Source organism: Helicoverpa zea, chromosome 15 (genome assembly GCF_022581195.2).
Source record: "Helicoverpa zea isolate HzStark_Cry1AcR chromosome 15, ilHelZeax1.1, whole genome shotgun sequence".
NCBI classification, from domain to species: domain Eukaryota; kingdom Metazoa; phylum Arthropoda; class Insecta; order Lepidoptera; family Noctuidae; genus Helicoverpa; species Helicoverpa zea.
In genome coordinates, this window is record NC_061466.1 from 2,751,584 (window position 1) to 3,300,282 (window position 548,699).

At 36.8% G+C, this 548,699-nt stretch overlaps 22 protein-coding genes and 3 non-coding genes across 27 annotated transcripts; 15 read left to right on the top strand and 10 right to left on the bottom strand.

Moving 5' to 3' along the window:
• Positions 1–24,361: 24,361 nt before the first annotated feature.
• On the top strand, positions 24,362–27,295 carry LOC124637133. Its single transcript, XM_047173477.1, has 2 exons — positions 24,362–24,745; positions 26,222–27,295. The coding sequence occupies exons 1-2, from the start codon at positions 24,604–24,606 to the stop codon at positions 27,211–27,213; spliced, it is 1,134 nt and encodes a 377-aa protein (XP_047029433.1). The 5' UTR covers positions 24,362–24,603; the 3' UTR covers positions 27,214–27,295.
• LOC124637134 (protein ALP1-like) lies at positions 25,246–26,223 on the bottom strand. The gene has a single exon (XM_047173478.1). It carries the CDS (start codon positions 26,084–26,086, stop codon positions 25,274–25,276), a length of 813 nt encoding a protein of 270 aa, XP_047029434.1. The 5' UTR covers positions 26,087–26,223; the 3' UTR covers positions 25,246–25,273.
• A 2,331-nt stretch (positions 27,296–29,626) lies between the features above and the next one.
• LOC124637207 lies at positions 29,627–30,778 on the top strand. Its single transcript, XM_047173567.1, has one exon. The coding sequence runs from the start codon at positions 29,627–29,629 to the stop codon at positions 30,776–30,778; it is 1,152 nt and encodes a 383-aa protein (XP_047029523.1).
• A 77,562-nt stretch (positions 30,779–108,340) lies between these two features.
• On the top strand, positions 108,341–114,842 carry LOC124637021 (bifunctional methylenetetrahydrofolate dehydrogenase/cyclohydrolase 2, mitochondrial). 2 transcript variants are annotated; one of them, XM_047173335.1, is made up of 6 exons: positions 108,341–108,548; positions 109,183–109,280; positions 109,948–110,403; positions 110,654–110,862; positions 113,274–113,396; positions 113,705–114,842. In XM_047173335.1, the coding sequence occupies exons 2-6, from the start codon at positions 109,189–109,191 to the stop codon at positions 113,830–113,832; spliced, it is 1,008 nt and encodes a 335-aa protein (XP_047029291.1). In that variant the 5' UTR covers positions 108,341–108,548; positions 109,183–109,188; the 3' UTR covers positions 113,833–114,842. The 2 variants fall into 2 exon arrangements, with proteins under 2 accessions (XP_047029291.1, XP_047029292.1); XM_047173336.1 differs by lacking the exon at positions 109,183–109,280 and having other exon boundaries at positions 108,343–108,548.
• Positions 114,843–158,003: 43,161 nt separating this feature from the next.
• LOC124637208 lies at positions 158,004–158,675 on the bottom strand. The gene has a single exon (XM_047173569.1). The coding sequence runs from the start codon at positions 158,673–158,675 to the stop codon at positions 158,004–158,006; it is 672 nt and encodes a 223-aa protein (XP_047029525.1).
• Positions 158,676–195,662: 36,987 nt separating this feature from the next.
• On the bottom strand, positions 195,663–389,773 carry LOC124637160 (furin-like protease 2). Of its 2 annotated transcripts, XM_047173514.1 has the most exons (15): positions 389,501–389,773; positions 353,821–353,878; positions 271,637–271,994; positions 225,881–225,985; positions 212,240–212,416; positions 211,027–211,161; positions 209,019–209,326; positions 207,136–208,932; positions 206,825–207,058; positions 206,022–206,180; positions 204,593–204,732; positions 202,645–202,900; positions 199,811–199,902; positions 199,300–199,463; positions 195,663–198,590 (listed from the first exon to the last, which is right to left on the bottom strand). In XM_047173514.1, the coding sequence occupies exons 3-15, from the start codon at positions 271,796–271,798 to the stop codon at positions 198,399–198,401; spliced, it is 3,921 nt and encodes a 1,306-aa protein (XP_047029470.1). In that variant the 5' UTR covers positions 271,799–271,994; positions 353,821–353,878; positions 389,501–389,773; the 3' UTR covers positions 195,663–198,398. The 2 variants fall into 2 exon arrangements, with proteins under 2 accessions (XP_047029470.1, XP_047029469.1); XM_047173513.1 differs by lacking the exon at positions 353,821–353,878.
• Positions 239,310–239,380, top strand: Trnag-gcc. The gene has a single exon. It is a non-coding gene; the product is annotated as a tRNA-Gly (tRNA).
• On the top strand, positions 244,498–244,568 carry Trnag-gcc. The gene has a single exon. It is a non-coding gene; the product is annotated as a tRNA-Gly (tRNA).
• Trnas-gcu lies at positions 254,633–254,714 on the top strand. Its single transcript has one exon. It is a non-coding gene; the product is annotated as a tRNA-Ser (tRNA).
• On the top strand, positions 320,153–323,093 carry LOC124637161. Its single transcript, XM_047173515.1, has one exon. The coding sequence runs from the start codon at positions 320,203–320,205 to the stop codon at positions 322,888–322,890; it is 2,688 nt and encodes an 895-aa protein (XP_047029471.1). The 5' UTR covers positions 320,153–320,202; the 3' UTR covers positions 322,891–323,093.
• A 460-nt stretch (positions 389,774–390,233) lies between the features above and the next one.
• LOC124636770 (secretory carrier-associated membrane protein 1) lies at positions 390,234–396,808 on the top strand. Its single transcript, XM_047172907.1, has 8 exons — positions 390,234–390,447; positions 390,519–390,620; positions 390,893–391,033; positions 392,822–393,026; positions 393,240–393,498; positions 393,888–394,005; positions 394,418–394,583; positions 395,119–396,808. The coding sequence occupies exons 1-7, from the start codon at positions 390,391–390,393 to the stop codon at positions 394,571–394,573; spliced, it is 1,038 nt and encodes a 345-aa protein (XP_047028863.1). The 5' UTR covers positions 390,234–390,390; the 3' UTR covers positions 394,574–394,583; positions 395,119–396,808.
• Positions 396,809–396,885: 77 nt separating this feature from the next.
• LOC124636769 (pre-mRNA-splicing factor RBM22) lies at positions 396,886–399,982 on the bottom strand. Its single transcript, XM_047172906.1, has 7 exons — positions 399,727–399,982; positions 399,595–399,648; positions 399,014–399,507; positions 398,683–398,856; positions 398,076–398,218; positions 397,726–397,838; positions 396,886–397,475 (listed from the first exon to the last, which is right to left on the bottom strand). The coding sequence occupies exons 1-7, from the start codon at positions 399,778–399,780 to the stop codon at positions 397,266–397,268; spliced, it is 1,242 nt and encodes a 413-aa protein (XP_047028862.1). The 5' UTR covers positions 399,781–399,982; the 3' UTR covers positions 396,886–397,265.
• Positions 399,983–400,240: 258 nt separating this feature from the next.
• On the top strand, positions 400,241–404,540 carry LOC124636772 (WD repeat-containing protein 61-like). The gene is made up of 7 exons (XM_047172908.1): positions 400,241–400,400; positions 400,473–400,591; positions 400,843–401,012; positions 401,507–401,742; positions 401,956–402,143; positions 404,141–404,312; positions 404,406–404,540. The coding sequence occupies exons 1-7, from the start codon at positions 400,383–400,385 to the stop codon at positions 404,493–404,495; spliced, it is 993 nt and encodes a 330-aa protein (XP_047028864.1). The 5' UTR covers positions 400,241–400,382; the 3' UTR covers positions 404,496–404,540.
• Positions 404,541–415,336: 10,796 nt separating this feature from the next.
• Positions 415,337–418,343, top strand: LOC124636909 (WD repeat-containing protein 61-like). The gene is made up of 7 exons (XM_047173180.1): positions 415,337–415,586; positions 415,663–415,751; positions 415,848–415,996; positions 416,302–416,537; positions 417,025–417,212; positions 417,535–417,703; positions 418,053–418,343. Exons 1-7 carry the CDS (start codon positions 415,569–415,571, stop codon positions 418,185–418,187), a joined length of 984 nt encoding a protein of 327 aa, XP_047029136.1. The 5' UTR covers positions 415,337–415,568; the 3' UTR covers positions 418,188–418,343.
• Positions 418,344–420,191: 1,848 nt separating this feature from the next.
• LOC124637209 (cuticle protein 18.6-like) lies at positions 420,192–427,563 on the bottom strand. The gene is made up of 4 exons (XM_047173570.1): positions 427,552–427,563; positions 427,057–427,428; positions 423,300–423,353; positions 420,192–420,734 (listed from the first exon to the last, which is right to left on the bottom strand). The coding sequence occupies exons 1-4, from the start codon at positions 427,561–427,563 to the stop codon at positions 420,192–420,194; spliced, it is 981 nt and encodes a 326-aa protein (XP_047029526.1).
• Positions 427,564–429,078: 1,515 nt separating this feature from the next.
• On the top strand, positions 429,079–434,418 carry LOC124636910 (cuticle protein 18.6-like). Its single transcript, XM_047173181.1, has 4 exons — positions 429,079–429,498; positions 429,692–430,099; positions 430,169–430,195; positions 433,769–434,418. Exons 1-4 carry the CDS (start codon positions 429,487–429,489, stop codon positions 434,336–434,338), a joined length of 1,017 nt encoding a protein of 338 aa, XP_047029137.1. The 5' UTR covers positions 429,079–429,486; the 3' UTR covers positions 434,339–434,418.
• An 8,451-nt stretch (positions 434,419–442,869) lies between these two features.
• On the top strand, positions 442,870–444,035 carry LOC124636935 (cuticle protein 19.8-like). The gene is made up of 2 exons (XM_047173222.1): positions 442,870–442,906; positions 443,213–444,035. Exons 1-2 carry the CDS (start codon positions 442,895–442,897, stop codon positions 443,972–443,974), a joined length of 774 nt encoding a protein of 257 aa, XP_047029178.1. The 5' UTR covers positions 442,870–442,894; the 3' UTR covers positions 443,975–444,035.
• Positions 444,036–450,642: 6,607 nt separating this feature from the next.
• Positions 450,643–452,303, bottom strand: LOC124637090 (alpha-(1,3)-fucosyltransferase C-like). The gene is made up of 2 exons (XM_047173422.1): positions 451,375–452,303; positions 450,643–450,979 (listed from the first exon to the last, which is right to left on the bottom strand). Exons 1-2 carry the CDS (start codon positions 452,301–452,303, stop codon positions 450,643–450,645), a joined length of 1,266 nt encoding a protein of 421 aa, XP_047029378.1.
• A 9,573-nt stretch (positions 452,304–461,876) lies between these two features.
• Positions 461,877–463,239, top strand: LOC124636941 (forkhead box protein C1). Its single transcript, XM_047173230.1, has one exon. The coding sequence runs from the start codon at positions 461,900–461,902 to the stop codon at positions 462,842–462,844; it is 945 nt and encodes a 314-aa protein (XP_047029186.1). The 5' UTR covers positions 461,877–461,899; the 3' UTR covers positions 462,845–463,239.
• Positions 463,240–489,522: 26,283 nt separating this feature from the next.
• LOC124637210 lies at positions 489,523–491,766 on the top strand. The gene is made up of 2 exons (XM_047173571.1): positions 489,523–489,556; positions 490,030–491,766. The coding sequence occupies exons 1-2, from the start codon at positions 489,523–489,525 to the stop codon at positions 491,727–491,729; spliced, it is 1,734 nt and encodes a 577-aa protein (XP_047029527.1). The 3' UTR covers positions 491,730–491,766.
• A 2,474-nt stretch (positions 491,767–494,240) lies between these two features.
• On the bottom strand, positions 494,241–500,420 carry LOC124636933 (ubiquitin carboxyl-terminal hydrolase 3-like). Its single transcript, XM_047173219.1, has 10 exons — positions 500,195–500,420; positions 499,251–499,395; positions 498,786–499,104; positions 498,199–498,555; positions 497,675–497,820; positions 497,383–497,497; positions 496,781–496,912; positions 496,369–496,511; positions 495,921–496,067; positions 494,241–495,485 (listed from the first exon to the last, which is right to left on the bottom strand). The coding sequence occupies exons 1-10, from the start codon at positions 500,280–500,282 to the stop codon at positions 495,302–495,304; spliced, it is 1,776 nt and encodes a 591-aa protein (XP_047029175.1). The 5' UTR covers positions 500,283–500,420; the 3' UTR covers positions 494,241–495,301.
• Positions 500,421–501,486: 1,066 nt separating this feature from the next.
• On the bottom strand, positions 501,487–502,732 carry LOC124637054 (40S ribosomal protein S17). The gene is made up of 3 exons (XM_047173371.1): positions 502,584–502,732; positions 502,291–502,442; positions 501,487–501,756 (listed from the first exon to the last, which is right to left on the bottom strand). The coding sequence occupies exons 1-3, from the start codon at positions 502,584–502,586 to the stop codon at positions 501,510–501,512; spliced, it is 402 nt and encodes a 133-aa protein (XP_047029327.1). The 5' UTR covers positions 502,587–502,732; the 3' UTR covers positions 501,487–501,509.
• A 510-nt stretch (positions 502,733–503,242) lies between these two features.
• LOC124636856 (46 kDa FK506-binding nuclear protein) lies at positions 503,243–507,772 on the top strand. Its single transcript, XM_047173050.1, has 8 exons — positions 503,243–503,443; positions 503,988–504,215; positions 504,378–504,553; positions 504,886–505,049; positions 505,467–505,716; positions 506,089–506,253; positions 506,368–506,540; positions 506,709–507,772. The coding sequence occupies exons 1-8, from the start codon at positions 503,434–503,436 to the stop codon at positions 506,788–506,790; spliced, it is 1,248 nt and encodes a 415-aa protein (XP_047029006.1). The 5' UTR covers positions 503,243–503,433; the 3' UTR covers positions 506,791–507,772.
• Positions 507,773–507,924: 152 nt separating this feature from the next.
• On the bottom strand, positions 507,925–508,505 carry LOC124636857 (UPF0729 protein AAEL015238). The gene has a single exon (XM_047173051.1). It carries the CDS (start codon positions 508,320–508,322, stop codon positions 508,068–508,070), a length of 255 nt encoding a protein of 84 aa, XP_047029007.1. The 5' UTR covers positions 508,323–508,505; the 3' UTR covers positions 507,925–508,067.
• Positions 508,506–518,424: 9,919 nt separating this feature from the next.
• LOC124636938 (protein ENL-like) lies at positions 518,425–539,761 on the bottom strand. The gene is made up of 4 exons (XM_047173227.1): positions 539,571–539,761; positions 539,399–539,484; positions 520,210–520,396; positions 518,425–519,754 (listed from the first exon to the last, which is right to left on the bottom strand). Exons 2-4 carry the CDS (start codon positions 539,432–539,434, stop codon positions 519,114–519,116), a joined length of 864 nt encoding a protein of 287 aa, XP_047029183.1. The 5' UTR covers positions 539,435–539,484; positions 539,571–539,761; the 3' UTR covers positions 518,425–519,113.
• Between the last annotated feature and the right edge of the window lie 8,938 nt (positions 539,762–548,699).

Genomic DNA, 548,699 nt, shown 5'->3' on the forward strand with positions numbered 1-548,699 from the left:
TCATCTCGAGTGAATAAAAGCGAGTTTTCAATTAACTCGATTGCAATTAATACGAGTACATAAACTATTTTTAGTCCGCACCAAAATGCGGGATTTAATTCAATGGAGCTATTTCTGGCAAACTTTGACATGATTCGATAAATCTATCGATACCTATTTTCAGCAAATCTTTATCATGACAAATTGAGGAGGATTATAAAACATAATCTTTTAGTGAATCTTTGAAGCAACCCATTTATTGAATTTTTATTAAACAACCAGTTACTTAAAATAAAAATCATCATCTACCGAGCCTTTGCCAACTATGTTGGGGTCGGCTTCCAGTCGAAACGCCCGGGTGCAGCTGCGTACCAGTGTTTTACATGAAGCGACTGCCTAACTTACCACCACCCGGACAACCCGATACCATTTGGCAAGGCTGGTTGTCAGACTTTCTGTCTTCTGACTAACATAACGACTGCTATGATGTTCAAATTACAATCGGTACCCACCAATTTATCCACTTTAACTCTAAAATATATATCAAGTTATTTTAATAGACTTATTTTACTTTTCTGACCACGTAAATACACAACAATTAAACCTAATATCAAAATAGTGTCGTATCTCTCTCAGTTGCACTAGTGGATACCCACAGACGCCGTTACAGAGTTATAAAACATACATAGATAGGGACGTGACACGTATAACTAATGCAGGCCCATATATTTGGTATACTATTATATGTTAAAAGTAAGCACAACTTTACTACAGAGATAATCAGTTCAAACCAATCGGAAATAATTCATGGCAAGCTGTTACAAGAGGGGAGAAAACCAGTTCATGTAATTGTAGTGTATAGACCTCCTAAAACAAACAAGCATGGATTTGTGGAGGAATTGCATCGCATATTGTCCAATGTTCCGAAGGATTGTGACGTGTTATTAATAGGTGACACGAACATTGACTTACTATGCAAAACCGGTTCTGCGAGCGTCCTGAGTCAATATACAAACAACTTATCTGAATTGGGTATGGTTTCTGCTATCAATGATGTAACGCGAGAGGAAGTCTACGGTAGTTTAGTGACGAGGACTTGCATCGACCATGCGTGGATTCGAACCCAACAATCAACTGTGGCGTATGTGTTGAATTGTAAAATTTCGGACCACTACCTAATAGGTATATGCATAGACTATAAATCTCAGTGCCATAACAGTGAAAAACATAATGTGTGTATTATAAGTGACAAAAAAGTGGTGGAATTACTTGCAGAAGTATCGTGGACAGATTTATTGGACAGTAAGTGCCCTTTACAGTTGTATGATAGGATGTGTTTTTTGTTTTCACATGTTTATAATGAGGCAAAAATAGAAATACAAAAAAATGTAAATACAAAAAGAAAATGTAAGCCGTGGATAACAAAACAACTAAAACAGATGATTAAAATAAGGGATAGATTGTTTAAAACGTGGAAAAGTAAACCTAATGATATGAATTTAAGATTGCAATATAATAAATATAGAAATAAGGTTAATAAACGTATTAATAGGGCAAAAAATAGATATCGTAAAGAGGAAATAAAGAAATGCAATAAAAATGTTAAGAAAATTTGGACGTTGATTAATTCTTGGATAGGAAACAAAAGACAGAAAATAGATAGAATAATACTAAAATATCTAGGTAAAGACGAGAGTACGATTAACATTTGTAACAATTTTTCGGATACCTTCACTAGAGAAATATTGACCATTAAACATGTTTGCTGTCAAAAGTTCTTTAAGAGATCAGATTATGTTATGAATAGTATGGTTTGTGTAAGGTTTATTAAGGCTCAGCCTAGAGATATAGAAAAAATCATTGATAACTTAAGCGGGGATACGTCCCAAGGAGAAGACAACATTAGAGTAAAAGAAATTAAGTTACTAAAACGCACAATTAGCCCTATAATAGCGTTATTCATTAATTTGTGTGTGGAAAAGGGATTGTATCCAGAAAAGCTTAAAACAGCTAGAATAAGACCGATTTTCAAACAAGGTTCGCATAGTGATTACGTTAATTATAGGCCAATAGCAATTTTGTCAGTAATCAACAAAATTGTTGAAAAATATATTGTGAATCAGATAAGTACGTTTTTAGAGAAACACAGCATTTTGTCAGAAGTTCAGTATGGTTTCCGTAAGGGCCGAAATACGGCTTCACTATTGGGGCGGTTCACTGATGACGTAAACGAGGGGTTGGATCAGAGGAAGCAGGTGGTGGTAGTGTTCATTGATTTCAAAAAAGCGTTTGATACTTTAGAGCACCACCAGCTGCTTCAAGCTCTGGATGAATGTGGGATCGCTGGACCGCTAAACAGATGGTTTCGGGCTTATCTAGCAAACAGAACGCTCCGTACCGTAGTTGATGGCGTCGTTGGTGAATCGACTAGTATTAGCTGCGGCGTGCCGACTGGCTCAGTGTTCGGTCCAGTGGGGTACATAATGCACGTCAACAGTATGTGTAATGTTGTTCGAAACTGTCGTATTTATATGTATGCGGACGATACTTGTTTGGTATACATGCATGAAAATATTAGTGTGATAGAAAGTAAAATACAAGAAGATTTAACCAGCATCATTAAATGGTCTCATGACAATGGTATAATTATTAATGTAAATAAAACCAAGTGTATGCACATCCACTCCCCTTATCTTAGAGGCAGTTTGCGGCACCCACACATAGTAGGCCATACCTATGAGTGTTTACATAACACCAGTGTAACTTGCGATTGTGCATGTATTGAAGTGGTTGGGGAATATAGGTACTTAGGTTTAGTGGTCGATTCACATTTCTCATGGAAATCACAAATACAAAAACTGTGTGATAGACTCAGATTGGTGTTGGTAAAATTTCACCACCTGAGTTTAGTTCTGGATAGGGGGACGCTGTATTCTGTGTACTTTGCTCTTATTGATTCACTGCTTTCGTATGGACTGGCAAGCTATGGACGTACCTTTAAAACGTACCTAGATAAATTAAAATTATTACAGATTCGATTCATGAAATTTCTAGTTGATAAAAACACAAAACTTCGCTGTAAAGGTACTGATTATGAACAGTTATTTTCGGAATGTAAGATACTGCCGGTTCATGAGAGGGTAATGTTGTTGATAGCAGCTGAGCAATGGGATAATGAAGAGTTCAAGGTTTACTTAACACGATCGAGACCTATAAGGAGAAAGGATTACAATATATTGAAAGTGCCTAAATGTAACAATTATTTTGGTGAACGAAATAGGAATCATCTAGTTCCAAAGTTACTAAACAAATTACCCTCAGCCCTGATAACTAATAAGGATAATGTAACGAAACGAACATATATTAATAAACTAAGAAAGTATTTACTAAATAATTTAGGATTTACACTGTAAAATACTCAATGCTATAAGCGAGTTGTACGAGTATAATTTAAAGTTATGATAAAACGTGCTAAATCTGCCAACAAACTGCCATGCAGTTTGGCAGACTTATAATTTAAGAATTTATGATTGATGTTTTCTGAATAAATGCTTTTTCTTTCTTCTTTTTCTTTTCTTTATACACATCACTAAAATGTAAGAACGTTTTACATTCGATAGTTTAACGGGTCGGTTGGTATGCCGAATAGTGTCGACCATAACATAAAGAAGGGTGGTAACAAGAACGATGTTTGTGAATACTAAAATATTATTGTCATTTTTTTTTTGACACAATTTCACCATTTAAAAGCACAGTTAAGTGAAACACATCACTTACTTTTGCAGGTTACAATTGCTTTCATTCGTCAAACGAGAAATCATACAATTTGCATAGCTAACAGAACAGTCTTCATTTTGACAATAAATTAATAACAAAAAAATTGTAAAGTTTTAGTTATTAAGATAAGCATCGAAACGTATACAGCAATATACCTGCAAACAAGTTATAGATATGTTAAAATATGGCTACCACGAGCGCAAATGTCAAAGTGCCATAGCTTAAGCGCCGATCAACACTGTACCAAAACTCTTTTTGACACTTTTACAGCATCTACAAAGATGTAAAATATACCCATTTACTATACATAAAATGGCAACATATATTCCTAAACGAATATGTCAAACATGTGTCTATTTTCACTAAGTACGCCTCCCGTCTCGGTTCGTTGCGATCCATTAGTTTGCACACTTTTGTATATAATATTCGACAATAATATGACACATTTGGAGGTGTTGATAACACGGTACATTTAATACATGATAATGTCAACGTTTTTTGAGAAGATGTGAACAAAATATGGAATTGTACTCCCACTTATGTAGGTATGTATCATGTTTAGGGTAATTTAAAGGTGATGTCTAAGTTGTTGTGTTTTTAAATGTTAATACGTTTCTTGTACTAAGTACTTTAGTATTTTTGGCACTGAAAAGCCAAAAATAAAAAAAAACTTTTTCCAAAAAAATAAAACTTTTGCTTTCTTTTTTTTTGCTTTTCAGTCTTTTTGGGAGTTGGTTTTATTTTTTTGTAAATAGTTTTTTTTTTATTTTTGGCTTTTCAGTGACAAGCATAGTTTTGTCACTATCCGCATTTGTGGAAAGTTCTCATCACGAGTTCAAACACGAGGTAGTTTACATATTCAGTTGTCGAGTTCCCTCGACCTTCTCTCGTCTCCATCATCAGGTCCGCTCCAAACCTTCACTGTTGCATAGTGTTATCAGACGTTCACCTGATTGTCAAGCTTTTAACCTATGCACGCCTACAACTTTCGAAAGTTGTCCTCGATTTCTCAGGGTTTCCATCATTAGATCCTGACCTGGTGATTACGGGACCACCTGGCAGGTATACCCTATCAAACAAAAAAAAAATTTGCAAATCGGTCCAGGTGTCTTCGAGTAATCGATGAACATACATAAAAAATAATATCATCCCAAAACAAATTTTCAATAGCCTGAATGCTCTCAATCTATCTAACTTTACTTACCTCACATTACAAAAAGCAGCTATATTAAACACATGTCGTATAGTAAGAAAATTTCTACAGCTAGATCTGGACAATAATTTCAGTGCAGTACCAAATTCATCATCTCAAATTATCACATCAATAAATTAATATCTCACTTTGGCTTAGGCCCGTAAGATACTACAAATACCAGGTTTCAATAAACCTGAGCAAATTAAATTTGAAAAACAAAATAATAATAACCCCGCAAGGCATCTGAGGCGGATGACGGGGAGTAGCGACCCCGCGGGGCTATATATCCGAGTGCTCCAGGGAGAGTATACTGTCCCCCATCTTCGGCCTGCCGGAGTGAATCATGACGGGGGATAGGTCTCCCGCCTCTTGGCTTGCCTTCATCGGCCGGTCAGAGTGGAGTCGCTAGAGTAGGGTTAGCAGCCCGCTCGGAGGGTAGGTGCCTCGTGGTAAGTGGCGAGTGGGCCGGTGATGCTGGACCCACAGGGAGCGCGTGATCTGCGTTTAAAGTCCGCCGAGGTATCCTCACCCTTCAGCAGCTCATATACCTGTTGCCCCCTTGTTGCGATTTAGCGACTGATTCCCGGGGGCCCATTAAGTGAGTTGGCGAGTCTCCACCTGCCATTTTTACGTGTGCAAACATTGTTATCGGCAGGTGCCATAGTTCCCGTAGTTATCCCAATTCCCAGTCCATTAGCATCCCATCCCAATAGCCCTAGTAGTTTTATTCCATATTTAGCAATAGTTTAGCACAGAACCGGGGATTGTCCTTGGGTACGTTTCTATAGTGTATACAGGGATAATCGTCGGTTTTGTGTCGCCATTTAATTAAAGTTGTCTCAAAAGGGCTTCAGCGTGTTGGCTTCGGCCCCACGTTCGCCTTCCAAAAATCCGGGACTCTGTAGTCCCGTGGTCGGGTAGAGACATACAAGATATAATAATAATAAAAAGATCCCGACGAATTGAGAACCTCCTCCTTTTTGGGAAGTCGGTTAAAAATAACAAGATACGACATCTTTTTATCTTATTTTCACTATAATTGATATAACTCACGTGTTTCACATCCAGAATTCACAGGCTATTGTTTATTAAACTAGGAAAACCAAAGAGGCTTTTCTACCACGTAACCCGCGACTAAATTCCCATTGATCAACGCTTTTCCTCATGACCAATAAGTTGTCAAAACACCCTGTAAAACATTCACCCCGAAGTTATATGAACATTTTAACACCACTAGACTAAAATACCAACTCTATACTCAATGAAAACGGTTTTTTTTTGTCGAATATACACCATAAAATCGCCTTGGGGACCATTTTTCCTATAGCCGTAAATGTGTTAAGCCACTTTCACAAATTGATTCCTCTATTTTGACCCTTAAGCCATTGTAATAAGAGCTGTATCTGAGCGTATGAAAGTCTAAACTGATATAGTTTGCAGCCTCACAGTATACCAACTTCGTTATCAATATTTTATTGAAAACAATAGCAAAATACTAGTTTTTTTCCTCGTGGTAAAATAATAAAAATGCTTATTAAGAAAGAAAATACTTATTTTTTAATAACATTTTAAACCTTAAAAAGTATAATAAAACAAATTCCGTCTTACCACAAAAACTTTTTAACGTCAGTTTAAGACTTGACTAAAAAAATGTCAAATTATGACGTTGACATAAGGTTCATTTTAACACATTTTTTTTAGACAAGTGTAAAACAGTTGTTAAAGTTTTTGTAGTAAGGCCAATTATGTCTAAAGAAAACAGGCTTTTATTCTTCTGATTCCTGGAAAGGCCTCCCAAAATGTTGATGTAGTTCAAAAGTTATTTTCCTTCGAAAGATGTTTCCAATATTTTTCTAGCTCGAAGATCTCGATTCTTTTTTATTTCGGAGTACACTGTAGACTAAAAAGTCGGCTTACAGTTGACATAATGGTTGTTTTTTTTTAAAAAAAAAGAATATCTTGATTCCAATCAAAGTCTTCAGTCGGTCTGATGATGTTGTTGAGTATGCTTACTAATGGTGGCGCGCACATTAAAAAGATCGTGTATTTGTCGCCACGACTTAAATCAGTATGAAGATGAATGGTCATCGTCAATGGATTTATGAGCCCATAAAAACTATCGGCCGACTAAAAGTTTCCAGTGTGTGTCTCCAAGTCTCTAGCCAGTACCATAACCGTTAGTAATCCTCATAAAAACTACAAGGACTAGTCTGGAAAGCTGTAAAGCCGTTTAAAAAAAAAAAGGTAAAAACCAACTGTTGTATTCATGAGCTGCTTTATATTTCCGTTTCATTTCGTTTCTTTATAGCCAAGAGGTTTTGTATCGACTGGCTATTTTTATTCGTGGCTATCGAAGGCTATTTCGCAATCGTGTTAGGTCAATGGAGTGGTATAAATAAAAATTTAAATAGCTTGAATTTTTGAAAGGTTACGTTCAAAATAAATACGATTAATTTTAATTTGTAAATAAAATAGTTGTTAGAGAAATATTTGTACGGCTTTTGATCTATGCTACTGTTGGACATTAAACAGTATTTTTCGATTGAAAGCGTCAACTCTTTATAATCCTAATGTAGTTAAAATTCGTATTTTTTTTTTTTGTAAAAATATTATCATTGACATATTTTTTGTGACCAATAAATTCAAAGAGCCAGCAACTTAAGCCACTGTTAAATTTATACTAGGTACGCCACTTCACGTATGTAAATTTAATCCTAACAGCCATAGACAGACATCCATATATACTGTTGAATAGCAATTTTTGCGGTAATAACAATCGGGAAACATAAGTGGGACGGGCCGACCCTTTTCATATCTTTATTGATATCTGTCACATTTCGCCCTATGAAGAACAAAATGACTAGCGGAGGTGCCATAACGGGAAATCGCATAAGAAAGTAGCGCGCCAAAATGCGGGTGAGCGGGTGACGAGGAACGTTACAGTCTTCACCCGTACACGCCATTTCTGGGCCCGTATTTTTTTCGGATACCAAAAATCGTTGAAAAAGATGTCTTAAAGAACCCGAAGGCCTCGTTAATTCACTCGTAACTGATCATTTTGGTCATGCCCACCGTAGGAATTTGTCCTAGAAGACGGCGCCGGACCTACCGGCATTATGGCATATCCGCTCATCTTTCCTTACTCCATGTTACTCCCTATGAAGATATTGTGAATTTGATGTAGGATGTATCGATATGATATGAGTGTGATATTTCATTGCCCTGATAATGATATTACGCGTATTATGCTGTATTAATGATATCGTGGTTGACAGGTGAGGTTTTATTGGGCTGGGAAGATTGAAGAGATTGTTTGTAATTTTTCCTGTTAGGAATTCGTTGCCAAACGAGAAAGGATTCTGCCAAAATCTGCTATGTTTAGTACTTGTAACGTTTTGAAGATGTCAAAATAATAATTGTTCCTACTGTCGTAAGTAGTAGCTATAAAATTTTCATCAATCATCAATATGAGTCTGTTTTCGAAATGCTACTCAGATTTCAGTAACTTTTGTTTGGCTACATATAAAGCCAGCGGCATCATTAAATACCCAATTAGCTATGAAATACATTAATGTACAGAATACTTTCACCACAATTACCAGCAAGACTATAAGAATCCCCATCAGTATTCGATAGAGATCGGGCTCAATTACGTGTCTCAAGCAAGTTGCTATCCAGGAAAGTTTACAATCTTACGAGTATTATGCTAAGTAAATTTGCGTTGTACGTAGCTCAATGTTTTTCCCCATTTTCTCGTGTGATACGTAAATGCGATGTTTTAGCGTACCAAAAAGATAACCGAGTTACCCCCGTAGAGTTACCGTCGAGATGAATTTGCAACGAGAGGATAAACAAGACGCGATATCGGATACTTTGTGAGTTTCTCATTATAATTTATTCTTTGAAAATCTGGAAGGCGTGTTTTTAGCGTTAAATTAGTAGGAAAAATAGCTTTTTCGAATTTGAGATAGGTGATGCTTTTGCTGTGTTTTTGGTTGAGATGCATGAGACTTAAATGAGGTTCTGACTTCTTATATGTGTGCAGTTTATGTAGGTACCTGTATGTATTGAGAAATAACATAGGTAATTTGCTTTTAAACGTTGTTTATAACGAAAATCTCTGTGAAATCATTTGTAGAGTACAATTATGATAACATGTTATATTTATGTCATTTGTAGATACACTTGCGTACACTAGTTTTGTGTCTATGCGTTATTAATTTGTTACAGATAATCTGGGATAACAAGGTACAAGTAATCTATCGATTCCGCGGAATTATTTTACTAATAGATAGCTACATTAATCCTTAGTGCTGTAGGTATTATCTGCTGTTATTGGACTTACAAGTGACACCTTATTCATAGAGTTAATAGTTTTGAGAACAGATACTACAGCAAAGGTTAAATAAGTTAATCTTAATGTATTGTTTAATCTTTACTATTATTCTCCTGCCCAGCCTTTACCTATCTTGTTAAGTCTCATCTTCCAGTCAAACCAGATGCTCAACATAGTTACCCGAGCAACCTGATATCAGTTGGTAAGAATGGTTGTCAGACTATCTGGCTCCTGACTACTCGTTAAATCTGTGAAATTATTATTCTGTAGTTATATTTAGAGGTAAGTGATTATTATAGTGTCCTGTTATTTCTTAAACGGAACCTTTCTTGACAGTCGGGTTAAAAACTGCGACACAATTTTATAGATTTCAGTTAGCAAAATGGAAAATTATAGTTCTAGTAAAAGTGCTCAACTGTTAACGCAATGTAACGTCCAAAATTTTAAATCCACTTAGCTTATACTGAAATTTTGCCGTGAACTTTTAAGTCTTTAATACTATAAATTAACGTATTCTTGGGCAAATAGTGGAAGACTTTTAATTAAAACTTATTCTTTGCAATAGCTTATGGGATTTCTTATAAGTGACAAAATCTTTGAACCAAATAAAATGATTTAGAAAATTCTTAAACAATATTAACCTTGTTACTTGTGAGTATCATGGCTATGTTTTATCCGGGTAACCCTTCTCTGGGGATGCGGGTAGATGTGAGGGGAAGAGTTTGTCTTTCATAAGTCATCACTGCAAAGTTAACCATAGATTGTTACTGGCTGAAGGCTCAGAAAAATTAAAATTATCGTATAAACAAAGGGAGCTAATTATTTATATATATAATTCCAAATTCTTCTGGCGAATGCAGGAGTTATAAGGTGCGATGTGATTTTTTATCATTTCTTAAAAAAAAAAAAAAAACAAAACATAAACGAAGGAAAATTTAAAAAATACAACACAAGTTTATAGTTGACCATTCAAAAACAATATAAATAGTAAATAGGGCAAATTAATTAAAATAAAACATTTTGACAAAATAAATTATTTAATGAAAATATGGTTAAAACAACATTGAATGTTATTTATTTGAAATAAGTATAATTTTATCACACATTGTTTTAAATGTTTCCAATGCAAATGTAAATAAATACAGCCAGTTTGGTATGCCTTTAGTGTAAAATAAACATTATACCTAGATTTAAATATGTGTGTATTTAAGTACCTAGTACTGGCTTTTGTAGATAAAAAAGTAATTATATTTTTTTATGTATATACTTGTAGCCTACTTCACAAATATTTAATTTATTTACATAATATTTATATACATCTTAAACCTAAAATTTCAAATTACACAATCAAAAACACACAATTTATATAATATATACATATATACAATTATCTATTTACATATGAACAACATCACTACACTAACATGCATACTACCTTAACAGTTGGTCGGGTAAATTTATCGATAGTCGACGGTCGGCATTTTATCGACCTAGCCCTCAGCACTAACACCTATGCAATCGCGATGCGCAAGCGCACTCACACGTACGCCAGTCAGGACCACGCCTCGACGCGGAGCGCATGCTTGTCGCTTAAATATTTCTAACGCTTGCTATCACATGTATGCTTTCCCTATTGTGCCTTCTGTTTAATCTGTATGCAAATTATATGCTGTGAAATAGTGAGTGGATATTTATTCGAGCAACCAACCAACTCGTGCACACATCCAACAACTATATACTCTACTACTATTTTCAGATTTCTTTTTATTTTAAGAAAAAAATACTCCTAGGTTCAATTCCCGAAATGGAATATAGCCTGAATTTTTAATTTATTAGTACCTGATTGAACAGTATTGAACAGGATAAAAGCTCTATTGTACATAAAAACACATAGATGTTGATTTAAAGTATGGGTTTAGGCATAGCACGGGCTAACTGGACTCAACACTAGCATCAGCAGTCGCAAAATAATCTAACTTACAATTCAGAAGGTGATTAATGTAGCAACAGCTGCACAATGCTTATGAAAAGCTCAGGAAACTGCAGAACATTATCACAGACCAAATAAAAGCCAAGATATTATTTTTCCCGTCAAAAATTACAATGTTTTCGCTAAAAACCAAGTACACTTGCTTTTATTCGTCTTTCGCAAGCGGCTAATTGTCCATTTGCGGGTATTCGGGCGTGCTTCGCGAAAAACAGAGAAATTCCCAGTCGCCATTTTAATTCAATTCTTTCGAACAAAGCTGCTGTTGCATTTTTCGCTGTTCACTCCACGTTTTGTTGTTGAAAAGTGCAAACGTCTATGAAACGAAAATGGGACAAAAAGCGTCTTAATTTCCTATCCTTTTAGCCCGTCAGATGGCTGCGAGATATACTCTATAAGCATTGTAAAATTTTAAGTGAAAAAATTGCGGGAAGGAACCCTTCCCTAAATGCTGAATCTTTTAGAGAAATATTACGGCCTTGAATTGCGGGAAAACCTCTCAAGTGCCAGAAGAAATGTTTCTGAGAAAATAGAATTTTAACAAGAGTTTATTCAAGAGAAAAAAAAGTTTCTAAAAGGTTTAGGTTATTGCGGTAAACATTTTTTACCCAAACGTATCACCTTTATACTATCTAAAGCTACAATCTTAGCAAAACTTTATGCTATCAAAATATTCATTTACTCGAGACAGAAAATGAAGATTGGAAGTAATTTATTAATGAAAAACACAGATCAGATGGAATTTCATAATTACTGGCGGACATCTAATGAGCAGCTTCCATTAATTAAACATCGAGTAATATCAGAGAGTCGCTTTGACATCAGCGGCTATGGCTGTCAAAGTCCAAACAAAACTTGTTGAGATTCTTTCGCCAAGTCCATCGAGGCTCGCAATCTGGTCGGCTACTGTCGTTTAGAATTCAACCCGAGTCCAATACCATTCCGTTATTAATTAAAGATGGTACAAAGTTCAGAGATTCCTCACACAATTCGGCCCACCCGGTTTGTGCTCGGCAGGAATGTAATTGGAATTGTTCCGGTCCGTAGGTTAGAATGTGGCCAATTTAAGATTGGGATAAGGACAGCTTTTGGACAGTTGGTTGAACTGTTTGACTAAGTTCAAACATGTTAGAGTTGAAAAATTAATTGGTTTCGGGTCCGTTATTTGGGTTTGTTTGTGAGTCGATGGTCGAATTGTTTGTTGTCCTTTGGGATCAAGATAAATTGCATATTGTTGTATAGTTTTGGTGTTTTAATTGTCGTTTAAATGAAATATTTTTTTGATACAATATTATTTTTTTTACTACATATAAATTACAGTTCACAATTAAATTTATGCATTTACCCTACACTTATTATTTTTATTTATTTAATTTGCCGTTTATTAATGCAAACTAAAACGTTCTAGCTTACTACTACAGAATCAATTTCGTACTAACTTGTTATAAAACACTTTAGCAAATATCTGCTAATGACTATAAAGTTATTAAAATTAAACGCTATAATAGCACTAGATACATTTTCTAAACTCTTGAAACTGAATGCTAGGCAAACAATTTGCTAAGCTTTTACTTTGTTAAGCATTCCTAATTGATTTGTGGAATTTCACACTAGAGATAATTAACTTAAAGATAAAATATAAATAGTTTATTCAAAGTCGTTGAAATTATTTTTTGTCCAGTGGGAACTGTAGCCTGTACCCAGCTAAAATATAGCCCAAATTGTTACTCGCGGATAATGTAGCTTCCCAATCCCAACAGTGAAATACTTCATCTGATCGGTCCAGTAGTTTCGGATCTTTCAACTAAATAAACAATCAATAAACAACAAAAATCGAGTAAGTGATATTATTTTGCTGCTTTGTTTATGGCTGTGCAAACATGTCAGTCATAATATTTAAATTCACTTATTTTTCTAGTGTAATTCTTAATGTGGGTTACCCACGGGGTTACCCTTTATTCCTCGGTAATATAATGCATGAAAATAGTCACGTGGCATGTCATCAATTTATTAATCCCTTGCACTCAATAAAGCATTCCTCGCCTAATTGAGCTGCAAACAACTATTTGCACATAATACTAGGTAACACTAAGATTTATAGTTAGTGAACGTAACTTAATTAATTTGTGCTCTCAGCCGCGTCCGGTTAATACATATTAGTTCCTCATTAGGTCAATTTGGATCGGTTGCCTAGCAGCGGGTTAGGGTATAAATCTGGGCTTGTTTGTAATGAAGATGTATTGTGTTTGTTATTGGTCTCTGTTTGTATGCTATGATGATAATTATTCGGTGCCGCTTAGATTTGGATAAACGTAGCTTAAGCAGATAAATGAAAGATTGGGTGACGATCTGTGAAAATCTGTGAAAGGTGCAGGCATCGTTACTCGTTAAGCCTAATATACATGAGGTAGATTAAGGCATTACATAAAATATGTGCTCACCAGTCACCCACATATTATTTAATAGTGGGTGACTGGTGATATTAATTTACATATTATCAATCCATAAAAATACATCAAAACTCTAAAAGAAAGTAGCTGCTTAAAATACACTGAACAATGGTTAACAATTCTTTTGAATGTGATCGCATTCAAAGAGGTGCCTACTGAGCCTCGTAATGGCATTCTTAAAAACATGCGAACTCATGAATAAATTGAGGTGTAATATTGAGCAAAAGGCGAGAAAAGAGGTGGGTAAATAAATAATTTCCCCCAATGCCACACTAGCATAAGCTATTTATTTGGGAAATTGAATGAAGTGCGTGTGCCCCAGAAATAATTTATCAACAGAATGTGTTACGTTACATTGGTTTAGTAAAAAAATCGCGTCGTTTGTTCGCGCTGTTATTTCGCCTTTTTGTAAATTGTGTTGACTGTTGTACTATCGGCAGAAAAGTATATAGGTAAGTAGTGTCTAATTTAATTATAAACATCAGGCACCTTAAGTACTATGCATAAATAAAATAATTTACTATAAATTCTGTTCTAATAAGTAGAGAAGCAAGTTTTCTGAGAATTTGTCGAGCTCATTTCGCCCAAGAGAACATTATAAATATTGTTTGAGAAGAATAATTTTATTTAAATATTATTTTCCTTTTAAGACATTTAAATATTAAATAAAATGATTTCCCTCAAGAAGTCACTTATTTACATTTAGAAAAAGCTTATTTTGCCTTCCAAATAAAAAATATTACTTGTAGGTTCATTGTGTTAGAACATTTATAATTTTCCTGGAAACCAAGTAATTTTGTTGACTGTACTATTATTGTTACCGTAAGATGTACAAAAATACTTGCCGAGGTGAATAGTTCAACATTTTGTAAGGGTAACAACTAAGTGTAAATCATCACTAAAAGAGTCAACCAAACAAAAAGAAACATACTTAAAAGTTTCTGAAGAATGACGAGAATCATATTTTTATAGAATTAATAAATATTATTTATCAATTCGTTGTCTTGACGGTTTCAATGGGATAATGTGCGAGATTTTAATGACTCATGAAAATGTCTTTAGTTTTCCCAAACACTATATTAGGTTGCATTAGAAACGATTCGCGGAATTGCATTTGAACGTTTTGATCGCAAATGGATAAATGTACCACTGACTAAAAAATCGTATAAAACACAAAAACGTGTAAACGGTGTTCTCAGCACAAAACAACCAGTATACGTCCACCTACTCGATAAAAAAAATACAATATACATTTTCCACTTCAAATAAGAACCAATAAGAACTAGAATTAAATACAAACAGCCGCCAAGACACAGAGTAGGTGACATTCATCCGAGCCGTCACTTGTTTGTCCTCACAACTATTCATTCAGTTTTTACCCCCTTGTCGCACGACAGCGGTGTCAAGCCAACAGTGTGAAATGCACAAATCTTCGACTGAAATATATTGCTTTCAAGGCGGAACGAATGGCGTCCAACTATCGGATGTTTGTAGAGTTTTTTGTATGTACATGTCAGAGTTTGTTTTGTTTTGATTGCAGATTCTTGTAAATAGGATAGATTGTACCTTTTTTTTTAAAAAAAAAAAAAAAAAAAAAAAAAAATATTTAAAATGTAGGAAAAATATTGACGAACGATGATCTTAATCATGAAAAACATATCAAAGAAGCTTTTTTTAACATTCATCATTTTATTCTCACTCCAGTTTTTATTTTCAATTCTCTCAAAATAATCTGTGACAAAGGACATTTTACTCTCGCCCGTCCAGTCATCGTAATCACGTAAGATCGATTGTAAGTAATCGAGAAAAAGTTTCAGTCTGGCGTTTTTCATTTGGATCAAAGGAAAGCAATTCCGATTACCAAGAATCGAGAAATATCCGATTATAAGAATGGTATGTCAGCTAAGTGCTCTGAATATTACTTTTGCTGATTTAGGTATTATTATTTGACCTTTGAGATGATTTTACGTATTAGCAGTTTTTTGTAATTAAAATTATTTTTGTCAATTAAGTTGACGACAAGCGAAGGTTTTTATTTAGTGAAAAACTGCATTTCTGGGTTTTAGGGTTCCACGCAACAAATTGAAGACCTGAGTATCCTTATTTACGTAAAGACTGGTACATATTCAAAACGATATTCCTAGAAAATCCTGAACCTAGATAGTAGAGAAAATGTGTCGCTTACGCAATTTACGGAAAAGATTGCGTGAACTAATATTATTAAGTCCTACAAGGCAATAGCTCTTACCCTTACCCTATTACCCTGTTACCCTTACACAAATTGGTCGTCCTAAGTGCTCTAATCCTGACCTGACTGGTAAATAAATAATTCTATACTTAATCTGTCTCTTTCCCTCGGAAATTGCTTTTAGGACCCTTTTTATGCTTGCACTAATTACTTCGGAGACAGCTGGCAAAGGTCGCTAGTAGCCGTAATGTACTGAACACACAATATTTGGCCATTTATCTTAGTAGGCTCCCAATTTCTCTTCGTAATTAATTATAAAAAAATCTACGCCCCATTTACGTCCAAAATATGTTAAAAGCAAAAGAAAAATTGAATTAACAACACTACTATTCGTAATTATATTCTCACCTATTGTTTTCCTCCATATCTTTGATAGGTTAATCTCCCGAGGAATTTCCAAAACTGTTTGCACTAAGCCTTACCCGCCTTACCTTACCCAATGCCTAGTAACACGGTTGTCAATCAATACCTTTCCATTAACTAGGTAATCAGGTAAGCTCTGCAAACCTCTTGGGATTGTTAGTACTCCAATCAATCGCAGTTAATAATAAAATAAGCCTGTCTATTGGTTGTTACGAACTATCAATTATTAAACCCCTCTGCGTACCGTAGTTGAAATAGTACTTGTATTTTGAACGTTACGAATTCAACCTATTGGAATGTCTTAGCCTACCTATACATTGAAGACTAAACAGTCGCCCAACAGTTGACCTGGTATTGGTCAAAAATACTTTAAAAGAAAATCTTGACTCCAATCAAAGTTTTCAGTCATTGTGGTATCGGCTAAATCCCTGACCTTTGTAATATAATATAAATTCTGATCTTTCTGGTGTGACAGTTCATCTCCATACTGATGTATGAGCCCGGACAGATTGTCGACCGACTACACGTTGGCAATGTGTGGCTACTCTCAGTCTCTACGATTGATAAATCAGTCAATCATGTAATCCTATTATGCTTAGGATTATTCTGGAATGTCTTTGGACAATATCGTAAGATTAAATATTGGTAGGACAGGTTTTATAAGTCCACCCGGGACCTGTAATTCAAGGTCCTTTACTAAATTAGATTTGTACCCGGATGAAGGTAAATGCCCTTATAAAATAGAGATTTTCCTGACTTATAATATACTTCAGAACTATACTATAAATATGCTGAAAATTACGACCCCACGTAAATATAATACACCTACCGAAAATCACGACCCCATATCTGGGTTACACTAAACTGCTAGCTAGTGTATGGCTCATTATGATAAAAATACCCGTATCTTAACGCTATAATCCCAATCACAGAAGACTCAAAATTACTACGTAATTACCCATCACTTAGCTGGATGTTACAATCCTAAATAATGTATGTAATCCTAAGATGTAATCTAACGTCGTCAAACACTGTCGTTGATTCACAAACATAAATGAATAAAGATACAAAAAGAATCGTATCTCGATGCTATATCCTAAATGACAGTCGACTTAAAATAATTACATAATCACCTAGCACAAAACTGACCGCTACAATTTAACCCACAATGGCAACTTTGATTGACCAGTGCCAGTAACTACGCCAAAGCCAACATTACGCCATAACAATGTTATCTAACTTCGTCAAATACCGTCGTTGATTCACAAACATAATTGAATAGAGATTTGACATGTCTTCTGTAAGCCGATCTCTACAGTTGGGTCAAATACGTAATTAAATTAAGGGCGAGCCCAGGGGACTGACGAGTTTAATATTATGCATCTACAGTTGGCCTTAATCAGCGCTACAGGCTGTATTTTGTGACTTTATGTGACTTTGTTAGGTTACAAAGTCTGTCAGAATTACTGACACTTTAATAATTATAACACTTGTCTAACTATTGTGCTTTAATTTTGATATGAAAATAGATTCGAACTATATATTATAAGATAGTTTTATCCAAGTGTAAAAATTGATAAGCAAACAATAATAAGATCATACTACTTCACTGGCAACATGGTCCGAATTCACGCGATTCAATTCAATTGTTCAATTGTAAGAATACCAGCAAAATATAACAGAAAAACATCTACATTACAACTAATACTATCTTAATTACAGCTTCTTAGCCAAATAACATTAACATTAATACAATACAAACTCAACTCGACGAGGAAAAACGCAGAAAAAAAAAACAAACAAAAATATTAGGCACGATTCCTAGGCGTTTACACCACTATCTACCCTAGGGGCGACCACGAATTTCAGCGTTCGTTACACAAAGATAGACACGAAAAGGTAGAATAAGGGTGACACAAAAATAACGTCGGCAATACTAATTGTTCGGAGACCAAGGGACTGAGGCCGGTGGACCGGCAAATTGTATTAGGCTCGCTATAATAGCTACTGTACCGATATTATATGTGGCTGATAAGCTTACTACTGGTGGACTTTGAGGAGTTTACTGTTTTAGTGGTTGTGTTAAAATTAATTAGGAATATGGTCTGAAAAAAGATGTTATGAAAATCTCATCATCCTCCGAGCCTAACCGGATTCAGCTGAGTACCAGTACTTTACAAGAAGCGACTGCTTATCTGATCTCCTCAACCCAGTTACCCGGGCAACCCAATACCCCTTAGTTAGACTGCTGTCAGACTTACTGGCTTCTGAATACCCGTAACGACTGCCAAGGATGCTCAATGACAGCCGGGCACTACAGTTTAACGTGCCATCCGAAACACAGTCAATGGTGTCTAAGATATACTTAGAAAGTACATACGTATACATGTTATGAAAAACTACTACTTATATAGTACATACCAAGAAAATATTCAGATTTGTGGCTATTCCTGAAAAGTTTTCCACGAGTGAAAGTTTCACAAAACATATTACATTTCAATCATAGATGCGGATAAAAGTATGAATTCAAATATATAAAAACCCGTCTAAGAAAAAAAAAACAAATTATGAAACAAGGGCTTTATTAAATTGAAAATAGGTTAGAGAGGGCATCACTGAACTTTGAAATGTAATCAATGTCTTCACAAATAGTAAATAAAAACTACAAAGTAAACAACACAATCTATTATTTTCATATTATTACAACCTTAACTAAAGAATTAAGTTCTTAGAAACAATTCCTTGAAATATTTATGGAATGAAAATATTTTGAAAAAACAAAGTATATTTATGTGGAATGTTTTTCAGTTGATTCTTTATTAGTTTTATAACTCAAATTATGTTTTTGGAGATTTTCCAAATATACACTTTTCCTTTGGGGTTTGTCTGAAAACTAGGCAAGAACTTGACAGAACTTAGTTTATTTCTGAAAACATATTCTTTTACTTTGGCTTTTATAAAATTACTTAAAATATACTGTATATATATATACAATTTAGTTTTTTGTTTTATCTTAAGTACATTCTACATATTTGTATAAACACCAAATTCTCACCAAAAATATTCTTCAATACAAGACCCAATAAAAGATTTAACATTTCCCATTCCCCTTTAGTTCAACTGTGCAGAATAATCATAGGTCTCTAGACAAATGATATACCTAAAGGCTTTCACGTTTAGAAGACTAAAAGAAAAAGATTTACAAAATCACTAAGTTAATACCCAAGAAACCAAAGGGGAGTACGGGGACAAACCAACATCATCCTGCCCGTGGTGCAATCGGTTGAAAAACGGACGTGGCTCTGGTGGACTGGTGACGGTATAACCACCAAACAGCATCAAGTGGGATATTAAATGCCTTACTTGGAGTTGAGCACCAGCATCGCCCAAGTTACATAAAAATATCAGTAATTACACTCTCCAAGATGCATGCCCAGCGTGGTGATAAGGGCAACTTTCCCAGTTTGGGAAAGACCAGCAGTCGTCGTCTTACAACTATGATGATAACGATACCCATGAAACAATTCAGCAGACTGTCAGTGACTGTGTGTATAATTCAAAACAACAATGAACAAGATCAAAGAAAGTTTATATATCTATAGCATGCGAATACATACAGCCGCTGAATACAGCGGAATATATAGGAAAGGGAAACAGGAAAAAAAGCGCTTTGTCGCTGTTTTATTATTGGCTGAACATTTGCTTCGGTTATCTACATAATTAACGGTCGTGGATTGTGCTGTGCTAATGGCTACAAATAGAATACATTGAGTTATATTGGCTTTTACTACACAAATAACATTGGGGCTGTTTTCTGTAAGGAGTTATAAGTTTGTATAGGTTATGCGCTAGTTCTACTGAACATTGACCAATAGTGACTATCTAGTAACAAAACGTACTTGTGGCTGGTTTCTAACCACTTTAGGGTGCGCTGTATTTATACAATTTCCCTTAAAAATAGAGGGCTCCGAAAAAGTTGAGAAACTGACAAAGGCTATATTTTTATTGAAGGAAGGAAGCTCTCCAGGACGCCGGTGAAACTGTCACTAAATACGTCCTCCATATGTTCGTATTATTATGTCTTCATTTGATATTGCTTCTTCTATCTAAATTATATGCTAACAGAAAATGTATACATATCTCAACATATACTAAGAAATTCATATGGCTTCTAATGCGTTTATAGCTTATCAACATATTTATTTAACAAATGCAACTATTAAACCTCTCATGTTCTGCATTACACTTAGAGAATTTAACCAACCGGAGGTGCCATGAACACCTTTGCGAAAAAGTCTATCAATTACTATGATAATTTACTTATGCATTATTATAGATCACATCACTACGTTAGAAAGGGACAAGATTGTCAAACACACACTTCATACATATAATATTAGTATGAGCAACGCTAAACACGAAACACGTTAATGGCTTCTCCAGTTGGTTTAACTGTCCAAGGTATTAGATTACTGGCCAAAGCTACAAGTGGACTTACAGCAAGCATTGCAGGGTTGGCATATGTTTACACACAGTATTTCAGGCAAGTTCCTAACATTCTAAAGGTACATTTTGGAAGCGAGCTACCGACTGCAACTGTCGACCGTGCGTGAAGCGACTGCAAGAAATCATTAACGTCAGAATCGCTGTCACTCCTCACCGATCCACTCAAAATACATTTATGGTTTGCATTTGTGCCATACTTCAGGAGGAGGATATAAAATACGTAAATAATCGATTGGAATAACAGTAGACGGGAAATAGCTAATATGCACTGCTTTTTTTGTCATTGTAATGTCGTAGTATTTCAGAAGTAATCCAATTTTATGAATGAAATTTATGAATAATCGTTGCGTATGCTTTATGTTCCTTCTCCGTGTGAGAGGAGGCCTGTGCCCAGCAGTGGGACGATAAAAAGGCTGTAACAGTAACAGTAATGCTTTGTGTTTGCGTTTGTGTGAGGGCGCAGCACGATTTTAAGGCCAGTAACACACGCGCCAAGTTAAAATACGGCTAGATGACATTGACGGAATTGCGAAAAAAAAATAAAAATAAAAAATTACATACAAATTTTTTTGTTGATTTGGGTCGAGAATCATTAGCATAATTACGTCCTTGAATGTGGCACGGATGCAAATCAACAGCTAGTAGTAAGTTGAAACTTAATTGCTACTAGCTACAGCTACTTCAATGGCTGTCACTTTTCCCAGTGTGAAAAAACGGCGCAAAAGTACTGAGTTCTTTTTCACCTAGAGTTGCTACCTCATTGCTACCTTCCAGCATAAAATTTTTTGCCACATCGATTTCGTTGATAAAAAGATATTAAAAAATCGATCTATCTCTCTATACATACAAAACAGAAATAAATACAAACCAATAATCCAATTGCTATACGTGAGCTCGGCAGTTGCAGTCGGCAGCTTGCTTCCAAAAAGTACCTTAACACAGAAAGGTGCTGCAATTAAATACCGAAGATACTGTGTGTGGATTATAAAGTGAACACCTGTATACGTAGTAAATATTTGTCTATGAGTGTGTAGAGACAAGAGACACCAAATGAGGTTGGTAGGTAGTTTATGAAAAAATATTTTTTACTTTATACCATATTTTCGATGGTGGATGGTCATCAGAATGATTTTTGTTATGCCAAATTTTGCTTTATTTCATAAAATACATAGCTTCCTGAATTCCGATTGCATTACGCACAGAGTTTCAGCCGCTATCGATAAAAATAAACTTCCGAGTTCCGGTTAAATAAAGAATGGAACTACGTCAGATATCGGTTAAAAAATAAAAGGAAATTTAAAAATTTTGAGAACTTTTTTGCAGCTCTAAATGTTGAAATGTAATTTTAAAATAATTTTTATATTCGTTTTTGCAAAGAGAAAATTACTAAATGGATTTTCAATCAAACTTTTCATATTTATTTTTAGGTACTCTTACTTGCAGCATATCATAATTATAATTTAGATTTGAATGTGTAACTAAAACAGTTATATTTTAGGGTGAGTATAGACTACAACATTTACTTGTAACAGAACAACGAGCCGCTCTATGAGATGTTCTAGTGTATTATCCTTTTAGGAACAAAACATCGAGCACGCTCGCCTGTTTGTTACAAACCAACGAGCATATTGGTGTAACATTTCGTCGAGCGTATTGGTGTAACATTTCGTCGAGCGTATTGGTGTAACATTTCGTCGAACCAAGTGCGGGATGCGAGGTTGCGGGGTGACGCGGAAGGAGAGAGACGAAAGACTGGCTGTGAGCATTTACCCGTAACATAACGCCGAGCATTCGCTAGAATATTACATTACACAGAAATGCTCGAGAAAATGTTGTAGTCTATACTCACCCTTAGGGTACAAAGAACACATACCGTCTTATGACAAAAAGTCTTAAACGTCTGTTGGACTGTCTGTCTAATAACAAATTTGAAATAAGATCTGTTTTGCAGCCACACTTTTTTAGACAAATGTTCAATAGATGTTTAAGTTTTTGTAGTAAGGCTGTAACAGTTTTACAAAAAATACTTCTCCACACATTCTTAAGCTTCATTATAAAAACAAAGTCACACATTCGATATTCATAGACATGTTTATTCAATCGCCGCATCTCGTAGCCATTTCGTAACACGTACTACGACGTAGCGCGTAGCCCCGTAGCAGCCTAGCTTGTCGTCACGTCACCGTGCCGTGCAGTGCAAGTAAATATATTGCATAATCAATATGCTTACTTCACTTGAGATGCAATAACCTCGATTCTAGTCTATACTAGAATACACTAGAAAGATAAATAATACTTGTTCTTAGGTTTTATTACCGTCTCCTTATTTTCTATATGTAGCCTAGTTCGTGTAAAAAAAATAATTTACATTTTTTTTATTAATAAGTTTTGGTATACAGTTAATATATCAAAATATCTCAATAATATGTCATCATTGTCAAAGCTCTCAAAGACTGACAATTTTTTTTCTGTAAAAACAAATCTAGACCAAAACTGTTTCGTACATAAACATAAATATTGTGTACAAAAAAAAACAAAATAATGAAACCTTTTACTATCTAATTACAAAAAACTAAAAAATACACCAAACACAGCTTAGTACCATACCACAAAAATCTCAAGGCGCCCATTCTCAGTATTGGTTTACTAAAATTAACTACGACCTAAGTAACCAGCTGAAACTGGTTTAATCCGCTCCTAACTAAACAATACCGGAACGAAAGAGAATGGCCGTTTGCGGAATTATAAAGCGAGTACACACAAAACCAAATAAACCCCTAAAAAGATACCAATAAATGTTGCTTTAGTAAAAGTCGTTTCTTTTTCTTTTTTTTAGTTTCTTTTTGGTTAAAAACGAGGCGTAACGGTGCGGTAAACGTTTGCTTGCGATATTGGATTGGAAACAATTATGAATGTTTTGTTTCTTGGTGTTTGGGTCTAATATTTGAATTGAGGTTGAATTAACCCACCATGGTATTATGTAGGTTGTGTAAATGTGAAGGAGTTGGTATAGGAAATATAAAATGATATTTGCAATTATGAAAAAATATACTGGGTTATTTAATATGATTGCTAATATGGGTAACGAACGTGGAAGCAAATAAAAAATGCTTTACGAAATAATTTGTGTACAAAAATATTTAGGTAAAACAACTACTGTTGTGTAATATATAGTGTTATTTATTATACGTTTCGTTGAACGGTGATCTGTAATAGCCTGATTAAATTGAAGTTATAAAATAATCAAAACCCCAAAAAATAATAGTCACCGCAACATTTTTACTACGAATTCCAACTTACATACACAGTACAACATTCAGTAAGTAACACAACTCCGTAGAACAGTCATTGAAGCGTAGAGTGGCCACCGAACAACTTTCTTAACGCACTGAAGAGTACAACCAGTAATGAATAGAATAAGTTTCACATTGCAATCTCGCAGGCGGAACGGTAGCGATACATGACAATATTATGTAGTTTTGTTCTTAAAGTTTGCCGGATTATGCCTTTAGCACACTGACGCCGCGAACCGCGATAGCGAAACTGCGGTAAGTCTGTCCCACACTTCGAAACGTATCGCGTTATGTTACATCTCGCTCTATCGCCTATGACTTCCTATAATTGCATCTTAGTTTGTGTGGTATCGTTGTACCTCGCGATACTTGTTTCACACGGACGCCGCTGTACCGCCATTTTAGTTTCGCCGCTGGGAGAGAAACGACGCGATTTGTCTTTTTCGACAGAATATCGCGACGATACAAGATGACGGAGGTAGAAACTGAAAGAATTATTAATGAAATTCGAGGTTATCCCGAATTATACCTTATGGGACATCCTGATTACAAGAATTCGTATAAAAAAGAAGTGGCGTGGCGAAAAATCGAGGGAAGTACCGGCTTGGATGGTGAGTTGAATTTAACCTAAAGTGCCCGGTAAACGATCAAACGTGTTTGTCAAATTTTACGTGTTTATCAATTTTTTTGAGAGTGTGCGGCTGTGTTTGAAGTGTTTGTCAAACAATCTACGTTGATCTACGTGTTTGAAGCGTTTAATGAAAATCATTTTGTTCCTTGGTTTGATCGTGTACGCGGTTGTTTGAAGAAAACGTAAAGTTTGACAAACAAGTTTGAACGTTTACCTGGCCCTTAACTGCGGTTTAATACAAATTAATGCAAAGTTACGCGTTCAAGAAAGAAAAAAAATTAAATAAATGGTTATTAAGATGTAGGGGCAGATAGGATGTTTTCATCCCTACCGACCCCATACAACTTTCGGTAGGGTGGATGAGCATGAAATTAGGTATTTTGAATTCTGACGGACTCCTCATAAGGACTCCTTACTGGGTCAGAGCCATGGGGTCCGTTTGGAATAATCTTAAAGGATGTTTTAAAAAATGTAGATGTGTACAATGCATTCCATTTAATTACAGAAACTAGCTTTTAAAATAATTCACAAAATTTTGTCTAACATCAAACGCTTCATTATTTGCCCTATGTCTGTTTGGTTGTATGGATACAAATGCTCCCAAAGGATTAGTAGAATTTTGGTTTTCATACACATAGGCACTTTCCATATCTTGTAAATAATTGTGTAGACATGCTGCTGCTTTGACGACTTTTACGGTATTGTTTATATCAGTTTCAAAGGGTCTCAAAAATATACGAAACTTCTGGGCCAATATTCCGAATGCACATTCCACGACAACTCTAGCTCTACTTAATGCACGATTAAATTTTTTTTTATCAGGATCATTTATTATTGATTCTCTAGTAAACGGTCTCATTAGAAAAGTTTCCAATCTAAAACCTCCATCGCCGATGAACACGTGTGGTGTAGGGTTTTCACAACCTGGTAAAGGTTTAGATGCAGGCAATTCCATTTTCCTTCCTTTTACAAGTTTGTAGAGTGTTGAATTTTCAAAAATTGTACTATCTGAATCCTTGCCATATGATCCAACATCTATATAAATGAACTTATAATGTGCATCAACTAGCGCCAGAAGAACGATAGAAAATTTATTTTTGTAGCAATAAAACATCGATCCACTGTTAGGTGGAGACTTGATAGTTATATGTTTTCCATCAATACTCCCAAGGCAGTTTGGAAAGCCCCATATTGTATAAAATCCTTCTGATATTTGCTCCCATGTCTGTAGAGTTGGTATTGGAATGTATATTGGCTGCAATACTTTCCAAATAGCTTCACAAACTTCAGAAACTATACTTGAAACGGTGCTTATACCCATTCGGTATGAAGATGAAATAGTAGTAAAAGTATCGCCCGTAGCCAAAAATCTGAAAAATGAAATACAGAATGTATTACGCTGTGTGAGATTTGTTAAATCTGCATAATCTACATGTGTCTCCTAATTTTGTTTCAGTGAAATCACTAAAAGCAAAATGGAAAAATCTGCGTGATACTTACAAGAAGTACAAACAGTCTCAACTAACATTTAGTGGGCAAGCTGCAAAGAAATATGCTAATTGGGTGTGGGCTGAACACATGAGTTATGTGGATTCTACAACAAATTTACGATCTACTGAGAGCACTTTAAATACTAGCCCTCCAAAACTGCAAGCAGCGGAAAATAATAAGATTGAAAATTTACTTCAAAATCCAACGGATATAGAAGAACGAGTAGAACCTATAATCGGAAATGAGACACAACAAGAAGCACAGGATGATGGGTCAGTAAGCAATATTTCAGAGACAGGAAGCGATCTATATCGAAGAAGAAGACGCCGAAACTTAGATCCATCCGATAAAATTATTAATTATTTAGAAAAGAGGAAGATTGCAAAATCATCTACTCCAAATACAGGTCAAAATCTAGTTAATGTATTGTGTGACAAGCTTGATATGACATTTTTAGGTTTTGCTGACAGTGTCAAGAAACTTTCTTTGAACAACCAAGCCATTATTAAATTACAAATCATGAAATTAATAACCGAGTATGAATTAAAAGAAATAACAAGTGACAATAGACCAAACTCTAGCAACAGTACCTATGTTTCGACTCCAGAAAGTATTACTCTCGATGATCTTAGCAATCACAGCAATCGTAACGTCCGTCAACCATCCACATCAGGCGTCAACTATCATAATACACTTTCAAACACGCAAAGCCAAACAGAAAATCGTGACCTCAATCAGCCGTCCACATCAGGTGTCAACACCCATAATAATATACGAACACCTAATATCATCATTTTACAATCATCTGAAATCAGTGATCAACACACATCACAAATCATAACTGATGAAAAAAGTACTCAAAAGTACATCATGATTCAACCATCAGACCAAAGAAATGATAATAAGGAAAATAATTACTTGAGTGCTCAAAGTTGTTTTGCTAATTGGAACGAGTAATGAAACATGTGTGCGAATTATCTACTACATACTAATCTAAATTGTATTTTTTTAATAAATAAATAAACTTACCTTAAACATATTGCCAATCTTTCCTTTGAGGATATACTTTCCCTGAAGTTTGTATTTTATTTTTATATTATTCCTTTAGTTTTTATGCGGTTTGGGAGAAAGGGGTGATTAAGTTTAGTATTATAGGCTTTGTGAGAATGGTACACATGTAAGGATACCACCATAGCAATTATTGATGCTGATGTATATGACATGAATAATACAAATATTATATCAAACTTTTTAAATGGTCCAAAATCGTAAAACCTCATCGTTGTGTTGTGTATTATATCGTTGGTCTTCGACACGGTGCTTCTAACTTCTGGAGCGTAAGCAGTCTGATATCCATAAAACAGTATATTAATAATTTAGCAGATTCAAACCAATCTGACCATAATCTGAATAAAAAAGCCCATTTACCGCTTTTTCTACGCACCGCAGTAGACAACATTAAAGTTTCCTGTACCATATTTCCTACTGCATGCACATTTTAATTAAAATTCAAGACCAAACGCAATTTCAATTACGCAGCAACTCGTTTGAGCAGATAGTGCCCATATTTCACTCCCAAGTGACGCTTAGTCAAAAAGCTGGATCTAATACGCGATTAACCCTTCAACTGCTCGCGTGGGTCGCAATGATTTCACATGAATGGTGGAGGGTTAGACCGGGATAGTGGGCTAGCGTTAATCGGAACGTTATCGCCCCACAAAAGACGGGATGACTTTATTTTCTAATAAATTTAACACACATTTTGGATATTTTCCGGTGATATGCATAGATTTTGTATTGTTGTTGGAGGTTGTTGACCTCGAAGGTAGGAAAGGTGAGTCGATTGTATGCCTTAAATCTTAGAAAGTTAGCCATTAGCTTATTAGGGATATGCAAATAGGAATCGGTACTTGTTGCCTATATCAGTTTGTAAGGCATCTATTGCAAAAAAAAATCTATAAACAATTATCTTGCGTGACATGCCATATAATATACAACTTGTTATAGTTCGGCCATTCAGAGAATGCGTTCCTGACACGTCGCGATTGAACTGACGACGTAACTTTGCAATGGCGTTGCAGTTACGATAAAAATATTTTTGCTGGTTGTTTACCGTTTTAACAATTGAGGAGCATTAAAACAACATTATTATATCAATAATCAATGAATGTTATAATTCAGTCAGTTCAATCGCGACGTGTCAGGAACGCATTCTCTGAATGGCCGAACTATAAAGTGCTAACTAAACCTGTGGTCTATGTATTAAGTATTCTATTGTTTTAAGAATGAATTTTAGTTCATTCCTAGCATTCGTTTGTTTAATTCTAACACAACATCAATAAAATCTAATGAATTTATCAAAACTCAAAACAGTTCAGAACTAAAATAAAGTCCAAAACCTCACCTCGTTAATCTGGTGTGGTGAAAACATTTCGAACAAAAACATGTTTATGGCGAGAACGGCACTTAAACTAGCGCAAACACCTTTAGTTCAAAGGTTGACAGGATTTTATGGCACCTACGATGTTCTGTTTGAAGCCACTTAGATAATCGAAAATGATGGAAAATATTTCGATTGTTTGCGTTTGTTTTATCACAGAAAACAGTAACGGACGCTCATTCCTTCTTTGCGTGCGAAGAATATGATTATGGTAGCTAGTAGTCTAAAATCTACAGACCCACTATTGCGTGGTGGTTGGTTGCTGCTACTATCAGAGAAAACCCTAAAAACAAAATCTGTGACACTGTTTAGCACAGTGTACTTAGGTTTAAATCATAACAACAGAAACAAGAAAAACCATACCCACAATTATCATAAAATAACCACAATTCTCATCCTCTAACCATCAGATCACCACTTTCTACCTACAAAGAAACAGCCACAAGGTAATTTAGTACCAACACAGGAGTACCTGTGTTTGAGTCTGAATCTCAGACTGAGCGTTCGTGTTAGTTGTCTTCAGCAATTAGTGTAAACACCGTCGACCTACAACCGTGAGGGCACTTCACAGCGACCTGCTTTGTAGGGAGAGAGCTTGGTGATAAGCGCCAGCGATATTTGGGATAAGTGAGTTTTTATTATGAGTTATTGTGGATCTGGGATATAAAGGAACAGTAATTTATGTTAGGTCGTGAGAAAAAAAAATATTTAACTGTCTGCTTTTTGCATTTTTTATCTGCGTCCGTGGTATTTACTTCCTGGATAAGACTTTTATCCGTAATTAAACGAAAACCCGTAATTAATGACCATAGTCATAGTGCATCGCGTACTAGCGTTGACATCGGACGCGCCTGCACCGTACGCAGAAATTATTATTTATAATTTCGGCCGAGCGCGGCGTCAGCCGTCGCCGCATATTTTTTGCACACCATGCGTTCGGAAGAACTTGTGGCGAACGAGGTCCTGGCGTTCCTGCAGTACCAGCTGGACGTCATGGATGAGGTCAGTGTGACCCAGATCTGCACCTCAAACTTCACTGAGGCGGAGATACGCAGCGCCAAGACGCTGCTGTACGAGACGCTGCTTATGGCAGATCGAATGCCGTCCCGCAGGAGGGATGAAAAGGGAGAGAGGAGTCTCCAAGACATGATTAAAGTGCTGAAGGAGACCGACCCAGACGACGTACCAACTTTCGTGGCAAAGGATTTGCGCAAGCTGCCCCCGGTCACGTTTGACCACGTCGACGTCACCAGGCTCCTAAAGGACATCACTAGCATGAGGTCTAGCCTGGTCGAGCTGCAGTTGAAGCTGGAAGCATCGCAATCTACCATTAGTGATCTACGCAGTGAAGTAACAGAATTACGAAACACTGTAAGTAGGTCACTCGCGCCTGCCAACAGCGACAACACACGCCACGGACAGGCCAACGCATCGCCGAGCGCCGCGTCAGCAATAGTGCACTCGTCGCCGGTCGCCGTCACTGCAAGCGATGCTAAACTGTGTCCCGCCCCCTCAGCGTCTCCTGTCGTCGGGACGCCGATGAATGTAAGCACGTCGAAGCCTAGACGTGTTTACTCGGCTGCCGTAAAGCAAATTCCCGTTCAACGGCAACCTAAGGCTATTGTGGGAACTCAGAGTTACCCTGAAGTAACCCAAGGAACGGTTCATCCTGAACCAACCAAAGGGAAGGCTGATGCAGATGGTTTCATAAGGGTGGAGAGGAAGAAGAAGAAGCTATCAAGTCGGAATCAATGCGGAACTGCATTGACGGGTCCAAACATGCTGCTGCGCCCCGCTATTCCTACGACGCAGTTGTATGTTTCGCGATTACATCACTCCACGAAGGTCGAGGAGATCGTGGAGTATATTCGAGTGAAGACCAAGTGGACTTTGAGAGTCGAGAAGTTAGAGTCGAGTCATAACACGAACTTTAAATCGTTTGTGGTACGTGTGCCGACTCAGCATCTCGACTTGTTTCAAGAACAGTTTTGGCCGAAGGGTGTCGTGTTCCGGCGATTCCGCGGGAGGTTACGCGACACCACGAAGTGTAACACGAGACCGCTTACTCGTGTCAATACTTAGTTCGTAGTTGTTTTTATTTTTGTATGTATTAGTTTATAAGTATTGATATGTCATTTATTTATGTATTGTATTTGCTATGGGCCCTAGTTGCCTGAAATAAAGGAACAAATAAAATAAATAAAATAAATAAATAATACGTAATGACATTTATAACTGTGTAAACAAAAAAACGACTCCCCGTGTTACAACTCAAAAACTTAGGAAACTTTGAGTCATACATTTGCCTCACACAGTGACAAAACTACTTGAAAAACTTTTAAACTAATATAACAAAGTTGAGCTCAGATGGAGAAACGAGTTTTTATGTTTATGTATTCAATCATCTTTCTCATAAGAAATGTTATATTTTGTAAGAATCCTCTCATTCTAAATAAAACATAATAATAATTCCGCGACTCTATAAATGAAAAGATTCTACTCATATTTATCAACGCAAACGTTTGTGTGAATAAAATGTATAGATGTTTATTCCTCACTTACACAAAAACTACTAGATGAATTTTGATGAAACTTGGCTGTAATATTTATAACATAATATGTATCATAATAACGTATAGGCTACTTTTTATCTACATATGTGCAAGACGTAGTTCCCTTGGGACGCGGGTAAAATTGTGGGCGAAAGACGAAACTGAACACCAAACTAAAAGATGGAAGGACCATATTTTATATACAAAAACGCTGAAATTACCACTAAAGTCACAACCTAAGCCCTCGTCACTAAATGCAGGGGAACTTGCACCGCACGCCTTGTTTGCCCCACAAGTATGTCTACAAAAATAAGGAGAATATTTTCCAAATTAAAAAATGTTTATTGATAACCTAAAACTGACCTTAAATTGTTTTATTTTATTTATATGGGATAAAAAACAGATACTTAAGCTTACTTTAGCATACCTTAAATACAATACAGTATACCATTAATTTTTTTTAATACGCATAATTTGCATGCAAATTAGTGTTATCATACATGTAAAAAAGACTATAATTAAGAAAAGGGGAAAAAATAAGAATACTATCTATTTTAAGAAGTTAATAACTCTACTGCTTTTGCCTTTAAACTATTTTTTTTTTCATTATTAATAATAAACATAAAAAACAGATTAGGTAGTGGATTAAAGAAAGTCTATAAATAAATCTTATTTAAAAAATCCCAATATTTCAGTTAATATAAAGTAGAAATAAATCCTATTTATATATAAAGAATTCTTGGAGCTCTTTCTGTATCTGTATTCGGTTCAGTAGTTTCGCAGATAACAAATAATTGAATTACTAATGAAGATTTAACCTTATATTTATTCTGTACAAGCAATATTTGTATTTTATCTATTAAAATAGCAATTTTAAAAGGAAAAATATAAAATAACTTCTTTTAAAAACTGGATTAAATTTTAATGGAAGCTTTTTGTAAAATTTAATAAAACATTCTTATCATTTAATGCAAAATATATTAACTAAAAGCAGCAATTTATTATTAATCATACTCATTTTACAAAATAGTATACAGTCAAATAAATAAAAACACATTGATAATTTTCTATAATACAGTTGTGGAAATCTCATTTCACATTGAATATAGGATGTCATTATGTCGACATTTCGCAAATACGGATATCCCAGTAAAGGAGCTCAGGACTTATTAATTATCTAGACACGCGGCAGTGTGTCCGCCAAGTTCGAGCAAAAAAAAGCGACACGCCGGCCGTGGGTTATATTACCCGAACCATTTCGGGCCAAATGCGACCCCAAGTAACATCATTAAAAAGTAACTATTTTTAACTGAGGTATGTGTATGGAACTTGGTACTTATTCAGATCTCACTTCTTTTATAGGCGAAGCATTCCCATAGTATCGAACTTGGCAGCCTTTCAAATTTTTGTTTTGGGTGGTATAATTATTTCGTAAGAAAAAATTAATGTAGAGCTAAATAGCCTCAAAGTAGTAGATAATGTACTATTTCTTAATAAAGGAAGGTGGTTTTAATGCTGCTTTTAATCCTATAAATAGACGGAAAAGATAATGTTCTGAGAAGCGGTTGAGATAAAAAGAGGAGGAATATTATGAAAGACAAGCTTAAGAGGAGTTGTCAGGTGACAGCCACAAGCTCCGAGCTAGTACTGAGAAGAACAAAGGTTGAATAAAAATTGTATGCGTCGGTGGCGGGGACTCTTAGAAATACTGTGTAGGAATTTCGTGATAATGCTGTTGGTCATTTATGTTTGAATGCTGTTTTTGTTATTTTATATCGATAAAAGTTGGAGTATAAAACTGTTGAATTTCCGTTACTCCTTAAAAGGTTATTTAAAAAAAAAAAGTAAATTTTATGTTGTATTACAGAAAATAGATAAACATTTATTATTATTTAAAAAAACCAGTTACTTAAGCACTTTTCTTTTCGTTTTCATTTATTCAGTGAGACATCGGAGATCCACTGTGTTAGCAACAAAACAAATAGATACTTCGATAACAAATATTATTGCAACAAAATATTCGATTTATTCACTATTCTTAATATTTAAGTCTAAAAATATCCTACAACGTGGTCCATCCACTTTGTCGCACGAACCAAGCTCTCTTAAGATATCAGGTGACCGCCTGCATATTCCTCGTTAAACAAGATATTAAGTATTCGCTAATTCTGCAGATAACCACTGCACTTGCATTAAAAATACAATAGAAAATGCAGTGAATATTATCTAGATTAATCTAGATAAAATGCTGTCTGGAAAGGTTGGTTTTATTAAAACTCCAGGACTTCTGAGATGTAATTTTGTGAACAGTTTTTCTTCTTCAAATAAAAGTGGTTAGGTATAATAATAATATGAGATAGACTTATGCAAAAGTAGCTTGAAACTTTATTTTTGGAGTAAATAAAAATGATATATTTTTTAGTGTAATTTTCTCGCTTTTCAATGAGTACGTACACATTGACAGTACTCCTTAAATTACAAATTAATTACTTTGACACGAGAACTAAACCCGATCGAGCACAAAGGACCCCACAGGTAACTAATAAATCAAAACCAACAACTTTAACCAGTAAAATCTCATTCCTTAAACATACTATTGTTAGACTGTACAAACTCTATCGCTGTATTTGGTTAGGGAGAGACCGACGTTTGTACTATTCTTCATAGTATTCAAAGAACCAGGTGTGTTCGGGTCTTGAACAAACACTTAGAACAAAACGCACCCTACCTCACAAAGGAATGAGACTGTGCATGTTTTGATGGCAAATAAGGGCGCTTATGACCGTCCTATGGAGAACAAAATGACGAGCGGAGATGTCATAATGGAAAATGTCTTAAGAAAGGGGTAGTATTTAAACGCAAATCAAAAAATATCCTTTTTCCATGCAATAAGATTCTGAATTCCCATCAAAATTACTGATTGCACAGCAAAATATTCAACTCAAAATATCACTAAACACACTACAATTTATTTTCGCAACGTACAGCGATTTTTCCTTAAGCAAAAGCTTTTTCATCAATGCACAGCTAATAATCTTAATGCACATTATACATGTTAACTCTTTTTCTTTTAAATATAGCTTCTATTTTTATATTACTTACAGCAGTTTTTCTGAATAAAACAGCATTTTATTAGTTACAGTCATCTTATTATTTATTAATTACCACATAATGAGATCAGCAAAAAAATATAAAATTAAATACAAAATTGTCATTTATTGAATTATTAATAAGCATCCACGCTTCCTTGTTTGCCAATAGGCACTTTTTAGTCATTGTCAGTACTTCCTTTTGGCATACATTTCATATAAGTAGTCATTAAAAGGCAGAACTATCATATTTCGGAATGTTTATAGTCAGAATCATCTTTTGGCATAGTTTTGGAATTTTTATTTTCCTGTAAGAAGCATGCAAACAAGCCTGAAGCATGCATGCAGGCATGCAACATGGAACTAAGCATGCAACATGGAACTAAGCATGCAACATGCAGCAAGCATGGCTTCTGTCACGGCTCCGGCGCTTCGTGGCTCCGGCGGTCCCATGCGAGCTTATCGTCGCAGATGGTTTTCACGCTCACCACCGCAGCTTCGCCATACTGGCCGGCAGAGCCGGCCAGCCTCAGCCGCGTCGGCGAGCGTTAGAACTACCTGCGCCTCAGCTCGCAGGCCGCCTCGCCCCTCCGCGCCTACGCGGTTTTGAATTGCACTCTAGGGGTAGGGCAAACAAGACTACGTGGAGTCGGTTTTGCAGCGATTCGTTTTCGTTACTAGCTTCAATTTTTCAGTTAATTTAATCTGCTTTTAGAAATAATGCAATGTGACAGGATTTTTTTGTTATAATAATCATTAAATTTGCCGAGCATGGCTTCTTGAAAATTAAGACAAATATGATGAACAGGTTTTGTTGTACTTACTGGTTAATATGCGACTGAGATAGTTATTTTGCTATGAAATATGGAAAATTTGCTGTGCAGTCAGTATTTAATGCTTGCATGTAGTATTTTTGTACAAGAATAAATTTAACTGTATTGCATTATAAGAAAAAAGTAATGTCATATTGATGTATAATTTCGAATTATCTGCAGTTTGAGTTTTGTTAAACATTTAGTTTATTTGTAGTGAAGTAAGATATTTGATGTAAAAAAGAATATAAATGATGAGTATTTATTGATAGGCGATTATTTATTTGATATGCAATTTATAATATCCCTTAAGAAAGTAGCGAGCCAAAATGCGGGTGTTCGAGGGACGAGGAACGTTACTGCTACACCTCATGCGCCTTCGTTGGAACCCACTAATATTTATTTTAAAACATACAAATAATACCAATACCTTATAAATTAATAAAACTACTACTACTTACAGTAAGTAAGTAAGTTACTTGACCTACAAGAAGGCTACTGACCTACCTGCTTAAAGCATCTCCGCTTATTTCTTTCCTCCGTGTAACCTTCCTAATAAGTTTTCTCCTCATACGCTATTTGTTTAGGTTATTTAATACGGTATTTTATTTGGAAAATAATTGTAATAAGTTGAGCTCTTTAAGTTATATTTTCAAAGGTCAGTTATTGAGATACTTTGTTAAAGCTTTTTCGTAAAGGTCACCTCCATTATAGCCTTGGGTGACTAAATATAGCTTAATATCCATATTTAGTGAGGAAATACTGTCTGTAACTGAAAGTGAAAGCTTCAGGGACATTGTGTATTTTGTTACTTAAAAAAAATGAGATTAATTTTAGTAAACATTTTTGCTATTTTTAGCCTTTGGCTTTTTGATCACCTTGTACCCGTACAAATATTTTTAACTAGCTTTTTTGAGTGGTTACTCTGCAGCTGACGATACCTACAAGTAAATATACATTCTGACCTTAAACACAACGAAATAAACAAGGTCTACAGTGGGTCTAACGAATTTAAATTGGCACACACAGTGGACGGTAAATATTCGCAGTTGCAGCTCTCATCGTATGCACTCAAAACAGGGCTGACAGTTTTACTATGCACATTTATTTGTTTTACGTTTGTTACACCGGTTTTAGAGTATTTTTAGGGCTTTTAATGTTTGTTATCGTCTATGGATGACCGAGAAATGAGTAAATGACATTTTGAACTCGCAAAGTCGACGTATAATAAAGATTAGTGAAATGGAACCCAATTGAGCAGTCAACTTCAGGTCAGTGGTAACAGTTTTATAGGAAAATCGTGCTTATTACTATTGAGTTAAGGTGCATGACAGTTACCACTAATGTGCAGTCTACCGTACTACGTTATATCATCGTTTCCCAAACTAGCAACTACCTCTGTGTATATAAAAAAAAAACAAGTTTCAAGAGATAAGTTAGCGTTTTCGCAAAGTCTATAGCATGAAGCAGCTATCACTGAATCCTCATGGAAAAAACATACAAACAATAGCGAAGGCAGCATCCAATGTACAACAAACAATTCTTACAAACCGTACGAAGAAGATCTCAATACAACAAGACCAAGAAAATCCAAAGCCCATAACTTAATAACCGAACAAATCCAGATCTCCTCACCTGCTAACCCTTACTAACACAATTCCCGACGTTCTTAACTTGGAAGCTTAAAATGGTATCGTAAAGTGACTCGCACGAACCACCCCGGCCTTAAGGGGTCATGACATAGTCGAGAAATAAAAAGTGAGGGCAAAATTATAACTGGAGCGGGCTTTTTGCTTAAGTGGAACGAAACTCTGCATTATGAGCAGATTCAAAGTATAGTGCACTAAATAGGAGGCACTGCTTTTGTTGTTGACTTTTATGTATTATCTTTCGACGTGAAGGTTTTTTGAATCGTTATACAATTTTTTGGACAAAATGTATTCCTGTAACGGACACTATAGTTCGGCCATTCAGAGAATGCGTTCCTGACACGTCGCGATTGAACTGACGACGTAACTTTGCAATGGCGTTGCAGTTACGATAAAAATATTTTTGCTGGTTGTTTACCGTTTTAACAATTGAGGAGCATTAAAACAACATTATTATATCAATAATCAATGAATGTTATTACGTCGTCAGTTCAATCGCGACGTGTCAGGAACGCATTCTCTGAATGGCCGAACTATACAAACTTTTACCGTCTTACCACAAAAACTTTTAAACGTCAGTTTAAGCCTTGTCTAAAAAAATGTCAAATTATGACGTTGACATAATGGTTCATTTTGCAGCCACAATTTTTTTAGACACGTGTAAAACAGGCGTTTAAGTTTTTGTAGTAAGGCCATAAGTCTTTCGACAGTTTATATCATAAATTATTAACGTTGTGATCAGACTGACTAAAAATTTTAATTGGATAGACGATTTTCTTAAAAATATGTTTTTTTCCAATCATTGGGGCAACTGTTGGGCCACTGTACAAAATAAAATCGAAATATGATTGATTTTAAATGCATAAGAAAATATCAAATAAAAGTTCGCACTAATAATAAAATTCAGACCACATTACATATTTCGCCGAGCGTTGCCGTGTTGCATGCAGACGTCTTTTTTCGCAGAGAGCGTATTACGCCACATTCATTAAAAGCTTTAGAAAAAGGCTCAATGTATCGATTCTAGGTCGATTCAAAAGGTATCTGTTTGTATCGATGCTGCATATCGGTATCGGTTTCGATGATACAGATCGATTTATAAAAGGCAACGACATTTTAGATACTTCTTCGTGACATTTACTAGTAACCGGTGCATCGATTTTCATAAATTATGCATTTACCTACTTATGGTGGAAAACTATGAAGAAACCTTTGATAAAAAGTATCATTTTACTACCATATTTTCAATAATGCACACTGCAACATAATAGTCGGCCGACAGTTGATCCGGATGTTTGCCAAAACAATTTTTTTTTTTAAGAAAATCTTGACTCCAATCATAGTTTTCAATCGTTCTGATACCGACTAATATACCTGATCTTTGTAAAGTGCCCACATTTCATACTTATCTAGTGCCCGATCAAATTATAGGCTGACAAAAAATTCTCCACTGTGCCTACTATTAGTCGACATATTATTTTATTCAAGCTGCATCCTACGTTAACATAAAAAATATCGAAAAGCCAAAACATAGCATTACAAGAAGAGTTCCCATGCAAAGTCCGGTAAGAAATATTCTAACAAAAGTACGAACAGTGGCAATAGCCCAAATAAATGTAATCGTGTGGTCGGCACAATAATCATTTGAATACGAATGTACTGATTTCCTAGAGGAAAACGTTTACATTACCGGCCAAGTTGTAGGGAACAGCCGACTCGAACATTTGGAATACTTTTTTGCTGTCAAGGTGAGTTTGAGTGTTGGGCTTAAATTGTATTACGACAATTATTGTTTGTTTGCCTTGTAACTTTGAAACAAAGTAAAACAGGGATATTAGAATAAAAGGCAAGGCTTATTGAAGTTAGAGTGAAAGGAAAATTCTTTTACTATGATTTTCAATGTTTAAGAACACGAGAAACTACAAAAAATATATAAAAAGAACGATCAAAGTAGAGTGAGCATAAAAAAGGTTATTACTGAAATGTGCCCTTACAATACGTTATTTCAACGTCAACCTTTACAGCAAAACTGTAAATAGCTCCCTTCAAATCATTTGTAAACCCTAGTAGATCTGACTGATTATCTTTTTTGTTGTTTTTATAAATTGCAGTCGTTACCTTATCTGCCATTACAAAAAACCTTTTAGGAGCAAGATTCTTAACAGTAATTTGCTGGGTACGAAATTAGAATGCAGATTTCCTTGCCTCATTTTCCTGTCGGCGAGTGTATGAGCCTACCTCTCAATACGCGTTGTATCGCTTTGCCACGGTTCAATAATATCCGACTTTTACGACTATCACACCTATTCTGGTTCACATTCGCTTTTTCTTTGTTTACAAATGGCTATGAGTTACAATGAGTGCGTCGTATAGTTTTATTGTTCTTATATCTGTAGCTTCATACACATCAGTACCTACTTATTTCGGATTACTAAAACCGATCTATCCGTTGTTTTTCGATTAGAGATTGTTAGACATAATTTGTATGAAACTGATGTCAAAATTTTATCTGCGATTCAGGAACAAAAATTACTGCACCCCCAAAACCTTTCACACTTACTAGTGTTATGGCTGCAAAGAAGGGGCATGAAGAACAAACTTCCAATATATTATAATTATATATCAAAATACAATATCGTTTAAAATATTTACAAATATCAAACACCGAGAATTGCGAGATTGTAGGTAGGTACGAGATTCTAGGTATTGAATCATGGAGATTGGATGTTTTAATTATTTGAGTACTTTACATACACAATACTATAATTGACTACACACTTACGCAAGTAACCTTCTGTAGTTTTCACAGCATAACACGTTTCTAATATATTATTAAGAGCACCGGTTTCTACTTGATGTTTTCCATATAATCGTACCCGAGGGGAATGGAAAATCAACTACATTTACACGACTAACAACATTGGAGTTACTTACTCCAAAACTTAGGTACAAATGAATATATTTTCGTTAAGCATAATTTTAGTAAGTAAGGAAAGGTCACGGAGGAGAAAAGTGGGAAAGGTACAGTCATCGTACCAAATCTTTGACAAAACTTATTGGAACATTTTTACTACAACTTTATTAGTTTATGACTTAAATATTAGACTACCTGTTTTGCACAGTTGGTCTTATGTCTCAAAAGATCTACTTCTTGCAACATAATATTATAACGTAGCGACAGATAAACGTTTAAGCTATATAATTGTAAAGTTCCCCTTAAATTCTGTCTCAATATATAAATCTTCATATGTCTAAACGATTCTAAGCATTTAGTTTTTGCCGGTCACTGGCCCAATTTTCAAAAGTAACAATATACATAAAACTGAATTGACAATATTTCATTCGTTAATCTAAGTTCTATTACAATCGCAATTCCTATCGCGTGTATCGTGAATTCGTGATAATTGAAATAACAGTTAATTGGATACGGCAATGCAGAATGCAACCTTCCCAAACCATACCTTATCTTTCTTTACTAATTTCTAGTCTACAAGTATTTTACTAGGTAATCTAGTTTTGCGACAGACATGCAACTTACCTACCAAAGTAACCTACTTTCTTCGCCCTCAATACAAAAGTTTTTGACTTATTAATGCACCTATCAACCTTCAAAAGTCTTACATTTCTATAATAATAACCCCACAATAACAACTGCCCATTTTCTTTACAAAAATTGACTTCGTAACTCGTTCGTACAAGCGATTTTGATTCTTGCTGACTAAGGATTTTATTAGCCGTAAGAGCGATTTTGGCAAGCACATAGATCAGTGAAGTTTCCTTCGCAATATGTTTTTCGTAAACTAGTATTAAATTATACGGTGCAGTCGAATCGGGGTACGACGTTGTAACGTAGTATTAAGTTTCATAGATATTTGGGATCATATTTTTTTTTGTTTTATGATACTTTCGTGTTTAGAATAAATGATTTTTTTCAAAGATATAACTGTCAGCGTTATGAGCTTGCATTTTTCTTTCACACTTAAAATATATTTTATTTTCTGTTGTTACTTTTAGAGATCAAAGGCCTTAGTGCACAAAATGTACAATTCATACCTATTGTATTATTCAAAAGAATATAAAATTTGAAAATGTGATTCTACGAAATTAAGCTTATATTAAAGTCATTGAACAAAGGTGATTGTACTTTAATATTAACCGAACATAAAATATATATGTTTAACCTTTAATAAACTATAGACGTATGTTTTGAATGGCAACTTACTTTAATTTTACAAATAAGCAATTTAAAAAGTAAGTGGTAAAATAATTATATTTTGTTACTATTTTTAAAATACCTGTAACCAAAATTCAATACAGTTCTCATAGTTATATAATTAAGTATTGTAAAAGAACTTTTGCCCATGGGTATATTAGGTACTAAAATTTTTAGTTAAGAGGAAACTCCACATACCGTACTCTACCCTCAATAGCATATGGGCCGGCCAGTATTCATGAGACACAGGTAGCCCCAGTTTTTAAAGTTAAGTAGTTTTCGTTCTGGCTCAATTCCAGGGCCGTAATAACCGCATTACAAATAAGTGTCTCTCTGGGTCCCGTCGCATACATTGTAATTCTGGAGAATTCGGTTTTGGCAACGAGAATGAATAATGTCCTGAAGATCTATGCCGCTAATGCTAGGCGTTTTATGCAACGTTTCTATCTATAGATTACGCATTAAGTGGCTTTTGTTTTGAATTTGTGTCGTTGGCACACCTCCGATTACTGCAGTGGTTCGGTAGATCTGGTAACATAATTCTTATTTTTATACTATGGAAGATATTTTACATTAAATTAAGCTTAGTTTACGTATTGAAGGCCCTAAGCTGCCGATTGGACTCTAAATGCACTTTTGCCTGACACTTTGGGGAGGAGCCATAAATTTTCTTAACACTGGTTTTTAAGACTTTTTCAACGTGTATTCCGAATGGGATTTTTAAATGAAAGATTAACAAACATTCGTTTACCATTCATTCATCAGAAAGCAAGGTGTAAAGAGCATTATTGCACCGTTTGTTATTCCTTTACAAAATACTTCCGATAACTGCCTGTTTTAAATTAAACTGGGAATAAATAAGTTTTTGCTTTAGATGGATCGCTGGCCCATTTAAAGCAGCTGACGAAAGCGCCCTTCTTCTTCATTAAAGCGCTTTACTGGCCTACAGCCAGTTTGTGCTGCTTAACGGGGAGAGTTAACGGGAGTAATTAGCACCGCCGTTTCCTTCACCCGTTTTATGGTTTAAACCATAGTTTTAGGAAGAATGAATATTCTTAAAACTATGATTATGTTTTTGGATCTTGGGGTTTTTAGGGTTCAAAAACGGTCTTCTTTACATTTGTTAATATCGGAACAGATTCGTAGTTTTGAAAAATTGTGAAGGCAATCATGGATGATTAGCATGCATGTATCTTAAGTCATATAATTTGAGCTGAAATTTCAGAAAAATATAATTATAACTTCAGTTGAAAGGTTTTGTAACAAAAGGCGGTTCATTACTTCTCATAGTCTTCTATATCGTTGGTTTTGAGGCAATTCCAAATCCTGCAAGTAAACATACAAAATTAGTAGCATAACCTAGTAACACTAATAATCACATTTCCGTGCTTCTAAAATCCATGACCGGTATTCAAACATCCTATCGTGCGTTACTATCGATTCTTGTAGATGTGTGTGTTAGTGTTTGTGTGTGTATATTTGTAATTGTTGGGTATGTACCAACACGTTTGCACCAGGAATAGTTAAGTGTTATACTATGGTTCTGTAATTGCAGCTCAGTATGGTGCTAATTACTTGTTGTGTATGACTTATATGTGTTTCTTGTGAGGTTTAACCCCAATACGCAACTATAATATTGGATTGCTATTTAGTTCTGAGGTTGACCAATTTAAAGGGGAAATATGGCTTATTTTTTACGTAGGGTAATTACTAAAAGACAATAATACTCAGTTACATACGAGTAAAATTCGAATTTTCTTAACTATATAGAAAACAAACAAAGCCAGAGTGTTGATTCCATTATTTTTCTAATTTTATACTCTCACTTTCTATAGCCATCCAAATTGACAGCTTACGTGATCTTCCCACAAGACTTGCTTTTGCCAATATACTTACTTCAATTAAGGAGGCTTGGCAGATTTTAAAAAGACTTGCTTGATCTCGTAAAAGTAAGTAGGTAACGCCTGCAATTAATATATGTACATTATAAGTAATAGGTACCTGAAAAATTTGTTCAAACAATTGATTAAATAGATACATTTTCAGTATATTACATTACACAAAAAGAATAGATGCGTGACAAAATCTCTCCAAGAGAACCAAGTGGGAGTCGCGTAATGCCATTAACCTATATCGGTTGACCTTGAGGACATCTGGTCAAACAATAGCCCGCCCTACGCCCATGGGCGCCATAAACTTTGACATTATCATTTTACTGGGTATCTAGCTTCATTTTATGTGAAAGATATACGTGTATTGATTTGAAAAGAAATTACTTTTCAATAAAAAATATTGCATCTAGTGAAAAAACTTACATCAAGCTTTATGTTTTCAGTCTTCCTTCCTTACTGATTAAATAGTTCTAAAAATATCAATGATACACAGACTCCAACAAGAATGTCCATTTTAAAACAAAAGAGCATCAAATCCGACTCAGGCTCAAGTTTACTGACATAAGCGATATAAGCGTCAGCTACCCTAAAACAACTCCTAAGTATGGATTTTCAAAAACAGAGGTTTTCAGAAAAACTGACGTATATGTTGTCATGACTTTAGGCCCGAGTTACAAAATCTGTCTGAAAAAGGTATTAATTTAGAGCACTCCTATTACTACAGACGTGTATCAAATATGGCGTCACGAAGTACATAACGTAGGTGTGACGTCACAAAGGTAACTCAATAACCGTATATGTCAGGCAATCCATCAAAGGATTTTAGAGAACCGCGGATTAATTTGTGAAAAATTGGATTGCGCTATGAAAAAGTTATAGGCTGTACCGTTGAGGCCACGAAATCCGAGAGAATCCCCAATACGTATTATCGCTGTACATTTTTTAGACCATCATAAAATTCAATAAGTATGTTATACACACTAGGTTTTAATTTATTTATATTAAACTTATTAATTAAATAATACAGAATCTGATATTGAAAACACAACTTTATGAACTGTATTTAACTAGAATACGTGTTACAAAAACACTCCACTTTCTATGAAAACTACTTACATGTAAGAGCCTGGAAATATTAAAGAAACAGAATTTTCTGAGAACAATTTTTAAGTACCTACAACCTTGTTCTTATGTAGGTATTTAACATGTATTTGTGCTTCACTCATTAATTTATTTTATTCGAAGAAAAATATCAATACAATTCGTGTTCCGTGATCTCGCTTTTTTCGTGGCTTCATTTTTAAAGTAGAATAATCTGATCAAGGCAAAGGCGTGCCAAGAATTGTGGCTTCTTTCATCAGCATTACCTCGTCACTTCATTTCTGAGTATAAAAATATGACCAGGATTTTGTGTATACTTATTCGAAATTTAATATGGCCATACTGCGTCAAAGAAATGCTTCCTTTTTTGAACCGAGTTGTGGACGCAGTTTTTTTTTTCTTTTAAAGTTTACTGTAACGTGCAATAAGTTCCTCGTTTTCTGTATATTTTTAAAATAACGTTCATTTTCTTGTCAGTATAATTAGTCCGGTTCGTGACTTCCAAAAATGCATTGAAGGATCTATATTCTTGTTCGCATTTACCACACAAAAAAGGACATTTTATGTGAACAATTCGCACTAAATCTTGGTTACATGAACCCGGCCAGTGCACATTGTTGCCGTTTCGTATTTAATTCTGTCCCAGTGGGCAGTGGGTGCTCGCCTAATTAATTTACCTGCTGCCACACTGGGAACACTTGGCTGATGAGAGTCTGCAAGAATACGCGTTCAATTGTTTTAGCTACAATGTTAAGGGAATTTGATCTATTGTAAGTGCTACGGACTTACAACATTAAGATCGAAAGCATCTTATTAAGATGAATTCACTGGTGAGTAAAATAAAAATATTAGTTATTTGATCAGTTACTTATCATAATTGTGCTGCACTGTGTTTTTAGTGCTATTGATATACCGAGTGCTAAAAAAAGTGTACAAAATATAGTGTGTTATAAATAAGTTTTATAGCACTACAGTTATCAAAATGGACTGTTTCCTCTATACAGAAACCACTGAAATACTTTTAAGAATAAACTAAAACTAAACAGAAACCTTCCACCGTAAAACAGTCAACAGTCAACCCTACCATACAAAACCCGCATTTCCAACCACATCAGACTACATTTTTAAAATCCGCCGAGACGTACGTGACCCAACATATCCAGAAAACCTATTAAAATTTCATCAAATATTTTGATAAAGACGGAAAAACCCTTTTTTCCTTAACATTTATCCCCAAGACGGTAAGACTGACCCACAAACCAAGTTGTAACTTAACTATGAGGAGGGTAATAACTTATGTAGGGTGAGTGAGCGGCAGGGTATTGTGTGGCCACCGTTTTGGTACAGGCTATAGGATGTTTGTGCTGTTTTCTGTCGGACAATGCTGTAAAAAAGAAGTGTAATCGAAAATAAGTTGTGACATTTTAAGTTGCAGTTGGTAAATGTTTCTCTAAAAATCATAATAAACACAAAACTTTTATTTGATGAATAACATATGTAACAACAAAACAAATATGTTTATAACACACTATGTATTTGACTTATGAAATTCAATACTCACAAGAAATCTTTAACTCAATACTTAAAAGTTTACAGGATTAAAATACTTACAGTTTATGGTTTGTATGTAAAGTTATACATAATTATAATCAGAAACCTTTTCCACCATGATGAGCAGAAAATCCGTACTAGTACCTATATATTGTACAAAGGAAATGTAACTAGACTTAAATTCACTTTCAAAAACCTTAAAAAGCCCCGCTATCTCTTCTACCTCAGACCACAGTTCCTCCGCGTCCCAACAGACAGGTCCGTGAGGCAAGCTACCAACTGCACAGTGGTTAATTAAATTCTATCCACTGCCCGCCCACTGTATAAAACCATGCCGAATACACAACCTTAATAATATTAACGTAACTTATTATAACTTGCTGTTTCTGCGACTTTATGGCGTTTATTTTAGTTTTAATTTTAATGGGAGATTTTCTTTTTAATAGGATTTGAGAAGAAAGATATGACGGAAAATTGTGCATTTTAAAAGTATGTCGTTTAGCAGAAACTGCATAGCAAGTAAAAAAATATTGGTGGTACCAAATTTCCGCCTTCCACTTCCTATCATTAGGTCAATTTATTAGACCACTGTTATCCTCAAATACCAACTGATTTGGATGCTGCCCTGGCCTGCCTTCGTGTATCAGGCCAAAATTGCTTTTCGGTTTTCAGAAAACATAAAACAGCCCGAAGTTTAGGAGTTCTTTGATCTTAAGACGGATTTTACAGGATCATTCACCGTCCTGCCAAATAATTACGTCATAACAATTAATTACAATAAAAAATAACTAACAGTCACGTTGTCAGGTAACAAACCTGGATACTCCATAGTCACGTTGATGTCATCACGTTGAGGATAAACTACAGAACAGTGACGTAACGTGGATCATGTTTACAGATAGTTGCAATACGATAAACAAGAGAGGTTATTTATTTATTTATTTAAAATACTTTATGCACATTGTACAACGGCGGACTTAACGCCTTAGGCGTTTAGGTTAGGTAGGCATGTCAATCGACAGTTACACATATAGTGCAACTGTTTTGGGTCAGCATGTAAAATCTGTGTGAATCATAGCATGTTAAGTATAATCTTACAGTATATTATTATTGTCTTAACGTTAACTCTAATTAAGAGCGCTCGCACACTACAAAGATTTAGTCGGCCGATAGTTTGTTTGGGCTTATAAATCAGTATGAAGATGAATGGTAGTACGCACATTACAAAGATCAGGTATTTAGCCGGTATCAGACCGATTAAAAACTTTGATAGGACTAACTGCCTCTCAGCCTAAAGATTTACAAGAGATTTACAGTAATTATTTTTATTGAGATCAACTCTTTATATTCAACAAGTATGAAAATATGGATATTATTATAATATTACCATGAAGCTAGCTTTCCAGCTAAACATTTCACAAGCAAAATATAATATTATACTGACACATTTCACTAACCTGGTTCATAATAATGAAAATCGAAACTAAACCGGCTTCAGGTCAAATTAATTTAGCATAACATTGTACTAAATTGTAGTACGTCTAAAATAGACAGGATTTCCGGCAATGCTAATTTTCTGCCTAAGCCATTGACTAGCATTATACCGCGGCGAAGTTCTTAATGGTCTTGTAGAAGTATTAATTTTATGGAAGAAAATTATAATATAGAAAATAATAAATCGTTACTGTTGAAAGGTAGAATGTTAGAGAATTTAAGTTAGTAGTAATTTGAGACTTGAAAATCTAGACCGGTATAGATTGAGCTATATTTAGCTACAATAAAAATTATAACACCAATATTTCTAAACTGCACTACATACTCTGTAACTAGGCTATAATGTAATCCTAGGAAACTTAACAAACATAATAAATAATTTAGTTTTCATAAATTAGAGATGTCAATTACACACACATTACAACTACAGACATATATGTGACTAAATATAACCCACACGAGCACCAATCAAAATTAACCTAATTATCTAACTCTATAATAAACATTTAAATATCACTAACACTATGAACTCAAACATTAATTATTCGATTCATGAAATTCAGTAATTGAAGCGCGTTTGCTGTCATGTCAAAAACCTTACAATTCAAAACCATCGGTACGTATCGTTGATATGTCTAACGCTAACAAAAGCTGCCTTAATTGGATTCGACTACGTTGAGTGTTGAAAATCAAATCAACATGTGTATGTAACATGGAGAATAAAACGACTAGCGGAGATGTCACAACGCAGTCGCTTCTTGTAATACACTGGTACTCAGCTGAATCCGGTTAGACTGGAAGCCGACCCCAACACTGTTGGAAAAAGGCTCGGAGGCTGATGATGAGATGTCATAACGCAAAATCTCTTAAGAAAGAAGTGCGCTAAAATACGAGTGTTCGGGGGACGAGGAACGTAACAAGTTCCACCTCTTACACGCCTTCTATGAAACCAGCCCATTATCTTCAAAATAAATTCACCAATCAATAAAGACCAATTTTTGTCAGATTGGCTTTGGTTTGACAAGGTACCCAAACACTTCATCGATTCTAGTAACTGTTCACCTTCCGTCTGCCGTCTACCGTTCGCCTTCCGTCTACTACCGTGGCCGGCGGCGAACCTATGCGGAAGACGGCCCCTGACCTACCTTCATTATGACATCTCCGCTATCTTTCCTTACTCCCTGGTATGTAGCAAAGACTGAAGTGTTATGTAATTCCTGACAGAAAAAAATAGATGTTACGTAGCTCTAATAAAGTTGGTTTTCGATTAGAGAAGGAACGACCACGTTCGTTTTAATCGTCTTGGATTCGAAATCAATTTATTTACAGAAATTACTGGTTCTTGGCTTGAACAATTAGGTTAGTGTATTTTATATTACTCGACATTGTTGTGTTCTAATTGATTGGCAATTACTAGCTTCATATTTTTCTTTTAAACGTTCGTTTAATAACGATCGAAATTTTGTGGGACTTATGCTGGATTACTTTATGTAATCACTTGAGTTACGTGATGAAGCAACAAATAATTATATGTAAAGTCTTCCGATGAGTTTGATAGGTCATTGTGGAGACAACATCTAACAAAAAGATTACTTACACAAGTAGCCTATAAATACTTAATTATGAAGATGATGGATACATTAAATATGGCAACCAATTAAGAATTTTATTTATAACTCCCGCAAAGAGGTAATAATAAGAAATGCCTGCTACAAGCATCTTTCAAGCAGAGCGCCACAGCAGAGAATAAAATGAAATACCATTGTTCCGTACGAAGCCCCGCTGCTCAATTAATTAATTATATCAGTATATAAAATGAAAACGATTTACTTCTGCAAAAAGGAAACCCTTTGAAAATAAACAGACTGAAGATATACAAAACCAGGTACACAAAATCACCGTTTTAAATCTGAAGCTTGAAGCAGGAGTAATTAAATCGTGCAATGTGGGGTGACCATGATTTCACCTTACAATAATTTTCATCATAAAATTCGTGACGAACTCTCTTTTGAAAATAATGGTAGTAAATATGTGAATGAATAAGGTACTAATACTTTTATTGTTATGTATCTCTCTGAACTGTCTTTAACAGTTTTAATTTTAAAATTCATACTGACATACCAATTGAAAAAAAATGACATACTAAATGAAACTTTTGTTTGATAAAAAAAAATGCTATTCTCAAGTAAAAAGGAGCACATAATTAATTATTCGTCACCGAAATTTCAACGTCAGAAGGTCATATTTAATGTTCCCCGACAATGGTTCACCATGTTGGCACATGTTCAATGCCTTTTAAATCTTTGATGAACCATTGGTCGTAGAGAATGGCTTGGCTCTTGTGAGCAAGAACCATTAGTGTGATAACATTATCAATCTATAATGTTTCCTATAGTACGTCGCGTCGCTTCGTACATTTTGCCAGAATTGTAGTAACGAAGTTGGAGTATCTGAGGAAGAATGGAATGAAATGGAAAATATAATATATGTAGCTTTTTTGTAGGTAATTTTTAAAATTATAAAGTTTTTTTTGTGTTCATTGGTGCGAAAAATATTAGTAGATGTTATTAAACGAGGAATCATAATATTTATGAAAATATTTTGTCTTCAGTTTAATTTATGAAGCTTTTGTATATTTTAGATTAAAACTAATATTTCCTTTACTCATTCAATCATCCAGGAAAATAAAAAACGAGATTGTTTTTATTAAAAAACTGGTTTTGTTACTGTTTTCTATAGTCTATCGTTTATGAAAATACTCGTTGTTTTTTTAAATAACAAAGCGAAAATATTGCGGTTGATTTTCAAAAAGTTGGTGTTTTTTGACAGCGCCCTATATTTTTTATTCAGTTAAATGAAAAAACAGGAGTTCAGTAAAAATATGCCATACCAATACCGATTCAAATCGTACGAGAATTTCGTGAATTTTGACTCGGAAATGTTTTGCATAAAGAGAACTGAAAATACGTACATTATTCTACGATTGTTCGAACGTTTAAATTCCTTTCATATATTAAAGCTTTGAATGTGCTCTATACAGATTTTTTTTATTGGAAACAGCTTTGCGTTTGTGGTATGTTCAAGTGCTCACTTAGTTGCCAGAACATTTGGTTAGTCCCACTTAAGCTAACCTACTTGTAAGTTACAGTGCCTGCAGCGACTAACATGTTTTAAAGAATTAATACTATATTATATGTTGAAGAATAATATTTTTTACTTATAGTATAGGAAAATCTATTTTCTACATATATTACTTTCAAAATATTTTCAAAATAGCTTGATAGTGAACATTTAAACTTTTTATTATTCTTAAATAATACTTGCGCCCTTTTTAATAAATCAACACAATAAAAATATAGGTACCTAAGAAAGTCCTGAATAAATAACAAAAATCATGGTTCGCGCAATCTCGATCCGCAGACGGTAGGTAAGCAAATTACCTTCATTTGTATAATTTGAACATCTAATGTTTTTCATCATTAAGTACTGCTGACACTAGTTAAATGAAATCACGAAAACTACCATTTAAATAGTAGGGTTTAAAAATAATATTACTGGGTATGTTTAAGTTTCAGAGACGATTAAATAGGTTTACGGTTCCTTAAAATTGGACGTTTGGTGTTGATGCGGAATGGTACAAAAATCATGGTGCGTTTGAGGTCCGGCGCTCAGGCATTCATTTGTTTTCATACAAAACACGCTTTTCGAGAACCGAAAATGAAAATCTATGCGTAACCTCTAATCTTCATAGTACGAAATTAAAATAATTTTCTCTAAAGCTCTCAAAGGGTATTCAAAAGAAAATTTTATGTAGTATTGAGAAGGAAAAAACTTGATGAATCAAGATTGGTTTGAATTAGTACATATATGTATACCTACTGTGTACTCTTAGAAAATGCTTTTCCTATTGTAGTCTGAAAAACAGTAAAATCATCAATAACTGTTGAAGCATTTACAGAAAATGATACTGCAACCGATCTCAATCAAGCAATTTATTATTTGCACGATCCTAACATACGTCCGTATGCATTGCATTCGCGTTTCAATTATAATTTGATTTACACAGTCGAGATAACACGGCTCAGTTTGTCATTAGTAGGATTGCGATTACCATTGGTTCACAAATTAAGTCAATTGGACGTGTCACGTGATCGATGCGGTGGTATTCGGTAGCGGATACTGTTTACATATTGCTTTTTTTTTTGTTTTGATCGGCTGATGTTTTTCGTGGGTGTTGACTGTAAAATAAATGTTGGGAAATTATAGTAGAACCCCTAAGGTTCGGAAAAATAGTGATATATTGACTTGAAACTGCTTGATACATCGATTGGATGCAAAGAATGGACCACTAATGGAAAATTTAAGTTAAAAAAGTTTAAGTTGAAAATGTAAGCAGCAATTATCACGCTTATCACGGGGTACATAGCTTAAACTGTATGAGGTAAATGTACATTAATTTACAATACATAAGTTTTCCTGATTGGACTTTTAAAATATTATTTAAGAAGTGTGGTAAAGCACGCTAGATTGCAAGTAATTTATTTTTCTGCGAAAAAAAAAACACAAATAATATATTATACATCCACATAACACTGACTTAAAAAAAGCTGAAAAACGAACACCAGCTGAAAGTATGAAAAAAGTTGTTATTCAACAACTTTAGCAATGAGGTAACGAATGTTATCTAAACTAAGAACTCACATAACCTAAGTTTCAACAACCATGCTTGTCATTTTATTAAGTGTTTTCATTCTTTCATAGCTCTTTTATTTTTGAAAGGAAACAACCATGGAGAACATAATGACTAGCGGACTTGTCATAACGCAAAATCTCCTAAAAAGTAGCAAGCCAAAATGCTTGTGTTCTGGGAACGAGGAACGTTACTAGCTCTGCCCTTGGACACCTTCTATAGAACACGACTATTATTATCCAAAAAATATCACCAATCAAACAAGACCAATCTTTGAAAGATTCGACAAGGAACCGAACCTTACCGTACGTTACGTTGACTTACAAGAAGGTGGCTGACGTACCTTCCTTATGGCTTCTCCGGTATCTTATCTTCTTCCGTGGAAACAAAGCATTTCAGAATAGTGCTTAAATCTTTAGTACTTGTAAACACAGCTTATGGTTAGAAATATAAAGGAACTCGAAGATAATGGAATAACGGTTTAGAAATAAATTTTTGAAAGGTTTCTTGTTTACATTTCTGCTTGATTTTAGTACATTTTCTAGGAAGCTCTCAAGTGTCTTTTGTGGTCAAAAGTGCAAGCTTCATACAATTCATAAGCTAAATGTAGGAGTATGAACGATAGAAAAGTAAAGTTAAAAACTGACGTAAAACAAGATTTAAAAAACTGGCCAAAATTAGGAAAATACTCGGTTGAATGAAACCAAAAAACAAAAATAAGCTCTTTTTAATTTTCTTTAGTGGTAATTCATGCAAAAGTTAGCGCTCTGCCAAAAATTAAAAAAGACAGTTATTTCGTCCACATAAACCGCAGAAAGAAAGGTTCCGTTTGTGGCATAACTGGAGAACTAAAACTAAAGACCTTTGAGCACCTGTTGAACTTAGTTTTTTACTTTTAGTGTGTGGCGTGCCTAAGCCTGACCTGTGCAGGCTTCTTTGTGCGCGTTTTTCAAAACATAGTTGCATCGGGTTGTGTTTTTTTTGCAGAACAAGTAAGGATTAAGCTACGGCTAAAATTACTGTGTGGTTTGAAAATTGTTTTTTTTTTTTGGAAATTAGAGGTCTCTTGTTTTGGTGTTATTTTGGTTTTACTAACAAAAATATAGAACCATTTTTTTGGCTTCTTATTCCTATCATGCGTTCTGTATTAAAATACATCCTTATTTTAATACAGAATACGCATTTTGAATATCAGCTTTAATTTTTATGTTAGCGAGCATACATAATTAAAAAATAAACTTGTGTACTGCGTCTGCGAATTTTAATTTTAATGAAAAAGTAAGCTGCATCCTACTTTAGGTCCTCATGCACAGCAATATTTAAAATTAAGCCTTTGAACAGTTGAGACTAGCTGAAAATAGAAGTTTATCATTAGTTTTTTTCTATACCTTCTTAAGATACTCCTCGAATATTTTGAAATCTAGGACCTCATCTGTTAAAAAAGATTTTATAAGGAAAAATTATTAATTTATTTTGTCACAACTCGCTTTGGTGACTCAAAGGCATATTTATAAGGTATACTTTGAAAAATCAATGAGACTTGCCATCGGAGAGTACCCAGACATTGAAGATGCTGGCACCATTGGATCCAATGTATCAATACCTTCGTTCTCAGAAGACAGAATTTTTGAAGGTCTTGATGTAAATAGATCTTATTTTTTTTTTATATTCTTATATTATTTTTTATATATCGGCATTCAATTATTTATTTTGCGCTTTGAGATCACAAGCTTGTGCTCCGTATTAAATCTTTGAAAATACCAATACCAAAGGTTAGTATATTAATCGCTACACGTGTACTTGATAGTGGTCTATTGTTAAGCGTAAACTCGAATGCCTGGTGGCCACTTAGTGCGGGTCCAACACATTAAGAGAGCTGCGAAAGTCGTTAAGAGATGTTTATTGGTCGCACGTGACAGTCTTTGTCCTAGTTCTGAGAATAATGTACTTGTGATACGTGAGATACTGAGTAATGTTGAGGAGGTTCTTACATTGTAGTTATGATATGCATGCTATGAAAATGATTGTCGTGGCCGCCGAGAAACATCCATAGCTAGACAAAGTCCTCTACACTGGGCTTACGTGTTTATGAGCGCAGTGTGGTATATTTTTAGCATCGTAAATGTTTCTAAAGTTAAAGTTCAATAATAGAAAGTATAGTCTCAATTGGGAATACAGTCTATTCAGCACCTAGCTTCCTTGAATATTTGGGTAAGTAGGTAGGTATAGCACTTATTATCGTATCTCAAACTGAATGCCATGACAGTTACAAACATCGAAATACACTCCCTTTCACACTTCACCACGCTAAAATGAGGCACCAATATTACAGCCTATCATGAGCTCCCAAAGCTGATCAGCTTACCAACAGTACCAACCCCAGTTAATTCCCCAAACATAACTGTGATACATTTGACAGAAATTGCGAAACAAACAAGTGCTAAGTGGACGGGAAATTTGATCAATCATATACGTAGGTTCTAGTGAAATTGAAATTGCGTAATGCGATTCCCTAGTGAGGTGCGCGTCATCGGAATGGCAGTGATCAATCAGTGTCCCCAATTAATTACCTATCTAATGTGGAGTGATTGTTTTTGTTTTGACGGCTTACTGTTTAGCCTTGGGCCTTGGGCCCTGGGATGATGTAGAAAAAATGTGTTGTAGGCGTCTTCTCCGTGTAATACACGAAAGCGGATTTTTTTTTACAACTTGTAATTTTTTTTACTTATCTATTTAATTATTCAACAACATATAGGTAGATGATTGCATGACAGTATTACGTGAAAAATAAGTCACGCAGTTATCTGCGCATTTGTACTTACGTTTGGTTATATTTATTTTTCATTTTAAATTATTGTTATAAATCGGACTCAGCTACCAGGTTTGCGAAAATAAAAAATAAAACCTACAAAAAAAAAAATCTTGATGATTATTTGTGACATATAATTCATATAGCATTTAATTCATAAGGCAGTTAGTTATTTATCAAAAAACTATTATTTTACAAATACTTCATGGTATATTTAATACATTTCTTCCAACTTTTATTAGAATAAGAGTTTGCTTAGAATTTAAATAAAGACCGATAAAGAACAGACCGGTAGACATGTCCTCTCCGAATTTAGGTGAAATCGCTTTACAGATATACTCGTATTTCTTCTATTCGTTTAAGAATTTACTCTGAAAATTCTGGTTTCCAGAAGTCGCATATCTTCAACGGTTTTCTACGTTCTATTGTTGAATTTAGAATTTGAATTTGAATATTATTCTTATTTTAAACATAGTACCTTTGAATACTAGGTCAAGTATTAGGTCCAGATACGAGAGTAAATATTTAGTCTTACCAACAAACACTGAGGAATAAGAATAAGACTTGATCCAAGGACGGACCGCATCAAACTTTTGCTTTACTTTATGATTGATTGACCCTTGTAGCTGGGTACTTAGCCATGAACTGGTCTTTTCTTAGATACCTACGAAGGCTAGACGCAAATTCATGCGTATTTTTTTAAATTCATTTATAAAATCATTTTTTGATAGAAAATAATTTTCACAAAAAATAAAACACGCTTTTCATTTCTCAAAATCAGTTTAAAAAATATAAAATCCAAATGAATATACAGCATGTTATAAAAATATTGTACAACGTTTTCGGTTAGACATATATTACGACTAAAAGCCTTCACTTGTTCAACACTGATTGGCTGGCGTTGAACGTCAGACTATCTAGGATATCTTACATTTCAGACGTCTGACACTTCTATAGAATCTCTTTGGAATTCACTTGTGATGTCTAACAATTTTACCACATATCGTTTTTAAGGAGAACGAAAACACTACGCATTTTAGTTGTTGTTTAGATAAAAAGCAATAGTATTATGAAAATACACTACAATATGTTTTTTTTTTATCGTGCAAAAATTTTAGAGACATACTTCACACTGTGATATTATTGTTTTTTTTTTAACGAGTTAACTCTTAAGTGAGATACCAATCACGTTAAACAATGACCAAATTTACGTTAGTATATTATATACTGCAAGAAATAATGGCAATCTTTATGCTAAATACTCAACGTTAGTAAATTACAAAGAACAATTATACAAATTAACAAAATATGAAGACAAAAGACAGCGACTTCCACTTCTGGAAGTCGAGATCATGAATCTAAAGCTCAGCAATCCCACTAACAGCTGAACGAGTTGAACAAAAGAGCAACAGCTCAAGTAAAGCACCTGACAAACAAATATTAATATCACTCCTTCTGGAACTTTCTCAAGCATCTGTCGCCCCGGGATGGTTTCATGCATAATGCAAACGGCTGATTGTGCCACATAGGGCCCTAGAGTTCTTTGCGAAAACATTCATCCTGTATTTGTTCGGTCGCATCGCGTTTATTTTCTTGAGCGCATGTTACATAATGCTTGTTGTCTATTATTTTGATGTTTGTTTAGTTACCATCTGTCTGTTGTTGAACTAGTATTTCCAAGCATAAATACTTTGCAAAGGGTCTTGAGTTCGATCCCCAAGTCGGGCCAAAATGGCTGTGTGGGTTTTGAGAAACTTCCACAAAACAACCTGTAGTTTGTAGCATAATAACACAACAAATCACTCTTTTTCTAAAAAAATACACATATACCTACATACTTACCTAAGTTAATATTATTATAATCTTCCCCAAGAAACACAAACCACAAACTCAAAATCCTTAAACATTTATGAACCCTCACACGCAACATACCAAAAGGCAATTAAACAAAAATCTCGCTGCACCGTTCACCAATGAGGACGCAACATGAATACTGAATAAGACAATATCTCATTTTGTTGTTACAAATCGTTCCCAGTGCCGGGATAAATCAGGGGTTAAGGCAAAAACTGGGAGCAACGAGACGTGACTAATTCAGTAACATGGAAAACCTTTCACTAAGCAACTATTGAATGTGCATGAGTGTATCGGATATTATATTGTAAGTCCCCGGTGGGGGGTTAACAAACTTGTGGTGTATTTTTCATATTTGTGTGTATGTTGCTTGGGGTCAAGGTTTGACGAGAATGTTATGATTGTGAAGGTATTTTACTTTAATAAAAGGTGTCTCTCAAGTGTAGCATAAATGTAACAGGAGTATGGACTCTTCATTTACCAACTCCTGGCTTCAGAACATAGGTAAAAAAATGTATGGGTCCAAAATTGAGGCTTTTAGGCCTGTCCATATCCCTGTTCCGTTTGATCCATACTCCAAAGGATCGTATTTAAACTATTGATTTATTGACAAACAATCTGTTTCAATTCATTCATTTTACATAGTAGCCATCGGTAAGACCGACTTAAGAAGATTAAGTAACTACTAATCTTGCTTAAAAGTCACGAATTTCTGTCTTAAAACATGTCAAATTACCAAAACATTTGAACCAAAACAGAACGTTTTTTCGCAAATCATAGTCACCACATGTAACCGCCTACTGAATATTTGCTACTGTTGATTGTATTAGCTGCGGTCGTTCAGTTTATTATTCACTTTGTTTTGCCATCAATAATTTTATCGTATACCTTCATGATATTGCAGTCATACCAACATTTTATTGAGTTATTCCAAAATTGATCTTATATCTCCTCTTTATTATGACTACCACATGAATCCGTTAATTATTATTTGATGATTAAAGAAATTATATTCATTATTTTTTAATTAACTCCACACTGCTAACAATTTGCAACTTTTAGTTGAACATTATTTAGTTCATAAAAATATTTCAATGTTTCTAAAATCTGAAGCGATTTTTCGATATATCTTTTTAAGCAGTAAACAGAAATAAATAACGAAGCATAAGAAAAATAAATAATCGATTTAAAAGTTGAATATTTGCTTGCTCACGGACAATAGTAGAGAAGAAAAACGTAAATTAGGCACAAACTTTTCCACACAATCTCAACAGATATATATAATTCTTCAAAAGGTTAATTACCGACATCATTTCCAACTTACAAAACAAACAGTAACAGTATCTAGGTAAATACTTTCAGTGCTACAAGTCAAAGAATTCCTCGTCTTGATTCAATAGTTTGCAACTTGGCACAAAGGCACAAACAAACTTCAGTACACTGGAACACTTGGTGCAAAAGTGAGAAGTCTGACTCGAGCTGAGTTCATGTCGGGAAACGTTATAAATAATATTATGAACTTTACACAACTGTGATTAAATAACGAACTGTTCTGCGTGTGTGCGAGGATTTTGTTTTGAAGCTGACATGTAATGTTCATTTATTTCTTGTAGCAAAAAGGTTGGTACAACAATCTTCTATCCGCAACGATTTTGGTAAAGAAGCATATTACATGGCGAAGCTCGTAAAATACAATTAAGTTGTAACCGATATTTAGCGGGAACTGTACTTAAGGTACTGTTTTAGTGATTAAAAAATTTGTGTAGAACGTACCTAATAAAATGGTACTTCAATAAGCTACCTACCTGTGGGTTGTTCGAAAGAGATACCGCAGCCTTGGTACATAAAAGGCCTATGACGGAACACGACGGTTTTTAGTAAGTAAGAGTCTGACACTCCCTCACCGCTGCTAACCCACAGCGGGAGGGGTCATTTGATGATTTTTGACGTCGTCGGTAAAAAAAAAAGCTACCTACGTCTAGAATAGTTAGAATGAACTATAGCATAGATATACTACAAACCGAAAACCGCGCACTTCGCACATAATGAATTTCATATTAAAATATCTTCAGTAGGTAAAAGTAGCAATTTACTATTTTCACTTAAGTATCGTAAGCATTTTTATGGAACTGAAATTAAGTAATACAAAAAACTAAATTTAATCTTTGTCAGCACAACACTCTTACAGATACTATACCTACATGCAAATACATAACTAATTTAAAACTGTTTCCCGCGGTTTTACCCGCCTTTCGGCAAAACTATTTTCCGCACTAGCAGCCTATATGTTATTCTGTCTACCCATGAGCTAAAATCCGCTCAGAAGATTTTGCGTGAAATAGTAACAATCATCCGAATTGTAGTTTTCTATTCTGTGCATCCACCATTCAAGTTTACATAGGTATTAGTGCGATGTGCAAGCTCTAATTTCGAAAATAGTTATAGTGCCTTCGCCATAGCTATGACGCCTAGGAATATGACATAACCTAAAGAATATCTTCCAACTGGACTCATAATAACACAAGAAAACGCGATCACATTCATCTTAGTAAAAGCAGTAGGCTAATCTTGATTTGCTTCGGGGTCAATCGCGGAGTAGGTATTACATCTGTTTCATGATTTTTTCCATATTTATAAAACTCTGGGCGTCAATCACACGGCGAGGAGTAGGTATTACATCTGTTTCATTATTTTTTCCATATAAAAAAAATCATTCTTCAGTCAGGGTATTAAATGTTGTAACAACGAAAAGAAGAGTCTAATAGAACCAAAATACTTGAAATATTAACAAACTTCAACGTTCAAAATGCAGACAGTTTACCTCATAGATGTAATATAATAAACAAGATTGCGCACGCTCGAAATATATATTTACGAAATTGAACTCTATTCCAACGCAATAAGGTACTAATTTTGTTGCATAATACACAGAGGCAAATCCGAGCCGAGAGGGATAGTTAGAACGGAGGCCGTTTGTCTCTTTCTAACACCTTGCCAGCATAAAAAAATGTTGTGATCAACAGTTTTGTCTTCCCAAAAAAACAATTGAATCACATATATTTTTATCTTATTTTAACAATTGTAAGTAACAAATTAATAAAAATCGCATTAATTTATTATACGAATAAATTATTTATATAAATTATTATTCTTAAAACATAAACAACATAAGTTTTTTTTTTTTTTTCTAGCGGTAACCCTGAACATTCTTGGCGCGTAATCAGCATTTAAAATTTTGTTTATATTTTTTGTATTAAATCAATTTAAACTATTTAAATGGCGAAAAAGTGTTGCGTTTATACCTTTAAAAGTGAATCATATGGTGGTTGCAATATATCGTTCCACAGGTTAGCTAATAATAACATTTTCGTAAACCAAACAACTAGGGTGCCCATGAATTCTTGTAATGAGTGAAAATATGGGTGATGGATTTTAAAACTATTGTACTATTGTTATAGCTTCCCAAAAAATGAAGAAAGGCGACATAAATGGCTCAGCAGTCTATATATGAAGTAGAAATACAAAAAAAACAGTCTTCACTTCGAATCTTCCTGCTTTTATACTGCTAATTTCCGCTAATTATTAAAAGCCTTTATTAGTATCTTAAGGTCACAAACTGCGTAAGTTAAAACTTCAATACTAATCTGTGTTTAATAATCTTAGCAAAATCGGATTTGTCTCACATAGCTTAATCTCATAGTCACCCTATTAGAAAGGGACAGACAGCCTCCGTACTAACTGTTTCACTCGGCTCGTTTTTTGGGTTTATATGCGCAGTCCTGTTTACTAATATTATGTCTATGGTTTACCTACACTCAATTCAGTGGTCAAAACAAAAAAAGTTAAAACCGCATATTAAAAAGTTACGCGACCTCATTCCATAGACAACAATCCAGACACTCTTACATTGATTTTAATGATAGTTTTCAGACATAATAGTGGTTATACCGAAGGCAATTTCGAAACCACTTACAGGCTGACTCGATACTCATTGATAATTCCGATTTCATCAATCACTACTCGGTATCGATCGAGTAACCCTACCTTTGAACAAAGCATGTCTTCCAAGTTATTCGCCCGTCGTTCTATAAGTTCGTTGGTACTAAAATTGTAATATACGAGCCTGATTGAAATATGGTCTCTATGGAATATAGTTGTATGAACAATGTGTAGGAAATATGGGTCATGCGTTTTATTTTTAGTTTGGCACGTGTTATTAACATTAGCATTTACAATCTATAAAAATGTGAAGTCAATTCTATCAGAAGAAATCCTTTTTTTGCTATTTAGCCACAACAGTGTTGGCTGTAGTCTGAGTGTTATAATGTGTATCTATTTACTAATATCATATATACATAAATAAGTAGTTTATCAGTTTTGTAGAACCTATAGCACGAGGTAATAAATAACTTACCATGAGGCTAACCGATCGTGTCTGAAAGGTGTTCAGATATTATATTTTTATTTCTGAAAACAAAAAAAAAAACATCTTGTAAAAGGCAATTGGTCAGTCTTTTATGTGTCTACCTCTTAGCTTTCCTTTATTTCTTTTTGTAACTATAACATCAAACCGTCTCATTAACATTCGGGAGCCAAAAAAGAGAAAACTGTTTTTTCATATATCTGGGATAAAAAATAAGCGAAAATATTGTAGGATATTTTTATTTATATTATTCCGTAAAATCCTGGATCCGGGTAAATCCTAAGATTTACCGTCGAATCTCGTGATTTACTGATAGCTCACGGGGGAAGTTATTTACTTATAAGTTACTTACTTATTTAGTATAAGTACTGTATAACGTTACATAGGCTTCCATCTGCCAGAATGCTCGCTTTGTCCTAATGATGTTAAATATTTACGAATGTTTAACACACTTTTTCATTATGATTTTGTATGGGATAATGTTTAATCAAATATGAAAGATTGTGTGGAATTTGTATGCGGTTTTGCAGAAGGTTATATTATTATATAACTTTTACCAACAACCTCGGAAAAACATATCGTATATTTTATCCGGATGCGAAAACTAGTTCCCTCTTAAATGACTTTCAGCACAAATCATTGTCCAACTTGCACATCCCGTTCTCCGGCCAGCCGCCCCACAAACAAACTCCCGTTTTCCTCATTGCCAAACTCCACATGCCACATTAAAACAAAAATGATTAGTAAAACGTCCCAACTACATAGTTAGGATGTTCTAACACTTCCTTTGTTTGCATTCGGCCAGACGAATGAGCCAATCTATCAAAGTAGGTGAGCAGAATACGAGCCCCCGTCATTAATAACCAAGAAAGTAATGGAGCGGAAACTTTCTACGCACGTTTTTCATTAAATTCTCAGTGGGGAAAGCGAATTTATAAAATCAATGGGGGCCAGCAATAGAAATTAAGCTGTGAAATATGGCCGCGGCAGCAGATTTGTTGTGATACCGTTCGAATCGTTAATGGCTTGATCGGAATTTAGTACGGGAACACTTTTTGAATGTTTATTATTTGTTTCTTTTAGACTTGCTCTGTTTGAAAATCATGACACGTAAAGGTTTGCGATGATTAATTAATTCCAAAAATAATTTAATGTTTTTTGTTATTTCCGGATGCTTTACAATTTTCCCCACTATCGCGTCTTCTTACGACGAATCTTTAAAGAGTGTAGAAAATATTAACTGTTTTGTTTCTACGCAGGAAACCCCCATACATTTTATCTAACCGTAAACATGTTAAAATACTACACCATATTATCATGTTGTTTTTTTTTCTTCAGCCCATTAGCGAATAATGAGATAAACGTCTGTTCCGTGAGCCGATAACCGAACTAGTGCAACCCGGATCGGTGTCAAAGTGTCGAACATTGCTGAGATAATTCACAACTTGATATCTCTGCTGGCCTAGTAACTTTCAAGATACAGACACACTTCATACTCTGCTCAGACTAAAACTAAGTATGTTGTTTAAGTATAGGTGAAAACAATGCAATGGGAACGTCTTAAACATACCTATGTTTTTAAAAACAAAACCAATACATAGATTAAGCGATATCTACGAATTTTACTTAAAACAAAAAAGTGATCCTAAATAATTATCATCAAAGTTCTGTGGCTGAAGATTAAGGCTCAGTGATGCCACATGCCTAGGCTTTTCTCTAGTAGTAGCAGTAGTTTGCCTCGTAACCCCCACGCAAAGAATAATGAACACCTTTCAGAAGAATTGAGAAAATATAATTGAATATCCTGTTTGTCGCAATCATAAGAATAACATTTAGCAACATTTTTCACTGCATTTTTATAAAACTACCTAAAGGCACTGCCACACTGGAATACACGGGAACTGCCACAGATGCAGTCATATTTTGTCATAACCTTAAGCACCTATACTATTCTATTCCTACCTAATACCATTCCTTACGTACATACATGATGTTACTTGACTAAAAAGTCTCACGTGATGATGCGTATGATGATTGCGGACTTAAAAACAACCAAAACAAATGACAGACAACTTTGTGCAAACATGTTTATTTAAAACTCATAAAATCCGGTTCTTTCTCCAAAATTATCGTAATTAGTACAAATACCTCGACCTTTTCTGCATAATTAAGTATGTTTTCTTAAACGTAATTTTAGAGATAAGTGAAATTCGGTTTAAACTGGATTTTTGTCGTAGTAAAGTAAACATTGGTATCTGAAACCGGTTTTTACTGCAGTTGTTTATTCGTGTATCGCGGAATCGTCGTGTATTACCAAAATATTGTGTTACTGAAAAATCTACGCATTTAATAGATTGCGACATATTTAATTGCTATAAGTTAACTACTTCTACGCATAAGATCTTGGGAACGTAAGTTAGAACAAGTCACTGAACATCATGAACATCATTTCCAATTTACCCCTGCAAAGGTTTTCTGTGTTTTCTGCTCATCTGCCGCTTATATGGAGAAGTCTTAAAACTCTGGTTTTAAATATTAATATAAATACATCTGTATATGGCAACTTTAGTCCACCCATTTCCAAACTCGTCCAAACTCAGACGAGACATTTCAACAAAACTCATTTGACATAAGCGACCGCTAAATGGACATACGCCATTTGTCGTCGCATTTAAATTTAGAATTTGCAGTTTAGGAGCTGTGTTGGTGGCCAGTACCCCGAATATAGGATACGTTTATTTCCAGCACCAATGAGAGGGTCGCTCACCCTGCGATTGTCTCTGGCTATAACACAGTGAATTCGTTTTTTTAAAATACGTGTGGTCTGCCAGCTATATCTGCCAGTCAGTACAAAAAATTCTATCTTCCCTTGAAAACAGACACCAAAGACGCGGATGCACTGTATTCAGAAATCTGCTGTGTTGCTGTTGCCTTTTCCAAGTAGATATCTGTCTACTTTCAATTTAAACGCCATTATAATATCAAATTTAATGAAGTTTTCGCATAATGAGTTCTGTATATCAGGAATTGCACTATCTGTCAACCAGGAACATTAATTCTTCGATAGGTTTACATTAAAGTTATAATTAAACGATGACCAAAGAGGATAGACAGGTGTATAATTTTTGGCATTAAACCACATGACACAGTTTGACAAACTTTTAATTGGATGTCATAGTCACGAACGTTCGAAACTCAGTGAATTTATGTTTCATAGCTGTAATGCAACCTGAATTCTTTAAGGGCGTTTTCACACATACTCCTATATGTTTAACATTTATTATTAATGTGAGGGTTACCTTACGATGTAGCCTCCCCTTAAAGACCCGTAATAAATTTAAATAGAGTGCATATAGCATGAAGAAGTTGGCGGACCTTTTTTTTAAGTGATTTGGTGTCGTTGTTTATTACCAGTCTATGAATAAATAATAGAGAACACAATTCCATGCATACAAGGTTTTATTTCTTCGTAATGACTTATGTTCGATATATGTAGAATCTGAATTTATGGATATTGGATACCTAGGTAGGTAAGTATATCAATAGCACTCACTTTCATAATGAACACTCGTAACTTCAATATGCGGTCTGCAGCTTTTTTACAGCCAATATGCATAGGTACATTTAAAAATATTTTATTAAAGGTCAAGAAACTTTATACTCATAATTCATTTAAAAAAAGGCCAGAGGAACAACAAAACGTAATCACTTAATCATCTTAAAAACAAAAGTGTGTTCTATTTTCAAACCGAAAGCAGAACAATTTTCCCTCCAAATATAGCAGTAAATTATTATAAAGTGTATTTGGCTGGCAATATTTCACACAAAACAATTGCCAAGGTAATATTTAGCTAGCGAATATAACGTCGGTTTGCTACTTAAAATTAATATTACAGTCCGAGAGTAGTCGACAACAGACTTCTCATAATAATTATTGTAGAATACAAACCAGCGGTTCGACTTGGCAATTTATGTGGAAATAAGAGCTGCTTTTGTTTTTGTGTTTTGGTATTCTCTTTCATGTATATTAAGAAGGGTATATTCATCATCAACAAAACATAGAAGGAGGTATGAAAAGAGGTATGGAGTTTTGAACCATATATTAGATAAATAATAGCAATTAACTTCTATATATGAAACTTTTTGCATAATTATTGTAGTTCTTTCAGATGTCCTCACTAATATACCTATGTAGATAAGATAACACAGGTAATACTGATTTCCTACAAGCACCTTTTGATTGATTCACGTGAAAATAAAAATATGTTTGGGAGAGGTCTAAATGTCAAGAAGTAGGTAGTTAGAGCAAACTACCTGGCTGGTGATAATATTAGCATAAGAGTTCTGCTGGTTAAATATAGCATCATTATTTTAACGAGTATTTTTTTATAAAATACCCAGCATTTTTTCTTAATACCTAAATATTGAAAGTAAGTGCTCACCTGTCTGGCTAACCCATTTAAAATAAAAGTATTTCAATCATGCAAAACGTAATAAAAAACCTTTTAATTGAATTAGGTTCTGGAATTAAAAAAAGTTTCTTGCAATAAAGGTTTTACTAATCTAATTTGAAAAATATAAAAAAAGGGTTTTACGCAAAACCTTTTAGACAATGTTAGGTAATTGTAATTTGCTTGGATTTTTATGCATATACTCAATGGTAGAAGGCACCCCTTTCCAATCCCATTCGGATGCTAAACCGCACTTCTAATAACATTTACATAAAAAATCGAAGGGTGCGAATAGGATCCTCACTTATATCGAGGGGTTCTGTACTATTAATATGTGTTTTCTTTTCTTAAATAAACAAATATTGTTAATGAAATTATGTACAATAAATGAGCAGAAAAAACAACTGTTTAGTTTACAGTCTCGTATTTAAAAATTCGCTTGTAAAGCAGTTACCTAAAACACAACCTAATCTCTTTCAAATACCCAACGCACACATACAAATCAATTTAAACTTCGAACTGCAAAAACAAAACACAACCGCTGGTCTGCAACAGCCTGGTCGGTAATAAACATACCACTTCAGAGCACTTGGTTGATTAGACCGAGGGAAATCATGCGAATTAGCAATAATGTCCGACTCCAGCATCCGTCTTACATACACTGATTTAATCAAGGAAATAGGTCACGGCGGAGACGAGCTTCAGTAATTATGTTGCGGCTTAAGTAGTTTAGTTTAAGATCGTGAAAAGCATCTTTAATTTGTGTGCATTCAGTTGGCATTAGAATTATAACAACGAGTACTATGGACATTGTTATCTTAACATTGCCATACTCTTCATTTTAACACATCGACAGTGTGTTAACATTGCTTGGTTAAGTTACAGTAAAATAAATGATAAAACGTATGCAGCAATTGCGGTCAAAGTTCAATCAGCTTCTAAGTATATAACGTAAACCATACCTAGAGGTATTTCATAACTTTGCGTTCGCATCCCGATTGCATCTTCTTTAAAATTTATAGGAAGCAGATTCCACATAAGGTGTCAGTGCCTCTAACGTGTGAAACAAGACCTTCAAACGCAACATTCAATATGTATATACTGTCACAACGAATTCAAAATCCACGTAACAAGACTAACAAGACCACCAGTAGAAACCTTCAACATACAAACCAACTTATAACCACCAGCTCCTTTACAATATTAGACCAGACATTCCTTTATATTCCCACTATTCTGAATACACAAACTTGTATGGAACTAGTTTTAATTAATACAGTGGTATTAGTGAGCTTTTCGGGCGATTGCGTTGCAAGGCCACTTAATGATCCATGCCGTTTGCAGCAATTATGGAGTCAACTATTGTGGTTGTGATGCAGTGAACCTCATCATTGGTTGGTTGGTTCTAGCTCTGTTGAGTTGGGGGTTTTCTTTTTTTGGGTTACAGGATTACATATAGTATCTACGTATATAGATATATGTGGATGTTAGTTACATCATCATTTTATTTTATTTTCAATTAATGTAAATATATTGTGAATAAAGATTCACTGAAATTTTCACATTAGAAGCTCGTGAGTTTTTATGGTGTCTAATGATTTCATGGCAGACATGATCGTTTTCTAATGGCGTATTCACTTTATGTACATATGTTGTTGGGGTTGTAGATATCAGTATGTATTCTCTTGCACGTAAATAAAAGGTTACATCTATGTCGGCGAAGGGTAAAGTGAGTTTAATAGGAAAAAACTGTTGTTATTCATCAATTAATTGATGAATTAAGTACATAAGAATTTCAAAAGAAAAAGGCTTGATCATCGTATTTATTTAAAGTCAAAAATTCGAAATATCTTACTTGTATCAAAAGTGATGGAATCTGAATCAACCTAATTACGGAATATGTTATTTAAGGTAATTTCTATGAAAGCAACTTGATATACAGAACAAAATTAATACTTTACGCAACACGATCTAGTAAAAAAATAACTGGAAAATTACTCGTAGAATGAGCTGCAAAGACAGGAGCGCAGCCATTAAGTTGAAGGAGAAAATAATGAATAAGTAGCTACGGTTTCAAAGCTACGAACAACATTAAAATTCAATTTCCTTAAATAATATGGTAGAAGAACAAAACGAAAATATTAATCGTATTAAAAACTCTTTTCATATAATGCGTCGCCCGGTAAACTCTTATAGTCTTTTTTCATATTTAAAAAAGCTTTTCATGCCAATTCGATTTTCAATTCAAAAAAAGCCTGTTCGAAAACATTCCACGACGGTTCTGTATTTAAATGTGACTATTCTTTTTTTATTTTAATTGCTGGCTGTAAACATAAGGTAATGAACTGTAACAGGAAAATATATTTTTTCGGGTTGTAGGCAGAAACCAAAGCGAAATATTTTATCTCTTGTATTTATTTATAACGGCGTGACTAGGTACATCAATGGAGTTTTTTTTTTGGGATTTTCCACCATTGATTTAATTAAAACAAAAAGTCCAGGAAAACTTGCGCCTGAACGTTTTCAGTAATAATAATAATGTCGGGACACAAATAAAACCCAATTTTCCCAATTTTTAGTCCTCCTCTTTCCCCATACTCTTATTTCGTACTCAGTACCTATTTTTATCAACAAAAACAGCCGAGCATTTCACGAGCTATTTATTCGTGATGTCTATGTTGGAAAACAAACAGACAGACAAACTTTTCCATTGCAATTAGTGGCCATCATCAGAAGTTGGTACTATTACAAAGTTGGTTCTACATAAACAGAAGCGAATCAATGCTATGAACTAAGTCTAGTAAGCTACAATTCAGGGTAATTGTATGGATAATAAATATATGAACACTCGCAGCCGGGTTCGGTAGGGTGACACAGTCGTCACAAATCGTAATTATTTCACAACTCTGGATAAGAGCTAAAAATTGATTTACGGTTAAAATTCTCAAAAAACAGTCAATGTGAGAAATCAATGAATGAATTGTAAAAAAATATTTTTTTTATATAGATTAGAATAAAATCTCGTCTATGTACATGGAATACTTATATACCTACTCATCTATGTTCTACAGCCTATTAACGCTTACACACACATTAACAGCAACATAAACCCATCCCTTTTCACTTCCTTAACTTCGACACTTCATAGTACCAACCTAACACAAGAACATTTACATTTAAAATTCGAAGTAGGTACCCATAAAGTGTCAAAGCTAGTCGCCTTCTACCTGTGACAAAGTTCCAACTCAACTTTGAACATAGGAAACCTTTCACAGTGACATTCCGTGCCTACTCGATAATACAACAATTAATGGAAGGTGCTAGAAAAGTGCAGACTTAAGGTACGTTTTGAATTTTTGCTGACGACCGCTGCTGACTGCTGATGCTGCCGATCTGACATCGATATCTGATAGCGACTCTGATAGCAACTGCACATGCTCCAGCCGCTTTGATCGAAAACTATTTCATTTTAAATACATATTAACCGATAGTACCTACAGCTTTTTTATTGATGGGAAATCATTCAATGACAGTCATCATAATGTCAGACTCTTACCGACTCTAAAACCCATCATGTTCCTTCATAGGCTTTTTATGTACCAGATCAGTGGTAACTCTTTTGAACACTCCTGCAGCCCAGACGAGTAGTAAAGCTGCGGCCAACTCTATACAGTCGTACCATGTCCGGTCGATAGTTGCGGTCGGCCGCAAGAATTCAAAACGCACCTTTTTATAAGTTACAAATAGTTGAGGAAAGATTTCTAAGTCGCAAGTTGCTCGTCGCAAGTTAGTAAGATGCTCTCTAAAGTTGGCAGCTGTGAGAAGTCTAGGGAATAAGTTGTCGATGTCTGATTTTGTACGTGTGTTTGTGATTGTGGTATTTTAGAACGTGTGAAGTGTTGGTTTACGTGTGTTTGGGTGGGTTTTGATCATGTTGCATTTTTGTTACCCATTTATGTTATATTTGAGAACAAAAAAAAAACATTTTGGTTACTTGAACGACTTTTGAAATGGAACGTTAGTTTCTGGGGATGCAACGTTCAGAAGATTTTTTTTGCAACAGGTCAAAGTGGACTTATGCTGGAAGAAGATAGATACGTCAGTTATATACATAGAAATAAATAAAAACTCAGTCTTACCAATTCGTTTTTAGCAAAACGAAAAATAAAACAAGACAAACTAAAATAATACAATTTTGGAAAAAGCCTAAAATTCTCGTATTACTTTACAAGTATAAGCCTTTTTATACGCTCAGCCAAAACATTTTTCTGAAATAAATACCATTCAATTTGGAAACTGTATTTTATTTTAAACACCTATAAAAGAGGCTAACTGCTATAAAAATAAACTAAAAATAAAAATGTCAAGCCAGTAAAGTAATTTCATTGTACTTACACATGGAGTTTCATAGAATTCTTGAATACTCAACATCAACTGTTATTAAAATTAAACGATTTCAGGAAAGCGACAAACTAGTTACAGCCTTTTTATATCTTTGTACAAGTGTACTTATGATAATTTTAAACTATAAAATGTGATCTAGGATTCTTTCCATTGACTGGAGCATGATGTATGGAATGCATGATTTAGAAGAAATGTTGAACTTCTTTTATGATAATATTAATTGTACTATTAATGAATGCGTACCCCGTAAAAAGCTTTGTAGTAGAAATTTGCGGTACGTTTACCCAGTATGGTACACAAGTGATATAATAACAAATATACAAACTAAAGCCAGACTTCACAAAAAATTCAAAAAAACGAAGCTGGATAGTGATTATTATAAATTTGCGGAATGTAGAACTCGTATAAAAAAGTTAATAGAAATCGCGCATATAGAACATAAAAATAAAATTCAGTGTCAGTTTGTAAAGGATCCGAAATTATTTTGGCAGTACATTAGATCTAAAAGGAAAACACTTAGTAAGCAGAGTATCATAAAAGAAGGTCAACATCTGTCAGATGATGAGTGTGCAAGGCAGTTTGCAGAATTTTTTTGAGTCTGTGTACAGCAAGGAACCACCCAAATTAGACGCGTGCGCTGCGCTGGCGGAGGCCGGCGCAACCAGTGCACGGGTACACATTGAGACACTCAGTCTCGCAGAAGTCCAGCAGGCGCTTAGGAGTCTCAAGCCAAAATGTTCGTCTGGCCCGGACGGTATACCAGCGTTCCTGTTTCGAGACTGTGGGAGAGTTCTGGCGGAGCCATTACATCACATTTTCAATGCATGTTTAGAACAAGCAACGTTCCCTCATAGGTGGAAGATCACGCGCGTTGTTCCAGTTCCTAAAGGAAAACCAACTTCAGATACCTGTAATTATAGACCGGTCGCTGTACTCGCCACACCTGCTAAAGTACTAGAGTCGGCTATTCAGCGCTCCGTTCAGGAACAAATGCGTGCGCGTCTGTCGGATGCGCAACATGGATTCAGGCCAGGACGCAGCACTGCTACAAACCTTATTAACTTTATGATACAGGTGGTGCCGGCAGTGGACTCGGGGATACAGGTGGATGCTGCGTACTTTGATTTTAAAAAGGCGTTCGATACGGTGGATAATGACATCTTGTTAAGAAAGCTCGCGAAGGTTGGATGTACACTACCTCTACTAAAGTTCTTCGCCAGCTATATGAAAGATCGTCAGCAATACGTCGACTACAATGGCTGTGTATCTCAACCGTATTACACGAGATCGGGCGTGAGCCAGGGCAGCAATGTAGGGCCTCTAGAGTTTATTATAATGATAAACGACTTGCCAGAAGTTGTCAGACATGGATCTTGTTTATTGTTCGCGGATGACCTGAAATTGCTGCTCGAGGTTCGGGATCACGCGGATTGTGAACGACTGCAGGATGATATCAACAGAGTGGTCGAATGGAGCAATGACAACAAACTGCATTTTAATGTTGCTAAATGTTTGGTGATGTCGTTCACTCGCTCGCGGACTCCTTTGAGTTATCAATACAAGGTTGAGGATGTGCCGATGCAACGGGTGTCTCAGGTACGAGACTTAGGGGTAGTCTTCTCTCAGGAACTAACCTTCCGTGAGCATATCAATAAGATATGTAAGAAGGCATACAGAAACCTGGGTTTCGTACTCAGGCAGTCGCAGGGGTTCACCAACCTAACGGCACTTAAGGTATTATATGACGCATTAGTCAGAAGTCACCTCGAACATAGTGCATTTATCTGGGCTCCTCATGAGGCAAAATATAGCGGTATGTTGGAACGCATCCAAAATAAATTTACCAGACACTTGTACTACAAGCTGTATGGAGTATATCCATTGTTTCCATTGATGTACCCTACACTATTCGTTTTGGGTATGGTAGGGTATAACACTTTAAGGGTGCGACGGGAGTTTTCACTCGTAGCGTATGTGGTGAAGCTGTTACGTGGCATGGCGCATAACCCGGGGGTGCTGCGGCACCTGCAGCTATGCGTGCCCGACCGGTACGTGTGGAGGCGGCGACGCCCACCCCTGCTCGCTGTGCCTGCTGCCAGGACCAACCTAATGGCAAGAACTCCCCTCACTAGAGCCATACGTGTGGTCAATCATATTCATGAGAGGGTTGATGTATTGTGGTGTGACTTGAGTGAATTCGCTAAAGTTGCATTATATATATTAAGTTACTTAGATTAAGAATTAAGTCTGAAAACTATTTTTATAAGGTGTACATTTAGGATTTCGTTTGTAAGGCCATTCTGTCGCATTGGATCATAGATCTGTAATGATAGTTTTTAGGTAAGATTAAATAAATAAATAAATAAATAAATAAATAAATAAATCTATGAGTAGCAAATTATACTTTTCATAAAGATGTATTTTCTTCAGTGAAAAATTAAGTAGTCTTCATTTCACTATGTTTTTATTTCCATATAAGTAACATCCTCACCATCTTTAGACTAAGCCACTTTTCTAAAAATATAAAACTATTTAGATTTCCCATTTTCTCACAGTTAAGCAAATTCTTGAAATTTTAAAGATGTCATTGCAAGATGTCTAGACTATAAACGATCTCGTGGCAGAAACTTATAGTAAATGCTAATATTTTTACATTTAAAATTATGTAAATATCTGAGAAAAGTGTTTTGAAATAATTTGAAAATATTGAACTCTTCAAATAATTGTTCATACAAGCGTAAGTATTAGATAATGGAGGCATCTAACCAAAGCCCGAAAGCCTGTTTCTTATTCGATGATTTGAATTACATTTAAATAACAACGTGTAAATATTCAGAGCACAATAACAATACCTTTTAGACAAAAAAATACTTGCATAAATGTTAGATGCGAAGTCAATAGTTTGAATATTATTTTGACAATTTCAAATACATACTTGTCTGAAATAAAAATGTTACTAGCCATACTTTACAGGTAGCTTAGGTTGATCCACTGATCTTCCTGTCTTTACGTATTTACTGGGTGGCTAGGAAAGCAACTCACAAATACACAGCCAAACAAAATAGATTTTCGAAGAACTTTCGAGGAACAAATCCTAATAATATTTCAAACACAAACAGCATCCTTCAGCAAACACATAAATTCCATTGTTTTAAAATATAAAACTATAAAATCTGAGTTCGGCGATCTTCCGATCGGATATCAAAGATGAGTGTTCAAATAAGAGTGGAGTGTAAGCATGGACGTCGCATCGGTAGCCTGAGGGCGTACCCTTGTGCAGTCACGTAGTACCATGTACTGAGATAAACAAAGTGCATTAGATCGACTGCACGATAAATATGGAACTGTGTTGCGGGTAAAGTGCGAATTATTTTTAAGGTTTTTTTTTCAACAATGTTTTATTTCAAAAACACTACATGTAACACACACACACACTACACATAATTTTTTTTTGTTGTCGTATATAAGCTATGATTGAGATTACTTCCGGTTGTCAAACAGTAAACATCTGAGTGAATCGCGCAGTCGAAAAGTGCAAAAACTTACGAACAATTGTTATCCTTCAACTATAAAAGCTACTACTGTGGAATAAGAAATATATGTGTGACATTTTTAACAATAACGTTCCGATAGTGAAATCCACAATATCGAAAAACAACAACATATTACACAAATCGGAACTTTGAGGTTAGTTGTCAAATATTGCATATCATAAACTATAGACAATAGAGGAAAACAGTGAAGTAGTTGTCAGAAGAGCCAACAAAACAAAAGGACGTTCGGATACACACTCGACGAATATTGTTAAACGTTTGGTTATACGTAATAATAATAACGTTTTCGACTCATTTGAACAATGGATGAACAATTTCAAATTCTATTTGAAAAAATGAAAATCGAAATGGATAAACAAACTTTGACTATAACTAATAGTTTGTTAGAAAAGATGGATGAAAAGTTACAGCCCATACTTGAAGAAAACAAAAACTTGAAAGAGAAAGTGGAGGTTTTAGAACAAAAAATACTGAGATGGGAAAATGAAAAGAAAAGAAAAAACCTATTGCTATTTAGATTACAAGAAGCCGAAAATAGCTCATTGGATTTAATTAAAACTGTTAGAGACATCATCAAAAACGACCTCAATATCTCTGTGGATCCCAATGACATCCAGAATATTTATCGCATTGGCAAGAAAGACAGACAGAGAGTAAGACCTGTACTGATTTCGTTCACAAACCAGTGGAAAAGAATTGAAATTCTGAAGAACAAGAAAAAATTTAGAGATGTTTATATAGTCGAAGATTACCCAAAAGAAGTGCTAGAAAAGAGAACATTACTACAGAAACAACTTAAAGAAGAAAGAGCTAAAGGAAATTTTGCGTATATAAAGTATGATAAGCTAATAGTAAAAGAAAATAACGCGACACTAGAAAAAAGGAAGAGGGAGCAATCAACTTCCCCACAACCAAACACGAACTCCAAAAAGCAACAACTAAACGAAATTTCAAATATCCAAATGAATAGAAGGAACGCTTACGATATGCTGAGAATAAGATCAAACTCCTTTTCCTCTTCACTATCCACAAACAAAACGAACTAGCAATTAAACATCAGCAATCGGAGTCAAAACCGCCCCAAGCCGGCTGGTCCCCGTGGGGCTGGTAGACCACTACCCTCAAGAACTACTCCACTTACCCAAGAAAACAAGAGAGATAAATTACATATAGCCAGTTTCAATACAAGGACGTTGAGAACAGAAGAAAAACTAATTGAACTTGAAGAAGCATTAAGAAATGTCAAATGGGATATACTAGGACTTAGTGAAGTGAGGAGAGCCGGAGAAGAAATAAAAGAATTTAAAAATTTTATATTTTACTACAAGGGAGAAACAAAGGGAAAATATGGAATAGGATTTCTAGTTAAAAAAGAATTAAAAACGTACATAGAGGAATTTCTAGGAATATCCGAAAGAATTGGAATCCTAAACATAAATTTTCCCAATTTCAAGAGTCCGTTCTCAATAGTTCAGGTATATGCACCAACTGATGAAGCAACTGAGAAAGAAAAAGATATATTTTACAACACCCTCGCCGAAACAATGCAGAGCCTGAACAAAAACATCATAGTAATGGGAGATTTAAATGGGCAAATAGGAAACAAATCCGACATCGGAGAATACGTTATAGGGAAATACAGCCAAGGAAAAAGAAACGACAATGGGCAACGATTAATAAACTTTTGTTTTGAACATAACTTGAGAGTGATGAATAGTTTTTTTCCGAAAAAGAATAAAATGAAATGGACGTGGATCTCACCCAATGGTAAAACCAGAAACGAAATAGACTTTATAACTACTAATAGGCCAACAATTTTCACCGATGTCTGTGTGATCCCTAACCTTAACTTTAGCTCAGACCATAGGTTAATACGAGGCACAATCTCATGTAAAGGCCTAAAAATACCAAGGAGAAAATTCCTCGAGAACAACTGCAAGACCCAATCTCACATTTCAAACCAAACATTAAACCAATTAGAACAATCATTAGAAGAAGTGGCGAAACAGTACAACGTGCAAGAAAAATATAATGTCTTAGAAAAAGAATTGACAAAAATAAATAAATGTACCACAAACCAAAATAAAGATAAACTCGGTGAGAAAGCCAGATCAAAAATTAAGGAAAGAAGAGAAATGATTACAAACAGGAAAGAAAAGCGTACACAAATAGCAGAAATTAGTAAAGAAATTACCAAAGCAATAAGAAACTATAGAAAACTAAATCGACTAAACACAATAAGAGAACAAATAAACAAAACCGGTGGAATCAAAAAGGCTTTAAAGCAATTAAAAGACCATTCAACGTGGATACCGAAACTGACTAGGAAAGATAAAAACAATCAAATACAACACACGGCTAAACGACAACATATTTTAAGGACAGCGACAGATTTTTACAAAGAATTATACACGGATAAAAATATATCTGAACACACAGTTAATATACAACTCGAAGAGGACCCGAACCAAGAACTAATCCCACATATAATAGAAAGCGAAGTTAGGAGGGCCATCCAAACCCAAAAAACAGATAAAACACCTGGAGACGACAAAATAACCAATGAATTATTAAAAACCACAATAGAACAGATAATAGAACCTTTTACACATATATGCAATGAAATATTGAAGACAGAACAAATCCCTACTCAATGGACAACATCGACAATTATACTACTACATAAAAAGGGAGATAAATACAGTATCAACAACTACAGACCCATTAGTTTAATGGCCAACTTATACAAAGTGTTTGCAAAAATATTACTGGGTCGCCTAACAAAAAACCTAGACAATAACCAACCTAAGGAACAAGCGGGATTCCGTTCTAACTTCTCAACAATTGATCACATCCACACTGTAAAGCAAATCATTGAAAAATGCAATGAATACGATCGCCCATACTACCTAGCTTTCGTGGATTATAATAAAGCGTTCGACTCCTTGAAGCATAGTTACATATGGGATTCATTAAAAAACCAAGGAGTGGAAAGCAAGTACATCAGAATAATCAAACAAATATATATCAACAGCACGGCAAAGATACAACTAGAAAGCTTAGGAGAACAGTTTGAAGTACAGAAGGGAGTCAGACAGGGAGACCCGTTATCGCCAAAAATATTTAATGCAGTGCTGGAAAATATCTTTAGACAAATGAACTGGGATGACTTTGGCATTAACATAAATGGGGAAAAACTACACCATCTTAGATTCGCAGACGATCTCGTCTTATTCGCAGAAGACCCTTCTACTCTACAAAAAATGCTACAACAACTAGCATACGAAAGCCAGATAGCAGGATTATATATGAATATTAGCAAAACTAAAATAATGACAAACAAAACCAAAACCAAAATAGAAATATGCGAAAACGAGATTGAATATGTCAATGAATATATATATCTTGGTCAAATAATATCTCCAAAAGATCTAGCACATAAAGAAATAGACAGAAGAATTCATAGCGCCTGGCAAAGATACTGGTCACTTAAAGAAATTGTTAAAAATAAGAGTATACCTATGGTAGAAAAAAGAAAGGTTTATAACACATGCGTTCTACCATGTCTCACATACGGTTGTCAAACTTGGCCTCTATCACAAAAAATTGAACACAGACTCAGTGTTTGTCAAAGAGGCATGGAAAGAAGCATGATGGGCTTAAGGCTAATAGATAAATGGAAAGCGACAAAAATTAGGAACATCACTAGAGTGGCAGATGTTAAGATAAAAACACGAATACTAAAGTGGAAATGGACAGGCCACATGATGAGAACACAAACGGAGAAGTGGACCAAGAAAGTCACAGATTGGTATCCAAGAAATGGAAAAAGACGTAGAGGAAGGCAGTGTAAAAGGTGGGAAGATGATCTACCGAAAGGGTGGAGGAGAATAGCGCTGGATCGCTGCAAGTGGAGAAAACATGAGGAGGCCTATGTCGGAAGACAACCTGACCCGGTAGCTGATTGAGCTTCGAATAATAAACAAAATATTATTATATTAATAGTATCATATATATTAATAAGGATTTAGATAAGCTTATAAGTTTTGTTAAGAAGAATTGTTATGTTACTTCATAAGGTCAGAGAATAAAGGCTATTTTTATTATTTTTTTTTTTTTTTTTTTTTTTTTTTTTTTTTTTTTTTTATTTATATAAGCTATGCTGTCCCATTTCTAGGTGATACCCTCGCCATACTCTTTCATCCTTCTCTGTCTTAAAAATATTGTTAATGCCAAATTATATTATAGTCATAAAATTAAAAAAAAATACAATTACAAAATCACGAGTTTTTTTTTTCATAATTATAAAAAAAACTACGGGCTAAAATACGAGGTTACAATTTCGATAAGTAAGAACATATTCGACTGACATCTAATTTAGAAAACGTGACGAATGATGTACGAGTAATGTGTTATTTTCAAACTCGCATTACAGTTGAGACTGATGAACGATTAACAAGAAAGTAATCATTCAAATTTTAATGTAGTTTTTATACTTATTATTCTACCGAAATTGATATTAGAATACGTTTTTGCACTTTGAAACGTAGACGGTTTAATTTTTTTCCAAATTCCCAGAAGGTAATAAATCTTTAAATCTTAGACGAATTTATTTTTGTCATAACTGCCCAACTTTGACCGCCACATGTATCTGCATAAGATCGAAGAAATGCTAATCTGCGCTCGTAGAGGCAATGAACTGCAGTGGGAAATATTATGCCTGGATGAATACCGCCCCCCCCCCCTCACCCCCTCTTACTTTGATGTTATATGAATTATGTAGATACAGCCTTTGCGAAGAGATGGAAGTAAGCGCGGACGAAATGTGTTATGTGCGAATCATGTTACGTTTTCTGGCGATCTGCCGACGTCCAATTTGCTTAAAACAGTGTTTTGTACCGTGGACTGTACCTTAGTCATTATTATTAGTATCGGGTGTTATTTGGTTGACAATCATCATTTGCCTAACCTTTTCCCATGGATTAGTAAATTTAAAATTGAAATTTTCCCAACTAAGTTGGGGTCGGCTTCCAGTCTTACTCGATGCAGCTGAGTATCAGTGTTTTTAAAAAAGTGTGTTACAAAGAGTGACTGGGACTGTGTTGTCTGTGACTCAATCCAGTTACTCGGGCAACTGTTAAGACTGGTTGTCGGACTTGTTGGCTTATGATTGCCAAAGATCGTATGACAGCCGGGACCCACCATTCGTCATGACGAATCATCCATCCACGGACAGACCACGCCAACGGTTGCTTAACCTGTATTTGCGGCTGTGCTTTAGCCGAGCTTGTGGATAATAAAAACAGTTTATCTGAGTAAAGTGTAATTAGTACATAGTTTAATTATGGCCGCCCGCACGGCCGGTGATTCGGCGGGAATCTTGGCTGGCTTCCTGCAATTAATGCTGGCTTTAACTGTGGCCGGTGGCACGATCCAATTACTAGGAGTTTGCCTTAAATAATGAGATGCTGTACGGTTTGTATTGAAGAGTTCAGAAAACTCCCATACCTGCGTCACTTTAGTTTATGTGAAATATGTTAAATACTAAATATGATTTGATAACTGCAAACATAGACGCTGTTTAGTTTAAATATCACTGTACCAAAACAATATAAAATTGAAACGGTAAAATAAAGTTATTCTGAATATTTTCATTGTTCAAATCAGTTTTTAATCAAAAGCGCGTTAGGCATTTTATTTTGATATCTTTGACGTGCTGTCAAATATCAGGCCTGCATGTTTTATTCACATTAATATCTTAATTAAAAACAGTTTTAACTCGTAGTAATGGACAGTTTACATTTTAATATTAGTACTTTCGAATATTACTTACCTTTGACCTTTCCATCGGTTATATCATATTTAAAAAATAAGCCTTTTAACTAATTAAAAATAAGCCTTTTAACTAGTAAAAAATAAGCCTTTTATCTAATAAAAAATAAGCCCTTTAACTAATAAAAAATAAGCCTTTTAACTAATGTAATAATCGCTTCAGCTTACAAATTGTTCCCAAACAAAAACTGGAGCTTCGTGCTGTTTGTGCTGGTTCATTGTGCAGGTACGTATACAGATTGCATTCAAAAATGGCATCTGATTGTTTCACTGGCCGCTCTTTTCTATTTAGGCTAGTATTTCCCAGGGGACTGACGACTAGCCCGACCACATGCAACGTTCGACACGAAACTGTATTGAAGCATGGAATGACAGACAAAATCGTACGGTTCAAAATAAGATAATGGATTTTAGGTCATGGGATGTACCTAATAATGGATTTACTTACGTATTCCAGTTTATGTAGTATTTTGAAAAACTGTAATATTATGTCGAATTTATCAAAATTAACTTAACAATACTTTCAGTGATAAACTCAGATAAGTGAGCTCGATCTGTTCCAGTTTTGTTTCTGTGGACCTAATTGTCCAAAGGAGCAGTAGAGATATCGCCATATACATATGTAGAAGGTGTAGAAGAGTCATAAATTCGGTGTCGGCCTTTTAAGTAGTTTACGAATTCACCCAACCAAGTGATTAAAAGTCAGCTGCAACTACATACTTACACATTTTACCCTCACATCCACAAAGGCCTAATTATAAACTTACCTACAACCGTTTATAAAATATCCTCTTGAACCTAAAAAGCTTTGCTCGATAGCAAGCTGTGACGTCACAGTTTGGTGCATACTGGCTGCCAACGAGATAACGTCTTGTCATAACACATTGTCGGGAAATGGTTGTGACGGACGTGCGCCACTGCCGGCTAATATTCTACTATGTTTGAACATATTCTTAGTGGTTTATATTTTAGAAATTTTTCCTTGGGAACGTAAAATTATGGTGGTAGGTATATTAAGAAATTTCTTTTTTTATCAATCACGAGGCTGCAGGAAAAGTGTGTAAAAATCCCAGTGCATTTTTTATGGTGCGATGACTTAAATACCCAACTGAATATATTACTAACTAAACCAATGGTTGATTTTGTTTAATGTATGTACCTTAAGGCTATAGACTATAGAACGTGTGTATTGTTGCCTAAAGTCCTATATTAGCAGTAACACAGTGTGAGACAAAATAAAAACAAGTTCAACAAAAGTCCAGCGCCTTTTCATTGTGCTTATCTTGCAGAACAAATAAAAACAAACCGCAGCATGTATGTTAAACCGTTAATTTTCCGCAAGTTGCAGGACAACTAAATAAAAATAACTAGGTCGGCCCGTATTTTACGTAGGCGATTTTATTTCGTGTACCGTGGGTGTGTTGTTTGTTTTTGCAACTTATTGAGACAATGTAATATCTGGCAATTACCTACTGACTTAATGTATGAAGGATAATGCTTACAAATCTCAGTTAGTGAAGCGCTCCTTGTAGAGCACTGGTACCCAACCGCAGCCGGTTAGACTGGAAGCCGACCACAACATAGTTGGGAAAAATTCAATTGGAAAAAGCTCGAGCTTTGGAGGTTCAAAGCTCGAGCTTTTTCCAATTGAATTAAGTGAATTGAATTAAGAAGTGAATTACTCATCACCTGATGAGTAATTCACCTTTCAATTACCTACTTCTGATACACAATAGAATAGCATAAAACAGTTAAAAATCTATTTGCTCTTTCGTGGATCCGTGTTTCCAGTGTAGTTCCAGTGTAATACAATGATTGCAAACATGGTTGTTAAGATTAAGCTGAATCAAGTTATAGAATTATTCTTAAATACCCAGGCTTTTTAAAAACTTAGCTATTATTTGAACTTGTAATAAACTTCTAAATTCTGACATTACGTATTATTTGAATACGCACAAATTTTTCGCGAACTCTAAGCATAAAAACTTTTCTGTTTGCAGTACGTCTAGACTGCGTGAGTTAAATATTTTAAGTTAATACTTTTACCAAAAGCCACACGATTATCATTTTGGTGCTGCTACTGTATAAAAATTCTCCTTTTATTAAAAAATTCAAGCACGTGCTGTTATTTATTTCGAACTAGCTTCCACCCGCGGCTTCGCCCGCGTTTAGTTCGGTTATATCGCGTTTCCATGTGACCTCATCAAAAGTCCGAGATAAAAGCTATCCTATGTTCTTTCTTAAGGTCAACTCTATCTCTGTACCAAATTGTATTAAAATCAGTTATGTGGTTTAGAGGCTTACAGACAGACAGAGTTACTTTCGCATTTATAATATTTGCAGGGATGAAATAAAGTATTACTTGTAAAAAATCATACGGTATACTGACCTGTTTTAGTAACATGTTGTCATGTCTATCTATAATTTCCGTATTGTTACATATATTTTTCCTAAATAAATAATCAATTAACGAGCCAATTACCATGTTAGTCGTAGTGATTAGCCGATCGGAATAACAACACCAATCATTCAAAACTATCATGAGATTTGACCACAAATAGAATCGAATAAGCTTTATAATCGAGGGACTTAGTTCAATAGATTAGTATTTATTTTGTGGCATGCCAATTAAATAGGATTTAATTTGACCACTAAACCGTAAACCCAATAATTCGCCAAAATGAATTTATTGGATTGTCAAACAAAAAACATTAAGATAAACAGTGGACTATAGCGACATTATATTATTTTGTTGCGCTATTTTATTTTATGTTCAGTGTATTTACAAATACATTGTTATCGATAGCTTAATGTTTGCAATATAACAGATATTGGAAAGATAATTATTAGATCTATATCAAGGAAACTTACGCAATCAATTTATCTTTGTTAGGATTCAAGCGTGACAAACAATAATACCAATAGTTCGTAGTTAAAGAAGTGTATTATTATATGTAATGATGTATGTATATATAAATTATTGTATTTATTTGTATATTCTACGGCCCGGAAAAATGAATAATTAAAAAAAAACATGCTGGATGCGAGAAGCCGAAAATCGATCTCAGAGGCGTGCACTTGGAGAGGCCTATGTCCAGCAGTGGACTGCGATAGGCTGATGATGATGATGATGAAAAAAAAAAAACATTCCAAAAGTCGAAAAGCCCCCAAAATTATTAGTTCCAACATTCCAAAAAATAATATGAAAAAATATCGAATTCTCCAATTTATTTCACAAAACGGCGTGCTACGAGCCACGTGATCGCTGGCAGCGATGGCGTCGGGTGTCGTCTCGTGTGGCGCTTTTATCAAAAGTTTTGTATTACTTCCCTGAAGGCCGGTATACGTGGATTATATTTTTTACTTTAATACAGACTTCAACGGTGTGTGTTATCAACCTAGAAAGTAGCATGTGTAACATTTAACCTTTAGAACCACGTGCTCTCGTCGTAACGGTTACTATTTGAGTTACTGTTGAGGTTCCATGCTCAAAGGACCCTACATCATTGATAGCTAGAAGTGTAAAATTATGTAGGTAGGTAGGTAGACTAGAATATAATAAAAAATTTAGGGGCTTTTTTGTTCCTTTTTTGATAACGGCAACTTTGATACTTTAAAAGCTGTTTAGTACTAAATTGGTTTTAAGTTCTATTATAAATCTTCATTTATAATATTTAAGTGTAACCTCGCAAATAAAAGCCCAAAAACAAAATGGCTGCCCACCACTATAGTTCGGCCATTCAGAGAATGCGTTCCTGACACGTCGCGATTGAACTGACGACGTAACTTTGCAATGGCGTTGCAGTTACGATAAAAATATTTTTGCTGGTTGTTTACCGTTTTAACAATTGAGGAGCATTAAAACAACATTATTATATCAATAATCAATGAATGTTATTACGTCGTCAGTTCAATCGCGACGTGTCAGGAACGCATTCTCTGAATGGCCGAACTATAACATTGCACCCTCAAATAGCAAACACAAGTTAGCTAATAAAACGCATGCTTACTAACTTTAGAACTAATTCGGAGTTGCGCACTTATTTGGACGTTAGCCGTATGTAGGCCACGACATTAGGCGCATAAAACATTTACTTAATAGCCACCTTTTTGTCTGCCCTGATTATAGCGTGTTAGTTTACACGTTATTTCAGATGTTCATTGGTGCGTTGTTTTGTTATTATTCTTTGTTTATTTCAGAGCTTAGTTACTTAACTTTAAGAGTGAATTAATCAAAAATGTTTAAACTATCAGCCGTTTTTTTTTTATCTTTGCTCTAAATCTGTACATTTATGGCCTTACTACAAAAACTTTAAACCCTGTTTTACACTTGTCTAATAAATTTTAGGCTGCAAAATGAACCATATGTCAACGTCATAATTTGACATTTTTTTAGACAAGGCATAAACTGACGTTTAAAAGTTTTTGTGGTAAGACGGTATATATTTTAAAATAAACTAAATCTATATTTGCATTAAAAAAGAAATGCCATTAGTTTATTTTTTAACATAGAAAAATTTTAAGTGTAACGGTTGCTGCACCAAAAAGTGAATCTCTTAACTGAAAAACAATAGGAATAAATAAGAGTATCGGCAAAATAATAACATAATATCGTTAATCAAAAATATAGTTACTACACTGAACACTAATAAATTCAGTGAAGTGAACGTGATTCCAGCGTTACATTCACGACCGAATGAATATCCATTCATTCGTTCGTTAAATCAGTTTCATATCAGACGGGGCCGCTTTATCAGTAGTGAAACGGACGGATCCAAGGGGAACTTGGAATATGGTTTGTTTTAACTTTAGTGGTTCAAGCAGTTATGACAGAGTGGTTTAAAACGTTGTAAAGCGAGTCATGATGTTAATTTGAAGGACTCTTGTTGGTTGTAAATTGAGTACCGTTTCAAGTTTAACTTGACTGACAAATGCCAAATAAAAAGTTCGGCCGTTCAGAGAATGCGTTCCTGACACATCGCGATTGAACTGACGACGTAACTTTGTAATGGCGTTGCAGTTACGATAAAAATTTTTTGCTGATTGTTTACCGTTTTAACAATTGATGAAATAAATTTAAAACAACATTATTATATCAATAATCAATGAATGTTATAATTTTGGTCCAAACTGAGTGTCAAATAACTTGGTAAACAATATTTTTCTAAATCTATACTGCGCAATTACAAGGTTATGTCAGCGCTTTATATTTGTAGTGCTGTGCTAAAAATAACAGGCAAGTATCGTAATCAGTTCTTTTACAGTTATACTTATATTATAAAATAAAAGATTTGTTTTTCTTTTTTAAAATTTGAAAATAATGGACTATAAGATAACTTTTATGAATTTAATACAGCTAATTTCAGCTAATTATTAAAAGCTTATATTAGTATCTTAAGGTAACAAACTGCGTAAGTTAAAACTTCAATACCAATCTGTGTTTAATAATCTTAGCAAATTCGGATTTGTCTCACATAGCTTAATCTCATAGACACCAATAAGTAAGTAGTATAATATGTGCGCAGTCCTGTTTACTATATTATGTCTATGGTTTTTATTTGATTATCCGGCTTATGTTTAATGGACTTGTAGCGACATGAAACGCATACAACCTTTTCGACTCGCAACCTTCAATAGTCATGAAGAAAAATACAATGAAGTTCAAATGTCAAATTCAAAATTTTAAATTTTCAAAATCAGATTTTCGTTGTCGCAGGCGTACACATATAAATAGGGCGCCGCCCGTATAAATAAATTAGTCGACATAAATTCTTCGTGCGTAACTCATCTCCTTAAGACTGTTTCTGCTTTTCAAACTGACATCGGCGCTAAATAGGACTTCGATTGTGTTTTTTATTGCGTTCTTTTTACTTTTGGTGCATAATAATGCCTAAACGTGGACAAACATTGAAAAGTGGAGCCCGTGAGTTAATCATCAAGCTGCAAGATTACTTTGAGCGGGAGCGGCAAAATTGCGGACCCCTGATACCTGTCGAACAAGTACAAGAACGCGTCTCTCAGGCGCTTGGAGTTAGCAAACGAACGATAACAAATATTAATAAAGAAAAGTTCGGCTCGACTGGCATGGAAGATAATATTTTACGTACTCCGAAGAAGAAACGTAGAACTAAACCCGTGACAGATATTGACACCTTTGACGCCGATGCAATCAGAAATCATATATATGGTTACTATTCCAGAAATGAATATCTCAACAGGAAGAAGCTTTTGGCATCCTTAAGAGAAGCTGGACTGTTTAGGGGGGGTAAAACTGCTTTAACCAAAATCTTAAAAGATATAGGTTTTTCGTATAAAAAAACAGACAAAAGAAAAATTTTATTAGAACGATACGACGTAATTTTAAAAAGGATAAGTTTTTTGAGGGAAGCAAAAAAAATTGATAACTGGGATAATGTCGTGTTCATTGACGAGACATGGCTAAACGCCAATCACACGGTTTCCCGTTCCTGGACGGATGATACACAAGCGTCAACGTCAAAAGTACCAATGGGTAAGGGGGCCCGTCTGATAATATGCCACGCAGGTTCTGCAAAATACGGCTTTGTGGAGAACGCGTTACTGGCATTTCAATCAAAAACCACAAATGACTACCACGAGGAAATGAATGCCACTACATTTAAAGAGTGGTTCCAGAACGTGCTTTTGCCCAGCCTAGCAGAGCCTTCTGTAATATTCATGGATAATGCCTCCTATCACTCGGTTCAAATACAGAAACCCCCTACCCAAGCTAATAAAAAAGAAGAAATGGTGGCTTGGTTACAAGCAAAAGGCATTGACGCAAATATGCAGATGCTAAAAGCAGAGCTAATTAAATTAGTTAAAGAAAATAAAGCGGCAAATGTGCGATACGAAATCGATGAACTGGCTCTGGAGTACGGTCATCGCGTTCTAAGAATTCCACCGTATCATTGCCAATATAACGCGATCGAGCTAATCTGGGCTCAAATAAAAGGTTACGCCGCCCGCCACAATACTTCCCCGCCATTCAGCACGAAAAAGATGATGACCCTATTAAAAGAAGCCTGCGGGGAAGTCACAAGAGATGACTGGGCAAGGGTTGTTGAGAAGACTAAAAACCTGATTTTGGAACATTTTGACCGAGATATCAGGATTGATTCTGTTATTGATAATAATATAATTATACATGTAGGGGAAGATGATGATGAAGACACCACCTCCTCAAGCGAATCGGAGTCTGATTAATATTCTGTACGCACATTCAATTCAATGTACTTACTTTATTGCATAGAAATTGTAACTTTGTAACAAAGAATAAATAAAACAATTTTATTATATGAATATTACCTTTTTTTGGTTTCCACTTAAATAACTAAAATAAAAATTTAAATGATTCCGCCAATTTAAAACGAAAATAATCTTAAAATAATTTGGCGGTTCATTTTGGAGGAACGGTAACGAACTCAGTGTTATGTTGTGCCCATCACTAGTCGTGACTAACTGACAGGTGTCAGGAACGCATTCTCTGAACGGCCGAACTATAATTCAACAAATAGTTGAAGGGTAGCGCTTATTTCTTTTCTAAAATATGAAAGCTTTTACCCCCTTGTTAAACAAGGGGGACTATCAAAAATCTGAATATGTAAAAATACGCTTCAAAATTTGATATTTTCAATTCATCTAAAAGTTGTCGCACTCATATTCATAACTCTATGAAACAAAGAGGAAATTAAATCAGCGAGTCTTGCGCGTCACGAGCTAAGAATTTCAATATTTTCCGCGATAAAAACTATGAAGAAACTTTGTATCGAACTTCCAGACTTCTGGGTTTTAATTAATAGTTTCCTTACACTTTTTTGTAATTTGATGTTTCTGAAACTGTGTCGTTTCATTGCAGGGTTAAAAGAGGCGACAGAATGTATGTATTTCTTCTAAAAATTTTCAATATTGAGAGAATATTGACATTTTAAAAAGAGTTACGAAAAAAAGCGATTGGAACCTGTCCCTCAATGTTAAAAAGCGTCGTCCGAAAATAGGCCACTCCTATCCAACATTTAGAATAAAACAAAAATCACCTTCCAGCAGAAAATCCGTCGAAAATCCGAGTCTCAACCGCAAAACAAAATTGAGAGCCGTCCCAACCCCAACTAATCATTCCTTCGCTTTCCGTGCAAACATTATTTACTTCCAACTAATAAACTCTATGAATATCTGAGCATAATACTCGTATTTCATCAAGAGGTCTCGATGCTCTCATATGAAAGGATCCCAAGATATCTTTGCGAAGCAAGACTGCATCTCGTTACTATGGAAATTTATACCGTAGTCTGCATGAATTCTGTTGGTACCGCGAATAATGTTATACTTAATATGGAACCTAACGATTCAGTAATGAGAATCGTGTATCATTTTGATGAGTATGCTACTTCAGCTAAATTAAGTTCTAGTTTCAGTGGCTTAGTGGTGTGGAATTGAATTTAGGTAATGTTCGGTTTAAAGTGAAATTTTAGTAGTAGGTTGCTTATGAAGTACTTAATATTGCTTTATTTTATAACAAACTCATATTATATGTGTATGTAATATCAAGTACTTCTGACTTAAAAATCTGATTAAAAATAAACAGTTCAGAACCGTTATCCATTCCTAACTTCGCTTGAGAAGATAGGCATATCTAAATCAAATTAGTCGGTGTCCGGAGAACGGACGGACAGCCGTCGACATCTTCACTTGTCTCCCGGACGAATCCATCACCAGCCGTTTCAATGCAGGATACACATACTGACGTAGACACGTGATATGTACCAATTAGATTCGAAAAAATATTGAAGATGGCTGTCAGGAACTCAGGACCCAGCTGTATGGCGGACAAAGTCGGCCATGATGGTCTTTTTGGCGGGATATCGAATTTCCAGGTTTTGATTAAAGAACGAATGACGTTACGTGCATTTGTATGTCTGTTTCTATATGTGTGTTTGTTTGTGTGTGTGTGAGTTTTGATATTATATTACAGCGACTACAGACAAGTGAGGCTTCAGCATATCCTTTTTCCGTGAAAATTGAATATGCTGAATTGAATTGTAGGTACTACGTAGGTAGTGAATGCGATCTTTTATTTATACAGATGCAATGTTTTCAATAAAAATGGTTGATATCTGATTTCATGGTGTTTTGTTTGATTGATTCAACTTTAACTGAATGACAAACAATTGTGTACCGTAAACATTTTGCCTTTGGTAACCATTTTGTACGAGGATTTTAATATAATTAGGTATTTTTGTGTCTACTATAAATAAATATGCTAAGATTTTACTAAGCTTTTTTAATACTGATTATTATAATTAATATTATCATACAAATTATTAAAAATGTATGTCTCTTCCAGAGCTCGGGACTATAGAGTTCCGGATTTTTGGGAGGCGAACGTGGGGCCGAAGCCAACACGCTGAAGCCCTTTTGAGACAACTTTAATGAAATGGTGACACAAAACCGACGATTATCCCTTTATACACTATAGAAATGTACCCAAGGACAATCCCCGGTTCTGTGTTATACTATTGCTAACTGTGGATGAAAACTACTTGGGCTATTGTGATGGGATGCTAATGGACTGCGAATGGGGATAACTATGGGAACTATAGCACCTGCCGATAACAATGTTTGCACACGTAAAAATGGCAGGTGGAGACTCGCCAACTCACTTACTGGGTCTCCGGGAATCAGTCATTGAATAGCAACAAGAGGGCAACAGGTACATGAGCGGCTGAAGGGTGAGGATACCTCGGCGGACTTTAAACGCAGATCACGCGCTCCCTGTGGGTCCAGCATCACCGGCCCACTCGCCACTTACCACGAGGCACCTACCCTCCGAGCGGGCTGCTAACCCTGCTCTAGCGACTCCACTCTGACCGGCCGATGAAGGCAACCCAAGAGGCGGGAGACCTATCCCCCGTCATGCTTCACTCCGGCAGGCCGGAGTTGGGGGACAGTATACTCTCCCTGGAGCACTCGGATATATAGCCCCGCGGGGTCGCTACTCCCCGTCATCCGCCTCAGATGCCCTGCGGGGCATTATCATACTAATTATTAATATAGTATAATATTTATAAAGAAAGAAAAAGGGCTTCCAATGACAAAGCGTTTATTCCCAAAATAATTATACGATCAAAAAGCAACCTAATCAAATTGGAATTACTTCACGCGAAAAGAATTCGGTTTTGAATTTATCGTTATCTCAAGTCAGTCTTCAACCTATATCAGACAGTGGCGTAATTGTATTGAAATTTATTTTTAATAAAATTCAAATAAACTGATAAACTAAGTCCTTGGATCTAGACAAGCTAACATCTAAATTAAGAAAGAATACGATTATCTGGGAGAGGGGATTTGGTATTCTTAAAAGCGTTTTGAAATACCAGACGTCTTTCAGCAAATTCTGTAAGACAGATTGGGTTGAGTACTTTAGGAAACCCCACATACTGTAGATTAAACTGTCGGTCAATAGTTGGCCTCTTGGTAAGATGACGCTTTGAAGCTAATGTAAATATACAATACAGCCTTGCTACAAAAACTTAAACATCTGTTGAATACCTGTCTAAAAAAATTCTGGCTGTAAAACGGACCTTATTTCAACTTCAATTTGTATTTTTTTTAGACAAGTGTACAACAGGCGTTTAAAAGTTTTTGTGGTAAGACGGTTAATCTTTAATCGCGAATCAGTAGACGCATAGGTCATAAAAATCATTCGTAAGTAACTTTTATACCGTTTGATTTGTAGGTAGGTTTGATACCAGGAGGATACTTACCTGATCGTTTTAATGTGTGCTACCATTCATGTCCATACAGATTTAAGAGCCCGATGAAAATATCGGCCGACTTAAAGTTTGCAGTGAGCGAAGGCCTTAGTAGCTGGTTTTATTTTCTCAGTAAGTTACTTGATCTGTTTTACTTCGAATCAGTGCTGTTGGTTAGATATCATATCTAAGCTTTTAGTGTACTTATTCAATTTTAATTGGCATGCTGAATATTCAAGAAGGTTATATTTACTTGCTAATTCAGTAGAATTTAGTAAATCTTTTCCAGTGTTCAAGTTTGTCTTAGACTTAGCTGACAACCAATTAACACGAAACATACGAGTTCTATTTATTTCACAAATATCTGAGTATCTACGAACCATCAAATTATAGTAATTTCTTAAAAGCATTCATCCCCTGTATAAATAAGTACAATAAAAACAAGTAACATGCATCGGCTTTTCTGTCCAAAAAGCAGAGATAAAGTGTTTATAAAAATTTTAAACTCATACAGCATTTCTTCCAACGCAGTAATTTTATATGGAAGCTCACGAAAATACGATATTTTGGCCACGCTCTTTGCTTAATATGTATCCAATTAATGAAATTAAGTACCTATTACACGAATGAGTGATTACCTTCAGGCAAGTCAACATACATGAGTCAACACACAACCTTTAAGTAAATCTAAAGTGGTTTATTATAAAATACTGACTTTCAATTTTATGTTGGTACAACTTTTAAATGTTCTTCAGTAACATAGTTTGAAACTTCAATTCCATTTAAATGAATAAACTACAGAGTTTTGTCTAAGTATTATAACTTCATCCCAAAATATGAGAATTTGAATACAAAATTGTATTTAAATTTCACTAGCTACAGAAACATCAAAACACTCTCGTGGAAAAAGGATCAGTTGTATCGTTTTACGTTATTTTTTTAACACCGTTTGACAGATAGGCTGTCCGTTTTGCAACTTGTTTTGAACCGGCTCGTAACGTTTGTTTCCAACGTTATAAATAACCCCAAAAACTAACTTAAACGGTTTAAACTAAACCTATTTTAAACACAAAACTATTTGCAACGTAATCTCAAACTAATCTTTCAAATATAATAAAGAGGATTTTTTGTTTTTTTGTAACACCAAAGGCTCCGAAATTATTGAACTGATTTGAAAAAATATTTTACTGTTAAAGAGCTACACTCTTTTCGAGAAATACACGCTTTTATTTAACCCGCTACACGAGTGTCTACGGGAAGCGGGTGACACCGCCGGAAAACGGCTAGTCTGTAATATGCTATTCAAGTAACATCATTTTAAATAATTACATGTTTTGTATCTTAAGAAAACAATAATTTAATGAGTGTATGTGTTACAATGAATGGAAATAGCTTTTCTACTTCCAATATAAATTTTATGGGTTTCAAGAAGCTATTGACCATTTCATGCTTCGTTTGATAGTGATTTTAAGTACTAGTAGTAGCTGTATTAACGCGTATAGTATATGAATTCTAAATACTACTTTAACTGCATTAATCAGTGTCGAAAATAGTATAGAAAGTAACTACTTGTTTTTATTATCTTACGTTAAAAAACTGTGTTTTTAGTACTTTCGCCTACTATATTACTTAAATAGTCTCTTAATGCCCATTTACTTATGTAATTCTCTTCTGGCTCTTTATCTTTTTTTGAGCCTTTCTTTTATTGGCCGATTGCCAAAATGCGTTGTCTTTCGCTGCTACAGCAATCATTAGGACAGAAGAAAATAGGTAGCTACTATCTACGGATTGGTCTTACTTTATTTTTGCATTTAAATACCTCTTATTTATTTTTTTCAATATAGGTATGCTATCATCGTAATTCTACCATAGTTTACAAACACATCTGTTGTACATATATTTGAAAATTACATTTTTATTTGCAATTCCGAATGAAAAGCGGTTGCTATATTTTACAACAAAAATAGTTGTACTAAGTAAAGGGCTTTCAATAACGTTAAGAGCACTTTTACACGCGGCATAAATCTAAAATAATTTCAATTCGCTCCACAAACAGGTAAAACAAAATATTTCAATGGTCGCAATAAAAATAAGTACAAGCCCCCACTAAATGTACCTTTTAGAATTAAAGTGCTCGCTTTTCCTTTATTTTATTTAGTTTTAGGTACTCGAAATGCGTTACGTTAGCAGAATAGTAACGACCTATAAAACCAATCCTGTTTCATTGAACGTTCTACTTAGTTATGTCTACGCTTTCAATTACGAAATAAGCGAATATAAGTATTGTACTGTGTGTTTGTCGGTTCAAACGGACGATGTTCGACGTTGATATTTGGTCAGAAATGTAATTCTGTTTGAATCTTCGCTATGAATGGCCAAATTCATAGAGAACGCAATGTTTAACGGACGTTTCCGATATGTGCCTCTATCTATCTGATAATTTGCTTACTAGAGATAGGAGTATGATATTACTTGTAAGAGGCTAATGTCAAAATTATATGTCTAATTTCTACATTAATAGAATATTGGCAATGCTTTTGATGTGCTGTGTCGCATTTGAGGTAGGTACCTACAATGTTATATTAACTATCTTGGCACATGAGATACGCTCAATCTACTTTCATTTATTTGTAAATATTCTAACCTTTGACCAGTTTCTATGGAACTTTGATGATGATTTGTTTAGAGGGAAATGTATTGGCAAACCATGGACAAAAGTGTTCAAAAACCAGTGACTGATCATTTAATATTCCTCTGCCACTCTCCTAGACCAATAAAACAGCTACTTCATTTATCTTATTAAACCTAGTAGAAGCGAGTGTTTTACTGTCGCATCGTAAACGAGCCTTCAAGTGGTAACAAGTAAGACCTTTGCGTGTCGGTCTATCGAAGGAGTATCACTTGTTCAATAATTCATTGTTACACGGAACAAGACGACCTTTACGTCGGTTTGCTATTCCAACAATACAGTTTTCGATCCAATTTTCGTAGTATTTTCGATTCAAATGTAGTAAACTTGTTTGGTATGTATATACATGACCAATACTGGGTACCCATTTGTGCTGTTTTTCTTTCTTTGTAAATGTTATTATGCAGTGTAAAAGATTAAGAATCTCCTTCTCGACATAAAAATAAAAAAAATATTTCAATGAATCGACCTATTGACAACATTTTTGTATTGCTTTACATCAGATCTCAAAGAACTACTGTTATTATTAAAACTTGTTAAATCAGAACGATGAACCCAAAACAAAATAGGCAGGTACTTACATGAAATTGGAACCTAACTGATTGCATGTCTTCTGATAATGTTAGCGAACAGTGACTATTTCGATACAAAGCTAACTAGGACAAACATTCGCCCTACTAAGGCAAATATCAAAACTAATTGCTAACAAACAGAACATAAAACGTGAAAAAAGGTAAAAAAATCTTAAAAAAAACCGGCCAAGTGCGAGTCGGAATCGCGCACGAAGGGTTCCGTATCAATTTATAAAACGGACAAAAAATCACGTTTGTTTTATGGGAACCCCAAAATATTTAGTTAATTTTAGTTTTCAGTATTTGTTGTTATAGCGGCTTATTATATATTGTTATAACTATTACGGATCATGAGATATAGCCTGGTAACAGACGGACTTACAGACGGACGGACGGACAGAGGAGCGAAAACAATAAGGTCCAGTTTTACCCTCTGGGTACGGAACCCTAAAAAAGGTTAAAAAAAAACTTTAAAAAGTAAACATACAGCCACGCTCACGGCGCAATAAATAAAAAAAAGGTTGCATAACAAAATTGTCGAAGCGCCCTGATTGGCTGAAAATTGTACGTGTTGCGACAACGAATAATAGAATTTTGTACTGGACTAGTCAGGCTTAGGGCAGACTGTACTAATTTCGTTACACTGCGTAACTGGATATAAGTTTTAAATATTGTTACCTACGTCATATGAATGAAATAGTTTAACGCTCCTGAGCCTCTTTTAACCTTTGAATATCAAAATGTTACATGATGACAGGATTAATAGTGATAAGACAATTGTTGTAAAAGTAAAAAAATACTGTTAGTTTGTAAGATAACTTGGACACCAAAAACTCACTAAACAAATTATAACGTATAGCTGTTTTTCCGTGGTTTCGCTCGCGTCTCGTGGGAATTATTGCCCATACCCGGATAAAATATAGCCTGTGTTACTCGGGGATAATGTAGCTTCTCAACATTAATAAAATATATCAAATAGATTTTTGGAGCCTTTAGGGTACAAAAAATCCTTATTATTATCTTAGTATAGATATTCAATTTTCTTTCTTTTAGCAAAACCAGGATTCACTTACTCAAAACAAAACGCGTACAATTTTTACTATTTACAGAATAATTGACGGCAGCATAAAACTAATCCTTTAACTCCCTCCCAGCACTATCCCATAACTCCTGATCAAACGAGGCACAAACAAATCCAAGGAAACACAACCGGCATTGGATCAGCATGTCTGTCCTAACACTGATTGATGTAAGATAAATTCGAATAAAAAAAATCACGAGGCTGTATCAAAGTAAATCGCGATCAGTGAGACGTGCATTGATACCTATCGGCCTATCGGATCGAGAGATACACCAGTTCCGTGGTCACAGAGTAAAGGAGGTTTGCAGTAGACCCATTTTGGGACTTGAGTCCTAGGATTTCTGCCGGAGCTGCGGGTTGTTCGAAAGAGATGAAAGAGAGTGACACATAAAAAGGCCTACTACGGAACACGACGGTTTTTAGTCAGTAAGAGTCCGACACTCCCTCGCCGCTGCTAACCCACAGCGGGAGGGGTCATGTGATGATTTTTGACGTCGTTAAAAAAAAAGTCCTAGGATTTGGTTGTGATTACTTAAAATGGGTATATACTAAAAAATTGTGCTAAAGCAGTAACAGATTTTCATAGTTTCACTCACTGAAAAAATATCTGGTGGTTATTGGAATTCGCGTGTGTATGAAAATGTTTGCTATTTTCTTTCCCTTATGGCAACACAAATAAATACAGTGTTAATTTTTTTCTTAGCTTTAAAAGGGTTGATTGTTGATATAGCTGTTGATATTGGACGAAATTGTTTTATTAATAACTTTCGACGAAGAAAATCGGCGCAAAATACTTTTTCCATACATAAAGCTTTTTAATGCACAACATTACCGCATACGATGTTCATTATCACCGATTCAAAATCAGCTAGCAAAGAACGAAGAACGAAAACTGCAATAGTGCACAAACAAATAACTCATCGTTTATGCGACGAAGTTATTCACTTCTCAGAGTTAAGTTTTACAATTTATGCGACAAAAAGACCACTGGAACTTTTTTATAATCTTACGAGCTTTGAAACTGGCTTTAAAAAGGCTATGATACGACGTAAATCTTTAAAGTAGGATAAATTGTTGCTTAGTGGCTACAATATTTAATTTCAACATATTCTGGGTTATTTAATCTGTGATCAATTTAGTAATTATTAGCCTTATATTAATTACGAAGATTATTTTCGGGGCAATTCCATTTGTTATTAAGTTATACATTAAAAACATTAATCATCGTTCATCATTCCAAAATTGAAATAAAACAAAAGAGCATCTCAGCACATTAAATTTTTTTAATTTGTTTTTCAAAAATGTTCTAGAACACATGATGAACTGGACTTCTGTTTCTGCTTATACTGCAACTCCAATCGCTTCTCAAAGATATATCAGTAACACAGCGACCGGTTCATTGAACTTTACTTAGACGGGCGAGGCTAATCTTTCAGTAATCACGCTCATACGCTACGTTTACGGTACATTTGTCTTGTTTTACGTATTTTTCATCCCCATCCCCTTTTGTTTATATGACGTCGAAGGAAAATGTTATTACGATGAGCGTGTATTTGGAGTTTTGGATAAATTGGGAGGATGGATTGATGTTTTTTTATGGTATGTGTGCATAATAACGTCACTTTCTTTCAATGGACCTGAGACGACGACGCGACGCGAGTTGACCGCACGTGGCTGTCGTGAGTTCCTTCTTTCTCAAGGCTAGTTTTAGAAAGCAGATGTGAACCAAAATGTTAAATTGTACAAATGCACCAGCTCCCCAAAAATTTATATGAGACCTATAATGAACATCTATCGGCAAAAAACGAGTGCTATAAATTGTAAAGCATAACACAAAGCTATTAACATCTCAAAAAGTATAATATAACAGGAAAATAACAAGAAATAACTAAGCGGTAAGAACAATGTAATTTATTAAGCAAACTCTAAGGGAAACCTTACAATACCAATCAAAGTTTTCGAAACGTTTCTTTACTTATAAATTAATAATATTTGACGCTAATTTTCCTTCTTAGTAAAATTATACTACACGGGTACTTGCTAAAAAAAACCTCGTTGATATACGTAAATAATTAAATACTGTGAAGATGACTGACTTTTTCTGAAAGTTTTTTTCGATTTACTTACCTAGTATAATGAAAATTAAAAAAATACTATCCAAAAGCCATTTTTTGAGAGCCGTTATCACTAGGCAACCGAGTCTAAAATTTTGTTTCAAACAATCTATTAATTATAAACATCATCGAACCGATAAAAAATCTAACGATCACTTTTTTACAAACAGGATGCCATACAATTACATATTAATTAAAAGTTTGAAAACTTCTTTCCTTTCTAAGAAAAAAAAAAGTGGCGAAGAAAAACACCCAGTGACAAGAAAGAAAAGGTTCAATTTTTTAACTAAATTAATTCATCGAGTTTGACAACTCGCTGTTTTCAGCTTTTTAATAACTTTTTTTTAATTAGTTGGCTCTCAAAGAGTTTCCTTTATGGAGTGAGAAGAGTCCGTTTTAAATTGTTCTTCTGTATTCATTAAACGCCTTTCAAAGAGTTGTTGACCTTTAATTTGGTCTTTAGTCGCTTTAAAATAAGTAGCCGCCGGTATTTTTTAATGTGCAGGTATTGAGTATTGAAAATTAATTTCACAGGAATAATAGAACGGGCTTTTAGGATGGTTAGTTTTGAGAATCTCGCTATCGCAAAGGCTACTTAGATAAAACAATTTTGTACTTGCAAGCGATTTTTAAATAGAAAATTAATAAAATAATTATATCGTAAAAGAAAAAAATAAAATAAATATACTACAATTATTTATGGATCCAGATTAGAAATGTTTAAAAAAGTTCTTTTTACATTTACCGACTTTCTCAAATCAAAATAAACTTCGTAAAATGTCCCCGACAGCAGAATCCAATCTCGGGAACTCAGTACCTAAGCGCTAGTATTTTTCTTACTTGAACAATAAATTAGCGGTTCAAAGCATTAGACTAACTTATTGCATTTTTATCCAAGCTCTCTCAGCTACACGTAGACTTTGAAAAAAGCTGAGATTGCAGTTCAAACTAAAATAACTATTTATTCAAATTAGGTAATAAAACCTATTGCAGAATGCATCTTAAGGTGAGGTATAACTTTATACGCTTAAGCTGATTGAGAATGCACACTGCGTTATCTTTTATAAAGAAAAGGGACAAGCACAGATAATCCTTGAATCGCATTTAAACGTTATACGAAAACCAATTTTATTCTAATAATTTTAATAACACAATATTGCAGGACTCTAACAGCCAATTTCTTTATCAAAAGTAAAAGCCAAAGTAAATACCAAAGTAATGTCATGAAGTAAAAGTGACGGTCAAATCCGTTTTCTCTATTAGTTTTGCTGTCACTTTAGCCTTGAAAAAACGAATTTGACCGTTACTTTTACTTTATGACATTTTCTTTGGCTTTTACTTTTCATGAAGAAACTGGCGGTAAGTAGGTCTATCTACCTACTAGATCTATCTACTATATTTCAATAGAGATCTAGTAGATCTATCTACTATATTTCAATCAATGTTACGCATTTTCGTAAAAGTTGTCCATGTTACAAATTACTACTGAAAACCTAACCATGTAAAGGCAGACATCACCACACAAAACCTCGATAATAAACCTCCAAAAACAAAGATTATTCAAACAATATAAGTAGTTTTTGATGTCTTAAAAAAACAGCAATCAACCCTATTCGGGATCCATATTTCGTGTTCGAAACCTATAATTACGAGCGAAGCACACCCTAATGATCACGTTTAAGTGTTCGTCAACACTTTTAACACTATTATTAAGTGTTATTTGGACTAGTTATCAGGCCACGCAGGCGGCGTCGGGGGCTATTGCTAGCTCGTAATGGAGCAGTAGGTATGTTTGTGTTATTTTTATTTTCAGGAGGTAATAATAGGCCTGGATAACTGAAGGAAAGTATTGTGCGGCCTATTTCGGGAGCGAGTGATATTTTTTGTTTACTTTTATAATGTTGATTAATCGTAGTCAAAGCCTGTAAGTCTAACAAAAAGTCTCACCTAGGAGCATTAGGTTGCCCGGGTAGCTGGTTTGAAGAGTTTACATAGGTATCCCTTATAAGACACTGGTACTTAGCTGCATCTGATTAGACTTGAAACCTCCAATATATTTAGGAAAAGGCTAGGCCGATGAGGGCGTATTAATCATAATATAAAGTCAAAGCGTAAATAGGTCATATGGTGAAAATTACACGTATATTAAATACCCTAGCAACGATATTAGTTTTAGTATTCCCGTAGATTTTACACAAGAAATTTTGAAATGATTAAAGTGGCAATGTGTAGGCGTAGTAAAAGCAGGCAGGGAGACTTAATTACAAGATATTGACGCCGACGTTGATAATTAAAAAGTAATATAGTTAGGTTAGGTAATAATTATGCTTTGATCTTCAGAAACTTTAGGAAAATATACCTTATATAATATTTTACGGAAAAGCACTGACTATCGCTACGGTAACGAAACTTTTTTTTTAATTTTCGTGAAAGATCATGGAAGCTGAATACCGTTCAACATAAAATTTGATTTCGAACTTTTTCAAACATGAATGTATTTTTTTTTTTAAAGGCAAATACAACATTTTTTTTATGATTTTCAAATTACCAGAAAGAGCCTATCATCTTACTAAAGCCATTAACTACAATACCTGCTACGACACTTTATTCAGTTAGGTATGGCCACATTTTTATCGATCAAAATTTTTAAGTAGTTTGCGAAATAGTCCAATTAGCCGAACAAGCCCCATAATAAAATGTATGTTAACACAAGGAAAAGTAACAGCTCACAAAAAACAGCCGCGACAAAAAAGTATCGCACCAATATATAGATTCAAAGAATAAATGCTAGCAAGCGTGTTTTCCATTCTGCTATTCTGGTTCCGTACAGTGATATATACCAACCGTTTATTGCAACGCGAGCGGATGACATTAAAAACCGCTTAGTGGAGCCCACAACGAAATACCGGCAATTTTGGTTGCCACTTAAAAACATAGAAAACATTCGTAGGTAGATGGGGTAGCAATTTAGTAACGACTATTTTGTTGGTGTATTGTTTGTGGTCTATTTTTGAACGATCAATTTATTATTTTGTAGACGGCCTAATGTATCGTGAATTTCCTTATTCAGAATAGGGCCAATCACAGTGCATGATTTAATTTATAAGTGTAAGCGTGCATTTTGACCAAAAGAACAAAGAACTTGAGCTAAAACACGAGAATTCATTCATCAGTATTTGAGTGTTCTTTCCATATCAAATTATTTTAAAGTAAATAGATGCGGAGCATTCTTTACAATGATTTTATCGGAAAAATCTTTCTTTTTAAGGATAACAATTTTAGTCTTCACGAGCTCGATACACAATCATGCGATTAGATATCTGAGCTTCACGATAACAAATCGGCAAAGAAGGCAACAAATAGATAAAAAAAGACATAAAAGATATTGCCCATTACACGAAAAAAAAAACAAATGAAAGGCACAATTTTTTGAACTTGGAAATAATATCGAACAATATTTTCGTTCAAATACTGTTCAATTTATATTTTTTAATTTTGACCGGAGTTTTACTTTAATATATTTTTACGTAGGTATAATGAAATAAAGTAATAACCGTATATCATTTTCTCCCCTTTTCCACGCTCGTAGGAGATGCACGCGATTTCACTTGTTTACTGTTTTAAGGGTGAGGCCACATTGTAGTAGTTTAGATTGATGGCCAGTCGTTTATTAGAGAGATTTGAATGTTGACACAAAATTAATTATGATCAAGATATGAGCAAGCGTAAATTAGGATTTTTTAATGTTGATACTTTGAAATGCATGTACCTACCTAATGAAAAAAAAATCACAGGTAATCGGCATTATAAATAACCTAAACGTAGGTAATTAGCCTCCCCATCCCCCTGCTCTTATCCCAAGCAAAGAAGACCTTAAGACAATGCGACCTTTTCTAGAAAAATGTGTTAAAACGTTATAAATAGCTAGCAAAACTAGAAAACCTGTTTAAAAAAGCTGTGAAACGATCAAACGTACGTAGGTACAGTAGACCGCACATCAGTGGTAACTGTCATGCACCTTAACTCAATAGTAATAAGTACGATTTTCCTATAAAACTGTTACCACTGACCTGACGTTGACTGTACGTGTGTAATCAACGCCGCGGTTATCAAAAGGTGTCACTTTGACAAAATGACAGCGCGTTTGACGCCATATTGTTTTTGTTTGCTCGACCACAATACCCGCACTGTGTGAACGCAGCTTTAAAAATTGTATTCTTCGATATTGTTTTATTTTTATACCTATTCATACGATTTGTTTTATTAGGATATCTACTCCCAGAAAAGAACAAATCAATCCACATGGATATTAAATATAGTATAAGTATATAATACATGTATAGAAGGTACAGATATAGTACAGTGAATTAGTTAAGAATGCTTAATTCTTTAATGTCAATATCATTTAAATACTAATACTTATGCATATGCCTAATACTTGTCATATCTAATTTTCTTTGCAATAAAAACTTTGTATATTCCTAATAAGAACATGTTCACGAGTTTCGTTGCACAAACACACAAACGAAATGCATCTCAAGTTAGCAAGTACCTACGTCTCACTACGAGCTAGATTTTTCTAAAGTAAATTGCCTCTCAAGCTCCCTCGAACAAATAAGGACATTACTTTAAAACGCTGAGATCTTACATAAATTAGTTGAAGATTGTGCCTTTTGCTCTACGAATGGGAGAACTGCAGTTTTGCAAAAAAAAAACTAAAAATCGTAGAATTTCTCTCTGAACATTCAAATCAACATTTAAAAGAAGAGAGGCAACGATAGTATCAATCGATACTATCGACAATGTATTTCAAGTACCTATTATGATAAACAACCATAACACAGATAGATAAATTATACTGCACGCACGCTGCACTTTTACGTCTAAAACTGGAATTCCCTGCATTGGGAGTGCAAAAAAGGTTGAACTATAATAACTAGATTGACTAGTTGTAAACTACGACATCCATAAAAATTTGCATAACCATCCCAAAAAATCAGGGTCCAAAAATAATGTTTCTGAAAGGAAACAAACACGGAGGTATCTATGTACTATTTTACTGGTTGTAATGTTGGCACCCACTTCTGGCTCCGTGGACATATAAATCTTGAAGTTGGCAATACTTATTTTTCCTATAGTCGACACCAATACCATATCGATATTAAAGTCGAATTCGCAAAATGGTTTTATGAAATTAAAATTTTACAACTTCCACAACTGGAGTATTTTTGCGGGAAAACTTTTAATATGATTCATTGGGGTAGAGTAACAAACCCATAATAGGTATTTTCACTACTGAGACTTTGAAATAATGTCGTTCTACCTTGCCTGGGCGACCTTTAACCAGTGGTTTAGAGGATAACAGGAGTCATGTCTGCATGATACTAAATTGGGCTGAGAAACGGCAAGCATGGTGAGTAAAAATATCTGAAATGATTAATTTTCGCTTTCAAACATTACTTATCATAAAAAAGGTGTATAAAGAGTTGTCTCCATTCTAAACATTTAATTTTTTTTACTTGTTGAGCTCGCTGCTTTTATTAAATAGTACCTACAACATTTGATATTGACCCTACGCACTCCAACGCTCAAATAACAGAGGTCTCAAAATTACTACGCACTTAGCGTAAGTTACACTAAATTGAGTTTAGGGTCTAACTGAGAGTCCACGGTTTGTTCCACTATGGAACGTTGCCAAATGAATAAATAAAGATGGTTTACTGCAGAACTCTTGATATTGTTATTCAAGGATATTGAAACCTCTGTTTTGAATGGAGAATTTAGTTGTTTTGAAGCAAACAGTCATTTAGTTAATGGACTAAGAAAGATTTTGGAAAAAAATACCAAATGCATGTGGCTAACTTTAACCGGCTAAAAGTAGGTGTGGCACACTACAGGCTTTTGCCGTAACATATATGTTGAGTACTAAATAAAGTAACGTCAAAGTTTCTAATTAACTTCATACAAACAGTCAAAGCATGTATAGGTGAAGACAACATATAATATAATAGAAGTACACATAACAAAAAGGTTTTTAACCTAACAACGTTTCCATTACCAACAGTAAATCATTAAGTTTAACAAAAAAATAATCAACACAAAACTAAAACGGGAACAACAATAACAATCGACAAATGGAAGTCAAAAACAATCTGACACAAATAAGTCCTTTGCGAAGTTGCTACAATACTTTATTATAAATTGTTTATTTTTCATCGAGGGCAACAGCGTAAACAGAAAATATTGCCAAAGGTCTGAGAGAAATTAAAAACTTTTAATTGAATATTAGCCAGCTGAGCGGTTATGGAAAGTAACTTTCTTCATTGGAGCTGTTCGTTCACTGTGTTAAAACTTGCCGAGATTGAAGTTGTACCGAAAATATGCGAGCTGGTAAAAAAGTAATTAAATTTGAAGGATCAAAAGTTCTGCCAAGGCGACGGAGAACTGAGCTGGCTGAAATAGTAACTGTATATACTGTAGGTATACATATTTTTATAGAGCTCAATAAAGATTGAAAAGACAGCAGCAATGAATTTGGTAAATTGTCGCTAGTCAGCAACAAAACGAAATTGTGATAGAGTCAATTGTAAAATAAGAAGCTTACATGACCATCCTTGTTCTTATTCTTATCTTGTTTTAAATATGTTCACTGTCACGATATTATTTACCTACAGTTCTATAAAAGTCTTTCTATAAAATCATTTCTGATGACATCATGACTGCGGTCACAGTCACAATTTTCCTACATGTGCTAAAAATACAAGCTGTTGATTTGCATCCGTGCCATAGTCAAGGACGTAATTATGCTAGTGATTCTCGACCCAAATCAACCAAAAAATTGGTACGTAATTTTTTTAAAATTATTTTTTTTCCGAATTCCGTCTATGTCATCTAGCCGTATTTAAACTTGGCGTGTGTGTTACTGGCCTTAAAACCGTGCTGCGCCCTCACACAAACGCAAACACAAAGAATACGCAACGATCATTCGTAAATTTCATTCATAAAATTGGATTACTTCTGAAATACTACGACATTACAATGACAAAAAAAGCAGCGCATATTAGTTATTTCCCATCTACTGTAATTCCAATCGATTATTTACGTACTTTATGTCCTCCTCCTGAACTATGGCACAAATGCAAATCAACACCTTGTATAACTGACGTAGGTTGTAATTATTATCAGTCCACCTTATCAATAATAAAATTATCTAAACTATGCATAATGGTTAACCACATTGCACTTTTCACATATCTAGGGACTACACGAATTGCATATAAAAGCAGAGTGCAACACAATATTTGATATCAATTGGTGACACATCGTACTTCGATCGGTAGGTGAGTCTTTTGAAATTTTTCATCTAATGTAATATCTGCATAATAATTAAGTTAGTGTAATTTATAAAATATATAAACCCAACCTATGAAAAAAACGACTTATTTCATAAATAAATTGCATACAAAAAAAAAACGTTTTGTAAAAAAATAAAACGAACTTCTAAAACACTAAAAAGCAAAAAAAAACTATTGGGTGCATCGATTTCGGATTCATGTTAATGTTTTTAGAAAGTCAACTCTAATCCTTCACTGTTGTATTAGTGTTATCAGACATACACCTAAGGGCCTATGCACACCACGTTTTTTAAATGCGCCGACGCGCGTTTGTAGCGATGCAGGCGCGATGCAAACGCGCATTTGTATGACCCGCCGGTGCCGCGCGTTTGCATCGATCTAGACACACGGCAGTGTGTCCGCCAAGTTCGAGCAAAAAAAGCGACACACCGGCCGTGGGTTATATTACACGAACCATTTCGGGCCAAATTCGACCCCCCTGTAACTCAAAATCTATTTTATTTACGCATACCAAATTTCTAGTATCTGTTGAGACCCCCTCACTTATCTAAAATACAAAATTTCATTAATATACCTATTGTAGGTCTTGAGATATTGACGTCAGAAAATCGCTATTTTTACTATACACTCACTGACTGACTGACTGACTCACTCATCAAAAATCTAGACCACTTCCAATGGTCGTATTGACTTGAAATTTGGCATGGAGGTAGGTCTTTATGTCAAGGTAAAGGGAAAAATCTGAAAATGGCCAAGTGTGAGTCGGTTTCAAAATAATGAAGGTGTTTTATACCCCTAAGGAACTAAAACGAACTAAATTTATCTATATTTATATAATATATCTTCGAATAGTCGTACCGATCTGAAATTCGTTACAAAGGTTTGTATTTAGTCAAAGTAAAGTAAAAATCTGAAAACGGCCAAGTGTGAATCACTTTCGAAAATAACGAATGTGTAACTTTGATCCACGAACATAATATATGATAACATGTCATGTCAGTCAGTTGGTAAATCTAGTCCATTTAGTTAATCTAGTTCATTTCTTTGTAATAAACATAGTGCATACTAAAAAATCTGAAAGATAGTATAAATGAGACATTTCTTTAACTAACTTCATCATAAGAAAAAAATAAAATAAACAACCTTACAAAAATAAATGAAATCCCACCCAAAACAAAAATGTGAAAGACTGCCAAGTTCGATAATATGGGAATGCTTCGCCTATAAAAGAAGTGAGATCTGAATAAGTACCAAGTTCCATACACATACCTCAGTTAAAAATAGTTACTTTTTAATGATGTTACTTGGCAAGTTTTAATAGAAAATTAAATACTTGATTCATTGCGTTTAGTAGGTTTATAACAAGGTGTGTGAAAACTTGCCAAGTAACATCATTAAAAAGTAACTATTTTTAACTGAGGTATGTGTATGGAACTTGGTACTTATTCAGATCTCACTTCTTTTATAGGCGAAGCATTCCCATATTATCGAACTTGGCAGTCTTTCACATTTTTGTTTTGGGTGGGATACAAACGACAACAAACTGCTCTGCAGGATAAAAACGTTTACAAAACGTGGTGTGGGTGTGCATAGGCCCTAAGTATCAAGTTTTTAACCTATGCATGCTTATAATTTTCGAATGCGGTCCTCTATTTCTCTGAGTTTCCATCATTAGATTCTGGACCTGATGGGATGGGAATCCATTTGGGAAGTAGGAACACCTTTCCAACTTAAAAAAGAATTGTTACATATTGGTTGAAATCGTCAAAAAATATTTGCTTATGGAAAAAATTATGCAAAAGCTCCAATCGTGCACTCGTAATGCAAGAGAAAGGTATCAGATAAGACATGAAGCATAACTTTCACGACCTTGCGATAGAGCAAGGTTATCAGTGTCAGATTACGATAAGATACTAATATCGCATCAATCGATACAAGATACCTAATTAGATGGCAACATGCATTTATCAGTAAAGTTATAATGCACATGCTGTTTGCGTTTTGCATGACAAACTGTTTCGTAACTATGTTTTTATTCTATCTATTTATAGTTGTCTACTAGCTAACGATCGACGACCTACTTCATTCACGTGACTGTCTTAAAGACTTTTATCTATGGATTTTTTTATTTGTTTTATATTTTCCCATATCGTTCCTACCAGGCGAATTTCCGCCTGTCTTTTGTAGATACGTTTACGTTGATAGTCAAAATCATAACGCAAAAATAAAAAGTAGTACCTACCTATATATGTAAAAGTAGTAGACTGCACTTTCGTCAAAAAAGTACAATGACGTCCCCAAAACGCTAGGCTTTTCGATTATGTTCATGTCGCATTCCCTCTAGGTAGGTACCTATGTTTTTCAGCAACATCAACGAAATCATCAATAATTATTGATGATTGAACGCGTGAACATGTAATAATGACTTCCCACTGAGCAATGTGATAACAAATTTTAATATTAGATACTGGCTTACGTAATTCACAGTAATATCATTTTTATTGAGATAAAATTGTTCCGTTAACTTTAAGTTCGTTTACTAGTGAATTTTGTATACATCTGGCAAGATAAGGCTGTTTTTGAACGGGTTATTATTTTATAAGAATCGTTTAATTTAAAAAATATTAAAATCTCAACATAAAAGTGTAATAGGTACAGAGAGGGAAAGGCGTGAGTTTGCTTGTTAAAAATCTATAGAGAGCGAACGCGAGTCTGTCTGCCTGTTCTCCAAAAAATTAAACGCTTGTACAAAAAGATGGTATTTTTTACCTGGATGCATGGCATGAAAGAAATCACGGGCGAAATCTAGTTTTATACCTGTAAACTTGTCTCCATCTCAATAAAACAGTTTTGCCGCTCTCGAAATAAGATGTTGTTATTGCGTATGACTAATTACAGTAATTAAATTATCTGCTACTTCGAGACATTGACATAATAGATACGTTATCTTATGACCTTTGCGTCACGGAACACACCCACGAGCGTCATATTTAAATACCATCTTATAATTTTCATAGTGTCAATTTATTTGGTGCATATTTGACTGGCGCATGGTGTATGGTGGCTCATTCTAAAATTGAGTCTGTGTTAGGTATTAAATTAACCCAATTGTTTGTACATAGGTAGCACACGTAGCATTTTTTCCTGAGTATCTTTCAGGAAATATCTCTATTAGACTGAAGAAATTACTATAACACTTCACACTTCCTATTCCTAACCTATAGGTAGGTACCTACCTACCTACTTTACATACAAGGACATTTTTTGTTAAGTTGTTATTTAGGTAGGTAATAAATAGGCAACTAGATATATCCTAATTCGGCGAACTATTGTGCAATTTTAACGAATAATGATCGCTACTCGCTATCTTATTTGCACTAATATTATTCAGAGGTCGAGTGTTTTTCCGTATAATCAACATTATTTGTTATACCAGATATTTCGCACTTCTGGAAAACAACCTGAGTTATTGACAATAATAAACTCATGCGTATTTTTTTCTCAGGCCATATCTCTATACCACATAAATGACGTAGCGATGGCTTCTTATCGATTGGGCATTCCGTGGGTTTTAAAAACACATTGATGTTTATAATTTACAAAAATAGATAACGTTATGTGTTTTCTTTTTTTATCAAACTGCTCATATACAATAGAACGTCATGAGAAACCATTAATAAAGATAACGTATACAGTGGGTCCTAGGATTGACCCTTGAGGCACGCCACCGTGACTTGCAAGCATGTAGAGGCTTATCCGAAAAACCGCTGACGTTGATTCTTGGTACTTACTGTATATTTGAGTGATGAACCACATAGAATCAAAATGTCAACAGTAGATTTTTTTTATATTATGAGGAGTAGGCACCATCTTTTAATCATTTCTTATACTACCTACTTATGTCAAAAGCTGTGATAGGATTGTTATATACCTAGCAACGCAAAATCTGAAGACAAGAATCATCTACCTATGTATGGCATAACAAATTGTGTCTATAACAAATTGTGTCTTTAGAAGGTATGTACCTAATTTTGGGTTTTTTCAGATCAAGTTTACAACGGTACAGAATTTTTGGAATTATTTTACTCCAATTAGTCTACATATAAGATGTGCGTATTACAGCCTCTTCCTACTTCGTTTCAACTTTAATTACCTAATTACTTCTTGGTATTAACCAAAGATAACGTTCGATTCATCAGTACGCGGTAGTAACATGTGATAAATATTATTTCTTACAATGATAATCTTAGTATGTATTAAATATAACGAAAAATATTCCATCTATAACAATGAAACGGTTCCTACCCACTTCTTATTTATGAATTATTACATACTTTTACCATGGGTATTGTACAATAGAAGGTTTTGCAAAAGGGAGTCGATCGGATATAGTTGCAAAATGTTGAATAACAAAACGCAAAATTAGTGTCAAATGTCAAGTCAATGTCAAATGAGGTGCCGCCAACCAATGCCAGCAGGTGAATTCGAAAACCACAACAATAGAATACAAATTGTACATTAGAGGAGGAAATTAGTATATTACTTATTGATCCAATTACATAAAGGATAAAGAAACGATTAAAATAAGGTTATGTGTTACTATGCTATTAGGATCTGATTGATTATCTTGCACATTCTATTTATTTTGAGTAAGTAAGTTCGAAAACCATAACCTGCCTAAGTTTGACACCCACGTTTCTCGCACATGACGACTGAAAGGTGCTGTTTAGTAAAGTTTTGATTTGATTCCGGTCACTATAAAAGAAAAAAATAACCAATAAAACGTACTGAAAACTATTCAATAGTAGATTAGAAACTTTCCACAGAAAAGCCACGTATTGCATACATTGTTGGCACTACCAAATATTTAAAGAATTTCGAAAAGGAATCAATTTAAAAAATGTAAGTGGAATATTTATTAATTACTTTTTTTATTACCTCAATTGACGATTGAATTACCATTGAGGTGAAGGCTATATTATAGACTTATTATAATGCAGAAACGTGGCTATTATAGTTGAAATACTAATTAACACTGTTTAATCAAAAACACAAGATACCTTAGTAATGTTTGAACTTCAGTTCCTAAACATGAGGAAGTTTGTATCCATTCAAGAAAACTGTTGATTCAACAATTTTGTTATTTAAAATAAGCATTACCTTCTAACCTGCCATTTCTCATTCAACATTTGTCAAGGACTGTCAATTAATATTTCAAAATTAGAATATACAGGCAACCTAATTTTATTTTGTCACTGTTGTGTCAGCCAGTAGTAAGTCAGAATAGCTTTATCTTACCATTTGTTAAGTATTTAGGTACTTATATCCAGTTTTAATAAATCCCCTATAAGTGGATAAAAGCAGTTTACACCTGACTCGATGATATTAATTGAACTATGTAACCCATTGATGTTCTCATTTTAAAACTGTCATTATCTGGTTTAATTTGGATGAGTTTCTATACTTGGAATATATGCGTTATCTCTGTTGTAAACTGTTTGGCCATGTTGACCTAATGACCCGTGTACGTTGGCAGTAAGCGATGAGGCAAATCCTACGCCTCCGAGTATTCAGTTCACTTCTGACATCCACAATGAGAAGTCACACGTACATAGATTCTTTGGGCTCGGCCAGGTAAATTTTAATACTGTGAAATTGTGTTGTGGCTTGCAAACTTTTTTTTGTTTGCTTTTTAATTTTCTTTTTTTTTATTTGACCTTACACTCTATTATTTTAGTGATTGGGTTTATTTGTGTTCTTACAATTAATTTTGATTTTAAATTTAATTTCACCTTGTATTTTGAGATTAGATAATTTATTTAGTTTCAAAGTTATTTCACTATTCTTTTCTTATCTATTTTATTGTTATATGGATTACTTATATACTTTTACCTGCACACGTATATCCACTATCTAAATATGTGACTAGACTTTGCAATCTTACAATAATTGTGTGCCTCTAAACATAATACAATGATATGTAATTGGAAGCAATTCAATTGCTAACAATGTAGTGTCAAGATTTGGCTTTTTATTGTATGGAATTTACTTAGAAGAATTTTTGAACAGACATGATTTACTATTCACTATATTCATAACATATCAATATTTTTTTATTGACTGGCCTATGTAGGACCTTAAAATATAAAATAGTGTTGATTAATTTATTAACAAGCCCAAATAATCAAAAAGAGTGTTTAGTTTTTTTTAATGTCCCTAATCAAAATAATCAATTTAACGATTAACTAAGCTATAAGTAAGCATGTATTTCTTATTCAAATCTTTAATTTTGTTGAAACAGCATCATGGCCCGAATCCTCGACGGCAAAGCGCTGGCAGGAACAGTGAAGGATGAATTAAAGCAAGAAATCGCAAATTGGATTAACCTGGGTCACCGGGCACCGTCTATCCGATGCATCTTAGTAGGAGAAGACCCAGCCAGCCACACTTATGTTAACAACAAGATCATAGCTGCAAGATATGTAGGCATCAATGCTGAAGTGATTAGACGTGACAGCACAATTACTGAAGACCAACTTATCCAAGAGATACAAACACTAAACGCAGACAGCACCGTTGATGGCATCCTTGTACAACTGCCAATTCCTGAGACAATGAGTGAGAGAAAAGTGTGCAATGCGGTCGCTCCTGAGAAGGACGTTGATGGTTTTCATATTGTGAACATCGGACAGCTTTGTGTTGATATGCCAACGTTAGTTCCTGCGACTGCCTTGGCTGTGATAGAAATGCTGAAGAGGTGAGTTTTCAATTTTTTATCTCATTATTTCAAAATTGTGTGCTTTTTTTTGTAGTTCACTTTAACTATGAGAAATACCGAATTAAGAAAGTGTGAAGCAATTGCAACTATCAATCTAATCAACTAAATCAATACGTTATTAGCTAGTCTCGACTTACAGTCATAATTATTTCTCTTCGCATTTTAATTGAAAGCAAATCAACCAAAGATCATATAAACAACAGATGTGACAATTCATACATTGTTTTAGATTCAACATCGAAACCTTTGGTCGCAACGCGGTCGTAGTAGGCCGATCGAAAAATGTTGGTCTGCCTATTGCTATGATGTTGCATAGTGACAAGAAACATGACAATGGACTCGGAATGGATGCTACGGTTACTATCTGCCATCGTTATACGCCTAAAGAACAGTTGGAATTCTTCTGCCAAAATGCCGATATTATTATTACTGCTACAGGTATTTATTTTGAAAGAAGCAATTTTATTGTGTGCCTAATTCTTACGTGACTCTTTAATACCTTCGCAAAGCTCTAAAAAGCTGGCAGTACAAAGTGGGCAAAAATTAAAAAAGAAAAGCTCAAAATTTGTTGCTAATTTGTTGCTAATTAGTTGCCAAATAATCGATTTTTTTGCTTTTGCCGATTTCGAGAAATCGTCAACAATGCTAGCTTCACCATAAGCTGGCATGGATTATAAGATAAAAGTAAAGGTAAAATAAACAAAATCACTACAAATTTGTTGCTAATTTGTTGCTAATTTGTTGCTGTATAACCAAAATAAATTTGAGGTGCAAAAATATTTTTTTTTCAAATAGAAAATTTTTATTTGCTTTGCGCGCTTGAATGTCAATTGTTTCATGAAAAAAATATGAAATAAATTTGTTGCTCGTCACAGAACTGTTCCTTGTCACTTAGAGAACCAGCAACTAAATAGACACCCGACGATCGGGTGTCTTGAACTTCGGTGACTAACAAACCGGCCATGCTAGCTTGAATGTCGATTTTTCCGGTGAAAAACGTTGAAATGAATTTGTTGCTCGTCACAGAGGTGATTAATGTCTCTCAGAGAACCAGCAACTAAATAGACACCCGACGATCGGGTGTCTTGAACTTCGGTGACTAACAAACCGGCCATGCTGGCTTGAATGTCGATTTTTCCGGTGAAAAACGTTGAAATGAATTTGTTGCTCGTCACAGAGGTGATTAATGTCTCTCAGAGAACCAGCAACTAAATAGACACCCGACGATCGGGTGTCTTGAACTTCGGTGACTAACAAACCGGCCATGCTGGCTTGAATGTCGATTTTTCCAGCAGAAACAAACATTCAAGGAAACATAGCCTGTTTGATAATCATCAGCTTAAAGGAGACTTGGTGATTGGATGTTTATTTAGTTGCTGGTTCTCCGATCGATGCCTAACAGTTCTACGGAGAGCAAAAAATTTATTTCCACGTTTTTCACCGGAAAAATCGACATTCAAGCCAGCATGGCCGGTTTGTTAGTCACCGAAGTTCAAGACACCCGATCGTCGGGTGTCTATTTAGTTGCTGGTTCTCTGAGAGACATTAATCACCTCTGTGACGAGCAACAAATTCATTTCCACGTTTTTCACCGGAAAAATCGACATTCAAGCCAGCATGGCCGGTTTGTTAGTCACCGAAGTTCAAGACACCCGATCGTCGGGTGTCTATTTAGTTGCTGGTTCTCTGAGAGACATTAATCACCTCTGTGACGAGCAACAAATTCATTTCAACATTTTTCACCGGAAAAATCGACATTCAGGCCAGCATGGCCGGTTTGTTAGTCACCGAAGTTCAAGACACCCGATCGTCGGGTGTCTATTTAGTTGCTGGTTCTCTGAGAGACATTAATCACCTCTGTGACGAGCAACAAATTCATTTCCTCGTTTTTCACCGGAAAAATCGACATTCAAGCCAGCATGGCCGGTTTGTTAGTCACCGAAGTTCAAGACACCCGATCGTCGGGTGTCTATTTAGTTGCTGGTTCTCTGAGAGACATTAATCACCTCTGTGACGAGCAACAAATTCATTTCCACGTTTTTCACCGGAAAAATCGACATTCAAGCCAGCATGGCCGGTTTGTTAGTCACCGAAGTTCAAGACACCCGATCGTCGGGTGTCTATTTAGTTGCTGGTTCTCTGAGAGACATTAATCACCTCTGTGACGAGCAACAAATTCATTTCAACGTTTTTCACCGGAAAAATCGACATTCAAGCCAGCATGGCCGGTTTGTTAGTCACCGAAGTTCAAGACACCCGATCGTCGGGTGTCTATTTAGTTGCTGGTTCTCTAAGTGACAAGGAACAGTTCTGTGACGAGCAACAAATTTATTTCATATTTTTTTCATGAAACAATTGACATTCAAGCGCGCAAAGCAAATAAAAATTTTCTATTTGAAAAAAAAAATATTTTTGCACCTCAAATTTATTTTGGTTATACAGCAACAAATTAGCAACAAATTAGCAACAAATTTGTAGTGATTTTGTTTATTTTACCTTTACTTTTATCTTATAATCCATGCCAGCTTATGGTGAAGCTAGCATTGTTGACGATTTCTCGAAATCGGCAAAAGCAAAAAAATCGATTATTTGGCAACTAATTAGCAACAAATTAGCAACAAATTTTGAGCTTTTTTTTTTTTAATTTTTGCCCACATTGTACTGCCAGCTTTTTAGACCTCCTTCGCAAATTAATATTTTCAAGATTATCATTAATTTTCAAGATTCACATTTTTCTTTAATTTGTAATATTATTTTTTGTTCGTCGTTTTGTCAAGTAAATATGTATTTATTTCCTTCGTTGTATTATTTACTATCGTTATTCATAAGTTATATTTTTTTCGTGATAGGTGTACCAAAACTTATCAAAGCAAACATGATCAAGCCCGGCGCTACGGTAATTGATGTTGGCATCACTAAAGTTACTGACGAAAATGGAAAATCCAGGCTAGTTGGCGATGTTGATTATGATGGTAAGTGTTTATTTTAATTTCGTTTATTCTAACTACCAAGAAGGTTTATGGTTTTAGCTCATGTACTGTGTAGAAGTATGTCAAGAGTCTTTACTTTTAAAAGTAGTTGCCGATAACTCAAAATTAGGTTTTAATTTATTTATTTGACCTAGTGTAAAAATATTCAAGCTAATTGACAAACTATCACCAACTACTCATACATTTATTTTTCGTTATGTTCTTTTCCAATTGTCGGTTCTTCGTATTATATATTTTTTTTGTCTTATAGGTATTTTTTTTTCTCTCACATTTTTTTTTCTTTCTAACAGAGGTTAGCAAAGTAGCTGGTGCCGTGACGCCAGTTCCCGGCGGAGTGGGACCCATGACAGTCGCCATGTTGATGCACAACACATTCCAGGCTGCCAAACATCAGCGGGCAAAGGCACAATTACAGTAAATATATGGCAGCTGTTAGCGAGTGAAAACCTTGAAATATTATAGGTAGAACGAAATTTTTAAAAATGTCCGTTGAAATATTCACATTATTGAAAAAAAAAACATGAATATTTACAATGAAAACGGATAATACAAAAAGTTTTTTCTATAAACTTTTCTTTGTTCTACTATATTTGTAGGGTTTCACTCGTGTCTAAATATTACGCAGTGATTAAAATCACTGTATTCCTACTAACGTCTTCCGGCCGCTACGTTTATGCCTACGCGGCATATCTGCATTTTAGTGTTTGGTCGCTATTTTTTGTATTAATAAATCTACTTAAACTGTATAACAAATTGAAAAGATTTCTTTGTTTTGTGACAAAGTTTTAAAGTTGTTACGTGATCCGAATCTCTAAATCGAAATATTCCCTCTTTTTTCTCAAAATAAAAAATAATTCCATTGTGCCTTCAAATTGGTGGACAATTTCCTAAATATAAAATTATTTTATTACCTAGTGTATAAGAATCATTGAGTATTATAAATGTAATTAATTATTGTGTTAAGTGGGTAAGTTAGTTACTCGTAAGATTGTTTATTTAATTTAAAATGTACTAGAAAAAATATTTTCTATATTATATTGATTGATATATCAAAACATTCCTTTCCATTCAGGAATGGCTGTGAATGTTTGAGGCTTGCTCAAACTAAGTTAAATCCGCTGAAGTCTGTGCAATATGGCATACTTACCCATCCCAGTTTACACTCTACTTTCTGTCTTAAACTTATGTAAATAAGGTTTAATATTTCATGGTTTAGTTACCTGATATAATTTTGATGCACAAAAACATTGATTGTTTAATCTGATCCTAATATTGTAGCTCTATTATTGTTATAGTTTTTGAAATATTAGCATGAAAGACGAAGCTATATTTAAATGTACCTAGTTATAAGTTGTCTTTGTGACAATATATTGTGTTTGTTGTTCAATACAACTATTTATTTATGCAATATAGTTTTCTTATCTTAAATTTTAGTTTAATTTTATTCATTTTCCCCAGAAAAAGAAGACTGATACTTAGTTAAATATTTTAAAAGCTTACTTATTTATACAAGCAGGCAAAAGGGTTTTTGATCATGTTACTCATATCTTGGTGCAGTCAGCAACAAAATTCATTAACACCAAGAAAACTACAAAATACCTTAACACCTGAATCTCCCATAGACGTAATTGTCACCACTACAGAATGAAATATTAGTGGGTTGAACAATTGAACTATAACGGTAACCGAACCATTTACAGTTGGCCAATCGCCGATTTGACCAATGGGCGCCAATTTGACGGTTGGCCATGATTTGGTTATTCTACCCGAAGATATCTACCTTTTTTACCAAGTACCTAGATGCCTAAAGCAATTTCTAGGGTTCCCCTAGTCAAAGGTCAGAAATCTTGTAAATAAAATGTCATAGGAATGATATAAATAAATGAATAGAACTGTTACCAGGCAAAGTTGTCATCTCTTATCAAGTCACATGTGAGAAACATTATAGCAAGTTCATCTCAGTTCAAGATTGCGTGTGATATAGTAAGTATGTAGGCAAACCCAGTAGGTAAAGTAATAGTTAGGTATGTGGCAAACCCTCCGACTAGGTACGATTATTATTAATGACCGTGGTTAGAGGTAATCGATTTTCTATTGTTAACCTTTAGTAGGTATTAGGTACCTACGTTCCTTGCTCACCTACATTCAGGTACGGTAAGCAGTATGAAGTTGGTAAAACTTTGACATGTAGGTAGGAGTTGATAGAGTTCATTAAACTAAGTAGGTAAATAAAGGCAAAAAATGTGCCTACCGATAGCCATATCCATGTAACTTTAGGTATTATTTATTATAAAATCTAAGTAGGTAGGTACGTGAATTGGACCACAATAATCAAACAAGCGAAGTGACTAAACGGTCATTCCTGTTCTGTATGTGAGGGAGGCTTGTGCCTTGTAGTGGAACTGGAAAAAGACTGATGATGAAAGCAAATATACCTACCTAGGTGTGATACCTACCTACAAATAGGTAGGTACCTAATGTTAATTAGGTACTTACTTAGGTAATCCAAATATCTTCTCAATGAAGGAATCACTAAACCCACTTCAATGGGAAGTAGGTACTTACCTACCTAAGTATGTTTGTAAAAACTTGGGTAGGTAAGTGTCCTTCCTTCTAGAAATCTCAAAGGAGTCCTAACTTAGGTACTTAGCACATCAAGTGAACAGTTGAAGCTCTTAGTTTCTGTCACGCAACTCGACCAATTTTCTTTACACCTCGGCAAGTTCGCAATATTTCGTTCAGAACAAGTCTTCGCCCAAATTAATTACTTGCACAGTTAATTGAAAACGTTGTCGCCACGTGTTTCAATTATAATTACGTAAACGTTTCCTTGTACGTGAGATGTCAAGGAAATTACTTCAGCGGGCCCAGCACGAACGTGAGTAAGAAAACTTGGAGTTAAGTAAATACTTGAATAATGTTAATAACTTGAAACCTCCACAAAGGTACCTAGATACCCACTTCACCCGTGCATCTTAGAGTACGTACCTAAATGTCGGTCCTGCCCCAGAACTCTGTCCGGTCGTGTCGGATTGCCGTCCCATCGAGCTATGAGAGTGAAGGAATAGTGAGTGCACCTGTGTCTGCGTAGAGGCTTGTGCACTATAGGTAATATGTCCTGCGCAGTTGGCTGATCTCCTTACATGAGAATAGCCGTTGTAGGCGATAATTGGCTAGGAGGACATCATCATCATCATCATCATCACACCTACCTACTTATCTACTTAATGGATGACCTACAAGTTAGTATAGTTCACGCCAATTAACTTTGCATTTCTGAATTTAGCTAACATAGATCGAATTGTACCTATCAACCTTCCCTGATACACCCACTACGGTTATCTTCAAGTAGTTTCACTCGACCGAACTGATTACATTAAAAAGAACATTAAAGGATTGATAAAGATGATGATGAAAAGTTACAATCGAATAACTATTTGCCTTTACTTCGTACTAGCAGTTAACGATAACCTCAAGACTTATCTCTTATTATTTACGTTACAACAGTCCCCTGCGAAGGGTCAAATAGATTGTATGACCTCAATCTCGTGAATGCTACAATGCTTCACTTGACGATTCAATTATTGTCAGTCTTTCGTCATACTGTTGGCAATTGAAGTTTTGGGTGGATGACACATACATACTCTATTCGCCTCTGCAGTTAAATAGACTGCGGACAAATAGAGGAGTGGCCTCTCGTTTAATGGAGGTGTAAAGAGACTCCTGTCCTTCCAAAGTTCTAGGTTAGTTGAGGGCTAAATAACGCATGTTGACTGGAACTGTTGAAAGTCTTTCTGCAGCTCATTGTTTCCAGAGCCTCCTTACCCTGACCAGACCTCCTTAACCTGCTTCACTAGAAAACTAGAGAGTTTAAGCAGCAGGTTAAGGAGGTCCTAAGTACCAGTTACAGTTTTATGTCATTTCAGGCAACTTTTTTTTTGAGAAATAAAAATCCAACTAAACTCATCAAGTGACAAATTGATCAAAGGCGTGTCTCATTCTATCATCATCATCATCTTTTTTTTTATAAGACGTAGTTACAACATAAAGGCGTAATATAAAACAAAACCATCGTAAACAATATTAATTCGATTACCAAAATTAGTAGGTACCTATAATATGCATGTTTTCCTTCAACGTTTCATATTATGACTTGTTAATTTAAAAACTATCGCGTTACATTGCGATAAGAGAAACTTGATATTTTTATATCCGTATTGCGTTAGACTGAGTATTTGCGTCAGCAGTTTTTTAAGAAAACAATCTTATTGTTTGTATAAATCGACTAAAGGAGAAGCGATAAAATAAAGGCATATATGAGTCAACAGTTACTATCTGCTATACATTGCCACTCCCACATTGCCCCCTGCAGATTGAGTAGGATCTAAAATTATTGTAAGTAGAGGTAGATACATCGGTACGGAATTACCAATGGCACCTCATAGGAAAGAAAGATGCCACACGAAAAGAAGGCCAGGCGCCTCCGTGTAGGTCAAGTGACGCAGGTACAGCAGGTGTGATGAGTTACCAGAACTAACGAGTCGTTCGGGTTCGTTGTCAAATGAAAACCAAGACCAAGGGACGAGGAACAGTTCCTCGTCCCTCAAAAACTAACTTTTTGGCGCGCTACTTTCTTACAAGATCTTGCATTATAACATCTCCGCTAGTCATCTTGTTCTCCATGGATGGCACCAATTTGTTCGTTACTTCTCGGGTAACATCTCCCTGACCTAGCCTGACTGTTCGAAAGAGCGTTCGAGTCTGAAATACGGGTACTACAGACTTTTTGGTTCACAGGCGACTACGCAGTCAGTTTCTAGTCTATAAATAAACTAATAGTAACTTGACATTTGTTCTCAAAAGGTTTGAACCTAGCACTCACCAGATCCCATTTCAATGAAGGGTTAGTGTGTTCTGTGCTGCCTTTCAATTACTTTAATGATCAAATGTTAGGCTAGACCCTAGGGCCACGCTTAGGTCATTAAGGGTACGTTTCATTAGAGCGCTGTTAGCAAATGTAGGTATGTATAGTTGATTAAAAATTTATCTACGCACGTAAGAAAATGCGTCGTACTTCAATTGTTTGACGAAATTGCTTATGATTTATCTTGTGTTGTTTTTCCTTGCAAATTATAATCAGTCCTGACTTGTCGCTTATCTATCACACTGGTAACATTTCTAATATTTACATATAATGTAGAGATACCATTCAAAGAGGGGTGCGCGAGGTGCCAGTTAGCTCTGAGGGGTAGCTTTGGTTAGTATGAATGAGTAAACGGGACGAAAATTATAAGACTGTGAGTTTTGTCTAGATCATCATCCTCCGAGCCTTTTTCCCAACCATGTTGGGGTCGGCTTCCAGTCTAACCGGATTCAGCTGAGTACCAGTGCTTTACAAGAAGCGACTGCCTACCTGACCTCCTCAACCCATTTACCCGGGCAATCCGAGACCCCTTGGTTAGACTGGTTTCAGACTTACTGGCTTCTGACTACCCGTAACGACATTGTCTAAATGTGGGATATAATTATTTGGAATGCTAGTAAAATCACGAGAATTATTTGGTATCTCTAGGTATTAACCACTGGTTTAGAAAAAAAATATCTTTGTCTCTTATTTACCAGAATTGTAACACGCACAAACTCTTCATTACAAAGCTTAGGCAAATAATTAAGAAGGCTGGTTACACACGAAAGGAAACACGAGTCCCTTCTGAAGATCCTAATGAACTAAATGTAGGAGCCATACTCAATTAGTATGATTGGCAATCTACGTAATCTCATTGTGTTATTTGTCACCGAGTGAAGTGCTGTAGGTTTTTGTGTAATTCATTATGTGCCCGCAGCCTTAGGTAAGGTTTTGTGCTTGCGAGTGGAATTTTTATTTCGTTAAATGTTAGTGTGCTCTACCCTTAAATTGCAGACGAGTGTACTAACAAACTGTAGACGGAATATTTAATGTGAATGTGTTATTAGATTGAATCAAAATGTTTAAGTCTAATTTTATTATTCTCATCTTAATGAATTGAACTCAACCGGACTTCATTTTTTTCTTACATCGTTATGACCAACCGACTTAGGCTATCACAATCCATGAAAAGGCTGATAGCGATACTTATATGTATACTTAAAACAAAACTTATCGAAAAATATTTTTTTATCCGCAACATCAAGTCCGGAATACAAGAAGGTACTATAGTCAGAAACTCAGCTCAAATTGCTGTCAAAATAGAATTCAAAGCTACAAAACAACTGGATGTGTTACATTTTAAAATTCGAATTCCACGAACATAATTGACTCACGTAATGGCGTCCATTTTGCTAAATCATATCAATTCTGTGGCTAAACGTATCATTTATTTGCACGCAACTGCTCGTTTCTAACTCGCTGAATGTTCAACAAATATGTATATTTAAGCTATTCATTTGATATGCACCCCTTCGCACGCATTATTGTGCAATCTAGTGGTGACAATCAACTCATTAGTGCGGGTAAAACCCATGCAAAACCCCTTGTAGATCTGAATATTTTTATTAAGGGGTGAACAATAATGGAAAAGGAAATTCGCCCAAAGATTTGTTCGGAAAACAAAAGAGAACGATTATTTCAGGTCTTAGACTTAATACTATATTCAAACCTGGTATATGCTTGTCATCATCTTCCTGCCCTGTTCCCAAGTCATTTGGGGTCGGCGCAACATTTCTTTTTCTTCCATTCCTCTCTGTCAGATATCATACTTAGGTACATCCACTACCTTCTGCTTCATGTCCTCGTTCAACCAATATGCTTGTATATGCTTGTAAGTTGCAGTATTCATTGTTACTGAACAAATTTACTCTAGCTCTAGTGCCTAACCATTTAATCGTTTTAACAATTTAATGATTAGATTAATTGCCTAGTACATTGACTGTAATTTTCCCAGTGCCTCTCCACTCTATAGATTAAGAATATTCACACCCCATCTTAAAATCTGGAACGAGCACCAGGTAACTGAGTCATAAAATCCTTCAGTGGAATTATTACAACTGAAACCACTTAAGTACTAAAACCTGTGTATACACCTGGAAACTGAGAGCTTCTTGATGTACCTTCAATGTTTTGAGGGCATCTGGAAACGAGGATTTCAATTCTTATCGAGTTTTTTTTTTAATCTCAAAAGATCCGTGTTTGTTTTTAAAATAAAATATGATGAAATAATGAGCGTTATCATTGTTATAATGTGTGACAATGTTTGCGTAATTTTAAGGTTAATTTTGTTTCTTTAAAATACAGCTTCTTCCAGAGGTTTCGCCCATATCCCGTGGGAACTTTTCCATGTACCAGTATAAATGACCTTTCTCAATAAATGAGTTATCTAACACGGAACTTTTCCTGTCGGACCAGTGGTAACTGAGATTAGCGAATTCAAGTAGGTAAATAAACAAACTCTTCAGTTTTATAATATTAGTTCATGTACTTAGATTATTTAGTATCTATATTCTCTTAATAAAAGTAAATATTCGATTTCGCGCCTAAAACCAATTCGTACCAAAGCAGTGAGGTACATTTTCGTAGTTCTCAATTATATGTGTACAATATTATGTCCTCTAAAATCATCCACAAAGGCAAAGATTTCACTGCACATATATTTTTCAAGTATTTGCATAAGGTCTTTGGTCAGACGGATGAGGAATCCGTCGCGAGCATCAATTTTAGGGAAGTGTTAAAATTCAAACGTCCGCCGTTGCGATCAGCGCCAGTAAAATGCAGAGATTTATGTAACGGCCCCGAAATCGGCGACATGGTTGTGCAAACCAAAAAACTGGTATTTATTATACCTATGGGCTCAAAACTGTATGTTTTATATAATCGTTTTGACCATACCCTTACTTTATCTTCTATTAAACTGATGAACGAATATATACACACAGTAAGTAATAATTATTCGTTAAGCAATAGGTAATATTGACAGCAAAGTCACATTCTAATCAATTGAATCCTAAATAGTTGGCAAATTGTGTAGATATAGTTTGTAAAAAAAAAAACAAGTAACTTCAGCACAGAACACGCTTATAATTTTTTCATATCATATTCAAAAAGTTCGTCTACAGCCAACACTAACAAAGATGTCTACTTAAAAATGTCACCACTTCTTTTAATAAGGTCGGCAAGCAAACTGGAGCGAAACTAATGAATGCTTTAATTTCCTTAATAAAGATTTGCATTCACTACTGCTTAATTAGTACTCGAACTAACAAGAAAGAATTCCGACTCTAACGAGAAAAAAATAAAAGATATTTTCTTCTGTGGATCGCTTACTTAATGGCCGTACAGTGAGTATGTAGGTTTGCTGGCAAATCGTCGCGTTTGCAAAATGCTTTGGATTATGATTTCCGTCCGTCCGCACACTGGACAGTGTCAGGACCGTCTGAAACTATTTTTAAGCTTCGTTTTTGAGGAAGTACGATGCTGATAATGTATCCTAAGTATAGGTACACTTATTTTACCACTTTTATAAGTAAGCAAGCATACAAGTAAAATCGTTTTACTTGTCAATAATGTGGTCAAGACGAAGTGGTGTGTTTTTGTGGATGTCTTTTTTTTTAATCCGCGTAAATAAACAGGGGGCGTACGTAATATACATATTTCTTTTGCTTTCAAAAAAACATTTTTTTCGAACTATACTTATATATTTTTATGTAGGTAAGTAAATATTATGACTTCCTCTCTAACGGCAAACTCGTATACAGGAAACCAAATCAACATACAGACACGCCTTCGCCTCATTACTAGGATGTTGTTGGGGTTGCCCCGTTTCTGCAGTGCCTCCGGTATGTTTGCGGAAGCCAGGGTAGACGGCTTCCATGCTATAATACGCAAGCGGCTCGCATCATTACTGAGCAGAGTCAGGAGCAGCACCAACAGCATCCTACAGGTTATTGCGGAAAAGCAGGACTCAAACGTCCTGAAAGCATTTATACGTGCTCAAATTTTGTAAACTGGTTTCTGTATGTTTTTATGTATGGACATTGGTCTGAAATAATAAAATTATATTATTATTTTGTATGTCTCTACCAGACCTCGGGTCTATAGAGTCCCGGATTTTTGGGAGGCGAACGTGGGGCCGAAGCCAACACGCTGAAGCCCTTTTGAGACAACTTTAATGAAATGGTGACACAAAACCGACGATTATCCCTGTATACACTATAGAAATGTACCCAAGGACAATCCCCGGTTCTGTGCTAAACTATTGCTAACTATGGATGAAAACTACTTGGGCTATTGTGATGGGATACTAATGGACTAGGAATGGGGAAACTACGGGAACTATGGCACCTGCCGATGACAATGTATTAAATACATGTTAAAATGGCAGGTGGAGACTCGCCAACTCACTTACTGGGCCCCCGGGAATCAGTCACTGAAAAGCAACAAGAGGGCAACAGGGACATGAGCGGCTGAGAAGGGTGAGGATACCTCGGCGGACTTTAAACGCAGATCACGCGCTCCCTGTGGGTCCAACATCACCGGCCCACTCGCCACTTACCACGAGACACCTACCCTCCGAGCAGGACTAACCTTGCTCTAGCGACTCCACTCTGACCGGCCGATGAAGGCAAGCCAAGAGGCGGGAGACCTATCCCCCGTCATGCTTCACTCCGGCAAGCCGGAGATGGGGGACAGTATACTCTCCCTGGAGCACTCGGATATATAGCCCCGCGGGGTCGCTACTCCCCGTCATCCGCCTCAGATGCCCTGCGGGGCTTATTATTATTATATGTATGTCTCTGCCAGACCTCGGGACTATAGAGTCCCGGATTTTTGGGAGGCGAACGTGGGGCCGAAGCCAACACGCTGAAGCCCTTTTGAGACAACTTTAATGAAATGGTGACACAAAACCGACGATTATCCCTGTATACACTATAGAAATGTACCCAAGGACAATCCCCGGTGCTGTGCTAAACTATTGCTAACTATGGATGAAAACTACTTGGGCTATTGTGATGGGATACTAATGGACTAGGAATGGGGAAACTACGGGAACTATGGCACCTGCCGATGACAATGTATTAAATACATGTTAAAATGGCAGGTGGAGACTCGCCAACTCACTTACTGGGCCCCCGGGAATCAGTCACTGAAAAGCAACAAGAGGGCAACAGGGACATGAGCGGCTGAGAAGGGTGAGGATACCTCGGCGGACTTTAAACGCAGATCACGCGCTCCCTGTGGGTCCAACATCACCGGCCCACTCGCCACTTACCACGAGGCACCTACCCTCCGAGCAGGACTAACCTTGCTCTAGCGACTCCACTCTGACCGGCCGATGAAGGCAAGCCAAGAGGCGGGAGACCTATCCCCCGTCATGCTTCACTCCGGCAAGCCGGAGATGGGGGACAGTATACTCTCCCTGGAGCACTCGGATATATAGCCCCGCGGGGTCGCTACTCCCCGTCATCCGCCTCAGATGCCCTGCGGGGCTTATTATTATTATATGTATGTCTCTGCCAGACCTCGGGACTATAGAGTCCCGGATTTTTGGGAGGCGAACGTGGGGCCGAAGCCAACACGCTGAAGCCCTTTTGAGACAACTTTAATGAAATGGTGACACAAAACCGACGATTATCCCTGTATACACTATAGAAATGTACCCAAGGACAATCCCCGGTTCTGTGCTAAACTATTGCTAACTATGGATGAAAACTACTTGGGCTATTGTGATGGGATGCTAATGGACTAGGAATGGGGAAACTACGGGAACTATGGCACCTGCCGATGACAATGTATTAAATACATGTTAAAATGGCAGGTGGAGACTCGCCAACTCACTTACTGGGCCCCCGGGAATCAGTCACTGAAAAGCAACAAGAGAGCAACAGGGACATGAGCGGCTGAGAAGGGTGAGGATACCTCGGCGGACTTTAAACGCAGATCACGCGCTCCCTGTGGGTCCAGCATCACCGGCCCACTCGCCACTTACCACGAGGCACCTACCCTCCGAGCAGGACTAACCTTGCTCTAGCGACTCCACTCTGACCGGCCGATGAAGGCAAGCCAATAGGCGGGAGACCTATCCCTTATTATTATTATTATAAACTGTGTCATAGAGTAAGATGTTCTTTTGTTTTTTGAACTTTCATCGTAAAAGTGCGCTTCTACCACGGAGGATAGCCAATTTTCGTTCTCCGTGGCTTGCATTGCTATGCAATAGATAATGGACTGGAAGTACAACATTAAGGCATGTTTTTTAAATATCCGGAGTCTGGAGTCTGGAAGTGGTAGTGATATAGGTACCCGCGCCTTGATGAGCACGTAAATGTAGGTCCAGCGTCTGATCTCAATCCGGTCGCGTCCAATAGCTGTCCCATCGGCCCATCGGATGAGAATGATGGAATAGAGAGTGCACCTGATACTGCACTAATGCTTGACTCTATAATATGTCTTGAGCTGGAGAATAGAACCTGTAGCCAAAATTGGACTCCATTTTATTATAAAAGCTACAACATAATGTAAACAGTCTACAATACGATAAATTAGCCATCACAACACAGCGGTAACGTGGTTCCACATCGCACTAGGCTAAGCTAAAGGAACGCAATTTACTCATATATTAAAGAGTGGATCGATCGTCTTGTTCGCGGCGACAATGGCTGAAGCCAACAAATGCAGGAACTGCGATGCAGACCGGTATTGTGTATTGCTGCCTCGGGATGTACTGCCAGATGGAAGTATGTAAATGTAAGAGGTAGCGGGCTATTTACTTCTAGATAACATGCCCAGTTCATAGAAACAACGAACGACTACTTTTGACTATCGATTGTAAAACACTATTAATTAGCTTCATCCGGTTATACTGGTAGCCGACCCCATTTCTTGATAGACTTCAGACGAGATACCTCACAGAATTCGAACTATATATAGGTTTCATCCACTAGCTTCACCCCAGTTAAAAAAGCGTTCTGAGTGAACTACTAGCAGCATCCTGATAAAAATATCCTTTCTGATTTTTTTATTTTTTAGATTATAAATGTATGTAGGTATGTACTAATTTGCATTTAAATCTGTTCAGTAGTTTTGGCCTGAATGCGTCATACACCGACGAAGCTACTTTCGCATTTTTAATATTGGTAAAGAAGACTGTCAACCGCACGCCTATAACTTGCACCACAGATCAAACAAGCAATAGAAGAGGCGATACCTAACAAGCATTACGAACGCAATAAGCCACGGAGCAGCACGTTGTAAATGTTGCACCGCGCGCCACATCGCCGCACGTGCTATACTTTCTAGCGCTTTGCATGCCGCATGTCACGTGAAAAAGTCTATCTATAGAGAATCTTATGAAAAAAAGAATCGAAATGTATGAAATTTAAAAACTGGTTACATAGGTATGTGATATTTTTGGCCTTTCATTTTGTTGTATTTTTAATATTTTAACTATAAACCGTAGTGGAACTGCAACGCCCCGAGGTAACTAGTTCCCGCACCCGCACTATAATAATAAGAAGTCTATGTCCTTTATCTGTGATTCTAAACTGCCCATAATTCTGTAAAACCCCCTTTCATTTAAATAGTGTCTATCGATTTGGCGTGTAAGCTGGACAGACAGGCAGAGCTTTCGCATTTATAATATTAGTAAGGAGTTTTTTTATATAACCCAGATACGAACAAAAAGTACAATGTACCTACAAGTACTTGATACTATCAGTATACATATAAATAATCTTAATTATACTCCACAGTACAATTAAAATAAAACACACATGATGAAATGAACACTGAAAAACAAAATTAAAACGAGCACGATTTCTATGCAGTTTATTTACTGTAAAGCTTACCAATCTATCACTAGGTAGGTACAGTCACCATCAGAAATGTATGAACTACAGGCGCGCACACTAATTTGTGTCGCGATATTGCGATTGCAACTGAGGCGATTAAACCGTTGTTTTCGTACAACAACGTACATTTAGAACCGAATTGATAGTTCACTGTTAATTACAGGTTTTCGATTTCACCTACATTTATCGAATCGATATCAATGTCTACTCTGACAAAAATTATTGTTTTATACGATACTGGAGTCGGGGACAGTGTAATCTATATGTTACGGGTAATGCTAGAAGGTGGAGTAAACCTAGGTTTACCCGGGTTGAGTTAGTATTACCCAGGCTTCTTGGGTAAAGTCCGAATAATAAGAAAAATAAATTTTAATACGGGGATTACCCATGCTCACCTAGGTCTACCCAACTCTGACTGGGTAATGTTAGGTGTATGTAGCGTAATTTTTGAGCCCGTGGCGTAATTCTAGGAAGCCCGCACTGTTGGAGATACGGTAAGAGTCCAAATAGCAGATGTCGATAGAGGAAGAGGCGAGTTTCGAAATGTGCTTATGGCTGTTATAGAAAAAGCTGATGATCTGTATAGGCTAGGAACGAACGAATGAACGTGGTACTCTTGAGGAAATGTTCTCAAGGAATCAGTTTTTTGTGTGTCATGATAAACTGATTGATATTGAAAATATATCACCAGAAGAAAAAGCTTACGAGAGCTTGCAAATGAACAGTCGCTTTCAGGAGGCCAGGGTTATAAAAGGTGTAACTGCAAAACAAAATGTGCCACAAAGAAGTGTTCATGCAAAGCTGCAGGAAAATTGTGCAATTCATGTCACAGCAGTTTATCTTGCTCAAAAAAAAATAATTTCATTTTGAACAACAACGACCGTTATTTAACAGTACATGAAGGAAATTTCTAAGTAGGGAATGCGGGCTTCCTAGAATTACGCCACTTCCTAGACCTACGCTACACCTAACATTACCCAGTCAGAGTTGGGTAGACCTAGGTGAGCATGGGTAAACCCCGAATTAAAAAATATTTTTCTTATTATTCTGACTTTACCCAAGAAACCTGGGTAATACTAAGTCAACCCGGGTAAATCTAGGTTTACTCCACCTTCTAGCATTACCCGTAACATATACATATAATAAAATGATAGGAAAGTCAAAACTGTACATTGAATATTTTTTGAAAAGAATACTTGGGGGGTGATCCATAATCGATTCTGAACCCAAATATGTAGTTTTTAGAATTTTTGACTGTATGTCTGTTTATCTGTTTGTCTGTATGTTTGTCCCGGATAAACTCAAAAAGTACTGCATGGATTTAAATTAAATTTTGCATGACTATTACCTGGGGGCCGGTTCAACACATAGGCTATATATTATCACGCTATCATCTACGGGGGTTAAGCAATTAATGATTAAATAAACGAAATTGGAAATTCTATATTGCCCACGCAGACGAAGTCGCGGGCAACAGCTAGTATTTATTAAAGCTGGCGGGTATGCCGAACAAATTATTTTAAATGGAATCAATATTGTCGCTGCCGTTCTGAGAACTGTCGTGTCGACCGATATAAAATGCACATGAAAACTCCGTGCATTACGGACTTTTTAAACAAACGGTAAATATGGTTCGTTAAATAGAGAATATTTTATTTAAATTGTAAATAAAATGAACTACAACTATTTAGTTTGTATTTGGACTTCACATGAATTATAAATCGTCATTTAAATATCATTACTTCAAAAAGTGTATACAAGGTGTTGATTTGCATTTGTGCCATAGTTCAGGAGGAGGTCATAAAATACGTAAATAATCGATTGGAATTACAGTAGACGGGAAATAGCTAATATGCACTGGTTTTTTTGTCATTGTAATGTCGTAGTAATTCAGAAGTAATCCAATTTTATGAATGAAAATTATGAATGATCGTTGCGTATGCTTTCTGTTTGCGTTTATGTGAGGGCGCAGCACGGTTTTAAGGCCAGTAACACACGCGCCAAGTTTAAATACGGCTAGATGACATTGAGGGAAATTCGAAAAAAAAAAAAAAAAAAAAAAATGACGTACCAATTTTTTTGTTGATTTGGGTCGAGAATCATTAGCACAATTACGTCCTTTAATATGGCACGGATGCAAATCAACAGCTTGTATTAACTGCCTATCCCAAAAATCTGGCACAAATTATTTTAGGTACATTCAACTCTTTTTACAAATATGAATAAAATAGTTTGCAAAGCAATTAAAATTCAAGCAAACCTTTTAGAAACATTGCAGTAAAGCCCGTTGCTCAAACTAAAATCCCGTACTTGTCAAAGAACATTTACTATTGACCCAATAAACAAACACCCAAAACAATAAATAACACGATAAAATAACCACCAAAACGAGATATTATGTATTGTATTTCGGTTTCGCACAAATCTCTCGAAGCGAATGCTATATATCAGACAGCAAGTACAGTCGGCGGCATATTTATAGACAGGGAGCGGTTGCAATAATCTGTGCGATTGGTTGCGATCGCAAGCGGCGCGATATTAACGTTCGTCGATAACGTAGCGATTCGCTTCGTTGCAGTTACGTGCTGTTACAATATATTGAGAGAAACCAAATGACTCGCTCTTTGAAAAAAATGCGGAATGAAGCGATTTTTTTTTTACTTGTAAATACGGTCTGATTTGCAATTGGTGGGTTCTGGTTGAGTTATGTAGTAGAATACATTTCAGGACAACTTATTTTACAGATTCTTTAAAGCATAAAAGTACTACTATTTTCCTTTAAGTAGGTACTTTCCCAGGATTCCAACTATCTTCCAAGAACATCTTATTTACTTACTAACAAATAAACAAACAGTAAAAACCTTTCAACCACTTTCGAGAAACCGCTAATTATAAATTGCAAAATACTCAGTAGTCGTTAATATACTTATTTAAATAATGCCGTAATATTCAGCTTCACACTACATGTAAAAAGTATCATCATCATCTCCCGAGCCTATTCCCAATGTGTTGGGGTCGGCTTCCAGTTTAATAAGATGCATTTGAGTACCAGTGTTTTAAAAGGAGCGACTGCCTATCTGACCTTCCTCAACCCAATACTCCTTGGTTAGAGTGGTGTCAGACTTATTGGATTCTGACTACCCGTATCGACTGCCAAGAATGTTAAATGACAGCAGGGACCTACAGTTTAACGTACGCACGTAAGTTTCCAAGATATACTTAGAAACTAAATACAAATTTTAAAAAGTTGCATTGGTACTTGCCTGACCTGGAATCGAGCCCACGCACTCATACTACACTCTTCTTTCTTTCTTTTTCTACCCACCACGACTTTTTCGTGACGAATCAGGTAATATTCAACTTGTAAAAAGTACAGTCGACGGTATATATTTTATTAATGGTGGGCGGTCATAATAATCGATGGCGATATGAAATGATAGCAACCGGTGTGAAATAAATCCACATCGATTCTCGGTACGGGCGGGCAGAGCCACTATAGCACATATTTTGACAACAAATGTCTGTACTTGATGTTACTTATTGGCCAAATTTTAAAGTGTTGTACAGAGTCAAAAACACAAAGTATTGATTAACCTTTAATTCACCGCCGCTTGTTCCTCTTTTATGAGGTACTGGCTGTTTCCCGCGGTTTTTCCGAAGTCCTGAGAGAACTTCTTCAATTACCCGGATAAAATATAGCCTTTGTTACCAGGGGACTGGGACAGCGAAGCTACCCAATAGCGAAATAATTTTTCAAATCAGTACAATTGTTTCTATTATTATATTACTTTAAAAGTGTATTTATATAGAATATCCTTCTTTCTCATCTTAGACCGTATTCCGAAATGACGACAAAAATGATATGTCGTATTCCATTACATATTAAGCCCATTTTTATATCGGCAAATAAAAATATTTATTTTGGCTGCCATTCGTCCCAAAATATATATCGAATGAAAAGACATAACTGACTTCAGGACGCCGTACCTCGCACTTTGCACTTACACTAAAATTTTCATACCCCCTCATAAAATCTTTGAGACAGTCTAAGCTCGTCTCAGAGATAATTCTCTAGAATAAAAGCCGGTAGAATCGTAAAGAACCTTTTAAAGAACGTAGTAATATGCCCCTTGCGACGTTTTAAATCGTTACATTTTAATTTTACTTCAATGGACCTAATAAGAATAAAGCCTCCGTTGACCCTGGAGTTTGTGTCCTTTGGGTACTCTTGCGAATGTTATAAAGTCTTGAATACCTTCGCTTGATTAAGGTACTATTTGACTGCTTTGCTGATTGAATTATTTAACTGCGTATCCAAAACTATGAACGATTTAAAGCAAAGAAACTAATCTCATAAATTACCATAATTTAACTGGCATTTATCTAAGCTACGCTGATTCCCATCCAAGGTTACCTTTAATGAGACAGAAGAATGAAACACCGTGTCACCGCACATACCAAACCCTTCAAGATTTCCAATTGCCATAAAATCGCGGGCTCGTAAGTGAGCATGACACCTTTTGCATAAATCCTAATTAAGACGTGGTTAATATGGGAATATATGCTTCACTACTATTTAAACGAAGAATTTATCTATATAAGCCAAGTTCTATATGTTTTCAGTGAAAAAAGGTAAAAAAAAAAACAGTAAACGAAACTTTAACCAACACATAAAATACGAAATAACTTCAACAAACACGAAATAAGCTGTAAGTACCAACAGAGCAATAACCTCTTTAAAACCACACTCCTCGGTCCTTACAAAAAAAGAACAATAAAAAACAGAACGCAATCGAGACGGCAATAAAGTATTTTTCCACAGTAAAAGTAAAAAACAAATCAAACATACAGGAGTCTTGTGCTCATCAAAGTGAAACTTCAGTTAAAATTGACAATCATGGCTGAAGTTTAAGAATTACACTTCGGAATGAAAATTGCCTCTTAATAGAAATGTCAGTCGACGAATGTAAGGGGCCCTCGTCAGCCAAACTGTCACTCTTCAAACTTGGGGATTAGAAATGTAGATTGTATTTTATTTAGGAACTTGCTGTGTGTTAAGATACAAGCTTTCGGCACGCGGTTTCAGTCGCGTCCCAGGGGAACTTCTTTGCGTATCCTATCTTTGATCGATTTTGAAATCCCATCAATAGCAGTGGCGAGGCGTCCTTATAAGCCGATTCCCATCGGCTTCCCTTTCGAATTTCAAGAAAGAAGCATAGGTATAAGTTATAATATAGGTATAGGTATAATTAATATAATCATTTAAACCACACAATTTAAATATGTAGATATAACAAAACGCCTACCAGCGTAAAAAAAATTGTCTATAAATTACTTGAAACATTTTGCTCCTACTAAGCAAGCCGCGGCTTCCTCCTCCATACAAAACTACGCTTGCGTGACGTCATCCACGCCGCGCCGCGCGATGTTCGCAAAATAAGGGCGAGCGGTAAGCCGGCTCACGGAGCGGCTTCCACCAATCAAAACTCGCGAGTGAACGAGAAAGAACGCGTCAAGAGTAGAGTACCTAGGTATATCTGTCTACGCGCGAGTGACAGCGCTAAGAGCTCTCAAATATGTAAACAAACAAATCAGACAAATTCACTCTCATTGTTCTTATTTTGTTTTAGATAATACCATTAACAATTTGTTCTTTGTATTACTTAATTGAATTTATTAGTGTGTGTATCATTTGGAAATAACATAGTTCGTGTGTGTACAATATTTTATGTTAGTTTAAGTGTTTTAGTTACATTATGTCAACATAGATGGCGTTGTGCATTTTTATGCAAATCCTGAATCGCGGTGTTAAGATTCTCCGCGATTTAATGACCCTACTTGGGAATTTATAATTTTTTGTGTTCACCAAGTATATAATTTTGATTAAGTAGTTGGCAGTATCATTACTCCCTACTAATGCCCGCGATCGCACTGTGTGACCTGGTTGGTACTCAGTACAAGTACAATACTACAGTGTGTGTACCTAGTGAAAATAGAGATATCTACGTTGAAATGAGTTATTTTGATACGTAGACAGTTGGCATCAGGTTTCTTTTTAATGTACCTATAGCATTTATCGCATTAGACTGTTTTCCGATCCGACAGATTGTTTACTTTAGGAAGGAACTTATTTTTCAAGGTTAAGTTTTGAGAATAAAAACGTGTTATAAAACTCGGGCACGCCGCTCGGGTGAATTACCTACCAATATTACGTCTATATTAAACGTCCTGACGGATAAATACCTACGATAAATATCAATGGCTAACAGGCCGTTGTAAATTAAATACTTAAAATGTATTGTTTCTAGTGCCAAGTTTTCTCAGATTCTAGTAGTTAATATACCTAACTAAAGATAATAAAGTTTTATAGATATTAATAATCTGCCGAATGCCTCGAGAAAACATGTTCAAACTATCAGTCTCTCAGTCAGTGCTAAAAGGTGGACTGAGAAATTACCTCCATTACCTCTCCCCCCCCATCCCTGAGTACTCCCCCCCCCCAGTTTTTTTTTGCTGCGGCTTCCCTATTTCATTAAACCACCCTTCGCCACTGATCAATAGATCTTGAGATCAGAGCATTTGAGCACATCCACATACTCTTCAGCTTTATAATCTACCAGTTGTTCTCCCGCGGTATCAACCGCGTCCCTAGGGTACTTCTTCGCACACTCGGATGAAAAGTAGCCTATAGCTTTCCTCTCTCAGGGTGCTTACATAAAGAAACAGGTTTCCGGTACAGACAAATCTGTACAGATCAGTACCGATCGGTACAGTGTTGACTCGTATAAAGAAACAGGTGAATCTGACCTTAAAGACCCGTATGGTACGGTACAGGTAGCCGGCACCGATAAGTTACAACCTGTTTCTTTATAAGTGAGTGAATAGGATTATATTGAAATATTATACCTGCGCTGATCGGTACCTACCCGTACAGATTTGCCTGTACTGGAAACCTGTTTCTTTATGTAAGCACCCTTAGTGAGCTATCGAAGACTGAAATCGTTTTTCAAATCGTAGTAGATCCTGAGATTAGCGCATTCAAGCTAACAAACAAACAGACATATAAAGATCGCTTCAGCTTTATAATATTAGTAGGTATATTACATGGGATGTTATTTCCGTGTTGTCCGAGAATTTGTTTGTAATGAATATATTCTCTCATGACCTTTGGGCCTATATTTAAATGATGGAAGGTTTGCGGTACACTGATGTAATATTTGTTTCGTGATTGAAGTTAAAGATGAATTAATTGTTTTAGTTTTCACAAGGTCGAAAACTGCCGATGTTTGTGTGTTTTTGTCACACAAACTCATACTCTTACCCTTATCGTTATTTATTGCATTTGTGAGCTATACCTTTTATGTTTTGTCATAGCTACGCAAGTTTAGAAAAGGCTATCTGATCAAAAGCTTGACAAATGAGAAACGGTTTATGTAAAATGTAGGGGACCCTTAAAGGGACACAAAAAGACTGAAACTAATTTTAGGGTATTCTTCTGTCTAACTGCAGCCGCGCCTAAAATCCTTTTTCAACTAAAGTAGAACTGGCTTTAGAGTACCTTTTATCTCTACCTTTTAGAATTATTTCCGAACGACAGTATTCCCGGTGTATCCGGGATTTGGCCTGCGCAAGCAAGGATCAAATGCAGTGGAATCCGCTCGTGTTGGATTCCCCGGATTTTTCCGGGACCCGCTGTGCTACCATTATCAACACCTATACTCAAAACAGGTTTGCCTTCCAATTTTAGAAGGATCTAGGGATCAGCTTTGTGTAAGTAATATTATACATAAGAATGGTTCTATAAAACTGTTAAATGTGATCCTTTCTTCATACTTTCTAGACTACACGGCCTGATAATAAGTTATGAATGCATTTTAAGGGTTCCGTACCTAAAGAGTGATACTGATCTTATTACTAAGACTTCCCTGTCCGCCTGTCTATCCGTCCACCTGTCACAAAGCTTTATCTCATGAACCATGATAGCTAGACAGCTGGAATTTTCACATATGATGTAGGTCCTATTCGTCCTATTTCTGTTGCCACTTATCAAATACTAAATAAAAACTATCATAAAATAAATAAAAGTAAGTGGGTTTTTAATTCCAAAATACAATTAACAACACATTTTAGTGTCCTCAAAGCGTAGGCGTAAGAGATGCCCCGTGGCAAGGACACATTCCCCACATTATATTTAGGTGTTGTGTAATACGAGCCAAGTTTATTGCCATCAAATGAGTACATATACTTCAGGATCCTTCTGGAAAATTCCACATGGAAAAAACCCGATAATACTTTGCCCAAGGGATCACAACTCAAAAAGGTCCCACGCTCGGTAACCAGTGACGATGAAAACCACTAATCTACATGTACTTACTCGTTTTGAAACAATTTATATTGTAAAGTAAAAATTCCTAGAAATTACATACATTGGGTCACTTTAGCTGATTACCTACATATGTCTATCCATTTTCACAATATCAAATCAGTAATATTTGGACTGATAGGGTAAGCTACGAGAATGGATACTACAAGTCCATATAGGAAATTAACATTAGATAGGAAGCAGTTTCGTAGTTACAAGCTAGAGAATCAGTCAGTTTTATAGCTGCCACGAAAATTTAAACAATTGACTCAAGTGCAGTGACACTAACAAAGATAATGAAAAATCTAATAAAGTATAAAATTTTATGTTTTACGATACCACAAGACGGCAATGTTGTATTTCTTTCTTTTTATTTCTATTTATTTTAAATACAAAAGTACATTTAAGTTTTAAGCTCATAAATTCTGAAAAGAATGGTTTCAGACTCGCTCATAAGTAAAACTATTTGAGGACAAAGTTACATAAAAACACCGGTTTATGTACAGACTACAGTAGTTAGGTTAAATACATTTAGTTAAACTTTTGGAAACGTTACTTCAACAAATAAACTAGGAGTTTACAAAGTTTCTGTAATTGTCATACAGCTTTATTTTAAAGTTTTTCTTTAAATATAGAAGTAGAAATTGCTGAAGAAAGGAATTGTTCGAGTTTTGTTAAAATGTAATCAAAAGCAAATTGTATATGAATCTGCCTAGCCTATTCTCAACGGCGTTGGGGTCGGCTTACAGTATGGATGTAGCTAAGGACTAGTAATTTAAATGAGGCGGCTGCTTATGTAATTTCCTCAGGTGACTTGGGCAACTCGATAGGTAGTAGGTAGGTAAATTCCTATTTAGAAGTTGTGTTGTGTCATTTAAAGTGACTCTATTTTTTACAAGACGTAGAAAATACGATATTTATCGAAATTTTACCGGGGAGTATCTACATCTTTTTTCAGCATGCTTCATGCAACTGAAACATACAACTTACATAAAAATCTAACCTATGAAGCTATATTTATCCAATAACTAGAACAATAATAACTCTATTTGTCGATGTGTCGTTAATAACAAACCTTTCGCTTATTGTACTTCCCTAGAGGACTCGGGACATTTGGTTTGCCTCGGGGATCTATAACGTACGTGTATATTGGACTTAATTACCGGATAGCAAAAAGTCACCTTTTGTTTTTGTGCTAATGATACCAAATAGTTTATTTTCGTGACTAATTGCCGCATGGATTCGTCGGTCATGAGATAAAGCATCGCTTGGCGCGGGCAATCCGTAGATGGGTGTCCATCGTGTTTCGGAAAGCACGTTAAATTGATGGACCTCGGCTGTCATTTTAACACCTTTAGCAGTACCCAGCAACATATAGTTAGAAGCCAGAAAATCTGTCAACCAGTTTTACCAAGGGATATGGGTTGAGTAGTTCAGATAGGCAATCGCTCCATGTAACACACTGGTACTCAGCATCACCTGTTTTTTTTTTTTAACGACGTCAAAAATCATCAAATGACCCCTCCCGCTGTGGGTTAGCAGCGGTGAGGGAGTGTCAGACTCGTACTGACTAAAAACTGTCGTGTTCCGTCATAGGCCTTTTATGTGCCAGGGCCGCGGTATCTCTTTCGAACAACCCGCAGCCCCGGCAGGCCTTGGCCCTGCTGGGCCCCGCTGGGGTTGCTGACATCTCTTTGAGGAGCGCGTGGAACAACGCGCGCTGTCGACACGGGTCTGTCGTCTAAGCAGACAGAGGGACGATGAGCCACCCGAACTCACCGCCCACAGACCCACTCCTACGGTGGCCGGGAGTCATCATGCGACACTCGCCCATGGTGTCTACCTGGTCCCGCGCGGCGGCGGGGATGAGAGGTGCGTACTCTCTGGCGTTCCGCCTCCTCCTTCTCGAGCATGACCGCTTCACAGAAGGAGGCGACGGCATCCCATTCCCTCTCGCCCCGGACCATGGCCTGAACCAGGGCCGGACGCGAGAGGTCGCCGCCGCCCAAAGCCTCGACGAGGACCCGGCGGTGCCCTTCCCATGCGGGGCACACCTGGACTGTGTGGTCCACCGTGTCCTCGGGGCTGTCCGCACAATGGTGACACCCGGGCGCCTCCTCACGACCGATGCGGTGCAGGTACCTCCCGAAACAACCGTGTCCGGTGAGGACCTGCGTCACGCGGTACGTGAGGGCACCATGACTCCTCCCGAGCCACTCCTCAAAGAGGGGACTTACCGCCACGATGGTGGCGTGCCCTACTCAGCATCACCTGACCAGATGTGAATATGGTCTTAATTATAAGTGATCAATTTCTATCCCTATCTTCACTTTAAACGCGGCAAAATAAATTAAGCAGTTTCCTGAAACTCAAAAAATATTCCATATCGTTCCATTCGAATTGAGCTACAGCCATAAGACACCACACAAATACACATGATTTTACTTCATATGTTTCCTATAAACTCGAAACAATTTAAAACCCCTCGTGATTGATCATCGACATCGTACAAAAGTTTCTAATGTCCCAATGATGTCATCTTATCAATACGAAGCAAATTAAACTTCGCTCGCTCTTGTCGTGCGATTCGTACGATCCTATTCGATACTTTTGATCGAATAAATTGTTATCTGATGTGAAGTTTGGCAAGTGACTATAAGTTATTATGTCTTGATTTATTTTTTGTTTTTGAAGATCGATGTGATATTTTTACTTTGTTTGTACTTTGTTATTAAGGGCCTTATAATAACTAGCGGATTGCGAGCGTCTCCAAAGCGGAGCGGGCGAATAGCGAATGCGACGCGAACACGCTGCGGCTGCTCAGCGATGACGTCGCGGACGTACGGCAAATTCGTAACGTTTTCGTCGCGTGTTTGTAACAAATTCATCCTCCGAGCCTTTTTCCCAATAATGTTGGGGTCGGCTTCCAGTCTAACCGGATTCAGCTGAGTACTTGTGCAGTGTACAGTGCTTTACACGAAGCGACTGTCTATCTGACCTCCTCAACCCAGTTACCCAGGCAACCCGATACCCCTTGGTTAAACTGGTGTCAGACTTACTGGCTTCTGACTACTCGTAACGACTGCCAAGGATGTTCAATGACAGCCAACAGCAATGTTTGTAACAAATTAACGACGTACAATACACTCAGTAACAAAATGGATTCAAACAATAATCGAATGGAAGAGAGCGACTACTTTGTGTTTTCTTGAAAACGAATAAAACACTGCTTTTCGCGATGAATTTGTTGCGCATCCGCAATGAATTCGCTGCGTATGCGCGGTGTGTTCGTTGCGCGCCCGTAACGTGTTCGCTTTTCGCCCCATCCGCTTTGGAGACGCTCGTAATCCGCTAGTATGATAAGGCCCTTAAAGTTTTTTTTATAATCATAATGCTTGAAGTATCTCTAAGTATGTGACTAAACTACTACCGATTAAAAAGGTTGCTCGATAAATGACTTGACACCGAAAGGTTTTTTTATAACCCCAGTAGTTGATTGAGTAGCCCAGTAGTTGCCCTGAGATTAGCGCGTACTATCGATGAAACAAATAAGTTCTGCACCTTTATGACATTTCTATTGCCAGCTGCTTCAGTTTACCCCTATCATAAATTGAAGTAGGATATTCGCACGAACGCGCGTTGCGTGGTCGTCTGTGATTACCTTTATTCCAGCGTAAAGGTGGCATTAAGGGACACATGGAGAATAAAGCTTAAGCTCCGAGACAAACCGCAACTAATCTAGTAATACTTCAAAATGTGTAAGTTAAGTTGTTTGTTAATCAACTACGCCTAAGGGATCAACGGATTTATTACTCTCTACTCAGCTTCTTATGGTAAACACCAGAAACGTGAAGTTTTTGGGTGTAGCCTTCAAATAATTTTATATGAATTTTTAAATCAAAGTTATTTTATTGCATTTTTAAATGCAGCTATTTATATGGAAAAGAAATTGTTGAAGTTGCTGTCATATTTTATTTTTTCATATCGACTTTTGTAAAATATGATATATCAAAATTTATGAAATTCAATATGATGAAGACTATAAAGTTCCATGGGTTCCGGCTGTGCAACCAAAAGCGTACATAGATATAGACATAGATAGACACATCACATCAAAAACCGTTAACACCCAGCGAAACGGGAACGCAGCCATAAAAATGTGGCAAATTTACAGAAATTGAGAAACAGCTTGCATTCATGGCGGCATTTAAAACTTTAACTCGTTTTCAGTTTCATTAACGGTTATACCTCAGCTTAACTGTTGTAATTATGTACGCAATTTGGCTGGGCTTTAACTACAAGAGCTGACATGGCTTGCTCGAGCACCACATAATCGGGAACGCGTGTACTTTCGAGGCATTTTTATGCCCCATCTCGCGTGTATGCGATACTCATTGTTAGGGAATCGCGAGCGTATTTGATAATGAAAATTGTGGTATAGGGATATGAGAATCTTATTATTGTTTTTGTGGTTCTTTTAAGAGACTTTGTATACTGTATGATTCTTGGTGGGGGTAAAAAGTAAATCTGTACTTACGCGGGTGTAACCATTAGCGGAAGCTAGTCAAGAAATATTGGTATATATAGATTCATACCGTTAGTTCAACACCCTTATATAGTACCTACTTTATTAAAAATACTAATGGGCAGAATTATTTATACCTAATTAAAGGCAAGTCAAGAAGATGTTATTATTGGTTCTTGATATAAACAGATAACATGTGAGTAAATTACTGTTTAACATCAATAACAAGCATGCACGTCTTTTCCTTAAACAGATTCATAATTACAGGACAAATTTCATTTAATTAAGAAAATGAAGATTACAAATTACGATTAAACATGATATATTTATTAGGTAGGTATATAATTATGCTTGGTGTATAAATAATTATTCTTTGGGTGATTTTTACAATGCATTACTTGGAAAGGCTTGATTATAGATTTCTGTGAACATGTAATGCGTAGGAATACAAATTTATCATAACTGATGTATAGGTACATATAGTACTTGTGGCAATATCCGAGTAATCAATAATAATAATTATATTACTCTGTCGCTAATAGCTTTGGGAAGCGTATTGGTAATCGGAATATGAAATTACTTTACATAAATGTTATTAAATAATAATCCCTACATTATAGGTGATGACAGAACTCAGCGTCGTGTCAATAGTGAGCGCCTTTATGCTATTTCCTGATAAGTTCTTTATTTTAATTCTCAAAAACGTCAATAGATTTTCAAGAAGAATTTGATTTTAAAACGGTAGCAGGCTGCTATATATGTATAGTGGTGAATAATAAAATAATTAGAATAACATAAATCTTATCAAAACTTCAATTGAAAAATTATCTACTGTACCATTGATTTGATGGAAAACCACTGCCAAATTGTTCATTTTTTGCTACAACAAAAAAAATGGTTTTGCTGAAAAAATAAAAGGTAGGTATACCCAAAGATTCACAAAGATAACAAAAGGTACAGAGCGACCTCCATACCGTAAAACTTTAGTAAATAGATAAATTGTGGCCACAAACTGGAAAGACAATGTATAACTGGACAGGGGTCCTAACGTACACCCAAAGTATGGGCACCCTACCGAGATATACGATTCCAGTGTTATTATTTATACCACTTGAGGGAATAAGGGATCTGTTTATAGTAGAGTATTGTGCTAGCCTGTGAAATATTAGCACTTTGGTACTTACTCGGTACTTAGGTACCTTAGTTTTTGTGGAACAAGATGGCTGCGGTTCGCCAGACGGTTTATCCCATGGGTATGTTTAAGCGGTCGTAACATTGTATTTATATGTAAGTATGTATGTTATACTGCAAACCTAAATGGACTACTTTATGGTGTATTTTTTCGTGTTATGAAATATTTTCTTATCTTATCTACAAATATCACAATTATTTGACAGACAAAACCTGACCAAATACAAATCCTGACCATGTCAAAATTACAAATTCTCATCATCATCCTCCGAGCCCTTTTTCCAACATGTTGAGGTCGGCTTCCAGTCTAACCGGATTCAGCTGAGTACCAGTGCTTTTCAAGGAGCGACTGCCCTCCTCAACCCAGCTACCCAGGCAACCCAATAACCCTAAAAATCCTAAAAATACAAATTCTCCCTGAAATTATATTTACTCAGTTATATTTCATAAACCCGTAAGTACATTATTTTTACTTACGAAAATAATTGCTATAATACCCCTTACAGTGTACACAGCAGGCTACCAAAGTAAGATGAAAAATGCGTTGCATTCCCTGCTGGCTAATGGCTGACGTTCCGGGCCATACTCCCGCGTATTAGCAGGCAAATCGTTGTTACTTGATAACTTTTCACGCTCTATGCTAACGCTCACAATTAATGGGCCGTGAAACTGCACTTTTAGGTATAAATTAGGTCCATTAAAAATGCGAAGGTGATTTTGTAAGATGATTAGAAAGTACAGGGATAGTTCACTGTGTCACAAGTCTGTTTTGGAGTTAAAAATAACACAATTATAAGGTAATACTTCCAGTTCTTTAGGAACTTAGTCAATATTTAGCCACAATAGTGTTCGTTTTTAGGGTTCGATACCCAAAGGCTAAAACGGGACCCTATTGTTTTCGCTCCTCTGTCCATCCGTCCGTCCGTACGTCCGTCTGTCACCAGGCCGTATCTCATGAACCGTGATAGTTAGGGGGCTGAAATTTTCACAGATGATGTATTTTTGTTGCCGCTATAACAACAAATACTGAAAACTGGAATTAAATAAATATTTTGGGGACCCCCATGTAACAAACGTGATTTTTTTGTCCGTTTTATAAATAATGGTACGGAACCCTTCGTGCACGAGTCCGACTCGCACTTGGCTGGTTTTTCAGGAAGTACCAACCAAACAAAAATTACAAAGAAAACCCTCTTTGAAGTCAGTTCAAAAACAAGCTTACCAAAATCAAAGTACAATAATGTTTGGCATCAAAGGTCATTGTCCATTGTTACAAAAAACCTTCTACTTATAATTAATTGCGATCAGCACTTTCTGAAATTAAATCGAGGACCTTAAAGACATGAGAAGTCCATTACAATGCGACCTTTCGCTGCACTTGTTTCACTAATGGACCTCTGGACTGAGTGGACCTTGGGCTATGTTAGAACTATGTTTTATTAAGTAACTTTAGGTTTACGATGCTTCAGACTTAGCTTTTTCGGAATTAGCAGTTTCGGAATTACAGATGTAAAATTAAAAGGTTTAGCAGATGATGAATCGATGTATTAGATGTCTTAGACATGTAAAGCCGCCTAAATCTGTTAATCTTGTAAACGTAATTGAACTATTTTAACCAGCATTTAATGTCAGCCACCTTTAAGATACTATTTAAAATAAGTATTAACTATATTTTTATGAAACTAGCCTACATATATAAATTAGCCTAGTATAAATAAATTCGCTATATTATATCCCTGTAAATAACTCAAATAAAACAAACTCCAGATTTTTCGCGTTTACATCTTACATTACATTCGTTGCTCGTCACAAAACATTGTTACAGCTTGGAAATCGGCAAAAACATAAAATGTTTATCTCGTAAAGTTTCTTCAAGTTTTCTTATTGCTGATATCAAGAAACAGACAACAATAGCGACTAACAAGATATAAACAAAGATTTTTACGCTATTTATAAATAGTAGCTCGTAACTTTGTCTGGGTATACAATTGGCTACAGATGTCTTGATAAAAAATGTCTAATAAAATAATGTATACTAATATTATTAGGCAGTATTGTTTGTTTGTTCATTTCGAGAAATACTGGTCCGATTTTCGAGCGGTTTCAACCGGGTTCCGGTAGGTCCTACTTCGAGCAATCACATAAGAAGAAGCCTTCTTCGATACGAGTGCATTCTGACAATGAAATTTTTAATTCGGACGAGTGGTTCCTGAAATTATCACATTCAAACGAACAAATTCTTCAGCTACATAAAATTAACATAGTTGGCTGCATCAGTTTACATTCACCAGATAACAAGCCTATTAGCCTTCCGTCAAATGGGCGCTCTAACACTGAATGTTTTTTTTTTTTAATCCGACTAGTTGTTTCTCAGATTATCGCATTCAAATGAACCAATTCTTCAGCGACATAAAATTAACATAGCCAGCCGATTTAGTTTACTTTCATAATACTACTAAAAGATACGTATTGTAGAAATTTTCTATGGAAGAATCGAACGATTGAGAATTTTCTGGTACGAGGAACTTTGAATGAGATTGTATTGGCCGCATCCCAACTTCAAAGTACTGTTAGTGAGGTCCATTTTGCGACCAAAATAGACCTCGGACTTGATATAATTGTTTGAGATGATATGGAGTGCTTTTGACCAGTTTTGGATGGAAGATATTTAGATTGGAGATGTTTATTTATAGTTCTGACTGTCTGGGAATATTCAGAGGTATGGTTTGAGAAGGCTATGTTGATGTTGCGATGTAAACTCAATTGATTCGCTGTTAAAAAACAGGTTTGAAATGATTATTTTGTACCTAAAAGGAGTATAGTTTTATATGGTGGCATAGCAGATAAAATATTTTGAAATTACAGTATCATTATGCGAATCAATTATAGAATTTTTGCGAAATACAATTCTCAAAAATAAATACCTACTAATTCAACAATATATTCAAAATATCCAAAAATAAACGCCACGAAAACATCACGAAGAAAATATTAAAGCACGAAAATTCATGCTTTATTATTAATTGCACTGAAATTTCATTATTGGTAGGCTAATGGAATGCGTAGCTTGGTAAATTTTATCCGATCATAGGGAAAAATATGAATATTTTTACATATTTTATACTTTAAATTGTGCTTACATGTATCAACAAAAAATAGGTCATCAAAGTATGTGACTGGAAAACTATATTAATGACAATCTGTGTCTCGCGGATTCACCAGCCATTTACTATACGTTTAGAAAATCTTTTATTTATAGAACTATATTACCTTTTTCACAAATTGTTTTTTTTATTCCAAAAGACAAATCGAAACGACTGAGATTGGATATTGGGACCAAAACACGCCAATATATCAGAAATAATAACCACTCAAGGCTGCAAACAACCCTCTAATATAAATTAAAATAGTCCAATAACCAGACCATGGACAACAATTGAAAAGAAATTGAGGATGCATAAAAGTAATGGCACAATAAACCCTAGTTTCGAATGGTGCCATTTTCCCCCATCCTTGCAGTAACCGCGTATTTATCTATCAAGTGGTGGGATGGCAAAATATAAATGACTTCAGAAGGTTGACTTCTAAACAAACATATAAGAGAACAAACAAATGCCTTGATGTTAAAAGGCTTTTACGGTGGAAAGGCTAGGAGAGAAATCATCCAATAATCCTACTTGCAGTGACTTAAGAGGAAGGGATTGTGAAGACCTGTGCAGTTTTTTGAACGCTACCATTGTTCGGTTGACCTGCACAGGCGCCGCCTGCGTAGATATTATGGCCGGCATTTTGTGTTCCAAGGCTGTGGTAAAAGCTGTGGGTTTCTGAACAGCGCTGCCCTGAATATGTGCGCAGGCGTTTGTGAGTATTAAAGTACTTTAAGAATGGGCCCATCCTTCTGTCGTCAAAATAAACGTCCAGTACTGCGAGAAAGCCTCCCTCGATTTGTTGAGCATGAGCATATGTTTTGAAGGGATCCTACCACTCATCCTTCTGTACACCAATTTATTTACGAATGGCAGTCTATAAAATAATTTGCGTGGGGACTTGACGCCCGTCTTACCGACAGTCACTGCAGCCGATCCTTCAGTAACGAAGTCGGAAATTTATTCATAGCTTCCTCGGCTCTTGTAAATACGACGCGGGAACACAATCGGAATTTAGTTTTGATTTTATAACTAATCTATGGGAGTACGACGTGTCGTAGCGAAATGAATTTTCGATTACGTGCCTAGATCTATGAGGCGGCCATTTTCGAATGGAAATTAGCTTCGAGGTTCATTGTAGTGTTGAGATAAATAAATCTTGGCTTTAGTGGTTGGGTAGTACGATATTTGGATGTTAGTTATGTATAGAGTAAATGTTGTGCTCTATTTCACACTTACGTAAGTGTACGTATTAGGTACAGCGAATCGTAATTATAAAGAAGTTTTATTTTTAGGAGGGTTTATTAATCAGTGAAGATAACCGATAGAAAAGAGGAATATTTCGTAGAAAGTTAGCATGTTAAACTATTTCAGACATAACAACTCCTCCCATACTTTCAAAATTTACCTATATGGTACCAAACGCAACCTACATATTGCACTTAACACTACAGAAAAATTAAAGCTGCTATTAATTTCCTGGCGTTTCAAAGGGTTCTTCACATAAAGCAAAATTGCTTCCTCCCTTATCACTAGAGAGAAACTGCATGAATAAAGGTAACATTCGTTTTGTTCTTTTTTAAGCCAAAATGTCTGTAATTATTCAAAAAGATGGATACTGTTTAAGATAATTCTGGTCACGAAACGACTTATCTGTTTGACAAATTGCTGCTGGGTGGGGGAGGTTCAAGTATCTTAATAATAGTATCTAACGTTCAAAGGTCACGGGGTTTCTGGGAGCTGCCCTGGACTGGGAATTAGGGAAATAGAAACTCAGTTTTCTTAGACCTTAGAGAAATCCTTGCTTAGAAATTATACATCTTTAGATCTACTCTACATGGTATGTGGTTACAAAATTAAGCCAAAACATGTACACTTCAGTGAATTGAGTAATTTTGAGAGCGAGGGCAGGTACCTATTAGTATTACTTACAAGTATGACGATTTCTGAGAGAAATTACTGAAACAGGCTCTAAGGTCACCGCCATTTTTTAAGACCAGGCAATCAGAACCAGCCTACGCTCGCATCAGCATACATGTAAATGACTGATTCCTTGAAACACAGGTAGCTTTCTTTTGAGCCTTTTCTCGGTACAAAAAAATACATACGGTTTCATTCAAAGCCTTTTGATATTAAAATGTTGCCAGCTTATAAATATTTAATGCAATCTCATTTTAAGTACGGAGTGTAACTCATTGTGGGACGAAGGAGTGTTTTGACCGACGGCGCAGGAAGGTGAGTTATGAATTTTGTATTGGGGGTCCGTGTTTTTTGGGTTCCTTCCTTAAGAGGTTCAAGGGGTCCTACAAGTCCTCATCCTGCTAGCTCTCATCTGCATTTTTTTTGGCCGCGAAGGATTTTATTATTCGAAATAGTCACTAAATATGAGATTATTGTGACTGGTCAAGTCCGACACGGATTTGCGTTCACAAGATTCACCCTACAAAATGAAATGTTGTTTTAAATATGTACATAGAACGGAACCCTTAGATCACGAGACCAACTCGGCCTTTTCCAGATTTTTTATGTGCATTCATGATGCGTGCCCTTGAATAAGCCTTGCCAAGTTTACGAGCTTTTGTTTAGTGCCAGACATTTTGCAACGCAACAACAGTTTTCATCATCATCTTGGTTCTGCTTCATCTTGCAACACTTCTTGGTTTAAGTGTATGTATATGAGTAACAAGCATGCATATTATACATATACTTTTGAAAATTACCAATTAACACAATAAATATTGTAGGTGATAAGTAATAAGGTAATTCTTGAATTCATATGTATTCACTAAAGCTTAATGTAGTTATGGTAATAAGGTAGAAATAAAATATATTTTCTTATTGTAAAAATACGGCTCATGGGTGCACTTAATTTAGAAAGATACCACTAATGGGAAACTCGACCTAGCAATTTTCTTTTCACCACTCCAAATTCCTTTATTCTTTCCATCGACAACAATACTGGTTTTAAAATTTAACCGAATTAGAAGCCCCATAGACTCGTATACTATACATGTTCCGCCCCCGGGTTCGGCCGAGTTATCTTACAGTATTTATTCTGGTCTGTCTGAGTGCAGCGATTGGGCCGCGTGACCGGACTGCTAATGTACGGATTGAGCTGCCATCGTCTGAAGATAGGATAGCATCCAATGAGAATTTGGGTAACGTCTTAGATCATGTCTGGTATCGGATGTTCATATTAGAACATTCAACATAGTTATCGATGCTTGACAAAGTTTGTATTAAGGATTTTAAGAATATGTTATTGTTTTCTAAATATTTGTGTCCGTTTTTATAAGTATAGTATAGTATTCACAAACAGATGACAGCTGTTCAGCCGCTGCAATAAAAATAAATAATATCTAAGTTGACTACATAAAAGTTATAGAATCAATTAAAAGTCAAGTATGTTATCTCAGTGGATGCGTACCTACAGAAGACAACTCAAGCCACCGCCCGTGAAATAGCTTGTATACTGCAATCGTACCGCTCCATTCTTAGATACACGCCTGCCCCAACTATATTGCTGAAAGATAATAACACAAATATCTTGTAATAATACGCTATATTGTATAACTAGTACATCAAGTTACTGTAATAGGAGTTCGAAAATAGATATTATAATAATAGAAAGACCATTTCAATGGTGCATTTTGCGAGATTTCGCTGGTTGAGCCCGATATAAATTGGCATTTATATTATCATTGAAAAGCCGGTTAATAAGGCTATTTTCTTTCTTGTATGTAATATTTCCAAATATTTTTTTTAATTGAATAGCTGAAATTCTGAATTGCGATATTAAGTCTATGAAGGAATTTACTTATAAATAAAGTAACGTGAGATATGTTAATTTAATAAACATTATCAAGTAAGTATAGTTATCGGCACGAATCTTAAGCTCTGACCTACATCTGCGCAGAAGTGATTTATTAGCAAAGAACCAATCCCGAGTGACGGCTATGACGCGATGCACTGCGGGCCAATCACCGCTTTAGCCCGCCCCCGCGCCTCACTTCATATCACAAAAGGGACCCAATAAATTACTTCTGCGCAGGTGAAGGTCAGAGCTCAAGATTCGTGCCGATAACTATAAAAAAAATATGAAAAATCTTTTTTTTTGTTGTAAATTAAAAAATTGAGAATTATTTATCATCCAAAAGCGATGCAAAACAGCTATCAAACCCAAATAAACAACGAAAAATAAATGCAATTTACCGAGTTCCTGATCAGCAAACAAAAGCGTCCTGATTGTAATGTCCGTGATAATAACCGGACCGGACACGGAAACGCGTCAGATATTCCAACCGGACCTGTTTTAATACGGGCCACAATCGAAAACAATGGTAATGTGCGTACATTGTTTTGCGACATATGTACCATCTATTTATTACAGGGATGCTCTTTAAAACGATTTTTATTGCGGATGCTTGAACATGGGCTTTTGTTGTCTGATTTAGGATTTGGCGTATGTTTTTCTTGTTTCGATTTTGGAATAACATATCATCATCCTCCGAGCCTTTTTCCCAATCATGTTGGGGTCGGCTTCCAGTCTAACCGGATTCAGCTGAGTACCATTGCTTTACAAGAAGCGACTGCCTATCTGACCTCCTCAACCCAGTTACCCGGGCAACCCGATACCCCTTGGTTAGACTGGTGTCAGACTTACTGGCTTCTGACTACCCGTAACGACTGCCAAGGATGTTCAATGACAGTCGAGACCTACAGTTTAACGTTCCATCCGAAACACAGCCAATGGTGTCTAAGATATACTTAGAAAGTACATACAAACTTAGAAAAGTTGCATTGGTACTTGCCTGACCTGGCATCGAACCCACGCCCTCATACTTGAGAGGTTGGTCCTTTACCCACCTCGGCTACCACGACTTTTTTTTTTGGACCACGAATTTTGAAATGACATATATATGGTTGTATTTTGTTTTTGGTGAAGTAAGATGACTGATAATAACGACGCGAATTGCTTCGAGAAAAGGATGGTATGGCCGTGCCCGCCTTATTCGAGACTCGGCTGGGGCACTACCGTGCTCCCAATTTTTTTTTGGTCTAATTTTTTGTTTTGTCGGTTAATCTTAATAACGTTGTTGTTACCATTGCATTTTTTTCAAAAGATGATATTTTATAATAGTGAAGTTAAAAAACCTCACTCCATTTTCAAAGCATTTTATTATCAGGAACGCGGAGCATTCATGAGTCGTACACATAATTCGTCCTGTATAACAAAGTAGATACGTTACGCAGATTGGTTGCAAACTGTCGTTACCCCGCTTTATGATTGTTTGTTTCATATTTATTAGACGTGTTATTAAAAAAGTTACTCCTAATTTCATTTTTATTGCTCCTGTGTAACAGTTTTGCCGACGTATTTTTTAACTCCGCAATAAAACTGTCTTTATTAAAATATCAACTTAACAAGGAAAAGAGTAAAAATCAAAAAGACATTTACATTTTTAAAATGCGAAGGCTAAAATCTTTCTAATAACCAGCAAATCTGTACAGACGAGTCCGAAGTAAAATTGATTAAAATATGCAAAATGATTAAGAATTGAAAGGATTAAAAACGGATTTCGGACATGGCGCGCTAACGATAATTGCCGGCAAATGTTCTTTTAAAAATCTGCACCGTCCGTCGGAAGGAATGATTCCCGTTTTAGGCCTGCCATTAGGTACAGTTAAGCACTAAAACCACTTAATTCTTTCCTACGAAAATTTTAAAAAAGAACAGTGGGAAGTTTTAATCGCGGCTTGATGCCCGCCGCCAACTTTATCGCCGAATTACATGGCGTTCGGGCAGCCATATTGTTTTTTATTTTCGTTTTGCTTTATTATTTTTTTTCGGGTTTGTTTCTTCTCGCCGCTTTTAAATGTGGCCCGTGTTGTGAGTTATAGGGATATGGAAAATTAAAAATGTGTGGGAAGATATTTTTTTTGTTCATTTCATATTGTTTTATTTGAAACTGGGGCGTACGTAACTTATCCTCTTTAGTGAAAAAATATGATAGCGCCTTCGGACATAAGCTTTTAATAAACAAATTGGAAGGCTTTTATCTCTTTTATAAAAGGATCAAAACAAAAGAATAATGAAATTGTATGTAGGTACACAATTAATAAATATTGTAGGTACACCTCGGATTTAAATCAAAATATGCATAAAAACTAGTCTGTAGTCTAGTCTCCAGTGATAAGAAACATTTCTCCCTAAAAACATACTGAAGAAGTCTTAATTCCTAACTTATGAAGAAGAACCTAAACAATAGTATCATTTTACTACTCTGCTCAATCAGTATGGAAATATATTCTATTAAATACAATGACAATGCATATTTGAAAGTTGGCAACAGACCACAAACCGCAGCTTCGTGTAAGTATGTGAACTCCTTAAAGCTTTGGTTTGTTACAGCGGCAAGGCATTTCACGATTGGCGTTAGGGGTTGAGCACCCCTTCTTCAATATTCATATTCTAATACAGTTGTAGATAAACTAGGATCTACTGAACCAATTTCAAGAAATCTTTCAGTTTTAGATAACCCATTTACTTGCCAAATATAGCAAGTTTTTATCCAGGTGCGAGAAGTAATTCTGCAGGACGGGGGCGCAACGGACAGCTTGAAGCAAGTTAGAAACTATAGCAAGCTATTGTTGCTGCATTCCCATAGTGATCTCTAATTCAATTTATTTTACTTAAATAAGTTACACATTGATCTGTAACCCTGAAGGCAGACATGAATTTGTTGAACCCTGACTGACTGCTAATAATCTAATCAAAACAAAATCGACACTAAAAACAACCAATGTCAATGAACAATAGTCCTTGTTTCTCCAACAGTAGAGATCATTTTCGTTTAAAGTGGTAGCCGTAGTTGATGTCACAATGACTTTTCAAATAATTAAATTACCAACGTGTCGGCCAACCAAATGCCTGTAATTAGGCATTTGTTTTTGTTGCCAATTCGAACTATCGGACCTTTGATTTATTGTGAAGCTAGTATCTGTTTCGTAATTCATAACAAACCTCAACTGTTGTATACTAACCAGTTAGGAACACGTTGATTTATGCTTAAATGAACCTAATTATTAAATAATTTATATTCCATTTGATTTAGTGCCCATTTTGTTAACTGAAGTTGGGTTAGTCATGAATTCGTGCAATATTTTTTGGGTTTAAAATACCTAATCTATTATGGATGAAAAAACTATGTCTTCCATTTAAATAACACGGAAACTAATATTCAGTATTGAATGAGTCGGGAAATATGATCAACATTTTTTTTTTAATTTACTAAGGTGTAGTTACAATAAATGCCTACAAGAGATAAAATAAATGAATAGGTATCATCTGTTGTCTATGATTCTGGATACTGTTGGGACTGTGAAAACACAGTTGAAGTTTAGTCCTAGTCATGTATTTTGTCCTCCGTGTGTTTAGTCAGTCAGCTTGACAATTCCTTTTGCTTCCCTGTAGCGAAAAGGGTCATTTAATTTTGATGATTGTCCAAAAAACCCTTATTAATCAGTCGACCTATACAACTGTTGCTGCATCACAATCTCCTCTCATCAAAAAACAATAACTTAAATGTCCAGCAATAACTGTCATAAGTAGTTTTAAATAATAAAAGTGGGCACGAGTGTGCGGTCCTGATTCTGTCGCCTGAACGCGGATGAGTCGCTCCAAGAGATTTATTCGCCCACCCTACGTAGTACCACGTACCACGTGCCGCTGAAATGCGATGTTCCACTTACAAAGTAAAGTTTTAAACTTATGGAAAATAGCTTTTGAGATTTCGATGTTCTTTAAGATGTTTTAGTTCAATAGTTTTATGTTGTGTTGTTAGAGTAACATACGGTCAGTATATTGGCTACTATTGTCATCAATCGTTTCAAAATAATAGGAAGCAATTTTAATTGAATTTTGTGTAAAGGAAGGGGGAATTAAAAGTGTTTTGCTTTCACTGTGTCACTTTTTAATGGGAATATGGTTAAGGGCCAGTACATACGTAGCAAGTAAATATATTTATTTTTAAATATTGTAAATCAACCATCCATGAATAGTCAGTGCCAAAAGGTGCCATAAACTTTCCTATTTTATGAGTAGTCTAGTCAGTGCCAAAAAGCACCCATAAACTTAGAGTTAAATACTTTTCCTATACGAGCATTTCGAGTGCATTGACCTTCCAACCATAATTTCCCACGTCCACATTCTCTTTGGCCAAGGTGAACCGTCTGGCTTCTCGGCCTCAAACATACGCGATCCAACCTGAGGACAAAAGCTACCGTCCGCAATCTCCGGTGAATTAAAGCCTCCGCCCTTTCTCCTTGCGGCCTTTGACCCACTCCAGTGTGTAAGGATCATAACATAATCTAAAGGATTCCCAACAATAATCATGATTTATAGCCACAGCCAAACATTATCCGCCTTTTCACAAAACTACGTAATGTAAGGCTATCTTTAGTCTATGTTTTAAAAGCTTTATCGCATCCGAACTAAAGTTTGACAATGTTCAACCTGTGCTGTTTTAAACTGTCGACTAATGGAGCTCGTTTAATGAGACTGAATTAGAAATATGCACTACATGTGTAGTTTCATTAGGCAGGTTAATGAACACAGGAATATTTTAATAATACAGGGCACTTTTTTTCAGGACGCTTGCTGAAATGCTGAATAATGTATTTAGTTTGATATTTTTCTAAAAACCCGTTCCGTTGTGTATGTATATCGCACATTATATTGAGAATTCTGCTTCTTCTACCAAGTCTGGATATTATTAACTTAATTTAAATCATGGTATTTCACAAAAGCCTACATCCATTCCACCAGCTATAACAAATTACAATTTTTAGAGTGGCCTTTTTCCTACGGAATTAACCCCCTAGAGCTGTAAGTGGTCGCCCCTGGACACAGTTGATAAGTGGACGTAATACCGTCCCCCACCCCCACTCTTTTGTTATTCACGGGGCGTTATACCGCGACTTGTATGATTGTTTTGATGTATTATTTCGTTTAGATGTTGCAGTTGTTTTGGGTGGGGTGAATCCTAAGTGTGGGCGACGGTTTTGGGTTGACCTTACTCGTCGCAAGTTACGGGTTAATGATGGAATATGTTACAGAGCAGCTGTTTCTCGCGGTTTCACCCGCGTCCTTATGGGGCTTGATGGATCAATCATTTATTCAGAACAAAAAAGGCACAAGACAACAATAATGATGTAAACCAAAAACAAAAAGAACTTTTTTTTATAAAATGACATTTGGCAAAAATCATTACGACTATATTATTTGTCTGTAGGTGTAAGCTACTTATATTTTAAACGAGCGAGAAATGTATAAAACGCCCTTATTCTTTCATCATCACGTAAACAAATAACCAGGCCAATTACTGAAATAATTTGCGGTACAAAGTGAAAAATGTTCACAGGAATGCGTTCCGATTTAATGAAATCGGTAAGCCTGTGAAATTTACTTTATGCGAAATAATACCGTTCTCACCTGTCCATGCAAATTGTTTTCAATAATAATTATCTTGAATCCGTAATGGACGTCGGATTTCACCAATAAGGATCAAATAACGCAGTTCTGCGATATTAAATTCCATCTGGAATTGAACTTTGATATAAATCGTATTTAATTAGTGACATTTCGTAACGTCATGTTTGTACTCGCTCAAGGGGAAGTAGGTATACCATTTCAAATAACATTTTCTAAAATTATGTCTAAAGTTCGTACAAGCATAACCTAAATATATAGGTAAATATAAATCGGAAACTCAACTATAATAGTATATCAATGAGCTAAACTGAAATCTTTTGGGATGTTATTGATGCAAAAATGAACGCAATCTGAGATAAAGCAAATATATAAGTCTCGAGTATGAGGACGCGTTGTTCGATTCCAAGTCAGGCAAGTTCCAATGCCTTTTCTAAGTTTGTATCTACTTTCTAAATATATCTTAGACACTAGTGACTGTGTCGGATGTAACGTGTTAAACTGTAGGTCCCGGCTGTCATTGAACGACCTTGGCAGTCGTTACGGGTAGTCAGAAGCCAGTAAGTCTGTCACCAGTCTAGCCAAGGGTATCGGGATGTCCAGGGTAACAAGCAGTTTACTTGCCCTTTTTTTAATAAACGGTTTTACATAACATATGCACAAAACGCATCAGAGTCAATCGATCACCCTGATCACGTTAATCGATAAAGTTAATCATATCCAAAAGTGATAATTAAGTTCCATTTCGTTCGACTCGCCACTTTGACCAAAATCCAATTTAACTGGCGATTTACGACAGACGAGACAGCAAACTAACCGATTTATCGGCGGCGAACCAAAAGTTTTATAACTCTTTTTACTATTTCACTAAGTTTCGCGAGTCACCTAACTTATTTTACTAGGATTTCTGTCCAATGGAAATATATTTTGTACAACTTTGAGACTTTTTTGTTGATTCGATTGTCTGGGTGACATAGATTATTTTTGTGTGTTTTGGTAACAGGGCTTTTTTCCAAGGCTATGCATATAAAATTTTCTATTATTTGTTATCAATTTTAATCTTCTTCTTCTTCTTAGCGTTTATCCCGTCTTGTGACGGGGTCTGCTTTCCGTATCTTCTTCATCCACTTCGCTCTATCCTGGACATCTTCCTCTTCGAGTTCGCAGATTATCATATCTTTCTTTACGACACTCAACCACCGCAGTTTTGGCCTGCCTCTGCGCCTTTGACCGGTTATATCGAGATTGAGTGTCGCATTGCATTATATACTCTCTTATGTACTTTATTACATACTCTCTTATGTACTTTATTACATAGTCTCTTATGTACCTTATTATATACTCACTTATGTACTTTATTACATACTCACTTATGTACTTTATTATATGCTCTCTTATGTACTTTATTATATACTCTCTTATGTACTTTATTATATACTCACTTATGTACTTTATTATATACTCACTTATGTACTTTATTATATACTCACTTATGTACTTTATTATATACTCTCTTATGTACTTTATTATATACTCACTTATGTACTTTATTATATGCTCTCTTATGTACCTTATTATATACTCACTTATGTACTTTATTATATACTCACTTATGTACTTTATTATATACTCTCGTATGAACGCAACCGGTAACCGGTAATACGCAACCGGGTACCTACATATAACTCTCTCGTACAACTTCACAGTGTGGCACATCAATTTAATACTCCTGTAGCTATAACACTCATACCGGCTTCCCTTGCCTTTATAGAGAGGGACTATTGTACTCATCCTCCAAGCATCTGGTATGCATGTGGCTTCCAGTAGCAACTTGCTAAAAAAGTTTGCAACACTAAATGTCACTTATTAAAGAGAAAAAAACAGGCGCGAAATTATAAGTTTTTTGCTGACGAAAGTTGTGTTTTACATTTTCGATTTTATACAAATCTTGCAGTTTTTATTATTAACTCTCTTATGTACTTTATTGTATGCTCTCTTATGTACTTTATTATATACTCTCTTATGTACTTTATTATATGCTCTCTTATGTACCTTATTATAGTTCGGCCATTCAGAGAATGCGTTCCTGACACGTCGCGATTGAACTGACGACGTAACTTTGCAATGGCGTTGCAGTTACGATAAAAATATTTTTGCTGGTTGTTTACCGTTTTAACAATTGAGGAGCATTAAAACAACATTATTATATCAATAATCAATGAATGTAGTTACGTCGTCAGTTCAATCGCGACGTGTCAGGAACGCATTCTCTGAATGGCCGAACTATATATACTCTCTTATGTACTTAATTATATACTCTCTTATGTACTTTATATACTCTCTTATGTACTTAATTATATACTCTCTTATATACTTTATTATATACTCTCTTATGTACTTTATATACTCTCTTATGTACTTAATTATATACTCTCTTATGTACTTAATTATATACTCTCTTATGTACTTTATTATATACTCTCTTATGTACTTTATTATATACTCTCTTATGTAAATTATTATATACTCTGTTATGTACTTTATTATATGCTCTCTTATGTACTTTACTATATACTCACTTATGTACTTTATTATATACTCTCTTATGTACTTTATTATATGCTCTCTTATGTACCTTATTATATACTCTCTTATGTACTTAATTATATACTCTCTTATGTACTTTATATACTCTCTTATGTACTTAATTATATACTCTCTTATATACTTTATTATATACTCTCTTATGTACTTTATATACTCTCTTATGTACTTAATTATATACTCTCTTATGTACTTTATTATATACTCTCTTATGTACTTTATTATATACTCACTTATGTACTTTATTATATGCTCTCTTATGTACCTTATTATATACTCACTTATGTACTTTATTATATACTCTCTTATGTACTTTATTATATGCTCTCTTATGTACCTTATTATATACTCACTTATGTACTTTATTATATACTCTCGTATGAACGCAACCGGTAACCGGTAATACGCAACCGGGTACCTACATATAACTCTCTCGTACAACTTCACAGTGTGGCACATCAATTTAATACTCCTGTAGCTATAACACTCATACCGGCTTCCCTTGCCTTTATAGAGAGGGACTATTGTACTCATCCTCCAAGCATCTGGTATGCATGTGGCTTCCAGTAGCAACTTGCTAAAAAAGTTTGCAACACTAAATGTCACTTATTAAAGAGAAAAAAACAGGCGCGAAATTATAAGTTTTTTGCTGACGAAAGTTGTGTTTTACATTTTCGATTTTATACAAATCTTGCAGTTTTTATTATTAACTCTCTTATGTACTTTATTGTATGCTCTCTTATGTACCTTATTATATACTCTCTTATGTACTTTATATACTCTCTTATGTACTTAATTAAATACTCTCTTATGTACTTTATTATATACTCTCTTATGTACTTTATTATATACTCTCTTATGTAAATTATTATATACTCTGTTATGTACTTTATTATATGCTTTCTTATGTACTTTACTATATACTCACTTATGTACTTTATTATATACTCTCTTATGTACTTTATTATATACTCTCTTATATACTTAATTATATACTCTCTTATGTACTTTATATACTCTCTTATGTACTTTATTATATACTCTCTTATGTAAATTATTATATACTCTGTTATGTACTTTATTATATGCTCTCTTATGTACTTTACTATATACTCACTTATGTACTTTATTATATACTCTCTTATGTACTTTATTATATACTCTCTTATATACTTTATTATATACTCTCTTATGTAAATTATTATATACTCTGTTATGTACTTTATTATATGCTCTCTTATGTACTTTACTATATACTCACTTATGTACTTTATTATATACTCTCTTATGTACTTTATTATATGCTCTCTTATGTACCTTATTATATACTCTCTTATGTACTTAATTATATACTCTCTTACGTACTTTATTATATACTCTCTTATGTACTTTATTATATACTCTCTTATATACTTTATTATATACTCTCTTATGTACTTTATATACTCTCTTATGTACTTAATTATATACTCTCTTATGTACTTTATTATATACTCTCTTATGTACTTTATTATATACTCTCTTATGTAAATTATTATATACTCTGTTATGTACTTTATTATATACTCTCTTATGTACTTTATATACTCTCTTATGTACTTTATTATATCCTCACTTATGTACTTTATATACTCTCTTATGTACTTTATTATATACTCTCTTATGTAAATTATTATATACTCTCTTATGTACTTTATGATATACTCTCTTATGTACTTTATTATATACTCTCTTATGTACTTTATATACTCTCTTATGTACCTTATTATATCCTCGCTTATGTACTTTATATACTCTCTTATGTACTTTATTATATACTCTCTTATGTAAATTATTATATACTCTGTTATGTACTTTATTATATGCTCTCTTATTTACTTTACTATATACTCACTTATGTACTTTATTATATACTCTCTTATGTACTTTATTATATACTCTCTTATGTACTTTATTATATCCTCACTTATGTACTTTATATACTCTCTTATGTACTTTATTATATACTCTCTTATGTAAATTATTATATACTTTCTTATGTACTTTATGATATACTCTGTTATCTACTTTATTATATACTCTCTTATGTACTTTATTATATACTCTCTTATGTACTCACTTATATACTCACTTATGTACTTTGTTATATACTCACTTATGTACTTTATTATATACTCTCTCGTGTACTTTATATACTCTCTTATGTACTTTATTATATCCTCGCTTATGTACTTTATATACTCTCTTATGTACTTTATTATATACTCTCTTATGTGCACTCACTATTCCTTCACTCTCATAGCGCGGTGGGACGACAATCCGACACCACCGGAGAGAGATCATTACAAAGCAAATGAAAGCAAATTAAACCTTATACTAAAAGTTATAAGGTTCAATTTCCCTGCAAGTTTCTGTAACTATTTATCAAGTATATTAAACATATTTCTCCTTCTTATAATATTATAGAATCGTCAAGCCAAACGTTATCATCAAGTTCCGAGGTTCCAGCTAAACGGCCCGCCATACCACTTGTATATTTAAGCAGTTGGTTATAATATTGGTACCATGTTTCTAAGATATCACTGTCATGGTATAGTAGTGCTACATCTTGGTTCTTCACTATTTTGGATTTTGCTATATCTTTGGTAGCCAGGTTTCGCATCTTTGCAAGTTTAAAGATAAGCTTTTGGCCATTTTTTGTCTCAAAGGAGTCGTAAAGTTCCTTGTTAGCTTTGGATCTTTCAACAGCGACCACTTTTTTGGCTTCGTCTCTTCTTTCCTTATAGTACTCTCTATCAGCATCAGTCTTAGTAGACTGCCAAGTCTTAAACGCTTCTTTCTTTACTCTGAGCGCTTCTTGCACTGGTTCCGTCCACCACCACGTTTCTCTTGGTATCCGCTTCCCACCTTTCGTTCGCCCAAGAACTTTATTGGCTGCTGCAAGAATCTTTGCCTGTAGTTGCAACCAGATCGTGTTAACGTCAGTGTCATCATCTGGAATATTGAGATCCTTAAGCTCGTCACAGAATTCCTCCATCTTTTCACCCTTCAGAGACCACCATTTGGTTAGCTCTGGTTCCTTCTCCACTCTAGGTGTTGTTCTAGATCTAAAATTTACGTCCATGACGACAAGACAATGTTGCGGTGCTACACATTCTCCTGGAATTACTTTACAGTTCTTGACCCTCCCAATGAGATCTCTATTCAAAAGTAGATAGTCGAGCTGTGAGTTATTAATGTTAATATGTTTTAATAATCAATTTCGACCTAAGTTGGTCTTTCTTTTATTTTTCTCTAAACGAAGGTATGTAGATTTATACACGAAGGTTCTAATAATACTACGTTATGTTATGACTACATAAAATAGACAACCTAGAAAAAATATAAGACAAATAAACGTCGGTATAACATGTACCAAATATACAAGATTGAGGTTGTACGTAAATAAGTTTAGTACACCAAAATAAAACACAAACATGACTGAAAGTAAAAAAGGTACATATTATATTTCTAGAACAAAAGATATTTGAACATAACGTGGGTACCTACATATATGTCCGTAAGCAAAATCAAGCCGATTTTCGCAAGCGTGACATATTAAATTTTATTTTTAGATACTTACCCGCTATTTTGTAAGTACTACAATAATAATATTTGTTTATTAAATTTATTTTCCAGATTGCGAAGAAAACTTTCAGATGCATTGTCTCAATTATATTTTGACACTGTCTCAATTATATAAAATGTTTCCTTCTTCGTTATAAATTAAAAAAGTAAATAAAGTATTTATGTATAATGTTAAAGTAATATAAATGTTCTTTATTTTCAGGTAATTAAAACCAATAACGTACACTAGATTCAGACTATCACAAACACAAACATCATGGTTTATCAAAAATAAATATAAATACAATTACATATCAAACTATGAACCTCCTTTCTCAAAGTCGATTTCCAGCCCAACACGGCACGTAACTGCAACAATTCCCACAAAACTATATTTATTATAACCATGTAGCAGAACGCTCATTTATCTGTTGTTTCCGAGTACTTTTCAACTACCCTCTGATTTATACGTTCATGTTTTGAAATATCTAACGTACTGTACGGTTATCTTTCTACACCTTTGCTTTTAAAATCTTTCGGCTGGAAATGGAAACGGAGAACTATGACGTAAATGAATGGTTTTTGGTTTGCTGTTTTTATTTTATTTTGAGGGAAGCAGGTGGTAAATTTTAAAATTACCTATCTAACGTTCGAAAGCAGAAATTGCTTGCTCTAAAAAGTTGATGGCATTGTGTGTCTCTATATATCGACATTAAAATAAAGATACACGATTAATAAACAGATTAAGAGCCCGGACACTGTGAACTTTTATTTGACCGATAAGTTCGGCTTGACATGCAAATGAATATGGTGATGAAGGATATAGAGGACGTGGTAAGCATATTACAACGGACAGGAATCCATTTTTTACACCCAAAAAAGTTTAATTGGATGTATGAATACCTTATGAATAATCTGTCAACCAACTATTGGGCTTAATGAAGTTTCTCATTAACTTGAATAATGGATGAAAAACGACTCAAGACAAAGCAAGATTTTTTCGTTTCTTTACCTAGGCTTACAATCTTCACAAATTACTTGGGCATTTATCAGATACCTGTCAACAACTTTAACATACTATCATATATCCTAAGATTTAGGTACATTCTTGAACGTATGTGATATAAATGAAGATAAAATGTTTCTATTAAAAAAACCAAATCCGTCACGCAATATGAAAGATTACAAGCAAACAAACCTAGGCAGATGTAAGTATACGCTGTGAGTTATAAGCGTCAGCGATAAAAAGTAAGTACGTACGACGTTAAGGCGACAACACTGCGAAACACATTAAGGCGACGAATTGGTCAACAATAATTCCATAACCGGCACGCGCATCTAAGGCGCCAAAAGGGGTCGGAGCGTCTGAGCGGGGCGAGGATAAAAATACGCGCGCTAGCTTATAACTAAAAGTCGTAAGCGACAAAATGGTTTTGTAATTTTATTATTTAGAAATGATAATTTGATAAAAATTCCTTCTACAATTTTAAAGAGTATGTATATACTCAACTACTAAAAAAGTTAAGAGGCATAAATCGGTCCCGTTTGCCCATAATATGTGAATCTCTTTTTAAAAAGAGGTATGTTTGATATATTTTTCTCTGTTATAAAAGTTACCTAATCATGTTTTGACGTCTAACAAAATAAGGTTTATATCATAAACTTTCAGGTAACCAAGTTGTATTTTGATCCGTTTTGTATTTACTGAGAAAATTTGAGATCCTTGGCGCCAAAAATTCCAATTCGTCCTCTTAACAATATATTTGTGGATAATAAAACTACGTTAAATATAAATCAATTGTTGTTGTAAATAAATTAAACTTACGGTTTTGACCACTTCGTAAATAAATGACCTAACGCAATTGAGAAGTATACACCAGTTCTTACCTATAGTATAGTTTCACCGCATCGTCACTTACCATCAACAGATATTGTGGTCAAATGTTTGCCTATTATATAAAAATAATAATAAAGCAATTCTATTGAAATCTTTGTCATACCATGAATCCACAAAAAACAAATTCACTGATATCCACATTTTCAATATAACTTAGCATCAACTCTCTGGAATCTCATAACTTGTACCAACTTTACGCTCCCGGAGAAGAAACTGTTCAATTCAGAGAACACATGTGGTTGTCAAACTGAATATGATGGATGATCATGCAACCCCTCCCCCCTCTAATTCCCCCACCCCCGGCCTACTCTTCCTGACTAAGGAAATTGACTACGTGTCATTTATAAAAAAATCTTTCTCTTCGAAGTTGAACTATCTAAGGCAGTGTTAAGGTGAGGCTACAAAGTGTTGCTTCCTAGTTTCAACGAAGATATTTAGTGTGTGTTTTTCAATCACGGTTTATGTTTTGGTTCACTGTCTGTTGCGGTAACTGTGGTACAGTGGTACAGGTTCGAATTGTACTCATCAGGAATGCTCCAGTGAATTATAGGTAGCTTGTAAAGTATCTGTACCCATTAGATAAAGGCAAGGTTACGCAAATGAGCACAGTAATAAACACTTCGATTCTGGTTTACTCACTCTGGTAAATATAAAAAAACATCGCGCGAACATTTCTAAAATTACCCATTACTATTGACTACACATTTTTGTGGAACATCAATATTTTGTAGCAATCGTATAATATCGCACTCGATTAAATACGTAACTATTAACCTTACCTACACCTCATAAATTTTAACATTTCCATATTAATCAACTCTATACCTTATGAAACTCAAACCGCAGCTATATACATAAATCTTGACGTTCACAATAAAACGTGAAAATCAGTGCGTGCATTAAAATTAATGACTCCACCATCGCGCGTCGCCAATAATGTTCAGTAACACGTCGCGACGACCTCAAGGCGTTAGCTTGAGAATTTCGGTTTATACACACATTTTGTAAGGGGAAGACACATTTTCGAGTTGTGGAGTCATTGATGAGTTGCTTTGTAACGTGGTTCTACTCATGACTTAGTGAATGAAAATATAATATCTCTTTAAGCTGATTATAAACTTTGGCATGACATTAATTAAAAAAAATATTACACATCCATCCTCCGAGCCTTTTCCCAATCATGTTGGGGCCGGCTTCCAGTCTAACCGGATTCAGCTGAGTACCAGTGCTTTACAAGAAGCGACTGCCTATCTGACCTCCTCAACCCAGTTACCCGGGCAACCCGATACCCCTTGGTTAGACTGGTGTCAGACTTACTGGCTTCTGACTACCCGTAACGACTGCCAAGGATGTTCAATGACAGCCGGGACCTACAGTTTAACGTGCCATCCGAAACACAGCCAATGGTGTCTAAGATATACTTAGAAAGTACATACAAACTTAGAAAAGTTACATTAGTACTTGCCTGACCTGGGATCGAACCCTCGCCCTCATACTTGAGAGGTTGGTCCTTTACCCACTAGGCCACCACGACTTTAAAAAAAAAATATTACACAATGTACTGAAAAATGGCAAACACTGTCTCAACTTATATATTAACACATGTATAACATTTACTTTCAATAACTGATTACTTGTCATGTAATATGGTTTCATCATTCACTATCGAATCTATCTGACAGAAAAAGGTAAATAAAACACTTAGTCCAAAAACAGTGACAAGTTCCACGGCAGTTCACATTAATGGGCTCACTAACTATTGTGATGCAAACATTTATGTGAAATGATACGAGAAATACTCACGAGCTTCAACACCGGTAATATATGTATTTGTGACAGTTTTGTGATACTATGTCATGATAATATGGCGATTTAGAGACATTCTAACTGATATAAAATATTTTCATTCTAAATAATATACTTTTGGGTATAAAATATGGGGTATCGGGTTGGTCTAATAACTGAGTTGAGCGAGGTCAAATAGGCAGTCCCTTCTTGCTCCATGTAAAACACTGCTAGTTAGCTACATCCAATAAGACCAGAAGCCCTAACGTAGGAAAAGGCTAGGTAAACGATAGTGATAATAATATAACGATTTATACATTTCAACAGAATAGATTTTACTTTTTCTTCTTCATGAGAACTTTGGAACGTGTAACTTTTCTTAACTTAGCTTGACGTTAGCGACACCTAATTAAAAAAGAAATTGGGCGTGTCACATAATTCCCTTTTAAACAAAAAAAAAACATAAGGTATCGAATAAATAATCAGCTGTGTGTACCGAGTCTTACTTGTCGCTCTTATTAAAAGGTGTTGTGTTCATAATTCGACGAATGTATGGAACGCGAAATAACGGCGACCGTTTTCAACAGTGAAAATGCATTAATTTAACAGAAATGCGGCCATAAAGCCTAGCAGGTTATTAGTACCTTTGAAGTGGATACAACAGATGTTCATTGGGAAATTTTCCCCTCACGTGTTCACATCGTTATTAATTTTAAATGTTATATTAAATTCTGTCTTTAAAAAATAAATACATATATAAACTTTGTAACAAAGTCTACAGAACAAGATTCATGATATAGACAAGGAAAATATGAAAATAGACAAGATTTTTCTTGCGTAGTTTTATTTCTAAGAAAATCTTTATTACCCTCTACGGCGTAGCGGAGAGGGACGACGCCGCTACGAATTGCTACAACAATCGAAAATACCGAAGCAAATTCTTGAATCCTTCACATCACCTCTTCAGTAATGTTCGCGGCAGGTACAAATTCCACAAAAAAATTGGTACATAATACATTCTTAGCACGTACCACCGATTTTCAAGTGTCTCTCGTCTCCCCAAATTCTTATTTCATTCAGATTTCAGTCGTTACGTACATGTTTTTGGTTTGAAGAAATTTCTTCGCTCTTGTGTGAAATTATTTACTTCCATAACAGAGTTAAGGGGGTCACACACTACCATGTATGGTGTCCGATGCTTGGTTCATTGCAAATTCTTCAGATGGTATTTTAAACTGTTCTACACAATAATGACAAAGCGTCGACGCTCGTACACACAGGTACGTCTCTCACACCTCAATGTGGTTGTTGACAGTGCGTGATCCGCCTTATTTCGTAAATTCGGCTCACGTAAGTTGAGGGGGGGTGGGTGATGACGTCATACACAGGTGTAGCGTGCACACTGCTATATATCATTGTTGGTGCTTTTGTTTTCGTTTTAAAGTAGGAGTGGTGATAATTTCTGAATTAACATGTAACACGCCACGCCCTTAAAGATAAGACACGATTAATTGCTGTCTGCTTTGTTGAAGTGCCAACATGATTTAAATATTATACGCCATTTTTATATTTTTGTCTAGTTAAATCAAAGTTAGAGAGCCACAGAAATATAGAGCAACTACAAGTTTAATATTATTATTTGAAATCCCACATAAACAATTTATTTTTCAGATCTCAAAATCGAACATACTACCCTGACTCTATTCAACCTAGCTACTTGACAAAACCATGCCATTAATATTACATTTTATCTACACCACCATTACAATAAAACAAAATTTAATTCAAACTCATATTTAAAATGGCTGATCAAATCGCATGAAAAGCATTATACCGTGCAATTTGAATTCACTAAAATTTTATCGGACAATCCTTTAACAAACCGCCGAATAAAATTTGTATTGCGATCGGTTTAAAAACACGAATATCAAATTACTAAAATTAATTTGATAACTGAGGGTCTCGACAACTTTATCCATTTGGTAATCCGTGAAAATATTATATTTGAATCAATTTATCCATAAGTTCAATCTGTGTTGGAACTTTGGTGATAACGCTCCGAGTTCTAATGGAAAATATTTTATAAGTTAAGGGTAATTTATTTATTTGTGGTCAACTAAATGTTGCTGTTACAAAAATGTTTTATATTTAGAAGTTTTTAAAACATTTATTTCATTTTTTTTGTTTGTTGTGTATGTAAATAAAGGGGAAACTGGATTTCTCATCTTTTATTTTATTGTGAGCTAGTATCTGACCACTAGAAGATAACCCATAGTTTAAAGGGAAGTCTCACAAACAAAGTCAATAGACTGATGCAGCGTACAGCCATTGAGACCCCGTAATCTAATTTTCTAGGTATTGCAGTTCTTCGAACCTAAAAGGAGCTTCCTGAAATCAAGATCTGTATCAAATACAAAGTAGGTTCTAACAGGAATTCTTGAAATTGAGAGATCTGTCGGACTATAGTAACCAAACGAAGATTCAGTTACTTTGTACGAACACAACCTATTTCAAAAAGTTTTTCCTTAGTTAATTTGAAAACATCATTTTTTAATGCAAAGTTCCTCAATTTCATAGTTTTATGTACATTGATCGATTAATCAACGAAAACCTCGAGGGTACTATTGCGGCTGGTAGCAATTTCGTAGCAACTATGTGTATTTCGAGGGTATCGGTGAGGAGTGACAGCGATTCTGACGGTCACGAATTTCTCACCTTTTTCCTAGCTAAACGATTCACAATTTCTTTCAAACGTCTCCTTTATTTACTCCATAAACACACCTACTATATTATACCTGCCGAACTACAGTATAACCAAGTTATAATATAAAAGAAGACGTGTTGCTTAATAACTCGGGGTGATTTATTAAGAGGTAGCTGCGGGACGGATGCCGGTAATCGCTGCCGAGTTCCCGGGCGAAGTTTCCATGAAATTGTATCGGATACCTGGTGCAAAGATATTGGGGAACTGGATGTGGATAATTAATTTATATGAGGCTTACATTTCCAGGCTGAATCAGTATTTACGCTTGCATTTTTGAGAGGGATTTTTTTATGCAGATATGAAAGTATTGTAAGAAGTAGTTAAACCATAACAGGAAAATAAAATAATAACGACTTAGGCTATACTATTTAAAAAACGTAGTGTTAATCGATCCACTTCAGACTCAAAATAAAACTTTGAAAAAGTAACTTATAGAACAAGTCATTGTCTAAAATCATTTTTACTTTCTTAAATAAAATGTACTTGAGAAATTCGTACGCAGAAAGCATTTGCTAATTATTAAAGAAAAATTGGTTAATCCCGTCATCAAACGTCTTTGGTAAACCTATCAAATTAGGAGTCGAAAACTTGTCTAATACAAGTAAGAACACAGGTGAATTTCTGGAGCATCACAGCAGAGCCAAAGATTCTATGCTAACATACTGAAACTTAGTATACTGTGGACATAGGACAACTATGTCAACTAATGCAACTTCATCCATTGTACTCTTGACCTATACATAGAGTATCAGTACATTGTATAATAGAACCTATTGCTAAAACAATTAGGTTCATAATTAAAAATCTTACTTCTCAATTTTGAGTATCGACTGTTCATATTTTGTGAAATAGCGTGAATAATTTTGATGTTAAATTGTAACGTTACTTACTGAATTTGAGGATTTCAAATACTTAGTGTTACTGCATTTTGGTAATTAAATACTCGGAGCTATGAAATACCTATTGGAATTGTGTAAATGTTACATTGTATACATTTCTTGCGCATTACTCTAAAATAAATTATATTATGAGTATGAATGGTAAGAGGTTAAATCAGTATCTGCAGAGAATAAGGCGAAAAGTGTTTGTGTATTTAATTCTAAGCATTGTAAAGTACTTCTTTAAGTAATTTTACTGTTTATCGTTCTACTTTAATCATTTATAAAAGTATTTTATCGTCTTAAAAGACGGTTGTTATTTTTCATTTGAATTGTATAGTGCTTGTATCAAAATGTTATGTGTTACGAGACTTAAAATGCCTGAGATAAGAATTTAAATTTAAGATATTTTATATCTGAACAGGCTTTGGGATACTTCCTTTCCCATCCTTTTCCTCCCTATTCTACATCGTCACAAAGCACCGAACGCAACCAAAACTGCGCATCGAGCGCCATCTATGGAACTCATAGACAAAACTCCAGTTTCAAACTCAGCAATGGCCGGCCGGCATCGATAACTGCGCGCGCGGTGTAAAAAATTAAATAAAACCTGTGAATACGACTAAAAGTGCTCTGGTGTTGTGATCCCTGTGTTCCTGGCATCCTGTAAGTACTTGATCTTTCATTCATTTAATCTCACAGCCTGTTTCTAGCAAAATACCTAAATCAAGGCGTCCCCGGCTGGACGCCAAACTCAATCATATTTGTGGTCCATTTCGAGCGCGAATACCTGTAGATTACAGTTTATTCAAGCATTCTCAGGTTCAATTTCTATCGAAAACTCTGAGATTATCTAGATTTTTCAATTTTAAAAGTATTGTCCTACTAAATATTGTTAGTCATACTCGCCGTGAGTAACCTATGCGGATTCACAGGTCATCTTCATTTAGTCGGGTTATATTACAATAATTTTCGTAACTATTTACAAAGTAAATTGTTTACTATCTTATTATATGAATATAACTATTCACAATTAAAACTATTTCACCTAAACGTATTTATGTACACCTAATACAATCTCAACTTAGGTTCGCATTTCATGCGTGTGTGATTTCTTAATACCTACATACTTTACGAAACAAAAACAAAATGGAGGAGGGCAAACTAAAACTTCTTCAATCTCAACGCGAATATGTCTATCGTGATATTCAAATCCTTTATGACTTATCAATAGCTATGATTCAAGATCATTCAAAGGTATCGTCGTTCAAGGCGAGATATTCTCGGATACATTCAATTCGCGAAGAATTTGTTTCGTTATGTAGTAAAATACAAGCATTGGAGTTAGCTATAAAACCTGAAGCACAAGTGTCCCAAAAATCTTTGAGTTCGTTTGATGATTTGTACTATGCCGTAATCAGTGCAGCGGCTGACTTGCCTACTACCGAGAAGAGCGGCAACGTCGACGGAACGTCCTCGCATACGTCATCGGTTCTAGAGCGAGCGGAAGTAAAATCTAACTCGGGACGTAACGCGCGGCTACCTAAACTTGAGTTGCCTAAATTCGATAGTAAAATAGAAAACTGGCAAACATTTTATGATATTTACAAATGTTTGATTCACGATAATAAGTCGATTTCGGAAATAGAAAAATTTCATTATTTAGCGTCTTGTTTACAAGGCCCCGCTTTGTCTATTGTCAAAGGAGTTCCGATGACCGCCGATAATTACGAAGTCGTTTTTAATAGTTTAATCGAGCGTTATCAAAACAAGCGTCTTATAGCTTTGTCATATCTTGATAAATTTTTCAACCTGCCAGCTGTAAAATCAGGCAACTTCCAAGATCTGCAAAAGTTAACAGGTGAGGCTTATGAGGCTTACCATGCTCTCCAATCAATGAAAATCGAAAACTTAGGTGATTTTGTTTTGTTTTATTTAACATCGCGTTCGCTCGATCCGGACACGCGCATTCGATTCGAAACTCAAACAAACATTTCGCAAATACCTACCTTTTGTGAATTGTTAAAGTTTCTTCAAGATTATGTTAAAATCTTAGAAACTAATCAGCTATCTTCTAAATCTACAAATAATAATAATTCTAGTACCCCGCGTAAACTCGCGTGTACAAAATTTCCGATCGCACCCGCATCGCGCGGGCAAAATAGCAGCGGACAAAAACGCTCATCTTATCTCGCTAAATCTAACTCGCTTGCAAATGTGGCTTGTGCTCATTGCAATAATGCGCACTCAATTTATCAGTGCCCTACCTTTCAATCTTTAGACTCTCGTGCTAGACTCGCATTAATAAAAACTAAAAATAATATGTGTACAAACTGTTTACGTACAAATCACGTCATAGAAAAATGCTTATCAAAAATGACTTGTACGGTGTGTGGTTTACGTCATCATACCCTGTTGCATATAGACCAAGCGCCATCCACTAGCGCCGGCGCGTCCACTGAAGCAAACGTTACAGCTCATTCTCACGCTGCAGTTCCTAACCGCGGTATGGTTTTACTAGGAACCTGTCAGGTGCGCGCGCTCAACACCGCCGCCGGCACGCAATGTACCGTGCGCGCACTCGTTGACAGTGGGGCGCAGGATTGTTTTATTACTTCTGCATGCGCAAAAACACTTGGGTTGAAACTCCGCCGGTGCAATCTGACCATAGCCGGACTAGGACAAAACTCAGTTACACACGTAAAGGGGGTGACAGACTGCACTATACTACCTGTACATGGTAATGCTCCGCACTTTAATATCAAACCAGTCGTATTAGATAACATCACAGCTCTAATACCTAGCGTTAAAGTACCATCAGTCGTTCGAGAACGCTCCAAACATCTCGTGTTAGCTGATCGCGACTATGATGTTCCCGCCAAAATTGATTTATTAATAGGGGCGGAGCTATTCCACGATATTTATGACGGTCAACGTATCAATCTGGGGCCCGGTTTACCTACCGCTCTGCATAGCGTTTTCGGGTGGATTTTAACAGGGGCAGTCAATTCTAATTCTGTACCCTTGAACACAGCGTGCTCTTTAGTGGCCACCACATTTAAATTAGAGGAACAAATTCAAAAATTTTGGGAAGTGGAGGAACCACCACGCACTATTATCACCGTACCCGAGAATGATACCTGCGAACGTATGTACACAGATCTAACCTATCGCGAACCTAACGGCCGATATGTCGTACCTATCCTCTTAAAGGAAGGCGATCGGTCATTGGGTGAATCTTACAATAATACACTCTCGCGTTTTACTAATCTTGAAAAGAAACTTAATCGTCAGACTGAACTTAAATCCGATTATGTAAACTTTATGCGCGAGTACGAGAATTTAAATCATATGTATCCTGCACCTGACCCTGCAGTACCTACTCTCAATCGTTATCTCATCCCTCACAGTTGCGTCGTTCGCCCAGAGAGCACGACCACTAAATTGAGAGTAGTATTCGATGCTAGCTCTAAAACTACTAACGGTCTTTCTTTAAATGACATTGTTTATACTGGCCCAAAGCTTCAAGTAGATATTGTAGACATCATAACTGGCTTCAGATTACACACAGTAGTTGTAACGTGTGACATATCCAAGATGTATAGAGGGATCTTAATAAGACCGGAGGATCGGAATTATCAACACATACTATGGCGAGAATCTCCCAGTGATCCAGTAAAAGAGTACGAACTCGCGACTGTCACCTACGGAGTTAGTAGTTCACCTTATCTGGCCATCCGCACCCTCCACCAATTAGCTGTCGATCATGGCGCCGCGTATCCACGCGCAGCTGAAGCTCTTCTTCATGAGACATATGTCGACGATATAACTAGTGGCGCGCCCTCTGTACGTGAAGCTATAGAACTAAAAAATCAACTTATCTCTTTGCTAGGTTGTGCTCAACTTGAGCTCCGAAAATGGAGTAGTAATTCGCAATCGGTCCTTAATACTTTGCCAGTAGATCATTGTCAAAAACCTAAACTTTTTTCTGATGAAAGCGATAAATCAACTTTAAAAATCTTAGGAGTCCAATATGACCCTGTGAGTGACAACTTCAGTTATTCACACTCCCCTATCGAGGACGGTGAATGTACCAAGCGTTCAATCTTATCTAGCATCGCGCGTATTTTCGATCCTCTAGGGTGGCTTACACCTTGTATCCTAAAAGCCAAATTGGTCCTTCAAGATTTGTGGCGTCTTAATCTTTCATGGGACGAACCTGTGCCCAGGGATGTAGCTGTAGAATGGCAAACCTTTATAGCTGATCTCCATAACTTAAATCTAATACAAATCCCTCGTAGGATTATACCTTCTCAATCTAAAGCATTTCAACTCATCGGATTTTGTGATGGATCCACGAAAGCATATGGCTGTTGTGTTTATCTTCGTGTCGCCACCCTTCACGGTGTTCAAGTTTATCTTTTAATTGCTAAGTCCAAGGTTGCACCTCTGAAAGTGTTGACTGTTAACCGTTTAGAGTTGTGCAGTGCTGTATTGCTGGTCAAAGTAATAAATCGCATTCACTCCTTGCTTAGTGCTAAAATCATCTTAAATAAATCTACCTTGTTTACAGACAGCTCGACTGTATTGTCGTGGTTGAATACTGAGCCACACAAACTTAAGACCTTCGTTGCTCACAGAGTAGTCCTTATTAACGACAGTCCTGTGCCAACTGAGTGGCGACATGTGTCCACCCATGACAACCCAGCCGACGTCTGTAGTCGTGGCTTATCATGCCTATCTCTATCTTCAGCTCAAATTTGGTGGTCTGGCCCTCAGTGGTTGCACCACGAACCCTTTAACTGGCCTGTATCAGCAGTTGAAGTGTCAGATAATGTGCCAGAACTTAAGCCCTCATCACGCGCGTGTCACACAACTGTGACACGTGAAGCTGACTTACTCGATTCCATCATGGAACGCCACTCCTCTCTTTCCCACGTGGAAAGAGTGGTTGCATGGATCAATCGTTTCATTAAAAACGCGAAAGCAAAACGTTCTGACCGTAACTTACTACCTTACCTCACAGCCGCTGAACTAAGTCAGTCTCTGGACCATCTAACAAAATATGTTCAACAGCAAAGTTTTAATGATGTCATATCTTTGATTGCATCCAATAGACCCTTACCTAAACATTTATCTAAACTCTCTCCTTTTGTGGACACTCGCGGAATCTTGCGAGTGGGGGGACGTCTTAAGCACGCGTCGTTACCTTGTCACGTCAAACATCCATATCTGTTGCCTAAAACTTCCCGACTGAGTACTCTTCTTATCGACCACTTTCATGCAACTTACCTTCATTGTGGGCCTCGTCTACTCCAATCTTTAATTATGCGTCGATATTGGATACTCGGCGTCAGGAATCTCATCAGATCGCGTTTATCAAAATGCGTGATTTGTTTTAAAATCAAACCGATTCCACTTCAACCTTTTCAAGGTGATCTTCCACCTTCCCGACTACAAACGGGTCATTGTTTTCAAACAATCGGCATCGACTTCGGAGGTCCGTTTATCATAAAAGAAAGTAGACGACGTAACGCCAAAACTTACAAAGCATATCTTTGCCTCATAGTATGCCACGCTACCAAGGCAGTTCATCTCGAGCTCGTCACCGAGCTCACATCTGAAGCGTTTATAGCAGCCTTGGATCGTTTTGTATCACGCAGAGGACTTTGTCACTCTATAGTCACAGATGGTGGTACTAACTTCGTGGGTGCCAGACGTTATTTATCGGAAGTCAGCGAAATGCTCAACCGCGAACGCAACAGTATTTCCAATCAGCTCGCTTCTCGAGGAATTACGTGGAAGCTCAATCCTCCTTCGGGCCCTCACTTCGGAGGCATATTCGAGAGCGGTATAAAATCTACCAAATATCATCTCAAACGTATAATCGGATCGCAGGTTCTTACCTTTGAAGAATTTTATACGATCTTAACGAAAATAGAAGCCATGTTAAACTCTAGACCTTTAGTGGAATTATCTTCCGATCCCGACGAGGTTGACGCTCTTACAGCTGGTCACTTCCTCATCGGTCGACCTTTAATATCTCTGCCCGAACCGGTACATTCTGAAAACGAGACCTTACGTACTCGTTGGCAGCTCTTACAGCGCCTATCTCAGATTTTTTGGCGCACTTGGCAAAGGGACTATTTACATACGTTGCAACAGCGACTGAAATGGTTTAAACATGGCAACCATCAACCAAAGTTGAATGATCTTGTAACCATTTACGAACCAAACTTACCTGCTAACGAATGGAGGTTGGGTCGTGTCGTACAGCTCCATCCGGGTAAAGATAACATTACTCGTGTGGTAACAGTCAAAACATCAAAAGGCTTACTTACAAGACCTGCTGTCAAAATTTGTCCTCTTCCAATTGATCAAAACAATTAATTTAACTACACACATTTATTAATACATTATCTTAATTATATTATTAAAATTTTATTATTACTCACCTATCTTAAAACTTATACGTATCTATTATCTTATTATTAATCTATTAACTAAAAATCATATAATGATGACATATGAATCTGCATAGGCCCTCGATTTTAATCTCAAATCTTAAATTTATCAAAACTTATGAAATCCCTGGGTGATTTCAAGTGGGGGGATATGAACAGGCTTTGGGATACTTCCTTTCCCATCCTTTTCCTCCCTATTCTACATCGTCACAAAGCACCGAACGCAACCAAAACTGCGCATCGAGCGCCATCTATGGAACTCATAGACAAAACTCCAGTTTCAAACTCAGCAATGGCCGGCCGGCATCGATAACTGCGCGCGCGGTGTAAAAAATTAAATAAAACCTGTGAATACGACTAAAAGTGCTCTGGTGTTGTGATCCCTGTGTTCCTGGCATCCTGTAAGTACTTGATCTTTCATTCATTTAATCTCACAGCCTGTTTCTAGCAAAATACCTAAATCAAGGCGTCCCCGGCTGGACGCCAAACTCAATCAATATCCAAAGCCTCGTCTAGATAACAAGCAGATCACAGTATAAGAACACGTATTATGAAATCTTGCAACCGCAGCTCTTTGGTACAGAACAGCCTCACTGCTAAGATGCAAACTAATGTATTAACAACATAATTATAATGAGCCAAATTGAACACCTATTGCGTTCTAATTAGTATGGAAAACAGTTTGAATAATATTTTCTTATATTATGAGCAACAAGCTCATTCCTTTGAATGTCCTAACATTCAATACAATAAGTCTTTGTGTCACAATGGCCTCTTCTACATATTTTCATACAAAGTCACAATTCCCGTACTTAAAATAGGTATTAATGAAAACATCTCTAAGAAAACATATGTAGATATAGTATGGAAACGCGACTGATAGGTAGGATTGTTTGCAAGACGCTGGAAATATAGTTTAAAAACTATACAAAGGCAACTAAAATATAATTTCATCTATGATGCTTTACCATATTTTTTTCTCAAAAAATATGATGATAATACATACTTCAAAATATGTACACATAAACACGTAAGAACATTATACAAATATACATATACATAATATACTGTATCCCAAAGTATACCTACTTACATCTCTAAACCAATAGATAACGTAATGTTGTTCGAGTACATGATTACAGTTATATCTCGCGGCTTCAGATATCCGTATTGCCTTAAATATATACATCTTAGGCAATTCAATCCCGAAGCGTATGTGTATACATAAGGACTGTGTCCCACAGAAAGAGATTTCATGACGAATAAACTGAACCAATTAAGAAAACAAAAAGACAGGAAGATGGGTGATAGTCTGAAGTAGGTTTAGGTAAAGTCCCTTTTTTCGAGCTATGTCGGTGCCATCTTGCAGTCCAAATGCATTGGTAAACCAGTTTTCAAGAAACAACTGCTTTTTGATTTGCCGTAACATCTTTTTCTTTCGTAGGGGTATCGGGTTGCCCGGGTAACTGGGTTGAGGAGGTCAGATAGGCAGTCGCTTCTTGTAAAGCACTGGTACTCAGCTGAATCCGGTTAGACTGGAAGCCGACCCCAACATGATTGGGAAAAAGGCTCGGAGGATGAGGAAGTAAAAAGAAAGGAGATGGCCAAAAAAACACCCAGAGTCGACAGAAACTTCATATGTACGATTGGATTCAGTATAATGTAAGAATTAAAAAAAGTATTTCATATCATCTAAAAACCATGGGGTTCTCTTTTTATAACGTTTTTTCGATCATGATTTTTGTTCACAGAAAAGTTTACTTTTACTGTTTCATGTTCATTAGAAGTTGAATGCAGACTCATGATTGGACCGTTTTGCATCGCTAAGTCATTTGTTACATTTGACAATGTCACATGGCGCGATTTTCAAAGACAATTTTTAAAAAGACGTTTCATAGCCAGTTGTGAAGGCTGCATATAACTGCGAAACCTCTCCAAGTATGTAAGGTCGGTGCTTTCGTGTTTGGAGTGGTTAAATATAAGACCTTTTAATCACCAGGCAATCTCAGTAACTATGGGGATATTACTGTTGGCTAGTATAATCTTAGTGTACATAGATTTTTTTTTATGTTCCTTGATGTAAATGATCTTTAAAATCAATATAAATTCAACGACCTATTTTTGTGAAAATATGATATAGCTCCTATACCCCATGGATTTCAGGCTGGAGTTTTTGGCACCATCAAAGGTCTATCATAATGAACCTATTGGTAAGCATTTCATTGCTGTCGATTCTGGGTTTTTTTACTATGAAAATTTGGCCATCTCCTTTCAATGAGATGATGGAAATATCAATGTATCACCTATCATCTAATCGCCTTCTAATGTAACTCAGCCTTATGAAAAGCTTATTCAAAAAAGGTTCAATCTAGTAGATATCCAAAAGTACTTTCGCTTGTTTTTTTTCTCGTTATATCCCTTCTGAGTCTGAGGTTTAGACTGGATTTATAGAATAAACTCTAGACACCCGAAATCCGTTTAAAATCACTCACCTATTACGCTACAGAGACAACTAGCAAATTATAGAAATCGAGCTGAGAATGTCCTCCATTTTTAAGAATCTTTTTAAAGTAGGTAAATCAATAAAAAACTGTCTAGACAGAATCATCATGCTTATGTGGCCAGTTTTCCTCAAGACGTTTGTTTTTTTTTTAAGGAACTACTGCCGCTTTCATCTAAAACCCTATTCTATAACAAAAAAAAAATGCATTACGTTGGAATGTTTACGTGTTTAGAAGCTAGTTTTTGACAATTATGTAGTTTCAATATAAAAATGAGGTGGACAGACGACCTTATAAAGGTCGCCGGAAGACGCCGGATGCAGGTCGCTTCCCACAGGTATCTGTGGAGATCAAAAGGGGAGGCCTATGTTCAGCAGTGGACGTCCTATGGCTGAGATGATGATGATGATGAATATAACAAACCGATTTTTAATATAATGATCCAAATACCTCCAAAAGTATGATGTGTTGTTCTCCACTGTCACATCTAGTTTTCATGACCGCATGTCGGATGCAATCAGTAAAGAATTAAACTTCCCGCTCCCACATACTTCAATAAGTCTTGTTACTTACATACTTTGTGTTAAGTACTTTTGCATGAAGTTTTCTGTAAGTTGTGGCCTAAGTGACGAAAATCCCTATGTAGCTTTGTAAGTGAAATCTTGTAATACTTGTTTTATGCAGGTTTGTATGAAAGAAGGAATTTAAGCCAATCTAGATATATAATAAAATAGGGGGAAAAAAACTGTTTTTTTTTTTTTTTTAATCTGTCTTGAAAAATTGCATTGACGCTTCACCAGATTTTATGACATTAAATAGCCAACAAAACATTACCTAGCTCGAAATAACTCGTCTTCGAAAAGTATATTAGCTTATTCGATATTCATAAATTCATCATTATTATCAAACAAATAAAGACCGTATAATTTATAACTTAATTTTACCTTCTTTGTCTCAGATTACCATCTTACTATCTCTTTAAAAAATATACCTAGGTTCGTATTTAAATATTCGTTTTCGTAAATAACATAATCAAATATATCTGTTAGACCGAATGCTCAAAAGGAAATATGTGAAATACATTTCCGTGCTGAAAATCTGGGTTCCTCACGAAATATTTTGTGGCCTCAAACTTTGTGTATTCATAAAATATAAGTTTTAAGTATCAATAGTTTTTAATTATTCACTAAATACTACGCTTATAATACGAGAAACTTACTACGTTCGTAGGTATACTGTTCTTTTTCACTGGTTTTGTTTTACGCTATTATTGCTCGCAAGTGTAGGTTCTAAAGATAATTTAGACACGAGGCGGTTCATTATAATTTCTGTAAATAAATCAAAAGCGTTATTTTTGGCGAGACGAATATAAATTGGGCTAATTTGAGAGTGATGATAGATTGTAATTCATAACGATTTTCTTGTAGCTGTTTATTTATTCATCCCTTTTTAAGACTCTTTATACAGGATCAATGCCGAAAAGAAAACCGTCATTCCTTTTCTTTCAACTACGTTTGCTGTTACTGTTACAGCCTTTTTATCGTCCCACTGCTGGGCACAGGCCTCCGCTTACATGGAGAAGGATCAACTACGTTTGAGGTAGCCGTAAATATTAGTTTTGTCTATTGACCATCCGAGTAGGTATTACCTATTATAACATCGAAACTCAAAACAAACCCATCAAATTAAAAGCCCATACTACCTATAGTTTAAAACGAAAGTACGTCCAGCATTCGCTTGTTTTGTTCAAATCCACGGCACGGCCAACTCGTCCCTAAATGGATCACGGTTTAGGACTGCAACACACTGGCGACACTCCATCGATTAAACCGTAATCGGCTTGCTGTGTGCTCCGGGTTTTATTGAATCGAGTGTTTAGATGCCTTTAATGAATCGAATGTACTATTCAGATCATAAAACGGATTACGTTTTCATTGATAGTGGTGGTTTAAAGGACAATAGGAATTGCATGTGTTAATGTTGGACATTTTGTGTGAGGCATTCTGCTCTGCTAAGCGTTTTTGGTAAATAAGTGCACATTTGCAAAAAAACATATTATGAAAACTTAATAGACTGCCGATTTAAAGAAAAACATAAGTGATTGTAAACTTCTGTAAAAGCAATAAAAATTTAATTGTCTTCAATAAATATTCAATTAAAACGTACAAAAGTCACAGAAATCGTACCAGAATTATTAATTTAATTAAACAGACGTAAACTCAGTTAAATACGGGTATTTAACTGACAAGTACGTAAACGAACCGACCGGGATTACATTGTGATAGGTAGGTACATACAGACTGCCCAGTGTACCGTTTAAAATAAATATAGGTCACCCATTTCATATTATTTCAACGCATAACAAATATGATTTCATTAAAGCCTGAAATCAAGAACGAGTAGTGAACGTACATATATTTTTATTTTTCTGAAGGCGTGCCTGTAACATACCTAAATGGATTTATTTATTACTTGGAAGTTTATATGTACACGCATTTTTTTTAAGAATTATGTTTTTAAACTAAATCGGAAATATATCTGATATTATAAAATCGGTTTAAAAAATTCTTTTGAACAGGAGTTCCACCAAAATTGTTATCGGCGAAATGTGGCCAATGTGCACTAATCCTAAGTGGATCACAGCTTACAGGGTTGCTCGCTGAAAAATAAATTGCAGCATAGATGAATGAGAGCGGCGGGAATTGCATGATAAATATTTGAAGCGGACGCCATTGTGGCTGGCAACCCCGGCCCTGTATTTGTGTCTTGCTTGAGAATTGCTACTCTAGAGGATAACTATTTTTGAGTAAAATATACCTGCAGCCTGCCAAGAAATACGCTCGCAAATATTATGGGTAAGTAAATATGTTTCAGTGTAGCGTAACTCACGAGCGTCTAAAGGACTCGTCGGGGATAAAACCGATTCAAATTATAGAGGAAGTCTTACGAAGTTAGAACTAAGAATATTAACTCCTTCAACGTGCTTTAGAAGGAAAAAAATATATGTCACGTCTTAATATTACTTTAAAAGTACATATAGTGGTAATTAATTACAAAAATTTTATTAGATACGATAGTATTTATCTTAGGTTTAATACGAAGGCTTTAATGGCTATAAATATTAGACGATATCAAAAATATTTAAAGGTCACAAACGGAACAGGAGCAAACGTAAACATACATTCAACACTACTTAACACGGTACAAGCATAAAATAATCTTTAAAAAGGTAAACATTTAATTACACCAGTCTGAATATAAAATCCTCACACAGGTAGCCCGAAGCGGCATAATCTACAGAGAAGAGGCACCATAATCCTGAGGAATTTAAATCAAATTAGCACGAAGGGTAGAACTCTTGAAGACGCCCTTATCTAAGGTACACGACACCCTCTCGAAATTGGTGCTCGAGCCACCGGTACCCAAGCCAGTGATTAATGAGACCTTCTTTATATTTCTGTGTACTTTTTTATTAGTGTGTCTGTGTATTTTTGGATTGTTTTTGCTTCCTCTGTAATGTGAGATATTAGATGAAATTTTTGGCAATTGGCAATTGGCAATTTTTGTATAAAAAACTTACGTCTTGTCTTTCTAATGCTCAATACTATCGGTGTGCCTAACAATATTCGGTTAAATCGGTTCGGTAGTTTAATCGTGAAAGTGCGTCAGAAAGTGCTTAAGCATTAATAAATTGTAAAAAATACAATGAATAAAGTGATAAATAAATTATATCTACATTAAGCCATTTCTTCTTCCTTCCAATGAGACATTAAATTAAATTATATTTTTTTTTGGGAACATGTGTTGCTGTCAAACCAAATACGAGTATGATGGATGTAACCACTAACTGGGTTTCAGGATATAAGTGATGTTACGTATGGACATACAAAACCCATTAACATTAAAATCTTGAATTTAATGTTAATGGGTTCTATTTGTCCGTTTATGAAAAACAAAAAACCTTTGAAAAGTTACACATGTCATGAAGTTTCTACCGAATATATTACTAAAACTTCTTGTCTGTCTGTCCGTCCTTCTGTTAGCAGGCTGTTTTTCATGAAAAGTCATTGTTAGACAGTTGTTCACAGATCATACACATAAATTATTGTTACTGCTACAACAAATACTGAGAACTAAAATATTATAGAAATATTTTCCTATTCCTAAAAAAAAACATGATTTTTTTATCCTTTCACAGAACCAGTACGCAAAAAGGACAGTAAGCCGATTTTTTAATAAATTAACTCTCATTCATATATCTATTTTTTACAACAGAGAGTGCTATTGCAGCAACATATTTTTCAGGCGCTAATGCTCGTGCATTCCTCGCAACTGTCTACTCTTGTATCAAAGATGGCGTAGAAAGCACTATAACAGGTCAGCGACTGTACAGAACATTTTGCACTTTAACTGGACTTTCTATAAAAATCGCTCCTTTTATCGAAGCACGGATTTAGTTGTGACCTTTGAAAAATGCAATAATCAGTAATAATAGGAAATCCTGATTTTTAAATCATCTGCCTAGCCTTCTTCCAACTTTGTTGGGGTCAGCTTCCATTCTAACTGGATGCAGCTGAGTACCAGTGTCTTACAAGGAGCAACTGCCTACCAGATCTCCTCGACCCATACAAACCAATACAACTTGGTAAGACTGTTTGTCAGACTTTCTGGCTTCTGACTACCGATACTTCTAACTGCCAAAGATGTTGAAATGACAGCAAGATTGGAAAACTATGTACGTAAGCAACGTCGTAGCGTAACAATATTGCGTAGCAACTCGTAGCAGCTACGCCGTAGCAACGCAAAGGGTGATTGTCGACCCACGCATGTCTCGAACTTCAAAGACAGATACATATTAATAGCTACTATTTTTGAGTTAAACAGACTAATTATTAAGAAATACCTGTTAGCATTTAAAAGGTAATTTTACTGTAGAAACTAACAGACTGCGAGAGTTTCAAACTCACAATAGTAATAGCGTTTGCGTTGTTTTCATTTGAAGAGTAAATATTGGCTCAATTATACGTTTTCTCTATAATTAATATACGCTGCTCACTTCACAGCGCTCTTTAATAAAACCCATTGTGCTGTATAATTAGAAGGTACATTCATTATTCTAATTACCTGTCAACCGCGTCATAGGGCGCCGCAGTGAGCCAAGTTCACGTAAAAGAAAATTACAGACCGCTAATGATTTTTATGAGACACGAAGGAAACTCTTACGACGTATAAATTAAGAATCCTAAGTAGTACAAACACCTCAGTTTCGTAGTTAGCCAACAAATCGATCAAACTAGACGCCAAGATAGATATTTATATGATATTTTCAATTTTAAGCAATTTTTTGCAAGCGTAACTTACTGTTACTGTTAGGTACAGCCTTTTTATCGTCCCACTGCTGGGCACAGGCCTCCTCTCACACGGAAAAGGATTGAAGCGTAACTTGTTTAGTAAAAAACAGATTACAAATTAATTTACATAGAGAATTTATACATTATTTTCCTTTGAATTGAATGTATTTATTTTTCAATATCTAAAAAAAGTCTGCATTATTTTTCAATGCTGTTCTGAATTGTTTCACTGTTTCCAATGCCTTATGTCGTCACCTGCTCGTTTAATATCAGTCGGGAAATTGAACATGTTTCAACGATATCACTCCGGTAAATCTTCGAGATTTTAATGAATTTTCTGAACAACTTAATGTCTGGTACAAACAGAGATTGTTGATGTCACTCGAAGGTTAGATAATTAAAAAACAAACCGCGTTAAGGTTTGTGTTCATCAGCTGTGTAAATATGATTGTATGTTTTTGAATTAGAAAATTATTATATCCCTTTCTGTTTGTGAAGATATTGAGTTGCTGTTTTTAAAATGTCGTATGCTTTTCAGCTCCATTAGATGAAAACAAAACACAGCCAAAAACGTTAACCTGAAACAATTTATTCCACTGGGCATTTCATATCCTAATAATAAGTATTCTAGACCGTCTAGAAATGAGTTGTTTCAAGCCCGCAAAGCTAATGATGATAAAAACCCATCCGGATAACCACAACACAACAACGAACTACGAAACACATCACAAAAATTAATTAACATCAAAACTGTATACTAATTCAGCAATTCGCAATAAATCATATTAAAAGTCAGTAAAATATCTTAAACAAGATAAATTCACACCACACTAATTAGTAGGAGAGCGAGCGGGGTTATTCGAAAGGATGATATTCTACTCCAATTATAGTGACTTGCAACATCGAGTCTCATGTAATTATTGTACAGCCCTTGTAATCGTACTGTAGACTGTAAGGTTGTGTGTGCGTGTATTTTTGTGTGTGTCTGCGATAATATTTAATTGTTTTAGCTTACTTGTTTAAAAACCTGGTATGCGTAGTTATGAATGTCAGTACCTTTTAGGGTTATATTGAAAATAATATATTTTTGTTCATATAGTTTACTTATTAGATCCTTGGCTCGGTTGTTATAGTTACTATGAGTTGGGCTACAGTGGACAGAATGATAAAAACATTCAATTTAATGCAGGTTTTTTTAACAACCATCTTTAGCCGCGGTATACTATAATGAACACATCTCACACAAAACATACGTATCAACGTATTAACGATACAAGATCTCAAAGCTAGTACATTAATATTGAGTTCCGATACTCCCACCAACGACCACCCATCCCCACAAAGACCATGGCAATCTTAACCTAACAATTCTAACAATGAGTCTTACCAAACTAACATAAACCAAGTTATGTACAACTGAGCTGCACTTAACTTGCTCACTTGGGGATAACTTTCTCACTACATCTGCAGTTAAGAACGATTCTTTAGTTTGCAGTGGTATTCTCTGGGCAATGCTGACTTATGGGCTCATTTCATTAGATTATTCTATAGAAAAAACACAAATACTAATTCGTGTTAACAAAGAATACAATACAAAATCTACACAACTTTTTTTTGTATGCTTGAACGCGCTGATCTCAGGGAATGGACTAATTAAAAAAAAAATGTTTCATAGCGCAATTGTTGAGGTAAGCTACTTTAAATCCCGGTGTTCAGACAAATTCCCAATGTATGTGATTAAAACCGCTGGCGAAAGCTAGTCATTTACTAGGTATGTAGTGTATCAATTTTTTAATTATCTACTGGGTATCTATGCATATTTGTCACCAACGAAAAGCAAATTAACAAATTAACATTGCTTTTCGAAATCTGCTCAATTAATTAAACTTAGAATTAACCGCTTTAAATACAGATTGACAACGTAATTACACCGTCTGCGCCTTTGTTAGGTCTTATATTGCGCCCTTAAGCACTACTTAGAGTGCTAGGTTTCTGAAACCACGCAATGACACAAGAACACAAGATACTGGATTTAATCCTTAGAGTTGACAGTAAAGCAGACATCTCACTTTTAAAGCCGAGTTTACAATTTGCGAAGTACGTTTTATTACATCCCTGTATTATATGGTTAGTGAGAAGCACGAAATCACGAATTCGGAAAATCAACGATATTACATTTACGAATAAAATACAAGTAATGGCAGAACATGACCTTACAAATAACCTCAGGATCTCGCCGAAATAAACGCTCAGGTGAGAAGAAGATCTGAGGATATCCCACAGAATTTCTTTAAAAACATAAAGAATTTAAACAAGGTAAATTTATGATAAGGATGTCAGGTGATAATTTAATTATGTAGAAGTAAGCATCATAAAATATTACACCTACAGCTAAACCCTTACTTCGATATCAACCAATGTCTAGCCAGCCTAAAGCGACGAGTTCTAAAAACTGCTACAGAGTAATGAAATGCAGCAGACGGTCAGTAATCTGACAGTGCGCTGTTCCCTACTTCTTGCTCCTTGTGAATCGCAAAGGAATATATAGATACGAGTGCATTATAATGTAACAGGCTTTTGAAAGGAACGACTTTGAAATGTTTTTAATGGTATACCGATAGTTGGCTTGATAAAGTTCTTGGATGGAAACTCCGGTCCTTCTTATAAGGAAGATTTGTTTGAATAACTTATTGGGGACTGGTTTTTGTATGTTTACGCGATTTTATACAATGTAAGGGATTTGTACGATTTTGGTTCATGCACCTATGTAAAATGGTTTATGTGTCCTTACCGACAAAATTACTTATTTTAATGTAGTTTGCATTTCTGAAATATTTACAATAAAATGAACACTTTTTAATTCAGATGAAATATTTAAGTAGAGATCCTCACACCATCTTGTAGGCAGAACTGCTAGCACTGTGTCATCAAACATCGTTTATATTACACTAAGAAATTACAGTGCAAACTAGTAAACTTGTCCTATACCAAGTAGGCAGAAATCAGAAGGTACAATCCTCTGTTCAATTTCTTAGTCCATTCTAAAATAAAAGAAGTTTGATAAAGTGGAATATTATCGAAACACTATGAAAAAGTACTAAATACGCCAGTTAAATGATTAAATAATATTATTCCTATAACGTAATTATTGTTTTAAATACACCAGCAATAAAAAAAACTTGTTAAAGAAAGTATTCTGTACATTTTTGTCAAGAAAATCATTAGTTTATGCACCTAAACGCTTTGTAATCTCTGACTAGAAAAACAATTGACTTTCTGCACCTTCCTTATCACACTATGTACAAACTAATAATCTGTGAGCATCTTGATATTATGACGTCAGAGCGCAGGTGCACACCGGGACACCGCAGTGTTATCGTAACGAGGTGCCGATGCAAACGTCCAGTGAGCTCCAAGCTTTAGATGCAACTCTTACGTAATGTAAGCAGTAGTATTGTTGATTGTGTGCATAGCTTTAAATTTGGTAGTACATACAAGAAGCACTTGACTTATATAAAGAGTGATAACCAAGTCAATTTAATAAAATGAAAAAGATAGTTTCTTAATTTCAATTATATTATTTGTTGGTCAAAATATCGGCAATCATTTCTAAGGTGCTTAGAAATCCTTAGACTAAGGATTTCTAAAGGTTTTATGTTCTAAAGGTGTTATAGCTTCAGCCAGCGATTTCACTTACTTCCTGATTGAAATAATTCCCGAACCTAAATGAAAAGTAGCCTATCTGTAAAAAAACTGTGTCTGTACATTGAATATATTAAAAAAATAATAATTGGGTGGGATTTAGAAACAGTAATGGAGCACAAATCCAAAAAAAAAATTCGGTCTGTATGTCTGTATGTCTGTATGTCTGTATGTCTGTATGTCTGTATGTCATTATGTCTGTATGTCTGTATGTCTGTATGTCTGTTTGTTTGTACACGCTAATCTTCCAAACTACTGAACGGATTTCAATGATTTTTTCTTTGTTGTAAGTATTAAGCCTGGTCAACATATAGGCTATAATTTATCTTCGAAACTTGAAGACCTGATGCAGAACTCCAACAGACCAACAAAACTATAAGAGATACAAAAATGGTGCCATGGCAAAAATTGTTTCATGTGATGAGCATTTTCAGCTGAGATAATAAATTTTAAGATCTGGAACACCTGATGTGGAACCCCAAGAGGCCAGCTTCTCTGTACCATATATAGGTATGCCGTTTTAGCAAAAGTTGTTCAATTTGATAAGCACTTTCTATTGACTTATACAAATTGAAGATCTAAAACACCTGATGTGGAACTCCAGGGGCCCAGCTAGACTATAGCATATAGAGGTATGACGTTTTAGCAAAAGTTGTTCAATCTGATAAGCACTCTCTGTTGACTTATAAAAATTGAAGATGTAAAACACCTGATGTGGAACTCCAGGAGCCCAGCTAGACTATAGCATTATGAAGATATGACGTTTTAGCAAAAGTGGTTCAATCTGATAAGCACTTTCTATTGACTTATAAACATCGAAGATCTGGAACACCTGATGTGGAACTTCAAGAGCAATACTACACTTGAAATGTATAGAAATGAATGTTATGAAATAGGTATGGTGAATCAAAAAAAAGTAATTAGTCTGTCTTTTAGATAACCCTAAAATAATGGACACGTATTTTTCTTTTCTCTCTCTCACAAACAAACAATAACGAAGATACAACAACACTTGAATTTCGTTTTAAGTCACTGCTTAGTACAAATTTTACATACCTAGACGTGGCGTCACGAGCCTCCACTCTCCGACTTTGTTGCGTTATATCTCATTATTATTTTGTATGTCTCTTCCAGACCTCGGGACTACATAGTTCTGAATTTTCATGCCCTTTTGAGACAACTTTAATGAAATGGTGATACAAAACCGACGATTATCCCTTTATACACTATAAAAATGAACCCAAGGACAATCCCAGGTGGACGTCGTTAAAAAAAAGACAATCCCCGGTTCTGTGCTAAACTATTGCTAACTATGGAGAAAAACTACTTGGGCTATTGTGATGGGATGTTAGTGGATGACAATGTATTAGGTACATGTAAAAATGGCAGGTGGAGACTCGCCACCTCACTTACTGGGCCCCCGGGAACCAGTCACTGAATAGCAACAAGAGGGCAACAGGGTAATGAGCGGCGGGTAAGGGTGAGGATACCTCGGCGGACTTTAAACGCAGATTACGCGCTCCCTGTGCTTACCATGAGGCACCTACCCTCCGAGCAGGGCTACTAATGCTGCTCTAGCGACTCCACTCTGGACGGCCAAGCCAAGCCAGAGGCGTGAGACCTACCCCCGTCATGGTTCACTCCGACCGGCCGGAGATGGGGGACAGTATACTCTCCCTGGAGAACAGTATATATAGCTCCGCGGGGTCGCTACTCCCCGTCATCAGCCTCAGATGTCCTGCGGTGCCTATATCTCATTATTATTGTCATTATTATCTCAAGAGCCTTTGTCCCAATTATGTTAGGGTCGACTTCCAGTCACGATGCAACTGAGTACCAGTGTTTTACAAGGAGCGACTGCCTATCTGACCTCCACAACCCGGTTACCCGCTCAACCCAACACCCCTTGGTAAGACTTACTGGGTTCTGACTACCCATAACAACTGCCAAGAATGTTCAATGACAGCCGGAACCTACAGTTTTTACATCCCCTCCAAATAACGGTCATTGGTATCCAAAATATACATAGAAAGTACATACGAACTTAGAAAAGTTGCATTGGCAGGCACTTGCCAGACCTGGAATCAAAGACGCACGCTCATACTTGAGAGATTGGTTCTCTACCCACTAAACCACCACGACTTCAACTAAGTTACCACGACTTTGTCATCTATTTAATGTTTTTTTACGTAATAATACGTGTAATATTTTTGCCACACACAACTTAATTGCGGACTAATTAGAATCACTACTTTTATCCCTATGGTCACATCTATTGCAGTTCAGTTCTCAGCGTTTTGTTTAGTCTGCTGTGCTTTTGCCGTTAAAGTACAAAAATTAAATATATGGAACGTTTCTAATGGTTATGCGTATTCCGTTGTTTTCAAGTCAAAGGGCCCTTAAAATTCAATATCAGACTATTCAGATCTTTGATTTTGCTGACCCCGTAGTCGCTGGCATAAGGGACAGGATCCGCGTACGAAGTCGCGGGCAGAAGCTAGTTCTGAAATATAAGCTATATTACTGCCCATCAAAATCCATCTAATAGTTTTTGCGTGGAAGAGGAACTAAATAGCTTGAGCTTGATTCCTTAACTTTGAGAATTACTTTAGGTTTTATTAATATAATCGTGAATTCACCTATTCTATTATTATAACTTCCAATCTCAGTACACTAGACAATCAGTAGCGAACTAGCTAAAGTTTCATTAGTTTCCATCAAAATAACATCGGGACAGTCTCGTCAGCTCAACTCAGATTAATATTTGATACAGTTATCGGTACTGAGTACTTTATTCCTCTGAGAATACAACAGCGGGTAGCTCGCAGAAACTTTATACTGTGGGGTCAATGACATTGTTCTACTATGTACTCCTTTTGTAAGTACTTTTCAGTACGTACTATTTATTTATAAACTATTGTTGTTTGGGTGTATTTTCGTCTGGTTAATACGGTAAATAAAATAAAATTGTTTAAATGTTTTAATGTTTATATTTAGTTTTATGTTAAAATGTCTATATTCAGTACAGTTCACAGTGTAAAAGGGTTAATAAATATTCAATAGTTCTTATTTTTTGGGTTACACTACATTGCCTAGTTTAGTAAAACAGCATCTAGACATTTTTTTGTTCTGTAATTAATCGTTTCTTGCGGTTTTAACCGCGTCCAGGGAGAACTTCTCCCTGTACCTGTATAGAATACTACCTATATCATCCAAGTAGCGTTCCCAACAGTAAAAGGAATCTTTAAAATCGGCTCAGTAGTTTCCTAAGCTATAAGGTAAAAAAAAACAATATAAAATCCTCTTTATAACATTTTGAATAAAAATGCAACCAATTTTAATTTGGCATTGCCAGTCAGGATTTCGAAACAGATAACACCGATGTAATTTCAGAATATCGACATTAATTATACGGACGCTGTGGTCACGTGGCAATCGGGCTTCCCGTGAAATGGCGAGAGAGCCGCGCCGTCTGTTGCGGTCGGCACGGACGAACACAAAGGGAAGTCTTCATAGCTCTTGATACACTGTGATGCAGAGGAAGATGGTCAGGTATCTATACTTAATATTATAAAGCTGAGGAATTTGTTTGAGCGAGTAAATTCAGATACTTCAGGACAGATTACAAAAAAAAAATTCAGTCTCAAGAGAGACAGCCCATTTATCAGATGTGCAAAGTAATTTAAAATGGGTGAAACGCTGTCGGAAGTTAGTAAATTAAAAGAATAAATGCATCTACTATAAATGTTTCTTTATCCCATCAATTTAGTAACTCATCTACTGAAATTAATTATTAAATATTCTGTACTCAAACGATTCGATTAAAACGCAATTTATTTACCATAGCGAACTAGTGAAGTTTGTGTATGAATTCAATTCACGACTCGCACCGTGCCGTACATACATATTGACAATTACTATGACCCTTGTTATTTCAATTTGTGCCATTTCCATTTCGTATCCGAACTCAATAATATCAGTCGTTTTAACATACATTTGATCAACCTCCTCATTAACATATAGATAGGGTCCCGAAAAATTCCCTATCCAAATTGTACCTTCCTTTTTGTCCCTTCGGGCTCTTGCCAAAGATAAATTAGGACCTTTTTTGTTGGTCCTGTGACCACTGGGGCGGACTCGAGACATTCATTTGGATCCTGTATACATTACGCGGAGGTATTGAAGATCTGAGTAGCTCAGGTTAATTATTCCGTCGGAAACTTGATTAGCCTTTGTAATAGGGTCCCACTTTTTGTTTCGCGGTTTGAGTACGTTTGTACTTTTTGTTAATTAAACTTTGTTTTACAACGTTTAAAAATGTTTCTCGAATTGTTAAGTTTTAAACGGTATTTGTGTTGTATTTAATTTGTGTATTATTTAGTCTGTCTGCTTTTTTATTTGGCTCTTTATTTAATTCTCTTGTGTTTTGTTCTCAATCTCGTGAATTGAGCTGAGTGATTAGAATACCTATTCAATATTGAATTTAGAGTAAACTTTTTTGGTGGCACTAATTACTTCTAAACCATTGTTAGTCCCTCTAAGCCGGGATTCAAATTTAATTAATAAAATACGAATCACTTCAATTCATACGCATTACCATTGTTTGGTGAACCCATTAAAATTTGGCAAAAGATTATATCTATTTAATTTCCCATTCACGAGCACCACGCGGCAGATAGTAGAGCCTAAATACTCCTATTCATTGAAATCATTTAATTGAATTCGGCATTTAGCGCAAACTAAATATATCCGTATATTACTCCCCCAATTAATAACGTCATGAGGCAATAACAAAAACGCTGTGAACACCACTCACTAAACAACACTATTATGCTGTTTGATTTGCAAGGAATTAATATGAAAATTAACCGAGTCCCAGTGAAATTGGATCGGCGAATCAATAACGGGCAAATTTATTCAATTAATAACCCCCAAACACTGAAATAAAGTGGATAAATGTCACATAAATTAGTTAGCGAGTGCCTGTCGATGATATAATGTGCTGCCGGTGAAATGTGCCCGGATAGAATTAGGTGTTATATAATGCAAACGTTTGATGGAACTTCGTGTTAGGTAAACTGGATATTAAGTTGACGAATCAATATTTGATATTGCTTTTGTTGACTGTTTGGTATATTGGAAAATATAATTGAAGATGAAACTGTATTGTATGTATATTGATAGAGATATCTATATTTTTTTAATTTTCTAATATTTGTATTAATTTCATTTGATTTTACGTCGGTAAAACAAAACAAAACTTAGTTGGCTAACTCCTATCCCAAGAATGTATTTTAAGAAATTATATTCAGATTAGATTCACCTCGATAATATAGGAAAGGGCTTCTCGGTAGTCAGATTATTAAGGAAAACTATGCCGACTATAATAGCTTTTAGGTCTAGTTTATATTAATAGACCAATTATTGTTTAATAGTAAGATACCTTGGTACATATTTAAGTAGATTTAAATTGTTGAGAATAAAGTAAAGATAAAGACGAGTAAAAAAGTTTATATAATTCATGAAAATTCATTTTATTCAACGACAATAACCGCTTATTACTTCACAAAGACATAACAAAGGAACGGAACGATAGTCCCAAAAAATTACAATAAATCGAACGAAGAATCCGTCAGATCGAATTCGTAAACTGTCGGACAATATCGCAAAACTTCTGTAAAAGAAAAATATTCTTTCCGGGAACACATACATTATTTATACCCTGTGTGATATCGTGCTATATCTTTTGTTTACCGAGACTTGTTCAGTCTTGAGGGATACGGCGCGTCGCCTCTATGTACTGGCATAAATTGAATTATCGAGCCCACGGAACGATGCCTGGCAGTCTCGTGTCCAGGGGACCAAGTTATTGAATATATTGAATTTATTTACATAAGCGAAAAAAAGGTTTCGAACAAAAAGTACGGGTTATCATATATCATGTCAACACGAGTTAGGTTCGTCCGCTTGTTATTCGATTTTTCATATCGATACGTGTGAAAAGTATCGATATTAAAATGTATTTATGGAACGACAGCTTCATCAATGCTGGGGCTTCTAAACGATGTGTGATTTCAATATATACAGTTACGTTAGCATTTTAATAGTATTTTTGATCTGAAATTCTTCTTCTTTCTCCTGCCCTGTTCCCAAATATTACTTGGGGTCGGCGCAATATGTCATTTTCTTCCATTTTCCCCTGTCACTCGTCATACTGACACTCACTCCCTTCCTATTCATATCATCTTTCAGGCAATCCATCCATCTTTTCTTAGGTCTTCCTCTTCCTCTCCATCCATCTACATTCATACTTAGCACACACTTTGTTGCATGCGTATCATCCCTCCTCATTACATGTCCATACCACGACAATCTTCTACTTTTTTTGATATATTTTTGATCTGAAATTCATCTTATTATATTACTTATACCATGTTGATTATTAAAAAAGCTACTTACGCAGTAAGAATTTGTTATTATCTGATTACTGAATCAGAGCAATGAGCTCAAAAACCACGTTATTTTTCCGACAAAATAATTCCTTTTTTCGACTATCAATCACAGCGATTATGATAATTGTTTTAAACAATTAAAGCTATGATAGATAGACGTAGCAACACAATTATAATTTTAACAATGGACTTTCCGGATTTTAATGATCATGTTTGTGGTAAAAAGTTATTTAAAAAAATGTTTGAATGAAGTCATGCACGCTGACAAATGAAGTTCAACGTGTATTCAAGATGGCGTCGATAGGCGATTGCCGATAGCCACCACGACAGGCGACAATTAATTATCAGACCGCTATTATTTCTGCCATCCAAAGCTTACCCTTATTATTCGATATTTTATGCTTTAATAAGGTATTGGAGCGATTCCATTCGATTTTGGTTTGGTCATAAATTGTGAAAAGGGTTTGTCATTTCATGAAAGACTTTTTGAAATCATATCGTCTAGTTTTGATTTAATTGAGGACCATTCATATCGGTTTTCTTTTTTTAGTTATTATGAGAGTTTAGTTAAAATAGAGTATTTTCCTCCCTGCTTGAGGGTGTAAAATAAAATTATCATAAGTACCTAACTCAAGTACCTAGGTATCAACATACATATGAATCCTCTACTACCACGCGTTTTATTAATTTGCTTTGATGCCTCCCACACAGCACCTTAATATTCACACCCTTCCTACTCTTCATCCTTCAGAATATTTATTCACTTTTCTTGTAAATAATACGTACTTTCAACCATCTACGACTTCTCACATACAATGTATGTCACCACGAACTCATACCTACCATAAATACAGCTAAGGGTTAAATAAATTACTTGAGAACCTCAACGTAAGTAAATTACAGCTTACGGGTTACGACTGACCCCATTACCTGAGCGTATGAAATAATATGTCGTGTTCTCTCACCATTAAGTAGGTACCTCTCTACTTATTACTTCGAATCAAGCCGATTGAATGAACCGATGTTATGAAATAGGTCATGGGTTTAATATACAGTAATAACATTCAATACGATTGGGATTTTGTGTTTTACCTATATTTCTTTTTGATATTTGGATAATTGAATTAGGTAAATGGTTAGATTGGAACAAATCGTCGTTTTTGTCATACATAAGTTAGATCAGTCGTAAGTAGGCCACCCACAGCCTACCTAATAATGGTCCTATTTTAACTGAGTTCCCTAAAGGCAGGGGGTTCTCAATTAGTGTATTCTTAGTTCATAATGTTTATATTATGTTTTTTTTTTTGTTTCCGGCCAACTACAGCCAAATAACAATTAACTTCCCCGAAAACAGAAAAAACTTTTAGAGAAAATTACAATTCCGCTTTCAGGCTTTAGCAGTACGAACAACGCATGAATGCTGCTCGAAGTTATATCACAAACAAGCTGCACTAACTCGCGGCCATAACTCAACAGTCGCAGTTAGTTTTAATCAGTCGTTAGTCGGTTACTCCCCCAGGGATCGTTAACAAATGGCCGACGCCACTCCGCGACGCAATCCAGATGCGTTTAATAGCTTCTTAACCCAATTACGAACGCAACTTCATGAAACATTTTGAGACATTGAAATGTTTATTATTATGTTCTACGCAGTTTTTGAAGTTTGGAATTTATTGGGGCTGTGAAGCGGGTACCTATTTATGGATTTTATTTCATCCATTTGGGGCTACTTTTTAAATTTATGCTCTGCGATGTCTTGTCATAGCCATTGTCCACTAGATCCAAAGCTGTCGGACTGCTTGTCGTTACATATGTACATTCTCGATAGTTGTAATATGTGCCTGAGATAATGTTTGTTCCTGATATTATGAGAAAATCAATGTATTTTTTGATGGGACTAATTTTCTTCCACAATTTTTAATTAATTAATAATCCATCAATGAATTAATCAGTGAACGCATAGATAATGTAGGTAAAGCATAACCAAAACTATACACAAAGTAGCTAAGTTTGTAAACATCTACCTAATCTAATCTAATCAAGACACCTCAAACCTAGTCCAAAAAACATTTTAAACTCACAAAAGCCTTTTTATACCCAACACAATTGTATAAATTGTTTGGAGCAGCCACCGCAATGGATGAAATGATAGGTCGGGTTGAGCCCGAGTGTCGCGTGGCACTTGCATTTGCTTTTGGCAAGCGCCTCATAGAAATGATTACCTAACTGCAGTAGTGCATCGTGCAATGTGCAATGTGCTATAGTGGTGTATGTAAGTGCAGTCGCATCTGCCACCCGCTGTTTGTTTGTACTCTAAAATTGTGGCCAGATATCGTGAAATTAAAGTCCAATTTACAAAGTGTGTTCAAATTATAATAGGTCTTTACCTATGAAATTGCCGTTCTGTATGAAAAAATGTAAACGTTTTTTTTTTCATGTTTTTTTTATTTGTAGTTATCAAAGTAATTACCCATGCAATCAATGCTTCTTTGCCAATGCAGTGGCAGTGAATTGATGCCCTTCTTAAAAAAATCAGCTGGACTGGAGGCAACCATTTGTTCAAAGGCATTTTTTACTGCCTCTCGGGTTTTTTACCCGACAAAAACATATCCAAATTCTGGAAAAAGCTGTAGTGTGTGGGCGCAAGGTCTGGTGACTGGCGGACGACGGAAAAAATCATTCATTTGTGTGTCTGTTGAGCAGTGCAAGGCACGTTTCGACGCGTACTTCGCGCTAGCGTTCATTAAGTTCGTGGGACGCCCATTTGTTAAGCTTTTTTACCTTGCCAATTTGACGCAAATGGATCAATATTGTTTTGACGCTAACGTCGAAAGCTTTAGCCGTAGATTGTGTATCATCAGCTTTCACAATCGCCTTTAATTCATCGTTGTCGACCAAAATCTTCGGTTCAACTTTCAGGTCGAAATTTCCAAAACGGAAGCGAGCACACCAATAACAGGTAGTGCGTTAGTTAGCAGTTTAAGCTCCGTAAACGTCGTTGATGTTACGTGCCGCTTGTGCCGCGTTGATGCACCACGGTACTCATATTCCATAATTACTTGATTTTTTAACGTATCCATGATGAAGAAGAAGATTGAATTGCGATGACAATGTAACACTAATCAATAAACTACTACTACTACTACTTTTGGAAGATGAATTCCATGGTTTTTTAATAAAATTAATTTGAATTCTTAGCCAAACAAAAAATATTATTGTCTGTCACTCGTCATACTGACACTCACTCCCTTCCTATTCATGTCATCTTTCAGGCAATCCATACATGTTTTCTTAGGTCTTCCTCTTCCTATCCATTCTTCTACATTCATACTTAGCACACACTTTGTTGCATGCGTATCATCCCTCCTCAAAATTATAGTTAGGTAATATTTAGCAGCAAATACTTGGGGATGGTTCCAATAAGTACCTACATTTTAATCTTGATATGAGGATAGCATGTTTATTTACCTAAATACAAGTAGTTCAATGTTGCTTTATATCACAAACTAAACGTAATCGTATCTAACTGGAACTGATATTTTTTTATAACTAAAATATCAAGACGACCAACACCTTACTGTGCCCGTGACCATGGATGCTGTAAAGGATCCGAAACTTCAGGATTAAAAAATATGAATATAACCGCGGTAAAATCCGTAAAAGTAGTTTTATTTAAATGTCTAATATTCGCGTAAGTGTCAGAAAACAATATGATATTTTATTAATTTTGAAGCTCTACTGCGGTAGGTAAACACCACACAAGCAAATCCACTAACTAGCAGTTAGTATCGTCTCTATGAAAACACCTCTAAGAATTCGTTGCCTATCGGAATTTGTTCTTCTGTCATACACCTGCCTACACTGAAGTACACTGTATTTTTATGACAACAGAATATCCCATAAAAGTTGTTAACGCTGTACTTATGAAGTTTTTATGGGCGAAAAACTTTATTTAACCCCCATACCCACATTTTATCTAACAATGAAGGTTTCTCGTGTCTATTACTTTCCTAGAAATACAATACAATTATAATAAGTAATACTTGACTGCATTTATTCATTTTATGCACATGTTAATTTATTTTTTTCTTCAATTCTTTCATAAAGGGTTACCAAAAAGTTTCTTATAAAAATCCTAAAACAGTCCAACTTAGGAAAAATAATTGCTACGAAGTATTTATATCCCAATTCCTATAATAAGCAGGTACTGGCATCTGCTTTCTAGGGATCGGCTTGTAGTCTAAATGTTAATGCGTGGACCACGGGACAATACTATGCAAATATCATCCCCCTATATTGGCCCAGTAATGTATGCGACGGGATAACACGGACGTCACACAACTATACCTGTGCACCAATATATTCAGCTATCATACATTGATATATGAAATCTGGAATTCAAACATTTTTTTTTGTTGGTAAATTCGAGTCTACAAAGGGTGATGGGAAACGTGAACGGAATCCATAGACAGCAATGAGGTCCCATAACACATGCGTCTTGTCTATGCGTGATGTTCTTGTCTTTGATATTTTTATGGGACACGAAACAAATAAAAAACAGACATCGTTGACACAGACTTCCTTTTTATTACAAATATTAATTGCACATAAGAACATTTCATACAAAAATATATTCTTAATTAAAAAGATTCCCACTAAAACAAACTAAAAAACCGCAATATAGATCGATATTACACAAATACATAATTAGAAAATTTTGATTATATGCAATCATAGTGGAAATGCAAAAGTATTTTATCAAATCAGATGTCAAGAAGTTTTTCCTAAATATTAAACGGAAATTAAAACATTAAGATTATTAAATTTGTTTCCTAATAAATTATTTCGAGTACATTTTAATTGACGAAACTCCAAGCCAAAGCAAATTGTGACATTCATTCATTATTTTAAATACCATAAGGATTTATTGACAATATTTCTTTATTAACAATTCAACAATCTAGCTAACATTATATACAGTTGTGATGGTAAATGGTAACATACATCTTTGACTTTATAAATTTGTCTATGACCGTCGCACGACCGACGCGACGGTCTTACAGTCGATACGTCGTCCTACAGTATTTATATCACATTATAGTTTATTAACATATCTGTCAAATATAAAACATTACAATTTCGAGACTTTATACAATTGAGATTGAAATTTGTGACAATTTTATTATTATTTAAATATAAAAACCTAAATTCTAAAAATATACCTAACGTCTGCAGAAATAAATGAATGATTTTAACTAATTACAATTAAAAACTAAGAAGCTTTACTACTTATAAAATAAAGTTAAAATTATGACGAGTCAAGGTATATTTTAGGACTATGTAAAAAATTGCCTAATAGAATCAACAGTTTAAACTATATTTTCGTCAACTTGAACAGGTTCAAAATTAAAATTGTACAATTTTTAAAACGCTATGGTAACTTTGGGCCTATGAACTAAATTACAATTAAAATACATTTAATTACAGTTAAGGGTCGTACCGCCATACTGAGAGAGCTCCAGATCTTATATCAGATTCATATTACATTACAGTGTATTGTGGCATGTCTTATGGCTTATTCAATGACTTGATGGAAGCATGTTTGCTGGTATTCGACTGATTCTTACGAACTTTTTAAATCAAAACAATATTTTCTGTGCAAATAGTTTTAGACCGTTTTAGTACCGTGCTACAACAATAGAAACTAAAGGAACAGAATTTTAAACTTAACTGCCTATTGAATAATTTCTATGACCCATTACGCCAAAAATGTGTGCCGATAACAATGCGACAGTTCAACAGTGAAACAATAAATATCAAGAGAGCCCAAATAAATGCAGAAAGAAAACAATGGCCGGCCAGTGACGTCACAGACAGTCAGTTGTTTGCGAGACAGATAGATCATACCACATATGTAATGCAAATTACCCCAGCGGCTAACATCAAAGGCAGGTTTGATTAAGTCGAGTGTGCACTAAGTCAAGATGTACCAACAAACATGGAACCACTAATACGGACGCGTGTTCCTTAAACATAACTACGAAACTTAGTGCGAATCTAGCATAATCTTAATCGATTAAGTTTCGATTATTCATTAAGTGGTAGATAAGTTTTCTATCGATAAAAATAATATTCCTGGACGTTTCTTCGTTTTGTGAAGTTCGAGAAGATGAACGGAATGTAATAGTTAACTTTAGTTACTTGAATGTTTGATATGGAATCGATTCTTTTGCAAACTTCCGAGAGATTGTCAAAGGAACACCATTTAAAATTAAGGTGGTGTTCCACTAATGCGCGCGGACAACGCACGTGATTTCAACTTTAGCGAACAATCCTACGTAGATCTTATGACGTCATTATGCATACACATGATCTATTTGAAGGCGCTACGCCCGTAGCATTGCTACGTCGGCTACGAGCGTATCGCGTTTATAAAATAGACTCATGTTACAGTAGGGAAAACGTAGAAGCGTGGAGTGCGTTGAATCTGCGTGCGTATGCTACGCATCAATGGAACGACGCCTTTACTTCGTCCAAGTATCACAACGTAACAAGTGTGGCGCCGACACCATCACGAACATTTGTTCAACTTACAATTTTATAACTAGCTATATTACATACATACATAATTACTTTTAATACAAGACTTTAGTACTTCGACTGGTGATGTTAATTTTATCGATACATAATATAGACAAACGATGGAAGTTCCTTAATTCGCATGTTTTGATCTTACATTTTCATTCAAGAAAAATAACACGGCGAGTAGAACTAATCTGTATAACAGTTCTTTTGTTACGTCATTATATAGCTACGTATTCGTTTTGAGAATTATTCTAGGTATTCTAGAATGTTCTTTGTCAGTATTATGATCCAGGATTTAACAATACTCAAAGCCGCCAACGGTCTCCCATAACATCACCAAACATTATGCAAAGACGGTAATTGCAACTAAAGTCCCAACTCTTTTATCGATAAATGTCTTTTACCGAATAATTGTCTTAACGAATCACTGAGCACGGACGTTTTATCGATCGATAGATAATCGTCGAGTAAATAAATAATTAACAGAAGTAACTATATCGTATTGACTATGTCGATAAAAAGCCCGCACTATTTGTATAACGAGCTTTAATTTTCACTAGCTTTTAAAGCTTGCTGGTAGGTGTCTTATAACAATCCAACATAACTGTAATGGTCCTCCTTTAAACACAGTAAAGAAATGAACAATAGTTCAACTTTGAAAAGAAATTCGCGTCAAAGTTACAAACTAGCGAAGTTGACTTACTGCTTATATCTCTATCGGGTTACGTTTCAACTAAAAATTTCAATAACTAGGAAGTTGTGACCGTACATCACTTATTGACTTACCCCTACCACTCGGCTCACTTGACTCTCAGATGATACACATTACGTCATTAACTTACGTCTAGGATCACAGCGCGCGCTATGTGGAATGTTCGAGAAGCGGCTCGTGTTCGTGTCCGCACTCGACTCGCTCCGCATCGCTCTCCCGCGCGGACAGCGCGGTGCGCGGAGTGAGCACGGCCACGTCACCGTCATCGGTGCACGGGATCCGCGAGTAGTCGATCCCGCGGTCGCGCGAACGTTTCGGCTTCTGTTCGCGCGGGCTGCGCGCCTGTTCGCAGAGTACATTATTTAAATTAAGAATGTAATGAAAAATTATGTTAATTAAATTAAATAAACATAAATTCTAGACATACTCCATTTATTTGCACATCAAAGTACGTTTCAACTTGATGTATACTTAGTTTATTATTCTGACAAATAAAATAAGTATTTATGCGACATCAAACGGCTTCATTTGGTATGCTGCTCTTACGAGAATGCCAATACTGACATTAATGAGGTTATTCGCAGTAAAGTATGAATGTTTATGGATAGACAGACCGTCATATAGTTTATTAGTATTGTGTGATGAGAAATGTGTAGTTTATTTGATATCTCCAGTGATACTGCGGTTACAGTAAAAGTTTGTACGATAAAATGTAAGGAGAAAGTTCTTAAATGGAGATGCAATGCAGAGATATTTGCAAAACTTTGCTATGTACCCTATATTTTCATCTTTAATTTTAGAGTATTCATATACGTACGTTTGTCAAGGACAGTGCTATAACGAGAGAAATAGTAAAAAGTTAACCTAACTTGAAAACAATCTAAAAGTAAGTAACTAAAAAAGATTTTGTGTTTTCCAATTTCGTTCTGCGTTATTTCTCGAATACTTATATGAAACATCAAATTCATTTGTTTTTTTTTTTTTCAGTCCACTTACACTCTGAACTAACATAATTATGTAGGTTCGAGATGTAAGGAGCAATGACACATACCTGTAACACCATGAGCACGGCGATGAACAGTGCCACAGCCGCCGCGCACACCGCAAGCGTGACGACGGCGGCGCTCGGCGCCGATCGACCGCTCGGCGCGGTGTGTAGCGCGCCCCACTCCGCGATGCGACGCTTGCCCGCTACCGACGAGTTTATGCACTCGCCTATGTACAAAAAAATATTGATATAAGTGCTTCCATAGAAATTCAGATTCTTGGTGAGTCTGCAGTGTTGGTGAAATAAATAATAATAATCAGATCTGCCAGCTGCGCAGACACAGATGCAGTCTCTCTCTCTCTCTATTACTTCACTCTCATAGCCCGATGGGATGGCGAATCGCCACGACCAGAAAGAGATCAAGGCCTGAATGTTAAAGTAAAATTAGTGGTATAGTTTTTCTGAATGCTTATAGCATTTTTTTATCAGAAAGTACCTATGTTTGTGAAGGTACCTACTATTTATATAGGTTATATTTTTTTTTAAACTGGTGTCTAGAAAGGATTTTACTTACCTGTATCAGGGTTACAATTACAGCAGTCGGTTGCCGGCGTGGAGTTAGTAGCGCCACGCTCCGAGCAGCACGGCACACATTGATTGTTTAGCCTAGGACCAAATACAACATCATTAAATCAATATTACACATTTTTTTTCTTTCATAAGTCAGAATTAAGTAAGGTATCAAGTATCTACGGGGCAACGGGGATATTTGAAGGCCACTGTTTCACACATCCTGGAGATAAAAACAACATTAGCCAAAAAATATATTCCTATTATATGAAGTACAATTCTATCATTGACAAAGCGATAAGTACTTACACTATCCCTAGGTCCTTAAACTAATTCACGATAGTACTAAACAGGGCGCAGAAATGTTAATTGGGAGCCACCAAAGCCGGGACGGGTTTAATCAATTCATACGACATTTCGCACCCACATAACAATGACATTCCATATCTAGGAACTTCGGTCGTATCACAAAGGAATCGTTGATACGCTATACACAGATTATACAGGTGCTAGGCAACCATTTCTGGTATTTCACTCGATTGCTCGCCACGATATTCGCACGTGGACAGTAATTTAGCAAACACGGAAGGACTGGTTGTATTATTTTGAATTCTGGTATGTGGCCTTGATGCGGTTGCCTGATGCTTTTTAATCCACTTCAGTGTGACGTCGAAGCGGTTTTATGTTTATTAGCCCGAAATTCTGGATCCAATCTATACGAATATTGTAAAACTGAAGAGTTTGGCTGTTACTTTGCTTGCGCTAAGCACTGGAACCAGATTTGAAAAAATATTTCGAAATCTCGTGAAATGGAGGAACCGCTAGAGGAAGGTTGTTGTTATAGCTTAGTAGACTTGAATAAATAAACGACCATCATATTAGCCTAAGATTAGCCATACAGTACCTTTCTTTCTTTCCTCGGAGCCTTTTCACAAACTATGTTGGGGTCGGCTTCCAGTCTAACCGGATTTAGCTGAGTACCAGTGCTTTACAAGAAGCGACTGCCTATCTGACCTCCTCAACCCAGTTACCCGGGCAATCCGATACCCCTTGGTTAGACTGGAGTCAGACTTACTGGCTTCTGACTACCCGTAACGACTGCCAAGGATGTTCAATAACAGCCGGGGCCAACAGTTTACCGTGCCATCCGAAACACGGTCATTGGTGTCTAAGATATCCTTAGAAAGTACATACAAACTTAGAAAAGTTGCATACCAATTGTTGTTGTTATGAAAAGCCATACAGTACCTACTGTAATAAAATTCGATAAAACCAAAACTATCACCGCAGAAATACGCAAAGAATTTCTTGACGTTAAAACATGACTTTGACCCTTTTACCCGCAACTCACACAAAAGGTGTAGCACTATTCAGTATGCAAGCGTAGTAAAGGTAAGTGTCCACTAGTTTAAGTTTCACTCGCAAGCCGACTTGTACGTGTGTCAGTGCCCTTCAATCAGTAAGCACCCTTACACCGTACTTTTGCCTCAAGACGTGGGGTTTGTCACGTAAAATGTTTCAATTGAAAAGAAAAACGCGGTTTAACGTGATATTCATAGTACCTACTCTTAGTTCTGGAAAAGGATATTTGTAAAGCTGTTAAACATCTTTTAGTTCTTAACAAATAAATAAGATTCGTTTTTTTTTAAACATCAGAAAAAAGAAAGCTATTTTACCGCGCATTGAATAAAAATTAACATGAGTGTATTTTTGCTCCAAGTATACTTTTGAATATAATTACTGTCGAATACCCTTTCCTTCCTTTACAAACAAAAGACCATAAAAGCCTCACTTTTACACTGAAACTAAAACGCTCACGTCCACTCGACATAGCCCGACTCTATTCCAGGCTCAGTTTAGAGGGCTGTTTCACTAGCTATTTCATACATAACCGGCGCACGGAACTTACCTCTAACTTATGACCCACCTGTCGAGCTCTCGAACACATGGCTACATACAACTGTCCCGCACGGAAAAAATACCCAGAAATTTTAAAATAAAACGCGAAGTGCGTTTCCGAGAATGGAAAACGTAGAATTGCTTTTATATTTTTTTATATTAATTCCCTGTTCAAAAGTTATTGGGTAATTTTTATGATCGGCCTATTTTTACTTGAACGGCGCGGCGGTGAAGTCCAAAAATTAATATTAAGTTAAAATTGTTTTGGGAGAAAATACAACTTTCTTTTACAGTAGAACATTTTTTCACAAGAAATATACATAAATCTCCACCTATGCTGAAAAGATGAAACAAGAGCGATCGAACTTTTTTGTTCGCCTATGATAAATACGAGTACCTACTTTTAGTTTTTTATCTAGGCTATAAGATTTCTGAATACAAAGCAGTAGGAAGTATTGTTCTTCCCTGCTGCTGTTGCTGTAATAGATCCATTGATAAGGCATCTTACCTCCCAAGGTGTCTTTATCTTCTCATGGGTTAAAGTCAATAAACAAAGAAATCGCAAGCTGTGTCTTCTTCGTTGGCAGCCAAAATGCATACGCTAATTTCAATCGTCATCATCATCATCATCATCGCCATGTCAGGCAATTACCGTCCATTGCTAAACGCAGGCCCTCTCCTAAAGGACCCCAATAATTAAAAACTAAAAACTTCACTGAACAAACCTGTCTAGTCTCAGTGTTCTGGAACAAGTCGTACAACTGAACTGTCCCGGTCCTGAGAAAGTTCGACAGGAGCCATCGCAGGCGCGGCACGTTCCACTGCTGGCGTCATAGTACTGGGAGCCGAGGCACTCCATACATAGCCCGCCGTCTAACATGAAGCGAGGCACGACTTGCAGTAGGGGCCTACCAAGTTGTACTGCTGAATGTTACAAACCTGTCTAGTCTCAGTGGTCTGGAGCAAGTCGTACAACTGAACTGTCCCGGTCCTGAGCACGTTCGACAGGAGCCATCGCAGGCGCGGCACGTTCCACTGCTGGCGTCATAGTACTGGGAGCCGAGGCACTCCATACATAGCCCGCCGTCTAACATGAAGCGGGGTGGGCAGGACTTGCAGTGGAGTGGGCCTGAGCCGTCGCATTCACGGCAGTAGTGGTGACAATGGCGACAGCCGCCTAGGCTCTGGTAGAAACCTGGGGGAGAAAGAATGCTTAGTAATCACGGATAAAGTTCTAGAACATAGAACTTGCTAACATTTATCTGCGTTTGTCCTAAGTAAGTCCAAAAGTACCTAATCGATTCGGAATAAAGACAATTTTAACGTGTTCTTAGCGATTAATTTATCAAATATGTTCGGCACCATTAATCATAATACGACTTAAGCAGATGCATAACCACATTAACTCCCACGACATTTAATTTTCCACCTGGTTAAGTAAATTCAAGCGAAGATTCTACATTCACTCGAATTGAAATACACAAGAGAATTGAGTAAGATTCTTTAGAAGGTACTTGAGACCACAAGGCGCTAACCGTGATAAATCTCTTTTAGTCAAACTAAACGAAAATCTCTAGGCGATAAAACGACAATAAATAACGGCTGTTTTCGTATATCCAAAGGTATTACAAATATTTTAAAACAAAAGTTCAGAACGGAATGACAACTATGATAAAAGGGGCCTACGAGGATATTGAGAGTAAAAGCAAAATAAATGGTATGATATAAATCATAACCAGACGACCTCAAAAAGGAATTTTATTTCCAAACCGTGTGTATAGATAGATAGATATCTACCGTTAACACACTGAACATTAATTCCACAAAAATTCCGATTCAATCTTTTGATTAAGAGCCAGGTTTAAACTAAGACTATTTTCGGCGGCCTAAGTGACGGCACCAGTTTCTTCCTGGCATATCGAAAAAATGGCGCCGAAACTGTTTAAACGATGCCTTTATTAAGCGACGTCGTTTAGGCGGCTGAAAAAAGTCTTCGTCTAAACTTAATTACTCGAGAAGGCATAAGCGTTATTCACACACAAGTTGGATTGAACGATTTCAAACTATTTTTGTCATGTGATCAAGTCACATTGTCGCAATTCTCTACGATACAAACGCACATTCTTTAAGTGTAAACAATAATAAACATACGCGAAGAAATAAAACAATAGTAACACATGTTTACGGACAGAACTCCGACCATATGTCGTCCACAAACACAAGAACATTATAATTCCCTTTGTTACCCTTCATAGTAACATGTTCATTAATCTCATCCATTGTATTACCGTCGCTAATCAATAATAAGGATAAACATATTTCGTTATTTTCCCTTCACGCCATTCACTAGAATCTTGTAATAATAACTAATAAGTGAGCGGGAAATATTCTATTGTTATCTTTATTTCCATCGTTATGAACAATCGATTAATTACGTAAAGAGATAAGGTAATGAAATGGACTAGTGATGAGTCGATCCATCGATAGGAAAATGGAAAATAAATGGAATTTAGCTGGGGAACACTTTAATACAAATATTGTTGCGATTGTAGATTACATATTATCGTTTGGGTTAAGAGTCCCTATCCTGCAAATATGAAACAGTATATGAGGACCTCAGACATCACCCATGTCCCTCATTGGATTTGAAAGCTCCAAAAATCTGAGTACTTCAGTATTCATTGAAAGATTTTGAATTCCTATAAGAAAGGGTTGAGAGGCCATCTGATAGAAAAGTAATAAATAAAAATAAAAGGTTGAAAATCATGATTTTTTGAACATCAAACACATAGACAGTTCCCAAATGCCCGCCCTTCAACACTTCCTATATGTTATTATAATTAAAATTACTTCAGTAAATTAATCTACGGAATTACTTCATACATACCTTGTGGACATTCGGGATGGCACTCTCCGGCAGCCAGTCTCCAGCCATCAGGGCAGGACGCACACTGGTCTCTCCGCGGCCCGATGCACGTGCGACAAGACAGGTAGCACTTCGAACACGTGCCGCGATCCGCGTAGTAACTGTGGGAAAGTGGTATTTTTACTAAGAAGTTGTTACAATTCCACGTCAAAGGCTATTAGACGGAATTGAGAAAACTCTGACACTAGGGTCTGTTAGGTAATTAAAACTTCAGTCTCTCTTGATAAAAAGATTTTGAAAATATGTGTATGGAGATGAGATCATGTGTATGGAGACAGCTTTCATTTGCACTGGTCATCATGAGGGTCAAAACGGTTTATGTAAACATATAACTCCTACAATCTGAAAGGTTTTTTTTTTGCTATTTAACGTATTGAGTAAAGTAGTGCATTTTGATTAAATAAATCGTTATTTACCTATTTTTATCTTTTTTTCCAATATTCTTTTTAGATTTTGAGTGAGATGTAAATTATAGAAAACTATTTGCAGAATGATAAAAAAATATTTCTTCTAAGAAATACTTAAATATTTTTAGGTTCCAATAATTTAGACGATAAAACCCTCAACGATGCTCGATAAAAACACTCTCCGTTAGTGAAAAGACTAAAATAATTCAATGTAAACATTTGAAACGTTTTTTAGCTTAGGCAACTTAGATACCACTTAAAGAAATTGCATTTGCCACCACGTAAACTCGTTTCATTTCACTCAGTATATTAACGCCATCTTTATATTCCAGTATTTAACATATCAATCTCGATTTAAATGTTATCGAAAAAATAAAACTTAAATCGCTATTTTATTACCACTTATCTGGATTTTTCATGCTTACAGTATTCATATAGGATACTCAGCTTCACTCAAAATCATATTTAGAACTAGGTACGGTCAATCGGTTCTTAGTATACTATTTGCGTTATCAAATCCTGCGTGTTTATCTGAGCAAATATTTGATCTTAGACATTAAATCTAATTAATATCTCAGAATTCACTCAGCTACAAATACACTGCCCACGACCACCTACTCAATCTATATTCAATTTGACTAGACACTTAATTAACTACTCTACTGTAACAATCTTGATAGGAATTTTTACACAAATACATATTAAACAAATAAACTACAGCTTTAAATAATGTGGTTGCTGTTTCAATTGTTTAAGTTATTGATTTTATTTTATTTACATTAACTTTTACCGGCAATTTATTTCAGAATGTAACTTGTGAGATAACGGCAGATAGAAGAGTATGGAAGGAGAAAACAGACTGCTCCGATCCCAAATAAAACTGGGATCGGGGCAGAAGACGGGAAGCCGACCCCAACATATTTGGGAAAAGGTTCGAAAGATGGAAGATGATGAGCAGGAGGATGATGAAGTATAAATCTTACCCATCAGCACAGGCAGTTCTACAAGCGCCCGACTGCAGCCTCAATGCGCTGACGCACGCCGTACAGTTGAGCCGGGACACGCACTCGGAACAACCGTGCATGCAGCGCGCGCAACGACCCGCTTCTGGGTAGTAGCCTCGACTGCATTCTGATACGCATCTAGAAGAAATGGTGGAAGTTAGGTTGGAAATACTGTTTGAACATTGATATTAATGGTCTTCAGTTTAAAACGAAGGATATAACTTTACAGTTTAATTGCATTATTTTGATATTGAGGAGTGTGAAAATATATAAACTGATATATATTTTGGACCTTCATGATCGTACATATTAGAGAGGTATTGTATTGGGCAAAATATAAATAAATAACCATTTCGTATTTGTTACATAATTAATGACTACTTAATTGTGTTTTTCGAACAGTATGGTATTTGGATTTTTGGTAGGACCTAAGTGCCGTGCAGTACTTGAAGGATTAAATTTCCGTTTTCTCAAAATAAAATAAATCTAAAAATGTAACTCAAAAATACAGTACCAAAAATATAACGGGGCAACATAATAATTAATGTTGACCTTACTCATTTGCTAAAAATAAACATGAAACCCGGTCGCGACCACGTGCATGCCAAACGTGGTTCGTTAGGGTTTCCGCGTGAAAATTAAATAGAATAAAGGGTTTCATACGCCTTTACATTGGTCAGCGAAATTCCGCTTTTTTGATTTGTTGAGACAGTTTTCCATTTCATTATTTAAACAGAATTATACATAAGAGTGTTAATTTAACAAATGTTCCGTCTACTCACTTGTATTCCTCGAGTAAGTTAGGGTTTTGACAAGTTAAACAATGTCCGTCGTTTTCGCCGTAGCATGAGTCGCAAGCTTCGTTGCATCTCTTGCATTTTTGGGCTTCTGCGAATTCGCCTGAACTGCATTTCTCAGTTCCCACAGGCATACATTTTCCCTTTTTATTGAGTTCCCAGTTCGGTTCACACGAGAGGCAAAATGCACTCGTACATGTTGAACAACCGACGGGACACCTTAAAAAATAAAAAATATTAAAACGAGGTCATAACAGAGCTTATAATAAAATGACATGGAAATATATGGTACGAACCTCATACATTCTTTCCTCTTTTTATCAGCGTAATAAGCTGGAGGACATGAAGTAACACATTTTCCGTCTAATGCATAAGTTGACGGGTGACACGTCACGCATTGCGCTTCTCCGGGCCCTTGGCACGAGTCGCAGGATTCGTGACATTTTGCGCACATGTAGTCTTCAGTTTCATAGTGAGATGGCGGACACGACGCCAAGCACGTTCCGTCATGTAGAACTAGGTGGTGTTCACAAGACGTGCAACCGTCAGCACGTTCGGAGCACGTGGCACAGTGGGCTGCACACGGCCGGCAAACAGAAGACTCGCTGTCTTCCCAGTAGCCGTCTGGGCATTGTTGGAGGCAGACGGCTAGGTCTGCTACTAGTAAGTGCGCAGGGGCACACGTCAAACAGGAATCCTGTCCTGGGCCAACGCAAGTCTCGCAGGACTCATGGCACGGCCAACATACGCCGCCTTGGTTCGCGTAACTTCTTGGCGGGCACCGGGATACACAAGAATCATCCAGACGGTAGTGCTTACACGCAATGCATTGAATAGGTCCTTTTCCATAGCATCCTTGAGAATCGCATTCGGGATCACAGTCATGCATGACGCGCTTGTCATTACTATCAGCGAGGACATTCTCCCCATGCGGAGAAGGGACGTTATGTCCGTCGAGCCGAGCTACTGCCTTTTCTGGGTCTGAGCCAGCGGCGAATAGATTTGGAAAGTTTTGATAGTTGGCAAACGCGTCAGTATTGTAAAAAGAATCACCGATAGTTTCATAGCCGTCCGCGGCGGTGGGGAATGCGAATGGTGGCGCTATAGGCGATGGCCTTTTTGTTCTTAATCGTACCGGATCGATTGCTGTTCCGTAAAATATAAGTTGCCACTTCTTAAGGATGCCAGCTTGGTTCACATGTCTGTTGCCGGCGTTAACAATTTGTAGCGTCCATCTGCCTTCAGCGTGTTCACCCCAGAAGTGAACACTTAAGAAAGGCCAATCATCGAAGTTCGAGCTCACAACATCACGTGGCCTTTCGAACAACAATGTTGATACAGTACCCATAGGCGAAGTTAAAAGTATACGTAAATTACCTCTAGGGAAGAACCTTAATGATATTTTACATTGAACATGTTCAAGATAACGCACTTCATTTACAGTAGAACTGCACCCATTAACGTCCATATGTGTCGCTAAGGTGTAACCAAACGTTGATTCTATCGGCTTATCTTCATTAATTTCTTGTGATTTACAAATATGTTGAGGCGGGACGGATATCCACTGCTCGGCTAAGCTGACCATTTCCGATGCGTCCATCAGACCGTAACCGAATTTGTGACTTACTTTTCTCTTGACTCCGTTTATGATCCATCCTCCTTCTTTTTCAAGAGGCTGAGGTCTTGACGTCATTACAACTAAGTATTGCATATCTCTCCATGTAAGTTCAGGGTTAGCTTCTAAAGCTAACGCACAAATACCAGCCGCAAGGGGAGCCGAAGCCGATGTTCCTGTATGTTCTACTGTACAAATATGATCGGACCGCAATCTGCCATCCATGTCTACAGTGGCGACACTCTTATCATGTCCTGGAGTGCCAGAACTGTATGTGGTAGCTAACGTAGAAGAGCATTCCTCTAGATACCAGGGTTTGTAGCCACCTTGAGTTGCACTAGATATCGACAACGTGAAGATACTGTTCGTGTAGCCGTCACAATTACAAGAGTCTGTATGTCTTCCACCGTTTCCTGAAGCCCACACAAAGATAGACCCTTTACCGCGACGACCACTCGTGACTCCGTAGATGAATGCCCTAAAAACAAACGCAAGTTATTATTTCTAATTTTCCAAGCCCGAACCTTATTTGCTTTATAATTGCTATAAGATTATTTATCTTACCTTCTAGCGAGTGGTCCTGGACCATCAACAGTTTTGCCATCGTCTTCAGGTCCCCAAGAAGCGCTGTAAATATCGATGTGGTCTGGATTAAGACCCAGGGCTCTAGCTTCGACAGCATCATTGACGACACCGTCCAACATTCGGACGCCACCGATACTGGCATTGTAAGCGATGCCTACGCCGCAGTATTGGTTGTAAGCGACGGCTGCCACCTCACCGGCGCAGCGGGTACCATGCTTATTGTCGCCATTGTCTTGAGGCATGGGGTCGTCATCGTTACCATTGATATCTGTAGACGCGTTGGCATCCTACAACAATACATTTACATTAAGTACGACCCACGCGAAGTAACAAATTCTATTACAACTGAAATCGTATTCCAAATCTTGTTTCCTCGTCGAAACAGACTAATGAATTTGCGAAATTTAAGGCACTTTTAGTAAAATTAATTAATTTCGATGTTGATACATTCACAATGTTTGTAATTTGGCTCATTTTGATAATTATTTGGCATAAATTTTGACCTTTTCGAAATCATACCTGTAAATTATTCCCCTAATTAAATTAATAATTTGGCTATTCTAAATATTCGTTTTCACGTGTATTTCTTAGGGAGGATCGCATTAGCACGCAACATTTTAAACAGGTAATTAATTGTACAAAGGTTACAGTTATGTCTTGTTTGGATAAGGAGCCTCGTGTTATCCCACTGTTACATAATATATTGAATTGCTAAGCCCTGAAAGTCTTCACTCTACAAAAGAGAACATCTTCCAACTTCTGACAAAATAAAGAATAGTGCCCTATTAAACCTAAACATTCAAATACATTCGAGTTTAACGAACGGTTTAGTCTAAAACCGGTTTTTCTATAACACGAAAACCGAGTAACTCAGTCGCAGACCCTAACTTAGTAAGTTAATGCGGGCAGCTTATCTTTAGTGCTAGACCTTTACAACAACTGTTAGTCCAACTGATAGTATTATCAGAGTATATTAACGGCTCTCTATGGAACAAGTTGGTGCTATGTAACTTATCGATATGCTGAAATAGTATGCTCCGAACTTCGGGGACGTATGTCGATATGAAAACCGTATCAGTTGGACAATTTTGAGAACCGTTCTCGAATATTCATCGTTTTATTATAACTAGATTTTACTGAAACACTATTAGGATTTTAGCTAACGTTATACAACATTATGATAATTTGTAAATAAGAGGTCATATCAATATGAAACCACTCGTTAAATCGAATTTTCCTGTTTATAGCCTAATTGAAATAAACGGCATTAATGACGTTTCTATGTAATAAAATAATTACGAACAATCAAATTATTCGACCATTGAATCCAAAACCTAATTATATTTTACTAAAAATGTAATTTGAACACGAGCGATTGGACAGCACAAAAAGAACAATAAACACTTTTTGTTTTTTATTTGCAACGCAATTTTGATTTCTGGGAATTTATATAAAACCAGCAACATCCAATACGCGTAATTGTAGATACGAGGAAATCCTAGGAAACTAATATCTGCATGGTAGTTTATTGGTCTCCACTGACTAAAAGGATAATCGGAAACTACTGGGAGTGGAGAGATTAAAAACGTGGCGATTTTGTTGAAATATTTCTCGTTCTATATTCCTGTGCGTAGAGTTGACTTGCTGAGTCCATTTATTGAGAGGATTTGATAAAAGCGCTTAAATCGGTCAAAAACCAATTTTGGGAAGCTCGTACTGCCTGCATATTTTATTTAAGTTGAAGCTGATCAAAAAACCTTCTACAAAAATACACGCGAATAATTGCTTATGCCAAGATGCTCTTTAATTCATGTGGGAAGATTATAACTAGACTGTCTATAATAATAAAAAAAGATTTTCCGGAATAAAATTTACTTCAAACCTAAGATATTTTTTAGTTCTACCGTACTTACAGCACTCAGCAGAATAAACATTCCTTAAACACCAATAAAGCACCTTACCAAGTACATTTCAAAACTCCACTTACGTAATTCTGCGCCAAGTCCGGATGGTTGGTCTGTATGCCATCGTCCAAGATGGACACGACGACGCCCTTGCCTGTGTAACCTTTCTGCCAAGCTGGAGCCACGTTCATATCCAGACCATCCTTGGCACCGCCGTTCTAGATAAAACGATATTCAGTATGAAAATCTTTCTTTAACATTTTCTTATTTTTATTCAGAAAGGCTAGAGGAGTTCGTATTGAAATGGTATGGATATATTTTTGAATATTTTTCTTTTTAGTTAAAGTTATTAAAAAAATACTAACTAATTAATTATTTAAAAAAATATAGGATACACGGAACTATGGGATATACAAAAATATTTACATTTCAAGTCTTTCTTAGTATGGATTCGTTCAATTGGACTGCAAGTTTAACTGAAAACTTACCGTTTTATTAACAGAAGTTTTGCTTTGTTTATCCACTAGGACAAATCGAATATTTGAGAAAATAATCGAATGAACACTTAGGAATCATCATTATACGATAGTGGGTTATACTTACATATAACTAAATTAAATTGCTAGCAAAAAAATAAAATATTTTTAATTATTCAGTACACTTCAGAAACCTACAAGGTGTTGATTTGCATTTGTGCCATACGTCAGGAGGAGGACATAAAATACGTAAATAATCGATTGGAATTACAGTAGACGGGAAATAGCTAATATGCACTACTTTTTTTGTCATTGTAATGTCGTAGTATTTCAGAAGTAATCCAATTTTATGAATGAAATTTATGAATAATCGTTGCGTATGCTTTGTGTTTGCGTTTGTGTGAGGGTGCAGCACGGTTTTAAGGCCAGTAACACACGCGCCAAGTTTAAATACGGCTAGATGACATTGACGGAATTCCGAAAAAAAAAAAATTACATACCAATTTTTTTGTTGATTTGGGTCGAGAATCATTAGTATAATTACGTCCTTGACTATGGCACGGATGCAAATCAACAGCTTGTATAGAAAAAGAATATATTCTATTTTTATTTATATAGAAAGAAAAAAAACATAAGACAACTAACAAAGAACAGACAAGGAAAATACTTTTCTATTCATTTACTGCAAGACCAGAAATCAGTAAACCAGGCGAAGTTCCATAATCCAAGTTTAAAAAAAGAACGTTCCTAAACGATTTAAAAACAGAACATTCCAAAACAATTTAAAAACCGAACATTCCAAAATTCAAACCATACGCACCAGGTACCATTGCTCCTTGAACAGCGGGTCCGGGAAGAACGGAGACGAGGTGAGCGCGCGATAGTGCGGCCGATGCGGCTGCAACCGTCGCGACAGTTGCGAGAACGCCGCCCGATCGTACGGCGAATAGTCGCGCTTTGTACGCCGCTTCTCACGCTGCTGCTCGAACCACCGAACCTGGGAAACGGAATAAGAATTAGAATTTGATGGTAAAAGGAAATGTCTTTTTTAGGAAAATTTTTGAAGGATTTCCTAAATCGAGTCGACAACAATCCAGAAATGAAAGACTAGCTGTCATCGAGAGTAAAGTTCATTGTGTGATTTATATGCCACTGGCACATTTTCCTTACGGTTAAAAAATAAATGCCGCTTTGCGGTAAAAATAGGCATGCACCAAGTGTTTGTATTGTACTTCCAGGAATAAGTTCCTTTAAAAAGAATTTAATGGGGTTATCGTGCCAGAACGCACGCAATGCACGTACGTGTACACAGCACGATTTTGCAGCTAACATGCGTCTAAGGCACGTTTTTGTATACCAAGATTCACACCTAAATAGAAAATATTTCTAGAAACATAGACAAATAACACAATTCATTTTAACATTTTGTTGTAAACACGACAAAACAGCTATGACTAAGAGCTAGAAACAAAAGAATTACGAACTTTTTTCCGTCAACGAAGTGGAAACATTGCCAGAGGAAGTTTTGTAAATAAATTAAATAGTTTTCTAGGAAATAATGAGAGATCAGAGGAGACGAAACAATCTCTTTCACGGCTATTAGGACATGTTAGATTAGATACAAAGCAGTTAGCGAGCCATAAGACGCAATTACAGTACTCTTAGCCTGGATGGTGGCCAAGTAAAAAGACAAAGCTTTAGCAAACATATTGTGTGCGATCCAGTTTTAGACTGTTATAGCGAATTAATTGTAAAGGACGGTAAATTCGAGAACGTTCTTTGTTTTTGCGTCAGATATAAAATGGCAAAAGAGCTAAGCTTTAAAAGCATCGGCTTGTTAATTAGTGCAGGATCAATTGAACTATCTGAGATCCGCGGTTATTTGTCGCATTCTGTAAAGTGATTGCAACACTGCGGTTTTTGAAGAATTAGATTCTTTTAATATTTAACTTGTATCATAAGACCTAGCAAGATATTTATAACACGTACTTCGACTCTCCTTAACATTTGAGCAAAGGTCAAAACTTCATATGTCAGAATTACCTTGTAGGCTGTAACTAGACAAATCGAAAAGCTAATTAATTTCGTCAAGAAACAGGACACCATACACTTAACAAAGGGCACTGCTAATTAGTCTATAATTAGATCAGACAAATAAAAGAACAAGATAGAAAGGTAATTAGATCTGGAATGTTATTAGATTTTATTATTAGCGCCAGAGGCTGGCTGTGGTTTCTGCATTGAAACTAATTAATGAATGAGTAAGGGACGCAATAATTGGTCGTGTGATTCACGATGCTTTAGCAAAGGAGACAGTCTTGGACAATATAAGGAAAAGGTCCAACTTAACAATAAATAAGAAGAAATAAATAATGCTGTATAAGGATATTTTCACTGGAAGATTCTAATGAGAAACTTCAGTAAGTAATTTTATTTTAAGAGTTTTATTTTTTAATGTGGAAATTCAATTTATACCTTTAAACTACTAACACCATCGAAACACTATTAAAATGCACAAGGAATCTTAAAAAATAAAACCAAAAAAATAAACTGCTAACGTCCAGAAAAATAAAGGCTATCTAAATCCAACATTTAGAAGGTGCAATTTCACAGTTGTTGGAACGCAACAGACAGGGGAGGGTGGGGCGGCCAGCACCAGAGCAGTGTATTAGCATGAGAAAGCCCGGGGCGCCGGGAACCCGTTTCATTGCTTTTTCACAAGTGCCGAGGTCGAGACGAAACGACACAATTCGTCTGACGCGAAACTTAACAACAAAAAAGTCGAACAAAATGCACCTTTTTAAAAAATATTCTCCTTTGTTGTAAATTGTGTTGTCTTAGCTGCGCCACTCTAATTTCATTAGTAACAGTGGTGAGAGCAAATGTTGGGGGAGCGGCCATAAGCCACGTAATAGTTGGTGCCAGAATGGAATTACTTACGCAAAGAAGAAAACTCAAATTTCGAGGATATTTCGTTTACTTTTGTGAACATTCTTGAATTGCACTTTGAACACTTTTTGTGTTCGTTTGACAATTCGGCCATCCTTTTTACGTTTACTTTTATAAGGAAATCGGCCCGTAAAAATATTAAAAACTTTTAATGTTCTAATCTACCAAAATATAAAGACATGTAATTGCCAACATACATAACAATTTTAACATTTAATCCTTGTTTATCACTCCAAGCAAAATACCGAGGATAAAACGTTTGCTCACAATTGAAATGGTACAAAAAGCATTACGTGGTTTGTGGACGGTGGTGGGGGAGCGTGGGGCGGAATGTCACACGTATTTTATTGGCGCGGTCGCAGCAGCATATGAACGACTCAGGAGCAAACGTCCACTGTTTGTCACAGCACCGCAGCTCGAGTAATTTAATAAAAAATCCCCGCTTCTACTCTTTTTATAATGCATGATTATGGAACAGAAACAACGGGAAGCGTTTTTGCGGTCTTAACTGCGACATTTTATGTGTGTGTTAAATTTTAAATGCCCTATTTGGGTGAAACAATATTTGCTGACAACGAAAACAAGCAGTTATTTTTATAATCTTATCGCAGCCATCCACACAATGACAGTAGAACGAGCTCTAAATCTAATAAGAAAAGTTTGTATTTTCCTTCTTTCGCATTAAGTGAAGTTTTTATCTTCATATCAACACGTTACGGTGACAGAGCTGAGTCTATATAGGTACAGAAACTTCTATTCAGAGGTAAACAATATTTTATTCAGCCAACGTTGATAAAATCAGTTTTTGCTTCATCCAAACATTCGTGCCTCGCATATTGTTTTTTTGCGCGTACATTCAGCTGAACAAACAGCAGATGTCGCGCAAACCAAACATAGTTATCCTTCTACTTGGGACCGGACAAAAAGTCGGCACGAGACTCGAACATACCGAATGAGGTTTAATAAAGCTCCTTTGTAGTAACACACCGTAACGTAATAGGGTCCTAAACTAATAGACCAGAGGGGTCTATTACAGGCGCCGCAAGTCTACGGCACGGACGGGTTTAAACAGATTTACGCCTAAAAGAAACGCACTTCATCTACGCGGTTGACCCTTGTCTTTTGTTGTGCGACCCAATTTGCGCTCTGCTGAACGTATTTGTTTTCGAGTCTAATTAAAATTCTTTCTTGTAGTTCATTATGATGTAGACGGCCATTATGAAAGGATTTTTTTTGTTACATAATTTAAGCGGAAGGCCGGTGCGACGTGTATGCCCAGAGGACTCGTATTTCGAAAATGGTTATTATTTATCTCATTACATTATACAAGGGATATTAATATATTACCATTGAATATTTTATATTTACTCTTGCATCAAGTTGGTTTTCACATTGTTAGTGAACGTTATAAAACAACACATCAAAACAAACACTGAAGACTTTATAACCTCGTCACGTCAAAAATCTTATACCTACAAATCTCTGTCATCTACATCTAAACGCGTTTACCCTTATAAATAAAAGCCTCGGGGGAAAAAGGCAGAGTCCAAACAGTTTCCAAAGAAAATATACCCACTAATTCTGTGCAAACCTTTATAACAGACGGTCATAATTAACAAGACGAAGTTCTGCCAAGAAATGAAGTCTAAACTATATTGATATGGGAGTTAATGTAGGTTATCTATGTGTTGGTCTCATCAACATGAGAAAGGCCGGTCGTGGGGCCGGCACGCCCCGGAGTTTTATTAGCCCACAGTCCACTCCGCCCAAGTCGACCCAAACTCAGCTTGTTACGACCACAAAGACACAAAACCGTCATGGTACGTTGCCGAAGGAAACTTTGCTTCACAATAAATCTGACCAGTGATACAAATAGCCCGGGCTAATATTTGCCCCATGTAAATGGCACAGCTGGTCACGTATTCGGCACATGCTGAGTTAATATTGAAGTAAATGCTTTGCTGCTTTATGAACACTTTAGGCCTATTGATTTGTGTACACACAACAAAGGCTGTATGGTATGGCCGCACATGGCTTATTATGATATTTTTCCTCGAGTTTGGGACACAAATACAAGATTTGTTTAGGTCGAACAGATTATCCGATAAAGCTTTTAAATTGACGGAGGCCGTTTCGTCATTATCTAATGAAAACTTTGTAATTCTTTCTTCAAAAATGTGTCGAACTTCACTGAAATTTAACAAAGGGCAAAATGTAAAAGCACCACTAATTTGGTTCTCGTAAATAACAAAACAAAAAACAAATGAAAATAACATCGTTTAGTACCAAATTTGCCCCATACGCGTATCGCCAAAAATGAAAATGACATGTGGGTACAATTTCAACAGATTCACGGGCAAAACATACAGAGGCTTATAACAATATAAGCCATCCAACGGAATGATGTCATTTCCCCCAGAAAAAAGGTTAAAAGGGCCATTCCCGAAGAGAAATCTCGTTATTATTGCAGCTCGTTCAGAGGAAGCTAAATATGATACTGAAAATGATGCTACACGTGTGTTGTGTAACGTTTATGTTAATACTTTATATTCTCATCAAATTGCGCATACGACTCTTTACACTTGATATCTTCTTGAAAGCGTCAAGCGCTATCGAGACAACGTGAGCACCGCTTAAGCTGAACTTTAGCTGTAACGACGGAAAATGTTCGCGATACATGCATAGAAATTTGCCTGCTTATTAAAATCACAGATGGAAGAATTTTAACTTTTATATGGTGGAATATTCTGCAGCTTCGATGATACAGTATCTTTGAGTGCTTTCTAAGAACAGATCACATAACAACTAAAACATTATCGATAGTTACTGGTGGAAATAGAAAAGTAAAGTCAGTTTGTATTCATTAACTTTAAGAGCTGTACATAGACCTTGTATTGTACGCTCATTTTATTATGTTAATCGACTCGCCAACGCACCACCACACAGGTCGACAGTCTGACAACGACTGACTCCCCACCGCTCGATCCGGTATTTATAACCGAGTGACGTATGCGCACGAGGCGTCATAATAATGACATAACCTATACAATGATGCACATGTACCTGCATACACTACATCTCTCCCTTGTTGTTTTGATTTTAACCTTGTTTCAAAAAGTTCAACAATCAAACTCATAAATATTTTGGTAATTTCTTAAAGATCTATCAAACACCTGCAGCACAACAAAACCACGCTATCAGATCAGTCCACCGATCACACTGCCATCAAACTGATTTACTTTGTTCCGTTTCCATTTCATTTCCCTTTCCATTTAAGGAGACGACAGATATCGGTGATACTGCGGGACACTACATCCCTTCCCTTGTGAAATAAACATAAATAAAAATCCGTCCCTTTGCAGACGGTAACATACCAGCATCTGCTTCAGGCTCAACAAGACAAATTCGTAGCAGTGATATCAGGCCGGCAAGTTTAACTTCAGGTTTTGTAGCCGCTGTTCCGGCCCTGTATTATATCTACACTAGAGATGATCCGTCCATTTGGCAGACATCCCGCCAATCAGTCCATGTGAAATCAAGCAAATCTCAAATATTGCTGTACCTTCAGATAATGAGCACTCATCTTGCTTGGTTCGACTTCACTTAAAACTGATACAGAATGCATTGTTCCAAGGTAAAAGATCGGCATTAGGGTACCTCATCAATGCTTTTCACTCATTCAAAACCGTACGAGCCGTACGAGGAAAGTAATCACATAAGATCGTCCCAATTGAATGGTGACCTAGATGGACTGTTTCCAATTTGATGATGACCATATACTTTGTCACCCATTTAATGGTGACCACATACTTTGTCTCCAATTTAATGGTGACTCCATACTTTGTCACCCATTTAATGGTGACCACATACTTTGTCTCCAATTTAATGGTTTAAATTGTAGTTCTATGTACGAGTTAAGTACTTTGTGTGCCTTGTAAGCAAGAGAATGCTAACTCAACTAATTTTGGTAATATGTAGTTTTTAATTTGAGAGTGGAATATAAAAGCCTATCATTATCTCAGCAATGTAACAAACAATCTGGTCTTCAACCCTATTGATCAGCGCTGGTACTTTGCACGTTTCTGCTAGTACACTCGCTGAAATTCTGATATAGGCTTTAAATACCCTACATCAATGTATGTCCAATATCTAGTCAAGAAACTGTAAGCTTCTTAGCATTCAACACCCAACATATGAATACCATACTGCATATAATAGTGCGATAGGAATACTTATATTTCGGTTAGGCATCCAAGAACACTATTATCACCGGACATTGCGTTCTGTAATGTTTGTTTGCTTTTCCTAATGTGGTTTTCAAAAATTTAAGTAGTCAAAGAATTATTATGCTTTGATGGTAAGCTTTTTAGTGTCATGGTTACATATTGATTATAACGAAGGTGTAAAGTAACATTACGAATCAGATTTTAACTAATTAGAACCATATTATGCAACGAACGCACTTTAACAGGTGTCACTAACTTTGCACTATATATTTTGAAGCTGTGACATTCTGCATCACCATAAAATAGAAGAGTCCCTGACCCTCAACTCATGCTCTTCTTCCTTTCAACAAGGTGACAGCAGCTCACAAACAGTTTTCTAGTCGATGCAATTTTCCTTTTGCAAAACAACCGCTAACCTTTCTAAAACATTTGTCTACACATAGATAAATGTGGGATTCTAATTCTATATCTCAATTTCATGAGCAGCTATGCTGCTCTCATGTCATACTTGACCTCATCAATTTGATGATCAGCTTTGTGCTGCTTCCATTTTTAATATTTTACGCTTTTCCAATTTCATGACCGCGTATAGGTAACGTAATATATATTTTTTTTTTTATGTAAGTATAGTTGGCTGCATAAGTATGTTTATAGTTTCGTTCAAAAGCGCTTACCCTTTATTGCAGCTGACTTTATCTACGTTGTTTTAGTTAGACAACCAGAATATAAAAATATTATTATCTTTTATAGGGACAGCACCCAAGTAAATTTTTAAACGATTTGGTGACTAAGGGCAATTTTACTTCCTATACTTTAAGGAACACTTACTCAGATTATATATTGCAGTAGGACTTAGGAACTTAATAATATTTTAGTTATTATTAACCAAATGTCGACGCAACTGTGTAGTTTAATTAGCACAAAAGAGTAATAAATGTCGATAAATGTAAATAGTGATAAAGTTCTTTACCTCTCGTGCGAGTCCAATTGTCTTACGGTAACCTAAGATTGGTGTTCTAAGATCAATTATTATTAACCCTAACGCTATGGACACAAGACATTATTTTGTTAATAGATATCCATCCCACCACCCATATGGATCTTATCTTATGGGATGGGTTGAGGAAATTACACAACTTTATATTACAAGTAGGTGTGCACTTCAAGAATATATTAATGTGATGATTTATTAACTTGAGATCAATAAATGGATTCTATTTCATATACGTTCATATATGGTTATGTTATTCGCCCCTATGGAAGCATATTCTTCCACAACTCTCAATGTACTTATACTGCTTATTGGTACTGCAATACTGTAAAACATAATTTGCAAATAACAATATTATAATGAGGGCCACTTTGTTAAACTATTTGTAAACACCAATGTAAATCAATAAAAAAGAGGCTAAGATACCAATTAAAATTCATTCAAGCCTGAATCTTGAAGGTTTTAAAAGCACACGCAATCATCAACTTTTGAGAACTTGATTGCAACAATCATCCATGAGCTAATCATCATTAGACAGTTCCCAGAGTAAGTATCTACATTGGAACTCCTTCCAGGTATCATCCTTAAAAGATTTTTTGTCACAGATGAGAAGGCCCAGTTGTGTAAATGATGATGATGTCCTCCTAGCCGATTATCGGCTACGGCGGCTGTACTCACGTAAGGGGATTAGCCAACTGCGCAGGACATATTATAGTGCACAAGCATTTGCGCAGACACAGGTGCACTCACTGTTCCTTCACTCTCATAACCCGATGGGACGGCAATCCGACACGACCGGAAAGAGATCAGGCGCAGGACCGACATTTACGTGCTTTCCGATGCACGGGTGTATCAATCACCAACTTCCAGGCCCGACCCGGGAATCGAACCCGAGACCTCGTGCTCAGCAGCCGCGCTTGCGACAGCTAGACCAACGAGGCAGTTGGGTAGATAAAGTAGCATTGTCAAATAAATCACAGATTGCTCCAATGCTTAGTTCCATATTCTTTTGATCTAAGAGTTTTATATCAACCTAAAGTACTGAAATTACAATTGTGAGCTAGCATGTTTACCAAAGATTCTATCTATTGAATACCAAAATTTTGATCCACATTTTCCAGCTAGTATTGCTGCTTGTATGCTGTTCTACTGTTCTGTATCTTCTGGAATATCTCTGTTGTATAACAACCTCTTTAATACAGCAAAATAAAGTAAAAGTATTGAAATTATACCTAGGGTGACTGAGCAACTGTTATAATTAACACTATTATGGGTAGGCAACCCACTAGAGGTGTTGATGGACTTGGATGTTGTGCATAGGTGAATACATACCAGTATAGCTGGGCGAGTTCTTCAACATCCATGGCCAACCCACTACGGTCCCTCAATGTGCTGTTTGTTTAACTAGATACCTAGCACATGTTTGTCATTTGTAGAACCGTTGAGTATATAACCCACCAGTTTGTTCTTGTAATATCCTCTATATTGCAAGCACTTGAATTAAGTTAGTTAAGTACCAGAACAATATAGCAGGTATAAGTTGTTGACTAGACTCTGAGAAGTTAAGTTTGGAAGCTTTTTATGATCCAAATCACCGGGCACAGAAAATATAAAAATTATCAAGATTTACTATTTAGTTGTTGCAGTAGTTGACAACTATCGCCAGATAATTTATGCGTGTACTGTACAGTCAATTGAATGACCAGTAGACGTTCACTACCGTTAACTGTCAAGCTGTCACTTTAATGACCAGTAGATATAGACTACTGCCAACTGTCAAGCTGTCAATTTAATGACCAGTAGATATAGACTACTGCCACCTGTCAAGCTGTCAATTTAATGACCAGTAGATATAGACTACTGCCAACTGTCAAGCTGTCAATTTAATGACCAGTAGATATAGACTACTGCCAACAGTCAAGCTGTCAATTTAATGACCAGTAGATATAGACTACTGCCAACTGCCAAGCTGTCAATTTAATGACCAGTAGATATACACTACTGCCAACCATCAAGCTGTCAATTCAATGCCCAGTAGATATAGACTACTGCCAACAATCAGGCTGTCAATTTAATGACCAGTAGATACACACTACTGCCAACCATCAAGCTGTCAATTCAATGACCAGTAGATATAGACTACTGCCAACAATCAGGCTGTCAATTTAATGACCAGTAGAAACACACTACTGCCAACTGCCAAGCTGTCAATCTAATGACCAGTAGATACACGCTACTGCCAACTGCCAAGCTGTCAATCTAATGACCAGTAGATATACACTACTGCTAACCGTCAAGCTGTCAATTTAATGACCAGCAGATTTTTGGAATAGAATAGGTCTTTATTTGCTTAGAATGCAGGCACTTACAAAATAGGATTGTAAACAACATAATAAGATCCGTGTACATTCCGCCTTGTTGGCATGCAAGCACAACAATTATTAAACACAATTGATTATAAGGCAAATAGGTTATTGTATTATATCCTCTAGGAAATCCCACCACTGCTAAAGTCGTCTTGACGACAATTCAACAACCAGCAACTTTATATTGCTTCCAATAAATGCCTATTATTGAATAAACTTTGATGCAGGTTTAAGAATGAGTAAACTGATCACCAAGTAATGATTTTGTATTATAAATTACTCATTTGATAAATATTAACACCTGCAATAAATATTGCTACTTCCATTAGAATTGTAACAAGGTAAACTTAAACAAAGAATTACGTAAAAAGGTTAAAATTTGTTTGCAATTCGGGTGATACATACATGAACATAAAAGTTATGTATACTTTGTCATTCTACTCTCTTCCCTTCCTTCTTTCCTTTTGCTCTTTTTAATATAATTGAATATTAACATCGGTCAGAGGTTACTTGTTGTCAAAGCTTATTTAGCATACATTAATTTGGTATAGGCATGAATAGGACAAATTATTTAGTATAACCTTGTATATCAAATATTTTTCTGGATCACAGAACTAATAGGTAGTTCAAAATTAAAAAAATTAGATAATAGGTAACTGTTGGTCCAAACACTCACGGTTTTATCCTCGTCGCCAATGTATTGTACGCTCATTTTATTATGTTAATCGACTCGCCAACGCACCACCACACAGGTCGACAGTCTGACAACGACTGACTCCCCACCGCTCGATCCGGTATTTATAACCGAGTGACGTATGCGCACGAGGCGTCATAATAATGACATAACCTATACAATGATGCACATGTACCTGCATACACTACAGACCTTAAACCTCATTAAGTACTAAATGCTAGAAGGCGTTTCAATCATACATCACAGCCCCAATTAAATTACAGAAAAACAGAAAAGAAAATCGTACCCTCCCCTTAAAACTGGGAATAAAAATGGCTAGAATGTCTTTACTTTTGCAAGAGTTCTGTGCCCGCCTTACCAACAAGGGATTGCATTAGTATTCTACGTCCGTAGTCTTAAGGATAACCCCAGTTACGGTGTAAAGTCGCAACGTACGATATGTAAAAATATCACATATGTTCTAGAAGAAATGTACGTGTCTATCGTTTCAGTGAATGTTTTCACTTTTTTAAGTTTAATGACCATGTAGAAGGTATGAGTTACCTCATGTTAATAAGATTGAGGATAGCCGGATCTATAAGGCCCCAGAAAAATATAAGTCCTGTTTCTAATATATGGATCAGACTAGCCGGCTTCGCAGCCTTATTCCGGCTAATACTATCGTATCCCAGCATCTAATACCATCTTTATAAAAAAGAAAATAGGCTTCCTTTTGTTTCGCAGTATTAGGTAGTGTTATGAGGGAAAGTAACTTTCCGGTCGGGAGGTCATCTTTCCTATCAGTGTAAGGTTCAGTGCACACAGTTTGGTCATATTTACTAAAGAAGTTTTAGTCACACCACAGATTACTATAATAGTTACTACAAAAAAAATTCAGCTTAGCAGTGTGACTTACCTATAAGTCACACTGCTAAGCTAATATCATGCATGCATAATTATCTGCTCATTGGCTGTTAATTTAATATGACAGAAAATGTTGATTTTCATGAATTAGATAATTTTTATTCGGAAAGAAATAAATTACTGACACAAAAAGCAGTCAGTTATGTTAAACACCTTTTAAATGGTAAGTAATAACATAGGATGCATATTTACTGCAGTAGTACATAGACTAATATCGTACAACTGGAAAATGTACAACTCACAAGAAGGAAAAGGCGCCACATGCTCAAGGATATTTCGTTCACGACTTTCTTGAATATGGGATGCATATTCTCGGAGCAGCGACGTACTTACAAAAGCATCATAGTAATAAATGTCACATTTCTGTGACGTCGAGAGCAAAATTTTCCGAATCCCGTGGTGCTGACTCACTGGCAATGAGCACTGTAACACTGTAACTAGAAGAAAAACAGAAAACCCGGTGGAGCGTGCTCGGCGACTAATGTAGATTGCTGATATTTCGCCGTCTTTGCTTTGTCACGCACTACGGGCCTACATCAAAGAAAAAAGCCTATAATCCGAATGGGACTAAGTAATAAGTTTTTGATGCGTTATCTCCACAATCCAGTAGTTTATCTGTTACAGTAAGGATTTTCGGAGTCTTTTCGAAACTTTGCTGAGAAAGAATAAAAGTTACAGATAGAGATAACGGTGCTAAAGTCACGCTTATTAGAGATATTTATTAAATGACTTGCTCAACTTCAAAAGAGGAAATGTATAAGCGTTATTTTGGTGTATAAATAACAAAGCCCTGATGAAAAAATAATAAAAAGAAATAAAACTTTAATGAAATAGTTTACGTAAGCGCCGAAATTACTTTTTTAAATTCATTATCCTTCTCAGTGAACGTAACACTTTTTAAGTACTTTAACTTTGTGCCAAAGAGAGCACGTTACGAAACGATGATAAGCGCAAGGCAACACGAAAAATAAGTATATTTAATTTCACTCGAGGAAATAATTAATGAAACGTGTCTGAAAGAAAATACAAAACGTAATTTCGGGTATCTTTTACACAAAGAGATTATAGATAAATACAACAGTGTTTTTGTAATAAGTAATTTTATGGTAAATGGTTTAACACGTCAACGGCTGAATAAAACGTGGAGATTTTATAGTTCAGCATCATACGACAAAACCTAAACCCTTGTTCTAAGCATGCATAAAAAAACACAATTGTCTTTGCGAGAGCAAGCCATAAAAAGGTTACGAGCGCGCACTGAAGACTTAGAGAATTTTCTTTCATATTGTCGTTTTGAAATCGCATTATGAATCGGATTTTATAATGTTAATGTTTTATTTAGTACCATAAAAATGCATGCGTAAAGCCCATGTCTACGTTGTCAGCTGTATAAGCTGTGTTTTTGTGTTTTGAAACAGACGTTCGCTTGGTTATGATTGACTTATTAGAAATCTAATAAGAAATCAAGAAAAAATAATTTCTATGAAGACGAGATTATCACCGACATTTCTGTTCTGAATTATCCTTTATGAAATAAGATTTAGTTATGTTTAGTTCTTTGTGTTTAAAAAAATAGGGGAATTAGAGGATCGAGGATAGTGCGGCGTAAGATTAAGTTGAGAAAACAGAAGGGGTAAAAGGGTTAGAAAACTTTAGATGATACACGCTTAATTTATGAATAAATATTATATTGAAATTGAATTATATTGAATTAATGAGGTTGTAATTATTCAGCCGAACTGCCTTTGTTATTATTAATACTTGCAATAACATTTTATTTCCTTTTTGCCACTACTACGCGTAAGTTTACTTTTAATTCTTTCATTTCGTGATTAATAAGTTTCATTGCTTTCAGTAGAAGAAAATTACCGATTTCGATTAAATAAGCATGTTAAAAGAGAACGAATATTGGAATCAAAAATTCCCACCTGTATTGGCAAAGGTAACTTTTAAAATTTCGAAACATCTCATCAAAACGCGATATACGAATAAAACATCGCAATCTGTACAATTCCGCAAACTCGAGGAACAATGTCGGGACTCTGTCACCGAGATTGCTCAATAAAGAAAAATCCGGATTAACACGTAGAAGGAAATGAATACTTAACATGCGGCGTGAACGACGCTTTAATTGAAGCATTTTAGAGTAGGACTTCGCTTGAAAATATTCTATTCATTCCACGAAGAATTTATGTGGTGAAGTGTCTACATTTCGTTGGTGAGAGTAAATTGTTAGAATGCTCGTATAATACCGTTATTCCGATAATTAGTGTATTAGATACTTTAGCAGGTATATAGGATAAAGGATAAAGAGATTTTTATGTTGAGTTACCTGCGGTTCGTCATTTAACTTTTTGTGGTGTTCGTGGCTCGGCTCCGCGGATCGCTTGCGGACTTCATGATGTGATAACAAATAGTAGTGCTTCAGTGAACCAATCTGTAACAAACATGAAAAGCAACATTAATTTACATATCAATTGCATCGAACAAAGAATATTTTTGTGCGTAGAATGTATTTCATAATATTCAACAAAATGTATTCCATTTCCGTCAGGCCATCAGTATTTAAATGGCTATTTTCCAAGCGGCGTCAAGTACGCTCCGCCCCTAGCGACATTTACACCGGGGCAATTCGAATTTCCTAACGGCCTAGCCCAACTATCCCGTTCTTATCGGCGACTTTATTTTTTTCACAACAATCAGAGGCCGTCCAAAATGTTCTCGATTGCGTACTATAAAAACATTAGCAACAGTAATTTATTCCTATTGCTTTCCGTATCATATTAGTACGTCGGCGAGAACTATTTTTTTAGTATATTTTTGTGTGCTCTAATAAATCGAGAACACGCAATCAGCCCCACCCCGCCCTGCTAAAATAAAAATTGTTATATATTTTCTTTGAATTATTTTTCAACAAAAATCGTATCTAGTGAGAGTACCTTTTCAGAAGTACACTTAAGATTTTGTCGCGTACCTACTCACCACTTATATTAATAGTTACTATCACAAAAAGCTCACGAAATGTATTTCCATTAGTCCTAACATCATCTGCTTTAACGTATAAATCTTACAGAAAAAAATATATAGGTACATGTATTTCAGTTCTATAAGAAGCGTAGCTCTTATAATCTGATAAATAATAAAAGAGTATTCTAAAACGAACTTAGTATCCAAGGAGGTTTAATACCAACTTATTATTCAGAATATTATTTAGATTTAGGCAGAATTCATCTTCAGACAGTACCTGTCCGAAATAGAAGTGGGATTAAATTATTTGGCAGCTCACGTGCCGATGGTTTACGAGGTCGTCGGGGCTACAGCGCTTCGTCTAACGTTCTACCTATTAACTAATGCCGAGAGTTAACGTTGCTGCCTTAAAGAACCCTTCTCAGACTCGTCTTTGTATTTTGAAATTAGAATTTTCGAACACGATTTTCAATTAAGAATTTTGGAACCTATAGGTAGACATATTCTTTCTGGACAGTTACAATGTTCTATTGAAAAAAAGGTTGTATATGGTATGAGATCGTTATATAACTCCTGACACTTTGTCCGGCATTACCGCACTCGCGGGTATTATCGTTTATTACGGCATTAAACTGATTAACTTTTTATGCGAAGGGATTTTTAATCCTGCCTTCATTGACCATAAGTAGTATTTACAGCAACATTCAGGCTGTAACCATTACCCTTTGCTTACACTAATAAAAACAAAAGTCACATTCACGCGAAGGAATTTTAATTGTATGACTGTAATTGCATTCGTGGTGGCCTTATGTATGTATATGTATTTTATGTCTAAGTCAAACGTAGGAGAGGACAGGGAAAGGGTTATTTTACCCATTAATAAGTCAAAACTAACAATATAACAAAATATATAAAAAAAAAACTCTTGTGTGAAATTACGCCTCGAAGGACCAATTTCTCTACCACCGTGAATATCGATTTAATGTACTTAATCTTCAGTACTTTAGTACCACAGCGAATAATGTAAACACTTACGGTTTTAAATGTTGCACTACACATTTACGTGTAAAATCTTTCGCGTGCGAAAATAGTGTTGTATTACCTTTATTAACTATGAACATGAAATCGTCACTTAGACGCGTGCCATGTTTGCAATGGGGTTATTTCTAAGGATTTGTTGGTTTTTCTTTCAAACAAAACATGGCTCATTAGAATATCAATTTTATTGACATATAAAGTTAAGAAGACACCATTGATATTTAGACATCAAAAGAACCAATAACAATGTCATTTGCTTATATTTTTATTGAAGGCACACTTAAGAGGTATCGCTTACTCGTATATCAACGTATTATACGCTTAAAATTGTCGATAAAAGCCAAATAAGATATGTATTGTACGCTCATTTTATTATGTTAATCGACTCGCCAACGCACCACCACACAGGTCGACAGTCTGACAACGACCGACTCCCCACCGCTCGATCCGGTATTTATAACCGAGTGACGTATGCGCACGAGGCGTCATAATAATGACATAACCTATACAATGATGCACATGTACCTGCATACACTACATCTCTCCCTTGTTGTTTTGATTTTAACCTTGTTTCAAAAAGTCCAACAATCAAACTCATAAATATTTTGGTAATTTCTTAAAGATCTATCAAACACCTGCAGCACAACAAAACCACGCTATCAGATCAGTCCACCGATCACACTGCCATCAAACTGATTTACTTTGTTCCGTTTCCATTTCATTTCCCTTTCCATTTAAGGAGACGACAGATATCGGTGATACTGCAGGACACTACATCCCTTCCCTTGTGAAATAAACATAAATAAAAATCCGTCCCTTTGCAGACGGTAACATACCAGCATCTGCTTCAGGCTCAACAAGACAAATTCGTAGCAGTGATATCAGGCCGGCAAGTTTAACTTCAGGTTTTGTAGCCGCTGTTCCGGCCCTGTATTATATCTACACTAGAGATGATCCGTCCATTTGGCAGACATCCCGCCAATCAGTCCATGTGAAATCAAGCAAGTCTGAAATATTGCTGTGCCTTCAGATAATGAGCACTCATCTTGCTTGGTTCGACTTCACTTAAAACTGATACAGAATGCATTGTTCCAAGGTAAAAGATCGGCATTAGGGTACCTCATCAATGCTTTTCACTCATTCAAAACCGTACGAGCCGTACGAGGAAAGTAATCACATAAGATCGTCCCAATTGAATGGTGACCTAGATGGACTGTTTCCAATTTGATGATGACCATATACTTTGTCACCCATTTAATGGCGACCACATACTTTGTCTCCAATTTAATGGTGACTCTATACTTTGTCACCCATTTAATGGTGACCACATACTTTGTCTCCAATTTAATGGTGACTCCATACTTTGTCACCCATTTAATGGTGACCACATACTTTGTCTCCAATTTAATGGCGACCACATATTTTGTCACCAATTTAATGGTTTAAATTGTAGTTCTATGTACGAGTTAAGTACTTTGTGTGCCTTGTAAGCAAGAGAATTCTAACTCAACTAATTTTGGTAATATGTAGTTTTTAATTTGAGAGTGGAATATCAAAGCCTATCATTATCTCAGCAATGTAACAAACAATCTGGTCTTCAACCCTATTGATCAGCGCTAGTACTTTGCACGTTTCTGCTAGTACACTCGCTGAAATTCTGATATAGGCTTTAAATACCCTACATCAATGTATGTCCAATATCTAGTCAAGAAACTGTAAGCTTCTTAGCATTCAACACCCAACATATGAATACCTTACTGCATATAATAGTTGGAAGCGACCTGCATCCAGCGTCTTCCGGTGACCTTTATAAGGTCGTCTTTATAAGGTATCTGTGGAGATCAAAGGGGGAGGCCTATGTTCAGCAGTGGACGTCCTATGGCTGAGATGATGATGATGATGATGATGATATAATAGTGCGATAGGAATACTTATATTTCGGTTAGGCATCCAAGAACACTATTATCACCGGACATTGCGTTCTGTAATGTTTGTTTGCTTTTATTAATGTGGTTTTCAAAAATTAAAGTAGTCAAAGAATTATTATGCTTTGATGGTAAGCTTTTTAGTGTCATGGTTACATATTGATTATAACGAAGGTGTAAAGTAACATTACGAATCAGATTTTAACTAATTAGAACCATATTATGTAACGAACGCACTTTAACAGGTGTCACTAACTTTGCACTATATATTTTGAAGCTGTGACATTCTGCATCACCATAAAATAGAAGAGTCCCTGACCCTCAACTCATGCTCTTCTTCCTTTCAACAAGGTGACAGCAGCTCACAAACAGTTTTCTAGTCGATGCAATTTTCCTTTTGCAAAACAACCGCTAAACTTTCTAAAACATTTGTCTACACATAGATAAATGTGGGATTCTAATTCTATATCTCAATTTCATGAGCAGCTATGCTGCTCTCATGTCATACTTGACCTCATCAATTTGATGATCAGCTTTGTGCTGCTTCCATTTTTAATATTTTACGCTTTTCCAATTTCATGACCGCGTATAGGTAACGTAATATATATTTTTTTTTTTATGTAAGTATAGTTGGCTGCATAAGTATGTTTATAGTTTCGTTCAAAAGCGCTTACCCTTTATTGCAGCTGACTTTATCTACGTTGTTTTAGTTAGACAACCAGAATATAAAAATATTATTATCTTTTATAGGGACAGCACCCCAGTAAATTTTTAAACGATTTGGTGACTAAGGGCAATTTTACTTCCTATACTTTAAGGAACACTTACTCAGATTATATTTTGCAGTAGGACTTAGGAACTTAATAATATTTTAGTTATTATTAACCAAATGTCGACGCAACTGTGTAGTTTAATTAGCACAAAAGAGTAATAAATGTCGATAAATGTAAATAGTGATAAAGTTCTTTACCTCTCATGCGAGTCCAATTGTCTTACGGTAACCTAAGATTGGTGTTCTAAGATCAATTATTATTAACCCTAACGCTATGGACACAAGACATTATTTTGTTAATAGATATCCATCCCACCACCCATATGGATCTTATCTTATGGGATGGGTTGAGGAAATTACACAACTTTATATTACAAGTAGGTGTGCACTTCAAGAATATATTAATGTGATGATTTATTAACTTGAGATCAATAAATGGATTCTATTTCATATATGTTCATATATGGTTATGTTATTCGCTCCTATGGAAGCATATTCTTCCACAACTCTCAATGTACTTATACTGCTTATTGGTACTGCAATACTGTAAAACATAATTTGCAAATAACAATATTATAATGAGGGCCACTTTGTTAAACTATTTGTAAACACCAATGTAAATCAATAAAAAAGAGGCTAAGATACCAATTAAAATTCATTCAAGCCTGAGTCTTGAAGGTTTTAAAAGCACACGCAATCATCAACTTTTGAGAACTTGATTGCAACAATCATCCATGAGCTAATCATCATTAGACAGTTCCCAGAGTAAGTATCTACATTGGAACTCCTTCCAGGTATCATCCTTAAAAGATTTTTTGGCACAGATGAGAAGGCCCAGTTGGGTAAATGATGATGATGTCCTCCTAGCCGATTATCGGCTACGGCGGCTGTACTCACGTAAGGGGATTAGCCAACTGCGCAGGACATATTATAGTGCACAAGCATTTGCGCAGACACAGGTGCACTCACTGTTCCTTCACTCTCATAACCCGATGGGACGGCAATCCGACACGACCGGAAAGAGATCAGGCGCAGGACCGACATTTACGTGCTTTCCGATGCACGGGTGTATCAATCACCAACTTCCAGGTCCGACCCGGGAATCGAACCCGAGACCTCGTGCTCAGCAGCCGCGCTTGCGACAGCTAGACCAACGAGGCAGTTGGGTAGATAAAGTAGCATTGTCTAATAAATCACAGATTGCTCCAATGCTTAGTTCCATATTCTTTTGATCTAAGAGTTTTATATCAACCTAAAGTACTGAAATTACAATTGTGAGCTAGCATGTTTACCAAAGATTCTATCTATTGAATACCAAAATTTTGATCCACATTTTCCAGCTAGTATTGCTGCTTGTATGCTGTTCTACTGTTCTGTATCTTCTGGAATATCTCTGTTGTATAACAACCTCTTTAATACAGCAAAATAAAGTAAAAGTATTGAAATTATACCTAGGGTGACTGAGCAACTGTTATAATTAACACTATTATGGGTAGGCAACCCACTAGAGGTGTTGATGGACTTGGATGTTGTGCATAGGTGAATACATACCAGTATAGCTGGGCGAGTTCTTCAACATACATGGCCAACCTACTACGGTCCCTCAATGTGCTGTTTGTTTAACTAGATACCTAGCACATGTTTGTCATTTGTAGAACCGTTGAGTATATAACCCACCAGTTTGTTCTTGTAATATCCTCTATATTGCAAGCACTTGAATTAAGTTAGTTAAGTACCAGAACAATATAGCAGGTATAAGTTGTTGACTAGACTCTGAGAAGTTAAGTTTGGAAGCTTTTTATGATCCAAATCACCGGGCACAGAAAATATAAAAATTATCAAGATTTACTATTTAGTTGTTGCAGTAGTTGACAACTATCGCCAGATAATTTATGCGTGTACAGTCAATTGAATGACCAGTAGACGTTCACTACCGTTAACTGTCAAGCTGTCAATTTAATGACCAGTAGATATAGACTACTGCCAACTGTCAAGCTGTCAATTTAATGACCAGTAGATATAGACTACTGCCAACTGCCAAGCTGTCAATTTAATGACCAGTAGATATACACTACTGCCAACCATCAAGCTGTCAATTCAATGCCCAGTAGATATAGACTACTGCCAACAATCAGGCTGTCAATTTAATGACCAGTAGATACACACTACTGCCAACCATCAAGCTGTCAATTCAATGACCAGTAGATATAGACTACTGCCAACAATCAGGCTGTCAATTTAATGACCAGTAGATACACACTACTGCCAACTGCCAAGCTGTCAATCTAATGACCAGTAGATATACACTACTGCTAACCGTCAAGCTGTCAATTTAATGACCAGTAGATATAGACTACTGCCAACAATCAGGCTGTCAATTTAATGACCAGTAGATACACACTACTGCCAACTGCCAAGCTGTCAATCTAATGACCAGTAGATATACACTACTGCTAACCGTCAAGCTGTCAATTTAATGACCAGCAGATTTTTGGAATAGAATAGGTTTTTATTTGCTTAGAATGCAGGCACTTACAAAATAGGATTGTAAACAACATAATAAGATCCGTGTACATTCCGCCTTGTTGGCATGCAAGCACAACAATTATTAAACACAATTGATTATAAGGCAAATAGGTTATTGTATTATATCCTCTAGGAAATCCCACCACTGCTAAAGTCGTCTTGACGACAATTCAACAACCAGCAACTTTATATTGCTTCCCATAAATGCCTATTATTGAATAAACTTTGATGCAGGTTTAAGAATGAGTAAACTGATCACCAAGTAATGATTTTGTATTATAAATTACTCATTTGATAAATATTAACACCTGCAATAAATATTGCTACTTCCATTAGAATTGTAACAAGGTAAACTTAAACAAAGAATTACGTAAAAGGTTAAAATTTGTTTGCAATTCGGGTGATACATACATGAACATAAAAGTTATGTATACTTTGTCATTCTACTCTCTTCCCTTCCTTCTTTCCTTTTGCTCTTTTTAATATGATTGAATATTAACATCGGTCAGAGGTTACTTGTTGTCAAAGCTTATTTAGCATACATTAATTTGGTATAGGCATGAATAGGACAAATTATTTAGTATAACCTTGTATATCAAATATTTTTCTGGATCACAGAACTAATAGGTAGTTCAAAATTATAAAAATTAGATAATAGGTAACTGTTGGTCCAAACACTCACGGTTTTATCCTCGTCGCCAATGTATTGTACGCTCATTTTATTATGTTAATCGACTCGCCAACGCACCACCACACAGGTCGACAGTCTGACAACGACCGACTCCCCACCGCTCGATCCGGTATTTATAACCGAGTGACGTATGCGCACGAGGCGTCATAATAATGACATAACCTATACAATGATGCACATGTACCTGCATACACTACAAGATACAAGGAACACGACGATATATTTCCGACGACGAGAATTTAATATTATAAGATTGAAGGAACACCTATGCAAAATTAGCTCTATCTCTCGCAAGAGAAAAATTCCCTGAATGTATTCCCGCCGCCCGACTGAACCGACAAGGAAAACGTGTGGAAAATAAACGGTATTGATGATACGAAATATGAGGGCATAAATTCTTATTGAACTGAATATACCGGCAGGATTCCGGTATCTTCTGGGAATGCGCGAAGCACGATTCCGGTTACCTTTTTACATTCCATTGCGTTTTAAGCGGACGCCCCGATAGCGGTAGTTGTAGAAATAACGTAGTGGAGTGTGAAACGTGCTTCGACAATCAGCGTTGCATAGTGTAGGATGGTCGGAATAGAGTCCGCCCGCCACGTGTTGCCAGCAAAGTACTCGTACGCAGCACTCACTTCACTTGATCTATCACCAGCAATGAAAACAATTGTGGTATTGCTGTGACACTTTTATTTCCTAATAAGTGGTCTAAATATTTATAGTGTTATGGAAATTAAATTTTATGACTTAATGTTGACCCTGAACAACACGGTACATTAAACTCAGTCATGTTGTAGGTGTAATCAAGTTAGGTCGGCAACATTATTTTCTTTTCTTGTGGACACCGAATTCTAAGAATTAACGAGCTTATCTAACTGACTAAGAGACTTTGGAACTAAAGTTGAGACCAGAATTACGCTAAGTAACTTGACATCAAATCACAAACTTCTCGAAATAGTTAATTTAGCTTACTTTTTGACTAATTCACTTTGGCATTCTGGCTCGGTACATTATTGGCAAGAAAATTGATTTTGAACATTGAATAAGGGTTGCTGGGGTTATTTAATTTTATTAAAATAAATCTCGGGCTAGTAGGAAAATACGTAAGTAGTTGAGCTGCTTACAATTCCGCGCGAGTCGATACGGTTCATGTAACGGCGTCGGGGCTGCGATCTAGCAAACTGTCACTACTTGCACACTACTGCAATTTTTCAACTACTCTCTGTTTAGAATACAGTCGAGCGATAGCGCGTTCTTAGGGATTAAATGATCCTACCATTTATAGTTGGATCACGCCAGACTTTGATCTAATTGAATATAAAGTCACGTAATTTAATATAAATTAAACATATTTTATGTCCTACATATATATCATACTTAGCATTGTTAACATTAATTAGTCTTTATATAGACTCTTAATCAAGCTAAAATAAGGCTTTGTATACTCTTAAGACAAGAGGATTTTCCGACTGTTATTCCTATCTTTACTAAAGTGATATTATATGAGGCTACATCATCTCAGGAAACGAAGCTATAACGAGTTTCCACTTATAGATTGCTCTAGAGACAAAATTTTATGTTAACCACACAAAGATAACAGGATTTTACGATTCATATTCAAACGTTTATTACTAGAAGGGAGATTCTCGCGATATTTAATATGGAGCATAACAACCATTGTTGATATACTTTATGCACTAATAAAGTTTATGTTGAATTTGTTAGCCAACTTTACCCAATATGATGAGCAGTAAAACGAAGTAGAAACGCGTTTTGAATCAATTCAGAGTTTATGTGACCGACTACTTTATTAACATTGAAACTCAAACAAATTCAAATCGGACTCTCAGTATTGCAAATAATGTAAAAATGAAGGCCTTGCCGGAGCTGTTCAATCAATCAAATCAATGTTTCATGGTCTACCTTTTAATCCAGATCGGAATGCAGAGGCAATGGAAATAAAAATGCTAAAATGTTTTAAGCGCGATCTGCTGGAAAAGCCGAATGGAATCGCTTGCGTGCATCATAAAATATTGAATACGCTTAGGTCTCCGAGAGCAGCTTATCCAATCGTATTAAAGCCTCCTAAATATAACATAGTTCTCCGCCTAGTTTACCTGTAAAATTCAAGATCATATATTCGTGCCGGCTACACGCGCCGGCCGAGCCACCGCAGTCAGGTCTATTTTTCACATCGCCCGCAATTTATGTGGCTCGTTTGAAAACGCCGCAGCGAATGTATGATGCAAGATTAACTTATTATCTGCTTAAAGCTGCTGTTGCGTTGTCATCCGTTCTGTGCTTAAGCGCTGCTAAAGTTTGATTATATTTAAGCCCCCACATACAGATTGTTCGGCGAATATGCAAGATGGAATACGGCCAGAAACTATTCGCGGTGCAGTTTCGCGACCTGTTTTTGTAAAAATGTGTTTTATCAACAGAATGGCTTTGCGGCTCTTATGTTGCCAGTGATATACATTTTGTGCCGAGTCCAGGAGAGTATATCTCTTGAAAATTATGTACTGCTGAAAATAAAAAAGTGAGTATATTTGCGATGCATTAACTAATACGTACTTTTAAACTTTGTATTTTGCGTAGGTAGTCATAAAATATTTCTCTGCGTTAGTTGTGTAAATAAATCTACACAGTTTGAAAGGGTAGAGTTTCAGTGTGAATTATTACCGCGACATCTGGTGTCCCTAAAGCTGTAAAAGAGGTTAAAAGTTAATTAAAATCGCGGAGACCTTCTAGATGTGATCGATAAACTGGAACCATATCTGAAGTGATCGTTACTCAAGTGGAGTGCCCTCTCGTTTCGACTTGTTATCAGAATTAGAAATTAATATCGACTGTAGTGAAATATTGGACCTTTGAACTTTCCGAAGCACTTGCTACAAGGGCCAGTGTATTTATCGTAAATCATTCGTTAATAAATGGACTGTTCAAACGCTTAAAAAGCTGAAACTTATCGAGTTTCTAGGTCATAATTGAGTATTTTCATTACACGAACGAGTATGTAAGTGTGAAGCTATCAAACTGATTGATGAGTTCGAGCTAAATAACAGTAGTTTGCGTAACAGCCGGATGATGGAAAACACTTTTAAACGGGAAAGAGCAACTAAAAATTTGCATATTCGTAATTATAAAGAAACGTTTTAAAAGATTATTTAAAGTTCTCGTAAATATGTCGAAGAAATTCGTCGTAGATAGTTGCCATCAGTCACAAGTCGGGAGGGCGGGGGCTTTTCTTAAAACTTTTAATTAATTGTCTAAGTTCGAGACCGGAGTAGAGGGGGCATTCGCATTACATTCCAAGAATTCCAAGTCACTGAGCATAACTAAAATTGTTCGCAGGCAAAACAACGCGATGGAACTTTATACCTAAAGCTTTGATTTAAAAGAAATTATATTTCTATGTTATATCTGATATTGTTGAAAACTATTACTAGATATAGGATATTTTTGATGTCTCATAGTTGTCTATAATTATAATTTGTGGAAGATAATGATAGTACAGTTAACTTAAAATTCGTAAAAGACAATTTATTGTAATATGCTAATTTTTGGCAAAGATATTTGGCAGTCCCATTAAAAACAGTTTTACTTTAAAACTCCTAAACAAACTTTCACGACAAATATCATCATAAATTCTTTGCTTTCCTTCCCTTTCATAAAAATATCCGCCGCCATTCTAGGAAATTATTTCCATTAAGAAAAAAGTACACCATAATTTAAATAAATGGATGCACCGAGCCCCCTTAATGTGAGCATCACTCCCCAGGGATAAATAATAGCAACGACGAGAGAAATTGACATGCTGCTAACAGAAACTAAGATTCAAGTGCTTAAGGAGGGATAAACATTGAAGATTTCGGCGTTGGATATCAAAACACAGAGGTAGGAGACACCTTGAAGGGAGCACATTTACCCTTCTTAACGTCTAATCCGGCACACGTCGTAGTTAAGGGACAACCAGCGGAAATTATTACTCGTTCGCGTTACAAATTATCCCTCCCTATGTGGACTGGCGGGTAACTCGGTTACACGAACTCGCGACCGTTAATTTACAGCGCACTCAACAAATTAATATCTCTGATTTGGACCCATGTCAGCGGGGGCCAACGACGAAGACCCTACCCGTGTTTGGGGGCTGCCGCAAGGTGCGAGCGCCCTGCATCACGCTGTTATGGACCCATAATTCGTTAAATCCGACGCCTTTAGTTACGTTCTCAAAATTATGAGGAATTGGAACAAGATTGGAACACGCTACATACTTGTGAAGCAGATTGCGGCTTACTTTTGTTGGGACTATTATTTCTGCCTAAAATTATTCTGCTAAATCAGAGAATGCGTAAAAACAAGACAAAGACGACAAAAATACATTATTTTTCTAAACTAGTTCATATACATACTCGTACGAGCAAAGCTTCTAGGCACAGATTTTAAGCTTTTTCATGCCATTAACAAACAAACGGGTTTTATGAAAAACCGCTCCCGTGCGTTATTAAAAACTTTCTTTGGTCAAAATTACTGTTTTAACTGGACACAAAAAATGTTTTGCTATGGTAGCCATTTCGCAACTAATTTCTTCGGTTGATACCAGAGCACAATAATACATCTCAATCTAAGTATCTCTCTAATCAATTGCTGTATCAGTTGGGATTTACAAAGTGCAAGTTAATGTTCCCAAGTGTTAGAATGATCAATCCACCAACAGAACAATAGTACCAAATGGCATACCTTATCAATGAAAACAATGTACCCAGTTATCACCCGCTCACGCCTATACCAGATTCCTTGTACATCTGGCGCGCATAAAGTACGCCCGTACTAGTGACGACATATTAATCTCTGTTGGGATGTTCCAGCTTTAATATTTAGCCCGTGACGTATGGCATGCGCGCTTGCTACAAGACAAATATCAACGAATTGCGAGTAATAACACAGCTATTGCACAGACATGTTCCTTGGTTGAAAGTATGGAAGATGCTGTAGAGCGCTGGATATGCTTCATGCTTACAGGAATCCAAGAAAAAAAGTCCCGTATATAGTGTATACCTGACGATCCTCATATAACTAGTGGGCCTGCTATGAGGCTCAGTAGATATTTGCAGAGTTGATTTTACGAGTAATTAATGCTAATAGATTATGTCACAACTTCAGATAGTATCACTTCTATGCAATGTTACGTGCCTTATCAAATAACGTCAGTCCGGCTGATAACATTCAGTATTCATATAACCTACATGTTGGTAGGTTTCTCGGTTATAATGATGAGTATGAAACTCAATCGTCCCTTAGTTAAAGTTACACTAACAACAAAATCACAGCAAACACCGCTTTTAGCGGTTCATACTTACCGACAGCCCCTCCCCATATTTCCGTAAACAAACTTCCGAGCTCGTCTGATTCATACTTAAAAGTAAATATTTGAAAGGAATCTTGCATTTCGTACGTGTCTAGGAAGCAAGCTCGTTTTGTTCATGTTTTCTCACTTATCGTTTGAATTTATAGCATCAGTGTTGGGCATAACGAGTGAAACTAACGAACTGGATGACGTCATAGCGTTTACGAAACAGCTGGCTGGTACATAACACACGTGTTTGCTTCACCCAAAATATATGTTAAAAATATTTGTTCATCAAAAAATCAAATAGAAGAGAAATACATGTACTTAGGTAAAATCTGCTGACTACTTAAATATAGCTTCCTCTATGCTAACACTTAAACACTCAAAATAGCGTTGATCAACAATTAAGAGAACGGTAATGTGATTAGAGCGAGTGTGCTCAAGAGATAGATATGTACGTAATCGCAAGATTCGCCTGATCACATGTAAGCATCGGTGGTTCAGTGGTAGAATGCTCGCCTGCCACGCGGGCGGCCCGGGTTCGATTCCCGGCCGATGCAATCTCTTTTTAATTTTTATTTCATGAAATTCCGATAAAATACACATTTTATAACAATCGCTGTAAATATTACAGAACTCCAACGTGTAGTATTTCAAATATTCCGAAGCAGCCGTTGTGCCAGCAAAAAATATAATAAATATTGCTAGAAATCGCAAAATTACACGGCAAACATAGTTTCGTACATTCACCATCGAAATACGAGTAAATGCGGAACGTTTTCGTAAAAAGTACAGTCAAACCTGAATCGGCGATAAAACCTCGAATGTATTTGGTTGGATATCGCAAATTGTGCAAATTCAAAACATATTCAAACACGTAGGTACTAAAGTCTAAGAGATAACTAACTACTGGAATATATGCACTGTAGCCTAAAATCGTAGCTCTTTCAGTTTATACAATCGCTGTTGGTGAACAGTCATGTTTAGAGGTTGAAACAGCCATTAAATAAAGTTTGCATGAAGTCGAAGTTTATTGGACGTCAAATGTCTCGGAAAATATAATTTTTGATAAATGTTCCATAGTTATCAAGACTTCACAGGAGAAATAAGATATACGATTACTTTTAAACGATTACTTTTAAATTCAAGATTAATAGTAAATAATATTGAAATTAATGGTGGACTAAATGCGTTATAGTATATTTTATGTAAAAATAACTCAAGAATTCCACGTAGATAATCTTCACGAATATCGCAAATCACACTGTCTTGGCAGATCTAAGGAACGTTAAAAACCAGAAGCCAGAAATGTCGAAAACAAGTCAAGAAAACTAATCATCATCAAACAAAGCTAACTCCATCATGAAAAAAAAAACTCAGCACTAATCCCCAGTTGTCTCAGCACCCACTTCAGAAAACATTTCCACGTAAAACAGCATTATCATTCGCATTGGTATTCCGAAGGCGCATTCACTTACTGGCTCAGGTGACTGACGCAACGAGCGGGCGAGTAAAATAAAGAGCATGTAACACAAACTCCATATGTATGCGATTCACTCGTTTGTATCGGCGTTAGGCGACGCGAATACAATATTTGCATTGCATGATCATAACATTGTTGCAGTGAACATTGAATTGGAGAATATACTCCTTGAAGATCAACTTAAAGAAAAGAGTATCAGTAAACAAGAAAACTACAAACCAATATTTGGATATTACGAACTTTAAGCTACTATTAAGAGTTAACTTATTTAAATATGCTAAGTTCACGTGTCGAGTTATCAACCCATTTCAACAAAATAATAAACAGAAGCCTTAAAGGCCAAACATGTAGCAGATGAAACAGGTCGTTAAGTAGGCAACACGTTTTGATTTGATAGAATCTAAACCGATTAACTAAGTATACAAACTCCAGCAAAATAAACGCCTATAGCATAAACTTAGCCTTTGAATTAGCGTTCAATAGATTCGGGTTCAAGCTACTAACAGAAACTATAACCCTTATCGGTAATCAGGTCAAACTGTTAACGCGAACAGCATTGTGTATGCTTAAGCAAACACATGCTAGCAATATAGATACAACAACCGCCGCCCATGTGTCAAAACAGCGCGAATATTAATATCCATTAATACAAATTCGACAGTTGATTAGATGCCCAATAACCACTGTTATAATATCAGCTGTCAAATTACAGTCTGCATTGCGACCCAAATCATGTTAAGGGTTACACTAAGTTATGTGAGAACTTAATAACGTAATTCTCAAAGGTACACATTACATGTGATGAGATGATACCTTGCTGTGTTGAACTCAAAATATTATGGAGACAGAATTCAAGTTATCCTCTAGTATCCCCTCTCAAAATTTGGAAGTCTTCAATGTCCGAATTTCCCATCACAAACTCAATAAAAATCGAGTTTGTCCGCAGAACCGTGGTAGTCGCACTTGTTCCGATGAATACATTACAAATGTGCGCCTGTATGACGCATCGCCCGATATCGGAAACCGCTCCGCGTATCCGACAACGTTTTACTTCCGATATCTGAACTCGTTCAATGCTCACTTCGATATGATAGACGTGATACCTTACATTTTCATTGGATTGTGCCACGCTAACAAACTACTTCCAAAGCTGTCCAAAAATAAACTTTTCGCTATGGACATGGACTACACATTCCCCATTTCAAAATGGAACAGCGGAACTATTTCGGAATCGAAAGGCTTTTTCTGGAAAGTGCTTTTATAAAGGAAGATTCTTAAATTCCATCTTCTAAAAAGGATCTGTCTTTTCTATTACGCCACTTTATGCGCATGATTTATCTCCTTGAAAATTGCTTACATTTTTCAACAAGAATTTTGCAACGAGGACTTCAACTACATAACACATGGATCGTTTACATACATAGAACTCAACACTACCACTACATATATGTTTACGGAAAACTAAAAGCTGAAAATCTTAAGCATAAAATATGATTAAAAGATCAACCGGACCATTGAATTGAAATACAGGTGTGATATATTTGGGTATCACAATATTGGCATGGGATTTAAGTAAAGCAAGGTGGCTGATCCCGAGACGCGTTGCAAAAGCCAGCTGTCAATATATAAAACGTATATCTGGAATCCAACGTTTATTCCATTCAGCAGTATTGGCGACACGAGTGGTATTGACATGCGATTCTTTAATATAAACATTGCCTGTTACCCAATGATGAATTTATATTGAATATATCGTATATTAAAAACGGATTTCAGATGTTGATTGATGTATTAAATATACATTCGGTTGGGTGTTACACTCGAAGAAGAAACACAAATAATGGAGTAAGCCAACATAAAGAAAGAGTAAATCATTTCTTAAAATCCAGTAATGAAAAAGCTGCAATCCAATTTGCAAAGATACTAATTAAGGAAAAGGAAAATTAAAAAATTAAATCGCCACTCAAAATAACGATGCACTTAAAGTCGCCGTGCCGACGGCTGCCATTTGAACAGATGATTGAGCCAATCAAGCTAGGGAGGGAGGTGACAAAAATAGGTCGTTTGGCCCGTGTGAATGCACTAAGGCCTAGGCTGCACAACGTCATTTACTTTATAGTAGCAAAGAGGCCGTGAGTGAGACGAATTCAAAGGCAACCCTCGCGAGAAGAGCTCTCCGCATTAGCCGGCGTTGCGATGAATAACTGAAGCCATGAGGAATAAGAACGGTGAAAAGACTAGCGACTTTTGTTACTGAATTCTTTACGGAGTTGTTTTTGAATCAGCTCACTTCTAGATTAAATATATGAAACTTTTTTTGTAAAAGAAAATCGAGTGCAAAATACAATGCCTGTTCTAAACGAATAGTCGTTCGGGAATGAAGAAAAGTTCGGGAGAAAAATGCTGATGAAACCAGTAAGTGCGCGCACAATCGTCTGCCAATTCCGTAGTTGAAATAGCAAAACTCATATCAAATAAGAGTTTAAAGGAGGGATTTATACAGGATGGGTTTAGAGTCCTAAAAATCCACTTTCCACCCCAAAAACCAGGTGCGACATGCAGCTGGGAAAATTCGTGATATTGTAAAACTGGTGCGCGGAGCGCGCGTAACGAAATCCGATAGTATTGGCTACAAACAGAAATAAAAAAGCAAGCGTCTCTCGTTTTATACGTAAATCGTTAAAGCCGCTTTTTTGTCCGCCAGTAACGTTGGTACCCAAGTTTTTTTGCTAAACTCGAGAGCTGAAGGTGAAATGTTACTTTATTTCGTAACTGCTCGCGTTCATTTAAATATTCGGGAATATTTTCGAAATGTCACGACTTTTACTTTTCGAGGAAAACGTTCAAATTAAGGTTAGGTATTTATACTTCGGCCGTTCAGAGAATGCGTTCCTGACACCTATCAGTTAGTCACGACTAGTGATGGGCACAACATAACACTGAGTTCGTTACCGTTCCTTCAAAATGAACCGCCGCATTATTTTAAGATTATTTTCGTTTTAAATTGGCGGAATCATTTGTTTTATATTTTAGTTATTTAAGTGGAAACCAAAAAAAGGTAATATTCATATAATAAAATTGTTTTATTTATTCTTTGTTACAAGTACATTGAATTGAATGTGCGAACAGAATATTAATCAGACTCCGATTTGCTTGAGGAGGTGGTGTCTTCATCATCATCTTCGCCTACATGTATAATTATATTATTATCAATAACAGAATCAATCCTGATATCTCGGTCTAACAAAAGCCGGGTAATCAAATAAAAACAGATCGAAAACACTTGAAAAACGTGGTCTATGCGCACGAAACGACAACGGACGACTGTTTTAGCGTCACAAAATGGCGGCCCATAACGCCATTTGGGGTTACCATTTTTAATCTAAGTATAAAAATGCGGTTTGGTCATAGTTTTATTTTTATATTTCATAAAAGTTATAATTAAGTCTTATAGTCCATTATTTTCCAATTCTTAAAAAGAAAATCAAAACGTATTATTTTATATTATAACTGTATAAGAACAGATTACGATACTTGCCTGTTATTTTTAGCACAGCACTACAAAATATAAACCGCTGACATAACCTTGTAATAGCGCAGTATAGATTTAGAAAAATATTGTTTACCAAGTTATTTGACACTCAGTTTGGCACAAAATTATAACATTCATTGATTATTGATATAATAATGTTGTTTTAATGCTCCTCAATGGTTAAAACGGTAAACAACCAGCAAAAATATTTTTATCGTAACTGCAACGCCATTGCAAAGTTACGTCGTCAGTTCAATCGCGACGTGTCAGGAACGCATTCTCTGAATGGCCGAACTATAGTGTACGGCAAAATGTCCGGATGTGAGTAAAAGTTTGTAAAGGCGTTTTGTTTGCGTAACATTTATGAGAATCTGGCATTCTCATATTATTTTTTTACTGGAAAAAATACAGATATTTTAAAATCCCTTGATAATTAAGGGATTTCTAGACTTCAGTATCCATTATAACCTTTGGACCCTAACGTAAGTTACGCGATTAGTATAATTACGCATTTATTCACAGCTGCGTAAAGTTATTAAGATTCACACAACATCGTCATACTAGCTTACGAGCAACTTATGATATGTGTCAGTCATAATCTTTTACTAGTTATACAACATATTGTATGAAAATGGTGTAGTAAATTGATTCCATGTTCACAAGCATCGGTGGTTCAGTGGTAGAATGCTCGCCTGCCACGCGGGCGGCCCGGGTTCGATTCCCGGCCGATGCATCTCTTTTTTACTTTTATTTTACGGGTTTACGCATTTTATTTCATTTACGAAATATGCCAATAAAATGTTAGTCTGATAAAAGTCATCAAAGACTTTTCATTTGATTGATTTTTTTAATTACATTAGATTTTAAAACTGGTTTGAAAAAATGCTCGTGTACTGCAATATAAAATCGCGATATAAAGACTGAAAGACTTGACTAGCTGAATTCTTTCAAGATGTGGATCGTCTTCACTTCCACTTCTAATGCACTAATCCTTACCTGGCGCGACATTTACAGGGTTGTCTTTGTGTAAATTAAAATAGTTTTATATTTTTACACTGACATTTAATTTATTAAATAAACAAAAACAAATAAAATAAAACATTCAAAAAATTCAACATACACAAATCAAGCGAATTACTTTGTAGGCGACCCATGTCCGCATTTTCCTAACGGTAGATAAAATATTTTTTATTCCGATGGTCTGTCACGAGAATTTCTCGCCAGCACGGCCTCTGATCTCATAGCTTAACCGCAGCCACGAGGGACGAGGGAACGCAAAGTGCATTCCACACCGCTCGCCCTTTATATTCACTACAATTTCGATTGCGTCGACAAAAGAGGCGAAAGGCACACATGGACATACCGGGAAATACGGTCATTATTTTAGCGGAACTTTAATTAGTGGCGAAAATTTTGTATTAACTAGTTCTATCTGTTTGTAGAACATATTCATGAGGGACCTGAAAACAATGCCTTGGTTGAAACGGTAGGAGTTAGTCCTTATGATTTATACTATGTGATTTTAGCGTAAAATTTAATGATTTCTAGTTTTGCTTGTGAACCTCGACTAAAAGTCTAGTAGGTATTATATGAACGTGCTATGATGCAATCCGTTGTGGCTAGTCTAGGAATGAAGTAGTCTTTTTTCCTGCATTGTGTCGTGGTCAAAAGATTTTCTCGCTTTCGCTTGCCGCTGTGTGATCGTCGCTAAACCGCAGCGAGTGCCATGAGGCGAGGGCGGACGTAAAGTGCATTTTGCGCCGCATGCTCTTTATTTTCTATTAGCCGTAAACGAAAACTGGTGGATGCTACATTGATAGGTAGATGGCAATCTCTATTTATACCTACGGTTGAAGGGCTTTGATGCGGTTTAAAGACCCGTGCTGTCACTTTTGTTAAGCTGCCATTAATTTTGCTGTTAATTGAAATACACCGGGTAATATTACAATAAAGTTTTAAAAAATGTTTAGCATGGCAACCCTGTGTCTATTGGAGCAGTGAGACTTTAGGGCTTCGGCCAGATAATCTGCAGGCTTAATGTTGGAGGGCATTAGCGAACATTCTGGTTCGGGCCGCGACAATATCGCCACAAATTGCACGCTGTGTGCACTACTTGTGTTAATGGTGTGCCACTTTTGTTAATACGCTTTTTAAAGCTACCTCGTACAATGTGCGGTTTGGGAAAGGAATCATATCGAAAATTATACACGTGTTTTATAAAACTTGTTTTCATAAACTCAAAGGACTAATATCTTTGTGGTCTGTACATACCTACATATATTGAAATGAAATTATGTTTTACCGTAATATAATTGAGCCTATAAGATAATATCTAATTCTCTCCGCAATTCCTAATGTAGTACTTTCAATGAGTACATTAAATTCATCTAAAATTTTCGCACTCGTTCTTATTATTTACCCCGGTCAAACAAAAAGGGATGTTTGTATAACAAATACTATTTAAATTTTATGCGAAAATAGGAATTTTGGCCAGTGAACTTTTTCGTCGGTTCGTATAAATTTGCAAAATACTTTTCTGGACGTTGAAGCTCGGGCTGGAACATAATTATGTGACAGCGGGCAAACTGTAAATACAACTTATAACGAGTTCATTTAAATAACGTATACAGCCTTATTTGAACATTATTCACCTAATTTATGACCACAACGGCAACAAAAGCTGGGGTAATTTAGGAAAGTCATAACATGTACATATCTATAACATGATATATGCTCATTATCGAACAAATGTTGTTTTTTTCTCTATCTAGTGAAAACATAAACATTGTCTCACAACAACGCAGTAGGCATATAATGATTACAGGCAGCGATAGCACGTGTCGGCCCCAGGCTCCGCTAAAAATACACAACGGTTATTTTGTCTATCTCAACGTAACTTGAAAGGTTAAATACACTTCAGACTTTTACCTTGCATAACACGAGAGAAAGTAAACAGATGAAATAATATCAGGTGAATTCCGATTTCTAAAATGAAGTGCAATAATTAAATTAATGAACGCGCCGCAAACAAAGCCGGCACGACGTGCTGAGTGATATTGTGTTTACCCGGGGCTCCGCAGCCGCACAAATACCATATTCATTTATTTACTGATGCACCTCCAAGTACTAACTACGCTCGCTACGTTCTGCTAGTTAACGCCCGTACTTACTGAAATGAAAACCATAACGAACCCGCAAACTGCCATCTGAAATATCCTAAAACGGGTATAGAAACAATACTGAAACTAAACTTGGACAATATAAAATGATGTACACATTGCGGTGGCATAAATAAGTGTTATTGCGATACAGAACGGTACATAAAAATTTTGCTCAGAATAGAAACGACAGTATTTGCTCCGTGCTAATAAGAAGATATTACTTTTTGTGTTTTTGGAATTACTCGGCTGTTTGGAATTTTTATCGTGGTTTTCAATTTAGAATCACATTAGATTTCTTTTGACTTAAAGTAATTAGGGTTACTGAAAATACGTCGTAATCGCTTTATTTTTAGCTTTCAGCCGTAATGCATATCGATTTACCTATCACGTATTCCTGGTATTCGTTACCATACAAACCGCTTATTAAATTTTCAATAAAATCGCTCATTTGCATACAGGGAGTCAACACGCGTCATTCGCAGAAGCGATGCGAGGCGCGGCGAGGCGATGTCCCCAATTGGCCGGCTGCCAATAGCTCAATACATGGCCGTCAGAATTCAATCAAAACGCCCCCTGACACGGCGGTCATTTACATTTGTTAATGGTTTTTCTGAAGTCTGGTAATGTCAGCGGGTAAATTCTTATTTATTCTGCTTTTGTTGTTTTTGAGAAAATTCTAAATAACATTTCTGTTTTGTTTCTGACTGCGTGGCTGGAACTGACATTTGAGCACCAGTGGTGACCTACAGAGATATCGAATTTAACACAATAGCAGTGTTTGACACAACTCAGTATCATATAGCTGTATACGACCTAACAAAAAATCTGTCGGGATGACCATTCGTAAATTATTGGGACAAAACGCTGACACAATAACGACCATTGTAATGTATTCGTTTGTTTTCCCGCACATCGATGTTTATATTCAATAAACATTAGTATATTGGAATACTGGGATTACCGTTATGTTCGAACGATATAGCATAATAAAAGAATTGTCTATTTGCTAGGCTATTTTATTAGTAATTATTATAACACGTTGAACAGGTGTGTGTCAGTACATTAACACCCGGTTATGACATAATTATGTGCAGTAATTATTATTTTATGATTGACAGCTTTGCACGTTGTTATCCATCAATCAAACGCCTGTATTATACTTCGGCCGTTCAGAGAATGCGTTCCTGACACCTATCAGTTAGTCACGACTAGTGATGGGCACAACATAACACTGAGTTCGTTACCGTTCCTTCAAAATGAACCGCCGCATTATTTTAAGATTATTTTCGTTTTAAATTGGCGGAATCATTTGTTTTATATTTTAGTTATTTAAGTGGAAACCAAAAAAAGGTAATATTCATATAATAAAATTGTTTTATTTATTCTTTGTTACAAGTACATTGAATTGAATGTGCGAACAGAATATTAATCAGACTCCGATTTGCTTGAGGAGGTGGTGTCTTCATCATCATCTTCGCCTACATGTATAATTATATTATTATCAATAACAGAATCAATCCTGATATCTCGGTCTAACAAAAGCCGGGTAATCAAATAAAAACAGATCGAAAACACTTGAAAAACGTGGTCTATGCGCACGAAACGACAACGGACGACTGTTTTAGCGTCACAAAATGGCGGCCCATAACGCCATTTGGGGTTACCATTTTTAATCTAAGTATAAAAATGCGGTTTGGTCATAGTTTTATTTTTATATTTCATAAACGTTATAATTAAGTCTTATAGTCCATTATTTTCCAATTCTTAAAAAGAAAATCAAAACGTATTATTTTATATTATAACTGTATAAGAACAGATTACGATACTTGCCTGTTATTTTTAGCACAGCACTACAAAATATAAACCGCTGACATAACCTTGTAATAGCGCAGTATAGATTTAGAAAAATATTGTTTACCAAGTTATTTGACACTCAGTTTGGCACAAAATTATAACATTCATTGATTATTGATATAATAATGTTGTTTTAATGCTCCTCAATTGTTAAAACGGTAAACAACCAGCAAAAATATTTTTATCGTAACTGCAACGCCATTGCAAAGTTACGTCGTCAGTTCAATCGCGACGTGTCAGGAACGCATTCTCTGAATGGCCGAACTATAGTCTACTGTAATCTACTTTTATAGCCATGTTGTTAATGCGTGCACTTAATCATTTATAGTAGGTTTAATGCTAGTATCATCGATTCGTAGTTTTTACTAATTTGTCTTTCATTCGTTGAAATCTATTTTAGCACTTAAGAAGTTCAAATTTTCTGGGTAAATTATGTTTGATACCTACGCCAATTTTTATTTCGTCGGTAATAGCACCATCGATCGTTCTCATAGAACCTTTAACAAGATAATAAAGTATAATAACATCTCATTTCATTAATCAAATATTTCCCACGCCTCGTATAATAGAATTGCTCATACGTGAACAAAGCACATCACTACAGCGTTAACATGCGCAAATATTTCCAAGTCCTGACACGTGTTTATAATAAAAACATCATCCCCGAGTTTGGGGCACGAGAGAAAAAATATATAAACGCGATAAGTTTCCAACATCGCATACTATTCGGCATTCCCTCACAATATACATAGAATGAGTACAATAAATATAACACGGGGGAGAATAGCAGGTGTGTCGAAGAACCGGTCCGCGGCCTAAGAAAAGCGTGAAAAACTCATTCGTAAACAACAAAAGGAGAACCGACGTTATAACTCAGGCGGAGGGGGGCGTCAGGTGCGGAGTTGAGATAAAGTACTGACGTTATGCTCTATCCCGTGATTTAGATATGACCTTCTGAACGCAATCTGCATTAGTAACGGCGCCGGGGGGCAGGCGAGGCCACCCGCTACTATGTTTTATTGGAACTTAACACCTGCGTGATATGAAAAACGATGAATATGTGGAGAATTATTTCGCAGAACTAGCCCGGCGCGATTAATGTTTCTATTGTTCTGAAGATAAATATTCACACAGAACTATTTTAAACGCTTAGTTTATCACAGGGAGATGGTATTCTAGGCATATTATGGGTTCCTTTGAGATTTCAGCAAGAATCTATGGACTGGAGTTTCCAGGTAGGAAAATGTCTGCATCCCTACGGTGTCATATGATAAGCTACTTCGACAATAACAGTCTCGATAGCCTGCAGCTATTAATCCAGTGTTCTCTGTGCTAGTTCTCTTGCATAACATCGTTACGTTGGTAACACTGTAATTACATTTGACGATGGAAGAGCGGAGTTATATTGTAAGCGTGCGCTATATTTCATAGCGTTGACTATCGTAAATCATTATAAAAGTGTCGTGACGTCTCTTCACTCGCTTACTTATCTTAGAACGCGCATTAAGCAATAAGGTAAACTTTTAAAAGCGATTTTCTCGGCCTCAGTGAGATTACTTTCGCATCGGCGCCATCGCCCGCACGGACTGTGTGTCGCGTTGTGTCGGAACTAAGTTTTAATGGTGGCTGGCACTTGTCGGCTCACAAAGTTACGTGGTTTTCAAGCACAGCGATGCGGGCGCAGCGCACCGCGCCACTGACCAACCTCACTCTTTTATTACTCAAAATTGCGTTATTAAAGACTGTTACATGCCCGACGGAAGTTTTTGTACAATTTTGTTATTTCCTGAAGTTTTACTTGGGCCTATAAATTTGTTTTAATCGTTTATTTTCCGCTTTGGTTAAGTATGCAAACTTTACAGTGTTTTTTCTTGGTACACAACTGAAAACTACTCACAGATATAACAACGCAACAAATCATTTTTCATTTTCTTCTCCTTTGTGATCATGTCAATTTCCAGGTCTAATTCCAGCTACTAATTAATTCGCAATAACCCGAGCAGTCCGATATATGGTCTGCAGGCAAACCGAGCTCCGTGGTAATCAATGAGGCCGAAGCCAGGCCGAACGGCAGATTATCTTAATAGCGACGACGCTGAACACAAATTATGTATGCGTGAGGTACAATCGGGCCAAATGAGAGGCCAATCAGGCGCCATCCGTGCACATGTAAACGGCACATTGACAGACGTGACGCCAAACGGAATCGATAATTTGCACACACGACCACTGATGATAACAACGTGTGATTGTTTGTTCGTGTGTGGTGCCCCGCCAAGTGATCGCCTTTCAATGTTTGTTGCGACGTCACTGCGAAAAGGACTAATGCTAGGTCCATATAAAATAAATGATTCGATTTACTAACGCATGGATGGATGGATTCTTTTACGTGAGTAACTCTGCCAACTGGACATTCATGATATCATTAAAATAATTATATTCCAAACATATTAATCAAGATACAAAAGAATTAAAAACTTTAACAGATAAATAATTACAGTAAGCATACAGATTAAATTCTTATCAATCTGGATTCCCCACAGAATATTATGAATTACTCTTACGCGATTGAAGTTTGCGTATTGATATAACAGCGCATTCGTTATCATTTAAATGATTAACTTGGGGGCATCAATTTAAATAAAAAATATACCGAAATTCATGAGTAATAAGTATCTATTTAGGTATGTATTATCAGTGCTGGGTATGGGTGTGAAATAATTTAAACATGAAAATGAGCAATTTCATATATTGTCACGGTTATTTTTGTATGCTGTTTTAAATAAATTACCTACGATGGTATGGAATACATACATATCTCGAGAATTTAATATGCTATTTAAAAGCACAGTGAAAATAGCAAAAACGTCAAAAAAATAATATCAATTAAAATTCAACTTTGGAACTGAAACTTGAGAAGATGTATGCAGCAATGAAAAAACAAGAAGATCCCTTTACTTCCTATTTACTTCAGAACAAAATGATAATAAGAGCTTGCTATTAAAACACATACGACACAAGAAAAATAATGTGCGTTGTTTAGAATTGTTTGCGTTAACTTGGGTTCCGCACGTGCAGTCAATGTAGGCAGTAACAACATACAAGCCTCTATGGGAAAACATTGGAGCACGAATAACATCAATATTGTGTTAGGCTTAAAAAGTTTTAATACAAGTAATGGGAATAACGTCTCTGAGTGTGGGGCTATCGGCGTCTCAGAAACGCGCTTTATACAGAACAATGTCGTATCATGGCGAATGTAAAAACTTTGACTACGCTTTCGGTTGCGTGTTATGTGAAATTCCTTTTGGGAATAGTAACTTGCAGAAACCAAGTAGGTATTCATATTTTTGCCATAAGCAATAAGAACTTGGCTTAAATTTGAATTACCTACCAGAATTTAGAAAATGCTAGGGATAGCAATGATAACATACAGGACACTTGAGGTCTTCTGAATAATAGGTAAAATATACCTAGGTCATTATAACTTTCCCTAATTAAAATTACCGTTATTAATTCTTAAAAAATATTAACTCCATGAAATCCATTCTTCTTACCCCTAAACCATCAATATTAAATTAAAGTATAGCGACGCAGCGTCACGTCGTTGGAACTTCCAAGTCGTGATGGAAATAATTTAGTTACTTCGACTCAATCCTGTTGATCAATAATGAAGGTGAATGTAGTCCTATTAAAGCTTCTGCAAGGGTTTATGAAATACTCAGTTTATGTTTCATGCTTCATAAGTTATTGTAAATGTAGTTCAATATTCGCCTATCTTCAAAGAACTTACGTGCCAGTTTTCTTTACTTCTGATATCCAGACTACGTGCAAGCAATCTGTCACTAAAAGCACTATAACAGTCTTTGAAGTTTCCAACACGATACCTTTTGCAAGTACGTGACTACGAACGGTTCAAATATGCGTCGTACATGCCTTCAGGTTTCCTTACCAAGAAACCAATGACCGATTGCATTCTGACACGAAGCGCCATGTTCGGACCGCGTCTCGGAAAATACTCTAATACCTGGACAGTCAGTCAAGAAAAATGAATAATTCAGAGTGAACAAGCAGACTGCAACGATAGCGATGAAATTCTCGATTCATTATACGGACGCGTCGGCTCATTCAAATTCCGAAGAAGTGTAGTAATTATTCAGGAGCGGAGTGGGGCACATAATGTAAGTTTTAATGAAAGAAAGTACAGGTCCATTACGAATGGAATATTCATTTCCTACTGGCAGCCCGGCCCTGTGCGAATAATAATGATATCCAGTTATTGTTATAGCTTCTATGTAAGCTGAATTAATTCTACGAGCACAATTTGCTACATGGGTCGGCGCTGTGACGTTTAAGTTATAACACTTAATGAGAAGCGGCCATGGCGTCGGAAACAATGTATTCAGATAGTTGACTTTGTCTAAATTAAATGTTGTAGATTATTGTCGCTTATATTACGGTTGATGTTGCGGACGGCCGTATGTCATCCATTATCAAGGTAGATTCACTACACAGGGTTGAATTTTGGGTACGTGATACAAAGTTGCGACATTTTACGAAACTTCTTATTGATTTATCAATTAACGCGCTGAATGTTTAATAGACACGTGCCCTGATAGTGATTCACGACCAACATTTCAGTAACATTGAAGCGTTAATAAGCAACGAGATATTTAATTATGTAAGGAATAACTTTACGAAGGATCGCCGCGCCGCCTAAATTCTGTTACCTACTACGAAGAAAGATACAAAACTCTAGAAAATCTAGAAGATACGTTATTTTTCTCAACAGCACAACAAATATAGAGACTGCCGTGAGTCCTCAGAAGTAAATAATACAAAGAACAAGCTAAGTTAAATCGGTCCAGGTGCATTCCGTATTTGGCTGAGCGCTCCGGGCAAATCCTTCGGCTTTATGCTCGGGTTTAGTTGCGAGGGACACTAGTGCCCCATATGGGGACGGTTCGCGTTACTGTCGTACACTGGAGCGACGGTAAGTGGACACAAGTGGAGCGTTACTGTTGTCTTATTGACATTCCATTTTTGAAACGAGCACGTTCGGTTTGTGTGGTTTGGCCTAATTGAACTTAAAGGTTGGTCCAAACTCGGAAGCACTTTGTTGCTTAGATACGAGTTTTTATTTGCCTTTGTGGGTGATTGTACGGAACGTTTTTAAAAACGTTGTTGCCAGGCAATTATAACGATACCTACGTGGACTGACATGATCAAGTATAATTTATCATGGACAGTGAATCCAACAGTCATTATCCGCGTAGTTACGGGTGTTTACACTTAAATATTTAGACTAGCTACACTTTGCCTAGTAATAAATCAAACAGTGGCAGCCGATTTATGGAAATTCAAAAGGAATAATATACATATAAGTTTCTTCTAGATGTAATAAATCACATCATTCTAATGTGATATTTATATATTTTACTTTTTATAACTATTCAAGAGGCAAAAAAACTGGAATGGTCGTAAAAATTTTGATCGAAAGCTATACAAATGTAAAATATAAGTTATAGCTGTTTTTTTTTTTTTTTTTCAGTACAACAATCTATACTGTAATAGCAGCGAATTAGTAGGCACACTGCGGTTGCTTCATTATCTTAATTTAATAATTCTGAAAAAACAAACTGAATATATCAGAGAGAGCAAACTCAGCGAAACAACAGCTGCATGTGATTATGAAAAGAACTTTTACTTGCCGTCGAACAATGTACAACTGGTACACAATCAATAACAAAAGGGACATAGCTATTTAAAGACGATCTTACATGACGAGGTGGCCGAGAGGTTAAGGCGTTGGACTGCTAATCCAATGTGCTCTGCACGCGTGGGTTCGAATCCCATCCTCGTCGGAACTTTTTAAACATTTATTCTAACATCGGGATAAAAGCTAGGCAGATTCTAACATCAGACCTTGGGAACCTCCTCAGGTGAACTCAAGAGCGACCTTAATTAAGTCTAAGCAAATGGATTTCGTAATTATTAAACAAACCTTACAGCCTAGATTACAGCAAAAAACGCTCAATATTTTTTCATTAGACGAGATAATGATTTTGAAGTTCTACAGCGACCTCGATGAAGAATTCTGAGGTGGATTTTTGAATATTCACCTCTAAACAAAACAGAAAAACCACAATATCTCTAATAAAAATTCAAGACTGGCTCTAGCGTGAATTGAGTGAACATCCCCGCGTATAATCCGCTTTGTTCCAAATTAGATAAATTATACCACAAAAAGATTCACACAAAAGAGGCCCGCCAAATGGGATGGTAATAAACATTGCGAATGTCAAATTCAGTCGAAATGCTAAATCGACACGTCTTAGACAGCGCATCCCCCTGTGGGAGACGATACGAGCATAGGGCGCACGACTTATAACGTCTATTGTAGAAAAAACATATACATACGTACTCTCATCTTACATAATCCCTTTTATTTATTTCACATTTTTGTTTGATATTTCTCTGTGTCGAATATTAAAGCTTTGTGCGGATTTCTTAGTATAATTCGTAAGTACGTGTAACGAGATGTAGACTAACAAGCTTTTGTTAAGAGAATCGCAAACGGTCGTGTCTGAGATGAAAATAATCTCATGTTTTGTAATATTTCGCAAAAAAAAACGAATCTTGGCCTCTACTACTACATACTTTCTATTATTTCAACTTTATTAAGAGAGCCACTTTCACAATACCTTTATTGTGAAAATGGTAAAAATATGAATTTAACCTAAATATTTTCTGCTTATAACATTGATGTGAGACTTTTGACCTTTATGTACCATTTCGCACCTTGCGATTTTTAAATGTTATCAAAATAAATATGGCACATAAGCCAATTAACTTAACCCGCCAAAAGCAAACAAGAAGAAAAAGCGACAGGAATAAAAGAGCGGGATTTAATAACGTGTCGCGTCAGCCGTCAGTGTCGGGCGTAGCGGGCGCGGGCTGTACGTATGTACCTACGTACTCGCGTCTCTAGTGGCCACACAGCCACGGATTGGCGACGTCTAGGAAATGGCTTTGTTTCCTCCGTCGAGCCACAGGCGCGCGCCCATCCGCCGGGAAATGAAATAAATGAATATCACATTATAAGGACCAAGGGAGGGGGATTCAAAATAAAAATAACCTTCTAAGATGTTAGACACGCCAAACTGTATAAAGCCTTGTCTCGTGAAATTAAATTGAGGTAAATTCTGTTCGTCTCTCCGATGCTGTGATGTAATGAGTTGTGTTGTTTAAGTCTGAGTTCACAATGTTAAATGTGAGATGCTCTTTGTGTTTAGCCGGTTTAAGTGGATTTCAAAATTGTTTGTATTTCGAAGAAGAGAATGCGAAGTAAGACCGGATAATGGGCGAGGTTCTGACATAAATGTTTCCGAGTACTTAATGTGTAATTGCAGTAAGCCGCAACTTTTTAATTACGATACAAATTGTCGGCTTCAGATTTCGAAGTTTTATTATTTTTGTTTGCAGTAATGGTTTATTCCAGACGTGGGAATTCACAGAGTCAATCAGTCCTGCAAAAGTTGGTTTGCAGCTACGACTAGTAAAGATTGAATGCAGTCGGATATGCAGCAGCCCCACCTACAACGGACTTCCTCGAAATAGTTTTAGAACCACAAAGCGTGCGAATACTGACCCACTAATGTTAAACCATAACTTTGTCTATTTGTCCACAATAGTCTAGTTGTACAATCACAGTTCTTCTGCTCTTTTTAAATGATTTTTCTGGAATGTGGCCGCTAACTGAAACGTATACCTGAAGTGCAAGTTAAACCTATTTACTATTACAGGTTTCATTTCATTGCAAGAAAGGGGCAGTTAAAGTATTCTAAATGATAAACATTACTATGTCTTACATGTCTAGCACAGAACTGAAATGATGATCCGACATTTGAGAGTACCTAATATTATATTTCATTCCCACAATCATTGATTTAAGCAACTACATGCAAAATTATGAAAAGAAAATAATTTTTTGCTTGAATTCTACAGTTCACGTGTTATGTATAATTACTACCAGGTTAAACGAATCGATTTGAAAGTACATATTTAGTATAGTATATACACGGAAAAAATATCAACTCTCTTATTTCCCGAGCGGCTTGTTACATACGCTACCTTATATAATCCCAAAAGTACACTTCAGGCCAAACATATCAATACAGGATGGGTTCTGTGAATATTCATCAGCTTGTAGGGATGCCACTTTAATGCAACAAACCAATACTTCAGTAAAAAACTGTTTACTTCGATCATCGAAGTAAACAGTTTTTTACTGAATCGACATCGAAGTTCGATGTCTGTCAACATTCCGACAACTAGCAGAAAAATATAACAAACAATCTGAAACAAAGAGGAATTTATTTTTATTTATTCAAATATTTCTGTTAACACAAAAAATAAGACGATTCTAATTCCCTGTACTGTGCTGTAAAAAAAACACCAAGCAAGTTAATATCAGTTTATAACGCTTGAAAATCTAGTTTGCATTTACAAACTTAGAAATAACAACTAAACAAAGTAGGTATGCAAATTACCACACCGCTGTTCATCAGAGTAAACAAAAAGATCAGACGCTTTAGCGTTGTGAAATTACTCAAATATTTAGTCTGCTTCTTTTCAGAGACCATTTTATTTTAAATGTTTAGAATGAGAACTTTAAAGAACGTGTACAAACAGATTTGGAGAAAAAAAGGCCACGTCATTGCATCAACTGTTCACCAAGGCTGTCAACTGAGCTTGATGGCAAAGCAATCCTTCCTCGTGACATTTGGGCTTGACAACATCACCGCACACTGAGCAATCACTAAGTCGTCAGAAGACAAGAAACAGATAACAACAAAAAAAAGTATCAGGAAATGTGTGTGAGACAGCCCTATGACAGATGCACATTCGACCAATCCGTCGTGCGTGCAATGTAAACAGCAAACACGCCAGTAAAAATACAGACCGTATTCTACAGTAAAAATAACGAGTATACCCGGTTCGAATCGCGGATGAGTGCAGCCTCTCAATACATTGATTACGATTTCCGTGTTGGGAACCGTGCAGTTTACCGTTATGAAGTTGGGGCAAAAAGAAATATCCTACATTTGATGGTGATATTTCTTATTTTTATGATGCAGCAATGTGAATGTAGCATTTTCTTTTGCAGACAAAATTCTGAATTTTCACGGGAAACCGTGTTTTTCTCCTACAAAATGATTTCCAGCTCGTATTCTAAAAATATACAAAGCATACAAAACCCTCCTACAAAAGTTGCCTACTACATAATTACTACACAAGTTTTAATTTAAACCCCAGCCTATTTTCTGTCACACACTGTAATTAAAGTGTGAATATTTATGAAATTCAGGAGTTTAATTTCATTATCGACGCAGTAATTTAAGTACAAAGATCAGTGTTCAATGGAGGATATTTACCGGAGTCCGTGTCAAATGGCTTGTGTCACGGAACATTATTTTAGGCACGCGACTTTTGTTGGTTCTAAACGACGTGAAATATAATACAAGATCGATACGATGCCATTATTTTATGGCATAAAATCTTTTGTTATTTGTTTGAATTACCTCAGTCTTGGTAAATTGTTGCACGTGAAAATTACTATTACGTTTATTTTTCTTGTCTGAAAAATAGTAAAGAGAACTCGCAGAAATATATTTGAGAGCAGATTTCTTCAATGACTCCAGTCCAATAAATCATGAACACACCGGTTCTTAACAGATATCGCAAACTAAAAATCTAAGAAGTGCAACATCATCCAAATAGATCATTATCAATCAATCAATCGGTTGTGAATAACGGCTCATTACTAATGAGCATTGGAACTAAACATTAATCTCTATAATCATGACCAGTGTTTTTTGCAAGTATCTTCTTAAAATTGTATTTAAGATTTCATAATAAACCAGTTTGTAAGAGCATATTCAATGTGTCTTATAACAACAGTTTGATTATGTCAGAAATAACAGAAGCTTTGTGTAGGTCAAAATTATCCTCTAGGTAAATTAATAGATTTTTCTGAGGTCTCATTAAACATGTTTTATCAAAAGTTTTTAATACGCTTAACATCTATAACATACAAAATGTCAGACTTTAATTTACATTCAACACACGGTGTTTGGAAAACTCGTAAGCTAATAAATGTCACCGCGTCCCATCCACTTTGAACTTGAGCCTCTAATAAATACAATTTGCGTAATCATGATTGAAAAACGTATGAAGAGCGGATCCTACTCACGGCAGTACGTTAACTTTAGAGTATCCCTACACTGTAGACTAAACAGTCGGCCGACTATTGGCAGAATTAGTTGGCAGGAAATCGTGAATTCAATCAAAGTTTTTAGTCGGTCTACCATTCATTATTATATCATACGTATCAACCGCCCAATTAAACTTACGGCCGACTAAAAAGTCTGTAGTCTGCGGCTACTCTTACAATACGGTATTCAATGGAACAGCTTATTATCACGTTGCCATTGTCAATTGCAGATAGGAGCAGATTTTATCGCAGTGGGGTTTTATCGCCGCCGTTCCTGGTAAAGAATGGACTATTACCGTTCGTCTTGTGGGAGTCGTAGAAGACAACTCGATTGGCTTACCAGTAAAAGTTCTAGGTTCTCTTGAAATATTCTACAAGTAATTACATAAAATTATGACTTCTACATGATTTGAAACATCATGGAAAAAACATTCGTCACCTTATGATGATTAACGAAATGCAGAAACTTGCCTTAATATTCTTTATCTTTCGTTACAATACAAAATAGTATGTATCGAAAACTAAGTTATAATGGGATCTTCAATAGTTCGCGTGTCTATACTTTCATATACATAGACATTGGGTATAAAGAAACAACTGCTAGTTCACACGGCTAGTCGCTATGTTATGTATTATACAGGGTTACTGGTAAGTAGACCGCATCCTTTCAGGAGGTGATAGTATAGGTCAATACGGACAAATTTGACCCTGGGAGACACTGGACAAAAGTTAACCCGTTTCGAGATAATCGAATTTCAAGATCAGTCGTCTAGGTACACGTATAAATTTTCATTATTAGTCAAAAGTCTCGTTTTTGTGGATTTTTGTGTGTTTTTGGATAGAAGATGAATCATTTCATAATAACAAACCATAAAACTGTACAAATCACAGAGGAAATTATAGCGAACAGCAATTACTTTTTTTGTCGATATTTTCTCAAAAATATTACTCTTCATTTTTTTGTGCAGAATACTTTAAAAACATCTACATTTATCTAGCTATCCAAAAAGCCACAAAACACACAAAAATCCGCAAAAACGAGACTTTTAACTAGTAATAAAAATGTATACGTGTACCTAGACGACTTGTAAAGAAAAGATCTTAAAATTCGATTATCTTGAAACGGGTTAACTTTTGCCCAGTGTATCCCAGGGTCAAATTTGTTCGTATTGACCTATACTATCACCTCCTGAAAGGATGCGGTCTACTTACCAGTAACCCTGTATAATTTTGGGTAATACAGTTTTCAATAAAGGCCTATACAGGCGGAGTACATTGTGTCCTCATGATAGGTGTGTTACAAAACCCTTTCAATTTGAAAACATCTATTCAATTATTCGTGAGCTCCTGTGTGTGTCTTTGGGAACTGGGTCTTAGCAACCATACGGTAAATTTCACAAAATATAGAGAGTTAAACGGCTTATTATGCAAGCTAGACAGTCAAGTCTCTTAGAAACCATGTAAGTGGAATCTTGAATAAGATTTCATCTACTACTGTTTCTTTATTTCGAACTAATCACAAACCCCATACAAGAAGTTGAAGGCACACGTTTCATCAGTTATCTCTACAAAGGAGGTCAAAGGAAAATTAGGTCAATTTAATTTTCGAAAAAACAACACCTACCACATAAACCTTAAGAAATTCCTTGCGAGCCACGATGCACGGATTTCACGTTCTTGTTTATGTACGGGGTTTTAAATCTAAAGCATTCCAATGATGAGATGCTTTTAGTAATATTACCTTTAGAAAATATTTTAATGCATTAATTAAAAGCACTGAGTGGGGAATAAGTTTTTTACAAATCAAATGTGTAATATATTATTTTACAGCGCTATAATTAACACTAGAGATACATGTTGAGTATTACTTAATTCTTTTTCCGAATTTTATGATCTAATAATATTTTTATAATTTAGTATAACTTCACTATTAAACATGCATCCAGGAAACGGCACTTGGGGTTACTTGAAAACATCCCTTTTACCCACTGTATAAGGTTTGGTTTGATCTTCATCGATCAATATAAATAACTGTGCGACCAATCCGGGAAAAATGGTCCCGTGTTCGCAATAAGTCTCCGTTCCAACCAATGCCTACCATACTGTTATAAATGGGCCTTTTTTCGCCAAGGGATGTCGAGGAACGGTCGTCTCCGAACAGAAGGGCTCTAATTCAATTAGTCACTAGTTTTGTACGTAACCGATCGGCCACTACTTGTCAACCCTTCAAAAAAGTTGCTGTCGAAATCCACTAGCGGATTTGTGGGTGTGGATTTTGATAGTGATTTTGCTTCTGATGTTACGGAAGAAAAAAATAAGGATCAAATAAATACTTATTATCACTGTCCTTATAACAAAAATACCATTAGCTCTCGGAATATTTGGAGCAACTTTAATTGAAGGTTTACTTTTAACTCTAACTAAACCGCGGCTTTCATAAATCCTTATCCAATCCCACTTAAGCTTTTGTGACTGGTTGACCAAAAAGCCATTAAAATCACTCGTCATGACATTTTGTTCGATAACGAATAAAGTTATGAATGCTTTCTGAAAACTGGGGATATTTACGTAGGTAACAGTTGTTGTTTGTTGACAATGTAATTAACTTTGTGGTACTTAAAAAGAGCCTTATTACAAAGATGTTAAAACACATAATAAAATGCCATAATTTTGTTTAATAACGTATTTTCCTTTACTGTTCAACGCCTAAAGTTTCCTGAAATTGGAAGCGGCAAAGAGAAACTTTTTCTTGTTCGTTCATGTTACTGGAACTATTAACGTCCAATGAGGGCGAGGAGGCCGTTGCTCCTACTGTTGAAAACCTATTATTTATAAAGCATGGAATGCAGTTTGCTATATTGATTCAGCCGTAAGGGGTTGCCTGACTGAGGTCATCCTTATTCATATTATTATTGCTATAGTCTCTTTGATCTGCTTGTTTACTTGTCACAGGTTATCCGTCGAAAGTATTTTGTTGTAACCTTTCCTTACTTGAAACATATTCACATGCACATATGTAGATGATTAAAATCATCCATCAGCACACAAGTGCTCAGGATCCAAACATTGAATAAGGCAATAAGTGTTATTACGTACCTTCTGCCTTTATCTTCTACAATCAGACCCTAGTCTTTAAAGGGTCTCGTGGAAGAATTATGTACAAGTGTGTCAATTCCCGCGTAAATTGTAAGGACCGAATTGAGGGTTCCTCTCACTTCATTCTTCACTCACAAAAGGGTTGAACTCCTTTGATTTAGGTAAGACCTGTAGACCGACCCTCAATATTGTCCGCACTTGTGAATTGTGCTGACTAGATCACTTAGTTCAAGAATGACATACATATTTTATCAAGCATATATATTTCATAGAAATCTGGCATTACTTCAAACCATGTCAGAGCAGAATTGGTTGTTACATACACAGGTACTTTAAAATTGATTAAATACATGTTTTACATTGAGGCGATTCGATTTAACTGTACAATTGCTTATCTTTATATACCAGTATGTAGCATCTTTTATCGGCTAAAAGCTGAGTGCTGTCTAAGAATAGTCTCAGTCTGCGCGGAGATTGTATGTTGCTCTCTAAAAACTCATACTCATACATACTTATATGAATTTTGGTTGTTATGAAGAACATACTTTTGGAGTAGGTACTACTCACATAATACATTGATCATCCTGTATTGTCAGTAAGTTTAAATAGGGTTTCATAAATTCGTAACACCTAATACCTCGTTAGACGTGTTCCGAATTTCCACAACGCCGCTCCCAAACAAGTTAGTTGTAAACAATTCTAAACATATAATTTTTAACGAAGGCCTCGTATTGTCATTGGGGTGGTCGAATATTAACCATATTCGTGGCGATATACGCCGGTCCCTGCCCCACAGGAAAGGTCGAAGCTTCCTTCCGTCCCTCCCCGGGAGCGCCTTTATTACGACTTTATTAAGTACAATGAAAATCATATTTACTGAGATAGAAGAAGTCATAATAAACACATGCGCGTGAAGTATGGCGGGTACGTTTCTCTTTTATATGAAATTTTTGTTGCAACCATCCCGCTCTGCCCTACGAACATTCGGCGGCTGTCTGGCGCTTATTACGAACACAAAGAATCTCAAAAGTGTATGGCGTGTCGCGCCGCGTCTATGTGCGACGCGTTGACACGTTCTTGCATTATGTAATTCAGAGCTGGGCGCATTTTTCATAGCGAGATTTCAAGTGTACGCTCCGCACACCTGTCACAGTTCCCTTTTCAGAAAGGAATATTACATTATGTGTTTGAAAGGAGCGTCGGCGATGCGACGGCGCGGCTGCGAACCGACGCAAACGACGCTGTCGCGTTCCACAGCCGCGCTGTCAAAGCGTCGATTGTAATGACATGCCACTGCTTGGGTAATGTGACGGTAAAATACAGACAATATCACATAATAGCACATTGTGTGTGCATAGCCTGGACCGTGACACATTGCGTCAATTACGTGGTTTTATAAATAATTACAAATTGCATAAACTCAAAAACTACATTTTGAGTTCAGTGCGTAACATTAAATAATGCCTTTGTTTCCATGTGACACCGCTGAACAAACACAGTGAAAGCTGCAATTAACATAACAATTATTTGTTTATGATGGCCACTTTTTGTCGAATCCGCTGGACCAAGTTACTGGGAAAAAAGGCCTCATTACTTAGGAGCCTCGAAAAATATACTACAATTTGTAAGGCACATAAGCACAAAATCTTTGTTGGAAATACTCGTAGCATTTAGTAGTGCGTTATATCGTAATTATAACAGCAACAGCCGTGGCTAAGAGTCACTAAACGTAACTACAAATTAAGCCGAAGCCACAACGGCGACCGTTGCTCTATTACAATAATTAATTCCGCGCGCATTGTTTCGCAAAAAAGAAATACTAACTTTGCTCACATACGATTTTTGCTAGATAAATATTTGGTTCGCGTGTTCGCTTTGGGGAAATTACTGCTAATACTCGGTTCCAATTTTATTTTGTAACACTGTATGGTAAAACTTACCTAAAATTGTATTTTTGCGATAAAGCTGATTGTGTCCAAAATATTGTCATACGAAACTGCTGTTTTTTATCGAACCATTTTAGCGAAGACTTGTAGGATACGGTGCGTTTATATCCTTATAGACAACAACTGAAATCATAACCTACGATTATCTATGATAGTACCTAAACGAATTACGTAATTCTAACAGTAGTTTATTCGCGGCTATGCTATCGATCGTGCAAGTTAACCACTACATAAATAACTTGAACAACACATTAGCCCCAAGTTTTGAACGCAATTAGCGAGTATAATTAATAACTTCATAGCTTTACACTTTAGTGCGCCGAGTAATAAACCAGTCATGTTGTAGCGATTATATGAATAAGTTTACTTAATAGTTTTTGAATGACCTTGTTTCAGTCCGTATTCTTAAAGTACTCGAATGACGTAACATTGTAGTTAATTTCACAATTTAACTTGGACATTTCACGGGTCGAATTTTGTCGGTTCCAGAAGAGAATAACTTCTATTTGGTACACTATCGCAAACTTTAATGGTTTTCTTTTGGAAAATAGTCCATCTTTTTGGAATTGAGTAGGTACAGCTAGCATAATAGTGAATTAACTAATTAAGGTTTTAGAAACCATATAATACTCAGTTCACAAATTCTGTCTTATTATAAAAACAGATGATGTCAGACTTCAATTTATGTGCGAATATCGGCACATAAGTACCAACCACATCCGTGTTTATTATAGTCCATAATATAATTAATTCCACGAAATAGTTCCACCTTTGGACTATCGCTAACCACACAATGCATTTAAAATACGGGAATTCCCTTGCGACAAATCATTCAATTTTTGTAAATAAACATCATATCAATTTCAGAATAACAATTAACATTTTCAAACACTTTAAACTGGCTATGCATATCAGCTAATTGAAAGTCGCTCTATATCTAAAGAGCCTTAATTAGAAGCAATTAAAAACATTAATTCATTGGTAAGTAATTAACAGAAGTTGCAGGCCGAAGTTTTAAAGGTTTAATTAAGATAGTATCACTTACAATTAGAAGGAATTATGATAAATATTGATACGGTTCGTCAAGTACTTCATTAGTTGAGTAGTGCTGTCGATAAACTGGGTCAATAGTGGATAGTATCGATCGATACACACAACATCGTCTTAAAGTCTGAGCGTTCCTACCTATATGGAAATTGCTGCAAGACACAACCAACCCTACACTTACTTGTGTAGATTGCATAGCGATTGCGCTGAAGTGTTCATTGCATTGTGTGTTATTATTAAAACTATGTAGTTACCTAGGGAGCAGGAGAAATTATCAGATTCAAAGCCAAGTGTACGCACGAACCGCAAAAAGTGGCAATAGATTTCTTCAATTGAAAATAATAACGGATCAGTAAATTAGTAAATTGAGATTTTATAACAAAAACATTTAGATTCGTAACTTAGATAAAGATCGCAAGACTAAGTGAGTCCTCATACATGCGACCCAACACTGAATGGAGTCGTGCATCTGTCACGGCCCAATATATTGAGAGACCTAAGGGTCAACTCAATACAAAACCCTTTGTAGCGTACGTTCGGTAACATGAGTGTTGATCGGGTCTAACGAGCATCTCCAGTGTCATCGTATGACTTCAAAGTATCCTGTAGGCTCTTCATCCCTTTTTCTTGTTTATTTTTGGATAAATATTTTCACAGGTTTAAAAATATACTGCATGGGGCAGTGGCATCAAGTTATGTTTATCACTGCTTACGTAAATTGTGTCATTGCTATTCAATGTGTGTCATATCGCCCCTAAAACCCAAAAGATGTAACTTAAGCGCCTCACAAATCAAAACAGCAAAATTCCGAACGAGCCTTACATTCCGAAAATCAGCACCAAAAATATTTAGCACATCATCTCCCAAAGCACTGTACACTACACACGTCTGATTCTACGAGTAAACAACCAATCGAGTCACGAACGACAGCGAATACGTACAAACTGTGAACACTATTGAATACTTATAAAACGAATGGGAAGAATGGGTTCCTCCGAGAGCCATCGACGGGCCGTACGTGACGCGAAACGCAAACTTAACCGCGCGACCGACGTTTAGCGGCGGTTTAGGGTTATGGCGCGAGTTAGGATCGATGGGAATTTGATATCGAATTAAGTAGTGAACTGTCCCTTTGGTAAAATTTACAAATTACAGTTTATGTAAAAAAAAAATGTTAGACCATATATACATCCCAAAAGTAGTGTCTTATACCAATAAAATACTACTTGTTACGCCATGGGTTCATTACTTGTAATTTTCAGGTAAGCTTTACTAAAGAAATTGGATCTATGAAATAGGATGATCATTAGTATAAAAGTAAATAGACATACATTTACCAGTGTCGGTGAAACTCGAAAAAGGACACTCCTCTGCAATTTAAACCAAATACTGTAGTTACACCGCTTCGTTAGTTTTACGGTAACTCCTTGTGATCTAGCCTTCAAACGAATAAATGCCTATAAAAATAAAAGCTACAAAAATACGGTGTATGTATATCGGTAACCCGTGGTAATATCGTCAAGCAATCGAGCATGGACACTGGTGTGGCTTACAGAAAAAAATATAGTGACGTTAAAGGATAATCAAGCTTAATAAATTCGTGGAAAAATAATATAATGCGTTTAATTGCGATATTCATGCGTGGAAACCGTAAAGTAAATAAATTACTGTCTCAATGAAGCAAATTGAATGACATACAATATTCCGATCATAAACGAAACACTTGTCTTACAATAATTTGATCAGAACCTCCTTAATCATTCCTTAACTTATGACGTGTACGCGCACGCTCCGGAGTATTCCAACTATGTAACTAAATTACGTGTCGCTTAAGAATTACATTAGTGATGGATGACACATTAGGGCACAGTGTCGCGGTGTGTTGTAAATGTAGTCGCACACACGTCGAGGACTCTTGTGGGTCGATTTGGTGGAGCATGTCAAACACAGGCGGTTCAGGACGTCTCGCGGAATAGAGCAAGTGTTTGGCGACACTTACTCGACAATGACAGCACACTCAAGTGTTTGTGCACGCCAGACCGCGTCGAGTTTGCACACACACTTGCCTTACTAAGATTTACTCGCGTTACACAGGCCTTAGTTCTTACGTTTGTTTTGAATGTGAATAGAATACTGTAACGTTTATTGCACCGCAAGTGCACTCGTATAGCACGCTAATGTGACATACGCTAAGGCTACATAAAAATATGACGGGGTCTGTAATAAAGACGTGCACTGCACTCAGTGTACTAAACTGGCGTGCAATTCAATTTAACAACTCCGACACCAACGCAAAAAGACAGCCTCATCGTCACATTTCAGCTCGGGCGCTAATAAAAAAGCGACTAAGTGAAAACTATTATTTTCGCATCATGGACACTTTTTACGATCCAAATTAAAGTTTCTACTGAGTTTTTCCTTCACTAACGACTTGTTCGAGTTAAGAGAGACAAGAAACGCTTTTGTGTCTGGAGTAAATTAGATATCTAGTTACGAATCTTTTTGCTTGCCGCGAAGGGAATTAGCTTTCCGACCCTGTTTCGGTCAGGTTATAAATTCTGTGTTTTGTACACAACACAAGGTACAACAAAGACTCGCTGGTTCAACAAAAACTGTTACATTATTAAGGGGTTTAGGTGAACACATGATGAGCTTATTAGTTAAGTTTTTGTGCGCAATATGTTTGTTTGGTTCTAAATGATAGGTACTCACTGAAGTAATATCATACATAAATAAAACATGACCTGCTACTTGGGGAAATACGTTAATGTTCACAAAAGCTCTACCGAACATCAAATAGCTATCAGAGCGGCACTGAAGCGGTAATCTGTTTTCTAGATTACACACGATCCTATAACGTTTCCGAAGCCTGAATTCAGATCTGTGTCACACGAACAGGGAGAGTGACGGGAATTGTTTTGTTTATTTCAAGGCGTACTTTATTTAAACTGAGCCAAATTAATAATGCAAGATGGCAAAAATCGCGAGCCCCCATGATTGCCGACGTTTTCCCTAGACAGTAGCGCGCATCTCTTTAAGCCAGCATGAGTGAAACAGTCGATAATGCGACAGGAAATGTTTGAATGTGTTCATGGAACAGCCGCCGGTTATTCCCAGCTGAGCCGGAGCCGAGCACTCGACCTGCTCCGCGATACGTTTCCCGGTTTCGAATTCAATTCCATTCGTTCCGATCATCGGTTCGCATTGGAGATAAAAATCTAATTTGAGAAAACGTTGGCGTCAACAGTTTTTGGACAGCGCATGACATTTGAGATCGGTCGGCGCGATCGCAGCGGTATAAAGATTGAAACGAGTATGGACATTGAAATGGGTATACAGAAAAGTTAGTTAACCGTCCGGCTGTCATAAAAAGTTACACGATGATGTTCATGTTGTACGAGACACGAATGAATACTTTAAATCTCTGCGGAGTTTCATTTTATACGGCAAGAAGTAAGACAAACATTGAGTAGTCTTCCGTGTACACTCAGAAGTTACAAGCTGCGGGATTCAACTTCTCGGAAGAACAGAACGACTGAAAGAACCTGCATAACAAGCAGATCGTCTAATGTTCTATTAAAAGCTTCGTAGTTTGAAGGCCATTGTCGCAATAAATCATTATTGGCTTAACAGATTGCCGAAATCGTATTCGACTCGAAATTAATTGATGGATATTAACGACGTAAATCGTGTCCTTCGGGTGTTAGACTTGGAGATTACTTGTACAAGATTATGTCGATACAACTTGAATTAAGCTTTTTAAATAATGGAGCTGAATTATGTTTAGCGACCTAATTTATAAACTCCTGACTTAATGTGTCGAGAGAAAAGAAAACATTACGTACAAGAATATAGTGTGTAAGTGTACTTACATACCACCACAACAAACATTAATTGGCACGGCAATGTACAGAGGAAAATATTGCCACGAGTGATGAATTAATCCAACCCCGTCCCCAGCAGCATTGCTTGTGATTAATTATACACTTACAACATAGTAAGGTCCAGTCTTAGAATACGACAATTCTGAGCAGTTTCCGACCTAATCTTGACCACCGATTAGTCAAAACATTACTCCATCGACTATCTCCGCATCTACTCAGAATTCTCTCGGACTCGCTCGAGATTTATCACCCTTTTTTAGCACACCCTATTTTACTAAACATACACAAAAGGCGAGAAACTAAGAAAAAATCAAAATAGGTTGGAGAAAATTTACGATCATATATAAACCTTCCGAGCCCCAGATTCATCGTATTTAAGGCGTACGAAGGTGGGTACGAATAATTTTCTCCAAACACTTCAGCAGACATTCTGTTCCTTTCATTACGGTCGTATTTCTGCAATTTATCTCGCGGTACCTACCTGGCTAATTTCATCTGGCCCTTTGTCACCGACCAGATTTAGAGCCCACGTAAATATAACTTGTGCCTAATTGAAACCTTACTCCGTGCGGAGCTGATAAATTTTATCCGGTGGCTATATAAAAACCATAATTAACAGGAAAACGCCGGCCACGCTATAAATAAAACCCTACTCAATATTAGAATATTAGGTAAAGTATTACGTCGTACCATTAAACAAACATATAATACTGCTTATTACAAGAGCTACTACTACAAAATGCACACTGAAATTAAACAAGCATGTCTATTAATAACTTTAGGACAAACTTATCGAAAAAATGTAACTTATCACCAGGTTTTTGTACCAAATACTAATCATCACCTTTTAGGATTATCAGCGAATTTACGGCCGGTTCACACATGTCTCCGTTTTACTGTTCCGTTTTATCGTGTACGTTTTTTTTTTGTCGATGGCGTATGTAGTTTTATGAGTGACTTCACACATGGCACAGTATTCTGTATACAACTACATACGCCATCGACGAAAAAAAAACGTACACGATAAAACGGGACAGTAAAACGGGGATATGTGTGAACCGGCCGTTAGAGGTAAAATTATGCAAACGTGCCTTTAAATATTTCACTAATCAAAGCAACATTTCATAGACCTAACGACATAGTAATGACTACATCAGCCAATTAGGTAGTCAAACAAGAATCTAATGAAACTCGAGTCATCTATCTTCTAGCATTTAATTGATCAAGATGCCTGACAAGTTTGTAACACAGCATAAAAACTTGTCTAAAACAAAAACAGACTGGACATAAAGCTTAAGTATAGAGTTAGGAGCCATTAATCACTGGAGAAAACTTAATTGGACGGCCGCGACAGACAGTCACGCGAAGAACTTGGGCATAGTTAACAGAAACATAGGTAAGTATACAGTTGAACTAAACGAGGGACATCAGGGCTCTGTAATAAAAGCTCCTGACACCAATTTTATTGACCTGAATAGACTTTTAGCTATTATATCGTAAATTGGTAATTAAATACCTGTTGACCTAAAACTTTTAAGTACTTTCATTACGCAAATGGCAATTAGACAATAATAGCAATAGCTAGATTTAATCTTTTTAAAACCCTATAGTCTATAAATCATTATTTTTGATTCAACTGTCAAAAGCTAACTTTCTGATGTTCAATTTTAAAAATAACGCAACCAAAATTTATTGATCTACAAGCCAATATAGGAAGCAACATCACCACAGACAAAAGTGACATAAATGTGAAAGCATCCCGAGTGGAGCGTTAATTAAAGAGACAAAAAACAATATACAAAAATACAAGTTAAACTTGACGAGTTCTCCCCACTCCCAGCGCTCGGTCGCAAGGCAGTCAACACCAATCAATTAATTGACACAACAACGTCACGTCGTTAAAATAATCGCTTCACAGTCTATAAATTTAATTAATTCTTGTAGTTGTTTTTAATGCTTGATTGTTATGTGAAACATTAAATTAATTAATTGCAAATTTCTTCGTTAATCTGATTGTTTTTTTAACTTTATTCATTTTGCACATAGGCATTAAAATTTTTATCATTCAATAAAACTATTTCTAGTAGAGATCCGATTAATTTCTTAGCAAGCACATATTCTGTTGTTCAAAGTACTGAAAACAAAATGTTAATTAATATGTTTTTGCTAGGCTGCCATTTACACTGCAGGTAAGTTAGGCCACAACAAAGAATCTCTAATTAAAATGAATGGTTTGTGAAACGCAACGTTCCGCGCCGCAAGAAACCTCATGTCACCTAAATCTTATTCGTTACGGTAAAAACAAAAATTCCCAAAAAGAAACGTAATTGCGTTCTAATTGGTTACGCTCGGAAACTTTGCCATAATGACTGTCTTATGTAATTACATAAGCAGGTATAACTGCCTACTAGCCCAGCGTGACGTGCGCGGAACTACGCACATTACGTGTACTCCTAAATGTTCTATATTGCTTCCGATCCGGAAGAGCGATCGTTACCTTCGGTTTTTTGTTGTAAGTATGGGCATAGTTAACATACCTGTCCATGGTTGACGAAGCCGTGCCTCCTGGCGATGTCATCGACGTGGTGGGGCCCGGCGGGCACGTGCACGGCGAACTGGTCGTGGTACACGGGCTCCGGCAGCGCGGCGCACGCGTGTAGCGCCGCCAGCAGCGCCAGTGCGCGCCATGACGTCACCATGACAATGACCACAACACTGCACAATCACAACCGCATCTGCGACCCACCGACACAGTACCAACCGCGTGTTTCAACTACCAATCCTTAACATAAGGATCACCCACACACTTTCCTCAAACACACTCAACTAATATATCTCGGTATACGTCTCCAATGTTGACCCGTTCGAACACTGTGTCATCCCACCTCGTATTACCTGAAACAAAAACGGTTAAATTAGGCTTTAACGGCGAAGGACTTAATTAAAAGGATCTCTGTAATTGTAACGTGTACCCGCTCTCTCGAACACAAAAGGTGCTTGAGAGATATTAAATTTTAATAAAGAGTAACTCCCGCGGCGGAGGCTCCGCTCTTCATTTAGCATTATTTTTTACGTTCGAACGAACTCCATAAACATAAAGGGGAATTTAGGGTGCGATAAACATATTTGGCGTAGCGCGGGCCGCACCACGGCAAATCACGCGCCAGATAAAACGCAATAAGCGGACGCACAAACGCGAACAAGTTAAAAAAATCCGTGGGAAATCCCGAGATAATCCAGATAAGCCACGCGGGCAAAGTATGAAAAGCCTGACCGTGAATATATCAAAAATATTTATGAAATTTTATTTGGAAATTTATCTGACGTCCGTTACAAGTGAAAGTAAAACCTTTGAACAAAATTCTTTGTGTCTCTCCCACCTTCGGCGGCGGTTTGGTATTGTCAGCTCGACTTTTTATTTTATACCTGCCTTTGTGAATAAATTAAAGGACTCAAAAAAGATAAATTGGGAAAACTAGTTATTTGCTTCATAATCGTTATTTCCAAATATTTTTAATAACAAGTGAAATTCATTAACTTAACTCGTTAAGGTGATAACTATATTAAGGCATAAAAGTTGTTTTCTTGAAACCGTGAGTAAATAAGACCGCTTGAAGTCAGTAAGAACTCTGTGAGGCAACAAGTAATTCCACTCACAACTAAGCAAGGTTTTTTCTCACGTGTGTTTTCACAATGGCCCGGGGATGCAATAAAAACAATTTAACTTGTTTGCCTTCTGACTTCGCAGCAGGCTAAAAACTGTCTCTTGAGACAATAGTTGCTCTAAAATGTTCACTAAAATTATATCTAGTGTTAGTTTTGTTTAAAGTAGGTGCTTTAAACTAAAACTGAAGTTTCTATTAGAGGTAATAGTCTAGCGCCTTTAAATTCGGAATATTCACTTCGCAAGATTCTTTGTAAGATTTTTAAGTTTACATTAGATTAACTCTACAAAGTCAAACTAATGACGCTTAATAATTATTGACTTTAAGATTAAAGTTGTTTAAAACTGTTAACTTTTAAATAAGTACACATCGATTCAACGATTTATAAATAAGTATGAATTCAATTTTCTAAGTTCAATTAACATTAAGTTTGCGGTTTTTGGTTTTTCTAAAACGAACTATCAAGAATAGAAAATATTGAAACCGTAAACTGAATTGAAACCAAGTGCATCGTCATTCGTGAAATATTCAGCAGCAATGGTCACGGAGTCAATCAATAATTCTTCACAACATATCAATATCAAATAATAGTGAGTTTATTTATATATCGTGTGGCAGTTATGAAACATGCAAGTTATTCGCACAGCATCGCTCCGTGCACCGTGACACGTATCCTCGTTATTTATACATAACACGAGCGCCGGTCATATTTAATGTAATGAAATTTGTTACCTTTGACGTGAAACGTTTCAATTTGGTAAAATTGTTAATTGTGTAACATTTTTAAACAACCTCGCTTCAATTTCAAGCTGCCACGTGAACAACGATAACAGTTTTCTATTAAATAAAAAGAAAAATATTTATCAAAGGTTTGAAGAAAACTTGAGCTCTTTAAGTCAGCAAAAGAGTCAGCAAAAGAGCGCGAAAGCACCGGTCGAGAGGCCCGAAGTCGACCCGAACATCACCGAGCGGGAGCCGAGTGCGCAAGCAGCGGCCGTCCTCGAGCTTCAAGGACAAAAGGACACACGACACGAAGCTAACCCGACCATTTCCGAGCGCGAGCCGATTGCGCACGTGTCTCGAGTCGCACCTGCGTCTCGGGGACACACAGCTACTTCGAGTGTGCAAATGCGTCAAAAATCTTTTGCCGAAGTAACGCAAGAGGGAATTTGGAAAAATGAATCTCAGTCGCATGAATGGATACAAGTACAGAGAAAAAGATACAGAAACAGGTTTATAGGGAATAGAGGAAATGCCATAGTTCAATCTGATTCTAACTTTAAGGCGGCCGATATAAAAATCCCGATTTATATTTATAATGTGGCGAAGGCTGTGCCCGTGTGTAGCATAGTCGAATATGTAAAGAATAAAACTAATATTGAAGTTACGATAGAAAAAATGAATATGACTGTCGAAAAAGAATATGATTCTTATAAAATATTTATACCTCGAAATAAACTGGATACTTTTATGCAAAATGATTTTTGGCCTGAGGGAATAGCCTTTCGACGCTTTGTCGATTTTAAGTGGCGAAAAAATGGTAAAAATAATAATTTGAAGAACATAAATGAGCATGATGGATGTAGTCAAGTTAATTAGTTTTAATTGTAAAGGTGTGAGCAGATCGAAAGATTGTGTGAGGCGATTATGTGACGCAGCTGATGTCGTCGCATTACAGGAGACTTGGCTTCTGCCGCATGATATTCCTTCCTTGGGAAGTATAGATGATCGTTTTGCTTATACTGGAAAGTCAGCAGTAGACACGTCTGCTGGTATACTGAGAGGCAGGCCATACGGTGGAGTGGCTTTGCTTTGGAAGAAGGACGTGTTTCCCGTAGCTACCGTTATCGAATGTGATAGTGCGCGTTTATGTGCCGTAAAGCTAGGTGTAAGTGACCGGTCCATAATAATCTTTTCTGTGTATATGCCCACAAACTGTGTGGATAATTTGGCAGAATTTACAGAGTGTTTGTGCGAAGTAAATGCAATTATAGAAAATAATAGTGTTGAGTCAGTGTACATACTGGGGGACTTTAATGCGCACCCGGGTGAGTTATTTGCCAATGAACTCATTAACTTTTGTAGTGAACAACAGTGGTCTTGCGCCGATCTAGAACTATTACCATCAGAATCGTACACTTTCGTTAGTGATGCGCACGGCTCGCGCAGATGGCTTGACCATTTTGTGTTGACGACTGCTGCGAGGCTCTCAGTATTAAAAATATTAGTAATGTATGACATTTACTGGTCGGACCATTATCCTATTCTTTTGGAGTGCAATTTAGAGTTAGTTAAGGCTAAAGTTATTAAAAATAGTAATAGTAACAATAAAGTTATATGGGGAGAAAGGGACTCTAGTCAAATAAAGAAGTACCATGATGCTTGTCACTCAAAACTTAAACTTATAGATTTTCCTAGTCAATGTCATAATTGCGCAGATCGAATCTGTTCAGATAGTAGTCATAGAGTTATATTAGATAGAATATATAAAGATATAGTTGATATAATGACTGAAGCTTCAATAGTTAGTAATAATTGTAATAATAATAATAGGAAAAATAGAAAAAGATATGTCACAGGATGGAACAGACATGTCAGGGAGGCTCATGTGGTGGCTAGGCGGTGCTATTTAGAGTGGATAGTTGGGGGAAAACCTACTACGGGAGATTTATATAATAACATGTACGAATCTAAAAACATATTTAAACAGAAACTAAAATGGTGTCAAAGTAATGAACAGCAAATTAAAATGGATATTATAGCAGATAATCACACAAAGAAAGATTTTAAGAACTTTTGGAAAAACACTAATAGTCTTAATCCAAAGCCTGGCCATCCAGTGAGCGTCGCTGGCATTCATGAACCATCTAAAATAGCCGAGGCGTTTCGTCTTCATTTTAAGGTAGATTCCTTACCTGTTGGGGATGTACAGGAGGGCATGTTGCCATGTGGGGGCAAGGAAACGGGTGTCGTTGTCAGGTTCACAAAGAAACAGATACGGAATATAATTCAGGGCATGGTCCGCGGCAAATCTCCCGGACATGATGGGTTAAGTATAGAACATTTAAAATATGCCGGAGTTCATTTACCACGTGTTTTAACAATGTTTTTCAATCTGTGTTTAAGTCACTCATACCTACCAGAACAATTAATGCATACAGTTGTAGTACCGATCGTAAAAAACAAAAATGGAGATGTCTCGGACATGTCGAATTATAGGCCGATATCTTTAGCTACAATTATAGCCAAGGTATTGGACAGTCTTCTTGATAAACACTTGAATGAGCATATAAACCTTCATGATCAGCAGTTTGGCTTTAGGTCAGGTTTATCAACAGAGAGTGCTATCATGTGTCTCAAGGAGACTGTCCAGTACTATGTAAACAGAAAGACGCCTGTTTATGCTTGTTTCTTGGACCTGTCAAGGGCATTCGACCTTGTGTCCTACAGGAAACTATGGGAAAAAATGGAAGGGGAGACAACGTGTGAACAAGAAATTGTAAATATGTTAAAATATTGGTACAATGGACAAACAAATATTGTAAGATGGGCTGGGGCATCATCAGATGTGTACAGGTTGGATTGTGGTGTGAGGCAGGGTGGCTTGACCTCACCGCGTCTTTTCAACCTGTACATGAACGGTCTTATTGGAGAACTCAGCAGCACTGGCGTCGGGTGTCATATTGATGGAGTTAGTATTAATAACATTAGTTATGCGGACGACATGGTGCTGCTGAGTCCTTCAATCTCAGCCCTGAAAAGGTTAGTACGAATTTGTGAGACGTATGCGGAGTGTCATGGACTGAGATATAACTCAAAAAAAAGTGAGATACTTGTATTTAAAGCCGGTAATAAAAGTTACACCCCAATACCTATCACCTTAAGTGGTAACGAGCTGAAGCAAGTGTCTCACTTTAAATATCTTGGTCACTGGGTCTCAGAAGACTTGAAGGATGATAGAGATATGGAGAGGGAACGTAGGGCGCTGGCGGTCCGAAGCAATATGTTGGCCCGCAGGTTCAAACGATGCAGTAACGCGGTTAAGGTGACGCTTTTTAAAGCGTATTGCCAGTCGATGTACACGTGTTCCTTGTGGGTTAACTATACGCGGACGACGTACAGCGCCCTGCGTGTACAATACAACAACGCCTTCAGGGTACTGTTGGGGCTGCCCCGGTATTGCAGTGCCTCGGGCATGTTCGCAGACGCGCACACTGACGGGTTTCATGCCATCATTAGAAAGCGATGCGCTTCCTTGTTACACCGAGTGCGAACCAGTTCCAATAGTATCCTGAACGTGTTGACAGATAGGTGGGATTCACCGTTACTGAGGCACTGGATTAGCCTACACACTGCAATGTAATCTATTTCATATGTTGTTTTTCTTTTTTGTATTCGCTCATATGGACTTGTCCGAAATAAAGTTTTTATTATTATTATCTTGTATGTCTCTACCAGAGCTCGGGACTATAGAGTCCCGGATTTTTGGGAGGCGAACGTGGGGCCGAAGCCAACACGCTGAAGCCCTTTTGAGACAACTTTAATGAAATGGTGACACAAAACCGACGATTATCCCTGTATACACTATAGAAATGTACCCAAGGACAATCCCCGGTTCTGTGCTAAACTATTGCTAACTATGGATGAAAACTACTTGGGCTATTGTGATGGGATGCTAGTGGACTAGGAATGGGGAAACTACGGGAACTATGGCACCTGCCGATAACAATGTAATAAATACACGTAAAAATGGCAGGTGGAGACTCGCCAACTCACTTACTGGGCCCCCGGGAATCAGTCGCTAAATCGCAACAAGGGGGCAACAGGTACATGAGCGGCTGAAGGGTGAGGATACCTCGGCGGACTTTAAACGCAGATCACGCGCTCCCTGTGGGTCCAGCATCACCGGCCCACTCGCCACTTACCACGAGGCACCTACCCTCCGAACGGGCTGCTAGCCCTACTCTAGCGACTCCACTCTGACCGGCCGATGAAGGCAAGCCAAGAGGCGGGAGACCTATCCCCCGTCATGCTTCACTCCGGCAGGCCGGAGGTGGGGAACAGTATACTCTCCCTGGAGCACTCGGATATATAGCCCCGCGGGGTCGCTACTCCCCGTCATCCGCCTCAGATGCCCTGCGGGGCTTATTATTATTATTATTATTTAAAATGAGAAAAATAGTGAAAGAAAACCGCGGCCGAAAGGAGTTCTTTATTAAAATATTGTGGCTTCATAGGTTGTAAAACGCTGGCCGCATACCACGCCACGCTTACGAACTGTAAAAGCAATTCAATCAAAGTAAACTTATACTTCTTCATGCACCTTTTACTTCGAGGAAATACTAAATAATATGTGCAATATACTTCTAGCCTCGTATCGAAATGCTCTGGGAGTTTCGTGGAAAATAGTACCTACTAAAGATATTATCAGGAACTTTACGATGATATGTTCAAACGGGATATTGGGACTCTCAGCTGGAACAACGTACTGCTTCTTTAAGGGATTGTTTGGTAAACATCACATTCTTTGATCCAAAAAGAATACAATGTGATTATAAATTCATTAAGTACAAATTGGTGCAAAAGGTGCAAAAATAAGTGTTATAAACCACGCTCAGTGATCGCGTTAGATTAAAATAGCAACTTGAAGGCTATTCGGGATTGCGGTCCACAAAATCTCAAATTCGGCATCAACACGACATCACTGGAAGGGTGTTAAGTTGTATTTTTATCGCGTCACGCGTTCACCCTTCGGGGTAATATTTAAAAGGTCTCTCTCTCGGGGTCGTTGGAATTAATTTCGGCTATAGCCAGGATAATTTCATTAGCCTACGTAATCGGTACATTGCGGGACGCGGAGAACCCTGATATTTACGACTTAATATCGCACGGACGTATTTATTCAGATAATATATATATTTGTTCTCCTTGGTTTTAAGCTTTGTTTTAGTATGTAACATTTTCTTGCTGTAATGTTTTGGGTTATTTTGCGTGGTGACCTCCTGTTACAACATTATCCTTTTTACATCATTTTCGTGAGACCCATCTGGGCGTCTCATATGATATAATATCACTGTCGATCAAACGAAATTTACTATGCTACAAAGAACTCAATAAACATAGATTTACACATTAAAACAAATTGCCTAAAGAAACGAACTTAAACGTAACTTGGTAAATAGACCTGTTTATGGTAACTGTAAACAATGAAAGTAAATTGAATACAAAAAATAACTTTAACGATTGCCCAAAACCAGGAAAGTCGCACCATTCGCGTTTTTGTGATAAAGTTTTCCCGCTGTTTCTCCGTAACCTAGTTACAAGGCGAGATACAAATTAGCGAAGCAGAGTGATATACATCTAAGATCCCACTAGAGGAGTAGCGCTTACAGATAAGCCAAAGGCATTAGCATAATCAATTCAGTGATAACGAATTCCTCTCGCAAGCATATTGAAAATACATCTCGCGACTTTATTAACGTGACAAGTGAAGCGGCACATTCATAAGCCGTGCCGGTAGATTCGGGCGCCTAAATCTTGCCTCCGAACACCTCAATAATTAGCCGGTTATTCGCAGCAGTCGAGCATCGCGGCATGAATAAAACATCGTTTGCGAAACACAAGTGCCATTATAACGTCCAATCTAACTTGATCTCCCGCCCCCTTTCTTGTGATGACGATGTGGAACATGTTATAGGAAGGCGGTGCGATGTTGGCAGGTCAGGTTAATTTGGTCTTGATTTACGGGGCCTTCGAGTGCACGGGCCAAATCAAACAGGCACCGTGCAAATAAACGGTGACGTGGCTAACATCGGCCGCTATTACCGATAATGGGATTAATTACAATGCATTGCTCGTTTGTATAGAGTCTCTGCGTGATTCTTTAATGCATGTTTGAACGGAGCTTAATTCTAGAACGTTATTCGCTGTGAATGCTTTCAAAAAACAAAGAAGTAACACTCTGTTAGTGTATGCTTAAAAGGAAAACAATACTGTTTTAAACTACACATTGCATAGAGAAACAACGTTATATACTAAGGGAATACCAATCTTAAACCAAAACACGGTTTAATAAAACCCGTTCCGCTGCCGGGTGGTGCAAGTTCGGCTTCTATTCTGCAGAAATGTTTAGCTAAACCCAATAGTTCGCGTGTGCTAATTGTAAACTTCTCATTTGAACTGGCTGTAGTAAAATCGCTGTGTATTATCGATAAAGTTTTGCTGCATCGGGTCTTTTCGAAGCGCATGCATCGCTGTGCACCAAACGTGAAATGCTCGCTCTTGTAACTCCCATGTTAAATATGCCAATTAGTTCTGCAGCTTCAAGTTGCTTACGATTCAGGATATTGTTGTCTGTTATTCAATTAGACAAGGTTGCATGTTCCTACATTCTTCTAACCTACTTTTATTAAAAGGTCTTGTTCCTTTTTACCAAAGACATCAAAATACAGGTCGCACCAAACTTAATAACGGTTTTAATCATCATCCTCCGAGCCTTTTTCCCAATCATGTTGGGGTCGGCTTCCAGTCTAACCGGATTCAGCTGAGTACCAGTGCTTTACAAGAAGCGACTGCCTATCTGACCTCCTCAACTCAGTTACCCGGGCAACCCGATACCCCTTGGTTAGACTGGTGTCAGACTGGCTTCTGACTACCCGTAACGACTGCCAAGGATGTTCAATGATAGCCGGGGCCTACAGTTTAACGTGCCATCCGAAACACAGCCAATGGTGTCTAAGATATACTTAGAAAGTACATACAGACTTAGAAAAGTTGCATTGGTACTTGCCTGACCTGGAATCGAATAATGCAACTTTTAACGGTTATAATAACGGTTTTAATAACGAAACAAATTAAATGGGCACATCATGAATAAATTATAAACTTTGTATCAGTCAAAGCTCTAGACTTAGCCTTAAATAAACTGGGAAATATTATGACAGCTACTCGAACCTTGTGAATTTTTTTGTCGAAACTGTGTGGCAGTAAATATGCCTGTGTAAAAATCTGTTTATTTTGAGCTATAACTCAAAATATTACTCAAATATATGCATATAAAATCCAGAGTTTAAACATAAAAGTAAAAAGCAGAGTGCGAAAAATCATATTTTACTTTCGTGTACATGGCAAGCTATTTTATTATTAACTCATGGATACGGTTTTACTATCTACGACTGCTTTCATCATGCATAGATATTTCAAAATACTACGTAATTTTTGACTAGGTATATTTGTTTTGTTGTAAAATGTTCCTGTCATCTATTTAACATTTAAGCTAAATTTATTTTGTTTTAATAAATTATAATAATCATTAACTCGATGTAATCGTATTCACATGGGCATAAAATGGATAATGATGAATTTTTTGCCCAACTTAGTACGATTAAATAATAACATTGTGTTAAAACACTATAAATGTATTTTATAAAAGTGTACAATCCAGAATGAATAATCTGCTAATATTAAATAATCGACATTAATTAAATGAAATACGTTCCCATTTTAAAATAATAAACAGCAAATAAAAAAGCGTAGTTCATTTTGAACAATAGGAATTATCAAGTAGCTTATTATGCCGAGGCACGTGGCACGGAGTGCGGTCGACGTAGCACAATATGCTACGCCCCGGCTACGACGCTCTACGCTCAGTTAACGCTACGGACTTCGGGCTACGACATTCAGAAGCTCTACGAAACTTTGATTCCCCCACAATAATAGGCGGTTTGCTTTTAGTTAATTTGTATGGAAAATGGGAGCACATTTTTAAATTGAAATGTGGAATGTTTTTTTTGTGGAAATTGAAATAAATCAGCATTCTTATTTGGGACTTTTTGTGACTGTTACAGTATGATTAAAAAAGTATTTTTTAAAGCTCTAGCTCAACAATAAATAGCCGTGGCACAGCACTAGAGTTAGTGACGTAGCCTGCTCGCCACGTCACCCAATTGGGGCCAAACACGGAACACGTCCGGACGCAGCCTCGCGGAGAAATGATGTTTATACGCCACTAGCTTCTGCCCGCGACTTCGTACGCGGATCCTGTCCCTTATGCCAGCGACTACGGGGTCAACAAAATCAAAGATCTCTGATATTGAATTTTAAGGGCCCGTTGACTTGAAAACACCGGAATACGCATAACCATTAGAAACGTTCCATATATTTAATTTTTGTACTTTAACGGCAAAAGCACAGCAGACTAAACAAAATGCTGAGAACTGAACCGCAATAGACGTGACCATAGGGATAAAAGTAGTAATTCTAATTAGTCAGCATTTAAGTTGTGTGTGGCAAAAATATTACACGTATTATTACGTAAAAAACCATTAAATAGATGACAAAGTCGTGGTGACTTAGTGGAAGTCGTGGTGGTTTAGTGGGTAGAGAACCAATCTCTCAAGTATGAGCGTGGGTCTTTGATTCCAGGTCTGGCAAGTACCTGCCAATGCAACTTTTTTAAGTTCGTATGTACTTTCTACGTATTTTTTGGATACCAATGACCGTTATTTGGAGGGGATGTTAAACTGTAGGTTCCGGCTGTCATTGAACATTCTTGGCAGTCGTTATGGGTAGTCAGAAGCCAGTAAGTCTTACCAAGGGGTGTTGGGTTGAGCGGGTAACCGGGTTGTGGAGGTCAGATAAGCAGTCGCTCCTTGTAAAACACTGGTACTCAGTTGCATCGTGACTGGAAGTCGACCCTAACATAATTGGGACAAAGGCTCTTGAGATAATAACGACAATAATAATGAGATATAGGCACCGCAGGACATCTAAGGCTGATGACGGGGAGTAGCGACCCCGCGGGGCTATATATACTGAGTTCTCCAGGGAGAGTATACTGTCCCCCATCTCCGGCCGGTCAGAGTGAACCATGACGGGGGTAGGTCTCACGCCTCTGGCTTGGCTTGGCCGTCCAGAGTGGAGTGGAGTGCTAGAGCAGGATTAGTAGCCCTGCTCGGAGGGTAAGTACAGGGAGCGCGTAATCTGCGTTTAAAGTCCGCCGAGGGATCCTCACCCTTCAGCCGCTCATGTCCCTGTTGCCCTCTTGTTGCTATTCAGTGACTGGTTCCCGGGGGCCCAGTAAGTGAGGTGGCGAGTCTCCACCTGCCGTTTTTACATGTACCAAATACATTGTCATCCACTAACATCCCATCACAATAGCCCAAGTAGTTTTCCTCCATAGTTAGCAATAGTTTAGCACCCAAACAAACAGATTACCTACAGTTCAGTTCGAAGGTAATTAACTGGCGGAGAATCTTAACACCGCGATTCAGAAATGAGACGAAAATGCACAGCGTTCATCATCCCTTATTTTATCACCCGTGGGGGTTGAATGGGGGTTGAATTAATCAAAATCGTATTTAAGCGAACGTCATCATAAAATTCTGATTCGTCATCAGGACTTCTTCATAAAATCTAAGAAGATGTATACAAAATTTCATCCCCTATTTTATCCCCTTAGGGATGGAATTTATCAAAATCCTTTCTTAAGGGTTGCCTACGCCATAGTAGCTTTATGCATGCAAAGTCTCAGTCCGATCGGTTTAAAACTGACAAAGTTTCATACAAACTTTCATCCCCTATTTTATCCCCTTGGGGGTAGAATTGATCAAAATCCTTTCTTAGCGGATGCCTACGTCATAACATCTACCTGCATGCCAAATTTCAGCCCGATCCGTCCAGTGGTTTCAGCTGTGCGTTGATAGATCACTATGTCAGTCAGTCAGTCAGTCAGTCACCTTTGAGTTTTATATATTTAGATTTGTACACTTACACCCAACTAACACGACCATCAGATGCCATGTGGTATAAAAAAGAATAACGAGGATTTGCAGTGTTAGCCAGCACTATTTCACCGATATTTTTAAATTATGAATTGTGTTTTTTTATACACTAAAGGGTGTGTAATCAATTGTATAGAGCATATTGTAAAACTATGGATTGCATCTTTTTTATAAAAAGGGTAAGTAAATAGGCATATTTCCCACATTGTAAAACTAGGTATTGTGTATTTTTTTTTATAAATAAGGGGTTAGTAACCGATTCACGGTGTTAGGATATCTAAATTATTTTTTAACACAGCGTGGATTTGACAGTTGTGTAATTACAATCGCTCTCTATAATACCACTCCGTCAAAGTGGTTAGTGAAAATAATGAAATATACCACAAGTTTAAAATAATATTTCATATTTTTCCGCTTGTAAACCTTTTTTTATGAGACGATATTAATCTTAATGTGCCGGTTTTAATCATTTTTATATGAATGTGTCCAGTGACGATTAAATCTAGGATATGAAAAGTTTACGCAGACTACGACTCACTCATCGAATCCATCTGTGGGCACGGTAGTGCCCCGCCAAGACCAAAATGTTTAATATCGTCTCTAAATCCTTTCCGTGCAAAATATTGCCTTGGTGCTGCAAGACAAACAAAGTTACTTAAAAAGTATTTAAAGAGGTCGTCCGTGTGGTAATAAACCTTAACAATAGATAAAACTGTTATTAAAGGTAATTTTACAAAATAAAATTAAATTATAAATTTAAAAAAACCCCCGACCCAAAAAAAATTACGCAATTAAACCCTATAAAAAGCAAAAAATAACTTTAAACACTACGTAAGTACCAACTAAAGCATGTCAGACTAAACAAAATTTTGTCGTGTCGGGGGACCGCTCTAATTTATTAGCCTAACGTTAGAAGTAATTATAACTACTACATTATATATACTACTTATAACTTTGTATATAATTGTGTTTAGATACGTGTTTTTTATACGAGTGTTGTAATTAGGTAGGTATCATTTGATTTATGTAAGTATTTTTAAAGGTAAAAAGCGGTCCCCCGACACGTCAAAATTTTATTTAGTCTGACATGCTTTAGTTGGTACTTACGTAGTGTTTAAAGTTATTTTTTGCTTTTTATAGGGTTTAATTGCGTAATTTTTTTTGGGTCGGGGGTTTTTTTAAATTTATAATTTAATTTTATTTCATGCTTTTTGAAGGAGCTCCTTAATTTTTCCTTCCTTCATTTAATTTCTTTTATTTTAAGATGGGGTCGCTATATGCGATCACGGCTAAAGGAAGCTTTTTAACAATCCTCATGACAAACTGGCTCTGGGAGAATTGCACAGATTGAGAATCAATAAAGATTAACTTTTGGTCATTCTAGATTTTCAGCAAAAATATTCATTCCGGCATTCCAGGGTTTCATCCGTCACATCCCATTTCCAGCATCAGGTTCTCGTCAATTAGAATCATGAAGAGAACTAGTCAAGACAAATTCAACGAGCCCAAACTCGATGCGTTTACTAAAAGGCAGTTCAGGGTTATGTCTCCTATCTTCGTGCCCTAACAGCAGACCAGCTCAGCGGTTCCAGAAGACATTAGTGTTTCAAATTTCAGATCCCACGTATGCTTGCAAGTAAACTGAGCGTGTAACATTCCTATCACACCTATCAAACGAGCTGATGACCTTGAAGACCTGAACCGATTTCCACCAAACATAGCTAAGAACACTCCCGAATGACATTCCTTTCAAACAAAAAAAACCGCATTACAATCGGATTATCCGTTTGGGAGCTACGATGCCACATACACACACACATACACACACACACACACACAGACACGTCAAACTTATAACACCCCGTCGTTTTTGCGTCGGGGGTTAAAAAGGTAATTATTTAAATTAAAAATAAATTAATTGACATGATTAAAATGAACGTATTGTTGTAAAAACCAAGTGCGAACCTTGCTATAATGCAAAAAGCAAATTAAATATGCAATTAATTATTATTGACACAAATATCGAATAATAATTATTCATTTTAGTTTTATACATTGTTTGTTAATACATTACTTTATAATTTTATTATCATTTTAGCGTGTTGGTTTTTATGCTAGATAAAGTAGGTTAAATGGTTTTTATTGAAATTATTCGTGGGAAGTAGGTTAACATGATTATTTCGTCTCTAATAATAATGACATACTTAGGGAGGAGACGTAAAATAAATTGATGAATAAAATTACAAAGAATTTTATTAACATTTTATTAACGGAACTATTAAAGATTGCGTTAAGCATGAAGTAATTAAGATGTGATTATTTTTAATTCAATTACTTTCAAAATCAATGTACTTCGGACAATCAAAACACAGTGACATGATATGACATTTTCTATAACGACCAAACGAGTGTATCCGAAGTCTAACGTAACCGATTACCTGTCGGACATGCACAAATACGAGTAGACACACATCAGCGAGTTAACCATCAAGTCGTTATTAATCGAGTATCGATCGCTCACCAAACGATGATCGCAGCTATATCACGCGAGATACACCGCAAGAGTGGAGTGGGTCGTCGGTCGAGGGGCCCATTGTATCGGCTTGAGGGCCCAACCCTCCATGCTCGTGCAAGTGCCTCCAGGGCCCTCGTGTCGTGTACCACGCATTATACATACCTGTAATCGATGACTGTTTATGACATTTATGCATGTGGTCTATCCGCAGCAGGTAATCTTACCTAATCCCGACTATTACCGCACTATTCCAGTTACGTGACAAGAGTTAATCAAAACACCATTCTTCAATTTATTTTGAAGTATTTCCATGATATCATGTTACCGCAAAATAATAGGCTTCAGTTCTGCCCAACACCCGTATTTTTTTCGTAAACGAATTGAAATAAAAGAGAAAAAGAAATTAATTGCCTGCTCTTGAGACTCTTGACAGGCCGTATAATTGAAGAACCAAATTTTTAATCACGTTTCGTTTTAATAAAACTCTATTAAATTTGAGTACCCAAAATTAAAACGTTTATTTTTTGTGCTTTTATTCATAGATACAAAGTTTAATTAATAGCTTAGTCAAATTAATTTTTTTTGTGACAATGAACTTTGTTGGCGGTGACATTTGTCTGGAAGCCCTGAGGTTAGTTCAAATCATTAACTCCAATCAAACTTGTTTGGAACTTTGGAATGTCATTTACGAAAAGCTTTCACGACTATTTCTTCGTTTAGTTTGTTTCAAGACTTTTAGGCAAGTAGTAAATGTAATATAATAATAGTAAATGTGTTTCGTAAAACTGTGGCGTTGGGGCTGATGTTGGTCGATTAAAATTAATTTTTGACTACTAAAATTACTATCGTTAATTCGAAATGTTAAATCACTTTATATAAACTAACAGTATTTAAAAGCTTGTGTGTATTTCATACGTAAACGTATTACAGACAAGACACTTGACCACTTACGGTTATTTTTTTCCTTTTCATAGTAGGGATGTAGGTGGGATACGAAATAAAAAAAATAGCGTGAAACGTTTTAATTATCACAAAATTACTTTCAGAAATAATCATGTAATTAACGAACAAGTAAAAATTACAGCACTAGGTAATACAATAGCGCAGTTTAAGCTCCAATGTTCACCGCAGGAAAAAAACTAAATGCGAAACAAAATTCAATAAGCATGGGCGCAAACAAGCCAGTTGAAAAACGTAAACAAGCAGAGCTATATCGCTCGTCAATAGATATTGCTCGCGTTGTTTGCACAACTTCGAAATTTTTTAAATGCTCTATTTTGTTTTTGCAGTTGTTGGATTAAACAAAATAAAAACACAATTCATGTTCCAATTTATATTGTTAAGCTCCAATCTGATATGATCGTTTTGTGTGAATTTTTGTATTTTTTTGTAAATTACTGCGATTTGGGAATGTGCATTTATAGTTTCAATATCTACTGTTCACTCAATTTGATTCACTGTTAGTACTTTGTAAGTTCTCATTCATAATTGAAAATACTTTTTGCATCAATAAGTTGTTATTTTAAAGCACTAAGAAAAATGGCTATCTCAGAAAAACGGTGCAAAAGATGCAATCTCATAAAAGAGCACTTTACGAAATTGATATTGGAGAAAAAATCTCTACAAACTGTACACAAACTTTATAGTAGACGAAAAAATATATGTCGTGACGACCATTTTTTTAAACGACCAGTGTAAAAATACAACGGCGACGTGATCTTTTCGCAAATTGCTGCGATTACACGGTAATGTTCGAGCCTCGCCTTAATTTGTCTCGGGGAGACTCGATATAAGCGCCTCGCCTGACAAAATACCTGTCAGATAATGTTTATGCTGGAAAAAATACATTCCCTTTACAAATTTTCATTTAAAAGACTAATATATCAATACTGGCGACGTTGCTGGCGTTAATAGGACCGGCTTCTACGTAAAAATAACATTGCAACAGCAATATTGCAGCCCACAACATCACGTACTGTAGGTTACGTTACTTACGATACGTTTTTTTTTTCTTCATAAATACACAATACCCCATAACCACGGTATCATAACATCCATTTCGTATAGGCACGAACACATTTACCCAAGCCTAAACAATCCAAAAACAACATTATTTTTGAAGCCCCATATCCTATTACAATACAAAATCGTATTATTTAAAGACACAAAATAATATACCTTATTTAATTTTCTCTCACGTAATGGTATAGAATTTTCAGCATTAAAGGTGCTACAGGGTAGAATAATTATTAATAACAGTAGCGAATATAACTCAGAATAATCACACCCAGGTACGTAGGTTAAAGCATTATTATGCTGCTCTATGCATAGAAGCTTAGTACTATGTATTGTTTAGTCCTTGGTCACCAACTTAATTGGTTATGACTTACTAATTAGGTGGAAATTCTAGTTAATACTGGAATGGTCCGCACGATAATAGGTCTGTTATGAAATTTCGAAGATGAATTCTATTATGCTAACGAAGCAATTACTGGAAGATGACTGAATATTGGAAACTAATTGAGCCGATGAGAAAGATGTTTGTTCACGTCGGACTAATATAATAGGTGACTCGAGTGGGGACTAATCATGGAACGTGGTGACGTCTATAGAATTTTTATGACCGTGATCGGCATTGTTTTATGAACGAGTCACGAAAAGAAACGAGACGATTTGCTTATCCAGATAAACATTGTGCATGTTATCTTCCTATTTACCACAGTTGCTACAGTAAAGAAATATTAAAATAACAATTACCTAAAACTGCATGAACTCTGAACTAATAACACGTAACCGCAAGACGTCGAAGTCACGCCTTTCACAGCACCGACGACAATCGGAAGATAATTAGATCAAAGTCCTGATAGGAAGCACTAGGCATTAGCATGATGCTGACGTGGCTAACGTCGACGTCGAAACGTGAACGTCTGTGTCTGCACTTACCTATCAATTTGAATTAGACGCTCCGCCAGAACGCAGGTAACCGTACCGCCTTTGAATACAACCTTAGACCACTCCGCATATAGCTATTGATCTAGAGATAGATTCCAAGAACCACGACGAATATCCTTAATATGATGAAAATGGTTGTGGCGCACACAATGGTAAAGTATTTCAATAAACACAAAGAACGTTCCCAAAAAGAAAACAGAAGTTATGTAGGTGCGTTACTATTGAGGAAAAAATATGCAAACACTTTCAACGCCCCTTTCAAGCTGAAAGGTTCTCAAGATCATTACATCCATTTAATAAAGCCCCGAAAATGATGTTAGTCAAAATCCAGAATAATGGAGAAGAAATGAGGGGGATCTTCCGTAAATCCTATTTCTTTACTTCGGTTACGCGAAATGGGGAGAATTTCTTGCAAATTGGACAGTGGAAAAGTTGTTACCTCACTCGCGTGAACTACACTGAAGCCAATTTTCATTCTCCAACGTTAAACTTTGAATATAATTTGCTGAATAGACTTTAAAGCTTTTATTTGTAAAATTACAGAGAAATAGACGAAATGTGCCCCTAAATTCAAAATATATTTGTGAAGCGAGGAGAATTCTTGTCGTAGCTATTCACGTCCGCTCATGTATCGGCTCACTTTGTGTAATGTATGCAAAGCGAGCTAATAAAACGCGAGTCGCCCCGGTGGCGCAGTAAATTCGAGAACAGTTGACATTTATCCAAAGTTACATCCGTTACAATAACAGTCGCAGTTACGATATCCGAGCGCGCTCTGGCGTCCATTTGTTCTAGTTCCGGAGGCAGTGCGCTGCAGCCAGCTCACTCTAATGTAATGGAAAACTTTACACAAACACGTTCCGAAGCTCGCGCGGATTAGACGTACAGAATCGCGCGCCTCACCAGCTCTCCGCCGCCCGCCTTAAAACATCATTAAAATGCACAATGCAACTCCCTCCTGTATCTTAGTGGATATAAAAATATTTGCCGTGACACCACAGCCCAAGCAAGCATTTAATCAAGTTTACCTGTACGCTAGAAAGCGTAGTTCATCTACCAAATTATTTTAATTAAGCTTTCTCTAACCGCTATTTATTAGCTATTCTCTGTAGGTGGCTGTTTGATGTCGGTGTGAACAAGCACCAGATACTTGAGAACGCTGCGCTAATCAACGCTTAGAGCTTCGCCTTGCTTGGAATTCAGCAGCTCTATAGATCAACGTCACACACATTATTCGTCTTACACAACGTTTCACTCTACGTCAAAGGATTACAGCACTTTGGAAATCCTAACCTAAAGTGTCTATCGATAAAAGATTGTGTCATATTGATATCGAAAGTAATTTATTATTTGGCCCACAGATAAGGGACAAACGGAAGCAATCATCGACGGATAAATCTGATATATTTCTGCCTATTTAAGCGGTAAAAAATATGGCGCAGTAAACGTGTAAGCACCGTGTTAGGTGAGAGATTGATAACTTAATTCAGAGTCACGAGCTGTACCGTTCGGCCCTTTTGTGACGAAGGCTCGAGCTTTATACACGTCTAAGTAACGGTTGGTGCTGCCCGAAGGAAATGAGAAAGTTATCGGTATCTAAATCCTCGCCCTGGGGACCGTTGAGCGTTTTCCTAATAGATATAAAATCCGGGGCTTCGTATAATTCAATTTCGGTGTGTGGAATGGTAGGTAATGGTGCGGGGCCGGTGTGCGATTTATGTGTGGTCACGTTGACGGTGCGAGATGCAATCTGACGAGCGTGGCGAGCGCCGCGTCGCGCGTCGTCGCCTCGTGTCGTCGTCGTTGTCACCGTCAGCTATGGTCAGCTGCCCACGACACATCTGGCTAATATTTACAATGCTTAGCTCCGTGAATTATCGTTATGCATATTTTCTTCACATTTTAGCTGAATGCTAACCTAATCCTTTTGTAAAGTGTATTATTATTTCCACACCGCTTAAACGTTTTGGCTTTACCAGTAGGGGTTGATTGTAGTACTATACACCTCCTCATATTAATATACGATATTCCGGCGAGTGTTTTCAAGCTAATAGCACTGATGGTTTTTATGTAAAGCGGCGCATTACAAAGCTTTTAACGAGCATTTTATAGCAAACTAACTAGAACTAGCAGCAGAATCTACCAAAGAGAGCGCTTAAACACATGTAAATTGGTATTGTTTGTTTATTTTTGGGGCTTAAAAATTCCCTTCATAAAATATTAATGTTATTTCGAAATTTCGAGATTGATACCGAGAATAGTAGTTACAAGAACACAGAACACTAGAAGACTGTTCAAATAAGCGGCCGTCAAAGTTCAACATAAATCGGGTCGAGACATAATGCGAGCCGATAAACCGTGCAGTTAACATCGTAAATTATAACATCAGAGGTCGAACGAGCCGTAGGTCATATCCTTAACATTAATGTTATCTGCAGTAATAAACTATCGGGGGTGTCCGCTAATACTTGTCGTTATATTCACCGGACTGCGCACGTGAGTGGGACAAACGAGACTTCAATGATCAATTACAACTATGTACTAACTAAGAAAGTAATACAGGCCCATTTAAAGGACTGTTACTTTAGTTATTTTTTTTAATCATAAGTTCCTTTAAAAGTTTATTCATTTTTATTCGTTTTATATTTAAATGACTTGATAAAAATGTGTTCAGTTTGTAGTTATATTTCTATTTCTATCTCCAATTCACTCAATTATTAACAACTGACATCACTTATCAGTCAAGTAGAAATCGAGATTATATCGGAAATAACTTTTTAAAGGCTTCTGACTAATCAAAGTTATGGCCAGTCAGCTGTTTACATCTGCTAAATAATTGGTTTCAAGATAAACTTTTGTTCGGCGTTTTTAATTTGCGTTAGCTCAGAATGAGCAAACTCGGTTTTAAGTACCGCCCACGGCTGCGAATCAGAACTTTTAGTTTCGCAACTTTTGTGCCTAGGGAAACAAAGGATGCAAAAAATATGATTTATTGAGAAAAAAATGTATATTTCTACATACCTATACATTTTCATATTTACTTAGTGTTAGTATAAGGTTGCATGGTTTCACAAACCCATGTCTCAGTATAAACGTGTGGAATTTAATCACATCTGTTGCAAAGCTAATGACTCTCGCGCAACAGAGTAAAAGGACGTGGCACATTACAGCAGCACCGCAACAGCACGGCTCCACACCAGCATTTAAGTTGTCATTCAATTTAGAGCATTAAATCGTGTATATTATAATATATTTCGTAATGTCAGAAAAAGCCAACGGCGAGCAGTCAGCGTGCTTGCCGCTTCCACACAACTCGACTCGCCGCCCGCGTGCTGCAAGCGAGTGATCTTCATGCGTACAGCGCGCCGACGGCGTGCTAATTGCGCGCCGACTCCGAGCCGGCAGCGAAACAACGTCATTACGTCGTGTTCAATCATAACATCAATCATAATCGTCTTAAAATAATATTGAGTTTGCGGTGACAGCAAGCTTACACCTCGCGGCCGGCGCGCCGACGGCGAGCGGACGGCGCGCCGACGGCGAGCGGACGGCGCGCCGACGGCGAGCGGACAGCGCGTGGTTGGCGCGCTGTCCGCTCGCCGTAGTCTTAATTCGAGGCGACGCCGTGCTGCAGCCGTGCTGTTGCCGTGCTGCTATAATGTGCCACAAGCTTTAATATTATGTTGTGAAAGTTTAATGCCAGTGTTACGTGTGAGAAGCTTTTTTCTATTTTGTCGGTACTTAGCCGAAGCGGCGGACAGTCGCGTCGTATGTCACAAAGAGAAAAGTATTTCTCATTTGCTCGAAAGAGGAAAAACAGCGAAAACACAGCACGTCCCGCCCTCAATCTCCTTTGGCTCGGAGACAAAGGAATATTATTTCAATTAAGACCCACTAAACTAACACAAAGTCTACGAGTACTAGCTCATGATAGCGGCCATATTGTTTAATTAGCGTAACACGAAAACAGATTTTATTTTCTTTTCCGTTTCCTCGATAACGTAAATGGTCATTGGTAAGGCCGCAACTCAAAGAAAAACAGAATAATTTTAGATGCACACTTACAGACCTTTAGTTCTCGTATAAATCAAGATGTCACAACATACCAGTTCGATCCAAAGAACACGCATTCAATTAATGTGGAATGTTTATTTAGACTTCACTCGTGGCCTTTCTTGCGTCTCTGCATAAAGGTTATGGCACATTATAGCGGCACCGCAACAGCACGGCTCCACACCAGCATTTAAGTTGTCATTCAATTTAGAGCATTAAATCGTGTATATTATAATATATTTCGTAATGTCAATATGAAAAAGCCAACGGCGCGCAGTCAGCGTGCTTGCCGCTTCCACACAACTCGACTCGCCGCCCGCGTGCTGCAAGCGAGCGGTCCTCATGCGTACAGCGCGCCGACGGCGCGGCGGCGTGCTAATTGCGCGCCGACTCCGAGCCGGCAGCGAAACAACGTCATTACGTCGTGTTCAATCATAACATCAATCATAATCGTCTTAAAATAATATTGAGTTTGCGGTGACAGCAAGCTTACACCTCGCGGCCGGCGCGCGGCCGGCGCGCCAACGGCGAGCGGACGGCGCGCCGACGGCGAGCGGACAGCGCGTGGTTGGCGCGCTGGCAGCTAGCCGTAGTCTTGATTCGAGGCGACGCCGTGCTGCAGCCGTGCTGTTGCGGTGCTGCTATAATGTGCCACAAGCTTAACTCCTAGAACAAACGCCTAAATCACGCCATACCAATGTAGAAGATTCCTTATCTATTCGACCTTATATTTGACAATTAGGCGATTTTATGACTAGTAATTGGAGCAGGCAGTAATACTTGGGAAACGTTGGTGTAATTGATTCAATAATAAAATCAGAATGATCGCGATTACAATAAATAAAAGTTGTAAACGTTAAAAACCACTATAACCATGTACAAGTTTAACAAGTTGATCTCGTAACAGCAAACTGTGCCGTCGCAGAATAAATCCTGTGAATCCACGCACCGGGACTCTTTTATTTCTAGTTTTAAAATAAAACCCTCGACTGCATTCAAGTAAGCTGGTAACGTACGTAACATTGTAGTACTGACAGGCAGAACAAACACGAACACGCCATATTTCAATAAAGCTTTCATAAAGAGTGCAAAACTACAGGAATTCAATTTCGGTTTGTCTTTTAAAGTGCATTGTGAGCCCCAAGCGTCAAGGTAATAAACAGCATCATTTTGAGGCTGACTGTATCGTTCAAAAACGATAATGTTGAGAACACGAACTAGTTCTATATTTGAATTTTCCTTCAGATACAATGTATTTAAACCAGAGCTACATTTTAGCTGTACACAAGTAGCTTTAACTGTTCTCCCTCACAGTTCAGAGTAAACTACTGGCCATAATTTCCTGAGCTACAATACGCACGTCCTGGTTCGCGGCAGTCCGTATCAGTTAGTCGTTGTCTGTAACTAAAACTAGCTGAATACCAAGTGAAAACTTAGTCGGATTGTGACACCAGCACAATATTACATATTACGCTAAGTTCCGCTTGGCGCAACGTTAATCCCAAATGTAGCTTTTATGAACACTAGCGTCGCAACGCGTCACTAATATTTCAAGATAAGTCCTGGATATTAAAATATTCTCAAGTTGGCGGAATCTCTGCGCTCATGTGTGGGTGAAGTGAAACATTGTGTCTTAGCTACTCATTATCCCGCACACGTTTTGATATCTTCTTAAAGAGGATTGTGACTTCCATGTGTGTCGACGACTGCATTTTAAGATTATGCTTCAAAGAGCGCTGAGATTTATTTCATTACAAAATCGCATTCCTATTTAATTATGTCGAGTTTAGTCACGGAACAATATTTAATTGCGTGAGTTACATTTCGATTCAAATCTGTTTGTGACTGGCAGTTCTTAAAATTGCATAATAATTCAGTATAATTATTTTGACTGTTTACCAAGGATACAGTTTTTATAATAAATACTTTGATATTCATTTGCAAATGTACGTGTTTAATATTAATCGGATTACATTCACCTGCCGGCGATTGCTTCACAGGGCCTTGGACAACATTACTTATTAACGACTAGTTTACCTGATCGTATAATGTCTGACTACGATATGAACCCGCAAACACCTCTGATTACTAGTAATGAAATGCTTAATTCCAAATTAAGCCTCAACAGTTGATTACCTGAAAAAGAAAAACAAAAGTGTCAAATAGAAAGACAAATCATTAATTGCTGACACTCGGCTCCATCACCCCGCTTTTGTTTTTCTTTCATTGTCCTTTATTGCAGTCCCGGTGAAAAAATATCTTCCGTTTACTGTGAAGCTTGAGATAAATTTGTCGAATATTTGTCCTTGTCAACACGACTTTGCCGTCTCCCTATTGTAAGCGACATCTCCTCGGCTGATTAAGAGAAGTTGGAGCATTCCACGCCACTTGCAATATTAGCGGCTCGGCGCATCGCAGCCGACCTACACAGACCCTACTTTTGAACTAGCAAGTTTGTATTCAAAACTATTTTACAAGCGAGATAAATTTTAACAAAGTAACATCGTAAGTTCCCAAAATTCAACTAAAGAAACTGGCATGGAGAACATCTCTGTTCACTTAGGTACACAATTTAAATACACAACACATTCCGATTACAGAGTTTCCCAAGAGAACAAGAATGGCATTTAGGGATGATGTAATTATTGGTAATGTTGGACTTCATCCAAGCACGAAACACTTAGCCATCTGTTCCCATCTAAACATAAACTAAGTTAAGCAACGATCATCACAGATTGACGTGAAGTCAGAACCACGCGCGTTCACTTGCGAAACGCATCGCGTCCTTGCAAACAGATTCGATTAACATTTGCAACTTGTAACGTTCATACCAAATTAGTTTCCGGAGTCGAGCTGGGAATGAGAATTGCATTATATACATAACACATTCATTTGAGAACGAGCTTGCATCAAGCACTGTTTTATAAGGTAAACAATAGTGAATTACGGCCAGTTTCTTCATCAAAAGTAAAAGTCAAAGTAATGTCTAAAGTAAAAGTAACGGTCAAATTCGTTTTTTCAAGGCTAAAGTGACAGCAAAACTAATAGAAAAAATGAATTTGACCGTAACTTTTACTTTAGACATTACTTTAACTTTTACTTTGGCTTTAACTTTTGATGAAGAAACTGGCTGTTAGCAAGTTAAACCCAACTTAAGTTATCTTACTTGCTATAGAAAGAAGCAGATGTGTAGAACAACGTATTCATAAAGCATCTGTGCTTAGCTTGCTACACCATAAAAGCTGCACATCATTTATAGATACGTCCAAATTACGAACATAAAGTCATAACTTTTCCTTCCGCATCCAGCGCACGGGAGCATAATGAGCCTGATAAAATAGCTCTCAACGAACAAACCCGAACAGTCGTACATGCTGTATTCTCTTTCAATACTAATGAACCGAACACGCTGTGCAGCGTACCGTTGGTTCAGTCGCAATGAAAACTTCAATAATTCGCGCATCAGCGTGTACCTGCAAACGTGTTGCTGTAACGGGACCAATTAAGCTGTAAGCACTAATGAGCGTATATGGAATTCCTGTGGCATTATTATCGCTGTGAGAGGACACAATTGACAAATTAATTGTGACGAGCATTACGAAATTGGACTGAAAGCTGATAGTATGCAAGATGAATACAGTAATTGGGTTTAATACATAAAACTTTGATATTTTCAATGAAATTGAATTCTCGAAATTGATTGTATAGATACAATAACTTCAAATTTATATCTACGCTGCTCTATAATCCAAACTGAACCATCCGATATAATTTCAGAAATATATCTGAATTTATTGTCTGACACATTTCCAATTTTTCAGTGACACAAATAAAAATCAATTGGCATCACCATTCATCCATTGAGACTAGTATAAAACGAATTTCTAAACCTCAAAAACCTTGCCAAGAAGAACGTCAAACTCCTTGGCTTTATTTCTTAGAGAAATGAAAAGGCAATAGCGACTACAAATCATAAACACAAGCCTGAGCTAACGCAATAAAGAGCACAACTGTAAGGTTGCCAGTACTTAGTAGCTGCTTAATCTACTAAACCTCTGGTATTACTCGCAACGAATTCCCTCGCGCCGCCGCCGGCGCAATCCGGCCCGGTATTAATTAAAAATAACCACAAACTTTCCGTTCCATACTAATGGAATGGATGCTGTCCACTGCCAACTTTTCGAACAAACAAAACTTCATATTGTTCAGTACAAAAGGAAATGTAAATGTACCCAACACGTAAGTTTGGGTTCGGAGCGGGTTCGCACGGACTGCGGGATAGGTTCTGACACTTGTTTTAAAATTGTAGTGGATTACAAAAAATAAAAAAGCTTGCTCAACTTATACCATTCTGTAGTTTTATTTGTTCTAATCCGAATACCATTGTCGTAGTTTAATCAAACTTTATGGTTCGTGAACAAACTGAAGTTGCATAAATATTCTAGGTACCTTTTCATAATTTTATCGAAATGGACATTATTGAAATGATACTCAGCATTAAGGCGGGAATTAGTTGTTTTTATTAATAACTATATAATAGCAAAATAAATAAGTTTTCGGTTTATGTTCTTTGCAAGTAATAAACCGTAAACAAAGTTGTAAAAAAAATGTATGCTATTTATTATTAGAAGAGTTTCAATTGGGTAAACTCAATGTCAAGTTATGATGGTGTCACGATCCTTAATGAGAAGGCTCTTAACTTAGTTGGAGGCACCGCAAACCGCATTTGAAGAAAACGGTACTTAGCACTTCACCATTATGTGGGTCTTACCGTTGATGTCGTACCGTTAATGAGCCTCATTATAATGGTGTTGGTGGAAGTTGTAAACACACAAAAAATATCCATCGATGCAGGCGTGCTATAAAACTAGTTTCGTATCCATTGCAACTTTCCCACTTTTTTTTTTTTTTTTTTATTTATAAAGCCTTACCGCAGACTTGAGGGTCCGCGCTTTTATTTACATTTTTTTTTTTTTTATTTAATTATAATTTTTTGCCGTCTTGGCCTCACAACTTATGTCTAGTCTTAAGACTATGTGAGTCCACCGCGTATTTACGTTTTTATTTTAATATTTATATATATATATGTATACAGAAATTTTTTATTACTTACACAATACTTAACACTATATTCATGGACTTTGGCAACTTAGTTAAACACGATTTTGGGACAGGAACGGATTGGGGATTGGTCTCATTTCCCGCTAGCGACTAGGGACTTTGCGAGTGCTAGTAGGGCTAACATGACAGTGGAGTCTCGATGTTGCATGGCCGTCTTGAGGTTGTATTCGACGACCGTTTTTATTGGCGCGTCCATCGCTCGCTTTATGAAACGGCCAGTGGCATCGTCGGCGTCATCTGTGTAATAGACGCAGCTAGCCGTATGTCTCGACACTGCCACTACCGCGTGGGAGACGCTGTCATGAATTTGGAGCTTCCTGGACTTAGTGTTTATGATGACGACGCTGTCGTATGTCAGTCCCTGAGCCTCGTGAATGGTTAAGGTACGCGACCCTTCACCGGACCCGTATCCCTGGCTAATAAGAGAAGATTTCTCTTCTTGCGTATGAACCAAGAATAGGGTGTTCTGGGCGGTGGTCGGTATTTGCGCTCCCGTAAAACCCTTCAAGCTCAGGGAATGAACATGAGACAGCGACGTTTTAGAGGAGTATATACCTGAGTATATCTCGCTGAGTGCGAAGGCCACATCCATCGGGTTACGGTGGGTGCAGAGCAGCTCCTGTGTGATGCCAGCCACCAGATATGGACGGGTATACTTTAATGGAAAAAGGTTATCCCTGTCCAAATATGGTAGCTGATTCACGTCTCCGATGAGGACCACCTCGCTTGCACCAGACAACTTTGCTGCCATGACTATGGCCCCGAAGTGGTTCATGAGAGCTTCGTCTACCGTCAAGCGGTGACATTTCTCATTTGGCTTGAACCCGTTGGCTAAAATTGAGGCCATAGTGCGCACCTTTGTCTTCGCCCTATCGCCCAATTGGTGCGCAAGCTTTCCTCTTAGATCTTTGGCCGCTTCAGTTGTCGTGGTGGCTACGACGTCCCTCCTCTCGTCGAAGTGTTTCACCACCCAGGTAGTTTTGCCGCACCCCGGCACCCCATTTACCCATCTGATATTGGGTACCGCCCAAGGTTCCATCGATGCTGAGGTGTCTGAGGTCCCAGAAACGGTCTGTGCCATTTCAAGGATACTATCCTCCAGCATGATTTTGGTACATTTGGCGGTAACCACTATCGGGTCATCGTGTGGCGTCTGGAATTTTATTTTGCCAGTTCGCTCCGTTGCTTCTTCGTCCAGGGCCACGAAACCGTTCTTTGCGCTGTAGGCAGCCATGTACGACCCCATCATTTCCCCCGCAATGACTTGGGAGTTGGCGTTGTCGTACACCGCCGCCTCTGCTTCCTTGAGCAATACCCGGAGCAGACCCTCATTTTCTCGACGGAAGGTCAGCATGATCTTGTTGCAAGTTCTAAGGTTTACCTCCTTTGTGGCCCTTACGACTGCAACGTACTCCAGGAAAGCGCTTTTGACATGGTCCGTGGTGCCCAAACTCATCACGAGGGTCGGTGGGCTGACCTGCCCATTGTCTGCTCTTGTAGGCTTAGGCTTTGGTGACTCGGGCTCTTTGGGCTTTTTTCGGAAAAACCGCTCCACTGCTGATTCCTGTTTCGCTGTTGGTGATTTGCGACTGACCGATGGGAGCATGGCGCTCAGGAAAGAACCGATAGCTTTAAGGCGATTCCGCGCACGAGCGTGCTCCTCTTTGCTGGTGGTATTCCTTTGCTCCTTTGCGGCTTTTTCAGCAGCTATCTTTTGCTGGGCTCTTTCAGACCCGCTTTGCGCAGTTGGACTTTTTGTGGGGCTCGTTGCGCCGGCTGTAGGGTTTCCGGGGACTTTAAGGAAACTCAGGGTTTCCCCTCTGTCCTCGTATACTACCACCTCATGGTGTTCCGAGGCTTTCAAGCAGCCGAAGCGGTCTGCGACGTCACCCCTTTTCCATCCAACTGCCATCGCGTCGACGCTTATGGTGCGAGCCGTGGCTGGCGCTTCTTCTTCATCCTCTGCGATCTTTTGCAGCAGTGAGCACGCCTGAGTGAATGGAGTCTCCTCTCTCCACTCGAGTATTACGATCGTCTTGCCTTTGAATCGCAATAGTCGGCATCGGTGAGAGGCTACTTCCAATTGAGGCAGTGCATGGTACTTGCTGCCTTTTATGGTTGTCTTGGTGGTGCAACCGTTGATCAGGGCGGCGAGGCCTGGTGCAATGGTTATTCGAGCTCCAACTTGACTCGAGCCTATGCAGAAGCTTATGCCTAGTTTTTCCACTTCCCTGTTCATAAACAAGGCGACTCCTCGCAGTCTTATGCCTGGCACTCCGTCTCCTCCGAATGCCAGAAGCTGTACGATGGGCATGGTACTTGGAGCTGACTGTTGACTGGTGGGTGATTTCTGTGGCTGCGCTGGTTGTGAGTTGGTGTTAGTAGGGGTCCTTTGTGTGGTTGTCAGTTCTGTGTTAGTTGAGTGTATGATTGTCGTTTGTCTGGTTGTCAGTTCTGTAGGTGTCTGTTCTGTAGTCGTTTCGTGTATGGTTGTAGTTTGTGTGGTTATCGGTTGTGTGGTTGTTGTTAGTGTTGTTGTCGTTTGTGTTGTGGTTGTCGGTTGAGTGGTTCTTGTCTGTGTTGTTGTTGACGTTAAATGTGGTTGTATGGTGGTGGTGTGTATGGTTGTAGGTGTGGCGGTCGTGGCGAGTGTAGTGACTGCGCTGGTGTCAGATGGCGATCTGTTCTGATTTCGCGGAGTACGGTCCGTTTTGTTGGCCGCAGCTGCGACTATGGCTACTTTGCTCGCGAAAGCAAGAAATGGTTTCCTAGTAGCCGGTTTCCCCATGATAGTGTGGAGTGTGGACTGACTTAACTGGATTCCGATCGTGTGTTCCAGTTCCATTCTGTCGTGGCAGAACCTTGGACACTCGAAAAGCAGGTGCCAGACTGTTTCATCGCAGCTGGGGTCACAGACGCACGAGGGACTGTTTTTGAGGTGGAATCTGTGGAGATACGCTGAGAATCCTCCATGCCCGGTTAGGATCTGGATGTGTGTCGGTGTAAGGACAGCTTCTTTAAGTGTTCTTTTTGCCGCAAGGACATTTGGAAAGAACACTTTTGTGACCGCTCCTGTGCTGGAGGATTCATATCGCGCTTGCCACTTTCTGATAGTCCCCTCCCGTATTTTCCTTCTCACGTACGATACGGGAACTTTGTTGTACTCCGCTGTATTTTCTGTCAGAGCAGCCTCCTTGGCCAGCTGGTCCGCTCTCTCATTCCCTGGAGTTCCCACGTGGGCCCTCAGCCAGAAGAATTTCACGTCTCTGCCCTCTTCTCTGATATCTCGGACGCATCCCTTTATCTGGAGTGCCAGGTGGTGTGTGACAGACGGACTCCTCAGCAGGTCAAGCGACGATCTTGAGTCGCTTAAGATGCTGACGGAGGCCGCCCTGGACTCTTTTACCATCCTGACAGCTCTATAGAGAGCGTACATTTCAGACTGGAAGACAGTGTTGTGTGGCTCCAGGCCGAAGGTGCTGGACTTGGACTCTTTCCCATTTTCCCACCATGTAATGGCAGCCCCTACTTTCCCCTCTATCTTGCTGCCGTCGGTGTAGATCTGGGGACCGGTTACTCGTTGGGTCTCTTGGGTTTCGGGAGTCCAGTCTTCTAGACGTGTGTACTCTGTTATTGTGAGTAGCGCCGGGTGAGGGTTTTTGGAGTGGTGCACGTTGCGCTCCAGCTCTCGTTTCGGCGGTATGAACTCTTGGGAATGGCCTTTTTTGATCTTGAAAAGGGTAGCGGCTTCGATTACCCGGAGATCTAGGGGGAGTAGGCCTGAAAGGATGAGTGCCGATGACAGAGACACCGTGCGGTATGCTTTGCAGATCTTCTGTGCGAAGCCTCGTTGCAGTGAGTCAAACTGTTTTCTCGTCATTAATTTCTCTGCTGCAGGCTCCCACGCACTCGCTGCATACAACACGATAGGCTCTATCACTGACACATATATTGTCCTTATTATCTCTCCGTTTAGGCCCCAGGTCACCTTCGCCGCATACGCCAGTTGCTTGTAAATATCTGCAGCTTTTTTGCATGTTGCAGACACGTGCGCGTTAAAGGTGAGTTTGGAGTCTATCGTGAGACCCAGCAGCTTAACCTCTTGGACTAGGTTAAGCGTCGTGCCAGACATGTGGAGTACCGGGAGGTCATACTTAAGCTTCTTCGTTAGAACCATCGCGTTGGTCTTGTGCGCGGCGAATCGTAGCTTGTTATGTATGCCCCATTTCGATACCATGTCCAGCGCTTCATTCGCTGATTGCTGCAGGGGGACTGTTGAAAAGTCTGAGAAGACAAGGACAACATCATCCGCAAAGGCTTGGCAGTAAACTCCCATTCTTGCCATTCTGTGTAGGAGTGAGTCTAGGATAAGATTCCAGAAAGTCGGTCCGGCGATTGAGCCCTGGACGCAACCTTTCGTGGTACTCCTTTCACTAGACGCTCTGGCATAGTTTACCCTGACTTTGCGGTCTTCCAGGTACGAGGCTACGAGAGCGTAGATGTTTTTGGGGCAGTTTTTGATCACCATCTGTCTTTTAAGCGCTGGCCACCACGCGTTATCGAAGGCCCCCTCTATATCCAGTGACACCAAAGCCACGATCTTTTTGGCTTTGATTTCGGAACGTATGTGCATATATTTACCAATGTCCATTCAATTTAGATGTATTAATAACAAATACAGTATAATGCTCAAATAATAAAACTATGATATAGGGTCTGAAATTCACACGAAGTTTTAATAACAATATAATATGGTCCCCTCGTAAAATTGTGACCCGGCTGGAGAAATTGGAGATAGCGGCAAGAGGGGTTATAATGGAAGGTTTATTTATTAGAAGCATAGGGAAAGTAAAGTTTAGAGAAAAGGGTAAGTCTGGAACTAAACCGTGAAGATGAACGGAACGGAGATATTATTACAGAAAGAGAATATAGGATTACGTGGGACGCAAACCGACTTGCTAGACAAGCTGAAATTTTAAAACGTTGGAAATACAGCGAACTAAGTAGAATACCAGAATAGATACCTTGTGCAAGGAATGGCAGGTTCTTTTTCCATTTGCACAATTTGAATACTTAGTTCAAATTCTTGGTCTTCACGTGAACATGCTTTTTAAATTGAATTGTTTTACGCGAATTGAGTTGTTCGCTGAAAGAATGCGGGTTAAAGTAATCTTATACCAAATAGGTTAAGGTGCAATTGCAGTTTGTTGAGGTCAATACTTTTAGGCACGAAATAAGAATATATTGAGCATTTCAGTTTTCTGATTTCTCATTACGGTCTCATGAAGCATAAGTTATTCACAACTGCATATACATAATGTTCTTCTTGAACGCATCAGAGCGCGTTATGTAGTCACCCACCCATGTTAACTGCCCTCACCCAATAATCAAAGCACAATACATAAATCATCTTATATTAAAGGCTCAATCAGTCACATTCCTCGCAAATTAGTGACGGCAGATAGCGATACAATCAAGTGCCATTGAACATAACGTTGCGGATATATTATGATTTAATACAAGATGGCGGACAAAATCAGTAATTATGTCAACCACATGCGTCACATTACACATGCACGCTGATAACAATGAAATGTCTGGAGATAGCAACATTAATACGGGCTGTTGAATAATAATAGAGTGGAATTCAACGGTAAGACCCACATAATGTGTCACTCATAACTATATACCTGTATCGTTGAATGGTAACGTGACTCTGACAAAACTAGGCAAAAGAAATACGAAATATGAAAAATAATCTTAAGAGTCCATCACTTTTTTGAAAGTAAGAATTTCAGAATATTTTTTTCCGTTGATAAGGAAAATTGGTCGTCTGTCCTCAATCTATTTATTTAAGACCAGTCAATGAATAATTAACTAAAATTCTTTATGAGGTAATTAATTTCAAACGCGTTTCATTTTTCATTTAGTCACAAAGGCTTTATAAAAAAACGTTTTCAAAAAGAAACGGAAAAAAATCCGTAAAAAATGAAGCCTGCGTACAAACACAGGCCACAAAAGAATTCGGTGGGGTCCTAAATTAACCTCAATGGGCCTATTTATTTAGTCTTGTGCCCGTGACAAATTTCCTCAGTTTCTTTTATTTCTGAACATTAATTGTATTTAAGCTTACAAAGGCAATTTTCTATTTAGTTAGTAAAATATATGATTTTCTTAATTTATTTAAGCGTACTCGTAACGAGAAATTTCGGACACGCACTTGATTTTAATTAACTTTATGTATCATGAATGCGTAAGTAAATAGTGTTATGAAATGTGTACTAAGTTACGAAACTGTTTCCAACAAGAAGAGTTATCATTTGAACTAGAATTGTGACGACCAAACAACTTTGATACACACGATGTCAAGTCATCAAAGTGATAATTTTGAGCCGTTAGATCCCGGATATCTGGGTTACATTTGAAATATTAAACGGTTGCCCTGACAACATACCGTATGTACTGGGGTCTCAATCCGACCAATTACGTTTGACATATGGACATTAAAGGAAACGCTCCGCCTCGATTTGTGCAGCCGAGTGTCGACGGAGGAGTCGGGGCTCGAAGAATGCTGGTCGCCTCGCTGGGAGCAATGCATTCCGCATCAATACAAGCGCTGCACTACCACGGCTAGTGACATATGAGTATTGCAATTTCCGAATGTGGGGTCGTTAGTTGGCGCAGAACGAGATAGCCGACTCGACGGACTGACTAGAGGAATGATTTACGGACCATTTGCACATCCGATGCTCGCGATGTTAGAACTAACACTGGTTCGGTTCAATTAAAAAGTGTCAATGGACGTTGACTCCCAGTTAGGCTTTTGTTTCGCGATGCATCCATTGTACGCAACTGGTATGAATTGTTCACTTCCTTTGGTTGTAACAGTCAGGCTGTCTGTGTGCTTTAGAGGCAAACTAGACTCTATTCTTGTGGAAGCGTTCGTTATAACCAGTGTGCGCTGGAAATGATTGAGTGCTCATAGACCACTATATCTGACATATTTCTTTTGACCACTGTATTCGTTAGAAGTCAATGTTACGAAAAAGGCTATGAATTTAAGCAACATGATAAACTGCAATGTATTTATAAAATTGTCTCAACTAAAAACAAACATTGTCGTTTTATTAAGGCCAGCAATTAGACATGGCGACAAGTTACAATTACGTGTTGCACGTTTCTTACGTTTTCATGTCGAAATGTCTTGATAACATCTCTGAAATTAACGACGAGAAAAAGTGGGCTGAGAACAATATTTTTTCATAGCTTGTTGCATTATATTAAACACGCGGAATTGCAAGCTATTGTTGTCTATAATTATATTTCTAGCGATAATTGTCTATTATTATCGATAATTAAAAATAAGAGAAATTCACTCGGTCTTTATCTTGTATAGAAATTCAATAAAGCGGCAGATGAGCTGAGATAACGGCGCCTAGGAGAAAACACATTATGTTCTAAATAAGGTTGTAATTTTCTTCCAATATGTACATTATGAGCAAAATAATGTTATACTGTTACAACAAGATGTTACGACTAAAATTACGTCATCATAATTATTGTATCTTTCCTGAAAACAGCCAGAAGCAACATCGTTACGATAAAAAAGGTAACTACTATACCAACTTCATAAAATAACAAATCATTAATCCAATCCCATTGAATTTGCCCGCAAGTAAAACCAATGAACGTCATTATTTGCGACAATGTACCAAACAAACCTTTTGGGATCCAAGAAAAAACTTGCGAATAATAGGAAAACACGAATACACGAAATGCGATAAGAAAACTCGGAACAGAATGAGCAACGTCCAACATTAATTACTGTGGCACCCACAAAAGGAACTTGACTTGTCAAAGAACAACTTGCGCGAGTAGTGGCCGCGGCAACTTGGAACACCCGAGGAGGTACCGTTTTTATGTCTTCGCCTCTCGCGACATCACCAGTAATACCTGTGTTATAATCCTACTCGCACACAAACTACTACTAGCACAAAAACTCGTCAAGCGAGAGTTTATTTAGCGCTTTTGAGTCTTTGTTCTAGCGGTCGCTATAGTTGCCAACTACCGCGTTTCGAACAATGCAAAAGTTTCGACGAAAGTTGAGATTGAAAACGAGACGAAATTAAGCGCAAATTAAGACTGTTTCAGGCGGAATTTCGTAATTAAACCTCGTAATTTATTTATTAGAAACGTGAGCCATGAACTCCAACATATAAATATCACTTTCTATTGTTTCCACAATGTAAACACGATTAATGAAAAGTATGTGTATAAAGGAGCGTAAAGGTAATATTTACGACCGGAAAATACACGTGCTTCCGGGAGTAATGTTCGCAGAAACGTAATAATACACTTATCTGGTCCCGAACTACAAACACAACTAAATGTGGTCGATGAACAAGCGCGTTCATTAACTGAATTTGGTGAGACAATCTTTTGATTATAATTAAATTAATGTAGTAGGATGGAAGGAAGAGGGACAGACGCGGAATATCTCTTTTAATCCAATAACAGTCCCCTCTAAGAAGTCGTTATCTGGCGAGACATTCCCCAAAATCAGCTTTTCATTAATTGCTAGACAGCTTTATCTTGGTCCTTACGAACTCTGTCACTGACCCTAATGTAGCATTGACGTTGATCCGCGCCAGATTAATTTATTAGCCGGTACCCGAATAGTCGGCTCCATTGGAAATTGACTTAGTTATTAATGTCATATTTTCCCCGACAGATGTCAGAAATGTGGAGAGGGTTTATCCACTATCGTTCTGAATTACGACGGTTATAGTCTGAACGACTACTAAATTCAGTGTTTGTAATATTTTCGCGCATGTCTGCTGTTTTTTTTTTTTCGATTCAACTTAATTACGTGTTATCATATCCCTACAATATTGTTTTTGCCAAACTCGTATATAATGTGTTTATCCGTTTCCCAACAAAATTAACCCGATACCAGATCCATCAGTCCCAACAAAGATCGTGAAATAAAAAAATCTGCGCTAAACTGTTTACGGGAACGTGATCGAATGTAATCTCGAGCGGCGCGGTACCATTTCCGACCAATTACGTGACTTAGTGACTTCGGAGTCCAGAATACTGGCCCCAATACAGTATTGGCCGGCTGTTTCATACAACAATGAGGGTTAATTATTTCGTTATTGAGGAGAGGTAGAAAAACTATTTGACATTATGTGCACGTGTGTTGTGGTAAGGTTACAAGTTATATCAATATCAAGGGGAATCTTATTTGGGGGCAGCATTAAATCAATATTAATAGGTAGGAAAATTGTATTCGGGAGGTTAAGAGAGTACGCAGTAAAGCATTCAGTGGTAGAGTGGATCAAATGTCAAGGGGTCATCAGTATACATATATTTAATCCAAACTCAGTTAGTCACCGAACTACAAACTAGTACTATTCAAAACTAATAATAACTAAGCCTTCAAATCTCAATACCAAAACATAGCACACAATGTCGCCGAGACGTACAATAAACTGTGTATTCAAAACAAGAGTAGCCATGAATCAGGCAGCACTGAGCGCACATGCACTGTTTATGAGTGCAGTTGATGTCTCTCCGAAGCATAAATCCTCACGGGTTGTGCCAAAAACAACCTGACCTCTATAATTCTCGGGTTTCGGCTAGTTTCGGGGCTTGTCCAAACATATAGCGTAAAATAGAACGGGGAAGTTTGTGCAAACACGTTTCATGGCGCTGATCACTCGCATCGATGTGCTGTACAAACGTTAGTTACAAATTGAGAACAAATATTGGACCTACAATGTATATTTACGTAATTGGAGGAAGATTGCTGCCAAATGTTGAAACTTAAATGATGTAAGTCCAACTGCATATACAACAAATTCAGCAATCGTAAACACTTCAAAGTAACCCAAATGTATATTCAGCATCATTTTTGTATCAAACAAAACCCCAACACACAGGGAGTGAAGCAATTTTTATCCGGAATAAATTAAGCCTCAATTTCAGAGGGCTTTTCCATCAGCATTCGCTAAAAGGGCCTGAGCCACCTGTAGAGGAATCGGAATACAGCCAGCTTGGAACGTGCCAGAACACAAAGCGCACCTTTTTACAGAAACTGAGACTGAAAATTCGTGAGCATTTCCTTGCGCGACAGCAAAGACGCCACAAAAATGCGAAGAATGGAACCACCCAAGGCTGAGCCCGACCCACCCTCACCCCGTACCAAAATAATGTCGGCATTTATTATTCCTCCACTGTGTCTCACATGTAGACGTGTTACGAGAAAATTTTGATGTACAAATCCATTATTAGCTATCACAAAAACATTGTGAATATGAAATTTTGATTGTTATATTTTGCTAAAAATGTTCGTAAATTATTATATTTCGTTACAACTTTGATGTGATACATGATATTATGACAGTTACACATTATTTTCACATTTTATTTTCAATATAATATCTCAGAGGCACATTATCTCCGAAGCAAATGCAAGAGCAACAAATTAATTTATTTAGTGGTTTGGAATTACGCGAACGGTACATAAGAAGAATGTTTGTTCCTTTCAGGTGCTAAGTTTTAATGAGGGAAGTTTAAGGTGAAACTAGCCGGCAACTTTTAATTATGGCTTCTAACCGCTAGGGCATCACTGTTAAGGAACTTCTAAACTTTGATAATGATGATATGCGAGAAATGGAAACTCGTGCGAAAACATTAGCAGCGAACAAAAATAGGACTTGGCGAAATATTATGTGGAAAATGTTACAATCTGGAGGCATAAAGTAGACTGTGTGAAAATTCTGGTTTTATACAGGGGTAAATGACGCACTCAGCAAAAATACTAGTAAGTATTTATTGAAATTACTATTCCAACACCTGCACTAGTTTTCCTATTTTCAGTAAACTGCGATATATTTTTCCCAGTTTCAGGCCAATTCTAAGGGAAGAAATGTTTTTTGTTGTTTATTCATACGAGTCTGCACTGGACGACCCGTCAACGTCAAAGACACTCCAACACAAAAAATCACATCTGACTTTCACGTTGACGTTTTGTGCCGATCCCAATTCGGTGTGTACATAATATCTATACGTTCGGTACAGTTCAAATCAGACAAGAATAATGGCCGTCAGCTTCGTATAAATTTATAGACCTCTAATCTTAATACTAGTAGCGTTGGAGCGGTTATTAGTGTCCGAATACAAGATAGCAGCCGTCACGAAAGGACATAGCTTCCACGTTACTCCACTTCGCTTGTCCAGACATTTCAACTATTTTTAGGTCGGCAGCCTTTTAGCTAATACGTGCTCCACAATACTCTAACATATAACAGCTTTTCCAGAAAAGAAATCCGAGGAATATTTTGAGAAATCTTGGTATATGGTACTTAATACCCCACGAAGCTAAAGTTAGATTCACAAAGAGGCGCAATTGTATAAGCATTTGAATAATAAAAAGAACTATGTCACATATTCGAACAACGGAATATTCGCAGGAGAGCATTTTAATATTGAAATCAGCATAAAGGATTGATATCAAATACCCCACCCCTCCCAAGGATAAACAATATTTGTTATAGGTACCTATACATTCATACGTACTATCATCTCCAGAAATGTTGGCAGACAATTTTTGCAATATAATATAGTAAAATGCTGATACATATGCTAATATTGGAACATACGTATTGCTTTCTTTCAGCGTTATTGTTATCCTTTAAAAGCCGAGGAGAATTATATTCAAAGGATTTAAGGTTATGTATTTTTTTCAAATTGTTGATAGATTTCAGTGATTTCTGTTGCACGTCTCAGTCGCCAACCTTGCCTTACACCGTGGTCGGAGATTCGAAGCGGTCGAAATTCGTACTTAAATATTTAGATCAACTGTGAGCAAGTTCTGCATCCCTCAGCTAAGGTACACAAGTTAGTTTATCTTTGGCATACATTTGACTTCTACCAAGTGCTACGAAGGTCCGTAAATTCATAAATAAAACGTACCAAAATCTTGTAGCACGGTGAATAAGAGAGAAGGGAAACTACAATGTTATGTTTGTGTGGAAAATAAAAGTGCTACATGTTCAGTAAAAATGTTGAGAGATCCCGTTTTCGCACCGACGTAGGCAAACAACCGTCACACTTGGATTTTCGATTTAGGAAAATAGCAGAGTCGTGCTTCCATGCGTCAATAAATATAAGATACAACGGCACGAATAAAATGTTCGGTATTTACCCACTAAGTTATACGTTTGGCAAGGAATAGTTGAAATGTGCAGATTTAATGAATAATCAGTGCGTGACATTGTTTAATTCCAGTGCAACAGACGTATTAAAAGCAATTTGTGCAATAGACAGATTGTAGAATTCATATTTAAAAGTATGCCAGTATTTTATTCAGAAAAGAATATGGATAATTTTTCAAAGAAAAATTCCCAGACAGAATTCTATGAAACTGAAATTCTTAAATACATTTTCCATTTGAAAATCATCGGGCATTACATTGCAGCACAAAATCCAAAGAGACCGTAATAACGAATTCATGATCATCAAAGATTCAGAGCATCTTGAACAGGACAATTTACTTTATAAACAAAGAGCACCAGAAACGCTAAATACAAATGATGCACATAAAAGTTTCAGTGGCACAACGGACAATTTATAAACATGCAACTGGGAACACTGCGCATTGCACTCTGGAGCATTAAAATTCAGAGAATGAATAATAAAATAGTTATGTAACACTGCGATTATTACTTTATTAAAATATATCGAAACTTTGCTTTCAGAATGTGGCACAATTATTTGTCTGAATTTATCGATATAATAATTTCATAATAAGTCAGACAGCGAATCTGTGCCATAGATACCTACTTCAAGTTAAATCTACGAAAATTATGACATAGAAGTAATAGATACTCAGAAAATAATATTGCTAACTTGATACTTAGGTACCTTATATTAGCAACAATTCGAGTAAAGGTAAATTCTTTATATCGACACAAATACGCGTCTAGACATGTCTCGGTTTTTCTAAATGCCACGGGTAATGAAGGAGAGATAGATACATTAAAGATTTAGGGCCTTAGAAGATGATTTCTTGAGGTTAAAACACCGGGCTCTGTTAACGAAATGCTGCATCCTCACACTATATCTATAGTTCGAATTGAAACATACACATACATTCATGTTAAGACGTTTAGGTACATGGTCAGTTTTTTTACAATAATTAAACCTGCCATTGAGATAAGGATCTTATTTCTGTCTTCATAATTCTCACTCTCACTCACGTGTGCAGTGAAAGTACTAAGTACAATAAATAAACCGGCCAAGTGCGAGTCGGACTCGCGCACCGAGGGTTCCGTACAAATCCATGCATCCAAATTAAAATTCCATGGAGACGAATGTCCAGGATCGTTTGAAAAATATAAAAAAAGCAGTTTCAGAGGATTGTACAGGTTGCAATGCTAGTTTTTTTTGTTAAAGACTTTTCATAAAGAAGGAAGATGCTAATTCGGATGACCAGGATCTGATGAGGATCTGGAAACCCTGAGAAATCGAGGGCAACTCTTGAATATTGTAGGCACGCATCGAGTCAAAACCAGACATGTGAGTGTATTTTTGAGGGTACTGGTAAACAGTGAAGGTTTGGAGCTGATTTGATTATGGAGACTACAGAGAGTCGAGGGAACTCCTGAACGGTATGTTGCAACTACCACGTGTTTGGGCTTATTTTATTTGTATTGGCGAAGACTTTCCACATAGACAGGTTTGACTGCCATTGTGGGATCGATAGCAAAGATCAGATATAGTTACGGGAATTCCTTTACAATTTATAACGTAACCTTGTGTTGGAGCTTATTTTATTTAAGGTGATGATAATTCACTACTAATGGGATCTTTTATTTTTGAGGGATTAATCACCTAACGAGCATCAGTTTCAGGTTTTTTTCGAAACTGCCTGACGACTTATAACTGTCGAATTGTAACTACGACTGCTAGAGAGTAGGATTCAGGGCTGCTGGCTTTACGTTTCTGGAGCCTTGACAAAAGTGTAATTCTGTCCCTTTCTTTGTTTTATAAAGTCGGCTTTATTTTATTTTGTAGCATTTTACAAACAAATCCAACTTCAAACATATAAAAAAGCAACAAGAAAACAAAAGCAAGAAAAAAATTAAAAAGATGTTAGGTGCATCGGTCTAGAAGTCGGTGTCTAGAGGATGCATCTATATTTATTTAACCACCGAGATCTAGACCGATGCATATACACAGTTTTCTTGTTGTTTTTAGAAGTTGTTTTTTTTTTTTGTAAAAAGTTTTTATTTTTAACTTTTGTGAAAAGTCCTCGTCAATACGAATAATATAAGCCCAAACACGACGTAACTAAAACATACCGTTGAGGAGTTCTCTCGACTTTCTCACGTCTCCATCATCAGGTAAGCTCTAACTTCCTAACCTTCACTCTTTGATAGTCACCAGACATACATCTGAGAATCAAGTTTTAATCCTATGGGCCTACAATTTCTGATAGTTGCCCTCGATTTCTCAGGATTTCCGTCATCAGATCCTGACCTGATGACATTGGAAATAAACGGCGAGTATACTCTTTCACTACAAAGAAATGATTTCTCAAATCCGTCAAACTTGGTTGTTTAAATTCCCCATTGAAATGAGGAAAATATTTGATGTTTACACCTGATTTTCTCTAGATTCCCATGGTTCACATTGATGCGACTAATGCCATAGTAAATCAGAGCCTTTATCACGACACTGCGCTATATTTCGTTCGTATCCGCCGTGGGTATGGTTTCCATACTAAGGTGCCCAATGACCTTTGAATGATTTAAAATTTTTTACAGTTTAGAGTTTGTAATATTTTATGTAACTTCAAATTTATCATTTTCGCAATTTTTCCTTTATCTGTACTATATAACGTTGCTTCTTGGCGAATTTCAAGATTCTGAGTTCACGGGAAGTACCTTGTAGGTTTTGATTCCCTAGCGTGTGACGGAAATTCGTCTAAGGTGTCGGTATAACCGCTGTATATTTTGATCGCGTTAACTTAGAAGTTTGATTTTTTCACTGCCTAAAGAGACAATAGACTTAGGTATTTGGTATAAATTTCAATTTGATACCTTTATTCGTTCGTGAGAAATAAGGTAGTAAGTTACATTTTATTAAAATATTTTTTTTTATATTATATAACTAAAAAAATGAGATTTTCGAAATTTTTCCTATATTTGCATTATATGACAATGCTTCATGCCAAATTTCAAGGCTCTGAGTTTACGGGAAGTATCCTGTAGGTTTTGATTCCTTTGCGAGTGTCGAAAATTTGCTGAAAATATCGACATAATCGGCTGTATCTTTTGATTGGCTTGGCTTAGAAGTTTGATATTTTCACAGCTTAAAGGGACAACAGACCTGAGTATTTCATGTGAATTTCAGCTTGATGCGTCCACGTGTTCTTGAGATAAAGGGTCTTGACAGACAGACAGACAGACAGACAGACAGACAGACAGACAGACAGACAGACAGACGGACAACAAAGTGATCCTATAAGGGTTCCGTTTTTTTATTTCGAGGTACGGAACCCTAAAAACGTACAAAAATACAATGGAAATGAAATCACACAGTGAGATGGTTATCAGGAATACCTAATTCAAGCATCATTTAATACGCATACTTCGTGGCCCCTTCTTACGTCAGAAGTCATGTTTCGTACAAACATGGATTGGTCAAGAAGAAAATGAACTTATTTCGGTCAATTTTATTACGTTTGGCATGTTCCAATTACGGCCGAAATCATACGGGTCTGCGAGAAAAAGGTACAGGCATTTACATGTGTAATGTTTATCCCTTTGTATTACATAAGAGGATCGCATATGGGATACGAATTGGTTAAAAGGTTTGCCAGGATACATTTCATAAATCAGTATTTACATGGCAAATTCTGATAACCGTTCCTTTTCGTTAAGTGTAACTGCATTACAAGTGGTTCTCATTATTTTATCATATCTCATCTCAAATTCTAACATATTTCATTCAAATAAAACTGATACCAGCACTTTCTGAACGTCTCCAGAGTATATGAAGTTCATATGCATGTCGCAGAAGAATATAATTTCGTATCCAAAGAGAATTCTACAACAGCACATCGCGTACTCCACACAGAATGTATTTGACTTTCAATTCCGTCCAATCGTAACGTATCAGAGTGTAGCTTATTGGAAAACAAACGTAATTACGTCCGACCAAACACGCCGAACGAAATACCTACAACGTCATTTGCTTACGTCACACGCGCGCCGTCAATTCTGGGCGTCATTCGGGGCGTCACGGGCGAACACGCCGCGTAAACAATAGCTGTTCCCAATGTTCATATTTATAAGCGATATTCGTTCCGGCTGCGCTGCAAGGGGCCGGCCAATTGAACCGCACTCAGTTTATAGATAGCATTTGCCATTGGATTTCCAACACAAAACCTTTGGAGCGAATGAAAACTGATATCAATGGCCTAGAAATGTTTGGATGGTACTGAGAAATCCACTTCGTCCCGTAGGCAAGCCTTTAATCAAACGTTCTGTAAACTCTAATCTGTCATATCAAATTGAAGTATCTAAGTATATAATTATTTGGTAACAAGTACAAGTCGGATGTTCCTTGTACATTGTCACGCGATGCGGCGTGTCGTCCCAGTCGCACTAATGAACATGTAATTACTTCTACTCCGCCGATTGTGGGGGATCAGGGGTGGCTTATAGGCTACACTGTTACACTAATGTTTAAAACGCAGGAATAATGACAATGTTAACACTTGAAATTAATCTGCCGAGCACATTAATAGTGATTAAGTTGATTAAGATCTGGGTAACTGAAAAGGGTCATGCTTTTGTAATGCCATTCTGTAAACTTAGAAGGTCTCGTGGGAAATTAGAAGATTTCTGAGCTGAGAGAAAGGTGTCACCTAGGTTTTACAATAAAATTAGCATAAAAACATTCGATTTAAAACGTTAATCTTTGAGTGCGTTGACGTTTCAACCCTAGGTACGAACGTATGGCATTCAATATACACAATATTAATTTAGCAGCGTCATACAGATGCTGAAGTAGTATATTAACGCGGACTAATTAACATAACAAGTGTCGAGTAATTGGTTTCGATGTCGTCTCGTGAAGCACGCCCCGAATTACTCTTAGAACAGATTGGAGCCACTTGTCGCAATCGTACGTGATTTATATTGTACACTGATTTATGTCTCGGCTTTAAATAGCTGTGAAATTGTCGGTTAACAGCCTCATACTTCATACATTATTTCTGTGAGTAATGTATTTTTTTTCATCTTAGACTTGAAATTTACATCACCTATTTGTATGTCTATGTCTAAAATGGCAGGCACTATAATATCTAATTTACAACATGAAATTCTAAATAACATTATTTGTATCCGAATTTGCAATTTATGTTGATTATAACGCAACATCTTCAGCTATAAACGAGAAGATGTTTATAGCTGTTCTGGAAATGGTTTTCGGCAAACTAAATTGGGAAAGAAAAGGGCTGAACATAAACGGAAAATTTATCAGTCATTTAAGATTCGCTGACGACATTATACTTCTTTCTGAATGTTCTGAGGAGATGGAATCAATGTTGCACTCGCTGAAAACCTTGAGCTACGAAGTGGGTTTGGAAATGAATTTAAATAAAACAAAAATTATGTCCAACAGCACAAAACATCCAATATATCTCGACCAAAAACCTTTGGAATACGTCGATAGTTACATATACCTAGGCAAGCAAGTCTCTTTTAATAAACAGAGCAACGATCTAGAAGTTGAAAGAAGAATTTCAGGAGCATGGAAAAAAATCTGGAGTTTAAAAGAAATACTCAAGGGAACCTTGCCTATGAATTTAAAGACAAAAATAATGGACACATGCCTGCTCCCCTCTATCACTTACGGTTGCCAAGCGTGGAAATTCACGCTCCGGATAAAGAATAAAATTAGATCCTGCCAACGAAGTATGGAGAGAAGTATAACCAATGTGAGAAAAATACAGAAAATCCCACACTATATCATACGGAAGCATACTAAAGTCACAGATGTACTGAATTTCTCACAAAAGTTAAAGTGGCGCTGGGCGGGACATGTGGCCAGGATGAGCGATGACCGTTGGACCTCGAGACTGACGTCATGGCGAGGACCTGCCGGTATTAGAAAGAGAGGAAGACCGGTAACTCGTTGAGATAATGACATTCTAAAAATTGCTGGCAAAAACTGGATGACAATAGCCAAAGATAGAGACAAATGGAAAAGCCTGGAAGGGGCCTTCACCCTCACTTAGAGAGGGGTTCTTGCATGCCTGCACGTTTGTTTTATTTTTTTAGACTTAATGTTTTAATTTTATTTTCTATTTGTACTAAACCAGTTATATAATTTACGATTCATTTAAAAAAATCACCAACTAATGTTTAAAAGTAAAAATTGTAACAAATTCTATCTATGCGAGAAATAAAAGGCTTTTTATTTTATTTATTTATTATAACGCAACATTTAATCAAAATGTAACAGTAATAACTACATCACTCTACGTCTTTAAAAGACGTATAAACTTATATAATTTTCGTAACTCGATTGAAATGCGGTTGAAATAAGTAAAAGAATTGACGCGTAAATTAATCGTGACGTTCAGGCTACATAACTCGCCAGTATTTCCGATGTTACCTACATTGCTTAGGTAATTATCCACATATAAAGTGAAATTTCAGTAGCCATTGCTATAAATGATTAACACTCAATTTACTCATATCTTTTTTAGTGACAGTCTAAAACTATTGTTGCAAATAGCACATCCCTGTCCATAACAAATTTTTGTTTTCTACGTAATAACTCAAAACCGCAATAATTACAAAAAACAAATCAAATAATGCTCTTTATACACTTAATTGAAAGTCATATTTGTTCTCCAATTTTTGACGATTTTTTCCTGACTTTAAAACCAAATACGGATACGTCTGTAGCGATTGCTAGGATTCCAAAACTAGTCCCGTCCTCATGCTAACTGAGAGCATGGCCCTTCTGTAGCTTCGCTTAAAAGTAACTCTTTAGAATTTCCGTTTTGAGCACACTTGACACTTGTACGTTACCTTTTCCAATAAGCTCAGAACATCGTATATACCTATAGGACACCGAGTACCACACTGTCCGTATGCTCAGATAGGGTCCGATAAATCCCGGGGAAACCCGACATCGTTCAATATGCACATGATAGTAATACACCCCAATACAACCGGCCGAGATTAGAGTCCATGCCAACCGACACAAGATCGGATTGCCTCGGAACGTACGAGAAACATCGAAATGAACGTGCGAAGTAAGCTACCAATACATGGGTTATTTCCATATAAATTCAGCTGTATTGTATTTCATCGTAAACCCTCTTTTCCCCTTTTGAAATAAACCCCCATCACAAATAACAAAATTGCGTTTTTTATTAATAATGCACGCTGTAATGTCGACGGTAGGCTTAATATGGAGGTTTTGCTATTCAAACGAGCGCATGACAGCATTTGGATTTTAGAGACATAGAAGATCAAAGAGACGCTTTTGTCTACTAGGAAATTACAGTTTCAAATTATATTTTGCTTATTTGCATTGAATTTCCATTCGTCCTTCATTCACATCTAATTATCGTACAGTCAAATAGGCTACTCACTAATTCCATTAATTTGGAGCGGGAGCCAGTTCATTGGGACGAAATAAATACCATAGAGACAGTTGTACGTATTGGATTAATTCGGGAGCACGTCATATCCCGGCGTCACTTCACATCAGATTACATAGATTGATATTGGGTGGTAGTGGGAGCGGCACAACTATTTGTTTTTGTGTCGTCCTGACACAGCTATGGGAATGACGTTGGCTTTACACAGATTTTTCAAATATTCGCTGTTCGTGTACTAATTTTTATTCGGGGTTAGTATTTGTAGATTGTTTCACTAGTTGCAATCTGCTGTACAACAAATTCTATTTTTGGCCTCCAGCACTTCCACTAAACACGTGAGCATGTCAAGCCTGTGAACAGTCTATCCATATTTGATAACGCAATCAATGCATTGTGTTATGAAAGATGGAGTGGATAGAATTTTAAATTCCGACGTTCAATTTCAATGTAATTTTACATAATAGCTTCTTCGACGTTAATGAATGTAATTCCAATTGAGTGTCCTTGCCACCTCCGCACATTAAGTCCATTAATCTAGTCGTAGGTGCTCTTCGATTCTATCTCTCATGGTCGCAATGATGATACATAATTAATTGTGTACAATTAATCAACTTAATGGATTTATACGGTGAGGTCAGTATTCGTTGTCGAGCTAACCACATACCGTAGGCATTTAGTACTCAATAACGGTAACATTAAACAGAATATTTAATTTGTAATAACATTTAAATGTGGTTCCATGGATACAGAGGAATTCATTTTATATCACAAAAGCAAACTAATATTTATAAAACTGGAAATTTGCGCGTCAATCATGTCAGTTGGAAGGATTTCGATGAAATTGTTAAACAAAATAAGTTGTGGATTATCACAAATATTTCTTGGAAAAACATTCATGTTATCATTTAATTTTAAAATCTCGGTGATAACGACCATTATATTTTTATTTAATTGGAGATATCTAAGATATAAAAATAATGGTCACTCTATCCAAAAATTGTGGCCACTAAACAGTGTTCGTGTATGAAATATGTACTGCGGTAACACGAGTGGCTTGGACCATGTCCAATAGTTAAACTTTCCTTTGTTCCCAACAACAGGCAGATAAATTAAGCAATCAGATTATAGTACAAAACTGTGATATTCATTTATCAACTTGTACTTGACCGCTATTTATTGCACAATCAACATTTTTCTAACACCATTACTAACAATTACAAAGTTACGTTCAAGGTAATAAAATCGAGGTAATAGCGACAAAAAATAACTAGCTCATACGTGTTTCAAGAAACTGTAAGAATTTATTATTTGACTAAGAAGTCCACAGAAATAAATAAGGAACGAAGTTATGTCACTACAGCAAAAAGCTTTTTCAAGTGTCTAATTTAATTACGTTGTGTTATAACAAATTAGATACGCCAATTACTACGAATCCCTACTGAATAGGAAATAATAGTAAGTATGTAATATAAACAAAAACACAATCAAAGCAATCGCAGCAGTTGTATAAACAAACACACAAACTATTTGTTTACGTCTTCGCCATTGAAGGGAAATAGAAAACATAGCAAGGAAAGCCGCGTGCTAGGACGGTTTAACGTGAGTAATATTCTCGAAACGGCTACTATGAGAAAATGCACCTGTATGGCTTTAACTGGCCGAGTTGTTAACTCATCGATAGATTTGAATATGTAACGTATACCTTTGGAATTTATTAGTGACGTTTATATACCTGATATGTTTTACAGTCAATGTTGCAAAAGAATTTATCAGACATACCTAGTATTTTTTGGATAATACTAAAACATTGGGAACAGGGCAGGAAGAAGAAGACTAAAACACATAGGATTTAATAATGTCGATAAACTACAAAAGCAGCGTCGTCTCAACTTTTGTCGACAAGATATTATTGTTATCATTACATAGAAAACAAACTACCAAAGCTACAATCTCAAAACACAACTGCGATTCTGTAAAAGGAACGACGTAAATAATTCTATAATTCGATGAGTGCGACGGAACGCTTTAGCCAGAGGAACAGGACACTTCATTTATCTAATACTGGATTCGCTCGAGGCTCGTACTAACCGTCTATATTCCAACTCTGGAAAAAGGTGGGTGACCTATAACAAATGACAAAGTCAGGCTACAAATACAAAAATGTCTGGCGTTCTGTGGACAATGAACTAAGAAACCTTTTCTTTCCATTATTAATATACGCTACTCATATAACACGGCGTAACGGCGTAACGGCGTACTAGTTTATTCGCGCGAAACTTTGAAGGCACGATTAAATGATACGGAATGTATACAAAATATGAAATCGGCAGAGTGTGTTTCCATTGCACTCGACAGCGAGAGTGATCCGATTTATTTGCTATGTATTTACCGACCACCAAAAATTAACAAACAAGATAAAACTAGACAATTTCTCGAAGAATTACGTAAAGTATTAGAAAATTTACCAATAAAGAATAATTTAATTATATGTGGAGATATAAATATAAACTTATTAAAAAGTCAAGACTGCCGGGTAATGGAATATGAAACTTTATTAGCCGAATTTGGTTTAATTAAATGCATAAATAAAATAACACGTAAAGAAATTATGAAAGGAAATGTAGTCGAATCATGCCTAGACCATATATATATTAGAGCACCTTCAGCACAAATTAATTCCGCGGTAATACGTCAAAAAATATCGGATCACTTTCTCGTGTCTGCCGCAGTGCAGTGGAACCGCGCCACACAAAATAGTGTGCGAGCTGGCAACAGCGCATCGCGCGGACGCGGGCCATCAGCTGACGATCGGAGCGGGAGAAATATGCCTACCGCGAGTTGTCGCCGTGTTCTTGATAATCGGCTGGTTCGGGAACGATTATTGAGTACTGACTTTAAAGCATTGCTGTCTATCGAATGTCCAATTGAATTGTATAACTCGCTTACGCAGCTATTTATTGAGATCTACAATGATTGCTATAAAACTGTAAACGTTAGTATAAGCTCTAGAAATAAAAGTTGGGTCACGGATTATTTAAAAGATTTAATAAAGGAGAGAGATAGACTGTTCAAGGTTTGGTGCAATGATCCAAAGAATATGATAAAAAGATTAGAATATACAAAATATAGAAACAAATGTTATAAAACTATTACTAAATTTAGCAATGAATATGATAAGCAAAGTATTATTAACTGTAATAAAAATATTAAAAAGATATGGGATAGAATAAATATATTATTAGGAAACAGCAAGCAATCTCTAGATACTGTGATATTATCTAATATGCAAGCGCAGGGAAGTACGAAAGATATAGCGGATGGGTTTGCAACTACTTTTGATGAGGAAATCCAACAAATTAAACATATATGTAACGACAAATGGTTAAGTAGACACAGTTACGTACAAAAACCTGACATAAATATGAGGTGGCAACCAGTTACTCACAAATACGTTGCGAAAATTATCAAAAACATGGACGCCAACAAATCACCTGGAAGTGACCTTATACGTATGTCAGATTTAAAAATAGTAGCTAACGAGATAAGTCCTGTTGTAGCGAAGTTAATTAACTTATCCGTAGAAAAACATAAATTTCCCAAAAAATTGAAAGAAGCAATAATACGCCCTATATATAAAAAAGGCAACCGCAAGTTATATTCCAATTATAGACCGATAGCAATTTTATCCAGTATTGACAAAATTATAGAAAAATGTATAATAAATCAACTTGGTACATACTTACGCACACATAACATAATAAATAAATCACAACACGGTTTCCAAAAAGCAAAAAGTACTAATACATTACTGTCTAATTTTACCAACGAAATTAACAACTATTTAAATGATAAAAAGTTCGTAGTCGCAATATTTTTTGATTACAAAAAAGCCTTTGACACCTTAGAAACAAACACTTTAATAACATCTTTAGAAGAGTGTGGTGTGGAGAAGCCTCTGAAGGAATGGTTCAGAGACTACCTCACATCACGCTCTTACCGAGTCAAGATAGGCGACACGTTGAGCGATGAGAAAATGGTCCGATGCGGGGTACCGCAGGGCTCAGGAAGTGGTCCCGTATGCTATTTAATGCATGTTAATAGTCTGTGCAATGTGCTACAGCACTGCTCGGCGCATATGTTCGCGGACGACCTCTGCGCCATGCGGGCCGGTACGGACCTCGCTGAAACGTGTCGTCTGGTGCAGCAAGACGTGGACGCCGTAGTTAAATGGTCCCATGATAACGGCATAGTATTAAATACGGATAAAACACAATACATCATTATTCATTCACCTTACTTACCACTAAAGGATAATCCTCTACCACTATACACTCATACATTTGGTTGCATTCATGGTGGCCTTGTCAATTGTGGCTGCAAAACTATCCAGAGAGTAAGTTGTGTAACTTACTTAGGAGTTAAAGTCGACGAGCATTTCTCATGGAAAGAACATATAGATTTCTTGTGCAATAAACTTAAAACTGTACTAAGTAAATTTTATCACCTAAGTTATCGAGTTCCTACTAGTACCCTAAAAATATTATATTCATGTATGGTGGAATCAATAATTGATTACGCTCTTGATTGCTATGGACTTACATTCAAATCTCACATAGAAAAATTAGAAAATATACAAATTAGGTTCTTAAAACTATTAGTGGATAAAAAAACTAAAAATAAACATAAAACAGACTATTATAAACTATACAAAATTTGCAAAGTATTACCGGTCAGCATAAAACATAAGTACTTACTCGCAACTAATAGCCATGGTAATCGGGAGCGTAATTCATTGTTGACTAATGTTAGTAATAGCTATAACACCCGAACGATGTCGTCTGGTAAATATGTAGTACCCAGAGTTAATAATGTTTATGGGGACCGAACGCTAGAAAAGCGTGTCCCATACGTACTCAATAGCTTACCAGACGACATCAGAAACGAAAATAGGAAAAATAAATTTAAGATAAAACTAAAAAAACACCTACTCAGTACACTGCCTTAACTTTTTATTGTATTACTATCCTACTAACTACTTCTACTAACTAACTACCGACTACTTTTCTTACTTATGCTATATCTATACTCCGATTATATCTATATCTAATCTTTGATTTTCATACTTACGTACTTAATATTAACCTCCTAATACTACTTATATAGCTTAACATATATAATACTAATATTACATATATAATTACATATATAATACTAATATATATATAATATAATACTAATATATACTAATATATTAATTTTATAATTATTGTAAACTTAACTTAATAGAACCTATAATAGTAAGTCAATAGTTTAGAAATCTGATCCAACAGATAAACTGTGTATACAGTTTTGTTGGACATTTTATATTTTTTATAATGTAAAATGTACCTTCTAAAATGTACCTTCTAAGCAATAAGCAATAAAAATAAACATGACTTCAATTTATGTACAAATAATACGAAAGAAACAGAGAAAAATTCTAATATAAAGTTCAATTTGGGACACTGAAATTGAATTTCTGTTGAGTTTGCATGCGCACGTTTTCATTACGGAGTATGTTGAAAGGTTTCTTAGACATGAGATTCTGGTTAAAATTGTACATTGTATTACAAATGTACCTTACATGACTGACAAAGAGCATAGTTCCTTAAAAAAAACAGTCGAATATCAAAAACGAAATTTGAAAAGTCCCCACCGCAAGCTGAAGGAAATCAAGCGCAGCAAAGCTTCAAAGGAGACAAAGCTGTTCTGATAACAGGGGTATCTGAATAAACGTGAATACACGAACGTCTCACGAGTTGCATGTTATTACGGAGCTCACAATCCCGCGGCTACCACTCGTGATGTATGAACACTTGAATATGTATGGGCACGCAATTGCATCGCAGGAACCTACAGATTGACTTAAGTTTTGCTTGCAACAGTGAATGGTTTATGGAAAACTGTATTTGATTTATGCAATATCGTTGTTATTCCAACAAACACGTTTGGTTTGTTTGTAGTTGACAATGTTTGTGCAAGACTTGATTGTTTTAGGAAACGGATCTTTGTAAAAAACCGGCCAAGTGCGAGTCGGACTCGCTCACGAAGGGATCCGTACCAGAGCAAAAATTAGCAAAAAAAAAATCCAAAATATTTATTTTATTCTAGTTTTCAGTATTTTTTGTTATAGCGGCAACAGAAATACATCATCTGTGAAAATTTCAGCTCTCTAACTATCACGGTTAATGAGATACAGCCTGGTGACAGACTGACGGACGGACAGACGGACGGACGGACGGACAGCGGAGCGAAAACAATAGGGTCCCGTTTTACCCTTTGGGTACGGAACCCTAAAAAGGGAGAATACATACAATGTCACCGAAAGCAAATTATTGACCGTCTCATAATAAATTCGCCGCGAACAAATTACACAAGAAGGATTTAATTTCCATCTCTGACCTCAGTCTTGCTCCACATTGTGCAGTATCGGTGCATCAAACTACAACATTCAAGCAGCTTGAATAGGAAGCACCTAAAGTCTGCTAACAATACCGCGAGTTGGAACCTCTGTCAAACTATCGACGCTGGTTATAATGACATGGCGCATTACAATAAACAATGAGAAACACGACCTCGATAGCAGCACGTTGCTGTCGTTGAACAAGCTATTTTAATTATAATTGCCCCCTGACGTGCCTGCAGTAGACACGAGCAGGATATACCAACGTTAATAGCATTGAAAACAATAGCTGGCAATAATTCTGGCACAAGTTTTAATTGGAGGTAAATATAGGATAGTTTTTTAATTGTAAATGTGACAGCAATTTGTATTCGTTATAAAGGTTGTTCAATTTTGTTATTTAATTATTTTTGCAGTTTATAATATTTTGATTTTAATGCAGGTGCCAAAAATTGAAAATTGGAAGACATATGAGGCTCACCAATCGAATAATTATATACACATGAAATTCTGCGCATAATTTCGCTGAGCCTATATAAATTAAGGGATGTTTGAGATGCTTTGTTAGTTTCATGAAAATTTGAAGATATATGATTATAGATATATAGATATATAGTTCCATGCATTCTTGTCAGCAGCAAAAAGTGTAAGATTCAGGAATATAAAGAAAGCAATCAGTAAAAGAAACGGCTGAATCCTCAGCACTCCCGGGAGGCAATTAAGAGATCTATGTCAAAAGCCCCGGTCCATCCTCTGAATCAATACATTTTCAATTCACCAACCCTTCAAGATTCGTGAATCGGCTTCCCACTTATCTGATCCGAATCCGATAATTATCTACAGTGCAGAACGGTCCTTAATTTGTAGGACTTTAAGAACCAAAGGATCAACGGTGAACCTTTATATTGCACATGTGTGTGTAAGGCAAATAGTCGCAAATTAAAGGAACTGTTGACTTAAGCTGACAAATCCTCAATAGATAAGATGTCTGTCCTTATTAAAATCCTTAACTTCCGCTGGTACCTAATTAGGACAAGAAAATGGAGACCTGTCTCGGTGACCTAGATAACTAAATTAGGATCTAAGGCATTTTGTCTTTGTCGAGGACAGAATACACTAAGAACTTGGCAGGTTTATATTGGCCTAAGATTTTGAGGCTATTTCCTATGTATGTTTATTTGTAACGTCAACTATAAGATATGCAGTGGAAAACTCAAATATACACAGGCAAAGCACGGCTAGTTTTAAATGTAAATATGAATATTATTGGAATAGTCAGGTACATAAATAATTGATTAACATTCAGTGCAGATAGTATCGAGTTAACGATGGCCATAAAGCATTTTTCGCGTGCGCGACCCGAATACCAGGAGTAATGCGTACTAATGTTAATAATGAATATTCAACAAGGCTAATAATAAATGGAAATTACATCCGCACTGACAGCGAAATATATCTAATTTCAAAGGTAATTTAAGATCCTACAGTAAATTAACTCGATGTTCACATTTGAATATGAAAATTTTCAAAGTAGTACTGATGTGGTTCTATCTATTAGTATATTTTATTTGCACTTAGGTATAAAAGGTTAGATGAGTGTACATAATTGAAATGTCAACATGTCTTTAAAAAATATTGAAACATCCCTCACTTCCGTTTAATTTCCTTCAAGAAAAGCAATAACATACCAAAATGCCCAAAAAATAAATTGTGAGTTTCCTTAATTATCTAGGAAACCTTGTGTAATGATGGATGAACACGATAACAGCTGCGACGCGCTCGTTTAACCAAGAATTTCGATTACACAGACGAGAAAATCCCTCTAATACTGCTAATGTCCGTCTAAACCGGTGCAGTGGTGTGACAGTGGAAAAATTCATCCTGGCAGACCAGTAATCAGTCAAGTTTTAGCTGAGCATTACTGTAATGGGACGCCCAAAGCGAATGCCGCTTTGTCTCCGTACACAGCGGTTTATGTAAAGGAGGCCACGGAGTCGGCGTTTGTACACAAGTAATGTACGTTGTGTGAAATTGCTTCCGTTGCCTCTAATCCAATTTACTAACGGCGGGGTGTGTAAATTGAGGCGTGATTTGAGTGCAACAGTTACGTTCAATCGATTTTAACATTTGATATTATAACATTCTTGAATGTATGTAATTTTCACAACTACTTTTCTTAACACTGTAAAAATAAGAAAATATTTTGTTTTTACGTTGATCTACGTAAAAATTCGGCCACCAAATTGCTCCTTTGAACTTTCAAATTAACACTTAATCATGCGTCATCATAATTAAATAAATAACCCACGTTTAAATCCGTAAAAATAAGTTCTGATTTATTTTCAGATTAATTCTAAAACCCGATACAAACATCGCTGTTTTCGTAGCTTGAAACTAATGCCGTCGTCCGCGCTTTTTGCTATCAGATAATTCAACGCTATTTCACGACGCACTTTTTCGTCTTACCGTGATCACTACACAAGGATTTACACGGATTGATTGCAAGGAACCAACAGAATTCTTAAATGAACACAGAACAAAATGCTTTAAATACATAAATTCTGTTGAAATAGGATAATTGGATATTGACTGGCTCACATTCCTGGTGAATGTATATACAGAATAAATCTAACGGGTTTCTTTTCCGCAAGACGTAGGCTTATTCGACGAAGTAATTTTGAGAGTAATGCAATGTAATTGAACAGATTTACTCGTCGAGGAAAAAAATATTGGGATGTATTTCGTTCAAGTAACGAGGGATTTGTAGAGCAGCTTTGACATCAATAGGTTTGTTTGTAGGAGAAAACTTACTCTGGATAATGATTCCAGTTCTAAGAGAAACGAACGTCGCACTAACGACTGCGATGCTTACCTGAAACAGAGAGAAACATCTGTTAGCGAAGTAAAACACATTGTTACTGTAACATTGTCAGAAAGGACTTAAGCGGGGCGCCTGGAAACTCGTACAATAAACCCATCAAATGTATTGTAAATATTGAACCAAAGTACTAGACCTACATAAGATTTCTATAAAGTTGCGCCTTTCTCGGAACTAGAATATTTCTCATAAGTACATAAAGTCTCCGTTGAATTCTGGCTCGCCAACACTATGAAATGCTAACGTCTACGTGACATAACACAATTTGATTTCAATGCAATATTATCAGCAATCAACTGTGAATTATAGCTGAATTATTTAGGGAATAAAAAGCGGAAAGTTAGGTGAAAGAATATCAAGGCCAAAAGACGTGTTAAAACTTTTTAAGTAAAAATATTTTATGTCGCTAAAATTGGATGGATAGGAGGAAAGCCGAACTTTCCTCGTATCGAAAACGAATGGGAATAAATGGAAAATTTACAATCGTACTATGTTATAAATGTATGCCACGTTTAGCAAAGTAAAATTGACGATTTTATATCAAAAAGTCGACACAAGAAGACACTGTCTAAGTGACGAGTGTCCAAATAAATGTGTGAGAAGCAACAGTAGCTACCTATATCTGTGTGAGTGATCAGAACTGTGACAATAACTGCGGATGGATGGACACGTGTCGACCCTCGTCTCACTAATATTCAGGATCCTCGCTGGCCAGGAGTAGGGGTTTGGGTATTCGGCATACTAGGTCATGCTAGATCGTTACGCGGTATTAACATCAAGGTGAGATTTCACACTTTAGTTTTAATGAACACTATCCGTTTTCTGATGTGTGCCGTGATATTTTATGTAATTTCAACGAGACAAGTTAGATGTTTGAAATTTAAAGTAAACTTATATTTTTAACAGAGTGTTTCTTGAAGAATTTGCTCAAAACACGGGTGAAGCTACTGGATATAAATATTTCTCATATTGATAATTTTATACTTCAATTAAGACCAAAAGCATATCCTTCACTCCCACTATCTGAAAGTAATAAAGATAAATTGGATCTGCACTAATAAATTCCGAGTGTGTGTCTGGTTCAAGTGTTCTTATCTGAATCATAATTAATTTAAAAAGCTTCGTTATACAGAGGCATCTCGTCGGACGAGCACTTGACCGTCTTTCAGGCTATCATGCTTCACAGATATTTCCGATCTGCCTGGAATAAACTGAACGTATACCCAAAAAATATACGTTAAACGTAATAACGTCTTTATTAACTTTTATTTCATTTTTGTTTAATAGAAATATATTTTCATGTAGTCTGAAAAATTAAAAGTAACTTTATTGGTTTTGATTTACTTCTACTTTTGTGTCAAAATGTTGCTATTTTTAGATAGAACTCTACCTACAATTAAGCTGCAGGTAATGTCCTTCTTTCAGGTAAGACAATTATAATTAAAATAAAGCATTGAAACAAGAAAACAACTTACTCATTTAACTAATCAGACTAACGTCAATGTCTGCGTTAAGTAAAAGTCAAGTAAATATTTACTTACACCCATTACACGCGCCGGTACTAATAATATGTAAACAAATATAATGAGTAAGTAATGAAAACTTGAGACTTCGGAAATAAAACTTAGTTTTCAAGTAATTAAGTCTTAGTACTTATCTTTTCATAAATACTACGATTAATGATATATCTATTTTTAACTTCAATGATAAGGTGAGTGAATGAACGGAAATATTGAGAAGAGTTTTATGTGATTCCTGAAACTACTGAGCAATCGTAGGAAGTATTTTTGACGTTACCGTAACTGGAACACGTTCTTCTATATGATATAAGGGACATATGCTGTTTAATTAACATTACATGCTTACAAACCTGGTAATAAAACGTGCTGAATTAAAGGAAATCGACTATATTTAATTGCAACACAATAAATAAGAACTATTATCAAAGCAATGACATTGAATTAGTTTTCCTTATTAAATTGTGTTAATCGAGTAATAATTACTACTACAATAAAATTAAAGATCGTAAACAATTTATTCAAAACAAGGTCTAGCATATGGTATGGTAATAACGTCGATTTATTATATTATGTAATTTTAGGTAATATTGAAGCAGTCAGACAGGCAGTCGCTACTTGTTAAACACTGGTACTCAAACTTGAAGCTGATTCCAACATATGTAGTTGGGAAAACGCTAGGCGGATGATGATGATGTCATTTTAAATATGAAGCACCACATGAGGATTATATAGTAGACTAGACCTTTAAGTATATGCTTATTGTCTAACACCTGCAATATGCAATAATAAAAACGGATAATTATACAGCATGCTATACAATAAGAGGTACCACCTGGGTAGATCCCACGATGTTAATTATATCACCAATATTAAACTACAAAACTTAATAAAATGAAAATAATAGCTTACACTATCTTTCATAGTTCTGACGTTTGATATTATGATTAAAGATGTTGATGAAGCTTCTTTTAATACATTACTCTTGCATTGGCTTCGGTTCTAAGTAATCCTAGTTCTCAATCCTAAAACCTAATTTGGAATTAAATATACCCATTTTTGTATCCCAATTAGCTAATAATATTAAACATATTGGCGCAGCGCAACATTTTCATTCATAATTTCAAACTACTCGTTAACAGAAAATGAATATTAATTTCTATAATTAACTAATTAGAGTGCGTTGTAATGAACACTAAATAAAGCCAATGCTTTCAATTTCATTAGATAATATTTGTCATTAAATTATTTCCATATTAAATGGGCTATAATATAAAAGCCTTTGGTCATCATTGGGATAAATGGATGCGGCACTTTCTGTCATAATGAACTCTTAAATTAATTCATCTATAATATCATTTCAATACGTAATGTAATGGAAGCTCAACTATTTTCAGTAAATATTTCAAACCATTTTGTTGGCAAAAACATTTTAAGCATAATCAGGTCATCTTTTAACCTATATTCCATACAATAATTTAAAGCCGCAATAAAATGTGTAAGTTCTAACAAAATCACGACCAAGATCTAGAGCAACCATAAAGCCGAGAAGAGGCCCACAAAAGATGTCTCTCCACAATAGTAAAGTGACGGTGCACAAAATGCACTTCAAAACTACTAAAGACTGGAAGCGAATTACTCTTTGTATTGAGGAATGGAATGGACGCGTCATCATGTGGGAAATATAAAGAATATGTGGTCATTGCACAATAATAAAACGGTGTATTCTCATTTTGTTTCGTCTACAAGAAATATTGACCTTAAATGAAAGCCTTGAAACAGTAAACTTCGCTCTATTAATCATAGCCTCGGCACAGACTACTCATTTTGAATTACCCATTGAAGGAGTATTTTTACTCACACATGCGAATAATTTGTGCTGTTGTACGCACACTTTGAGAGTGTGCCTAGACCCTAATTAGTAACAAGGCTCAGTTAATAAACGCGCATGTCCCGGATTCGGAGATCGGGCCTCTGGGCCGGTTGATCCTACATATCGCAGCCAACCGCACTAATTGTACACGTCGTCGCGTTGACCCCCAACTGATGGCATACCCGTATGCAAATGAATAACTAGGGTGCTATATAGGTGTAATGTCGGCAAGGACGCATAATTAAAAGGTAACTTAATTGGGCAATGTTCTCGCCAGTTAGTTAACCAGTAATTTGTTATATGAATGGCCTCTTTGTAAACCCAATTTGTTTTACTGAGAGGTCCTTATTTATATACGAGTTAGTAATTACGTTTGTTTTGAAATTGTGTTCTTAAGTACTTGAAGGATTTCAAATTAACAAATCAACATACATAATTATAACCTCTATTTTAACAGTATGCATATTGCATAGTACCACACTAAAAGTAAAATATAATTTGTAATTAATTAGTATCAAAGCTTGACCAGTAATGTGGAAATATGAAACGTATTTTATACTCGGATGGCTTCATTGAAACTACAGTTCCAACACAAAAGGTATTATTATTTCAATATTTCTATTTTGATAAAGTTGTACCGCAAAACGTATTAAATTACATGTAGAAAAAGATTTTTCCCATATTTCTACGTAGGCTACTTATTAAAGTTCGTTGAACTTCAACCTAAATAGCACGGCATGGAGCGGAGAGGATTTAATCACAGTCGCGGGCATTGCTAGTGTTTCATAAAATTCAACGTTCGCCCCGTTTCGCTTATAACGCGGGATCCACTGAACCGATTCTGATCGGATTTTTAATATACTCGGATGCAGCTCAGCTATTGCTTATAGACCATTTACCTTTACACCGAATGAGATACACGACGAATTGATATGCCAGAGAGCGTAAATAGTTCAGTGCTTTGGAATGTTTCGAGTCTCTCCGTAACTAACGATACGGAATACAGATGCGAAGATAAGATACTTCAAACTAGGAAGCTTCATCGATAAACTACGGAATCTTCTAAATAAGGAGAAAATGCTTTCAAGACATCTTACAGCTCTCTAAGGAATGTTTTCGTGTAATATATTAAAACAATTATACGGGTATTAAAACAACGGACTTAAGTGTGAAGCTAAAAAATAATTAAAACGTCCTCAAATAAAAGCACAATTCGTTATAAGGAAAACTGATGAAAGGAAAAACATTAACAGAAATGTTAAGAACATAAAAAAGATATATTCGCTGGTCCCGTCATTCAGGGTGCGAATAGTCAGAATTATCTCCACAGTCGAATGGATGAATGGGTAGTCAAGTGGCAGGGCCGCTCAAGGGCCATAAGCCAAGCATCTCTGAACATACTAATTGAAAACGTGACAAGTACAACGAGTCTGATTCATGGACAGGGCTGTCGTGAAAACATGCTCACAAAGATTTTAATTCGGTGTGAATTTGGTAAATATTTAAACACAAGCAAAGCAATGTGAGTAAATGGAGAGCGATTTGTCAATAAGGCAACAAATTTTTAGAAAAATATATGTGTTTAGCATAATAATAAATAACAAAATACATTTATGTGGTTCCAAATCAGCGGTAGAATTAGTCATTGTAAACGCTTCTATAAAAATGAAATAAACGAGGTGTATTTTAATGTACTAAACAATGATAATGATGATGACGAGCTTTAAGGAACCAACATGAGTAACAATATGACTAATAAATCAGTTTTTATTTGGTTCGTTTCAAAGTACAGCAAATGCAATACAAAAATGACTGCCTCTTTAATTTGATGTGCGAAATAGAATATAGAGGCCCCTGAATACGAACTTTGCCAACGAATGCATCTGAAATTCAAAATCCGGAGCTCTCCACATCTGCTTGGCAAAAATGCTAAAACATGTTCTGGAATAGGCTTTTGTGTAAAACGTTAAGGACCCCAAGCTATCTATTGTTTTTATGATTATTTTACGTAGATGGCAGATACTTTACCCATGTAAGTCCAATACAGCCAGTTCAATATGTTATTGATAGACCTGTTAGAAAATAAATGGAAGTAGAAACTTCTGTTACGTAACAGCCCTGAGACGCAGCCAATATTATTGATCCCACCGTAATACTATTGCTTGAGGAAGTCCTTAGCTGTAATGAAAATGTTGCCTTTTCCGTGACTAGCAGTTATTAATTTCAACATTTCAAAGTATTTGGAATAACGATTACTTATTCAGTGACAGCGAAGTTACCTCAAATTCAATAAAGGGTTATTGTAGTTTCTCATGACTTACGGGGTTGAAGAGGTAAGAGTAATCGATTGTTCGGTTAATTGATTTGGAAGTTTGTAACTCAACAGACGATCCCACTTATGATTTGAGGACTATGAATTCTCTTTAGAAACTAAGAGGTTACTGAGTTTGGTAAACATTAAGCCCATTAAGGTATTCGATATAATAGAGATGAATTCCTTGTCTTGGTGAAACGGCTATTATTTTATCAACAGAATTACTCACTACACGGGTGCTCGAATAGTCTGTTCAAGACATCCGCAAACAATGCACATTTTACGAACACAATTCAATGAATAAATAAGCAACTGTTTAAAATCCTCTTCAAAACACTACGAACAAACACCATTAAGGCAGGTTATTCAAAACCCACTTATTTAACACCTGACCTCAATGATTGTCGTTCTACATTCGAGCCCAAATGTATTAACATTAAGGCTGTAACTATGAAAGGTAGTAATGACTGAACATATTAGAACTTGTCTAAATTAAGTAGAACGTGTCTCCGAATGTTTGACGTCATTACTTTAAAGACCCCCGTTAGCTGGCGGGCTCACGAAATCCGTAGACATTAGGACCTAACTGACATGATCCGGCTTCCTTATTTGGTATAAGCAATGACCATTTCCTTTCTGGCGCATCGTAGACTGGAAGTAATTTTCTACAGAAAACATTACGGCATTAAGGAGCACAGAGCCGATGTTTACTTGATGCAAGGCTTCGTTTAATGACTTCTAACACGAACATAAGACATCAAAGTCTTGTCTAATACAAAAGGACATCGTAAGTTTACTTTCACTTTCGTAAATAAATAAATAGGACATTAGTAAGTATTTGGGAAATTATCATTATCATAAACCAGTGAATTGAAAAGAATCGCGTACCAAATAAGTAGGCTTTATAAACGAGCTGTTGTAATATAATCTAGAAAATCCCTGAGTGCGATCCATCATAGGCACGTCAACAGAAACAAAACGTCACACCGACACGTGTCGCAGTTTGCGCCGAACAAAACAAACACACGAAGAGCAAAAACGAACCGACGCGATACGATTAAATATGATGGACGACCGATGGTAAATAACGAAACGACCTAACCGTTCCACTAACGATCCCGATACGAGCCATCGCATGTTTCATACGCTGAATTTTATTGAGCAGATAAGTGTTAAAAATTATGTTCCGAAAAAACAAACAAACGATGACAAACGCAATTCCGTCGAGGATAAAGTTTAACAAAACTGCGCAAAGGAAGTCTTCCGATCGTATCAATCACTTTGTAATCGCTACGTAAAAGCAGCAATCGAAAGAAACAACGATCGAAGGGATCGAATAAACAAAAAGCGTCGGAAATCGGCGAGTTTGTATCACAATAGCACAAAAGAAAAGGAACGGACGCCGGGAACGAAAGAAAAACATGAAGGTGGAAACATCAACAAGAATATTTTTCTTCCTAACATTAAACTTCTTAATGAGGTTGGGAAAATAATTGCTGTAACACAAGGAAGGTACGTGGAATGGGTAGCATTAATTAAAAACAGCACCGCAGTCGAGAGGCTGCGGTCAGACGAAAATGTAACATAAATAATAACACAAGGCTAACACAGAGTAGAATGTATAAAATGTAAAAGGGCGGACGCTACTAAAACTTTTGGATCTCCCTTTCATAACTTTTTCGAGGAACCTTTTTTCGTACCATTATTTTATTATGCCTCATTTGACTAAAAGAAAGTCCGGACGAAGCGTCCGTGTTATATGTCGGTCCCTTCATTTAAAATATGTATGTGCATACGCCACACCACACCCAAATAACCCTAAAGTTGAGTTTGTGTCTACAAAGTGGATTGATTCACCCAAATTGAATTCTGCATGCGACCATTTACATAAAACCATTTTATGTGTTGCCGTTAATGCGTCCAAGTGTTGGGGTCAATATCATGAAACAAAAATTGACTTTCAAATATGGTGTTCAAATCGAATTACCTCTCCAATGTCAAATTACGTAGATAATTTTAAGCGGGACTTTTTCCTAGAGGCTTTCAAGATCCTTTATCTCGATCGCTTTTCCGAGGTGAACCACCGCATCGAGTTTACCACTGTCTTGAGCTTTTTAGTTAAGATAAAAGTAACAGGCGTCGCTGTAAGCGCCGACGGTACGACTGTATCCATCAAGTTTAGTCGCGCATTACAGTAACGAGCGCTGCAGGGCAGCCGCCTTTCCAACCACCCCGGCTTTGGCATAAGATTCAGTTTGCTGTTAAACTGTTATTGTATCCTTTTATAGACCTCCAGCTAGTACCCGCGTCTGTAGCTAAGAACTTTAAGTAACTGGACAAATAACCCTATCAATTGTTGGGTTTCAATTTGATCCAAGTTAGTTAATCCAGGTAAAATAAAAATCGCATAACGAATCGTTAACTATAAAGAATGTGTCTTTCACATTGACGACGAACGTGCGGACCACATTCTTGAAAAATATATGTATTGCATACGGAAGAAACTACTAAAGTTAATAGGTTAAACCTGTAAATTAACTTTGTTTAAAATCAGAAAATACTTAGCACATAATAAGAGAAAAACACAGAACTGTTAATAGGAAACTTTTTCAATTTCAAAATCGCAACCTTAGAGCAAGTGTAATAAACGAAAGCATCACTGCAGCTAATAACAAGAACTAATTACCAATTAGCCCACAACTAAACCCCTACAGTCTTGGGTTAAGAAACAAGTCATCCGCGTTCTTCAATGCTTCATGTACTAAGTAACTGAATGGCGGTCAATTTATAAAGCTTCTGAGACTGGATCCAAGTAACGGAGTGTGCTGGCATCTGGATTAGTCATCGCCGCAAACGACCAGCTTCGAGGGTTTTGCAACAAATCTACAATATTACTTGAGTGATAAACTAATAGTTTGTACTGACACCGTGCCGTGTATCACTGTTTATTTGAACATATAACCCAGTTATTATACTAAAGTACGTGTTATAATCAGTATAAAAATATCCTATAAGTATTTCTTATTTATTCTAAGCACAAAGTGTGGACTCTTTACCCTTGGGGGAGACTAGTCGTAAATTATGATAACTTGTTTATTTTATTAAAATCTAAAGTGAATATTTTCGTGCGAAATATTTCTTAGATTTTTTCAGGCGATTTTTAATACTAAAGAGTTATATTTATTTAAGAGGATGATTACGATATTAGAAATTCATAAAGCCTTTAACGAGTGCTAATTAGTCTAAAAACTTGACTTTATATAAAGGTTAAATAGTTTTCAGTCTGGTTTAAAACCACTTAGCTTGCCACTAACAATTTGATGTCTGAAATGTGTTTGATCTTCAATTTTGAATTACAAATCAAATAAGCCCAAGACTTTCATTAGAATTGAAAGAGAGATAAAATCATGACTATCTTAAATAGTAACGTCTCTTATATGACTTCTAGAATTGGTGGTTGAATGCCTGAGCAATACATGGGGGGCCCTAAGACCGTTATCAAAGTTAACGTTAAGTTAATATTCTAGTGAATGTTTACGAGGACTCTATGACTACGATTTTCCCTCGAATATAATCTTTTAATATGAATGCCATTATAAATTGAAATGAAAAATATGTTTTTCCAACCAACCAAATAAGTACCTACAAACAGATACATTTACATAAAAAAAATCTTTTTTATACAAAGGCTAAAATAACTTATTTTACAGATTATTCTTTTGAAAACTTCGAAAAGGATTTACGCAGAGAATAAAAAGAAGAGGCAACATTTATTGGAGTTCACCCATGCATAGTAAAGCCTGTAAAGTCTATTGCCACTTCTCCGACATAGTAAATATTAGAGGGGACGCACGTAAGTGAATCATTGGTATGGTTTGAAAAATTCGAACCCTTGGATCGACAGATAAAATTGCTTTATCCAGATCAAGTAGATAGAATGAATGGGTGAATTGCAAATATGAGGTAATTCACGACTAGGGACGAAATGGTGTGAAATGTTTCTGCCAATTGCTGGTTTGGGCTCCGTGTGAATAGACTTCGAGTGGACCTTCAGTTTAAAGTACTTAATTCCAACTGCTTTTAACATGAAACATTTTTATCTAAATTCAATTAGCTATCAGTTTTGAAAGATACGAATTTTCAGAAGATATTTTGAAACTTATAAAGTTATAATATATTTACTAGAAAAGATTCAGTGATTTTCAGATTAGAAAATAACTAGCTGAAAAATATAGCTCTCATTTTATTTTAGCATGCATAATAAATTTAAACTGCTTGTCCCTCACTCGAAACGAATACATCAATGTCAAATTACGTAAGATCTCAATATATTTGTGTGATTCAAATTCGGAGTCTCATTGGCTCATCCTTTCACTTTCAAACAACATTCCTAAGAACCGTCCAAAGAAATTGCTCTCAAAGCTTAAAATTAAATGAAAGGTAATTTGTTGCGAGTACTTAAAGTGTAATAACATCAATTTTAAACGTAATGACAGTTGGTGAAACTAGTTAAAGAGCCCACACTATCTTTATGCAAATTATAAACGAACTTCATTTCGGTACGTTTGAGTACAACGTTTCTTGGGTAAAATTATACTTTAAGTCTGACTTTATCTTAGGAAACCTGTTTCAGCAAATTAGAATGTTTTTTTTTAGTCCATCCAGTTTTCCGTATATAATACCTTAAAACCATAATCTGCACATATTAAATTAAATGCTCGCCCATCCAGACAATGAGTTATCAAATGTAGAAGCTCACTAGGCCACCTCAACGGATAATAATCCCGTTCAATCCTGCAGCTCTATAGGCCAAGTCAACCGTTCAACAATGGCTCTACATTATACGTTAACTGGCAGGTGGGACCTAAATTTAGACCAGGTACCCGATGTCCATTGCTTAGTACACGGCCGGTCCATTACTGCTCTATGTGCATCATGAACTAATTAGGACACCGGCTGGTACAATGCGCTGAGAGGCGGGCAGCATTCACACCGAACTTCACATTATATTACTGCCAACATTTTATGATGCAACATTTATATAACGTGCTATCACAGAGGCGTTGACAGGAGTTTGTCGCTTTGTTCGCACTGCGTGAGGCGAGGTCTCGCGTTTGTTTTTATAGCATGGCAATTGAGCATTTGCACGCGATAGCAATAAAAGAAGTTGTTCGTTTAGTTTAGCTAGTTCTGCCAGAGGCACAATACGCTCGTTGCGGGATCGAGTAACAACTCCGTTTTAGAGTATGTAAAACAATGGTGATACAAGCTTAACAAAACGTTGGTACGAGTTTTTTTTCCAGTCCCGTTTTATGTAGTACGATGTTTGCAGCGCTTTTCAAAGTAATATGAAACTCGAACGTCTAACTAAAATTAAGGTCTTAAGAAAACATGGCAGATTATATTACGGCTATCAAATTAAATTAGTCGGACGCTACGTGCCGAAGAAACTTGGCTTCTAGGGTTGAAAGGTGATATTCGTGCTCACTCGGAATTCGGTTCTGAATTCATTTTAAACGTGTGGAAGCGTTAAACCCAGATTTAATACCCATTCGTTTTAAATGTCAGAGGATTGAATGGTGAGACTAAATTACTGAGCAATGTTCTACGAACCAAAAATATGTTGGGGTGACATATTTTACTCACAAAACTTTATGATAAAGTCAAAAGGTGTGGTATATTTATGTAATGTTTATTCTTATTTCGAGTTAGTAGTTAGGTTTGTGATCTTGTTCATAAAGACAGCGACAGAGATCCAAACAGCAGGTCAACGATTTTCCTAGAGCGCAGGATCATCAATCAAGTTTAGTCTCGCATTAACGTAATGACCGTCGGCCCTGGCGGATGTCGCCTTATTTTCTCTTTTTTTCAGAGCTTCCTTGGAGGCAATTTCGTACACGATACTTTAGCACGGACGTTTCCGCCCTGATGGAAATCTATGAAGGATAACCACTCCTTTAATTTTTTATAAATCCCACCATTTCCATTTCGACTAGGTTATCAATCTTCTTACTATCTTGAAATACCTCGGAGAAATTTATTTTCCTAGAGGCATTTAGCAGGTACTCTCTGCTGAGCTTAAATAGATTAAGATAGATAAAGCTTGGGCAATGAAGGTAAGCTTCACAAACAGTTGTTTAAGTCGTTACTGAGGCGCGAGGAACGAGTTCTAATTAAATAGGAATGCAACGGTTCAACGTTAACTGTGTGATCGTTTCTTTTTAAATTGTTTAGGAACATTAATCTTTCTTGCTAATTTCCATTGTATTTTATTTTCTTCCTTAAATGACTGGTGAAATTCACAAGAAGACCATAATGTTGGCGCCCTAAGAAAGCAAGTCAGAAGCTTCCACTAAATTCCTCTGTGGAATGCGGATTCCTCCGATGCCTGACCCAAGTAATAAGCGTAGTTATAGTAATCAATGTGCATGTTGGTAACGCTGCAATTTCTACTTAAAATTTAGGTATCTTCAAAGGCAAGGAAATACTTATCTAAGTATCTATGTATTGATGCTTATGGTGTCTATGTGGCCTACATTGGAACGCTATTAAGTATCAAGTATATTATTGCTATATCCACGTGTTTTTAATGCTGAGGAGCAATTATCAGCGGTGATTAGCTTCTGTATCAGATCAAGCTATACAAATATTACTTGGATGACTTTTCAATAGAATCCTCTGCTATGAAGTGCACGACACAAAGCAAGAAGGCTTCCGTTACGCTGCCAAATGGAATGAACATCTCAATACAAGAGAATATGAGCGAGTTACGCAGCGCACGCACCACTTCGCTCACTAGTTTGATCTATCCATTGAAGGATGGGTAATACAATTTGCAGGCAATTCGATTAGGGAGCTCGCTTCGTAGCCACAACTGAGTGCGAGCACCGCCCGCACACAGGCCTCGCCTAACGCTCAGGTGAGCTTTATCTCTCCCCGGGCCACCGACCATTTTCACTCGCAACGAGGAAATTTCAACCGGGAATTCATTGCATAATTTACTGCTATATTATAAATTAGGTTTACCCGGTCCCGGGGCGTATTTTAAACTGTTAGCCCAGCAGTACTGTTTGTTAAAGACCTATTTGTGAATTTTAAGTAAAGCCGATGAAGAAAGACTGTTCATAATGCAGTATTGTAGAGTAAGTATACTTTGAGATTTTATGGCATATTTTATTGGCAATAAAATTCAAGTTACGACGGCCATGGCATGGAGGGCTAAGGTTCAATATGCCATATTAATTATAGTAAGTACCGTATTCCGAATTGTGTAAGTAGGGTAGATAAAATCATTATAATTTCATAAGTCGTTCAATGGCTGTTCCGTACCCCAGAAGATAGGGATAAATTAACTGCCAAGAAGTTAAGAGATAAGTGTACGCTGAATTCACTTGGAGCTGCGCAAGTTTACTGGATTCACTAACTGCATAATTTACAGTTACGCCGAGTTTAAATTTTGGACTATGTCAACAGACAAACAGTATCAAACACAACCACAATTTGTAATTACCGTAGTCACGCGCTAACAAACAAATAAGCGGCGCGGTCGCAATGCATTACGCCGATAATTATGGATTAGCCCACTGAAACAACTCTCATGTATTTTGGTCATATTAATGTCGGCATTAAATCATGAATCAAAACTGTCGCGGATCGGATTATAGCTCGCGATCCCATTCGTAAAACGTTTTGGAAGATAACAACACTGGAACCGTCAAAATACTGTCCGTCCATGCAGCGTAGTAGAAATGTTATATTTTATATACAAAATATACGAATATTATTAGTAAATAAATAAAAACTCGTTTACGTAAATGACACACGTTCAGCTAAAAACACAATGGCGTAACGTTATCCGACAAACAAAAACAGCGAATGGCGAATAAAAAAGTGGACAGCGTGCGTTGTCACACATAAAGTATTATTTATTTGCAATCCGCCATACGTCATATTGCAGATATACAGAAAAAGTGACACGCACACAAGAACGCAACAGTGGAAACTCGTTTTGCTGTCCGTGGTGACACATTTCCAAAAACCGGGACATGACCAGTCATGCAGTTATGCAACTGACAAAATCAGGCACACAAGTTTAATGCTGCCATCGACTATGTTCACAACTCCGAAGATATGAATATACATGACAAGCGACAAAGTTTTGCAATATTTGTGTGGACATAGCCTTAAAAGGATTTATGTGAAGGCAACCAATCAAAGTCTACCGGGTAAGTATTGTTTAACTCGCTGACTTTGGACAGAATGGAAAGTTCTAGGAAAACTAGAACACACTAAATACAAAGCTATATGATTGGACATCTGCAATTTTTATCGAAGTGTGATTATTAAACTCGTCTTGTTATTTCTTCGTTCGTAAAACAAATGATGTCTACCTTCGAAAGTGCAAGTCTGGCAGTCTGTACTGTATGGAATATTAGAAAATCACAAATGGGAAATCGGACTCCGCTTAACACTCCATTGCGCTTTCTCAACGAGCGATTCGCAATCGTTCGTCGATCACGTAGCGCAATAGATATAATACTATGAACATTGGAACGAAGCCCGAAACTTAGTTAGTTGACACACTACTGCTTACATCAAAGCCTCTGCTTTTATTGCAGTAGTCGCGTGCAGCTGTTATTCCTCTAAAATAGTGCGCTTGATTTAGTACAAGGACTTGCGCGCAACGTAATGTCCTCGCATTGTCGTTGCGCTAATTCAGATGGATTTATACCAGTGGAGCGTAGCCGAGTGCAGCCAACCGTTAGCGTTAATGTCTTGTGTTAATAAAAACGTACAACAAACACACGGCGGTTTGTTGAGCCTGAAATATTCATGTCGCTTAGATTTAATGGTCCGACGCTTGACAGATGGGCTGTAATCCGAAACATTGAAAAAATATTTTACATAATTCATTGAGGCATATATTTTCTAACGTCCGTCAGTTCGATTAAAATTCATGATGTAGGCCATGCATTCTTTTAAATTGGATTTTGATTTGATTCGGTTTGTAGCCACGAATTGATATTGGGACACACAATTTGCGCTGCAACAATAAAAAGATAACGCTTTGTGTCGAACTTCCACTAAATCGGTTAAAATAAAAAACAACACATTGTATAGAATGGGCAGCATAGGTATCCACGTTCAGTCCAATAAAGCGTTTGCATTATTCAAAAGGCCGGATGAATTTCGCAAGCTACGGGCCGAGTTTAATTTCACTCGTAATTCACTCATGACCAACTCGGAAGATTGGAAAAATAATTTACTCCATTTTTTATGAATATCGGTGACGTCAAAAAGTCACTACGTCTGCTCTCTTATACCGCTATCTCTACACTATACACCATAAATGATATCGATGTCTGTAAAATTAATCCTTTCAACCTACCTGTATATTGCAAATATGTAGCAGCAATCAAGTATTAAATTATGTTCATACCTAAATTTAAAGGCCCCACCAATCAAATTATCCCACACAATATCATCTTACACTATCGCTCACGAAACAGGAGCCAGCTCATGCAAGGCTTCGGTTTTCAAAGGATACCGGCCACGAAAGACTTCTATATCATATGATATAGGTACCTGTGTAGAGTATTTGCGTAACTTGCGAATTCCGTCGCCGCGACCGCTTGCCCAAGCCTACCCAGCCACCGAGCTGATTAACGCGCACGATCTCTTCTGAACATTCGCTTATTACGCAACTTACATCCTTACTTATTCACTATCTGTTATTGCTGACTATAAGCCGTTCACCAAACTGAAAGTTACTCGTTAGATTAACTAATTGGCACATTTTAGTAGCAAAGTATGAGAACAAACTAAATGTTTGTTCATCGATTTCTATCTAAAGCTACATCATCTAAAATTACGTTTTATTCTTCCTACATCTGCAGTGGTAGACGTTTTACTATTTCAAGCTCAAAAGGAAATACAAAAGAAGCCAAGTTTCTCTGAGATTCATATCAATCCATTGTAGCAGCAATAAATAAGTTGGTGTAAAATTGGCTGAAGATCCATCGTACGTTTTATTTCTTCTTTTCGAACAATAGTTTGATGTCAAGTTGCATTAAACCTAGAAAATACTACCTTAAATTAAAAATCCAAGATCGTTGTCCGTTGTTGCACAACACAAGCAACGAAAGAGAAATGCATCCGTTCTAATTGCATTTCTCGAAGAAAAATGGCGTACATTTCTTTGTCGAGGTGCCATTGAGAGCGCAAGATCGCGGGGCGGGGTTGGTCCAATTGACATTGAGCGATTGAAGCCGCTCGCGCCGGTCGGGCTCGTCCGAGCGTGAATTATAGACTGGAGACTGGCATGTTTTAGACAGCTTCCCCTACACACACGCGACTACACACGACATCGGGGGAATATATTTCCGGACCAAACAAGCTGAATGGGCGAACCACCCATTTGTGGTCACGAGACATCGCAAAAATTCGCTCCATTCGAACCTATTGTGTCGAATTCGATTTGCGTAGGTACATAGAGTAGATGATATAGGTAATTTCAATTAAGTAGGTGTCCCATTTGTCAGACATTGAATGAGACATGTTTGAAACAGAATCCAGACGACCCATCTCAACACAATGGAGGCAAGATTCAAAAGGGACGACCTCTCTAACAAGGTGTCAGCTACCTGACACTGTTGTGTGATATCCTGCTTTGAAGGACGAATATTCCAGTCTCAATAAACGTAGAAGCAGGACTGAAGGTACAAACGGTATCAACCTAAAAGGATCTATTTATTCGACACCAGCACTGTAAATAGTTATATTATATTATTACATTATCTTTGCGAAACTAACGGTGATTTGGGCCAACCCGTGTGAACCGACGACAGAACAATGAACCTTAATATTAAATGAATGTCTTCCAAATATGTGTCCTAGTTTACTTTTGTTCAATGTTTACGCAAATGCCTTGACTATTTGGAAGACGTTTAACCCACAAAAACCGTCAATTCAGTTTTCGTTGTGTGTTATAATTTGCGTAAATTTGATTTTGCAAGTTTCCCAGACAGTAAAAAGAATCAATCAGAATATCAATACTATATTCCGATTCAAAACTTCAACTGTTCGTACTCTTCGTATATTGAATACGTACTTACATACTATAATTAAAATTTAAACAGTCAAACTATTCGTATTTAAAGTTTCACGGAGGCGACTAAATCGTGACTTGTCTCAAATGCCAGCGATGTATTGTAAAGTCTTAACAATAAAGACAACTTTTAGTTCCAAGCGCCTCTAACATTTATGCGAAACTTTATTGACATTCTCTTGCGCAAATCGTAGCAAAAGGTTACTCGTGTATTGGAAACATCGCAGACATGATGAAATGGTAAGACGAAATCTAATAGTATACCCAGAAATTCATTACTTAAATCGGAGATAATCACCAAAATACATAATATTACAATACAACATTGAATGGGCCAATCATTGTTGAGCTGACAGCTATTACTATTTTGTCATAACCAGTATTCCTATTGTTTATTGCTGTCATGTCATGCAAACCGCAGGTCCTATTACAAATCATTATTACCTATTTCTACAACAGGTCATGGAAATACATTATAATTATTTTAATTGATTTGCCATTTCAAATGCATTGAGTAAATGCCAATGGAATTGTATGGCATTATGCTTGAAGAACATTATGTAGTGAATCAAACCTAAGATCAAATAAAGGATTTTATTTCAAAAACAGAAAAAGCCAAAATTACATACAACACATTATTTCTCTTTTCGAAACAAGGATTCAATATGATAATATAAATATTTAAACTTCTCACCTAGTAACAATACTGCTCACCTAGAATTAACCACAAAACACTAGTTACACTCAGAACATAGTCTGCTCTATTAACACTCACTCAGATTATACAAATTCAACACCACCGTCAGTCGGGTCAAGTTATCACAAAATCTGCAATTCATGTAAGCACCGCATACAGAGTTAACTAATTTGTTCACTAAGTTTCGCAGCAACCACATCACTCACTCCTAGTGGGGCTTCGCCTCTTGGCGGCGTAATTGGCCACAAAACGAAACGTCAAAAACAAACAGAGTCCGTAAGCTAATAAGATAACACTAACAACGGGCCTTTGTCGCAGTGAAAGTGAACGGCTCAGCCAGTTTGGTCGGGCTCTCGATTTCGCACGCGTCGAGGTCTCGTGCCCAACTATTAAGGCACTGCGTGTTTCTTATTCAGTAATACGTGTGAGCCAGTAAGAAGTTAATAAAAAAATAAATATATGTACTTGTACAATCTCCGAATGTTGTATAACACTACATTAGTAAGGGAAACGGGTTAACGACGCGGTTAAGTACAACTAACATAAACATGAGGGCTATAACGACTTTTTAAAGTCTATGTAATTATTCAAATAGTATTACTTGGTGTTACATAGTAACTGGTTATTTTGCATTGATATAATAAAGTATGTAGGCGCAACAGGCATGCACTGATACACTTGCATATCACCTTGCAATAGATGAAGGATAGCTTCATCTAAAGTATGCATATCTTTAACATTATCGACGTCTTGTAATAACCGGTTTCTAAGATAAGTCCTACCATCCTAACTTGTTATGGAAATTCAATAGTTAAATTATACATTCAACATTATCGATGCAATAATTATGTGGTTACCTACTTATTTTTTAGTTTTTTTATCAGTAATACTACTTTATCATTAAGTAATTTTCCGTACAGCAGGCAGGCTACAACGGTAATTAAGCCAAGTAATCATTCGGCATCAACGCGTGAGGATTTAATGGAATTAACACGTCCAGGAAATAAAGCGGCCTGACGTCACAGGTCAGTACAGCTTAACTTACGGTCGCAGCAATATACTCGATTTAAATTATATCACGTGTGTAATTATGTAAATATTTACGTCAACACGCTGCGACAATATCTCGTTTGTCGACAACATACAATCTTGCAAACGCATGGATATAAAAGATCTGAAACATTTTTGCACACAATGCAATTTGCAACGAGGAGTTAGAATTGTTGCATTGTGGCATTCTAAGAATACTCGCATTAGTTAGGTTTGCTCTCAATTGCAATCACGATCTTTGCGAATATCACAAGACAGTTTTTTATACCACTAAAAACCGATAATATGCTTATTTCCTCCTTTTTCTTTATTCATAAGAAATGATTTCGTAACCAATTACAGAAAACATTTCGAAGAGGTTTACCTTGATAATCGAATTAATAAATGTTGCAGCTTTTCACTTTCAACCGTAAAGATTCTCGTCTAACATTATGAAAGACCTGACGGAATAGGAAAACAATAATAAAAAGCAATTAGATTGCACCCAGACGTATCGTGCGCGACATCTCGAGTCTCGAACGTCAGAGGTAGAGCCGACTTTTTCCAAAGCCAATTGACTTTCTATTTTATTGTGTTGGCGCTAACGCGACATTGATGGAGGCACTTATTGCACTTCGCGCGACTTTTTATTCGAGCCCGGTGCCCGACGGAATTGCCCGCAACTTGGTCTGGCAAAATTGAACGCCGATCTGCGGTGACAACTCAGACGTCTCTAATACTTTACCAGCAAGAAAGAAGAGCATTTTGTTTGATGACTTTTGTACGTACCTGAAAGAATAGAAAGGAAAATAAGTTATGTTTTATTTCGTTGCACAATGTTAAGTTTATTGCGCAAATATGTAATACAAATATAAGAGATTGCGTAAATTACATATACGAATACCTATCAATAGGTCATGCATATCTACAACGATTTCAAATTCGCGAGCCCCCCTTGTGAAGGCGGATGCAGATACTGTGACATCCGGGTCATAAAAAGTTCTATTAAAATTTCCAAAAGCTAACATTTTAACAGTTGACATTCGCAAACGCAACAACGCTACCATTTACGACTGTAATTCCGTATATTGCCAATCATTGTAACGATCATATTGGAACGAGATTTGCGAACCCTACACGCGAACGTTAGAGATTCAATCTAAACAAACAAATCAACACAAAACGGTCGTATTCTATATTCAAACGTCGAGTAAATAGCTCCGCTCCGGTCCGGCGGAGGTGACGCGACAGTTGATACGTTTAATCGAAAAACAAACAGACCATAAATATTGTCGTGGACGTGTATGGAGCCCTTGTCAATTAACTTTGAATGTCGAAGCTTTCAATGTTTTAAATGTAATAAATGCATTCGAGTGTGAATGTGTATCGAATGGGGTATTTGGCCGCTCAACCGTATACAGTTTGTACAATTATTCGAATTGCATAATTCAATCTGTAATGTAGAATGCAGAACAGTTCTTTAATGCGAAATGAAAAGAAAGATACTAAAAGACTTGAACCTTATTTGAAATTAGTATAACAATTCCAATATACAAACCTATATCCCATACACCGTAAACATACATAATATAAAACACGACTTGTAACATTTGGGAAAGTTACACAGTTTTGTTTTCAGTAAAGCTCATTAATATTCACTGAAATGAGGAACTTTCTCGTCGTTTGCGGATAATAGGCAGGCAACATTCGCGTTTCACTAGCGGGCCAAGGCTGTTACAAAATGGCGTCATGCATTAAACTCAATTAAAGATTTAACAGACAACTAAAACCTTGATTTTGGGAATTAAACTAGTTTACAAAATGTTCTAATGTCGTTTTATTGCTACTGGTTTATAGTAAGTAGGTATGTATTGCAGAATGATGGACCGATAAATTTTGAACTAAAGTTAGGTAACGCAGAGATTAAAGTTATAACTACTAGTCAATACTGAATCTAGACTCATTATAGAAGATTAATGTCGAAACTAACGGGCCATTATAAGCAATTTCATTGACTATCCAGCAAGAAAAACCATTAAATACATGCTCGCTTTACATTAATCATTTTAAACTGTTTCCAATATAAGTGAGATGAGATAGTGAGAAAGTTCCAAGCGACAGATTACCCGTTTTCAAAGTAAATGTAACTAACATTAGTCACAACTTGTCATTAAGTTGCCGCGAAATTAAGTTACATCAGACACAAGGATTCAATGTCAAAGTTGGTAACATCGTTATATTGTAATTAATGCTGTTAAATAATTGTCTGTTACAAACTTTAGTAACGACACAGGTGAAGATAATGTGTTAGTTAAAAGCGAGTCAAAACAATCAACATAACTATGACAATGTTATTGCTTAAGGTTCGAGAGACACTAATGAAGAGCAGCACTACTGATATTTGTTTGGACAAGTATCCAGTTCGTTTATCCAATGCTACAAAAACATATTGATATTTAAAATATTTTTTTATTTGTTTAATAAAATCGTCGCCAATCATAAATGTAAATTTTACATGAAAGCAAATATGTATCGATAGGATCGCCCATTCATCAATTCATTTATGCATCATCAATGATATTTATTCATGGCTTTTATGGGCTAGTCGCGAGTAGTAATGCAGGAGGGATTGGATTGCATCGAAATGCAAAGAGCAGTGCGCGGCGCGTTGCGACCTCATTCGAGCTACTCAGAGTACATATTTGATCAAAGCAGAGAACTTACAATGCAGTAAATGCAAATCATAGTTGAGTCGATGGCACAATATGCCTTTGTGATGCGCGTATCGCGGGATGTAAGCAGAAACCGCAACCGCGAACATTACGTCTGAGCTCAAAGCTATGCACAACTTAGTGCACACGTGCATTTACTTATGGCTGTATTTTATGACAGATATTATTAGCGGCCACCGCCACAGATGCTGCGCACCAAAACGTGTTTATGACGTCATTGGAGTACGCACGGGCTGCCCCGGACGCATTTTGCATCGTAAACCCAACCCTACACCGATAGGTCGCGGTAGGTCGCGTAGCATACCTAGTGTTTTCAGTATTACCATTCGATATTTCGAAAAGTTACTATATATACACCATTACATATAACTCGCAACTAAAAATACATAAAAATAATGACAATATGATTTTCAAGATAAAGAGGAAGATATTTTTTCAAACAAAGTGATTATTATCGACCAAGATTGCACCTTTAGAAATGAAGGAAAACTTTCTATATCCGAGAACACTACAAAGGAGAGACGTAACAGGACTTCAAAACCAGATGAAATTTAATTTGCCGCAGCCATGTAAGAAATAAATAGACGTGCAAACATTTCGTCGCTAGTAAATCTTGGTAGAGACCCCTCCGGGTCGTATATCAACAGTAGTTCATGAACATCAAATTGGATTAAAGCCGCAATCTAACTAGTCAGAACTCTGATCACAAGTTACTGCGGCCGGGGGCCGTGCCTTCGAATCAAGCTGCCGTTTCGTCACACATCCGAGATCCAATGCCTCTAAAGGTCACTAAACACTACACGTGCCCATATTCCCCTGTCGATAGGATTAATAGGTAACTTGCGTATGCAGGAGAGAGGACCGACTTGTAATTACATCAACAAACTTTACGAAACACATCTATTTTAATCCCTGTTAAGCAGTCAATGGAGATTTCTAACAATATCGCTAAATTCTAGCTCATCTAACATTTATGTTGAACTGTGTCACTCACAAAAGTTACAAAAAATATTATTCCGCCAAGTAGTTTTCTTTTCATGAATAACATATTTCCTTCAAAACATAATATCTGGAACATTCTATGAATCCCACATTTTGTCTAGACATATTTGTCTACACAAAACAAGCTGTCTGTACGTCAAAAACTTTTTAAATTGACCCGGTGATTCCGCAGGAAATGCCGTACCAACTTTAGCTTTGCTTATAGATTCTCGTATACGCCGTAATGGCAGTTGTGCACACACCTTTATACGTTCTGAAGAAATGAGCAAAAGTTTCTCGTCCCACTCCTCTTTTACAAGTAAGATGGAGGTATAATATCTGGCAACAATATTGTATGATGGTCGCTAGCATGGGTTTTTTTTGGCCCACATCAGTTCTATGCAACTCTTTCGCTATCATTTAGGATCTGAGCATTATTTATAACTTAGTATGGATGTGTAGTTTCTATCACGTATATGTGTGGTACAATACCCGGGCGGGAGTCCAGGCTTTTGTGCCAATACATGAGTCAAATTCTTACTACCAAGTTATCGTTTCATCGAACACTGATTTATTTGTGTGTAGTGCTTGTTCGAAACGTAACTGATATTTGAATGTTGTTTAGAACTGCAATATATTTCACAGTACGACTTTATTTTTCGCTAACATTACAAATTAACTTAAGCTGACTTGAAATACAGACCTAAGTATTGACGTCATTAAGATTTTTCTAAAGATTTTTTGTACCTAACAAATTAGTACCAACGAGAAATATCATTATTAGTATGAATATAAAACAAAAGCAATAAACTACGTGCCATGCAACTCAATGAAATTGAGTGTGAAAAATGAGAAAAAATTGTGTTCTAGTCTAGAATACCACTTTTTCATAAAAGTTAAAAAAACGCAGCATTCAGCAGCGATGAATGTTCTCATAATTATTACTTTAAGCCACGAAATAAAAATAATACAAATGGGCAGGTAATAAACACAGTCTTAATCTCCTCGCAGTAATTGGTTCGTCCGTCTTTTATGAATTTGAAAGATGAAATGAATTCATAAAGTAATGATTCTAACGATATTCATACCGTGTCGAATCAATTTAGTCTGATATATTTGAAATGGTGAACGTTAACTGGATAGTGGCCAGCCAATTACTCACTATTCGATCTATTTTCGAAACTTTCAAGACAGGTTTGATTATATAACGCAGTTTTAGATTATATCTAGGTACTAAAATAGTAGCCATTCTAAGTCCTACATAGCAAGCGACTGTGCAGCCTTTACGGATACAGACATTCACGCGTTACGAAATATGTGACTAACCGTCTTACCACAAAAACTTTTAAACGTCAGTTTATGCCTTGTCTAAAAAAATGTCAAATTATGACGTTGACATATGGTTCATTTTGCAGCCAAAATTTTATTAGACAAGTGTAAAACAGGGTTTAAAGTTTTTGTAGTAAGGTCCTTAATATCTAAATACACTAACTGTACATAAAGCAATACGGTAGATATTTGTGTTTATGCAAGTTTGCTTATGTAAGTAACAACGTCTCATATTTAGCTGTCAAGTGTAATAAAATATGACTATTTTGTGGGTTTCAATAACACAATAACAATTCTAATACGAAAAAAATACAACTTTAAAAAAAATCGCATCAATAAGAACTATATTTCGAAGATTCATCAAAAATAAAATAATCAAATCAAGTGCTATGATAGCAATCAAACTTGATTGATTACAACAAATTAACGATCCAATTGGTAAAGTAAAACGGGCTGCTTTCAATAGTCACGCGATCCCAACTTTTTATTTGAACAGATTATGAATGACCCCAGAGGCTTGAACTAAGTTCGATAACGCACGCAAAGCGAAATTCCCAAGTTACGTACTACTAGTACACAGGGGTACTCTAAGTGATTTTCCTATTGATGATACGGTACAATCGTCGAGTGAAACGGATGTAGGTCGAACAAACAATTTTACGCGTGATTATTTAAAACTAATTTCCGTTCAGTTTTAGGCTTAACAATTGTACGTATTTCGAATAGTTTTATTGTAGTTTCGTTGTTTATGGGGGCACCGAATGTATTTGTATGTCTGAATAACGTTTCTGACATTGCAGCTCCGGTTTTGATGCGTCTGTTAAAGTCTCACCTAAATGGTCGACATGTGATTGACAGTGAACCGCCTTTATTTGATTAGAACACGTAACTATGAAGGTAGATATCTCATACGTTACAGCACAAGTAACAACAACTACACGTGCCGAGAATTTAATCGCAGCTTATATGACCTGCAATAGGCGTGAATAAGGACTAAGGCGTTTGATAACAAACTATGATTCAATGTCAGTGATGCAGTTCCACAAACAAAAGGAAAGAATGAACAGTGAAGGAAAATGTTTACTTAATTTACTTTACGTAACCTTAAGCAACCCATATACATATTTGCTCTACAGTTTCGTTTTGTTTGCCTGACTTAACATCAAGACATCAGGAGCATTCCTCATTGATCTTAATTAAAGCCTGTCTCAACAATCCTGAACATGACACTATGATTACATTACATATCAGCACAATAAGCATGTCGGCTGTTGGCAGATACACCGAGTTTAGCATGTGAATGGGATTATTAGTGTCACAGATTAGTAAACAAATGGAAAGCGCGAAAGATGTTTCGTTAACACAATCTATGTAGAAGGCAATCAGAAATCGTAACACCCTTTTGTCAAGTACAGACTGTATTAGATATACCTTGCTCGCGATCTCTGGTATATCTTAGTACAGAGCATGTTGGTTTACATTTTTCAACATTGCAATTTTAAGGAACGATAAATCTAGCGCTTATAATCTTGAGTTGAACCTGATGTTTAATACTCGCCGTAATAGGCTATTTGTCGTCTTTGGTAAGTCCCTTCCACATAGTCTACTTCCCACGCCAGATAACCTGATGGGAACTCGTTAGAAAAAATAAAGTGTGAGTAATCCATTTACTAATTACCGTGTCATTAGTGATGGGGTCGTTTAATGACCACACAGACGGCAACACTCAATCACTCGTAATTGGGACTTGGCACAACGCCTTTTACGATCAAATTGTTCAGAGCCGAGTGATCACTATAGCTATCGATTTTCCGTCTAATCGCGGTTTGATATGACGTCAACTACGGCCAGCATTAGCACATTGGTGTAAAAGCTTATTGATTGGTCGAGAGTAATTTGACAATAGCTGCTATCTGGATGATTGCAGTAGTGCTTCTGCTTAGGTCACACAGAAATTGATTTGGATTTGACTCATCTCTGTGCTGTCGATACTTTGAAAATCATTGTTTGTTATTCAATGAATCATTGGCTATCATTAGTTTGTTCTTCCAAGTGCTCGTATCCACAACCATAATGTCCAAGAAATATAAAAATGATATTTTTTTATCTTTTGCAGTTGTTTTCTTTTCTCGTAATTCCTGAGTAGTCACGCCTCGTCTATCGTTAAGGCCGCGACAGTGACATTTATTACAAACAAAGTAGTAAAATATGTAATTTAATTAACTCAATACCGCAAAAATTACAACTTTTTTTATGAATACTTCAATTTTATAGACATTGCAAATAGTGTAATAAAATATGACGGCAGTATTTAATAGGTATCATTACAAAGTTATAATTGCTGTAATATTACTTTGACAAATTTTATCACTAACTAGCTGATTTGCCGCGGTTTCACCCGCGTCCCGTGGGAACTACTGCCCGTATCGGGATAAGAATGATATTATTCGTAAATAATGTAGCTTTTTAATGGTAAAATATTTTTTAAAATAGACCAAGAAGTTTTATCCATCACAGATAAACAAACAAAAAAAAAGTTTTTCTCTTTACAATGTTAGTTTAGATTCAGTAAATCCTAATAGTGAAAAAATCCTATCGTGTCAAATATTAAAATCAAATTATTAAAATAAAAAACAGTACAATGAAACTCAGTGAATATTTGAGGTTGTTTAAGATTTCAGTTTCACTTTTAACGAAAAATATGTCCAGGCCTTATTTTTTTCTAACATGAACGTATAAAAAGTAACAAGTAAATGCGAGCACAAATGGAAATATCCTAATACCTTTCATAAAACCTTTTACTCGATTAGTTAAAAATAAAAGCACAATACATTTTACGACTCGTGTTAACAAAAGCCGAACGAAAAAATATATCCTACACGAATAAAATGTTCCAAATATGTATCAATTTATTTGGCTGGGATACAATGTAAAAGGGCAACGCGAATTTCAAATTGTTGTTACATTCTTCCCAAAACAAAATCCCACAAAAACGTTTTAATTACACTAACAAAATAACAATTTTAGTCAACAAACCAGCTTAGAACTGAAACCGCTCGAATGGATACAATATCGTGCACCATCTTTAACCTATCTGTAACAAAGAAAAGAAGATCGGATAACTCGAACGAAATCAATCTCCATACATTTCAATGTTCAGTGAATGATAAAAAGAGTGAGAACGAACGGTTCCTCACAATGGCACCCAGTGTGTAATTGCCGAGGTACAGTGCATTGTCATAATACAATTGACGTCTATTGGAACAGATATTTCTTGGAAGAAGGTCTAGTTATTAATCTCTTACAGTTGGGCGGACATCTCTTATGTCCGAGCTGTCTATTGCGATTATCCGATTGATACTTCCACTATTTCATTAGTTGCAGCTCTATTTATTAAAGCGCCAGCTGTAAAGCTCCAATCTATTGTAGGATTGGGAGCGAATGAAGTTTTGAAAAGCTTTTAATCTCAACTGTTTTATAGGTTATCAAATTGTTGTATTGAATTTTTATTTTATGTCGACTTATTCATAATCTGTTAGTGACTGCATTTCCGCTTAAAAGTTCTTCTCTAAAACGCACGTGATAACCACAAAAATAAAAAATCCCATTCACTTAAGATTCTCAACACGCAGAGAGAGTTAAATTCAGCGCCACAATCGCATTTCGCAAAAAAGTAGAAAGTGCGAATTAATCCTATGACATCATAAGCGAAACCACTACTTAACTGCAGTTCAATGGAAATTAGTATACCTATAAGGAAGGTTTATTTTGAAACCATAGAATTCAATGTAATTTTGAATAATGTATTAACGTAAATAGGTAACGATTAGGGTAATTTAGGTTTGGATTAACATGGAATAAAACTTTATTTTCATGTTTGAAATCATAAATTATTGACATTATTTTCCTTGAACCAACACTACTTCAACATAGGTATTTGTGAGATAACTCGACTACCTAATTAATACTCAGAGCGTACTCCTAAAACGGTTAACCCAATTGGCACCTAAATTAACAGGCTTCACAGACATTTCCAAATGTGAAATTAATAGAATATTCATAGAAGTCACGAGTGTTATAAAGACAAAACACGTCTTCGGGAAATCAAGTGAATAGGGTTCAGTGGCGAAGGGTGGTTTAATGAAATAGGGAAGCCGCAGCAAAAAAAAAACTGGGGGGGGGAGTACTCAGGGATGGGGTAATTTCTCAGTCCACCTTTTAGCACTGACTGAGAGACTGATAGTTTGAACATGTTTTCTCGAGGAATTCGGCAGATTATTAATATCTATAAAACTTTATTATCTTTATAGTTCGGCCATTCAGAGAATGCGTTCCTGACACGTCGCGATTGAACTGACGACGTAACTTTGCAATGGCGTTGCAGTTACGATAAAAATATTTTTGCTGGTTGTTTACCGTTTTAACAATTGAGGAGCATTAAAACAACATTATTATATCAATAATCAATGAATGTTATAATTTTGTGCCAAACTGAGTGTCAAATAACTTGGTAAACAATATTTTTCTAAATCTATACTGCGCTATTACAAGGTTATGTCAGCGGTTTATATTTTGTAGTGCTGTGCTAAAAATAACAGGCAAGTATCGTAATCTGTTCTTATACAGTTATAATATAAAATAATACGTTTTGATTTTCTTTTTAAGAATTGGAAAATAATGGACTATAAGACTTAATTATAACGTTTATGAAATATAAAAATAAAACTATGACCAAACCGCATTTTTATACTTAGATTAAAAATGGTAACCCCAAATGGCGTTATGGGCCGCCATTTTGTGACGCTAAAACAGTCGTCCGTTGTCGTTTCGTGCGCATAGACCACGTTTTTCAAGTGTTTTCGATCTGTTTTTATTTGATTACCCGGCTTTTGTTAGACCGAGATATCAGGATTGATTCTGTTATTGATAATAATATAATTATACATGTAGGCGAAGATGATGATGAAGACACCACCTCCTCAAGCAAATCGGAGTCTGATTAATATTCTGTTCGCACATTCAATTCAATGTACTTGTAACAAAGAATAAATAAAACAATTTTATTATATGAATATTACCTTTTTTTGGTTTCCACTTAAATAACTAAAATATAAAACAAATGATTCCGCCAATTTAAAACGAAAATAATCTTAAAATAATGCGGCGGTTCATTTTGAAGGAACGGTAACGAACTCAGTGTTATGTTGTGCCCATCACTAGTCGTGACTAACTGATAGGTGTCAGGAACGCATTCTCTGAACGGCCGAAGTATAGTTAGGTATATTAACTAGGTACTAGAATCTGAGAAAACTTGGCACTAGAAACGATACATTTTAAGTATTTAATTTACAACGACCTGTTAGCCATTGATATTTATCGTAGGTATTTATCCGTCAGGACGTTAGTAATTTTAATATCTATAGACGTAATATTGGTAGGTAATTCACCCGAGCGGCGTGCCCGAGTTTTATAACACGTTTTTATTCTCAAAACTTAACCTTGAAAAATAAGTTCCTTCCTAAAGTAAACAATCTGTCGGATCGGAAAACAGTCTAATGCGATAAATGCTATAGGTACATTAAAAAGAAACCTGATGCCAACTGTCTACGTATCAAATTACATCATTTCAACGTAGATATCTCTATTTTCACTAGGTACACACACTGTAGTACTGTACTTGTACTGAGTACCAGAGTGCTTAGTGCGAGTTTTCGTGAATTTTTTTACGGACTCACATGAGAGCGCGTATACTAAGATTTGTATGCAGTGTTGCCAACTTAGTGGATTTTCCACTAATACTGGTGGTTTAAGTCCCCTATTTAGTGGCGAAATGTTGAAAGTACTGCGGGTCAAGTAGCGAAATGTAAGTTTTGTGGTACAACTTTAAGGAGTTACTATGGAGATTTGAAGTCTCACGGAATGTCAAAAAAGCATCTACAAAACAAAAAGGTGAACGACTACTATATAATTATATTATAGTTCGGCCGTTCAGAGAATGCGTTCCTGACACATCGCGATTGAACTGACGACGTAACTTTGTAATGGCGTTGCAGTTACGATAAAAATTTTTTGCTGATTGTTTACCGTTTTAACAATTGATGAAATAAATTTAAAACAACATTATTATATCAATAATCAATGAATGTTATAATTTTGGTCCAAACTGAGTGTCAAATAACTTGGTAAACAATATTTTTCTAAATCTATACTGCGCAATTACAAGGTTATGTCAGCGCTTTATATTTGTAGTGCTGTGCTAAAAATAACAGGCAAGTATCGTAATCAGTTCTTTTACAGTTATACTTATATTATAAAATAAAAGATTTGTTTTTCTTTTTTAAAATTTGAAAATAATGGACTATAAGATAACTTTTATGAATTTAATACAGCTAATTTCAGCTAATTATTAAAAGCTTATATTAGTATCTTAAGGTAACAAACTGCGTAAGTTAAAACTTCAATACCAATCTGTGTTTAATAATCTTAGCAAATTCGGATTTGTCTCACATAGCTTAATCTCATAGACACCAATAAGTAAGTATAGTTCGGCCATTCAGAGAATGCGTTCCTGACACGTCGCGATTGAACTGACTGAATTATAACATTCATTGATTATTGATATAATAATGTTGTTTTAATGCTCCTCAATTGTTAAAACGGTAAACAACCAGCAAAAATATTTTTATCGTAACTGCAACGCCATTGCAAAGTTACGTCGTCAGTTCAATCGCGACGTGTCAGGAACGCATTCTCTGAATGGCCGAACTATAGTATAATATGTGCGCAGTCCTGTTTACTATATTATGTCTATGGTTTTTATTTGATTATCCGGCTTATGTTTAATGGACTTGTAGCGACATGAAACGCATACAACCTTTTCGACTCGCAACCTTCAATAGTCATGAAGAAAAATACAATGAAGTTCAAATGTCAAATTCAAAATTTTAAATTTTCAAAATCAGATTTTCGTTGTCGCAGGCGTACACATATAAATAGGGCGCCGCCCGTATAAATAAATTAGTCGACATAAATTCTTCGTGCGTAACTCATCTCCTTAAGACTGTTTCTGCTTTTCAAACTGACATCGGCGCTAAATAGGACTTCGATTGTGATTTTTATTGCGTTCTTTTTACTTTTGGTGCATAATAATGCCTAAACGTGGACAAACATTGAAAAGTGGAGCCCGTGAGTTAATCATCAAGCTGCAAGATTACTTTGAGCGGGAGCGGCAAAATTGCGGACCCCTGATACCTGTCGAACAAGTACAAGAACGCGTCTCTCAGGCGCTTGGAGTTAGCAAACGAACGATAACAAATATTAATAAAGAAAAGTTCGGCTCGACTGGCATGGAAGATAATATTTTACGTACTCCGAAGAAGAAACGTAGAACTAAACCCGTGACAGATATTGACACCTTTGACGCCGATGCAATCAGAAATCATATATATGGTTACTATTCCAGAAATGAATATCTCAACAGGAAGAAGCTTTTGGCATCCTTAAGAGAAGCTGGACTGTTTAGGGGGGGTAAAACTGCTTTAACCAAAATCTTAAAAGATATAGGTTTTTCGTATAAAAAAACAGACAAAAGAAAAATTTTATTAGAACGATACGACGTAATTTTAAAAAGGATAAGTTTTTTGAGGGAAGCAAAAAAAATTGATAACTGGGATAATGTCGTGTTCATTGACGAGACATGGCTAAACGCCAATCACACGGTTTCCCGTTCCTGGACGGATGATACACAAGCGTCAACGTCAAAAGTACCAATGGGTAAGGGGGCCCGTCTGATAATATGCCACGCAGGTTCTGCAAAATACGGCTTTGTGGAGAACGCGTTACTGGCATTTCAATCAAAAACCACAAATGACTACCACGAGGAAATGAATGCCACTACATTTAAAGAGTGGTTCCAGAACGTGCTTTTGCCCAGCCTAGCAGAGCCTTCTGTAATATTCATGGATAATGCCTCCTATCACTCGGTTCAAATACAGAAACCCCCTACCCAAGCTAATAAAAAAGAAGAAATGGTGGCTTGGTTACAAGCAAAAGGCATTGACGCAAATATGCAGATGCTAAAAGCAGAGCTAATTAAATTAGTTAAAGAAAATAAAGCGGCAAATGTGCGATACGAAATCGATGAACTGGCTCTGGAGTACGGTCATCGCGTTCTAAGAATTCCACCGTATCATTGCCAATATAACGCGATCGAGCTAATCTGGGCTCAAATAAAAGGTTACGCCGCCCGCCACAATACTTCCCCGCCATTCAGCACGAAAAAGATGATGACCCTATTAAAAGAAGCCTGCGGGGAAGTCACAAGAGATGACTGGGCAAGGGTTGTTGAGAAGACTAAAAACCTGATTTTGGAACATTTTGACCGAGATATCAGGATTGATTCTGTTATTGATAATAATATAATTATACATGTAGGGGAAGATGATGATGAAGACACCACCTCCTCAAGCGAATCGGAGTCTGATTAATATTCTGTACGCACATTCAATTCAATGTACTTACTTTATTGCATAGAAATTGTAACTTTGTAACAAAGAATAAATAAAACAATTTTATTATATGAATATTACCTTTTTTTGGTTTCCACTTAAATAACTAAAATAAAAATTTAAATGATTCCGCCAATTTAAAACGAAAATAATCTTAAAATAATTTGGCGGTTCATTTTGGAGGAACGGTAACGAACTCAGTGTTATGTTGTGCCCATCACTAGTCGTGACTAACTGACAGGTGTCAGGAACGCATTCTCTGAACGGCCGAACTATAAGTACTCATTCATTGGTCAAATGCGTAACTAAACAATTTGTGAAACTACTGCGCCGATTATAATTTGTGAAGGATTCGGATCGGGTCGGATGAATTGCTAAACAGATGTAATGCTTTGTCTGTTTTAATTTTCTATCGTTGCCGAGTTACATCTTTGGATGATTAAATTGTTTTAGGTTACAATAAAATATAAACAATATTTTTTTAGTGGTGAATTTGGTGATTTTAAGTGTGGGATAAATTTTTGTTAGTGGTTTTCTGGTGGTTTTAAAAGTTGACTCTGGTGGTAAGCTTCTACAACTGTTGGCAACACTGTTTGTATGGAACAAAAACAGGTTCCAATTTTTGACACTAGGTGGAGCTGTTTTTGTTCCATACAAATCTTAGTATACGCGCTCTCATGTGAGTCCGTAAAAAAATTCACGAAAACTCGCACTAAGCACTCAGGTCACACAGTGCGATCGCGGGAATTAGTAGGGAGTAATGATACTGCCAAAGTGCCAACTATTTAATCAAAATTATCAAAATTATATACTTGGTGAACTCATAAAAATAAATAAATTCCCAACTAGGGTCATTAAATCGCGGAGAATCTTAACACCGCGATTCAGGATTTGCATAAAAATGCACAACGCCATCTATGTTGATATAATGTAACTAAAACACACACACGAACTATGTTATTTCCAAATGATACACACACTAATAAATTCAATTAAGTAATACAAAGAACAAATTGTTAATGGTATTATCTAAAACAAAATAAGAACAATGAGAGTGAATTTGTCTGATTTGTTTGTTTACATATTTGAGAAAGCGCTGTCACTCGCGCGTAGACAGATATAGCTACTCTACTCTTGACGCGTTCTTTCTCGTTCATTCGCGAGTTTTGATTGGTGGAAGCCGCTCCGTGAGCCGGCTTACCGCTGGCCCTTATTTTGCGAACATCGCGCGGCGCGGCCTGGATGACGTCACGCAAGCGTAGTTTTGTATGGAGGAGGAAGCCGCGGCTTATTTAGTAGGAGCAAAATGTTTCAAGTAATTTATAGACAATTTTTTTACGGTGGTAGGCGTTTTGTTATACCTACATATTTAAATTGTGTGGTTTAAATGATTATATTAATTATACCTATACCTATATCATAACTTATACCTATGCTTCTTTCTTGAAATTCGAAAGGGAAGCCGATGGGAATCGGCTTATAAGGACGCCTCGCCACTGATAGGGTTGATTGTAAGGGAAATCAGTTATCAGTACGTTTGTTCTAAAACTTTATTAGAGACAGTTCATTGACATGTCGACGACCTGCAATCAGTTCACAGTATTGTAGAATACAAATTGTCTTAATTTAGCTTATCTTGTGATACTATACAATCAATGTACCTGTCCCGTTCAAAGAATCGGCAAAGGCAAAATCATTCATAAGTTCAAACAACACAATGTAAATAAAACAAACGAGCACGCGAAAATGACGAACAATGCAGAATTAGCAAATTCATTTATGAAGAACTCTGTACGTCTTGCATACGAAAGTGCATCCATTGTAATGCAACACTGCACAATAAACTTACTTGTGAAGCGAATAACGCAGAAGCTGAGAACTGTCATTGACACTCTAAACAAGTTCCGCCCTAACTTGCAACACTACTCCGCTACACACTTGCCGAGTTATTCAAGCGAGGAACAACTTAAATGAGACAATAAGTAACTAACTAATTGTTAGTAACTCGAAGTAGGCAGCTTAGGGAAAACTAGTTCATGTCCAATGGGAATTTAGTGACTGACAGCGGTGACAAATTTTCCACAAATTTTCGTCACAGTAAGTTCTCAAACAAAGCTAAGTTTAAGTTCATTTGATGAGTTACCTAAAATAATTGAATTCGACTTCTACATGTTCAATCTAAAAGCTCCCTAAGAAGAAAAAATAGGCTTTGATAAACAAAAGACAATCCTAATATCTTGTTTCCCGGTAATGGCAAACTATCTTATCTACTAAAAGGTTCATTCGAGTAATATTACTGAATGTTTGCAATATGCGTAGAGTAAGGTACGTTTTTCTACGAATCCATTGCCAGCGCTTCTTAGAAGGCTAAAAAGGTTAAAAATAGGGGATGACTGGACAAGCGGACAATGGGCGCCTTCCGAGCATTCTCAGAGTCTTGCAGACGTGACGTTGACAAACGACGCCTCCGCGCTTGAGACACTTGGACAGGTGATCCGACGCGAACTGTCCATTCATTGTCCTCCTAGATATTTGGGTTCAGGGAAGGTTCCACAACTCCGCTAATCTTTTATTTATTTTAAAATTAACATTAAGCCGACGCGACGCTTTAATTTCCAATCTCTTAAAAATGTATTTTCGTAAATAATTCAGCTAAATGTCTCGTCTAAGCAAGTGCCTAAATATAAATAGCAATAAATCAAGCTGTTATTAGTCCCAAACCGAAGACAAGGAAATCCCTTGCAATCCGTAAATTATCATTAATAATAATAAATTACCATGATTGATGGATCACTTCGTCTACAGGGAGGTAAAACACTTCGTAAGCGCTAGAGCTTAGAAGCGACATAAGCGCCTTCCAATTTGTTGTCATCGAAATTATATAGGCTATTTATATTTTCCTCAATTTATCCACAAAATAGTTCAATTTCTCGACAGAGCAATCTCGAGCAGATTCGCAGACGATAGCAGTTTCGCCAGTGTTTACATAATAGCCACACGCGAGGAGAAAGCGAATCAGACTTGACTCGTGATCAGATTTTCTATAATGTCAAGTCAATAAGCACCTTCCTGACATTCGGGGTTAAGCAAGAGAGAAATTTGATTATCCTTTCCAGTACTGTAAAAACATCACGTCTTATATTGTGCTTAGATTTGCTATGCATTTTATTTTAATTTACCTTTCAAGTATCATTACAAAAAGAATACCCAAACAGTAATAATGTTTGAAACTTGTTTTGGAGTCACGGACATCGTGCCATCACTCTTTAGCAATGTTGATAGCTCGTCAGTTTTTTGCTCAACTATCATTTTTTGTTTCAGTTGGCGTCAGATCTGTGGCCACATCAGCAACAGGATAAGATTATAAATAACTTCTAAGTGTTTTGATTTTCAAACGAACATTTCAACAAAAAAAAAACATGATTTCGACTGTCTATATTAAGACGACATAAAATATCAAGCAAAGCCGAATTGAAATCAAATTACTAGTCAGGCGTTTAAATCCATTACTTGGAAATCTTTTAGCAATTCTAAGCACATTCGTATTCCTCGCACCTCAGAATCCGAAATATTTCTTATCACTGGCAAGTTGGTAAAGTTGCGAAGCAGTGTGCGTGAAGTATTCGACGGGCAGAACAACTTCGCCACATTACTCGATAATTGATAAAGTTTAACACATAATGTCGGTGTAGAGTTGTGGAGCAAATATTGGGAAAACTGCTGTCCGCAGTCGGTAGCTGCGTTTGACTTCCGTCGGAGTTAAACGAGCTTAATGACTCGCCCTACAGATTGCTGATTACACATTGCCATTATAAATTGTTCAACTCGCCGAACGTAAACTATGTGGTAAGCGGTTCATCTTTCAGCAAACACATGTAACTGCAAAGGTGAATAGCTGTACCCACAATTAAGTTTGACATTTGGTAGGAACTTTGAACTTTTAAATCAGTTGTTTTGTTTAGTCAATTTTTAAAACACTTTGTACTGGACTTTAGCTCCGCTTCAAATAATTAAAATGTTTTTATTCCAATCTATGTTATCCTTATTGGACCAACAAGTGGACACTCGTTTTTTTGATTGAGCCGGATTACAATTATTTATTCAAAAACAAATTGATACGAAAATAAATAAAAAGCGAATAGCTCCATTATTTTTAATGATCTGTTCTCAGGGCGGTATCTATTGCAATTAATGCTCGTATTCATTAAAAGTTATCGATGAAGTGAAACATTTGCTGGTAAATTAAAAAAGAATATGGTGATTATAGGAGAAACTTTTAACGAAGCAAATATCGTGATACAGCCATGCTTACAGCAACTTTCGTAGCAAATTCAACCTTTATGCACTTTAGAGCCTGACCTTAATCACCAAAACGTTGCGGTTGCCAAGTCTACCGAGGATCAAATGTCAAACGCAATTTGTAGCCATCTATGCGACACAAGGCAACCTTTAAGTTGCCTCAATGTTGAATAACCTGCGCTCGTGGTTTCGCCCAGCTTTAAACAGGTAGACATATATTTTTCAATTTCCGGACGTCGGCGTCCCGTGACCTGGAGAAAAATCAATCGAGTCCCATTTTATACCTCGGCTTGGTTTAAAGTGTTTTATGTAAATCATGGAGTCCAAAAATAACTGAAAAAAGGACCCATTATGTTAAACCTCAGTATTAGTATCAGATATTTTTGGATCGCTTAAAAAAGCCTGACTACACTTATCAACATAGTTCCTTGCGTGTAAACGCATCTTTGACGAAGCTAGGTGTAGGTAACAAGACGAGCAGCTTCGGCCAGCAACTAATCGACCTTGAATGGTTGCGTGGTGGTCGCGCTCCAGTTAGCCAGCGGTAAGCACGCGAGCATTGCCGTCGTCACGTGTGTCCATACGCATGCACACACGTGACAAACGCTCGTAAACTCACTTGCATGTGTGACGGTGCCTTATATACGTCTCTTGAATGTATAAAGGTACTCAGTTATGTAACACCTGCTTAATATGTCGGATTATACAATTCTGTCTCGCAGTGTAATGTGATAGCCTGAGTGAACTGTTGACGTACGTTGGTTCAATTCACATATTTAAAAAAGAGAAAAGGGAAAGCCTGTTCAAAACCTTTATGTTATTGTATGGGAAATGTTGAATCATGGTCACATAATGCTGGGAAAAATAGCTGACTGAATGTTTTAATGTACTTATTCATACTACCAAAAGTATGGTTTTAAGCACGTCAAGCAAACCGCAATTAAACCTATTGTATACTAAGGAAAATATTAAAATGAAAAACAGCATATAATACAAGTACCTATCCAGAACAACCGCATTTCCCTGTCATTTCCTAGAGTTGATTAATTTTAATTAATTACAAAGAACGCAATGCGACGGATTCATCATCCATAACGATTCTGCAAAATCAAGTGCTTACATAGTTTGTTTTGAGGAAAACTCAAAGGTAAAACTTTACCTAGTTTTACTTATAGTAAGTATGGACAAAGATAATTTCAGACAAAACGATTAGGACGGCGAACTTCGAGGTCCCTTGCCTTCTACATAGTTTCATAGGTCAAACGGTATTTAATATTACCTAATAAACTTAGAGGGACATTTACTCCATGTTATGATAATACCGATGAGATTTACATATAATTGAACCTCCATAGCGATGCATAGTATAACTAATGTGTCATTGATGATGAATTATGTTTAAAGGCAAAATGTATTCGCAAAGTAAATTGTAATTTGTCAGGACCACTCATGCGTGATTACATTCTCAATATGAAGTTGCGAAAAAAGGCTAAAACTTTACCACAGTTGCGAATTCAATAAACAATGGCATTAAAAAAGTGTGCCAAACCCCCATCGCACAATCAAAGGTTTCTGTTTAGTACAAATAACATTTGTACCCAGCTAATTGTTATTCAATGGGTGTCAAGAACACAAAGACAGCCTTGAGATCTTCGATTTCGTCAGTCACCCAGCGATTGCCGGTCGGACCAGTCGAACCTTTTAATTCTTTAGTCATAGTTAATTAACTTTTCAGATAACAGGCATTATTCAAACGCCACTTTACTATTGCAAATCGAATTAATTTAAATACACTTTTGGAAAGAAGTTAAGCCTTAGTAAAGATTAGTAACTGTGTAGTTAGTACATACATCATTGCGTTTCGTACTCATTCATATACTAATTATGGACTTACTGAAAGCAATAAGACGCTAAGCGAAAGTATATTATTGCCTAGATTCTCGATTCTTGCATCTTATGATAACAAAATCCTACGGTCATAAAGCTCACGTAATACTGTGTGTCACTACAGGACATGACTAACACAAAAGAGAATAAATCATTTACACATCTTGTGTAAATTATGAACACTAGTAATATTTATCAATGTTTATTATGTAAAATAGGATGAATCAACTGAAACCAACTAACGGGACCATTGCAAGTGGAATGAATCAATCATGAATTCATGTTACAGCATTTTTTATTAAAATCTGACATCATTGTATATGTTTAAGATTTACCGTGCATAATACTGAAACGATAAAAATCCAATCGGCGTCATAGAAGTGTCGACCGGAGTTTATTTGATAGCAAAAAATCTGGAAATAACCTGAGCGTCTTTGTGTTTTTCCTGCTAGGTTTCTCTTTCATTAACCTTTAGACATCGAACAAAAAACATTTTATAGAACCTGACTACTATACATTCTGATATCCATTCAAAATAAAGTTTAAAACTTCGAACAACGAACAAAAATGGGATCAACATCACACGTTGTATTGAAAAAGCGCTTAAAGACAACATGCCAGCATTGGGACCCTATGGCAGTGGATGCAAGTTGCCGTGTAGAGTGCAGCTCTATTGGCGATATTAATTTACTAACATGGCGGGCCAACAATGCACTGGCTACTGGCAAAATTCCAACGATCGCCGCCTTCCAGCCCAGGCCGATCCCAAATTCCACCGGAATATATTCGAACGTTTGATAAGAAACAAGGTCTTCCACATGCCTTTTTAACTTTGATCTAAAAGGGATATTAGAATGTCAATATCGTCGCTAGGCGATTGTTGAAAGGCCACTAAAAGAACGTGGCAAAAATGCTTTGATATGTTTACTTCAGGTGCTATTTCGGCTATTTGGTTGGTATGTGACGTTCTAAAGTTTGTTTTGTTTTGGCTCTCTCTGAAGTTTCTTGAATACAAAAAAATGGGCCTTCGTAAAGATATTGTACGTAAATTCCTTAGAAATACATACTTAGGTAGTTCCTTATTAAAATTTCGTCGTTTGCAAAGTTTAAGAGAGAGAGATGGCGCAAGTAACAGAAACTTCGTAGTTCTAAACTTAAGACGATTACTAAACCCCTGGCACGACAACGAATTAACTTTCTTTCGATTGGTTCGGAATAGACAACTAGGAAGTTACGCTAGATGCAGGTAAAACCCGTTTCACTTAGCCAACATTTCTAAGGAGTTGGAGATAACTATTTGAGTATACGACAACAATTGACGAGCGTTTCATAATCTCTGCTGGAAGATGGAACGAAACCACTGTGCAATGTATGTATATTGAATTGAACGTTTGCATCGTCTTGGCAAGTTTAAGACATCTCAAACAAAATCTTAGAGATAGTGTTTGTATCATATCAAAGTTATTCAATACTAGCCGTTTCCCGCGGTTTCACCCGCGTCCCGTGGGAGCTCCTGCCCGCACCGGGATAAAATATAGCCTATGTTACTCGCAGATAATATAGCTTTCTAATGGTGAAAGAATATTTAAAATCGGTCCAGTAGTTTTTGAATTTATGAATTACAACCAAACAAAGTTTTCCTCTTTACAATATTAGTATAGATTTCCATTGTCATTGGTTAACTTGGTGGGTAAGCTGTGGCGCGCGATCATGTCATCACGAGACGTGTTGCGTAACTTGCACTGAGCCGTGACCTTTCTTGCAATGTGCTACATAATGACTGTACTCGTTACTCATACAAGATCAAATATTACTTCAGTAATGACTAGTCAGATTACACGTTTTGTTGATAAGCATTGTTCTTTAAACTTGAAATACTTAATGGAGGCGTCAGATTGATCTCATAAACCACCTAGTCGCGTAAAAACTATATGTATCTACTCATTCATAATGCTGAGATATCAGAAATGGTTCGCACGCCAACTTTACGTTGTCGAAGTTCCCTAATGGACAGAGGTTTAGATCTTCATAAGATATAGATAGCAAGTGTCAAAAGTTGAAAGTTTTACAGCATGATCGGCGACAACGAGAGCCGCGCTAAGTGCCAATATCAATTTAACGTGTGGGAGACGTCATCAGGAAACGTTGGCGAAGAGCCAAGGCTCAGGGGAGCCAAGTAGGGGTGGCCAGGAAAACAAGCCCAGCTCGCTACATTCGGCGGGTAAATAATTTTTCGATGAGTTACCTAAAGCCGCTTGCTCAATGTTCGTAGACGTTATAACAAGAAAAAAATACAGGAAAATTCCTTGATCATTATTTCTCATACACCTAATTAGTAACCTACACAATTCTACGTCAAGTCACGAGGAAAAAACAAAAAAGCTTAACATTGATATCCTTGTTCAGCAATCGCGATGTCGAGTGCATTCAAACTAGGTTATTAAAACATCAAACGTCTGTCGTTTGTACAAACCGGTACATCAGGAACCTGTTATCTACTGCAATTTTTACAAACGAGTATGTATGCATTATATTTCGTATCAGTCTTCAAAATCCTAGTGGTACCTCCGTATGCACTTTCCTTATACCCCGAACATGTAACAGCAGCCTTACGCCATAAAACTTGTTAACTATAGCAATTGTCGAGGTTAGCTAATGCCTGAAATAGCATTTCTTTCCTGTTCGATAAAACATGATAACGTTACGAATAAACGCCTTGGCAACGTGGTTATAAGAAAAAAAACTGTTTCATGGCAAGGTCACTTGGATAACAAAATAACTTTTCCTACTTCACGCTTAAAGGAAATTAATTATATTAAACATTTTGTTGGTGCAAAATAAAACGCAACATGAATTTGGTTGATTGAAACTAGCAGGTATCACTGTTTCAATCAATCAAACACGATTGAAAACCGCACACGCATTTGTTTTCACGAATTTACCGAAACACAGTTTACTGAAAACTTTATTTTTTCGTATGTACTGTATATAATATCCTTTATTCACCATTACCTACCTACTCGTATGGTTATTACACTCGTTAGAAATCCTTTTACCTTATCGTCATATGTTTTGATAGTTGTGAAATTCTTATTCTTTGAAGGAAATTTCATATTTTCATTAGGTACAGACTCACGTTGTTATAGTTCTCAATTAAAGCGTGTAGATTCAGATCAAGATGAATTTTATTAATGGTGAGACTTCTATGAAATCAAAAACTTTTGACGTATGAACACAGCAGCAGTACTGCCATAATTTATGTAAAACAAAACATATATAACGTGCTTGTAAAACATGCTTCACTTTTACATAATCAAAACATGAGATTTTTTGCTGCAACAGTTCTACTAGTCCATTGTTTATTCATAGAACTCGACTATGTTGCAGTAAAATACTTCAATCAACCGCCAAAGGCTTTTACAGATAATCTGATAGAATTGAATATGAGTGGGATTTATCTGGTATATTCTGGAACATTTTTGTGTCTATATTTAATAGCTTTAAAATAATTGATAGTCTAAAATACAGTCTTATAGTAATTTAAGTGATGAAACTAGTGTCACTCCCAGGACAACAGCATCCCAGAAGCACTACACCCGTGATGAATGAACGTTTAATTATCCCAGCTATATTTCGTGATTAAACTGCCAACTTTATAAACGATAGCGACCAAACGAAGATAATATTTTATAGAGGAGCGACGGTAAGTAGCTTTAAATTTAACACTTGGACCTATTATCCAGATTACGAGCACGGCCATTATTGGCGATGGAGCAAATGACTTCCGACTCGCCACACGCAAATGTACCACGCAAGCATTCAATAATATGCTAAACTTATTAACCCCTACTGTGCCACCTATTATTGTAGTACCATAGATTAAATATGTAGTTCCAACGTCAACATTTTTGCACAATGTGTACCGTCCCGTTTGAATGAGTTTAGCTTTCAATTGCATTCTATTTTTGAAAATTATCCTCACCAATTAACTTCACTATAATAAATTATAATCCCCCATTGTTTAGTATCGCGTAGCATATTGTTTATTGTTACAATAAACGAATGATTTGATTTCCCTGAAGTGTATAATAAAATTATTCCACAAGAATGAACTTAATAACAACGTAGCAAATAGGTAAATACAAAAACATGTGTACTTGTATGTACTTAATTTCCACGGCTAATTCCTGTAATCAAACATGAAGCTGATCCGATTCGGCGAACATTAACAGTTTTTTTAATCTTGCAGCCAGATGGTTTGTTTGACGTCAAGCATTAAAGTTTTTATAGGTCTTTACGTCAATATTAATCCATGTTCTATCAAGGTGCCGACTGTGCATTGCCAAGACATGCGACGAACCACACGAAATTATGCTTATGAGATACGTGCCTGTGCCTACAATTTGTGGCTCTAACAACAAGGAACAGACAACACATACTGCTATATACGTATATGGAATATAGGTCCTATAAGATGGTTTACCCACTGTTTTATAATGCTGGAAAACACGTCAAAAATCTAAAACAATAATTTTTATATCTTTGTGAATTTTACAGGTCACAAAGTAAAGACATAAGATACAGTACAAGGAAGACGCAATGACTAGCCTTAAAAATAACTTTGATAAGTAAGTTACAGCTACAACAGATAGTGATGTTTAATGCCACGCCTGTCTGACCGTGAAGTCATGCTGCGCCGGATGACGACCATAAATCGCACTAACGAAAAGAATCTATGCATGCATGACCGTAAGTTAACCTCGTTGTATCGTCTAAAGAAAAATTGCTCTCATAAATGTGTACTTGCAGCTTTGACTCAGATATTCCAGACTTAAGAACTGAGTTTAGTTTAATCTGAAATATACCTACATTCACAAGATTGATTCGATTGCGTCTCGTAACTAGTTTGGCCAACCGATCTACTTTATTCCGAAATCGAGTTGAGTCGACTAATGTAGTCCTAAAACTAGTTACCGACTTATTTCTAAAAAAGTTTAGTAACATAAAGTTATCGGAATCTTCCAATAAATGCTTGCTTGTACAATTTCTTTTTGAAGTTGTATGACTTACCGCCTCATGAGTCTAGAATGAACAAAGTTCCTGCATACAACCCATAATTACGTTATAAAACCTTAAACACCTCGTAAACGATTTCTAAATAACTGCAATAAAACTGTCTACATTACTTGGCCACGTTGAATAATAATTGCTTGCAGTGTAAGTATTCTGTAGGAAGACAGAGTCCATTTCGTGGCGCAATATCTAGCCCCCCAGGCGCGCAGGCCGGTCTCAATTGGTTAATCGGCGAAGTTCCTCGATACAGGCCCGGCGACGCGGAAAGTTCAGCTACAGATGATAGGGCATGCTCGTTTCGCTTAATGTTCCACGTTCCTCCAGTGCACTCTGTGTGTAATTACTGCGCATTAAAGACGCGATGCCGACACATTATATGAATAGAGAACTGTTACTTCCCACGGATTTGTATGTGTTCGATTGTAGGTGCGCTCGGGTCACATCCGCGTGCCATGAAATGTACAGTTGCATGACGTGATATTAAAGTCACCTGGGGGCACATCAACTACAATTGAAAGGCTAGACAGCCACGAACCACCTCAATGTGTAATAAATTTTTAAATGTAGGCGATGCAACAAAAAAGAAAGTTTTAAAGAACGAATATTTTTTATAGTATTTAAAAAAATATATAGCAGCATTCTAAAGGCGCCTTGATTACGTCAATCGCTACAGAATTCAACCGGATTCAATCCAGAAGAGTAAAGTTTATTTGTGCACAAAGAAACGCATTACGTCCATTCAACATTCAACAGCTCCGCTGCAGCACTACTAAATTAGTTATTTATAGAACAGGAATACTTCAATGATGAATAGCTTGGAAATGGCGTTTTTATACTCAGATTTCTTGGAACAACTCCAACTAATTTGGGATAAATAAAACCATGTTCTATCCTATAGAAAACGTTGTTAAAATCGAAATTGAGTTTTACGGAATTAAGGTCTCTTTTAGGATTGAACTACTGAAATCATTGAACCAAACTAATAGCATAATAGAAACAGCAAACAAATCGAACATCATAGATAAACAATAGAGTAAACAACAATGGGGAGTCCAGATTTAAGATGCTTGTTAGCGACTGGTGCACCATGTCCTGCCGCGCGACGCACGTCAATGTAAACAAAGGGTACGTCTAAACAACATGGCGCGTAATCGACACTAGTTACAATTGGACAAACTACTAATACTATGCACACAAGGGATTATGGACTCTAGTGTTTAAAGCTGAAGGGTTAGTGCGAGTGTAAAGCAGATGTTGCCAGTATAGCTCGGTGAATGGAGCGCGGCGCTGCGCCGGCTGCACGCTTCCGACGGTGACGGCCGTCATGGCTGGCGAAGACGTTGATATCGGCGACACGTTGTACGAGGATACTAGCTGCTTATCTTTCGCACCCGGTGCACAGCCTTATCCGATATGGAAACGGTAAGCTAGCAAGCTTATAGAATTTATATCTAGAAAACACCTAATCCAGATCTCTAGTCAAAAATCTAAGATAGACTTCAGGTACATCAAGCGTTACAATCATAACCGTATTTCCGAAGCACCCGGCGGATTCAAATTGACGTGTAAAAGTGCCAATTGTGGGCCATTTCCGTAACGAATCCAATTTCAGTTGATTGCTCTTTCAAATTGATGAATCGTAAAGAACAAAAACAATTTGGTGAAATATCAAATCAAGGAAAATACGACTGTGTATTGCGAAAATGTGTAGAAGCAGACCTTACTTGACAGGTTTCTTGAGAAGCAATCGTGTTTAAAGAGAATTAACGTCATAAAACAAGCTGCAATAAACGTTTGATCTAAGGAGCCGGTGATAAAATTGTGATCAGAAGCATGAGACTGAAATATGTTCGTTTGACGAATTCGCCACAATGTTTGGTCCGGATTAGGTTGATCAGAAAATGGACTTGGTCTAGCATAGTTTAATGCGATCGACATTTCGCAATCGGTCGCGGACGGTTGCATTTCTGCCTAGCAATGGAGCTGCATAACGTCAGCAGCATATAGCGCATATCCGATGCGGTGTCAAACGCACGTTTCCGGTACTTCCGCAATTGACATTACGGATTTATGTAAACCAAGCCAAGCTTCGTGCAATTCTAACATAATTATCTCTGATATGCGTATTATTTTTGATGTTGGTAACAAGGTAACTTGTTATGACGCCTATACCCACGGCTGTTATACGTTTACAGAGAAAAAAGGCTGCAGATGCAAAAATTAAGATATAGGTAGGCTCATGGGGAACCATGATGAATTAATTTAGCCTTGTTATAAGGAATGTTCTGAGATTCTATTGCCTACATCTAGTCATTTTCTTTAATATACAGGGTTACTGGTAAGTAGACCGCATCCTTTCATGAGGTGATAGTATAGGTCAATACGGACAAATTTGACCATGGCATACACTGGGCAAAAGTTAACCCGTTTCAAGATAATCGAATTTCAAGATCTCTTCTTAAAAAGTCGTCTAGGTACACGTATACATTTTTATCATTAGTCAAAAGTCTCGTTTTTGTGTGTTTTTGGATAGTAGATGAATCACTTCATAATAACAAACCCTAAAACTGTACAAATCACAGAGGAAATTATAGCGAACAGCAATTACTTTTTTAGTAGCTATTTTCTCAAAAATAGTACTCTTCATTTTTGGTGCAGAATACTTAAAAAACATCTACATTTATCTAGCTATCCAATAAGGCACAAAACACACAAAAATCCGCAAAAACGAGACTTTTAACTAATAATCAAAGTTATACGTGTACCTAGACGATTTGTTAAGAAGAGATCTTGAAATTCGATTATCTTGAAACGGGTTAACTTTTGCCCAGTGTATCCCATGGTCAAATTTGTCCGTATTGACCTATACTATCACCTCATGAAAGGATGCGGTCTACTTACAAGTAACCCCGTATGTAGCCACTTCCCTTGAACGAGTCGATTGTAATGAGTTATTAAGAATTTTATGTTCGCAACAGCGATAAATCACTACTCTACTATCCACATTGCATCGTAAAGAACATTGCACTGCGATACAATGGCTGCTATGAACCGTGAAAAATCCCACGGCTCATTTCTCATCTAATATATATAAACAAACACATAGCTCAACCTATCAACCTTATTTACATTGACAATACAGTCGGGCGGCGACCTCGTGTTGGGGAAAAACTCGTTTCGCGTTCTTTGATGGGAAATGTGACGTACCTGGAACAAAAGTAATAGATCTATTATAGACATGTTATTTTTACAAAGAGTACGTTCTAGTTTTAGGAGACAAATACAAAAAGGTACGTAGATAAAACGTCTAACAAAAGTGTGTCATATCATACGAAAGGTAAACTGATACTCTAAGAGTTTTGGGTCCTAAAAAGCTGGAATATCATAAAACCCTATATTTACGTTCTTATTCTGATCCCAGAAAAAACCTTAAAAAGCTTATCGAGTAATTCTGTACAGGTGAGGAGGCAAACAGAGCTGTAAAACGACACGTAAAACCTTTGCATGTTTTCAAGGGCCCAATTCGCACCTCATATTTTATCAGAAAAAGATAACAGCGTCCACGTGCCCTCATATTGTAATATTGGTACAAAATGTTGTTCCGTCAGGAAGTCAATCATAAAGATAAAGCGGTTATGCACAAACGATCCTGTGAATTGCCACACAGCGTTCCGTCCACGCGGAGCGGTGACCCACGCACACACGTCATCAAGCCAATCCGACAACTTTATCACCTCGTAAACCGACCGGGATACGTCACATGTTAATTACCGTATTTCAAGCTAAATGCACGAATTAATTTAATATTCATTGAGTCCCATATCCGTGGCCATCAAATCCCAGTACCGTGATACCAATGCTCGGATAGCATTAAAGTGGTTGGCACAACCGCAGACACGTTTAACTCTAACGTTGCTTAATTGTAACTGCTATACAAACTCAGCAAAATGCAATCCAAATACTACTAGTTTCCACTTTCTGGTTAACGAGATTACGAGAACTATTTACTAAGTACACCTCGTAATACTGTTGGCTTTTTTACACCAGAATTACTGTTTAAACTTCTTTGGTCACGAACTGGCACGAAGTTGATAGTTGATCACTAATAGTACAAAATAGGAAGAAGCCGCTAAAAATTCGATAAAATAATAATCAAATGATATTCGTTATTGATATAAACAGGGTGACAGACATCCGTATTTAAGTGGTATTTATGTAAATATGTCAAAGTAGACTGGAGTCGCAGCGTCACGAGATTAACGATGTTCCCGCCTCGGGCGACGTGTAACCCTCAACATGATACTACAAATATATTAAACGTTCATTTTATCAAGCATGGCTGCCTGCATGTGCACACAGAAAATTGATATTGTTAATTAAAATATAGGTAGCTATTTTTAATGCATTAAGTTAATTACCTGCTGATGAACTCACACTATGAGTATAAGTAATTATGAGATCCTTTTTGCCTGTGATTCACTGAATTCAAGGAAACCTACTTTTACATAATTATTTCCTAAGGTTGGCATAAAAAGTCAAAATCCACTAACTACTGAAGGAAGAATCCTGGTTAACGATTATTTTCTGAGAGTTTTTTCAAAACGAATTAAGAAATATATTCTTCTAAGTTCCGTTCATGGTACTTAGTGTAGATATAATGAGTCAAAAATATAGCATTATGTTTCGCGTTATAGTTACACAATGCGGCTCACCTAATCCAGAGCTTAGTGTCGCTACTCTGTTCATACTTAAGCTCTTAATAATCGGGTGACGTCACATCTAAGACGTCCTCGGTCTTAAACAAGAAATTATTATGAGGATGAGTTTGCAAGAACTAAGATCTATGCCATACTCAGAGATACAAGCGATTAAACTAACTAAATATAGAGTAAGTTCCTACTAAGATCGCTCTTGAAAACAATTGCAAACCAACTGCTATTGTTAAAGACCTTGGTATTGTTAATTTGAGCTACTTTCAAAAAATAATGTTTATTTAATTTAAGTTGTTATGATCGATGCAATAAAGTCCTGCTGACATGAAATGATGAAACACATACTCGGATATTTGACATTAATGTAATATAACACAGCAAGTTTTCTCAAAACGGCCGCATCCTATCCACTTTATAGGTCATTTCATTTATTCCATTCACTTATTTCCGTCGAACGGATCTTCTGTTACGACCGATTGAGTTTCACAAAATAAACCTAATTTTATCTGAACAATACGATGTTTCTTTTCAATTTAACAAATTAAACTGTTCGCTCAAAGAAGCCGGATAATGCGTGAAAGATGGCGTAGCGACGAGACTCGTGCACTTGACAGCCCAAAACTTGGCGAGTTCGTATTCCGATCATGGATATTTTCACTTAATTTTTTATTATACAAATAATTACTGCGCACTTTAGATCCTACAATTTGGAACGTGATTATATTTGCATAATAAGTGCTGAAGGTACGTTGCATAACAAACTAGTGATTTTAACGGGCATTATAGGTATAAAACCGCGACGGCTTTATTCAATAAAATATGCAGGTGACAGTGAAAATATTAATTTATTTAAATATGCACGAGAATCGAACGATAATAATGTACTTATTTTAAATTGTGCTCCGTTGAAACTGAAATATAGGGTGAAGTTTATAATTTTCCAGGTAAAATTTCCTGATTGCAGTACGTTGTCAGCATTTCTTTATACTGAACATTTGCAGTCAAATGAATTTTATGCAATTAAATCCTAGTTCAGACGGAGCGTACTACCTGCCACTACAATTGCCCACCTGAAGTAAACTTGTTACTAAGCTACTCGAAGCTTGTTACGAGTCACTCGCTGTTGTTGTAAGCTGCATTCGCCGCGCGTAGGCACTCCGTTTACCAAATCGCAGCAGTATACGTGTGACCAAGGCTTTAAGGTCTAAGGTAATTGTAGTACAAACTTAACATGTAGTTCTAATTGTCCTGGAAGAACCCTTTCAAGTTGATTTTAGTGACAAAGATTAAGGGGAGAGTTAATACGAAGCCATTACAGTGTTAATGGTACCTGAAGCTGAGATGAACAATATTAAGAATATCCTCTATGATTGATGGCAGACAATTAATCATAATTGAACATCAGCTGCAACAAATTATGTAGGGTCGTAACTTATCGTGGCACTGAATAAACAGTTGCCAGCAGTGATGAATTTCGAATGTAATAGATGTTTTATGTTTGGTACCAGTTCATAATGCCATCAATAAGGAGGCTGACTGGTATGAGAATGAATCTCAATGTAAGGAAGACCATAATGATGATCAGAGAAATGGCTTCATGAAACATGAGATATCCTCACCGAATGCCTACATAATTCTTAAATGCAAACGCAGTGTGTAAATAGAAAATAATAACTGCTACCAAGAGTACTTATGTAAATGCGAATATAGCGTATATAATTTTACACCGATCCGTATAACAAGCGTATTAACAGTTACATACAATTACATAATAAATTCGTGCCGACTTGAATTTACTTGGTTAATTAGTCTCAGTCGACGATACACAAACCGACTAATAAATCATTAGCCAGTCAATTAACTTAATTTGGGTTTTGTGACACGGCGTCGCCGATTGATTTCCACTTACTCTGCGTAAGGCTGAAGTCACACCTGATATGCTAATGCAAAGTATTTTAGTCGAAAGTTTACTCTTCTGCTCTTAAAACCCGAAAATGAAAGAAAACTTTACAAATATGTCTGCTTTATAATTTCAGTACGAAAGTAACACCATGGAAGATTTTATGCTTGAAAGCAGTATTATTCCAATTAACCCACATAATAATATTACTTTTGAAATAATTAGCCAAAATTATAATTGTTATGACTTCGCTACTCAAATGTTGTTCAAAACTTTATAATTACTCTATGTTTTAAGACCCCAAAACGTCTAAGTGCTCCCAGAATATAAACCATATTTTGCGAATAATGTACGAAGTTTGAGAAAATAAGCCGGGCTTCAAAAAGCCTGAAGGGTGTGCTCGGGAATTGAAAATATTAAGTAAATACCCGTGCACGTACAAACTTTAAAACATTTGCTCCAATAAATCACTAACATCAGATCAGCCTAACCCACTTCGGGCTAGACACTCTAGAGCTAGACAGCTATTTTTAACGTAAGTAGGCTACTTATATTTTTTTCCTTCGCCTACATTCAACGTACTTACGAAACCATATTCAGTAAGTAGACATTACTAAATACGTGCCGGTACAAAAACAGCTAGGTAACCAGCTAAATTGGAAAAAATCACAACTTTCGAAGGATCTAACGATGTACGATTTCAATTTCCAAATTTTGTTGCGTCACGTGTGAAATTATATGACTAACATGGTTTTATATTCACCATGGCTAACACGTTACCACATAATAGATTTAAACTTAAAACGAACCGAGCAAAACTTGAAAGTGTCTGTTTAATTTGTATGCAGAGGATAAGCCGCTGGCGTCATAAAGAGAGGACTCTTACTGCATTGTAAACGTTACCTTAGCAGCGAGAAATTGTTTTATTGTTCAAGTTTAGGAAGCAGTTAAGACAGAAACCATTGGCGTCGTCTCTCCTTCGTTAACGAATAAATGCAAGTTTTCAATAATGAAACTGTTTAACTTCATTGTTTTCAACTGAACTAAATAGATGAAATTCAATGCGTGAATACTCGGAACTATTAGAAAGTCGATCATTAACAAAAGTAAATAAAAAATGCAATAAAATAAAAGGAAATGGAATAGCCATCTAGTTAGTCGTTAGCGTATCAAAAAACAAAAGAGAACAGCTGCCGAAACGAGAAACAGAAAGTCCCTCTGCTTAAATAATTACTGCATTTATCCACAAACTGTGATAACGAACACTACGACAGTTACGTACTTTTACAAATGAACAGATTTCCTTTTTCCGACGTGCAAACTACAGTGCTAAGTTGAAGCCGTCCTGTTTCTAAAAGAAAAGTTTTGAAATAATCGCTGAGAGAACGAGGGAGCGGCAGAACTTCTGAATTAACAGAACTCTTGCCAAAAATGTTGCAACGGCATCTGATTGTACAGGTTTTCTCTGTGGAAGTAAACAATATTCAGGTAGCGGAAGACATGCTTTCACTGCTAAATACTCAACTTTAGTTTCTTACGAGTATTGATGACTCATGAGGTTCAGACGTGACTTGAAATAAAACCGCCTAAATCTACAACATCTCAAAACACTTTTTTTCTATGTTAAGAACCGCCTTCAGAAAAAATCTTTTCAACGAACACGAATTTATCAGTCCATAAATCTCTCAAAAGAAACCAGTAAGCAATTAAGAGAAGGCCACACATTCGGAAGTACTCACAAGCCATAAAGGTCACACAACATTGCATAAGAGACGATGGACGACCACCGCCACGTGTTAGTTTCCTGACCACGGAAAAACAGTCGGGCTGTCGCGTCGTGACAACTCCGAACGTGCCGCGCCTCCCTAACTAGGTTCCCCGGCAACATCGCAAACTGCCTAACTGACTGACTTTAATGAAGTTTGACTCTGCACTGCCGTAGTACAGTGGGCAAAAGAGATAAGTGAGCACCTGTACTAACTTTGCCCTGAATTTTTACAGAATTTTGGATAGTAGTAATATAAATTGGTCGCCTTGTCTAGCGGGTTCATTTGTTATAAAAATATTGTACATACAATATTTCTATGCTTACGTTGCTGACCCGAGGCTTTTTCCCTGCAAACCTCCTCGGGTTCCTTGCCTCCTGTACTCGACGGCAAATTTGACGTCATTAAAGTTTCGTCGGGTTCTGTCTTACTTTAAAAAGCTTTAGTCACTTTTAATATCTTCTCAAGGCTCGGACTTTGCATTCCATTTTGAAAATAATGTTATGATAATTCAAACATTTCGAAAAGCAGACTGAACAGAAAAATCTTTGTTAAATTACGTTTTTCTTATAAATTCAACCTTAAAGTTAAAACAGATGATTTTGAGTAACTATTTCTATTGATAATAATTGAATTTAAATGTGACCCCAATCCAATCCACTCAGAAAGTAATTCACGGCACACCTAAGTACATACATTGCCTCCAGCTCTTAGAATATGATTGAGTATTCCAGAATGCTAATTAGGAGATTTGTTCTCTTAAGATACCGGAGAACTCCCAAATGATGCTATGAATATTATGTGGCAGTGGAGCAGCACCGCATTCTGAACTAGAGCGCAGTTCTCACAACCGCACCATTATTATTGTACAATTTACAACGTTGAACTGGTAAACAAAGGAAGGTGTATTTACGAAGGAACTTTCAGAACGGATGAACAGACAGCAGCCACAACGAACACAAGAATGGTCGAGGTAAATACATGATTCTTTTTGATTTTACGCTAAAGAGCACACGACGTTTGTTGATTGTTTACCGAGAATTCCGCGTTAATCGAAAATAGCTAAGTTTGTTCCGTACCATTTTACAACCGCGACACATTCCCGTTTCTTGGAACTTCTTTCAAGTTGCCAAGGAAACAGTGACAGGTACGCTGAACTGTCTTTGTTCTATAACAAAGTACTTCTGGATCACGTGCACGCTTACACAGTTAAAATAAACGCTCAGTGTCTCACATTAAGATACACTTTTTTACAATCTCATAAATATGTAAGGAGTAAAGCAGCGGACTCGCCGCTCGCCGTCCGCCTTGCGGTGCGACGGGCGCTGGCTACTGTTTTTCTCATACAATTTACAACCGTTAAACTGGCAAACAAAATGCCGGCAGCTTATTTACACGGCGCCGCCAAAAGGAAGTCCGTACGAACGGATGCTACGCTAGTAAAGGAAACAGAAATAAATCACCGAATTTACGACAACTTTCTGAAATGTTATTATTATTTAAAAAGAAAAACAGGTTTTGCAAACAAGCTGGTCGCACCTCGAAAGGTTTTCCCTAAGTGGGCAATTTGGAAAATTAAGCTTTGTTTACGAAACAAACGCCCCGAACTTTTAACTCTGAAAACGGCTGCTGTATTGGAATAACAAACGATGAGTAACAAATGTTGTCTTTGACTCATATTATGCCAATAAGCAAATTACTTTAGCAGAACACAAAAACCGCGAGAGGCCGGAATCCGAACAGATCCTGTGTTTATGTTGACCTAGCAACTTAGGAGTTGTGTAATCCGACAATTTGCCGTTCCTAACTCGCTAACACAACAAAACAAAGCGAACATATTCCCGGAGCTGAAAGGAAGTTCACTCGAAAAGGCAACTAGCTGCGGGGAAACCTTATATTGTTGAATTTATGATATGTTCCTACGCTGCGTTCCAGTTTCTGGGGTCATTCGCGCTGCTATCTTCGCGATATTTCGTTGAAAATAATAACAATACAGATGCGGCCGGATCACCACGTAACGGGACCTATCTGGGGTGCAATTTCATATCTCCCACGTCCGCAAATAAGTTGCAATGGATATACAAATACAAACTGATTGGGATTATAGGCCAATAACTCTGAGTTGTTCGCTATTTGGCTCCGAGCAGCAATGAGGACGGGACGGAATGTCCCAGATAAGTGTTTATGAGCCAATTAGTGGCAAACGAAATGAGGCCTATCGGGCTCAGCGTAAACCTGATAATGGTTAAGATACGATCACGCGCCCGAGAGTGTACTAACTACGCAGACACTATCAAAGAGGCATTTCAAAAGCATCCTATCATCCACGTTATTTATTAGTTTAGCCTAGTTCCATTACACTCATTTGTGATTAATGACATGTTTCGTATCGATATTGGTTTAAATTGACATTAACGACCACCGCAATAGCTGATTGCACATCTATGTAAGAAAAGCTATTAGAACGATATTCTACTTTATTATAATGCCTGACCAACTACAATCTACTTTCTATTTAATAAATGAAAGTGAAAACTATCGGACATTATTTGTAGGCTGCACGGTGCACACACATTAACAAATACAAATATTCAAGCATATGGCAGTGAGTAGCAAGCAACAGTCGTATATTCCACTTCCAACAGTCATAGAAGAAAATATTCAGAGCAAGGAGTTGGTAACATTATCGAAACAATATCATACACGATTGTACAATTAAGTAATACGAGATGTGAGGTAAATCGTAAATCTTAAAATGAGGCGAAATTGTGTAAATGTCGCCTGACTAGATCGCGTGGCGTCCTCGAACCGTGATTGCAAGTTGTTAACTAGGCAAGTTGTTAGATTACTCGTGATCCATTTATAGTGCTCCACTATACTTGACGGATACAGTTAAGACCCAGTTAAGTAATTGTAACTTAGACTAAGTCTATTTCGAATTCAGGGACTGGGGACAACTTTGACGTGAATATGTAGATCCTTATGTTACAATGATGATCATTTAATTTAAGTTTGTTTAAATGCATGTTTTGATTTTCTCAAAATGCAAGAGAAGTTGCAGAGACTTCTAAATCTTACGTTTTTAAAATTGCAGGCATTTCAATAATTATTAGACAGTTCTGTACCATACTCCATGCACCAATTTTACCACAGATCTAAATTGATTTTTACACAACGAAAAAATCCGGCCAAGCGTGAGCCGGGGCGCCGTGTGATTAATGTTCCCGTGCCCGTCAAAGCTAATCTGGATCTGGCAACCTTATAAAGGTGTAATGAAGGTGCCTCGCAATTTGAGGGGCTTTTGAATAGGATGGGAAGCATACATTTTATATGGTTTTCTGAAAAGAGTTTCGAAACGAAAATTACTTCACATAGAAATTTTTCATCATAGTCATCCTCCATGGTTTGACAAAGAGATTTTATGTTTACAACCATTGACTGCAGGCACGTAAAATGAAATTTAATTTACTTACTTTTTTAACTCCCGAAATGTTTGCAAGTATGTAAACGCATAATAATAACTTCAGAGTGAATTCGACGGTCTGGATAGTTACTATTTTATAGTATTTATCGTTATGCAGACCTAGAACATTTTTATTATTTAAAATACCAGTTCGTTAATTGAGAAACTCTTCCTTTTTGAAGTCGGCTACAAATGGGAATGTAAACCCTGGTACTGTTGTTATAACATACCCTGACATTTGTACAGAAATGTTATTTAATTATGTAAACCATGGTTGTTTGTGTTGAGCGCCAAAACGCAATGTTGTGGTTTGTCGGCTTTCTTGTTTATTTATACGTCACACAGGCAAATTGTACTAATTGTCGCTCCGTAACATCTAATCATTATTTCATGGAATCAACGCTATTACATCATTAAACTAATTAAAGGTACAACTCGACAACAGCAAGCATGTATTCAAGTAAATATGTGGTGCTTTTTGTAGAAGCAGAAGTCGAATGCCTAGAAATCTGACACTCACAATCAAGATATTCATAAAATATCATAACAAATTCAGAAGTCCTAAACGTAAAGTACATTTGAATAAAAGCCAACTATCATTGCAAACAGGCTGTATAAAGACTTAATTTATCTGAGTCCCGAGCGGTAAGCCGCGGCCGCGAGCACACAGTTGTGTATTCATTAGCATTAAGGACGGGTTCATGGCTGCTAAGGTTAGTTGCATCAAAGCAGACATTCAAATTGGATTACACTTAAAATACATTGCAGGCGTAAACGAACTAACTCAGGGTGACTCCGCAAGACCTCCCTAAGTACCGGCCCAAGTGGCTACACTAACTTAGCTCACCAACTTAAGGCAAATTGATATATAAAAACAACATTATACTGATGAATACTTCCACGCTAATGCTAAGCATCGGTTCGCGTGCTCGCTTTGTATATTTATGGCTGTCCTCAAATCAGACTTGAATTCAACGTTTTCTGAAACGAATTTACTATTAAACATTTACTTTCCGCGGAATTGAACATAGAATAGAATATTGGTGTTGTTTAATAGTGCAACAACGAGTCAGCCATCCTTTGTAATAGAATGATTTATTTACGAATAACTTCTGCTACTTTTCTTTCACTGTCTTCTCATTATGTTCTTGACAAGACTCGGCTCGTTGCTGAAGTTCCGCGCTGTTTTCTTTATTGTTATTTGAAAAAGATAATTAAGTACATTTCCATCATTAACATCACATTTTTGCTCAACTATACGACATCTTTAAACGTCTTATACAATAGGTAATTTCAAGCTTAAGACGTGAGGAAATATGGTAGTCAAAATATACCGCATTGTTTTTGTAAGTTTTTTTACAGTGATCTCACAGGAAGGTCGAGTTTAGCATGCAGCGACCTCCGTGACAAGCGGCCAAATTGCGGCTTTAGCATAGTTTAGCGTAGATTAGTCAGTTCCGTGAGATAATTGCAATGTACATCGCCGGATCGTCATCAAACCGAAAATAAACAGACATAGCTACGTGGCTTCCGACTACATAATGAGTGATGATACTGGATGAATAAATCACATTTAATTATTGAAGGAAGAATTAAATCATACACTTTGCGGAATAAAAAGTAATACAATGGAACACAAATCAATGCTGCAATGTGATGTTGCTTACAGGATAGAGAATTTACTGAATCGGACGATTTAATAAGTCGAAATAGGATTGTTCTTATAATAAAACTTCGGAGTGTTTTGTATCAAAAATAGAATAAGCTACAAAAATAGCGTCCACACAAATAACTTTTATTGGGCAATTTGCAACGAAGTTATGTCATCAGAAAACTCCATAAATCGGTGAGAGAAACGTAAACGGCCAGCGATTACCGGCCGGTAGACATCTACCGAGACAATAAAACCAAAATATGACAGCTGACAATTTATCACCATTACGATGTAATACTTACTTCAGTAGAGAATTTATTATCCGTTGAAGAGCTGAGGAGATTTGCGGAAGCAGATATTATTACTCAATGTCAAGGCTCTATTCTGATAATAACAAGTTCTTTGTCCTCTGACAACAAAGATAAAATCTTTCAATGAAATCTTTCAGCTCCGCTGCAGCGCAGAGTATTTTAACCGGCTTCTAAAATAGAGCAGATTATGCATCCTTACAGGTTTTTGACAGAGTGTAGTTTGGAACAATAATAGAATTTAAACGTCATGTCTATGTGTGATTAATGAAGGCTATTAATTTTAATAGCGTATTGAATGCGTAGCGTACTATGGACGTTTATGTTTCAACTACTGAGATAACCAATATGTGCACCAGTGCGGCCTCTTATTTAAGTAATTTAGTAATGAGTAAATATGATTACGTAGGCGTTGGAGATTCCTCATTTCATTATATCTTTTTGAGTCGTAATGGATCCTGGCAACAAAAGCGTCTGTTAATTATTTTACCATGGAATAGTTTTACCAAAAGAAATCTCATGTACAGAAAAATCATAATCAGGCCTTCCGTCCCTAACAACAGCTTTGACAAAAAGGTTATCATCTCGTAACGCAAGGTCGCTAATCATGGCAAAACCAGAATAAATGAAATAATGGTAGCTAACCGGTTTGAAAGAATATTTATCACGCTTAATAAATTCTCCATAATCTCCAAAATACCGGTCGGTATACCTACCAGAATTATCTTTCAATAGTAACAGGAACTTTTGATATAACACCATTTACTACTGACTGAAGAAACTCTACTGACTAAAACCCGTAAGTATAATATACCTAGGCATTGTATCATTATGGCGTTCCTCAAGGTTTCACAGTACCCGTATCTTTGAGGCTTCAGTGTCAAGACAAAGCTGATCATAGGTACATAGAGTGATATCAATTGAAGCTTGCTGTTAATACTGAAATACATGTATTGAATAGAAACTTTTGAGTCAATTCAAGTGTCCAAATAGTCATAAATCTTTTTGCAACTTGAAACTGGCTTTTGCAGACCAGGTATTAGTTACAGTCTTATTTTATTCTAGACTTTCAGATCTTTTGACAGATATTAAGACGGATACAATAACGAGGTCAAAACTATAAGGACTTAAATAGGAAAAAATATACGATCATGAGTTACGACATATTATTCTAATTGTAAGCAAATGTAAGTGAACGGCTGACAAGGCAAGGTCAACCGTTCACTACCTTTTAATAAGCACGTTGATTTCACATCCGCATTTTAGTTTTCTACTAGCTGAGCTGACTAAATCGGGGAAATTATCGTGACTTTTGTAAAAATAATCTATTATTTTTATTTAGCTAAGAGCTATTATTTCAGTTGTTAAAGTCTCAAATGCATGCTCTGTTCCTGCTTCAGTAAAAAACGCCATACTGTTTCTTTCAATCATATTGGGAACCCAAGCAAAATCAAAACCCCCTTCAAAGATGGAACAAAACACGAAAGAGAACACTTAAATCGTGACACTGTAACACGAAGAGAACTACGTAACTACCTATGTAGTATTCACACAAAGATTGGACATTCGACACCGTCAGGACGACGCCGGGCCGAAACGTTTATCGACAAAGTTGGACTATACAAGTGCACCCGCCCAGAAAGTTTGAACTTCTTTTACGCAATGCGGCCCCACATAACGCATTTTGTCGCCGATTCATTACGCCCTAGCCGACCGTAAAACTGACCTCTTACAAATGGTGACTATCTACGACTAGTACGATGGCCTGGTGATAAATCTGAGCTTGGGAAAAGAATAGTTAAACCCATTCTATCTCAGATATCTTAACATGAAAGTACTTTTGGAAGAGCTCGTGACTAAGTCAAAGCGAATCGAATGATCATAAGATTAAGTAACGATTAGCGCGATCGTTAAGTGGATGGGTGACCATCTTGTCATGATGAGTTCTTCCGTGTTTCGGAAGGACACGATAAAATGTTGGATTCTCGGTTGTCATCGGAACATCTTTTGCAGTCGTTACGGGTATTCAGAAACCAGAAAGTTTGACAACCACTCTTACCAAGGGTTATCGGGTTGCCCGGGTAACTGAGTTGTCGGCGTCAGATAGGCTATCATACCATGTAAAACACTGGTTCTCAGCTGCATCCGGTTAGACTGGAAGCCAACTCGAACGAAATTAGGTAAAGCCTAGGTACGACGAACCACACATTTCATTTCGTTATTTGAGGTCTTTACCAGTTCTTAGTAGAATTAGGCAATTGTGGGCACTACAATTTTTTCTGGAAGAAAATTAATTAACTGATCATTCGTTGTGAATACGCGGGTCTGTGATGAAAAACTAACATGACGAGTCAGACAGAATGCGGAGAAAAGAAGCACAAGATAACGTGCCTTTGTATCCTTAATTAACAAGAAACTGAGTACCTACATTTCTCAAACAATACAATAGCAGAGACTACGCTTGCTGGTAGTTGGGTTATGTCGATACTAAAATAACACAAGTCCTATAAAATCATGAGGTAGTCATTACGCAATAACGCGTAACACGTCCTTTTAATCGAGCTCAAACAAAAGGCAAAAAAACGAGACCATGACAAACGTTCGACCATGTAGGCACAACATGTTGAATGGCCGTACATCGCGCCACTCGACGATAACTCCACAGATAAACCTGTTACGAAATCGTAAAATACGCATGTGGTCACCCAACAAAAGTAAAAAGCGAGAATTATGAATTTCTTTACGTAACGCCGGCCAAGTGTTATCGCCACGATATCTGACTTTATACAAAGAATTTCACAGTTCAGTTTTTCGCTATAACGACCTTTTCTTTGAAAAAGTAATTCTCAGAACGGTTTTGAGACTGTCGAACAATCAAAGGTCAAGTCGGTTGTCAATCCAGTCGTGAGGAACGTAGTTCATGACAAAATGCCAAAGGTTGCACATTCCACGAGAGCAAAATGTTAGTCCTCAGCTAGGCCAAATAATTTTTCGTCTAAAAGCAATATCCTTTTGTGTTGTAGTCTATATGCCGAATAGTGTTTGTGGAATCCGGGCATTCGACAACGCTGTTCGTCCACATAGCTCTGGAAATAATGTCCGACGATGTATGGCATGTTACAATTTTGACATGGAGAACATATTTGTATCGTAAATTCTGATAAATCGATAGAAACAAAATCTAGATTTTTATCTAGTTTTCGCGATCACTAGATGGAATCGAGAAAAATACCTATAGTTCGGCCATTCAGAGAATGCGTTCCTGACACGTCGCGATTGAACTGACGACGTAACTTTGCAATGGCGTTGCAGTTACGATAAAAATATTTTTGCTGGTTGTTTACCGTTTTAACAATTGAGGAGCATTAAAACAACATTATTATATCAATAATCAATGAATGTTATTACGTCGTCAGTTCAATCGCGACGTGTCAGGAACGCATTCTCTGAATGGCCGAACTATAACTTCTGCTATCCAAAAACAGTGAATAATAAACAAATATGCACAGTATTATATTTAGTTATATAACAACTATTATTAGTTATGAGAATCTAACCAAGCCATCAGACTACAACTCTAGCCTATGACTGATTCTAGTATACTCAATGCAAATTGTTAGTCTATGATGGCCATTTCATATAAACTATAGAAAGAGTCTTATCTCCTAGCAATAAAGGTCAAAATTGTGTGTCAATGAGATCAAGTGGGATGGAGCATTACATGTTTTGTTTTTGCACACATGCCAGTGTTTTGATTAGCCTGTGAACCGTTGAATAGTTGCAGATAGTATGCCAACCATTCAACACATTGTTTCATTGATGTGAACTTCACAGCATCTATTGGGAATAATTAAGAGCAATTTTATCTCATTAGTAATTGATAAGATTCAATTATGTACCTAGATAGATGCCTAGTGGAAGATTATAACTTTCTTTGTAAACAAATTAATTTTAATGGAGTAATGATATCATATTATTATGTTACATTAAATTATTTTTTTGATGATGAATAAAAATACTTTTTCTATCTTTGCTTCTCAGCCCAAATGCTGTGGTTATGCTATATTAGCGTTACACAGACCCCAGAAGGTGAAATCATTTAACTGTTTAGACGTACAAGTAGGGGATAGAAAGAACAATATTTTAACAGGCCTTAACCTGATGAAAGTATGCAAATTTCATGAATGAGCAGAAATACTACAAGTTGTAGCAATGGAAACCATATCAACCTCAACTCTTGAATTTATAAACATTTAAAATTCTTATTATATTCTTTCTGGCAAGGTTTGTTTTTACAGACATTGTATCAACATAAAAGATAAAATATTGTTGATATTTTTAAATGAATGAGTGCAATGGCATTGGGATAAATTACATACTTTGTGTACCAATTAGTCAGTGGTTCTGGTTTCGGTACAAATGTAAGTACTTTATATTCTAATGAATACACGGTCAAGTGAAACAAATGATAATTAGAATGACCGTTTTGGCCTCTGACTTTGTTATCACAACTATAACTTTGCTTTATCCTCATTCAAGAGAATAGAAATACATTGTGTGCGACCACATACTTGGTACACAAATAAATTTCCTATAATAAGTAAATAGCTGGTTAAAAATATTTTTCTGTAGGTATTTGTTGAATTCTGTTTTAAATATTACTAGTGAGGTATTATCTTATAGGATTTAAATGAAACATCATACAAATAGTATCATGTGTGGTCATGACTCATGTCATAGCAGTCAAAATATTTTAACCTGTTGCATTCAACTCTCAGGAATACAAATAAAAATGAAATCAAATATTATGCGTAGTGGTGTAAGTGGTGTAAGTGGTGTAAGACCGGTATTCTGTTACTCTGGCGTTACTTCCTTGATATCAAGAGCAAACAACTTTCGCTGCGGCGGGTGCGCGCGCGCTGCTCCCCAGCTGGCGCACGCGCCGCGAAGCGCACCTCGCCAGTCTTACGCCTCCTTAAACGTTCCACCAGCACTTACACCTACTGCTACATTACGCAAGCCCACCACTATCAGAACCCGGTCAATCACTCAAACAACCAGCCTACGTTCCAACACCACTGTCCACGTAACACCTGAAACATTTCTGTTTACGACTACCTTGTACATGAATAAAAGAGGAAACTCACCGATTATGTTTATCGCTCCAAATCCCAAACAATATAAAAACTGTCACTCACACGTTAGAACACAAAACACAGACTTTTACCTCTTGACATCTGACATTGTTCATAAAACGTAAAGAAATATCACATTTATATTTCACCATAAAGACGTAGGGATAAAGCGTTATCATAAAAACAATAAGATATAACAAAAGTTGTGCAAAACGATCGCAAAATAACGATACAAAACGTAAACAGCTACCTACTTTGACAGAATCATCCAATAAACTGACACTTGTTTTGCAGTTGCCAACTGCAATCCACTTTCGCCTTCAACGAAGGAGAGGTTACCAACATTCAGATATTAAAAGATCCGATTTTTTTGTCTTTTTGCATCAAGGTTACGCAAAAGGTTTATGTTTTGTATGTGTTTATAAACATGGATTATAACAATAAAGTGACTGGTTCTACTTCTTATCAAGCAGGGCTCACTTATGATAAATGGAACACTACACAAATTGTAAAATAAACCCTGTAACAAAATTATCGTTGTATGAAAGTATATAGCAAACTTGCCGACATTAAGATTTTTACACGAATTATTTACAATAGACACCACGCATTAAAATTATTCAACCTCATCTGATTCTTGTTAGAAATTATACAATGTTTCTTTTCTTTTGAGGTCTTTTTATTTTCTACAGCGAGCGGAAATATAAAAATAATAAGTTGTCATTGCAAGGGCAACACACTCATGTCAGCTGTCATCTTCGTCGTCATCAGCAATCTGTCATTTCAGTTGACTGTTATCTCTATTTTTGTGCTAAAAATATATTATTAAGAAGTGAGAAAACCTTTCCTTTGTGTTGATAGTGCATCACAAATTATAAAGTGGCGTGAATAAGTTTATTAAAATGTCCAAATTCGAGGATAATCCGTTTAGTGATCCAACCATAGACAACCCATTCGCAGTACGTAGCCCTTCGTTGATACGAAAATTATGTTTTTGTACTTTTCTCGTTAAATTGTGGAAATATTTCAGGATCCTTCAGTGCAGCAGGTGGCCAGGAGTACTAACAATGCAACACGAGGCCTGGACGATTACAATCCCTTCGATGGCCAACAAAATGCAAATCAAGCTACGGTAACATGTTCATATTAGTCATAGTGGTATTTTATATGTGTCGATACGGACAACGGTATCTCTGATAGATATCGGGGCAACGTATCTAACGTTAATTAATGGCTTTTGTTGTGCTTTCTTTATATTTCTTTGTGGTTTACTTATTCTTATTGATGCATTTTATTATTACATGTAGTTTCGAAACATACCCTTTTTATTAATTAATATATCTACCAATACCTATCTTTAAATATGTACCTAGTAAATAAGAATGGCAATAAACCTACTTTTAGGTGCAACCATCTCCCCAGCAGCCATCACAGCCAGCGATCATGCAGGCGGTATCTCCCCCCGTGAGTGGGCAGTACACCAGGCCGGCACAACCTGCAGCACAAACCCAGCCACCTCAGAACTTCACCACTGCAGATTTTCAGGTAATTAGCTAACAAAACCCTTATTTTTATGTAATATTTTTCCATTCAGGATATTCTGTCCCACTGCTGGGCCTTCCCCGTAGTCTTCCATCTATCATCTATTATAAACTTTTGTGGCCGGTCTGCCAGGAAGCGATCCAATTTTTTTCTAGCGTTTCCTTGCTCTCAATCACTTTCCATCTTTAAGAATCCATTTTGTGGTCATATAAGCAAAAATCTATTATGTAAGGTGATTCTCACACAGCAATATGCATGCTCAAATCGTGAGTATGGGCAAATCATCTCCAATTTGGGCAGGCCTTTGTAAAGCAGTATTTCGGTAGTAGCAACAATGTTATTCTAGTTATTGTCTCTATATGACAATTGTGTTCTAATTATTTTTTTATATTAAAAGCAACACTAAAAAATTTTACAGTACCCAATTCTTACTTTAATCCTTAATAAAGAATCCTTTATTGACTGTTTATTAACAACTTTAGAAAATTCATTAGTTACTTCAGTTAATGTAAAAAATTAACATTAGTGACAGAGGTAAAAACTTCTGTCACTATGTTCCTTTGGCAATTTGAACCATAAACCTTTATATATATAAATCTTTATATACAACATGTAACTTATTTAATGCACATCCTGAAATTAGTTTGTTCAGAATCGTTTACTGAATCGATTTATATCATTTTTAATATAGGTAATTTTTTATCCCAAAAATAATTAAAACTACGGAAATTATTGTCATATTAACCCTGTACAGTCAAAACAAATTCAAATAGACCGTAACTCAATGTAATAAGACTTCGTGTATTGTCGGCTTTTTCCGTAGTTTCGTTATGTTGTGTCGAGACGTGCGGCGCGCGGCGCGATATTTGCGTGCGTAGTAGTATGACCAAAAAGTTCTCCAAGAATTGGTATAACTAATTTAGTAAATAACAATGCATATACATGTTAAATTAAAAATTCAGTGTATGTATTATGATTATAACATAATATTCTAATTAGGGTGTTTGATTTGATTAATTATATTAATGCACACCCTCAAATAGACCATTGTTTCAATATTACTGACATTTAAAAAATAATCAACATAGTGTAGTAAACACCAGCACATGTACAAAGTGTTCTTGCATGTTAATTATTGACTAATATGCACTTTGCTTTTTTCAAAACGCACAAAAGGAGTTGAAGGTAAACACTTGTTATAACATTATGTATCATCATTATTTGTATTATATAGTAATTTCACCAGTATGACTCAATAATTATATCTTTTAGTATTAATTTAAATGTAGGTACTGCATGCCAGTCTAATCTGTATAGATTTTGATGTCGCTCAGACTGATAGTTGTATCTTTATATTGCATCACTTTTTTAAAGAGATGAGATCTTCATCACACTGCTAAACTTACAATTAGTAGTTGTAATTTCTCATACAGCTGGTAATTGTGATAACAACATTTTATTTGCACTGCAATCCAAACTTTTTAGTACAGAGCATAGTTATGTCATTTGCACCTTCACTTTAATATGTAGTTATGTACAACTGGTATTTTTTAAAGCTAGAAACAAAAACTACATTTGTTTATCTCGTTTAAAAATAGACACCATTGTGCACGTTTTAAAATTGCTCAATTAACTGACCACAGCTCGCTAATCAGGAATGGTACACCCACGCGTTCTTGTAAACTCTAAATTGCTTGTGTGGGTGTAACTTTCCGCTGTAGATTATACATTATACGTAAAGCCAGACCAGTCACTGTGGGGCTCTAAGTAATAGCTATGAGTGATTTACAGAGAAGACAAGAAGAGTTGGAGCGTAAAGCTGAGGAATTAGCCCGAAGGGAAGCAGAATTGAGAGCTGGTTCAGCAGGGCGACGAAACAATTGGCCCCCACTTCCCGCTTTCTGCCCTATACAGCCGTGTTTCTACCAAGACATCAATGTTGATATACCACTCGAGTTCCAAAGGATTGTTCGTCACCTTTATCACTTGTGGATGTGTGAGTACATAATATTAGTATAATTTATTTTGTGATTAGTTTATCCTTGTTGTATTTACCCAAGCAATATAGAAGTCTGAAGTGTAACACTTGTTTAAAACCAATATTATTACAGTTTGGAAATACTACAGCAACACATTAATTTCATTTTTTGCTTGTATTACATTTTATATATGGGCTTACATTTTATAATTGTCTTTTTTTTTGTTTCAGTCCATGCTCTGGTTCTATCCCTGAACATAATCGGGGCTATGTCCCTTATGTTCGCCGGCAACGGTTTCACGACATTCGGCCTATCAATTCTCTACTTTATTCTCCTAACTCCGTTCAGTTTCGTATGTTGGTACCGACCGATCTACAAGGCGTTCCGAAGCGATTCCTCTTTTAACTTTATGGTCTTCTTCTTCATATTTCTGTTCCAAATCATCATCACTGTTGTGCAGTCTATTGGATTCAGCGGTGGAGGCTCTTGGTAAGTTATTTAGTTTATTAAACTGTAGGATATATAATACATCTTTATGGTTCTATCCACAGTTGAATTAGTTCTTATTTTCTGTGGCCAAGCTCCCTGGGTATAAGTAATATACCTACCTAAGTAATATACCAATAAAATACGTTTCATAAATTATTTTTTTACTTAATTAGAATTATTGACCATAACATTATATTCTTTCACTCATTCATGATATAGAAAAACATTCTCATGAATATAAACAATTACATGTTTAATCAAAAGCACAATAAATGACTACCGCTACTGTAAATAACCTTTTTAATTAGCGTCAGAAATTACCAAAACAATAACTAAGATAGACAGTCATTCTAACTATGAATAAAAACATAATTATTTTATTTTCGCAGCGGTCTCATCACCAGCATTGGCGCGTTCAAGGAGAACATTGCAGTTGGCATCATCACTTTGATGGTCACCATAGGATTCATTGTATGTGTGGTCGTCGATGTCATGCTTATGGCTAAGGTAAGATATTACTTACATTATATTTCGTTTCTGGCTATCTAAATCCGTATCTTATCTAACCTTATCAGTATGATTCATATACCATGTTAAATAAATCTTTACCTATGTTTTATCATCAAAATAAATAACAATTTCACGCATGGTTTTCCCAACAGTATAAAGGCATTTTTATATGATACTAGAATTCCATGTAGATATTAATAAAAGCAAGCGAATTAGGTGTAAAGTTAAAAATAATCAGTAAGAGCACACTAAAGAAAATCTAATATTATTCCTCATAAAACACTGTTTCGAGACATTTCCACATAAAAATTACATCACACTAACATTTCTTGTATCAAGACATTTATTATTTACATATCTACCTATTTAATATGCACATAATAAAACCTCACTTTACTTAAAATTCAAGGTTCACCGCATCTACCGGTCAACGGGCGCGTCTCTCGCGAAGGCTCAGGCGGAGTTCACGACAGAGATACTCCGCAATCAGCACGTGCAGACCGCTGCGTCCAGCGCTGCAGCCGCTGCGGTGAATGCCCAGATCGCTAATGCTAACCGGTATTAGAACATTGCATGTGAGTTACAGCTCTTTTTTTAACGTAGAAAGTTATTGGTATTGATTGTAGGCTCGTTGAGGTACAACTTGAGATCCCGTACATAGAAGGGAACCCGCTGTAGATAAAATCGACGCAAACTTTTTTCCTTGATCTGGATGGTCCCACGGCTGGGCAAAGGTCTCCATATGTTGTATCCACCCCTCTCGATTTTTTCAGTGTTTTAGGCGTCCAAGTTGTACGCGTTTATAATTTGTTAGGATCAAATAGGTTACACCAAAAAGGAACTTTGACATTATCTTTAAAGTGTAAGGGCCAATAAAAAACTGATAGGGTGAAGAATAAATAAAGTACAAGCTTCTAAAATTAGACCAAAAACTCACATGTCACGCAATTTTATTTCACAATATTATTATAATTTTATCGAGTTGTTAATTCCTACCAGTGACACCTTTACTGATAACATAATTAGCTGTAATTGATCCAGATTTATTTTTCATGAGTATTTAGCTTGTCATTTGCTATATTTATTTACATCTGTATGTCCTGTTTGCAGGTGTGACCGAAAGGAATAAATGTGTCGCTCTGAGTGCATATCGGGAAAGTACGAAATAACTTCATCAATCAAGATACCGCAAGGCTTCTTCTGATATTAAATGCATATGTTTACATTTTTCTCCGATACAGTCATTTTATCGCGAAATATAGTTATGTCGACCGCGTTTATATCATTTATGTATTCTACAAGTACGATCAAATTAAATGATAGTTTGGGGAAAGTGTTTTCGTTACTTATCTAACGACTACTCGCATTATCAATTACTTAACATAGAAAAATATATCATGTGATGTGATTGTGTTGTAAGCTTGATTCTATCATCATATCCTATGTTTGAACACTTTAACGTGACGCAGTACAAAGCGTTGCCTGTACCGCCTCGTGTTAAAGTGCCCAGGTAGCTGTTGTAACGGCCAAAATGTCATATGGCTGTGTCGAAATGTTATTTAACTATTATTTCAAATAATTTATGCAAGTTTTGGCGTTTCAATTAATTAAATAAAATGTATAGTGCAACACATAATAGAGTTATATAAATCATTTATAATAACAACGATAGATTTTGTAAGGGGCTGTATTTCAGCCAATTTTCACCGTTGTCATAACTTCTAATCTTAAAATGTATTGAAAACAGTAGCTTAATTTTCATCTCTATTCTTTGTCGCACTGTACTTATTGAACAGCATTTGAGTATTTTATTATAATAATGATAACGATATTTATCTAATTAACGTTTAATATGCCACAATTTAGTTATTTTGCTAGCTGTAAATGATTGATTTTAATCGACATGAGCTTACAAACGCTTTAAGATCTATGTACCTACTAAAAATTGTGGAGTCTTCATATAAAAATGTTTTACCAGGGTTTTATTATTGCTGAATATATAGCGGTTTATATTTTTTAGAAAACAGGTTTAATTTGTTTTTCTTATATAATTGATTATTTAGTACCTTGCATGTTTGATAAAACAAACAGTTAAAATTATTGACGGCGGGTAATCACTCAAATTGTCGTTTGTTTGCAAAGCTTAATTTGTTGAATAAATGTTCCCTTGTTATTATTCCAAACTTACTTTTTTGTCGTTGAATTTATTATATTTTGTTAACATTCCAAAAATAAGTGTAAATAACCCTTAATTAAAATTTGAATGCTAAATGTATATTGAAATTTGAATATCTTTTTAAAATTTAATAATTAAAATTTCATGTAAACGTCGCTAATTAAATGTATGTATTTGGACCATTTACTTAATCGTTAGTGTTTCCAAGTGTGTGACTCCCTCTTGCCCTGCGTTGAGACTATCTATTAGATGCACAAGACTTCTACTTTAGTATTTATCGTTGTATAAATAAAATAGTGTAAGTTGATAAACATTTAAGCATATTATTAACTAGTCAAGGGACTAAACAGCTTTGGAAACTGACTATTAACAAATACATAGACCGCTTACGAAATTGTATCGAAACAAATAAGACGTGAGTGCTCCCATTGTCGGGGTGCCAACAATACGTAGGTATTTTATGTATAATCTGGGCCTAGTATAATGTAAATTATTTACCAGACCGTCCTTACCCCAGATAAATGGTAAGCGAAGGCGTGTAGATTTATCTAAATGTTTAAACTGTTTTGTAACGATTAAGTCATGTTATAAACTTATGATTAATAATAAATATAGTTTCAGAAATTATTGTTTTAATCACTGTTGGTTAACAAATATTTAAGGGAATAAGTGCTAACATGCATCAAATAAAATACCATATGTACATACATAACTGAATTTAATAAGAAAATGCTCACAATTTATCCTATTCTAATCTAGCTATAACTGATTACCCCTTAATAAAATATCTAAGATGCCTAAAAATAGATCTACTAGACTCTCACAACATGGAACTATAGGACCAATATTTATGACTTGTATTGAAAATCTCACTATTTGCGTATTGCATATGTGTATTGTTTGATTCTACGTCATATTACTAATACTCTAAATGTAATCTGTTGCTGAATGAGGCGAACTTTTTTACTTTTTTTACTTTTTTATCACGTTTTACCTTTATTGCTTTGAATATAAGCCACTGCTGTTTCTGCTAGAGAACTGTATAAGAGGTCTATGATTCCTGTTTGGAATCGGGTAGGTACTAGGTTTGTGGTTGGTTAGCGTGAGCGTGAGCGCCGAGGCGGGCGGGGTCCTGGCTCGGGTAGTGCAGCGCCAGCGGCGCGGGCGGCGGCGGCACCCCGGGGACGCCGGGCACGCCGGGGACGCCCGGGGCGCCCCACGCGGGCCAGCCACCGCCGCCGTAATGATGCAGGTTGAAGAAGTCGTTAGGACGATTCGGTGGTGGCGGCATCTAGAACAAAATCAAAAAGCTGATTTCTATTCTATTTTTTATTATATTCTTTAGCAAACTTTGTCGATGCCGGTGTCGACGATTCTGCCAAGTGATATAAGAAGCAAGTAGGTATTGATTGTCTTGCTTACATAAGTGGCAACTTGATTAAGCAGCTAAATAATTTAAACAAGAGGAACAATGCGAGTTAAAAATGTCATATTACACCCAATAAAATTAATAAAGGAGACTTAAAAAGAAAGTAAAATACCTGAGGTGGGAATGGATGCAAGTACGCAGGTGGTGGGGGCAATGTTCCCGGAAGACCAGGAACTGGTTCCAACACTGGTGTTGCTTCATTCTTCTCATTTGCTCCTTGGCGACCTAACAAAAGATAACAATCATTTTTTATTCCATTCAAACAAATCATAACAATAAGACTTTAACCTCCCCACTCAGAGACATTTAATGGTTACTTAAGCCATTCCTTAGTGAAGGATTTGTATGACATTCCGTCACTAAGGAGTGACTTAAGTAATCATTAAATGTCTCTGAATGGGGAGGTATGACCTTTAGTCAGTTGCATGGAAAAAATATTATTTGTAATTTTGTTATACTTGCCTTGAGATTTACCCCACTTAATAGTGAGTCTCTTGCCTCCAATGACCAATCTGTTGAAAGTCTTTTCTGCAGCATGCTCAGCTGCACTCCTTGTTGTGTATTGCACAAACGCACACTGTGCTCTGGGCACTAGAGTTAGAGATCTGAAATAAGATACAAATGTCCTTACTACAAAAACTTTAACCACTGTTTTACACTTGTCTAAAAAAAATGTGGCTCCAAAATGAACCATATGTCAACGTCATAATTTGACATTTTTTTAGTCAAGTCTTAAACTGACGTTAAAAAGTTTTTGTGGTAAGACGGAAATTGTTTTAGGTAATCTGGGGATTAATTTAATACCAATTTATCCAAGCACAGTGGACTGATGACGTGTGTTGGTGAGGAATCTGTTGGGCCACTTCTTCCCAGAAAAAACAAGAAGTGGTCAAAGGGGGCCATTGGGGACTGTCTCATGTAATTTTGACTTTCAAGAAAAGATTTTTTTGCAGCCTACTTTGAATAAATACTTTTTACAAAAGACTTCCATTGCTGAACAAAGTGTTATAGAGCATAGTGTGCAATGTTTTTAGCCTCAGAGTTTTGTATTCATAAACAATAAACAAACCTTATTTCACCATACTGATAGAAATGCCCCCTTAGTTCATCTTCACTAATGTTATCGGGTAGATTTCCGATGTACAATGTAGTGACTGTCTTGTCCTCTGGTGGAGGCAGGGCAGGCATGGCGGCTGCCCGACGCATCAACTTCTCAGCCACAGGGTCATTAACACCATAATATCTGGAAACAATTGTGATATGTTTAGGAATATAAGAACAATGGATTTATTATAGAACAGGTCTTCAACCAAGAGTAGTTTCTTTGAGTTAATTGAATGGTTTCTATATTTAAAGAAAAAATTTATGTTTTTCAAAAACTAAAATGAGTGAAGTCTTACCTGTCTTTGATGTTTTGATCAGCCAGAGGATCATCAGGATCTGTAGGCTTCTCGTGGCGATAAGGACACTCCTCACCTCTCCTACACTCTCCTTTCACCCAGAAGGAGCACACATGGGGTCTGTTCCTCTTATAGTAGGGAGCTGTTCTAGCCAAACGTAACAATAAATCGGAAGCACCTTTTGACTTTAAAGCGGAATTACTAGGCTGTGTAGCATCAAACTTAGACATCTGACTATCTAAATTCTGAATATAATATTCTTTATTCACTTCATTTCGAGGTAGATCATCTTGTATTTTAAGCGCAGCATCTCTCACTTGAATTGGTAAACCATATTCGAGGTCCAAAAGGCACGTTTGACATACATTCTTGAGTTTGGAACATGTCTGGCATATTTCTGTCTTCTTGAAACGCATACGGGCGCCAGGACACCAACGGAACACGGTGAAGGGCCTTGCACATATTTTGCACTCCTTGCCATATTTTTCTTTGGTCTGAAATTATATTAAAACATGATAGCAAACAAGCATTGGGTAATAAAATGTACATTCATGTAATAGAGCCAAAAATATCGAACTTACCATACGTATGTAGGGGTTATCACCAAGACATGTTTGACACAGAATGGGGAAATCCTGTAAGAGAAAGTTTACCAGATGTTAATCAACTGCAAGAATCGGTTACATTTAACTGAAATTGTTGTCATTGCTTACCGAATCTTCCCAATTTTGACGATTATACGTGTTTGTTGATTTTGATACTGCCATTGCAAATCAATAAGTTGAATGGCCTAGTCAAGAAGATAATAGTTGATAGCGGTAACAAACTAATTAACACATGACACAGTTATTAGTTCCTAAGGTTAATACATCTACAAAAACAGCTTAAAATAATCAACAACGCCAACAGGAAAGTGAATGAATCGGATCAAAATCAACTATCAACGTGACGCCATCTTTGATTAACTTTTTTAATAAATTATTTTTAACACCCGATCTTTTCGGTTATACGCTGATACTCTCGTATGGTAAATCGATTTATCAAAGGTGTGATTTTAGTTTTATAACACGGTGTGTATGTTTTTAAATGTTATTTCCATGAAAAGGTGATCTTCGAAGAGAAAAATAATATTTTAAGAGAATTTCATATTGGTTAGATAATACTGTAAAACGTTAATGACAATAAAACCGTACATCCCGGAAATGTCCACGATTCCGCGCTCGCTCTCTAGTTTCAGCCAAAGTGTCAAACAAGCGTCTGTCAATCTGTCATCAATGTTTTCCTGAGTTTATTTTGTAAAAGGAAATATTGTGATAGTTCAACATTTCCATATAAATAGGAAAGTTTATTCACAATATAAGAAGTGACTATGTCGATTACTACATTGGTACGTTTTATAGTTTTGTAAAAATCACAGTTTATCGTATCGGCAAAATGATGCTATTTTTGTTATTTTCAGTATTATATGCAATTGAAACGGGAAAATGCGCATGAGGACTCAATTTGGTGTTGTGGCTGGAGTAAAATAGATAATGAGAAGCCTAAAGAGCCTGAAAATGAGAATATTGAGCCTTCACAGTAAGTATAACCTAATCACAGTTATAACATCTGGAGTAGGGTGTGTGCATTGAATTTATACTTCACCACAACTTTCCAATACATTTTTACTAACTCATTTGTACACCTAGTCTTATGTAAATTTTAAATAAACTATTAAAAGTTATGTTTCCACAAAATTAATATCTCTTGAGTAAATGAGTTCATTTCACAATGTCTACCTCTTAAGTTGCAAGCTAAATATAGTATACCATATTCCATTTTTATTGCAGTGATTCGAACCACGAAGCTGAAGTTAGTTCAGAGAACTACTTGATCACTGGAGGGCTTGATGACTTGATCAAAGTGTGGCAGCTTGAGAACGGCAAACTGGAGGAGAAACATCAGTTGGAAGGACACTCTTTGGGTGTCATATCTGTTGCTGTCAGCCCTGATGGGAAGAGTAAGTAGTTCAGAAATAAAACCAATTCAAGCATGTTAGTTTGTGGTCATAGACAGTCAAGCCATTTCAGAGTTATTATGCCTGCTCCCTTGACCACAGACTTGTGTTAGTTACAAAAAAAGTATGTCTTAATTAATTTACTTATGATTTTACCAATTAGAGAAGACCACTAGAAAAAGGTAGTTACAAGTAAGAAAAATAGAATTAAGGGACATTAGTTAACACGTTCGTGGACAGAACGAGATTAAACGTCATCGTTCGAAATTAATGCGCAATATGTATACACGTCCCGCGCGCATACCGCGCTTGGTTGTGTCATGATGTCTTGGGACGACACGCTACGATGGGATGCTACATACATACACGTCGTATAATTTGTATGGACATTTACCGTGTCATTTTGGTACACAATCTCAATTTGTAGCGTCCGCGAACGTGTTAACAGATGTTAGTAGACCATACATTTTTTATGTAGGTATTTTATCTCATTACAGCATTAGCCAGCAGTTCTCAAGACTCCTCCCTAATACTTTGGGACTTGACGAATGGTGAGAAAATAAAGACAATGGAGACAGGTCCCACAGATGTGTGGACTTTAGACTTCTCTCCTGATGGCAAACATGTTATATCTGGGAGCAATGCGGGGAAGATTCTCATATTTGGAGTAGAAAGTGGGAAGCAAGAGCAGACTTTAGATACAAGAGGAAAATTCACATTGAGTGTTGCTTATGTAAGATATGTTTTTTTATTATTTAAAGTTTTAGCTATTTATGTATAACCATTATATCCTTCTATGCCGTCTATCATATTCTTGTATAACCATTATCTGTCATTAAATCAGAAAATAGACTAATTCAAATTATAGAATTATCTGAATTTTACATCTTCTAAAAAGGCAAAACACAAAATGACACCTTTTAAAAGTACAAACCTCTCTTTTCAGAGTCCAGATGGAAAGTACATAGCAAGTGGAGCCCTGGACGGTATCATCAACATCTTCGATGTGGCTCAAGGCAAGCTTGTCCATACGTTAGAAGGTCACGCTATGCCTATAAGGAGTCTTTGCTTCTCACCAGACTCTCAGTTACTGCTCACAGCCTCTGATGATGGGCATATGAAACTTTATGATGTGTAAGTTTATTTTGAAACAAAAATTCCTAAATATGTTTGTTGTGAACCCCTGAACAACATCAATAAATCACATATTATGGATATAATTTAGGGGTGGTCCAAAATAATATGTGAAAAAAATCGGTAAAAAAAACCTTTTAAGTTAAACGGTTTTATCTTATGTGCACTGAAAACTAGAAAATAAAAAAAATAGTTACTTACCTGTCAACCTACATAGGTGGTCCCGGTCATATTAGACTAAAATAAAAACGTGGGGCCCATTAACTATTGCTGTAGTACTTTCTTCTAGAGGTATAATAGGTGTGGATTGCACCAACTTACTATAATCGTAACTGGAGATTTTGACAATCAATAATCAGCCGTAGCGGCTTCACCAGTGAACGCCGAGCTCATGATCTACCAAAGTATAAAAATATGCTTTGCATTGGTAGGATTTCAGAGGGGCCCCACGTTTTTATTTTAGTCTAATATGACCGGGACCACCTACATAGGTTGACAGGTAAGTAACTATTTTTTTATTTTCTAGTTTTCAGTGCACATAAGATAAAACCGTTTAACTTAAAAGGTTTTTTTACCGATTTTTTATTTTCTAGTTTTTAGTATTTAATGAAAATGCCTACCGAATATTCCTCATTCTATCTTATTCATTTAGTTAATCATTATTACACGGTCTCTTACCTGATAATTTATTACAATCTAATTAAAAAAAAGTTTTTTTAACGACGCCAAAAATCATCAAGTGACCCCTCCCTGGGTCAGCAGCGGTAACTCTTTCGAACAATCCCGCAACCCACGCAGGCCTTGGCACTGTTGGGCCCCGCTGGGGTTGCTGACAGTATTTTACTTGTGTAGCCCTTTCATTTGATACCCATATTGAGGGGGTTGTGGAAAAATATGTAATCCGCCATTTTGTGCCGGCGGCCATATTGGATTTACAATGTTATTGATATTACTATATTGTATTGTCATCGGAATTAAAGGTGTATACAAAATTTCAGATTAATCGGTTGACAGGAAGAAGTTGAAATTGGAATTACTAAAGGAGATGGCCAAATTTTCAAAGTAAAAAAACCCAGAATCGACAGCAATGAAATGCTTACCAATAGGTTCATTATGATAGACCTTTGATGGTGCCAAAAACTCCAGCCTGAAATCCATGGGGTATAGGAGCTATATCATATTTTCACAAAAATAGGTCGTTGAATTTATATTGATTTTAAAGATCATTTACATCATCAAGGAACATAAAAACAAATCTATGTACACTAAGATTATACTAGCCAAAAGTAATATCCCCATAGTTACTGAGATTGCCTGGTGATTAAAAGGTCTTATATTTAACAACTCCAAACACGAAAGCACCGACCTTACTTACTTGGAGAGGTTTCGCAGTTATATGCAACCTTCGCAGTTATATGCAACTGGCTATGAAACGTCTTTTTAAAAATTGTCTTTGAAAATCGCGCCATGTGACATTGTCAAATGTAACAAATGACTTAGCGATGCAAAACGGTCCAATCACGAGTCTGCATTCAACTTCTAATGAACATGAAACAGTAAAAGTAAACTTTTCTGTGAACTAAAATCATGATCGAAAAAACGTTATAAAAAGAGAACCCCATGGTTTTTAGATGAAATGAAATACTTTTTTTAATCCTTACATTATACTGAATCCAATCGTACCTACATATGAAGTTTCTGTCGACTCTGGGTGTTTTTTTGGCCATCTCCTTTGACCCAAGAATAAATAATAAAACAAACGGGGTGAGCTAAATAAAACCGTTTAAAAATGGCTAATGGGTAATAATGGCTGAAAATTCACATACATACACATTAACTAAAATCATGCAGGCAAATAAGGGAGTGCCTATGCACTTCCTTATTAATAGGGTAGGGGTACATATGGAAGACTAAGGAGAATGTGTGTGAATTAACATATACTTAAGCTAATATAGTAATGGCATAAAAATATATTGTTTTTCTTGTATGTGTTCCAGAGTTCATGCAAACTTAGCGGGCACATTGTCAGGGCATGCCTCATGGGTGCTGTCAGTAGCTTTCTCACCTGATGGCAAAAGGTTTGCATCAGGCAGTGCAGACCGGACGGTACGAGTCTGGGACCTAGACAGTATGCAGTGCCAACATGTATTTAAGGAACACAGTGATCAGGTACCTTATTATTTAAAGCTAAATTACACTTAATAAAAATGTCATCTATGGAATGTGTGGGTCAATCGCAATTTGTGCTTCTTTCTGTTCCAGGTTTGGGGTGTGAAGTTTAATGCAGAAAGTAATAAAATTATGTCTGTATCAGAAGATAAAAGTTTAAATATTTATGACTGCCCATTATAATAATGTATAATATTAGTTTTTTAATATACCATACCATCTTGTAAACTCTGTTTCATTATACTATAACTGAGTTCCCGAAAAGGAGAGGGTTTTCATTTTGTCTGTACATAGGTATATATGTTATTTTACTCTTATAGCTTATTCTTTCGAAGTATATTTTTAACACCAATGCCTAATTAAAAGGTAAAGGAAAACATCTAGAGGATACCGGGACTTTTAGTCTGAAATTTTCGACCCGCATTGAGCAAGCGTGGCGTTTAACGCTCTATGCTTCTGTGCTTTAGGTGCCTGTGCCCACATACAATCATGGACACGTAATTAAAGACACCCGACGAACACTAATTTACTTGAGCTGTTGATCTGGATTTATTTTTTTAAATAATCTTTGGAACTTATTAGGTACTTTATTTTAAAATATTTATGGGAATATTATTTAATAGTAAGTCTAAATATCATCAACAGAACTTGTCAGAGGTGAGGTACAGATCAATGAAACATTACGATGCATATCAATATTTGGTTGCATGTCCATTTGCCTCAATAACGGCACGACATCTCTTGGGCATGGAAGCGATCAATTTTGAACAAGTAGCTACTGGAATTTGCTCCCATGCTTCTTTAAATGCATCGTAAAGTTGATTTACGTTTGATGAATGTTTTAAAGCCACTGCCTTATTTACATGGTGCCACAAGTTTTCTATTGGATTTAGGTCGGGACTGCAAGGCGGCCAATCCAATACCCTCACGGACTCATTGCTCAAGAAGTCTTTTACCACTTTAGCTGTATGTTTGGGATTATTGTCATGCTGAAATGTCCAATTTTCTGGTAAATTTTGATGGGCGTGGGGTAGCATGGTCCCTTCTAAAATATTCTTATACTGTAATCTATCCATGTTGCCATCTATCTTTCTCACAGGTCCAACACCGAATCCTGAAAAGCAGCCCCACACTTTAATATTTCCACCTTCATGTTTGTCAATTTTTTTCGTGTACTTGGGACTTCTGTCGGAACTGATCATATTTATTTTAGTTTCATCACTAAATAGCACATTTTTCCATTCTTGCTCTGTCCAGTTAACATATTTCTTAGCAAACGCTAGTCTAGCTTTGATGTTTGTATTTTTCAACTGCGGTACCTTCCGTGTCGCCCTTCCATACAAGTTTGCCTCACATAATCTTCGTCTGACAGTTCTTCCAGACACACCCGTCGTTCCTTCCGCACCGTATAACTCCGAACGGATCAGTTCTGATCCCATTAACGGATCCTTTTTTGCCAGCAACACGATGCGCAAGTCTTCTCGCGGAGTAGTCTTTCTTGGCCTGGTTTTTCTAGGCATGTTTTCAGTAGTGTTGAAATGCTTAAAATGTTTGATAGCATTAAAAACCATGTCTTTTGAACAATTTATGTGGTTTGCTATTTTTCTGTATGACCAACCCTTATCATAAAAGTTCATTATAATCTTCCTAGTCGAAGAATCACAACTCTTGTTTTTTCCCATATTATTTTATTTAAAACGTGTTATTTTATAGAAATTTGATAAATTTTATAAATTATCGACGTTCCATTAAAATACGCGGCAAAACGAGTAAAAAATATGTAGGTATAGATAGTTCAACTCAGATTTGCGCGCGGCCCTATGTGTGCGTCGGCTTGTTAAATATACAACTTTCATTCGTGTGACAGTGACGTCGTCCGAGCATGACGTGTTCTTATCGCTTTTTGTTATGGGTACAGTCGTTTACGAAAATGTCTAGTTCTTCACGGAGAAAATGTTTAAGGGTGCGTCCACATCTGGCGAATGCGCCGCGAATGCGCAGCACGCGAGCCGATCGCGAGCTGTCCGCGAGCTGCGCGCGTGCAGTCACTGCAATAGTTCGGTGCGCCTCTTTAGCGCAACTCACGCAAGGCTCGTATAGAGCGCGCGAGCGGCGCGCGAGCGGCGCGCGATCTGCGCGCAATCAGTTCTCGCCCTTACAGTTCCGTATATTGGCTCAGTACTATCGAAGATGTCAGACGTCGCGCGCCGCCTGCGCGCCGCTCGCGTGCGGCGCTTAGGTCGCGCGCGAGCTGCGCGCGGGCGGCGCAGAAGCGGCGCACGAACAAAAATGCACGCGCGCAGCTCGCGGACAGCTCGCGATCGGCTCGCGTGCTGCGCATTCGCGGCGCATTCGCCAGATGTGGACGCACCCTAAGGAGTCAGGTAGCGTTTCAAAAAATGAAACAACATTCAAAGCTTTTTATTATTACATTTTACAGTTTTTCATTATTTTCTCATAAGTTTTTTCAAATTGACGTTGACAGTATCTAAGAAATAAATGAGGTGAAATATCTAAGATGAATTAAATACTCTTTACATATTTTCTAGATCTCGGGGTACGCGGACAATAAATAAAAGTGTGGACTAAGAATGTAAAAAGACGTATAATCTAGTATAATAATGTAAACAAAATGTGTGGGGAATTTTAAAAAATAATATTGCTTCGCATAATGTCGACCAAAATAAGACGGAAATAATGAAACTCATAAATGAACGTTTAAGTCATATTGATGAAGGGATGTTGGGTAATACTTGTCGACAAGAAGAACAAAAGAAAAAAGAAAAATACTATAGACATTTTGACATGGAGTCAAAATTTATAATTTACCTCGGTGAGAGTAGCGAATCCGAAAATTCATCATTTGATTTTTCAAGTAGCGATTCAGAATCATTATAAATAAATAAACATTAAATTACGTAATAACTGTTTTTCTTTAAACAGACGTAACCCCTAAATAACTGTATTTGTACCCGACTGTACCTTTTGTCACGCACACAAAGTCACTGTGTATGTACAAGGGTTACCCACACATAAGGCCGCGCGCAAGACTGAGTTCAACTTGCTAGTAATTTTCTTCTCCTTTTTTAAAGAACAAATAGGTATTTCGGCCGGCGTCTTCAATTAGCTGGCCAGCTACTTGACCCATAGATTAGGATTGATTCACTTTTAATAGTGAGCAGAGTGATTTGATCATATTTGATTAAATTAATATAAACTTTTTATTTTTTTTTTTTTTTTTAAGAATACGATGTCACGTTATGATTTAATAACAACAAAATTGTATTTTACTTATTGTATATACAGGGTTACTGGTAAGTAGACCGCATCCTTTCAGGAGGTGATAGTATAGGTCAATACGGACAAATTTGACCCTGGGATACACTGGGCAAAAGTTAACCCGTTTCAAGATAATCGAATTTCAAGATCAGTCGTCTAGGTACACGTATAACTTTTCATTATTAGTTAAAAGTCTCATTTTTGTGGATTTTTGTTTGTTTTTGGATAGAAGATGAATCATTTCATAATAACAAACCATAAAACTGTACAAATCTCAGAGGAAATTATAGCGAACAGAAATTACTTTTTTAGTAGATATTTTCTCAAAAATATTACTTTTCATTTTTTTGTGCAGAATACTTAAAAAACATCTACATTTATATGGCTATCCAAAAAGCCACAAAACACACAAAAATCCGCAAAAACGAGACTTTTAACTAGTAATAAAAATGTATACGTGTACCTAGACGACTTGTAAAGAAAAGATCTTAAAATTCGATTATCTTGAAACGGGTTAACTTTTGCCCAGTGTATCCCAGGGTCAAATTTGTCCGTATTGACCTATACTATCACCTCCTGTAGCCTTATTCGCTAACTCTACTGACAGCTCGCAGATATCATCAATTGGTAAAGTGTACATCAGTAAATTGTCAAACAGCTATTTTCTTATTCGCTAACGCCAGTTACCAAATGAGATGACGTCATCAGCATCGACACAGGCTGATATCCACCATGACTCATTTTGACAGCGGTTTCTGTATCGATAAACGTTATATTGCGATTCCGTAAGCCCAGTGGACATCAAATTGATAGCCAATGTCATTTTTTGAAATACACTACAAATAGCAGTGTTTTATGCCTCATCACTGGGATGTCTATACTATATTGTTGCATCAGACATATTAGATTTCTCTAATTTTGCGATTCCAATAGAAATACAAACCCTGAGTCGTTTCCTTTATTTTTTGATAGTGTTATTTTTATTTGTATTATTTTAATTTGTTTTATCTTTCTTTGTGTGGAATAAAAATTTCGCGTGTATTTTTGCTGGCATTTGTGGAATAAGAGACAAAACGAAGTTTATCCAGAATCCAGAAACGTCGTATGCGAGATTGCAATAATTCTCTGGATTTACGGGAGAAGGAATTCATGGCAAATTTCCGTATCAACAAATCAAGGTTTCAGCGAGTTTCGGCAGAGTTACGTCCGTTTCTGCAACGTGCTCAACAAAACACTGCTGTTGCAATTGAGCTAAAAGTAAGAATTTATAACGTAAAAAGTTAAATAAATACCAATATTACATAATTTGATGTTACTAATTTGCAGCATGTCTCAACCTTCATTTAGTAAGTGAGGTAACCGATGCTCTCAATGTATGGGACGACCTACTCAAGTACGTAAAGTTACCTTCCTGTAGTGTACCAATTTTTGTTTTGCATGCAAAACATAGGAATCTACATATCAAAATATTGTTTACGTTGTAAAATTTATAATAACTACAATACTCACAATATTCTCAGTTAAAATATTGTTCAACCACACGGAATTTTAGACACCAAGTTCACACACAATAGAAAGCAAATACTGAATTTTACCGCCACAGATTGTTTTTAAACATATAACACGCTGAAAATAAAGCGTTCTCTCAAACGTAGTAATGTAATGCTAATAGGGTATTTCCTACTTAGCAGTATAATAGTCGATAAAAAAATAGAGTTGTCAAGTTGTCATCGTAGTTTTGGCGTCAGCAACCGTGTAACGATATCCACCGATATCCACTTCATGCGATACAGAATACCAATGTTTTGAACTTATAGGTTGACATCAAAGTTCCGATGACAACTGAGGCCAGTTGACATCTGAGAATTCGAAAGTTAGCGAATAAGCCAGCAGAAAGGATGCGGTCTACTTACCAGTAACCCTGTATAAATAACTGTCATGTTAGCTAAGTTACCATGAGTGAGCTGGTTGGTGGTAAAATAGGGAGTGTCTTTAATTACGTGTCCACGACTGTATATCTTTATCGTAACTATAATAACGCTTGATCCAAGAATTTTGAGGATCAATCAATCAATGCCAGAAGGAAGGCTGAATGTTGGGTATGTATTCTATTCTATTTTTGTATATGGCAATCCGTGTCGATGTCAACTTCGACGATTCTGCCAATGACAAGTGAAATGAGAAGCAAGAAGTGCTTACAATTAAAAAAATAAATAAAAAAAAATATATATATATTGATTTAAGATGGTGCTGTGGCCGATCTTGTGTAACTTAATGTGTTAGTAGGACGACACTGAAACAAACAGAAATACACTTACATATATAAAAACAACAACAAAATGTTAGTAACACATAACATAAAATATATACCACAACCATACAAACTGTGGCCTAAATATAGGCCACAGTTTATAATTTAATATTGTTTTGATTAATAAACATCAACAGCATCTGGAGCAGTTCTGGACAGGAGTGGGATAGGAGGGAACGGAAATTAGTCGGGAGAGGGATTTTAAGTTTTTGGAGACGACCATATAAATCAAAGGATGAGTTGATAGGACAGTCAAAAAATATATGGTCCAGGGTACCTTCATCCAGACCACACTCGCAGAGGGATGAATCCTGCACCCGAATTTTGCGCAGAAAGACCGGTGTACAGCAGTGACCTAACCGTATTCTGCACAGGACTGAGATTACCCGTTTAGGGTATTTTTTGAAATTGGAAAACCACGGTTTTGGTTTTACAACCGGTTGAATGGCGAAATAAGAGCTACCCTTCTTTTTGCCTGAGATGTTCCACCATTCCTGCCACGAGGTCTCAAGACTCAATTTGGGGAGGTTTAGCAGGTCATGCCCTTGAAGGGAGAAGTGTGCAAGGTCAGCGGACTCAGATGAACACGCATCTTTGGCCAATGCATCGGCACATTCATTGCCCGCTATACCGCAGTGGCTAGGGATCCAGACTAAGTGTACTTCTTTCTCTTGCCTAGTGCAGGAGAAAAGGGACTTTTTAATATCCAGGACAATAGGACAGTGGAGTTTAGTTCTAAAGGGATTCTGGGATAGGGCTTGGAGACAGCTAAGGGAGTCAGTAAATATAACTCCATAGCTAATCTCATGGGACTCTATAAAACGACAAGCTTCCAATAGTGCCACACACTCGCCTGTAAATACTGAAGACTCCTTCGGACATCTGAATTTCAAAATTATTTTAGAGTTCTGATAGTAAACCGCGGCTCCAGTACAGCCACCATTTGATTTGGAAGCATCCGTGAAGAACTTTTGAAACCCAATCCATCGTTCACCCAAAACCGCATTAAAGGCCGAATTTGCAGACGGGGAGTTTTTGGATATGCCAATGTTATAAAATATTTTAGGGGTGAAGCAAAGTACTTCATAAGGGTAATTAAATAGAGGAAGTCTGGGATGTGGAGCAATGGGGGATTCTAAATTTTGAAAAAACCGATATGCTTTTAGGAATAGGGGAATTTCTTTGTGTTCCCAATATTTGGAGCTGTGACAAAGAGTGTCAAGCTCTCTGAGTTTTGGGATGAGGGGGTGAGATGACTTGGGTATAACCCTGGATAGGAAACGGGAAGCGAGGTACTGACGTCTTAGGGCTAGGGGGGGTTCAGCGCATTCGACCTGCAAGGCGTTAATAGGCGACGACTTCATGCAACCTGAGATGATTCGAAGGCATTGAGACTGAATCCTATCTAAACCGGCCAAGGCACCTTTGTTGCTTGGAATCACCAGGTGTGACCCATAGTCCAGGATACTACGGACTAATGCGTTGTAGACCAGTTTCATAGTGAAGGGGTGGGCCCCCCACCAGACACCAGCGAGAGCTTTCAAGATGGAGATTGCTCTTTCGCATCTTTTGATCAAGTAATTAAAGTGGTGAATCCCGGATAATTTTGAGTCTAAGAAAACGCCTAAAAATTTTGTTTTGTTGCCTATGGGGATATCTTGTCCTTGAATGTTAACTGAGACCTGAGGGATCAGTAGTTTTCGGGAAAAAATCACTACCGAGCTTTTTGGGGCGGATAACGAGAGACCATGGTCCAAAAGCCATGTGTGCAGAGAGTCCAGGGAGAGACAGAGAGATGAGGCAGCGTCCGTAATAGATGGATTTACTACATACAACACTAGATCGTCAGCGTACTGTAAAAGGTGGCAGTCAGAATTAAGGCAGGAGCCAATGTCTGCTGTATACAGGTTGTATAGTAGAGGGCTTAGAACTGAGCCTTGGGGAAGGCCCTTCCACGTCTGTCTCACCTCAAATACCTCCCCCTGCACTCTGAGCATCAAAGAGCGAGACATGAGGAGTGCGCATATACATTGTACCATCTTACCCGGAATCCTCAGCTGTTGCAATTTTTGCCTGAGAACAGGAAGAAGGACGCTGTCGTATGCGGAAGAGATGTCAAGGAAAGTGGCTACAGCGGATTCATTTTTGGAAAAGGCTGTACGGATATCAGTAACCAAAATTGCCACACTGTCCATGGTGCTAAGCCCCTTTCTAAAGCCAAACTGACTACTCGGCAGTAGATCCCTAGACTCCACCAACCACTCAAGTCTGTTTTTAATTAAATGTTCCAATATCTTGGCCAACACTGAGGACAAAGCAATTGGTCTAAGGCCATTCGGATCATCAGCAGTCTTGCCGGGCTTCAAAAGGGGAATTACTATCTGAGCTTTCCACTGTTCAGGAACCCAACCAAATTGATAGCAATAATTTATTATTCCTAAAAAATATTTTTTTGCTTCAAAACCAAAATGAACTGCAAATGAGTACGGTATGCCGTCTATGCCAGGGGCGGAATCCCTAACATGACGTAATACCGCATCAAGTTCCTCCAACGAAAATGGTTCATTCATAGGATCATCCACAATATTTACAGACGGGAGCAGAAGTTCTGAGGAAGAAGGAACATAGGCTGGAGCAATTTTGTCGAAAAAGGATTCAGCAGTTTCTCTCGAGATAGGGGAAGAGATAGATGGGGAGCAGCCTCGCCTGAAACGATTAATGCTCTTCCAAACTGCTGAAATGGGAGTGGAAGGGGATAGAGAAGTGCAAAACTTAACCCAACCGCGACGTTTCTTCTTGCGAAGAAGCCGCCGAGATTGAGCTAACACTCGTCTGTACCGTATAAGATTGTCGCTATTCATCGCATCATTGTACTGTTTTTCGGTCTCTTTTCTTTCTTTAATAACCGATGTGCATTCTTGATCCCACCACGGGGGTGACGGGATTTTATTTCTGGCACAGTTACGCAACGGAAATGTAGAGTCTGCGCTTGAGGTAATGGCCGAGATAAAGCCATCGTAACAGCTCTTAGCATGGCAGTGACCAGAAGAATCTTGGAAACTTGAAGTTAAATTTGGAAGCACACTAATTTTCTCCTCCAGTAAAGATGCAAACCTCGACCAATCAGGTTTGGACAAGTTGTACTTCAATAGTGGAGGAGACGTTTTCTCTAAATAAGTTTTATTAATTAAAGTGACAACAATGGGGTAATGGTCGCTACCATGCGTCAGAGTAGTACATTCCCAATGAATTGATGCCGCCAACTCTACTGAACAGAATGTGAGGTCTACACAACTCTTTTGCTGTCCTGGAAGGGATCTACGAGTAGGACTACCATCATTTAAGATGCAAAGGTCTAAATCATCCAAGATTTCTACTAAACCTTCCCCAAACGAATCACAACGATTGGAGCCCCATCTAAAGTGGTGACAGTTGAAATCACCCATGACGAGCACAGGTCCCACTATGTTATTCAAAATGTCCCTAATGGTGGTTAAAAACCTACGCTGAGGATGGGAAATATACACTGATAAAACAGTGATACCCTCAATTTTACACGCAACTATATTCATATCACCATCCAGAACCGGAAGAGTCAAGGTGGAAAGGGGAACACGATTATTAACAAGGAGAGCCGACCCTCCATAGCCATCAGATCTGTCACATCTGAGAATATTAAATAGTGGCATATTAAAACTGAGACTCGGGGTGAGCCAAGTCTCAGCTACAGAGCAAGCCAGAGGCTTGAATTTGTTGAGGAGGAATATGAGGTCGTGCTTTTTATGCCACACGCTCCTCACATTCCATTGAAGGAATACTTGGCGAGGCGCCATTTCTAATATTTAATAAAAGGTTAGTTAGTTGGTAGGCAACGTTGGACGGTAATTGGGTATTATTGGTGGATAGAATTGTAGATAGAAGTTTAATAAGAATATCTATTATTGAGGAAACATTATTATCAATGAATGGGTTATTCAGAGCGCAGCCATCAGGCTGTGAAGGTGCAGGGGAGTTAATAATCTGCTGATGGGCAGCTTTATCATAAGAGGGAGATAGAGGGGCATGGGTCTTTGGCTTAAGGAAAACAGTTTTGCGGTATGACTGAGTGGGGGCGGGAATAGCTTTTGCAGCATTAGCATAATTGCGAGAAGGAAGTGGGACAGATTTGCTAGCTTCAGCATATGAAAGGGACTTCTCAGCCATAACCGTCTTAATGGCCTTCTGTCTACCCAACTCCGGGCATGATTTGCTATTTGCAAAATGATTCCCTGAGCAGAGCACACAGAATGCCTCCGCCTCAGAAGTGCTGCAACCATCACCAGGGTGATCATGGCCGCACTTACTGCAGCGAGGCTTGGACCGACACACTAGTTCCACATGACCAAACCTGCAGCACTTACGGCACTGGATGGTGGGATAAACATATTGCTGAACTGGAAGGGAGGTGTAACAGCAAAATACTCTTTGAGGTAATACTTGGCCATCAAATGTAAGTACACATGTCTCTGTTGCCTTGAATTCAGTCACTCCATCAATAACTACTTTCCTGTTTATGCGACGAACTTTCAGGATTTCACCACAACCTGAAGGGACCTGTAAGTACTTTTGGACTTCCTCTTCATTTAAATCAGTGGGAACACCAGTCACAACTCCCATCCGAGTTATATTAAAAGTGGGGATAGAGGCAACATAGCGGTTCTTGTGTAAAATGCTGTTGATAATGAATGAGTTTGCATCCTGAGGGGATTTGAACTCTACAGATACACGGTTCCTACCAACTTTTTTAACACCATCTCGGACAACGTTAGTAATGCTATGTTTTTGTAGGAATATTCCGAATGTAACAGGATGAAGAGAGGTACCGGCGTTAGGCTGGGGCTCCAATCGAGAGACATGAACGATAAAAGGTGCCTTATCAGTAGCAGAGTACCTGCTGCGGCCAACTAGGTTTCTTTGTTGTTTAGGTGGCGGGGTTGACACGCCAATGTTGGCATCATCTCCGGAGCGTTTTCTGGTATTCGAGGTTGATGGGGTCTGGGAGTCCGCGATGCTGCAAGCAACATCAGCGAGTTGGGATAGCGGATAGTTCGGGGAAAGTGGAGCATATGCAGAGATGTCGGGAGGATCGGGATCGGGGGGTTTATTTTGATCCATTATGCTTGTAAAAAAGTTGTTAGTTACCGAAATAACAGTACACCACTGGAGACAAACACAAGGACAACACACAAACACAAAACTAAGTCACAAAAGTTCACCAAAACACTTAAAACAGCTGAAAATTCTAGGCACACGTGCTAACCAAAGACACTCTGTGGCGAGAATCCATTTGGGTATGTAGTTGTAGGTAAGTAGGTATAGTTTCCAAACGCTGATTCTGTTGTCATTATTTGAACGACATTGACAGTTCTGGAAATGACAATGGCTCCGCGTTCCAAATAATATTTTTCCAGTTTTTCAGCATAGCAAAGTACGTTTAGCCTACTCTAACTTTAGTGGATCTATATGAAGGATTCTACAACTCATGTAATTTATTGTAGTTATTATTTGACAGTTCTCCTTCCTTGTGCACGAAATTATTTTATTCAAAGCGGATTTATTTATTTTATTTTCAAAAGTAAATTTTCGTTACATTGCGAAGCTAAAAATTAAATATTTGATATACGAAAATGCCGGCTGGTACCATAGTAAGTACCCTCTCTAAGAATTTAATGTAATTATTTGCAAAAGAAACTAAACATAAAACATATGTTTTTTTTTCAGTATTCCTTAATATTGAAAAAAGAAAATGCACATGAGGACCCTATTTATTGCTGTTCGTGGGCTAAAGTAAACACCGCCGGCGATTCAGCGTGAGTAAAATAAATAGGAGGCAAGAAATAATAAAAAACATTGGGCATTATATCTGACTGGTTTTATTCACCAATTACTTTATTTACCTCTTTTAGGAATGCTTCAAAAGATTTCATAGTGACTGGTGGTTTGGACTGCTTGGTAAAAGTATGGACACTAGAAAACAATAAGCTAGAGGTACTTCATTCATTGGAGGGTCACTCGATGGCTGTGGTCTGCGTAGCTGTTAGCCCTTCTGCACCAAGTAGGTCTCTTTCTGTATGGTAAATATTAAACACATAATATAAGGGTGTTTCATCACTCATTGAATTGAATCTATTGATAAGGTAAAACTGGTCATCTTGATAGATTGTCTTATTCAAAATTTAGTGTTTTTAGTAATTATTGCTCTATCATATTTTTATCAAAGTAACACTTGTGCTTTTCTTCTATATTTATAAGAATCATTTCGGATAAGTTTTCAATTTACTTAATTATCTTTACATCATTATTAGAAATTAAGAATGAATAATGAATACCATGACTGTAATATCCTTTCATACTTTTTAGTAATAGCAAGTTCGTCACTTGACTCCAGCCTAATATTCTGGGACCTACTCCTGGGGAAGAAGCTAGTGGAGATACCAACCGGCGTCACAGATGCATGGAAGATAGCATTTTCTCCGGACGGAGAACACATTGCCACTGGTGGACATACGGGCAAGATAGTTGTCTACAGTGTTCAGAGTGGTACTACTGAGAAAGTTTTGGATACCAGAGGGAAGTTTATATTAAGTGTTTCTTGGGTGAGTGAGACGTTTAAACCACATCATTAATTTAGCTGTAGTCAACTCGTGGGCTGGCTTCAGCTAAAAGTCAAGGTGAACTCCAATGTTTTGATTTATTGACCAACACAACATTGAGAAGAATGACTAAAATTCAGTAGAGCAATTTAAAGTAGACTACAAGCAAGGTTCAAAAAGCAGAAGGCACAAAAACATAATTTTATTATGTGCCATAGTGTTAATTTGAACCTGACCTTCTATTTTGCGGTACTGTGGTAGCCCTGAAAGTTATCATTTTGTCCCTGCCACCTTAAAACTCATCCAATAAAAAATAAACAGCCAAAAAAATATTAATTAAATTAGAAATTTTCATTTTACATCACTATACCTAACTATCAGTTATAAACTGTCAGGAATATCATGGTATCGCGAAACAGGAATGATTGGGCAATACTAAGGATATATAATCATATAAGAACTGCCTATTAATTAATCTCCATTTTCCCAGAGTCCCAACGGCAGATACATAGCAACCGGCTCAGAGGACGGTATCCTATGCATAGTGGATGTCACACAAGGGAAGGTTGTCCACACAGTGGAGGCACATTCACAGCCCATTCGGAGTATCGCGTTCTCACCGTGCAGTAAACGACTAGCCACTGCTTCTAACGATGGTTATGTCAAGATTTATGATGTGTGAGTATTCGTTCGGGTCTTACGGTGATTCTGTCATTAGGATATTTGATGCTTTTTATCAATCATCTAGACATGTTGGCCCACCATAGTCCCAGCGTCAAAATTTGCTTATTCTATGCTTCTCTATCGATTTTCGTTTTACTTGCAAATGTTTTTCCATCCCTAACAAATATTAAAAACTGGAATCAATTATAGAAACGTGGTTTTGCTCGATATCTATAACGCTTTTTTTTTCTATAACGCTAAGACACCATTCGAACGCACCGACTCACACATGTCCAGTATTTTTCTTTATCATCTAATCACTGTAAAACCTCCACAGGGCTAGCGCAGGCCTCCAATTCTCTCTAAACCACAAATGCTGGGCAGTGAGTGTATGTTTCACTTTGGACGGCACGCGCGTGGCTACTGCCGCCGCCGACGGCAGCGTGAGGGTCGCCGCTACTGACGGTCTTGCCGTACTCAATACCTTCCAGGAACATAGCGATGTGGCAAGTGTAGCTTTAATTTGTTTTGGATTATAACTTAAATAATAATGTGGTTAGCTAGTAGCAAATTCGACAAATAAAATAATGTCCATTTTCACCGAGATTAGACTGACAGACTGGAATAACATTATTTCTAAGTAATTTTTGCCACCAAGTACTAAATAGTTAAATTATCAGCGTAAAGGAGTATACATACCAAAACACGTCGACCCGCCCACACAGTGGTTGACACCGACGCGACGCAAATTCATTTTATTTCAGAGATAACCTATACCAATCTGTGACACTACCAATAACTATTTATATTAAGTTGTCTGTAAGTTACAAGCGTTAATTTAGTTTCCCTTTACAGGCGTGGGGCGTGAATTTCAACAGCAACAATAAAAAGATCATCTCCGTGTCAAAGGATAGGAGTATTAACATCTACGAGTGCCCACCATTACCAAAGCCTGAGAAAAAGGAACAAACAGTGAATTTAATAAAATAAATAATATTTTATCAACTTTAGTGGTGAGTATTAAAAGTTTAGTATACTTTTATATACCTACCCTTTGTATGTATAGGTACTTGCATAGGTAAATTATGGTTACGTATTTAAGTCTGTGTTTGTAACAAATATTAAAATTGTTTATTTTGAAACTTCTGTAACATGTTTTATTACATCTCAAATTAGATATTTGCCAAAAAAAATCAAGTTCAAGAATTAAGATACAACGTTAAAAACCAGTCTTTACCTTCCAAATTCTAATTACTTATTCACCTAGCAAATTATTTGTATTCCCTTCAAAAAACCTACTTTAAACGTGGTTACAACCATGCTCACATTATAATACCTAGATTCTAACACATACCTATAGGCACACAGGTATCCAAATACACTTCAATATACCAACTATACGTATGTGTGCGTAAGGGCGCTATCCCCTACAAGACGGGGAGAGTCGGCTTGATTAATTTTCGGCGGTAAGAGGATTCCGCCCGCCGTCATATTACTGCCGTTCTTTGCCTAGGATTTGCACTCTTATAATTAGTTAGGACCAAAAAATACCCTTTTCGGGATTATTAATGTTGTCTGTTTTGTGTTGCCAGTGGTCACGGATTTTTTTATTTTTTTGGGCTAGTAGCACCGTTGATTTAATTAGTTATGTGTTGGTTGTTTTGACGTGGTAGGACTGAGAGGGAAACTGATTAAAATGGATTAATTGAATTAAAAAAAACCTTGAGAGCTTCACTGAATATACTCTCTAAAATTGCTTAGATGACGTTTTTAATCCTTCCAATCATTGACATGTAGGTACATATACCTACGACAGAACTTCGATAATATCTTAACCTGTGAATTCTTATACCTACTTATTTCTCCATACAAAATTGTCCTATTGGTCAGCCAGCCAAACCGTCCCTCACACACGATACTTACCTATATCTAAAAGCCAACAACAAAAACGTCCACAGACACAAAAGAGTATCGAAATTATACGGCTTTTGTGATAAGTATCAACACATTATTGAGCTGTTGTCAAGCTAAATACATAAAGGGGAGGCATTTATCAAAAATATTTACATTGGTAGCAAGTCAATTGGTTTCGGCTTAATTTGCGGCGAATTATGCGGCGCGGCCCGCCGGGAAATCAACTTTACATTCAATTTGCCGGCGTGCACAGATAAAAACCAATCTCTTCATTTTTACCTGTCGCGGCGGCTGAATAAATCCTCTTTAGTGTTCATGAATATTTTTAAAGTTTTAAAAGTTTGAAGAATTTCTTGTCGTTATTAAATGTAGTTTCCCTTCCATTGTATGTACCTAGGTGTAAGAGCTGCTTGTTGGATTGCTCGAAAGAGTTACGGTGACCCTGGATATACAAAGGGCTCCGCTATATTGTAGTCAATAAAACTCTGACACTCTCCTGCTGCGGGCAGGGTCACCTTAGCTAGCAGGATGTGTGCTATAGTTATTTGATTGCATATATCGAGGATCAGCCAGTTCAAATATAGAATTTGCAAAACGCCACAGCGATATTAATAGGCGGTTGAGGCATTGTGCAGTCCACATACGACCCGGTGGCGGCCGGCAGCGGAGGTATCGATGTCGTAATCACGGCCGCGCCGCCGCCAGCACCATTCAATGAGATGAAATCACTATGCGGCTGTATGAATAATTCAGGTGCGGTCCGACTCCGCCCCCCTCCCTCTCTCACCCCACTATCGATATTGATATAAAGTTGACAGAATATGTATGTCCAATACCGTACGGTCTATTTCTGCAATTTATGATCTGGATTCGCAATTTGTGCTTAGGTGGCTTATTTTGATTAAGATTTGCATTTACGGCATTAGATGCACAGTTTTAGTTGATAGTCTTCATTGTGACACTAATGGCGCCGATGTCAGTGAGGGTGCTAAATAAAAATCAGGAATTGCGCTTAACAATTGTTTATTATCACCTAGTCATTTCAATAAATAGAATAGTCTAACTATGTACCAAGGGTATCTAGTGGTGGTAGGAGATGGCGGGAGAGGAGTAAGTGACGTGCGCTACGGGCGCGGCGTAGGCGAGCTTGGCGACGGGCGCGGAGTAGGCCACGGGAGCGTGAGCGTAGGACACGGGGGCAGGCGCGTAGGCTACCTTGGCGACGGGAGCGGCGTAGGCGAGCTTGGCTACGGGGGCGGCGTAGGCGAGTTTGGCTACGGGGGCGGCGTAGGCGAGCTTGGCTACGGGAGCGGCGTAGGCCAGCTTGGCTACGGGGGCGGGGTGCACGGGGGTGCCCTCGTAGCGCACGTTGGCGTTGAATCCGTGCTCCTTGTCGGCGGTGTACTCGACGATGCGGTGCACGCCGTCGGGCTGCACGAGCGAGTAGGAGCCGTGCACGGCGTCGCCCTCACGAGCCTCCTGTTGCTGCTTCACGTCGCCGCTGTGCTCGTCGTGCACGGAGTACGAGAACTCGTAGTGCGCAGGCGCGGCGTACTCTGCCGGGGCCACCGCCACCAGCGGCACGGCGTAAGCCGCCACGGCCAGGGACAATACGATCACGAACTGAAAAGAAGGCAGGTTTATTATAATAATTTGGTCCAGCCAAACATAAATATTCTAATAGTTAATCATCTTTAATTATTGTTTAAATAGCTTTCTATACTTATAAAGAAATAATACGTTTGGATCACACCATGGTCCAGGCGGGTTTTCCCTCACCAACGGCGGAACATGGCAGTGTCACATTTTACAGTTTGCTAAACTATAATTTCTTATTAATTTATCTACCAAAAGTACTCACTTTGGCAACCATTTTTGCAATTGGATATGTTGTTACTGATTTAAGTGTCAGTACTCGAATACGGTAATAGGTGACCTGCTACAGTTTTTATACAATATTGTCGCCTGTAGGTCTCGCCGGTGATACACGACGCGCCCGCGGCATTGCTCATAGTGATTGAGAGGTGAAGGCCAACACGCTGCATTGCCGAGCCGAATCTTACAATATCTATCACTTACTCAGAGATTAGCACCTGTTTGTACATTCCTTAGTTGTCTAACGACTTTATAGAATATGAGCTCTGATTTGTAATGCTTATTTATTATTTTCAAAAGTTGCTGCATAATATTTAGGCGTGGGTTGATTAAAATATCGCAACGAGTCATTCCAAGAATTGAAGTCGTATTCTCATGAAGACTTTTAGAGTATTGCATCAGTTAATATTTGCCTTGATATCAAACTTTAATTTTTCGTTCACAATTACATTTCCGTAAAAAGTTGTAAAAGTAGGCAAAGTTTACGAGGTCTTTTTGTCTTTTAATCAGCGTGCCGAAGAGGAATTAATAAGTTAATTAAAAAAAACACATAAATTTCTCATTATCAATGCGACAAGCATAATAAACAATAGGTACATTAACGATGTGTTTGCATGAATGCATTTATTGAAGATAGAGGAACGTAGGTGATTACTGCTAAAAGTTATTTGTTTTTCGCATTCAGGTAATAGAATTTTTTAGACTTAACTGTAACTCTTTATTATAATTTCCTTTTTTATCACATTGTGTAATGCTTTCTTCCATAGTGCTTATATAGTTATTTAGGTACTGCCAGAAGTTGGGAGCTATATTAGGAAATACATATTAGAAAACAGCAACTAAGTTTAAATATTCAGATACTTAAGTACAGGACAACTAAACCTAATTTAAAAAAATATGATATGTAAATTATCCAAACACAGTCTTTCTGCTAAATATAAATGCATATGTGTTAATGCAACCCGTCGTAAGAAACCAATGAAATTAAACCATAGAGCCTGATCGTTAAGTAAATTAATAGATTAAAAAGTAATAGAAAAACACACTTTGCTTGCTATGATACAATGTTCCATTATAAAGTTCAGTTCATATCTTCCAGTTCCATCATCAGATCAGTACGGCACCTACTACAGTCTGCACCCATTATTGTACAATACAGGGGCCCATGTTCATGACGCTTCGATCCTTGAAAGATGGTTAAATTAGTAACCTCGGATTCCATTGTGTAGCTGCATACAGGTCGACCTTATAAAAGCGTGTTAAAACAATGGACATTTAGAATGAGGACGACTGCCTTCTATTTATTACGTGCCTGCAAGCACATATGACGATCCAGCTCTAGTGATAGAATTTGGAAACATCCGTCGAATTACAGCAATATATAAATCACAGTTCACCGTAGTTGTCTTTGTTTTTATTCATAAAGCTTATAGAGCTTTCGATGATTTTGGATCAATCCCCGTCCATAGCATTTGCGTTTGCGACAAACCACAAATCAAGTTATTAATAAATACATATACTACTAATAATAAACATCGGGACATCTTTCACACGTAGTCGGTTAGCTCCTTGGTAAGCTATTGATTAGTTTGTGTTACGGGTGCTAACACAACTGATAAACTATAAGGCTACATGTACTTATATGTATATTTAGATAAATATTATAACACAGACCACAGTCAACAAGCATACTTATCAAAGAAATGACAACCGTACTGGGAATCCAACCTGGGACCTCGGGTTCGGCAGGCATGGTGAACATTGCACCAACGCGATTGTCAAATCAATGGTATGGATGGGCACGTGCGTTGCAAGTTCATACCAGGCCCTGAAGTCATAATAATATTTGTTGTTCTATAGCTTATCGAGGTAACTGCGGACTTTTACCACCCAAGAATTCTTTTTATTTTTTTCAAATTTACCTGACGACTTCTGGCGTACGACTTCAGAAGGACTTGGAATTTATTTTTCAAAATTCTCTTTCGCACAGTAGTGCACATAACCAACAACAATATTTAACTTATCCTAATATAAAAAGCACATAATTTTTTTTTGTTGACTCACATAGGTATTTTAATTGATATCAAATTAAAAGACAATCAAAATATTCAGTCAAATAATGTAATAACTCGTCTTCATTTCAATAAATACAACAGTCTAACTATGTAACAAGGGTATCTAGTGGTGGTAGGAGATGGCGGGAGAGGAGTAAGTGACGTGCGCTACGGGCGCGGCGTAGGCGAGCTTGGCGACGGGCGCGGAGTAGGCCACTGGAGCGTGAGCGTAGGACACGGGGGCAGGCGCGTAGGCTACCTTGGCGACGGGAGCAGCGTAGGCGAGCTTGGCTACGGGAGCTGCGTAGGCGATCTTGGCTACGGGAGCGGCGTAGGCGAGCTTGGCGACGGTGGCGGGGTGCACGGGGGTGCCCTCGTAGCGCACGTTGGCGTTGAATCCGTGCTCCTTGTCGGCAGTGTACTCGACGATGCGGTGCACGCCGTCGGGCTGCACGAGCGAGTAGGAGCCGTGCACGGCGTCGCCCTCACGAGCCTCCTGCTGCTGCTTCACGTCGCCGCTGTGCTCGTCGTGCACGGAGTACGAGAACTCGTAGTGCGCAGGCGCGGCGTACTCTGCCGGGGCCACCGCCACCAGCGGCACGGCGTAAGCCGCCACGGCCAGGGACAATACGATCACGAACTGAAATAAAATTGTTCTATGAATTAGGTTCAGAATTAAACATTTCAATCCTCGACGAGCAATGAGATTGAAAATCTTAATTTATTTATCTTAATTTATTGTTTCAGAATCTTGACTGAGCTTAGCTTAATACATATAGCTCAATACTCACTTTGGCGACCATTTTTGCAAGTTGATTTGTTGTTGCTGATTTGAGTATCAGTGGAAGACTATAAAATCGTATGACTTGCTACACTTTTTATACAGGGTTGTAGGCCGAGTCGGTCTCGTTGGTGACACACGGCGTGCCCGCGGCTTAGTTAATTAAACTTCACAATGATTGAGAGGTGAAGGCCGACTGCATTGCTGAGCCGAACTTCGCGGTACTACGGATTTGGCACCTGATGGTACGTTCCAGTTGCCTTAGTACTTAAATGACAAATTCAACAACAATATAGAGCTTTTAAAGATGTCTTTAATTTATAAACTGAAAATACTTTATTTTGAGATTATTGCATCAGATTTTTAACACTCATGTCGATAATGCGACCAATTTTGACCATGACTTAGTTAATTTTTAAGTTCCGCAAAAAAACTTGCTACCGGTTAAGTTCACGACCTCCTTTAATCTTTTAATTCATTTTGGTTAGTACCTATCTTATTGTTAAGAAGTAAAGCGGTTTTTGGAATCTTATGACAATGATATTTAATTCATAGATATGCTATTAATTACCTATGTACTTTTTTTAAATCTAAAAATGGGAAAGCTATGTAAATAAACCAAGGTCCTGAATATAGGGTTGGAGGTAAGTAAATCATATAATTTTATCATCATCAGCTTTTTCGTTACACTTTCGCCAGAGATTTCGTTCGCGTCAGGACTTTATTATGGACAGTATTACGTTAACTGACCATTTTCAACCTTATTAATATATTAAAATCAAAATCAAATTGTTTTTATTTCAAATAGGCCTTTGCAGGCTCTTATGAAACGTCAAATTAATTGATTGCACGGTTCCAAAAAGTTGGTCTCATGAAGAAGAGCCGGCAAGAAACTCCATAGACACTCTTTTAAAAAGTAATATTTTCACAAACATTCTATTACATAACAATAGTTAGCTGATAAAATTATACATATAAAAATTATATATCATCCTCATCCTTCGAGCCTTTTTCCCAATCATGTTGGGGTCGGCTTCCAGTCTAACCGGATTCAGCTAAGTACCAGTGCTTTACAAGAAGCGACTGCCTATCTGACCTCCTCAACCCTGTTACCCGGGCAACCCGATACCCCTTGGTTAGACTGGTGTCAGACTTACTGGCTTCTGACTACCCGTAACGACTGCCAATGATGTTCAATGACAGCCGGGACCTACAGTTTAACGTGCCATCCGAAACACAGTATAATAAAATTATAATAAATAATAAAAATTATATATATGAAGTAATAATAATGTAAGTATGAAAAGGTTACCGTCCGTCTGTAGTGCTTTCACTGAAAAACAATTGAACCGATTTTAATGTTTGGTATACATCACATATGGAGCCTGAGAAAGGACCATTAAGGCATATTTTTTATCCAGCTGCGGGAAGTTGTTCCATCGGGATGGGGTGGATCCGCAGTGAACAGCTAGTAAAGGTATAGATACCTACGCGTAAGTGAGCCCTAAAGTATTATTGGTAAGTCCATACATTAGGTTCGAAACAACCCTCATTAATTAGCGCAAAGTTATGAATAGACCTACATATATTTCAGTATTTTAGATAATATTCATAACAGGGACTGAATAACCGAAAAAATACTGGTTAAAACGGTAAGCGGTATGACGTCATACCTTTAAAATTCGATACGTTAAAGAAACGGTACCGGTTTATTTTGGTATCGTAATATTGCGGTATCATTATTTTTTTTAGATATTTAAATAATAAAAAATTGAGGTTTTCTTTGTATCCTGCCGCCCGCATCTAGTTGAGGCATGCAATGGTAAGTACTTGATAAAAAATATACCTAATATAATAATAGACATTCGTGCCACGTGAATTGTTTTGCTCGTGTCGTCTGTGTATACGCGTGTGTTGTGAGCAGTTTTTTTTTTTTCAAAATACGACTAGGTTATCGCCAAGATTTTGGGTACCGAAATTATTTCGGTTAAGGTACTAGTAATTTAAGGGCAATAACGATAGTACTAGTAATTACTAGTACTAGTAATTTAAGGGCAATAACGATACCGTAAAATAATACAGATATAACATTTTTTTTAACGGTACCACAACCGTTATTCTCTACCTTTTTGGGACTACCCCTAAATCAAAACTGTATCGTACCTAATTCTATACCGGTACCATACCCTTATACCTTTACCGTTTTCAGTCCCTGATTCATAGATAATTAGATAAATTATTTACGAAATGAAGTTGTATTGGATGACTTAGATCTTGTTCAGCCACTTCTAGAATTATTGTGTTTAGCGACCGATAGTTGACCAACAGTTTACTTTGAAGGAATTTCTCTGAATCCTAAATCGCTTTTTTAGAAACACACGAATTCAATCAAAGCTTTTAGTCGGTTTGATACCTTACAAATACCTGATCGTTGTTACGTGTGTACTTCCATTCATCTTCATACTGATTGATAAGCCCGAAACCATCGGAAGACTAAAAGTTTATGGTGTGCGCGTCCTCTTAATCCTGTCAATCTCTTAGCTGACCGATACACGATTTTAGCAACGTATATACCTTTACATCTCCATACTTACTGATTAACAGACTCAAAAGTTGGCAGTCTACAGAGAGCTCTAAGTAAGCATGCTTCGATAATGTTCATCTTACCATCTGCTCTTTCGTGTAAGTTCGGGTCTGTTCGCATTTGAAGGCAAGTTGAAAATATTCATTGCCAAGAACATTTTCTGATCTGCTATCCGTTTGCGAAATAGTAAGCTTTATAGTGCCAATTTAAATTATGCTACAACTGATGAGAGTCCCCAACAGTATCATAGCATAAGATATCTCGCTAAGGAGTACGATCAAGAGTCGAGTAACCAGACAGCAGACATACTGTTCAAAATTAAACATTATTGATCCCTCATTATTCATCATCGTTCCAGCTTTCAATCTACGGGATTTTCAGAATTAGACTCGGCAGCAGTTTATGAGTGATAAAATGAAATAAAATAGTTAATTCTGTTCAATAATTTAATACTTTATAACCATTTTAATAAATACAACAGTCTAGCTATGTAACAAGGGTAGTTATCTAGTGGTGGTAGGAGATGGCGGGAGAGGAGTATGTGACGTGCGCTACGGGCGCGGCGTAGGCGAGCTTGGCGACGGGTGCGGAGTAGGCCACTGGAGCGTGAGCGTAGGACACGGGGGCAGGCGCGTAGGCTACCTTGGCTACGGGAGCGGCGTAGGCGACCTTGGCTACGGGAGCGGCGTAGGCGAGCTTGGCGACGGGAGCGGCGTAGGCGAGCTTGGCGACGGGGGCGGGGTGCACGGGGGTGCCCTCGTAGCGCACATTGGCGTTGAATCCGTGCTCCTTGTCGGCGGTGTACTCGACGATGCGGTGCACGCCGTCGGGCTGCACGAGCGAGTAGGAGCCGTGCACGGCGTCGCCCTCACGAGCCTCCTGCTGCTGCTTCACGTCGCCGCTGTGCTCGTCGTGCACGGAGTACGAGAACTCGTAGTGCGCAGGCGCGGCGTACTCTGCCGGGGCCACCGCCACCAGCGGCACGGCGCAAGCCGCCACGGCCAGGGACAATACGATGACAAACTGCAATAAAACAAAACATATGAAACACTTTCTCCTTCTAACTTTCTTATTCAATTTCAGCAAAGCAGTAAAATTACGTGGGAAATTAATTTGATTTGACTAAGTAAAATTATCTATACATACTTTGGCGACCATTTTTAGGTTGTTGTTGTTGATTGGAATAGCAAATTTTGAATGTGACAGTATGTAATCTGGTGCACTTTTTATACGTAAATTATCGCCTTCATTGTATTATTAGTGACACACGACCAGCCCGGGGCACTGCATATTAATTTAGAGGTGAAGGTTGTGCACGCAACTGATGTATGAAATCATACATATCGCTGACAAAGCCGATATGACTTTCTAAATACCTAGGTAGATGGTTATGTATATGATGTAAAATTCAAAAAGCCTTAAACCCAGTTAACTCAGTAATTACATATCAGAAGTAGAAACAGATTTAAATCGTCTTAACTTATTGTTTGTATGTTAATTTAATGCAGAAAGGCCTATTACCTACAGTAAAAAAGTAAAAAACTTCAATCTTAAATCATTCGATTAAAAACGTAACTTTAATCTAGATTAGGTAGTTTGGCTGTAAAGTAGTTATAAGCTACATTATTTTTCTAATTTTTGAAACCAGTCTAATGCGAAATATTTTGCTTGTAAGCTTGTTTGAGTAACACATTAAAAAAAAAGATTTCAGCAATAGTGATAAACTACTGCCATCTTAACTCTTGATCTAGTAATCACTTGGGTTAGATTTTAGCCAAATATGCTATCTATCTATAAAAATGATTTTAAAATAATTTACAAATCGTAACAAAAAAAAACAACATAATTAAATCAAAGTTCGCTGAAAATCAACTCTTTTTGTAAAAGTGTCAAAAAAGCATGGCAACAAATTCCCCAGCATGAATTTGATTATTCTTAGAAAATGTATATTTTTGTACAGGAACACCTTTTTTTTTTTTTTTTTAGCGACGTAAAATCATCAAATGACCCCTCCCGCTGTGGGTTAGCAGCGGTGAGGGAGTGTCAGACTTTTACTGACTAAAATCGTCGTGTTCCGTCATAGGCCTTTTATGTACCAGGGCCGCGGTATCTCTTTCGAACAACCCGCAGCCCCGGCAGGCCTTGGCCCTGCTGGGCCCCGCTGGGGTTGCTGACATCTCTTTGAGGAGCGCGTGGAACAACGCGCGCCGTCGACACGGGTCTGTCGTCTAGAAAGACAGAGGGACGATGAGCCACCCGAACTCACCGCCCACAGACCCACGCCTACGGTGGCCGGGAGTCATCTCGCGACACCCGGCGCCCATGGTGTCTACCTGGTCCAGCGCGGCGGCCGGGATGAGAGGTGCGAACTCTCTGGCGTTCCGCCTCCTCCTTCTCGAGCATGACCGCTTCGCAGAAGGAGGCGACGGCATCCCATTCCCTCTCGCCCCGGACCATGGCCTGAACCAGGGCCGGACGCGAGAGGTCGCCGCCGCCCAAAGCCTCGACGAGGACCCGGCGGTGCCCTTCCCATGCGGGGCACACCTGGACTGTGTGGTCCACCGTGTCCTCGGGGCTGTCCGCACAATGATGACACCCGGGCGCCTCCTCACGACCGATGTGGTGCAGGTACCTCCCGAAACAACCGTCTCCGGTGAGGACCTGCGTCATGCGGTACGTGAGGGCGCCGTGACTCCTCCCGAGCCACTCCCCAAAGAGGGGACTTACCGCCACGATGGTGGCGTGCCCTGTACAGGAACACCTTCAGCCCACTTGATCACGTGCGTTTCTGTCACTCCACATCTTAATTAAAAATCAACATTCCCTTAAGCCGAATGTGAACTGGTACATGAGATACATTCCTAATCTTGTTTGTAATGTAAGTAATTCAACTTATGCAAACGCCATAAGCCGACCTTCACCTCTCAATCAGTGCACCTTACGCACTTCGCGGCGCCCCAGGCTTGCAATGTGTCACCAACGATGTGAACTGTAGGCGACAACACAAGTATAAAAACTGTAGCAGGTCACACATTGTCACAGTTGTGCATTGATATTCATATCTACAACACACATTCCAAAATGGTCGCTAAGGTTGGTCTTTCTCTTAATTTAGTAATAAGTTGCAACGAAGGTTTCATTTCCGAGAGCTGAAACTAGATACAATCTTATTTCCATTCTTGTTGATATTTAGAAGCGCTTGTATTCATAATTTCATAAGTTCTAAAATACTTGATAGAGTACCTATAACATTTCATTATGTATTAAAAATGAAATTTAATTTCAGTTTGTCATCGTACTGTCTCTGGCTGTGGCGGCTTACGCCGTGCCGCTGGTGGCGGTGGCCCCGGCAGAGTACGCCGCGCCTGCGCACTACGAGTTCTCGTACTCCGTGCACGACGAGCACAGCGGCGACGTGAAGCAGCAGCAGGAGGCTCGTGAGGGCGACGCCGTGCACGGCTCCTACTCGCTCGTGCAGCCCGACGGCGTGCACCGCATCGTCGAGTACACCGCCGACAAGGAGCACGGATTCAACGCCAACGTGCGCTACGAAGGCACTCCCGTGCACCAAGCTCCTGTAGCCAAGCTCGCCTACGCCGCTCCCGTAGCCAAGCTGGCCATCGCCGCCCCCGTAGCCAAGATTGCCTACGCCGCTCCCGTAGCCAAGCTCGCCTACGCCGCTCCCGTCGCCAAGGTAGCCTACGCGCCTGCCCCCGTGTCCTACGCTCACGCTCCCGTGGCCTACTCCGCACCCGTCGCCAAGCTCGCCTACGCCGCGCCCGTAGCGCACGTCACTTACTCCTCTCCCGCCATCTCCTACCACCACTAGAAACTCTAAGTTAGACTGTTTTATTTATTGAAATGATTATGAGATATTAAATTACTGAATCGAATTACCTTATTTTATTACTAGCTGATGCCCGCGACTTCGTCTGCGCAGGTTTAGTATTTCGAACAATATGTTTAAAGTTTCATTAAAATCCATTCAGTAGTTTTTGCGTGAAAGAGTAACAAACATCCATACATACAAACTTTCGCGTTTATAATATTAGTAGGATATACTATTACGTCGTTTAAGTTCCTTACACAAAAACGTTATTGCTCTAATGATAAACGCTACTATAATTTTATTCTAACATATTTCAATTTTTATGTTCTAAGGCAAACCCTGAGGTCTATAAACCTTTGTGGATCGTAGGAACTCTACAAGTACCTATAGCAAAACGATTTCCCGTGGAAGTGTACAGCCTAATTATTTTTATAGCTTAAATATTGGATCCTTGTCACAGCAGGAGCTCTCAGGAATAGAGCCCACAATACCTGCCAGGTCCGGTTAGGGGCCAGAATATTCAGAAATGCGCAAAAAGCGTGATGGTATTTCATTTAGCATTTGATTCAACCGTCTTACGAAAAGTTAGTTAGCGTTAGGGGTAAAGCTAGGATCTTGGCTATTACGCCATAAGCTGACACGACTGTCGGCATAATAATGATTCATTCACATGCCAGTTCAAAAGTCGTCAGCAACATATATTTTTTAAGTTATGTACGTATCTGTAGTCAGTTGTCACTAATTACTAAATATATGTATCGAGTTCTGCCTAAAACCTTCGCTGCAGTGTAAGAACTGTTCCTTAACAATTATATGTCGTTAATTCCGATTGTAAAACGCAATGAAGAAACTAAAAAAAAAGTTCTTTAAAAAACATTGTCAAATGACTCTATGCAGTGCATAGAGTCATTTGACTCGAACTAGATAGTCTGAGTCCTATACATATGTAGAGTCTCTATGTATAGGACTCACATTTGCGACAAACTCATTTGACTCTAGTTGGAGTCATCAGCGAATGGTCTGAAGATGCTGTGAAGTGAGGTAATGGAATAAAAAAGACAATAATGTCAATTAGGGCGACATTACAGATGGACATCATCTACCTAGACATTTTCTAACTAAGTTGGGGTCGTATTCTAGTCTAAATGGTTGCAGCTGAGTATCACTAACGGTGTTTTACATAGAGCGACTGCATATCTGACCTCCTCAACCCAGTAAAATCAATCCAATACCCCTTGGTAAGACTGATTGTCAGACTTCAATGAGAGCCGGGACCCACCAATGTAGTAACAAAAAAATGCGTAGCTGCTGCATAATGATGAGTGCTGTGAACACGTTATTTAGCGTGGGACACGACCAAAACAGTAAACCAGAGATTAAAGTCAAAATCATTTCAGTTCATCGGTTGTAGCGGAATGGCATTGGTAGCCTTAGGACCTCTCAGTTTTTTAAAAAAACTGACTATTGATTAAGAAACCAGATTTAGAATTGAAAGCTAATAGGTTGGATGACGGATGCCGATGCCCAAAATGAAATTATTTCTTGTAAAATACCTCGCACATAAAATCAAAGGTGAATTTGACCGTGGTAACAAGTTCTTTTGCGGAAACTTAAAATTTAATTAAATTAAGGTTACAATCCGGCGCATTATCAACGTAGTATATCTGATGCAATCATTGTCTGATGTAATGATTGCAGTATTTATTAGACATAATATGATGTTAAATTAACCTGATTAAAGGCAGGCCTTTATTCCGGCCAACGGCTAAGCAATGCAATACAAAGAGGCAATGGCGCCGCGCCAGCCTATTGGGTATACTCCCGATCGGCAGCCATCGGGATGAGTTTTTTGACTTGGATTTTTTTAGAGTTAGATTAAGGTTATTTTATTTTTAGTATGTAAATGACTAATACAGTTTATTTAAACCATAGTATTGTATACAAAATAATGATATCCCGTTTAACTTTCGGGACACCTGATTACTCTCAGACATGAAAGAACTATATATGTTATGGACCATGTGATTAATTCGGGCATTATTAATAATGCCCGAGCATTATGAATAATGTCTAGCTTTATCGGGCCAAGTGATTAATAACTATCTTAACTTCATTATTTATCACATTGCACGGGCATTATTATATTGCTACATGACAGTTGGGCAATTTGATAATGAAGCAAAAAATTGAAGTTAGTGACGAAAACGTATCCCACGTAACGGTTGCCCGGGTAACTGGGTTGAGGAGGTCAGATAGGGCAGTCGCTCCTTGTAAAGCACTGGTACTCAGCTACATCCGGTTAGACTGAAAGCCGACCCCAACATAGTTTGGGAAAAAGGCTCGGAGGATGATGTGACGAAAACGTATCGCTGCAAAACCGACTCCACGTAGTCTTGTCTGTCCTACCCCTAGAGTGCAATTCAAAACCGCGTAAGTGTGGAGGGGCGAGGCCCGAGCCCCGCAGCACCGGAGCCGTGACAGAAGCCATGCTTGCTTACATTTTAAACGTACTGAGTTAAAAAATTAGAAGCTAAATAAATACATTTTATGATGTCATTTAATAGTATTTTAGAAGTTTACTGTTAGAATGCATGCTACAAATTTAGATGCTAAAAAATAACCATCATGCGGAGTTGTATTTAGAGCGGTTTACTTAGAAGATAACGAGTGGATGAGATAATATTATTTAGATGCTCGTTAATTGTGGCTGACTTAGTAATTTAGAAGGTAACATACATTATTCGGGGCGAATAATTATATTAAAAAGGAGCCTGTTTAATAAGCACCCTTTAAATATGACTTTCCTTAACTTTTAAATGCAAAAACTAGTGGATTTTTAAGGCAGAAGTCCTTCATAATTAATCCAAATCATGAGGCTGATTATTTAAGTGGTTTAATATTTAGTTTATTTTAAATTAAATGGCAATAACAATAAAAAATTGAATATAAATATGTTATTACTTTGCTTGTATTACTTTGCCCAAAAGGTCACGGGCAATATGGATAGTGCCCGGTCAATTTGATTATTTGAATAATTATTATCAAATTGCGCTCTCATATTGGGCATTTTTCATAATGACCGGGCATTATGTATACTGCTCAATTTATCACTTGGTCCATAACATATACATACTTACTTACAATATTGGAATGAAGGTACCATCAGGTGCGAAATGTGTAATGCATATCGCGAAGTTCGGCTCAGCAATGCAGGTTGTTGGCCTTCACCTCTCAATCATAGTGAAGTTTAATGAACGAAGCCGCGGGCTCGCCGTGTGTCACCAACAAGACCGACTCGGCCTACAACCCTGTATAAAAAGTGTAGCAAGTCATACGATTTCATAGTCTTCATCTGATACTCAAATCAGCAACAACCAACCAACTTGCAAAATGGTCGCCAAAGTGAGTATGAGCTATGTTAAGCTAAGCTATATGATTCTAAAACAATAAAAAATAAAGATGTTCAATCTCATTGTTCTACGAGGATCGAAATGTTTAATTCAGAATCTAATTCATAGAACAATTTTATTTCAGTTCGTGATTGTACTGTCCCTGGCTGTGGCGGCTTACGCCGTGCCGCTGGTAGCGGTGGCCCCGGCAGAGTACGCCGCGCCTGCGCACTACGAGTTCTCGTACTCCGTGCACGACGAGCACAGCGGCGACGTGAAGCAGCAGCAGGAGGCTCGTGAGGGCGACGCCGTGCACGGCTCCTACTCGCTCGTGCAGCCCGACGGCGTGCACCGCATCGTCGAGTACACCGCCGACAAGGAGCACGGATTCAACGCCAACGTACGCTACGAGGGCACCCCCGTGCACCAAGCTCCCGTCGCCAAGGTGGCCTACGCCGCTCCCGTCGCCAAGCTCGCCTACGCCGCTCCCGTAGCCAAGATCGCCTACGCCGCTCCCGTAGCCAAGATCGCCTACGCGGCTCCCGTAGCCAAGCTCGCCTACGCCGCTCCCGTCGCCAAGGTAGCCTACGCGCCTGCCCCCGTGTCCTACGCTCACGCTCCCGTGGCCTATTCCGCGCCCGTCGCCAAGCTCGCCTACGCCGCGCCCGTAGCGCACGTCACTTACTCCTCTCCCGCCATCTCCTACCACCACTAGATAACTACCCTTGTTATTGTTACATAATATGATTGTTCTATTTATTGAATTGACTAAGTGATATTAAATTTTTGAACTGATTTATGTATTTTATTGCGTCTCTTTACTCGTGAAGATTTCAGTTACCTACTGAATCTTTAATTGCTCTGACGCTTTAGTTAAAACTAGTCCTGGTCTTTGGCTACATAAAAATATAGATAGGACACAGCATGATTACTTTTATAATTCGTTACTAAAAATTTCCCTTTGAACGAATCAATGACAGGTAAGTAGGCTAGCATACTAAAGACAATAATTCATTGACACTTTTAATTATTTCGATTCCATAAGAACCATTTTACTCATATTATTAAGCAACTTTTAACTGGCTAAATGCTTAAATCGCAACATTATGATAAGACCGTTTAATCATCCATAATTTCAAATTACTTCATAATCATATACAAAAACATAACTCAAATAACAAATTAAATGCGACACATAATTAATACTTAAACGAATTACAACAATAATCTTGGACCGTGCATTAAAATATTTGAAAAACATGTGGTTGCTACTTTAAGTTGACCTGTAGCTTTCTACGTGCCTTCTAACGTGTAGAACATAGAAAGAGGTTCGGTAGGTCTGGTTAAATTGGTTTTGTTTAGAGAAATTAAAAGTAGTTTGGTGACTGTTGACCAAGGCCTTGACCGAAATGTTTAAGGTGTGGTCCAATGGTAATATGTAATATTAGACTTATGTGTAACGACATAACTACCTGTACTTAGGGTGCGTCTACACGGTGGATGTAGCTGGAGCAAGTAACATGCGCAAGTGACAAGAGCACGCGGGTGGGTATTCTGTTTTGATAGATGCGCGAGGACCCGTACGTTTTTACAATGCATGTAACCCACGCATGTGCTCAACATGCGCAAGCTACTTGCACCGTGTAGATGCACCCTTACTAGTTACTGATTGATCGAATGCATGGAATTGTCTAGTAGGCTTATTACGTTCGTGACCGTATGATATGATACCTGCATGATCGATGCATATCTCTTTAAGTAGATATTAAATGGTGTAAGGGTCACCTTGTCACTCCTAATTTGTTATACTTATAATGGTTTAGTGGGTCTTGACAAGATTCTTATTAGCTTTTGTTAGCAATGGCTGATAAGATTTTAGTAAGTCGGTATGTAAATATGTAGTAGGTATGTATGTAAATAAGTAGGCAGGTAGGTATAACAATCTGTTAGGGATATGAATAATATGAATTTAAATGATTGGATTAATTTAATATTAACGATTTTTTTTTCACTATAGAAGTATTTTACTCGAAGTGACTGCCTATCTAAACTCCTCAACCCCGCGCAACCTGACACCCAAGGGGCAAGACCGGTTATCACTTTCTAGATCATGACTTCCCGTAACGACTGTCATAGATGTACAAATTACAGCCAAGACCCACCAATTTAACGTGGGTTCCGAAACACAGAGGAACTCGTCTTGTCAAGATGGACACCCATCCACGGATCGATCGCACCTACGGTTGCTTAACCTTATGATCGATCCACCTGTACAGGAAAGCTATAAATGTTATTGAGCTACGATTAACTTAAAATATGGTTCACCTCAAGTTTAAACCATTTAGCTCCAACAAGTTAACCCGTCAATGCCATTTTATCAATAAAGACTTCCGTTTTGAATAGTTGCCATTGAGGACAGTTTTAATTTTAACCGAATTCCGAATTAATCGAATTTCGTACGACATTTTTAAATAAGATTTTCCAAATTTAGCAAAGAAGCTTTTTAACGATGATTGCAGGGGTATTTACTGTGGTATCTTAACTTGAATCTATACATATAATAAATCTGTAGAAAAGTAATTTTTGTACATTGAAGAAATTGACAAAAAAAATAGCCAGCATGTTAAAGGATAACTAACAGAACCCATTTCCATCATTTTTGTCATTTTTGTCTGTTTGTCTGTTTGTCTGTTTGTCTGTTTATCTGTTTGTTTGTTCGGGATTCACGTAAAATCTACGAATTAAATGCAGACAATGCTTATATACAAAAACTCTACGTAACTTGGGGTATTACTTAGTTTTTGTTTCATCGAAATCGATTCACTCTATCAAAAGATATGATTAATTTTGTGAATTCAAGATGTAAAATATTACGACACGCAATCTATTTGTCAAAACTGTACATTTGAATGTTGTACTTATATTAGTTGATCGGCCTATTATTAATCTTTACACAGAAAATCACACCTTTATAAGTAACATCGGAAGAAAAAAAAAAATGAAAATTTTGTTTAGCCAAGGTTAAAGTAGCTCCATCTGTGGTAAATAAAATACATCATCAATTTGTCAAAGGAGCGAGGTGGTAAATGACAATATTACCATACATTCTTTATAGAGGATTATTATTTCAACAGATGGAGTTGTGTATTTTCCGTAATTCACCATATTTTAACACGAAGTGTAATTTTTCGATAGACATTTCAATAGTGTTTGTCAGTTTGCCGTGCCACATCAACATCCAACTATAATTATTACCTTGATGAAAGGAAAATTAATAGTTCTCGGCCAAATTTAAAACGGTGCCATTTAAATTATTTTTTGAACATTATGTCAAAAATGATGACTTTAGTGGAACAATTGATTATCATTTAAAGTTACAGATGGAGTTCATATCAGGATTTTTTCATAAACATAGTTTAGCTTATCTTCCACTAATGTGGTGGCCTTAAAACAAATTACTTTGGGTGAGTAGTATTAAGTAGACCTTAATTATTTTTTCTGATGCAAAATATGTAAACTTAATCCTAGAAGAAATAAGGATCTATCTCTCGCAAGCGCTGCTAAGCGTGAGGTAGGTAATGTAGGATTCTGTAGCTTTAAAAACAAGCCCAGATACAAAGTGCAGATAAGAAATGGGAGCTTTCTCGATTTAATACCATACACACGTAAAATGCTTTATGCGTCTGAAAACGTACAAATTACGCGCCGCATACCAGAGACATGTTTACTTTCAACTTCTGATCGCAAATACACTGTTCACGATTACGAACAGTCTCAGTAAGGCCCGAGCCAAGTCTAAAAAACACCTTTTCTAGAAAACTACGTTTGATGTCATTTAATCACAAAGACAGAATTGTTCTCTGTTGCAAATCCTATCCACCTATATCCTATCCTAATCCAGAATGCATTGCAGGTGTGCATTGCACAAAAACCAATGGTATCCTATTCGAGAAGTCAAAAGACTTGACCTGCTAACGTCAGCTTCTGCGCTAAGCAAGTGTTCTTAATAGTACCATCAGAATTACATTCATCGTTGAATGAGGTGATTAAATTTTCAGAAACCACAATAACAGTAGGAGCCAAAGCGTATGATCGCTTCATAGAGCTCTGATTGGCCCCGGGTGACCAAGTCAGGTCTGATTTGTTCGTTCATCAGATCTTTGAAAGTGTTTCGGTGGATACTTACTGTCGTCCTGTTTACGTGTGACACAAAATATGGTATATAAACGTCCTCCGCAATAGCGAAATTTTCCCGGTGTGCGGTAGTGACGCACAGTATACAACACTTATGTTTCTTTTGATTTGCTGGCTCCACCAAGAAATGGCAAATTGCGAGCGTACATTTTGAAAATCTTGGCAAAACTGCAGGTTTCAAGTACGAACACATGAAGTGGACTCTCACAGATACGTACATTTTGCCTATTCGTGAACTAATGCAAACATTTCGGTGGAGTCCCGGCTTAGGCCACCACATTAGGCGTGCGCGATCCTCGGGCGTGTGAGTAGCGCGGGCGCCGCGCGTGCGTCGCGAGCGCGTTGCGTGAGCGTCGCGTTTTGCTGCCCTGCGGCATTTGCAGCGCGCTCGCGGCGCGCACGCGCCGCTCTCCTTGACGTTTAACTGCTAAGGCGTTTAGCGGGCGGCGGGGATAGCGGGCGAAGGGGTAAGAACGCAACTCGAGCGCCGCGTGCTCGCCGCGAGCGCGTCGCTTGCACCTTTCACACATGCCGCAGGGCAGCTAAACGCGACGTTCACGCAGCGCGCTCGCGACGCCCGCGCTACTCACACGCCCGAGGATCACGCACGCCTAATGTGGGGTCAGCCTTACCATAGTGAGTAAGTGCACAGAAAATCCCCGTCATACAAGTGTTTCTCCCCAGTAGTGAAACTATCCTACCCTATGCGCCTGCTGATGATGATGACTCATTTTATCATCCATCCAGCTATTCCCCAACTATGTTGGTGTTGGCTTCCAGTCACCGAATCTGTTTGAGTACCAATATTTTGCTTGGAGCGACTACCTATCTACCTATCTTCAATCCAGTCAACTACACAAGACGATATCCATGGTAAGACTGACAGACTTTCTGGCTTCTGGTTAGTCGCAGCAGCTGCAGAAAATGTACAAATGACAGCTTTGTCAGACTCAAAGCATATAGACATAGATTATAGCTGTTTCCTGTGAAAATTACTTACGCACCATACGTAATAATTTTCCAAATTGGCTGACTAGATCCAGAGATATTCACAACGTCACAAACTTTACTTCTTTTGTTTAGATAAATGGTCACATCCACAACACAACCTTGATCAATGAATCTATGCGACTGCTAAGTGCTAATCCTAATTATACGGTCACGTGAAAGAATGCACCTACGGGATAAGTAGTATTTTGACTATTCTATATTGCCCACGCAGACGAAGTTGCGGGCAACAGCTAGTACGTAATATTTTATCTCATTGATTGTCATATGGGTCTGCGATTTCATCAGCCTCACCTGTCGGTATAAATAGGTGTAGGATAGCAGGTCAATACCGATTCTTTTAAAACTGTAAATAAGTATCCTTGTTTGTACAGAAACTTTCATCAATTATTCTTATTAACATATTTAAAAATTAATTCGTTTATCATAACTTAAAATTAAATTAATTTGGACAGCATTTTGTTTTGGTTTGACCTATTTATAATTGTGAAATTTGATGGACACTACTTAGTAGTTTTCTGCTGTTTTTAACCGACTTCCCAAAAAGGAGGAGGTTATCAATTCGGCCGGTATATTTTTTTTTTTTTTTTTCTATGTATGTACATCGATTACTCCGAGGTTTATGGACCGATTTACGTGATTCTTTTTTTGTTCGACTCGGAATAGCTGCCAGTTGGTCCCATAGTCATCAGGTCAGGATCTGATTATGGAAACCCTGAGAAATCGAGGGCAACCTTCGAAAGTTGTAGGCATACATAGGGTAAAAACTTGATACTCAGGTGTACGCCTAAAAGCACTATTCAACAGTGAAGATTTGGAGCTGATCTGATGATGGAAACCAGAGAGGGTCGAGGGAACTCGACAACTGAATATGTAAACTACCTCGTGTTTGGGCTTAAATTATTTGTATTGACAAGACCTTTGCAACAGTGAAGGTTTGAAGCTGACCTGATGATGGAGACCAGAGAAAGTCGAGGGAACTCGACAACTGAATATGTAAAATACCTCGTATTTGGACTTATATTCTTTGTATTGATGAGAACTTCCCACTTGTATGGATAGTGACAACTATACGTATCACTGAAAAGCTTTAAATAAAAAACTTTTTTACAAAAAAATTAAACCGACTTCCCAAAACACTAAAAAGCAAAAAAAAACTATTTTTAGGTGCATCGGCCTAGAAGTCGGTGGCAAAATTAACTTAGTAACATCCATTAGACACCGAATTCTAGGCCGATGCACCTAAAAATAGTTTTTTTTTGCTTTTTAGTGTTTTGGGAAGTCGGTTTAATTTTTTTGTAAAAAAGTTTTTTAATTGATGCGAACACTTTGTAATTTACGGCAACCGCATTATCTATAGTTTCATCTATCTTTCTTTTCTTATTAAATTAAAGAAAGAAAGACATGTCGTTTTAAAACACGACATTGACAAATAAGACAGAAGTCCGACCTCATGGCATGCCCTCGAGGGATCATAAATATATTTTGGCTAATGTGTAACAAAGATGTAGTTACCTCAGTGCGTTTGTTACGTAAATCATTAGTTTGGCAATTGAGAAAAATGGAGCGATCGCATTTAAGTATATTGGTTGGTTGATGATTAAATAGTAATGGCGTTTTGGAACCTGTTCTCGAGTTAACTGTTGCGCTGACGTTTTAGGGGTCAATGAGAAAGAAATGCTACCGTGGTAGAATTGTACGAGAATTTTTTTTGGATTTGTACTAGATATCTACAGTTACAAAGTTAATTTTAATTAGATGATTGATTTTACTTGATCATTCTTACTTATACAAATCTTTGTTACTCACATATTTTTTTCATAAAGTTTTCCAATTGAAACTTTAAGTAGGTAATAACAACATTTTATTTTAAACATTGACAAAATTCAGTCTGAAAAGATGAATAAGTACAATAATTTTAATGGTCTGTAGGTCTTAAATAGCCTAAGCAGCAAGGTTAGACATAACATTTACCTATTAAAATTATTCTACAGAACCCGCGACGAAAACATTAAGCTTATTCTGAATTGTCACATAAAAGTGTCAAGAGTCAATTCATACGTGGGAAAAAATCACAAGTATTGGTAATTTACGTAAATTCAATGGCATTTAAGAACCTCAAAAATGTAGGTTCCATTTAAGGCAAGGTCGAAGATTCGGTACCTTTTAGTCCGGTTGTAAACCGGAATTATTCTCATTCCGAACTTAATTAATGTCATTATTGTTGTCAACGGGTTCTTATGCAAGGTTTTGGTCGTCACGGGATGATTCACTACACTTACCTACATGACTTTATGCAATAACTGTATCATGCAATTTAAGACCAAAATAAGTTCTTTTTTATGAAAACAATAAATATGTTATCTAAACTTAATCTTTAAGATTGCAAATATTTATCAAACCTTTGGTACTTTTCCACGGAAGCGTATCTTAGTTCCGTACATCTGTCTAATGCACAAGCTTTTCAATTAATATAAAATTTGCAATACTATGCAATTTCCTTCCCGAAATACTGCAACACCTAGCTTTAAAATTATCGTTAGCACACATTTGCATACTAATTAGAGTCAATCAATACTTTTATTGCAATTAATTACGGTAATTTATCTTAAACAAAAATACTGAACTACTTGTCGATAGTATACTTAGTAATACTTATTGCTAAAACATTACATAAATACATTCATATTAGATGGAACAAGAGTGCCGAAACCGCTCCAATTGTGATATCAGAGTGTGTGATTAATATTCACTATTGTGGAGCTCGGTAGCTATTAGATAATATGAGATACTATCGCTATATTCATTGTGGATAATCCTAATAAGTTACGTGGGGACTTTATGCAGCTACATTTGGAGTGATCTTGATACTTTGTTGCTTCTTATAAAAAAAATGATGTAGGGTGAGACTGCAGCACCGTATAAGTTTTAATGACCCATATCACTAGGAAAACTAATAAGTTTAAGTTGGAAAAATTAAACCAAAACTATCACCACCAGTATGTTTTTTTTATAAATTCATTGTTTTCATCCTCCGAGCCTTTTTTCCAAATTTCAAAAAGCGGGTCGGCTTATAAATTCATTGTTACTATTAACGATATACATAATAATATTGGTATTGGTATGGTATTGTAACAATTCATAAAAAAGATAATATTTATTTAATACGAACCAAAATTTGGATAAAGTAATGATTCATTAATGAAACTCGTATCAAAACCATTTGGACGGAGTATTCAATTCGTTCTTTTATAGAGATGGTGATAGATAATACAATAAGTACGAATAGAACTTTGTTCGTGACTTCTGTTGTATTGTTGTTTTATTGATACAACGGCTATCTATTAGCCTGATTCATTAGTCTATTTATTTGTGTGGAATTAGGTCACCCTATTTAAAAATATAGTGTAAAATAGGTGTGAAAATAGAAGACACGGATCAATCTCCCTGCCTACATACAAGCATTTTCATCGAATCTTTAAAATAAAGAATGTTTATGAATAAAGGAAACAATGTGTTAGGTTTTTCTACGCGAATTAAAAAAAAATACGGATATTTAACTTAACGAACTATGATATACCTGTGTAGACGATAAAGTTAGACATATTAATTGTTTTTTTTCTGCAAATGTTATAAAGGAAAGCTTAAGGTCCAGTTTTCCATCCCATTTAGCAGTAATTCTTTCGAACAATGAGGTCATAAAATAATCAGTGGTCTAATTGTTTCATAAAGAAAGCTCATAATCAATAAAAAAAAAAACGGAAATCCATTCCGCCACATGACTAGTTATAAATAAAATAAACATAAAACAGTGATAGCAAGTAAACAAAATAATTGAACTTGAAACGAATTACATAATCGGATCTTATCTCTGATATCGATCCAGTTTTTGACTTCGCCGCGGGCATCTCGTAGGCGCGAGTACACATATGTTTGTGAGCCTTATAATATACATATGTGTATGTATGCATGTGTGTGTGTATGTGCATACGCAATACGTGAGGCTAGTATAAAAGCTCGAAGCTACTGGGTAACAGCACATTCGTCTACAATAAACAAACCAATCAACATGGTTGCCAGAGTAAGTGGTTGTTTTTGTTTATTATAATTACTAGTCGGTTTTGTAACTAGATCAGTGGCAAAGATGTTAAATAGTAATGGTTATTTCTTCACGACATGTTTCACTTGACATAGTGGATTAGGATTGTTTGCCTGTTCTATTTTGAGCGAGATCGTGCAAGATTATTTATTGCCCATAATTTTTGTCATCAATAAAAGATAACTTATTTTTGTTAAAAATATTATAAGCTCCGATTGAAAAAGATTCAACTTGTTCAACACAGGTAACATTATTATATCAATTACTAATGACCAATTTCTTTCACAGATCCTTGCCTTCTCCGCCCTCGTGGCCGCCGCCACCGCCGTGGCCCTCCCCGTCCTGCCCGTCACTAAACTGGCGTACGCCCACGCCCAGCCCGAAGCTCCCGCTCAGTACGACTTCTCTTACTCCGTCCACGATGGACAGAGCGGTGACGTGAAGCAACAGCAGGAGTCCCGCTCCGGCGACAATGTGCACGGCTCCTACTCGCTCGTGCAACCCGACGGTGTCCACCGCATCGTCGACTACACCGCTGACGAAGAGCACGGCTTCAACGCTGTTGTCCGCTACGAGGGTACCCCCGTCGAACAGCCCGCCAAGATCGCCGTAGCTGCCCCCGTTGCCAAGATCGCCTACGCCGCCGCTCCCGTCGCCAAAATCGCCTACGCCGCCGCTCCCGTCGCCAAGATCGCCTACGCTCCCGCTCCCGTTGCCAAGATCGCCTACGCTCCCGCTCCCGTCGCTAAAGTGACCTACGCCGCACCCGTCGCCAAGCTCGCCTACGCCGCCCCCGTCGCCAAGGTCGCCTACGCACCAGCTCAACTCTCCTACTCTCACGCCCCCGCTCAGATCTCCTACTCCCACGCCCCTTCCCAAGTTACCTACTCCCAGGCCCCTCAGATTTCTTACCACCAAGCCCCTGTGGCTTACGCCGCGGCTCCCGTCGCCAAGGTTGCGTACGCCGCGGCCCCCGTCGCTAAACTGGCGTACGCTGAAAACCTCGGCCACGTCACCTTCTCCTCCCCCGCCGTCTCTTACCACCACTAAGTCATAAGAACCATTGTTGTTAAACTTATTTATTTTGTTGAATACAAGATAGTCAATCTAATTTCGCAGCTTTTATTTTTTACCGAGGGTCAGTGGGGAAAGAATTGTACAAGGAGGCGTCAAAGCGGCGTATCCGATATCAAAACGTTCTAAACGAAGTTAGATGGAAGCGTGTGGGTAGTGTCGGGGAATCAATTGAATTATGTAGCATTATCATGCGAGTGGGTCCGGTTACGCGGCACGTCCGCGCCCCCGGCGGGACTCTCTGACGCATTGCTTCTGACACCTATTCATTCGGCTAGTTTACTCTGCGACCAGCCACGCACTTTAGGAATTTGGGAACTTTCCCCTCCGTCGCCTTACAATCTACTGTGTGCGGAGGACAGGGTGTATCTTCATACAGCGGAGATGTTTAGCGCGCGCTTTGCAAAAACAGCAGAACGTGTTGACGCCTACATTAATGATTGCAGGCAAATATAAATTGACAGAACTGATGGTGAAAGTAGTTGTTAGGATGCTCTGGGGGCGCTTTACAGTGTGTGATGTGAATTATATTATTTAGGTTACTCTTGGGAGCTATTATAAAACACTGTGAAGGGTTTTAAAAAACGTTAAAATACTTTCGTTGGTAAATAAAACTGGAAACACTTCTGGATCCTTCATATCCATCATATCCCTAATGTGTATGACTTCCTAAGGTGCAATGTTGTTAATTTAATTTAGGTCAAGAATTAAACAGGCGTCTGAAAACAAATCAATAAACGTATCAATCAAGTAGAAAAGAAAACCAGAACTCAATAACACATTAAACTGATAAAATCACTCGTGTTGTCTGTTGATAAAGAGAAGCAATACCGTATTCACTGAGCGAATATTTAATGTATAGGACGAATAAATAATCAGAGCCGACAAATGTTTTGGTGAAGTTTTACAAGCCGCCCACAAAGGGTTGGATCGTGTTAATCCCGCTATTATCGGATGATGAACTATTACCGTCACCCCCTCTCCCCCTGGCCTCACCCCCTCCCCTGCCTCCCTTGCTCACTAGCAGTCAGAATGCTGATATTACACCGAATGTTCCTCATGTTAAACAATCTCTAGAGGTTTAGCTCAGTATAATTACGTTTCATAAAAGGGTTGTGTTGAAAAAAAATGTTTTGATAATAACTGTGTTTAGTTTGGTTATTAAAGTTTTATCTGCTTTTTTATCGGAGGTACTAACTTAAACAAATATTACGCTTTATACCTCCGACATACGTGCTTTTGAAATTGAAATCCAACAGGCACCAAAATGATAATTACTTTAATATACTCGCGGAGAACTTCGCTCTTGAAACCTTACTCTAATTTTGCTCTGATTGCTATTTTTTTTAAATGCGCTAGGGTATGTAATTTTTTACACGGTTATCCTTTGAACATCACCAAGCCAAAGTTCTCCTAATCAGAGGGTACATTACATAACATGCAGCAAACAAACAACTAAAACTTTAATTTTCCTAGAAGGATATTCAATATATAAAAAAATAAAAGCAAATCTTTTCATTAATTAATAATTTCAGTAAAATTTTCAAAGCGATTGTGGCAAGCAGGCAAGCCAACCGAGTTAACTACGGACGGAGCTATCAGGCGACTATGAAATCAAAGAGCATTATTACCACATGAAGATAGTCAGCAATCATTAGAAACTCAAAAGTCTGATAGGACTGCACATTGCACAATATTTAGAAAACAAAAAATCAAAACTAGAATTTTCTTCCTAAAGATACATTAAATATGCAAAAAGAATAAAACCAAAACTTTGCATTAATTAATAATTTCAGTAAAGTTTTCAAAGCGCTTGTGGCAAGCAGGCAAGCCGACTGAGTTAACTACGGAGCTACCAGACGACTATGAAATCAAAGAGCATTATTAATGCCACTCTATTAGCTACTGAATTATAAAACCGCTGTGTTTTGCTTTTAATCTACACGTTAATTCTCACGAAGTATTATTTGGACAATCTAATTAAAATTAACAGCGTTTTAACGATACTTAGGAAATGAGAGAGCTTAATTTTTCATCGTAGGTAAGTATGACATTTTAATAAGAGTTTTAACTTTCTTAAACTTAGTGCAAGCTCTCGTGTTCTGAAATGTCAGAAATCATAATTTGTTTTTTCCAGAAATTGCAATGGCACTGCAGAACATACGAGACATACTACTTAGGATATTTATTAGTACAATGCAGTATCTGAACTGGAACACATCGTGAATATGTTTAAGTAGGCACAGATTAACTACACAAAGAATACAAGTACCCACTACATTAGAAACAATTAATTGAGGCCCAACAAGCGTGAATCATCAGTCTCCAACTATAATAGAGAGACGTCACTAATTCGGCACGCATTTGTACATCTCTTTGGTACAAATCGGTCGCACGAGGCCGCATGAGGCTGCACGAGGCCGCACGAGGCCGCACGTGCCTCGTACAATTGCGTGCATTTAGTGCATTGTGCTCGATTGCTTCCGGATGACCCGAGTGTCAAGTTGCATCGCCGAAAAATGTTGATATTTTGTGTGGCTTCCAGTGTACACTGATATGATGAAGTGCACTTTAGGCCCGTGTGGCTGCACGCAAGTGTAATGATTTTTAGAGTGTACTTGATTGTATTGTGTTGGGGTTCTGTGAAATGTTTTGGATGGAATTCTAGGTAAATGTATAAATTTTTATCCAACTTCACCAAAAGCACGGACAAGTAGGACTAGACTATACCTTCCTTTTTTTAAATCAACCATTTGTGTAAATATATAAATTAAAAAACATCAAATAACAGAAGCTGAGCTCTGATTGGATATCATCTTTTGATGTAACCAATAGCCAATTCGCAGTAACAACTCAAATATTCAAGGAAGCAAAGCAGAATTTACCTCGTTACAGGAACAGAAATTCAGCGACATAGAAAGAACCAATTCCAATTCTGAGAAATTGAATCGGACGGCATGGCAGACTGAATCCGTTGGCAATGCAGTACTTTAGGTTCTGTCAAAACATTGTGCAGTTGTAGCTTTGCGCTCTGATATTCCTTTCCTTGTTATCGCCCGGAGCTACGGGAGGCGGGCAGGGTGGTAGCCGGTGTATACCACAGGGATGGTAAAGAAGGTCAAATAGGGACTTTGTAGAAGTGATATTTACATAAGGCATTAAGATTTAGACGTAAATTAAAATGATATCATTATAAGATAACTTAAAAGTTTTATATATGTGTAAGTTAAGCAAGTATGTCTAGAGACTCATGGACCCTCCACCTGTAGTGTTTTTGTAGCTTAGAAGTTTCTTACCTTTTTGTAATAAATACTTACGGGTACATAAAATAGTAGTGTAGCCCTAAATATTTCATCTGAAAATCAGATAAGTAGGGTGTCTAATTTATGGTTAGTTAGCATATCGTCATCTAAAACATTTATATTGCGTTAGCAAGTTACTTTGTCACATGCAGCTCATCTTAAAACTAATGCGGTACCTCTCCGTAAGTTTTATTTGCCCTGTTAACATAGGAAATGGATTTTCTGTTCAATATTTCTCGATACACAAGTCCGGGAGTGGGTGGCAAGACTATGTCGGAAACAATTAGTGTGTGCGCACGCGCGCCAGCTTCCGAACCTCGCCTAATTGGCGTATCTCTGCCGCTCAATGTATCTGTTATAATTGACGTCGCTGCAACAATGAGATTAGATTGCTATCTGTTTACGTTACCTACTCCATTATTGTTGTTCACATTATGTAGTTCGGTTTGTGATAGTCTCTCTATAGACATAATGTTTGGTAGTTTGAAGGAGAATGTATGTACTTTTGTATCTACAGCATTTTTTCTGGTACTTATGGATTTCTAAATACCACACGACATTTTGATTTTACCAATTAAGAGCTGCTTTCGTTGTTATCAAATTTATTTTTAGACCTCTTTACTGTACATACAATAAAGATGTATTTTTATGTCTACAACATTGAATTAAGCATGTTAAAACAAACTACCCAACATGAACAATACTCCCCATTTCCAATGACATTGGAATATTTGACGCAACCCTTCATTAGCAAAACTAATGATTCGCTAAACACCCGCGTGTCCCCTACTCCGTATTCCCAAGGCACCTGCTTTGTTCGACCAAAATCTATTTATTCATATCGTATTGCTAATTTGAGGATTAGTGGAGCGTTCCGGTGGTTATTGAATTATCCATTCCGTTTGCGGGGACGCTCCCGGGAGACTGGTACGACTTGCGTTCTCGACTGATCTTTGATGTATTTTGAATTTGGAATTTTGAGTTTAGGAATAATGCTGTGATACGGACCGTTTGTGGTAAAACATTGAATACTTAAACGCATTTTTCACATTAAAAGACATCGTTCTGCTAAGGTACACACTAAAAAAGAATATCGCTTAAAAACCTTACTTTTTTCCTAAAATCAGCTAAGTATAGGAGAGAAGTCCTTACCTCTATGATAACGTTTGAAAAGTGCCAAGTGCCAAAAGTCATAGTTACGACGAAAATTTTTTTTTTAAATTATGAATGTAAAAAGGCGTGATTAACAAAATATATCCCTGAGTAGGGGAGAGAGAAACACGGCAAAAAGTCGGCGAGCATTGCAAACGCGCTGTGAATACGTTATAATGTTTAGTTAGCGGCAAATGTTTAGCGCTGCGGCCTATTAGCGCTGCGGTAAACATCCCCTAACTTTGTAGCGAATTCTATTAATGGGTACAGTTATGTTCAAAAATACAAAAGCCGCTGCAGTGAATCTTAATTGCAATTTAGACAATGATAAAAAATTAACAACCTATCTGGGCAATGGTTACCAAATCCAATTTTGGTATCTTTTGATGGAGAGTTGAAATGACCTGTCATTAACGTAACCTAATACAAATCTTTTTCTTCTTCTTCTTCTTAGCGTTTATCCCGTCTTGTGACGGGGTCCGCTTTCCTAATAGTAACCTTATACAAATACTATGCGATAATCTGAAGGAATATCTGGGTCTAACTTTCTAATACTTAGTTGCATGAAATCCATATACCAACTTGAAGGCAAAAGTTTCTGAACCACTGCATCAACCAGCAGAAAATTCTCATAAAACAATCAACGTTCCTAATTTGCAAAGACGTGCGTCCAAGCGTGAAACATCTATAAAACCGTCATTAATTCGCGAGCATTTAGCTCATAATTGCTTTAATGGCGATGACAATAGATCAGTGGAGCGGACTTGAGGAGCCACTCAATTATGTGCAAGGATTACAAAATGACTAGCGGAGGTGCCATACAGGAAAATCGCGCTTATATATCATCTTTGGGCACGACCATTTTTAGTAACACTCGCCTCGTTAATTCTCTCGACACTGATCAATTTGATCATGCCCTCCGTACGAATTTGACCTAGAAGAAGGCGCCTGACCTACTTGCATTACGACATCTCCGCTCATCTTTCCTTACTCCGTGATTATGTGGCATTCAGGATCGTGGCTGTTTGCTCTCTGGTACTCGTCGCCGCCTCTTATTGGCTGCCAGTTCGAGGGGCGACCACCCCTCGACAGACCTTTGTGGACATCAACATTTTTGCACACCAACAATATTTGGCTTGTTGAGATTCTGTGAATAGGTTCTTGAAATTCGTTAGGTTTTATTTAGTTTTGTTGGTTAGTGTGGCGAGTTTTCTTTTATTTGATGAAAAAGAATTAGGGGCATATAGGTACGATACTTGAATTGACTTAACTGAGGTTTCAGGTTTATTACTTTGATTTTTATATCAAAACTAAGTAAGCTAACCTAACAGGTACTTGTTTGGTATATTTAACTATTAAGGGTTGGTTGGGTTTGATAAGAAGTACCAAAAGGAGAGAAGTGATCATATCAAAACTTGATAAAAATGTATTTTTTTGTATGTATTTATATGTATATGTATTTAACAGTAATTCAAATAGAATGATGCCCCAAATTAATTTGCAATTCCTCTAAGCGATCTAAACGCATTGAATGCGCAGTCGAGTGCGCACGACGCACTCCAGTTCCTACTAGCGCCCCTCGCATTAATGTTATTATTTGGCAACATTTACTAAATAATTTGCTCGTTAAATGTCCGCCGATAGCGACCCGTCCCTAACTACCGTATTGTGTCGGCGGCGATTTGCCCTCCCCCGGGACTAACGACGGGATTCAACCAATACGACTCTAACATTAATTACTGCGCCGTCTTTTGTACTAATATTTGTAGCAACATGCGCTTTTGTTAGCGATATGAAATTAATAACGGGCTGTTATTGTGTGGGGATTACAAAACTATCGGTGATGCTTTCTATGAACTCTTATAGGTGCTTTGCTTTAGTTTGACGCTGATGAGGTTTCGCTAAGCCTCTCCGCGTGGGAGATCTGATATGAGACATTGATTTGTACGATATTTGTAACCGCAATACTTCGAGTTTCCGGATATCTTATAAGAACAAATCTTTCGCTATTGGATAATACTTTTTAAGGAAAATGTGATCACAAACTGCTTTATCAATATTTTCAGATTTGATGAAATATGGCATAAAGTAATAAAACTATCATTTTCGAATGTAAAACTTTAACAAAGAAATAAAATAAATAATCATTACAAACACAAGAGGCGACAAGCGCATAGGTACAAAACCCAATTAGTACATATGGAACATATCCCTAATATCTATGTGCATCAAAGAGGTCTCATTCCAAAAGTTTCTTGACAAGCACCACTTCATCCCGTTACGACCATTCCACCAGAACCTAAAGTTTTTATACGTCTTTGGTATTTTAGCTTTTTCACTGTTTAAAGCTTCACAGAGGTTGCATAAAGGATGATGGCCAGGTATGTCGTTGTCTAAAGTGTAGTAGTTAGTCCATCTGAAGAACTGGTGGTACTTCATCGGGCGCTTGATAGATTGATACATGATGTAAGCCAAGTTGTAGGGATGAAGCTCGCGGGCGTTGAGGTAGGAGCCAGGCGGGAGGAATCTGTTGGATAGAAGCTACGTATTAGTCTAAAATGATAAGGTCATTGGTTATAGCACTAATAATAACGTAACTTTTGAAAAATATTTGAATTGGTAAGTAAAATGACGGAGTAACCAACGCCATATCAAAGGGTCTGTTTGGCTCACTTTACTCGTAAGAATCAGTACTCTAATGATATTCAAGGAAAAAAAATAACCCATGACAACTCTAGATAGGAAATACCTATTCCTTCGTTCACCTATTCATTGTTAAATCAAAATAAGTTGTTAAAAAGAATTTAAACAAACAATGCGCGATAAGTAATAGATTACGTAGAATAAGCAAAACTTCCATAGAACGCAGTGTATTTGTAGGTTTATTCCGTGGGAACCTGCAGAGCTCTAACGATGTCTTACCTGGTGTAATTAGCACCACCGTACACAATGGGGACTACATAATGATGGTACCCGTCCAACACCTTCTCTGTGACGTAATCTTCCGAGAAAGAGTTCTCGAACGCCATGTAGAAGTAATAATCTTTAGCCAACATTTCCCCACAGTTATCATTTGCACATTTGACTTTGGAACATTCGCCGTATACGTCTATCTGAAGAGAGAAGTGGTATAGGTTCTCCTGAAGTCGTGTTAGGTAATCGTCGCGCGCGCTGTCAGCTTTGCAGTTACTGACTAGCCAGGCGGCGGCTTTTGTTTTCTGATGTAGGATCTTCAGTATGTTGGAATTGATGCGCTTCCTAGTGTACTGTTTCCACTTCACGTCTATGCTCGGAGCCACAACGTGGCGTTTCGCATTACGCACTATGAAGTGTGGCCACAGCACGTCCGAGTCCAGTCTGTACGTAAACGTCCAGTTGAAGAAGTTATCGTGGTACACTTCACAAGCTGGGACGTGGTACGCCGACTCGATTGTAGTGAAGATGTATATTTGTGACTGCGCTCGCTTCTCTGGAAGCTTGAAGCCCTGCCCTAATACTTGCTCAGCAAAAAGCACAGCATCAAACTGCGTGTAGTCTCCATTAAACAAATCCTTGTTTTCAGTGAATAAACAGTTGTTAACTCGGCACTGTAGCCTCGGGAATATCTGGTTACCATGGTTAGTGGTCATCAAGTAATACTTGTCCCATATTAATATGCTTTTCATCGATATATTAGATTGTATAGGTCCATTATCAGAGAACATTTGCAAGCTAGGTATTATGTGGGTATAATGTACCATAGAACGATCTGTCCATATCTGTAATAGTGTAAATATTATCAAAAACAATAACACGGATAGCGCACATTTTAAGGATAAAAAATTATACTGTAATTTGAATAAAAACGACATTGTAGAAAATCATTGTATGTACAAACAAAGATGACGTTTTGATTGGCACAGGTTTCTCGTGACGTTCAAGATTTTTATAAAACTACATATTATAGGCACAGGACAGATTGCACCTTCGGAATATCTACTGCAAGAAGTATGAATATTAGAAAAAATGACGTTGCTCTAGTTATTTTGTCTGCAATATAAAAATCATCACAGAAACTTGTTTTGAAGATACAATATGTTAAGATACAATATGAATAAGAAAGATACAATATGTTAAGCAGTAAAAGAAGTCACAGGCTCTCAGGAAATTACAATAACGTACAAGCAAAGACCAATATTACCAAATAACATTCAAATAAGGCCGGATACACGACGGCTGGACGTCACACTAATCGTCATTATGACTCGTGGGAGTATCTTGACCACTCAATGGCCCATTGTCACATAGGTGGCACCATCACTTAACTATACGTTAACAATGCGTCCTAACGCCTCACTAATCCGAGATTAAGATCGTATCTGGACCAGGACATGATAAACACTTCACATATAAATACAATTCATGTTTCATGAACAGTTAGTTTTGAGTGGTAAAAAAATATTGACAACTATCACTGCGGAGGAATAGCAGAAGGTTAACATTTTAATAAGTACTTTTTTTTTTCGAGGTTTTCAAGGTATGAAAAGGTAATTTTGTTCGAATTCATTTTTTTTAACAATAGAAGTGGCGAGCGGCCCATGTTTAAAAAATGGGCCGATAATAATGGGTTTTGATTTGAAACTTGGTTATCTGCGATATATGATTTTCTGAATCGTGCTATTTGAAATTCCATTGAAAACTGACATTTTAAATAAATCATTAAGGTCAACATTGCTTAGACTGGATAAAACATGTAATTTAATTTAATAGAAAACCTAGATTTCATGTCGTCATTTTACTTCTGCAATTTTTAATGTTTGTATGTCACATCAACCTACTTTGTCCCACTTTAACCTACTGCCTATCCCTGCACTACATACCCGCGATCGTGTCCGAGTGTCGACAGTATTGTCCGTCGAATACAGTTATTGTTGGCAAAATAACTCCATTGTTGCTGTAAAATGTTGGAGAGCAAAAACTTTGACCACAATAGCTCAGTAATTGAATTAGAAGGTTCTCGGAATGTGCATGTGTGACTTACTTATATAACATGATATTTGGAACTGTTTTGCAGCTGACCGGAATAAGGTTTTATTTAATAGAAGTGTCAAGATTAGGTATATAATAACTGTTATTAAGTTCCGGAACGTATCTATCAATGCTTTACTATACCATATTGGCCATCAGATTGTGATGAACTTTCCACGTTATGTCGTAGTAAACAATACATAAGGTTAAAAACATTAGTTTGCAAAACATCATCTTGATACACCATTGCAAATACCAAATGTTTTTTTAGTATATTTACATAAAATACAAAACCGAAACAGAACAAAACATTGCTAACAACAAAAATATTTTTATCATCAATATTGTTCGGCTTCATTACGATGCGATTTTGTTTTTGTAATAAAATGCTGAATCACAGCAGAGGAAAAATAACTGCAATACAAGTTTTTTGTAGCGTTATAAATATAGAAAGTTCGCATTCTTAAAATAGAATAAGTGTATTGTAAGTGTGGAATAATAAAAAACAAAAAATCTAATGGCATAAGTATGTCATGAATCCGACTTAAGGTTTTTACACATTCTTTAAGAAATCAGTTCATTATTTTTAACTCTCTTTGTAACTTGCTAATTAAATTACCTAAATACCTTTAATAAGTGGTCAGATATCCATTCATGTATATACAGACTAAAACATCGTACATACATATAAGCTATCATATCTCTTTAATCATTCATCTCTTCAATCTTTCTGATATACAGATTTAAATTGTTAGTATCTAACACAATTTTATGACATACAGATTTAAATAAATTACAGCCAGCGTCTGCTTTTTCTATAACTTAAACATAAATTAGATATTGACAAAACAGTAGCGTGTCACACAATGGGTGGGTATTGTATTACCCCGTGTGCCAATGTTGACGGCTTGAAGTATGCTCTAGTAACCACTCGAGGGTTTCCGCCTTTTGTACGACTATGAAGAACATATGGGTGTGGATGTGTGCTCAGTTTTGTGGGCATTGTTTACTTTGCCACCCGTATATGAACGTTATGTTTGTAGCTTCCTCTTACATCATTCGTACACTCTGAAAACTGGAGCTACAGAAAAACAATTAATTTTGTAAGTAAAGCAAGGTACCTATTTATGTGAAATATCTGTCAATTTTACGGTTTGGCCAAGGTACAGTATTTAAAAGACAGTTAACTGTTTACTTTTGAATCTAACTAAAGGAACGTAGTAAAATAGTTTGGCCTAGAATATAATAGAATGGCCCGTGAAAGAGTTTTGTTATGAATTGTATGAATTTATCTAAAACTGAGTTATAAGACTATGATGACCAAATCTGTAAAAACCTAATTTGATTTATAGTTCAAGTGTTACATTAATCTATGAAACTATTTAATTGAAGCGATTCTCTAAATCAAACAGCAAAAAAATCTACATCAGATCGCTGACCGAATATTTTGACAATCAAAACACCACAACAACTAACCAACACCATATGCTTCCGAACAAAATCACACAAAAAAGTGGCAACGAATCATATTAATGGTCCATCAAATTCATTATTTCTCAGTAATCTCAAAGTGTGTAGTACAATAGCGAGTTATTTCATTGAGGCGAACTACTTTTTTGAACATTAACCTAATAAAACTAATACAAAACAAAAAAAATATATAAAATCGCTGACCGGATATTTTGTTAAGCAACACACCACAACACCTAACCAACACCATATGCTTACGTACAAAAAAGTAGCAAGGAATCATATTAATAGACCTTCAATTTGATGATTTCTCAGTAAGCATAAGCTCAAGTGTGTTACAATGGCGAGTCGGAAGGGCCGGGCGCACCATGTGCTAATCCACTTAACGGCGGTTAATCCTAACGCTTAGTTACCACAGCACTATTGTCCGCGGGAAGTGTGCTCTGCTGTGCTTAATTCAATCACAACAGTTGCTGTACCCTATGTTCATTATTTTGTAGTGCGTCTTGAATTTGAATTAAGTTAGTCATATAAATCAGTAGTAAGTAAATTTCCAATATCTTCTGCCTTTTTTACAAACTAGAGTCAAAAATTGTGATTGACGTCAGTTCACACAGTTTTTTTTTAACGCAGAATAAGTAGCAAAGAAAAAAAGGGTTGAAAATAGTCTGATCTTGATCCGTACGATTATGTATACTGAGCTACTGGGCTCATTAGGGTAAGTTATTGAAAATAATCTATTATCCTGATTAAAGTTGTTTAAATGTCCGTAAAAATCGACGAACCCATTAAGCGTGCGAATAGAAGGACTAGTAATTTTGAATCCAAAAACTTTAACGTAATAAATAATGTATTTAATTTTAATTATGTTCCAGGAATAATAAAGTCTTTTAATACGGTGTTACCTATTCAATAATAGCTACAATATAAATCGATTAAATATGATAAAATCATGTTGCAGCACATTATAATATTCTCTGAACTTTCACGTGAAATCTCGAACATTTTAGTATAAGAAAGTTTACGCTTATCATGACTCAAATATCCAGTTCCTGCTTTCAAACTAAATTATTGTTCCTTTACCTTTATCTTTGTACGTATCTTAAACACTGACGAATATCTCTCAATCTGCACTTAACAGATAAAGGGAGAGACCAAAAAATATTTATTGTGTTTACACAAATACGTAGGTGGTAATCCGAGTTACCATTACCTATTCACAAGTCACGGAAGGGGAACTTGTATTGTGAACTTCAAAAAAAAACTTTTAATAATATTATTGGGTTCTAATTTCGTTTGACTGTTAATCGTGGTTATATAAAAGTGTCAACCGGCCTCAATGGAGGTGCCAATTTGTATAGAGTTACAGTAGGTACTTGAATGGAGCTTCGCGTTTTCTGTTACACAATTGGTACAACAAAAAATATGAATATCTCGCCCTAATAAAATAAGTGATTATTCAAGTGTTCGCTCGATACGTAAGTATTATTTTTTTACGTCGTCGTATCTTCGCGGAGGCTGCGATGTTGATTCTAAGAAAATATTATTAGTTTGAGTGGGTTTTTCAAGAGGCTAATAGTGTGTTTTTATTTTGCGTAATTCTATTGACTGGTAATATTAGTTCAAGAGATTGCGAATTCTTTCTATTAAACTATTTCTTCGATATGCTATTTTTATACCACCCTAGATAGTTCATAGGTTTACTGACCTTTTCGCGCGAATATATAGTTTTAAAAATACTTTGTGCACCTACAGTTTAAAGTCCATAATAACTCTGGAATAGGGAACAGATAACAATCACTCTACGAGATACAATTTCGTTTATCAAAAATTTGGGACTCATCTTCTAATTATACTGAATGCAACCCAAACTTCTATTTATTAACACAGACCGAACGCCTTTCTAACCTCGAGAAAACCACGACTTTTTAGAGAGCTCCTCTTCCCAATAAGGTAATGGCGTGATATTTAAAAAAATGTTAAAAAAAAACACATGTACGCAAACGCATGCTGATGGAAACATTCTATGAAACATTACAGCACTTCACCAGTCCCAAAAACAAAGCGCTCCACAAAGATTTGTAATGTCATCCAACCTTACATACCTACTTACACACCTACATATATATCATCGGATATCTAGGCAGACGTGAGCGCCCCCCTCCCCCACCCCGGCTCGTAATTAGCCCCCTCCGTCCTCCACACTTCGCCAGCCCTCCTCCCAAAACACAGACACAACTGAAAACAACAAGCCATTTGTATGTAGTACGTTTTTGTATTGTTTCAGCTCTGTGTTGGTAACGAGACGCCATTATAATGTAGGTACTTGCTTGCTTTTCTTTGATGTGGAAAAAAAAGCTTTGGGTAAATGGATATTTTTAGATGGCCCAAATTAGCTGACTTATATTCGTGGTTTTATATTTCGCCAGTGTTTTGGTTTATACTCTAAATTCAGTACTGCTTTCAAAATAAAAACATAAAACTGCACCTAAAATATCTTATGCTACGCCGTAGCTTTCGTAGCAAGCCTACGTAGTATCCTATAATTTGCAATAACGACATTATCTTATTCTGACCATTTAGTACTTCTTATAAATAGTGCTCTATAAAATTCAATAAGTTTATAAACCAGTACAAGATACACGATGTCTAAGCCGAAAATATGCCGTAATATGACGAGCTGGTTAATGAAACATGTCTGCAAACGAAACAGTCTCAAATCGCCGAGGTATTCTGCTAGGGGACGGGGATTATCTTCAAATAAGCGTATTAAATCGACTCGTGCGTCCGTGCTTTGTGATCCAAATATGTACGGCTTCGCCACAGACTCACCAACGTCTCCTCAAAATATTCCCCCACTGCATCCTTAGAACAGTTTCTCTTACGAACGTATGTAGTCTATGACAAAAGTATGGGTATCTATGAATGTGTACAAAAAGACTCAAATAAAATCCCTTTGGGAATAGTCTGAGGCAGGATAGGGCTTTATTTGCAGATTTAGACATGACTAAGGATTCGTGATATGTTTTATTTTGTGGAGCACGATAATTTAGGATTAGGGTAGCATTCAATAGCTTTGTGAGAGCTATTGAATAAGTGAACGAGTCTGTAAACAGAACGTGTTTTTTATTGAAGATAGCATGAGTTTCTGTTGTGCTTCGTTTGTTTTTTTGCTTGCCATTTACATGTTTGGTATCAAAGGTTGCATGTATTTGTTATTGTAGCAGTTTCATTCAATTTTGAACTTACTTGGCAACTATGCAACTTCGAAAGACAGTTTACAGCCAGACTAAAGCCACAACTGTTACAAAAAGAAATATTAACCTTAACTCGAAAATAAACACATTTTTTTTGTGAACACCTTTTTACTGCACCCTTAGAGATTTAGATGAGTATACCTACCTACCTACTTACCTAGCTATAGTGACGTGTTACATCGATCGAGACGACAGAAGCCTCGCTACGTGGCTTGTTTCCCGCCAGATATAAACAAATTCAGGAGCGACGCGAAACTCAGCCGTCGGCGGCGGTGGCGATTTACATAAAATTATATTCCCCCTTGTCGCCTAATACCTCCTTTGTGAAGCCAAAATATTTTCTGAACAGTTTTGCATACAAAGTCTCTAATTCAATACCGAAGTTATTTTACATGGAAACTCTGTAAACATAGCGGGCCTTTTGATTCTTATTATAGCTATTTATTTTGTTGTAATACGTATTTTTTATTATGATTTTTAATGGCAATGTTGGGACGTGAGCTCGTTTTCTGTAATTTGTGTGTATTAAAGATTTTTGGTCTGCTTTTAGAATGTTTCTTGGTGTAGTTCTTTAAATTAAATGCGATTTTCAATTGATATAAGTAAGTAAGGTTTAATCAGTCTTATAAAATAGTTCATGATACATTAAGCAGATACATGAAATTTCAAATGGAGCAGCACTACTGAAGTACCTAAGCACACAAAATAAATAAAATCTAAATTCCGAGCCCAAAACAAACACAAACTAGGACACGCCTTCAACCTTGTACAGTCAAACAGACAATGCAAACATAAAATAAACTGCAGGGCGTTAGTACAATGCGGGTGAAAAATAAATGAATTTACACAAGTACAGTCGAGCACATTTACAAAAGAGTTTTGGGAGCAGTGGGCGGAGCGACACGCCTTCGTCTTGCCGACCGTCGGCAATTACAACAACAATGGGAAACAGGCAGGTATGAATAAATCAATCTGCATAAATTACGTCTATGTTTAAACGTTTATCTAAAAGAAAATTTATTTGTTATACAAATAACGTAGATGAAACAACTTTTAACTATTTTATAAAAAAAAATAGTTTAGTTTCGTCATCTGCCAAGCTTGTTCCAGAAACGTTGGGGTCGACTTTCAGACGTCAGACTTACTGACTTCTGACTACCCGTAACGACTGCCAAATATGTTCAAACGACAGTTGGGACCTAAGGATCGAAAACCTGAAATACTGAATTACTGTAGTTAATTGTCATAATAATATAAAAAGTAAAAATATTTTCTTTTTACCCTCTTTAATCATCCCTGTTTATTTAAACTTAACCACTAACAGCCTTACTTATGAACGTGAATTAAATAAAGTAATACTTAAGGACTGTTTAAGAAAATTTTTACTTATAAACGTTGCCTAAGCATGTCTTAACTAACATTTAATCACTACTTAAGACTTTAAGTAGTGATTAGTTAAAATGTTGCTTAGAAGGTGATTAGAGATTTTATAAGTAAGGGGGTTAATATACTCGTCATAATTACAAAGTGGGAATTGATTGTACTTCACAGTACAATCGCTCGCATAATAATTAAAATGCGTGTTTGTTGCGTTGGATGGACGCCAATTGTTTTCGTGGCAATCGCTTGTTTAAAACTGGCCGAAACGTGACCCGGATTTAAAATTTAATCTACCCCACATGTACAAATGAAATGGGAATCGAAATAAAATGTTTTTTCAGCTTTGTTTTGTGGCAACGAAATTAACTGATTTTGTACAAACTATGCGGTTTATTTGTCTATTTTAATACGTATTTGTTGGTTTGTAGAAGTGTATTGTTTTTGTTTTAATAAAACAGCGGGTTTATTCAGGGATAGAGCGTGTTTTTGGTTAATTTATAAGCCGCTTTGTTTTGTTATTGAAACATTTGTAAAAAATAATGATTTTCACCCAGTAAACAGATTTATTAAAATTTATTCTGCTGATGTTACATTGTGAGCTAATATAAAAGCTCCATAAACTAAGTGAAACATAAAATTAGTAACAAAGTGTAGGTAATTTAAAAAACTGAAAAAAATATATAATTACGCCTCCCTAAAATATTACACCCATTCAAAACTTTTCTGTAATAGAGTCAGTATGACTTTTTATTTATTTATGAAAACTTTACAACGCAAATTTTTCTCTATTTTCCCAACTAGCGACGGGCAGAATATAATTATATAGTAAACACACGTTAAAAGATCTAAAGGGGAACCCTTTGAACCAACCCTTTAGAATTCTAATAATAAAAATTTTTGACTATCAAATGAAAGAAAATTAAAACAAAAAGAAAAAAAATCTACACCAAACCGAATCGATTGGCCAACCCAACCCGTATCCATTGTCTACGCTGAAACGAGTAAATATTTCCTGTAATTTACTTATTCCACAAAACACTGCTTTCTGTGTAAAACACGCCGTGGAGACAGTAAACAAAATGGCGTATTTAAATGGGCGGCAACTGCATTGTGAAAACGTTGCGTTACACCGATATCACTGGCTTACTCGCACTCGACGCGCCGTGCTCTTCGAACCTCTTTATTTTTATCGCCTTATAAAACACTGAAAAACATCTTAAGTAACATCCACCATTAATTTAAATCCAACCTTAATGTGTAAGCAATAGAGTACGTTTTTGGTTGTCAACGTGAATGGCGCAAAGCGACAAAATTTGAGCAGTGGCGACATGTGGAACTGTTGCTCGATACTCTGTCCTTGTCTAACGCGGAGGGGTGGAGTATTTTTATAGCTTCATCTCTTTCCCGCTCGCCTCCTGAGAAGTAATGTGTTGTTGCGTGTTGTGATATCTCTGAAATAACAGGGAAGCACTCGCTACGAAGTTGTCATTTGTAACGGTTTTGGTGAGTACTGTTAGCAAAATAGGTGAATCTTCAGCTGAAAATATTTTTCAGTGAAAGATCACTTATACATATATTATACTTTTCTGGAAAATAAATGTAAGATGATACTTTAATGATTTGGGAAGCATTCTCAATTGGGTATAGCTTATTTTGAACCTTTGAAATAACCTATGATTATGTATTATTTTGAATCGACCCATCGGGTTTAATAATAAGATAACGTACGACAATGTTTACCAGACTGAAAATGCATGAATCTAAATAATTATGTAAACACTTAGCAAACGTTGTAGACAGAAAGTCTTAAGTTCAGATACTTACAGTTAGGTAGGCATTCTGTGAATTTACCTAAACCATTATACCTAATTCAAAAATATATTTACACGTTATAAGTAATTCTGATTTAATGCATGACCTAATTAGACAAAATGTAACGCACTCCTTACATATTGCAATGAAATAAAGGATCGCATTACTTGTGCCTACTGTCTTATCAGACATCCATCTAAATCAGTAGGTAAGTATCGCAGCTATCAAGCAGGTATCTATGACTAATTAATATTGCATTAGCGTAAACAAATACCGACGTACATTTCTTAAGGGAGTCGCTCCACATCTGAGTGTTTGGTTGCAGGCAGTACTGGTAGCCTCAAGGCAGGGCGCGTGGAGTTGCAAAGCCACTGGAGTGGGGCGTCGCTAAACAAAAACACGTATACAAGTAGCGGCGGCGCGCTGATTGGCTGACGGCTCGCACTCCCCGCCCCCTGCGCCACCGCGCGCCACCGCCGGCCCGGCGCCGCCACTCCGCGCCACGCTCTCCGCCTGGCAACATGTGTAGCGGCGCCGAAGGAGGCTCCTGGCCGCTCGGGAAGGACGCGCCGACCGTGACCGCCGCGGCTCTGGACCACTACCGCCTGCAGCTGTACAACTATGCCGTGGCCGAGCGCCTCCGCCTGTACCCGCCGAGCGTGGCGCCGTGCTACGCGCCGTACGGGCCGCGCCTCGCGCTCTCCATGTCCCTGCTGCAGCAGCGCGTGCTGCAGCCCGAGGAGCCCAAGCCGCAGCACAGCTACATCGGCCTCATAGCCATGGCCATACTCAGCTCGCCAGAACGAAAACTAGTGCTCTCCGACATCTACCAACACATCCTCGACAACTATCCGTACTTCCGCTCCCGTGGACCCGGCTGGCGAAACTCAATACGACACAATCTGTCACTGAACGACTGCTTCGTCAAGGCTGGAAGATCTGCCAATGGGAAAGGACACTACTGGGCTATTCACCCAGCTAACATTGAAGATTTCCGCAAAGGTGATTTTAGAAGACGTAAAGCTCAAAGGAAAGTGCGTAAACACATGGGATTGGCAGTGGATGATGATGGGGAGGACTCGCCGTCGCCGCCACCGCAGTCTCCGCCGCCGACGGCGCTGCCGCTGCCGTTCTGGGGCGCGGGGCGCCTGGCGAGCGCGGGGCAGGCGCGCAAGCGACAGTTTGATGTAGCATCGCTGTTAGCGCCTGATGACGCGCCGGAGAAGCGCGCGCGCCGCGACAGCAGCGCCGAGGAGGACGCGGAGGAGGACATCGACGTGGTGGCGAGTGACGCGGAGGAGCGCGGCGGTGAGGAGGAGGCGCGCGCGCCGCTGGCCCCGGCCGCGCACTACCCGCTGCTGGGCGGCTGGTGGCCGGCGCTCGAGCCCGCGCTGCTGCACCAGCTGCGCCGCGCCGCGCCCGCGCCGCCCAGCCCGCCCGACCATCAGCGCCCGCCCGACACCTAGGCTCCGTGCGTATGTCACACTCCTCTCAATAACCAGTATTAACTACCTACACCGTGTACGTTATCGTTACCTAGTGATATCCTCGTGTTAGTCTTTATTTCCCTGTGTATCTGCGACGTGCGAGCGCGTTGAACTCTTTCCTTTCGTATTCCTCTGTTCTGTCTATATTCCCGTTTATTTCTTGTCTATCGTCTGTAAAGCTATTTCTAAGTGTAAATTATTGTATAAACTGATATATAAGTATTATTTCCACGTAAAGCTGTATATGTAGAACAGTGATAGTTGGTATATTAAGCGATTTATTGATAAAGTCTGAAAACGACCAAGCTATGTAGATAGTCTCTTAGATCTATTTGTAAATACGTAAAGTGATGTTGTCTACTCTTCGTTGTTAATGACATGTAAACATACTGTTGTTTATTATTTACTAGATGACATTAATCAATTAAATAATAATAATAACAATTCTATGAAATCTCCGAATAAATAGAAATTATAATTTAACAACATGTTTTATTTCACTAATTAGCCATCACAACAAATGTTGGGATCAAGCCGACTAGCGGCTATATGCGCATTGGCATAATGTCATAATTTTTGACGTGTACCCACATGAGAAAATATTGCCAAGAATTGTGAATGAGTTAAGCTCTATTTATTTACCGACATTTCTTAACAAATTGAAATAACTATCAATCGTAACTACTCAATACAAGCCTAATAATAAATTATCAAACGAAAATACTCCAGAATTTACCACTTTTGCAAAAAATACAAGGAGTAATGCATAAAATAATTCCTATTTAAATACCTACAATAGAATCGCAATGAACTTATTGTCATGATTAGTAGAACTAGAATCCACTACAAGAGATAAAGATTAATTGGCGTATTGATTGATTTGACAGGGAATACTTAAAAAAACAATTACCCCTACACGTAAAGCTATGTTGAACAATTATTAGTAATTTCCAATTTACAAAGAATGGTTGAGCTTAGCAGATTTTTAGTACTCATTAAACGCAGTTTCACACGCGTCCTGAGAAAACTATTTCCGGCACATGGATAGAAACAAATTATTCTGATAGAAAGTAATATACTACCGATCAAGATCAAGACAAATATCCTTACAGACTTTCGCACTTTTAATAGGTATATTCTTTTTATCATGACTATATTTACAAAATCATTCAAGAATAGGTTCATAAACAGCATAAGTAGATAGCCTAGCTAGTTAAATAGAAATACTAAGTAATACGAATATTTGAATGGACATTATTTCTCACGCCAATGTCCATTGTTTTGCTAAGCGCCTGGTTATTGTTTAAAGCTGTCTAACAAATACATAGTCGGAATAAGGATGATTCATGGTTTAACGCTAATTATTAACTAAACTTTTCTCGTGTGAACTTATTTTAACAACGTAGGTAAGGTAGGTGATTTCTAGATACTCTAGAATGTTAATTTACTTGTTATGAGTTTCAAAGAAATGTTTTAAATGTAATACAAAGTGTTAAACAAGTAAAAAAAAGCTATTTAGAATAGGTATATTCGGAAATACTCTAATATTTTTGAGGGCCGAATTTTCAATCGCCAAACAACTTTTATCTAATGAATAGAATATGTTTGATGTTTTGATAATTTTTGCATAGAAAATATATAAACCGCCATAGGTATTTATTTCTCAGATGGACGTTAGATCTCAGATAGATGATTGAAAATTCGGGATTGAAGTTTAAATGTGAATTTTAAACTGCTTTTCTCGATGAAAATGTATTGCTGTTCGTTTGTCTCGCTAAAACTCAGCAATAGCTAGACGTATGTATTATTTTTGTTTAAAAATTTTAGTAAAAGTCTAGTCTCTTAATAAAATACGAGGTAAACGATACGCATTCATTGGGTCAGCTTTTTTAAATAAAAATCAACAATAGGCATCAATTTAGGATGTCCATATAATTTTTGTTTTGTTGTAGTTGCTTGAGCGAGCCGCCTTGAGACAGTTTTCAGTTTACAGCAATTTTTCAGTGTTAGTCGAACAAATTTTATAAGCCTAGTAGCAGTAGAATTTGTATATTTTTCTAAAAATAAAGATAAATATAATCAAGAATTAAATAAAAAGGCATGTGTTGGGTTCCCTAATCTTATTATGTCCTTTGTAGGGGACAAAATAAAAGCAATAAATAAAATAAATTATATGAAAATAATACGCCTAAGTGCAAATCAAATGATATTAAACTATTCGTTCAATATTAGGTTGCAATAATGATAAATACAGAAGAAATAAGGAAGTAAAAGATGGAGTGATAAGGCATTTGGGTTAGATTTGTAAAGGGTAGCCCGAGGTGTCACATTCCGTACAGATAGTTCATCTTGATATTATCATAAACGTTTGAACAAATTGCCAACTCATTTCTTCTCACGCTTCACTGTAGTTACCCGATTTAACGTAACATATTTAAATGTACTTGTGATTTGTGTGATATATTTACAAGTGTAAAGAAAACTGTTGATATTAAATGCTAAATATTGTTTCTGAACGCAATTACAAACAAAAACTTAGCTGCTTAATAAAATGCGTCTGGGAAAATTAAGGTAAATAAAATCTACATTTATGGTACACCAATTGAGATGTGAACACATTCTGAAAGCATATTTCAAAATTCTGTTGTATCCTATGAATCTTTAGAAAGATATTTTTTTTAATGATTTAGGACTATTTTTAAATCAGTTTAATAAAAATAAACTCATCCAAAATTGGAATCTCAAAAGTATTGGTAACTAGAGGTTTTGTTACCGATTGGTAACAAATAATGGATATATTTTTTCTAATATTCTAAAAATATAAGCTCAGACATTGAACTTATAATCATGTTGAACTTATCTCTAAACGGTATTTTCTTAAAATGAACTTTTCCAGCCTACGCTACCGCCCGCCGCCGTACCTATTAACCTAGGAAAAACTCTTATATAATAAAATACTGGATATTTTTACGGAATTCTAGTCAATATTTATTTTATGAAGATTAATAATTATAAATGGGATTGAAATACGCTGAACGAATTTTATTAATTGAAGTCAGTGTTTCAAAGGTTTTCCAATGAAATCATATAATCTTCTTGTGTATCCGTAAATAATTTTAATGAAATAATACATAATTATAATTTGATATAATTATTAATTATAATTTAATAATATATAATTTGACGACCTCTGTGGCGCAAAGGTCACCAAGCCGGACTGCCGAACCTGAGGTCCCGGGTTCGATTCCCGGTTCGGTCGATATTTGTGTGATGAGCATGCTTGTTGGCCGTGGTCTGGGTGTTACTATATGTATTTATAAATATGTATATATGTAGCTATATGTAGTTTATCAGTTGTGTTAGCACCCATAACACAAGTTAATAAATAACTTACCATGGGGCTAACCGACCGTGTGTGAAAAGGTGTCGCGACATTATTATTATTATAAAGGAGATTACTCTTTCTCGAAATTATAAGAATTTCGGTTTCTAACTGAAATCACGGGCCTAGGCCAAGTGAATTTCAGGTTGGGGATTTTCTTGGGTGTTGTCATCTTGCAAAAACTTCCTCACGATACGGCAAGTATTAAGTACAGCGGCTTTTTGCATGGTTATATAAATATGTTTAGGTAGTTTTAATAGTTGTAATCCGTGGTGTAGATATTTAGGGATGACTCCTGTACTGGAAAGCACCAACGGCACAATATATACTTTGTTCATTTTCCATATTCGAATTATTTCTTCCTTCAGTTCTGTATATTTATGTATTTTTTCAGATATTGTTTTCTGCAAGTTATGGGTATTAGGGACGGCAATATCTATTAGGTATACTATTTTATCTGCTTTTTCTATCAAGGTAATATCTGGTCTATTGTTGTGTACGGTTTTATCTGTTAAAATTGCTCTGTCAAAGTACATCTTGTGTGTGGAGCTCTCCAGTACAGGCTTAGGTACATACTGGTAGTATGGTATTAACGAATCTGATAATAATTTGTGTTTGAAGGCAAGCTGTTGGTGGATAATGTGTGCAACTTGGTTGTGTCTATGGGTATAGTCGGTTTGGGTGAGGGTTGGGCAAGCACTAGTGATATGTTGGATCGTTTCTGGCTGTCGGTGACATTTTCTACACTTATCATTCTGCATATTCGGGTCTTTCAAAATAAACTTCCGGTAATTCTTTGTATTAATTACCTGATCTTGGATGGCGATCATAAAACCTTCTGTTTCAGGAAACAGCGAACCTACTTTCAACCATATATTGGATGCTTCAGAATCAACGTGTGTTTGTTCTAGATCATGAATGTGCCTACCATGTAGCTCTTTGGCCCTCCATCTTCCGATTTTGATGTTTTCATGATCTAGTTGTGAGTTAAGCTGTAAATCCCTGTCACTTAAATTTAATGGTGTGTAGTTTTGGTCTATTGTAGCTACAGCCTCGTGAATGTTACTGCTCCTAGATTTGTCATAAAAAAAATTTCTCAAAGTTTGCAACTGCCTTTCCCAAAGTAACTTTAAATCTATTAGGCCTCTTCCACCATTTTGTCTTTTTACTGAAATTCTTTCGATAGCCGATTTAGGGTGTAGATAATTATTTTTAGTTAGTGTTGTCCGTATTTTTATTTCTAGTTTGTTTATATCTGTTTTGGTCCATTTGATAATCCCAAAAGAGTAAGTAAATACTGGTATCGCGAATGTATTGATGGCTTTAAAAAGGTTCTTTGAATATAGCTGTTTTTTACAAATTAGGTTAAGTCTACGAGTGAATTCTGCTGTAAGTTTATTTTTTATTTGGATGTGATTTATAATGTTAGATTGTTGAATACCTAGATATTTATATGTGTCTGTAGGGTCCATTTCAGTAAAAGATTGTTCTGTAGTTATTATTGAATTATTTTTTATTTTACCTTTCTGAATATGTAGTGTTTTACATTTATCCAGCCCAAACTGCATTTTTATATCCTTGCTGAACTCTGTGGTTATTTTTATTAATTTTTGTAGTTCTGTTTCCGATTTTGAGAAAATTTTGATGTCATCCATATATAACAAGTGGGTTATAGTTGCATTATCGGTTATTTTGTATCCAGAATCAGTATTATTAAGGAGATGTGAAAGTGGGTTTAAGGCAAGGCAAAACCATAAGGGACTTAGTGAGTCGCCCTGAAAAATGCCGTTTTGGATAGGTATTTCTTCTGTTACTACTGTGGAGTTATTATTGGATAAATAAAGTGAAGTCCTCCAACTGGACATAGCGCTCTTCAAGAAGTTTATAATTGTTGGACTTATTTTATATATCTGTAAAATTTTAAGCAACCAGGAGTGGGGGACACTGTCAAACGCCTTTCTATAATCCACATAAGTTATATGAAGGTTTCGTTTATTAATATTAGCCTGTTTTAGTACTGCTGCGTCAATAGTAAGCTGTTCTTTGCATCCTTTATGATTTTGTCTACAACCTTTCTGCTCTTCAGCTAAGACATTATTATTCGTTACATGAATGTTAATTTTGCGGGTAATGCAAGATGTGATCAATTTATAAATTGTAGGTAGACAGGTTATAGGTCGATACTGAGACGGATCTAGAGTGTTAGTGCTCTTAGGGAGCATATACGTAATTCCTTTAGTTACAAATGCAGGTAATTCTTGTCTTCCTGAGATAAGGTCACTAATGATTTTAGCTAATGTTTTATGTAAGGTGAAAAATTTTTTGTACCAGAAATTGTGAACACTATCTATACCAGCTGCTTTCCAATTTTTCATTCTTTTAACTATAACTTCTATTTCATCTACTGTTATATCTGTGAATTCCATGTCGTCAATATTTTTAAACCTATTTTCCTCTATCTTTATCCAATCTGCTTGGTCATTATGGTTACCTTGATTCTTCCAGATACTAGCCCAATAATTAGTAAGTTCACCTGATTGGGGAATTTCAGAAGCTGTTACCACAGAGTCATTTCTAAAAGTTCTATAAAATCCTTTTTCATTATTTGTAAATAGTCTATTGTCTTCTTTCCTCTTAAGTGCTTTACTATACCTTGCAAGCCTCTGAGATTTTAAAGCTAACTTTTGTTTTAGGGTATCTAAAAATTCTTCCGGCCTAACGTTATTTCTTTCGTGTGACGAATGGATTTTAAACGTGTTAAAAATTAATTGAACCTTTTTTACTAATTTATTTGATCTATTGCCATTAATATATTGTGTTAATCTTCCTATATCGACTCTTAACTTTTTAATGTCTCTTTCTATCCTAATTTGCCAGTTCGGTTTATGTACCTTATGATATTTTCTATTCTGATTGATATTCCTTACTTTATAACCTAATTTTTCGCTTATTACCAATGCACTACAGTAAATAAGAGTGTGTATCGTATTTATGTCTGAATCAACTGAGTAATACCGGCCTAGTATTTGTTTATTGAAAATGTCTACATAACTATACAGTAATTTGTTTTCTTTTAATCGGGGAAGTTTAGGACGTACTGTGGGGTCTGTTCCTTGAAATTGGGCAAGAGTTGTTTCAAGGGAATTGATGAGTTCTTGTGTACTAATATCAGAATTTACAACTGTGTTTTCTTGATCTATTTGTTGTGCGCTTGTGTGGGTGCTAAATAGATGTGTCTGTGTTGAAGCATGAGCTTGTGTTAGTATGGATTGTGTGTTGATGGATGCTTGTTGAGTTGGTGATGAATGATGTGCAGTAGTGGAGGGTTCTAGTGCTTGCTCATTACCTACTTGAGGTACTGGTGCAACTGAACTAATTGATAAATTATCTCTTTCTTCCCTATCAAGCTGTTCTGAAACATCTTTTCTAAGTTGATCTATGACTTCGTCTGATAAAAGTTTATTTCTTAGGATTACGCGCCTCTGATCTGCAATTCTTTGAGCTGATACGTTTAAATCTGGGTACCTTAACACGAACCGATCGTGAAGCCCTTTACAATACATAGTTCGGTCTGATTCTAATCTGGTAATGTATAGATATGTGCGCATGATAAATAGGTTAATTTCTTCGCTCCATTTCATGCGCACTCTTGGTTTGCCAGCTTTGGTGGTCACAGGTTGAGTGGCGGATGCCTCCTGTGAAACATCCTCAGCTGGAGTAACTGCTCTACTACTATCTCTACTTGGTTCGTCGATACTATCGGCTGTAGTCCTTGAGGACATTCCCCTACCCCCCGCGTCCCCGACTCCCGCCCAGCCGTCCAGCCGAGAGTCACTGGCTAGCATGCTGTCACGCCCGACGCCAGCTACAGACGTGCCCCGACGATCGCCCTCGGGCAGCGGCCCTAAACGTAATCTTCTATTTCTAGTCTCCATATTGATGGGTTACCTTAACCTTGTTGGCCGTATAAGTTTTCATTGTATACGTGTCCGCCCCCCACGTGGTCAGATGGTCGACACGGACGTAAGGAAGGATTTTAGGGGGCTTATTATTATTATTATCTTGTATGTCTCTACCAGACCTCGGGACTATAGAGTCCCGGATTTTTGGGAGGCGAACGTGGGGCCGAAGCCAACACGCTGAAGCCCTTTTGAGACAACTTTAATGAAATGGTGACACAAAACCGACGATTATCCCTGTATACACTATAGAAATGTACCCAAGGACAATCCCCGGTTCTGTGCTAAACTATTGCTAACTATGGATGAAAACTACTTGGGCTATTGTGATGGGATGCTAGTGGACTAGGAATGGGGAAACTACGGGAACTATGGCACCTGCCGATAACAATGTAATAAATACACGTAAAAATGGCAGGTGGAGACTCGCCAACTCACTTACTGGGCCCCCGGGAATCAGTCGCTAAATCGCAACAAGGGGGCAACAGGTACATGAGCGGCTGAAGGGTGAGGATACCTCGGCGGACTTTAAACGCAGATCACGCGCTCCCTGTGGGTCCAGCATCACCGGCCCACTCGCCACTTACCACGAGGCACCTACCCTCCGAGTGGGCTGTTAACCCTGCTCTAGCGACTCCACTCTGACCGGCCGATGAAGGCAAGCCAAGAGGCGGGAGACCTATCCCCCGTCATGCTTCACTCCGGCAGGCCGGAGATGGGGGACAGTATACTCTCCCTGGAGCACTCGGATATATAGCCCCGCGGGGTCGCTACTCCCCGTCATCCGCCTCAGATGCCCTGCGGGGCTTTATTATTATTATTATTATAATATATTTACATAGGCTAACTATGTATACTATGTTTTTCTTTCATATAGGGGTTAAATGTTATGTGAGCTAGCAAATTAATAGACATATTCTTTTTCTCAAAATCGTTGGTTTCTCTTGCAACTGTCAGGAGAGGTTCTCGTATTTTAAACGTCTCAATTATAGGTAGGTACATAAATGAGGAAAGAAAAATTGTTACCACGTTTATCAGCATACTTTACATTTTTACCAAGAAATAGACACAAACGCATTAAAACACGAACAGGAACTCAAAACCGGCAACCAACAGCCTAGTACTTCACCGTAAGTGGTACTTAGTTATTTAATTAACCCGGCGTCGGTTCTGATTCCATGTCAATCAAAATGGACGGACGTCGGCCACGGCCTGTAATTTGCAGCCGATATCTTGACATCGTGCTCATGCAACGAATTTGCGATTCTCCTGCCTCTGTGGTTAGCCAAACAAACTGTGTGCTATGCTAATGTGAATTGGTTGGGTATATGGTGATAGGTATCTAATAATACATAGATACATATGTGGTTACGTGTGTATGTGTGTGTTTGTTTCAGTGGGTGAGATCTAGTTGGTTGAGTGGTAGTAGTATTGTTTTGTTATTTTAGTCTTCATTCTATAAACTATGTCAAGCCACTGTCTTGAACTCCACCCCTGCTCCAAAATGCTTGTTCTTTAAATATTATGAAGTTGTAATGAATTAAGCATGTTGAATCCTGATCAATTTTAGAAATCATGTGAAATGAATTATTCTCGAACTTTTGGCTCAAAATCTTCCGTGTAGTTGAGACGCTGAAATAAGCTCTGGGTAGGGTAGGTAATGAGTAAAATAAGCACTAAAAGCGATTTGCAACTTTTATGTATAAACATCGGAAAGGTTACAAGTTACGCTAAGCAACTAATAACAACTTATTTTCTTGAGTGCAGTGTGAAATAATTCTAGTAAATACAGACTTACTAGGTAATCTAGCTAGATCTCAGGTTACATAAACCATTGTTGAGAATTGCCTTCCATGCACTTTTTAAATTCAGATCTAATGATCTCTTATTACTTAACACAATCTTGATGTCAATTAGTTTCCTATTTCTTATTCATACACTTTTATTTTCCTCATGTTATATGCGAAATATTCTCACCCATTTTTCCTTTACCATAGTTTGTTATAGGATATTCCTATCTATCTTCGTCAAAACATATTAACGCCCATTTGCAATATTCTGTCTATCTTTTATTTTTGCTTACTAGAGATGGGATAGTGACATTACTTCATCATCCTCCGAGCCTTTTTTCCCAACCATGTTGGGGTCGGCTTCCAGTCTATCCGGATTCAGCTGAGTACCAGTGCTTTACAAGGAGCGACTGCCTATCTCACCCCCTCAACCCAGTTACCCGGGCAACCCGATTCCTCTTGGTTAGACTGGCATCAGACTTGCTGGCTTCTGACTACCCGTAACAGTGACAGCCGGGACCTACAGTTTAACGTGCCATTCGAATAAAGTCGCGCCCTCATACTTGAGAGGTTGGTCCTTAGGACACCACGACTACCATCACGACGAGGATAGTGGCTCGAAGCTTATGTTTTTCTATCTCTAGTAAGGCAAACAATTTTTAGATAGAATATTGCAAATGACCGTAAATGCTTATCACATGTTATCAGTGCAACAAAGGCATTAAAACCAAAACAGGTTGTAGGTGTTCAAGGGAAGGGACCAATGCGTCAACTTCCTGAACAAATTCTACTAAGCCTATTGTTAGTGTATAAGCTGGGATTATCCATAGATATAAGCATTGATAAATCACTTTATGACGATGTTTTCCTTTGCATTGTTACTGTCAATGTTAATATTTAATCCTTTAGTGTTAGCACAATGAGGATTTGTGTTTAAAAAGTTTTTGGGATTGCGTAAAATTGTTGTGAAATTATTTGTGTGAATAATTTAAAACAAACATTTTATTTAGGTATTGTATGGTTAAATTTTGCTGTTTACTGCACTCTGATCACCCGACACAATTATTTTGATTTGGTAACCTCTGAACCAAGTCAAGAATCAAGAATTTGATCAGAGTGGGATGAACCGCAAACTTAGCAGATCAAACCATCCCCAACCATCATAAAAGTTATCTACGCTCTATGTATTTAGTTGATCAATTTATAATTTAATCTAAATACTTTCAGTTGTCCTACGGAAGATCGACAGTCATCGTTATCAAATGCATTGGCGGTCTACGATAGCCAAAGACGATAGTGGTTCAGCTTCTAGTTTCGACATGATTCCATAATTTTTTTCACATCCTATTCCTGCCAAAAACGTCAATAGTCATATTCCAAAAACTCAAGCATCAAATAACTACAGTTTTCCGACGTTCTTGTACTAATCAAGTCTAATCGGGCAGCGTCGATACAAGTAATCCAATGAGCGTCGCTGGGGCTAGATAAACGCATGTAAATGGAACGTAATGGCCCCCGAAGCGTCGGGCGAGGGGAACTCGACGGGCGTTGGGAGCCGGCGTCGGGAGTCCACGTCGGGAACTAATGAACGAGCCACCGTGTGCCTTTATTGTTCTTATATTTGTACGTTTGCAAGTCAAAACATGGCGTGAAATTCTGGATTGGTTTTGAGCTTTTTTTTGAATTGATGAGGTCTAGATTTTTTGGTTTTCTTCGAGATCTATCTAATAAGATCCTGTGTTTTCAAGATGCAGTTAAAGACTTATCTATAATCTAAACGTTAAGTTACTTTGTTGCAAGAAAAACAAAATCAACTGATACTTTAGCTACTGAATTTCACTACGTGGGTAAAACAAATAGTTGTAGTGAATTGCTGAAGGAAAATTTGCTAAAAAGCTCTCGGCTAACATTCAAGAATGTGTTTTTAAATGAATTTACTGTACATATTCGTGCTTTTTAGTTACCTACTAAAATATTGAATATCTGACTGCCATTTTTATATAGACTATACTATTGTGGAAGGTATATAGAATTATAGATACGTTATTTAAAAGAGAAAAAACCTTTTCAAACACGAGCTGAAAGCTTCCATTAGGCATCCATCGAGGTGAGAGGGTAGACTGACCGGGATGTTCGGCGGACGATAAAACGCGTCCACTCTCCGCGAATTGCCCGCTCGAATCTAAACGCTCCCAATTCCGTCAAGTGTCGACAAAGGCCGACTTTTAGCGTCAACAATGAGCGAATGAAGCAAATTACCGCTTTTGGACACTTGAAAGCGTTTACCGAGCCGTGTCGGCGCGCACATTGTGCGAGGACGGTTTGCGACTCGAAACAAACGATAACAATAAACAGTAAAAAGGAAAGTGTAGTATTTTGCGTGGCTGTGCGCCGGGATAAAGGGCGCCCGCCTAATAGGTGTTAATGCGTGTGATTCGCTGAGCAAGGTGAATGGGTGCGTCTGCGCCGCGACCCCCCGCGTCACGAGTATTTTTATAACAAATCATCGAGTCGTTGATTGACAACATTGTGTTTTGTGTTGAATTGTTAATGAATGAACGCTTTGTGAGTTACAATCGACAAATCTTTAATGAAAAGTAGCTTTTTGATAAACGTTTCTTGTTATTTAAATGGGCTGCTTGTTTTTTAAGAAAAACTTTCTAATATTATTTATGTTTTGAAATTAAATTTCATCTTATTAAATGGAGTAACCCCAGTTAGGTACATCAAGACAGTCATGGCATAAAATATATTGTTTCTATCACTACTAATGATACTAAACAAACATTTAACAGCTCCAACTTACATAACACCTTCTACATACGAAACCAAACACAAATGACATAGACAATACCACAATATAGGCCGGTCAAGATCTTCTCCAAACAGTATAGAGGGCGCCACTCGATCAGTTTAAACAGTTCAACACAAACAGTGTGGAGTGGACCGCCCGGGGATTCGCACTCGATCGTAAGGGTTCAGGGATCCAGGTCATATGACACCGGCAGATGTGGTAGAACAAATACTAATGTGTTACTTTTGTAATGAGATGGGCATGGGAAAGCTGTTTAAGGCGGCTATGGATGCTTGAAATTATGGTAGCTAGTCACTAGACGGACACTAAAAACTGACCAGTCCAGACATATCAACCAACTATTTCCCTCCACTCCACTGGAACCAATACTGAGGATATATTTTACTATTGGCTTTTGTAATCTGGCTGTTCGAGGGGACGGCAAGTGGGTTAGTTTAGGTTACATTTCATGCTCTTTAATGAGAAGATTTCAGGTAATAAAAACAAGAAATTATAAGCATACTTGTTTATATCTATGCAAAAATCTGGTACCAACGGCCCACACCAACAAAATCTAACAAAATATTACCCCATAACTTTATTACTGTACACAAAATATTCTACAATACCGAATGAAATACGTCACGCGTTTTCCGGCTCAACGGTTCCGGCACAAAATAACGAATCAAATACAAATCGCGACTCGCATGAAATAAAATGTTAGTGAATAAAATGTCGCGCAGTGATGTGTTGTGCATTGGAAGTCGGTGGCGCGGACACATTTAATTGTGGCGGGACGATGCGGCCGACGCGACCGATGCGAGTGGAGGCAAATGATGATTGTTATTAGGCTTTAATGGTGGGCCGTGCCTGTGTTGTGGCTTAATCTTTGACTGATGTAGTTGGTGTTTTCGTTTCTTGAGATAGTTGAGATGTGGTGGTAAATAGAAAGAGAGAATTTGCAAAATCCAATATTACCAATATATGATTAAATGGGAAAGAATGCAGGTTCTGATAAACATAGGTGTTGTAATAGAAAGTTCTTGCGAAGGAAACGTTAGTTACATTAAGCAAGATAACGTTATCATATTTCAACTGCATAAATTGTAAACTATCATTGAACTTGCCTTAAAGCAATAAAATTATCACTTATCATTGTAGCAACATTAAAATTATCCAGCACCATAATATTGTCCAACAATAAGAGACCACCAAGAAGTTAACAAAGCGTTGCGATTAAAATATCGATGCAGGTTTGTATGACACCGATGTTATCGAGTCAAACACGAGCTTTTTATACGGCGATCATTGTCGAGTGGTCGACCAGCGTGGCTCGGTGTGTGTTTGTGTTACCACGAATACCAAATACTGGACTCAAGATGATAGGCATAGGGTGTTGTTCTGTTCTATGTGTAGGTACAATAAAGAGTATAAGTAGTATAAAATTCTGTTGAAAATTGGAAATAAAGGTTGGAACTTGAAGACAAACTGGTAATGGGACCTGAAGTTAAACTATTCTTAAGCTTATCATAGTTTTCCTCCAAAAGTAAGCAGGTTTTCAAAAACCCAAAAGAAATGTTTTCTAGTTTTTATTTTCATCGTTAAGATTAACAAAGGAAAATGGATAATTTTACATATTTACCCAATAATAAAGTAAGCTTTTCCGTACACAGAAAAAAATCTAAAAACGCAACAGCCCTGTAAACCGAATCGAGGTTAATAAAAACATCGATTCAGATACAATAATAAAGCAAACACCTGAATTGATTACAATAAATTCTAAGTTATACATATATCGGATATTATTATTGTTCAAGTTGTGTCACGTCTGACGTATCGGTCACCAAAACCGTGAAGTTTTGAAACGAACCTGGTACAAAGGGCTTCGAGGAATGCCTTCAAGTGTTTACACGGGATCCATCACAATAGGAGTAAACTCTTCTCAACAGATTATTTTTAAAGGCGACCCATCTAAAGTTTGTCCAGATGACTCTTTATAAATCGGTTGTGACCTGTTATGTGATTTTGAACTGATACAATTTTATGTGCGTGTTTACAAATATGGGGTGAAGATTAACTTTGTGTTGGTGTGAAAGGATTCTGTGCAGGTTTTATTGATTAAGCTTTTTGTTTGATAAGAAACAAGAAGTGTAAGATTACTATCTTAATCTCGCTATTCTCTTTCTTACATATCTAGGAGAAAATAAAAGATCTGCCAGAGGGATAGCTAAGGGGATAGCCTTTAGCGAACACACCTTCATGCAAATAAATTATTTCTGATTTTTGATAATTTACTTTAATACTACTATGATCCCGCATTCCATAGCTTTCATCATCATCATAATCCTGCGTTTGAACTGCCGTATTTCCTGGTAAGCAATACTACGAAGACTTCAACTTATTAGACAAACATCTTAGCTAAATATTATCCGAAACTTTTGCAATTATTTGCTCATCGGTTACCCCAATACTTACCTATAGTAATTTAACTGTAAATAACATCTGAAATCTGTCATATTCGATGAAGGATTATTTATTCAACCTAATAAGTTTATAAAATACAATAGAAATATTGTGTAAGTATGTGCTGCATACCAGCATACGAATAAGTTGAGGCGGGGGTATGTTTACTTTCCCAGCGATGTTAGTGTTGGTGAATTCTCATAAATTCCAGGTAAATCCACGGTCTCCACAACGTGCAATAACAAACATGATTTCTAAATACGACTCACGCAAACACAGCAAACACATTATTTTGTTAGTATAAGATTTTTTCTTAATTGCTTTGTGAGACACGTTTTCCACTCGAATATTACGTAAACATAGTTCAAAAAACTTCACCGTGGACAATATCGGTAGCTCATTAATGGACGAAAGTTTTGACCAAATATTTGAGCGTTGGGGCACAATCGTAATTACCGAGTTGTGGTCGCAGGCTGCACAAAGACTGGTAGTTGATATAACAGAGCATTTATTTGTGGTCGGTGCGAGCAGCTCATTAGATACACATCGGGGTACATGTGTAAATAAATACGCGCGGAGACGACGCGACCAAACATCTTCAGCGGTCGATGCTTCGGCTCGATCGTGCTTGCACTCCACCTCGAGATTGATTCAATATATTCAGTGATTCATACAAGTATGCATTCAAAAACGATAAGTTAAACGATCTTTAAAAAACAAACTTAATTATTTACTTAGTATTATTGCGGACAATAAATTATAAATGTGTTTTAATTTTACGGTTCAATTCGATGTGACATGATGGGTGGCATTTTTGAGTGTTTCTACTTGAAGACAAACCAAAATCAATCTAGAGGTATCTTCGATTGCCAATGACCGGCACGATAGTTTTCAAGATACACGTCTACATATTGCCACCTATCTATGATGCCAAAGTGCCTAGAGAATAATGATGAACTTATTATCCAATAAACAAAAAAAAAACTTCAAGAATGCAAAAACACAGAATAATTTTCACGCAAAACAGAACGCTACTAGGTAATATTTGCGCAAAACACAAATACATTGTTCTGTATTCTCAGTATAATTTACACGTACGTCCGAGATATTTGTCTATGGCTGTTTTCTATTTTCTATGCGCGTCGAGTGGCGAGCTCGGAGAGCAGAGACAACAGAGTTGGAAGCTGTCTCCGGTTACATCTCAAGACACCGCAAACAGGCCGCCATGGGCTACGTATATGATATCCTGGTACTTAGCCATTGTTTTCACAGCCCACGCTTCATATCTTGATATCTATGGGTTGATACCCAATAATGTTGAGTATCAGCTATTAAGTTGTGTGTAGGTTTCCCAAAAATATGGGTGGGATTGGTAATGGTTGTGAAATTTTAAATTGCATAATTTGTAACAGTTTTCATTTCCAATAAAAAATCGCAAGCTTTCTAGTTTGATGGAGAAGTGGGCATAGTACTGAATCGTTCGACTTCAGGTTGACTGAAATGATTCACAGAGTCAATTATCACAGTCTAACATTAGGTAGACGTTTCAATCGCGCCCAAAAAGTTGCATATACAAACAGAATGAAGAATCATTTCAATTAGGGTTACATTATCAAGTTATATTAATAAATGCATATACACTATAGAAATTGAAATTGAAGAAAGTGATAGTAAAGGCCTAGGTAAATAAAATAAATGATTTGACTTTAAATCAGTAACTGAAACATTGTAGATCAGCAACTGCACTTGAAAAGTAGCCTGCAGCAGTGGGGCAGCACTTGACATCGAGTAGTTTGCTATGCGTTTGACAACCAGACTGTTCAACAAAGTAGCAATGTGTACGTAAACAGCCGTGGCGCCAGTTGTTAGCTTTATATTATTTACTACTTTTTTTTTCGTAAATATGCAATGGATAGCTAGTTAACCTACCAGTGTTACAACCTCTGAAATTAATGCGTACTCTAAGCTTTACGGCTTTCGAGCTTTCAGTTTTGAGGCCTTTGTTTCTACAATTCTTCCATTACTTAACTTATTGCACAGGTATAGCTGTGTACAAGAATGAAAGGTTTTTAGTAGTCTGAATTTATTGTAGTAGTTAAATATGTACCAACTAAACGTAATCATACTTGACGTACCCCAAACGTAATTCTTGACGAGAATCACGCTTACTTGGTGATAAATCAAGCAAAACTTTCATTGATATTCTTCTCGAAGCATAAAGTGTACGATGAGTACCAACAATTTAGCAAAATTAAACCAAGATTCAAAAACAGAACACACCTTAAAAAAAAGAAAACAGTTTGCTGCTAATTGTACGTCCATAGTCCATTACCATGCAGGTTGGTTGTGTGAGCAATTTCCAGCACGTAGAAGTCCACGTCTGGTATACGTCGTATTAGGTTAGCCGGCGCTCAAAGTGGAGGGTGTATGGTAATGCGGCGCCACTCGACGCCTCAGGGGTGCCTCGACGGTCGAGAATGAACAGGCTCATGCCAGAAGGGACAACGGACTTGTGTTTTTGAACATAGAAATGGAGATTGTTCAAAAAAGAGAAGCTTATGAAGTTATGTAAAATTACACGAGTCGACGATCTATGAGAATAAGAACACTATGTGAGACTTAATAAACTTCTGCTTGTAACAGGTTTCAATATATTTATTACTGAAAACAAAATGAGAATAAGTTCTGTATCGAACCTAAGAACAAATCTTATCTATGTTGCTATAAGTTCTTAAGTATTTAAGATGACTACACACTGTCTTCCGTGTCACCATTCACATGCTTTACCTTAAAATAAGACCCTCTATCAGTAAGGTATAGAAGAAAAGATCATTTCATACATGTAGTTTCATAATGACATTCATCCAGAACTGGGGCACCCAACTTACTTCAGTAAGTACCTATTGATTTCTGACACTTACGCGAATATTAGACATTTAAATAAAACTACTTTTACGGATTTTATCGCGTTATATTAATATTATTTAATCCCGACGTTTCGGATCCTTTACAGCATCCATGGTCACGTCTGGAAACGTCGGGATTAAATAATATTAATATAACGCGATAAAATCCGTAAAAGTAGTTTTATTTAAATGTCTAATATTCGCGTAAGTGTCAGAAATCAATAGGTACTTACTGAAGTAAGTTGGGTGCCCCAGTTCTGGATGAATGTCATTATGAAACTACATGTATGAAATGATCTTTTCTTCTATACCTTACTGATAGAGGGTCTTATTTTAAGGTAAAGCATGTGAATGGTGACACGGAAGACAGTGTGTAGTCATCTTAAATACTTAAGAACTTATAGCAACATAGATAAGATTTGTTCTTAGGTTCGATACAGAACTTATTCTCATTTTGTTTTCAGTAATAAATATATTGAAACCTGTTACAAGCAGAAGTTTATTAAGTCTCACATAGTGTTCTTATTCTCATAGATCGTCGACTCGTGTAATTTTACATAACTTCATAAGCTTCTCTTTTTTGAACAATCTCCATTTCTATGTTCAAAAACACAAGTCCGTTGTCCCTTCTGGCATGAGCCTGTTCATTCTCGACCGTCGAGGCACCCCTGAGGCGTCGAGTGGCGCCGCATTACCATACACCCTCCACTTTGAGCGCCGGCTAACCTAATACGACGTATACCAGACGTGGACTTCTACGTGCTGGAAATTGCTCACACAACCAACCTGCATGGTAATGGACTATGGACGTACAATTAGCAGCAAACTGTTTTCTTTTTTTTAAGGTGTGTTCTGTTTTTGAATCTTGGTTTAATTTTGCTAAATTGTTGGCTTTTAATTTTGCTAAATTAATATAACGCGATAAAATCCGTAAAAGTAGTTTTATTTAAATCAGTAAGTACCTATTTTAGTATTTGCTCTCCGCCTCACACGAGAAGAATTTCGAAGCTACTTTCTTTGAAAACAAAGTTGCACTTCTGCACTGCAGCGGCATGAAGTCTGTTTGTGTGGTAATGTTTGTTATGTACCGTGTCTACGAAGCTTTACATACCCTCCCCGTCCCCTGCACACCCTCGCAACACCCCCGCACGCCGTGAATGTGTTCGTTTCCTTTATTGGGGTGAATACATTTCACGGTTTGTTTTTTAAACGTGTATGTATGTATTTGCTTTCTTTCGTAGGTAGGTGAAAATGATGGCTGCCTGCTAAGAGGGTAATATATTTGGCCTGAAACGTTAGGTGTACTGTATGTAGGTACTTAAAGATATAGGCAGGTACCAATCTCAAATTAAAGCTGGCTTATAATATGACATCTTTATGGTGCTGAAATGTTTCTCATACCTTAGATGATGTTATATGTTCCCGACAATGTAAAGTACCAAACTACCTCATAGTTCATCTAATTGTATTAAAAAATGTATGATGAGTACAATTTAAGAACTTAAGAAAGACTCAATTTATAAAAGAATAATGCATTTACTGTACTAGTTTTGTCCTCCATACGGTAAGTGAATAAATCAAGAACTGTTTAAGCCGAACATGGTTGAGTTACTTTGACATTTAAAATATTATATAAGGACAGATGTTAATTAAACATACGCCTTATGAATAACTATCTAAACTTATTACGGACATAAATAAATAAAGGTAGTTGTGCAATTGCCGTAATAATGTGGGGTCGCTTAGGTTGCTAATTATTACATACGTTAATATTATGTATGTTGTTTAAAAACATGTGTTTGGTGCTAATGAAGAAATAACGCCGAAGATTTATGGTCTCTGCACACAGCGGGCGCGGCGCGGCAGGACGGGACGGCGACGCGACACAATGTACTTAACTAGATCGTCGCGTCACGTCGCATCGAGCGGGACGGCTCAGTGTCGCGTCGCCGTCCCGTCCCGCCGCGCCGCGCCCGCTGTGTGCAGAGACCTTAAAGTAGATCAACGTTTTAGTAGCAACGAATTCAAAATTATCTTTCTTTTCCATTCTACGCCCATAAACTCAAGCCCATGGAAGAAGATGAGCCATAGTTGATCTTCTGGTTCAGTTTTATACGGATAAAGAAAATAAATTAAAAACCTAAATTAATTAAACACTTCAACACCAAACTTCTTTTATTTAATTTACAATCTACTACGTCACACTAAACAAAGAATACCGTATAAACAGACATAATGGTTATTGTCTATGAGTCTGACGGCTGTCTAGTCAGACATCGCTTTGATTGGCGGACCTTTGTGGCACAGCTGTACACCGCAACACATCTCGAAACACACAATAATCCAGGAAACAAGACCCCTAAGACCAAACAATTAGTATCGATATACGGGTCTTAATAACCCGGTCGATATCTATTGTTAATTTGATTTGATTGAGTTCTTACAGAAAGCGATACCGCTCGCATTGTTTGGCCGATTTTACATAACGAGGCGGCAAACGTAGTCGCTTTGTGGCCGGCCCATTGTGGGGGAGTATCCAAACGTTTGAGATGTGAATTGAAAGGCGCCGCGAGATGACGAGGCGCGAGCCAAGCCGAGGCGTAAGGCATGAGAGAATTGTAATAGTAACATTGTAATAGTTCAAAATGTCTGATTTTCTTATACAACATTTTTAATGTTAACTGTAACGCTAATCGTAGTCAAAGTTAATTACAAGATTTTGTAACAAGTCCAAACACAGCTATTGAAGCGATATTAGATATAAGATCGAGTTCATATCTTCCGGCTCCATAATGGTCAGTCAGACAGTACCATGCTATTGTATTGTCATCGGAACTGTAGTTGTGTAGTCAGCTGCAAATTTTCATGACGTTAAGATCCTTGGAAAGTGGTTAAATTAATAAACCATAGATTCCATTACATACATACAGGTCGACCTAAATAAAAATATCAACATAAATATAATACATTTACAAACGTTACTGTCGCCAATTGTGGGATAACCAAATACTACGCTACTCACAGACAAATAAATTAAAAAATTACAAATCTTCCTCTTCAAACTTGTACCAAACACTAACATTGCGCTACACGGCTCCGCTCTTTGAACTGTCCAAATGATTGTTTTATATTTGTAAGCGTCGAACAGTGCCCCTATTCGGCTCGGCTGACGTAATGTAGCATTTCAATTAGTCTCGCTGGCGTTTTATTTCCAACAAAGCAATGTGTCGACTAACGCCGTGATTTCTGACGATTATTACAACAATATTAAGCATCCCTATTGACTCAGTTACCCTTTTTCTTGATTGTAAGAATTCTTATTATTGATCGAAAGTTTTTTTGTTGTTGAATTGTGATCGGGGATTGAAAGGTGTTTGGGAGGTAAACTTGGTCTTAATTAGTGATTGGCAATAAGTTAAGTAATTACCGTGTGAAATAGTTTGCAATGAACCCTAAACAACACAGAAAACAACTTAATAAAAATACGTAAATAACCAATTTTATGAAGAAGTCTTTTAAAGGACAACTTATTTCGTAGCTGCGTAGCCAGTTCGTAGCAGTTGCACAGTCGACGCCTACGCCACCCTATTTGATTTAGGCATGTATTTAACGCGGCAACTAAGTAAAACGAATATAGGTTTTAAAAAATAATAGAGTGGGTACCATTTATAATGGGTTGGCAGTGTTGGCAGCTAATAAGGAGTATCATAATAAGTCAAAGGTAGCATATTAATATATCAGTTATGAGGTCCGTTTTAATTTAAACTAGCATCAAGTTTTTCTTTTGGCAACTGAATTAATATCTAAGCGAAAACTTTATGATGACAATAAAATAGAAAATGGGCATTCATAAATAGTACAAATCAGGTTCTATTTAAAATTGTTTGGATGAAGAATAAATATAAACTAGCTCATATTATAAATATATTGTGCGACTTTTTAATAGCTTTAAATAAAGTCTAAAATGGCATGAAGAAAAATATTTTGCGGCTGATATTTTCAAAATTATAGGTGAATAGCATGGAAGTAAGCATGCAACATGCAGCAAGCATGACTTCTGTCACGGCTCCGGCGGTCCCATGCGAGCTTATCGTCGCAGATGGTTTTCACGCTCACCACCGCAGCTTCGGCTTGCTGGCCGGCGGTGCCGGCCAGCCTCAGCCGCGGCGGCGAGCGTTAAAACTACCTGCGCCTCAGCTCGCAAGCCGTCTCGCCCCTCCGCGCCTACGCGGTTTTGAATTGCACTCTAGGGATAGGGCAGACAAGACTACGTGGAGTCGGTTTTGCAGCGATTCGTTTTCGTCACTAACTTCAATTTTTAATACAATGTTTTTTTTAATTGAAGGTTATAAATGGCAATATTGGCAATATGCTAAATAAAATGAATCCAAATTAAATTCTACCATCTTCATAGTGCGCCAAGTGAGATAATACCACCGCACCTTCCGCCGTTTTCATGAAATTATGATACACAATATTAATATTAACTCTTATTAATTTTTATTGTACTCCTTTTAATATTTAGAGCTATCCACAAAGCGAAGCCTGAAACTGGGTTTTTAGTCGGCACGAAATAGTTGGTAACATATTATCTTTGCCACCCAACTAACATTATTAGTCGCCAAGTCATTATAAATAGCTCCTCACCTAATATTTCAATTGACTGGAATAGTTTATTTGCTACCCAAACGCAGCTGCTAGTTTTTAGTTTTTATAGCACCCTTAATTTTGAACCTTACATATTATAATAGTCGCGAAAATATTTAATCGCTGGCAAGTTATTTTATTTGTTGCCAACATTTGTCGACTTTTAAGTTATTAGTCACCCGGAAAATAATAAGCCTTTGATTTACTGTCAATAATAAGATTACGATTACATTACCACCACACTTAAGAACATGTAATTATTTATCCTAATTAAATTTTATTTACATAATTAATTAGTTTCTAAATAATTTAAATAGTGACTTTTATAGCCCTTCCTAGATTTATTTCGTCTACATATTCACCGTTTCAACTGTGTCAAAATCCAAAGTACATATCTACAGTACAAGCCAAAGCAGAGATCATGAAAACGCAGCATTCGGTGTGCATTAGCCGGCCTGTAATCAGCGGGCGCTCGCCTCTAATCACGCCGGTCCGGTTCTACGTCCGAACCGGTCTGACCTCCGGAAACGTACGTCTGACGTAATCATACTAATATCTGTGGTAGCTGTTTGTTTTTGTAAGAGGTTTACTGTAAAAGTTTTATGATTATAGCGCGGTGTACTGTTTCGTGGATGGATAAAGCTAGGTCTTCGTGGGGAACAGCACCCAAGTCACCCAAGTCTCGGAAGAACAACTTTTAAAGTACATATATATGTCCTTCCTCATGCACTAAGGCACTAAAATACTTTTGTAGTTTTTTAGAGTTTATCGATGAAACTTACCCTGAACTCAAAAAATAGAGAACGCCAAAGGTCTTTCTATTTTCATTTTTTTTTTTGAAATTCTGTAATACGATAAGTCATCAAGTTAATTAGTAGTACATCTTTTCAAGCCAGCTGTGCTTTTAAACAAAAGAAAAATATTCTCAATATTGATATTAAAACAGCTATCAAACACAAGGTGTTACTCTCAACACTGACACGTTAGCCTTATCTGTGTCGGCGCTTCCACTGATGAAATAATTGACACTCCACACATTTGTACAAAAAACTTAACAAAAACTCATATTGATCCTTTTTGTTTTAGAGTGAAATGTTTTTTGGGTTATTATTGATTTGTTTCCTCTAAAAAAAACTCTACAGATCTAAGATAATATCGGCTAGTTTTAAGGCGCCTCTTTCGGAATCATTTTACACACTTTTTTATAAACAATAGTGTGTTGTATCTTGTATCACAGCAAATACCCATTGAATATGGAAATGTCTCCAATCTACTTACCTAAATATAGAAACAAAAATTGATGTATTCAAGAAGATCATATTTAAAATGCACCTAATATATCGAAATGGCTCTAAATATAAATAAATAAACTAATGCAAGATAATGTGCAAATTATATAATTTTTCAGCGACCAGACATATGTTTTGACAGATATTAATACAAAAAGTGTTACCACCAGCCAATTTCCTTTCACCACAAAACTATGGAATCACGTTTAAACTTAACGTTCGTATTGGCTCTATTATGTTAGAAAGTGTGAAATTAAGTGGCAATTTAGTTCGGCAAGGTGTCAATTAGACGGCGACAGACGGGATCACAGCGGCGAACGTTTCCTAAAACATTTGTGGACAAAAGTGGCAAATCATTGCTTCCATTTACGTCTAAATATTGTGAGGTGCTCAACATTTCGGTGGGTTAGCTTGCTATTTAAACTTTACTTGAGGTTTTTGTAAACATATACCCATGTTTTAACAAAATAAATGTCTTTTATCAAAAATTAAAGAGTAAAAAAATAAAAAGTGAGGAATAAATATTTTAATCCAAAGAAAATATAGTTTGCATAACGTTCCTAGTCATCATTATAGATCTTTTGAGAAGCATAAACATTGGTTGGTTGCCTGGACAGTCTGAGACTACTTATTTAATTGATGGTATCTTTTTAAAAGATACCCTTGATTTTCAAAAATATTGGATTGTTGTTCAATGGCAAAATGTTTGTAACCCCGGTGCATCGGGTCCGTAATGTTTGGCTGTTTACGCCACTCGGCGTCAAGACACGCAAGCCTCGATACCGATCGTTCACACAACTAACCGATGTTTTTTCTAGTTTGTCGATAAGAAACAACGAAAAACTAAGTCAATTTCAAACACGGTACATCGTGTTTTGTAAGACTCATTCTAATCGATATGAAAGTTTGCCGAAAAGCCGTAACTTAAAGTCATATGTTTTTATTGCAGATGAAAATTGATGCGGTACGGTAATACTTCAGATCTTTCAGTAAAAAGTTATCGTAAATGCGGAACATATTTCCATACATATTGATTTCCATGTTCGTAAATTATGAACACAAAAATAATTTCAGAAGGCGTACTTCCTACAACGGAATCAGCCGACATTTCTGCAAAACTCGCAAGTCATGATTCCTGCTTTCATATGATAAGTGACACTTAAGTGGAGTGCAAGCGAACTTTGACCGTTAAAACATTCACACACGTGGGCCCAACATTAATGCACATGTAATTTGCAATTAACGTCGCCCGATACTGTATTATTAAGTTTTTTCGCCTTCTTTCTGAATATTTATAGGGTAATTTCACTAAAAGCAATGGATCAGGGTCTAAGATTAGGGAAGAATGAGTACTTTATTTTGCATAACGTTTCTTTAGAATTTAATTTTGAAACTTCGTTGTTGTACGTTGTGTTAGATTAATTTTAGTTGACTTTTTGACAGAAACAAAGCACCTACATTACAGGTCACTTTAGCCAGTTTCATAATTAATGTAAAGTCTGAAATATTATAGTAAAATATTACCTAAGCACCTAAGATGAGTACAATACCTAATGATTACCCGTGCCACTTCCCTGAGATCATAAGAATGCTCTAGTAAAAGTTGTCCGTCATGTTAAATACAGAGTTGCAATACTGCTACATAATATAATAATGTCGTATAGCTGGAAGGCGGTGTAGTATTAAGTGGCATGTAAGGAAGAGTCGTCGGCGTCGGCGCAGGCGGCCGGCCCCTCTAATTACCGCTGAGATCCGACCTCGATAGCGCAAGCTTTTATCTTGAACACTCTTCCATTAAGCAAATATACAGCTTTGTAGCGCGATAATCATATACTACAGTATTTTCCAACTCTAAAACCAATTAAAAATATTTTGATAGACAAAAATAAATTCTAATTGTACGTTACGGACGGCCGCCATTTTATATTGGTCCTGACTTCTCAGGGACTGCTAATGGATGGTTTGTCAAACACTTTAGCTTCCGCGGCAACACTGTTTTATCTGTGTTATGTTATTTAATTTATTCACAAAACTCCATTGTTGTTTCTAAACAAAGGCGGAAACAAGCAATTTATCTGGAGCGTAATTTTGACATCAGCAGATAAGAACGTCTGTGGTGGTTTACGAACCAATTATGTCGGTAAGTAACCTGACAAAAAGTTTAGTGCTTACATGCATTACGTAGGTACTGACTGCTCAATTTGTAGGCACACACTCACACAGACATAACTCATTAGCTAGGCTCTAATCAGGTGCGAAGAGTCATTAGCAATATCTGTTCAATAATCCAAATCAACTAGAAATTAAGTGAAATATAGAGATGAAACACGTCAGGGCATAATGGAGCGAATAAAAGCCCGCTTTGTCGGCGGCTAATTTGCGAATTAGCGTTGTGCAATGAGTGCCCGGCCACTCAAGCGCAGCGTAATGTAATTAATTAACCTTTGTCGCGCGTGCGGGGCGTGAAACTCGCGCGTTTCTCACACCCGCGTCGAACGTTTGCCGATGCAGGGATGCTCTGGCACTTTACTTATTTCATTATTCACTACCGAAAGTTGGGACATTGTTACGAAGTAGGTAGGTACCTATATTTTGTGAACCTTCGTTTATTTTAAAACTAAAATTTTGCAGTTCCGATCTGTAAAATCTGTATCCTATACTCCTCCTATATCCTCTAATCCTATACAATTCGAAATGGAAGGTTAAAATTTTAATTGGTTTCAGATTCCTACCAATTTATTACAGACGGAGGGTGTCATAAACATAATTAACTCCATAAATAAACTGTAGTATAGGTTTCATCCCTTCGTCACCTACATTTCCTAACACCGCACTAAGGTAACGTTATTTGGACGCTCCTAATGGAGTAAGTGCTTTGGCAAATGGCCCGTGCCACGGAGCTTTTAATGCAATTTCGTCTCCCTTTGTAGCCGGGAATTGGCGCAATCAATCCATTTACACTTTGTTTCGCCAACAGTGCCACTACCCGCCACTGCCGCATGTAAGACAGGGCTTTTAGCTCCAAGTAAATTGCTTTCCTGGATTTTTGCACTATCCGACAACATTACTTTTCCAACTTTTTTTTATGTAGCATTTTTAAAGCTTTTATGTTGATAGCAGTAACTAGCTATAGTCAGTTCCATTGAAATGTTTCTGTGTGAATTTTCATAGAGGGATCAGCTTATTAAAATAGGTATCTTCATCTTTTTATATTCATCTGTAGGTCGTGGGTATACCATTATAGGGTAAACGCATGGTTTACCCTACGCCATATATGTGTAGGCTACTCTATGAACGTAAATCTTCCTACTGTGCTCTTAAAATCTTATATTTTTGACAATTTTATCTAAATCCTTTATCATTTTATATCTGCAGCCCACTCCTATTTTTTGAACTTAAAGTTTGTATCGTGAACACCCACCATAAGATGTTAGGTACCGATAATGATAGAAACCTCTTTCGTTAGTAAAAAGGTAGATGATCAAAAACCTACATACCTAGGTAGATAAAAAGAAAAATAATAATTTGACATTAGGTAAGTTGAGCGTCAACGTAAACACTGATTTATATTTTAGGTATTTGGAATTAAAACAAATATGAAAAGAATACAGATGTGTAAAAAAGTTAATCGCAACAATAATTCTTACAATCGTAAGCTGTTTTTCTTTTCGTCATTTCCTCGGATTTCCATCTTATAACCAGTAACTGAGTCTTTAAATATCTGTTGACCGGTGGTACCTAAGTGCAATATGAAATTGAATATTATGTAACAATATAGCTCGTAGGCTATACGAATTGTCTACAGATAAATGCTAACTCAACGCAGAAAATAAATTAATAGAATATCTTAATAATTGTGATAAAGTGACCGATATTCAATCCGGTGATTTAAATAAGCCACGCAGGTGTCTTATTCTTTATTGTATTGTTTCAGACCTAAACCGGAAAGTATCCCACATAAATACAGTGAGTCCTGATTTTCTTGTCGGCCAAATATGGCTGCAAGAAGACGAACCAACTGCTGTGGAGATTATTGAATTAAATACTTCTGATGAATTCGATCCTTTACCCGATGAAGCATTGGACAATCGCTTAGACCATGCCTGGAGCTACACCAAGAAAGAAACACTTCAGCAGATACAAGATACTTACAAAATAAATCAAAAGGCAAGAGAAAGAAGACGACAGAATCATGACCAAAATTTTTTTACTACAAACACTTCCACAAACACAAACAATCAGTTCACGAATAAAAACATATATTCCGATGTGGTAGGCAACCGCTATATCGATGACAACCAGTTAATAAACCACCAAGTCAATTGTTTCACCATTATTAACAAACATTTCGTTAATTCCGATACCTCGTCGGATTCAGATGTTGAATTTGTTACTTCCAACGATATAATAATTGACCCTACGAACTGGGATGCAGGTAAACCTTACGACGAAGAAATCATAACATATGACCCAGAACTGGATAAAGAAACACGCACCATATGGATTTATTCGTTTAAAAATAAACATCTCCTTTCAGAAAACGATTATGAATTTGGCAACGTAACTGCCAAAGAAATGTCCAGTTGTTCAACTTCAGTTTCAGTAGACAGCGATGAAGAGAAAACTAAGGACAAAAGTACATCTGTTCGTCGACTAGGGTCTCCGATTCCTCCCACTTACATACCGCGGCTGAACCTATCGTTAGGTCCCACTTTGTCTACCGTTACTGAAGTATCAGAACCCAACAAACAAACATCTTCTAATTCTTCGCACAAATCGCCAAAAAATAGGTTTCAAAAGCCGAGAAACAGTTGGATTTCAAATGAGTCCGATAAATTAGATAGCGCGAGATCAGTTCGTAAACTTGAAAAGTCGACGAACATAGTGAATTGGATGGCATTATCCCCCCGGGAGAAAAGACGGAGATCGAAAGAACAAGGAGATATATGGCAAGGAAGCTTCTTAAAGTTAGAGACGCTTGCAGCTGAAGAATTGGCAAAAAGAGAGCAACAGCAAAAACAAGACTCATCAGTTGAGGAAAATTCTATAAGACTACAAGTAGACGTAGATGTTCACGTAAGTGTTAATGAAAAATCTCCTGAAAAAAGGTCTTTAGGAACGCCAAACAGGACAGAAGTAATCGTCAAAACAATCACAGATAGCATAACTTCAACATTGACTAAAAGTCCTGAGATGGACAAGCCAGGCGCGCTAGACCGCGGGGATCATGATATGAAATTGGAGCAGTCTCAGAAAATAATGTGCGGTACGTCTCGGATCTGCGAGTCCGTGCAACTTGCAGGCCCCGCGCAGGCCATACCCAGTCAGAACCAAGGACCGTTAACTACTTTTGAAGAAATAAAAATAGACCCTGTCGCTTTCGCTCGTGAAGAGAGAGAAGAAATGGAAACTGCATCTTATGATTATCTTACAGATAAGTTACAATTAGCAGTAGAAAATGCAGATCATTTATGGATGAAAAAAAATGCGCCGTTTTTAAAACCATCTAAGTGGGAGGATTATAAATCTATAGCTGACAGTCCGTTAACGATTCAAATGTCTATTACGGAGACAGAACATGGTCGCCAGCCATGGTTCAAAAGGTTCATAAAAACAATAAACTGTTGTAAGTAGAATCAAAACATTAAATAAAACAAACGAATGCTTTCAATTGGCGAATTTATTAAATTCAATCACTATCAACTTCCAGTAATTGAAGTACTTACACAAAATAAACCTGCTATTTAAAGGTACTTTGCAAAAGAGAGTTCACGACACAATAAATGAGCAGCTTTATGTACATACAGAAGATTATACTATCACAATGTTTTACACACAAAACGGTCATCTAGTCTCGTAATGTATAATACATATAATACCCTATTTTATTAGAGCACAAAGTTTCTTTAAGCTTTTTCTATACGAATCAAATCAATTATTTTTTGGTAAAGATTAGGTTTTTATATTTTAATTTGATGCCAAAAGTTGCAACGTTATGCACTATTAAAATAGGCTTGTCAATTTTATATACTTATTCAAAAACTCACAATCCATTAGGGTGTTACCACACTCGCTCAGTCCACGTCGACAATACGCAAGTGAAATACTTTTATATGGAGTCTATGTTATTATAGTAACAGTTTGTGAAATCTCTGTTCGATGAATTTTGACAAACGGCGTTTTGAATTTAGACTCACGTTGACTAACTGGCTTAAAATTTTAGTTATTTCACCATGCAATCGATGTAGATCAAGAGGATGTGGAATAAGGAATGTAAAATATCATACATTAGTACTGCAAACGGACAGAATCCTAACTAAACAAAAATCCCAGTTTCATAAACTAATCATAATGTGAAATGCATCTTAACTATGGCATTCATCTTGTTACCCGTCGTGAGGTCAGTAACAATTTATCACGCTTTTAAAATACATCATTATTGTAAGTAATCAGTAGTCGAACTCGTAAGGAGCACAAACTCTATATAATATTGATTTGTCAACAAATGCATAGACTATTCAATTTGTATGAGTATTCATTTTATATCTATGTAACGTAATGTTTTATAGAATAGAGGCGAGGGTAATAATGCTACACAATACACAGTTACATCGAAATATTTACTGAAGTTCAATAATTTTATCTAGAACCAAATAACATTCACAGAAGTTCCACTAGAGACAGTTATTTATCGATGTAACAGTTTAGCAAAATGTGAAACACTATTAAAGTCAAAATATAGTGCTTCAAGTAAATGGGGCGTATATGCGCCGTATTACATTTATATATTTAAATGTTGAAATACATTAGAAAATATGCAGTCGTATGAAAAAGTAGGAGCTATTTCATTACAGGCGATAACACTCTAATTTGAGTTACCCTTTTTTATGAGACCTATCAATATTAAAAAAGAAAGTTATAGTAAATGTACAAAATCACTGAGACCTGCTCAAACACACACAGGAATGCCGCCGTAAAATGGACTTTAATATGTATTGTAAAAAGTTTACATTTCAATAAGTTATTCAATGGTAAATATACATACATGATTTAATTTCAATATACTCAAATCTTAAACTTTCAAAGCACTGCGATTAAGTATCACACAATCCTATCTCGGAACATTTCAACAAACGAATGAATAAATTCCATGTTTTTGTTGATTATTGAACTAGTTACAGCTACAATAAGGCCTATGTTTTCCGTGTCGATTTTTATTTCAGGCGAGAAATAAGGTATTACATTCTAATTGTTTGTATATCTAGATCAGTGGTTCTTAACCTTTTTGACATGAGGGACCACTTTACTAAAGTTTGTCTTGCCGGGGACCACCTCATCGGTTTACCTAAATTAGCACTCATTTCTTTATTATGTATCAAAAAAAATATCTGAATTTTTGGGTCAGTTCTACTCAAAGCTAAACGCATGTCGGCAGTTGTGTGCAAATACAATTAAAGAAAAACTTGCCTATGTAGTTTCCAATGCGCGAGCGAAGCGAGCGCGAAATTTTTATTGGACTTAAACCAAATATTACGTAAAATGTAGCCCAAACGTACTTAACTTTTTATTTGTTGACAAATGCAAAAATAAGGGCATATAGTTTCTGAATACGCGAGCGAAGCGAGCGCGAAAATTTATCGGACTTAAACCAAATATTACGTAAAATGTAGCCCAAACGTACTTAACTTTTTGTTTGTTGACAAATGCAAAAATAAGGGCATATAGTTTCTGAATACGCGAGCGAAGCAAGCGCGAAAATTTATCGGACTTAAACCAAATATTACGTAAAATTTAGCCCAAACGTACTTAACTTTTTGTTTGTTGACAAATGGCAAAATATGTATATAGTTTCTGAATACGCGAGCGAAGCGAGCGCGAAATTTTTATCGGCCTTCAACCAAATATTACGTAAAATTTAGCCCAAACGTACTTAACTTTTTGTTTGTTGACAAATGCAAAGGTAAGGGCATACGGTTTCTGAATACGCGAGCGAAGCGAGCGTGAAATTTTAATTATTTTTTAAGACTCAAAACCAAAATTACGTAAAATGTAGCCCAAACATACATTTTCATGAATGGGGGGACTAGGTACGACACACCCGATACATGTACGTCCATGCGAAAACCCCCGCTCACAATTACAAGTCGATAAAAATTAAGTTAGATAACGTATAGCAACGTCGTCAAAGCTAAGCTTCGCGGACCACTTGGAATGCCTCCAGGGACCACCAGTGGTCCGCGGACCACCGGTTAAGAACCACTGATCTAGATGCTTCGCCACGCGTTGTATATGCGAAGTGATCACATGTATCGTCCATTGTTTAGATAATTTGTATTGCGAGATAACACGCAAGCCTCAATCTTTGTGGTGCTGACGATAGCAATGTTTAAGTAGACGAGATCATTGTCAACAAAACTACCAATTTGAAACGTCATCTCGAAAGTTGTTCAACAGCTCACGTCAAATAACTCTGCCACTCTGAAGTTGGCTATCAGTAACTGCGCATCAGGAAAAATGTATGAACAAAACACTATTGCGCATGTGTGAGGCACCAAATGGCTGAATTCGGAGAGGACAATTTATTTGAGGTGAACTGTATGCCACTCCATGACGTCATGAGGTTATCCAAAATGGAGGCGTAGCTCACGATTAAAGTACCAAAGATTTTAAGAGGAAAACTCACAGCGCGTTTTTCATTTTTGTTGAATGTTAAGTGTACGCTAAGCTACTTATTTATAGGTGTTACAACTAAAATGGTGATGTTCCGTATGACGCGCCTATTAATTAACAATTTCAGGTAAAATGTACAAGTTTTATGAAAGAGGTAAAATAAAAATATATGACATGGTTCTCGCACGCAGTCCTCTAACCGCATGCGGGCATCGCATTTACAAAGTTACCGTCACCAACTTGCGGGCAACCGCATGCGATAGATAATCAGTCAGAGTGCCGATACTGAATTTTGTCCAAGTTAACACTACTACTTATTTACGTGGAATTTACTTTTAGAACTGTTAATTTAATAAAACTGTCATCGGCTTTAGGTCGTCTTATAGTCGCTGAGATAGTTAACGTTATTAACCGGCAAATATCGAGAACTTAAATTTACAAAACACAGTATCAGAACTCTGAAGTGATTATATCGTGGTTATATATTCAGGTAGCTATCGCCTGTTCCTGCGCGTGGTGGGGGGTGGGTGTGGAGGTCACGTGGGCAGTGGCACGGGCAGCGGCAGCGGCGGCAGCGACAGCTCGCGGCGGATGTAGAACATGATGTAGGGCTTGCAGCCCGCCACGGCGGCGGCGTCGGCCGCGCGGACCGTCTGGTCGTTGAAGTGGAACCACTGCTCCTCGTTGATCGCGAATGCTGTGTAGTGGCCCGAACCGGCGCTATGGAAGGTAAGAGACGTCATTTTTGTACTTCAATTTATATATTTTGTCTGTATATGGATGAGGAACCGTTAAGATACCCCTGTTTCAACATGTAAAAGGAACTGTCAACGTATTACTAACTAAAGCCTGCCTGCCTGCATTTTCCCTTCACATTCTGGGATAGTGGTAATTCTTGCGAACAACATTGAGGACATTGAGCTGACCTGTGATACTTTCCTATATAAAGTAGTGCTGTACCGTCATCTTTTTGTTGGATAGAAAATCTCATCTGAATTCTTCCACTAAGAGAGTTTCAAACTCTTACAGACTAAAACCCATATTCCTTCTGAAGCTCTTTCGAACGCTCCCTATACGCGACTATATTAAAAATGTTGTCATAAATTTTGCTTGTTCCTTGATACAAATAAATAAATAAAACCTCAGTTATCTTACCCGGAGCCGTGATGCACGATGACGGCGGCGAGGTCGTAGAGGTTGTTCCCCTGCCCCGAGCGGCGCGTGTCGGGCACGTTGCTCAGCACGAAGCGGGACATGTCCAGCGAGCGGAGAGGGAATGATATGCTCGTGTCCACCTTGGTTCTGAAAGATAAAATATAGGTTTTAAAATCCACTGTTTTAAGTACACCGTCGTTATGAAACTGACGATTATTTTGTGCCTAAGTATATTAGTGATGAACATCATAAACCTATGGAAAAATAATTCTGACTAATAAAGAATTGTGGCTGCACGTTAAATACATCATCAGTCTTCTTACAGTCCCACAGCTGGGCCAAGGCCTCTTCTCATACAAAATTAAAGTTAAAAATTGCTAAAACATTGAATTAGCTGCTTTTCCATCCCTATCAAATGTGGTCACCATAATTATAAGTAAAATATTACCTGAAATAGTTATGCCACCGGAATCTCTTCAGGTGTAGACACAACACGTTGGGTAGTCGGCGGATCCAGAACTGCTTGGTAGACTTCTGTTTGCTCTTACAACTGCTGCAGAAATAACGCTCCGTGTCTGCTAATTCTTCCACCTGGAAAATTATTAAAAACTCACATTCACAAAAAGAATTTTAACCTTTATAGTTCTCGCCAAATTGAATGGCGGCTCGCAACTAACTTCTGAGGACGGGTAAAGGTTGATCATGCCATACCCCTCGCGCAAAGTGCATGCTTTTGCTTGTTTCAGGGCAATATTTGGAACCGTTCACAAACAGTACAATGCAATTCTATTATTAACAGTATTTTTTATAAAAATAATAAATTAAAAAAAATAATGTATTAGTTAAGTTACGAAGTTTACCTGTACGAAGCTCGATAGACAGTCGCTAAGGGCGACGGGTGCCTCGTGTCTGCCAATTTCAGGTAACTCAAGCGATAGGTCCAAGAATGGATCGAACTTTTTGCTCTCAGTGCCGCACGCTAGACAACGCACCTGGAAATACGAATTAAATACGTTATTATTTATTTCAGTTACTTTACAGTCTCTTTCAGATGAGCAGAAGTACATATGACTTATAGTTCGGCCATTCAGAGAATGCGTTCCTGACACGTCGCGATTGAACTGACGACGTAACTACATTCATTGATTATTGATATAATAATGTTGTTTTAATGCTCCTCAATTGTTAAAACGGTAAACAACCAGCAAAAATATTTTTATCGTAACTGCAACGCCATTGCAAAGTTACGTCGTCAGTTCAATCGCGACGTGTCAGGAACGCATTCTCTGAATGGCCGAACTATAATACTGTTAAAAACACACAACTGACAAAATCTTAGTAAACTGAGAAAAATGAAATTTGGTACACAGATAGTCTAGAACCTGAGGTAAAGATGTAGGTAGGCATTATAAAGCAAACAACAAAATTGCAAGTCAATGCAAAGTAACTATGTAATACATACTTCGCTTTGCAGTGTGCCGCCGAACACGGCGGTGACGATGGACGCGGACGGCGCGCGCGGAACACACCCGCTGTCCGCGCGGTCCGGCAGCAACTGTTGCAGCTCTGTGTGCAATCTGTTGACAAAAATGCATACACCATTAACGATTTTTTAATCAACTTTTCTCTCTATCTATATGAACATATCTCACTTTCAGAGAGAGAAAGTTGTAAAAAAAAGTTGTAAATGGCATTTTACTGTGTGTTTGTAGCCAATTCGTCAATGAAGTCACTTAGTAATACATCTATCTTACCGGTCAAGCATATAACGCAGGAACTCATGAGCATCCTGCTGTTGGTAGCCCCTGAACCGCGGCACCACCTTCCAGATGACGAGGAACAAGCATTCCGGAGATATAGCGCCCTTCGAACCGCAACCGCTGTTCAAGTTTATGAGGACCTGGAAATAGTATGGTTTATATACAGTCAGTAAATATAAAAAAAATAGGACCACTTTTAAATTTATTTCCTAAAGGAGTCTAAATGCCACTTTGAAACCAGAATGGCATAATTTGAAACAAACACTACTTTAAGATTTTAAAAATAAATGAACACATTTTGTAGGTTATGTAAAATAGTTGTTTTAAAAGATAAATAAATATGTATATCAGTTCTATTGTTTATGTATCAGTACATGTGCCACAATACAGTCATGCTGATTTATTTAATCTGAACGTTGCCTACTGAATCAACTCTGACTAACCCGTTATCACTACCAATAAATTGGTACTAAAGTTCAATTAAGTAACAAATCAAGTCATAAAATTTTCATAATTACCTTCCTTAATTCTTCGGCCATGACAACATCATGCATCTCCTGCCTCGTGTAACTCCTCGAATGATACACTTTCCGCCCATTCGTCTTCATTTCTAGTGACGGCAGTTGACTAAAGTAGCAACTAAACTCCTGTATATTGTTAAGACTTTGTAGTACCGCATTCATAAAACAAGTATTGCCTAAATTTTTTAATCCTACGACTTTCTTCTCTCGTTGACTTTTTCCATTGCATGGTGATGTTTTCTTTTCCTTATTTCTAGATGGCTGTGTGGTGCTGTTTTCGGTAGAACTACTTTCGTCCGAGTGAGTTCTTTTGCGTGAACGAGGTCTTAGACTGCGAACTGGTTCATCAGAATTCTGGAAAAATTAACATTTCGTTTTAAAAAATATGTATAAGTTTTTGGTTAAAGAGTTATTCCAACAAAGAAAAGTCACACTATCATGACTCACTAGAAATAGAATACAATGTTGTACATAATAGTATGAATAGTTGGCACATAATTATGTACAAATAAAACTGTTACATATCAGTTATATTTTTGTCATGGCTTTCCCTATATTTAATAACAACCAATAATCCTCATTACCTTAATACTTTTTGGATGTTTAGTTTCGCTGGTTTCTGGAGTCAGATTAGGTACATCGCCAAACGACACGGTAGATAATATAACATCAGGTGTTCTGGAGTCGTCGCCACTCCCGCCGGGAGATGTTGCTTTATCCGATACTGAGGTACTGGACACACTGTTACACCCCTCACTGCCATCCTTGCTGTTGTCCTCACATTGTTCTAAATTACCATTGGTTTCTGCATCATGTTGCCGTCTAAGGTTCATAATACTTTGTCTTATTTTATCTATTGGGCTATATTCCAAATCATTTGATACATAATCATCACATTTGTAACTGAAAACAATGAAAAATAAATTATAAAACATAGAAAAATACACATTTCTTTTAAGATATTGTAATTTGGAAAAACATTTTTAAAATACGCCATATAATTTGCATAATAAGTATGTTGTGTGTAAGTATGTACGAATGTATCTTACCAGTAAACAGAATAGACGTCACAGCTCATACAAAGCTGGTGATCAAGTGTCTCTGCATGAAGCTTTGCATGACCTTTGACATAGCGGCCGCAGTTGACTACCCCACAATGCAGACACAACCAATTTTGTTCCTCTACAGCACATTCTACAAAATACAATATTCTTATTGATATAAGGAAGAGGCTTATGCACTGCTAAGTTCAACAACAAGAATAATCATTGAAACATTTCTTTCATCAATTTCAATGCCAAATAGTTTTAGACTCATCATATAAGACAGCCTAGAAAACATCCAGATATGCACAGATAAATGTGGTTCAAACCAAACAAGCTCACTGTCACAGAAAACATCCAGAACTTCTTTGAGTACAATTTCTTCAGCAAAATTACCTGATTACAATGTTATTGTATCTGTTTATTTTGGAAAGGTATCTATGTCAGACAGATATTAGATAGTGATCTGATAATTTATGCTACCTACTTTGCCCATGGCCACAAGCGGAAACTACTCATAATCAAACAAACATACTCATAATAAAACCAGTTCAAGAAGATTGCAATAAGATTATTTTTATGGGTCATTACATGTGATAATTCTCTGAGATTGGAGTTCCTCAGAAAGGCGTAACGGAAGTGACTACGGAAGTAAAATTAACATGATCTTATAGGACGCCATGGTGGACAAGTTTCCAGTCTAAAATAACCCAGCCATGATGTGGTGAACATTATTTTAACCATCGCGTCAGAAATGCGGCATCGTCAGTCACGGTCACCCATACCGCGCCCCCCTCCCGTACCCCTCGAACAGCTGATTATTAAAGTTCGTTGTATTGATTTTTCTACGCTAACCTCTGGTTATGAATATAATGCGGTAACTATTCACAGATAACTACTGTAAGAAATTGGCTAGAGTATTTAGCCTACAAGAAAATGAATCTATTTACCTGAACAATTGAAGTTCTTTGTGATCGTCGTGTCCTCAACGTTGAAATTATCTACCTTGACGTTATCTAATAAATGTGTACATTCCATTCTTCATAATACGATAGAATCGAAATAGTAACACATGAATTTAATTCATAGAAAATTAAATAAAAATTGATTTTCAACGCAGCTATGCGCCTCAAGCTCAATTTACTCGCAGCAAGCACAAGCAAGCCCAATACGAATGAACGAGAGCGACATATTTAATTCCTTGGCCTGATTGGTTACATCCTAGAGAGGGAGAGAGAAGGCACGCTCGAAAAACATAACAATTACGCTTCGTTCGGATACACGCTACAGCAGGAACAGATGGATTATTTATCCACGGGATAGAAAATTTTAAATTAATAAAATAATTTGAAAAATATATACATAAAAATCAACATACCAAAGGATTTTAAGGTGAATTCTTCTTATTAGCAGGAAATTCAAATAAAGGAACACATTTTCATATTATTTATTATCACTCATCATTCTAAAGGAATGAGGAGACGAGATCGATCGAGCCCCTAGAATATGAGAACAATTATAACTATTTCCATCCGCCCCTCATTTATTCGACTCCAACTTCTCTAAATAACGCTACCACGAAAGTCATACATTTCTCTTTTCTATGTTTTATGGAATCCTCGATTAGTAGAGATAGACATCCAGTTTCAATGATAAATAAAGACCCTCCTTCTTTTTTTAAAGTCGGTTAAACCACGGGTTAAACTTACATCCTGTTTTTCACAGCTAAATACATATTATACGCGGAATTTATAACGCTATTACCTACACTCAATACCTTTCATTCGATTCGTTGGCGTACAATTTTGCTATACTAAATGACATCTATTGACGTTCACGGTGCGGAGCAGCGGTGCTGTGTACCTACTATACTTGGGGCCACTTCGTCTAACAAAAAATTTACCCATTTCACTAAATAAGTTTTAATCCATACAAGTCTACACACCCTGTAGCCTTACTTATAAATTGCTCAAGTTCGCAAGTTCGATTCTTGAACAGAACATTTGAAATAGGTTCCATGAGGGTAATGCGAAATCTATGGGATTTACATAAGCCAACAATCTATTCAAGCAATGTGGTTTGGTTGTTTTGTGTGCAGCTATGCCAGCTATTTAAAATTATGACTAATCATAGCTGGGGATACCACACTGAAGACCCAATGCTATAGTAGTGTAATTAGTATGTATGACATATTATAAGTTTTAAAAGATTATTTATTAAACATTACAATAAAACCAATCAATAGATATTAATTATTTATTATCCTTAATTACGTCTGCCACCGTAGCCGCCCTGTGTGGCAGGCTGCGTTAACTGCAGACCATTGATGTTATTGAAGTCGAGCATCTTCAACATGTCCTTAGTATCAGGGTCAACTTCAATGATGTCATGCTCAAGGGCAGAGACCTCGGGCACGTAGTTGTCACGCCTCTCACGCTCCTCTTCCTGCAGTTTGATGGAGATTCCTCTGACCTGGGAATGCCTGAGACGCCTCATCAAGTGGGTAGCGAACCTGGAAAAGATTAATATTGTTTATTTAATAAATCGGTCAAACAGTTTTACCCAATACTACCTATGGGTTCAACGCACTTCAAAACACTTCTTTTGGTTAGATTGTTTATTCTAATACTCCTTACAGTAAGTTACAAATATTGACAAAAGATTGCCTATACTGAAGTTTAGATTCTTGTTACTTTTTTGTGTGAAAATAAGGGCACAACTGAAACAGATTGAAATAACATTGTGTATTTGTCTACTGATATTATCCATAACATAAAATAAAGCTCTGAAACATACACAATACCTAATTAAATAAAATGTAGAAAATAGAATGTACTGCAAAAGAATATAACCTCCTTTATTTTAATTATATGACAGGGAAAGTTCTGACCTATTTCATGTTTTGTTAATTAAACATTTAAATTAAATGAATCATTCCATAAAATGTTAAATATTGACAAAATACAAGTATCCTAGACTAGCTATTGTATCGTTTTATGAGACTATTGATAATTCTACACACAAAATGTATAGTAAATAAACTCACCCAGCGATTTTGTTGCGGAGAGGCTTGGTGGGAATGATAGCGATTTCCTCACATATTCTCTTGTTTGTGTCGAAGTCAAGAGTCAATCTTGTGTAGTATTTCTCAATGATAATCTTAGCCGCCTTCTTGACGGTCTTAGTCCTGACACGACCCTGAAATCGCAGAGGTTATTTAGAAAATAAGCTTCTTAAATGATCATTCCACATCCGAAAAGAGAAATGCATCGCCGATACACCACTTAAGCACATGATCAAAGAGATTTTTTAAGATTTAGGATAAAATAAATAATTTACCATGGCTGAAACACAACAGCAATGTTCACTGACAGATACGAAAGAAAGGTTATTTTTTTCTAAAATCGTATGTCAAATACCGCTTGTCTATGGCTGGTGTTTTTGTTGTGTGGGAGGATATTCTATTCACTATTCAGTCAGCAGTTTCTCATATATACCATTGCGAGATAATATGCATATTGTTGAAAATTATTTGAAAATATGTTGTATTTTAAAAATAAATAAAACAGTTGTGTCCCTGTTTAAGGCTACTGAAAGATATGTCTTGCGATCACTGTAGAAAATAAGTCCCATCTCACTGTAGTAATTTTTCCGTGCGTGGAAACTTCACTCAAATAGAACTAAAATGTATTTAGTTGTACCGTACCTAGCTGTTCCCTCAAAAACATTCAAACACAATGTTCTATTCGAGGCCCCAACGGCCCAACGCGCAAGAAATGGTAACGCGACGAAAAATTTAACACCGGTCTGCTATATTAGTATTTATTCATAGTCGTATGTGTAAGCAAAATATTTGACCTACATAAACAACTTTTGTTCAATAAATTATTCAAAGTTCTAAATGAATAAATGAAAGAAAATGACGTAAACTCATTTTTTTTTTACGAGAAACACAAAAAATAAATGTCAATAATTTTTGTCTATGGTTAACTCCATTTCGGTTTTCCATTTCATTGATAGTGTGGTTGATTTTGCCGCGTTCGCTTGTGATCCACATGTTGAAATACTAAAGTCAGACATAAACGAAGCCGGCTAAACTAGTCTATTACAACTCAGACGTGACCTAAAACGTTGAGTTGTGCACCTTAGTTATAAATCGTTTAATTTGCTGTAAAATACCAACGTCAAAATGTTTTGGGGTAAGTAAAATTTGCCGGTTACATTGCCACCACGTGTTTGTACCACACAGTTTAAACGATAAAGTTTTACTGATTGGGCTGTATAATAAAGTATATGGATTGTTATGAATATATCGGTGTGTAGAGGACATGACTCTCATGAAGAAGCCAGAACTAGCTCTGAGGAATTTCCACTGTCTTTATTGTCGGCATGGGTTAGCATAAGTTTGTTAGTGTAAGAAGTATGGCTACGATATCAATTAGCCTTTTTTGGTGCACCAGTACTACTTCTTTAACACATAAATAGTTATTCTTTAACATGTGTAGGTATTTGAAAATAATCTATCGACACCATATTTCACTTGAATGTTGTTAACCCACTGACAGTATTAAAAGAATCTTAGTGGGTGGGCTGCATCTGTTAATATTCAACATCTGATTAGAGTTGGAATCATGGGATTAATTAAATTGTGCAATAATTTCACAACATGATTGAAATTAAGAAATCATTTTCCACACCATGTGTGAAGTCTTCAAGATGTGTCAATGTTAACATTTTGTTTAGGACTGATTATGGAACCGAACAAGCGGTACACCCAAGTGGTGGAGAAGCCGTTCCACATCTCACAGGCAGCTATGGACATCTCAACAGGGGACAATGATCCCTGCCAAGTCATGGTTGTAGTTGACGGCAAGAACTTCCTGGTGTGCACATTACAGAAGGGCAAGAATATCCAAGTGCTCCTGGACTTGTACTTCAAGACTGGTGACTCGATCTCCTTTTTAACAAATGGTAAGTTTAAAGAATATTGTCGATGTTTCTTTGACTAGCAGCAGCTACATACGTAAAAAATGAAGTTATTTGGGGTCAGTAGAATTACTTTTTCTTTATTTTAATATGTTTTGTTGTAATTAAATACTCAATATGTATTAATGTTATGATTTTGTGCTTAAGGTAAATGCAATGTCCACCTGACGGGTTACCTGGACCCTGAGTTTGAGGATGACTTGGAAGAGGAGGAGGAGGAGGATGAAGACGAGGAAGAGGAAGCCCCAACTCTAGTGCCCGCCAAGAACAAGAGGAAACTGGAGAACGCTAACGATACTGCAGCCAACAAAAAGGCTAAGGTGGTGAGTACCCTACAAATTCAAAGTTTTTTTTATTATTTGTTGATACATTTATCTCTTTAACCTATTGTATGATGCTACTTTGAAATAATAGAAAATCAGTTGTCTCACATATATCTGTGCTCTAACGTACAATGACTTATAAAGCTGTGCAAAATTATGTCATGTCTTTGCGAGAACGTCTGTAATAAAGTCCTTAGTCAGATTTAGCATATTTAAAAAAATAAGAAGAGTAGGTTAATAAATAACCAAATGAATTAAATTCTCTGCTCTGTGAAAAGTTAAATTTCAGTTTATATTGTAAGCATGTAATACATAAACTTAATTTTCATTAGCCTGAAAAGAAAGCTGGCAAGAAAGCACCTGCTGCTGAAAGTGATTCAGATGACGATGATGATGATGAGGACCAACTCCAGAAATTCCTGGATGGAGAAGATATTGACACTGATGAAAATGATGACTCTTTCAAAGTAAACACATCTGCTGAGGGAGATGACAGGTACTGATTATATTATTATATTGATAATGATAATAAATTGTGTATTACTCCTCCCTAGCCTTTTTCCCAACTATGGTGGGGTTGGCTTTCAGTTTTAACTGGATGCAGCTGATAACCAGTGTTTTACATTGAGTGACAACCTATCTGACCTCCATATCCCAGTTACATGGGCAACACAATACCCTGTCTGCTGACTGACTACCTGTAATGACTGCCAGGACCTGCCAATTTTTCGTGCCCAAAACAAGGACAACTCAGAATGACAAGATGGTGGCCCATCCACAAACTGACCGCGTCAAGCCTTATAATCGATCCATCCGCGCGGCGCGGCTTTAACTAAGCCTAACATCTTCACAAGGCCTCCCAGTTATTTAAGAAAAGTGAATGAAATAATATAACGAAAGTTTCCTCTTACAGTGATGAGGACGATGACGACGACGACGAAGAAGAAGAAGACGATGATGATGATGATGATGAAGAAGAAGAAGAATCACCTAAAAAGAAGAAGAAGAAGGGTGCTGCGTCTGAACAGGACTCCACACTGGACACCAGCAAGGAGGACGTGGACATGTCCAAACTGTCCAAGTCACAGAAACGCCGCTTGAAGAAGAAGCTGCAGCAGCAGGCTAAGCAACAGCCCCAGGTGAATGGAGTTGACAAGGCTAAGGTGAATATCAATGTTATCCTTTATTGCACACATTTGGTCTTACTACAAAAAAGTTAAACAGGCATATGTTTAAGAGAAATTAATTCTCCATAAATTTTTTTCTTAAACACTTGACCAACACTTGTTTAACCTTTTTGTAGTAAGACCAATTGCGTTTTTATTACAATATTGTTTTTCATAGCATCATAGTTAGGAAATAAGTTGATCACAGATATTTGTTTTTAAAATACAGATTATTAATAACAGGATGTTGTGTGTGATAGCTACAAACATCATAAAATATTCTTTGTTTTTAATTAAAATCCAGGCTAACATACACAATGAATATAAAAAACTGTCCTAGTAAAACAAAAAAAAAACGCTTTTTTACAGAAAGAAGAACCACAACAGAAGGCTGAAAAGAAGAAGCCAGAAGCAAAGAAAGAGGCTCAGGAGTCTGCAGAGAAGAAAGAGAAGAAGCAGATCGCTGGAGGTGTCTCTATTGAAGACTTGAAGGTTGGCAGTGGACCTGTTGCAAAGGCCGGCAAAGTTGTTATGGTGAGTTGTTAAAAGAGACTTATAATGACAAATGTTGACCAAAGACAATTTGTATTGACAATACTTTGGATACTGTTCTAAAAAGTTTTTTAAAAATATTGTTATTGTTCCTAGGTGTACTATGAAGGTCGCCTGAAGCAAAACAACAAGATGTTCGACAACTGCGTGAAAGGACCCGGGTTCAAGTTCCGCCTAGGATCCAAGGAGGTTATATCTGGCTGGGATGCAGGTATTGCTGGCATGAAGGTCGGCGGCAAGAGGAGAATTGTATGCCCACCCGCGATGGCGTAAGTAGAATAATTAATATCAATCATTATAATAAACCTTATTCATCATTTTCGAAGACAAACATGATATTGGGCAATCAAATATTATACCAAGTACCAAAAGAGAGTAAATAATTGAGGAATATTTAATTTAATGATTTGATTATAATGAAATCTTTTCTTTTGCAGATATGGAGCTAAAGGTTCACCCCCAGTGATCCCACCGAACTCAACCCTAGTATTTGAAGTTGAATTGAAGAATGTTAAATAAGTCAAATATTGAAGGAGTGAGCCAGTATGTCGAGGACATTGTTGTTTTGCTTTAATTGAATGTTTATTGAAAGGTTGAATTTGAATGGATGTTGCAGGAAAGCATGTTTGTTTAAAACTGTTCTAATGTGAACTATCTGCAATAAAATTATTTTTGTACTTACATATAGCAGTATAATTGGGAGTTATTATGATCCATGGCTGATCATTCAAGTTCATTGTTTAAAATTTTAATGTGTAGTTTTGGTATGGAGTTGCACATTGAGAATCCCATGGAAATAAATAATGAAACCATTTTTTTCAATAGGTATGATTTATTGTAATAAGTAACCATTTATAACTGTACTATAATTTTATATACATAGTTACATACTAAATAATAGTGTTGCAGGTGCATCATGTTAGTTTTGGTATACAGTGTAAGTTCATTAATAAGTTAGTTCATAAGGATTTAACTGGACACAACAGCTTCACTTGCCAGTGCAAATTGACGAAATAGAAACAAACTACTTTGACATTAGAATGATGAGTTTCTGTTTGTGTCCAATTGTACTATGGATCTTCAAAACACAAAACCTCAGCAAAAATACTTTAGATTCTTGTTGAGATTTTGTTGACTAGCAAAATGTAGCAATAGCATAGTAAAATGTATGACATTGTCTATTCCTAAACTGAAATACACAATATTTTATTAATTCCGACTATTAATGATAAGAAACTTTATTTTTAAGTTCTGGATTCAACAGTAAAATAAGCCTGCAGTTTAATATTAATGATAGGTACGCATAATACATACAGCAGCTGTAAAGATTACAATATTTGTTCAAATGAATACAGTCAAAGAGTTCAAAGTTTCATAGATGACATTCTAAAATGTTAAGTAGGTATCCACTAATGCCCTGTATACCTCCTGCATGTATCCTACATACTACTGGTATTATTAAAGTTCCATTAAGATATTGAAATAAAAGCCAGAAGTCCAATAAGTGTTTTATTTTCAACCTTAATTGATGAATTATATTATTCGTGCCAGAATTCAATTTTAGGATAATAGTTGTTGGATAAGGTTAGATGCAAGTTTGCACATTGGAATAATTCACAGCCACCATTTTCACACAACTGATCACCTGTTCTAATAACAGTAAATAAAATAGATACAAATAAATAAATGCACAGAAATGAAATGAATTCCACCATTAGCCCAGCTCGAACCATGTAGCAATATCATTGTGATGAAACTGATTGGCTGCTGGTAAGTTAGGTAGGTACTAAGTTACACTAATCCGCTTTTATTCTATCTGGTGCCGAAGTGATATTCTGGTCCTTTACTTCCGTGTCTTTGTTTGATTTGTCATCCTTCTTCTTGCTGAACGCACATACTCCGCCTTCGCATTTAAATGGAAATTCAGTTTTTACGTTGCCATCCGCGTCTTTGACTGCCCAGGGATTCCAAAAGCGAAGAACATAAGGTTGGATGAATTTATGCCAAAGGAACAATAATACGGGAATGACGAAACAGGGTACACAAACCATGTTGATCGACTTCAATAAAATAGAAACACTTTGTGCTTAAAATGGTTTACTGGTATACCTATAGTAGACAAGTTAGTGAAGGTTTGCTTACTGTATTTTTGTATTTTATTATAATTTTCTTTTCGAAATTGCTGAATCAATTTGTTTGCTTGACTGTCAATGGAGGGCTGACACTTGACATTTGACAGATTGTCAATATGGACATTGACAACACGTTAAATTTATAAAATGACAATTTTATCTATGTGGGTGGTACGTACCTCACTAATTGATTTCCAATAATCTGAGTAATGTATAATCAAAGTTGACATAACATAACGCTTTTGGTTACCTACGAGTGGACCATAAACTCAACATTGGAAAGCCACTTCTAATAAATTAGAGAGTTAAAGCTTGCTATCAGTAGCCTTATTCGCTAACTCCACTGACAGCTCGCAGATATCATCAATTGGTAAAGTGTACATCAGTATATTGTCAAACAGCTATTTTCTTATTCGCTAACGCCAGTTACCAAATGAGATGACGTCATCAGCATCGACACAGGCTGATATCCACCATGACTCATTTTGACAGCGGTTTCTGTATCGATAAACGTTATATTGCGATTCCGTAAGCCCAGTGGACATCAAATTGATAGCCAATGTCATTTTTTGAAATACACTACAAATAGCAGTGTTTTATGCCTCATCACTGGGATGTCTATACTATATTGTTGCATCAGACATATTAGATTTCTCTAATTTTGCGATTCCAATAGAAATACAAACCCTGAGTCATTTCCTTTATTTTTTGATAGTGTTATTTTTAATTGTATTATTTTTATTTGTTTTATATTTCTTTGTGTGGAATATAAATTTCGCGTGTATTTTTGCTGGCATTTGTGGAATAAGAGACAAAACGAAGTTTATCCAGAATCCAGAAACGTCGTATGCGAGATTGCAATAATTCTCTGGATTTACGGGAGAAGGAATTCATGGCAAATTTCCGTATCAACAAATCAAGGTTTCAGCGAGTTTCAGCAGAGTTACGTCCGTTTCTGCAACGTGCTCAAAAAAACACTGCTGTTGCAATTGAGCTAAAAGTAAGAATTTATAACGTAAAAAGTTAAATAAATACCAATATTACATAATTTGATGTTACTAATTTGCAGCATGTCTCAACCTTCATTTAGTAAGTGAGGTAACCGATGCTCTCAATGTATGGGACGACCTACTCAAGTACGTAAAGTTACCTTCCTGTAGTGTACCAATTTTTTTTTGCATGCAAAACATAAGAATCTACGTATCAAAATATTGTTTACGTTGTTAAATTTATAATAACTACATACAATACTCACAATATTCTCAATTAAAATATTGTTCAACCACACGGAACTTTAGACACCAAGTTCACACACAATAGAAAGCAAATACTGAATTTTACCGCCACAGATTGTTTTTAAATATATAACACGCTGAAAATAAAGCGTTCTCTCAAACGTAGTAATGTAATGCTAATAGGGTATTTCCTACTTAGCAGTATAATAGTCGATAAAAAAATAGAGTTGTCAAGTTGTCATCGTAGTTTTGGCGTCAGCAACCGTGTAACGATATCCACCGATATCCACTTCATGCGATACAGAATACCAATGTTTTGAACTTATAGGTTGACATCAAAGTTCCGATGACAACTGAGGCCAGTTGACATCTGAGAATTCGAAAGTTAGCGAATAAGCCAGCAGAAAGTTGATCAATCGATGTGGCCAACAAGCAATAAATAGTAACTGTGTTTATGACATTTATATTTAAACTAATAATGTAATTTAATTTTAAACTGATAATTTAATTTAAACTAATTAAAGATTTTGTGTTTTAATGTTGAATTATTTTGTATTTCCTGTATTTGTATTTCTCTCCCATGCACTCGGGACTACAGAGTCCCGGAAAGCGAACGTGGGACCGAAGCCAACACGCTGAAGCCCTTTTGAGACAACTTTAATGAAATGGCGACGACAAAACCGACGATTATCCCTGTAGACACTATAAAAATGTACCCAAGGACAATCCCCGGTTCTGTGCTAAACTATTGCTAATTGTGGATGAAAACTACTTGGGCTATTGTGATGGGATGTTAATGGACTAGGAATGGGAAGACTATGGGAACTATGGCACCTGCCGATAACAATGTTTGCACACGTAAAAATGGCAGGTGGAGACTCGCCAGCTCATTTACTGGGCCCCCGGGAATCAGTCACTGAATAGCAACAAGAGGGCAACAGGTACATGAGCGTCTGAAGGGTGAGGATACCTCGGTGGACTTTAAACGCAGATCACGCGGTCCTTGTGGGTCCAGCATCACCGGCCCACTCGCCACTTACCACGAGGTACTTACCTCCGAGCAGAGCTGCTGACCCTGCTCTAGCGACTCCACTCTGGTCGGCCGATGAAGGCAAGCCAAGAGGCGGGAGACCTATCACCCGTCATGCTTCACTCCGGCAGGCCGGAGGTGGGGGACAGTATACTCTCCCTGGAGCACTCGGATATATAGCCCCGCGGGGTCGCTACTCCCCGTCATCCGCCTCAGATGCCCTGCGGGGCTTATTATTATTATTAATAAAAGTATTTGGGACCAATTCTTTGCTGAACCTCTGCTACTACTTGCTTTTAAGAATATTTCATGACAAACTAGAAGTGTGTGGTATAGCTTATTCACCGAGCTTATTGAAGTAGCGTGGTAACACTGCACTATAATAAAATCAATAATCCTTCTCTATACGATGGAGTAAATAAACAAACACAATGTGTTCAAAACAAGGCGATAAAGACCAAATTGACAAGATAAACTTGCCTTTGGAAATTGAAAAAATTATATGCCATGCCTTTGTGATGGGCAAGTGCAAAAAGGGCCCAAAATGTGAGAACCATCATAAATTTAATGTTCGATTCTTAAAGAGCCTTGTCCGATTTTGTCCAAGAAAAATATGTACAAATGATTCTTGCTTAAAACTACACGTCACAGAACACGAAGAGAAGCTTTTCAAGACAGCCGGAATTTTACCAAAACAATTAGCTAGAAGGTATGAAATAATGTTAAATAGACTGACGATATTATTCGGGAGTGATTACGTAGAGCAAGAGACATCGTTACCGGAGATGCTGTATAAGTACAGCTATGGTCAGGGTAGAGATTCAAAGTTTAACCAAACTGTTGTACCAATACAGCCATCGACGACATCGCTCTTACAACCACAACCTTTTAGGTCACACCAGCGAAAGCGCCTTAACATCCCTATGGGGCTCCCAGCGGGAAAGACACAAAGGCTCACACAGCCTGAAAATAAACTCCTAGACTCAAAACAAGTATCTCCACCAAGGACGCGAACCCCACTATTGTCAAAAGAAGAGGTGCTGCTAATTCATAGTGCAGAACAGCCACCTCTTTCAAAGAAACCAGAAACAACCCATCATAGCGTTGCAGATCATCCATTTTCGGATGGAGTGTGGTCATCATATCCAGCTCCACAGCAATTATTAGCATCAGAAATGCCACATGTTAGTGCTCCAGGGCTGCAATTTTCCACGGTAGCAGCACCATCACATGTTAATGTACAAGCTGTACAAAAATTATATGCACAGGAGTATTCACATCTTAGTTCACAATGGTCGACATTGAAAAGTGGGCCAGAGATACACCTCCCACCTATAATGACCGTGCCCCAACAAACTGCTATAATATCGTCATCAGATGTCTACATATCAGCAGAATATAAACAATATTCAACTCAACTGGCTAACACACCAGGGCCAATTTGTTATTCTGCACCAATGCAACAAGTTCCAAATTTATCCATACCATTTCCAATTTTACAACCACAGGCACTTTCAAGTGCTCCATCTATACCACATCAAAACGCATCTATGCAACAGTGGGTGAATACACAAGCGTTACTAAATGAAAATATAAGTGTTCCAACATCATTCGGTTTTAACTTACCAAGTATGTCACCACTATTGTCACAGCCGCCGCCGCCCCCACTACCACCGTCGCCATTGCCAACTCCACCACCGCTGCCGCCACCGTCATGGCCGCCGTTACCACCGCCACCGCCAGTGCCAGCAAAGGTGTTACAGGAACTGTCGTCAACACCGCGACTGCCGTCATCGTCACCATTGCCGTCATTGTCAACACGTCCACTACCAGCGATGCCACCGCCAGCGGTGACAGCGACGCCAAGACCAGCAGTGCTATCGACACCACTGGCGTTATCGTCATCACCGTCACTGCCGCCATCGTTACCACTGACGTTCACAAGGCCACCACCGAAGATTCCAGAAAAAGTTACAAAAACTCTACCACCGCCACTACAGGCAGCCGTACAGACCTCGGATAGAATAACTGCACGGACTGTACCCCCAATGTCTACGTATGTTACCCCGACAACATCCGGACATTTTCGAAATTGCCATGTGCCAATAACAAATTCAGAACAGCCAGCTGCACCACTATTTCCTGTACCAAATTATCCACCGCCTTTCACATCATCAATGATATACCCATATCCTAGATATATTTCACCAAAATATCCACGATATGTTTCACCAAAATATCCAAGATATATTTCACCAAAATATCAAAGATATGTTTCACCACAATCATCAATATCAACTTCTCGTTCATCGGGAATATCTTCATTAAACCGCATGAAACCACGCAGAAAACAAGCTGTGAGACCGCGTACAGTGATGGGGCCAAGAACAAAAACGGGCGTGGTTCCGCGATTATCGCCTAAAGTCCCAACCTCGTTGACGGCCAATACTGATCTCCGCAAGACCACGAAAACAAACAACACGTGGCATGCCAAGACATCACATGAAAGTGGTCATTGCTGTAGATGTTCATATACGCAAAAACAGTCAGAAACAGACAAAGGAATTTTAAAGCAATTGGAAGATGAGAACGAGGCTTTGCGTTATAAGCTTTGGTTATCTACCAAAGCTTATAAAGCAGGATTGCAGGAAGTCGAAAAGGCTATAAGGCAATTAGTAGATTTAAGTGGAGTGGCATTTACTAGGAAGTTTTTGAATGAGTTCCTGGACAGGGAATTAGAAGAAAGTTAATTGGATTTATCATATTCACTTCTGCGGCTAAATATATACCTACGATGGAAGCAGTTTCAGGTAGGTACTTCGCCATTTTATAGATAACCCATTTCTTTTAAATTTTCATTCCACATAGAAAAATTTGGCTGTACCGCCTTCATAAAAAAATAACATAAACCATACTTAAATCATAATCAAATAACCTCAAACAGATGTTAGATAGAGGTTGGCTTATTGCTAGAAGTGCGTTACGAGTAGATACTTTTTATTTTTTTAAATTAATTATTATTTTATAGTTATTTGTACATACATTTTAAGCTTTGTATTTCAGTTGATCTCTTATTTCCGGCCCAAGCTTGAATACATCAGTTTGAGTAAAGACTAAAGTAGGTATGTAGGCACGGTATAGGTAATCTTGCTTAATTTTGGAATAAAACGACTGTTAGAAAAGGCTGATTGATTTAGGACTAATGAGAGGGTTGTTTAGACTTTAAAACGTTTGCTAAAAGCAAACCATTTTATATTTGGGAAAAGAGTAAAAGTACCTACTACTAAAAGGTCTCAGAATAAAAGAAGGGGGCGAAAACAGCAGGTTTTCAGATTCTTGTTTGCATTGAGCTTTAATTTTACTACCTACAATTAGCAAACGTGTCGCGGCACTAAGTCATTAGTTACCTAAATATATATCATAATAGTGATTAAACTAAAGCTAAAATTTAATATACTCAGTTATAGTCATTTATTTTCTAAGTAGGGACTGCTTCAAAGCAGATCTAGGTAATGTAGGTACCAAATGTTCCGAATTAAAGTTTAGCTAGGCTATCTACGGGTGATTTGATCACGTCATAACTTTTTATAAGGTTGTGAGTTTAGTGTGATGTACCTACGTACACATACTTTTACTCCTATTATAATTATTTGATAGGTGTTGTGTGAAGGTAGGTTATCAACTGAGTACCTCACGTTAATTGTGAGTAGGCTCTTATGTAATTATCTGATCTGTTCGGGAGACATTAATCACCTGTTTTTCAGCGAATGATCGTACTTTTAGTATGTGGGAAATAATATCTTTTCTCGTTTATATATTGTATGTGAGGACTTTGCTGCATAGAAAACAGTACTTGCATTCTAAGCTGGATTGCAATCCGAATAGCGTAAGCGTACCTAATATCATAGCTAGCATTAACTCATCTCACACGATGCTACGCTTTTGAATACACTAGCAAATACAAAAATTCACTATCGTATCGTAGATGGGTGAAATGATCATTATTAAATTGTAGTAGGAAGGTATCACAGGCAGGCTTGTGATTTAATCGCCTGTAGGTAGAATTTGAGGGTACGAGAATCAGCCCAGAAAATCACTATGATTTTTATTCTAGTGGACAGTCAATCTTACCAGCTTCTCAGTCACAGATCATTAATATACCGTACTCCGTATGTGATTCACATAAGCCTTTTTACTGCAGGTGATTAAATCATAAATCACTGCAAGCAATTATTAGTAGGCATTTCTTGAATTTTTGATGTGATCTGTTAAAAAATATATCCTATTTAATATGCGATTTTCGTTCGTTTTATTATTTGAAGTCGCTTTCTAGTACTAAGCACACAATAAATGCTAAACTCATTTAGCCTATAGGATATGAACATTTTCGTTTGTTTTACTAATGCTTCTACATTAGGTACTTAGAGCAAAGGCAAAACCAGCACTAACTAGGTATTTTGTTTGTAGGTTGAAATTGATATAGCATTTTCATTTTTTAATATCCAAAATAGCTCATTAGAATAGCGATAAATCCGCTCTACTCACAGCTACGTACTAGGTACCTACATATATTATCTCGTAGGTAAGTAGTTATAATCACTACAATTTACTTGCTAGACATTTACTTTGAAAGCTTGCTAGAAAGCTCTTATAACTAACAAACTATGGCTAGGATACTTACTAATAACTCTTGCAATGCGACTGTTGTTTGCACCGCGAATTTAACTATACTTACATTTGATGTATCCCAATCAACTTTATAGGTAATCTCAACCCATAGATATAATATTACTAAACAAGATTGCGCACGCTCAAAATATATATTTACGAAAATGAACTCTATTCTAACGCAATAAGGTACTAAATTGGTTGCATAATACACAGAGGCAAATCCGAGCCAAGAGGGATAGTTCGAACGGAGGCTGTTTGTCTCTTTCTAACACCTTGCCAGCATAAAAAAAAATGTTGTGATCAAAAGTTTTGTCTTCCCAAAAACAATTGAATCACTTATATTTTTATCTTATTTTAACAATTGTAAGTCAACAAATTAATAACAATCGCATTAATTTATTCGTATTTATTATTAAAACATAAACAACATAAATTTTTATTTTGCTTTTTTTTTATTTTCTAGCGGTAACCCTGAACATTCTTGGCGCGTAATCAGCATTTAAAATTTTGTTTATATTTTTTTGTATTAAATCAATTTAAACTATTAAAATGGTGAAAAAGTGGTGCGTTTCTACTTGCAAAAGTGAATCCTATGGTGGTTGCAATATATCGTTCCACAGGTTAGCTAATAATAACATTTTCGTAAACCAAACAACTAGGGTGCCCATGAATTCTTGTAACGAGTCAAAATATGGGTGATGGATTTTAAAACTGTTGTACTATTGTTATAGCTTCCCAAAAAATGAAGAAAGGCGACATAAATGGCTCAGCAGTCTATATATGAAGTAGAAATACAAAAAAAACAGTCTTCACTTCGAATCTTCCTGCTTTTATACTGCTAATTTCCGCTAATTATTAAAAGCCTTTATTAGTATCTTAAGGTCACAAACTGCGTAAGTTAAAACTTCAATACTAATCTGTGTTTAATAATCTTAGCAAATTCGGATTTGTCTCACATAGCTTATATAATCTCATAGTCACCCTATTAGAAAGGGACAGACAGCCTCCGTACTAACTGTTTCACTCGGCTCGTTTTTTGGGTTTATATGCGCAGTCCTGTTTACTTATATTATGTCTATGTCTCAACCATACTATACGTTTTTTTTTAATGCATTTTTTAAATTATTTTTTTTTAACTTATAAATAGTTGAGGTTTGCTACAGGTACATATACATACAACCCAGCTGAACACCTCTTTTTTAAGTCGTAAAAATTACAATTTCTACACTGGTACTCAGCTGAATCCGGTTAGACTGGAAGCCGACCCCAACATAGTTGGGTAAAAGGCTCGAGAGATGATGAAAAATTACAATTTCGATGCAGCATAGATTGAGGTTACGTTTCGGCCATTAAGAGAATTGACATTCAGTTCCATATTGTAATGTCTCAACTGCTAGCTAGCGCGATTTATTTCAATACCCTAAAGTCCTTTAGTTTCCCATTGCTGGTGGTGGATGTAGCTGACGGAACCCTCAGAAGACCAGGGGCACTGGATACGGGTAAGTACTGGGTGGTAAGATTACTTGAACCTAGAAGTCCGCTTATTTTGTGGTATTAACTCAGCTTGGTTTGTCACACTAACTGCCAGCTTTCATCAAAAGTAAAAGCCAAAGTAATGTCATTAAGTAAAAGTAACGGTCAAATTCGTTTTTTTTTCAGGGCTAAAGTAACAGCAAAACTAATAGTTAAAATCGTGAAAAAACTAATTTGACCGTTACTTTTACTTAATGACATTACTTTGGCTTTTACTTTTAATGAAGAAACTGACTGTAAGTAACTTGTTTGATAAAAAATTTAGGTCGAAATAAAAGGTGCCATTTTCAGTAATTTTATTTTGTTATTTTGGGAAATAAAGATATATTATTATATTATTATTGCTTGTATGTCTCTACCAGACCTCGGGACTATAGAGTCCCGGATTTTTGGGAGGCGAACGTGGGGCCGAAGCCAACACGCTGAAGCCCTTTTGAGACAACTTTAATGAAATGGCGACACAAAACCGACGATTATCCCCGTATACACTATAGAAATGTACCCAAGGACAATCCCCGGTTCTGTGCTAAACTATTGCTAACTATGGAGGAAAACTACTTGGGCTATTGTGATGGGATGTTAGTGGACTAGGAATGGGAAGACTATGGGAACTATGGCACCTGCCGATAACAATGTTTGCACACGTAAAAATGGCAGGTGGAGACTCGCCAGCTCACTTACTGGGCCCTCGGGAATCAGTCACTGAATAGCAACAAGAGGGCAACAGGTACATGAGCGGCTGAAGGGTGAGGATACCTCGGCGGACTTTAAACGCAGATCACGCGCTCCCTGTGGGTCCAGCATCACCGGCCCACTCGCCACTTACCACGAGGCACCTACCCTCCGAGCGGGCTGCTAACCCTACTCTAGCGACTCCACTCTGACCGGCCGATGAAGGCAAGCCAAGAGGCGAGAGACCTATCCCCCGTCATGCTTCACTCCGGCAAGCCGAAAGTGGGGGACAGTATACTCTCCCTGGAGCACTCGGATATATAGCCCCGCGGGGTCGCTACTCCCCGTCATCCGCCTCAGATGCCCTGCGGGGCATATTATTATTATTATTTATGGAATCCCCAGCATGCAGTTATGCAGTTTACGCTACTTTATTGAAATAAATCACGTCGATATACCTACTATAGTTCGGCCATTCAGAGAATGCGTTCCTGACACGTCGCGATTGAACTGACGACGTAACTTTGCAATGGCGTTGCAGTTACGATAAAAATATTTTTGCTGGTTGTTTACCGTTTTAACAATTGAGGAGCATTAAAACAACATTATTATATCAATAATCAATGAATGTAGTTACGTCGTCAGTTCAATCGCGACGTGTCAGGAACGCATTCTCTGAATGGCCGAACTATAAACCGGATGCGATATGGAATCTTAGGTAGGTATCGAATGTTTGCAGATACGTGATCAATAAATCTGTTTTAGTAAAGAATAAGCCGATAAAGTTTAAGTAGCTACATCAATCATTCAACTTTAGAATTAACAGGTAAACTAGAAAAAAAATAAATAAAGAAAAACAAGTAAATAAAACGGCCATAAATAATTTTAAACAATCTTGGATATAATTTAAACTTATGTAACAAATAATTATTTCTTTCATTTTACTATAAAATCAATTGCGTAGACTATGACGTTTCGTAATAAATCAATTTTCAGCACTCATAAATCACACAAAAATCTAATAATTATTATCAATTAACTAGTTTCAATGAACAATGGAAATGTTGCTGTGATTAAATAAAAAAGAGTTGTATTATATTAGATAATCTATTTAAGTCTAATACCCTGTCACTCAGCGATCATAATCTAACGATAGAGGCACTTTCCTTTGTGCGTCATAAAACACAAGATTAAACCTTACAAAATATAACTCATAACCCCCACTAAAATATCTCATACTTAAATAATATGCAATAAAATAATATTAAAATAAAATATTCAAGTAACAACAAGTCATACCTCTCTTATGTTATTGAGATCTTACTCACAGCACACGTATTTCGTATTCATACAACTAGATTATGTTATGGTACGCTTCACATTACACTAATATATTTAAACTGATAAACGAACCAACCAAAGTAAATAAAGTCTTATAGAAATAAATATTATTATGCTCACTAAACAGTTGCGTCTAGTCTAAGTGTAAGTTCGCATTGCATGCAAAGTCTCTGATGGCACCAGCTAATATCACAACACAGCACTGAGTGTACGGAAGGCACGTCGGTATCACGGCAGCGTGTAGTCTTCTTCGACTTCCTTGAGCGCTCTTCTCAGCGAAGCCGGCAGCTCCGGCACTCTGTATATGGAGTCCGAAATTGGCGGCAATATTAAAGCGTCAACAGACTTCTCGTAATTGGTAAAAGACCAGTACAACTTCGATACACAATTAATCTCGTCGTCAGTCATAGCAACAGATTTCAGTTGTTTCCTCAAGTCTACATAAATGGAATTTCCACATTTTGAGCAAATCTCTTCGAATATGCAGGACTTGGTCCGCTTCTTGGGCGCGTTCTTGCAGCGCAGCGGCTCGACGTACTTGCACTTCTTGTGCTTCATGAGCCTGGCGGGGCGCTCGTCGGTGTCGGAGAGCAGCACCACCAGCTTGCTGGCGGCGTCCAGCGCGCCGGCGCGCGGCACCACCTCGCCCCCGCCACTCATCAGCGCCGCGCACAGCTGCTCCGGCGGGTTCTCGAAGTCGTAGTAGATGCACCGGGACTCCGAGTTACTCTTACTGTTGTTCTCGATCTGCAGACTATATCTCAAACAAATTTTCTTTGGCCTGTTGCTGTATTTCAGGTACACATGTATCGGTATATCGATGGACGCGCAGCCAGACTCTTGGATTTCGTATGGCGGCTCCTGAAGCACTGCAAAAATAAAACTGATGTTATTGCTCTGTAAAAATAAACAATAAATATAACAGGGGGCAAAGTCACCGAGATAAATCTATAGGTCAATATAGGTAGAGACCGAGCTATCTGCGGCTGATAATAATGATGAGAGTCTTAACTTATAATCACTATGTGACGATGTCATTATCATGTACAAGTAAGTAAATAGAATATGTGTACATAATGCCTTCTTGTACATCAAAGGATGGTTGACGGGGACACAGCAAACCTCGTATGCAAGATAAGAGGAGTACCTACTAGAAGTTGCGCTATCAATATTATATTGCGCAGCCAAAATAATTTGTAATACTCTCTAGTAGGCGATTTTGCATGATCTCCTACATATAATGAGTTATATAAGTGCATGTCAACCCTAACATAAGTTTGCAGGTAATGAAGTCTTATGAACTACAAAGAAAGATAAAACTTGCCTCTCTTAGGATACACGAACGCAGTAGCTGGGTGTAAATGGAAGACGACTTTGTGCACGAAGGTGCTGATGTCCCGGCCGCTGACTCCTCGGACCCACACTCGCCAGTCGAGCGCCAGAGCGCGCCCCGACGCGGTCCTGCGAGGCTCGCACGCGTGTCCCACCTCTAGCCATATGCGAACGCACATCTGTAATAAAATAAAATAATTATATAATACAACTTATGTATATAAAACATGCGGTTTCACCCGTTTTCCGGGAAAACTTCTCTCGTACCCGGATAGACCATGTTCAGCGCAGATAGTGTAGCCAAGCCACAAAATAATTTATTTCGTGTTGTAGCTTCATAATAGTGAAGAATTATTCTAATCGGTTGAGTAGTTCCGGAGCCTTTTCGATTCAAACAAACAAACAAATCTTTCCTCTTTACATATTAGTATAGATAATAAAGAGGAAACATTGATTTGTTTGTTTGTCTCCAAAACTATTAAATGAACCGATTTGAAAAATACTTTCTCTGTTGGGTACTTAGCTATACTATCGCCGAGTAACGCATTGTTGTTGGCTGCCCGTATTGTGTCCGGGTACGGGAAGTCATTTCCAATGGATGCGGGTAAATCCATGGAAAATAGCTAGTCTATCATAAAACATTACACGTGATCAGTGATTACATATATTATAACAACAGATAAAAGATCATGTCTCTTGTACGTGATAGGTCAAAGTTAATCTAAGTTTATTTGATTAGCATAATTAATTATTCTAAATTGCCTAATTATTTTTGCAGAAATAGGCTGTATAAAAACTTAAACTATTTCCATAATTTGTTTAGGAAGGGTTGATCTATGGTAAGTAGCTCACAAGGGCCCCTGAGGCTGCGACCAATGATTAAAATATCGGTTCATACACCGGTGATGTGCCCAGATTTACGTATGCTTTCAGGGTGACGAATTCCAGTTTACACGAATCTACACGTATTTGTATGTTAACAGTAAGTATATAAGTATGTACCTAATAAGGAGGTATGGGCTTAGTTTATTTATAACAGAGACAAAGAAATAATCCATACATTAACAACATTAAAACGAGTACTCTATTTGATGAATGTTACGTGTGCGAAAGGCAACTGTTACAGTATGGATATTGGGGTTCAACTCCTCCATTTCAGGTATTATAGTTTACATTACGCATTTTTCAGAAGAATTTCCAGACAATAGAATGAAATACGGCAGTAGGTTTGCTCTTACTTACATAGGATAAGAACTGAGCTGACCTTCGAGAATTTGAGCCGATTGCGGACATTTCAGTTTTAGATGAGATTTTCGGTAAAAGGTAGTAAGTATATAAAGTACTAAGTATATGCAAATTACAGAATATGATTTGCATAACATGATTAGATACATACATTTGACAACAATCGATAAATCAATAAAAACACCGCAAGCCTACGTGTGAGATAATCGAACATTTGTTATAATTTAGTTGGGTATTATTCAGATCGTGTTTCCGATACGTCCGTAATCAGAAAATAATTAAAGATCTGATAAAAATAAACTTCTTAATTAGTAGTCAAAATGATATAGATAAATCAATTTGTGATTACACTGCGTTTTTTGCAACGATGCATTTCAGAAAAATTAGGAGCACACATTATACACATTTGTCTTACATTTATTAATATTATGAGTTTCAATGATGTCAACTATGTACTAAGAACTTCCCAATTAGTCAAATTTATTAGGAGCATTAACATATCCATAGTCCAAAGCACTTACACAACCATAAAGTGGAATCGTAAATCATCACTGACTTACTATAAAATATGCTGTCCACTGCGTACTTCGCTATTAATAGTTTACTGTTTAATATAGGAGAGAGCATCAACAAAACACACATTAATTTATTAAGTTATTACTTCAAATATAGGACGTAGGACGACACTTATTAATAAATTAATACGCCCTTGTCCTTTATAGATAAACGGTCAAGAAATAGACGGAGCGGTCTATTATCAGCGACTCGTCCACAATGAGTTTCTATTAACTCTATTCATAGTAGGGGAGGCAAGGGTGCTAAACCGGGAGTGACTCGAGCGTCAATGAGACCTATTAGATTGCGAAGCTTAGATGATAAGAAGAAAAAAATGTCCTGACATACACACACTTTCTTCGGTGGGTGGAGCGGCTATAAACTTTCAAAAATGTAAAAAAAAACAGTTGCATGGACATACTCGAGCGCGTCAGATATTAATAGCATGCACGTCGTACGTCATTTTGAAAACATACGTATATTAATCTGACTGTTTCCATGGTGGGGGTGGTCGTAGGTAAGGGTTAAAAATGGGAAAAAAAATAATTTTATCGAGCGCGACAGATTTTCAAAAGGGGTGTTAAGTGAACCAAAACGAAGTCTCTTATGCAATAATCTGACGATTTAGACGTGACCTAAACTCGTGGCCATTATTTGAAATTGCAAAAAAAAATCGCCATTTTGAAATACTCGAGCGCGTCAGATTAAGATATATATGGTTCATTTATGTACCCTTAACGTAATCATCTTATAATCTGACGATTATCTGGAGAGACTCGCTTAATCTGACAATGGAAAGTTTTTAAAACTAATAATAATCAATACTGTAACCTAATTTTCTTTGAAAAATTAACACCAATGTCGTTTTTTTTTAATTTTGTTATAATCATTATCTAAGTCGTGTAGGCCTAGTGGGTAAAGAACCAACCTCTCAAGTATGTGGATTCGATTCCAGGTCAGGCAAGTACCAATGCAACTTTTCTAAGTTTGTATTTACTGTCTAAGTTTAAATTTGGACACCAATGTCTGCACAGCAAGTACTTAGTACTTACAAGACGTACACGTTGTAGCACTTTGGTATTCCTTTAAAACTTGAGATATCAATAGATTATTTAGTTTTAACTTTTACACACTTTTTGATATATATCCCAGAACGGACAAACATTTCACCAAAGCTGTCATAATAAAGGTTGTTCTAGATAAAAAAAACCGGCCAAGTGCGAGTCGGACTCGTGCACGAAGGGTTCCGTAAATTACAGTTAAATCAACCTATCTCAAAAACTATAAGAGATACTTTGATCAAACCAAAAATCGTTGAAAGAGTTAATTAGCATGCATCACCTCTATTTTTTTTAGAATTTTATACCCCGTAGTTATAAAAATAGAGGGGGGGGGACATACTTTTTACGACTTTGAGAGCTGATATCTCAAAAACCGTTCACTTTAAGAAAAATGTTTTTTAGAAAACTTTATATCATTTTAAAAGACCTTTCCATTGATACCCCACACGGGTATGTACATCGAAAAAAAAAATTTCATCCCTCAGTTACATGTATGGGGGGCCCCACCCCCAATTCTTTTTTTTACTATTTAGTGTCATATTTTTGTAGCGGTTCATACAACACATATTCCCATCAAATTTCATCACTGTAGTACTTATAGTTTCCGAGTAAATCGGCTGTGACAGACGGACAGACGGACAGACGGACATGACGAAACTATAAGGGTTCCGTTTTTGCCATTTTGGCTACGGAACCCTAAAAAGGCCTATCCAATGATATGTATGAAATTGCTATTAGCGGAGTGTACCAATCTGCTCATACATTACATACATTTCTATAATAATTACATTGAATTATAATGACATTGATAAATATACATGTGACATAAACAATACAATTGAATCTATAATAACATGGCTTGACGGAAATAATCTACGCGTAAATCTTACAAAAAATAATTTTATTCAATTTAATACATATAGATAAAAAGGCTCATCATCATCTGCCTAGACTATAAAGAGTAATTATAGAGGACATAAATTACAAGAAGTATACGAAATGGCATTTCTCGGTATCACGATAGACAAACAATGCAACTGGAAGGCACACGTATTTAACGAAAGTATCCAATAAAATGAATCGTCTTCGTTAAAAACAGTATATCTGCATACTATGTATGACTTCCTGAGATTAGCGAGTTCAAACAAAAAAACTCTTCAGCTTTATAATATTAGTGTAGATTATTTAAGACTCAAAATGTACCAACACTTATTGCAAATGAATTGAATTGAAAAAAGAGAGAGAGGAATAGAAACCTGGGAGGAGAATACCGGCATCACGTAGCTGCACGCTTTAAACTTTATCGATTAATTTTCCTTACTTCGGCTTACGGGAATCGTCAGATTATATATTTTTCGTGAACCTTGAATTATTCCCTTCAAAATAAAAAAAAAATTAGCCGCGCTCGAGAAAGTCAAGATGACGTTTTTTTTTTACAAGTTTGTAACCTTCCTACTTCTTATCGTCAATCGCAAATTGTCAGATTAGTGGAATATACACTTTTTAGCATATAACTAACTTACCCTATCTTAATCTGACGCGCTGGAGAATGTCAGATGATATTTTTTTTTTTACTAATCTGATCCTTTATTCTAGACACGCGGCTACATATACAGGGCTTATACTTGGTGGAGGTGTTAAATGGGGTAATAGGTACCTCCCTATATACTAATCTGCCGCGCTTGAGTAAATCCCAAAATCCCTTCTAGGCCTCCCCTACTATCAGAAGTCAGTCCGCATTTGCAGATTGCAATTGTTTTAATAAATATGTTATTTTTCACTTTTGCTCTGTTAATAAAGTGATAGGTAATTTTATTGTTGTTGATAAGGAGATGTAGGATATCGACTCAAATCTCAGTAGATAGAATAGATGCTTTGAACTTAATTACAATTATCTCTATTAAAGTAATTAAATCTAAAGTGAATGAGATGAAATTAAGTAATTATCCGACTTGAGGTGGCATAATAATGACGAGGAAAGTCAGTCATCCTTGATCAGTAAAATATTTAAAACTGAGTAAAATTCTCACTTTTATTTATAAGATCACTCTGCACCCATATTATATTGAAACAAATTCTACGCAGCCGGCTAGGTTTAAAAGAAAAGAAGCAAAGCAGCAGATACTTCGAGAATTTATATAGGTACTTATGTCTGTTGATCCACTGAAGCGCAACATCTTCCGGAAAGCGGTGGCTGAGCATTGCGCTCGTTTTCACTGCTTTTACCGTCTTACTGCTAACATATCATAATTTTATAATATATATAGGTACTTAAATGAATACCTATAACTCAATATGTATAAATAGAGGTTGGGAAAGAAAGGGTGAATGATATATCGTGGTCGAAATTAGAACATTATTCATTTCTCTTACAACTGAGAAAGAATGAAAATGCAATTTTTAAACTATATACTTATTGCTGTAACATAGAAAGACCTTAGCAACAAAACACAGATATATGTAGGTACGATAAAAATCGCCTGCGCATTGAATTTTTTGCCTAACAAAAACTTATGTTCAGCATAGAAACAACAACATGGTTTAGCTAAAACGACCCGTATAACCCAAACTATGATTTAAAGCGCGTACAAATTACCGTCTAATTTGTACATAAATTGAAACCAACCGTACCTACAGTTGTAGGCGTTTATAAAAACCAAGTACGGTGTGTGAATTGTGCCAAAAACAACGGAGATTACGTCAAGTTCCGAGGCGGCCTTGGCCGTGAATAGAGACAGTTCGCAGCCGAGCAGACTGTAACTCTGTAACTAGGTAACGATCATGTAGCTGGTAGGCATTCACCACTGACGACCGACACCCACACTCATTCGCCCGTGAATCATGCAAATTGCTGAACTAAATAATGGCGTCCCGTGACTTCTGGTCTAAGAGAGATCATCGACTTTTGACCGGTGAAATTTTAACTATTTACAAGTCAAAATAGCCTATATTTGTAACTGTTTTGGTATTTTAATACCTGGGAAACAATATGTCACAAATCTGGTTTCAGTTTGAATTTATACGATACAATAAATCTCTCAAAAAAACTTTTTTGGATTTTTATGTCTGTTTGTATGATCACGCTCATCATTATCGTCAATAACAATCATCAGCATTATTCATTAAAATAAACAAAGTTGAACATATTTTTTCATAATAAAATAAATGCTAAATTGACAAAAGTATATAGGGCAATGCAGTTGCAATCGTTTGTAAATTATAACATCTTACAATGCAGTTTTATCACTTGTGAAATATATTGGAATGCATGAATCGTTCGAGCAGTTACTGTTGCATATAATGTTGTTCATGCAGATTTATTTCAGAAGACGTCAGTTATTAGGAAAAAAATATCTTCTTAAGATTTTCAAAATTACTGACGCTGGATATGGATAGTGGATCACCTACTCTTTAACTCTTCTGTATACAGGATCTTGTGTTGAAAAAACAAAGTAAAAAGAGGGTACATAAACATACCTTGTGAATAGTAGATAGTTTCGTTTACGAATCACCCACACTTGATTATTAAAAAACCCTTAGCAATTAATTTATTACGTAATTAATAACATAATAAATATTATGTAAACATAAAATCAACAAGGCGTGAGTGTCACTTTATTTACGCTGACAGACATTGCACACGTTGACAGAGAAACTTTGCACAAGTGAAAAATTTCAAGAAAACAATAACAACCTTTATGGTAAGCGCGATGCGATTAAATAAAAATTGTTCAATTTCATATTTTATGATCGCAATATCACAATACAATTATTTTTACTGTTAAAGTAAATATATTGCAATGTTGTGGTTGAATCGTAACATGGAATCAGCAAAATGCAATTTGTGGGTCGTCTTATTAATGAGTTTGCATGTATGGTTGATTACAATTTCATTAAGGGAAGTAATGAAAAAAGCGGGTATCGCTAAAACTTTTTTTTATCCATATTTTCTTTTGCGTCTTCCCATGAGTGTTATGGAACTTACCTATGTACCATAAAGTGAATTATAGTCTTTGCTATGTACCTATTTAATTTTACTTTTTTTCTCGGTTACAAAAACTCGAGCTGAAGTTGACTGAATATCCCAACTATGGAATCATAACACTTTCTTTCTATAAGTTACGAGCGATTTGCCAAACAAATTCTAAGATCAATACAACAAAACTTTTCTTCACTAATTGTGGGATTTGTGGGGGCAAAGCAGGTAATGGCGTCCACGGCCGATTTCGGCCACGGCGGCTGTTCTCATCTAAGGAGATCAGCCAGCTGCGCAGGACATATTTATAGTGCACGAGCATTTGCGCAGACACAGGTGCACTCCCTATTCCTTTACTCTCATAACCCGATGGGACGGCAATCCGACACGACCGGAAAGAGATCAGGCGCAGGACCGACATTTACGTGCTCTCGGTGCACGGGTGAATCAATCACCAACTTCTAGACTACGGGCTACTTTGTGAAAGTTTAAGAAAACCCACAAAGCGATTTCGGCCCGACCCGGGAATCGAACCCGAGACCTCTGGCTCAGCAGCCGCGCTTGCGACCACTAGACCAACGAGGCAGTTAGGGCAAAGCTATATGATATGCTTAATCGTAGTTAATACGGGTCAAACGCGGTACTTCACGAAACAAACCGGGCCAATCACAGAATGCATTCGACGCGACACATCTGCATAGGAAATGGCAGCGTGATTATATTTTTATGAATTGTAAGGGTAGACAAATAACAAACGCTTCAAGCAATATCTTTCTAAGCGCAGTATTTACATATACCGGTACCGCAGCAGCATACCTCGTTACGGGTAGTCAGAAGCCAGAAAGTCTGACAACCATTCTTACTGAAGGGTATCAGGTTTCCCGGGTAACTGGGTTGAGGAGGTCAGATAGGCTGTCGCTCCATGTAAAACACTGGTAAAACTGGTACTCAACAAACAAACAACAAACTGGTTATCAGGTTAGACTGGTAGACGACACCAACATAAATGGGAAAAGGCTAGGCAGTTGATGATTTCCAAAAATATTTTTCAAATGAGCTGTAAATTTTTGTAGAATTATGATTACCCGGTTATAGAAGTGCATAACCACAGCACATATTTACCTAAAATTTGAGTTAAAAGTTTACATATCTAATCAATAAATGTAAAACCGTTTGTTACAAGAAAAAGTAATTAAAATTGCTATCGAAGTCCGATAAAATCATTATTTTATCCGAGGTATTTTTTAATTATTTTGGAATATTTTTCAGATGGCTTGTTTTGTTTTTCAGTAGTAAGTACGCAGTAAAAGTAAATAGCAATAGCTTTATTTTTTTTTCGATAAATCATTTAATGGGCGTTTTCCTACATGTGGTGTAGTACCTACCGGATAGGACTAAGGCTGAAAGGATTTTTTACAAACAGATCAATATATTGATAGACAGATAATTTAGTTAGATAAGTAATGTATTTTTATGTACCTTATAGATTCATGCTTAATTAAATCTATTTAAATAATTATTGTCTCTTCCTAAGATAAATTAATATTTAAGCATCTCTAGTTCTCCTCATAATAATTCACACTTGGAATACCTATTTAATATTAGTTTGTTATTACTATGCCAGATTGCCGAGGAAACACTCGAAAAAAATATTAACTAATAATTAACGTTAATTTATGTAAAACTATTCTTAATTCATTCGATTACCTACAAAAATCAATCAAATTGTGACATAACACATATCATTAACATGATATTGGATACCATACATTTAACAGCGATTTATCCTTCACGGCTAAACTTGAAGATAAGATTAAAAGTAACTCAATATCTTAGATTATTCACAATTCTAACATTAGGTACATAAGTTTTATGTAGAGTTATGATACTTGAAGTTCTACAACTTACAATAGACGCGCGTATTTTAAAGGGACCAAATAAACTAAATGTTCCCAATACATACAATATTCAACAAAAGCATTTGTAGATTGGTATTCCATCACTTAATTATCAATACTCAATATGTTTAATATATACAAACTTTGGAACACGTCAGCACGTGAATCGATGATAAAAAGACCTACCATGTCATTCTGATTAAAGAGCAGTACGAAAGGAATTTTAATTTGATTATTTTTACCACGTGTTTATAATCATGTACACACACCTACCTCTATAATGTTGTAGACTAGTGGAAACTACATTGCCGTATCGTTCTTTTTCTCATTATTTTAAGAGAATTTTAGGTATATTGTTTTTTATTTTTATATGCCATCAGGTAGTTAGTAGTGTGACCAAGAATTTTGTAACAGGTGTATCTTTTTGTAACACAGTCATATTATGCAAAATACGGTTAAATTTTCGCGGCGATTGTTATCATCATAAAATTACAGGCGCAGTGTAGGTTAATAATATAGTTAATATGGAAAATCAAGGCAATAATTCAATTTTAAACGGTACTTAGTTGCCAACAAACATACCTAGAATAATAAGTTATAAGTTTATAACACTAACAATAGATTGCGTTAAAGTTTTATGTAGGTACTTGGGTAGATTAAAGCATTTATATAAACAGCTCAACAGTTCTTAAAAGAATTCGACATCTAGTACGTTGATGCGAGATGAAACCGGATTCGTGTAGTAAGCAGTTTCCCCTGTATACACACTACGTATATAATAATGTTTGTTTTATATTTTATTCTAGGTCATCGAGGTTTTCGTACAAAATCATGCTATTGTTTTTTTTTTTATATAAGTTTATATTTAGATATTATTTTATCTTTGTATTGAGGATATTTGTACGAGATCCGTGATCCGGTCAAAGAAAACACGTAATCTCATTTTTAATTAATTAGTGGCATAAATACTTTTTAATTTAATTCGGTTCTTTACATCCAACTATCTATAAAATATACCTTTACGACTTCATTAATTTGTGTTTGTTTAGAAAAAAGTATTTCACATTGAAAACTGATAATTTATATTATGATAATTTATTAAGTAGTTAGCGATAATTTCTGGAAATAACATCGGCCAAAATCACAGGTAAAACTAGTTATATAATAATGAAATGATCGTAAGTATAAGTATTGAGTTTCAAGGTTGTCATTAAGATTGAAAGTTACTATGATAGTTGTATCTACTAGTCAAACACAATGTATGTAAAAATATAACAATAGCTTGGTAATTAACTGCCAATTATATTTATAAAATGCGCTTTATTGCATAAAAATATATAACTTTTTGTCATAATAACTTATTGTTGTAAAGATTACAATTTGTTTCATTTACAATACTAACCTGATTTAAAAGTTGAAAGTACGTCGTCATTCATTAAGCCTTATCATTATATTTTTTCAAAGTTTTTTGGTATTCTGTAGTTAGCTGATAAGGTCAAGTTCAGCAGAAGAATATTAACGAGCAAAAAGCAAAAATAAAAACAATATTATTAAATTGTATAGTTATAGATTTTCCGGACAGTTATTTCACCCATATTGCCGTTGCTGGCCTTGACTACAATTTTTTAACAATGTTATGTTGGGTCTTATTTTTATTAAGCATGAAGTTACGCGTACGGTATAATTACATATATTCCGGTTAGTAATAATGCTTTATAAATCGACCATTGAGGAATTTTATAATATTTTTGATGTTATAAAATATGGAATACTGATTGTTTTAAGGGAACTGCATCCTTTTTCAAAGTTCGCATTGCACCATGGAACTTTTTTTCGAATCAAAGCTCATGTATTTAACCCAAATTAAAACAATCAATATCCTTTTAATATTTTATTCCAAACTCCCATGAATATTTATAACCAAAACAAAAATTTATTGCATTCGGAGGTTGCATATCGCATAAGAATTGTTCTGCATAAGTTAATTAGTTCCCGTTATATTCATTCGCGGGAAGTCATTAATTTCTTCGATAATGAAATTTTAATTATAAATATAAGCATAATTTTACTTATTTCTTTATTTTATCTCAAGTTATGAACGTATTAAAAAGTTCGGTACTAAATCAGAATGCTTTTAATCAATGTACCAATAGATAACTTTATTACGTATAATAATATGAATGTTCATGGCTTTTTCCTTCGCCTTAATACTCCTAAAATAATAGATAGTCATGTATATGTAAAAGTCGTGGTGGCCTAGTGGGTAAAGAACCAACCTTTCGAGTATGAGGGTGTGGGTTCGATTCCAGGGTCAGGCAAGTACCAATGCAACTTTTCTAAGTTTGTATGTACTTTCTAAGTATACTTAGACACTAATGGCTGATTAAAAGGTGAAGGAAAACATCTTGAGGAAACCTGGACTATAAAGTCTGAAATCACCAACCCGCATTGAGCAAGCGTGGTGATTAATGCTCAATCCTTCTTCATGTGAGAGGAGGCCTGTGCCCAGCAGTGGGACGATAAAAAGGCTGTAACAGTATGTATATGTCACCGTAAGATTACAAACATCGTTAGATTACAATCTATCTCGAGAGATTGTAAACTGTCGAATTTTTGTAAACCGTAACACCTGATTGCAATTTAGCGCATTATTTTTCGCTATATTATAATCTATCGATGAGAAATTGTCAAATTGTCAACTGTCCGAAAGCTCTCCCTGATTGGTCAGTCTTTTTGTAAGATCGAGAGCGATGTAGAGCGGTCAAATTGTCAACTGGCGTAGAACGGAATGCATCTTGCGCGCTGATTGGTAGAACGTCAAAAAAGACAATGTTCTTTGCAACTCCCGGTGTCACAGCTCTTTGACGTGCAAAAATAAGTGACGGTTTAATTTTTTATAAAATCAAAAATTGTACTTAATTTTTAAGACTCAAATTACACACAATTAAAAATTGTATTAAAAATTGAAGTTAGTGACGAAAACGAATCGCTGCAAAACCGACTCCACGTAGTCTTGTCTGCCCTACCCTTAGAGTGCAATTCAAAACCGCGTAGGCGCGGAGGGGCGAGGCGGCCTGCGAGCTGAGGCGCAGGTAGTTTCAGCGCTCGCCGCCGCGGCTGAGGCTGGCCGGCTCCGCCGGCCAGCAAGCCGAAGCTGCGGTGGTGAGCGTGAAAACCATCTGCGACGATAAGCTCGCATGGGACCGCCGGAGCCCCGCAGCGCCGGAGCCGTGACAGAAGTTATGCTTGCTGCATGTTGCATGCTTACTTCCATGCTGGGTCAATTAATATGGGATGTGTTATATTTTAAACAAAAAACTCAGTAGGTACGAGTTAAAAAATTAGAAGGTAAATAAATATTTTTATGATGTCATTTAATAGTATTTAAGAAGTTTACTGTTAGAATGCATGCTACAAATTTAGATGCAAAAAAATAACCATCATGCTGAGTTGTATTTAGAGTGGAAGATAACTCGTGGCTAAGATAGTATTATTTAGATGCTCGACGCTTTATTAATTGTGGCTGACTTAGTAATTTAGAAGGCAACATACATTTTTGGGGGCGAATAATGATATTAAAAAGAAGCCTGTTTAATTAGCACCCCTTTTATTTTATTTTTAAATATTAGTTTGTATTTGAAGACAAAATACCTAACTGTATTTTTATAAGAGTTATTTTTATATAAATTTAATACTTGAAGAATTTTTGAAGAGCATTTATTTTATTTAACTGACACCTCTATTTCATTCCTAACTCTACGGGAACTCCATGGGAACAGAACGGCTGGTCGTGATTGGTCGATCTTACAAAAAGACTGACCAATCAGAGAGAGCTTTCGGACAGTTGACAATTTGACAATTTCTCATCGATAGATTATAATATAGCGAAAAATAATGCGTTAAATTGCAATCAGATGTTACGGTTCACAATAATTCGACAGTTTACAATCTCTCGAGATAGATTGTAATCTAACGATGTTTGTAATCTTACGGTAACATATATACCTAGTTATAGAGTAACCACGTTAGCTAGTCTTAAAACTACAATATGGCACAATTTTCACAAGTAAAGTTATTGCGATCTATTGTTCAATGATATAAGTAAGTTATTTGCGCTATTTCACATAATTATTCCACTAGGAGCAGGTAACTCTAAACTTATTGAGTCACTATATTTTTTTTGTGTGAATCATTAAACAGATTGTCTTCTTACGAGGTAAGATTGAGCGAAATATGTTGCTGTGCCTCAAACCGAAATTTGGATTTCCCACTCGTCATTTAATGAAGACTCATTATGTTTTATGCAATAAGGCAGATTATTTGTGCTTAGTCCTACCACACGCTCGGAAGCTGCAGAGAATCCGGTTTATAATCACAATAATACTCAATACCGGTCAACTAATTTAAAAATGTAATATAATGTCCAAAAAAATGTCTGAAATATTTTTTTGCTTTATCAAACTCCGTTCAAAATATCGAATCGAAGAGGATCCTACTTGACACTGTTTTTTTTAGAAGAATACTTGTAAGTAGGTACCTGTTTAGTTAAGAATATTTTTTTAGTAGTAATTAGTATGGACTGTACGTAACGATCATGATCACCTACTAACGTTGTTCTCTCAGTCAAAATAAAACAAGGTTATCTAAGACGTTTTCCTGTGGAAACCCTAAGTTAAATACAGATATTTTTACTTTTCCTCAATAAATAGGACCGGTCAGGTTTTTCATTAACAAGATCGCGTACCGTTCAAGGCTGGTATTACCAGTTACCAATGTTGCCATGTTTGAAAATGATTTAAATAAGTCATCGGAAAGGCTTGTCTCCGATGAGTGAAGGTGATGCTATAAAAACGGTTAAGAGTGAGTCAGATTTAAAGGGTTTCGTATCTTTATCTTCAAAATGGCTATAATTGAAAATGGTTATTTGTTATTGTATATATATTGTTATAACGTTTCATGAGATACAGCCTGGTGACAGATGGAGAGCGACTTAGTAATAGTGTCCCGACACCCGTTTTCCGTTTGGGTGCTCCTCTGGAACCCATGAAGTTAACTAAATTACTGGTCTGATCACTTCTGTTAAAGGTAAAATTAATCATAATATATACAATCGAGTTTAAATCTCCTGTTGAGTTCCGTGAAAAAATTTTTACAGGATGAATTCATGATTGTGTCGGCGTTTGCCCAAACACCCAAGTCTAATTAGCGGTTACATAATAACAGCGATTCAAAATATGTGTCCTGTGAACAAATTAAATATGCTCTGAAAGCTTTGCTAAGTAGTTGCCGTCCGAGGAGGAAGTTTACTATTAAGATGCACGTTTAAGTTTCCCAATTATATTTTCAAGTAAGTAATAACGAAGTTGTCAAATAATTTGTTAGAACATAAAACTGATTCTTGCTCTCGTAAATAAAGGAAACCTCTGGTGGTAATATTACCTCTCCTTTCCCCCATACTTTTCCTAGTAGTCCCCCTGTCTATGTCCTCCTCCAATAGACAAATACTTAATTAACAAACCCGGCTAAGTGCCTAGTGCGAGTTTTGCAAGTAAATTTTTTCGATGCGAAGATTATCATACCATTGAATCACGTAGCACTTATCATAGAATTGTTTATTTAATAAAGACTGTCATCAGTACTTGGTCGTATTACACTTGAGCTCACTTTTGCGAGTGTAATCATTATTAACCGGCAAAATAAAAGAAGCAGTAATACCTAAATCATGTGACGTAGCATACGACTCTTTATTTCAATAGACTTATAATTACGTATCGAGTTGCGAATGCTGTCAAAACTCGGAATCAGCACCCAGTTTAGATAACTGCCGAGAGCGGTGTCGTAACTTTGCGACTTACCTTTGAACATTAAAGCCTAGTTACTTTTATCACAGGTCGTTAAGCAATACCTATGTCTAGTTTTTATACAAATATCATAGCGATATACATGAGTAGTGAAACTAGACTGTAATTAACAATACAGTTGGCGCAGAATAACTTGGCAATTCTGAAGTTTGACGCCCTCCGCATTTGTTCGTGCAGATATTGTCAAAAAGCTTTGCTTGTTCGAAGTTGAATTCAGTGGACTTCTAAAAATTCTACCTCAAATAGCGTAAAATGGCTAACTTCATATAATTATTTGAGACGAACAGTAAAGGGCAACTCAATGGCTGGTTTTTGAGCGACCTTATTAAAAGTTAAAAGTCGACCAGTCAGTTTTGAATTTTTTTTTCTTGATTGACTCAGTATCACTGTTATCCCTTTCCTTATACTTAATGCAATTTTTGAGTCAAGTGTAAGAAATGAATAAAAAAAATTGGTAATTGCAAAAATAGTACTACAGATGTACAAAAATAAATTGATTAGAGGTACTAACTGGGTCGTTTTCAAAAAAATTGTAAAAAACAGATATGAAACAGATAGGAAAGCTATATTGTTATAACTGAAAAGTAACAGAGACGAATTATTAGGGTCAGTATATAACGACGTACTTTAAAAAAAAAATAAGAAGATAGTAGTATTCGAATTGTTCTCTATAATTTCGCTGTCGTCCACCTGGTGTTAGTGGCATATTGCCTGTGAAGAAAAGAAAACCTTAATACATAAATATTAAATATTCTAAAACAAACCCCACAGCAATTCTTATACCCGAACTAAAGCCATTCGTAGGTAGGTAACTATCCCAAACTTATCCCATTATAATACATGATGTTACCTGCAAATATCGATTGTAAAAATGTATATCGATAGAAAACATTTTCGAGTTTTATATTTTATTAGTGGATTGATTTTTATTTACTCTGTTCATGTCGACTTTTCGTAAAGATACCTTTATAAAATTATAAAATAAAAAGAAAAGTGGTAGGTTTGATTAAATACGTTTTTATCTCGGTACGTACACTGTGAACAAACCTTAACCGTTCATATCTGTTACGTCACAGAAAAAAGTAATCGATATGATAACCGATATGAAGAATGTGGACACGCATTGCTTATATGAAAACAAATGTTCTACGTTGTAGTTTTCTTTTAAAATTAATCATTCATTGAGGATTATGGGGCGTTATTTTTGTTTTTCATAATGCTGAAATAAATGTTTATTCTGTTTTAAGAGTAATTAGCTAGTAGCTATTCTTTAAAAAAGAATAAATCTGTTGGACGTTTTAATATACAATTTTTTTGAATATGACCCAACTACTAGGCTCGTTTAAAGCATTGGTGTGAATATTGTAATTCTATGACATAAGTGACTTCCGAGCGCTGAACCCACGCGGCCCGTCCTAAATACACATCAATCTACACTCATTTGAATACTTTTAAATACTTAGTCACATTCTGAACGTATTTACGTATTTATATTTCAGGGAAATGATCACGTAATTTCATCACGTGAGATATTAGGCAAAAAATCTTTGAAAAGTCTAGAGTCCAAAGGTATAATCAGAAGATAATTGATTTTTTGTATTTTTTTAACTTGAAAGATGGATGGAAATGGATGAATTGTGTGATACAGGATGTTTAAATATAAATCTATACATATAATAAAATGCTAGGAAAGTCAAAACTGTACATTGAATATTTTTTTAAAAGAATACTTGGGAGGGTGATCTATTATCGATTCTGAACCCAAATATATAGTTTTTAGAATTTTTGTCTGTATGTCTGTTTGTTTGTATGTTTGTCCCGGATAAACTCAAAAAGTACTGCATGGATTTAAATCAAATTTTACATGACTATTACCTGGGGACCGGTTCAACACATAGGCTATATATCATCACGCTATCACCTACGAGGGTTGAGCAATGAATGATTAAATAAACGAAATTGGAAATTCTATATTGCTCACGCAGACGAAGTCGCAGGCAACAGCTAGTAAATAAATAAAAATATAAGGATAAAATGAAGTGACTTTTGACGTCAAAATTCAATTGGCTTATATTTATTGCTTTTGTATAATATTAAAATAAAGAAGTAAATAAAACATTAATATAAACAATTGTAAAGTACATACTCGAATGCTTGCTTGACTACATTACCGACCCCAATATGGTCTTAGTTTAAGGATTATTGAATTAAAAAATACCTAAATATTGCTTAGAATAACAGACAATTATTTTAAAACCCTATTTGATAGTAAAAATATAATATATCGGGATTTAAGATTGGCCATACTCGTATCACCTGATAAGTTGACTTACGTATACAATCTTCAATTACCCTTTTTCCAATGTATGTTGTAAATCCCCCTGTCAGTTTTATATACGGACCTGACGGACCTATATATGATGATATGAAAGAAGATGACTCATTTGAATGACTTCTTGCTAATAGCCTTTATTGCTATTATACTTAAGATAATATTACCGCTTGCTGCGTTACCGTGCAACTGTGTGTTTCATTTTTTTGTGAGTCCTTTTTGTGGAAGGAAATCATCAGAAGATCCTTCTCGCTGTTTGACAGATAGTGTCAGATTTTAATGGACTTACCGTCAGTTGCACAAAGCTCCATTAAATCTATTGCTGACACTTTTTATATTGTTGGCAAAAAAAGAGCAATGGATTTAAAGAAGCTTTAACTTTAATGGAGCCTGGTGCAACTGACGGTTAAGCCCGCTTTTGTTCCTTCTGGAGCTCTCTGTGTACCAAAGCCGCGGTAACTCTTTCAAACAATTACGCAGTCTCGGCAGGTTTTATAAAAGCCCGCAATAAACACTTTTGACTTTTCCTGTTAAATTATGTCGTAAAACGGAAAACCTTACTAGGACTACCTACTAGTCGAAGCTATTTTCTTTACTGAAAAAGCTAACTTTATTTATATAACATTTTGGCCGCAACCGGCTGTTATAATAGTCATGAATTATGGCTTTGTGTTAAATTGACCTAGATTTGCGCAGTTTTGTCTGAAATAACCTATGCCAGATAAATATGTACTGTTCTGCAACTAACAAAAGAATTATATTCTGGCGTTAGATAAGTATCAGATTGCAGTGTTGATAGCGTAACAATATGCGCATCTATTTTGGAGCAGCATTTGAATGTATTATCTATTCGTATCTTTAAATGGTAATGTCAAACTGTAGCTCATCATATTTTCTGTGTTAGGAAGAGACCTTTATCAGCATTGGGACAGGAAAATCGACAATGTTTTTAAAGCCACAATTCTAATAAATTTTATTTTAAAAAGACCCAAATTAGATTTTAATATGTGTATATGTATAAGAAAATAATACATGTCTCAAACAATCTTAAGTGGCGAGGTCAAGTAACGAGGAAGGTACGACCATATAAGAAACCTGTTCGTTTTCGGTACACGCCAGCGGTTTCTGGTTTAATGCGATTGATAAACATTGAAATATTATGACTTTTATACCCTTTATTTATATCTTGCAAGTTTAGATACAATTTGAACATTTCTTCAGGCAATGTCAAACCGTCCTCTGAATGAGTGGCGTGTGAATGACCTTTCCATTTTTCTGGACTGTGTGTGAATCTGTATTTTAAAGTTGCCTTAATGAATTCTTAAGAAATTCTACATCCGTTTTCTTATAGAAGAATAATATCTATATAAATCTAAAAGATTTACAGATCTTAATAGAGTCTCATTAAGATTTTGATAAAAGCATTATTAAATTCTCATCAATTATCTACCTATTTAATTGATTCTGTCATTAGTATCATCTCACAAAGATACAAAGCAATGTTCCATAGTACTGACGTCAGTGTTCCAAGAGGAATTAGGTCGCAAAGTTCCATAAAGGTTAAAATTTACATGTTCACCATATACCCGCAATCACGCAGCCCACGATTATCGTAGATATAATATTTCTTAAATACACACTTGTTGTGCACACATACGCAGATTAAATAAATTATTGTACGTAGGTACCAAACTATCGTACCGATAAGCAAGATAAGAAAACATATACGTTTGTATTCGAAACACAAGAACCTCTTGGAATACTAGGTAATCATCGAGTTAACGCTAATGGTTTTCTAATGATTTACGATAGAGTTAAGCAGTCAAGCGACATTCTATTTGAGCATAACAAACAAAAATAATCTTCAATGTCGGAACAAGAGCCACAAAATTATTCATTAAACTCGTGTCATGTGTCGGAGAGGAAAACGAGTTTGAAAACTGTCGCAGCAACGTGCGCGTGTGTATGATTCACGAGCAGCCATCCCATCGGACCTGACAGGAACACTTTCGTACAAAGTGATTTGGCGATTTTCATGGCAATCCGCGAATTCACGGTCAATAAACGCTCTGAACGATACTTCTAATTCCGTAGGAGATCTTCAATACACAGCACAAACGGATATCGACTGTGCGACCAAGCATTACGGTCCATATTGGCATAACACAAGTACGTTTTGGACAGTGATACAGATGCAGCGTGCATTGACTGTCCTGCGGGTCATCGTGCACTAACTGTTATCCGAACACTCACCGGCTTGTCATGATGTAATAGGGGGCCTTCAGTCATTTTCTAAAATGTGATAAAACCGCCGAAGTCCGTGCGGCGGCGGCTGACATCTGCAACAAGAGGCCATCGAGGTCATATGATTGGAGCTCACTAAGTCAGGCGACCGTACACATGTTATAAAATCACTGGGGCTCACTTGTGCTGTGTTGTACGTAAACAAAGATGCATGAAGGCAGATCTAGGTTCCCGGGCGGGAAGTCAAACTCGCAGCATGTCTGACAAGGAGGCACCGGTAAGGTTTGTTTATCACTGAATCAGCGAGCGCGCGCGGCGGCGGGTGAGGGGGGGCGCGGCGCGGTGACGCCGACGTCGTGACGTGAGCGCGCGCGCCTGCGCACACGCGCACCTAAACATCTCCATATTTTCTTGACGTGTATCGAATAACGTTCCATTTCACAGAACGCTAAGTATTCAGCACATTATGTACATGTAGCGAATGCAATTAATTAATTACGAAACAGAAAACGCACGAGAGACTGGATTAACTATAAAATTAAGTATTACCATGTCTACAGAACTACTACCAAGTAGTAGTTGTGAAGAAATTGCAAGCAAATCCCAGTAGTGGAGTTCATGAAACAAAAAATAAAACAACCTGTATAATTGGGTTTTACAGTTGGTTCTTTTAAATCAGGCGAGTGACTCACTGTTGAGAATAAATCCTGATCATGCTTCAAAACTGATGGTTTCAGTTGAGAGACCCTGAAAAACTTATTTCAGCAACACTGCAGGTACTTCGCGCTTCATTATTGACACCCTAATATACCTACACAAATAATATCATTTACTGTAGATCTTTGATCTTGAGTTGTACTGTTGTAACAGCTTTGTTCTCAGTGCCTGACGATATTTCAGGAGCAATTTCCTCGTTACAAGTATTTACTAGCTCCTACTGGACAGGTACTGTTTCGGTATAGTATAGAAATGCTATTCCTAGTACGACACCTGAAGTAAAGGAGAAATAGTTACCCTAACTTTATGCATTCAACTTCTTCTTTGCTTGAAGCATTCAACTTCTAGAGACAACTTCAAGATTAGACTAACATGAAGTTATTTGTAGCCGACTTCCGATAAGTAATGCTATAAGAACACAAAATGAAATTTACCTCTAATATCCTACGATTTGGACAGTAGGAGAATTACCTCCCCTGGGACCATATTCTGGATCTGAGCCAGTTTAAGAATTAGGGCATAGCTGTTACATAACATACACATAGACATCATGTCATGTTTCATTGACTTAATAAGTAGAGCTTGGCGAGAAAGAAGTCTTTGTTTGCTATTTCAAAAGTTCTAGAACTTTAACTCTTATTTTATGTACTTACAATACCTACTAATACTAAGGTACAAAGGTAGGTATTATATTACTAATACTGCGTCTAAAGCAGAAAATAGAACTGAAATTGCGCTTTATAATTACAATTCAATCACCACTGCAGTTTATCTGATAGGTACAAAATATGCAAAATAAAATATTTCCAAGAACTGATCTGTATCGACGATAGCTGTCGAACGTAGAGCATACGTCAGTAATTATTTACTTATCGTTTCATCTAAATAATTATCTATTCACAATAATACCAACACTATCAGAAGATAATGGGTAATTGAAAACTTTGCCGCACTAATTTTAGAAATTACATCCTTTGATTGAAATACTAAAATGGTTTGTCCAATTTATAGATGAAGCCACCAAAAACAATTGATAAGATTTTCTTTTTTGCTCCTTTAAGGCAAGGGGTTGTGAATACCATGAATTCTGAAAACCAGTCTCATCTCAGGCTAGTAGGGGTATTGGGTTGACTAGGTCAACTGGGCTCAACTCAACTCAGCTGGGCTGAGCAGGTCTGGGGCCCGATTCTCCTAAGTTAATAATGTCAAAATCGAATAGAAATCTAAGGGATTGTTCACACCAAACGTATTGTCCGCCGCTTACTGTGAGTATACTCACTGTCTGCCCCAGTGTGAACGTCGACTCAATCTGCAGTAAGCGTACTCACCAAACCGACAGTAAGCTATAGCGTACGATGCGCTACATGTGTGAACAAAAGAATAGGCTCGTGTAGGTTCACACTAGATGCGTACGCTGAGCGGCTGACTATTCTACACATAAAAGAGCTCAGTATTTGAACCCCCCAATCTTCATACATAACAGATGCTATGTCTTCCCAAGCGCATCTTCGTAAGTTTCTATCACTAGATTCTTCTGAATTCGCATTCCAAATACATTCTCTAGAATGTACTTCTGCAATAAACTTTTCGGTGTCGAACATCGCGAGGTGTCACGTGTCACGTCTGTCCTCATTGAAGTTTGTTTCTCGAGCGGCGGAGCGGCGCTATTCGGCAACTGCGTCCGCGTAGCCAATCCGCGTCCGCCGTGCATAGTCGCGTAGTAAAATAATCGGCCACTGAGAGTCAGCGACAACAGACGACGTAATAGCGTATAGTCGGTTCGGTGTGAACGACAATTTCAATATATATGGAAAGGCAATAAACTGCGTAACGCGCGCTCACAGTCAGCGGCCGACAATACGTTTGGTCTGAACGATGCCTAATCGCAATATGATGATGATGATGACAATAGCAGTTTTAACCATATCGGGCATTCTGCTATTAATAAAAGACCAATCGTATTCGATTGACATTTGATTGGTGTGCGATTGGTCTGCTATTTTGGTAATTTTGGTCTATACGGTAGTTTGCTGTCCAATCATTTTGCAATCGTAAATCATTTGCAGACAAAATGATTTATTATTGAATGGCAGAAAAGGATAAAAACGTTTATTTCAAAGAAAAAATAGCGGAATGCCACATACGCTTGAATCGTAATCGAGTCGGAATCGGATCTCAGTCGAATCGAGTCGAACGTGAATCGTATGTCACTTAAGTAAATTAGGAATTAGGAGAATCGCACCCCTGATCTAAATGCCGACGCTCAATGCAAAACACTCGTACATAGCTGGATCCGGTTAGATTGGCAGCCGGCCCCAACATAGTAAGAAAAAAGCTGAGAGATAATGATCAATAGATCAAAAGCTTGGTGTGTGGTTCCAAGCACAAGAATCGCCATGAAGCTCCATGAATTTTATAGATATATGAATTGCTATGGACAAAAGGCCTTTGGCGAATTCTATTTGATTTCTTCGGCTGAATATAAAAAAAACAAATAGCCTAAATAAATTTTACCCCCGTCTTTTATCTAATTATACGTTTTATTATCTTTCAAAACCTAACTTCCCTTCCTATTGCATTTCGGTTGCACAATTTCGACTCGCACTTGACCGGTATTTATTTATAGCGCTTAGTCTTCATGAATGAACTAACTTGATAACTTCATAATTAAAGGAACTACATCATTATTATCTTACGTAGTAAATCTTACGTATGAACATGTTCAATTAAAATCAATTAGCGAAAAGTTTACAGTATTTCATCATTTCCGATCAAGATTCTTTGATACGAAAGATGCTTGATGTTATCTATAAAATATTGCAAAATTATTCGTATACATTACTGCGTATAAGTAATATCTTTGAAATCTATATTTTTAACCGGAACCAGAGTTATAAGAGCTTACAAAGTACTTATATGCATAAAAACTATTACTGATAGTGCCTTTAAATTCTTAATTTACATATTAAGTAGGTAGTTACTAGGCGATGATAAAACTACTGAAATATTCCTTGACATAAGTAATAGTCATCATGACGAATGATCAGACTGAAAGTCTGCCAGTGTAATCTTAGTTGCCTAATAGATTAAGTTATGGAAAACAAAGGTTTTTCTTTGTTTATTTTTAAGCAGGAACTCCTTATTAATTAAGATCTTAAAGGAAAATAATGTGGAAGTGTTCTTGGAAAATGTAGAGGCAATTTACTGTATGGCCACGGCACATTTAGATTAAAATCTAATCAAACATCTGCTTTAAGATAAGTATTCCCAAAGTATACTTTAATAATCAAATGACGGAAACGTGCTAAATGCAATTTTTATCGTATCCTCTATCCGGTTTTCAAGGGTAAAATGTATATGTATTTTTAATTACATTTTCCATGAAAGTAAAGTTACTAGTACAATACAAGCGATATTTCAAAGGTTCACTCGCTATTTGATCATTCACATAGATAAAAAGATTATGCTGTTGATCTCTCTTTGGATCTATGAACCGAGGTTAATCTGCTACAAAGCTGTAAAACTTCAATGAACTCAAATAAGTATACAGAAGAAAAAAACCTCTTCTATTAACGCCCAGAGAAAGTTCTTTTAAAGTTCTATAAAGTTCTTTAGGTTTCAGAGTGAGCCTATGAAGAAATAATTAAGTCAAACAATATTTGTAACTAATTAGTTATATGTATAATACACTTGACATTGGCGTATCATATCGGTTAGTCTGTCCATTAGAATTCGTTTTACATACACGCGCTGAAATACCCACCTAATCGTTCATAGACAGCGGCAAAACATAAAGATCAAACAATTTCAAGCACTGATTGAATCAGTCATAGATTAATATTTAATAGAAAATCTAAGATAATACTTTATCTTTTTGATAATTTTGACAAAATTATTATTCATCGAAGCAAGAATGATTTAATATGTTTTATCGTCCGTCGATTTTGCTAGCGGATCTAGGAACTACGATTGTCTGATTGGCGAACTGTACACAATATTATTTTTTCTTTTCATACGATATCAAGACATCTAAGTAGGCCTAATACTAAGATTTTCTTACATGGGTACCATCCAACAAATTCTATGGGTTGTTTCTATGAACAACCATGGGAAAATCCTTACCTCGTAAATCGTTATTTTTTTTGTTTAACGCTATATGTCCGCCTATAACATTAGCTACGGAAGGTGACGCCATGAGATATATTGACCCTAATGAAAACAGTACATAGTTTATTTTAATTTTATCGCCGTAGATTGATCTAGCATAAGTTCTTGTAAATATGGTTTTAACATTCCAGGGCTTTCCACAAATGTCATCAGCTGATTCATATATAAACATACATAGTAGCCTCAACCCTGAACATTCCTTATCGCACTGCATATCATTGATCTAACTAATGATAAAGAGATTGCATCGGCGATTGTTATCATTTTTCGGAAAGCTTAATATTGAGAAATTATGAAAACATTACATTTCGTAGTCCTTGACTTTCCCTGTCCTTGTGACGCGGATATTTGCATAGAAAATAAATAAAATACGTCACAATTAAATTGCATCATATTTATTCGAATCTAACTGGGCTGGCAAAGTCCATCTGGGCAGCGATCGGAAGCTAGGTAACATCTTCATGTCCTCAATACCGATACCCAATACCGCAGTGTCTAAAAATGAAGACATGAGTTGATGACATACGGCACACAGACGCGGTCCGTAACAATGAGCTTCATGAAGATGTTCAAAGTCATTCAGAGAGCAATTAATAGGGCTCTGCTAGGAGTTTAATAAGAAGAAAAAAAGTCACCGACATAGCCTTTAATTGCAACGCAACGAGATGTGAACGAGAACGAAAAGTGGCGGATTTCGGGGAAGGCCCTTGTCCAGCAGTGGACGTCCTTTGGTTAAAACGACGAAGATGACATTTAAACCCTTTATTTTACAATTTAAACTTTTAATTTTCTTTCATTAGTAGTTAGTTGTTGAGGGACAAATCTTGATAGCTTTATTTAAACCTCTTCATCTGGAATGCATCCACATAATTCAGTTTAGATGCACAATATAGGAATCACCTCAAATTTCAACCCGAAGAGTATTCTTACGTGGGAACTCCTCAATGATTAGGAGCATGAATACGAAATAACATAGTTATTCCGTTCAGTAAATTATATAGGTTCAGTAAATAATAATACACCCACCGGGACTGCCTTGCAGACGAAGGAAGGATCGGGTGGCCTGGAAAACGATGGTTGGTAGTCGCCATATTCATGTCCCTCAGTCATGAGGATAGGACCAAGAAGAAGAAGAATATGGAGTAGAGAACGTTAAAATGCTCTTAGAAAAGCGTATTTTAAATGATTATTTTAAATATAACTTAAAGCTGCAATATGTCAATGTCAAACACGACCTTGGCTCGTTGCACTTGTTCGCTGATTAAGAATGAGGTGATAACCATCAGTTACAAGTAATTCTAACTAATCGTCAGGTATCAGGCTTTTGATGATACCCGAATATGCGTAGGTAGCATTTATTTTGTTGACAAAAGTCATAAATTTTTATTGAACTCTGTACTGGGACGTCCCCTGCAATTTCCACTCTCATCGAAAGCATACTTATAGTATACTTATGCCCGTTTTCACCAACGAATACCTAAATTTAGGGAGCATTTACGGAACACTTATACTTCGGCCGTTCAGAGAATGCGTTCCTGACACCTATCAGTTAGTCACGACTAGTGATGGGCACAACATAACACTGAGTTCGTTACCGTTCCTTCAAAATGAACCGCCGCATTATTTTAAGATTATTTTCGTTTTAAATTGGCGGAATCATTTGTTTTATATTTTAGTTATTTAAGTGGAAACCAAAAAAAGGTAATATTCATATAATAAAATTGTTTTATTTATTCTTTGTTACAAGTACATTGAATTGAATGTGCGAACAGAATATTAATCAGACTCCGATTTGCTTGAGGAGGTGGTGTCTTCATCATCATCTTCGCCTACATGTATAATTATATTATTATCAATAACAGAATCAATCCTGATATCTCGGTCTAACAAAAGCCGGGTAATCAAATAAAAACAGATCGAAAACACTTGAAAAACGTGGTCTATGCGCACGAAACGACAACGGACGACTGTTTTAGCGTCACAAAATGGCGGCCCATAACGCCATTTGGGGTTACCATTTTTAATCTAAGTATAAAAATGCGGTTTGGTCATAGTTTTATTTTTATATTTCATAAACGTTATAATTAAGTCTTATAGTCCATTATTTTCCAATTCTTAAAAAGAAAATCAAAACGTATTATTTTATATTATAACTGTATAAGAACAGATTACGATACTTGCCTGTTATTTTTAGCACAGCACTACAAAATATAAACCGCTGACATAACCTTGTAATAGCGCAGTATAGATTTAGAAAAATATTGTTTACCAAGTTATTTGACACTCAGTTTGGCACAAAATTATAACATTCATTGATTATTGATATAATAATGTTGTTTTAATGCTCCTCAATTGTTAAAACGGTAAACAACCAGCAAAAATATTTTTATCGTAACTGCAACGCCATTGCAAAGTTACGTCGTCAGTTCAATCGCGACGTGTCAGGAACGCATTCTCTGAATGGCCGAACTAATAAGAATTTCATTTTCACCAAAGCCTAGGTGTCAAATTATAACCTTAAAATTTGACTTCAACTTGGGGGCCCGATTGATGCCTGCTTAAACAACCCCTATCATTATCATTACAGAATACAAACATATTTTGAACCGTTTCTGGCGATGGATAGTGAAATGTACCTTTATATGTTATGTAACACCAAAAATACCATGTTTAAAAAGCAAAAAAATACAAAAAAAAAAATGAAACGTAAACTTTTAGAAAGTTTAGAAGCTGTGGAGGTTGTGGATATGTAAAATAATAATCATTAGAAGACCACGTACCTATCTTACGTGAAAGAGCAGATGACTGAGAAATAAGTACGATGATCATGACTTTTTTATAAGACTATATAGCCGTTTTCCCGCGGTTTCACCCGCGTCCCGTGGGAGCTACTGCCTGCACCGGGATAAAATATAGCCTATGTTACTCGCAGATAATATAGCTTTCTAATGGTGAAAGAATATTTAAAATCGGTCCAGTAGTTTTTGAGTTTATCCATTACAACCAAACAAACAAACATTTTCCTCTTTATAATATTAGTATAGATATAGTTATCACTTTATCACTTGCTATGAACTATGGTTATCACTTGCTATGAATGCACTTGCTAGGTCGTGATGTCGCTGAATTATTCAAAAATAGGTAGTCCTGCATGTCCATAAATATACAGACCATAACAGATGCAAATCTGGTAATCACTGATGTAGTTTCGCGGTGGCCGGGACATCTATAGGCCTATTCAGACCTAAGCGGTATTCGCTACCGTCTACGGCAGAGAAAACCCTGTGGATATGCGGTAATATGACTGTTCAGACCTAAGCGGTATTCGCTACCACCTGCGACAGAGAAAACCCAGTGGGTATGCGATAATATTACTGTTGATGTTCGGGACGTATGCCGCTGCTGCCGCGCGGTATGTACTTCTACCCACAGCGGCAGTGAATATCGCTAGGTCGCTCTAGCCGCGGTAGGTATAGTTATTGGCACGGATATTGAGCCCTGACCTTAACCTGCGCAGAAGCCATTTATTGGTTTATTGCCTTGTGTACAGTGCGCAAAGCGATCCCCACTCTTCCGCCGAGAGCTCAATATCCGTGCCGGTAACTATACTTGATACTAAATACCTGAGCGAAACCCGTGCGGTATCTACCTCTACCCACAGCGGCAGCGAATATCGCTCAGGTTTGAATTGGCCTTAAATACCGAAACTGCAGTAGATACCAATGATTCGAAAATGGTGATTATGGAGGAGCCTATCTCCTAGGTGATAGGGGATACCCTCTGGAGGTAAGAAGTAGGCTAATATTGAACATAATAAAATATATAAATTAAAACAAAGATAGTAAACAAATATTTTAATATTAGTCCTCATATGATGTACCAAACATTATCATCATCCTCCTGCACCAATTCAATTTGAGGTGGGCTGGGCGCAGCATGTTTTTACACGTCTTTCCAATTTCTCGCACCACCTGAAACTAAATAAATATAATAAATGTATAATTTTAACCCCATACTTAAATCCATCAACTCATGGAGAACAAAAATACAATGAAGTCGACAGTAAAACAAGGAACACAGTTGAACGGCAATATCTTATATTATTATACACAGATATTATTCACATTTACCTGTAAACGGTTCCTATCGCATTAAAACTATTTGTAACTGGATCCAAGCTTTGTTTTTGGTTTCGTTCGTGGTCCCATCCGTTTTTTGTTTAATATTGTGTCTCTATGAGACGTCAGCAATTTCACTAGCTTGTCTTTTTCTTCTGCAAGAAAGGTTTATCCTCGTTTTCTCTTCTCTGCCAAAATAAACGTATCTATTCAACAATAATAAACCCAAAATTAACCTCACTCTATGTACACATACACATCAGTCAATTTGACAAACGCGCGAATGACATAGGTAAAAATTCACCTAT

Excerpts from the sequence above, each read along its gene's own strand:
- LOC124637133 (XM_047173477.1), top strand. The coding sequence starts at position 24,604 with ATGACGGAGGTAGAAACTGAAAGAATTATTAATGAAATTCGAGGTTAT. Across the intron at positions 24,746-26,221 it reads GGGAAGTACCGGCTTGGATG|TGAAATCACTAAAAGCAAAA; the intron begins GTGAGTTGAATT and ends ATTTTGTTTCAG.
- LOC124637134 (XM_047173478.1), bottom strand. The coding sequence starts at position 26,086 with ATGGGTATAAGCACCGTTTCAAGTATAGTTTCTGAAGTTTGTGAAGCT.
- LOC124637207 (XM_047173567.1), top strand. The coding sequence starts at position 29,627 with ATGCGTTCGGAAGAACTTGTGGCGAACGAGGTCCTGGCGTTCCTGCAG.
- LOC124637021 (XM_047173335.1), top strand. The coding sequence starts at position 109,189 with ATGAGGCAAATCCTACGCCTCCGAGTATTCAGTTCACTTCTGACATCC. Across the intron at positions 110,404-110,653 it reads GTGATAGAAATGCTGAAGAG|ATTCAACATCGAAACCTTTG; the intron begins GTGAGTTTTCAA and ends ACATTGTTTTAG. Across the intron at positions 110,863-113,273 it reads TATTATTATTACTGCTACAG|GTGTACCAAAACTTATCAAA; the intron begins GTATTTATTTTG and ends TTTTCGTGATAG.
- LOC124637208 (XM_047173569.1), bottom strand. The coding sequence starts at position 158,675 with ATGGACGTAAATTTTAGATCTAGAACAACACCTAGAGTGGAGAAGGAA.
- LOC124637160 (XM_047173513.1), bottom strand. The coding sequence starts at position 271,798 with ATGGTGACGTCATGGCGCGCACTGGCGCTGCTGGCGGCGCTACACGCG. Across the intron at positions 209,327-211,026 it reads CGGACTTGGCGCAGAATTAC|GATGCCAACGCGTCTACAGA; the intron begins GTAAGTGGAGTT and ends GTATTGTTGTAG. Across the intron at positions 207,059-207,135 it reads AAGAGGAAAGAATGTATGAG|GTGTCCCGTCGGTTGTTCAA; the intron begins GTTCGTACCATA and ends TTATTTTTTAAG.
- LOC124637161 (XM_047173515.1), top strand. The coding sequence starts at position 320,203 with ATGAAATCGGCAGAGTGTGTTTCCATTGCACTCGACAGCGAGAGTGAT.
- LOC124636770 (XM_047172907.1), top strand. The coding sequence starts at position 390,391 with ATGTCCAAATTCGAGGATAATCCGTTTAGTGATCCAACCATAGACAAC. Across the intron at positions 390,621-390,892 it reads AAAATGCAAATCAAGCTACG|GTGCAACCATCTCCCCAGCA; the intron begins GTAACATGTTCA and ends ACCTACTTTTAG. Across the intron at positions 393,027-393,239 it reads CCTTTATCACTTGTGGATGT|TCCATGCTCTGGTTCTATCC; the intron begins GTGAGTACATAA and ends TTTTTGTTTCAG.
- LOC124636769 (XM_047172906.1), bottom strand. The coding sequence starts at position 399,780 with ATGGCAGTATCAAAATCAACAAACACGTATAATCGTCAAAATTGGGAA. Across the intron at positions 398,219-398,682 it reads TATCAGTATGGTGAAATAAG|ATCTCTAACTCTAGTGCCCA; the intron begins GTTTGTTTATTG and ends ATCTTATTTCAG. Across the intron at positions 397,476-397,725 it reads TGCATCCATTCCCACCTCAG|ATGCCGCCACCACCGAATCG; the intron begins GTATTTTACTTT and ends ATTTTGTTCTAG.
- LOC124636772 (XM_047172908.1), top strand. Across the intron at positions 401,743-401,955 it reads TCACATTGAGTGTTGCTTAT|AGTCCAGATGGAAAGTACAT; the intron begins GTAAGATATGTT and ends CTCTCTTTTCAG. Across the intron at positions 402,144-404,140 it reads CATATGAAACTTTATGATGT|AGTTCATGCAAACTTAGCGG; the intron begins GTAAGTTTATTT and ends TATGTGTTCCAG.
- LOC124636909 (XM_047173180.1), top strand. Across the intron at positions 415,997-416,301 it reads TGTTAGCCCTTCTGCACCAA|TAATAGCAAGTTCGTCACTT; the intron begins GTAGGTCTCTTT and ends CATACTTTTTAG. Across the intron at positions 417,213-417,534 it reads TATGTCAAGATTTATGATGT|GGCTAGCGCAGGCCTCCAAT; the intron begins GTGAGTATTCGT and ends AAACCTCCACAG.
- LOC124637209 (XM_047173570.1), bottom strand. Across the intron at positions 423,354-427,056 it reads AGGTCGCCTACGCCGCTCCC|ATCGCCTACGCAGCTCCCGT; the intron begins GTAGCCAAGGTA and ends CCCGTAGCCAAG. Across the intron at positions 420,735-423,299 it reads ACGCTGCTCCCGTCGCCAAG|TTCGTGATCGTATTGTCCCT; the intron begins GTAGCCTACGCG and ends CCTTCTTTTCAG.
- LOC124636910 (XM_047173181.1), top strand. Across the intron at positions 430,100-430,168 it reads ACGCCGCTCCCGTCGCCAAG|CTCGCCTACGCCGCGCCCGT; the intron begins GTAGCCTACGCG and ends CCCGTCGCCAAG. Across the intron at positions 430,196-433,768 it reads ACGCCGCGCCCGTAGCGCAC|TTCGTGATTGTACTGTCCCT; the intron begins GTCACTTACTCC and ends ATTTTATTTCAG.
- LOC124637090 (XM_047173422.1), bottom strand. The coding sequence starts at position 452,303 with ATGTCGTTTTTATTCAAATTACAGTATAATTTTTTATCCTTAAAATGT. Across the intron at positions 450,980-451,374 it reads GGTGGTGCTAATTACACCAG|ATTCCTCCCGCCTGGCTCCT; the intron begins GTAAGACATCGT and ends TCTATCCAACAG.
- LOC124636941 (XM_047173230.1), top strand. The coding sequence starts at position 461,900 with ATGTGTAGCGGCGCCGAAGGAGGCTCCTGGCCGCTCGGGAAGGACGCG.
- LOC124637210 (XM_047173571.1), top strand. The coding sequence starts at position 489,523 with ATGTTAGGTACCGATAATGATAGAAACCTCTTTC. Across the intron at positions 489,557-490,029 it reads TAATGATAGAAACCTCTTTC|ACCTAAACCGGAAAGTATCC; the intron begins GTTAGTAAAAAG and ends GTATTGTTTCAG.
- LOC124636933 (XM_047173219.1), bottom strand. The coding sequence starts at position 500,282 with ATGGAATGTACACATTTATTAGATAACGTCAAGGTAGATAATTTCAAC. Across the intron at positions 496,068-496,368 it reads CGGTGGCATAACTATTTCAG|AACCAAGGTGGACACGAGCA; the intron begins GTAATATTTTAC and ends TTTATCTTTCAG. Across the intron at positions 495,486-495,920 it reads ATCGTGCATCACGGCTCCGG|CGCCGGTTCGGGCCACTACA; the intron begins GTAAGATAACTG and ends TACCTTCCATAG.
- LOC124637054 (XM_047173371.1), bottom strand. Across the intron at positions 501,757-502,290 it reads CTCCGCAACAAAATCGCTGG|GTTCGCTACCCACTTGATGA; the intron begins GTGAGTTTATTT and ends AATCTTTTCCAG.
- LOC124636856 (XM_047173050.1), top strand. Across the intron at positions 504,554-504,885 it reads CCAACAAAAAGGCTAAGGTG|CCTGAAAAGAAAGCTGGCAA; the intron begins GTGAGTACCCTA and ends AATTTTCATTAG. Across the intron at positions 506,254-506,367 it reads AGGCCGGCAAAGTTGTTATG|GTGTACTATGAAGGTCGCCT; the intron begins GTGAGTTGTTAA and ends TATTGTTCCTAG.
- LOC124636857 (XM_047173051.1), bottom strand. The coding sequence starts at position 508,322 with ATGGTTTGTGTACCCTGTTTCGTCATTCCCGTATTATTGTTCCTTTGG.
- LOC124636938 (XM_047173227.1), bottom strand. The coding sequence starts at position 539,434 with ATGACTGAAGGCCCCCTATTACATCATGACAAGCCG. Across the intron at positions 520,397-539,398 it reads TATTACATCATGACAAGCCG|ATGTGCGTTCGCATATGGCT; the intron begins GTGAGTGTTCGG and ends ATTTTATTACAG. Across the intron at positions 519,755-520,209 it reads GTTCGTGTATCCTAAGAGAG|TGCTTCAGGAGCCGCCATAC; the intron begins GCAAGTTTTATC and ends TTATTTTTGCAG.